This window comes from Excalfactoria chinensis, chromosome 2 (assembly GCF_039878825.1).
Source record: "Excalfactoria chinensis isolate bCotChi1 chromosome 2, bCotChi1.hap2, whole genome shotgun sequence".
NCBI lineage: Eukaryota > Metazoa > Chordata > Aves > Galliformes > Phasianidae > Excalfactoria > Excalfactoria chinensis.
Genome location: NC_092826.1, coordinates 117,880,464 through 118,457,179, shown reverse-complemented (window position 1 = coordinate 118,457,179; position 576,716 = coordinate 117,880,464). Strand labels below are relative to the sequence as shown.

The window sequence follows — 576,716 nt, the reverse complement described above, 5'->3', positions numbered from 1 at the left end:
TGGATGAAGGGATAGAATCCACTGTTGGCAAGTGTGCTGATGATGTGAAGCTGAAAGGAGTAGATGACACACCAGAAGGCTGTGCTGCCATTCAGCAAGACCTGGGCAGGCTGGAGAGCTAGGCAGAGACTGACCTTATGAGATTTAACAAGAGAAAGTGTAGAGTCTTTCATCTGGGGGGGGAACAAGCCATGTGCATCAGTACAGGTTAGAGGATGACCTGATGGAGAGGAGCTCTGCAGGGAAGGACCTGAGTGTCCTGGTGGACAACAGGTTGGTTATAAGACAGCAGTGTGTGCTTGCTGTCCAGAAGGCCAACAGTATCCTGGGATGCATTAAAAAGAGCGTGGCCAGCAGGTCATGGGAGGTCATCCTCTTCCTCTTCTCTGCCCTTGTGAGGCCATGTCTGGAGTACTGTGCCCAGTTCTGCTGCTCCCCAGTTTAAAAAAGACAGGGGTCTTCTAGAGAGAGTCCAGTGGAGGGCAACAAAGACAGTGAGAGTCCTGGAGCAGGAGGCTGGACTCAATGATCTACTGAGGTCCCTTCCAACCCCTGCAATTTTGTGATTCTGTGATTTTGTGAAAGGAGCTGAATCCTTAGGAAATAGAAGGGCCATATTCCATTCTATATAAACATCAACACAGTATTTCCCAGCATCACCAGACAGAGGCAGGATCAGTCCAGAATAAACTACCTCCATTGTCCATTTAAATTTGTTTGTTTTCAGTTAGCTCTCACTTCCAACCAATGATGTGATTAATTGGGCAGACAGATTGATGGCAGCCAGTGTTCAGAAGTCATCTCCTATATGCTTAGTCTCCAAGAAAATGTTAACAAATGGCAATTTTTTCTGTTGTACCAGAGTATGTATAGCATCATTAAATATTTTATAACTCTCTTGCAACCAAGGGGCAACATTTCACCAGGGATGAATTTAAATTTAACACATTTTTCTGTAGAGCAAGAAAGAGGAAGACAATTTTTTTTTGTCCTAAAACAAAATTTATAATCCCAGTTTTCCAAATTGGCAAATACATCTTCTGACTGACTTTTCATAACCTGTTCATTAGTACACATCCCAGTTTTTATCTTCTACAACAATCCAAAGGTATTTAAAGGTAGAAATGGAGAATGCCTCGTCAATGGCAACTCTATAGCCAAGGTTCTGCATGTACTGATGAAGACACCTAGCTAAGCCTGGCTAACTGCTGTTCTCATTTAGCTTGTAGCTCCCCTAGCTACAAGTGATGTAACTTAGTGATGTAACATTTTAAGACAAAATGGGGAAACCTTTTTAAAACCCTACTGGAGAAATCTCAGAGCTTCAGTGATGCAACCCATGCAGATCCAGTACAGATTTCTCTCTTGTTCTTGAATGGTTCCAGGATGATCAGGAAGATACATCAACTCCCATGGGAACAAGCAGATTTTGCTTATAGCCAGCAGAAATGTTGGATGGGAGAAGGCTTTTGGTTATGAGGAAACTAAATTTTTATGCCTGTGGTGTAGCAGAGCTTCTATTCTGGTAGCTGAGGATAAATGTTAGGAGAATAGTAAAGGGGACTTATTTTGGTATATAGGCACAATTAACATCTCAACATTCAGGCAGTAAGTTCAGCCCTACCCCTGGAGATATCTAAAGATTTGTTCAGAATCTCCAGCACAAAAGATTTCTCTCTGGCATTAAATTTCAGTCAATCTGGAAGCAAGACCTATTTGCTCCATCCACCCCCCACTTCAAGCAGGCTCAGAAACAGCTGCCAGAGGAGAACAAGGGAGAGGGAGGATAGTTAGCATTCTAGCTAGAGATCAGAAAATGCAGAGTTTGGGTGCTGTCCTCCTCTGGCTGATGGACTTGAGACCCTGCACCTCCCATTAACACTTGGTTCCTGGGTATGTTCGAGGTCTTGATGCCCAGCATGGCTCTCACATCAAAACTATCTTTCTGAAGCATTTGCACTGACCTCAGTTCTCCCTGGAAACTTCAGGTTTGGTGAAGCTGTTGACTCCCCAGGGATTAGGCTCTGCTCCTCTATGAACAGTTAAATCCCTGTGAGAAGGCAGTCTAGCCTGGGGACAGAGAGACTGAAATAAACATCCTTTGTCTAATGATACAACTAAAAATGAGAATGAGCCTGAAAGAAGCTTGGCAGCTGCAGTTGCTCACAAAATAGATTTTTTTCCCAATTTATTTTCCTTTCTTTAATATATTCCTAGCACAGACTATTGCTATTCAATAGTCAGAGGGCCAGACTGACTCATTAAATGGAGCCACTTCTCATTTTGTATTCTCTGGGCTACAAGAAAATACTTCCTACCCAAACAAGATACTGCAGTGCTAATTTTCCCCATTCTGTGCAGCAGAAGGCCAACCCGAGGCTTGCAAACCCTAAGGCATCTATGATTGTCCCCCTGGGCACAGACAGCTGGCAACACCTGGTAGTTGGTTTGCAAGCTGAGAGTTCATGAATCTTTACTGCATTATCAGTCTCCATCCATGCTGAGGTGCTTCTATGTTGAAGATGTTCACGGAGATAAAAGCTTAGGACTCCAGGGGATGATTTCTGTGGGTCTACCTGGGCTCTACCTTCCTCTTTCCCTCACACAGGAGCCAGCTCCATCTTCAGTACAGAGCCCTGCAAATGCAAAGCATTTATTGTGTCTTCAGCTGTTCTCTCCACACTTACATGCAATTCTGATGAAGGAAGGCCAGGAGACCACTCCCAGACTTAATCATGTTGACTGATGAAAATCAGCTCTGCTGGTCCTGAAATCCATTTATCCATTCTGAAGCACAGTTCCTTGCTTGCCAAGACCTGCGATACATTTATCTGCTCTGTGGCACTGTTCCTTCCTTACCAAGGCATCTTTTCTCTGCTTTGTTTCAAACTGAAGAAAATTCTCAACCAAAAAAACCCAACAGAACTGCTCTACAGCATGTACCTTTATACTGTAGGAAGATCCAGGTAGTAAAAGAGTAGCTTTTCTGTCTTTCTTCCTTAGACTTGACAAAAAAATGAAATTTGGATACTATTTATTCCATCCCTAAGAATGAAGAGCAGACTGATGTACATTCTTTGTTCAGTAATACAGTCGTAGATATTTAATAGCTAGTGAAAAGTACTGTGCTACACATGCTTGTAACTTTTTTGTCAGGTAACAGCAACATCATTTGTATTAGTGGCCCAAAGGCCAGTGTTGATGTGCTTTTCAGTGATGGCACTTGAGCTAAAGGTACAGAGACTGTGTGGTCCTGGTCTATGTCAGACAGCCCAGATGATGTGCTCTAGTTCTTCCCCGAGACACTGAGGGACTCCTGTGTTCCACCAAACACAATGCTGCAGACTTATCTTCTTCCCAAACACACATTCACAAGTAACTGTTTTCCTATGGCTGGTCCTATTACACTCAGCAGGACTACTCCCCTAAGCAAATACCTACTTCATCAGCATTGCAGTGAGAACATAATTAACTGCTCTTCTTTCTTTTTCAAGCCCACTATTCCTTTCCAAATGTTAAATAAATCACATCATACAGAACTTTACAAATCTTTACTATACAGTTGGTGTTTTCATAGAACTATACATTCTGTACAGTTTTGTAAATATTAGAAGACTGATGATGAAAGTAATTTAACATTAAACAGTTATCGATTCTTTGTAAATTCAGCCTTCTAGCAACATTCAATTTATCGTAAAGATGAAACCTGCAATAAATTGGTTCCCTGCACATAGTAGTTGACATCACTCAGTTTCACCACTTCAATTAACTGCATACATTAGCAGCTGTGTACCTAAGAAACTTAAAAGGATACAGCAAAGAATTTCTGTAAGCTTCAGAATAGTTTTATGCGTTCTCTAGCTGTCCAGAGCAGCCTTTTTTCCCCCATCTTAGCTTTGGAATGAGGGAAACAGGCAACTCTTACAAGCTCAGCTGACACCCCCACCTCCCTGCAGCTGAGGGATGATGGGAAGGGGCCATTTGCTCTTTTCCAGAGTATTGCTGTTTTCTTTGGCCATCCATAAAACTGATCACTTCTGCTCCCTGACATGACTTGCATATAGTGGAATTACTTTCAACTTCCTTACATAAGCTTTTCTAAATCCTGTTATTACAGAACAGAGACCCTCAGAACAAGCAGCTCAGGGGCAGCTTTTAACCTACAATCCATCTCTGACACGGGGAAGGTGGTTTACTCTTATTATAGTCAGTCATTGCTATTACTTTTACTTAGCATAAATGACAATTCTTAAAAGCATTCATTTTGATTCCCCAAATTTAAGGAGTGCAGACTGCCATGTTTCTTATAGTGCAGATAACATTAAAGTATAAAAATTGCCATGTGATCCTTGAAACATTTTTTTCCCCAAATCACTTTGTCTCGGTTGATGTTTCTTCTAAAAGGTTTGTGATGCCTGGAAAAAAAGAAACAGAGAGAGCTAATTATATGCCGAGACAGTTTCTTAATCACTTGTTCCAGCCAATAAAATAATTGATTCAACTTGGCAAGAGATTCACACTCTAAATTTGCACCCAAAGTAAGTGATTAAGTGCTGTGCTTTCCTCTAGACAGTGACTTTCAGCTCCAGCCAGCAAAACCTGCTCTGTTAGTTAGCGAGTTCCCTTCTCCCCCACAGGTCAAGAGCAAGGTATATCACAGCTCATGACAGCACTGCCTGGAAAAATGGGAGCCAAGGGAGAGGTAACCCTGACTCTGCTGCTAGAAGAGGCCTTTAGAAACCTAAGAGTGAAATCCAGCCCCTCAGGTGTCTGTATCAGTTGATGCTTTCTACTGAAGGAGAGAGGTAGTCCCCAGGGCTGCAATGGCTCCCTCCACAGTTGGCAGACCCCTCCTTCTCAGGAGATTCTGTCTTTGGAACCAGGTGCCAGAGCAACCCTTTTCTAACTGCAATCAGTACAACAACAACAACAAAAAAGGGCTTTCTTAATCAAGTCCAATGGGGAAAGAGTGATAGAGTTAAATCTTCTCATCCCAGGGAAAATGAGGCTCTGTTGAGGTTCCATCACAATGTTTTGGTATATAAAAGGCATCTACAAAGAGGGCAGAGGCTCTCTCTTCACAAGGAGCCACACAGAGAAGACAGGGGGCAATGGACATTAGTTGTACTGGGAGAAGCTACATCCTGGTATGAGAATATTTTACACTGAGAGCAATCAGTCACTACCACAGCCACTCCAGAGTCATAGTAGAATCCACATCTCTGGAGGTTTTCAACTGACAGGGGTATAGGATAATCTTCATCTAGGCTCCTGCTTCCCATGAAATGTTGGACATGAGGATCTTTTGAGGTCCCTTCAGTACTGGGCTCTTCTCTGTCTCTGTCAATTGAAAATCTGAGGGTTCCAGAAGTTAGATTTGTGAGATAAAGCTCCTCTCTGCAAAATCACTGAAGGGACTGTGGATACGGTTGGGTCCAGACCTCAGCTGCTCTGTATGGAAACAGACAGGGCTGTCTGAGGGTGCCAGAACTGCTCCGTGGACTTGTTGCAGACCACACAGAGCACCAGCAATGTGGTAAGAGGGCATATTAACAGCTCCTGCTCTCAAAAACTGCACATCTGCTGCAACTGGCTGTGCAAAAGCAAACTAAAGAGTGCATCTCACACACAAAATGATGATTTACAATTGAATTGCTCTGCGGATCGCCATGCTAATTTAAGCCTGCTTTTGTAATATTTTCAAAATACCTCTGTGGAGTTTTTCAAAGGACATTTAAGAGCCAGTGCTGTGATGCACAAGTATTAAAATGAGGTTTGTGAAACTTATGAAAATAGAGATTCTTAATCTTCTATTAACAAAATTAAAAGGTGGAGCGTATTTCTTTCTGGTCAAGGAGCAAGCTGCCAGTAACTAACATGTTAGCCTCCATTAGCTCTGCTTTAATTAGTCAAAAAGACCAGTTAAGCCCCTTTCCCTTTAGGTATCTTGGTGCTGTAGAAGAAACATATTAGCTCTTATTGGTAATCAAGAAAAGGCAAAAGAAGAGAAGAGCAGGAAGCAGTTCAGCTCTACTGTGTATTGCAATTAGAAGAGAAGGGAATCCTGGCCTCTACTGAGGGCCGTGGAGTTACAACCATTTGCAGAGGGACACCCAGAGGCTTGTCTTGGAGTTGTTGTTGGCAAAGCAGCTTAGTATCCTGCTCTGTTTCTTCTCCTTCCTCCAAATGACAGCAAGACAGAAGCTGGAAAAACTTTGGTGCAGATCTTCTGGGCTATCTGTCAGTGGGGTGACACATACAATGCACAGTGTAGGGGCGTGCATCGTTAGTGACGTAACGCAGCTCATACAGCTGCAAGACCTGCAGTGCCCCAACACTGTGGGCCCACTTCTGGGCATCCCGTTTTGTAGAAATTCTCTTTCCTTCCTTCTCCTTCCCTACCAGTCAATATTTAAACTGCACCTGCAATTCAGAGGGAAAGTAATAACACAGTCGTCCAATTATCAGTTAATCCTCTGTGCTTTTCCTAACTGCTGCTGGGCAAGGAGAAACATAAATCTTCCTCTCCATCCGAATAAGTTGAACAATAAGTATCAGGGCTTGGGAACAAGGTGGGGGTTTTCCCACGGCAAGGTAAAATATTGTCTTCCCGTTATGGCTGCAGCAATTCAATCTGGGCTTGGAGGTAATGAAAGAGCTTCATTCATTTAATCAGATATTGATTGATTGCTATAATATACTATGTCAACAATTGCTGCAAGGGAACAAGGGCTGGCTGAAATAAATCAGATTCCAGCTGACTCTGTTAGAAGAAGTAAAAATTATGTCAATATACTAGATGCTTGATTCTGGTGCTGAGCCAGAATCATCTGTCAGTAATTTCTAGTACTGATAAATATTTTGCTTGTGAAGTCCAGGACTACACGTTTGCAAGACACAGCAACATCCAAGTTGTGCTTCCACATAGTAATCTTTCATGATTAAAAACTTTTACTATGTCTTTATTTTGCATACTTACTACAGAGTACAGGAGCTATAACAAGCATTTTGAGCAATAAAACTTGATGGAGTTTGTTAGTTGTATTTGATTTACCCGAGATAAGTTCTTGGCGTTATCTTACTACCATATCTTTTGGGCGGAAATCTATTCCCATATATTCATCCTGCTCTCCACCAAGCAAATGTTGTGTAATTTCAGTCATCCTCTCATTTTTCCTCGTGCCTATCTGCATTATGACTTTTTTTACAAGAAGTTGTATGTACAAACACATCTAACACTGTGGAGTTTCCATTCTTATTGCTCTCAGAAATTATTGCAACACTTTTGAATATAAATAATACCAACCTAAGAGTTTGGAATACAAATTTAGGGGAAAATGAAAATAAATAAATAAATAGGAAGGTGAATGTAAATCTGCGGTTGTACTGTGAAACAAATTGTTTTTAAAAATGTTACATTTTCCACATTGTGAAATGATTGAAAATAAAATTAGGGGAAGCATTCTAAGAAGTGCCTAATTACTCATTTTAAGTTTACCTGAGTTTACTCTGTTTTTCAAAATGTCTCTTAAGTAATGCCATCGTAGCAATAAATTAAGTCCCACAAGCTTTTATAAATAAACAGGAGTAACCTTCTGTGAACTGAAAACTCTTTTCTAAAATATCTCAATTGAGATACCAGTGTTGAAACTTCAGTTTTATTCTGTGGCACTTAGATGTGTTTATCTTGCATTTAAGTCTATATAGCTAGTGATAGGTTTGAGCAGACACAGCTCTTCCACAGCTCGATGACTGGAATGAGAACAGAATCACAGATAAAGAAGCATTGGCTTCAGTGTGCTGGCAGAAGGAGCAGTGAGCACTTGAAGCAGATGATTCTGTCAGCAGCTGACAATATCCAACAGAGAGGAGAGGTTAAGAAGCCCACGTTTTCAATCAGAATAGTAACAGCTCTGTGTGACAAATATTTTCTCTGGAAAGATGGCAGTGCTCTCGGTAAATGCACAACAGTTTCAACAACCTGGTGGTTGGCCCCATCTATAATACAAAAATGTTCTTAACAAACACGGATCCTTGCATCTGAGAATATCTTGAATTTCTATGAATGATACTATAATGCTATCTTGAAAACTGTAATTCATAGGATCATTCTAGTTGGAAGGGACCTCTAAAGGCCATCTAGTCCAACTTCTCTGCAACAAACAGGGACGCCTACAGCCATGTCAGGTGCTCAGAGCCCCATCCAGCCATGCCTTGATTGTCTCCAAGGACAGGGCACCTCCCTGGGCAACCTGTTCCAGTGCCTCACCACCCTTACTTTAAAAAAGCTTTTTCTTTATATTTAATCTAAATCTCCTTCTTTTAGTTTGAAATCATTACCAATTGTCCTGTCACAACAGATCTTCCTTTGGAGTCTGTCCTCTACTTTTCTCTAGCCCCTTTCATTACAGGCTCAGCTGTATTGGTTTTATAACTGTTCATTCGAAGAGAAGCGCTAAGAGGAAAGCACCAATCAGACACCAAAGCCAGTGATGATTTTTTCAGTGTAGAAAAACAAGAAGGTATGAACCTTGTATCAAATTACTTATTTCATAAAGTAGGTCCTTGGAAGCACAGGCACAGCCCTGAATTCCAGTGTTTGGGCTTGTGACTGCCCACGTATGAAAAAGTACCCTAAGTTTTCCTGTGGTGGTACCTCTGGAGATGGACATGAAGACTACACCAGATACTAAGATTTTCAAGAAGGGAAGATCAGAAGTCCCTGTGCCAAACCGAGGAGAGGTAGCAAGTACTGTCTCATGTGAGAGAAGAAGAAAAAGATTTTTCTAACTACGGATTATTTCATCTTCAAAAATACGTTAGTGCTGTCTTGACTGACTAATTTCAAATACAGTGGCACAGGATATCACAATCAAGCTCTGCTAAGTTGGCCAGAAAGTTGCAAAGACTTAATGGAAAATTTCTCTATGCAAAGAAACGTGAGCAAGAAAATGTCAGTGAGAACAATTAACTGTCACTGTTACAGAACTTAATACTCGAAGTCATGAAAAAGCTCTTCTGATGCAGGATAAAATGAACTGATGTCTCAAAATGCCCTTCTGACCATACTGAGTGTCTTTTAAATGCAAATGAAATCCAGACATGACATACTCAGAATATTAAATAAACTGTAAAGAGAATCAATATGCTATATAAATATGACAAAGTCCTGTGAGAAATAGGTCTTAAAGCACTCAATTATCTGGTTTTGAGTGCTTTCCCAAGCTCTTCAGGGATGTCCTGTTTTGTTTCCAGGTATGCTCTCAGTGAGGGAGATCTCCCTTGTACTGCTCTGACAACATCCTATATACATCTGCAGTAGGTTTTAGAGATTACGGGAAATGTAGACAGGCAAAAATAGTACCAAAGTTCATATAAAATCATAGAATCATTAATATTGGAAAAGACCACTAAAATCATCTAGTCCAACCATCAACCCTTACACACCATTCCCATCTAACCTGTGTCCCACAGTGCCACATCTACAAGGTTCTTGAACAGCTCCAGGCATGGTGACTCCACCACTTCCCTGGGCAGCCTGTTCCAACACCTCATCACAATTTCTGAGACAGAAGTTTCTTAATATCCAACCCTAACTTCCACTGGTGCAACTTAAAGCCATTACTTCTTGTCCTATTGCTTGTTACCTGGGAGAAGAGGAACAGCTTGACAGGAATCATGAGTTTCTCCTCTCTGAAAGATCAGCTGTGATCTGTTCCCTCTAATATTTCTCCAACTTGCATTTCAATGTATCTTTATTAGCAAAAGCCAGCAACACAAATGCCTTTGTTTGTGATGTTTTCCAGTCTTCTTTAAAGGTAAATTTAATCAAGACCTCCCAAATCTTCTTGAGTCCTCCTAGTTTTTTGCTGATCTAAAGATCACTAAAGATACTCCAGTAACACTGGCTCAATGCTTGAATGGCTTTGGCCATTCTCTTTTGATTCTCTTTCAGAGGCAGCAAGCCTTTGAGTAGCACAAGACCAAGTCATTACCTTATCGGAGCAGCACAGTGTGTTAACTGCACAAGGCTCAGAGAATGGTCAGTTAGCAATGTTAGGATGGTCTGGATTTCAGTTTGCCTTTTTTATTTTTCACTTTATTATTTATTTTAGCAGTGTTAGGAAATCACACATCACTGTACAATTTCAAGAGATCTTGAATTTTCCTTTCACTCATCACACCAAACGTCTCCAACTGAACAGAAAAGTGTCTGTCTATATGATCTATTTCACGTAAGTCCGAAAGGCAGAATCAGATTGGCCCTATGCTCTGAGCAATCCAGTTCCTAGGCGCTGCACAGATTATGAACTCCAGGACAGGCCTGACACCATGGTAGGGTGGGATCTTTTCTTCAAGAGGAAAATATGTAAACAGAAAAAAAAAAATGGATACAAAAAAAGATGAACTAAATAAAGTTTCTGAGTGGAAAAGGATTCTGTTCATTTCTAATTTGTAACCACATGAGAGCTTGAGGAAAGAGATTTCAGTCAGTAGATGAGGCCCTCAGATATCAATACTTGTTTGACTGCCAGAGAAGAGCAAGGAATAGCAGCCAAAGGGGATGCATTTCTTGAATTACAGCACTTTTCATTAGCTAATGCCCAGGAGGATTTCCTTGGATGTGCAGAAATGCTAACCATGATCACATGAGAACAGGGAATCAGAGAGAATAAAGTCTTTATGAGCACAACAGCATTTCAGCTGCTGGATAACCCAGATACAGAGGGCTGTTTCCAAATCAGAGAGAAAACAATATATCATAAAGCTAAAACTTTCCCCTGGAACCACAACTGATTCATTTTTCTGATATATTATTTATAAAAAACAAACACTGCTTTTGTCATCTACCGCCTGCAACTCCTGCAGTGGAGTTTTATGTGGTTCATTTTGGACTTCCAACATCACTTTTGAGAGGAGAATGATGCTTTCTGTGAAAGCATATAAAGGTGGCCCAAATTCTGTGCCCTCTACACTATATGCTACGGTCAAAGTAATTCAGAGAGAGATGGAACTTGATGGAACATGCTGAACCTGTCAGCAAACATGATGCTAAAAGGTTAGTAATATATAATGACCGATGATCCATTCACTGGCCCTCTTCCCTGGTCCCTCTATTATTTTTTGGCTTGAGGAGGAATATGAAAAACAAAAAGGCAGAGACTTACCAAATGCTACAGTGCAATCTTATGGGAGGGGTGATGTGAGGCAACAGTCTGGTCAGAGAAGCATGCAGGGAGACATTACTTGCTTCTCAGAGAGAACGGGACAATGTATGCAGATGCAAATGAATGTCATAACTTGGATTTTATAAATGAACTTGAGGAGCCCAAATTCCATTTGTTCCATTTATATTTTGTGGTACTGCATGAGTCAGATCTTTTCTTTATACTTCCTCTGTTATTAGCCATAGCCATGAATTTGGGCATTAGTGATTCAGTGCTTATTCTAATATGACTGTATCTTTTCTCTGATACAGATTGTATTGTCCATACATTTTTAAATCAAATCAGTGATTTGCAACTAATTCCTTGGTCCAGAATATGAAATTGTTGTTACTCCCCCCTTACCTATCAGGTTATTCAGCTGACTCATTTTCAGGGAATATTTGCAACACTCTTTGGGAACAATCTTTCAGTACGAATTTGTTTAACATAATGCTCATCTGCTCAATTGATTCAAATTTCCAAGAGCAGTCTTGCACTTCAGCAGAGCAATTTTGTTCTCGTTCTTTTCTGTTTGTAGTATTAAATAATCATTATAACGTCTCAGAGGATAAGCAAGCATTATACTGTAAATTGCAAGTTCAAAACATATGGTATTATAGACGAGGGAAGAAATTTATAAAAATTAACACACGAAACCTACTTTTTTTCTATTCTCTATTGTATTATTTTCTTATTCTCAGATCATATACTAGGATAAAGCCATGGCTGGCTGAACTCTTTTGTATAATCTGACTGCCCTGGACACCTTTTCATCCTCCTAGATATCAAGTAGTGTAAGTAGCTGAGAATTCTGTGCTATGAAGGTGGAAAAAAAAGAAACAAACAATACTGCAGAAAGATTGTGGTTGTGCTTGGTGCTGGTTCTTATTCTGATCATCGGGTTTCACCAAGAAATGAGAGGGAGGTTATGCTGGTTATTTGCTGCTGTTTATTTTCTAGGCAGATCTCAGAAATGTCCATTAGACAATGCAGGAACGGAATGTTGAGAATGTCCCTGCTGTAGTCGAAGACTTGAACTAGTCAGGAGTTATGATTTCTTGGCATTGAACAATCATGGGAACATTATTAAGCACAGAGACAATGAGCAAAGCTTCTATACCTCTTTACTTGAAAGAAATGTGCCAAGAACTGTATTCCACAGACAGCTACTAACATTATGATCATGTTTTCAAAGCTTATAAACTCCTATATTTAATAGAATACTGAACTGTTCTATTAGTTACTGTACGTGCAGCTCTTTCTGTCTGAAGAATAATTACTGTATTTTCAAGACAAAAACTTTGCAAGTTAGGATAAAATTAATGACATTTATAAATTAGTCAATATAGCACATCTTTTTTTTACTTACTATCTTTTGATTAATTGCATATGCATTTTTTCCTTTGCAATCAATAGTTCTCTATATCATCCAAATGAAATCTAGGCTGAACAAAGAATGTACAAAGAAAAGCACAAAGCAATTAGAAGTGTTTCTTGCTTTTTTAAAGAAAGGAGAGACCTCCAGCATGAGTTAATTGTATGAATGGATGTGCTTGTGTATGTCAGGAAGCACAGCAGGCAGTTTGTCTGAGAGACTCTCAGCTGGGAGATTATAGATGCTGAAAGCATGACCATTCAGCTACTTCCACCCATCTGGATATAATCTACATGAAGCAAGATTCATTTGGTCACCTAAAGCATTTTTATGGAGAATAAAATAGGAAAGGAAAAAAGAAAGGAAAAGGGAAATGGAAAGGAAAAGAGAAAAGAGGAGGAGGAGGAGGAGAAGGAGGGTCAGAAGAAGAAGGAAAGAGAAAAGGAAAAGGGAAAGGGAAAAGGAAATAGTAAAGGAGAAGGAAATAGAAAAGGAAATGGAGAAAAACAAAGGAGAAGGAAAAGGAGAAGGAAATCCAAACAAGATCCAAAGCAAACACTGTTTGCTCCTGCACAGACAGATGTGATCAGCTTAGACTAGAGGAATCCATTGTTAGAATGCTACAAGAGAGATGAACCCAACTTGTTTTAAAGACATTCAAAATGATTCATCTTGCGGGGAAGATTGTATTGACATATTACATTGTGACATTTTATTTCACTGCATGCTTCTTTTGTCAGGAGCCAATGGTTTCTGAATGTTACAGTAAGAATAGAACAAATAAGTTTACATTCAGTCTGTTCATTTTGAACCACTATTTTTATTTGCCTTATAAGTCTCCAAAGTGATCAGGTAGTGGGATGAAACCTGTCATGTTTCATTGTTGGATTTCTTTTTAAGCTATAATCTAAAAATCTTTCTATGTTCTGATATGACTAAATAAAACAGTATTTTTCTTTCCATGAGCTCTGATGATATTTGATAACACATACTGCAAAAACCAAACCAAACCAGAAAACAGCTCCCCTTGGGTATAAAGCTGGAGTCTGGATTGTAAATGTATGGAAGAGATGGAGAAAATATCAGCCATGCAAAAAGACAGCATGACTGAGAGTTTTTTCCAGCCCATAGCCCAACAGCCGGCACTGATGAATAGAGCTGCCCCAACAGAGAACTGTAGCTTTTCTGTGACTGGCAGGGAGATCTGTGCTTTTCCCCACTTTCAGAAAAACATATTTAACACTCAGATTTCTTATTCCCATTCTCATCTTCCAGTGCTTTCCTTTGCCATCATATCTAGTCACATCTAGGCTAATGACAAGCCATGTTCACCTCCTCCATTTGCAGGTTTATTTTGGAGTGTATCATGTTTAATTCTGTTTATATCACGTAAGAAAAAGTCCATATTCATAGTCTTATCCACGTGTCTATCTGACAAGAAGATGCATTTTCTTAGCTTGTTTATAGCCAGCTAGGTGTTTGGCCTGGTGCAAGGTGCCACAAGGAGAGGGGTGCTCCATGACCACCTTTCATAACACAAAGTGAGTCCATGCTTGTTACAGAGCTTGATAGGTTAACAAGTTCTGTAAGAGACACAGACAAATATTTTTCATTAATCATCTGTCAATAAATGGGAAGTTGATCAGGAATGCTGTTGAGAAAGAGACACACAAATGAACACTTTACCCCACAACAGGGGAAATGACAAGAGATGGATCTTTTCAGCAAGACTAGATCTCAGCTTTGGGAACTGCATAAATCACTGCAGGAATAAGCCTAATCTGCAAATGTGTTGGCTGAAAGAAGTCAGAATCCACCCTGAAGCCAAAGCAGAGCATGAAATAACAAAAAAGCTCTCCACTTCCATACATATTAATTAATTATCTGGACTTGACAGTTTTAGTAGAAATTAGGAGTCATTTACTTGCAATTTGAAGTTGGTCTTGTCCTCTTTGTCCTCAGTACTTATTTCCCTGGAAATTAATTATATTTCATCTGGGTTTCTGGACAGACTGATAGTCTTAAGCATCTCTCTCTATAAAACACAGCAGTGGATGTTCCCTGGTCCAAGTCTCCCACCCATTTCTGTATGCCCTGTCATTATAACAGTTCAATTTTTGTGCACCATTTGGGTGCCAGCTCTTGGTCAAAAGCAATTCAAACAGCTCCATCTTTGCCAGTCTAGATCTGCACCTGCACATGGCTGGTAGCTGACATCAGTACCAATTTCCGTCAGTTATTAATTGTGCTGAGCCATATAGGAATGCTGCATCTCCAACAGCATCACATTTGATATTTTTCTGAGAGACTATTTTGTGGCAAGAAAGCTATTTCCCTACTTTGGCTGGATCAACAACTGCAATCCATCCAATTATAAAGATGGTTTTCAGTGCCACCTTTCCCAGGACCACAGTCCTGATTGCTGACTAGGTGATCTCCAAAGCATGACAAGGCTGTCCCTGGATATGGACATACATGACAACAGCTTTCACTTAGTATTAAATTTATGTTTTTCCCATGAATCAACTTATTTGGCTGCAAAAATCAGAAGACAACTTTCCTAATTCACAATGGAGTCTAGCTTTACCTTCTGAATCTGAGCTTTTTCGTCACATTATTCCAGGAGCTAACCCAACATTTTGCCTGCTCACATTTTCCAAATCAATGTCATTCCCAATGATTTCAACAGCAGTGAGTCATATTTCACACCAAATTATATTAAATTGTTATAACATTATTGAAACGTGAAAGAAGATCACTTGTACTTCAGTGGGGTACTGATTTTTCAGACAGCATTTTTGATGATCACTGTGTTCAGAGTAGGTCCTTCCTACCAGAACTCTTTCTCACCTCACCCACTTGCTTGCTTGCTTGCCTCTGTTCCAGCTGTTAGCTGTGTGAGTTTGCCCGTGGTGTCATTAAGGCAACATTCTGCCTTTACTGAGTTTTATTATGACTCTTTTTGACTATTCAGACTGCTTGGTTTTACTTGTCTGTGCTCCTTGAGTTTCTGTTGAGCTTTATATACATTGTGAAGAACTTTAGTCTTCTGCAGTGAAGGGCACTTTTAACATGGTTTAATGAATCTGTGATGAATATCTACAGGCTCCTTCTATGGAGATACTCAAGACCTGTCTGTATGCTCTCCTGTGTGATCTACTGTAGGGCACTAGCATTAGTGGGGGTTGGACTCAGTGATCTTTTGAGGTCCCTCCTAATCCCTCCAGTTCTTTGACTCTGTGATACCTCAGGCTGTCTTGACACTGAAGTTAGCACATAGAAAGCTTGTTTTATTATTCTTAGGTAGCAACTTGATTCTTGTAGCTTATGGGTTAAGGTTTTCTGTTTTCAGACTACGCAGTGCTTTTGACAAAGGCTTATGGATGGTGTCCAATCAGCTTTATTTTAGATAAAAATTCGAGCATTCCTCTAGAGCAAAAAGTTCTAAAGCTCATAAATCCTTTGTTTCAAATTTTCTGCCTCCAATGTCTCTTACCAGTTGTTTCCAGTTTATCTTCTGGATAAAAAAAGAAAGAAAAGGAAAAAAAAAAATAGAGAAAAAGAAGAAAAAAGAAAATACTTCCAATGAGTATCAAGAAAAAACTGACTTATTAAGGCATCCTAAGTATCACTAATTATTCAGAAGGTGGGAAAATCCAGGCACTGGAAAAGTGACCTTAGATCTGTTCACTTCCTTTTGCATGCTCTGTATCATTAGCTGTGTGATCACATACTTTTCTTAATACTGCACAGTAATTTAATTGAGCTTCCAAGGTTACTAGGGTGTGTGTGGATACGTACCAATTGCTATTTGCAGTGTGTTCCATCTCTCCTGGAAGTATGTATATTGTTCCGGAAATCTGGTCATTTCCTTCAGGCCTTCCCAGACAGCTCTTGCTTGTGTGGTTTTGGTTGTGTTTAATAGGAGTTCCTACACATAAAGAAATTTGAAGATGAAGAGAGAAAAATGCAGGGGATACGGAAGAGAAGGAAACAACCTCAATCCTCATGGATCATCTGTTCAGGGTCACTAATTAGTTTGTACCTAAAGGAGAATTTTCAGGTTTGGATTGTTTCTAGAGCTCTTTCTAGGTTTGTAGCCTTCTTGTTAAAAGCAGTCTTGTCCATCTTACAATACAGCATCCATCTATGTTATAAGTGCCCAGCTAATAACTTACCATATCCAGTGTAATTGTCACAAAAGCAGGATGACAGGGAGCTTACTGAAGACAGCATATCAATGGATTCAAAACATCTGCAATTGAAATTTATAGGAAAAATAATAGGTAGGAAAAAGTCTCACTCACCTCTACATTCAGCTCAAGAAAGTCACATGGAGTGGGTGACACCCAGTCTGATATCCTACCCCTACTCCACCTGGTCTCAATGTGAACTTGGTATACAGATGAAAGGAAGCAGCCTGGTTTTTAGACCCCAAAGTGGAAGCCATTGTGCTTCGTTGCATTTAAATATAATTTCAAGTAATCAAAGCTAACTTGTTTTCTCTTAGAAGAGAGAACAGTCTCATGAGCTCTGAGCTGGGACAGAACTTGTCCTGGTATTTTACTGCCTTGCAGAAAACAAGTGACTGACCTCTGGCAGATTCTGATAACAAAATTTAGGCTTTTAGTTTGGCAAGCATTAAATGTCTTCTGGAACAAACCCTAACATGTGATGAGAACACCAACACAAAAGCCCCAGAAAAGGCACCATTATTTTTCCTGTCCCTGCAGGCTGCCAATGGTGTCTAATGGGCTTCAGCACGAGAGCAAGCAGCCTGTCCTCTCATCTTCACTGCTGCTTCCTCAACTAATGCCAGATACTCAGTGTGCAGCCATCTCAACTTTCCTGTCTTCCTACTTTCTGCTCTAAACAGGTTTCCCAGGCTGTAGTGTGCTGAACTCACTTCAGTGTAAATTATTAATGAAAGCATCATTTCTGCTTTAGACTCTTCCTGTGTTGCTACCAGGTTCTGATGGGAATAATAAGGAATCTGAAATAGGGAGTTCTTTGTTAGCGATGATGAAAACTGTGGAAACATTATCAGTGATTGAAAAGCTAGCATAATTAGATGAATATGTATGCACATGAGTATGCACACTGTTGTTTTTTTTCTTTTTCATAATTAGTAGCAATAATGGCATATCAACATTCTCAATAGCAATTTTGTCTATGAGATTATAAAGATCTACAATAATATTCTCTGAGATGAAAAAAGCAGGGCAAAACCTGTATTACGTACTTTCAAAATGAGGATGTATATTCCTAGGAATGTTGTATTAAGTTTAGCATACTCAGTACAAATACTGTTGACTATGCAAACCAAAGGAGTAAAACCTGCACTGCAGTGATTGCTAAAAGATGGGTGACAATTTGTTCTGCTGGATGTTCTGACAATAAAGAGAAACTTCAGCCATGCACTGCTATACTGTGTGCCCTTCATGTGCTTAAGTCCGAATCAATAATAATTTTATTTACCCTTTCTCAATTTATTAATTGAACTACAATACACTCGTGTTTTATCATAAACAACCCAACACTTTACCTGCTAGTCTGACTCTACTGAGTGGTTTCTATGGCCTATCTCTCAGAGGAATGTTATTAGCTACATTTCTCCAAAAGCCCTTGCTGAAGGTAGCAGAACAGCAATTTTCTGTAGGACTCAGAGCTTTATTTCTCTGTCTCCACCGGGGTACACAAGATATGGAAGTTACTTCAGGCAAAAAGAGGTCAACGCAGACAGTGCTTTCTTTTATTAAATCTTCTCTAGCTCCTCTGCTGGATATCCACTATGTAGCAAAAGTGTCTTTCTTTAGATAGTTTAGATAGTTACATATATACATTGTCTATACTGATAAAGCCAATGACGAGCAAGCAAGCCTCTGAACTCCACTATACAGTAAACACAAAAAAGAAAAACAACATTGCATTGTGTCTCTCCTAGGTGGAGATGAGGATAATGAAACTATGGACATTAGTTACCAACTCACATTGCAAAGGCTGTAAATCGTCACCGCCTGAAATCCCACAGGGCGAATCATGCAAGTTCAGAGGAGCCTGTAGGATCAGCACATGGCTCTGCTGGGTTCTGGGAAAGAGCTCTGCTAGGATTCACTCAGCTGAAGATTTAATTTCTATTTTCATGTATCATCTAGTAGTCAGCATCAGAAGCAATATCAAAGGAAAACGGGAAGGTTCATGTTCTGACAGATCTCCTTTCTGGTTTATGTTAGACACAAAGTTCTCCCAGTGAACCTTCCCCTAAAGAAACACATAAAACCTTCCTCTTTGTATAGTTTCTTTTACTATCTTCATTGCTGAAGTATTTTGTGGTACTTTCAAGGAACATATTTAACTTCTTTAATGCTCTTTCTCTTGCCTCAACTGTCAAAGGGTGGACGCCAAGGAAGAATATTACATTTTGACTGGAATGTTACAATACCATTTAAAATGTTCAAAACCCCAAATCGTGGGCGTCCAACCTTCTGCCTTGCCTGAGTTGCACTGAGTGAAAAAGAACTGTCTTGGGTCACATACACTAAGGTTACTCTGAAAGTAGTAATTCCTATTCCCACGGAAACAAAAAGGGATACAAAGAGCACAATAACACTACTTGATAGAGCAAAATGTCAGCTATGAGACACTATTTTCCAACACAGTCACCACCATTAGCAGGGCATTTTCACCAGCAATGAACAAGAGACTGCATGCCATGCTCATAAAAATCTGCACCGGAGGCAGCGACCCACTGTCACTGTGAGCAACAAAGACACAGAACTGGTGAGATATTCGATTCTGTATCAGTAAAACTAAGGTATTGGGCTGTTTTGATGGCAGTGGGCACAGTTCTTAGTGAACTTTCAAGAGGTTTGTTGGAGATTTTTGATGAAATTTTACTCCTACTGTACTTCAGCCTTGGCAACAGTTGCTCAAAAATGTACATACTATCAAAAAGTGATTACATGAATAAGGCATGATTGTGAAGGGAGGAATGTTCTTCTCTAGTATGAGAGGGCTTGTAGAAGTAAACAGGGTTGGACATGACTGCCCTAAGTGAGGTGCATGTTCTCAATACACGTTCTTTGGGATCAGTTAACAATGCTTTCAGTAATTAGTTGTAATTTACTTTCTAAAGAACAGTGAAGATTTGCAGCTGATAGGTAATATAAACTGTGATATATATTTTAAATGTGCATAATCTCACAGACACGATTTGCAGTGTAGAACCCACATGGCTTTAGCTAAACAGGCTAAAGAACGAATATCTTAGAAACATGATTAATGTTTTATACTGAACATGGCGGTGGGAGAGGGAGAAACACTAACAGCTTAGAAATGCCTGAAGGTGGGGATTAAGAAAAGGAGTGGAATCATGCCAGCAGGCTGCCAGCATGAACCACAGCTGCAGCCAGCTGCGTGCTGAGATCGGGAACATGAGGAGCAGGAGCTGCAGATTGATAGTTCTCTTTGTTGCAAGCTCATTCTCACTTCTGTCTTTGAGACCACAGTCTGACCTGGAGCGTTTTGGCTGGGCCTCTCTAATGAGAAACGTTTTAGTACAGGCCAGTCTAGAAAGGGGCAACATGCCAATGCCAGTAGTTACAGCCCTAGCTCCATGCTAAATAGAAATGTGGACATTTCCTATAGGCCTCCAGAACTATAAAATTCAGTGCATCACCAGGAGCTGATGCCAGGGCTAGGGATCTCCCCCATTCCATCTTTAAGCTGCAACTCTCAATCATTTAAACATAATGAAAATTTCTTAAATTCATTGGTTAAGCAGACTGTTAATCTCTTTTTGTCTTGCTCAGCTACTTTCTAACCTGTGTTTGTTTGTGTTCACATTCATTTTGCCACAAACCACATTTGTAATAGGTTATTACAGGGCAAATTTATCAGTTTTATTTGACTTTTGTTACCAGATGATGATGGTAACACTGTTTCCAGGTCTGGATTGCACCACTCAGTGGGGTATCAAGGCCTTGCTATGACCATATGAAGCAAGAAGGCCTGGAAGATAATAGGTGGCATAAAATTGAGGCCAACTTGAAAAACACTTCAGCTTGAATTTACTAGATCTTGGAGTAGCCCTTCCAAGATGAGCAGCACATGTGAGGTGCCTCGCTGAACACAATGGAATCATTTTCTGCTCTGCATGTGGGATGGAGGCCTGTATATTTGCAGTTTTCTATGCTGGTCTTTTCTTTCTAATGCTGCTTTTTCATAAATGAGTGTTTCCTTCTGAGAAATGGAGGCAATGGCAAGCAGCACGACTTTCCACCCCCTCCTGCAAATGTTCTTTCTTTCATCCATGGGGAGAAAAAACCTTTCATTCAGCTTTACATCTCTCACTTTCCCAAAATGATGCCTGCAGCAAGCTGCACACTCTCCCTGTGTGTACCCAATGCAATATTCACTCTTGTCCCTATTCTTTCTCGAGGTCAGATGGGGGACATTACCAAACAACAGGCACATTATAAACAGCACTTCTTGCTTTATGGTTCTAAATATATACATGTCCAGAAGAAAAGGGTATCTTCTTCTAAGCTTTTCTTATTAAAAAACATCAGAAGCACTTTGGTAAATCCCCAAATTACAGTTTAAAAGCAGTAGGGACCACCTTCAGAAGGAAAATAAGGGCCTGATGTGTTTGTCTGCAGCTGTTCTTGGATTAAAGGTGTAGACGCCAGAGAGGAGAAGGCAATAAGGCAAACACTGCCCTGCCTCCCATATGTCCACTGTACAAAATTAAATTCCACCTCTGACTGGTTAGCACTGAATGGCGAGAAATCCTCTCCATCCTTGTCCTCAGTGGACCCATTTGCTGGCACAGCACCTCTCTCTTCAGCAGCACTGAGAAGGATGCAGGACTGAATGGTGCAGCACGCATCAAGTGCAGCCTATTGCAAATGGGGGCATGAGGAGGAGGGGAATGGCTTGGTACTCTGCTTTGGTTTGGGAAGCAGAGTTTCTCCTTGCCTCGTTGAAAAAAAAAGCATGAAGTGGAGACCCAAAAAGTACAGCCTGGGGGCCTTAGGCCATTTTGGTGGCTTACAGGCCCCTGTATCAGACTGCTGATAAAGCAGTGGCATCGGTTTCTTCAGGGAATGTTTATACCCAACACCAACATATAAAAAACAGCCTGAGAGTCTCTTGAGAGCCATCTGCTATCAACAAAATTGCTGACTATAATCACACAGCACGAGGAAGGGGATTATTTTCTATCACAAACTGTTTTGCGATATTAAAAATATTCATTTTTAAAAGGCTACATCCTGCAGGGAGTCAACTTCTGCACCGGCATTCGCAGGAATGTGCAAGTCCATGTCTGCCTCTGAAGGAGTCAGAGACAGAACTGCTTACTGATAACAAGACCTTCAGAAAGAGCACCAGAGTGGAAGCTGGGAGGGTTTGGAGAGGTTAAGCCAAGTCCCGCTCATGGCATTTTTGTGAGACAACTCCCAGCTGAAGTGATCTGAACTTCTGCTACTGTTATTAAAATACGTCAATAGTTTTTTTTCTCTTTCACTTCAAATACCCTTCACTGCATGCAAATGTCTTTATGGAAAGGTTTTTTGACAGTATTTTAATTACAGTAATTAAAAACTGTTTACAAAGTCAGCTGAAAAGAAGGGTGAGCTCCATCAGCCCGTGGCTTTCCCTGCCTCAGGGCTCCTGGGGACAGAGCTGGTGATAATTCCTGCCTGTGACAGCCGTCCCTCTGTGGCAGCATCATCTCCAGCCTGATGGAGCAGTCTGTGTCTGCGGCAGAATCCAACGTATCATGTTGTCATGCCCATGGTATGACCTCAGGCTTTGAATAAAATATGGTAGCTGGCGTATCCATTTAAATGATTAAGCAATGAGCTGGGGACAAATCTCCCCTGTCATTTCTGCGTCTGCCCGCTGTGCCGAGTACACAAAGAAAACATCAAGACATCAGTGTGAGATGCATTTTCAGTCTGGGAGCTTTTAGGGAAATTACAGGGTTCTGCAGAATTTCATTCCCCATTAGGATTGACTGGTGTTAAAGTGGAAAAGGAAAGATCCCTTGTACCTTTTTCCCCTCTGTGAATCTGCACGCTATGTTTGGGCAGAATGCTCTATCTAATTGAGAATAATTGCTCTGTAAAACCAAGCCTGCCATTTCCCTTTTGTGGCAATCCACTTTTCCTCTGCCATTAACATTCCCAAAGTAGAGAGATGCTGTGACATTTCATAGCCACTTTAAAATGCTGAAAGGAAGAAGTCCCTTCTTCTGCTCCACAAAACCACAGTAAACAAAGGAACATTTAACCTTCATCTCTAAGCCCTGGGAAGCCTTTCTTTTGCCTAAAAGGTGAACCTTTAAACTGTTTCAGCTCCTATACCAGCTATGTTACACTGAATACTGCCTGTTTGTAGGGACATTCAAGGTATCCAGTTATAACCCTTGCAGATTTTAATACAATATTTTATTATATAAAAAAGCATTCTAACACATTTTGCTTTTTCTTGTCTATCCACTTCAAGCTGACCAGTGCACCTTTACAACTCAGCAAAGACAAAAGACTTTGTGTGATCATTTTACAAACACCTGAAGAGGTTCTCCAGCCATTTCAAGACACCTCAGAAGAGAATGTCCCACTTGGGTGGGGAAAATCAGCAGTACTGACTAAAGAAAAGAGTTCAGAATACAAAACTCCTGTCCCTACTCGGTTCAACGTACACACTTTGATACATTGGGACTTTTAAGATTTTAAGAACAAATTTGTAACTTTTAAAGTCAACAAAGGGAAAAATCGTGGTCTATCGTTTAAAAGACAGGCATATGTATCTTCCTCATGTGATCATGAAAAACATCCTAGTAATAGCATTCTATTCTCTGCTTCGCATCTCTGAGGCTTCATTCATATGACAGACATTCTTCTTCTCTTTCTGGTACTGGTTTCTTCCCAAACACAGCTGTGAAATTTCTCCTCTAGGGCACCTCTCATTCACTACTTTGGAACCCTTTATTACACATCAGCCTCTACCAGGCACCTATAGTGGAAGATGTTTTTGATCTGTGAGTTTACCAGCACTATCTTTATTCTGATGCTTTCACCTAGCAAATAATCCTGAGCTGAAGCTTTGTAGATCTTCTTCTGTTCTCTTATTCTGTTCTCTTCATTTTCTCGTTCTTTTAAAGCTGAGTTTGGGGCAAGTCTCCACAGTTATCAAAGGATGCTTTGTTCCCTCCACAAGTAACCTACCACATAGTTCCAGTAAGAGTCTGATGATGAGGAAGAGACACAAATCGAGATGAGTGCTGTCATAAGTAAAAGCTCCCTCTCCCTGAAAATTAACATACAGTTTGTATTCTAAATGGATTTACTGAAAAAAATTGGAACTTTTGCAGCCCTTGTATCAACAGCTTTTTGACTGCTGCAGTGGACCAATCTCAACCTTTAATATTTCTCACTATCCAAAAGGATCCCTTATTTTTAATTCTCTTAATGAAAACTGGATTAAGGTGAAGAAATTGGCATCAAGTTTAATATGTTACTAGACATATGGCCCACAGTGTAGGAACCGATTGACTGTGGCAAAACATTAGAAATGCAACCTGATGCCATTATTCAGGTTGAGCATTGGGGTCCTGCTGCAAGCAGTATGGTTCAGTGACTTAGTGCATCAGAATGCAGTGTAAATAGACAACGTGGATTCTGGTCTGACCATGATTTTCAGATTTACTGAGAAAAAGTAGGACACTCAAAGATCCAAACTTCAGCAGCCTGGAACACCATGTGGGACTCTGCTTTCCTGTAAATCACTACTAGTCACTTTCCATTGATGGAACAGTACTAAGCTCTCAGGGAGAAGTGCTGGGTGCTGATTTTAGCATCCTGCAAAAGGTGTTTTGCAAGGACCTGGAATATTTACCCAGCTCCTAAACACTGAGACTCAACTTCAAACTTTTCAGAGAAACTCACTTTCCAGAAATAAAACCCCACATCTGCAGTTTCCCAACTGCAATGTGGGCTAAAAAAAATCTGTGATGAGAAGAACTTGCATTCTGCTTGACAGTTTGACTAATCTTGACTGATGTCTCTTACAGCTGCAAAAGAAATAGTACCTCAGACAGACAGGTGGGAAGAGGTTTTCTCGAGACCCACGGCTTTGAAGTCAGGTTTCAGGCCCACAAGTGCTGACACACACTTTCCTTGATGGAGGAAGGTATCATCATCTCCTCATTTCTGACTGCAAAAGAAGTCCCAGGAGCTCTTTATCTCCTCATTGTCAAGTCCTCATGAAGAACTGGATGACTCCCTGCTCCAGTGGGTTTTCTGTTCTGCATGCTAAGAACCTTATCCAAGCAAAACACCCCTGTTAAATCATTGAGAATGTTGCCTGAATGAGTATCTGGCCATGTAGATGTTAAGCTGAGTGAAAGGATCCTTAAATGATTGATTTCCCAATCCTCTCAGCCTCTAAAGCATCCTGTTTCTGAACCCTTTGTTCAGGACCTGAGCCAGAAGGCAATTATGTCCAATCTCATCAGTGCTGAATGGGAGGAAATAACTCCCTCTCAGTACACTGTGTGACAATGATGCTCACTCAGAATATGTGCCTTGTCCCCTGTTCTTGCAGCAGGTGGACATTTATGATTTTCTGAGGTGTTCTTCAGCAGGGTTATGGTTCAACAACCTCACCAGCTTGCACAAGAGCTTTTGGTGTTGGCCTTCAAACTGGTCCTGAGCTTCATTGCATAAGACCCATTGCATTTATAATTTTGCTTTGTTTTTGGTCAGTTACCCTGCCCTTTGGAGCTTGAGAACAGCTCATGAATACCCATGGTGAAGAGAGGTTTTCTTAGGATGGGAGAAGGGCTTGTTCATTGACAAGACCTTTTCCAAAGCACACTGGTCCTGCTGTAAACAGATGTGAAGGAGAGAACAGAGAGGAGACCAGTCACCCCTGTCTGCATCACGCTGCTGAGTGGGCTTGGGCTCTATGCCTTGAAAGTTATCCACAGCTTTCCAAGGCACCAATGGCCCTCCCTCCTAACAAAAGCAAAGTCCAAATTAATTATTCATTGCAGCTCAAACCATTTTAATAATTGACTATGAAAGCTTAGGAAAATAGCTAATGCTGTTGGTACCTTTCCCAGCCTCCAGGCCTGCCAAGAAGAAGAGTGTGCAGGGAGAGATGATTCCTCTCCTACACACACAGCAGAAGTTATCAGGGATGCTCCATATGGGGCTGGTAACCAGATTGCTTCTGCCAAGTGAGCCAGGCTGCTGCATCCTGCACAGACTTCAGGGGAAGAAATAAAATCTCCTTGTTTCCAAAAGTCTCCCAAGTGTGGATCTTTCCACTCCCTCCTGATAAGTGCAAGCTCAGACACTGCTTTAGTGTAGATCAACATCTCTGGCACTGGTTCATGCTCTGAACTGGGTTTATATGCTCAAAAGCCTGAGTAACTGGGATGAGGATGTAGCCTGTGGCCCAGGATGTATTTAAGCACCAGATCCTAAGTAGCCTTCTGCCGTCTGGATGGATTTGATGACTTCACATGCTTTCCCACATACTTCTGTATCCCCTTAGTTCCTACCTGCTGCTGTGTGAGCAGGGCAGAGATCCATGCCCACGGACCAGGTACCAACACACAACTAGCCTGACATGCCATGTTACTCCCCATTCTCCATAGTGCATTTCACTTCACCAAGTTACACATGTTTCTTGTACAGTGCAACTGGGATGACTGAGAGTGGTTTCCAATAAACCCTGGTTTTGCGGTGTTAATACTCTTTTAACTGCTAATACATTGGTGTTTTCCAATGAGCTGTCATGAGAGGAAGAAAAGCAAGATAGCTGATATTCGAACTACAGCTGAGCACTATGTCACATTTTTTTTCATCACTCTGCTTTGTTTTCCAAAAAGGACAACAAATAGAGGATGTGCTCATTCCTCATTTCCTTTTTATATCCTTTGATTATAGATGCATTTGTTACTACTTTTACCTGGAGCATAAATACCAGTGCCTGGAGTGTGCAGGAAATAACACATCACGTCAGGCAATCTTAGAAACATCTGTGTCTCTAATCACCTTCAAGATCATGTATGCCTTAGCTCATCAAACCCTGCCACATCATCTTCATTGACCCTGTGCCATAAACTTTGCTATTCTTAACTTTGCTAAGTCTTTGGCACTTTTTTATCACCCTTCTGAATCTGACTGACTATCTGAAAGAAAGAAAGACTATCTGCCTTTGAAACTGTTGATGTTGCAACACAGTGTCATGTTCCTTCAGAGATGGACTTGAAGAGCAGACTAAAGGCAAAGGTCCCTGGAAGTACATGACATCCTCATGCTCAATGTGGGAAGGCCTCAGAACATGTCTTGACCTCCGGCACTGCCTGAAGTCATGGGCTGCATGAGTGCTCAGAGAGCTGGCCACCTCTTCCCCGACCTGACTGACTCCAAGCGCAATGTGCAGATGCAGACTCCAGCTGTCCCTGACGCCAAACCTATCATTATTTATGTGCATAGAATACAAGGCTTATGATAATTACATACACACTCTAAATTACCTGTGGCCAATATACCATAATAAATGCCAGTTTAACTCCATGAATTACAGGCACTTCCAAAGCTACCTCAGTGCAATGCTGTGATCTGTGATGCTGCCCAATGAACTTTTTCCTGTATCTTGTCTATCGCATTTTGAAATGCTCCTTCATTTTGGATTCTAACAATGTGATCTGATAATCAAATGACAGACCATTGCAATCAGCTTGGTGGAAACTTCCATTCAAATATTCATTCACTGACGTATTCAGTCCTCAGGAACTCAATTATTCGTTTCATTAAGGTTATTTAAATGCAGATGTGAGTTAGAGCAAGAGCGTGAAAGACAATCATCTTGCACTCTAAAAGGAGCGTGAGTTATGCAAAAGCTCATAAATCCCATGAAGAATGAAGCAAAGCAAACCCCTGCACATCAACTGCTGCCAGAATAAGAAGTCTTGACAGCAAATAAGGAAATGAAGACTCTCTGTGGTACAGTGAGCTGCTCATGGTCATTGCCTTGACCCAAGAGAGCTCCAAGGATATGGCGGTTGAGCCAACAGCAGGCAGAGACCCAGATCCCATTGAGGGTGAGGGAGCCCAGGAGAGCACCTGGGAGCAGAGAGCTGTGGCAAAGTCACTGCAAAATTTCAACAAAAAGAGAAATGTAGAACTTATTTTTATAAGCTGTGATTCTTAAAATATTTTATTTAAACCATGGTGTTCCCTTTTATTTAACAAATTTTTGGAGGAATTACAGGGAATCTCTAAATCAGATGAAGTTAACTTCTGGCCAGTTTTACCTCTTTTCCAACCTGTTTCCTCCTGAGGTATAATTTCTATATTCTGATTCCTCTGTCAGGCACAAGGAATACTCCGCATTGCACTGAGATGTTTCTTCCTTGGAGTCAGAATAGTCAAGAGCCCTTCTGGTTGCAGCTGTGGTAATGCTGTGGGATAACGCACAATGTTCCGGTTCGTTGGCAGCATCGTGAGCTCCAGGAATTATCCCATTTTTGTCACCTTTTTCATTCATAGAATAAACAGAACAAGAGATAAGAGGTGTTTTGCAGTTGGCCCAGTATTATATTGCCTTTATTCCAACCAGTCTTAATAAAACACAGAAAAGATGAGAGTCCTTGGCAGAAACAGCTGTAAATCTGTTTAACGAGTAGCTGTGTGTTTGCTTTTAACTGCTTGTTTTACCCTTTGGTAATCAATGACAGATTTTAGCTTTGATATGACTGCTAGTAAACAAAAACGACACTTCCTCCATGTAAGCACTCTATTTTAGATTGCAGATTATTTTTAACTTTGTAAAGGTACAAGATAAACCAAGATTTTCACAGTGGAAGAAAAAGTATTTATCAGTTGTAAGAGAGCTTGTTTGACTGGAAATGAATTTCTACAATTCATTTTCAAGTCTGTTATTAGCTGAGAAAAATGCTGAAAGGACTTCAAGTGATATTATTTCTACTAATGTCTCCATCAGTGACTAATAGTTTTGTTTGGATCCTGTTACAAATTCCTCATAATGCTGATATGCAAAGACTGCTTCATGACATTGCTCTCTTTTTAAAATACCTTTCTGGTATATGTAGTTTTTATAAGAACAAACATCTTTCACCAGATTGACCTGAAATATTCCACCCCAGTTAACTTATACCTTTTGTCAGCAGGAGAAAAGATAGTTAACAGAAATGTCGGTTGTGTCAAGCACATATTGCCTACATAAAACTCAGAGATGTGCATGGGGACAGATGCACCATTCCTTCATCTCAGTTAATTGCCAACAATACAGCTATATGCTGATTGCTTACTTCTCTTATTTGGAAAGGAAGCCAGACTGAACATGGAAAGGAATAGAAAAGGACAGAAGCCTATTTTAGCCACTACGCTTCAGCAGCTCTGGGAATTTCACAAGCTTTATTTAGCATCCATTTGAGACAGGTAAATATTAGCACAAGGTGGTGACCAGAATTCTCATTTCATAGAAAATTTCACTGGACTGAATTTTGTTTTCATTCTGAAGCAGAACAAAAATGCCATATGTAGGTTTTCATGAAACAAATATTTGAGGAAAAGACTGAGGGGGAGGTAGGTCAAGTAAAACTGTTCACTTCAATTTGTCTATCCTTTCCTCTGCTCAATATAATGTTCAACACATTAAGAAATGAGAAAGCCATCTTGAAAAGAAAAAAAAAAAAAAGGAAGAGGTCAGGTTTCCCCTCCTCCAAAAAGAAGTTAAACCATTCAGTTAATATAATTACTCTCTGCATACATGTTCATCTTTGACTAAATAGTATACTTTCTAATAAGCAAATATTGAACTAGTGAAAATTATCCGTGACATGATGTAATAGGATGAGCTATTGCAGGAACACTATGTGCTGGAGGAGAACAGTAGAAGCCAGGAATCTTTTCAGACCTTTTCTCCTGTGTAGCTGTGTCCCCTGCAACATCTTTCCACCACATCTTGTGTGCCTGTGTAAGAAACTATCAGGTGTAGATTGCCGATACTCTGTCAAAACATGTCAGCAGCCCTTGTGTGCTAAGGATCCAAAGGCAGAAATTACAGCCTACAGTCAGGTGGGAAAAGGACTCCAGAGTTGGTTCTAAGCATTTGTGGCCCTCACTGAGTCTGGCAAGAGTTTTGAGCACTCACTGCCCTACAAATTTTGCTAAAAAAATGCAGTTTTCTCACGCTGGTGATGAATATGAAATGAACAGCTACTCACTGTGGCTGTTTGTATAAGCATCACATGTCAAATTCAAGCAGGAGGACCTGAAATAAAATTAAAGAGAGGCTGTGCAGAGACTGTACCTTTTGATGGGCAGGAAGAGACCAGCCATCATTTGTGTTCACCTTTTCCAAAATCTGCAGATATGTATTTCATGTTGTCGTCGAATGGGATGAGAGTGACAAGCAGGCACAAACGTGCATAGAATACAGTGAGAGCAGTACCAAGCTGGACACAGGTGGTTTTGCAGATCCACATGCATTGATGTAGCCAGGAGTGCTTGGGTCTCCAATTTGAGAGATCACTGCTTCTAGAATAAATCACCACATTCTGATTGGACAGAACTTCAGCCAATTTAAATTGCTGTCATTCTTTGAAGTCCACAAGGAAACACCGATTTATAGCTGCCATGAGCCTGGACTGAGGTTTCTAAATGAGAATAGACATCTTAATTACTCATGGAAACAGCCATTAATTCCAGACTACACTGAGAGCCAATGGTTATAATTTAATCACAGTTTTCCACTTCATGACAGCCTATGACATCAACAGATTATTTAATTATAGCTTTCTTTCTCAGACCAGGATTATATAATATTGTTCTCTGGAAAACTAGATGAAATTAATTAAGAAGTAAGGTGTTACACATTATCACAAAATGAATGGGCCCTTCTGAGGAAATACTCAAATATTGCTGAATGTCTATCAAAAAATACCCAGAGAAACCAAAGTCTTTGAGACATTCAAGGTCAGGCTGCACCAGGCTCTGAGCCTGTTCATTGCCAGGGAGGTGGACCAGATGACCTTTAATAGAGATTCTATGAACTCGCGAACGAACTGTTGTTTGCCCAGTGGGAAGAATGTTTGAATGGCCTCCATTTATTTCTAGCCTACCCCTACATCTCAATTCCTACTGCAACATACAAGCAAGTACCCAAAATCCTATCAGTATCTAACATGGCGTTTGTTTACTCAGCCTGCTGAGTCTGTGTTTTCGTTGATAACAACAGAATTCAGCAAAAGCTTCAGTCTCCAACTACTCAGTAAGAGAGTTTCCCATGGGAAATCTTAAATAGATAGATGCTGGCACATCACACCAACAGGCAATAGCTGCACTATTTGCTAGTGTTTTAATAACCCTTGTAATTGCCCAGACAGATGTGTGACTCTGCCCTAATCAAGAGGTAGCTCTGTACACCCTGCAGAGCCCCTAAGCGGTCAACTGTCCTCTCTCCTCCAGTCTGCAGTCAGCACAAGGCTCCCATCAGCCAGCAGATGTATTCCTGATGCTTATAAAACATAACCCAAAACTTTAAAAGCTGCTAGCTGAGAAAAAGCATCTTAGCAAACTGGTGTTACAGGTTACACTGAAGAAAGCATCACTTCATGCAATATTTACTAGGAAGAAAACAAGGGCTTTTTATAACACCTTTTTGTTCTTTCCCCTCATCCCGTAGGGGATGAGTTGTCTTGCAGGTTTCATTCCCATTTACAGGTCACAGAGAACAGAATATTTCAACTTTCAAGCCTCCTGGCAGATATTTAACAAGTTCAAGCTGAAGTCTGTTCCACAATCTGGAGTTCACTGTTGGCTGTGAGGGGAGACAGCAGCAGGTGGGACACTGCCTGGTGCAGCAGAAAGCTTTGAGCAAAGATCAGAATGAGTTGTCAGCAGGAATTGAGGGGAAGGGGGTGGCAAGTAGTAAGGAATAACTTGGCCTTCAAAAACATGTGCCTAGGCAAGGCTCTTTCAACAGGGCTGGGGGCCTTTGGAAATCTCCTACTGCTTGCTCTGATAATCTGTTGTCCTGGCTCACTGTAATTCATTTATGTACTTTATCCAAGCTTTGATGGGGTCTGTAGGGACGCAATAGGGGAAATAAGAAGCCCTTCACTTAAAGTTATTTTAGAATTTTTTTTTTTTTTTTTTTTTTCCTATTTCAACACAGCAAATCTGGTGCATACAAAAAAGATCCTCTAATTTGCCAGACTCTCACCTGGCTGCTTTCACAAGCCTTCCTCAACTGGACATAAATAAAATGAAAGAGTTCATGGGCCAAGATAAAGACAGAGATCACTTATCAATTACTATCATGGGTAAAACCCTCAACTTGGGGGAAAGTGTGTTCATTGCTAATTAAAATAGAAGATAAAGATGACAAAAAACAACAACAAAACACACAAGAAAACCAAAACAATTGCTAAAAGACTCCCAAAGCCTTTTTTCCTTTTTCACAGGGTCAGCTTTGCTTCTTCATTATCAGCTCTTCTGCCTAGATCCCTATCTGAGCAATAGAATGGGGGCTGTAGTTAGTCTGTAACAGTCCATTCCTGTCACTTCTCCCTTCCCGTGCTTTTCCCTTACTACACCACACATCTTCACAGGCTACAGCCCTTCAACAACCACCTTATTTCCCTTCCTTTATCCTAATTTCTCTCCTTGCCAGATGATGTTTTCCTCTTTCTTCAATATGTTTTTCCAGACATTTCATCAGATGAGGGGCTCAGCTCTCTCCTGTTGTGGGTCTACTATAGATGGCTGAAACCAGCTGTTTGTGATTCCAAAATCTTGTCACCTGCATCTGATACGAGAGTAAAGAGGAGACACTTTTCTGGCAGCTGCTGAATTTATGCATCATCCTTTACACATCTTTAGAAAACTTGGGAAAGCCTGATGGGGGCAGTGGTAAGACCCAGCGCACCAGATTCATGCTTCATCACAGCCCCAGCAAGTCTGATGGGTCTGTACAGTGATAGTCTCCACAGTATTGGTTTTGTCAGGATATCTGGATAATTAATACTAAAAACAGTAAAGAACTCAAGTGATAAACTGTGACTCTATTGGCCTAACTTTGGGTTGATAAAAAGGATGGAGAGATTGTGTCTCTCACCTGATTTCGCCTAATATTTCAGTCCAAACCTCTGGGCACTCAGGAGTTCCCAACAGGCGATTGAGATTCCAGAGCACCATGGGAAAGAACTTCAGCTGCACCTGCAAACACCAGGAAATTTCCCATCCCCAGGAAGGGGCTGAGGCTGGTGATTGCTTCCACAGGCACCCAGGGATGGAAGAGAAAAAGCCAATATCTTCCAAAGCAGGTTATTTATTTTCACTCCATCCTGCCTGTAGCAGGTTTTTCAAACTGCACTGCTCTCAGAAATGCATTATTCTATCTAAATTAGAAAATCAAAAGATTCAAAAAGCTAAATGTGGTCCTGGACAAAAGCTTTTCACTGTGACAAAAACCTTGTGGCTGGGGATGATGTTTCTTCCCTTAAAGACTGCCTTCAGGGAACAGCCCCGATGGGGATGACACAAGGATTATAGCATTTTTTTATAAGCCTGGATTGCTGTACTCGACATGCTGAAAACGGGGAAGCAGGCAGGAAAATACAAGTGGATTCTCTATCATTTCTTGATTTTGTTTTTGTTCTGATTCTGTTTTGAAAACTAGCTTTCTCAGCCTCATCAATTCCTGTCTAATGTGACAGTCTTCCCCTTCTTCAAAGTATTTTCCTAGAATAGCATCAAGCATGCAAAAAGTGGAAACCTCTTTTAACAAAACTCTAGCACTGATAGGCATCCAAATGTTCTTCCTGTTTTTTCTCCCTTTTGCTCTGCATATGTGTGACTTGTGGGCATCCTTAGGTTTGCTAGATCAGACTTGCTCCTACAGTTTGATCTGGTCTCTGAATTTGTCTTCTGTGTCTGTCTGTTGACAAATATTGGAAGACTTGTAGATACTTTATTATGGTTTTGGACTGTTTAGTCCAAATGTGATTCTAGGAAACGTATCTACAAGGAAGGAACCTGATGGCTTAGGGGCTGATTGCAGCAACACCGCAGTCATTGGATTCAAGTGTTATTATCATCTCAAAAGAAGCCTGTCAACCTGAGGAGGTGCAAGTTTAATCTAAATTATTTTATCACCCAAAATTCCTCAAATAACATTTGGTGTTTGGAGAACAAAAATTGTAATTGCTGGATTGTCTTTTACCCTTTGTTAAAGAACGAAAGCTTTTTGTTCTTTTAATACCTAAATAGAGGTGATGAGGTAATCATTGTCATGCTCTGATTCACATAGCGCTGGAAGAAATTGCTGAATATAGGACTGTCCTGGTGGTGCTGAAAATGGAATAGGCTTCTGCTCCAAGGTCTGTTCACAAAACAGCTTCTGCAAGTTAAATAATTGATGACATAATAGAGCTGATGAGTGTACCCTCCATACAACTGTATGGTTGTACTGTTCATGTCAGACACAGACCCTCACCCAGCTCTGCTTGGCATGCTGCCCTGGGTCCTGTCTAAGTCTCTAAGTCTTTAGTTTGTGAAAATATCTTCCAACAGTAGTTTTGAATATTCATTTGGGCAAAACACAAGCTCATCTCCTGTTGTTGTTTGCTTCATTTTGAAGTGGATGAGCTGCTTGGTGAGCACCATGTTTACAGCATATGGAAAGCTCTCACAGGTGCTCTACTTCAGGGCCAGAAGGACCTGGCCAGGTTATTAACAGGAATTCTATGGAATATTTCTTATGGAAAATTCCATAATTATCTTGTTGATGTTGAGCACAGACAGGTATCTGATCAGGACCATAGATAGTTTACTTATATTATGATTTAGTTTATGAAGTAGTCCAAGCTACACAAAAATTCCAGGTGATGCAGAATCACCATATCCTCCCACGAGCTCCTACTAATCCTTTGTCACATTGTAGACTTACACACTGAGACATTAGAATCCATTTCAATTACTTCTCTGAAGTGCCTTAAACGACATAATTACTGATCTAAAAGATTGTATTTCGTAACAAGATATATATAAAAATATTGCTTAATTACAACAAAAATAGCTATTTAGTTTCTTTTTTCTATTTCTTTAAGTGTCACTGGAATAGGCATTAATGATGCTGCATTAGGAGCCCTGTAGAAGACGGTGCATTCCAGGAGCTAGTGATCTTGGGCAAGCCATGCCAGCTCTACTTTGCTTTGTAGTTGGGCACTAGCAAGCCCATATGTCAGCATGAACAGCTGCTGTAATCTGCTGGAACACCTGTGCTGCTCATCGGTGCACATTATAAAAGAGATAACACACCAGTGTGTAAGGAGATGGTATATGGTTTTGTTTGTTAGAAAAAAATAAAATGAAACATAGTATAGGTGCAAAAAAGAACCTCTGCATGGACAGGATCTGTGCAGTGTGCCATGGGAAAATGCATCCAGATTTTCCCTGTGCTTCACAAAAGTAAAGTTCCCAGCATCTGAGGGGACATACAATTTGCTCATTATCTGTATTCCTTACTTTATTCTACTTGATTAAACCAGCTATCTTATTACTGCACTGCTAGTCCATCTCACCCCAATGCAGAACTGATACCTCCAGGTATCCTTGTGCAGCATCATGACAGATATTAATCAGACCCTCATATATCTCAGTTATATTAAAATCTTGCAGAGATAATGTTCTGTTTTGAAGACAACGTCTAAGCCTTAGCACCAGCAAGAATAAGATTAGAGTTGTCTCCAATTAGGGCCATTTTAGGTGAAGAAAATCTGTGGGGAAGAAAGAACAGTGCATCTCTTTTGGGATCAAGGTTTGTAAATCATTCTGCATTCCCATGAAGACTCAATCCTGCTTTTCTTTCTGAAGCTGAAGTCACTGATGGGTGGTCCCACATGCGATGAGAAGCTGCTGCCCTCAGATTTTTCCTTCCTCAATTTCCACCCCTACCCCTTGGGCTTCCCTTGAGCCATGAGGGGCTCACCTCGTTGCTTCTTGTCAAAAACTCACTGGATTTTTTGGAAAAGATCTGTGCTTCACGACATCCCAAGAAGAGCCTTTGCCTTCAGACCTGTTGAAGCCAAAACACATTTTGAGGACAGTCTTTAGCAAGTCCTTCAGACTAAGTCTGGAAAGTGGGTTTTTTATTGGCTTGTCATACTGAGTTGCTTACACTCTGTTACTGTGCAGCTTGATGTTCAACGTGTCCATTCCATGTCTTGACAAACACACTGCTGCAGACTCCTGACATTAATTGCCATTTTCCACCTCAACACAAGACACAATTTTCCATCCCAAATTTTTCCACGTAAAATCCATAAATGTTATTTTCTTTAAAATCATACATTAAATGATTCCTGTACTTTGTTCAACATTACATTATCACAGAATCATAGAATGGTTTGAATTGCTAGAGACCTTAAAGCCCATCCAGTTCCAACCCCATCCTGTAGACAGCTGCCCCCCAGCAGCTCAGGCTGCCCAGGGCCCCATCCAACCTGGCCTTGAGCACCTTCAGATATGGGGCACACACAACTTCTCTGGACAGCCTGTGCCAGTGCCTTGAATGCCTCCAGTATCTGCTATTATGAATGAAGCAGTGATCCTTAGCTATAGTATAATACACTTGGTACACTTTTAGAAGACTTCCAAGATGCATCAGAGAGGCCAGTGACCATTATATTTGTATGTGTATTTGAGGAGAAATAAATTGCAGGTTCTACAGTAATTGCACCCTTCATATAAACAAATATCAACTAGCCTGTACTCACAAAACAGGAGACAGGTGTGCTGTCCCACTCCACATCAACACTTTGCCTCATGCCCTTTCCCCTTCAAGCAGTGCTCAGCAGATGAGTTGGTCTTATACTCTTGGGAATACTCAGATCCTCACCTCCTTAGTAAAGCTGAAAGTTTGCCCAGGGCTGGGCTCTGTGGGACACTCACTGTCACCTTCATTGTAGCACCTTAAATCGGGTCAACAGCAAGTTTCCTTGAAGATCTAGGCTCAAATATCAATGACCAAATCCCATGAGCAGTGACCCATTGGAGAGCTGCTGCAAGATGCTGCAACTGCAGACCTCATAGCTTGATAGAATCTTTCTATTGCTGCAGCAGGATTCAGCCAGATGCCTTATGAAACTGCCTCATCTGCTTGTTGCAGTGGATCTGTGGGTTTAGCAACTGACCATGCAGTTGGCTGTTACTCAGTGTTACCACCACACAGCTATTTAACTGCTGAGAAACATGCTCAACATTTTGCAGTAGGCAGATTTCTGCCTTTCACACTGCTTGAAGAGTTTTGTTTTGAGCTTTATAAATCAACGTGAACAAAATGAGCTTTTATGATCTTCTTCCATCCAAAGAATTATAGCATATCACTGCACAATACTGAAGTCATGCTATTTAAGGCATCATCAGAGTACTTTCAGAATCCTTTCAGAATCCCTATAGATATAATGTCCAACAAAATCTCTCCAAAAACACATAACATGATTCTCAGAAGGAAGCATTCATGAGTATCGAGCCCATTTTTCTCAGGGAATTTGTTTTTAATTCTCCATATGAAGTACAACCATAATCCAGAGATTCTCAATTTAATTTGCTGTTTATCAGAACGGATTGATATGGCTTATATATTTAGATTGAATTCAAATCTGTGGTGCTCTTCTCAGTCAATAGACATGAATATTCAAGCTGACAGAGTTGTGCTAATGTAAATTGGCATTAATTAGAGATACCACTTTTTGTTGTTGCTGTTTGTTTGTAAAGATTAGTGTAAGAAATGGTGTCACATAGGTACCTTCCAGCACAGGAGAGAGGAGATTTCACTAATCTAAACTGTAGGCTGCTTAAATGATAAAAATCTCTGAGAATTTCAGCTCACAAATCTGCATTTGTTTTCCAGAAACTCATTTCATCTGTTTCATCAAGTGTTCACAAATTAAAATTGAAATCCTTTCCCAGCAATCTTGGCTTTCCTGCTTTCTTTGTCAAGCAGCTCAGCAGCAGCTTTTGTCTCTCAAGGTGCAATCTCACTTGGCACCACGGCATTCTGTGGGGAAAGAATTGCCTTTCAAAAGCTGAAGAACAAAACAGCTTTTTGGTCTCAATTTAGTAATGTTGCCCTCAAAATGCACAAGCAAAAATCTCTGCAACAGTAGTGTGTGGCGAGAATCTGTGCCTCTGATCTCCTCCACAGTTAAAGCAGTTTTCATAGAATAGAAAATGCTTTTTAAAAGCTTTCTGATATAAAGTTTCTGCAATCCTCCAAGCGCTGCTTCTTCTTCCCCAGCGGACAAGTGAAGAACACAGGCTTCATTATGTCAATGATTACTGAATACATCTTTCTAGAACAGTGTATACTGCTCAGAGTACAGCAATTATGGAAAGACTGAGGGCTGTGCATATCCTCAAAAAGGGAAGTGTATGCATGCAAGTGGAACAGAAAGCCCACAGTGAAAGTATGCTGCTTCCTGTAAACAAGAGCACGTAGATCAGTAAATCTGCCTCCCACGTTCCCAGGACCCAGGGGATCCAAGTTATCTGTAACAGGATTAGTCCAGGCCCTCATGCAGAAGGCAGTGAACACTGTCAGGAAGAGAATAGTTTCCTGAGATGCTCCATACCAACCCACCATTAATGACACCAGGAAGACAGCACTATGATGGGACACAGTCACGGGGCTGAGTGTCTCCCCAGCAATACAGTTAGAGCCCCTAAACTTCATGCAGACTCTCCTTGAAAGCAGGGAAAGTACAAATATTGTTCCATCACTGCAGGTCTGTCTCTCCCTGCCGGAAGGAAAAGCCATATTAGGTTTGAAGACAATATCTTCACACAAGGGCACAAGATCATTACAGGGCACATCCAGGGATCTTCACAAATGAGAATCTGCCTCTCTGTCCATGTCTGCCATTTCAGGAGAGAGACGCACACTGAATCAGTACTTCTAATGTTCATAGTAAACACAAAGATAAGTTTGCCAGCATTTGCCACCTTTTGTGTTAAATAGTAATATCTGTGACATACTGTGAGATCATCCGATGTCAGTCTTAGCTTTCCACCAACATTAGTGTCAAGGCTGGATGGTATAGTGAAGCTAAAGGAAAATCACAAGTCCTCTTTGCAGATCTACTCTCAGAACTACAATGGGCACAGACATAGGGTACGGACACATGGACTTGCTGTAGGCATCTGTAGGGACAGGCCAAGTGTGCACTAGTGGGATGCTACTGGAGTTCAAGCTGGAGTTATAACGCCATGATACTGCCTCATTAAGATGGGTGTGCTGAAGAGGATGTGTTTTGTGCTTCAGTTGGTATATGACATTGGTAAATAAGATCAAGCTTACTGGATCTTTTGAGTAAAATTCTTTATTTTACTCAATTTCTGTACTATTTGTATCACATCCTTGAGTTGTAGTCAATGTTTGTATGCTCTCAGTAAAGTTAAACAGCAATAATAATAATATATGGTTCAGTCTAACAATATAAGTTCTATTCTATTTATTTTCCCAGTTGATTAGTTTAATCAGATGAATCATATGCCATATTCCATAAGCTGTAATGATTTTATCTGCTTTGGAGCAATACAGTGATCCAACATTTCCTCCTAATGCATCACAACAGGAAGCTGACTAAAAAGCATCGTTCCCAACTAAACATAGAGGACTGAGCTAAAGAACTGCATAAAGTTGCAGAATAGGATAATTCATGGATTCTGCCAGCTGGGGGATTGTATGACTCCTTTTCAACCTGGCATTTTGGGCATTCACTACTTGTTCTTAAATGTGTTTTATTCTGTAAGAAGGAACACATAGACTAAGAAACCAGTGGAAGAGCCTTATTGTACCTACCAGCATAACGGGCTTGGACAAGAAATGAGAACTTTGGCTGGAAACCAGGTTAAAAAACTACAGTTTTTTTTCTTTCTTTCTTTCTGTTAATGAAATGATTGGCAAGTAACTTTCTTTTTTAAATGCCATGCAGTGTGTGAATGACTTGCACACTCATCGGGACATAATTTGTTTAAAACTTTCTTTTTAAATGAGTTACCTGCAGAATTTTTGTATTTCTTCTTCTTGTGATTTTTCTGAGAAGCAGTGCTGATGTCAAGTTGTTTGCCAAGTTCAAGCGTACTCACTGTATAGTACTCATCTCTCAGAATACCATGTGTTTGAAGTAAAGCATCTCAATGACTTGTCCCAACTGTGTTTTTTTGCTTTCTGAATGAATGATGTCATTTTTAAAGGTAAATCTGTAGTGGGACACAACTCTAATTACAGTGCTGGAGGATAGTCAGCAGTACATGCAAATATTTATGAAACACTCAGGAGTTGCAATAGTTAGAACGAACAAAGCAAGAAGTAATTAAACCTCTCACAAAAGAGAATGTTACCACTAAAAGTTGCATGACTTTACCATGAATATTTACAATGCTGTTAGTGCTTAACTTTTTGTACTGTTCCATTAATTCCAAATTAAACTATACTACAGATATGCACCCTAGTAATCACACAAACACTATGACCAGTGGACTGGAGTACCTCTCCTGTAGGGACAGGTTGAGAGAATAGGGGAACTTCAGCCTGGAGAAAAAAAGGCTCCAGGAGAACCTTATATCAGCCTTCCAGTACCTGAAGGGGTCTACAGGAAAGCTGGGGAGGGACTTTTTATAAGGATGTGCAGTGACAGAACGAGGGGAAATGGCTTTGAACTGGAAGAGGGTAGATTTAGACTAGATATTAGGAAGAAGTTCTTTACTGTGAGGGTGGTGAGACACTGCAACAGTTTGCCCAGAGAAGCTCTGGATGCCTCCTCCCCGAAAGTATTCAAGGTAAGGCTGGATGGGGCTTTGAGCAACCTGTTCTTTAGGGAGGTGTCCCTGCCTATGGAAGTGGAGTTGATCTAGATGATCTTAAAGGTCCCCTCCAACCCAAATCATTCTATGATTCTACAATTAAGCAGCTAATAAGATCGGTGTGTGAAATGTACTTCAAGTAAGCGATATTTTTGGCTGGTCAGCTGGATAAATCATTCATGCCATATTATGGATGATATGAAAAACTGAATAAAAGGGGAAGAATTTTTTTTTCCTTTCTGTTAAATTTCAAAGGCTTCACTTTCTCTCTCTTTTGACCTGCGTGTGGTCTTGCATTTCAGTAGTATCATTGTCAGGACAATAAAGAAATAAGCTGGCAATATAGACATATCCACTGGGACTTAATTAGTCAGTCCACACTTGGTCTCTCACGAGGCTGTTGTCCACTTCTGAGTAGTATCAGCTATCTCCTGAAGAACATTATACCCTATGAAATCAACTGATTAGTTAAATGCATCTCCACACTTAAACAGCAAGGATGTGCAGAAGGCCACACTCCAAATCATGCAAATTCATTTCTCTGTTTATTTAACAAGAAGCAGTCCCACCTAATGATGGAAAAAGAGTTGAGGTAAGGTAGGGGTGTAGCACTGAAGGACTGAGAGGAAACTAACCTGGGGCACTCTGCTCATGTAGGTGAGCCCATGGGAAAACCAAAATCTGGTGTTCTCTGCTCAGTGATACTGTAAGTATAAATGGAAAACAGGTGGTAGGCATTACATTCACCTTCACCTACCCACAGCCCAATGATTTGGTTAACAACTAGAAATAGAATGCTACTTGAAAAAAATCACAGCAAATAAACAATTCAGACATTTGAGGAAATGAATAAATTACATCTGCCTAAAAGCCATGCTAATGAATGCATTCCCTTTTTATGTCTACACAGTTGGTTTTTCAGTGAGCACGTTTATCTCACTTTGCAATCCTAGAGTTATACGTTCATCTGTTGTACATACCCAAGGGGACATCTGAAGAAAAGATATTGAAAAAACTGCAGATCTGTGGAAAACTATGGTTTAAATCCCACTAATTATTATTGACTTATTCTGTAGGAAAACACTGTTAACAGAAGACGACTCATTTTATCATAGCTTTGTTGCAAAAAAAAAATGACAGAAGGAGAAGAAGCATTCAAGCACAGAAAGTCAACTTATTTACCCAACAATTCCCTTCATTAGAAAAGAGGAAATACAGCAAAGAGTCAAATTAATTTTGTCAGGGGCAAATGTACTTCACTTTTTTGTTCCCAAAGAATGGTAGTAAGAGGCAGGCTTTTCGAGGCAATGAATTTTAAGAAGGCAAGAAGTGCCAACTCATTAATTAAATAATAAACAGGAAAAATTAAATGATGTGTTGAAAATAAAGGTAAAAGTAAAGAGAGTCTTTAATTGTGGGAAAAACTGGAGAAAAGCAATTAAGATACCATTTGGTAGAAAACAGGAGACGCGGCAGAGAACAAATCATCCACCAGGAAAACCTCCCTTGCCCATTAAATATTTCATAATTCTTCACTATGAACAGTTCCTCTTCCTCTTTCCACTTTTTTTTTTCTATGTGCTCATGGCACTTCAAGACTCCATGCCTTGTAGTATGGCATTCCCTTCCAGAGCTTTACCTGTTAGCTGAAGCACTACACCAAGGCTGTACGTCTATTCTTTGTATAGGTACACTCTTTGTACCCTTCGAGTCAGACCCAGCTGGAAGGAACCACAACACGGCTCTGAGCCATGATGAGAAGTGGGACCCAACTGCACTGGACTGCAGGGTTGTCCTGGTGACTTATTTAATGGATAAACTTAGAAGAGTCAGAATTAATCATTAAGTCCAAGAGCCCTTCTTTGGCAGTTTCAAGGGATGCACTTCGTAGTAGGTACCTTGTTTGCTATTAGATTGAAGAATAGTTCTTTTCATTTGCCTCTGATGTTATCTGCTGCCTATGTGCAGAGGCTTTTTCCAGGTGTCCCAGAAATGCTTACAGTTATCCACTACTTGCCCCACTACATTTATATATAATAATTTCACTGACATTTGTAGCTGATGGTACTTGCCTTAGAATGGCCTTCAAACAATCCTTTCCATGAAAAATAATTTTTGTCCCCACTTTTACTCCCTGCACAGAAAACGTTCCATCACTCTCCAAGGCTCATCTTTTTCTACATAAGAATCTAGAAAGGCGAGACATGGTTTAGTGGGGAACTACTGGTGGTAAGTGGGAAGTTGGATTGGATGATCTTGGAGGTCTTTTCCAACCTTGGTGATTTTATGATTCTGTGAAAAGTAACAGTATAAAACAAACCATACAGAATTCAGTCAGACCCTCTAGCTAAAAGCGAGAGAAACATTAATTTGTGATACAGGGCCACATAGTTCCAAACATTTGCTTGAGGTTTACATATGTATTACCGGTGTCTACATATCTAAAGAGGAGGGCAGGGATGCACTACTGGATGCTGTAGCATTTCACCACACTGAGCCTAGGTCTGAGAAAGCCCATTTGTCTTCCACATTTAAACTATACACTTATATTTCTGCTTTCCCTATCTCAATCTTTATCTTTCTCCAGCTAAGTATTAAGCACTTATAAAAACATTCATTTTAGTGTAATGTTAGCTAGTGTCCCAAAAATGCCATTATTAAAAAGGAATCTGCTTTCTAAGCCCAAAGAGAAGGGTGGGTGGGAGGGTGGATTCTGTTTCATTATCAGTTTGAAAGCAGAAGAATATAAAAAGATGAACATTAGTACATTCTGCGTAATCATCTAATTTTGTGCATATTAATATATCAGCACCATAAAGTGCCTGGAAGGTTAAACGTCGTTAAGTTACTGCAGGATATTACAACTTAGGTTACTTACCATAGGGGGCTTTGGGGAAGATTTGAGAGTGTATATGGCTAGGAGCTGAGCACTGAGGTAAGCAAAAAGACAGCCTGCCCTGCAAATTTTTGCATCTCTGCAAGGAAAGGGGCACCTGGATAGTTGACTGCTTTCTGCTTCATTGACAGCATTCTCAGCTTCTGCTGAGTTCATGCCAGCACACTTCAGGTCTAATTTGGAAAAGGAATCCTGCCCATACAGAGCACCCTTAAAAGGCTGCAGACCTCAGGGCTAGGATATGAGAATTCAGACTCCTGAAACGTAGCAGCTGCATTACTGCAGCTTTATACATACTGGGGGGAAAACAGTATCATGGAAACGTTTTTGTGCATGCAACTGATAGGCAAAACTTAACTCCCAGTTGTTTGTTTGTCTCAAGGAAAGAAGCAGGAAATTACACAAATCACCCAAAAGTCACAGTACCACCATTGTACTAGACTGACATAGTATTTTCTCAACAGTATAAAGAGGAGATATCTCTTCCCAATCCTGAAAGCTAAAAACTTCAGAAGGGTGATAATACAGTACAAGACTAAAATCTGCTGCTTAGAGCAACAGAGTTTACACCAGAGTGAAGTTTTTCTGCTTGGTGCCATTTCTGTTTCATGGTTTGTTTTAAAGTATCTTTGAATCTAGACAGTGTTTTTCCAGGTTTCCATCTGTCTTCTGAAGGATTAAAAGGTGGGCAATAACAACCCTTTACATCTAACTTCAGGTTTTCAGAATTTGAAAAGTGTTTTGAAATTTCTGAAACTGTCAGGGATCGTGAACAAATTCTGCTTGTGTGCAGCACAAAGAAGCCAGCCTGCAGCTCTGGGTGCAGTATAGAGGCTGTGAATATATTCACTTGGTTGGTCTGAAACAATTAAGGCTTATCATCATGTTGGCCTGCTTGTAAGGCACTTTTAGGAGACCAGAAACACATACCGGCAAATACATAGTTGATAATGAAATCTACTGTTTCAAAAAGAACAGACTGCCCGGGGAAGGTGGTAGAGTGGAAACAGAGCTGCTTCAGGTTAACTTTGCAAAGAGTCCTTACACTGCAGCTGAAAACCTTTATTCAATACGAGCTGATTTACAAAGCTAAAAGCAAAAAGAATGGAAGCCATTATCGATAATAACATTAATTCATATCTAGTGTTTTATTTTAAGATACTACTTAACCCGAATGGCCACACTGTAACCTAACCTCCCTATCATGATTTAGCACTATGAACTTCTGTAAGTTAAATAAATCACCTGCAGAGCTGTAAATATTAATGAAGTATTGGGAAAAGGCATGGGCTCTGAGCTGTGTTATTTGGCTTGCTGCTATCAATATTAATGAGGTCTTGTGAGCGATTCCTTTGGTGACAAGTCATGTTACCAGGTGTAAACCTATAAATATTAATGATATGGACAAGGCAATCCCTTTGCTTGTGAACTATGCTCTTTTCTAGGTAAGCAGATGTATTCCACCCCTCAGTGTTTTGATGTGGGCTTATGCAACAGCCTCAGCCTCCGCTGTTGCTCCAGTGACAGCAGCATGGTGTTTTGACAAACACATTCACCCAGTGTGCACAAGGTAGTTCCATTTTGGAGTTCTGTACAGAGCCCTGTTTGCCAAGGCCTGTCTCCATCCCACTACCCGTGTTGCATTCCAAGGCCTTCAGACAAGGATGTATCTGACAAAGCTGTGGCAGACCCAGGCACATTTTGTATAAGCAGCGCAGATGGTCTCACTTATGTTTAACAACTTTTCTTGCTCCTTCCCATTGTAAAACTTTGTTTTCAGTTATCCTCAGAGTTCCCAAAGTTTTCTTGTATCTCTGTCCCCAAGCCCAAGATGTGCCTGGCAAGACCCCACCAGATGTGTCCTTGTGATGCTGTGCTTTTTGTCCCATAAGGCAGCAGAGGTTCCTCAGTTTTTCTTTCCCCACTCAGGGCCGATCTTTGCTTTTGCTCAAGGTAAACTGCAATTTTCTACCTGTTCTCACAGTATTTGAGGGTGGGGACATTGGAGATGCTAAGAATACTGTTGTCATAAGCTGGTAATAAGAACTAATACTCCAAGATTTGGGAGTGTTGGGAATTTCTATTCTATTCATTTCTATTCATTTCTATGACTGGACAAGGCTGAGGGGCTTCTAAAATGCCTGGAAATTGATGTCATTTTCACACTTAATACAGGGTTGAGTTCTTTGTTGTTGTTAGTATTTTTGTTTTAGGAGGAACAAGTTTCTAAGAATGAAGAGTTTGAGGAAGTCAGTTTGAAGAAGAGAACTTAATTATGGGAAAAATGATGGTGGGATGGGAAATATTAAAAGGAGTACTGGGATTTCAAAACCACGAAGGTACTGCTGCCCTTGTCAGAAATCAGTTCTTTGAATTTTCAGTTCCCTCACAAAGTTTCACTCGGGAATCCAGCTTATTTCTACATCTTCAGTAGGGAGCATTGATTGCAATGGGATATTTTTATAATTGTCCTTGTTTTCCTGACATCACTCATATCTTTATTTCCACCTCAGTAAAGTCTACACTCGCTGCAACAAGCAGTCAACTACACGTAAGTCAATTCATCCTCATAGTAAGGCCTCACAAACATATCTGCTTGCTTCATTCCCTATATCTCAACTCCCCCCTTTCAGAGAAACGTCTCACCAAACATGTTGTCCTTCATCACATTAGAACTACACTGCACTGAACAAAACCATGTTCAGTAGGTATTAAAATGCTTTGCACAACTTAACTGTCAAGAGTAAAAAAAAAAAAAAAGCTTCTAGATTTTATCTAACCTTTATGTTATGCCTAATGTGATTATGGCTAACACAGCTCTCCACATATTATAACCATTAATCATTATTTGCCCACTTCTCATTTCTATGGAGATACAATCTTCTATATGAGAGAAATAGAAGACAAAAGTGTTTGCATTTTTTAGCATCTATTTACCAATAAAAGAGAGGATTTTTCTCTACCTGACTGGGCAAATTACCCACCAGGCAAGTATGCATATGAATTTCCTACTGCTAAAGTAATTACTCTAATTTAATTATGATGAAACCTGATCTAGGGATGTTCTCATCATTTTATCTGGATGACTGAAACCATTTAGGGTGTAAAATATGAATGACAAATTACCAATATTTTAATTCTTACAGAAATATAAGCCTTCCAGACTAATAAGTGTGTATGTGCTTTTAAATATATACTTACAAGTGTAAGTCCTTCAGGCTAGATGTAGAAGACCAGTTCCCAGTAATTCTCTTGGTTCAAAAGCCTTCTTGCAGAAAGGAAAGTGAAAAAACATAAATACAGTTAAATGAAAAACAGTATACTGTTCTGTCTAGGGCTGCCAGCTACTCTCATATGCACTACTGATGGTGGCTTATCTTACAAGAGATATAGATGCTACATGTTCCCAGGGTGGTGCTTGGATCACAAGCATCCTTCTGAGATGGCACTACACTCTGATCTCTTCTCCAAAAGAGTGCAATGGACAACGTGTCACTTAGAAAAGTGGGATAAAGCATTTGAGTAGTGAGGTGCAAAAATGGATGTCTTGCCTCTAGCATGAAAGGAAGAGCAGTTACCATCTCTGACTGATGCCTTTTGTAAAATCATTTTGGTTTTTTTTTCAGTGTGAATAAGCTAGTTTGAAGAAGCTTGTCTTTTGCAAACAGCATAAAATATCAACAAATATATGCTACTGTAACAGTGCAATACAAATAGTAAGTAAAACAAATGGAAGGCATTTTGTGGAAAGCAGAACTTGATACCTAAGGCATGGCAGTGGATAGTAGAGAGTACTCAAATGGAGAGAAATGGTGGCAACAACACTTCTGAACACTTCCCCCTCCCACTAAACTTACATCTCTGAGATTTTCTGAGCCAAGGGGATGTTCTTTCACTTTATAGGGAAAGGATCTGCACCAGAGGGTGATGGGCATGGAACAGGCTGCCCATGTCATGGCACTGAGCTTGCCAGAGTCCTAGAAGCGTCTGGACAATGCTCTCTTATATGGTTTGAATTTGGGGTGGTCCTGCTAGAACCAGGAGCTGGACTGAATGGTCCTTGTGTGTCCCTTCCAACTCAGGATATTCTGTGATTCCATAATGCTATGAGCAGGTTAAGAGTAGAATTTTGTTTCCTTAAGATCTACCTGCTTTAGAAAAACTACTTAATAGCTTTCCACAGCCCTACTCCATGGCTTTTTCTCCAATGGAGAACAGCAGTTTCAGTCTTTTTGTTTTAAAAATCCAAGTGTTTCTCAGAAGTTTGAGGAGAATCTTTAGGAAGTCAATAAATTTCTCATACTTGGTTGGAACTGTGACTACCATGCTGAAAAATGTGTGCAGTGGGCTTAAGGGCTGACAGACAAAATGGTGGTAGAAGCTTTGTTTTCTAGGAAGCCAAGCTAAAACCTTCATTGGATTCATCAATTATCACTCATTCCAAATCACATTTTTCTTGTGATCCCTTCTTCTATGAGCAGAAAGGAGTATTGGGGGTGCAAATCCTTTATTCAGTGACAAGATAACAGGCCTGCTAACATAAAAGCATCTTTATTTTACATATGAAAAGTAAGCCTTTTAAGAGATTTAATAAGAAAGCATTTATCTTCTTTTTTTCTATTGTTTTAGTGATTCAAAAGCTGAGAAATCATGAATTAATTAGAGAATGTATTGGTTAGTAAATTAATTTTCCTGCATATAACTGTATCTCAGAATATCAGTGCTGATCCAAAGAAAATGAAATTCTACAGATAAAACATTAATATGGATGGGATAATTTAATCATATGAAAAGAATGATTACTTGGCAGTAGCGGAGGCAGAGGAAGGGGGAAAAAACACCTGCTTGACCCCAAACTTAAATCCTCTTGGTGAAACTGGACCCATCTTTGACTAAGAACTTACTGGCATGTTGTAGGCTATCCTAATAGTATAACACCATTCTGCATTCTTCTTTCCAAACACTGCTAGATAGATGTCTTGAATCCAGAAATGTTTGCTTAATGCCTGTGTGTGCTTCTTCATGAAACAAATACTATAATGTATCTGCTGCGAATAACCATATCCTTCCTGTTATTCCTATCAAAGCAAAGTAACTCAGTTGCTGTCGAACTGTGTGGAAGTGATTGGTTTTTTTTGTCCCCTGGCACAATTCCTGTCAATCAGCTCCTGCTCTCGGTTGTGACAGTGTTGAAAAACTTATTTCAGTGGCTGTTTTTCCTTCTTTGCAGTGACTGCAGTTATTTGAGACACAGTGATGCCACTGACATCTTTGAAACTGTGTGGCTCAGTACTGCAGGGAAGACATGTTTTAGGAACAGCAAATGCAGCTTTGGATATCAGTTAACTTTCTTTACCAAGTCAGATTGTTTGAGTAAAAAAACCACAATAAAACCCTTTAACATATTCTGTGCTTCTGCTGTATTGCTTTATAATGTCCTACCACAGCAAATAAAACAAGGTGTATGTAGCTAACATGGCACGCTGCTTAAAAACTTCAAGCCTCTTTTTTTTCCATCTTTTACTTACTCTCCAATCAAACAAAACCTTCCTAAAGAGAATATCCAGCACATTCTGTTTGTGTGAATGATGGATGGCCCATGCCACTGCTTCAAAGAAATATAAAAACATCTCTAGTGAGACTGCCACAGATAAGATGTGCTCCTCTTAGATTAAAAGCAGGTATTCGAACATAATGATGTAAAATACGAATGTATGGAGAAGCACTACTTTCTACCAAAAATAAATGGGATATCAGAACTATTTTTTACTCTTGTTACTCTGCTATAAATACAATTCGGAGCTCGCTTCTGCTTATAGAAACCTTGCCATCCTATTTTGCAAGTCTAAGGGTAAATTGGCCAGGCACCAGAGCATTCAGTAAAAACAGGAATTTGTAATTTTCCTCTTTCAAAAACTGAAGATACATTCACTCTCTGGTGTTTGAATGCAATAGATAATATTAAGATTCTTAGAGTATGTCTAGAGCATTGTTCACTAGAAAGCCCTACATATAAATGATCCTGCAATACAAACGTCTATTAACTCGTTGTATCAAAATATACTGAAATCAGCCCAGCTAAGAAAGTAAAAAAGTGTAAATTACCCCTTGGGACAGGATTACAACTGTGTCACTGTATCTGTACAGCATTTAATTACACTAAATGCCTTCACCTAGATAATGCCTTTATTACTGGATTAAGGATGCAGATAGATTCCTGACATATTCCATATAATTTAGCAAAACTTTGGTCCCATCATCACTGGGATGTGTAGGAGGAATTACAGGGTGATGCAAACAAGGGCATGTTGAGGGTTATTGGTGGCAGCCCTGCAGCATGTCACACTGTGCATCAGAAGGTGACCCAACGTGCAGACCCCGCATTTCTGCAATAGGCGCCTCATCTTTCCTACCTGCATAGGGCTGTTCCTACCCTTGAGTGTCTCTGTGCAAAATTAGTTCTAAATGCTCAGCTCTATTATATGGCCACTGAAAAGAAGAGGATGAGAATGGTGAAGGAAATTTGTATAATGGATCTTGAAGAAAGCAGAGAAGTACTTCTGCTCTATGCAATTATAAATATAATAGCTCATTTTTGGAAAGGGAGAGGAAAAATGATGTACCTGTTATTTTTATATTACTCTACTGCTATATGATATTATTTTCAGACTATCTACAACTTGAATGGAATTACAGCGTGATGAATTATACAAATCATGTTTTCCCCTCATGAACAGGGAAAAAGTCACTGTAACTGTTTCTCTCCCTAGTTGTACTAGCAGCCTGGACAAGCCTTCCTTGTGAACAAATACAGAACAGCCCTGATCACCAAGGGTACATATACATGGCCTAAGCCAACAGCCCAGTATTCAAAAAACAACTCACTGTGCTCCTCTTCCTCCCCTGCTCAGGATGCACAGCACTCTTTTTTGAGCTGTTTCATGTCCACCTTCAATAACCATCTTTCACACAAAAGTGGTTTGAGTTTCTTGTATCCAGAAATGTTGGAAACTCTGAGACTCTGCTTATTTTGTACTGTGTGAAGCCAGAGTCCAGCTACAGACCTTTCTCACCTCAGATCACAGCATCATTTTTGTCCGGCCTTGTGGCAGACAGCCCTTAAACCAGACAGTGACACTGATGACAGGAGTGTGGTCACTGTGCTGTCACTATGCAGGGACATGTGGGGCAGCAAGAAAAGAGGGAATTAGAGACATTTGTCCCAAACTTAATGACTACTGGTCACTTCCTACTCTACCACAGAAGAATTACATATGGAGGTTATACTGTCCAGCCCCTGCTCAGCACTGTAGTTTCTGATCATGGAATCAATCAAAGCTAAAGCACCTCAAAACTTTTCTCTGGGTCCCAAACTCTACTGCTTCCTCCACACAATTACTGCCTCTCACATGTAAGTCTGACCTGCAGTTCTGCTTTCAGCTTGTAGCCAGTTGTGCTTTACTTGCTTCCTCCTTTTCCTCAGTGCCTTGAATATTCTTAAAGGATGGGGCTCCCTTTCACATTATGGGACTAGTGTAAGTCCTGGTCCTCAGAACTTGCCAGTGATTGAGGACAAGTTTAAGACACAGTTTTATCTGTAGGTGTTTTTTTTAACACTTTGATGTTCCCTTACCAGCATCGTCCTCAAGAGGCCCCAAAAGCTTCTTTTCAGTCTTCTTCCAGGAAACACTAGGCTTTCTGCATACGCAGCTGTATTTGGCTACTACATGAGGATCTTCATGCTTTATTTCTGTTGCCACCTCCTGGACATCAGGTACAGATCTTTTCCCACAGGTCTTGGTTTTTATGGCATTTGCTGAAGTCCTTGGAACACAGAAGAACCAGAATTGCTCACGGTACCACAGGCTCTGTTCTCCATATGCAGCTGCAGCATAAAATTACGGACTCATCTCTGCTCGAGAGGAGGTAACAGATAATTTCAGGAATTTGACATAAAGGAAATGAAAGTGGTCCTTATGCCTCCTCTGGACTGGGTATGCTCTCCTAATCACCTCTTCTCTAAAAAGGCACAACAAAACCATTTATTCTGTAAAGCAGGCATATAAGAAATAAAATGCCCTTACAGTGGAAGCAGTGACATCCACGGCAAAATCACTCTGTCCCTTTGCTAATATGTTTACTGACATTTTTTAGAGAAAAGGTTTTTGCTTGCCTGATGCTTTCTGTGATGTACACTTAACTATGTAGAGCTTGGCTGTTCATTAATGAAAGAACTGCAATCAAATCATAGTCTGCCAAGCCTTTGCTCTCAAAAGTTTGCATAAAAAGTAAGGTGTGCAGTTTGACTCAGAAAGTAAACGCTGTCACGTTCTCTCTTTCCCAAGCAAATATCAAGGGGAAAGTATAAAAAAGTGGGGAAAATGACTAAAGTTTAATGAAATGCTTGAAAACATGTGAAAAACAGAATTCATAATGTGTCCTGAGGTGATAGACCTCAGATCTATGAGTAATGCTTTTATCTTTGATGTGTCCAAACTGATTTCGCATGTTTTTCTTCATTTGAAGCACAAAACTTGGGGTAAGCTAATCAAACTTAGAATAATTGTGACTAATATTCTTCTGAATTATAGATCTGCACATTAATGTGGAAGAATGTGAATATTTCAAGAGCTTAAATTATTTCATTTGAAGATGGGAAGGAACCAGTCTACCACTCCAGGTCTCCCCCGATGGGGGAATCTATGTCTATCACCTATCTGAGGAAACATTTAAATCCCTATATGTCCAAATATCCACAGTTTACACTCTCTCAAAATGCAAAAACATCCTCTTCTGGAGGTGTCATTTGAATCCTAGCCATGCTCAGAAGCAAGCTACTTAGGTATTGAAAGAGGTTTGGGCTGTACAGATCTCTGCAATTTCATTCCAAACGGGTCTCCAGGGAAGAGTTTTAACCTTCACTTAGATGTTGACATATTGCTTATAAAGAAAAATTGAAGCCAGCACCAATGTAAAAGGAAAGCCAGAGAGGCTATGGATTGGAAATAGTTCAGGAGAGGTATAGATACATTTGTGAAGCTTGAAGCATTGCAAAGCACAAGATTGCCTTTCTATATAGTTTCATTGAATATTGCTGCCTTCATCCTTTTCTCAGCTTAAAAATACTCAGCAGTACACATTGCCTTTTATGCACTGCCCAGTGAATGCACACCAATTATGGTAGATTCACGTGTAAAATACATCTCAGATTACATAAAACAAGCCATCTTCTTCCAGACGTTTTAAATGACTGTGGAAACTCCCATCAACTCTTTAGCACAGTGGTTGTAGACCTTCACTTTTACAGAAGAGCAAATTGCTGATGAGATGCCCAACCTGAAGTTAGGCAGGTCAACAGAGATCCGTGCTTTCTACTGAGAAGAAAGGGACAGGGAGGAAATTGTCCCTCTCTTCTCTGATCTTGTGAGGCACCATCTGGGGTACGGTGTGCAGGTCTGGAGCTCTCAGTACAAGAAAGACAGAGCTGTTGGAGAGAGTCCAGAGGAGGGCCACATCAGAGGGCTGGAGCACCTCCCCTATGAAGATAGGCTGAAGGAGCCCATCTCCTTCAGCCTGGAGAAAAGAAGACTGTGGAGCAACTTCGTTGCAGCCTTTCAGTACCTAAAGGGAGCCTATAAACAGGAGGGGAGTCAACTCTTCAAAAGGGTAGGTAACAGCAGGACAAGGGGAAATGATTTTTAGTTGAAGGAGGAAAGATTTGGATTGGATGTCAGGGGGAAGTTCTTTACTATGAGAGTGGTGAGGCTCTGGAATAGGTTGCCCAGAGAGGCTGTGGATGCCCCGTCCCTGGAGGTGGTCAAGGCCAGGTTGGATGGGGCCCTGGGCAGCCTGGCCTAGCATTAAATGTGGAGGTTGGTGGCCCTGCCTGTAGTGAGGGGGTTGGAGATTCATGATCCTTGAGGTCTGTTCCAACCCATTCTGTGTGATTCTGTGATACTGACCAATCCTGGGTGGTCTCTTTGGTTATGAGCTGGATGTTTGAATTCCATTTTCAAGCATTTAGTTCTTCCTGGCTTCAGAGAAGGAGGAGCCTGAATTGCATTGCTTCAGATGCTCAGATAAGCAGCTAATCCTCAAGTACTGCAGTTCTTAGTTTTTAATATACTTAAATTCTAAAAAAAATAGTAATTTTGTATGGTAGTATTTGAATATCCAGTTTGGAATATATATGATGCACGAGATATGGTTCTGTTCTTTGGAAGCAAACAGCATGCCACCTGAGCTACATTTTAATGAATAGCCATTCCTTCCTCACATTCTTGGCTGCAGAGAAGCAATACTGCTTGCAGCATGCAGAGCCCATGCACCCAGCTACATGTGCAGCTGTGGGAGCGGAAAGCCAGGCAGAATTGCAAGTTGGCAGGTTACATGGCAGTTAGTACAGCTGCAAACTTCTTTATCATTGCTGTTTGATTTCATTATTCTGGATGTCCTGGGAAAATCATCTTTCTGGGAAACCATTCAGGGTGCTCTTTAATGATTAATACAAACTTCCAGAAAATATTTGCGTGCATGTACTACAGTGCATCCATGAGGATACAGACACTGAGACAGAGCACAGACCACAAGGGCCAGCCCTTAATGAGATAAGTCCTGATGCATCTTCTGATTAGCTAAAATGCAGTAATTTTGCCTTATCTGGATAATGCTATGAAGACAGATAAAAGTCACTTCTTATTGCTTCAATCAAGTGAAAAGGGAAAGAATTCAGCAGAAAGGGAGATGCCTGCTCACACACATGAACTCTTTATGGGTAAGGCTGAGAGCAGGGGGTCGTAAACCCCCAATTACATTCCTCTACCATGTGAAACCTGAAAGGATGAAAACTTCAGCTTCTAGCCACATGATGACCCGGTAGTATTTTCCCTTGTGAATACCTAGGAGCTTGATTTTGTCAACTTCTTAGTTTAATAATTCCTTATTTTGCACCTCAAACTTAGTAAAGGCACCTAATTGAATTGGACTGGAACTGGGTATGAGTCTTGTGCAGGGATCTCATTTTAGATGAATGAACGCCTGGGAGCTGTGGCTGTAAGGAACCTGCTTTGGCAGGAGGGTTGTACTCAGTGATCTCTGGAGGTCGTTTCCAACCCCAATAATTCTTTGATTCTGTGTGATTTTGTGTGATTCTGTGATTTTCCCAAGGACACGAGTACTTCCAGATTAACGCTGCATTCACCCTTGTCCATTTGGCTCTGGAGGGGGAATGTGAGAGCCAAGTCACTCTAGCTTAAGTGCAGTGCACATACATGGACAGGAAGGGTGAGGAAAATGGCTTGTGGAGGGCTCAGGGCAGCAGCCTAATTCCAGTTATAGGTCAGAAGGGGCTATTCAGCGATGTTTTCTGATCTGCAGGGTCATGTGTGGTTCCAATGTTTTGAGCCTCACACCTTGGGTTTGTCTGATGTGCATCAGAATTGGGTCAGGAGGGACAACAGCTTGGAAACATGCTTCCAGCAATGTGAGAGAAGAGTAGAACAGTTCCCAGCTGGCATCTCGAATAAAGCTGTGGAAGGTTCTGAAGAGAGACCACCTTTTGCGAATATATGAGGCTTTGCAGCCTTTGATACTTGGTCATATTTGAGAAGAAGCCAGTTCCTCATCAGCTACAAGACAGTCATCTACTCCAAAGAGAATCAGCCCTGAGCATGAACAATTCCCCTGGGACACACCCTAGTGATGGGTTCAGCTTCCTTTTCCCTCCTCTCTCTCAGTGCCCACTGAGCTGCAAGAGACCATCACCCAGTGCCAGGAGAGGCCTGGCCCCAGGCCCAAAGGCAGAACATAGCATCCCTCCTCCTCAGGCTCAGCCATAGCTGTATGATCCTCCTACCCCATTCTCCATCCGTTTGTGTACGCTCTCAGGTCTTTCATCATCAAAAAGAACTCTAGAAGAAAGAGATGCAAATTACCTAAGTGGAAAGCTCATTGTGTCAGTGATTTGGCATCAAGCAGTGGGGTCTGTAGGGAAGGAGAAAACTGCTTTGATTTCCTTTGGCATGGTGGACATCTCCAAGATTTACTGAAGGATTGTCTCCCTCCTCCTCTTTCTGCCAGTGGAGGATGAGCTCCCAACTTCTTAAAGTGCTTTCACTACATGCGGCAAGGTTTTAAATTTGCTGAGAAGTCAGCATGACATGAATGCAAAAGAGCCACAGTGAAACAGTGAAACCAAACAGATGAAATACCCTCACATGCGACCTGATGAAGAATTCTCAGGTTTCCATAGCATCCAACAGCAACATGGTCATCTTCCTCCTTAGGAGACACTTGCATTGTAGCAGTGATTACCCTCTGATTAGGCAGCAACTTTCATAAAACTTCTGCTTAATAAACAATGCCCGTAAACACATTTCACACTTTATTTTTCCAGCTGAATGATTCGGTAGGAAGTGACCTACTTAAAAAGGAACTTGTCGCTGACGTGAGCTTAGAACTTCAGAGTTGAATAAAAATAAATGTAATGTTAGATTGAAAACTGGAAGAGAAGAAGGCCAACCCATAGAAATGTATTCTACTTCAAGTGGTTATCAAAGCAGCATGGAGGAACACCCTTGCTGTTTTCTCTGTTTCTCTACCTTTTTTTCCCCTCTTTGTTTGAGTGAACTTCTTAGATCTCCCACATATTTCCTCCTTGGGCAATGTCTTTTTCCTTATTTCACTTCTTTCTCACCATACACGATGCCACCTTCAAGACCAAGCTCACAGATGTTTGTTCCAGCAATGCCAGATTACTTTTACAAGTTCGTAGAAAACAGCATCATAGATTCACCCAAATTGGGAAAGACCTCCAAGATCATCCAGTCCAAACATCCACCTACCACCAATAGTTCCCACTAAACTATGTCCCTCAGTACAACATGTGAAAGTTTCTTGAACACCTCCAGGGACGGTGACTCCACCACCTCCCTGAGCAGCCCATTCTACAACCTGACCACACTTTCATAGAATAAATTTTTCCTAACATCCAACCTCAGTCTCCCCTGGCACAACTTGAGGCCATTCCTTCTAGTTCTATTGCTAGTTACATGGGAGAAGAGGCCAACTGCCATTTCATCATAGCCTCCCTTCAGGTAGTTGTAGTGAGAGATAAAGTTCTTGCACAGACTTTGATACATGGATTAAGAATTTAGAAGGAAGTCTTATAAAAATTGTACAGTAAACAAAAAGCAGGAAAGTCATAAAGAAAAATCATTGAGGACTTCAAAGGCTTGTGAAGATGTGGTGAAATTCTGTTGGCATACCAGGAAGGAAAGAGTGAAACGCACCAAATGCAAACAAGGAAGAAAACAGTGTTATAAATTTGTGAAAGCTGTTTGACATAGCTCTTACAAAACTATTAGTTGCGGGAAGATCAGGTCATTTAAATTTTAGCCTTTTATCCTCGTAAATCTTTTTCAAATGTGCTGTTTCTGAGGAAAAATATTAATGCATAAATTATCTTGTTTCTAACAAGAGGCATAAAAGGGAAGGATTCATGAGTATTTGATCCCAAGTTGAACAGCTATTTCAATGAACCATGGATTGTACCAGAGATGAATAGCATTCATCCCCTTCTGCTGTTGCAATGAACACTAGAAGCTGTGGGGATCAGCAGGAGGACCCAATTCTGAACAAGCCAGGTACTCAGCGTGATTATGACAGACTCTGGTGGCAAGATCAAGTATTCACTTGGGTGTTGAAAGCAGGCCAAAGGGATTGGTTTTGATGATCCATCTGCAAAAGTGCTTCAGACCAAGGCTGGTTTTGCAGAGCTCTCTGAGAGAAGATTGCTCTTCCTGCAGAAAAGCTTTACTGAAGGTGTGTTAGGGCTAGATTAAAAATCAACTTGTTATTTTCAGCTGCTGAAGAAGTAAACTTAAACCTTCCCTTTTCCCTCACAGGTCACTGTGAAGTAGTTTCCATGTAAGTTTGGACAAGTAAAGCAAAAAGCTTTAGAGAAAGAGCTCCAGACTCAGAAGGTTTCATTTGAATCAAATAAACTGATTTATAAATATACTTGTAATCTAATAAGCATTCAGGAGACAAACAGAGTCTCTGTTTGCTGCAGAACAAAGCAATGTCAGCAGTTTTATGCCAAGAGTGATGAACTTGGTTAATTCAAGCATCTGCTCTTTGGCTGCTCTATCCATGTCCTTTGCATTGCAATGGGAGTTCACACTTTTCTGGTTGAGCTCAGACCTCTGAGCTTTCAGGAATAGTTTGTGCCACATCTTGTGTTATGGTAAATGTGGAAAAGGCACACTTAGATTTGTGCTTTATAGAGACAGATGTTGTCTTTTTGAAGTGAATATCATTCTGTATTTGCTACTAAAATGTGTTGGCTTCATGAACAAAAAACCAGCAAATATCATGTCTTTCATGCTCCTAATCAAAACTGTTTGGAGCATGATGGTAAGGCACGTCTGAGGAGCTGCAACTCCAGATCTCATTTCTTTTCCTTCAGTCTGAATGAAAACAGATGCAGAAATGCTTCAGTCTTGAGAGTTGCTCAGCCCTGCTATCAATAAAGTAGCAGGCATCCATGGGCAGTTGGACAGCCACCCTCCAGTTCCTCCTCATCAGCTGCCCCACAGCTCCTGCTGTGCTCCATGCAGAGGTGGCTTTGTGTGGTTTTGCTGCTCTCCCTCTGAGCTCCAACACACTGAGGGTAAATGTGTTATCTATTCCAAGAACATGCATACTCTCTCTCTCATAAGGAGCTCAGCAGAGCTGCATTTATTCCTTGTTCAGCTGATTACCTATTGAGACACTAGGTTAGGAGATAGCTTTGAAACACACCGTATATATGGTTATTATACGGTTATTATAATACAATGGTTTATTTTCAGTCAGTATCTTAACACCCTGCCATTTATTTATTTCAGCTGGTCCAATCTGTTTACCTGACATAGAATGGACAATGGGGGCCTTGGATCAGTTAGTGAAGCTCTCCGGATAAGAAGCAATTGACACTGGTGGCTTGGCAGGGCAAAGAGCAGAGATAGGAGTGTGAAAGTCTGCAGGGATTAGAAGACTGGGAACACCACTGCCTTTTATTTTCAAAATTAGAACAGAAAACACTGGCATTTCCAGCTGTTGCCAGATGATTACGTGTAAAATCAGCTTTTCTTCCTTCTGTATCTGCCCAGAAAAAGGCGTTCTGTGGCACAGAGATCTCACTGCTCCGCTTCACCTGTCTGTGAACACCATGTAATTGGTCCTATACTGTCTGATTTCACAAGCAGTAGAGGAATTTCTCACTATCATTATGGATGAAAAGAGAGAGAGAGAGACACCTGTAATGGTAATGGGAGGACAGTTGGACTAGATGACCCTTGTAGGTCCCATCCAACCTTGTGATTCTATGATTCTATGCATAATTATCATATATGCTTCACAAGCATTAGTATGTTCAAGCATATGCTGTGGAAATGCAAGCCTTCATTAAAAGAAAACAAGCCAACAAAACTGTCATGTAAAATTTAAGTACAGGTGAAAGGAATTCACTAAGCTGGCTACAGTTAATTAGAAAATCAGGCTGTTGTGAGCTCCAATGCCACTTTGATGGTTCGCCAATAAATAATCTTACAGTGTCAAAATCCATCACTACCTTGCAAAGACACTTTATCTGTGATCAAAATCATTCTATTTCCCCCGGAGACACGTATCTGTGAAAAATTTAAGAGGTCATCAGTCACGGTCTCTTTCCAATATGCATGAAGTTACAGCTCTGGCTAAGAACATTTCTGTTCTTGTCACAACAGAAATCAGCCTGATGTATTAAAAAAACCCACATCGCTATGCTTAGGTAGAATGCATCTCGTCCCTTGTTTTTGAAGTTGTATAACATAGCTGTTCTGTGGCTTGTTCTGTTACTTCCAGATACCTCATAAAGGGATGAAAAGAGATGTCAATACAAATGAGAATTAGGCTTCAGGTTTAAGTATCTTGGCACATTAATATATTGCATAAAAACTTGGGAGAACAATGTCAGATGCATTCATCTTGTGTCAAGTGCTCTGAAATTTTATGTCCTTGAACAATTCAGATTTGCGTTATGCTCAAAGTCTTTCACGGCTACACTTAATTCGCTGTTTTCCCCGAGCGCATTAGCTGTTCGTTGATGGTATAAGAATCACTTGATAATAGTGCAGCAGCTATTTGTGTCTTATCATTAACTACTGGACTTTTTACTGGAAACCAAAGCATCACCATAAAATTCAAATAAACATTTCACAAAGATCATCACGGAGGATGTATTATATTAAACCCATCTGAAAGGAAATTCTCTGAGGTGTGTTTCATAGGCACTTGCTTCCCAATTTCTTCCATTAGTGTCAAGATTCAAACCACAACAAGCGCCTTTCAGCTGGTTCCTCAGTTCAATTAGGGAAATTTCTGGATAATAACTCCGATGGTGCCTTTCTCTGCCACTTCCATGGGAAATTTTGACCACTCTTTGGCTTATCACAGGTCTAATGATCTCCTGATTAATGAACAAAAGTCTTTGTGTTGGCTGATAGACATCTCACAATCTAAGCGCACCGGAGGATAGGATCTGTGCAGTGAGGATGGGATGGACATTCAATGCAGATGCCTTGTGCCCACACACAATCTCACATATTTATTTGCAATGTAACACATAAATACTAACTTACTAATATTGTGAGAAGACATTTGCTTTTGTTTCTGTTGCAGAAGCAGGTCTCTTTTTTTTTTTTGCAGAAGTGATGACATTTTACTATGTTCTGATGCATGCGCAGGGCAAGGAGCAGGTAGCAGCTCCAGCTGCTCCCATGTGGAGATGTGACCCTTCCTGCCCTACTTCCTACTGCCCCTTCATGTGAAAAATCAAGTCAGAAACTCTCTCTAGGAATCAGTTTTCCTCATTATCTGTGAAATATGCTCACTTTCTGAAAAGTCCATAGTGTAATGTCCGGATGCTGCAGGTCAAAGAAAGATTAAGAAGTCAGTTCATTTTAGAAATAGAAAGAGAAAAGTGAGCTTGACCTATTAGTCATTTCTCCACTCCCCCCCCCCTCAAACTATTAGATAAATCTGGTATAAAGTGCTTGAATTCATTAACATTTCTGAAGAATAGAGGAGACTGAAACACATTCCTTTTAATTTTCCACCTCTTGCTATCTCTGAAGAAGGAAAATCCTTGTAATTTCGTAGGTCAAGCTATGGTTACATCCATTTTGATGAGCTGCTGGATTACAGAACAGAGAGGACTTGTCAGTTCAAACACGTCATACTGATCATAGCTCAGACTCCTGGCTGATAAAACTGACTTCAGCGGAAGCTGGGAACTCCTGGTACTTCTCTAAAACACAAGGTTTTCAAGAAGAGTGTAGATGTGACACTTAGAGAAATGGGTTAGTGGGCATGGTCAGATGGTTGGACTCAATGATCTTGGTGGTCTTTTACAACTTCAGTGATTCTCTGACACTCACAGGATTGTCAAACCCAGTGTGATATACCAAACCTCTTGGTCTGTGGTCATTACATTAAACAAAAACAGGGCAAGGAAAGAACAAAACAAAACAGTTTTTCATCAAAGCTCTTCAAAGTTCACATAATAAAGAGAACAGTGAAAAGCTGCAACAAGACAATCTGGTGCTTTGGGTTTCCCAGTGTTGCTGAACTGTCATTTTAGTCACTTGATGACGGGTAGAAGGACGAGCACTCACACTGCCCATGCTGGGGGTGCCAGCAGAGGTGCTCAGCAGGAGCCTAGGGTGCAAATGGTCCCTGGTCTGCTCCAGGCCTCCCTGTTCAGGTGGAATATTGGGGAAAATTTATTCTAGGAAAGGGCAGTGAGGAAGTGGAACAGGATGCCCAGTGAGGTGGTGGAGTCACCATCCCCAGGGATGTTTAACAACCACGCAGATGTGGCACTGAGGGATGTGATTAATGAGCATGGTGGAGAGAGGCTGGAGTTGGACTAGATGATGTTTGTGGTCTTTTCCAACCTTAATTATTCTGATTCTATGCTCCTCAGCCACTGAGTCGGGCAGCCCCAGTTGGCTATGGAGGAGCCGCATTTTTCTCCCCTTGATTTGATGCACCCCCAGCATTGGGAAAAGGCTATTGCCATGCTGTATTTTGGGAAAAACTTTGGGAACTGGGGAGCGTTTCTGTTGAACAGGGAGGCTGGAGTTAGTCACACCTTTATTTAGCAGTCAAGGTGCTGGGTCCCCAGTCGGCCCTACAGTTACCTTCCAGTTAAGTGTCCTTGAAGAGGAGGTTTAGCACTTCAGCGGGAGCTCCTTGCAGCAAGCACAGGGACGGTATCAGGGAGCTGATTTCAGCACTCGAGAGATCTTGCTCAAAAGTACCGTAAGCTCCTGACAAACCGCACAGAGCGCTCGATGCTGCGCTGTGGGATGGCCGCAGGTAGGGAGCCCGTCCTGGAGAAGCGGGGAAAACGTCTGTCCCACCGGAGCGGCCAGAACCTGAGCACTGCTCCGTGCCGTGTCCCCTCCGCTCCGGGGGCAACTCGGACCTGAATTGGGTCCCCGCGTCCCATCCCTACCCGCTGCTCGCCCTCCTTCAGCGGAGGTGCGGAGCGGCTCTCCCCTCGGGGCGGGCTGAGGGGGAAGAGAAAAGCGGTGCCCTCTCCCTATACCAGCTCCCTATGCCCGCAGCCCGTGCCCGGTCCCTATATCCCCAGCCCCGGCCGGCCGGGGGAGCGGCCCCGGGCAGCCCCGGGAGGCGCGGCGGGAGCTGGGGGCGGGGGCTGCCGGCCGGGGCGGGGGCTGGCGCGGGGCTGGGACGATAAAAGCGGGGGTAATTGCATTTAGGCAAATGAGGCAGCCTCGGCCCTCCCCATCGCCAGGTCTATAAAGTGCGGAGCGCTCCCGCGGGCGGCCAATGCGCGGCGAGCAGCGCCCGGCTCCCGCTGCGAACGGTGCGTGTCCGTCCGTCCGTCTGTCCGTCCGTCCGTGTGTGCCTGCAGGCTTGAGGGTGCATGTCTGTGTGTTTGTGGGGGTACGTGCTTGTGGACTTCTATGGGTGTATGTCTGTATGATGTGTGGGGCTGTGTAGGAGGTGCCTACCTGTGTGTTGCATGTGCAAAGCCTGGTTTGGGGTGTATTCGGTAGTGTGTGTGAGCATCCCTGGACAGAGTGTGTGTGGAGAGCTGAGTGTGCGGGCAGCTCAGGTGTGTGACAGGTGAGCTTATAACTGGATGTACATGTACATGGATAGGTGTGTGTGAGGGTGTATCCAGATGTGCACGCATCCGTATGTGAAGATGTGTGTCCATGTAGCTCTGCCTTGGTCTGAGGATGAGTGCACCTCAGTGTGTGTCTGTGTGCTGTGGTGCCCAGCTGTGGGGTGTATGCACACGCAGGGCTGCAGGTGTGTGATCTGTCTGTGACTGTGTACGTGTGTAGGTGTGCAGGGTACCCTGCAGGTGCTTACCCTGCACCCCACAGGACGTCAAGGCGGCCATGAGGCTCCCGCTGGCTTTCACCGTGCTGCTGCTGGCCTCGGCACAGGCACTGGCTGACGAGATGGCTGCTCCCGATGACCTCAGCTACTGGGCAGACTGGGCTGATGGCGAGCAGAAGGTGAGCACTGAGGCTGAAGGGCTGGGTGGGTGCTGAGGGTGCTGGAGCTGTGCTGAGTGCTGCGCTGTCACCCTGCAGGAGGAGCTGCCGCTGCCCCTGGAGCACTTCCTGCAGAGGATGGCAAGGAGACCCCGACCCCAGCAGTTCTTTGGCCTCATGGGCAAGCGGGACGCGGGTGAGCGGGGCAGGGCAACCCTGCATGCTTTGCCAGCACCCAGCTGCACTTCTCAGAGGTCCCCTTCCCTTCTCACACCTTATGTTTTTCTCCAGAGTTTTCTTGTTGCTTGTTCAAGTTTACTATAAGACAAACCCCCTCTCAGAAAGGAATGGCTTCACGTTAAACTGCTGAGTACCCACCAGTAAGGAGTGTAGTGGCATCTTGCAGATCAGCCTGCGTGCCACTTGCTGCTCTGAACATGGAAGCAGCTGCGTGCACAGCTCCCTGAGCTGAGAGCTGCTCAGAGCCACCTGGCAGTGCGTGGGTTTGTCTGACACAAGATTTTGTTGTCTCCTCAAAGAGAAACATAACTGTAAACATCATCTTAATTTTCCTTGAGTCTTCAGAGCGTGCTTGGTGTGGTTTCTGTATTGACGCTTTAAAGTATTGCAGTAGCATCATATACGTTTGCCTGGTTTTGGTCATTTATTTATTTATTTATTGTTTTCAACTACTCTTCCCTTTTCTTTTCTTCCCTTTCCTCCTCCAACCAGGATATGGGCAGATCTCTCACAAAAGTAAGTTAAAAAAAATGTAAATGTTTTAAATACTTATGTGAATATACTCTGATGGAGAACAGCGTGTATCGGGGTGCAGGTGGCTGAGTTTAGCTGAGGAATGGCAGCAGCAGAGGTGGATCACTGCTCCACCCCACGGTCACGTCTCAAACCTGTACCCAATATGAGCCGCCACTCGCTGTGAGGTTTCAATCCACATTAAAATGTGGATGCTGCAGCTCTGAATTTCTCAGGGGGCTCTGTGAGCCTTTCTCAGAGGCGAGGCGGGCTTGCTGCCAGGCTCGGAGAGAAGCAATTAAGACAGCAAACTGTGGAAGATTAGAATTGCGAATTCCCAAATCCCTGGGAATGATTCCAGGGATAAGCGAGATGCCGTGAGGTGCTCCCTGTGCTGTCTGGGTGTGAGTCAGCCCCACTCACAGCAGGGCTGGCTGCTGATCTGCCCTACAAACAGGAGCGGCCAACACGAGCAGTGCGTGTTCTTTGCTTTGTGTCTGTGCCACGCTGAGTGGGAGGTGGTGTCAGCAGTGTGCTGTAACCTGCTTGTGCACAAGGACAGGTGTATTCTCTACAGGAGGATGCATAGATAGGATATGGAAGAACCTAACCAGTTTAAAAATCATTTTCTTACTTTATGAGAGCTCCTCTGCCCGCAGAGGTCAATAAGCGCTCTGTTCATCACTGGGCTTTATCACTGGGATTATTTATTGGAAGACCAATTAAAGAGTCAAACATCCTCCTGGCTAAAGTAAAAAAGAACTGCAGCCTTCTGAAGGTGCTTCAGTGCCTGCGGGGTCTGAGATTGTTCCACTGGGCCAGTAGATGAAGCAGCCAGGCAAAATTCTTCCCAAAGAGAAATCTCTGTTTGCCTCAAAAGTCAGCTTAGAGAAAGAAGAATTGCTCCTTTTCCATCCTTGCCTGAACTACAGCTGTTGCCACATCTGATACGTGCCAGAGGCCAAAAGCTGGAGTAATTTATCCTCTCTAAATCCAGTGGCTTGAGGAGTGCTAACGGAACAGGAAGGTAATAAATATTGCGCAAATAGGCTGTCAGAATTAGACACGGCCAGACAGAACCCCACTGGTTCCATCTCTAGTAAAGCTCTGCCTGGTGGATGAGGAGGGTTTGACACCTGCAGGTAGAGTAGGTGCATCATACAGATGAAAGCTCTGGCAGGACATTGCCTTTGACAAGACTGACCAAAACTGTATTAGGAAAGGAGTAAGAATCAGTTACTGGCCATTACTTTTCTGTCGTATTTAAACAAAGAAGTAACACATGTCAGTGTGAGTCAATAATCAGTATTTGTTCTCTATGCTCTGAGAGTGGCATGAAAAATGAGTATGTGAGATGAATGGTTTTGAAGTCTGAGTCTTTTTTCCTCGTGAGAATGCATTGCCTTAAGAGCCTGCCTATTTAAAATGCATTAAAACACCCCCAAATATATTTTTTTTCAGGGCATAAAACAGACTCCTTTGTTGGACTTATGGGCAAAAGATCTTTAAATTCAGGTATGTATGCAGCTGAATCAGTACTCTAGTACACAGCCACTTAACTCTGTTGCCTCTGTTCTTTCCCATGGGCTGATAGAAGAGCTCTCTGAGAGGGGACCGGGGCTTTCTGAACCCAGATGTGTCAGGGTGCCCCGGCCCTGCTTCTCAGTGTGGTTGGGCCTGCAGCCAGCTGCCACCAAGCAGGTGAAGCCAGGTGACAGTCCCCAGGGCACTTCCCTCACTCCCCTGTCCTTGCCAATGTGTGTTCTTGCCTTTGAGGTGCTGTGACAAGAAAGAGACACTTCAGTGATGCATCAAGTAAAAAAGATCAGAGGCTGAAAATATGAACCAATTTCAACTAGCACTTCAGTTCAGATAAAGGGACATTCTCTTTGTCTCTGCGGATCGCTGTTCCTCAGATTTGGAGCAGGAGGTGAAAGAGCAGAGCTTTGCAATTGGCAGCATCTAACTCTGCAGATGAAGCTGGTCAACATTCCGGCTTTTAATTTTACAACCAAAATGGGGAAAAAAAAAACCCAAAAAAACTTAAAACAAAACACTTAAACCCTTGAATGAATGCTGTAGATTTCTACTGTTTTCCCATAGCACTCATATAGGGCAGAGCCTTCTTCCCTTACAAGCATGAGCCCTGCAGGTGATTCTGGGCTGCCGGGAGCTCCAGCTCTGCTGTGGGGCTGCAATGAAGAAATCCCTCACTGTGAGCAATAGAGCATCAGTTAATTCCCTAATACAAGAATTAAAACAAAACGAAAATCAGAAAAAAAATACCTAAAACCCTGCTGCCTATTTCATGTCTCTGGAATAGTTTTCTCTGTTTTGTTAAATGGATGATAAAAGTTAAATTACTAGCTGACACCTTTATATTATGTGGATACATGCTGTGATCTATATTCTGCAATTATGGTTGTCAGGAACTTTTTATTTTCAATTAATCCCTGTTCAGACTAGTAATATTGCTCTCCGCATCATCTTGCAAATTGCTACGTATCATGAATAATTTCGTACAATTTTATCTGCGGTGGCAATAGCTATTAAATACATAATACCTGTAAATATCTCTGCTATCATAAAAGTAAATAGCCTGGAAGTAACAAATGGGTTTTTATTTATTTATTTATTTATTTATTTGTAATCCCAATGGAAACATTTACATGAGTATGAGGATGCAGCATTCAGCAAATGTTTAAAAAAGCCAAAGATTTGATTGCTTTGATTTCAATATTTCCAGCATAGTTGGGGTACTGTGCTGCGGTATTTATCCGTAACAAAGTGGAATAATGAGGTTTCACACTGCTGAGCTCTGGCTAACATGAATAGCCACACCTCACTGCGATGGTGGTGCTCAGAAGTGGCAGCTCCTGCAGCACATTGTGCTGAATGCCCCCAGGCTTGCAGTGTGCTCATGCACGACTGGGCTTACGCTGCTCTGCTGCAGTACTTCCTTGGGGTCACGGCAGAGGTGACCAGCTCTGCCTGCTGAGGTCAGGCTCTGCCCAGAAGAGCTCTGCAGAGCTCCCTCATGTTAAAACGGCAAGGAGGAAAGCTCTCCCACCACTGCTGAGTGCTGAGCTTTTTACTGAAGGCTGCTGTAGGTGACAGCTGCCCATGGCGTGCTCTGGGTTTGGTCTACCTCCTGCTGCAGCCTTCGGTGCAAGGTATTGCTGTGAGTATAAGCTGGAGGAAGGGAAGGTTTATGCTGGGGATAGGAGGTGGGATGTCTGTGCAGAAAGTCCTTTACACTCAGGCACTGGTCTGAGTGTTCAGGTCCCTTCTTCGTAATGAAATACTGGAAGGTGAAGAGATTCTGAACTAAGAATACTTCAGCTCATAGATGAGAAGCAACAGGCACAGTCCCTCAGCATCCTGAGGGATTGCATGCTCTGATGGGCAAAGCCAAATTAATTAAGCAGCTGGGGGCTGTGCCAGGACCCCACATCTCTGCTGGCAGCAGCCTCTGAGCAGCTCTGTGGGGCAGGAGCATCACTGGACAGTGGGGAACCTTGGAGTTCCCATGGAGCTGAAGCCTCCCTGCTCCTTGGCTGCAGGGGCCATGTTGGCTGTGGGGTTATGTGGGGCTGTTCGATGTGTCTCATGCTTTTCTACTTCTTGCAGGATCCTCTGAAAGGAGCACAGCACAGAATTACGAGCGAAGGCGTAAATGAGACATTCCTGCGCGTTATTTATTAAACTTCATTTGTTCCGATGGCCAATGCAGTGTAATATAAACTAACCACTGTATGGAATAATTATTTATTTAATGATAATAATAAATGGTTTTGAGTTGTTTTTTTTTGTTTTGGTTTGGTTTTGGTTTTTGAGTTAGACACTCAATAAGATGATTATTTTTCATATAGTGGCAGCGATACGTGTTGTTGCATAGGAGCGTTGGGTCCTGGAAGGACATCTCATTCAGGACCAGCGACCTTGGTGACGTCTCACAACAAAGCACATTGTTCACTATGACCTGTAGAGTGATGTTCACCGAACAAAGAAAAGGTTCTTTTGTTCATCAAAAATGAGTCCTGTATCAGCTTCACAACCACGCAGAACAGAGCTGATGTACAGTCTAGTGCCTCGATTTGTTTTCGTGGTTTATAATGTACTGTAATTTCTGTATCAAAATATATTTGTATCATTGCAGCATGTTTTACGTTTTCTGACTACGTATCTATATATTTTAAAAAGGTGGGAGGGCTGAGGTTTGAATGTGAATCTGAGGTCTTCATTTCGTAGCTTGGAATTTTATGATAGTAACATTTTAAATAAAATCTACTCTGGGGATTTTGCAACATATTTCCTTTGGTGATAGTGATGGCGTTATTTCCAAAGTGGGACACGGATCCAAGCAACTGATCTCAGACTAGAAAACGCAGCAGTGTAATGACTTGCTTTTGCAGGGACGGTCTGGGCCTCCTCCTGTAGGGCTGGTGAAAGCTTTGGGGGATTTGCTACTGGAGGCAGCAGCTCTGGGTCACTCAAGGTGACACTGAACCTCACCCCTACAGAAACCAAGGTGTGCACTGACTGAGAAGGGTTCACCGTGTCCTCCAGCTCATTTGCTGTGGTTTTCATCCACTACTGTCTGTTACTTGAAAGCCAAGCATTTAATAAATCATAGCCCTCTGATTCACAATAAAAACACCTGTTGACTTGGACCAGCGCAATGTAAGAGAAAAAATAATGTGGGTATAATTACCCTTTTAATTAAAATGTCTGGTTACTATATTTCCAGACAGTCCCAAAATGCTTCATTCACCTCACCAGCTGCTAAAGCATCTGGAGATCTATTTTTTGTTTTTCCATCTGCTAAAATCCATCATTCTCTGATGCTTTTATACAAGCCTTCATTGTAGACTAACCAGCAGTAAAAACAGTATATATAAGCTGAATTTCAAAGTAAGTAGTACAAGAGGATTAACTGGTTGTTGTTTTCTGTTTTTGAAGTGAACTCAGCAAAATGAATTTTTAAGTTTATCTGAGGCATTCCCATGGCTGCACCCATTAACAGTGCTGATGGATGTATGCCCTTCCTTCTGCTGTAGGTTGATGAGATCCCCCCCTAAAGCCTTCTCTTCTCCAGGCTGAACAGCCCCTGTTCTCTCAGCCTCTCCTCACAGCACAGATGTTCCAGTCCCTCCATCATGTTGGTGGTCCATCCTCAGACTCTGCAGTGCCCGGGTCTCTCCTGCACTGAGGAGCCCAGAACTGGACCCAGCACTGCAGGTATGGCCTCACCAACACTCAGTGAGGGGCTGTGCCAGCTCCTGCTTAACTCAGTGAGGAGGGAAAGCTGTGCTGAGCTGCAGGTACTGCTGAGGGAGCACAGCCGCATGCATGTGTGCACTGAGTAATGCTCAGTGAAGCGTGAAGAAGAACAAATAGCCCCAGGCAGCAAGGAGAGTGAGTCTCATACATGTGGAGGGCAGCACAGGCATTAGTTAACAGAACTAAGGCCTGAATCTTCCAGAGGAACCATTTTCCCTAGAAGAAAAAGCTGACCCTTCAGCTTCACATACCCTCCTGTTATGTGGCTGCTTGCAGAATGGTTAATCGATGTTTGAAACAGCTTGTCTTCACTTCTGATAGCATAATAAACTAAGGTTTGTGCTATTTCACATTTTGAACTAGAAAACTGTCATTGATGTCTATGCTTGCACAGAAGCACGTGCCCAGGTACAAACGGAACAACCACACAGCATGAGACAGGGAATGAAACTTTCCAGCTTACTCTGCCACCAGCAAAAAAGAGGTAGTATTTCAGGACAGTTTCCCCAGTTTGAGAAGGAGCTTCTGGGAGGACATTTGGAGAAGCAGCCCATCTCAGCAGTGTGCAGGGAGGACATGCTTTAGTTCAGTGATGCTCTGGTGGATGAGGAAGAGGAGGGGGAAGATCCCCGTTTCCCTCCAGTGTTCTGCCCGTGTTCATCTCACTCCCACCAGTGTCCTCCTGATGCTCCAAGGCTAAAGTGCAAATTCACAGCCCAATTCTTATGCCTTTATTACTGCTTTAATTAGAAACGATATTGTTAATGCATTATTGAGAGGTAAAACTTCAGATGTTCTTTTTAATCACTTCCATTGTCTTTACTCTCCCTTTTGAGATAGTTCTCTCCTCTAGCTTTGAAATGCTTTTACATGATAGACAGCATTGCAGTCTCAGGCCACTTATGTCTTCAGTCCCATAACTCCACTGCAGGTTCTGGAAGGGTTTCTCTGAGCCCCCCACTGCTCTGTCACCTCCAGTCACATTCATGATACAGACAGAACCATTCCTGCTGGTAACAGCCTGACATCCCTCACGCCGTATCACCTGATCCATGAAGCTACAGTATGGCATCAATCAGTGAAATGGGAGCGAGCTTTTAGAAAAAAAAACATTGAAAATCTTTCTAGGAAGTCAGCACAGAAAGCAAGTTTGGAGTGATGCTGGTAATTGTCCCAACGGGGAGGTGCTGTAGGCAGTTTGACATTTCAGGCACCTTCAAAGTACTCTGCCCCCCTTTCTGCTTCTATTTTCCCCCAGAAATACATCATACACATGCCTCATGGCTGGTGGCTGCTCACCAGCTGCCCACCAGTGCAGCTTTGTGTCCCACATCCCAGCTCCTCCTGGCTCCCCCACGTTTGCTGATTCTGAACTGGGAAGCAGCTCCTCACTTCCATCATCACAGTTCATTAAGGCGTAGAGTAAAACCTAAATGATTAATGTGGCAGCAGGTTAATACCTGGCTGAAGTTAGACCCCAACAGGCATCCCTCTGGAGGCTGCAGTTGGTAATGTCTCCCTCACTCACAAACGCACTCCCCTCCCAAGGCAGAGGATGCTGAACAGAAAGGTGACCCAGAAGACAGTCAGCTCCACCCATCACCACCATCGCTCTGCTGTACGAAGGCTGTTCTCTCACTGTGCAGATGCAGCAGAACTCACGGTGGAAGACTGCTCGGGGTCTGCCCCTGCCTGCACCTCACACCAGGGTAGCTTGGGCCTCGCAACACTTGCCCATCCAGTTGCCACTAGCGAGTCCTTTGTTGCTGCCCTGCCAGGCTACTGGCTTTCAGTACAGTCCAAAGCAAAAGAAGAGGAAGAATCTGGAAATGTCTGAGTGATCTCCGCAGAGGAGCCCAGCCCCCAGCCATTGTTAGCTGGAGCAGAGAAGCACCAAGAGTTGTTTTTTAAATTATTCATGTGATTCTTAAAAATGTTGTGTTTTTTTTTTCCACACTAAGCCAATAAGAGCTCATTGAGAACTACCAAGAGCCATTATTTATATGAAGACTTTGTCCCTGTATGTACCTAAACTATAGCTCAGATAACTGCTTCAGCATAAAGAGAACTGTGCAAGTCCCTCTGCAAACTTTGGTGCAGACTGAATTTTCGTGAGCAGTTCCCTTAGCCACAATACTGTAGAATCTGTTAATGAATATTGTCAGTGCTGGGACAGGAGCACACAGCACTTCCCCAGGGCATTGCCACACTGCTCTGCCAGGATGCAGCTGCCTGTGGGACTGTACACAGCACAGTGTCCTCTTGCTATCTACAGAATGGTGCACTTCCCTTTGTAGGGAACAGTTGTTACCAGAAGGGTAGGTTAGTGTTTGTTTTTGCTGTCAGCAAGGATACAGCATCCTCGAATGTATCTCCATCCTTCAGGGGCACTATGCAGGCTCTCTTCATGTTACTCTCAGTGTTTCTGAAAGAGCATAGACTGAGACATCTGTCAACAGGAGGGACATCTGGGCTCTGTAGAATTCACAGTGCCACAGAATTGCAGGGTCCTCAAGTGACCACGAAGTACAACCTCCCTGCTAAACAGTTACCCTACAATAGGTTGCACAGACAGGCATCCAGACGGGTCTTGAATACCTCCACAGAAGGAGATTCCACAGGCTCTCTCTGGGCAGCCCATTCCAGTGTTCCATCACCCATACTGGAAAGAAGTTCTTCTGCATATTGGTACAGAACTTCCTATGTTCAGGCTTTAGGCCATTACTCCTTGTCTTGCAGCTACACACCATCAAAGAGAGCCTGATCTCAGCTATTTATCTCCCCCCTCCTTTTAGATATTTATAAACTTTTCACAGAATAATAGGATGGTTTGTGTTGGAAGGGACCTTTAAGATCATCCAGGTCCAACTCCCTGCTGTATGCAGGGACACCTCCCTCTGGACCAGGTTGCTCAAAGCCCCATCCAGTCTGGCCTTGAATGTTTCCAGGGAGGGGGCATCCACAGCCTCTCAGGGCAACCTGTTGCAGTGTCTCACCATCCTCACAGTAAGGAATTTCTTCCTACAAGCCCCAATAAAAACTCCTTCCCCATCTTTCCTGTAGCCCCTAGCCCCCCCTTCAGGTACTGGAAGGCTGCTATAAGGTCCCCCCAGGGCCTTCTCTTCTCCAGGCTGAAGAGCCCCAGCTCTCCAGGCCAGTCCCTGCAGGGGAGATGCTCCAGAAAGGCACAAGAACAGTGTACCAAAGCACTACAATTCAAGCAACATCCTCCAGAAGGAAACCTTGCTTGGAGAAGACATTCCTTTGTTGCTGAAGGAACAGACACATACAGCAGGGCTACATGAAAACTTCATTTAAAAGAAGAAGTTAAACATTAAATCCTGCTGGATAGGGAATCAAACAATGACGACAGATTTTCTGAGTGAAAAATGGGCTACAGTTACACCTTTTAAGTTATATGATGGGCACAACTGCAAAGTTAAGTTATCAGGATGATAGAAAAGCCATATTTTAAGAAGCATTTTGCACATACCTGCAGTTATTTAAGGGTGAAACATTTTGCTTATGCACATAGCTGTTTTTTAATTGCTCACAGGATGTACCCATGCACTTGAGATTATTTTAATAGCGGTACACCATACAGATGAGGAAATTATGTTGCTTGCTGTTTCATTTCTTTTACAGCTTTTGTTTGTGAGATGCATCACACGGTGCAATACTGGGACTCCATGCAGGAAAGAGCCGCTATGCTTGTTCCCATTAAGGCCTGCAGGACAGCCCATGCTCAGCTCACCCCTGTGCTGTGCTCCCACCTGCAGCTCGAGCAGCCTTGGGCCCTGGCACCTGCTGTACATCCTGGTGATGCACCGGGTGCTGCTTGGGGAGGGCTGGTTTGAAGGAAATCACCTGGAAAGGAAGACAGCAGCATAAATGATTTCCTTTTCAAGTGCAAGCTTCTGCTCAGCGCTGAGAGCCTACAAGAGTTTATTTGCTTATCTTTTTCAGTTGTTTTCTAGGGAAACTTTTGCTTTAACATCGCTGCTGGGATTGCTGCATGTAAAGCACACAGCTGCCTGTGCTGCAAGGGGATGATTTATTGCACTGAATATGAAATACAAATACCTCATCGACCACTTAGCAGTACAGTGGCTAAATGAATATGGGCTGCAGCACTTTCCAGTTCAGACAGCGTATGTTTATTAGCAAAAGAAAAGAAAATAAAGTAGAAACAATAATACCTTTTTTTTCCCTGTCCCTCTCAAATCAATGGAATTCATTTTGCCTCCCAGATAGAAGTGCTTGTGTTGAACAGAAACCAACAAGCCCATTACAAATAACAAACCATATTAGAGAAAGTCATCTTGAACTATAACACTGATGCATTATTAGTACATTTCTAAGATATTTATTTAATGGTAGCAGACATTATGGTGAATTACGTAGCCAAGGTTGAATCTTTTATACTTTGCCATTCAAAATAGATGTTTCAAAGTTTTTAATGCTAATTCTTACAACAGCTTGTCCAAGAGGCTCCTTGAGAAAGGTGCCCAAAGCCAAGGCAGTGCTGACACATCTCACTTCCTCTGATGTTTTTGGCCTGTATCTGGGTCATAAGATCATATAGGATTACCAAACTTTGTGCTGTACAAGAAATGAACTTTACAAGCTATATGTTAAGAAGCAAATAAAATATGTAAATGGCTCAGAAAGGAGGATGTTTTTATTATAACGAAATAGGATGCCTTTGTTACTCTTTTATAACATTACATGAGTTTCACCACATTAGTTTGGAGGAGGTCCAATGAGCCCAAAAGCAGTGCAGGACACATCTAGGAACTCCTTGTGCAGTGCAGCCATATCACTGAGTGCACAGATGTCCCAGCTGCAGAAAAGATACATTTCACATGACAACTATCTCAAATTGAAGATGATCAGAGGGCTGGAGCACCTCTCCTATGAAGAAAGGTTGATAGAGCTGGGCTTGTTCAGCTTGGAGAAGGCCCAGGGAAGACCTGGTAGCAGAATTCCAAGAAGGGAGCTTACAAACAGAAGGGAAATGAAGAGTTTAGATGGTCTGATACTGATAGGATCAGTGGGAATGTATTTAAACCAAAAGAGGGAAAATTTAGGTTAGATGTTTAGAAAAAATTCTTTACTCAGAAGGTGGTGAGGCGCTGGCACAGCTGCCCAGAGAAGCTGTGGTACCTCATCCCTGGAGGTGCTCAAGGCCAGGCTGGATGTGGCTCTGGGCAGCCTGAGCTAGAGAGGGGGCAGACCTGCCCATAGCATGGGGGTGGAACTGGATGATCTTTGAGGCATCTTCCAACCTGAGTCATTCTCGGGTTCTGTGAAAATTATATCTATCATCTTTTTTTCTTTGCTGCAAAGAGTATTACTAAAGATTTTATCGGGATTTTGTTTTGAACTTTCAACTGTTTGGTCAATGCCATGGAGTATCGCTTCCTTAATCTTCGTTAATATTTGGTTATTAACTCACATGGTGATGTTAGGAAACAAGAGAGAAATTATTTCTATTTATACTAGAGATCAGCAGTTTATCCTGAACGGGATATTTTGGTGATCTGAAACTCAAAGCATGCAAGCTCTGGCTCAGCAGCACCATCCAGCAGCCAGAATCCCCTCTTTCAAGCAGCTTTCACTGACAGAGACAACCATGCTCCAAAACACAGAGAGAGCTGCAAACTCAGCTGTTCAGAGCAGCAAGGTGACACAGTGCTCTCACACTGCTACATCTTTTACACACACCCCCAAAAATGCAACAACCTCAATAACCCCAAATACACACTTTAAGCGTTTGATCTGGCTGAAGCCACTGCTGCAGCATTTAAGGGTGATTATGGCACATTCCTGAAGCTCAATACTTCTTCAAAGCCCTTCTCCACTGAAGTGCCCATTTATCTGCTTTTGCCTCTACTGAGCAAAGGAGATCAAAAGTTACAGTGGAACAAAAGTGGCCCCTGAGTGGTTGCAACGTTATTTCAGGTAATGTAATTGAATATAATGAGTGATGCCACATGTACTCTGGTTTCGATATTGATTCCTTCAGATTTGTCTAAAATAGAAACAATTAAACAAGCAAATAATGATCCCGAGATTTAGATTAAAGATAAACCTTAAGCAAGAGGCACATTCCACTGAGCATCCTGAATGAAGCTATCCATTTTGGCCTGCCAAGTAATGGTGTGGCTTCAGAGGCAATTACATTTGCTATTTACCTATCTTTCTCCCTGTGTTTCAGGTAAAAACAGTGTGTTACCTTGCTCCACTTTTTGCTCATCCTCACACTCCAAGATACCTCTTCATCTGCTGCACTGCAGCTTACAGGGAACAGAGGTGGGAGAAGCTGTGGAGCTGCCGAGAACAAAATCACTCCATCTCCAGTCCTGTAAGCACCGTGTGCCAGGCATCACCTGGAATCTGCTCTGTGGCTCATGGAACTTAGCAGAGGTGAGACAGCAACCCAAAGGCCAAAAGTAAATACTGTTCTATTGTCAGTAGCCTGATAATAACAATATTTATCTTAAATCTGTGCTGGGTGCCCATCAGCTGTTCCTTACCCAATTGTTAAAAACCTCTGATGTCTCTGTAATACCACCATTCTGTGAAGTGATGTGTAGTAAAGTAACATGTGGAGCACAGGCCATATGAGGAGAGGCTGAAGGAGCTGGGAATGTTCAGCCTGGAGAAGAGGAGGCTCAGGGGAGACCTCATTGCTCTCTATAACTTCCTGAAGGGAGGATGTAGTGAGCTGGGGGTCGGCCCCTTTTCTCATGTCATTAGTGATAGGACCAGAGGGAATGGATTCAAGCTGCGGCAGGGGAGATTCAGGCTGGACATTAGGAAGTATTACTTCTCAGAAAGGGTGGTCAGGCACTAGAATGGACTGCCCAGGGAGGTGGTGGAGTCACCGACCATGGGGGTGTTCAAGGAAAGACTGGATGTTGTGTTAAGAGACATGGTTTAGTGGGAGCTATTGGTAATAGGTGAGCGGTTGGACTGGCTGATCTTATAGGTCTTTTCCAACCTTGGTGATTCTATGATTCCATGATTCTATGTCTGAAGACAGATGTACTCTAGAAGTTTTTTCCACTGCGACACCAGGCTTCCTGCCATCCCAGCTGCAGACCTGCTCTTTCACATTTCAAAGTTAGAAATGAGAAATCAGCTACGAGCCAGAGGGCCGCAAATATTAAGGGCAGCTTTTATCCACTGGAGTAATGTAGTATCTTTCATTCCCTCCAAGGAACTGTGACGGAGCCAAGTCATCACTAGAAAGTATTTGCATATTTAAATTGTTTCATTATCTCATAAACATCTCTAATCAGTCACCGATGTGCTAAGAGAAGAAGAATGTTCACCAAAAGGAAGAGGCGGAGGAGATAAATGCAAATAGCTCTTCGCAATCTCATGGAGCAAAAGACTTCCAAAAATATCAGGTAGATTTGGGACAAAAAGTAACGACAAAAAAATACAGTTTTGCCCACGATAAAAGGAAATACTCCATAGTAATTGATTCCTTTACAGGCTACCTCAGTAAGACATTTATGTAGGGGACACACTTCTGCAGAGAGTCAGCCACTGTATTTATCTTCTTTTGCTATTTCAAGCTGGGGCAGTAAGCCATGCTTAATTTTAAACATGCCAGGAGGGCTGTCTGACAGCTCCAGCTGTTTCAGCTTGCTCTCTTCTGCACCAGAGCAGAAGTATCTGAGCAAAACTTGACATGAATCACCGTGAGCTGTTTTGAAATCATTTAATTCTTTAGCGGTGAAGGAGGTATGATTTAAAAATAAATAAATCATGCTGAGAGATTTGAACAAAAATCCTGTAGCCCAGCATCTTTCATAAGTAATATTTGAAAAATACACAGAGACAAGGGAAAAAAAAAACCAACCAGAACACACCAAAGACACCTCTGGCCCTACCACCACCATTGGTGGCTTCTCCCTGTGGAAGGCTGTAGGTTTCTGGGGGCACAGGTATGGCTCCAACCCCTTTCTCACCCCTCACCTACCCAGATGAACTTCTGACTTTTGCCCTCGTGACATTCACCTCACAACTTCACACTGCCCATGTATACTCAAACCATCTTCCTCTTCCTCACAGACCAGGAGCTACAGGCCTTCACTCAAATGAGTAACACTACTGGCAGCGTTTCATTCCTCAGCTTCCCTGGCCTGGCCAGATCTGAGTTGTTGGCTCTGCCTGGGCTCACTGACACCATGGCACAACCCTCTCAGCTACATGTCCTTCGTGATGTCCAGATTCCAGCGTGCAGCAAAAGTTCAGTAGGGACACTGCTGTCCAGCAGCATCTCCTGGCACACAGCATCAAAGTGTGTTCTCAGTCTCATGGCCAGCTGCACAGTTACACTCCAAAGAGTCAGGAAGCCTGCTTCACTGCCCTCACAAAACATGTTTAAGCTCTAGATCCCCATGATTTTCTTTTGCAAAGGAGAAAAAAATAACAAAAATTCCACCTTTCCTGCTGAAAACTTCAAACCAAGATTATTGTATCCAAGGGAGCACATACAGCCAGAAGTGAAGAAAAAACTGGATCCCAGCTGGTCATTCCTGAACTTATTTCCACAGCATCTTCAAAAGGCAGAGAAATGAAACGGCTCTGCTAAAGAGGGGAGAGAGGCTGAACTGCTTTTTGCAGCTCATCGGGGAGGTTTATGTTGGAGTGAGGAGCTGAGCACAAGTCTTCCTTCCTCTTAGAAAATGAGAAGTTCAAAACCTGTGCTGATAGCAGCATCTCACTGTGCCTCTCAGTACGACATGTGAGGCATAAAATGCACACCTCTCTTTTCCCAATGAGCTCTGAGTTGGTAACACACCTTTATCCATGCGTAACTCATGCACTGCCAGGATAGGCAACTCTGCCGCCACCTAAACCAGATTCTGCTCTAAATATTCATACTGATTTAGGGCCCATGAAGCTCTAAATTCCCAGACAGTGGCTCTGTGTGGGGTACCTCTATGCCAGCAGACTTTATAGCTGCAGGCAGTGAAGAACAAAATCCTTTTTGTAACTCAGAAAAGAAGTGCTCGAAGCTGGGATTCCTGCAGGCAGCACCGACTCAGCAGTGGCAGAACAGGAGCTGCATGGAACCAGCACCACCAGACTGGGAACTGGGGACAGACAGAACTCAGCTTCAGAGCACATTCCTGGAATACACTGCAAGGAATCCGAACATCTGCAGAGTGCACTCTGTTATCTGCCCAAGTAACAGCAACCTGTTCACCCACCGCGCAGCTCCCCTATGCTTCCTCACCAACCTGATTTAAGCTGGAGGAAACAATCACATCATCTTCCTGCCCTGCCCTCAGAGGCTGCCAAAAGAGTTCCAATTAGCATCAATTGGGATAATGGTTCTATTTGCATTTTTAAGCTATTATTAGCAAGTCGTCAGTCAGCCAGTAATTTGTATCACTACCCCTTTCCTTTTTGTGCTAAAATAATAATGGTTTTAATCAAAAGCAATTTGTATTAATATCTGTTTTGCCCCAGGTGTTAAGAGCAGTCTTCAAGAGCAGTGGTAAGAGATGTTAAGTAACACCTTTTATTAATATAAACGACTATTGATAGCCTTGGTAGTAACAGAAACGGAGGTTGTTTTTGCAACCAGCTTCTTAGCAGGACTCATGGGCACACAGAGGGTCACACATCTGCACTCCTCAGATTAACCATCACAAGAATGGGGAGGAGGAATAAACCTCAGGGTAAAATCAGCGTTTCCCATTCCCCAGCCCAGTGCTACCTTCCACAGAACTAGCGTTAAATACCTGTTATATAACCTGTTTTAACTCACGCCTCTGATTTGTAATATCATAACTGGTTTTAAATTACTTTCAAATGTAATAATGAATGCACTCAAAGCATTTAGCTCTGAGCTGCCTTCTCACCTGCAGCACCAGCGTAATAAGCTCTGCACGGCATCTCGACAGCAAGATTAATTAAACCTTTCCTTTCCATTATCTTTGCTCCTATTCTAATGTAATGCTTACTAACAAATCCCACCAACAAGCGCGTATGTAAAACTGAGCTCCGGACACAAGGCGGAATACGAGGAGAGCCCGCTTTAGTCTCCCGATCGCAGCGCCGGGCTGACAACGGCTGCCCCCTGCCGGCCTGAAAGCCCCGAGAAGGAATTGTGCCTGCCCTACAGCACAGCGGGGCTCTGCCCTGCCCAGACACAGGCTTCTTCACTGGGAGAAAAGTAGCCCCTTGCTGCTGATATATAACGGGCTATAACAACCGATCATGTGTGAACACAGTCCCGATGATTGTTTCCCGATATGAAATGCAGAAAGAAATGGAGGTGAGTGCAGAAAGACAAAAAGTGAAAGTTTTCGGAGAAGGATCCGGGGAAACCTCATTGTGGCCTTCCAATACTTGAAGGGAGCATATAAACAGGAGAGGGAACGACTGTTTACAAGGGTGGGTAGTGATAGGACGAGGGGGAATGGTTTTAAACTGAGACAGGAGGTTTAGGTTAGATACTAGGAGGATGATTTTCACCCAGAGGGTGGTGACGCACTGGAACAGGTTGCCCAAGGAAGTTGTGGATGCCCCATCCCTGGAGGCATTCAAGGCTGGATGTGGCTCTGGGCAGCCTGGTCTGGTGGTTGGCAACCCTGTATATAGCAGAAGGGTTGAAACTGGATGATCATTGTGGTCCTTTTCAACCCAGGACATTCTGTGTTTTAAATCAGAATAAACCCCCCAAAACTACACAGCTCCACAAAAGTCATAAAGCTTGTAGAATTCGTGTCTATATATGGGGAATGAATGAATAGGTCTTCACTCCTGAGACCCCTAGCATATATTCCCTTAATGAGAGGAAGGCAAGCAAACAAGGCCTTTCTCCTCAGGAAACAGCAATAACAATTAGGATTGCCAGTCTAGGACCTTGCCTTACTAAGTAAATGCCCAGTGCACTCTGAATACAAAATAACTATGTCAGATTTCCTTAAATACCTGGCTCTTCCACAAGACTACTTATCCCTTGTACAGCCTAGCACCTACTTGTTGCTCTTCCTTATCTCACAAGTGAACAACACTGCAGCAGAACGTGCATTAGAGTGATAACAGAACATGTGCTGCATCTATATTTTACAGCAGGCATTTTCATACCATCTGAGCCCTGGGAAGTTCACAGTAACAGATCATGTCTTTACATAGCAGGAGCCAACCAATAGACTCAAGGAGTATTCCTTGCCCAAATCAAAATATATTTTACTACTTCAAAGAAAACCCAAGGGTATGACCCTTATGTAAATAGGTCTGTAGAAACGTATTATCATAGAATCATAGAATCACCAAGGTTGGAAAAGACCTATAAGATCATCCAGTCCAACCATTCACCTATTACTAATAGCTCCCACTAAACCATGTCCCTCAACACAACATCCAGTCTTTCCTTGAACACCCCCAGGGTCGGTGACTCCACCACCTCCCTGGGCAGTCCATTCCAGTGCCTGACCACCCTTTCTGAGAAGTAATACTTCCTAATGTCCAGCCTGAATCTCCCCTGCCGCAGCTTGAATCCATTCCCTCTGGTCCTATCACTAGTAACACGAGAGAAGAAGCCAAGACCCAGCTCACTACATCCTCCCTTCAGGAAGTCATAGAGAGCAATGAGGTCTCCCCTGAGCCTCCTCTTTCCAGGCTGAACAATCCCAGCTCCTTCAGCTGCTCCTCATAAGGCCTGTGCTCCAGACCCCTCACCAGCTTTGCTGCCCTCCTTTGAACACCTTCCAGGGCCTCAGTGTCTTTCTTGCAGTGAGGGGCCCCAAACTGGACACAGTATTGTCTTACTCATGGCATGTTTACAACTAACCAGTACATGCAAGGCAAAATATATCCACTACTTGTAAAGCTCAACAGATCCTGGGCTCCACAGTCCCACTGCGAGATTTCTGGATCAAAGATGCAAACTCAGAAATTCAAAAGGACTCAGTGGATTAGGAGGGGTGAAAAAAGTAACGAACAGACCATCAATCACTTTATGAATTATTATTATTTTTTAATATCAGAATTGCTTATGGCTTTGGTTTCCTTGTCAAGAGGGATGTTAAACTAGACTACTGTCTAGCATGATGGCAGTCAAGTCAGTCTGCAGCACTCATACTTTTGTTTCACATTACCTTTAAAAAAGCAGTTCCTACATAAGTAATAAAAAAATTGTCCTTAACAGCATTAAAAGTTCTTATGCTTAATGAAATCTGTTTTCTCTTCCTTTTTCCATTTTCTTAAGCAAGGTCCCTAATTTCATTGTCTTCGAAGGTGCTTAGTCTGCCTACAATCCATGGTTAAGAGGGCTGGCTCACCACACAGTCGATCACATACAGCTGAGCAGCAACAGTCAGCCTTTCCACCTCACAGTAAGTGAAAAAATGCTTGAAATATTTAGTCATGTAAGTTCCATCAGACTGACACTGATCACCCAGTTCATGCTCTGTTTTCCAGAATAATAAATACATTTAAAAGTCGAAGACCCTGAGATAGAAACAAAGACATAACTCAGCTTCTCTTTGATAACAGTCACGGCTAACTTTAGACAGGTGGTATATTTAAAAGATTCAAAAGGGACAACTTGGGGCTTTACAGTAACAAGGAAGATTCCCATTAGTTTCATTTAAGTATGACCCAGCACCACCACCATTATCAACACTAGTAAGCACCTCTGCACAGCTACGTATTCTTTCCAAAACTAGACCAAGGTTCTCGTGAATTACTGGAAAGACTTTCAGAACAGAGTAATACAGACAGACTATCCAAACCCCAATATTGAGGCATACAAATCACTAAACAGCTCAGGTGAACTTGCCTTATTCTCAGAGGACCCACAACAGTTTGTATCACTTTGCCTCAAGTTCACATTAAAACATACTAAATGTCTGCGAGGCAAATCAACACATTTGAGCCCATCACCTAAGGAACCAAACTCTTCTATAAAGTATTTTCCCGTGAATTTCAAAATTTTGGTACAGCAGGATTAATTTTATAATAGAATAATAACCACAAAAAGCTCTTATTTTCAATAGCATTTTCAAAATCCATCTCAAAGACCACTTAAGCTTTAGGCTCGCATATTTATTTTTTCTTTTCAAAGGAGAGCGCATACAAATTGCTTGCAGCACTTGTATTTAGGGGATTATATCAACAGCTACTCTTGAGCAGCTGACTTGTAATGTTTCAATGTGCGAGCGGAAGGATCAGTTGCTTTAACCCATCTTGGCATCCAGTAGTGGGGCAGCCAGTTGCTTCGCCCTGGGTAGTGCTTCTCAAAGATCTGACGGTAGTAGTAACTTTCTTTTGTTCTAGGAGGATTGAACGGATATTTCTCCGCTGCCTTTTCCAGCAGAAGGTCATCAACCTGTAGAAACAGCAGAATTCACATTAAGCTGCTTTCTAATTTACACAAGCCAATTTGCTGTAAGTCAGTCATAAGAATTCATCACCATAAGCAGCCTATCAAGGCAGAAAGAGGTTTCTCACAGGTGAACTTTTGTCACAGGCTCCTTTCCATCTTTATGGACACATAACTACATGTCCAGTGCTGTTAATGTTTCTCTCGGTATTACATGAGATTACATGTAATTTCCCTTTGTTATTAAGCTCAAAAACCCCCTTTTTTTCTTATCCTTCTCTTCACTGTGAGTCAACTGGCATAACTTGAAGCAGTCTTCTTCCATGCAAATGGTGTCCTTTTCTTTTCTGCTCATACTGAGCTGTTCACTCTGCTTGTATAACTATGCTCCTAGCATCAGAAGACCTGGGACGCAGAGGCAGAAGACACTTGCAGCTGCTGAAGTGGCTAAGAAAGGAAGGAAGAAAACCTGCACAACACACTGTGTAATTCCCCACAGACATGAAATAAAATTGCCCCTACTACACCATTACATACTCAGTAGGGGCAGCACAACACTACTGTGTGACCCAACTACTTTCTTGCCTGTGGATAAAGTAGAGAAGGACAGTTGGTAGTAAGACAGACAAGTGCTCATCCATAGGCCTAACTACAAATATTTCAGCGTAACAGAGCTCTGGTATTAAATGGGTTGTTAATCTTTCTTCTCAGTGATTAACCACCTCTATGCACCAGAGACTATCCTTTGTCTGAAGTCAAAGTGCTGTAAGTCTTTAGTGGTTATCAATGCAAAGAAAGGCATTAAAAAACAAAAGGGCTTAGCTAGGCATGGCTAGGAAAAAAACAAATGAAATGAACAAGAAAGGACATTATAGTAATTATACTGTTACTTCACTGCAGAGTAAGTTCATGCAAGTGTCTTCAACTGAAGCAGCTGCTTTGCTTATAGCCCAGAAATTGTGTTTGCCAACACAGAATCTAATTTGCAATCCAGATACTTAAATGATGCTCATTTCCTTACAGTCATTTCTGCCAGGCTCTAGCATTTCTTTATACCTATGATTTCAAATGTCTTTAAGCAACTCCCATCCCAGCCCCATCTCTGACGGCACTTAAGGCCAGGCTGGATGGGGCCCTGTGCAGCCTGAACTAGAGGGAAGCAGCCCTGCCTACAGCAGTGGAGTTGGAACTAGATTATTTTTTAAGGTCCCTTCCAACCCCAGCCATTCTTCAATTCTACAAACCTGGATATCTGGAAGGCTGCTGATTAAAACTTTTCTTGCTCCTCCACCATGAAACTCAAGTTACTATCACATTCCAATTTCTCCCAACTAAGCATATAATCTGTTTCCTCTTTGGTAGCAATATCTCAATATAACTAAATGTGAAAGAGAAAAACCCCAAATACTGTGGTACTATACCTGTTGATCAATATAGTCCTGAAGAATAGAAAACCAGGATTTCTTTACTGATGCAATACCATCACTGAAAGCTTCTTTGGGTCTCCAGAGTATTTCTTTGGGAAGCAAGTTGGAATCTTCAAAGGACTGTCTTAAAAGGTATTTTTCGATTCCATTCTGTTTGCAGAATGACAAACAATGCCATGAGTCTTAGGAACTGCAGTACAAAGATTTAAATACTTGGCTAAGAAATTATTTCCTTTCAAAAGGAAACAGAAAAGAGTACCCAGTAGTCCAATATTTCATTATATTTAAAATCATATTCGGTCACACGGAATTCAGTAATTCAATCATGCTTAAAACACATAGTTGCTGATTTATAAGTTTGCATTTGGGTTCAAACGTAATTTTACACACCTTTGGAATTCGCAGTTCTGCTGGTAGAGATAAATAATAAGAAGTAAAGCGATGATCCAAAAATGGGACTCTTAGCTCAAGACTAAATGGGGGAGAAAAATAGAAGACATAATGAATTAATCCAACACACAAGTCACTTATAAAATCCGTAACAGTTAAGCTGTCTTTGTCTTTCACATCAGCATGAGATTTTCTGCTTTTAATTGGAAGGAATTTCACTTGTATTCATGACTAACTCATGACTAATTCATGAATAACTCCATTTAATTCATCATTTGGAGAGTTAAGTTTATTGTCTGAGTGGATTAACTACAGATTTCAGATGATTTATGACGCCATCTGCCGGTCAGCTTCTGGTACAATGAATTTACAAGCTACGGTCCTGCAGGATTTGCAACATCTGTTGTTTCACATAAACAAAAATACACTGAAAAATCCGTTTGCCTCTAGAGAGCTACCAAGAACCAGCAAGCTGCTGACTGGGATTTGCATCAGTATTCGTAAAGATGTCACAGAATCAAGCAAAGATTTCTACTGTTATTTCTGAAATCCACATTTATTCATATGTTCAGAAAATGCTGAAAGAGAGCCTGTATAGACACCATTCAGCAGCTGCCTACTTATCCTATAGCATATGTAGGATATATCAGTAGCAGATATACAAATACAGTCTTTCTGCTCACATTCTCTTATAGATGACATGGCTTTTAAGGACACTTGAAAGCAATAAATAACATTAGAGTAATGTAGGCAACAAATAAAATCACAGTAATTGTGTCTTTGATAGGAAGAACCATTCTCAGTGTTTTCCGTCAAGAGACAATAAGTTTCTCAACTTCAAAGGCAAATGGAGATGCTATACTAGATATGGAGTTCAAGCAGAGAACAGATTGCATCCAGTTTGTTACTACTGCTCTTAAGACCGATGTTCTTCCCAGAGTAGTTTAGATCCAGACAATAATAAAATTATCAAGTGACACAATATTCTAAAGCATTCAGTAGTTCAAGCAGCAACAAGTCAACAAGTAACCATTACGGTCTTCTCAATGGCAAAGCAACTTCTATTATCTTGTTAAGCTCTTAAATCAGGCGTCCTCAGCGTCCAAGAGACCACACCTTACCCATGTGCTGCAGTAGTTCTGTCTGCACGAAGTACATCAAACAGGTAGAGCTCTTTCAGAAGCCTCTCACTCTCTTCTGCAGCCTCTTCAGGAGATGGCGCCTGTAACCAGACACGTGTATGTAGCTGCAGTAAGGGAACCATTACTCACTATCCTACATTTGCACGTGCCAAGCAAGTCTGTGACAGCTGACTAAAACTTGTCCAACTTGCACACTAAGTGCATACCTACTTATAGAAATAAGCAGGCTCTCTTCAAATACAAAACAAAGGTGTAAGACCAATGCACCCCTTTGCAAATACATCATTATAAACTGGAAGCATACAGAATCTAATTTTAGTTATATTCATTTTCAGGAGCTCAAGCAAGACTCACACGGTCTTAGAACTAGCAAAGAATACACACAAGAAGTAACAGTCCAAGCAAGTTTGAAAAAGTTACTTTTCCAAGTGATCGAGTCCCTTGGATTTTATGCCACCTCAAGAGAAAGTCTCAACAGGTATATAGCTGTGAGGACAACTCTCAAACTTCATGCCTTGAAATCTCAGTAGAGATTTTCTATTTAAGGGAAGAACAAGAAGTCCAAGGGCCTGCTGGAAATACACTTACTTTATGGAAATATATATATCCTTGAGTCAACTCATCTGAGCCTTCTCCCGAAAAAATGACCACACTGTCTGTTTTCTTGCGTATGTATTTGGAGACAAGATACATACCTTAAAAGAAGAATGAAGTTATTAAAATACAGCTATATATGTTATACACAGTTGGTACAGTTTTAATTTAGTATCTCAGAAGTTTCTTGCCTATAATAATTTCTTCTGTAGCAGAGAACTGCAGCGCACCAACATGCACTAACACGCAACAACCTCGTTGTTGTTCATAGCCAACCATCACCAGCTACACAAACTAAATGCTGCACATACATCTAAACTGTGTACTTACAGTTTGCACTCAAAACATGAAAAATGTATGCATTAGTCATCCTGGGAATGCTGGAAGATTCCCATGGGAACAAACACAGAAGTTCTTCCAACTCAATTAGAAATGAAGCATGTTTAATCTCAGCAGAGTGCTGAAAAAAAACAAACCTTCCAGCTTTGGGGAACAAAAATACCAGCAAAAGTTGCTGCTTATCTCTGCCACTGTGAATTGAACCAGATAAGCTCATCTTTTTTTTTTTCTAACGAAGTATTTATTAATCAGAGTTATGTCCTTCCCCCAATAAATCTTTCCAAACAATATGCTTTTATAACAGAAGTATTAAAGACCGATTGAAAAGGAACTATTTTACTATATCTCTTAACAGGAAATGATCCCGAAATAAGGATAGCAGATGAAAAGTTGGCTTTATTTCTTAAACAAATGTTTTCAGTATTTCACACTGCAAAATGTAAAATTCCATTCAGGGACCTGAGTTTTCAAAATTGTTTTATCTATATGGCTTATTAATTTGTTTACAAAGCTATAGGCTGATGTAAATGTAACTGGGTAAAATGCCACAGCTCGCATTAGGCACAAGGCCACACTAGATTAAAGTTTTTCATTATTATCATGTTGGTAACTTATTCTAAGGACCTGCTGGTGACTGTCATTTCTCAGAATCAAGCATACATTAGGAGAAGTCTACCTGACTTCAATGTGCATGTATTACCAGATGGTGATAATAAATATTTCACTTCAGTATTAAGATTATGCAAGAAATGTGGTAACCATAACTGCTCCACTATGGTAACACTGAGTACCTCAAACTCTATGCCTCAAATACAGGTTATGCCTCATATAACCTGTATGTTTTCCTTCTTCTTCCACATTCATACTTATCAGAATGGAAAATCTAGACCCATAGAGCAAATATTTTTTATCTCACATTCCTTTTTCTTCACAAAGTTTCAGGAATAGCTTTTAACAATGTCTTATACAGTCAGTGACTGAAAATAATAACCAGTTTGACCTCAATGTGATGTCACAGATGAGAGTTGGAAGCAGGAACTTGGGAGTCTCAGTTCCCAAGTTCTATAACAGTTAATGATGAAAGAGTTTTGCATAAAATGTTATTAAAGCAATACAAAACGAGTATTGCTATTAAAAATCTTACCGATTGAAGCTCTTACTGTTGTTATATCATAAGTTTCCAAAGAGAAGATAACCTCCTCTACTGCCTGAATTCCCTCTTCAGAATTAAATATTACTTCATGATGCTCACTGCCTATATGTGCTGCCACCTGTTGGTAAGAAGTTACAATAATGTATTGCTCTTCAATTAAAACATTTTTAAACACTCCCATTGGAAGCATCAGCTCCCTTATGCCACAAACAGTGAGAATTATAGGACTTAAGGACAGGAAAAGACAATGCTGTAGCAGCCGCTCCCACTTGCAGTGGTACTTTGTCAAAGGGAACACTTCCCAACTATACAGTGCTCAGTCACGATTGCAGAATGTTGAACTGCTTTCCCAAAGCCTAACAGAATCTGCAGAGCATTTAAATACTTTGCAGTTTACTCAGAAGAGAAAAGGCAGCTCAAAAGTTATGACAGCTGGATACCCAAAGGGTACCTCAGATACCCAACCATTTGTATGTGGCTCTTAATTCAAGATGCTGACAAGGAACTTGGAAGTATTTAACTTACAAGCAAATGCCATTAGCAGAGGAACAATAGCATGGTGACTGACCATAAAAACGAGTTTTAGGAGTAGCAGAACTGAGACCATTCTGAAGTACTGCTTCCTTTAGGAACAATAAAGTAATAGCCCATCACAAAAAGTCTTCCAAAAAAATAAAGAGAAAATAGCTACGGCTCAAATCCTCTTTCTGTAGCCATTAATTAAACAGCAGATGTTGCACTAAATGATTCACAGCAAACTGATTTACATCTTAACATTTTAATCAGTACCACAATCAATACCACATCAAGAAGTTAGCACAATTAACATGCATTCTTTAATACTCAACAACTCAGAACAGCCTGGAAGCAATATTTACTATACCTTTCTGGCAGCCAGTAAATCAGGGCTGTTTTCCATCCCAATTGCAAAGGTTTGTAGTGGATATTTTATGTTCATTTCTTTCATCAGTTTCAGAAGAACAGCTGCAACCAAGCTGGAATCTAAGCCCCCTTTTAAAAACAAAACAAAGAACAAAATGCCAGATTATTTGGTTTGATGACTGACTGTTTTTTACTTCCTTCTAGGGGCACTAACTCTAGATAGCAGAATTTCACATGCAGGTCTCATTTTTAAGCAACATGAATTTAAAGCACTTCTGTGAAGCCGCACATTTACCTCTGCTTAACATTGTACGACTAGAGATGTCCCTTCTCAATTCTGCTACAGTTGGGTTTACTCATCTCAAAACTGCTCTCCATCATCTTCTACATATGTTACTTTACTAAAAAAACTAAGCAAAGATTGTTTTCAATTTGCTGTTTGAATAAACAAAATAAAGCAAAAACCTTTTGTATGACCTATGACAGAACATTTAGTGTAAGAATTACATCTTTCCCTGATCATTTTTCAAAAGCATGTTTAACATTTTGAGTGAAATACATTTGAACAGTTTGGAAAACAGACAAACAATAAAATACCAAGAGACATCCTAAGGCTCTTCTATTTTACTCAGAATAGGTAGTTCTGCTGCTCCTTGTCCACTTCTACTTGTTGCTCTCCCTTTTAAGAACTGAGCAAAGCACAATATCTGTTCTCCTGTACTTGCCTGCAGTTTTAACAGAGAAGTCAATATGTCCCTTTGCTTGTTTCCTACACTCTGTACCTAGTTTTTCAGCTGAGTGCATTAGCAGACATTCCCACCCTGATCACCCTTGGTGGGAACCTTTCCCTGACAAAAATTTCCTTCTAGAAATTACATGAATTTCACTCAAAGTGAGAGGAAAGACAGAGAGCACAGAAATCAAACTGAGTGCTTGGGATTGAAAATCGGGGAAATGCGAACTGTGTTCCTACTGTGAAGCTGACTTCCAATCCCTTTGAGACTGGAAGAGCAAGCATCTCAACCTGTGATGTTCCAGGCATACTCAAAATTGTGAAGCATGGAGATACTCTGGTATCTTACCAGTACAGGACTTCAGTTTTACCACTGATATGCAGTGTACATGTGGATCTGAGTAGCCAACTGTCCTCTCATTTAAAAAGCCTGTTCCAAAAGCAACTTTCAGATATTTACTGCGTCTGAGACACTCCAGCACCCCATGTCTCATGTTTCATTTACCTCCCTTCTTTTTATCATGTCACAGCAAAGAAATACTCCAACAGTATCTCCTGGTCAGTTCTCTCTCATTCAGATGCCCACTTGCTAGGATACGTGAAAAATGAGTGTAACTGCTGATGTTCAGTGCAAGAATAAACAGTGTTATCAGAACTCTACCCAGAAATACAAAGAAGTGCTACAGAAACACAGTGAATAAGATGCCAGTCCCATGGCTACAGAGCCATAGCTCCGCAAATCTGAACCACCACATCACTCTGATCAGCTAAGTCAGAAATCAACTTCTTGTACCACCACAAGCTACTACCTCACCTGAAAATGAGTGTACTAAGTAATATTGGTCCAGAAGCTAGTTAACTTTCAAGATATTTGTAAACTAGAAAACTGTATCACGGACCATTAAGTTCTCTGTAACTAAGAAAGCAAGTGGAAGATTCAGATCACTTCAGGCACATCACAGCAGAACAGTCGGTATTCTTTCTTCTCATTGGTCGATGATAGCTGGGAAGTGAAAGAAGACACAGAATTGCTGCATTCTGTGCTATTTACCTGACAAAAGACAACCAATCCTTCTGTGAGCCATCAAACGCTTTCTAACAGCATTTTCAAACAGAACTCGGATGTTGCTCTTCACTGTTTCAAGATCAAAGCCTTGTCCAGGAGAAAGAAGACAAAACCAAAAGATAGTTTAATAACCAAAGATTATGAGTTTATTCTGATTTACACTTTTTAATCAGGATTAATAGGAAATGATTTGCTGTACTACCTGAAGGCAGATTTTCCACTGTATCACAAGCAGCGTGGAGTGGTTCATCTTTATAGCTATGAAACTTTACTACTTCTACTGACGCAACCTTGCCAGAGGGCTTCAAATCCAGCACTTCATAATGACCCGGAAGAAATGGTTCCACTTTAGGAAATAAGGATGTTGAATGCTTTAAGTTGATAAGTCCTATAGATAAAACAGGAGGAAATAAAAAAAGAGAGAGTTTAACCTGGAATATTTAAGGTATACCTCACTAAACTTCAGATTTGTTTATGCAAGTGTTAAGACTAGAGAGAGTTATTTACAAATAAATACATAAATAACGGTGAAAGTGTCATCACAAAGGACAAAAACAAACAAACACCACCTCATCATACAAAATAAGCATCTATTAAAAATTATCCAAAGCTACAGGAAATTTCAGTAGGGTTTTAAAATTCATGGATTTTACAGACTGTAAGTTCTTGCGGCATTATTTCCCATTGAATGCCAGGAACAAATTCTAATATCATTTATTGAAGCATAAATCCAGCCTAGCTCTACAGACTACATTTCAACTTTGGGCTAACTTAAATATCTCGTGCCTCCAATAACAATACTTAATACTAGATGCTCAACACAACTGTTTACCTTTTGCCTCAGAACAGACACCCAAAAATCCATCGTCAGTCAGCACCTTGAACAGTGGTCTGACTCCATAGGTGTCTCTTGCCAGAAACACTTTTCTGTTTGCTGTGTCCAGAAGGATGAAAGCAAATACACCATCCAGCATAGATGCTGTTTGTTCTATTCCTCCTCTGTTGTAAAGATGAAGGATAACCTCACCATCCACCAGTGTCTGATACTCAAATCCAAACTGCTTCTGCAACTAAGAAAAGAAACACACAAACAGTTACAAACACTGCTTAACAATTGAAGGAAAAACAAAACAAAACAACCGTAAAGAAAACTTACTAAAGAAAACGAGGGATTTTCTTTCGTAAAATAGAGCACTATTATAGTTTCATATATATGTCAATATTATAGTTTCATAAGTATTTCCACCAAAGAAGGAAATTACACTTTTGTACTCAAAATATTATCCAGGACCATCTCAGAGCCAACACAGACTAATTCTGCAAACTCAAGCAATGTGAATTATGGCCTGTTTTCAGGGAAGCACTTCTGTTAGGAGAAATAAAACTGCAGGCACACAACCCTGGCTTTAGGAAGCACATATTCCACAGAGAAAAGGCAGAAGGAGTCAGTTACAGGTTCTAAAAATCCCACTCAAAATAGGACCAGAAACAGAAGACAGCTGCATTAAAATCAAGTGTAATTCATGTTCTTCTGGTGCTGCTTCTAGAGGCCTTTCAACAGCTTCTGGTGGGAGTTTCAGTAAAACACCAGGAAGTGAAGAAACCCCATATAATCAGTGCTTTTGCATTTTAACTTATGTTCTCTGGTTTTAATTGCTATTCATGGGACAAAGATTTGGATCAAATTGATTAGATATTAAAATAACTAAGACCCAAAATAAGATGGCCATTTCACCAATGATTCTTTCATAGGTAAGAAAAAGAAAGAAGACTCTTAACCAAGGTAGGGAAAACAGCTAAACAAGTTCCTGCTGACAGAACACCAAGTTTTACATCATTACATTCCCCTTAGGTTTCTGTGTGTAACATGAACTGAGAGTGATTTTTACTCCTTACAGCAAGAGAAGAAAATGCAATGCAAAACAAAATGAATATTACAGACTGCTGATACAATACCCTTCACACACACTTTGCCCTGCTGTATGTACATCCTACCTTTCAGATAGCCAGATACTTAATAGATTACATAATATCAGTCTCCTTCCTATTCAACCAAATCCCCAATGACATCGCTGACAGCAGCCCAACTTCAAAACTATGTGTTAGAAATGTAAGACACTTCAGATTATTCATATATTTCTAATACCACCATGCTCAATTTCTGATCCATTTTAAGCATTTAGCTGCAGCATGATTCAGAATCAGTCAAAAACCATAAGCTGCTTTATACTCTAATTTTGGATGATCTGAATCATTTCCCTTTACAAGAAACACATCTCAGCACTGGCACACAAAGTTCAGCAGCAATATACAAACTATACGGACAGTGCTCTCAGGCACAGGATATGGTTTTGGGCGGTCCTGTGTGGATTCCCACTGTCTCGATGATATTTAAGCTCAGCATATGCTATGACTCTACGACCCATACACTTACCTGTTTGAAATTGTAGATTTCTCCATTGTAACACAGCCACAGATAAGGGAACTTCTTCACCCGGATCGGCTGCATGCCATACAGCTGGTCAACAACCGCAAGGCGGTGGAAACCAAAACAACAGTTGGTGAATCCATTGACATTCTCAAAACGAAATGCATCAGGACCTCTGTGCGCTATCTTCATGGCACTCAGACACTGGACAGAAAGGCATTCATCACTTCCAAACAAGGCCCAGATACCGCACATTGTGAAGCTGCTGAGTTATCTGGAAATGGAAAACATGTTCAGTAAGAACAGAATCACCTAGGCTGAAGGAATCCTTACAGAACATTAAGTCCAATCACCTACCTGACCTACATGCAGGAAATGACAGCTGGAAAGCATGGATACAACATGTTGATAAATAAAAAAAGCAGGCTATCAGTTGCTGGACTATAAAGATAACTGATAAAGAGAGCAGCAGACCTTATTAACACAAGGTAAAACTCAGCATGCAGGTATGATAAGCAACCCTTGACCAGCTCAAGAAATTCAGTTTAAGCAGCAGGAAGGGACAGGCGTTCAGCCTCACTAAGCGCCTTCAGAATGCTTGCCCATCACCACCAACCACAGGTCGGACCAGAGCCGGCGGAAGAAAGCAGCAGCAGGGAAATAAGCGGTACCTGCACACTCCTTCCTCATGCCGTGCATCAGGCTGCCCCTCCCCCCTGAGTCTTCTGCTCTTCCATAGAGCCAAACGGCGAGAAATACGCGACAGCCCGCCCCTCAACCCCAGACAGGCGATCACACCCGACCTCCCAGCACACCAGAACCTCGAGTTCCGCCCCCACAGAGGGCCTGGGCCTCCCCTTCCTCCGCGGCCCCGGGCAGCCTCCCCCCCAACCCCAGCCTGGCCGAAGAACGGCGGCGGGCGAGGGCCCGGAAGGAGCGGCGGGGCGACCCTGCAGCCCGCCGGTCCCACGCCCGCTCGGGTTCCTACCCCGTACCGGCCTCCTGCAGGGACTGCTGCTGTCCGAGCTGCGCCAAGCAGAGAAAGAAGCGGCCGCGGTGCCAGGCAGCGAGCGGTAGCCGAGCTCCTCCCCTGCCGCCTGCTGAAACCCGCGGGCAGGTTTCATCATACGGCGCCCGCCCCCGGCTCGGGCAGGCCGAGGCTGGCTCGTTGTGCCAGCCCAGAGTTGAAGGTTGCCCATTAGGGCCAGGAGACTGCAGTGCGCCATCCCTTTTAAAGAAAAACAGGAGCTTTTAGGCAATGTGGGACTCCTTAGGTTCAAAGGGCGGTTTGTGAGGGTGATCTGTAGCCATCAAAACTCCTCCATGGGGTTGCCTTATTGTGTTTTGTTCGGGGCCCCTCCCTACAAGAAAGATATGCAGGCCCTGAAATGTGTGCAGAGAAGGGCAGCAGAGCTGTGAGGGGTCTGGAGCACAAGTCTGATGGGGAGAGGCTGAGGGAGCTGGGATTGTTCAGTCTGGAGGAGGCTCAGGGGAGACATTATTGCTCTCTGCAGCTGCCTGAAGGGAGGTTGTGGTGAGATGGGGTTCAGCCTCCCAGGTAACAGTGATGGGATGAAAAGGAAAGGCTTTATGTTGTGGCAGGGGAGGTTCGGGCTGGGTATGAGGAAAAATATCTCTGAGAGAGTGGTGAAGCACTGGCATGGGCTGCCATTACAGACTTTAGTAAGCATGTTGTAGTACTGTAGGCATGGGAAGTGCCTCCTGTGCTGGTCAGGAATAGAGGTAGGAAGCTGCTGCCCAGCAGCTGTGCAGGTGCCAGATGTGCAGTTCTCAGCAGCTTTGCACAGCCTGGGCAAGCACAGTGAAAGCATGAGGCTTGGCGTATCAAGTCACCACCCACAGCATGAGAACACCGGTTCTGCTGGGGAGCACCGCGTGCTGCCTCCTGTTTTGTTTTGTTTTCTGTTTCAGAGATCAAAATGTTACAAACTATGTGTTGAGAACGTGCAAGAAATGACAGATAAACACTGCATTCATTGCAGGAAGAAATACCAGGTAAGCACAGTCAGCAAAGCTTCCCAATTCCTCATTAGTGTCTGTGTCCCTGGGGCACAGTGGGTAACAGCCACTTAGTTATCCCACCTTTTACTTCCCTTTTTTAAAACTGCAGCAAACTGCTACATCTGAATATGTCTTGCTTGTTTCATCCTCCATTTTAATGAAGTTTGTGTTGCTAAATGTAGGACCGATGGGAGAAATACCAGACATAATACATTTTTAGACATTAGCAATTTCACTGCCTACTAACTACAGTAGCACAGGTGATAACTGATATGTCTCTGCCCTTTTCTAGCCTTTTCTCTGCTAAGGTCAAGTAGCCCTTTACAGTCCTATTACATTAAATGTTGTTCTTCAACATCCAACCTTTGCTTTTATTGTGTCTCTATACAGTGCTACATGTAATTATGCCTCGGCCCCACAGCTCTGCTCTTCTCAGCCATCTTTAAGTGTCCTGCAGATGCTGTCACAGGCAATAGTTTCTCCAAAGCATCATCTTCTCGACTACTTCCCTGAAGGAGCTTTCACAAGTATTCCAGCCTTCCCATTTCTGTATGCCAAGATCACAGCCTTCTTTGTAGGCTCTGCAAACAGACTCATTCCTATATTCTTCCTTATTCTGATGCTTGACAAGCTTAGACTGGCCTTTGACAGCTGCATATTTCAACTTGTGATCAACTCCCTTAGAGATGGGCCTGAATCGTGGATGCTGGTCGGTTAGTTATACTTGAATCATGTTGAGTTCTAATAAAGCTACAGTAAACTGAGTTTTAAGACAGAAGTCTGGTTAGTCAGGTGTGTTACAGTCCTTGGTATACTCAGGTGGAAGTACTGGGACTGCTTGGAAGGTTTGGGAAGATTTAGTCAACCTTTTGGTACGCCTTCAGTATGGCCACTGGATATTTATGGACAATTTGAGGGATTTGGCTGTGGGGACTAGAGGCATATGTGTCTTGTCCACACCCTTATGACTTCCTTTGCATCCGATATCCTTTTTTAGCATGGGCCAACTGCCCTCCATTTAGCCTTACACATCATGAATTGCAACATCATTTCTAATCCTACCCGATGTAGTAATGGAGCCATGGGAATAGGCCGTTTCCAGATGCCTTGAGTAATCTTTTTTTCTACTCTCAGGGGCTGGATGTTCGCGATGGAAGCTGGGCGCAGATCTCCAAGAATCTTCTATTTTTCAGTTTGAACCTTTTTTCTTTCACGTATTTGCTACAACAGCACATCACCACACGTCATCATAGGCTCACCCCAATGGGATATGCTACTATGACTTGTTTGTGTATGTGAGCACCCACAAATTACTTTTGTGCTGAAGGCTGTGTACCACAGACACCTCCTGTTCCTGCATGCACACTGTGACAAGAACGTGATGCCATCCTTGGCGCAGGGAGAACCAAGTGGCAAACAGCAAATGCTCTTCCTGACAGCAGCCTAGTATACATTCTAGGACGGGAACTGAGCTATTCTATTTCTATTGAGGAATCAATAGAAACATCCTTATGCCACGACAGCCTTGCCAGCTTATTATGCATTGGAAGAAATTACTTGATGGGCTGGACCCAGTGGAAGCCGGAGATCAGTTCCTCCCACAAATGCATGGGTTGGCATAGATAACATATCTCATACTCTGTCTGTCTTTACAAATACAAAAATGTGCAGTTTGATACATGCACGTTTTCTAGGTGATATCTGTAGTGCCAGCTGGTCTGATAATACCTCTCACAATTGAAATGTATGGCTATATGTCAGAGATATGTGTATGTAGAGAGCAAAGCCCCTTTCCTCATTTGGTTTTCCTTCCCCAGGAGAACAGTAACATGATGTGCTAAATAGGCAAAAGTTTGAGTGATTGCACTCAAGCTCTCAGGCAGCAGCATGCTTTAACACTTAGATCTAAATGGGAAATATAAACCCAAACAACCAGAAAACAGAAGCTGTCAGGATGAAAGGCTGTTTTCAGGTCCGTAGCTTGAAGCAAGATAGGCTCACATTTGTATCACTCAGTCTACCTTTTACCCAGTGGAATTGCACCCCATGTCAGAGACCTTTGTGATTGCAGCTTCTAAAGGTCTTACCATCCTATAACTGCACTGTCTGCTCCTACAATTTTGAATATATCTAATTTTCTTTCAGTCCTTTGTGTTCTCTTTTCTTCCTTTGGAGACATGTAAAGGATATGCAGACTTTTTGTTCTCCAAACAAAATCCTCTCGGTATAAAAAGTAGTTGCCTCTTCCACTGGGAGTTCCTTTTGCTATAGACTCTCCCATTTAATCCTTTTTCTTTCTGCTTAATTATGTTAAGCTTCAAAACAAGTAAGACTTGCTCTGACCTCAGAGTTAAGAGGTCACAGCACTGAAGTGTTAAAAGAATGTCTTTTCTAGAGCTGGGCATTCAGATCTTCAGTAATGTACTAAGAAAGCATGTCTAGTGCAGCAGCGAGGGAAAACACAAAGTAAGGTGATTTGTTACTGCCTGCACAAAAGACTAAGCATTTTACACTGCCGCAGCATCCTTTCTAATGTCTCAAGTCCTTCCATTATCCCCCATGTTTCTTAGCACAGATGAGAAAAGGTTGCTGAAAGAGCTGCTGGCCATACAGTGCAGACTGCAGGCATGGCATATGGCATATCAACAGGTCTTTTGTGAGGAGGTCCAAGACCACAGAGGAATGAAACGTTGCTGACTTTAACTGAATAACGGTCTTGGCTAATGAGAAGAAATCCAGTGTAATTTGCGCTCTTATCCCTGGGGGGAGGGGAAGAAACCTCTAAACCAAAGAACTGTCACATATGCTTTTTTTTTTAACCACTTGCAAAACAAGACAGAAAAAATAGTTTTCTGATGCTAATAAGCAGCATAATTCTCCTGAGCTTTTAGACATACTGGTAGAACTCATTTAAATCCTGCTTCTTTTTCATACAGTACAAAAAGATCAGGTGTCACCCGAACTGGCCTTTAACAGACGTACTCAGTGTAGCAGGTTTAATGGCAAATCACAATCTGCAGTTCACCTTTTTCACCGTGGAGCACCCATTGTGATATTTTGCCCAATTCAGCAGATGTTTTATTACAAACAAGATCCTATTCATCTAGAATACAACTAAATTTCACTGTAAGAGCCATGGGTAGCTGGTGTGAATTCATAACAGCAAAACCCTTGTTTGACCATATATAATAGTCTTAGTACTCATTGGAATGTATTTTTTATTTGGAATTACTTGATTTGGTTCTAACAAAGTCATTTTCACGTACATCAGTGGTGCAGCTCTAGCCTTTTAAAGCATTGTATTTCATTTTATGTCTGGAAGATACCGAAAGCATCCAGTGAAATTGCTGAAATGCACACATTTGCACTCCTAAATGCAATTAAGAACAGAGGGGGAAGAATGGCAATTATGGAATACTGTCTGAAAGGTAAAATCATCATTTGGTTTATTAAGGGCTGAGAAACTAAGCTCGTCTAAAACATATGAGTGCAGCTGCACTTTCCCATCACTAGATAGTGCTATTAGCTCAGAGAGAGAAATCGTTTCCCTGTTAGTATTGCAGCTATCAGAAATAGAGGTGTGGAACAAATGCAGCCAAGGTCTTCAATGAAAGAAGTAGGCTGGCGATTGCGTTGTAGAAAATGCGGCGTGGAAAACAACTGAACTAACATATACACACAGTCAATTATTTTCTTATTTTCTCACATAAGTGCATGCTGAAACCCAGCTTACTGCACAGTCAGTACGTGGGGCCTTCTTACTAATCCATTAAACCAAACAGTAGAAAACCCTTCAAATGATTGCTTTGTTTCTTTATTTCAGCTATTTACTCTGTGCCATCCCACCCCCGCCATGAATTAGTTCTGAATGCTGTACAGTGGTAATTATTGTTACTATCTTTATGCCAGTAGTAAAATGGCGTGTCTCTCCTCTCTTCCAAAGCTAGAAACTCTCAACATCAGACTTTGTAGAAATACCCTTGTTTCTTTATATGTAAAGAAACGATAGCACGAAAGATAATTTTCCCTAATTAGAATAAGAGAAAACAACTGACAAGAGACAAAAATCAAAAGAAAACTAATTCTAAAGGAACTCATAATGCAGTATCAGTTCAAAAGGACCAAAAGAAGTGAACAGCTACTGGTTGGAAAGTAGGAGAAGACTTTGTTCTGCATGCTAATTTGTACCTCATTTCTCATCACAGATATTTCAGATAACAGTGTATTTCTAGTAATGCAAAAGCTTTAATTTCCAACATTAATTTCAACATCTTTAAACTTTCCACGTTATTCTGTTTTCTAAGGTAAAATAAGGAAACATGAATGAACTAAAATCTCCTGTTAACTCTCACCCTAGTACAAATATACAGTATTGATGCTTGAATCTCTGTCAGCCAGCCATGGAGCCTTTTTGCTTTTGCCAGGAAAAAGGTACAAGGCAGGCAAACAAAAGAATGTACCCACAAGTGTTGGCTACACTTCAAGCCATTCTGAAATGTACCTCTTTTGGTTGGGACTTTTCATGTGTCATTTCTATAGGATTTGACAGAGAAAGTATTTGCACTAGCCACCTTTTAGTTTGCACGTAGATGCAGAATCAATGGAAATTTATTTATCTGTACAGAAATATATCAGTAACAAGAATAAAAAGAGATGCATATTTCTTAAGTGCCAAAGTTGGTTTATCAAGGCCATGTCTACAAACAAAGCAGGGCCAGAAAGTACATTTTGTTATGGCAGCCTGACTAATTATTAGCACAGCTGTCAGTGTGATTTATGTCCATACCAAGTAGCATTCCTTGAGAAAATCTCTGGGCATGGATTACAGAATAATACCTTCCAAGAGCTACTACTAAAGAGCACTGTGGACAAGACTGAGGTTTCACTCCATCCATCCAAGGGAATACCAGCAGACTTCATAACCCTTTGGTGTTCCTGCATGCCTTCCCACCACATACCACAGTACTGAAGGTGATTACCATTTTCTAGCTTTGTGATAAGTAAATGCCATTCTGGTGGGCTGCATCAACTTATTTTGACTGAAAAAAGTCATAAAATAGTTACAGCTCCTAGCTCTGACTCGTATAGATGTAGCCCAGGGCATTCTAGTGGACTTTGGGTGTCTAAGCAGAACAGAAACATCATGGGAAATGCTTTTCTTCTAGAATAATCAGGATGAGAGCGTACTGCAATTTGTCTGATATTTACAATCAAAACAGAGATACTTAGCATCCTTTAATTTTGGGAACAAACAAAACACCTTTCCCTCGTGTTCTTTAAAATGCTCTGTAAAATATCACCAAGGTTCAGGAATTATTCTTCAAGTCTGCCACTCAGAGCATATCATGCAAGTTTTTGGCACCCGCTGAACGCAGTGGGTTGTTTTAAGTTAATTATTTGTTTAAAGCACATCTAATTAATATGGAGAATGCAACGCAGAGATTGTATGTTGTTTCTAACTTTACAGATCGGTGAGGTGTATTATTGCATGGCAATTCCATTGTTTGTGCAAGAAATACAGCGAATGAAGTTACTTATCACAATAGGAGGTCAGACTTTAAGCCAACCAGGTGATCCTTTGGGTGAAAGAAGAAGGAGGTAATACACTTAAGCACAGATAACCCCTTTCTTTATTGTATTGTAATCCACTTTTCTCAAATAGATGACAGTAAATAAGGTAAGTTAGTTTTACAACTCTGAGTGTGGTTTTAGTACCATATGGACTATATGGACCTAGCACCAAATGAATGTGTGCCTTCCCAAGTCAAGCAGGCGGAGGTCATGGTGATAAATTGAAACTGTTTGCTTTCCTGAAGGCCTTTGTTTTGCTCCAGGATTTAGCGTAGGCATAAATTATACGTGTATTTTGGCTAGTCCAGCTTGCCAGCAACTACAAATTGCGGGTTCACATGCTCATGAAGAATGGGTAGTAAGTTCTTTAGAGAAGAATGGTCTCACTGAGTCTGAAAGATAAGAGGATTTATTTTATAAATAATATTAAGCAAATAAAACATAATATTTAATACAGTCATCTCTGACCAAAAATGAATGGAGAAAAAAAGTAGCTTGCAGTTAAAAAAAAATATGGAAATTACTCATTTGTATATATTTCCATGGTTTTCCCCTTAACAAGTCTGCACCAAAATAGCAGTGCCTCCTATTCTGTTATGTTGGCCCACAACATTATAGATGGATGTTGGTGACATGGCATAGAAGTTGAACTTTCCCACTAATATTCTTTCACGTTTTGTTGTTGTGAGACAGATGGCAGCAGAGGCGCAGTCTGACAAGTCAGTGTCTAACATGGAAGCATGTATGAAGTGAAGAGGTGGAACTGAATTCCTTCATGCAGATAAAACGTCACCCATTGACATTCACTGAATGTTTACGGAGAGCAAACAGTGGATTTTGGCACAGTGAGGTGGTGGGTGGTACATTTCAGCAGTGGAGACAGCAACATGAAAGACAAGCCACATTCCATACAGCCACGCACAGCTGTCATACCACAAGAGGAAGAGTATCTCAATCAGACAGTCCAATCAGACAGTGAATCAATGGATTATCATCAGGGAGCTATGTGCAGAGCTGAATATTGGCTTCAACGCATTGGAAACAGTGGTGGCCATACTGGAATATCCCAAAGTTTGCACCAGGTGGGTCCCATGAATGCTCACACAGGGAAGGAAAGAACACCGTATGCAAGTTTGTCAAGACCTGTTGAACAAACATGAGGTTGAAAGTGACATTTTGCTGGATCACGTCATTACCAGTGAGGAGACATGGTGTCACCACCACGAGACGGGGTCAAAACAACAGTCAGTGAAGTGGTAATGTGATTTTCCCATTGACTGAGGCCCTCAGTTGGTAAAATGATATGCACTGCCTCCTGGGGTAGGAAAGGAGCTGTCCTTTTGGGTTTCCTGGAACCTGGAAAACCATCGACTCCTCACCACTACATTGCAAGGCTGACTAAGATTAAGAGTCAGGCAGGAGAAGAAGACAGCCCTTCTCTTGCAATGTATTCTCAGACTCCTGCACAAGGACTTGCAGAGTTAAGCAGCTGATCTGTAGCTGTTAGGATTGATAGTTACTCTAAAGTACCCTCCGGAGGGCTCTGTGGTGAAGAGCCCCAGCCAAGTAGCTCCCGAAGAACTACCCAGTGATGTGCAAAGTTGCAGAGGGCCTCTTAACCTGCTTTTGCCCTGTTACCTTTTGGAAGCTTTCAGGAAACAGTCTTGTGTTGACCTAGATAGGGAAATTCCTCACTCTTTCCCTCATGCCTTGCATAATGCCACAAAGTAGCTAATTTCCTTGTTAATCAAATTGCTTAACATCATTTTCCCTCTCATTCATTCTCAGCCACACTTACCCCAGCATGCAAGAAGGGAAGTGGGGTGAATCTCATAATACTGCTATATTCCCCTGGTACCAGTATATCCCCCATCACCACTGGCTTTATCAGGAACAGAGGACAAAGAAGCAGCACACTTATAAGAAAGGGACCATGGTGAAGCACCAGGCCTGCTCCTCTTTCCCTCCCAGACAGAGGAAATGGCTTTTCCCTCACACAGCCACCCAGCATCACACTGCTGTGTGGCTCAACAGAGGGTTTGTAGAAGTGTTTGCTACTGCTGTACATGCAAAGCATCTCCTTAGAGGAAGCAGAGCTTTACGTGTTCCATAACTCACCAATATCTGAGGGGGAAAAGATTGCTTCTGTGTGAGATATGAAAATCTCTGCATACACTTTTAAATAGCTGTTGTATGGTGGCCAACCCCCGGCCATTTGTTGAAGCAAACATCGCGCACATACTGATATTAATAGTCAGGCCATATCTGACCCTTGTTAAATTACAGTTTGTTCAGCCTTTGCTCTTTGAAATTCTTCTTTTGAACTAGACAAAGAATAAGATAACTGAGTAAATAAGTCAGTGTGAAAAAGCACAGCACCTCATGCATACGTATGTGATAGGCACACTGGCCATGGTCCCTGGCAGTAGCACTCCCACCACGCAAAACCAGACTTTCGGGTTTGCCCAGCAGAATGAAGTCTTGCATTCAACTCCATGGCATTAAATACCTGTAATAGGAGACATTTTGAAAACTCTACCTATTTCAATGTGCTAAGGCACACCATGGATATGGGTGGACAGAACTCCAATCTGAACCTGATGTGGTAAACAACAGGAAAAAGGAGGAAATAGGGGGATAATCACACCTCTACCTCATCTGCTGCCTTCACCAATTTCATTGCTTCTGATACGCCGCTCTAGAAGTAACACCTCCTATTTATTTCCATGCAAACTACAACAGATACAAAGAACACAATAGCACTGTTTGACAGCAAGACTCGGCTGTAAAACACTGTTTTTCAACACAGTCACAACCATCAGCAGTGCATTTTTGCCCATGTACTGTGATCATAACCACCTTCATGGCTGTCCTGAACACAGCTTATCTTTCACATCGCCCTCACCACTGCTGGAACGCACCACCTGCCACCTCACTGTGCTCACATCCACCAGCGAGGCACCATAAACGTTCAGCAAAGCATCAGTGAATGCTGGTGGGTGGCGTTTCCCCCCCCCCCCCCCCCGGAGGAATTCATTCCCATACCATTGCTTCATCTGCACATCCTGCCCCTCTGCTGCCATCTGTCGCATGGCAACAAAACGTAATGGAATATTGGTGGGAAGGTTCAACTTGCACTGCCAGAACAGCGTTCACCCCTTGTGTTACGGGCCAACACAATAGGAGACAGTACTTTCAGAGCAGTCCTCGTAGTTTATAGCTGTTGAACACTCAGACTCTCTCTTCAAGTGCACTCGCCTCACCTCTGCCCCTTCAGCAATGGAACTGCTCAGGGACATACCTTTCACTTCTGGTTGTTGTTTCAAGAGCACAAGAAGCAGCGGGGCGAAGCAGGACTGGAACTATGACACGAAGCGCCGGGAGCTGATGCAGCCGGCACAGAAACAGCATCTTGTGCAGCTGTGCCGGATGACTCATCAGGGGAAGAGCCGAGGGAAAGGCACACCCTGGGCCGGCCGGTTTCAAGGAGGGGGCGCACATCGATTTGCAGGAGGGCAAAGCCGCAGCTGGAGCTGAACCCCACCGACAGGAGCTGCACCCTCGCCCTTCACGAAGCTATAATTCTTATCTGCAGAACACTGTTAGCTTCCTGCTGCTTGTAAAGCGCTTTCCGCTGTTACACCGTAATGCCAAGCGCCTTCTAAAACCGCAATTCGTCACCACGCTTAACCGCATTTCCCTAGGAAAGATACCCGGAGCGCGTCGTCACCGGCGCTGGGAAGGCGGGCGGCGTTTGCACAGGGCGATAAGGAGCGATTGCGGAGATCTCGGTCTCCTAGCAACCGTGCAGCCGCCTCATGGCGATTCGGCAGCGCGGAGGCTGCGGGCCGGCGGCAGCGAGCGGGCGAGGGGCTGCGAGCGGTGTGAGGAAGGTAATAGCGCTGTCGGGGGGCGGGACGTGCGAGGAGGGCAAACATCGCTTAAAAACCCGCGGTTACTGCGGAGAGCGGACGGTCGCGGCCGCCCCACCGCACGGCCCGTCCGCTGCCCGTCCCGCACAGCCGCCGACGTGGCGCTGGCGCCCGCAGCGCCGAGAGCAGCCGGACAGCGAGCGGCGCCGGCCGCACCGCGGCTACTCGCTGCGGCGCCCCCCGCAGACAGCGTGAATCGCTCCAGCGGAAACCAACGAGGGTTAAATGCGCGCCCCGGCTGGCCACGCCCTCCCCCACCCCCGCTCCGCCGCCCAATCAGCGCTCGGCGGGGCGGTGTTGGCCCCGCCCCCGGCGTGGTGCGCGGCGCGGGGTGACGCGCGGGGCGGAGGATGGTGGCGGCGCGGCTGTGTGCGCGGCGCGCGGCCAACGGCTGCCTGGGGGTCGCGCGGCGGAGCGCGCGCCGGGCCCCCGCCGGCCGCTGAGGTGAGGGGAGCGCGGCGGGGCGGGGCCGAGGGCCGCGGAGCGGGCGGAGAACGGCGGGAGGGTCGGCGGCGGCCCGTGTGGGAAGGAAGGAAGAAGCCGGGAGGGGCTGCCGAGGGGAGCACCGGCTGCGGGGACGGCGGGCGTCCGCCGGGAGCGGAGGGGCCCCGCGGGCGGAGAGGAGGCGCTCGGAGAGCCGCGCTCGGCGGCGGCCGCACCACGCGGGGGTAACGGCACCGCGACCGGGCCTGCCGCTGCCCGCCGGCCTGCGGGGCGGAGCGGGGCCGGGGGGTGACCTGTTGCTTGCGGGGGCTGTCGGAGCCGGCTGCCCGCCTGTGCCGCGCGTCCGTCTGCGGGCGCTTCCGTGCCGCTGCGGGCCGAATGCGGCGGGCATCCCGCTACGGCTGTGCGCGTCTGGGGGAGCGGCCGAGCGGTTCTGGCGGGGAAGGGACCGCTCCGAAGAAATGCTTACGCCGTTAGAATGTGAAACAACATGGTTTTGAAAGTGAAGCGCGTCATCTGTGCTTGGCTGACAGGGAACCGCCGCAGCCCTCGGTGCTGCATTTGTGGTTGTACAGCTTGATGCCAGAAACACCGATGTGTGCACCGAGCTTCTAGAAACAGCGGGTCTTACTGAGCAGAAAGCCTTCACTGGCATTGTACGGCTATCTGTGCCTTCTGTGCTTTGGCTTTACATACCTTGTTGCGTCGCTTGACTGTTATACGCACAGCATAGGAGCCATCGATTCCGTTGCCAAGAGTGCAGCCCTCAGAGGGCACTGGAGGTTGGACGTGATGATCCTTATGGGTGCCTTCCAATGTGGGATAGTCTGTGATTCTCCAGGCTGTGCTTTTTGCTTTGTGTTGGGGCTTCACAGCTTCCTGCTCACTCCATAAGTAAAGGGACTCAGGGAAGAGCCAGCTGTTGACTGTTGGATGTGTTTCCTCTTGAAACTGCGTTAGACGGTTCTTTGGTCTGCGTTTAATCCAAGGTGTTAATTATAAGGTATTGCTCATAAGCAGCCAGCAGAGTGAGGGCAGCATCTCAGACTGTGGTAAAAGGCTGGTGGCTAGGAATGTAAAGGAGCACAGAGGCGCAGCAGTAGTGGTGGTGGAACCATGGGGAAACCATGAATCCCATTAGAGGAATTAGAGATTAATGGTTGTGTCCTGTCACAGGACAGCCATCGGCCCCGTTGCCCAGGGTGTGACACACAGCACGTCAGTAGGCTTCCTGGAACAGCTTACAGGGTTGAGAGGGGTAACTGCCAGCAGAGCATGGGTCGTCTTATGGGATGCAGGAGAAGAACATCTTGTGATTGTATAGAGCTTCTTACGGATGCTTAGAGGAGGGACCAAAGGAGAGGACCGAGGTGGTCTGCAGAGTAACGGTTATGGGAAAATAGATGGAAAAGAGGATAAAAAGGCCCAGTCAGGTGCAAACAAACCTTGCAGCCTGTTCCTTTTCCTCATCAAGCTTCATATCTAACTGTTCACCTGGAAGAGGACCGTGTGTTCATTTATGCATATTGAAGTCTCAGTGCCAGCAACAGGAATGATAATATAATCAGTAGGGATCTCAGAGACTGATGAGACAGGGAGTGTCTGAATGTCACTAGCCAGGTAGGTGACCTGGACAGGTCAGAGTGGGTGTGTGTTGGTGGGTCTGCCAGCATGTTATAGCTGGTGAGCATTGGGCTGGGCTGGCTGGTGAGTAGGACAGGGTGCATGGGGCCAAGTATGAAGTGCAGCTGGGTGTGGGCATGTTACTAGTGAGATGAGAGGATCTTTGAGCTGGCAGTGAGAGAGCTTAGAAGAGAATATGAGGTTTGAAAATTGTTTTGGGGGCCCATTGGTGCATGTGTGTGAGAGAGGTGACTGGATACAAAGGGTGGCTGGATGCTGGGTAGGCTGAGCATCTGAGGCCGTTTAGTGGGGGATCTGTGGTGCTCCCATGGGGAGCTGGCACTGAGAATTGGGATGAGATCTGAACCAGGCATGGCAGGGAGTCTGTGGGAGACCAGCGGTTCCTGGGTGGATTGAGTTCCTGTAAAGATCCATGTTGTGTGTATGCCTGTATTTCACACTAACAGACCTTTGTCTCACTTGGATAGAGAAGGGAACAGCGTGAAGTCTGTGTGCATGTGTGCCATACAGCTTCAGCCTTGCTGCTGCCGGTACCTGGGACAAAGAGCTGCAGCTGCCTTCGGCTTCCAGGGCTGGCAGCACCCAACAGGTGAAAGTTGCTCTTTCTGCAAGCTGAGGATGCAGGAATCTTTGGTTCTCAAAACACAGATTTGAAGCCAAACTTACAATGGCTGCTAAGTTGTGATAGAGTTTTAAAGCATACATCGTTTTGGCTGATGTGAATAAGGCTACTTACATGAGTGTGTAAGTAGATAAAGAGATTTATTTAAGCTGTCATGATGTAGTAATGGAGCACAAGTGCAAGCTTATCGGTACAGGGTCTTTTTTCGCTTTCTTTTTAAACTGCATCTCTTTTTGAAGTCAGAAGAAGTGAAGATGGAAGTAGGAATAAAAGTGGGGATCTTTTAGTGTTCTGCACTTGCCTTTTCCTTCTGCATGTATCTCACCTTCCTTTTTGGAAGAGAGTGGTAACAAGGAAGTGGGAGTGGGAGTGCTTGCCATCAGAAGAGCTGCTGTCAAACGAAAAGACGCTGCATGTGTCAAATGGGAACATACAGTTAAAAAGCAGAAGTGCCGTCCTGTGTGCTGCTGGAGTTTATGGGCGTATGGGGATGTATGCGTGTATTTCCAGGTTGATATGAAATCAACAGAGTGATGAGCAGATTGTTTCAAATTGAAAACATAGTAATCATATTTATAATAATAATATTTATAATAATAATAATATTGAACAGCAGAACAGCTTTTTTTCTACTAGAAGCTGCTGCAGCTACTCTGTGTGCATCCATGGATTATTTCCCCCCCTTTTAAATATGCTGAAGGAAGGCATTGTTTTATCCTGGCACTCTTCCTTTGCTCATTCCCGGTTCTGAGGAGACCTTTGTGGTGATACGTGGGACAAGTTAAAGCACAAAAAGATACCTTTAATGCAGTGAGTGCTTTTCAGAGTCACCAGTGCTTGTGTGTCCGGGCTTTCCCTTAAACTGTGGCCAGGGCAGCTTGGAGGGCACCTCATTTAAGTCCCTGGATTTTTCATCCAAGTTTATGGCATATAAGACAAAGAAATAAAGGTAGACATGTTACATATGACAATATACGACTAAAAACTGTATGTCATGCTTGTTCATATTAAAGAACTAGATCTTAACAGCCACAAGTGTAACGATGTGAATCTGGTACAGCCTTTTGACCTCTGAGTTTTTCTTCTGTGCTTTAAGTTGCATTTCCAGTTGTATTTCATTTTTCTGGCAGAGTGGAAAGAAGGTCCTTATTGCAGCTTCTCTCAGGTGAGCCAGGTGGCTTCTGGAGGCTCCAGCTCAATGGGCACACCTGCTTTCTATCCTCCCTGCTTTCTGATCCAGAGAGAGGTCAGAGTGGCAGGAAGCCGGTGTTTGGTGTGGGTGTTGCTGCAAAGTGATTCATGCAGCTTGCTTGGGGCTGGCGCCTCGCAAAAGGCTCTTCACAGCCAGCAGGGGAAGTGGATGCGGGCTGGATGGGATGTGCTGGTGGCAGTGGATCTTTGACTAGTGATTTCCAGAAGGAATTCAGCCTCTGATGGAGATAGATACCTGCGCACAAGTATCCAACAAGCTTTTTAGAGGAATGTCCCATCTTTACAATGTGCAGAACTGGGGTCTCATTTTGGGACTGGCCTACTGTGTTAGGAAAGTGACAGCCAGAGGTGAATTCAAAGCAACCTCAATTGCATGGCATAAGGATGTTAAGAGAAGATACCCTTGTAGCCAGGTTCACTGCAGTGTCTTGGAGCACTGCAACATTTCTGTTCCCTAACAGTTCCTCCCTTTACTACAGTCTGTTCACCTCAGACACACCTTTGCAGCCTGGGTGCTGTGCATTCTGACATCTCTCGCCCCAGCTCTTCTGTACACCAGCAGCGGTGGGTTTTCTTTCTGTGCTGTGGAGATGCTGATGTCACAGGGAGGCTGTAGGGTTTTGCAGTAGAAGGTCTGAGCGCTTGCTTCTGCCTGCCTTATCCATGGAGAGCAGCTGATTGTGTAGGAAGTTCTGCTACTTTAAATCCAATCCTGTTGCTCTGTGCGTTCTGTAACCTTTTTCTGGCTTCCTACTTACTAAATTGGGTTCTACTTCTTGCTGTTAAGAATGATGCTAATGGAGGGAATGCCATCAGCTCATTTGTAAGGTTGTGGCTTGACTCCAGTATGTATTTAACTGTCTGTATTTCTGTGGTTTAGTCGGGAATTATTTGAATGCATCTCAACCCCTTTCAGAGATGAAGATCTCTCAGGCCTCCATGGCCTAGAGTTGGTCTGCAGGTCCTTAATATGTATAAATTCATGACTGTATAAAGCTCATTTTACATAAGTGTAGATCTTGTCTTTGTTTAAAGTTCTTACAGTGCTAAGCCAAGTCCTTTTCTTTTTGAGAAGCACAGGTGTGGCCAAAGATTAGGTTTTACATGACTGGAATACATGGTTTTTGACACGTAGGAGTGGCCTTGAGGCTGATGTGTTTTGTTCTCCTCTTCTTCCAAATACCTTCTAAAAGGGAGTGCTTCTGTACTGAAGTTCTGATGTTCTCTTACTCTTCTTCTGGAAGCCTGTCCTCAGTACTTTTAAAAGTGGAAGGAAAACTGCCCTGCTTTGAGATCAGAGTAGATTTACTGTTAAAAGTCTTCATTGTCTGCTTGTATTTGGTATCTGTTTAAGAATTCCTGTGATATTCTAACTGCCGGAGTTTAAGTACATCTCATGCCCGCATCCCTCATGGTATCTCGGCCTGCAGGTTGCCTTGGATCATCATCTCTTTGCTTTGTAGGACTTAGGTCTTAAGCACAATTTTCTTACTGCCAAGAGAAGTGAACGTGTATTACCATTATATAATTAAGCTATTGCACTTCAAAGTGTTCTTGTATAAATGTTGTATCAGTATGGTTGAAAAAGAGCTTTCTGTATGCACAGGCACTCCTGTAGATTCTGCTTGACCTTTATAATTGTAAGCTAAACAATACAATACGCAGCTGGGCTTCTGCCCTAAATATGTCTGTACTTCTGTAACCAGTTGGATTGCTCTTGTGCTTAGACTCCCATGCAAGCCCAGGGGGTATGGATCAGAGTTAGATTTGAGATTTCTGCTTCAAGGTATTTTGTCCTTGATTTCTTCCCTGTATGCTAGATTAATGTGTTAAGCTGCTTTAGTCTCAATGTGTTTTCCATTTGTTTTTGACAGTGCATTACCTTCGGGAAATGGCCTCTTCTAAGTCTTTGATGAACCTTCTGATCTTCAGTTTTGGATCTGCGATAGGCTTTTTCCTATGCTATCTCCTGTTTAGCATGATACTAGAAGAACAGGTTGAGATCCAACCTCATATTCTTCACAATGATCCGCATGGTCAGCACTCAGAAGATACCGATAACAATCAGCTGCAAGGACAAATGAATTTCAATGCGGACTCTGGACAGCATAGAGGTATTTTGTTGCACCTGATTTATTATATAATAGGTACCCTTTTCATGCACCACAAACTGCCAAGTATTTGTATGAATCATTTTCTTTCTGTTTGCCAGTGTTCAGGTTACATCCAAATAACTTTGTTTTCTTGAGGTCTACTGAAAGGGGATTTTCTTTGCTAATATCACATCCATGATTTTTTTCACTTTCCCCTTGGGGCAGATTAGGTGGGAAAAATTGCTTGCACTATAATGCATTTAGTTCACAAGGTGTTAATAAGTAATTTATTATCTAAAGGTACTTAAACTGCAAGCTTTGTAAGGCAAGTTTGTGAATGTTTTGCTTGTAGTTGTAGAAAACTGGTGCAAAGAAAACTGTTTTTGATAAGGTTAAACAGTGATATTTTAGTACCTGTGGTCCATATCTCACCACCCATGGAATGTTCTTTTACATATGTTACCATCTCTGTATGTGTCAAGTGAAAGTTTCTTTGAGGGGAAACAAATGCTTTGGAAAACATTATATTACATTATATCTATTGTTTGGCACAGTAATACTAGGCTCATAGTATCCTATTTTACTACCACTGATAATTTACAAATAAGATTTAACTTGATTTTATAATAAATTTTTCTGCCTTACCATCTGAATTTCCCTTCAGAAACATATTGGTATTTTAGAATTCTTTGTTAGGTGTTGTCAGTTAACATAAAATTAGATAACAAAGATAAGAAGTTCTTTGACCATTTTTTTTCTGTTGCTGTGTTCATTGTGAGTGGTAGAAATATATATATATATATACATACATATATATATACACACACACATACGTATGTGTATATATATATATATATATATGTTTATTTAATTAATCTTCTAATGCCATAACAAGGATGGCTTCTCACAGTTTTTATGTATTAAGATGTTCTGGAGTCGTAATGAAAAGGTACCCATTTTGATCTGACTCTTACGCTTCCCTTTTACCCTATCAAAGTAACTGAGAATTTAATTTCTTGGTTCGGGGAGTTTGTTTGCTTTCTTCTGAAATTTAACATTGATTTCATTTGAAAACAAAGACCTCCTGTCCTTCTGCAGCTATTTCTTGAGTTAGAAACAGAGTGTTTGGGGAGAGCCTGCTCTCCTGCGTGTATTACTGTTCAGTCAAATCTAACGTTTGGGAATTTCCCTCTTTCTTTTTTCAGATGAGAATAAAAACGTTGCAGATGAACTCTATCAGAAGGTGAAAATACTTTGTTGGGTCATGACTGGACCGCAAAATCTAGAGAAGAAAGCCAGACACGTTAAAGCCACCTGGGCCCAACGTTGCAATAAAATACTTTTTATGAGCTCTGAGGAAAATAAAGACTTCCCAACAGTGGGCCTAGAAACCAAAGAAGGCAGGGACCAACTTTACTGGAAGACTATAAAAGCTTTTCAATATGTTTATGACCATTATTTTGATGATGCTGATTGGTTCATGAAAGCAGATGATGATACGTATGTCATATTGGACAATTTAAGATGGCTCCTTTCAAAATACAGTCCTGAACAGCCAATATACTTTGGAAGAAGGTTTAAGCCTTACGTGAAACAGGGCTACATGAGTGGAGGAGCAGGGTATGTTCTGAGCAAAGAAGCTCTGAAAAGATTTGTTACTGCTTTTAAAACCAACAAATGCTCTCATAGTTCCTCTATTGAAGACCTCGCACTAGGAAAGTGCATGGAGATCATTAATGTACAAGCAGGAGATTCTAGGGATACAAATGGTAGGGAAACCTTTCATCCCTTTGTTCCAGAACATCTCTTAATCAGAGGATACCTACCAAAAAATTTCTGGTACTGGAATTACAATTATTACCCTGCTGTAGAGGTAAGTCTTTAGGAGTTTGGCACACCTTCCACGATGTATGTCTTACTGTGATATGTTTGAATTGACAGTTTAATGGCAGCTAAATGTATTTTAGGAAAGTTTGTGTGTCGCTGTTAGATACACCTGTGTTAAATGCAGTAGTCATCAGCTAAAACTGAGTTGGAAGGGCCCTCTGAAGGCCACCTAGCCCAGCTCCCCTGCAATGAACAGGGACACCACAGCTAGATCAGGTTGCCCAGGGCCTGATCCAGCCTCACCTTGAAAGTCTCCAGGGATGGGACATCAAACACATCACTGGGCAACCTGTTCCAGTGCCTCACCAGCCTCACTGTAGAAGATGTTTTCCTTATAGCTAACCTAAATCTCCCCTTTTTGAGCTTGATACCATCTCCCCTTGTTCTACCACCACAGACCCTGCTAAAGAGTCTGTCCCTTTCTTTCCAGTAGCTCCCTTTTAGATACTGAAAGCCTGCTCTCAGGTCACCTCGCAGCTGTCTGTTCTCAGGCTGAACAGCCCCAGCTCTCAGCCTGTCCTCGTAGGAGAGGTGTTCCACCCGTTGGGTCATTTTTGTGGCCCTTCTCTGGACATGCTCCAGCAGGTCAGTGTCTCTCCTATACTGAGGACTCCACATCTGGATGCAACACTCCAGGTGAGGCCTCACAGAGCACAGCAGAAGGGCAAAAGCACCTCCCTCGCCCTGCTGGCCATGCTTCTTTTCATGTAGTCCAGAATATGGTTGGCTTTCTGGGCTTTAAGGGCACACTGCTGTCTTGTGCTCAGCTGCCATCCACCAGTACCCCTGGGTACTCAATCTTTCCTTCCCACAGCTTGTATTGGTACTGGGGGTTGCCTTGACTTGGATTTGTTGAACCTCATGATGTTCACCCGGGCCCACTGCGCAGCCTGCCGAGGTCCCTCTGAATGACATCCCATCCCTCTGGTGTGTTGGCCGCACCCAACAGTTTGGTGTCATCAGCAGACTTGCTTGAGGGTACACTCAACCCCACTGCTGAGGTCATTAATGAAGATATGAAAGAGTATCAGCCCCAGCACTGACCCCTGGGGACACCACTCGTACCTAAGTTTGGCTGACTTAAGTTTCCAACTTGACTATTTGTTTAGCTCAGCTATCTGAACTTTCACTTTCATGGAAAAAATGGTCATTTTTCGTTTTGATTTTTGCACATCTTTGTATATCTTATCAGTTACAGGGTTACAAAGCGTTGCCCTGAGATCAGCACTAATGAGGAATTTCCATGTCTGAAATTAGCTAAATGAAAGGCAGTACCTCTGCAAGCTGCTTGCTGCTGCCTGGCTCGTTTTTATGAAGTATGTAAAATGGTGATGATTGATGCCCCGTCCCTGGAGGTGTTCAAGGCCAGGCTGGATGTGGCCCTGGGCAGCCTGCTCTAGCATTAAATGTGCAGGTTGGTGGCCCTGCCTGTGGTGGGGGGGTTGGAGATTCATGATCCTTGAGGTCTGTTCCAACCCAGGCCATTCTCTGATTGTGTGATTATGTAGAAGCAAAAAATGCCCTCTGGCATTAAGTGCAGGCAGCAAGTTTTTTCACTGTCTTGATTACAGAGGCCAAATCCATTTCTGTCTTAGGAAAGATGCTTTGGCAGATCTGCCCGATTGATCCGTTTTGCTTGCCTAATGCTAAGCTTTGAAGTAAATACATGAATGATGAAAGGGATTTTTTTCCCAGGAAGTCAAATGCATGTTTGAATTCTTCCTACAGTATCTTTAATCCATGGCATGCTCTGGAATTCTTGCTTATGATTTTGACTTGTTTTATATTTTAGGGCCCTGGATGCTGCTCCGACCTTGCGGTTTCATTTCACTACGTTGATTCTGTGACAATGTATCACTTGGAGTATTTGGTTTATCATCTCCGTCCATATGGCTATTCGTATCGGTACAGTCCTGATTCAGCAAAGAGCCTGGAGGAGCAGAACAAAAATGAAGCACAAGAGGATAATCCAAAGCTAAAGCAAAAAACTTCGGAGAATTAATTGGACTTTGAAGGAAACCGAAAGAAGGCAGTACGGTGAATAGGAGTCTTCTCAAACCCCTGCATGAAGCTTGTGGACTAGGATTATTCATGGTGATTCTTAGGTTGGCAGTACTACCAGTCAGTTTCTGTGCACAGAAGAGTCCAGGGTAGGCTCTGGCTGTTTGGGATAGTGTGACATTGCAGCCCTACTAATGAAGATAGCGGGCACTAGAACTGTGAAACGGGAGGAGGTTCTGGTATGCCAGTCCCTAGAAGAACTCATGTTTAAAAGCATAGTGGACAGATTCAAAGATAATCGTGCAGTATTTCTTTTTTTCCCTTCCAAACGTTCTGTTAGGTGAGTTCTTATGCTCGAAATCTGACGTAACGCGAACGCTTCATGATGTTTTTCTCCAGTATTCTCAGTATTCGGAAGTTACTGTGTGCATGTTGCCCTGTAAGGAAGTGAGAAGGGTAAATAATAGAGCCTCAAATCTGCTTTGCCTTATTGACAGTCTGGTTGATAAGAACAGAGACACACCTCAGTGATTGACGTCTGCTTTATCTCAGAAATTAAATTCACTGCTATGGATTATTTACTGTTCTATACTGTAAGTCTCTGTAAGCACAGAACAATCTGAAGTTACATCGCTACTGTCTTAGGGAGAAACCCAGGGGTAGTTCCTATTGTTCACATTACTGAGTGATGTGAGGAGACTGTGTTTGTCCTCGGCTTTTTGTTTTAATTTAAATCGAGTTGCCACTTTGTTAAAAGGATTTATAAATTCATCTCAGAACTCAGTAAGATGCTTTTTCATATGAAAGCTCTTCCCCTCCATTGCACTTTCTCTGTAAATCAGGAAGGTTGGTATGTTAGCAAGGTTACGGTGGTATAAAATAATTCAGCCAGTGTTTATTAGTTTCTATTCAGTTTTCCCATTCCTGTACTTGGAGATTGCGAAGCTCCCTTATTCATAGGATTATACAGATACGAACACGTACTGTTTTAAAACAGCATCAAAGCTCATATGACTGCTTGGCTTAAAGGACTTCATTTCCCTTTCCTGAACTTTTCTTCTATTCTTGAAGTTTCTTCTGCGTTCATTTCTTGTTGCTTTGTTCAGAACAAAGTGTCGGATGATCCCCGTGTCACTCTGCTGAAGCTGAAGTATATTCAGGTAACGCAGCCTGAATGCAGCTATCTTTCCAAGTGCATTAATCTCTCCACTACTTTCTGAGTATCTCTGCCTCATAAGTGACAACACTTTCTTGGTGTGGAACAAAACAGTTTTAATTGCTGAAGTGTTTTCAGAAGTCGAGTCCGTTTTAGGTATACAAGAACACAAAACTTTGTGGTTTTCACTTCCTCGAATTCAGCTAATAGAGCAGTTCAGGGGATGGGGTTCAGCTTGACATGCCTTTATTCCACACTTGAACAACATTTCCTTTTAGCATTTTTCACCTTCATCATATTGATGAATTTGGACATAACCTGATTACCTCCAGTCACTGCTTTGGAAAGGGCACATAGCGATAGCAGGCAGCCTTATTTACTACTGCTGTCCTTCAGGGTGTTCCTGGGAGAGGGATGTTACCGTAAAGTACTGGAATCTGTGTTCCCCAAAGATGGCTGTCGCACAGATTGGGGTTCTGCCTGTGGTCCAGTTGTGAGGTCATAACTGCTTTTCTGATTGTTACTCTGCAGCATCACGGCGATTACTGAAGCACGTGGAACTGAAACATATGTGGTGTCTCTGCCTGAATATAGGTTAGGTTTGTATGTTCAATCTGTTGTCTTTCGTGAGAAAGATTCTCCAAAATACTGAAAGAGATGAGCTTTATTTTATGTTGACTGGCTTAAGTAGAAAGTTAAAGCTGTATTTGGTTAGAAAAAGCAAAAAGCCTCCAGTTTGCTCGTTCACAGAATGCCTGATAGCTTCTTTCAGTGAGATGCGTCCTTCTGCCAGCTAAAGGTTCACCCCACCTGCCACGCAAACAATAAGACTGTAAGATCCAATGTGCTGTTGCTAAGGCTGGTGGCACCGTTTGAACTTGCAAGAGAAGTTCTGCACTACATCAGGAAACTGTAGAACAAACCCAAGATCCCAGCGCTGATCTCTTTGCCTTTCCTCTGGGGCTGACGGCCATCTGCTCCCCAGCTGTGTCCTGTGGGCTTAGCAGAGTAGGGCAGGGCCTGGGGTGGAGTGGAGAAATAAAGGTGTGAGCAGCACATGTCTGCAAGTTCCATTTCTTTAGGGAGCGAGGCTGACGATGTACTGCCTTGTGACAAGTAGGCGGCCTATCTGGTGAAGTAAGAGCAGCCTTCTCTTGCAGTGCTCGCTCTTGCTTTGCTTTAAAGTGTTCTGCTCTCAGGCCTCTGATATTATTTCCTTTGCCTTTCCGGCAGTACTGCAAAGAAATACAAATATTGTTTTCCTGTCAGTATCCAAATAGGCTTGAAAAAGTATTGATGTTACATTTGAATGGAAGGCTGTTGCTCTTTGTTAATTGTAATGTAGCGGTGAGCTGTTACCTCCTGAAATGAGCAGCTTGCATCTCATTCTTCAAAAGCTTAGATGGAGAAGGTAGGAATTTGAGCATGTACTAAGGTGTATTTTCACATGCCATCTTACAGAACCATTGGCTGTTTATGATTTCACTCTCAGGTCTTCATGCTTTGTCAGAGTATTGAGTGTCCGTGTTACCCCAGCAGGCTTCTTCAGTGGAGGATTCACCCTCCTGTAGCACAGAAGCACGGAGTCTCTTTGGCTCTTTGCACTCTCGCTCTCAGCTCTCTTGATGTTATGAAACAGAAACTTCCTTTGGTCTGGTTGTGATTCAGATGGTGCAAATATCATTTATGAACTGGTTTTCTTGGAATTAGGAAGCAGCAGGCTTTTCTTAAACAGTTGTTTGCCCCCTGGATATGGGAATGTTCCTTAGTGTAAGGCAGTAACATATTAACCCTGCAGTAAGTGTGTTTTAGCTCAGAAGGAATGAGAGTGCCAAGCAAAGTTCCTAATTGGAGGACAGTGTTAAATTTGGCTTGCAGAAAAAGACCAGATTTAGTCTTTGACTTTGAGTTCATTCGTGCAGTCCTTATTGGACTTAGTGAAGGAGTCGGGCTGTGTGGAGCTAGCACAGCCTCTCATCCTGTGGGAAGTCTTTCCCCAATGTCTTTTGCCTGTAGGGACTCTGTCTTGCTGTGATGGGGTTATGTATTAAAATCACTTTTCTTTACGTATGTCTGTTTGTTGTTTCCAGAGCGTTCATTTCAGTGAGTAGCTGGCACAGCTGTAGAGCACAGTTTGCTATCCGAGATGGGCTTTTATCTTTGTACAACTAAGAAAGATGTGGGTTATTTCTCTGCTGTCCTGCCACTGCTGCTAATAGTGTGCACGCAGACGGACATGGACCCTTCAGTACAGCACAATGTGGGAAGGCTGCTTTGTCCTTTTTCTGACCAGAAAAACTTCTGTGGGATTCCAAAGGTGTAATTTGCTTTAGTTTACCAGACTGTATTTAAAATGTTGTTAATGCTCTTAAAAACTAAAGGAAATAAAATGAATATTGCTGCTGGACAGTATATTCCACTTATAACTTGTGAATGTTTCATTTTGCAGTTAGAGGCTGTTGTGTCCCTACCGACTGGTGTCAGTTGGTGACTTGTCTGGACTGATCACCATTACGATTTGTTTCTGGAATACCTTCTTTGAAGTGCCTTTGACCAATTTTTAGTATCAAAATTAAGCTCAGAATTGAATAAATGAAATAAGTTATCTCACATAACACTGTGTGTCTGTCTTCATTTGCCCGCCCTGTCCATCGGTAGTGTAGCTTTACAACCCAGTGCAATAAGAATATTCTTCTTTGTTTGTTCGTTGGATGTGGTGGGAGGCTCGCTACGTTTTCTGTTACAGGTGCTATTAGCAAGTAGTAAGCTACATAGAAACCTTCATTGAAAGACAATATTAAATGAATCGCTGGTGCTGGCACTGGATCCACATAGGCAGATTGCTGTTCCTGCTTGGTGCTGATGTTCAGTGTCTCCGTGCTATCGGAGCATCCTGAGTGAACTGACTGTAGCCGATGCTCAGATATAATACAATGTTGTTCAGAATGGGCCACGTTTGGCAGGAAACAGCACTTGCAGAAAGCTCCGCTGGCTCGGGGGAATTTCCTGCTCTGCTTTTCTGTGCGTTGGTGCGAGTTTAAAAGGAATTTAAGTCAATATTTTCCATCCAGGGACTGAAAGCTCCATGAGAGCAGGGAGGACGTGTTTGTGCATTGCTGGTTCCAACACTGCAAAATGGCCTGCAGCCTTCCATCCTTTTTGAGAGTTTTTTTTTGCCTTAATGAGGCCCTCCTTTGGGTTCTACAAACGTTATGGGGAGTGACTTATTTCAACAACTGTGTAAGGAATCAGGAAATGAGAGCCCTGTTGTGAGTATTTGCATTGTTGCACTTGGGAAATAACGTAGACGTGGAAAAGCAGCTGGATGATGGGAAATCATTTCTAGGCGTTAGGGTGGTATTTGGTATCATTTATAAAGGAAAGGTGAATACTTACATCGGAATCATAGACTGAGCTCTGTGTTTTTCCTGTGTGCGTATATATATTCCTGCAACCCCAACCACTTTTCTTTGGCTTATTTGGTTCAGGCTGAAGTCTTTGGGTGCTGGAGCCTGCAGTGGTGCTGAGCCAAACTCCAATGTCCCAGTTCCACCTGGGGCTTCTCTGATGTGTCATAGTGCTTTTAGGATGAAAAGGTAGATTCTTTTGCACGCTCAGGGTGTTACCTTCTCCTTGAGATGCTCGTGCCTGCATCTGGGTTGTCATTTTCACGCTTCAGGTGTTTGCGGCTCACTTAAGAGCTGGATGCAAAAGGTCGTATGTGAGGTTAGGAATCTGCAAGCTGTGTTGAAATCAGCCTGTCTAAATGAACCACTACCAAAGCAAGAGTCAACCCACGGGTTATAGATTAAGGAGATCTGAGTAGCTTGAGATGTGAATCTCTCAGGAACGTTTGTTAAAATACAGAGTTGGTTTAAACAGCTGTGTATCTCCTGACATTGAAACCAAAGCTTTGCTCGAGGAGGTACGTGTTTGCAAGATACAGTTCTTAGTTTTACAGAACCTGCCTATGGCCTTTGAGAGCCCATCCCTTTGGCATCCCGAAATCCACAGGGCTGGTTGGTTCCTTTAGATCCTTGTTCTGTCTCCCAGCGACTCCTTGCCCTTTTGGTTTGTGCCCTCATAGGATGAAGTGCTCACTCACCGAAAGGAGAGGAACATTGTCACTCACTTCACTCACGTGCAAACCTGGTTGGTGTGTCCCACTGTTTCAATGTTCCCAGCAGCTCTGAATTCTTCATAGTCTTGTGTCAAGGTCTTGGCTCTGCCTCCCCTCAGAGCTGACCAATAGGACTTTGGATTTAATTTGTTTTAGTACCATGCACCTTTAAAACCTTATTTACTCCTTTTGTTATTGCACTTGAGTTCTCATTGAGGAATCAGAGATGGCCAAGGGCTGCGTTCTGAACCTCATGGTGCAACAGGAGGGTTCCCCCAGCAATTCAGTCTGACCCAGTTCAGTACATAATCAAGCGACCTCATACCCTCAGTCATACCTTATATAAGCTTTGTCAAATATTTACTGTACAGCAATGAAGTGTTGCTGCATCTCTCATATGCGAGCATTGCATGATCTTACCCACAACACGTAACTAAAATCAATTCATAAATGGGAGGCAGAGCTGTCCAGCAGCTGGGAGAGGTTCAATGTGAACAGTAAAGTCTTTGTTCCTTTTTGCCGGTGTTGTCACATTTTTAGCAGGCCATGGGCAGTGTCTGTTTACCCATATTGGCGTATTTGCTGCCCCTCTGTCGCTATGCTGAAGTTTATGGCCTTTATCTTTGTCAGCCTCCAAAGCTACATTTCATGCATGGTGTTCAGGTTAATGCAAATATTATCCGGAGTCTCTAACAGCAGAAGATGTCTCATCAAACTTAGATCTGAATGCTTACAAATTTAAGCCAATCTTGATGGGAGAGAATCTCATGAGCCAGCTGGATCTTCTTGCTTTAAAGCCATCACTACGACACCAGCATTCAATCTTATAGCATTTCCTAAGTGAGCTTAATGAAAGGAAAAAGGATGCGAGTCACGTGGGTGTCCCATGCTGATAAATCCACCACCATCTACAAGCCCACAGCACTGTCAGTGTTGCAGAGGATGTGTTGGCACTGCAGATTTTCCTTGCTCTCCCAGGAGCTGCTCAGCTCTGCAGCCACCTCCTCTTCCTCTCACTGCTGGCAGGGCCGAGCCATACCTGCATCCTTTCTCACAGCTGTCGTGTTGCTTTTCGTGCCCCCCTTTCCTTCCAGAGGAGCAGGATATCCTGGCAGGAGTTCTGCCCATCATTCTGGCTTGTGCTATGCAAACTCTGGCTTTTATGACCCATTCTATAGAGGGGTGATAAGACAAGTATGCTTTGTTGCAGCGATAACATATATTACTTCCTTCCCATAGGGAAGGGACTATTCCCTTTTGTGTCATATATATATGGCTTTTTTACTTCTGTTACAGGTTGTCTGCCTTTCTCCTTTCACTGATGTATCCCTGCTAATGTACAATTGTCTTTAAGGGCATAAATCCCTCTCTGATCCTTAATAACTATTCCCACTGACTGCTGAACTCAGATCATGTTTTGTTGTTGTGAAGAGCCAAAAGGGTAACTCTGCTGTTGGGGTGGGCCTGCTGGTCATAAGGGTTCCTAACCTCTGATAAAGAGTAGGCAGCTGCTATTAAAAACTCCATAGCATTATCATAGGGAAGAATACAATACAAACCATGTTTTTTTTGTGCATGAAAGAAATGAAGTGTGTTCATACACACCTGTGTGTAAGTCCACAGCTGAAGAATTCCTTTCTGTAATTCCTAAAGAACAGGAAACAAATGCACAAGGAAGGAAGCATTTTCCCTTGATGTTCAGTTCAGCATTATACAGACGTTTAGCATTCGATCACTGTTTCACAAATACATCTGTTAGAGGGAGGAAGCAAACTGGTTGAAGGCTGTATCCAAAGTCATTGCTCCAAAGCCCACGGAGGATGACGCCCAAACAAACACTTGGCACCCTATGACCTGGGCACCAGGGGGGCACCTGGGATAGGTGGAGATGGCAGTGCACTGCTAACGTCAGTGAGAGCTGAGCGTGCACCTCAGGGTGGGAATGGTCCTAATGGGATGGCTCAGTTGATTGTCATATTGCAGATAACTTCCAGATTGGGTATTAATGCTGCTCCCTCTCATTGCTGCTGCTTGGTAACAGATGAACGCTGAGAGGGACTCTCGTTACAGAAGCAGCAGCTACAAAAGATACGTATAAGTAGAAACTTTCACTGTGTGGTCACTGTGTGACCGACATCCACCTGTGACACAATGGGCCAACAAACTAAAATGGGAGGTATTACTTTCAGAGCGGGGCCAGTGATGCAAATTTAACTTAGATATGGGAACCTTCATCAGATAATTTAAAACTTGTTCTTGTGTGCAAATGGTTTTCCTTTTGCCCGTGGATCAGACCCTGGGACAACACGCTGAATGGATGAGAGACTGTTTGCGGTGTTGCACGGTGCCAAGAAGCCAACACAGAAGATCTTTATGGATCACGTTTTGGAGCCTTATCCATTTGCCTGAATTTCAACATAAGCCTCGTTAGGAAGAACAAACAAAGGAAGAAGTTTAAATAGAATTTGTCTCCCAAGTATGGTTTTGTGTGTCTATGAAGTTGATTGAGGTGAAGCTTATGAAAGGTGACGTGATTGTGGAATGCAATGCAATGATCCTCTCTTACTCCAGAAGATAGATGGGTTCTCTGACATATTAAATGCCAGTTTGGAGTGATGTACCTTGCTGGCTTTACACTGGCTCTAGCACTCATTAATTCTTGGCACGCACACGTTTTTAAGTGTAGTTTTTTGCTGAGAATCCAGTGCACAGAGCCAGAGGGTAATGGCCTTTTCAGAGGTTGAGGTATGGCGCTCATTATATCATCTTCTTGTAAATGCCATTTCTAATCCCTTTTGATTCTCTGTAAGGATCAAAACACAAATCTTCTGTTTGTTTAGCCTTCCTGGTGAGATTACTTGGTTGCTTTTATCCATCATCAGTTAATAAATGGCCTTCCTTTTAGACTGATATCTCTTAATCTCACTTTTCTATGCTTTGTATTAAAGAAGAACCCGAAGCTGCTTGCTGCTACTCGTGTAATGCTCACTGCTCCTGATGCTCCCTTTTCCTTTGATTTGCACACCAAAAGTGTATCTGAACATAAACTGAAGCAAATAATCTATTTATTTTCCAGGCTATGCTATGCTTTTTGAAGATTTTTCGTTGTGGTAGGTGGTTCCATGTTAGTGATGGAAGTGCTTAGCAAAGGCAGCAAGTGATGGACCAAGTTCTCCAGTGCTCTGCCAGTAGCTTTATGATTTGCCATCCAAGTATATCAAGTAAAAGAAAATCAATCCAGGTCTGATCACTTTATACCTCTTGTTTAAATGTTGATGTGTTCTTCTGCAAATGGCCACACAAGACATCTGAGGAACCATCCTATGGCAGTTCTGTGCTGGGAGCTGCGTGCCTTGGGCATGGTGGGGATGTGTTGGTAGATTTCATTAGAAAACTATTTTTGCTTTTAAACAAAAAATCCATGGTGTAAATAAAGGCTTTGTGTCCTGCTGGAGAATGCCTTCAATTAGTGATGGTGTTCTGGGACTTGATACAGCTTGAGAACACAGCAATGGGCATTTGTCACAGGTGCCCTCTCCTGGTCTATTCACTCCAGATAGCACTGGGGATGCACAGCTGGGTGAAGGCACAGCACACAGCACTTGTCTACAAAGGAATAAGAAGGCCAGACTCTTTATAAGATGTTGCTTTCCATTTTAATTACAGACTCACAGTTCTCAGTTTTAATGATAATTCACTAGGATTATAAGTAGAAAGGATGTACGTAAACATTTGCATGCATTTTTCAGTTCTCTCTCATTCTCCACTTAATAACATATATCAGAGAATGAATGAATGAAATACATATATATTTAAACACAGAGGCCCTGAGAAACTGAAATTTGCTTACTTGCCATAAGGAACATGAAGAATCCTGGTTTTAATGTAATTCCAAATGAAAGTCCCTCCCTTATAAGTGAAAAGATTATACTGATGTTAACATAAATGTGCTTTAACGGGAAACCCCTCTCCTCTACTTTTAGCTGTGGTGTTTCCATTCACAAGATGTAGTCTAAGTAGTGAAAACCTTAAATTATGACACTAAATGCTGTAATAAGAGTGCTAATTTCAGGAGCTACTTACTCTTGTTTAAAACTAGAGCACATTTTATTCTTCCAAGAGAATAAGAGACCTCTGTCATTAAGTGCTGTGTGAACACTTCCAGTATTTTAACCCTAAAAATAAAATCATATCCTTGCCACGTGTAGTATTATCAAATTAATAACAGCCTGAAGGGAAAAAAAATATGTTCCCATGCATGTGCATGTGTAATAGAGTTCTTGCCTGGTGTTATAGATAACATATGTTATGCAGGAATCTAGCGAATGTGAATTCCACAGTGGGGAAAGCAGTGAAGCGTGGTGGTAATATATTCATGTTCACACATCATTTTAGATTCTTCTCAGCCATTTCTTCCTTAATAAACGTGAACTTCTTGCTTTAAAAACTCCAAATGGCAGTAATTTCTAGAAGAATGAGGAATCGATTAGTTTCTTGAAGTGTTCAGAAACAAATATGCTGTAGTTCAATAGATTTTTCCTGTACTAAAGGATGAAACATAGAACTTACTTAATACAGTGTACTGGGGTAGAGGTAAATGGCTTCCGTAAAGGAAGTTATGCGCTGTGGATTAGCAAGCTCTTTGAAGACCATACATCACTCAATGAGCGTGTTGGCCTAAGGCTGTGAATAAGTTTGCCCAGATTTCTAAAAGATAAAGTCTCTCACCAAAGGAAAGTTATATCGGATTAAGAGGAAAAGTCTTCTGATCTAGAAATGGTGAAAAAAAGAAGGGGAATAAACAGCTTCTGGAAAGAAGGCAATGGAGGATGCATGCTGCAATGGTCTGTCCTACTCAAAATGATATTAAGTGACCTAGAGAAGGGAGTAAAAAGTGAGATGACCAAGTCTGTGACAATAATGTCTTTCTCTAGAGTATCACAGAAAAGGGTTGACTGCAAGAATCTGTAGAAGAACATTGTGATGCTGACAGAATAAGCTGTGAGTGGAAAAGTGAGTTTTGAAGGATGTGAAATAGTACATATGAGAAAAATGATTCTAACTCCACATATAAAATGATGGCTTTTCTGCTAATCCTTAAAATGGGGTCTTGGAATTTTGATCTGTGAACATAGTACCTTAAATCTCAGCAACAGTAAAAACAAACAAACAAACAAACACAAATACAACATGAGAAACTGTAAGATAAGGAGTAAAGAGCAAAGTAGACAACTACTGTGTCACTGTATAAATTCATGACCACAAAGTGCAATTCTGCTCCCACCATCTCAGAAAGGAGTATAAACTGATCAAAGGTGTAAAATGTGCTATTATATGTATGCATAGTATTGGAGACAATTAAGTATTATAACTTTTTAGCCTGGAAAAGAAGTGCTTGATGGAGGAGAAACAGATGGGGAGAAAACTTACTTATTCATCAATGCAGGTTCCTCAACATTCTTCTGCTGTTTCAAATCTATTGTTGGTACCATTACAACCTCCATACCAGAACTGGCCACAAGAATTGGCATTCTTGTCATAATACCATTTCACCACATAGTTTCAACAATCACCCGGTTTCATAGGTTCCAAGCACCTGGGATCTGAAAGCATATACGTAAAAGTTAACTTTGATTCTGGCTATCAGTTACATTATTCTAAAACTGCATTATTTGTTTGGAGCATACTTTTTTTTTTTTTACTTCCTCATAGTGCCTGGAATATATACACATCTCAGATTTGTAGCCAAATTCCACTTCAGTTACTGAGATATATCTATAGGTCTAAACAAACACATGACTGGTTTGAAATCAGGCTACCTAAATTCTGATGCAAGACTCCAATGGGCATTTAAATACCTAAGCACAATCAGTACACAAGGATTGTCATTTAGGTTTGATGATAAAATCCAGTAACTTTATGAAGGAGAGAGCAGGGATTTTTGATTGGTTGATTTTGTACAAGTCTGATATCCTATATTCAGACGACAGTACGTACCTTTTTGAGGTTTTGCTCCCTGTGATTGCAGTGCTGTTAGGTGGCGATTTTCAGCAGCGGTTACATTGAGCAAAGGGTTGACAACAGGATTCTGAAGTCTGGTTTCATCTATGTTGGAAAGTGGAGGGAATCTTGATTCTCTATGAACAGAGCTGGTCAAAGCGTGGTCCTGAGCAGGTGGCAGCAGCTCAGTATATCTGGTCTGTGGTGGACTAGGCTGCAAAAGGAGTCAAAATATGTTAACGTTCTGTCAGAGCTCAGATGTGAAGAGACAAAGATACGGAGAATTATAAAGGAAAGTAATGGTATTTTTTTACATGTGTTATTTAGCAACAATGGCAGGTGGGTTCAGACCTTGCTTCAGCGATTTCTCAGTTAGAGGCCATGATTTTAACAAATGCATTGTCTGTCACTGACAGCTAAGTAAGAAGATAAAGTAATTCCTTCCATTTAGTCATTAGGCTGAATTAGTTCCATTGCAGTAAAATTTCAGTCAGTGCTTAGTTTGTAGTATAAATTAAAAAGGCAAGGAAACATGAGATAAGTCTGTGCTTTTAGACATCTATTTCACTCACTAGGAAAGAGCTGAAATGAAGTCTGTCAAGGAATGGGAAATGGCAGGCAAGAGGGACAACATACTTATACTTGTTATGTTACTGAGAGAAAAACACATTCATCAGAGATTATCCAAAGATCTTTTTAAGTGTGGAATTGCTTGAAGGCAGCAAAAATGTGAAAATCTACATCCTAATACTAAAATTATCTCATAGGTGCATACTTGCTGTCCTGAACTGAGTGACAAATCACTCCTCTTCCTGGTTTTGTTTTTGTTTTTTCCTATCAGCCACTTGCTAATTATGAGAATTTTAGGGTTTTCTTTGACCAAAATGCTAAGAAGGCAACAGACCTCTTCAGGTGAAGATTATCTAAAAATTTGCCTCTCTGGTGTTTTGTTACATTCAAGAAGCTCTGCATGTTTCTTAGTACACTATGGTACAAATGACTTCATCTATCCCATTCATCTCGTTATCTACTGAAAGCATGAAGGAAGAAACTTGGTAGTATATTTAACAACTTCCCATTTACAGGACTGTACTGACGTGTCAGTCAGTTTAAGACAACTCCTTTTAGCCACCCGTACTCTGAAACTCAAAGTGTAATTGAAATGTAAATAGACAGTTCATCCAATCCTTTGCATATTGCAATTTACAGACCTACAAAAAGGCAACGTTTATTGTGATGGTAATTAAATTATTAAGATTCAGCTATAACTAACCAAAGCCAGCCAGATCCAAGCATATGAGCATCTAATTATTTAGTTAGAATTATTCATATTTGTGATCCTTATAATCAAATATATAATTGTCAGCATCTGTAATACCAGGTTTACATTTATTTTCCCTGTTATTTTCCTTACTGATGCAGAATAGCAAAGCCGATCCTCTATGTCACACAAATCTATGTGGAGGTATTCCAGGGCCCAAACCTAAATCACTCACACTGCCTGAGGGAACTGTCATTCAGGGAAATTAGACTGAATTTTGAAAGTGAAGTTGATTTATGTCATTACCAATGTTATTACATATACAGTGATCCAAAGTGTTAGTATTGGCTAATAGTGGAGAAGTTCACTGACTCCTCCACCATAAATCAGTAATATTTAATCTACATACAGCATTCAATTCATTTAATGTTCACTCTAAAAGTTTTCTTCAGATCTTTTGTTGAGGCGTTTCTCCTATATTAAAAGATTGGTAAATGGTGTAATAAATAACATATGAATGTCAACAAAGAGCTACATCTTCTAAAAATATTCAGTTACTTACTGAGTAACTGATTCCTTCTTTATGGAGCACTGAAGTCTCTGAAATTGTCACTCGAGTCGGCTGAGTGTTAGGAACTTCATTAGGCATTTCAGGTTCTGGACTTGGAGGTGGAGATAGAACATATTCTTTTTTACTGTAAATTTCAGACACCTTATCACAGATTTTTGTGATGAGTTTATCTGCAAGAGCTGAAAACATTAACAAAATGATGACATTTATTAAGAGTAATGAAGAAAAGTCACAACGATTCTCCACAAGCTTTTAGTGCAGCATTAACCGCAACATATAATGACAGTGACTTGTGAAAGACTCTCTTCTGAACTTATATCAAAACTCAAATAGGAATGAATAAAATAATGCACTCTCAGAACAAACTGATTTTCAGGACCTCTAGTTCTTTTTGGAAACAACAGATGAAAACACCAAAACCCATTTTAAGTATAAATTATAGCTCAACAGTCTTGAGAGAAAAACAGGGCAATGGAAAGAAAGTGTTTATATGTAAAAAGCAAAGATAAACTGAGTTACAGGTTCTATTTCTTCTCACAAAATAATAATTGTATATATATATATGTATATGTATATATATGTATATGTATATGTATATATATATAAATCAGTGACTGGGAATACTTTCAAGTTGAGAGCTGGAGCCAGAGCCAAAGCTGTAATTTTAATCCTAGCTGGCACCAGAACATTAGTGCGGATTCGCTTCTCATCTTTAATGCCTTAAACGCATTAACTTAAGCCCATCCACAAGCTCAGTGTAGCAAAATGAGTTTATGCTCAGGATAAATATAGTTTATAGGGTTAGACTGCAGCTAGGTGAAACCAATGTTTGTTTCTTCCACTGGTCATTATAGGTTTCCTCTGTCTTTTATCTCTGAGTCCAAATGTGGCCACAGGATTTTCAAGCCTGTTTGAAATGAATAATAAGGAATAAAGCAGACCTCATACTCTTGTTGATATTCCTTTACCACCTCTACCCTAGAATCAGGATGAAAGCATAGAATTCCCTATGACCTTCAGGAGAAAACGAGTGTTCATAAAAATGGGGACTGCCAGACTGACAAATCACCAACAACGTATATGAAAGAGATAAAGAGACAGAGATGGTGTACCAAGATGGGAGGAAATCCTCTTCTTTTGGGGCTGAATCTGTGGCCCTACACAAAAGCAGTGTGAGGGAAAGCTGATGGAAGCTCTCAGCAAAGAGAACACTTCAACCCTGAAAATCACTGTTCATTGGTTTTCATTGTTTCCACAAGAGGTAAAAGTTTGCCAAAATCTTCATCTGACCAAAGGGTAAGGAACACTGAAAACCGAGCTTCATCCAAAAGACAGACATCAGCTGCCATTCATTGAGCATGTATGGACTGCCTTGCCTTGCTTGGGAAAAGGCCAAACGCTTTTATTTGCTTATTTCAAATATTCTCCTACAGTTTCTTTTACCTGAGAGTGTCTTGAAGTCCTCTATCCGGTAAAAATGTTCTTCATCAGGGTCTGTTGCAATGAGATGCATTTCCTTCAGAAAATGATCATAATGAGGATCAGTTTCTTGAACAATTCCAGTGACAAATATCTCAATATCTGCAGCATGTGCTTCCCTCACTACCGCATCCAGGTGCACTTTGTCACGAGTGTCTGCTTGTCCATCTGTTACTACCACAGCAACTTTTCTTACTGCTGGGCGCGCTGCCTGAAATATGGAATTCAGTGAGGGGAGTGCCCATTTCTATATTACTTGTCATTACTACTCAGACAGTGGAATCATTTAGGTACCATTCTCAGTTACAGCATTTGCCAGGATGACTGGTATCAATTCTGTAGAACCCTTTTGATTCCCTGATTCTGATTCTGATCTTGAAAATTGCATAGCTCCTCCACAATGTTAAGGAAATCAGACCCCACTATGTAAGCTCTTGGAAGACACTTGCTGGTCTATTTTCACAAAATCATAAAATCCAGCTAACAGCATTACTTTCCATTATTTGTCTGTGAACTCTATCCAACCTCATTAAAATTAATGTCAGCATAAGGCACAACAAATAGAGTCTACTTGACGCTAGACGATGGTGATGCAAGCATTTTCATGCACATAAATATATGCTAAAAAATAGATCTGTTTGCTTTTTGACACATTCAGTAGAAAATAGGTAAATGAAATTCCTACTGAACTAAACTAATGATTTGTGACAAGGCTGCTTTTTTAATAACAAACAGCAAAACTGAGAGTTTGGAGAGATTTTTTGTCAAAGCCTGGCAAATAAACAGATATTTTGATTTTGTAATGCCTAAAAACTATATGAATATAGCAGAATACGTGACTCGACTGGTAATATTCTGCTAACAGGTAAGAGCTCATTCTATTTCTTACTTCAGACCCTGATCCTTAACTGATGGTTAGGATTTTCACAGACTCCAAAGCTGACAATTAGTATTAAGCACTTACCTTGCCAACAATATTAGGCAAATTCTTTTTATCTTCAAAGACTTGCCACATCAAATAAATAATAAAGAAAAAATAATCTTTCTTTTCTTTATTGCAAGGATTTACCTTTGGTCCAGGAATGCCAACTCCTATTGAGCCTTTTGGCCCATGCAAACCTTGATTTCCTTTTTCTCCCTAAACAGAATATGAAAAGTAATTTTAATGAAAAATTAAGGCAAAATCCATGCTGTGTCTATTCGGTTTATGACATCCTACACCATAGAGAAAGCCGGATACTTGTATTGGGAAATGAAACGTGCAGTTTTCAAGATAGGACTGCTCTGAAACTGAAGAAATAAACAAATGAGTATGAATCATAATGTACATGAAACTTTGATAAAGTATACAATGAAGACTATATTCCTGTTTCATTGAACAGAGTATTGACATTACACTGACATGGATGAAAGACAAAAGTAATGAGTTTCATACAATGAGGTTCAGTCAGTTCTTCATCTAGCCAACAAGTGGAAAAACAAAGTTCAACACAAAGGCTCTCTAGGCACGCACACCTAAGGATCTCTTCAGGGTTGACTTAATTTTTCTCCTTTTAAGTAAATGAGATCTCTGTTTTTCACAATGTGTAGAGAACAGCTTTCTGCTGACAATTCAAATGGCAGGATCAGTCTGGCTACAAAGTGCAAATTTGCCTTGAAAGGTTTGTTCTGTATGTCCTGCTGTGCAAACAGAGACTTGAAAAGCACGTTCACACCAGCAGGGTAAGTGTATAGCATGTTGAAAACCACAGTTGTTATAAAGTAAGTACAGAAAATCCTTCACAGCATGTGGGTTCCAGAAACTGTCCTGTTTTCTTTAAGTGGGTAGAGCAAACAACTTATTTAGATCAAACACTGTATGCATTTTAAACACAGCTAGAGAGAATTAGATTCCCTAGTACATAAATGCTTCCCCAAAATTCACATTTGCAGCATAACAGCAATGCCCTGTGCAATTATTAAAAACAGCTCTGGGGAATATCAGCAAGATCACCTATTGCCTGCACTAAACAGAACTCAGGCATATCTGCATAGACCAGTACAAGTCTAGTGAGTTATATTTTTCAATCAAGAGCTCAGACTGTCTCACTAACACATCCCAATATTCATACTTGGATAGGTGGCTAAAAAGTGGCTATACTGCTCACAGTGGACAGAGAAATACATATTTTTCAAGACTCCAGTCTTCACAATATGTATACGAGTGCTTTTGGAGAATTGGTGAACTGATCATTTCTGCTGGAAATTACAGATTTCTTCAGCAGCTTCGTGATGCACAACCAAGTCAGGCAGTTTCTCTTCCTGTGATTGGCGCTCTCGAGCTGAAAGTTGACATGAAGTCAGACAATGAGATGCATCTTCCTAGAAGAGGCAGTATACCAGAAGTCAAAGTCAGTGGGTGTTTCATAGTATCATAGTATCATAGTATTGTGCGAGTTGGAAGGGACCTTAGAGAACATCGAGTCCAACTCCCGGGATTCGAGCCCTCTGTGTAGCAGAGCGGCAGTTCTACCACTTGCACCACAGGGGGGATTCAAACCCGGGCCCTCCGGTGTTGCAAGCAGCGGTTCTAACACCATGCGCCACGGGGTTTCTTTTTTTTCTGTTGAAATCCCAGATTTCACTGAGAACCTGTTGAAATGGGAGCCTCTGGTTGCACACAGGTGAGCTGTGGTTAGCCCTGTATTAGGCACAGGCACCTACCACACTCTGACACATGTTCACCAAAGGTACTGCCAGAAGAGCCCTGCCCTGTGGGACCCTCTCAGATCCACTGGAACCAACACGGGGAGCTCAAAACCTCTGCTCCTCATCAGGACTGCATAGCACTGACCTGCTAATCATTAACTTCTTGCCTCTGGAAGAAGAATGACCATCCCATTTTCCCACTCCACGATTTCTTAGAGCCAGAAAGAACAGGCACTGTTATGTAGATGCTGGATACTGAAAAAGAAACTGCTGCAGCAAATTACATAGCTAATGCCCTAGGAAAAAGAATGGGCTTTCTTAAAATTGGAAATATTAATAAGACAATGGAATGCATAAAGGAGTTTAGTTGACATTCTTACAGCAGTTTGCAGTGACTATTTAATTTACTTAAAGCTGCTTTTCAGCGGGATTGTACTTCCTAGGTCTTCTATATAGGTTATTAATGCAAATGATTTTTAAACACAGCAAAGTAGCATGCCACCTTATTTCAGTGCTTGCTGTCCAGCACTGGGACAGACTGTTCTTCCTAACTAGACCTCACAGAACTGCCTGATTAACCTCTTTACAGATTTGCAGAGCAGATACATATGAACCAGAATTAGAATCTGCACTGTATTCCAGTGGTCTGTCACTAGCAATACATGTCAGATCTAAGAAAACTATAGATTTATTGAAGTCATTTGACAGTTAGGATGGTGCTCAGGCAACAAAATCGAATGAGACCTACTTTTCTAAAAAAAATCAAGCCTATGCAGCTGACATTAATTGCAGGCACACGTGAATTTTATCCTTTAAATGTCAACTGCAGAGCCAAATACTGCTTCTTCTACTTGTGTAATCGATCGTCAACAGAAAGGATTTATCATAGATACCGTAAGAAAATATTTAGTAACAAAGGAAGAAGTATACTGCATAAATTTTTAAATACTTGTCGTTATACCAGCTCGATGTATGTACAAAATTAAACTCAAAACTGACCATCCATCTTATCCTAAAAAACAAAACAGTATTCATCTAAAAAAGGATCCACAAATCCTTGACCCTAATATCCTGCTAGATCACTGATCAATAAGTAGACTTTATGTTAAGATGCCTTTTTCTGAGTGCAGATCCGAGTATGTCTAGACTGTGGTTTTGAAAGGAAACCAAGCACACAAGAAAAGAAGACCAATGGATGCTGATATTAGCATAAAGTTACTCAAAGCCCATCTCATTTTTGACATTCCATTCTTACTATATGCCTACAGAGCTCCATGTATATATAAGAATATACTTGGAGTAATACTGACAGTATTACATTGTGAAACATTTCTGCTCAGAATGGGAATTCTGCTTTTATAACTAACCTCCATACTCATGAAACTAACAAAGAAATATTCCAAGCATTAGATTCTGGGAACACAACAAAAATGTATGTTAAATCCAGGCAGAAACAGTTTTCCTATACAATAAAGCACATAGAGATGGCAGAAACATTTCTGCTTTCCTCAAGAATAGAGCAAATAGGCTTCTGAAATTCATCAAAGAAAGGAAGAAGTTACCTACATTATCACATTAGAACACCTAGTATCTTTGTGGACACTGATAGTCATTAAAATAGAAGAAGGCTGCAGATAGATCAAAACCAAAGGTTCAGACAATCAGATGACTCTAACCACAGACAGATCTTTGTCTAGGAATCTTGAAACATGATAAATCAGAATCTGTTGAAGAGAGATATATAATAAGAAGAAAAGACAAGAAAAGGGAGAATGTGGTAAAGTATGTTCTTATGCTATGAAACACTTACAGTGAAGAAGAAAAATGATCTCCATTTTTATAAAGAGGGAAAAATATGGAAGACTGGACTCAGAGTAAGTTCAGATGAAAACAAAGTCAGGAATAATGCTTTTCTGGTCAAGCTTTCATGAGCTAATTCCACCCTGAATAAAAGATTATCTTATAAAACATTTGGTAACAACATAAACTTGTATCATTATTATTATTAACAGGTCAGTATGTTGCAATGAAAACCAACTTTGCCAACAAATTCCATGGCGGCTTCAATTTCTATGGCCTACCGCGGTATAGTGAGACATCTGTCTTAACCCAACTGAAATAGTGTTCCTTTTACTGAATTACTGGTAATTTAAAACTAGAGAGTTGCAGAGTGGAGCTCAACTTCTGATCCAGGGAAATATTCAATCACATGCTCAATTATAATCATCAATTTCAGAGAAATAGGAGAAACATTTTATTTCTCCACTAGAGCCTTCAGTTTTATCAGTTTGTTTCTACACATTTATGACGAGGCATTTCGTTACATTTCAACAGTGAGAATGTCACCATGTTTGCTTTTCTCCTGTAAGGAGACACTTTGACATGGCTGGAACTAGGCTAGTAATGACCTGATAGAATATACTGGAGACTGGCTCATTTCTTTTATGTTCCTATAATTACGTGCTGTTTATCTTGTTCTGGAAAAATACAGTAGCTCTCTGCTACTGTCTTTACATAAGGACATCAAAAGCAAACTCCAGGTATTTTCTTTGGACAGTGCTCTAAGACTGAAAAGTCAGTGAAACGTGTCAGGGATGAGAGAGGTTAAATATGTCTGTAGCAATAAGAATAATAGGAGAGCAGTCAGGTGTCGACAGTAATGAAAGTCAACAGCTAAAGTAAATTTTACATACTTTATGAGTGAATGAATGATTTACAAAGAGTATTTGCAAGAGTTCAGTGACTCAGTGACAAACAGAATATACAGAGGAAGAAAAAAAAAAAGATGAAACTTCCTAGGTGAGAGATACAAGAAGAAACTGGAGACAGGCTACATTAAACCGGATTACCTTGTCTCCCTGCATGCTGACACCAGGAGGACCAGGGGGACCAGGCAAGCCTTTCCGTCCCATAATACCCTATTACAGTCAGTGTGACCAAAAAAAAAAAGAAGAATTAGAAGATAAATTCTATTCCTGGTAACACTAAAGAATTCATTTCAAATTCACTGCGAGCACAAGTAAAACCTTTTTGAAGACTCTTGTTCTGATCCTTCTGCGGTTTATGGTTTCACACAGTAGGCTTCAGTAGTTATACTTAACAATCTCTCAGGAAAGTATAGGAACAATTGAGCAGAAAACAAAGAATAAAATATGCCCGTGAAAGAGTGTGATGATTTTCCCATTTATTTCCTGGGTAGAAACCAACTGAAGCCAACTTTATCTAACAGCTTTGTGTAATCACACCACACAGAGACAAGCAGTAGATCAATAAAGCTAGACGTGTTGGCTCTTACGCACTGCACAGACGTGTATTTCAAGTCACAGCCTCTGGGGGCACCACTCATTCAGAAAATTTGAAGTGGAAAGGAGGAGTCAACAGCCAAAGCAGCACCTGCTGATTTTTGTGGCTACAGTAGAAAACAGGTGAAGTCCATCTATGCACCCATGGACAAAATTTTGCCACACACTTTGACAGAATCTCTTGTAAAAATTACCGTTAACCTACATTTATATAAGCAGCAGTTCACACTAAACACTGTTGTTTGAAAAATCTTATCTCAAGAACTAGATGATACAAGAAGATCCTCAGCCCTAAAAACAAAATATCATTTACAGAGAACCTGTTTTTCATTCTTGAAGGCTTTGTGCTGAGCACTACATACCGTCACACATTTTGTGGGCTTTGAGACCCAGTCTAAACTGATTCTTACCAAAATTACTCTTTTTAAACTGACTATCTATATGATTTTACTGAGGAAATTGCTATAGCTTTCACAAAGGAATGCAAAGTCATATGTACATCCTGAGAAAACATTCACGCTCTATTGCTCACTGCATTTCTGTATCAGGCTGGTGATAACATTTCCCCAGTTTATTCAGAACAGCCGTGGAGACTTCTGTTATTCTATCTGCTAAGGAAATTACAGAAGTTACAAAGACATACATGTTTTTAACTTAATTAAATGTGGAGAAACATAGACAGAATTCCAATATTTTCTCCACTGACTTTGTACAAATAATTAATGGATAGATCTGTGATACAGAAATACAGGCATGAGTTATGAGTTATCTTTTTTAGCAGCAGTTTTTTCCTTTTAGAATTACCATCCATGTTAGTGGAGGAAACTAAAATTTGTCCAGATGTTGCACGCTGGCTCCTTATAGAATTAATTCTTTGGCTTTATGTTTCTTTCCTAATGGTTTTACAAATGTAGCTAACAGGATTCAATTTCATTGAGTAAAAAAAGCAAACATAACATCCAAATTTCACACATTTTCACCCACAAAATAATATTTTGGAAATATCACAGATGCAAAAGGAATGAATTTGTCATTTTACTCAATTATTAGCTCTAAAGCTGTGATCTGATAAAGTTTAGCTGCTAATGCAGTTTTCAGATAGTATCCACCCTAATCCAGGCAGTAGGAATGTACAGCCAATCCCCACGCTTTAAAGCTTGATTTCTCCTGCAGTTGCACCAACCTGAATCAGTAACTGAAGGAGTCATTCTAGTGTCAGAGGGATCAGAGAGTCCGGCAGTCAGCATTACAAAAAAGCAGGAAGCTTCAAGATGGTACCAACCTTAGGACCAACCTTTCCGCTTCCCCTTGGTCCTGGGGGCCCAGGGTGGCCAGTCAGTCCATGATCTCCCTGAAAGTAGTCATAATAGCATTCAGTAATTTACCATTTACTAACTAGTACACTTTTCATACACTCAAAAAGCATTTGGTCAAACAGCTGCTTCAAAAGGAAAGAAAACAAATGCTACACACATTTGTTTTATAAAATTTAAAAAAAAAAAAAAATCTCAATTTATATATATTTTTTTCACTTTATACTTCAGTGAGGAGAAAAGCAGAAGGGCTCATCCCCTAACAAGCAAACAAACCCAAGGTGGTAGCTGGCAGGCCAGTGGGAATGGGAGCACTTCTGAGCGCTGTGCTGCCTTGTGTGCTGCAGACAAGCCCAGAGGAAGGAGCTGGGGTTTAGGAACATTGCTGGTAGGGGGGAGGCACAGGGACAAGAGTAGCAACTTTTCCCCCTTAGTCTGTAACCATACAAATGAATAGGTACACATTCAGCACATTTTCATTAGAAAACTCTCATCTCTTCATAAAGAAAAAAACCTGAACAATTGTTAAGTTATGGGTGCAGACAATTCTGAATCAAGTTTAGCAAATCTTCTTAAATTATAACTGTGCGGGCAAATGTGAAAGGTAGAAACGTTTTGATAAGCTATCACTCATCCAATATACCAACAACTGCATCAAGAACAGACGGTATCTCTTGACAAAATAAACATTTTCTTTGATGGAAGTCTTCATTCTATTTGCTTTCACACTAGAAAAAGCACTAGGAATTAATATGCCTGCAGAGGGAGCAGTCTAACCAGAAGAGAACTGCATGTACAAAACACACTGATCACACATGAGACTTCATTTGTGATAGCTGACAAGAAAGAACATATCATACTGATCACAAAGGACGGGGAAAAAAAGTACAGAACCTTTTACTGACTTCTTTTACTTTCTGTGAGCATTTGTGCAGCTTTCAGAGTGTAATGACTGCTTTTTAGGTGAAATGTCCCAAATTCAGTTTCCAGTGACAGATCTCCAGTTGGTGTGTTTTGTATATGGCTACGAAACTGCCACTAAGTTCTGCAATATGCTATTTATGTTAATACAGGAGGGCCTTAGTTCTTTTTTGATGGATTTGGAGAGGTGGTAAACCTGAATCTGAAGCTTAGATTAAGCTTATAATGCTTTCCTTCTTGATCTAGTATTTGGCTACTGACTTTATGTTCAGTTCCTCTTTCCTCCAAAGCACTGGACACTGGCCAGCTTGAGTCAACATACAGGCATGGTACACGGACACTCTTGGCTTTAAATTGGAATGTCAAGCTCAGAGTCTGAGGGTTAAGTTGTTTGCCAGATTAGTCAGGAGGGAATTCCTCTCTCAGATTTGATCAAAGGGGGAGGTGGTTTGTTGGTTTGGTCGGGTCTGGTTTGGAAAAGGGAGCTAAAGAGAGGGCTATTTTGCTTTTTGTTGTTGGTTTTTTTTTAGGATGAGAGGCGTTCTTCCTATGATGACCTGACACTTTTCTATCACACCTCACACCTTCCCTGCTAATTCAAGAGCCAAGACACTGGTAGCGTCCTTCAAATGTTGTTTTGTTTTGTGGCAGATTCTATCTGAAAGCATTTAAAGATTATAAACTTCAGTACTTGAAGACTAGCACTTAAACCTGTCACACGGTGCTGGGAAGTGTCCCTCTACAGTGAGATTCCTGACCTTTTAAAACCTCTGTGGTTTACCAGCTCTTCCTGTAAAGCGTTTCCCTACCGAAATGGATTGAGATGGTTGTATTACTAGCAAACAGTAAGAGACTAAGCAAATGTAGCCACCTTCCTTTTAAATTTCATCTGTTATCAGGAGACAAATTATTGATTCTCAGTGTCCTTGTATGAAACAGCCCTAAGCAGATGAAGCAAAGAGCTGCCAAAGTTTTCCCTTCTCAAGCTTCTGATACTTACCAGAGGTGTCAAAGCTATGAGGAAGTTCTACAGTCAGTGCTTTGCAAGTACATATTGGTTTTAAGCAATTCTGGGCTGCTGTGGACAAGGAAGCAATCTGTAAGCCTTTGTGAAGGGAAGGTACTGAGCAAATAACTTGCAGTGTTCCATTGTGTTGTAGCTGCAGCCTACTCCTAGATCAGCCCTGACCATAAAAAAAGCACAAGTACGTCTTGAAGTTTTGTCTTTCTTCCTCCCATGTGTAATACATTCTTACACAGGGTCATTGCAGGTGAAGGATCAAGTTTTAGCCTCACATGCTTAGTTAATACCAGATGTCTCACTGAAAAGCTCTTTTGTAGAGCTTTATAGTAATTCTCAAAGTTTTTGTGTTTCTTGGCTGAGAGAAAAAGAATTTCAGTTTGCTTTATAAGTTGCAAAAGGGAACAGATTGGGTTTTTTGGTGTTTTTTTCCCCTAAGGTGTGACTCTAAGCAGTTCTCTAGGGAATTCATTTCAAAAAGGATTAGTACTGCTCTTTGATGAGCTCTAATTTATTTCCTGCACTGTGCTTGTAGACAAGCTGAGTCACCATCAGCGAATTAGAAAAAAACCACTGAAACAAGAAATAAAAGGCTGAGTCAAGACTACTAAGACAATAAGCCATGTGGTGCAGTTAATGCAGCAGAAGGAAGGGATGCCATTGAAAGGAACCTGGACAAATTAGAGTTGTGGGCCCATGTGAATCTATTGAGATACAGTAAGACCATGTGTCAGATGTTGCAAGGTGTCACACTTGAGTCGGGGTAATCCCTGATACACACACAGCCTGGGAGAAGCACTCACTGAGAGCGGCCCTGCTGAGAAGAGACCTGGGGGATCTTGGGGGATTAAAATTTTAACATGAGCTTGCAGCCCAGAAAGCCAATGGTGTCCTTGGCTGCATCAAAAAAGGGGAGGACAACAGGATAAGGGAGGTGACTGTCCTCCTCTACTTTGACCTCATGAGGACCCACCTGGAGTATTGCTGCCAGGCCTGGGCCCCCCAGCACAAGAAAAACATGGAGCTGTCAAAGAGGGTCCAAAGAAGAACCACCAAGATGATCAGAGGGGTGGAGCACCTCCCTTATGAAGAAAGGCTGAAGGATCTGGGCTTGTTGAGCCTGGAGAGAAGAAGGCTCCAGGGAGATCTTATTTCTGCCTTCCAGAACTTAAAGAGAGTTTATAAACAGGAAGGAGACACTTTTTACACGGTATGATAGTGACAGGACAAGGGGGAATATTTTTAAACTAAAAGAGGGGAAGTTAAATTAGATGTTAGCAAGCAACTTTTTACTCAGCAGGTGGAACAGGTAGCCTAGAGAAGGTGTGGCTGCTCCATCTCTGAAGGTTTTCAAGGTCCAGTTGTATGGGGTCCTGGGCAGACTGATCTGTGGGTGGCAGTCCTGCCCATGGCAGAGGGGTTGAAAACAGATGATCTTTAAGGTCCCTTCCAACTCAAGCCTCCCCATGCTTCTGTGACTATAAAAGTCCAGGACTCCAATACTTATGTCTTATCATTTGATCAAGAAAGCTCATTAAATGACCTAATGCTCACACGAAAAATAAATTCTGGCCTCCAAGGATATGTACCTCACTTACTGTAAGACATATATTTGGTATTGAAACACACAATAGACACTGCAACAATCCCTTTAGTGAGAGCTGGTTGACATAAGAATTTAAGAAAAAGGACCTTGCATCTCTACCTTCCTCATTTTAGTTCAAATAGATGCCACAAGCTGCAGAAGTTTAAATGCTATAGAAAATAGTGTGCTGCCCAGATTGAATGCATTCCACATGTCCCAATTTTGTATTCATGTAAATCTGACCTCTGATACATGAAATTCCTATTTTGCAGTGCACATATGTGAGCCATTTCTGAGAGCAGGGAGAACAGAACTCTGATTCAGCTGAATGGAACATTCCAATGTAATGATACTCAAAGGAATTTCAAATTGACTAGTGAGCAAATTTATGAATCTCTTTTATCAAATAAATGTTATTTTCATATTCTGAGATTGCTTGTGTTATTACTATTTTACACGTAAAGGATGAGTGAAATCTTTGCAGAAATGCAAGCAGGGAAAGCTTTTTTAAAATCCGCTTAATAGAAAAGGAGTTTTTAGGAGCTGCATTCTGTCAGGATAAATGTTCTTCAGTATGTCCCTACACGACACTGAAAAGAAGCCAAAAGTAAGATGACATTGTTTGTTTGTATAATAAAGAGGTTATTAAAGAGAAGGGCTGATTTTGAAGTGCAACAGAAAGACTTTAAGGGATTAAGGGCACAATTCAACTCTATACGAATACTCCTAAACTTAGGTGTCTACGTGGAAACAGGCTGTGATTGGAAAGCAGGTGAATCCAAGAAGTGGGATTTGGAGATCTATTCAAATGATCATCAGCAATGTGATAGAGCAGTATCAGATTGTGCAACCAGAAAGAATTGAGTGCCAGCATATCAAGAGAGAATAAAAAATGCAAATGAATAACAGAAGGAAAGAAAGATGAAACTTCTTTCAAGTAATTTCTTGGACAATGGTTCTGGATCCCTTATTATGTTGCTTCAGACATGTCAAATTAAAGCAGACAAGTTGCAATATTGTCAGTCCTCTCCTGCAGATGGCTGCCAGAGCCAGCAGCATCTGGGAAGTACATAGACAGCATTGTCTCCAGCTGCATCTACCACCAGGCACTGCAAAGCAGGGCAAGGGGCATGGCAGTGCTTAAGAAGGCTGGGGATGGACTGGACTGGGCAGATAAAGGAGTGATCTGCAGACTTCACAGAAGACACCCAAAACATCTGTAGGCTGAGCTTGATCTGGAGTTTGTATCACGAGGAACTGAATCTCCCATTTCAGACCTCAACATGGCCCACCAACAATGAACATAAATGTTCAGTAGTGGTGTTCTGTTTTATGTCATACTGAACTGCCTTAATCTCTGTTAAATCAGTGAAGACAGCTCAATAAGCAGAGAGTATTAGCATGGAAAGACCATGGGTACAAGGAAGTGCACTAAGAATAGCCTTATTGCTTTCACCCATGGCAACTACAAGTAATTGCTACTTCTCAGATATGTTGTACTGTGTGTCATGAACACTAATTTTAAAGGAGAAACTGACTAATCTGTCTGTAAGGACAAAAAATATTAGAAAGTTCGCCATGTATCTGAACCAAAAAAGACCTTGACCTTTAGTAGCTGAATGGGTGTTTATTAAGCTATAAACAACTACTGGTTCTCTGTACCGATCATTAAAAAATTTTTCACTCATCTGCAATCAGCTCTGAAATGCCAAAAGTTGCCCTTGGCAAATGGTAGTGAGAAGAGAGAAACTGAACATACATATGTTTTGTTTTGTTTTCTGTATTCTTTCTGTATTCTTTAGGTTTAAATATACCTGTGTATTAATTGGACTTCTCTGACAGAAAGGAAACTTTCTTTTTCATAGTGAAAATCTGCAGCAAAAGTGAAGCAAAAGACCATGAATACTAAACCTGGGTAGGTGAATTATAGTGAGCCGCATGTATTTTACTGACAGGTAAGTGTATGAAGAGATTTTCAGGACAACAAAAAACATACAACAAATACAATTTAGTATTTAACTAAGGTATCTAGTAGTCTACTGTCCTGGACTCACCAACGTGAACTGACAAATTAAGAAATTACTGCCATTTGCTCTGCTAAATTAAAGAGGGGCATGACTTTTCCACCACATGCATGAATAGCTTCTTTCAGATCCACTGCCTTATTTCTTCCCTCTTTTCTGAAATATTCTGTACCAAATCTCCTAATCAAGCGTTTTGTAAAAGGATGAAGAAACAAGAAGAATGAAAAAGCACTTGTCCGGAGAGGAAAATCGTGGTTGATGCCAGTATTCCAGACCCTTTACCATAAATACTTCTTACATCTGAGTTTATTTCTGTGGATCTTCAAATTAACTTGTTGCCTAAGAAACAAAATATGAATGTTGCATCTTTGTCAAACCGCTCTATGTGAATTTTGTTGCCTGTGGTAAAATATATTTGTCATTAGACTCTACATTTTCAAACAGATAAATCTGAGAGCTTTCTGTACTGAATGATGTTAATAGCTGTCCCATGGGCAAGATAACTGTATTTAATTACATAATGCAATTTGCAGAAGGTTTACAAATCAGAAGACAGTCTACATCAACTAGATATCCAATTGTTTTTGCTTCACAAGCTGTAGTCAATATCTCCAAATGATCTATTTTCAGTGTAACTGACCTTACACCCCTACTAGTTTTAAAGTTGTCCTGAGTTTTTTCCAGTATACAAGCAATACAAAAAAATGACTTTAAAAGCTTATTCTCAAGATTTTATAATCATGATCTAAGAAGTAATTAAATTTTTTAAATCGATCCTCCTTGTGCATCTACTAACGTGCATCAAGCAGATGATATATATTATGTATATTATGGTGTATATTGAGGCAATCTCAATCACAGATACAGGCTGGCTTGAGAGCAGCCCTGAGGAGAAGGATTTGGAAGTGCTGACTGATGAGAGATTCAACACGAGCCATGTGCACTTGCAGCCCAGAAGGCCAACCATATCCTGGGTAGCACCAAGAGAAGTGTGACCAGCAGGTTGAGGGAGGTGATTCTGCCCCTCTACTCTGCTCTACTCTGTGAGACCCTCCTGGAGAACTGCATCCAGTTCTGGGATCCCCAACACAAAAAGGATATGGAGCTGTTGGAGCAGGTCCAGAGGAGAGCCCCAAAGATGATCAAAGGGCTGGAGCACCTCCCCTATGGGAAGAGGCTGAGAGAGACTAGAGAAAGCTCTGGGGAAACCTTATAGTAGCCTTCCAGTATCTGAAGGGGGTCTACAGGAAAGCTGGGGAGGCACCTTTTATAAGAGCATGTAGTGACAGAATGAGAGGAAATGGCTTTAAACTGGAAGAGGGTAAACTGGATAGACTGGATTGATGGGCCAAGGCAAACTGTATGAGGTTCAATAGTGCCAAATGTCGGGTCCAGCAGAGGACAATTACACAAAGTTAGTCTAGCTAAGCACCTCTAACGTTAGAACCAGTGCCACCAAAAAAAAAAAAAAGGTTGAGGATGGTAGTAATTGGGGACTCCTCGCTGAGAGGCACTCATGCACCTGTTTGACAATCTCTCTAAGAGAGATTTGCTGCCTGCCAGGGGCCCACGTTCATGATATCAAGAAGAAAATACTATCCCTTGTAAAGCAGCAGGACTGCTATCCATTCCTGCTCTTTCAAGTCAATTCACGTGAGGCTGCAATAAGAAGATTAGAGAGACAGTCTTGAAGAGACAGTGACAGGGTTGGGAGTACAGGTAGTGTTCTTCTCTATCCTGATTGGAAAGTGGGACCTAGGAAGGAGAATGTATCTGTTGAATGGATGGCTGCATGGATAAGTGTCACACTCAGAGTTTTGGACTGATCATGAAGACACCCTTGAAAGAGTGGCCAAATTGACACAGGATCACAGCTGCCCTGGAAAGGCAAGAATGTTTTGGGAAGTAATCTAGCTGAAATGATCAGTAGAGCTTTAAACTAGATTTGACAGGGTAAGGGGATGTACTTCTGAGCCATAAGGTACAAGGGAGCTGCATGTTGTATGCCACCTACCATGAGACTTGTGCCATGGAGTCACAAGTCACCGAGCCATGTGCCGTGAGGCACAAGCACTCTCCTATGCGGAAAGACTAAAGGAGTTGGGCTTGTTCAGCCTGGAGAAGACTGGGGAGAACTCATTGCAGTCTTCTAGTGCCTGAAAGGAGCTTATAAACAGGAAGAAGACTGACTTTTTACAGTGTCTAATAGTGATAGAACAAGGAGGAATGGCTTTAAACTAAAAGAGAAGAGGTTTAGGTTGTATGTTAAGAATAATTTCTTTACTCAGAGGGCAGTGAGGCCCTGACACAGCTGCCCAGAGAAGCTGTGGTGCCCCATTCCTGGAGATTCTCAGGTCCAGGTTGGATGGGGCCCTGGGCAGCCTGAACTGGTGAGTGGCAACACTGCTCATGGCAGGAGTTGGGACTGGGTGGGCTTTAAAGGTTCCTTCCAATCCAAACCATTCTGCAATTCTATGATTCTGTGATCAGGGCTTCAAGCAATTATTATTTGTAATGAGCTGTACTGACAAAGTCATTGGCATAGGAAATTGCACATAGAAACAGCAGCTCATCTCTGTCACTTGAGAGAACTGACTCATCAGCAGAGGCGTGGAGCCATCTACTGTTCTGTTTCATTGGCTTCACCATTATCCTCTAACACTGCTTATCATGGCCATCACAGACATTTCCTTTGTGCTGTTAATTTTAATTTTAATGTAGCATTTGTGGGCTTAATGCAATTTATTTGTTTGTTTTGTCAGCGGAGAACTCAGCTTCTCTCAGTTGCCCAGATATCTCAGCGAGTGGATCTGTAGTCCAAATGGTTGGTAGCCTGCTGGGCTGCAGCTGAATATGAAACAGTGACAAATGCATATAACATATCGGAGACTTCCAGTCTGAGTGAAATGTGAAGAAGACTGTTCTAATTATAAGTGAGGATGGCAATATCTCCCGTGTAGTGGAAGAATCTTTGTATGCTCAGAGTCTTTGCTTGCATTCTCCATCCTGTTCACTGAGTGCTGCCTTTGTTGGCATAACGTTAGGGTGCTGCTTCCTGCTGATCAAATGGTCACTGGTGGAAATATAGCAAATACAAACTTCAAACCATTTTTCACTGGTAAAAAATAAAGTTTCCGTGGGAAACTATTTGGCAGCATTCTGCATATTTGTGTACTGAGTATTAATGCAACAAGCAAAATTATACAGGAGCTCTTGGTGGGTATTTTTGTGGTGTTCAAAACAACGTGTTAACTCTAAGTCTGCAACACCCAGATCTTGGGGCTTGGGTGTGAAGATGTGTGAGTTAAAGGCTTACAGTAATAGCCAAGTAAATTAGCAGCTAATTATCACAGCAGCAGCAGAATTATTACCAGCTTTGGCAGAAGTTGTATATATGTGACAGGGAACATCTTTTGTTAGTTCTAAATTTTAGCTTCAGAACAGTAAATCCTCAATTGGAACTGGGTAGGTATTTAATACATAAAATACTCCGTGCGCTACTAAAATGTGGCTACTTTGGAAGTGGTATGTAAACAGCCTTTGGCAAAGCATGGCACAGTGCTGGGGCAGTGGCCGCAGAACAGAAATGTTAGCAGCTAGGAGCGAAAGCAATGGTGAGCAGAGACAGTGTGGTTCCTACAATTCCATTTTGCCAAGAATGCAGCTGATAACTGAGTTTTTACCTGGAAAAAAATCTCCCATGGTTTTTTAGGGATGACAGGATGTGGGGCTTGTGTAAATGGGACTTGTCCTGTCTTTGGCAACAGCGTCCTGCTAGGACAACAGTTTTGTGTAACCTGCAGGAGCTCAGTGAGGCACCTTGCAAAGGTGATAAAGACAAAGTGGAAATGATGGAACTTAATCTATAGCCAATTAAGTTAATAAATAGTTTCTCTGTGGAATGTAGCCCTTAAAGCTTCAGGGCACCCCGGAACCAGGACTTCAGACTCACTCCCAGCAAATTCTAAATCCAAGGCAGTATGTGAACAGCATCTTCTTCTGATGTTGGCTCTAAAACCTCCAGCTCTCACTCCTAAGCAATTTCCCAGCTCGGTGTGATGTTCTGCTGGTTGCATTCCCAAGCTTTTTGTACAAATTATAAACCCCAAGAGGTCAATGAAAAAAAAAAAAAAAAATTAAAAGCTATTTTAATTAGATATTGGAGGACTAGATTTTTTTGATGACAAAAAGTCCCCCAAAGCAGCCTTCTACTGAACCCAGGGGATACCTGACCTCCATTTTGCAAAGTCAATTTCTATTCGGTCGATAGATGTTACAGGTCTGTGTGTGTGTGTGTGTTTTCATCTGCAAACTGTAACTTGCCAGGTCTAATGTCATGCAGACCTTTGGCTTTTCAGAGAGCAGTGAACCTGTTGGTCATCATGTGTGTCACATCTGCAGGCTGAGCCCCCTGACCAGACTGCGCTTCTTGGGAGGAACTGTGGTCTCCTTTTTGGTGGATGGGAAACAGCTCCAGAATCTGTTTTGACTTTTGGGACTCTACCATTACACATTTCCAGGCGTATATGCCTAAAAACTGATGGAGGGAGAGGGAAACTGAGGTGATGAAATTCGATCAGGGAAAATACAAGAAACACTTGGAAAAATCTATGCTGTGAAATAGCTGAATTTGGCTGAAAATACCAATTTCCTGCTGCAGAGGTTTTGATAGAGAAGTGTTATCTCTGAGTAAAGGCTGCAGTTTATTGGAAGTCCAGTGGAGGGACGTGAAGAGACATCAGAGGGCTTTCAGTCAGGCTCAGACAGTGGATAGAAGGCCTCCAGGACCACAATATGTAAAGTAAGCAGAAACCTGGGGAAGTGGTATGGTTTATGGAGGCTGAGCTGTTTTAAGGGACATTGCAACAAAACTCTTCCTGCAAAAATGATGATCTTGGTTTTTATCGTGTTTTCGAAGATTTACCACTTCTGCTCTGAGGAAACATCTCAATAGTTCTGTGTTACAGAGCACAGTGTCAGGAAACCCCGCACAAAGCTTTCCTTGTCATGCAAATGCTAAAAGACCAGCAAAAAGACATCGTGTTTAAACAGCTGTGATCCTCCCCCTCTTTTCTGCCCTGGTGAGGCCACATCTGGAGAACTAGATAGTCTTTGAGGTCTTTTCTAACCTTAGTGATTCCATGATGAACATGCAAGGTGATATGCTGTGAGGTGCCGTGAATGCTGTAAACGTGCTGAGTTCCTGTGAAACCACTGAGGATGGGCAGGAACATGCTCCCCATTTCTAAAGAGCAGCTGGTCAGCCTCTGGGACTTGAACTTGTCATTCTGGTTCATAGTTAAAGCTGCCTTTTACTCTTTGCACTCAGCAGCTTAACATGTTCCGAAAACCAAAGACTGAACAACCCAAGTGAGCCTGCAGTGCTCAGCTCCACAATAAACCTTCTCTGGGCTGATTTCATGCAGACAACTTCTTGTTTGGTCTCAGAGCACCTTCCTCTTAATTCCTGCACATCTAAGCATTTCTTAAAATACCACTAGTGGGCAGGGGATCACTTGCTGGGGCGGGGGGCAGGGAAGAAGTTTTCTTGTGATGCTCGCACTACTCTTATGCTCAGACAAGAGATCAGAAAGTCCACCTATAGCTGACATTTTAAATATGAAGTGTGTATAATCTTTCCACCTAAAACCAGGTGCTTTATGGAAAGGTGCTGTTATACAGTACTCTGTGCTGAAAGCTCAGCAGAAAAGAATCAGTCGTTTACTATTTGCTGAATGAACGCTTATGGAAAATAGGTTGGTTACTCATTTCGTATTTGATGGTTTCATCAGTGTGTTAAAATGTGTCCCATTGGCATGGGTTTGTCTTGCAAGATTGATCTTCGTATGGTGATCTCAGCATCACAGATGGCAACAGGCCATTTCGCATTCCCATATCTCCAGCCCACAGACTTGACAAAATCTCACCCATGGCACATAGTAGCAGCAGCTCTCCAGGGAGGCCCTGGGAAGGCACGTTCTCTTGTCTTATTGATGTTTACCACCCTTATGTGTTCTCATTGCATGGTCAAAAGGGATATTTGGAGGCCAGAGAGCACTCTTGGTATATACATCCCACAGTCGGTGTTTTCAGTGTGGGGCAAGCAGAGCATGGGTGTGAAGCAAATAGCTACTCTGTACTGCAAACAGCAGCCAAACACAACAACCCCCAGCCCACATCCCAGTGACAGCTGTCCCAACATTTTACCAACTTGGCAGACACTCACTCAGCAGAACTCTTGAGGATGTGCTACATGAAGTGCTCTGCCTTATGATGTCCAAAGAAATCAGGAGAGGTGCCACTGGTGCAGATCAGCTCCTGGTTGGGTCCCAAGCTCTTCAGGAGAGTCCTTGCTTCGTTAATTGAATGTTGCTGAGTGTATGGTTGGCACTAAATGCATATTCAGAAAGAACTCTGGTTTTTTAGGGTTTTATTAGTTATGAAAGCACAGGTAAAACATTTGTTGCAATCAAGAACTCCCCAAAATTCCTTCCATATGGAGATAGTTCAGTATATAGCAATAAAAACAGTCTCATTTGCTAATGGTCAGCTGCTACTAATTAAAGAGATCTTTTCTTAAATGAGTTAAGTTCTATGTACATTTATACCACACGCACATACGGGCACGGAAGTGTAGATGACAAAACTGTGTAACAGTGTCCCTGTCCTAAATTCTTCTCCGTTGCTGTTCTGGGCAGAGGATGCTGCTTTTACTTCTACTTTACCTCTCTCTTGATTTGCTTCAGTGTTCAGCCTTGACATGTTGTACTGCTTTTGTTTTGGAAATATTCACTACTTTAGAATATTTAATGCTTAACAAAAAGCATGTCAGTAATTCAGTGCTGTCGTAGATCTTTCCCAATGGCTAACATCAGTCTCTTGGCAGTGCTAGCCCTGCAGAGGGGTATCTACACAGATTTCTTTTTCCAAGGAGGCTTTCTGGCTTCAGAGGAAGACAGTTCCATCCTGGTCACTGGTGTTGAGGGTAATGTTGCTGTTCACCATGCTTTCTGCATAGCTAGTTGAAGGGCGGACATCGTAATGATTGCAGGGCCCACAGAAGCACAGGCATGGACAGTACTTGAAGCAGACACGGTGAAGATACTTCCTGAATTTTTCCCCAGCAAAGGCATAGATAAGAGGATTAAGGCAGCAGTGGCTGAATGCGATGGTTTCGGTCAGGTGCATTGCATAGTCCAGTGATTTAATTTGATTGCAATTTATAAACAACTCGTAGTGCCTCAAAGTTTCGAGAAAAATCAGTACGTTGTATGGGGTCCAAAACAGGAAAAACACAACCACCACAACCAAGGTCAGTTTAATGGCTCGTGCTTTTTTCTGGTTTTTGCAGTACAGCAGGGTTTTGATGATCCCGCAGTAGCAGTAGCATATGATGCAGACTGGGATGATAAAACCAACGGTGTTCAGTTCCACGTTGCAGAACACTGGCCAGATGTTCATCAGCTCCTGGGGTAACACAGGGAAGCAGTCATTTTCTAACATCTGGGAGAACACAAAATGTGGCACCGAAACCAGAACTGCTGTTGCCCACACCCCGCAGGTTATCAGAAAGCTGTGCTTCATTGTTCTGGATTTCAAGGAATACGTTGCCCGGACAATGGCCAAGTATCTGTCGATACTGATCACGGTGATAAAAAACATGCCCCCGAAGAATCCGATGTAATACAGTGAGGACACAACTTTGCAGGGGATAGTGCCAAAGGTCCATCCCCTCACTGTGCTGGAAGCCCAGAAGGGGAGAGAGATCACGAAAAGAAGGTCTGAGACAGCCAAGTTCAGGAGATAAATATCAGTAACGCTCTTTTTACTGCCTTCTTTCACGATGGCCAAAACCACCATTACATTCCCTGCAAGGCCTAGGCCGAACACGGCGATATAAAACAACGGCAGAAATATTTTTCCAAAGGCTTGGATGTCAGTTTCATCACAGGTGAAAGCAGCTTCGTCGTAACTGTATTCGGTTGTCACTTCAGGCAGTGCTTCCGTCATGCTGAATTTTCTGGCTAGAAGCAACATGAAAAGGGAAAAGAGAATAATGTTAGAGAGAGACCCAGGATCTGGTGCGAGAGGCCTCACCAACACTCACTTTGGGATTGTGTCACTATTTGGGTTAGTGAGAGCTTTATCTCTGTAGTGGTAGATACTAAGGTAAGTCCAGACTCTTACATGTACTTCATTAAAAATTAGCTCCCTAGTACAAGAAAAAAGTGAGAATGTTAAAGAGTTCATGAGCCCCTTCTGCTTGCATGGGAGGCCGAGCAGCAGCAAAGCAAGCAGTGCAGGTGGTGCATCGCTGCGTGAGAAATGCAGACACTCTCCCGCTTTGCTGGGCAGCGTTCAGCAGGAAGCAGCATTCTAAATGGAACCGTGATCAGCAGGAGCGGAGTCTAACCCCAAATGCTAACCCCAGGGTAGAAGTGTGCTAAGACTCCCAGCTTGGCAGATGCATGCTGATATGGCAGGAGCAAAGATCGGGAGTGAAGCAAGTAGAATCCCAGCTTACATGTTCATGCTCCCCTGACAGCAATCACTTCTGCAGCCTGTTTGCAATGAGCCTTGCATGACTATGCATGAAGTAAAAATGCCCCAAGGTGTGAGACTGCCCTAGCCTAAGAAGTTTCGTATGATGTGGTGGTAACTACAACAAACTCCCCTGTGGATGGTTGATCTGACTATCCTGATATTTTCTCCAAATACCTCAGTGCTAGAGTGACCTTTATGGTGTGGCCCATTAAGTTTTGGCCTCTCATTTTGCAGTCATTACTCAAAGAGTGCCAGCTGGCAACGTGCACTCTCCGTTTTAAAACACTTTATTCTTAAATTTCAAAGCTTTGCTGTCCCCCAGACACCTAAACGAGAAGTGCCCACAGTCATTAGCAAACAAGCTCTGTGGTTTGGCACAGGAAAAGCGGGCAGGCAGAAGGGGTGTCTCAGCACAGGCGCCATGGGGCACCGACAGAGGACCGGGCTGCATGCAGCCTGCAGGAGCACCCATGGGTGCACGCCATCTGGAACCAAGCCCTCTGTCTGCTGCCCAGGCTGGTTCTCCAATGGCAATGTGCAGAATTCATGGCAAACAATGAGGAAACAAGGTTTCAGTTTTCTACTGGTGAGATAACTAACTAGAACTGCTGACAGAGATGGGTGAGATATTGCCTATCTCTTCCTGTCTGCCCAGTTACTGCTTTATCTACTGTGTGAAGGGATACAGGAACAAGCAGCAGACACAGTATATAATCATATAATCATAGAATCACCAGGGCTGGAAAAGACTTACAAGATTATCCAGTCCAACCATCTACCTATCACCAACAGTTCTCATGAAACCATGGCCCTCAACACAACATCTAAATGTTCCTTGAATGCCTCCAAGGTCGGTGACTGCACCATGTCCCTAGGTGTTGCCTTCCAGTGCTGACCTATTCTTTCATCTCTTCAAAGATCAAATGTCTGCAGCAGCTCCCTTTAAAATGAAAAGACGTGTCAGTGGTGCACCAGAGACTCTTGTGACACATACGAGTCACTAAGAGCCCGCATAGCTCCCTGCCACCCCTCTGCACTGTTCCACAGCTGCCTCCTTGCCGTGTGGGCTGATACGCTTATGGATAGCTCTTCACTGACGCTATCTAAATGGAAGAGGCTGTGCACAGGGTTTGATCAGCCTCGGCAAGAGATAAATGGAGGACTCGAGGTCCCAGCGTGTCCTGACACAGAAGTAAGAGTCAATTGATACCTCTCATATTTCCTTAGCATCTGTGCTATCCATGCACCCAAGAAGAGTTGTTTGGCGATGCTGGAGTGTGAACTTCAACTGGAAAGAGGGAGCTCACACCAAGTCGCTGTATCCTCTTGAGAGCTCCTACTTGTGCTCATGGTTCCCATGCTTGCTCCCTCAGTTCGTGCCTAGAAAGGCAGCTTGTCCCTCTGGAAGGTTTCTGTATGAGCCAGTACATGTCAGTATATAATGCTGGGCAATGGAAAGGTCTCATACTTGTCAAGAAATGTGGTTTCTGCTATGGGATGGCCCTAAGCCCTGGTGGACTTCTCTTACTGCTAGTCATCCTGCATAGGTAATGTGGTCAACTACTGTTCGAATATTTAGCTTGTCTGACACCACTTTGCTCAGTTTAAGCTGGTATTACTCAGCAGGCGCACTGCAACTGACCAAAAGCCTCACAAGAAACAACTCATATGTCAGATGTGCATAATGCAATAAAATTTCATTGCATTCTGGATTGAGAACTGGAATATGGCCGCCCGCATCCTTCCCAGCCAGGTGTCTGCTGCCAGTCTTGCAGAACCCACCCCACGCACTGATAGTCTTCTCACTGTCTGACTCAACCCAAATTACTCTCTTGTGCTTACGATAAATGTTAAAATAAGGGGAAAAGTTAACAGAAGACTGCAGAGCATACTGAGTAAGAACGATGTGGCTGCAATATGTCTCTGCCAGGCATTTTCCCTTGCTGAATACAGGAAATAGTAGATTCACTTCTGCTTCTCATGGAGATGTTCAACCGCTTTTCTCTCTCCAGATTTATGCATGGCTTTGGGCCCTACTCCCCACAAACACTTCTGCTTTTAAATATGTTTATAGCTGCCTAAAAGACAACAGTTGGCAGGATGAAAACACTGTTTCTCAACCCAGATATTCCCAGCCAATTTCTGTCACGTGCACTGTATATAATATATAGGGAAGTGAAATTATGAGAGATTCACGAAACTCCCCTAAGCAACAGACATTGCATTTCAACCTTCAAACAGCCTTGACATCAGTCTGGGTGACACAAGAGCCAAATCCTGACTTCACACCTGATCCATCTCGTTATCATCAGCCAGATGGCATGCTACAAGCTCTACTGTCAAGAAGCCAGGTCTGCCAGCTCTTTGGCATTCCACAGTGCCTCTGCTGTGACTGAGTAAAGAGAACTTAAGGAATAACCCGAACCAGACCTCTGACATAGAGTCATGCTTCAAATTTGCACCATATGCTGATGAAGTATTCAAGAAGATTTTCACACCTTAGTCAGCACTTCAGGGCGAGGTTGACTTAATTTGCTTTTCCCATGCGAACAGGGCATGCTCTTGGCCCAACACACCCAAGCTGCACAGCAGTGATTCAGCCTGGTGCTGGCCTAGAGAAGCTGATAGGCTTTGTGGGGACCCCTGTGAAACCCAATCGACATGCTTGCCTTTCTCATGCCTTGATCTGAGCTGCAACCATCCTACCCAAATATAAACATCATTGCTTTCGTGCTGTTGCAGCTACACCCATCAGCTTCCCACCTGCTGGTGAGTCTTGGCAAGACCATGGGCATGTCCTCCAAATGAAGTCTCCTAACTACCAGTGGCCCTTCTAGCACACACCACAAAGGTTTAAGGGAATTAACTGGGACTGGCTGGAAATGAGCTGGAGGGAAGTGGGTTGAAAGCCTTTCTAGCACTCTAGATGTAACTCTGGCACCAAACACTCTGCATGTAGTCACTAGGATGCTGCAAATACTGCTAATGGTGGTTTGGATGGTGCCTAAAACAAAACTGAGATGTGAGAGCAACGCACTAACCGGAGATGGTGCCCAGTTTCTAGTCTAGGAGGGGGGTAAACTCTTCAAAAGGGCTGATAATAGCAGGACTAGGGGAAATGGTTTTAAGTTAAAAGAGGGAAGATTTAGGTTGGATGTTAGGGGGAAGTTCTTTACTAGGAGAGTGGTTAGGTCCTGGAACAGGCTGCCCAGGGAGGTTGTTAATGCCCCATCCTTGGAGGTGTTCAAGACCAGGTTGGACAGGGCTCTGGGCAACCTGATCTAGTAAAGGCGTATGTTTGGTGGCCCTGCTAGGCAGGGGGGTTGGAACTACATGATCCTTGAGGTCCCTTCCAACCCGGGTCATTCTGTGATTCTGTGATTCTGTGATTCTGTGATTCTGTGATTCTGTGATAGTCTTACACCCAACTGGTTGGTGCAATTGCTGTGGCTTATCTTTCAAAGTTGGACAGCTCTGTCCTTTGGGGATGATGTCTAGAGCTACTTGGTAATGTTTTAGCTAGCTAGGGTCCAAAGCAGGCCTAGTCCAGCAAGTGCAGTTTAAATTGAGTCTTTCATTCAGTCCTGAATTGGGTACTCTTTCTATAAGTGCAGGAAGGAGTGCCAATGCCATACTCAAAAGCAGGAGGCGAGATAAGACAAGCTGATGCCAAAATAAAATGTAAACAGTAAAGAGGGAGAGTGAAGCTAAGTGAAGCTAAAAAAACCAACAACAGCTACTTTGATTTGGTCATCTGACAAAGCTGAGAATAGATGCAGCGCAGGAGATTTGCAGCCTTGGATTGCGTTGCCTGCTGTTGGGATGGACACTCTCCAGCCTGAGGTGACACAAATCTTATGTAGCAGCATGATTGGATTTGGACTGATGAACTGATGAGCTGTCAGATTAAAATATAAATAAATTTTTAAAACTGGTGTAAGTGAAATAATCCTTACCAAACTGGATATGTTGTTTGTAAAAACTCTGTGGGAGCCATGAATTCAAACCCCAAAACTCTTCAGTATTATCATCGGCAGAATGAAAGCAGATTGGGAATCAGAGTAGGGTGATACGATCAGAAAACTACGTGATTGGGCAGCAGTTCAGCCAGCTCTGAGTAATCTGGGGTTTCTGGGATGATTCACCCTCACACTTATTGTAGCCAGCATTACATGCTGGAGAGATGAACACCACAAACCGTGCCAGGAGCACGGGGTCTATTCACCTGGCAACCGTGAAACCAATGTGGGCAGACATTGAAACTGAGCACCCGGCTGGATGTTTCAGTACAAAAAGCTGATGCAATCTTTGGGTGTTTTCAGCTGTACTACGTGAGAAGGAACACAGGAGGGAAAATCTTATATCTGTAGGGCTCACTACTGGGGCTGTAGGCATGCTTCATGTGTGCAATCTCATAAGCAGTGGAGGAAGTAGAGCAGAGCAAGCAAACCACTGGGACACTGTCAGGTGCTCTCTTGCTCTCTGCTCCTACTGTCCTTCTCTGATGACTTTAAGGTGAGGAAAACTCTTACTTTGGATTTATGCTTTCTCCTGTGATTTATTATCAGATCAGTTGGACCATTTCTGTGGCCAGGCAGTGTTCTGTAAGCTTATTTATTGCTTATCAGTTTGGGTGCTTTAATTTGTGGGTGCTCCCCCCAAGACCGAGGGTAAGATTTTCAAAAGCAAATAGTGCTGTGGGCCACTTTGTTCTTAGATTTTCCAACTCAGAGTGAAGTTCAAGATGAATAAGGAAGAACACTGGGTGCTTTCCAAAAATCAGGGCATTTAAGGTACAAAATAAAAGGCTTAGAAACGGAAGATGATCAAACCACTTCAGATTAAGATAAACCTGAAAACTGCAGAGGCTTGTAGCCCCTTAGCAAAGACATTTAGGTCAAAAAGATTTTAAAGAGAACGCCTTCCCTGAACCAGTTCTATGGTTTTTACATCACCTTCACAAATTAAGTTCGAAGCGGTAGATTCTATAACTTAAATTCAAACCAATAGCTGGGGATGAGCAGCATGTAAGCCTAGAAATTTAAACCAGTACTTCTGGGTAAAAGAAATGTATTGGAAAACTTCAGGCTTGGGTTATAGAGGACAGGAAGGGATAGTGTAGAGCCCAGGGTCTCTGTCACTGTAACCTAAAGCTTTATAAAGCAACCAGAAAGTGCTAACCTGGAGATAACTGCAGGGCAGCAAGGAACTAGGGCAGAACTTTCAGCTTAATCATTGCATTGGAATTAGCTAGACTCTGATTTTTATAAAGAAAACAATAAAACAGAAACGTGGAGCTATTCCTGTCTACCAATGGGGAAGGCTTCGCCACCTGTGCTGCAGAGCAAACACAAAGGTCTTATTTTGACCAAGAGCTGGAGATTCTCATACCCTGGTCCCACCCAGCTGCTGCTCATACTGACTTCCTGGCAAGGGGGGCACAAGGGTCTGAGCCTCTGTGCCAGGACCCTGTGCCCCCAGCCACATCCCGCTGCTTGCACCAGGCTCTGTGTGGTTTCTGGGGCCGTGGCAGCTTGCCCCTGTGGTTATTGCTGTTTTTATAATGAAAGCTGTGAGATGAAGCTTTAACACTTTAACATCCCGCTCTCAAAGTCCTCCAGAGGCCGTGGCCATGCAGGAAATATGGTGCCCATGTGCCAATGATCCCACCTGCTCCCAACATCTTGCTCTTCAGATTTTCTCAAGGCCATTCCGAGGGTCTTCTGGTCTGATTCTGCTGTATCCCTAGGGAGCTATTTAAATGCTCAGTGCTTTGCTGGGGCATATTACTTGTTGTTGCTGTTACCCTCTAGGTAACAGTGGAATTGAGCATGGCCTTGATGGAGTGGGATATGAGCTCAACTTTCAGGACATGACCTGTAGGGGCTCTTGAGCAAATGTCATGTTAGATAACCACATCAAAGCATTTAAACGAGATGCTGTCACTACTTGAATAGTTCATCTGAATGGGAGCTAAGCACTAAGGTACTTCCAAGACCCTCACAAGGCACCAGTCTGAGCCTTTGGCAGTCCAACTACTTCAGAAACGTGGCTCTAAGAAGCTCAGAGCCCTACATACCTGTTTCAGAAATGACTTAGGAGAGTATGACCTGACAGTATGACCCTGGCTCCTATATCTCCCATGGGCCTTACAACTGAGGTTCAAAAAACACTGAAGAATGGTTCAGAATTTTCCCCCCATGCCTCTTATGTTCATGGCTTTGTGGTCCTGCTGCTGATGAAGAGACCCACTGACACAGATGCCGGGGCCCTCTGCAGAAGCTCTGCATGCCGAGCAGGCTTTCAGGCTTTGTACAGTTCCAGGAACCTGCCACAGGACAGGAATATATATGAAATGTGGGCTGGAAGAACCATGGCTTTGTCCTCACAATAGCCATGTTGCACACTTTTCCTCTAATATTTACATGCATAGCTGTGCATTCTGCCCTTGTTTTCTCTGAACTGCTCTTCCTCAGTATTTCTTTTTCCCAGGCATTCTCTACTTGAGTGGTATTCAGATTTTTTTTCATATTTTCTGTGGGATAGACTGTGGAAAGAGGCAGTTGTTTGCAGCAGTGTGCACTGTTTGTGCTTGTTTATAGTTACTGCTGGCACCATCCTCCCATCACCTTTATTGTTCTGCCTATGTATTTCCTGTCCCCTTTTTGTTGTTAATAAGATCTTTTAATCATGGCATCTTTGAGAAACCTGAGAAATGGGAGATCTGTTGAATTATCCTCTCTGCTGTGCTTTCAGAGGGCAGCACGCATTAACCTATGACGGTGTCCTGATGAGTATTTTCCTAACAAGACCACGCTATCCTCTAGCAGCCCTCCCAGCTCACTGCATGTTCTTGCATCCCCTTTTCCCAAATTTAGGTTTAATTATCCCCCTTTTGGACTTTTTCTGCACTGCTCAAATTTCCAGAACTCAATGCTGTTGCTTTCCTATTGCCTAGTTCGCTGCTATTGCCCTGCACACAGGCTTTGCCCCAACAGAGTAGATGTTGGGAGCAGCTATTTCTGCATCTGTATTTATATCACACAAGTACTTAATGGGCTGCTGCAACTCTACTACACAAATGTCTCACCCAAACTGATTGTGTAACACCCTTCCCATTGAAGACTGACTCACAGAGAAATTAAATAATGTGGTCATACAGAAAGTTGATTTCTCAGATTTTTGGATTTCTGTCATCACCTGCCCAGTCTGCCCACTTTCTATCATCTCTAGCAAAAATCCTGTACTGGATTTTCACTGTCATTTTCACCGTCATTGATGTTTCTGCTGTTGGTTCACTGGCCAAAGCCAAAAATGAGCAATGCTGGTGAGTGCAGTGTTTGAAAATCCCTGCTGACATCCAATAAAGTGCACCTAGTGAAGTAGAATGGCTGTATCCTCCTGGTCCGTCCTTCCGTACCGATGCTGCACACTGTTCACCTATTAGTGTTTTGCTTTAACCTTGTGGGATTCTAACAGGGCGAATGTTTCCCTTACCACAAGATGCCATAAAAAATCAGCCACCAACTAAAATGCCTCTGCCCTGGTTTGCTTTGACTGGTAAAAGTGTTCTCCTTTCTGCCTTCCCCATTTGTAAACATCGCCCACATCATCTTAATCCAAAGTAAATCTCACTTAGATTCCCAGAGTTAAGCAGTGAGGAGATTCCCTAAGTTCATGAGACACCACTTGTCATCCTGGCCTGACAAGTTATAGGTGAAATATAATTGTCTCTTACCTTAATTCGTAGTTGTCTTGAAAACCAATGTTTTCTTCAGGCTGAACCTGATTGTTTTCGAATGTATATTTCCTCTTCTCTAGCATTTATGCCTGCCCTATGAAACCTGAACTTTGGCAGAGCAGCTTCCTGGGCTGAGCTTCAGAGCTGAGCTGGGTATTGATGTGCTCAGCTGTGGTCCCGCTGTCATGTTGTGAAATAGTGAGGCAGGACGCAACCAGTCCGTGGGGCTGAAGTGCATGCAGAAGCACAGCAGAGGAGAAAAGAAATCCTCTGGGATTTTCACACCTTCCCCCTAATGTACAATGCTGAGGGTGACTCTTCCAAATGCTGACTCTCTCTGTGAGGACACTTGGGACCAAGGAGGTAGAATGGATCGAACCTCTCCACTGGGGATGGTCTCAGATGCCAGGGGCTGGGGGAGTGTGGGCAGCATGGTGCCAACTTTCCTCCAGCAATGCTTACAGCTTGCTGTGACACCACCTTCATACCACCACCAGGGTGAAGCCACCAGTTTTAGTACCCAGAGAAGCAAGAGAAGGAAAAGGGCTAGAAAGTGCGTGCAAAATAATTTTAACTGCATTGGTATCCTTTCTTCTTCTGCAACCAGTAGATCTGGAGTAACGTTTAGAGCCCTGAGACTACCATTATACTCACAATATGTTGTGCTGCTTCTTTGCTCATAAATAAGATTTTGAGCACATCTCCCTGCAGTCCCCTGGGCTGGAGGATTCTGAGAGTTTAAGGATATTCATTCTTCTAGGACTCTTTTTGGCTCTGGACTTGAGCATGTGATGCTCAGGGCTTCATTAGAGGTATCATGGCTAAGCATGTTTGGGGTGCCAGCAGCCCCATTTTTCTCCTTCTTCACAAACAGAGGCAAGAAACTGCCCATTTTTTGTAGGAAAGTATCAAAAGGCTCAAAGCTGGTTTTTCCTCACACACTGAAACTCACTGTGATTTTGGCTCTGACTGCCAAAATCACACCCTTTCAGCTTTCAGGAAGATGACTTGTAATACACAGCATTAAGAAAACCTCATTGTGAGAACTGCCAGATTCAGAAAGATGAATTTATCTTCCTTGATGCCAACAATGCTTTGAAGTTATCCCTGCAGCGCTACACATGTGTCAAAAGGGATACCCGCAGAAGTTGTAACTGCAGGGCTTCAAATGAAGAGAAACTAAGTCATGCAGACTTACACACTTCCTCAACAGATCCCCCTGGGGAGCAGAAAAGACTTTTTGTTGTACACTGATGTGATAAGCCCAGATAAGGGTGTTACTCATTATCTTAAATGCGTTTTCAGTGTAGCTTGAATACATGTGAAATGAATGCTGCCGAAAAGACAACTGCGCATCAAGCAAAAACAGCTTTGTTTTCTGCCTCATTTCACACACTGATGCTTGGGACACAGCCCGGGGATAAGAAATTCTGAGAAAGCTTCTGGAGAGGCTTTCATCCTTCTCAACACACAAGGGGGAAAAGCACCTTTTGCTTCTCCAAGCTAAGAAGAAAGAGACTCTCCTAACCCGAGGGATAATCCTGGTTTGTTGTGGTCCATGAGGCACAGGCAGGTAGGTGTCTGGGTGCTGTCTGTCTAGAGAAAAAGTCTTTCTGGGCTCTTGGAAGCTTCCCTGGGCAGACGCCATTGCTTGAGAGTGCCAGGACGCTGCTGCTCTCCTTGATCCCTGAGCTGCAGCACCAGAATGTGGCTTTGGAGTTACAGCAAAAACAGCCCTTGAGGATTTAATTCTCAGTACATTGGAAGAAAAAGGATTAGTGAGGAGAACAGCCTACACAGTCTGTACTTTGTAAAGGTAAGGGGGCAGAAACGACTATATAAAAGGCAAGCATCTATACAGTAATGATTATAGAGCACTCCAGTTCAAGATCTGTCAGAAAGGGAAATAGCTTTGTTCTGACTTTCCCTTCTATATAGAACACTGATGAGGAGGTCTTGTCCTTCCAGCTAACTTTGACTTAAAGCCATGAGTACCCAACTTTTTGGCTTGCCTGGGGTGCACTGGGTGAAGAGGGATTGCCTTGGGTCGTGTATAAAATATGCAATACTACTGTTAATATATATAAATATAAAATCTTTATATATATAACATAACGTGAAAAAAGAGAGCGACAAAATGATAAAACTAGTGGGATATTTGACCTTGTTTTTGTGCAGCTAATGCATCAGTCTGGTGTGATGGCAGTGGCTGCAACTCTTAGTGAGTTCTCAAGGCACTCGTCAGAGATTTTGATGAAATTTTACTCTTCCTGTGCTTTACCCTTGAGAATAATTGTTCACAAGCATATATACTTCCAAGAAGTAGGATGTGAATAAGGCATGTGGCCAATCTCTCAATTTCAGTTTCCAAAGTCCTTTTTCAGGGTTTAGCACCTCAGTTTGGGGTTCAGAGAGTCGTTCACATGGTCCAAATCCCGATTGTAGTGTCAAGAGCCTCCATTTTACAGACCAAAGCACCAACCCCTTATTTTCAGGGCCTAGAACCTATACTTGGGATCTAAAGCTGCTGTTTTATCACTTATAGCCTAAACCTATACCCTGATTTTTTCAGCCTTGGATTATTATTTTAGGGCTCAAAGCATTATTTTGAGGCATAAAGCCTACTTTTGGGTAACCATGGTGTTTTTTGACAGGACAAACTTCATTCTAAGAGCCAACGCCTGAATATTAGAACCAAAGGTCTCCTTTCAATGGCCAGCCCCCCTCCCACTCACCAATCAATCACCACCTTTGTGAAGGCCCAAAGCCTCATTTTAATGCTCAGAGCCTCCCTTTCAACTGCCCAAAGTCACATGCTGGGAGCCAAAAGCTGATATTTAGGACCTGAAGACTCTTTTGGGGATCAAACATACATACTGAGATACCAAAGCTTTATGATCCAGCTCCTGAGCTGAAGAGTACAAAGCTGCATGCTGAAAGGTTCAAAGCCTCATATCAAGGTCCAAACCATCCTTTGTAGAGCACGAGCCTTCTTCTTCCATTCAAATGCACGGTAATGGGACTCCAAACATCTTTTTTATTGCCCTAAGCCTCCTATGAGATATTTGACTTTCGCTTTGAAGACACAATAAAAGCATCTATAAGCAATTTCTCTGAGGGGTGAACTCCAACCCTCACACAGTTTACGAGCCTAAACAGTGCATCTGGGATGCTTAGTGCTGAATGCAGCCATCTCCTCCCCCAAAGCTGTGCCTGGAGGGTGACCACCCTGTGTCTTAGTTCTCCTCCACTTGTTTCAGGGGGAAGGAGAAGCCTCTGAAGCAAGACCCAGCAGAGAGAGCTTCTGAGTCTTCTCATGTCACTTGATATGGCAGATTTCATACTGCCTGCCAGTAGGAGATGCAGTTGTTCTTTGTTACGAATGTGGAAAGGCAAAAACTGAGAGAGATGGAGAAAAGCTACACCTAGGGGTGGAAATGTCTTAACTCTAGGGCTAGAGAAGGGAAGAGCTGCAAAAAGCTGTCACACTTGCACACAAAGATGGCACGCTTTGTGCAAGCAAAAAGAAGCCCCACTCCTGAAGCCTGATCTGAGAGCCATGCCCTGATCTGTTGGTCTGCAAAGACCTGCACAGCCCTTCACCTGGGTGGGTACTGTGTTGAGAGATCAGCACTAAATGGGTATCTCACCTCAGGTGGTGATTCATTTCGTTTTTTGGAACTAGCCTCCACAGCAAGAAGTTGGTAAGCCCAGCATCAACGTTCAGGTTCAAGAATGAGTCAGACTGCAGCTATTTCTCCATGGCACCAGGCTTCAGAGGGGGCTGGTGGGCCTCTGAAATCAAGAAGAGACTGGGCATGCTGCGCTGGTGTTGCTGCTGGATTACTGGGGGTGCTGCAGGGAAATAGAGAGGTGAGTGAAGACCCACAGCTCTGCTGTTTCTCAGTCCGTTTCAGACCCTGCTCAGCACATCTGAGTTACCACAGTTTGCAGGGTGCAGGTTGTGCCTTACATTTTCCACAAAATATCTAGATGTTAGAAAAGGCCTTCTGGTTTTCAGTCCTCAACCAGCTCTTCTCTTGCTGTCTACCGGGGAGAAACCTTTCCAGGACTGTTAACCTACTTGTACACAGATTTCTTTACTTGCATGTAGCAGAATGTTCCCTAGTATTCATTTTGGGGTGTTTTATTCCCTTCATATTTTCATTGCGTTCACCCTCAGTCTTTTTAATACTTCTTGTATGTCACCAGTGCTGAAGCTGCTGTCAGTTCCTCATTTACAGCTCAGCTTCAATAGTGTAACAGGAATAGCTTTTTTGTTTTAATTGGGAATGATCTCCATCTTCAGCTTCAGTATCTGGCAAAGAAGAAGTGAAGTTCTTGAAGCGTAGTTACAACTTTGGGTTTTGCTGTTGTTGTTGTTTGGGTTGTTTTTCTGGATACTCTAGAAATTCAGAAAGGAAGCACACAAATCAAAGGGAGGTTGCACATCTCTTGTTTATGCCATAAGCAAAATGCATATAGTGTCTTTTTCTTGTCGGACCTATGAGCAGCCTCTGGGAGCCTGCTGACATTGCAAAACAAAGATTTAATCTGAGATTTCACTGTTAAATGAATGAATGGATGGATGACTAAATGGGCATGACAACTGAATAGGTTTGTTATTCAAATATTTGATTTCCAGTACCGTTAAATGAATAAATAGATAACCAGATAAACAAATAAAAGGACCTGAGAATGGAGAAAGTTTATTACTCAACCATCTTTCCAGAACTACCTATCTATGACCTCTCAACTTATGAATCTGTAACAGGCGTGATGATCCTTGTGGGTCCCTTCCAGCTCAGGATATTCTGTGACTCATGTACTATCCAACAGTTGATTTCACATGTGCTGACCACACCTTGGCACTCCACTCATGTTTGCTATAAAGACTGAATTTACCTCCAAGTACAGGTCAGCAAAGGGGTAGGACTTTCGGGCATTATTCCCTTGCTGCTCTACAACAGCCTGTTTTTGTTTCATTTGCTTTTTCCTGTACAGAAAGGAGAAAATAAGGGACCTTTGTTACATGCTGGCCTTGCTCACAAGCCCCTCCTGAACCTGTGCTGCAGGATCCTTGAAGACAGGAATAGATACCCAGGCAGCCAGTGGGGGCAGATGGGATGTGAAGACCTCAGTTGGTCAGGGTGCCAAAGTGCCCTTCCTCTCAAAATGCATGTGCTTTACTTTCCCCCCAACCGAGCATGTGGATGATTTTGGAGGCACTGAGTGTTCTTGGAGAATGTGAGATAAAGAAGGGCTGCGTGAGTAAATGTTTTTGTGATGTCCACATGCATGCACATGACACATATATTAATGTCAGTGGGAAGTCTGCCTGTGTACCAGAGCATGGAGAGAAAAAAAAAGCTCTGAGTGAGAGGTACCACAGCAGGCCTTCCTGTTGGCTTGGTAGCACTGCTCTTTTGGAGGTATCCTGTCCTACATGATATCTGACCGGGGTTGCTCACACCAGAGCTGGCCTGGCATTCTCTGACTGCACTAATTAGCCCTGAATGTATCAATTAGCCAAAAAACACGCTGGACCCATGCGAGTCCCAGCCAGCTCTGAAACAAGAGAGGTGTTGGGTAGAGACGACAGCCCAGCAGATGCACGAGTCAGCACTCTGTGGAAACCCAAATCATGCTTCCACTGTGCTGAGTGAGGATTTCTGTGTTGTGCCTCTGCACATTTTGGCATTTTAGCTGAGCGAAGAGAAGCACAGCTTTATGCAAAAATGTTCAGTCAAGCAGAAGCACACCATACAAGTTGTGCATCGGAACCTCTGCGGTTCAGCAGCAGCTTTGCTTTGGTCAGCATTACTTGCCCAGTCTACAGGGCATACACCCAGGAAAAGCGCCATTACGAATGTGAACCACGCTATCTCTGGGCATAGCCAGATGCTACCACAGCAGAGAAGAGGCAGGGATGCTTTTAGATGGAAGGGGTCCTTCTGGAAGGATCATTTCTAAGTGTCTGGAAGCCATCCCACAAAGCGCATGTCTCAAGGAGAAGCATGAGTGAAGTGATACCTCAGACTGAATTTTCTTTTAGTGTGGATACTTCCTAAGGAAAACAAATAAACTAACAAACCTTGAAAAACACGAGGCTGCACACCTTCACCAGAAACCCAGCAGTGGTTGTACTGCTTCCTCCCTGATGGCGGTATGAGGCACATGGTGAGGGTCAGTGGCACCTCACAGATGTGTGGGGCAAATCGCAGGAGTCTTCCATTGACATTCTACAGATCTCTTTGCTGACGAAAACTACATTTCAAGATGAAGCGGAGGTTGCTGTTTCTGTATGAATCTCAGGTAAAGAAACCAAGCTCATAGATTTGTGGTCAACACTGGTCTTCAGTGAGTCACTCCTTGGCTACTGCCCTGCTAGCTGAGCGCAGCAGCACACCCAGAAGCCTAGGTCTGCACCTGGGTTAACAGACAAGGCTGTGACTGACATCTATCTGCTAAACCTTGCCTTTTCCTTCCCCTTCTTGGCTCAGTACTCCATTTTGGTAGACTATTCCTTCTGCTTGGCTGCCTGCCCCAAGGGAGCAACCATCTCTTTGGAGTGAGAATGATGTGGCTGGGCTACTGGTGGCGACGTGGAGCCGAGCTCACTCTCAGCCCCACAGACAAATTATAGATGAGAGCTAATTTGGTCTGCATGCTGTCAGTGCAACTTCCCTGCTGCTGCCCTAAGAGGGTGACTGAAAAACCCTACAGACATATCACAGACATACAGGAGGGCATGGGTTACCAGTAAGGTCAGCCTCCTGCACAGGAGTCTGTAAAAGGAGTTGTTACACTGTGTGTAGACATATTTCCTCCAGGTATACAGCTTTTACTCATTCCTTTTTACTCTGTGTTTCATGCATACCAGTAGTGAATCAAAAGGAAACAAGACTGTATTTTAGGCTTAAATTTGGATGTGGGTGACTGTTGCTTTTGTCTCGGTTTTGAGATGATACACATGAGAATATCTGACTATGTAATGTGCCCAACTCGCCCTGACTTTCCTTCACCTGACTTCCCTTCAATCTGTCTCACTGCAGCAAAAAGACCAAGCTCAGGATGTAAAGCTGAGTAGCAGATGTGAGTGGGACCAATGCTGAAACTGTGGCAGGCTCCTTTTGAGCCAACAAGTGACCATGCACCATGTCTGTCCAAACAGATGAGCTCAGCTAGCCTGGCACTTTTCTTAGGACAGCAGCTGCTGGAACAGCCCCGCAGGTTGAAGTCACTATGATGCCACTCAGACTCAGGGAAGATACAGAGGGTTCCTTCTGCTGTCCTGCACTCCCAGTGCCCTCGCACACACCTCAGGGCAGCAGGCAGCTCCCAGGCCTGTCCCTTCAGAAAGGAGAGGAGCACAGAGAACTGCATGCTCTGCTGCCCACACAGCATCCGGATGTGGGTCTCACCTCCTCCCCTGTGACAGCAGCAGCTCGCAGCGCCAGGCTGCAGCGGGGAGCTGAGGTTGGTCCAACTCCCGGTGCTGCTGCTGCAGGAAGGGAGGCAGCTGCCTTGGCAGGAAATCCTTAGTGCTGCAGAGAGCTGTGTGCAAGGAGCAAAGCATCCCCCTGTCAAAACACAGAGAGTTTTGGTGAAGGCCCACAGTACTTGGCATCTACCATCTCCTTCACACGGTGTAACATCGTCCTGACTTGGCTGCTGATGACCTGCAGCATGACATCTCAATCAGCACCAGCAATTAAAATTGTAATGACAGCAAAATGAGCCCATTTTTGCTAGACCGTGGAGTTCCAGATGGGAGGATGCAAAAGAAGAGCACAGAGAACATATCAGCTCACATGAGCAGCTGAAGACAGGCTGCAGGAGCACCATGGAGGCATTGTGGGTGTTTGAGTGGTTTCTTCGCTCAAGGCTCACTTAAGACTAGTAATACCTTTTACCAACAGTGCATTAATAGAAATCAACCATTTCCTGAGCCCCTGTGGTACATCTCTTCACAGGATGACCACTGAGTGTTAGAAAACCAAACAAATATTGCACAGATCTAAATGTTTACAGTCGCCTCAGAGCATATCACGCAAATACAGCACATCCCAGAACCAAGAAACCCCAACACCCAGGGTGAGCTGCACCCTGCTGGCCTCTCCTCACACCTTTCTGCTCTGCGGCAGAGCCTCACTGCAATCTGCGCACCTCTCATTTTGGTTACTATGCCTAAGCTGCACCTCCACACAGCTTTATATTTTTCTCTTCATCTACATGGCTTGGATCCCTTTTAGGCCACAGGTTGGCCTGCTGAAAGATCTCCTTCCTGCTTTTGCATAGGGCAGGGGCTGCTCTGTACTATTGCAAATGATGTCCCATTTCAAATTTGACTGCAAAACCTGATGTGCATGGGCTGGACAAGACATGTGTTGGTAAGGTTGAGGTTTCTCCATGCTTTGTTTGTACGTAGAGGAGGAAGGGGAAAACATGGAAATGGAGGACAAGCATTTCACAAGTAAAGGAACCTCCTGTAACTAAAGGGTCATTTTTCCAATGCATATACCCAACCTCTGAGCCTGCTTGTCTGTGGGTATCAAGGAGGTATGTGGTAGTGTGGGCAGACAGAGAGTGTAGGCGGTGAGAAGGGATGGAAATGATTCTGCATTTCCCATAATTCTGTTATTTGAAGGTGCTGCTATTTTCCTTAGTGATGTTGTGATAGAAATGGAATGACTGTGCCAGCTGCTAGGGGGTGTGCTGTGTCATGCAAGGAAGGTCTCTGTCTCCAAGTCAGTGTTGCAGAATCCTCTACTGCTGGATGCAAGCCATGAAATCCTGCAGTAGTGCACATACACAAATGTGCGCTGTGGGAAAGCAGAGGTTGTTGCCATCCTTGTGCTATGAGCAAGGTATGATCTAGAGGGCTACCGCTACAAACCTCCAGGGGACAAAGATAGCTGGTGCTGGCATCCTGTCCAGCACACTTCAGCTTCAACCTCATTTTCTATGAAACCCATTCTTGGGGATTTAAATGCTTGCACATAGAAAAAAAGAGGCGTGTTGACCAAGGGTAGCAAGTTGCCCAAATGGCAGGAGCTGCAGCGCAGAGCTGGTACTGAGGAAGTGGTTAAACCTCATCTTTTCTTCACAGTCTGTTTTATCATTTGGGGAATCTGTCACTGCCCACATGAAGGAACATTACTTGTCGTACACATTGTTATCAACCTGCTCTTGCAAAAGACTGCATTTTGCAGATCACCAATATGGATGCACATTAAAATGAACACTATCTGAAGATCAGCAGCTGAAAGAATTGTCTTCTGGGTTTTGTTCTATCTTCTCTAGGAAATAACCTCAAGGGTACTTAGAAGGTATGGGGATGCTATCAGGGTAGGCTGAATTGCTAGAAGACAACCTACTCTCGGTCTCTCTCTCCCAGGGAAAAGGGAAGAGGGGGGAAGAGGGAGGAAGAGAGAGGAGGTGACTAGGAGAATGGTCGGTTATGTGAATCTGCCAGGACAGAAGAGAATGAGATAAGCAGTGATAGGACAGGGGAGTTCTTCAGGTGCCAGGATCGTGCATTTACACTGCAGGAAGCATCTTTATATTATAAAACTTCAAATTGGGTGATATTCTGTAGAGAAAAACAGACCAGGAACAAAAGATTTGAAGCACCATTGCATTTGTCTGTCAACATTTGTGCTACCTCCCACAGATCCTCAGGAAGATTTTACCCAGGACTCTTACCACGTAACAGTAATTTATTTGCTGCTTGCCTAATTACTCATTCACTCAGCTCTACCTGGGCTGGAAGCTTTGCTTAGATATCAGGTAGCAGCTAGGCCCTGGAGTGATTCCTAAACTGAGGGACTGTTTCCCTTCACAAAGCATGCTCTCAACCCTGAGATGAGCACAGTCACCGCCTGTAGAATAAATCCACTCTGCTGAGACAAGGGAAAGAGCTGCCTGCTGTCCCGGGTTTGCAAATATGAGCAGTTCCTCCCAACATCAGGCCTGAGCTGAGGGAAGAAACGTTCCTAAGGCAACAGCATCTGCTCTCATCCACTCTCCAAAATTAGACATTTGTTCATGCAGACCAGGATGGCAGTGGCTTTCAGTCCCAGTGCCATAACCAGCATTCATTTGGTATTAGTATGCAAACCACCGACCTTTCCTTAGGGGAGAGTTAGTTGTTTCAATGGACACATTTGGCATCTTCCTTTAAGATGGATATTGCAGCCAGCTCTGCAAGTAGTCCATAATGAACTGTCTCCCTCAGAGGGGCAGCTCACTCAGGAGGCACGAGGAATTAAATAAGCATTTAAAAAAATAAATATTAGACAAGTGTCTAGGTGGAGGAATACCTAGGTGTGAACTTGACACCCTATCTGCATAGAGGGGCTGTTTCTTCCCATCCTTCAAGGTTTTCATCATTTCATTAGGGATACTGGAGGACCATGTGTCCTGTGCTGGAGGGACAGGGCACACCTCAGTTGGGCAGGAAGGGCTACAGGAAAGGGAGGAAGATGATAAAAAAGGTGCTAAAAAATACGAATCCCAAAGGGAACCACAAGCAAGCTCAAGCAAATGATTCTACTTTTCTGATACCTCTTGTCCTAAAAGTTTGCCTGAACAGTACATCCCCATACTTCCCTGCGATGGAGACAAAAATCTTTGGTGTTTACCGGTGGGCAGGGGGTGCCTGATGGATTTCACAATGTCATTTTTAGTGTCTGAAGTTCTCATTCACAATTACTAACCACTGGACAGAATGGTGTCCCTGTTCAGAATGGTGTCAGAGCACATGAAAGATCAAGGTGCAGTACAGCTTGCTCTGGTATTGTGTGATTTCCTAGTCTTACTTTTCTAACAGGCCATTGCACCGAAACCTCCACCTACAAGGAAACAGAAAGACTATTTTTATTGAATTACTGGGAAGATTTTTCAGTTTCAAATGAAGTCTAAAGTATGGAGCTTCCGCCTTGCACCTCTACAAGATGCTACCAACATAAGAGGACTGTGAGGATGCTGTGTACAGAGAGGTGTGTCTGTCCGTGTTGCGTCTGCTGAAGGCACTGTGTCCTTTGTAGATCAAGAGAAAACGGGCGTATTTGCCAAAAGCCTCACAGAGATACTTCTTGAACTTCTCCCCAACAAAGGCATAGATGATGGGGTTGAGGCAGCAGTGCGTGTGGGAGAGTGCCTCAGTCAGCTCCAGGGCCAGCTCAAGTCTCTGGCTAGTCTGGCAGTCATCAATAATAAGCATGCTCCTCAAAGAGTCCAGGAAGAGCACGATATTGATGGGAGTCCAGAACAGGAAGAACACAATGACAACGATAAAAACCAATTTCATTGCTTTGTACTTGTTCTGAGTATGGCACCTCTGCAGGTTTCTCAGGATGTTGTGGTAGCAGAAAATGAGAATGCTCACAGGGAACAGCCACCCCAGGATGTTAACTTCAGAATTACTGAAGACCTTCCAGCCATTACCATTGCCAGGGTAGCGAGGGGTGCACAGTGTCCTGTTATCATCATCCACTTCCTGGAAGAACACAAGGCCTGGCACTGATGCTAAGATGGCCACTGCCCAAAGTGCCAGGCTGGCGATGATTCCATGGGTGGTCGTCCGGACCTGCAGGGCATACACAGAGTGCACAATGGCCAAGTACCTGTCAATGCTCATGACGGTTATGAAGAACGCACTGCTGTAGAAACCAATGAAGTAAGCAGAACTGACAATTTTGCACATGGCGTTGCCAAAAGTCCAGTGGCTCCTCAGTGAGTACTGAGCCAGGAAAGGGAGGGAGAAGACAAAGACGAGGTCAGAGATGGCGAGATTCAGCAGATACACATCAGTCATGGCCCTGATTTTCTTGAAGGCTGTTAGGACCCAAACAACCAAAGCGTTTCCCACGAGACCAATCACAAACAGTATGGAGTACAGCACTGGAAAAAATGAAGATGCAAATACTCGAATACTTTCAAATTCACAGTCAATATCCAGTTCAGGGTAGTACATGTCATCATAAGGTGCAGAGGAGTTAACTGCTGGTGACAAATGGAAATCCGCCTGTTCAAGGACAATGAAGTTCGTGAGATCCTAACATTCCTAGTAAAAATACAGTTCAACACACAAAGCCCACGGGTTAAAATCAGGTGTGCCATGGCCAGGTCAGATGACACAAATGGGGAATGAATGTGTGTGACGGCCCGGCCCTGACAGTATGAGGGCCTTGAGCCAGAGGGGCAGGGAAGATAAAAGGAAATGCAGCTGCTGTGGTAAATCAGCCTCTTTTGTAGCTTCTTGATGCGCTCAGTCCCATGTCTGTATCCAGCTCGATCTGCTGGGCCATGTGCTGGTGGGAGCACCACCAGAATAGCAGCCAAATAGGGCCAGGGTTCTGAGATCCCCCAGTAAAGGTTTTAGGGCTCAGCTGTATGTTCTATCAAGATCTTTGTCCAGCTCATGGAGTCAGCTGGGTGCCCATGGCTCCAAAGCCATGCTGCTTTCCTGGCAGCGCCCACCACAGCTTGCCAAGCTCATTGAGAGTGAGCACATCTCCTGCACAGGGACTTCCCCTGTGAGTTTAGAGAGGAGTGTGTGAGCCCTGACATGAGCAGCCTCCTCTGCAGAAGGTGCCTTCACATATGCTGCTTTCAAAGAACCACAACCACAGGGGCTCCTTCCACACCTTCACTACCCCCACCAGAACGACCTCTCCCAGCCTTTCAGGAGCAAGCTCACATGCATCCACTCACCAGCAAGTCCTCCTGCTTTCCTCCGGCCAGCAGGCTCCTCAGGTCCCCATCCATAATACAACACTGTGTGAAAGTGCCAGAAAAAAATGTCTCAATGCATAAAGCACGTCTGAGAGGTGAATACATCTTCATACATACGTAGTGGCAGCGCTTACCTTAGTTTATGTTTCAGTGCCAAGCCACCAGCAAGGTCTTCACCCTAACAGCAGAGAATCTCAAAGTGCGTCTTCCTCCGCGTGACAGATGTTATATTCAAGGTGTATAAAACCCACAAGGCAGTCGGTTCATTCTCTTCAGTTCACGCTTACAGAAACGGAAACGTGTATCAGGCTTATCTCCCGGAGGATCAGTACGTCAATTCACATCAACAGGAACGTCAATGAAAGAGCTCTGTGCCTTGCCCCATGCGTCTGCCAGGTGTCCTGTCCTTCACCAGGTGCCCCCGCACTGCTGCCACGCGTCACCATCAGGGGGAAGCAGCGCTGCTGCTCTTGCACACCAGGGGACGATGTGTGTGTGGGGGGGTGTCCCAGTGCTGCAGATGAACAGGAACCTGCATGCCATGCACGCGTGTCAAAATCTGCACCAGCAGAGGTGAACCACTGCCATCATGCTGCATCACCTCCTCCAGCCCCACAGCAAGGCGGGTACCAGGAGGTCATGATACTGCCAGAGCTTCATCTCTTGCGTCGGCTGTGAGCTGCTCAGAAGCCACTGCCGCAGCCTCTGGTTGGCTCGGCAGGTCCCGATGGCTACAGCTGCCTCGTGGATGCCCTGGTGGCTCCATGTGGGGATGAGGATGGCACTGCCGGGGGCAGCAAGGCTGTGGGTTCTCTGGAGCCACGGGCACCCAGCTGTCACAATGAGCTGCACAAAGCAGCCTGATGTACCACCTCGGCGCCACGAAAACCTCCGCACAAACACACCTCACTTGGGTTTGCCAGCTTTATTAGAGGTGAAAGCTCAGACCTCTAAGGGGCCGGCACTTCGAGACACGTGCATTTCACTTCAAAGCAGGAGCCAAGCGAGGTGCCGACTCACAGAAGCACCGATTCGTGACTCCTCAGAACACAGTGTCTCAAACCATAGATGCCCATAGCAGCTTTCTAAACACATCGCTTATCCCGTTAGTGCTGCCCGTGGCGCTGATCCCACCGCACACCCGGGATGCAAGAACCCACTCACTGACGCGCCCTTCCGCACGCCAAGGGTTAATGGGGCGCGCATGCGCGGCGCGCTCCCGTCGCCGTCCGAGGCCCGCCTGGGGGTGGGCCGGCACGTCACTGCCGCCCGCCGCGCTCACTGGTTCATCGCGGTGCTGGGATGCCGGGGCGAGAGGCTGAGGTAATGACGTGCGTCCGGCCCGCCGGCTCCGCTCGAGAAGCTCGGCGGGGTCCCGTGCGGTTCCCCCTGCATGGCGGACCGCGAGGGGGGGGGAGCCCGCGTCGCCCCCTGCCCAGCGTCCCGTGTGCCGCGGGGTGCGAGGCGCGGGGCCCGGCCGCGCGTTAAAGGAGCGATTTTCTGCTCCTTGAGGCTGTCCTGAAGGCGGTGAGGCGGAGGCCGTCGGCTCCGGAGCTCGGCCCTCGCCCTTCTCGTTCCCCTCCGCGTGGTTTAGAAGCGGATAAAGCAGCCATGTCCCCCGTTCCTCTCCAGATGCATCCCGTGCTGAAGGCCTTCGTCTGCGGCTCCATCAGCGGCACCTGCTCCACGCTGCTCTTCCAGCCCCTCGACCTGCTGAAGACCCGCTTGCAGACCCTGCAGCCGGCCGTGGGAGGGTGAGGGCTGCGGGGTCGCGCTGGGTGCCCTTAGGGGTAATTATGTGGATAATTGGGTGGGTAACCGGTCACCGAGGCACTCTGGAGCAGCAGTGTGGTCTGGAAGGAAAGGCCAGAAGGAGCATGGGAGGGGACGGGGTGGGCCCGGTGGTGCAGGGCGTCATCTGGAGTGCTGTCTGGTCTCCCCTCCAGGTCCGGTCGTGCTGGGATGGTGACGGTGCTCTTCAGTGTGGTTCGTTCTGAAAGCCTTCTGGGGCTATGGAAAGGTGTCTCTCCCGTAAGTGGCTCTTCCAACCCTGTCTTTAAAGTTACATACACAAGCAAACCTACCCTTTATTGATAACTAAGGACTGTATAGAAATGGCTGGCTCCTGTACAATTATGAACAAAATCACGTCATGTGGATGGTTAAATCCCCTTGTAAGAAGTTAATGGTTAATGTGGTGAGTGCCACTGGAGCAGTAACTGTGCATTTGCAATCCAGAGCAGCTGAATGCTTGAATAAACTTTGTAAACATGGACTGGCAGCTGCACCAACCTCGTTCTGCTTTGGAATACTTTGTTCCTAAGAAAACTGCAGATGATCCTGACATTGCTTGAGCCCATTTTATTTATGTGGGATTAGTCATTTATCCACATCTAGATCAGCTTCCCCCTAAAGCAGGTTCACTACAGTAGGTTGCACAGGAAAGTGTCCAGGCAGGTCTTGAATGTCTCCAGAGATGGAGACTCCACAGCCTCTCTGGGCACCCTGTTCCAGTGTTCTGTCACTCTCACAGTAAGGAAGTTAATTGTTGTGATAGTACGGAGCTTTCTGGGTTCCAGTTTGTGCCCAGTGCCCCTTGTTCTGTCACTGGGCACCAATGAAAAGAGTCTGCCCCTGTTGACTTGACTCCTACCCATCAGATTTATAAACAGTGATGAGATCCCTGCTTGGCCTTCTCCAGGCTGAACAGTCCCCGGTCTCTCAGTCTTTCTTCATAAGGGAGATGCTCCAGGCCCCTCATCATCTTTGTTACCCTCTTTGTGACTCTCAAGAAGTTCACTGTCTTCTTTTTGTTCAGAACTGGGCAAAGTACTCCAGACATGGCCTCACTGGAGCAGAGTAGAGGAGGAGAATCTCCTCCCTTGACCTGCAGGCTATGCTTTTCTTGGTGTACCCCAGGATACCTTTGTCCTTCAGTGATAAAATGTTTAAAGTATGCTTTTTCTTTGCTTCTGTTTCTCTGAAGTCCTTTGCAAGATGTATTCCTGGAGTCGGTATTTACTTCAGCACTCTGTACACTATGAAGCAGAAGTTTCTAGGGGACCGTTCACCCACAGCCCTGGAATCTGTCTTTCTGGGTGCCACTGCACGTGCAATATCTGGGATTTGCATGTTGCCAGTAACAGTGGTGAAGACACGGTATGAGGTGAGTATGGCTTTCTATCATTAGTTCACTGTTAATGACGTCACATCCCTTCCTCCTAATAACAGACATTTTTGTCAGGTGAAGGCTGCTGCCCCTTTGTACCAGTGATACAGCCAGTGGTGTCATCACGCTTCACACATTGGGCTACAAGTGCCAAGCCATACCACTGATAATTAGGCAGAAAGTGAATGTGAAACTCACCCTGAGATTTTAAAGTGCTGTTTGTATACAGTGCCTCTGTATTTGTAGCATGCTTTTTGTGTTTTACCTTCTCAAAGGACTCTTTTAGAGACTGAGGTAGGTGGAACACAGTTTTTGCCTTGGGCTGTTCTCTCTGCTATCTCTTGTAACAGATGAGAACACAGTGGCCTCAGGCTGAGCTGAGCTCCTTGGCAAGTGGATGACTGACTCTTATCTACCTCTGCAGAGTGGAAGATTTGGCTATGGGAGCGTGTATGGAGCTCTGAAGAGTATCTATCAGACAGAAGGTACTCGTGGCATGTTCAGTGGGCTCACTGCCACTCTGCTACGGGACGCACCTTTCTCTGGAATCTACCTGATGTTCTACACACAGACCAAAAAACTCACGCCTCAGGGTAAGGCTGAACTTTGGAGGCTGTGACATAAAACTTTGCACTAAAATTTGCTGCTCTGCTTATTGCACGCATCATCAGTAGCTCAGTTAGTCTCTTGTAGGCTTTAGGTGAGATGTTTGCCTTTTGCTTGTCTACTGTCTTTTTGAAGACTCATGCTTAAGGTAGGTGAGTGATGCATCAGTTATGTTAGTGAAGAACTGAAAGAAAGGATGTGTTCAGCAGTGGCTTCTGCTGCTCATTTTCTTGTATACTCATTAGTTTCCGCTAAGCTGAGGTTTCTCTGGTCACAGAACTGACTGAGGCAAGATTTAAACAATTTTTTCTTATCTGAGTTCCTGTTACATTCAGTTCCTTAGCGGTGAGTGCTTTGAACTGTTCTAACTTTAACTTATAGCCAATCCATGCATGGATTTTAACTTCTGTCAGACTCTGCCACTGATTCTGTAATTTGGTAGCTTTTCACTTTGTTGTGCACTCTGTGTATTACCAGCCTCTTCTGTATCTTAGTGGGTTCCCTCTTCTCTGTCACAGACCAGCTGGATCCAGTGCTCATGCCTGTGGTGAATTTTGGCTGTGGGATCTTTGCGGGAATCTTGGCTTCTCTGGCAACGCAGCCTGCTGATGTCATCAAAACACACATGCAGCTGTCCCCTGACAAGTACCGCAAGACAAGCCAGGCCATTGCCTTCATCTACAAGGTGAGATGAATCCCTTCTAATTGGTGCAACTACAGTCTTACTTCTGTTTTTTTTTGTCCAGAGCACAGTTATGCTGAATAAGTTGTTGTCTTTATGCCCTTGCAGTCTGGCTACTCAGTGTGAGCATTTCAGAAGATGAGAGGGGTCATTCTGTGGGAGGCTGAGGCTGTTTTTTTGTGTGGACTTGCTTGAAATTAACTGGAAGGATACTGTGGTTGATGGTTTGAAGGCAGAAGTTTCAGTCCATTCCTTGAGTGTCCTTGTATTTAAGAAGTTATTATCGCTACTCAGATTATTTCCTGCTCCTCTTGAATGGATTGCAAGGGAGTGGAACTTGCTCCCCAATTACTCTTGCTATCCCCAAGTATTTTAACTGTTTGTACAAAATTACAGAAGATAGGCAGTTGAATAGGTTATGCCCACCTTCTCTGATTGCAGCTTGCCCTTCTCGTTCCCCATGATGGATAAAGCAGTCATGTCCCCCGTTCCTCTCCAGATGCATCCTGTGCTGAAGGCCTTCAAGGCACAAGTCACTTTCCTGAAGCAGACTGAAACCATTGCTCCTTCAGCTTCTCTTTGACAGGCCTGAGCATGGCTTTTCCTGTCCCTTGTCATCCTGGCATACCCTTCCCCTTCCTTTTTTAGTGGTTGCCCTATAATTGCACAGTGTTTTAGGTTCTTCCTAAAGGCTGAATGTAATTTAAGCCTGGATCATTCAGAGGCTGATCTGAATCTGATCTGAAATATGTCCAGAGCTGTTCCATGTTAAAACAAATGAAGAAGTAAAATGCTGGAGGCAGATGGTAATGGATTGCTGTTTGTTTTCTGCTGCAGGACTTTGGTATGGTTGGCTTTTTCCGAGGTGGTGTGCCTCGTGCCCTCAGGCGTACTCTGATGGCAGCAATGGCGTGGACTGTATATGAACAGATGATGGAAAAAATGGGCTTGAAATCTTGACTGACTTGCACTACAGCTGACCAGCCTCACTCCTTCTCCTGCTTGATGAGACCAGCTGGCGCTGGGAAGTTCCCAGTTCCATGGAGGAATAAGCCTTGCTCAGCTGGGAGGAAGAAAGCCCTTCTGAGACAGAGGATTAGGCCTTTAGGGAAGTAGAAGAAAGAAGGATCAAATCTCATCTTTTGATCAGTGCATTCCAGAAGGACTGTACTTGCGACTGCCTTGGGTTTCCACAGCATGGTATCTGTGCTGAGAAAAGCCCATTTTAAAAATAGCTCTGTGCTTACCACCTTTACGCAATGAGAAATTGATGAACAAAAGTGTTAGAGGAAAGAACAGTGAGGGAAATGTTGTCTGCAGAATCTGCTCGCACGTTCCTCACTGTCTGGCCAGTAAGGCCATCGTGATACACCGTCTGATGCAGTTCCTTCTTCCTCATGTGCTTTGTTCTCGCTGGGAGCACTGCAGACCACAGTAGGAGACTGGATATGTCTCTTGATGTTTATAATGCGAGAGTGGATGGAAGAGAAATGAAGTACCAAAGGAAAACTAGGAGTACATTATCTGCCATCATTTTTGTACTGCGCTTGATACCAGAGAAGGTAACGTGTGCCTCCATGCTGCATTGTATCATTAGGTAACTGAGCATCTTAACAGTTTAAATACATTTCTGTGGCTACAACAGTGTTTGCGCTGGAATTAGGAAGAGTAAGGCACTTGAAACCAGAAAGAGAGAAGAGCTCATTGGTTGCTACCAAAATTCTACTGGTTCCTTGAAAAACATTTTTCCTGCTGGTCAGACTATATCAGGAAATCTGAAATGTTTTTTATCCAGTTGTACTAGAGACTTACTTGCTTCCTATTGCTCGTTTGCTGATTCCTCTCTACAAGCTGCTCCTTAGATGTAGCTTTTAAGATCGTAGTTCACAGAACATAAATGTATAATGGAAACAGATACAGGTGCCGACGCTTTAAATTTCCCTGAGAAGCCACTACTGACTGCATGTGGAATATCTTAGGTTTGGAAGACAAAAGACTGCTCTTATCTCTAAGCTGTCTACAAAGTTTGAGGTGTTTGAGTGTTTGGTAGGGACAAAGAAACCCTGGGCAGATTGTTAGGTGTTCATTTTCTCTTAGCAGATAGCCTGTTCTTATTTCAGTATTCCTGAGTTTAAACTTGGAGATGAAATACTTTTCTTTTTTATTTATTTTAAATCATCTGTGCCTTTTTTTTGTCATTCCTACTTCAGACCCCAGAGCTTGTCCTTTCCAGTCTTAGCACAGCCTGCTCCCCTATTCACTTGTGCCTTGGTAATGGCTGGCTGTGTTGGTACTTCTGCAGCTCTGTTGGTGTTACCACAAAGGTGGGCATAGAAGTGCATGTCCTACTGTGTAGCATGCTTTGCAGAAAACATAGTATTGGCTTTGATTTTTCTTAAATACGTAGAAATGTCATAATTCACTTGAAAATGAGAGCAGATGTCAAAAGTCAGAGCAGATGTGTCTAGTTCTGAATGTAGTTGTTAAAAATTGAAGTATTACTTGCATAACCAGTGCCTGTGCTGGCAACCTTTGGACCACAAGACCAGAGGGGACGTGGGCTGTAAAAGATGCCTTTACCCGATTCCAAATGCAAGAAGCTTTGAGTGAGGTGAAAATGAAGTCTGAGAGAAGCATAAGAGACAGGAGAGGTTGTGGAGGGTCCTGAGTGCCTGTTTTAAGCATTAAGAATAGAGCACAGCATCAAAACAATCCAGTCAGACTGACATGCTGGCAGATGCACTGTGCTGCTTCTGGCTGTCAGGCATGTGGGAAGATCATTTGCCAAAGGGCAGTTCCTCCCTTTTGCTGTCCCTCCTACCCTTAGTGACTTGAACTTGTGAGTGCACATGAAGCAGTGGTGGCTGTGCATCCTGCTGTCAGTTACCTTTGAGCATTGCTGACCCAGACCTGCAGAACCGAGTGAAGGGCTGCTGACCTGGTGGTGCCTTTTGTTCTGCTAGGCTCACCTGGCACCAGAGGTGTGGATATTTCTGGGGCGTGTGGTAGATCTGTTGTGCATCTTGTGGCAGTCAAGAGCTACACAGGGCAAGCTGATTCTCTAGTATTTTTGTTGCTGATGTAGCAGTGGGAAAGTACTGTGCAACTTGTGCAGATAGAAGCTCAATGAGGCACATGAGCAAAGAAAGACAGGTGACGAATCTTATACTAAGTTATATCCTCTTCAGAAGCCTGAAATGCAGGAATGTTTCGGTGGCTTTTAGGCCCTCTCCTCCTGCCTGGTCCAGCAACAAAGGAAGACCTAAAGAATCTAGTCTGACCTGCTTGTGTCCTCGAAGCCTACTGGATTCTAGCCTAATGCAGTGTTAGCTTTTTTCCTCTTGAAAGCCCTTCCATTCCCCACAGTTTTTGGAGAATGAGGAGGCTCTTCAGGGTTGCAGCAGTGTGAAAAAGTATCTGCTTTTGACATGTGAACTAGCGTGGGCTTTTGGAGTTGAACAGACCTAAATTTCACCATGTGTTTCATCAACCCTTGGTGTTGCAAATCTGAAAACCTCTCTACACATGAGCCATTGGTTTTTGTCGTGTGAGTTTCTTTGTTTTTATTATTTATCTTGTTGCTTTCCTTATGTACGGGATAAGAGAGATCCTGAAGTTCTGCTTTGCGGCCTGAAATCTGGTATCAGATAGGCAGGTACGAGACTCAGCTTCCTCAGCTCTGACCCTTACTACACCCAGCCATTTACTCTCTTCAAAAACATTCTGTTTCTAAAGTGATTTGTTGAAGTTACTTTTTGATAGCTGTGCCAAGTCAAAAACAAGTGTTTGGGTGTGTTGCTTGTGATGTTCAGTGCTTCTAATGAGCAACACATAGTTGTTTTACAACCAAAATGCAAATAAAAACCAAAGAAAATTCCAGAGGCAGGTACTGAGTCTCCTGTCTGCATAACCCCTACAATTCAGTGCTAACAATCCCAGCAGATAATCATTTACAAAGTCATTTCAGCCTGGATTTTGGAGAAGCTGGTGTGATAATGTGAGCTTGTTTTGACTGCCAGATCACCATCAGACCCTTCTCTCAGTGACCTCAGTTGTTGGCAATTCAATCTTAGCAATTGTGCATTGACTCTGTTACCCCTGCAGCTGTGTTGTAAGAACACAACTGGTTAACAGGTTGAGGCAGTCTATGTTTACCTGAATTATGAAGATACAGGAGAAATAGTCTGATTGTCTATTGGTTTTGTGTTATTTCCATGCTGCCTACAGTGGTTTGTTTGTTTTTTTCCTCTTGCACTGTTTAAAACAGAACTGGAGCTTTGGGACAGAGTACAGGTTTGTATATTTTGAGTGGATGTTTACATGAAATATTTATGTGACAAGGAATATATTTATATTAAAAGCTGTGGTTGTCAAAATGAAAAATGCCTTCTGAATGTTTCTTTCAAAAAAGAAAAACCTAAAGGGATGGGATGGAGAAGAGGCTTGGAAAAGCAAAAGAAGCTTCCCAAGGGAACAGAACTGTTGGTTGAGCTTAGATTTTCACAAGGCAATGCAAATTCTCTTTCAGGGGCACAGTAAGTAAAAAGAAATAATACATAGCAGTGGGGACTCTTGTCTTTCTCACACTTTTCTTACGTCTGCCTGTTGTGTGTCAAAGCCGATAAGAAATTTAATCTCAGTGTCCAGTGTTGAAACACCAGCCTTCAGACACTGGCATTCTGAGAGCCCTGGCTAGAAACTAACTTTTTCATCTCCAGCCAACCTGAACTGTGCTGCTCAGGCAGTCCGGTCTCAACAAAAGGCCAGAAATTGTGCCTGGGATTTCATTTTCCACTGCAAAGCATAGTGCAAGGAGAGAGCTGACTGCCGACCTCCTCTTGTCACAGTGTGGACCTGGGATTCAGTAGTATGCGCAGCTTCCAGAGCTCCTGCTGCCTTGAAGACCCACATTGAATTCAGAGGGCATTTCTGTTTGCACTGCTGCTGACTGTCCAGCTGGGGGGAGAGATAAGGGACAGGCTTGCCAACCCTGGGGAGGGTGGGGAAAATAGAAAGGGAACAGCTGAAGTCCTTGTAATAAGACATTGACCCGCTACTCTGCCTTCTACTTAAAATAAAAAACAGGCAAAATGAGGCTAAAGATGAGACTTCTGCAACTTTTGTAGAACTAGAAGAGTTTGCTTCCCCAGAATGTAGAAGAAAAGCCTTTGTAATGCAGGCCAAGCTGGAATTTACAAAGATGATACCAGTATGGCTTTAACAGACAACAGTTCTAACTTCAGCAGTTCAGTTGTGACACCATTTTTCTCCCATGAAACTGCAAGCCGAAGGGAAAACTATATCTTCAGAAAAAGAACCCTACCTCTGTTATTGAGTGCAGTGAGTACTCACTTCAAATCCTTGTAGGTTTCAGTGTGCTTTTGAAGAAAGCTGTGTCTGTTCCCAGAGGGAGATTCCACAAAAGTAAGTAGAGTGATGTGCAATGACAAACAGCCTCACAGAATTCAGTCACTGTGTTTGAATAAAGGCAAGTGTGGGACCACCTCTGGACAAAAGCCACGCAGCCAGATCTTACCCTCATAAACAAATATCCAGCTGGTGAAGAAGCAAACTCACTGCAGCAATCAGGCTAAGTTTCATTCTCTGTCAACATGAGAAACATGCAGAGCTGACTTAAGGCAAGCTATGAACAAGAGCTGGAGGTCACTTCGAACAACCTCAAAGAACACAGACTAGGAAAAGCTGTTCTTTCTCAGCTTTCAAAGTACTGCTTATGCCAACAAGAATTTAACAGAGGCCTCCTTCTCTTTTCCTTTTGTGCAAACTGCTGCATTTGTTGGCTGGGCTTGGACTTCTAGCACATCCACACCCATGGGTGCAGGGTGTATGTTTTCTACACCAGCTTTCTGTATCTCAAGTTAGTGACAGGTTGGAACCACACAGCCTGTCAGAAACGAAGCACTTCAGAGCCACAGCTACTGCCATTCTTTACCTGACCAGTATTAAAGTTGCTATCATATTTAATGTTTCTCCACACATTACCTTCCTGGTTTCCATGGTTTCCACCATGTAGTAAATTGTTAACTGTCTGAATCTGTAACCACTGACCTCAATGGTTTTGTGACAGAAACTTATGTTTTGCTGTGAAGGCATCTAAGTTCTATGAACAGAAACGGACATACACTGAGTAAGGGCTGAAGTGCTGCAGATGTGTCTGATCTATACAGGAAATCTTCTCTAACTCTGAGGTTCTCTGAAACCATCTCACTGCCCAAGCAGTGGTCTGAGCTATAGACTTCAGGCTGCCAAAAACTGACTGCAGCCATTTTAGACTCCTTTAATGTTATCCTGCAAATGGCATCTGGTAGCTGGTGTCCTACCTGCCAACCCTATACATGGAAGAGAAAAATGTACTTAGTTTGTATTTGAGCAAAGATGGGTGCTAGGTGCAAATTCCACAAAGCTAGCACACCTTCAACAGACCCACAAAATGGTTTATGTTAGCCTGTAGTTACATAGACATTTACTACAAGAAATATCGTTAGATATTTTTACCTGTTTTCTATAGGCTCTATGTACCCAAACTAGCATGCATGCTCACTGTTGTGGAGGAGGCATTTTTGGCCTCAAACTGAGTCAGTGGTCACCATCTCCATTTCACAGGCTGAAAGAGATGGGTCTGTTCAGCCTGGAGAAGGCTTCAAGAAGACCTGTTTGTGACCTTTCCGTATCTAAAGGGGGATGATAAGGAAGGAGACAGACTCTTCAGCCCCCACCCCGAGTCTCCTTCTGTTAGGAGATACATGTTGAACATAATCCCAAATGCCAGCTTTCACTCTCCACACAGCTGGAGATTTAGGTCAGTTGTTAGGAGGAAGTTTTTCATTATGAAGGTGGTAAGGCACTGGCACAGCTGCCCAGAGAAGCTGTGGATACCCCATCCCTGGAGGTGTTCAAGGCCAGGTTGGATGGGGCCCTGGGCAGCCTGGACTGGTGGGTAGCAGCCCCGCCTACAGCAGGGTGGTTGGAACTAGATGATCTTTATGGTCCTTTCCAACCCAAGAAATTCTATGATAATGTGATTCTTGCTAATTTCAGTGTGGTGTTTTGTTTTGCTTACCTTTGTCACCACCACGTGGCAAATGTATGAATGACTCTTAAAGAATAGTTAAGCTACAAAGTTATGCTTTGCAGCACGGTCATAACTGCATCACAATATGCTTCACTCATACCAGTCAGGTAGTTTGTTTCATGCACCTGGTTGTAGCTGCAGTGCCACTAAAGCCATTGCTAGCCTTATGCATGACATTGTACAATAAGGAAATATGTTTGTCAAATGAAGTTAAGTACAGCAGGAACAAGTTCTACAGCCTCACACTGTGGATGAACGCTCTTTTTGCTGTTACAATCTTCCACGTCATTGCATAAGTAAGCTGAAGCACTTTTAGAGCTTATAAACACTTCCCAATTACAGTAATAGAATAACAGATATTTTTATTGATTCAAACGATTAACAGACACTGGTACAATGAAAGGAACATCCGCTGGTCACTGATAACATATTTGGTGGAGCTCTGTAGTATCTCAAAGGCTCAGCATGCAGTAAACACCCGAAATACCAGGCAGTGCTGCCAGCCAAATCAACAGGCACACACGCCGCCATGACACAAGCAGCCCCTGCGTCGCTAGGCGCCTACTTCCTTAGCAACCCGCCTAGTCCCGCCCTTTCCGGTGAACGCGATTCTCCCATTGGCTGGCGGGGAGGCCATATATTGACGTCACGCGGCGAAGTCCTTCCTTTTCGTTCGGCGCCCGCCGAGGCCTCCACACGGCGTTGTCCGCGTGAGTCCCGGCTCCGGCGGGGCGGGGTGGTTTGAGGGGCTGCTGGCGGCGCACACGCCTTGAGGCGTTAATAGCTATTAGTGGGCGTTCACTCTGCGCTCCTCTCAGCGGGCTGAGTTTCCTCGGGGAGACTGAGGGGGATGGAAGGGTAGGCCGCCGGCTCGGGCAAGATGGCGGCCGGGGCGCCCGCCACGTGAGGTGCTGAGTTGGATGGTTGTGCCCACAGGTTCCCTGTCGTCGCTTCCTGAGGGAAACCCCACGATGTCCGGAGGTCTCGATGTCCTGCAGATGAAGGAGGAGGATGTCCTCAAGTTCCTTGCTGCAGGGACCCACCTGGGAGGCACCAACCTCGACTTCCAGATGGAGCAGTATATCTACAAGAGGAAGAGTGATGGTAGATCCCTGCGGTGGGAACCCGGGCTGTAGATGCTGGCCTAGCTGGGAGTTGATGGGCAAAACTGGGGAAAAAAAGTCAAATTTGAGCTTCCCGGCATTTCGTGGCCCTGAAAAATACAGAAATCCAAACAAATCACATTCCTCAAAAAAGTAAAACAAAGCACTGATTATAGAACGCAAATTAATCAATTAGATTGGGGCACCCCTTCTAGTTTCTGACTGTAGTAATAGGCATAGTGTGTCAGTAGTAATTTGTGCTTCTTGAGCTGTTCTTAAGCCTAAACTGCACCATGTTGAAAAGTTCCAGCTCTTAACAGACCCAGGTCCGTATTTATGGGTTGAACCATAATGTCTGGAGTTAAGATCTTAAAATCATATTGTTGAGATTGTCTTGGAACAGGTTTCTGCTGACTGGAGTTCTGCAATAGCTGCAGCCCTGTAGCAGATTTAATAGCAGATGAGAGCTGTCTTGATTTAGAGCTTTTTTTACTGGTTACTCTAAATGTTGTTGCCACCTGTAGGTATTTACATCATCAATCTGAAGAGGACCTGGGAGAAGCTCCTCCTGGCAGCCCGTGCTATTGTGGCTATTGAGAATCCAGCTGATGTGAGCGTCATTTCTTCCAGGAATACTGGACAGGTATGGGAGTTCCTTATTTACCAAAGGCATTCAGTCTTGGGAGCAGGACTTTTGCCCTATAACAGTGCATGTCATTGGCAGCTTGATATAAGAGTGACCCAAATCTTGGCATTAAGAACAGCTTCAGAAGCTTATTTCTTGTGTTATGGTTTAAGTGTAGAACAACTCTATAGAGGGTCCCTGCACAGCCCCAATTCCTGCAGATTTTAGAGCAGGTGTGAGTAGTTAAATTGTATGTTTTTTTTTTCTTTTTAGCCTTCTTTGAATACATTCTGCTTGACCTTCTCTCATACATTCTTTGGGTCATTAACGTGGCTTTTGGGAACAAAAAGCACCTGATTTAAGAGCACTTAATGTCTCTATCCTAATCTAGGCAGTGCCGCAAACATGGAAGAGAGTGGTAAATGATGTTGAGTGGATGTACAAAAGACAGGTGCGAGCACCTACTTATGCAGCTTGCACACTATTAAAGCTTGATGCTGAGGTCAGTTCCTGACCAATGAGCTCTCAAGTGTCGGAAGTGTGCTACAACAAAGCAGTTGGCAGGGTGCTTGCTAATGCCAGGAGAGGAGCTGCCTCTATGATTGGAGTTTCATAGCAGCCTTGCCACATGCTCTGCTGTCTTAGGCCTGAGAAATGAGAAACTATTGCCAATGAGTAGGAGCTAGCAGTTGCAGTCTAGTGAACGCTGCTACAGTTTGTGTAGTAGCGAGCCTTTTTTGTAGCTTATGGAAGTTATACTACTGCACAGTAAATGGATGTAAAAATAATGCAGGAGAATGGCTCTTTTTTTCTTATATGGTAGGAAGGGCAGGAATGTGATTTAGAAATTGTCCTTTCAAGGTCACCAACCCAGCTGATTCTGTAATGCTGTTTGTTTAATTTAATCTTTTCATAGTTTGATGGAGGCTCTTAAGAGCGGAGCATACAACTCAGTATTATGTGGAGAGGGAGGCTCGTTCTTCATACTGACCTCCTGCCTTGCTGGTGGATGTGATATTCGAACTCCTTTTTGTGGTGTTGCTGTTATTATTAAAAGCAGTATTGTTTTCACTCATTCAGAGAATTGGTACGCGAGCCCTGATGCCATATGAATGGAAACAAGTTCATGTGGTCACTGACAGCATCAGGGTGAGTTGGTTGAAACTGAATTTCCCACTTCACCTCTCCATTTGTTTTGCAGCGTGCCGTTCTGAAGTTTGCTGCTGCCACTGGGGCTACTCCCATTGCTGGACGCTTCACCCCTGGTACTTTCACAAATCAGATCCAGGCAGCTTTCCGTGAGCCACGACTCCTGGTTGTTACGGATCCTCGAGCTGATCATCAGCCACTGACCGAGGCTTCTTACGTCAACATCCCCACCATTGCGCTGTGCAATACTGACTCCCCACTGCGCTACGTGGACATTGCTATCCCCTGCAACAACAAGGTTACTGCTTTGTAGAATTTAATGTTCCTTTTTCTAGAGCACGATGTAGGTTGCAAGGTAGATATTTTTTGGTAGGGAAGGTTAGCATGTATATCTGGTGTGACTCCCATGGTGATGCCAAGTCAACACATAGGCAAGGAGGGTTTGAGCTTGCACACTTAGAGCTTGGAGCTGAGGCCCACTTCTGGCCAAGGAACTCTCGAGCATAGGATGTGTGCTACAGTAACATGGCAGGACTTACTGACAGCCTGAGGGTCTTTGTGGCCCAATGAAAGGAGTTTGGTAGTCAATCTTGCCACAGTTTATGAATGTGAAAGAGAAGTAATGTGACTTTGTGAAGAAACTGCTATGAAATACGATTTTGCTAGCAGCTGAAAGGTAGAGTGTAGGGAAGTGGGGAAACTAACTTTCATCTTTATCTAGACACTGTTACTAATAAAACAGCGTAATCCAAATCTGAGCTCAAATGAATCTGTAAGATTCATTTCTTGGTATTAGCATATGGTACAAATACATAATCCTTCAGTTTTTGCTAAAGACTTACATGGGGTGTTGAATAGGGGTACTGATTGACACAAATTCAGATGCAGGTTGCTGTGAATTTGAAAAGCTGCCATGTCCTGAGTCCATGTACATCATAGATCTGTTGGATTCTCTTGCCTGGAAAGAACTTTGTGTGCAAATAAGTTTTCCTCTTAAAGGTGTGTGAGGGTAGGGGAGGGGAAAGGTGTCTAAAGGCTTATATTTGAAGCAGGTTTTAATGTAACCTTATTCTCCTGATCCAGGGAGCACATTCAGTGGGCCTGATGTGGTGGATGTTGGCTCGGGAGGTCCTGCGCATGCGTGGCACCATCTCCCGTGAGCATCCATGGGAAGTCATGCCTGACTTGTACTTCTACAGGGATCCCGAGGAGGTAAAGACCTGTGGGAGGAAGTGTGTGTGCGAGATGTGCTGCTTGTGTGCCTTCCCCTGGCTCTCTGCTCTTGTCTCTGAGCACAGATACTTGTCAGTGTCATAGATTTGACACTTAGTGTGGGGGTTAATTAGTTGTCTGTCAGCTAGTACGTGTTGTCTGGTGTGTGTGTGTGAGATGTGTCCTTCCTGTGCGATGTCAGCTGTGTTCTTCGTTTCAGATTGAGAAGGAGGAGCAGGCCGCTGCTGAGAAAGCAGTGACTAAGGAGGAGTTCCAAACCGAATGGACGGCCCCAGCTCCCGAATTCACTGCTCCTCCTCAGCCTGAGGTTGCTGATTGGTCTGAGGGAGTGCAGGTCCCATCTGTGCCAATCCAGCAGTTCCCCACAGGTCAGTTTCGTGGAGGGTTGACTAGAGGAAGTGGGATCAAATGAACAGAGATCTGCACCGTGCGATAAGGATGTGCACAGTGCTGGTGTACTGATTCCCCTGTCTTTAAGCAAGACACAGATGTTGCCATTTTGTAGGGAAAATTGAGTAATACGCTTCACTTGCTTCATGCAAGTTTCTGCCAGCAGTGTCTTTGAGGCATTAAACAACATGTTTTTAAGGCAGAGTGGATGTGAGTGCATACCTTAGTTACTGCAATTGGAAGTCCCAAGTAAGTTGATTTGGGGTCACGAGAAGAATACTAGTTTGTGTACTTGTGTGTACCTGTACAAGAATGGCAGTGTGTGCTACGTGTTTTATGGGTAAAAAGAGTAGAGATGCAGTGAATTTTGTGTTTGTAATTGCAGAGGACTGGAGTGCCCAGCCTGCCACCGAGGACTGGTCAGCAGCTCCCACTGCCCAAGCTACAGAGTGGGTTGGGACAACCACGGAATGGTCTTAACTTCAGTGCCACTGTACTGTCAAGAATAAAGATCGGTTTAATACCCATCCTACCTTGTATGAGTGATGGCTGGTGTGGTTTTTTTTTGTTCTCATGAACATGCTGGAGGACTGGGGATGTCAGCCAAAGGGCTCACTGGCTTTAGAGGTGTGCCTGTGTGAACAACATGAAGTTCAACAAAGTCAAGTGCAAGACCTTGCACCTGGGTCAGGGCAATCCCAGGTGTATGCAGATAAGGAGAAAAACTCACTGAGAGCAGCAGCCCTGCAGAGGCTTGAGGGTCTTGGACAGAAAATGACAGCAGCCAGCAGTGTGCTTTTGCAGTCTGTAAAGCTTACAGTATCCTGGGCTGCAACAAAAGAGGGATGACCAGCAGGGGGCCAGGGCTGATTGTGTCTCTGCCTTAGTGAAGCCCCATGTGGAGTAGTGTGTTTGGGCCTGCGGCTGCAGTGCAAGGATGTGGATCTGTTGGAGTGGGTAGAGGAGAGTCATGAAGATCATCAGAGGAAGGAGCACCCGTTTATGGAGAAAGCTTAGAGTAGCTGGGCTTCAGCTCCTAGAGCAGGGAGCAGGCATTCACAGAGCAAGTACTGTAGCTGCATTGTGTGTTGGGTGTGAAGTGGGGGATAGAGAGGCTGGAGGGCTTTGGGCAGGGGGTGGGAGAGAGGATTGTTGGGGGCAGGTCTCTTGGAGCCAGAGCTCTTATTGCAGGCAGTGGGAAAGGGCAAGTGGCTGCTGGTGCATCTGACGTGACAAACAGAAGATCAACGTGGTCTGCTCAAAGCTCTTGCAAAGGCAAGAGTCCAGGCCTCATGGTACAAAGAAGCAGTGAGAGATGTGAAAGGACGGCAAATAGGGATCCTTTTAAAGAAGGCTGCAAACTTGTGACTTCTGGCAGCATGAGGAAAGTTTGTTTCACCTGTGCAGCTGCAAAACAGGTATGGTGCTCTGGGAATGGGAGAGGATAAAGCAGCTCTGAGAGAGATGTCAGAAATGCCTGAACCAAGAGTCTGCAGAGAGAGAGGAAAAGGCAAAAGAAAAGGTAGGCACTGCTGACACCTCCCTGGAGAGTGGAAGCTCCCATCTGTCTACCTGATCCAGTGACTGAGGAGGATTGCCTCTTGGAGACCTGCATTCAAGACGTTGCAAAGAGACTGCTGAGACTTCTTTAGCACTGGTTGCTTACCTGTGTTTGCACCAGGAATATTCCAGGGAAGACACTGTACAGGTTAAGAGGGACTACTCATTTCAGGGTAGCTGGTGTGGTGTTGTGGTTTGGGTTTCAGATAAAAATGTTGATAATGTTGAATAGTGTTTGCTCATAATCAAGGATTTTTCTGCTTTTTGTGTTGCCCTGCCATTGGAGAGGCTGGGATGCACGTGGAACTGGGAGGATAAGATATAAAAGTCATACTCTGCTCTGCAGCTGGGGAGAATGGCCTCACCTGGAGCCTCTGGTAGAAAGCATGAGTGGAGACTCAAAGTTGACCCCTAAGGTTTTGGAGTCAGAGATACAGGAGGATCCAAAGCCCACTACAAATGAAAAGAGATACTGACAGTATATGAAGGGGTTTGGGCTGCTTCAGAAATGGTTGGTACTGAAGCACAACTCATTTGGCTGTGCTGGGCTGGATGTGCAAAGGGAGGGTCCCCCATACACACAGTGCAACCGACACTACAAAGATGGACAGTAGGGATTTAATAAATCAGATGTTTTTATGGTGGCGTGAGCTCAATCCTTACCATTGCGCTTTGTATATGACCGATTAAGGGACGTGGCTTCTTGTTGCTCAAGTAGTTGGTTCTGCCAGAGTCTGTTTGCCCCTGGTGAGCCGAGTGGATGCTGAGGATGAAGGGTTGTTTGCCTTTTGGGTCGGAACTGTGGGGTGTGGATCACTCGATAATCACGGTGAGCTGCTCAGCTATAAAGCGTGATTCCATAGCATTTCCGACAGCCCAGTAGATGGGGCTGTTAGTCCTGTTTTGTCGGAGTGCCAGCGGCCTTCAAGCCGGGCAGGGCTGGTCCAGCCCATACTCCACCTCTCCTGGCTTTTCCATTCCTTGCAGCAGGACGGTGCTCTTTCCCTCGTACTGCACTTTTCACAGCTGCACGTAACTACTGTTTTTGTATATATAACTGAGTGTTAAACCTGCTGCCTCCCTGCTCAGCTGCAAACTGCAATTGCACTTAATAAATCTCCCTGAGGGAGCAGCTGTGGGATGCTGTTGGTTTCCAGCACAGAGAAATGCAGTGCTCTTGATTTAAGATACCCCAGAAACTTTCTAGCACATCCATCTTTCTTGGCTCATCACCCCCTCTATTTCTGAAAGGACTCGTCTCCTCCTCACAGGTAGCCAAGTCAGGTTGCACAACTCTTTGTACCTTTTGGCTTTGCTTACGTGAGGAAAGATGAGCAGCACATGTGGAGAGGGAAGCAGAGCGAGTACATTTCCCTTCGGTTGTTACTTTGCTATTAGAGGCTCTAACATGATAAGCAAGACTAAAAACATGCATATGTAACCCTACCGCTCCCCTCTCAGTGCGCATTTTCTGTAGTCTTCAAGCCTGGTTTCTTCACCCAGCTGGGTAAGGCTCTGTAAGCCCCAGGTGTCAGAGCATTTCCTCTCCTTTCTCACAAGGATTAGTGTGAGAGGAACAAGCAAGTGCACTTCCAACTTTGCTTCTTTCTTTTGTTCGAAGAGCATGTATTGTTTGAGTGGTGCAAACAGCCAGTGTTTGTCCATCAGATAGCTGGGAAATGCAGTAACTCGTTTTGCTGACTTCAAGGGTTCAGCCCTTTGAAAAGCTGTGAGCTCAGCTTTAAATCTCCTTTTGTTTGCCTGAACATGGCTTGGATTCCTCCTGTTGGAGTTTGACTTCAGGGCTCTTCCTGCACCTTGTTTTAAACTAAGAATTGAGATTTCTTGAAGCACACCTCAAATATAATGCAGGAACTCAATGAAAATGTCAAATGTGAGACTTCTAATATGAAATGCTGCGAGTTTCCAGCATTGCATCGTACACAGGTGGGGCAAATGCTCTGGAGAGCCATCCTCTTGTGGCTGCAAGTTGGTCTGCACTGGCTGGAAAGTAGAAAGGCAAAAAATCTCTGCTCCATTGGGAACCAGGAGGTGGAGGTTTGGGTAAGTAACAAAGTCTTTGTGTTTGTTTGATTTTATTGTAAATCCTGACTGTCTGTTCCTCTAGTGTTACAGGAACAGCAGATACATTTTGTAGGTACCTGTGTTAGAACGGAGGGTCTCTTGGTTGGATGCAGTGTAGGAAAAGCTTGGTGTGTGTGTGCAACGCAGTGTCTGTTCTGATACAAGAAGGCTGCTGTCACACTCAGTGGTGATCTGAGACAGTGCTTTTGTGATTAATGACTCCTGAGGCTCTACAGCTAACAATAAATTGTAACACAGAATACAAAGGAGGGCAACAAATGTCTCCCATGGGGTAATACAAACTGGAGGTGGTGAGTATGGGGTCTTGGACTTTACTAGACTAGATGAAGTATGATGGAGACCACCTTTAGATGAGTCTCATGACGTGGAGCCTCCTGTGCCCATCTCCCATGGGGCAAGGTCAGAATAAGTGGTTACTGCAGGTTGTGAAGGGCTCACCACTGAACTAGCACTGATTCCCTGGAGCCACTTTGAGGCCCCCTGTCAGCAGGGTCTCTGAGCTTCTGCCTGGTGCCTTGATGAACCCCAAACCCCCTGGGGCTCCCTTCTCACACACTGTCAGCTAGAGCAATAGCTTTGCAAATAGCAGGAAATGGATTGGGGAAACGCGGTGCTTCTGATACCTGGCAGGACAAGAAGGATTAGGATATGGCTGCGAGGTCTTACTGCACTTCTGGTTTGAGTTACAATGAGGAGATGTGAGCTTTGTCCCAGCCAAAGAGCTATCCTGGCTATGTGCACCCCACCCTGTATCTTTGGGTGGGTATTTGATTTTCTTCCTGAACTTCTTCCATGTTACTAGTGTTTGTGAGGATGGAAGTGGCCTGAAAGAAACATGCCTGATATTTGGCTCACTTTGTACCACGTGTGCTATTGTGGCAGTGAGCTGAAACATAGGGGAAACTTTGCCAAGGGAGGGACAGCAGGGCAAGAGGTGGCATCTCTTGGGAATCTGATGCTGCTGGGTGTGATACTGGTATCTGTCAAAGCGGTGTGTTAGTGACCATCCCTTATATGTGATCCCCTTTTCCCACCCCTACAGTGATGGTTGTGCAGTAGCTGAACATGAATCACTTGAAGTAGGAGAAAAGTTGATGACAATGAGCCAGGATAGGGTGAAAGGACGGTCTCTCACCCATACACTTTCCATCAGCACAAAATATTTGGTGCGTGTATGTTCCTGACTATTGATCTTCCCTGGATATTTGTCATCTGTCCTTAAACTCTTCTATATATGACATATTTGCTCAGATTCCTTTATTTCCTCTTAAACATACTTGACTTTTGCTATCTTGCCTTTGCCTTTAGTGAATGGAACTGCTGATATTCTATTTACCCTCCGTGACCAAAGGAGGGGCTCATACAGGCAGCTGATGCTCAGCACCCTGTGAAAAAAAACAACTGTATAGCCTCAGCCAAGCCCAGCAAGATAATTTATAAGCGTGCACATACTCCCTCTGCATGGTTCCTCCTTGCCACCTCCTACTCTGCTTTAGAAGTCATGGGAAGTGTGTGGAAAAAGCAGGAGCTTGCAGGGAGATGTCCTCCATTATCAGCAGAGGGCAATGGTATCCTGCCAAACTGCGGCTGCTTGCAGTCTCCATTAGTTACTTATTTTTACATGTCCAGGTTAGAAATATTTCTGCAGCTTTTCCCAAGCAAAGGGCTGGACTTCCCAAAGTGCAGCAGCTCTCTTTGCTGGGGCACAAACTTGGTGTCAGGGTGCAAAGCGAGCCTCCTGGGCTGCCCACTGCAGCGGCTGCCCATGGAACAGGGGGCAGCTGTGATGCACAAGCTGTTGTGCCAAAGTGATTTATTTACTGAAGAAAGAAGGTTTTTTTCCCACCCTCTCTGCCTGTTTCTCTGATACCAGATTTAAATAAGCCTAATAGTAACCTTCATGTTTTGAAGATCCTAAACATGTTAGTGCTTATGCACTGGATTATTCACTGTTTCTGCTATCCAGAAAAATCTAAATGATAATAATGAAGTGTCCCAGATGTGTAAAATGTTTCTTATTGTGAGCAAGGTTTGGATCTGCTGCCTTTTGCAGAAGCCTTGGTTCCCCTTAGCAGCTTTGTTGTGTTGGACAGAATGGAAGGAGAAAGGATGGGATGATTGCAGCTGCTGTACCGCAGTGATACGTGATGGGTTACTTATCTGGCTTTATTAATATTTAATCTACTAATCACCTTATCTATGCACTTGATCACTGTGGTGGTTTGCCCACACCCAGACTATCCAGGTAATGGTGCTATGTTGCCATGGTGGATTTTATTTAACGTGAAGACTGTTACAGGAAAACAGGAGTGGAACCAGGAGTGGGGGAATTGTTCAGATGGATTTTTCTGTGGAAGAAATGTTATGTGAATCCGTGTATTCCCTTTTGCTTTACTACAAATATGGTTTCCAAATTGTAGTGATTGTTGCTGATTTCTTAGGGAAGTCATAGGTTCCTTCTGGAAGTGTGGTCATCCATGGAAGGACCCAATTATGAAGGTAACTGCAATTGTGCCAAAGGCTCTGGGGGACAAAGCTGATTTCCAGATCCCACAGCTAAGACACTGGTCTACATCTGAGCACATGGACGAGATGAGTGTCCTTAAGTAATGCCATGTGATACTAATATAAGATTTAGAGATGATATTCACCATCTTTTCAGCATGACTATGGATGGTTGAATTGAAAGGTAGCAGGGGAATTGGATTCTGTGATTGGAAATGAGTAATTGCAGCAAAGCCAGAGCTTTCAGCATTAGCTTGCTGCAGCATCACATTGATGTGGTTCATTTAAACATGCTGCTGAATTCAGATTCAGCAATTATGACTTTATTGTGTGAGGCATGGGCTGGGACCTAGAGATCCTCAGTTTGTGGAGCTGCCTTTTCCCTGTGAAAAAAAATAATGTTTGAGCATTTGTGAGCGATAAAGTCTTGGCCAAGGATGAAACCAGGCTGCCACCTGCACAGGCTGCTGCCTTGGGGCTTAGACAAAGGGTAAGGAAAGTGCAATGGAGAGGAAAAAGCTCCCTACAGCTGTCAGGCTGGAGAGCTGATAACGATGGATGTAGCATGAATCAAAGCCAAATAATTGCTCTTTAAAGCCTGGCCTCAGCCTTTTTGTGAGCTTCCTTCCCCTTCTTTCCCTGCATGGGACACAGCCATTCTGAAGAGATGTGGTTTGGAGATTTGGTGAGGTCAGGCTTCACAAGTCCCTGTCTGCCCTGCCATGGAGGCAGCAAAAGTGCTTGATTTATGGTTGCTTCCATGGCTGAAACTGCATCAGCATCACTAGCATCTTGTCTGTGGTGGTGTGTGCTCTTGTGCTTCTCTGTCAGGCATGTTTATTTATTTATTCCACATCTCTTGATGATCCCTGTTCACTGCAGGGCATTTCATAAGGGTTGCTTTTGACCAGAATGCAAATGTCTCACAGAGGAGATCTGCTTTGGAGAAGTCAAGCCCTAAAAGTTATTGTACTGAATGCAAAGCCAATGTATTCTACGCATGTGTATGATATATTTGTACCACTTTGCTGGCTCTAAGCAAACCTGTTTAGTAGTGTTTACTTTTTTGGTTCACTGTAAATATAAAAACCATTTCATTTCCCATTACGGTTGAGCACTGTATGACAAACAGCTCAACAACTTTTTTGACCCTAAATATGAATGCTGACATCCCTTCCAAGGTTCAAGCTTAGCCACGTGTTTTGCAAAATTGATATTTAAAAGCAATATTAAAAAATCTTATTTTAGTTATTTTTTTTTTTAATGGATTCCCATTCCTCAGTGATATCGAACAGATGATCAATCTTTACCTGCTCTGTCTGCTCACACAAACTAGTGCCGATATTCATGGGAACTGCCCGGTTAAACATAAGCCTCCGTTGAGAAGAATAAGAAAATAATTAAGTTTAGGTATCTCTCCTTATTTTCTACCAAAACCATTTGGATACAGCATTAGAGCTGGCAGGAGCAAGACGTGTCAAATTTGCAATGCAGAGCACAATTCTAGCGGTGTATGAAAGCAAGCTCTGTAGTGTGTAAGATGTAGTGGAAACTTTCTAGTAACACACCACTGAGCTGTCTGGAACACATGGGAATTTGGGGACGAATGCCAGGGGAGGAGGGGAGAAAAATCAATGCTGAATTCTCAGAAAAATGCTTATTGCTGTTCCTTCCCACCGGTATAAAAATAGGGACGAAACCAAACACTACTGAGTGCTCTAATGAGTTTGTGAAGATTAACCTTGTTATATGTAATTAGTAAATAGGCTCAAAACTTGGAGCCAGATAATCATGTCAGTCAATAGGATGTCCAAGGGCTGGCATTTTCACACCTTTTTGAAGTGCTGTAATTTAATAGAGGTCACTATTTTGTACTGGAGTCAGGGAGAAAGTTGTCACCAGCCTGCAGATATTGTTGTCTATCTGATACTGTTGCACTTGTCTCCTGAGGACTCTGAGCTTGCACACAGCATGATCAATGGATGAACCTAAAGTATCATAATTAGAGACAAACAAACCTTTTGCTAATGAGCATTTATGATCCAGAGACAATGAAGTGGCTGATGTGGTCACCAAGTCTTTCCCCATCATACTTGAAAAACTGTGGCTGTCAGGCAAAGTCCTCTGTGACTGGAGAAAGGGAAACTTCAATTTTCAAGAGAGGGAAAAAGGAAAAGCCAGGGAACTCCAGGCTGATGAGACTCACATATGTGCCTGGGAAGATCATGGAGTGGATCCTCCTGGAAGAGATATCAAGGCACATGTGAGATGTCAGGTGAACTGAGACAGCCAGCACAACTTCACAAAGGGTGAAGGGATTGTGCTTGACCAATCTGGTGGCCTTCTATGATGGAGTGACAGAATCAGTGGACAAAGGAAGGGCAAAATGACGTCATCTACCTGGACTTGTGCAAGGCCTTTGACAAGGTCCTACACCACATCCTTATCTCTAAATTAAAAAGGTTTGAATTTGAAGGCTAGGCTATTTGGCAGACAAAGAATTGGTTGGATGCTCATAGCTGGAGAGTTATAGTTAATTACTGTCAGTGTCTATGTCAAGGTGGAGGCTGTCGTAAGCGGTGTTCTCCAAGGGTTCTGCCTTGGGATGGATGCTCTTCAACACCATTATTAATGACACAGATAGAGAGATTGACTGTACCCTCAGCAAGGCTGCTGATCTCACCAAGTTGAGTGGTGAGACTGACACAATAGTAGAGAGGGATGCCATCCAGGGAGACCTGGACAGGCTCCAAAAGTGGACACATGAGAACCTAATGAGGTTTATCAAGGCTGAGTGAAGGTGTTGCACCTGGGTGGAGGAAATCCCAGTTGTGAAAACAGACTGGGAGAAGAGCTCATTAAGAGCAGGCCTGCAGAAGAAGGGTCCTGGTGGCAGAAGCTGTGGGAGAACTGAGTGCATCTCTGCTGCACTAGAAATCCTCACAGCAAAGAGGCAAGAGAGGACCTTGTTTGTGAGACCCAGCTTAGAGAAATGTCCCTCCAGGCCAGGAATAAGTCTGATGAGTGACATCCCATATTGAGGTTCTCTGGGGGAACCAAGTAATGCTGACCATTGCAATCTCTGGTAACAGCCAAACTGACATTGAACCACACTGTGGTGACAGCTATTTATATGAACAACTGATTTGCCTTTTTGTATTTGGAAGCAAAATGCAATGATTTATTTTTTGAAGAAATTCTGAGTTCTCCATCTATTTGATTCCCATTTGAATCTCCTGGAAGTACTTCCTCAGGGCTCTGTTCTCTTTCATAAGCCCAGGCATCAAGAAATGAGCTAGATCTCTCTCTCCATATGTGTGTTGCACAATGTTTATGTTCTTAATTTCTATGAGTAGTCAGATAGCTAAATACCTTTGTTAGTTTGGACCTGAAAAAGGGAACCATTTTCCCAATTGGTTTCCTATCCAACTGAATAGAATCTCTTTACCCAGCTCCTTCAATGTAGACATTCTTGCACTGAAAGTCAAGTGCTCTCTCCTCTGTCAGGGAGAGAAGTAAGTTGCTGAGTTTCCTGTACTCAACTCATCACACAACAATATTTATTGCATTTAGTGAGGAAAAAATTAAGGTGGGCACCTTTATCTCAAAGTATCTGTTTGCTGTAGTGGAAATTGTCCTAGCAGTATCTACAAATTTCTTTTTACTGAAGAAAATGAGTTTATTTTTATAAATTTTGTGAAGAATGCCACGTGAGTATTCCTTCAGATCCATGCTGGCTGGGATGGGATTGTGGAAATAGGAACAAACTGAAGATGTAAAATACAACAACCTGGCAAAGTCTTGCTGTGTTGCTCTAGGAAGTCACTGGTTTTCTGGTTACAATCAGAAACCAGTTCAAAGTACTTTTAGTTTCTTGACTGTGCTATCTGACCTTACTACATTAGAACTCATTTTGAGGGATTGAAATAATGATTCAAGCTACTGTATGCTGACTGAAAATAGGAGCAGTGCAAGAAGACAGAGAAGGTGGAGGAGAGATGCACAGCAGGGCTAAAAAGGAAGGATGAAATTTTAGAGGATGCAGACAGCAGGAAAGCTGTCTAGAAGGACGGAATATTGCTGACAGTGTCCTTCTGTGCTGGCCTAAGTGTCCTCTATTCCCAATATTGGCTGCCATGCAGCTGCAAAGGGTTGTTTTGCTTTTCTAAGAATACTTAATTCCTTAGGTGGGGACAGCAAAAAGATCTTTGTTGGGATGACAAATAAAATCATTCTGTTTTTATTAACTGAAAGAGTCTTTGAGGGGCCTGATATATGCTCGCTCCACCAAGTGTATTTGCCATATGGCTGTTGGTGGCCACAGGGTCATCATCTACGTAATAGGCTAGTAATGCCTGACACCTCCCCTCTCCTTTATGATTAAAATCTGGGCAGCCACAAGGGGTTGCAGTAATTCTAAGCCTCTAAATAAAGCTTTTTAGATAGAATCAGTGTTGGGTAGATGCAGATAATCACGAGTGGTTGACCAACAAACAACAGTCATTTCCTATGAAAACTACCATAGTTTATGTAACACTTCTAGAAGAAACGTTGCTGAGTTTATCAGACAGGGTGTACGTATCGTGGCTGACCTCTCCCTCTTCCAGGGAATGGCCCCATTGGGCGTCCTCCTGGCCAGGGCTGTCTTGGCTGAGGGTATGGTGTCCAAGTGCCTGGTGTCAGCGGCCGTGTCACCAGTACGTGTGGTGGTGGGATGAATGCTGCTCTTCTCCCAGCAGTTATGGGGCTGCTGTTCAGGGCTTCTGCTTTTTCTTGTTTCCCAGCAGGGCTGGCTTGATTGGGAGAATCCGTTTTCTTGTCTAGAGTAAAGATTATTAATATTATTTTCCTGAAAGCAAACACTGCCTTTCTTCCTCTCCCCCACTGGATTCTGTTTCTTCTACATGCAGCAACCTAAGGATTTGTGTTTGAACATCTAAGTGAAAAATCCATAAATTAGCGATTTAGGCCCTTGCCAATAGCTAGTATGTGTCTCTGCTGTCCAAGTCCTTCTTGTATGTTCTTACCAATACATTTAAAACACATAATAGTCCTACAAGCCACGCTACTTCACATGCGCCTTGTTGTGGTCATGGATAATTGCTGATTTCAGTCTTTATTTTTAGTGCACCCCCAGCGCTATAAGCTCTATTTCCATTTAAGTGAATGCTGGAAATCGAATAATAATTTTGGATTCCAGTTCCCATGCCTTGATAAGCCCGTGTTTGACACGATGTAATCTAAAAGCATGACCCTAATGAGCATCCACTGGCCAATGGGTTTCAATAAGTGGACAAAATCTGCTGGTCATACTCATCCGATCTCACACAAATTTGTACTGCCCCATTTTCTCAGTCCTTCCTAGTTACCAATGTAAGACAAAAGGGATCTTTTCAGGAGTGTTGGGGGAGTTGTTTAGTTTTTACCTTCTGCTTGTTTGGGAGGGCTTTCACTCTTCGTGCTTGGTGCAAGTAAATCCTCCAGATCTTGCATCATGGAATTACTGCTGGCTTTGTTGTTCCTCTTGTTCTTCTCTTCCTCGCGTTGCTGCATTGATGAAAATCACTAAGTTTAGTTTGAAACTGAGGATTTAATCTGTGAAATGGTGGCGTGGTGTCATGCTAAGTGGCTTTGTTGTGATGACTGCAATCTTTTTGCCAAGTTCAAAGTACTGCTGAACGTTAGTCTAGTGATCAAGGTTTCAAACAACTTTATGGAGAGAAAGCACAATCTGAGCAGGACAAGGAGCCTTAGAAAAGAGGCTCTGCCTCTCTTAGGGCAAAGCACGTGCTGTTAACATAATTTAGATCCACCTGACTGTGTGTTTCTGTAGCTGCCTAGCTGCCCCCACTGGGGTTTTGGTTTGTTTTAAATTTGTGTCTGTGAGGGTATATTGGAGGACTGGTGAGGAACACCAGAAGAGGAGGAATGGACAGCAGCATGGCTGGGGAGCACTGTCAGGCTGCCTTCAGTTTTGCTTGTACATATTTAGATCTTGAAAAATTTCCATTTTGATGGCAGAGGGAAAGGAGTATCAGGTAGCTGTTTCTGATCAGGACAAGCATGCTGTGTGGGGGAGAGGCTTCCTTTCTTACATAAAGTGGAAGCCCAGGCAGATGCCACCCCAGCTTCCTCTCTCCTCCGAAAAGGGCAATTCCTTGAGAGAGGAGCCTGCATGATGGAGCTACAGTATGCAAAGTGGTCTTGCTAGAGCTGAGAGGTTCCAACCTGCAGAGAGGCCTCTGTTCTGCTGGGCAAACCTTGCAGGCTTTTGGGCAACTGTAGCAGATCACAGTGAGCTCAGTGGGTTGTCACACAGAGCCTCTTCAAGGCTCCCGCAGCTCAGAGAGAAACCAATACTGGCAGGTCAGCACAGCCACGGCAGTGGGACAGCTTTGTTGTCTCTCATGACACGCTATCTGAGCAGAGCTGCACTTCTGCAGGTGTTCTGCTTCTAGACTTAATCCACATTACTTTAGGGGTCTCTGCATTGTGGTCCTCTGCGTGGTGCAACCTCCCTCAGTTCTGGATGCCTCAAGGTCCAACCTGACCCTGCAAATTCAAGTCATTTCTTGTGTCTGTATCCTGCTCTTCTCATCAGTACAGCGAAGTCAGAGACGTCAGCCTCCTTTGTAAAGTGCTCTGAGAATTACTGGTATAAAATGTTACTGCCATGTTGTTATTTATGGATCTCTTTTAGCCTCTACAAAATCAGGCTGCTGTGTTGCTAGGCTTATCATTGTTCCTGGGAAAACTCAGGCTCCAAAACATTACTTGAACTTTGAGATATTTTATTTTTGTAGGTGGAAAGCGCAGTTTATGGGAAAACTTATTGTAGTTTTGATGTCTGAAATAGCAGCCTATTATGGGATGGGACCACTCTGCAGTTAGCCATTAAATGCCGTCAGAGAGGAAAGAGCTAGCATTAAATACATCTTCCTCTTGTGTCACTAACATGGTCTGAAGTGAACAGCAATTTAAAAGCATATGTTGCGCATCCAATTTGAAGTGCACGGTATTTCAAGGATAGCTTTGCTGGATGAATACTTACCAGTTGCATTTTCTTCTTCAGCTCTGCGTTGGCGCGCTGGTATGCTTCAGACACAGCATTTAGATAGTAGATAGCGAGGCTACAAAAATAAATGTATTGCTGCAGTAATAGGATCAAGGAGAGAGAAAGTTGCACTGGGAGAGAACATAAAATTCCCAAAGCTGCTGCCTTCCAGAGAGCACAGAGTTGAGCCTAAAAATCCAATTTGGTTTCCCATAGGACCTATTGCTCCCCATACAGTGGGTCTATGCACAGACATCCTGTGTAAGATATATAGGGCTTAATTAAATTTGATTGCTGAGCCTGGACTACACAGTCACTTAAAGAATCATAGAATGGTTTGGCTTGGAAGAGAATTTGAAGATCATCTTGTTACACCCCAAGGAACACAGTCATCTTTCTGGGCTGCAAGTGCACAGTGTTGGCTCACATGAAGCTTTTTGTCTACCAGCACCCCCAAGTCCTTCTCTTCAGGGTTGCTCTCAATCCACTCTCCTCTCAGCCTGTATTTGTGCTTAGGATTGCCCTGGCCCAGATGCAGGACCTTGCACTTGATCTTGTTGAAATTCATGAGGTTTACATGGGCCTGCCTCTCAAGCCCATCAAGGTCCCTCAGGATGGCATCTCTTTCCTCCCGTGTTTTGACCATACTACACAGTTTGGTGTAACCCACAAACCTCCAGAGAGTGTACTCAGTCCCATATCGCCAACAAAGATGTTCCAGTCCCAATACTAACCCTTGAGAGACACCACTTGTCACTGTTCTCCACCTGCACATCAAGCCATTGACCATAATCCTCTGAGTGTGACCATTCAGCCAATTCCTTATCCACAGAATTGTCCAGCTGTGAAATACATTTCTCTACAACTTGGAAACAAGGATGTTGTGTGGTACGGTGTCAAATGCACTGAATAGGAAGAAGGACTGGAGGAGGGCTTAAGTTTACTGCTTAAGTTTTGACAACCTCCCCTTATGTAGTTTTCCTACCAGCAAAAAAAAGACATGCCAAAGCAGGGAGAGGAACAAGCCATGCTGAAAGAAACTGAAAAGTGAGTGGGATCAGAGAGGACATGCTGGCTGCTGGTCTTTGGCGCATGGTGAGGTGCAAGCTTCAAAACGTGCCCAAGTGTCTGAGGCTGTCTCACTCAGCAATATTTGGGTTGTCAAAACTGTCCTCTCCAGCTTTTGTAGAGAGCTTGTGTTCTTCTTAATCATAAACATTATCTGCTCAGTGACTTCAAGCCATTCCTGGGAAAAGCACCACCCATTCAGTTCACTGCTATTGCGTGTGTGTTTTCTAATAGGCAGAAAATTCAGGTTAGAAAAAACACTAAGTAGATCTTTTCAAAAAGGAATTTCCTGTCAGTTCATAACGCGGATGCACGGCTCTGGTCCACGTTCAGCATCCTCAGACTAGGCTAGAGGATTTTAGCAGTGTAAGTGCAGCCATTTTGGTTCCCAAAGATTGGAAGGGAATACTTTGGATGGCCTCTATGGAACCTTTTTTGCTTGGGTCTGCCTGGAGGAAACACATTTAGTTCTTTTTATGTAGAATTAAATCTACGATCAGTCTTGGTGACCTTGGCAATATAGGCTCTCTGTCTCTGAAAAAAACATTTTGGATTCTTATTTTTGTTCATCTGAAGGATTTTCTTACATGTCATTAGACTGATCGCCTAGGAAATATAAAAAGAATTTGTAATCCAAAGCCTTGAGGCTGCCTGCACCACAGCAGAAAGAACAGCAGAAGGGAGGAAAGCCATCGATTACTTATATGACTTACAATTACCTACTCTCTGAATAAAATGGTGAAAGACACAGAAACCTAAGTTTCCGGCCAGTGGTAGCAATCAGTTACAGGACTGCTAGCAGAAAGGAGCGTTATCTTGCTCTTCTGGCAAAATTTAAATGGAGATAATTTTATCTTCCTGTATATTTAGGTCATTTGCAGTTAGATCGTGAGAGGCTGCTGTGGATTGTTAAATAGGGCCACGCTTATAGATAGAGGCATGTGACTTTTGTAGGTGTATAAAGATTGTATATTAAATGAGATTTCTTCAACTTAAGAGTTTCCAGGATGAGAGAGATGAGAAAAAGCCTTAGAAAAAGGCTTTCTATGGTAGCTACCCTCTTCCAGGATAACTGGGAGTCCAGTATCTGATATCCTTCAAAGCTGCACACGCTGTGTAGGAAGCAAGGATATTTCAGGTGGAATCTCTGTTGGAGCTGGAATCAGGGCAGAGACCAAATGGTGTATCCAGGAGAGATGGGACCATGAGAAAGCTGCAATATGTAGATGAGGAGTAGCCCAGATGGGGAAGGGCTGAAGAAAGGACTGTCTTCAGCAGGAAAATAAGATTCCTGCCATTTCCTGACCCAGCTGTCAGTGGAGTAAAGGGCTGGAGTTTGTTGCTGACCAAAATGTTATTTTCAAAGATCTGCCACTTATTGATTTATTTATTATTTCTGGAGGGATTGCATTGAAGGCCCAAAAACCTGACTCGTGGCCCTTTTGCAAAGGTTATCCATTTGGGTTTGGATTAATTCTGCAGTCTTCATACAAGCTGTAGCATCTGATAGTGCTACTGTGAGGCCTGGAGAACTTGGTCATACTGGAGCTGTGACATTTGACTTCTTGTCTTCTGTATGATTCATATCTGATTCTTCTACACGTGGGATCAATCTACATGTGTTACGGTATCTAATAATCTTTATTTAGGTTAAAATGAGTAAGGAGTTTGAGACAGGTTGAAGGACGATTAGTGATTTTCAGTTTAATTTGGATTTTTCTCAGGCTGCTCCTGTAAGAAACTCTGTAACATGTGAACTTAGGTTTGATTTAATTTAATAGCATTATCTTCAGTGTAACCTACTCAGAATGAATGATCACAGTGCCCGAGAGAGATCAGACCTGAAGCCAACATGATCACTTGTTAAGGGAAGCATAAGCTAGGCAAGCCTGTAAAATATGCTTTCCAAACCCTTCACCATCTTCAGCTGTTCAGTCTGGCATGTTTAAAGTTACCTGTAGAATTTGGCCACAGCTCTCCCACTCCTTTTGATAGCTCTGAAAACCTCAAGAGTAATGCCAAAAATCTCTTAATGTATATGTATAAATAAATAAAATGAGAACTGCCCTGGTTCTGATGCTGCTGGAGGCACCAAGGATCAAGTATGGCTTCTGATGTAGCTTCAAAGCTGGAATGATCTAACAGCACCGAAACAAATTTCGGATATATTACTCGCAAGAATAGAAAAATAAGATAATTTTCTTCATATTTTTGGAATGTGTAATTTTTGAATGCCCTGGCTTGGCAGTGCTGTAAATACCACCAGCTGTGACAGAAATTGCTTCTCCACGAGGCACCTGGCTGACATGGTCCATTTAGTTCCTACTGGCTACATTTTCAAATGGAAGCTGTGACAACCATGAGGCCTTTGTCAGCAGTATGTTTCATCTACAAGGTTGTGTTTAGTTGGGTTGGGAAATTAAATTTTGGGAAAGTAGGTCAGGCAAGGATTTGGGGAGCAGGAAGTGGGTCTGTCTTCATCTAGGCTGTTATCTCAGCAGATGCATGTAGATGTTGCTAAAATCGCAGCCAATTTTAGAACTTTCTCCTCACCTCCCACCATATTGTGCATGTAATATTGCAAGAAAAACTTACACCATGAGCAGAATTGCAGGAATGATTAGTCCTGGATTTGCCACATAGCCGAAGATCTTGGCAACAAAAAGTGGGAAATCAAGTTCGATGGTCTCTTGAATGACATCATACATCCTTTTCTTTCCACTGGAAAGACAAATGGTCAGTTAATAAGTGTGGAGAGAACACAGAGGCACACAGTAACTCCCAATTTAATGATGCTAAGTAGTGTGTTTCCACTCTGTCAGTGAAAATCATCTTGCTGTTGGTCACCAAGGATTTGGAAGTAAAAATTCTACTGAAATGACTTCATTTCAAATTATCTTTTTTATTCATTCCCCCTTGACCTGCCCCACCATTGATTATAGGAATAATCTCTGCTTAGACAACTCAATCCCAAAGACTGTACAGTTAATTCAACAGGCAGGTGCTTTATGAATTGTACCCATTTACCATTCTGGAATGTATAAAAATCTGCAGATTGCAATAACCATACATTTCTGATCAATATCTTGTTAAATGTGGCCTTCTCACATCGGAGATGACTTTCCTTATGCAAATTCTGCCTTTCTGAAATGACGAACCAACCTGAAGAGCTGTTAAGCAATGACAGAAATAGCAAGCTGTGATTATCACTTAATAGGAAACTCAGCAAAAGAGTCGTTTCAAATCGGATTGATTAAGCAGATGAGAGTATTCTATGTGAAAGTAGAACAAAACTGTAAAAGCTGAGAATTTGGCTGGATTGCATAATTGACCTTCTCCCACAGCACCTGTGAATTCAGCCCATGAGTGCTATTCCTTGTTATTAGGCTTTCTTCCTCCTTGCAGTCCCTCTGGATTCTGCTCAGAAAGGCACTGGACTCTGTCCTTATGATGAGAATGAACAAAGATTAACTAGATGGGGTTCCAGCTTCCTCGGCTGCATTTAGCCTAGGAGAGTTGAGCTTTCAGTCAAGTTATGGGTGGAAAGCTGTGCTGAGGGGGTGAAATAGGCTGAGTGGAATTTGAAGAAGAGACAGAGAATTAAAATAGCTCTCCCTCTTTTCAGGTTAGTCATCTCCAAATGATAGCATGCAGGCAACTAGCTTCCTGTCAGATCTTCTGACATTGCTGCTAGACACCTGTCCTTGTTACAGAATAGAGGAAATTTTGGTTTCTTGCCTTTCTCCCTGAGTCTTTTATTATCATTCTCTATCAGTGGATGGATAACCCACAGGAACAATTTGTTCCAATCTGGCTCCATGCTGAGTCAGACTCAGTAGGCCCAGGAAATGGTGTTACTCGATCAAATTATACTTTATTGGCATGTTAATCCAGTCTGCTGAATGCTCTGAGCAGTGCTAATTTAGGAGAGAAAAAAAACCACAGGCTTTTCTTCTTAAAAGTGGCAACTCTTCAGATTCAGACTTATTCATTTCCTGAATTTTTCCATCAAAATTAAACACAGCTCACGGTGTGGGATTTCTTGGTTATGTGAGAGGTCTTGGAGGCTTTAGACTCCCATTCTGCTGCTATTATTTTGGTGGGAGACTTAAGGCTGCATCCTGCTTTCTCCCTCATCTTTAACTGGTGTGCATTGGGGAACCACAAGGAATTGAGTAGCAGAGAAAGGGACAAAACACCTGGGCTTGCAAAGCCCACTGGAGAAATGCAGATGAGCTCAGAGGAGGCTGAGTGCTCCCAGCAGACTGTGTGCCTCCACAAGTGGGAAAGGCATGTGGCCTCATGACAGAAATTGGAGGTATTTAACCATCTCTGCTGGAGATCAGGACTTCAAACTTTGTGGAAATAATCCTTTGCTCCAGAGCAACAAATGAGTATTTTTGATACTTTGCTACTACCTGAATGGTCCGCAGTCAAAGGAAGGAGGCAGGGACATGATAGTGTAGGCCACGGGTAGGAGGCTGAGGAACAGGATCAACAGCAGCAGTCCCATGTAAAAGTTGTTAGACTTGGATGCTTTGAATACTCGTGCATGAGGAACATTGCTACTCATGACAGCCCAGCACTGAAAATACATGGAGGTTAATAAGCGCAGCACGTTTATACCCACGAGCCCTGGTGCATAAAAGGATCCCATCCTGAAAAGGAAACAAGAGGAAAAGATACCAATTTTTGACAGACTGGAAGGTTTTTTATTTTCAAAGGAAGAAAAAGTGGTTGAAGTTTGCCCACAGCTAAAGCCTGGGTGGGCTGGTTTGTGATATCCTTGTACTTTCTGAGGAGAAGCTGCCTGTGCCCATTTTATAGTGACCACACAGTGAGCACCAGCTGGGCCTCAAACCTCAGTGGCTGCAAAGAAGGATTTGCAGTCTGTGGCAAAAATTGTGCGGAGATAGCTTGGAAAGTGTCAAGTGGATGTACTCAGCAGGGAGACATCCTTGAGTCTGCAGAGATGTTGAAGCAGCAGAACATTAAACTTTGGCAAAAGAAATCTTGTTCCCAGAGGTGAAGGTCTTTGTGTGGTTGCCTTGTGCTGTCACAAGAGCAGCTCTAGTTTGCCTTCCTTTGGGTCAGTTTTGGGTTGTGCCTCTTGCCTAATATGCTCAGCTGGCTCCATGTCCAACCTTGTGCTGACAAGGTGAGCTTGCAAGCCCTCCCAGAGCCCTTTCTAATCTCTTCCTCCAGCACTTAAGTTCTATTGAAAGGATAAGGAAATTACATTTTTACCAAAAAATGAACTTAGAAAGTGAGACTAGGGCAGAGTTTCCTAAATTGCTCCCTCTTTCAGTAGACAGCTGTTCTTTGGCAACTAAACTGACTTTTAAATTCCTGCTTTTGTAGTCAAGCACAGAAAGTAAAACAATGAGAGAAACCGAAACCCAAGCATTCTAACTCCAAAGGATAGCTTTATTTTCAATAATTCAAAAACAAAACATGAAATGAGCTTACCAAATCATTCCTTGGTTGAACACCAAACCCAAAACATTGCCACTAATGTCAAACTCTGCATAGGAAGGCTGCGTGGGAAGAGAAAAGAATGCAAAAATAAATGAATGTGTTGTTGCCAGAGGTACCCGCTTATTGCTTGCTATTGCTCTGGGTGTAAGGATACTTATTCAGACATGGTATGGAGGGATTTCTGGGAGGGCTCCTGCTGTGTTCATGCTGCTTGAGAACAAGAGCTATGAAAGCAGAATTGGATTTGTTGTGTTGTGGGCTGCTTCTCTTGGCTTGCTTAAAATTGGATAGATGTATGGAAGCACTTAGAGTTGCTCCATGTTTTTATCTCCTCCCCACCAATAAAGACAATTCCAAGCAAAGGCGTCATGGCACAGGACTAGATTTTATTCCAGCTGGTTTATCTGGCTGCAGACTTGCAGTTTCACCACGGTAAAATACTGAATATTTAACCAGCCATAATGATGAGCTGGCAAGCAAATGATACATCAGATATGTATATGTGTGTCCCTAGATCCTGGGGTAGCAGGCTGCTGTAGAGCAGAAACATAGAGCATGAGAAGGGAAAACAGAAGGAATATTTAACCTGGTCACTATCAGGTGTTGCAATATGTTAGTCAGTAGTTAAAATACTACCTTCTGTGGAGCAACCTGTTTGATGTGAGTGCTAAATTCAAAGCAGGCATCTCCTGATAGTACTTGTCACTTTATAAGTTATTATTCTGCCAGGTTTGCCTATCATATAGTTACTGCTCTGCATAGATACGCTTTAATGCATACAAAAGTCAGGTCAGTTCTGGCAATTTAAACTATAGGTAAAGTTCTTCTGTTTTCTTGATCAATATTTACTTTTCTATTACAAAACAGAACATAGTTCTAAAAAAATGATGGGTACTGACCTCACGTGTTTGAAATGTCCAGCCTAGCATGTCTGCTTTTGACCCACTTTGCACGTACTTCATACTGTTACGTTTTGTAAAGTTGAGTTTTAACAAGTGTTTTAAGTTGAAAACTCAAAAGAAGCTTAGTCAGAGCCCTGCTGAGCTGAATGCTCACAGCTTTGGGAAGAAATGGGTACAAATATTACATTTTTTCTCTTTTGATTCTGTCCCACTTCGACTTTAAACCTTTAGTTACATATTGATACTTGCTTGTTTTCTTTTTTCCCACATAAAAGTAACAAAAGCTTTCAATGTCTCTTATCTTCTGCTTTGAGGGAAGCAAAGTCTCTGTAGGAAGTCCAGGTTAAGCAAAAGCCCTATTCACTTCATGCATTAGAAAACATATATACAATTGTGCAGTATCCCATAGGTTGGTTTAGATGGCTGCTGCCAAAACATCCTGCACTCTTGTTTCATTCCTGAGCTAGGGGGTGGAAAAGATAACCCTACTTAAGTTCTGATGGAGTAATAGACATAGCACCAGGAGTAACCTCCCAAAGACATAGGAGAAAGAGAACAGTAAGGTCACAGTACTTCCATATTTCTGTAACTACTCTGGGAGCCACATGGCATAAAAGGAGAGATGGTCTTTTGCTAGATTGTACTGCAAACCCTCTAGCAATGCTCCAAGGGCTGCAGCACTATTCTCCTGCTCAGTCCTAGTAAGGGACTTGCCCTGCTCCTTCTGAGCTCGAGTGTATTAGATGGCTCATTTGCAAAAGGCAATCTGCTGGAGCATGTTACTTGGCTCATCTCCTGGTAGACGCTGGATAGCTCTGGTATCTGAGTGCAACATCACCTCACAGCTTGCTTGGGCTGAAAGCCAGGGAGAAGGAGAGAGGGAAGTTCTGGAACAGATCTTTTCTATTTCTCTGGGAGGTAGAAAATGGATAGCTACATTTGTTATTGTTATTATTATTTTATTTTATATATATATATGTGTGTATATAAATCAGGGAGTGCCTGCAGTACAGAAGAGACTTCCAGCTATTTGTAAAATGGAGATCTTAAGAATGAAGAAAACCCTTTGTGGTATTCCTAAAGGTTGTTTTGAGGAAAGCATCCCCCTGCCCTCCAAAAAAAGGTGTTTAACAAAGTGAAGCAAGGGGATAGCCTGGAGAAGGAAAACAGAAGCTTAAATGAGAACAAGATCTGTGAGCACATGTAGTGGGAGCTGTCAGGGGGTTCTGAATTCCACTTACTTCCTCCTCTGAATTAGGGGAAATGTTCTCTGCCTCCTCCAGAATAAATTCAAAGAGCCCTCTGGGCAGCAAAATGCCCACTCCCAGCTCTCCTTGTCTGACCAAGGCCCAGTAGGCACTTGCAAAGCTCACCTCCATTGCTCTTCTCTAGATGACTCCTGGAAAACCTTCCAGCAGGATGCATAGCCAGCTGGTGCTCTGATATAGTTGCATTGTTTCTAAGTATTTGCTTCTCTGTCTTAGTACATCTGTTCTTTGTTGTTGTTGTTGTTTTGTTAATAATGTTAATTATGCATGGGGAGAAGGGAAGGAATTGTTCCTTATTCTACTGCAGCAGAAATAGGGCCAACCTCCAACACAGATCAGAAAACTGCTGTGAGTAAAGCATCCTACTTCCTGCAGGGTACACAAAGATATGGGACTTTGAGAATTGGAACTTAATATAGATGAACCCAAAGTTCTGGGGTTATAATGACTGTATGAATATTATGCTGATTTTTTTCCTTTCATCTTCATGTTTTCAAGTCCTGCTATGGGAGGAAGAATTGTATTTTTGTAGGGTATTTTCTGGGATTAAACTGACTGATCCAGAGAAGTGACGCAGAGGCTGCCTACACCAATTAAGTTATCAAGTAAGTCCAGATAAAGGCTGGAATCATTCAAAATCAATCTACTTGCCATAATTTGAACATATGGCCCTAAGTTACTTCTAGCTTCTCAGCTATAAGACTCAACAGGACACTGACTTACAAATCCGGCCTCTAGGTCCCAGCACCAACAGTAATTCATGAATCTCACGAAGCAAGCTCGAATGAAATCTCCCACCAGGATGGTTACGAAGGTCACGAGGATATCAGACACGGTGAGCCTTACGATCTCCTGCAATTTAAAGCAAGGAAAAAGGATGTTTAACTCTTATAGTTCCAGCAGCACATTCAGGACCATATTTTTTATTAAGACATTTCAGTTTTTATGACAGTAACCTTCAGAAAGGCATGCTGTGTGCAAATGCCCTAATTGTTTTCAGGCACTCAGCAGTGCCTAAGCTTCACCTCTGTGGTTGAGAACAACAAGCTGTGCCATGGCTGTTTGCCCTAATAGTTGATGCTAGTGTTATTGACTGTGCTTTATGTTGTGGCAGCATGTAAAATGAAAGCACAAAGCCAGTGCTGCAGTAATGTTGGTGTAAAACATACATACACAGAGAATAATTTTAATTGTGTTGTAACAGAAATCTCTGTGTTACTATGGTTTGATGCCTGTGATCTTTTCTTGCTGGAGTTTCTATTCTGAAGAACTGCAGAACTTCTTGGTGCCCAGAGCAGAAGATTTGAAGGGTGATTTCTTTGTGGAAAGTGTTACAGATTTGTGTGTGTTGGAGGTTCCATGTCCATAGCTTGAGAACCATGGCTAAGGATTTTTGTTACCTTGGTTCTACTACGTGAGAGTTGGGAAGGGCAATGCCATTTGCAAGGAAAACTTCACTCCTGGAAACATCAAAAACACCAATCAAAAAAACCTGTCCTGAAATATCCCAGAGATTTACTACCTAACAAATTCCTTACAATGCCTACGGTTGTCTCCCAGCAGGGTCCCCTGGGCACATCTGCAGGGTCGAGGGGAGGTGGGGTAGCGGTGCTGTTCTCCATGGATGAGTTATAGTAGCCAAACAGTGTCCAGCGTGTGATGTTCTTCACAACGTCCTCTTCAGCCAGCTGCAATGAAGACATACCTCAGCCAAAAACATAAGTATATGGGGTCTCCAAAGGATGCTAATGGGTTCCTCTCTCTTCTCTACTAGTTACTGCCCCTAATACAAGAAACTGCTTACAACAGAGGTGCACCAGAAAGTAAACTAACATCCATTCCAGACTAAAGGAAGTGAGTTCTGGGGAGCCAGCAACTTGCACCCTGCACATGGAAGAGCCGTGAGCCATGGTGAGGTGCCACAGCAAGCAAGAGAGCAGGACTGTCAATAGGTGTGTGGAGGGACCTCTGTGCAGTCCTTCTTCCTTACTTATTTCATTGTTCTTAAGGGATGAGCAAACCTCCTCGACTCCTGTTATTCTTCTCCTCTTAAAATGGAGTCATTTTTTTTCCGGAGGATCAGTTAGACGTTTATCCTTTCCAGCAGTTATCTGCCTGCAACACTCTACCAGGATCATGCTAAGGAGGGGAGGGCAGGGGAAGAGGATTATAAATCATATCCTTGGGGTCTGCATTAACAGAAACTGAAAATAGTGCCAGAGAAAAAAAGCCAAATTACCTTATTAGCCTGTGATTATAGAAGACTATAGAAGACTATAGCACCTCTTTTTTTCATGTCTATAAAAAGAAGTTGGAGGCTGGTTGGAGACCAGCTTTTGAGTATGTCCTTGAGTACCTGACCTTAGCTTGATAGCTACTTCCAAAACCCAACTCAGCCGCTCTCTGGGATAGCTTGATGCTTGACAGCAATAGGGAAGGAAGAAAGAGTTGCTTCAAAGGGTGAAGAGATGGGCTGTGATCACCCTTGGCTCCAGAAAATGCTAGAAAACTTGGCTTCTCAGCTCAGCCCTTACTTTTTCGTTGACATCATCCATCAAGGCCAGAAGGAATGTGTAGAGGTTTCCCAGGAAGAGGGCAAAGATGCGCCCCAGCTGCCACTTCAGACCGATGCGTGGATGGTAGTTTTCGAGTGTGGCAATAGTTTCAAACAGGGGAGGGCAAAACATGCCCAGCAAGGACATCACAATTTCAACCTGTCAGATGAGAAGGTTACTGCTAACAGAAGCAAGAGTGACTACGTTCGTGTGAGCTGTTATCAAAATTAGGTGTGCTAGCTGTTCCTACAGCAAGGCCATTGCTTTCACCAGGGAGAAAGCTGACAAACCTCTTTACCATCAGCAAATGACTTTCTATTAGAGCAGAGTAGCAAGAGTGGGATCGGAATGTAATGGGGAGAAAGTTGTGTTATGTGATAGCGTGCCGCCAAATTAGTTTCTGCTCTTTCCTATTAACAGCAACCAATTACAGTAATAAGGTTTAGACCAAGGAACACGTGGAACTGACAGCAAATTGTTGGCAACTGGCTGGGGCTTCTTGAAGGAGAGAGAGCCAGAATGAGCTCAACTCCCAGCCTGGCTTAGTGTGTCAGCTGCACAGCTCCTGTGGGAGTACTTTTGCCCTTATCTCAAAGGGATGAGAAGTTTGTTCCTGGTTGGTCCAAGCTCATGCATATTTTGTTTCCTCACATCCCTCATGCTATTGCCTGCATCAACTCCTAGTTGCTTATTTTAGTTTCAGAGGAAGCATGAGGCTTGGCTTATACTTGTGCATAGAAATAATTAGTTGATGCTAATGCTTATTGGCCATATTCAGCACCTGCACTTCTTGATAGGCAGTTATGAATGCAAATGCAGGCGCATCAAGGACTCAGTGCTGCAGTCCAAGAAAATATGTCCTAGTCTCATTTTTGTTTCCCTGTGAGGTGCAAAGCATTGGGTCATTGTGGTCAGGGAGGTCACTGACACGTCAGCATTAGCTCAGGCATGACTTGCATGCTGTGAGATGCCTTAGAGTTTTCTGAGGGAATTAGAAGAAAACATTATTTCGAATTACACGTTAATAAATTGCACATTGAAAATAAGCCTTTCAGTAGGTAGAAACAACTTTTGTATTTCATTCCAAAATCAGACACAGAAGGATTTTTGACAACTGATTTTTATCTGCAGGTTGTAAAACCTTATTCTTGTTATTCAATAGAAATGAAAAAGATTTGAGTTCAACTTTATGTCTGATTATGGACATTTTCAACACCCAGAGAGTTTTCTAGTATAGCAGAGTTTGTGAGCATTAATATGCAACTGGAGGCTGGGGCATTTATATTAGCTAGGTGATTGCTGAAGTTGCACTGACTTTTATTGCTGTTTATCGTGAGAGCAGCTTCCCTGCCTGCAGGAGTTGTAGATTTGTCCCAGAAACTCTCAACGAGAGCAGTCTTTCTGTCTAACATAAGTGTGAAGTTACAGAGGGACTTCAGGGCCATGGCAGGGAATCTCTCTGCTTTTGATGCCATCTTCAGGCTGGGGTGACGATTATGCTAGTGTTCAAGAAATGTTTTCATAGCAGTAAACTGGAAGTAAGTTTTCCATACCTCATTTCTTTCATACCACCCAGCATTCTGCATTTTTGAAAACGTCTGGGAGCGTTTCACCACAAAGTAAATGAGGTAGCCGCTCCCACACAAGCAGCATATGATGAGGACGTTGGCCAGGACCCGCAGGAACCTCCTCAGGTGGATATTCTCGTCCTTGTTGCTTTCTTGCTCATCCACGATAGATTCCTGAAAAACCAGAGATGCTCATAGAAATGGAGTTTGTATGTCACAACATAGGTGGTTTATTACGGAACTGTGATGGCTATACTGAAGATGGTACTCTAAGAGCAATTTCTGTAGCTAATTCCTACTCAACATCCTAAGCCTTAGCTGTGTGACACTCCAAAAATTGTTTCATGCATGTTAGCAAAAATCCTTCTGGTTTTGTCTGTGTCCAAGGGTGCCATCAAGTCCCTGTTCTCTGGGTTTTTACACGGGGCATTAGCTCTGAATGAGGTTAAAGTGGATGAAGTTACTTTCCAGATCAAGTAGCTAGATGCTGACTGATGGCTCTTTTATTTATTGCTTTCTCCTTACACGAGCTGGTATGAATGTGTAAAGGAAAGTGTGGAGCTGGTGGTTGTTGGAAATGCTATTCATGCTTTCAAGAGATGCTGGGAGCATTTCCAGAAGCGAACTGAGAAATGCTGGTTAGGAATTACCTTGAAGCTGGTGGTGATAGATGCAAACTTGTTGTCTGCTGTCTCTGGGTTTCCAATGAGGTAGTCCCAGCTTGTGAACATTTTCCAGCTGAAAACAAAGTTGTCATCATCCCCGTCTGCTGTGCTTTCATTGGCGTTGCGTGCCATCCTGTGAAGATTTAGGACCAACTGAACTGTCTGTTGAGGTTGTTGGAGGTATGCAGGCCTTGTATTAAAATCTGTATTGTGTAGAAAAACTACTATGGAGGATGAAAGCAGGCTAGGGATTGCTTCCACCACCTCGTGCATGAGGAAAGGCTATTAGAGCACCTCTGGTCTGTGGGGTAGTGTTAACGATAATGGCTACCTTTAGCTAGTTAAATTTATGAAAACCTCTGCTGCTGTCCAGTACATTCACTGCAACTCAGCATTTTAGTGAGATTTCAGTAGCTGCACACTGTTGGAGTCAAAATCACTTGCAGCAAATCATGCAATAAGAGGCAGAGGATTATTCTTATTAATCAGCATAGGAACAGATATGGCTTCTATTATTTCCTCTCTGTTGTCTGATCCTTGAAATCCTTGTGTAACACCTGCTAGAGCTCCTAGGACCAGACCCTCAAGAAAGATGAGACAACAGATGCTGCCATTTGGTAGCAAATATACAGCAAATCCCACGCCCTGCTCCTGCCAAAGGCTCAGGTGGCTCTTTCTGCTGCATAGCAGTAGGGCTTGTTTTGTTAGCAATACAAATCCATTGGCTTCTCCTTTCTTGCAAGGGAAGAATAACCCTTCCACAGTGTGGCCACTGTACAGACAGAGGGTTTTATTTTTGGCAAAGACAAGCTCAGCAGCAGTCTCAGCTGCATCCCTGCTGCCCTGGCACGCTTAAGTACAACTTCTATCAGCAAGGCAGCCCCATAGTAATGTTGGAGGAAGGGATGAAGCAGGCTAGGAACCCAGCAGGCATTCAGCCACTTTCTGTGCTCTACCTGTAGAAGCTGCACCTGGCTGAGTGTTGTGCTGTTGGAGGAACCCAGCTAGGAAGTACCCCCAGTGGGCTGTGCAGGGGTCAACTCTGCCGTACTTACGATCTTATAACAACCATCAGGCTGTAGCCAAACACGCTGATCCCAACCATGAAATATGCCATTGGCAGCCTGTATTTTAACCAGCCAATTGTCCGCTGGTTGTTGTAGTATCCATAAAAGAGCGCTGAGTACTTGATGTACCCCTAGGGGAAAAGCAAACACAAAACTTTGTGAAAGCCACGCGTCTGTTCCTCTGCAGGAAAGAGGTTTTTGGTGAAAATTGAAGACTTAAAACAAAGAAAATCAACTTGGCAGGTTTTTTTTTAGTGTATCACTCAGAGCTGTTTGCTGCCCCATTGTCAGTGAGAGCTATTGATGTGTCCTGCTTACCTTCCTCCAAGAGAGGAGAGAGATTGCGTCAGAAGGTACTGGATCAAAACTAACATCCATTTTTTGTTTATTGCTGTTTCATCTTTACCAGAAAAACCTCCTTATTGCTCTTTGTGGCTTAGCCCACCTGCTTCCCTAAGTCGGTATCAAACACTCAAATCTTGTAGAAATGCTGTAGTAAAGGGGCTCCCCACCATGAGATGGAACTTTTCCTGTCAGCTGGGAGGCAGCAGATGCTCGGTACCCTGCAGATTTGATTCCTTTTACTGGCCACCACCTGCTGCGCAAATTCAACTAAAGACTAAAATCAAAGTATTTCTTTTCTGTGCAAAGCAGAGCTCAGACGTGATAACAACCACCTTGTCTCAACTAGACCTATTTTTTACTGCACAAACTATGGACAGTCAAAGAGTGTGCAGATCTCCCAACCTGATCTCTTCCTGTTTATCTGTGGTATCTTGTCCACGCTGGTATTTATCACAGTATGTTGTGCCTTTCAGCTTGTAAATTAAGCACAGATGATTAATCTGCAATAGGGGCAAGGTTTTGGACAATGCAAAATTGAGACATTACTTGAAAAGTGTATTGGAGGCTGTGCACTGGAGCTAGTTTAGAGGTGTTTCCGGTATTCCTGGGTGCAACGTGAGCTGCACATCTGTCCTGCACAAAGTACAATGCCACAAGTACAGGATAACTTTGCATGTTTTTCTTCTGGTGCTGCTGACTGCACCTGGGTGAAATAGAGCACGCCTGTGACTGAAAGACCCTCGGTACATCTCCTTGGGATTTGGAGTATGTTGTGTATAGTGTATGCTAGGGAGCTGTAATGAAAACATCTCCATGGAACATAAAGATGATGTTTCTGGAAGGCACTAATTAAGGTTTTTCTCAGCTTGGAACTCCTAACCTTTATCTTTTTGGTTCATCAAATTGTGGGGACTAAATGCATCTCAATGATGCATCATCCAGCATGTTTTTTAAGCTCCACTTGTGAGGCATGGTGTCAAGTGAGATTTACTCCTTTCCTCTCTGGAAACCTGTGATATGATCTCCTTCATCCAAAGCATGCTTTTCCCTGGATCCTCTCAAAATGTATTTTTCAGGTTCACGGTATTGGCTCATCATTTTACACCTGCTCTGAAATATGTTTCCCCATTGCACCTCTCCTATGGAGTACTATGGACTAAGCGTCCATTCATTTTCAAAGGGCAAGCATCTGTTCAAGGGCTTAATTTGACTTCTTCAGACTGCAGAGGGTTCAGCTGTGCACAGACAGCCCATAGTTGAAGGCTGCTTTTCAAGCTCACCAGGTTTGCAGCTGGTGTGGCTGTACAGCAGGGGTTGGCAGAACCAAGCCTTTGGTGTCAGCATGGCCATGCAGGTGGGTGTACCCAGCCACAGGCATGAGGTGGACAGGTCTCGGTAGCTACTCTTTAATGTGATGGTACAGCCTCATCCAAGAGAACTCTTTTTTTACTTGTTGTATATTTCATGGACTCCCAGTTAAAATCAGCAGTGTTCCTTCACCCTGGTAGGAATGGCAATGATGAGGGATAAATCCCCTTCCAAAGGCTGTGAACAAGCTCTTCTGTAGAGGGAAGAATTCAAACTCAAATGTATGTGCCTGAATTCTGGGGTTCTGTACTACCTGCTATTCATAGCAGCTGGCATCTCTTCATCTTCTAAAAGAAACAGCTGTATTAATGATTTTACTTGGGACAAATTCCTTCCTATGGCTCCTCTAACTTCTAAAGGATTTTACAACGTACTCAACTGGTCTCTTATGATTAACACTCTTGTACTTACCTCAAAGTCCCAAAGAACAGAAAAATCCATAGCTGTTGCTTGTTCAGCTCGAGGTACGGTTTTTCTTGGCATGCTCCCGTATGGCATTCCCATTAGGACCTGGTAAGCATTAATAACAGTGATGAGTATTTAGTAAGACACTGTACAGCTTTTTCTTTTTCTTTCTTTCTTTTTTTTTTTTTTTCCCAGTATTTTTTTCCCTTAACAAATCCTCTTTGATTTTCTTTTGATGGATTTTAGTATATATTTTATTCCCTAGTACCTGAAGAGCAGTTTAAAATATCTGTAATTAATTTCACTCAAATTACTAGAGGTATTCCCATTTCCTTGGTCGCATCCACTGCACAGGAAATGTTTCGCCATTGAATTACATCCCTTCATGAACACTTCCAGTTTAAATGTCCTTAGTTTAGCACAAGGCTTCTTTGCTTGAATTTCATGGGTGTAATGCAATAAAGGGATTAGTTTTATCTACTTAGGCAGGACTCTTCCTTAGAGAGAAGTCAAGAGCACTGGGTCAAGCTTGCGGTAGATTCTCTATTATACAGCCTGGAATTGAAGGAATGATCTTGAGGTGAGGTGAAGGACAGTTAGGTTTGAGGAAGAAGTGTATGACAGAATGACACAAAGAACAGTTCTCATGGCACAGCTCTCCTGATAGCACCATGCACATCAGGCCTTGCAGCAAGTTCAGCAGTTCAGTCCACAAATAGTAAGTTATATCAAGGGCTGTGGAGAGTTAGTAATGTATTTACTTGCAGACTCTGACTGGTGCCCATACCAAAATATCTTAGCCCAGAAAGATCCTAGCATATCGTGTATCACTTACTTTTTAGAGCTATCTAGTTAATTTTAATCATTTATGATTAAATGTTTACTGCCTGGTTTCTCTCTCTCTGTATTGCAACAGCTCTGTAAGCAGTGAGTAACAGTATGCATCCTTTAAAGACAAATTATATATAAAGCTATTTAGTGTTCAACTATATGCATAGCTCTCCAGAAAATACGTTTGTATTTTTCAGTGCTAATAGCTATGTCTCTTCATTCTGTGAGGAAACAGAGCTTTAGCTTTTGCTAGTGTGAACAAACACGTCAAGGAGAACAAAAGCATAGTACTCAGAAGGGTCTCTGTGCTTCATTTTTGTTCCATAAAATTCTGCATTGAACAGAGCAGATGCCACTGTTTGTGGATTGCACAGCCTTTAAGGACTGTACCTAATAATTTAGCTAGAACTATAATGGCTGAATTAAAAAATTCTTCAATAAATGATCATATACAGTTGGCTGTGAAATCTTTTTCTTTCACCAAGTACAGAGAGAAATGCAAGAACCTAAATATAAAAGCCATCCTTGTGAAACATCAGAATTAGATATATAGAAAAGAGATACTTTGCCAAGTACTTTATTTGGGAACTACTTGGGACATCAATTGCTCCTCCCCTTGGTGGCTACTTTTTCAAGGCTCTGTTGTGGTCATCATCTTGGGGTAGTGCCTCTCGGAGGGCCCAAAGGGGGCTCCGGCTGGGACTTTGCCATTGGCTCTTTTCATCAGAAACCTGGGCAGTTTTCCACAACGATCCTATGCTAGAGCCTGTGAACGCTTGTGCCAAGGCATATTTATCAAAATTGGACTCAGCACATCTAGTGAAGATCACACTGCATGTGGTGGCTCTGATCTTTCATAATTACACAGGTATAACTGATCCTACATCATTATCTCTACTACAATTTGTGCAATACAAAGAGGTGAAGGAAATATTTGGAAGGTTCCATTCTGTCTTTGGGATTTTCTTAATCTGTTGAAGAGCACAGTTGATTTCTTAGGGCACTTGAAGATCTGAGCTTGTACCTAGGAGGATTCCTTGGTCACGTTTCTCACTTTAGTCAAAAAGTAAAAGTAGGCTTATGCTAGGTCTGTGAGTTCCTGTGTTAGCTGCTGGATAGGCAGAATCTTGAGTAGCATTTTAGGGCTACTGATTTCAATGCAACTTTTGCTCCTATCTCAGTAACCTCCTTTGAAGTGTTTCTTTGTAAATAATCATCCTCACACATTTTGTTGTTCTAAAGCTTTGTGTGTTACAAATCCTTATCTAAGCTTTCAGTCTTAGGTTCATATTGAGCAATGGGCAAGATATTACAGAAAGAATTAAGCACTTACCTCTGGAATTATAACCAGTCCAAATATTAATCCAAAAAGGACAAGATTTACACCGTACATCCATCTCAGAAATATGAAATAGGAAGCAACAGAGGAACCAAAGTGACCTTAAAACAAAAGACACTTTGTGGTTAGGAGTTTAGGAGGATTAAACTGTCTTCAGCAAGACCGAGAGCCATCTACCCACAGTTCTTTCTCCACGTATTGCCAAAGACCCCCCCGTATGGTGAAGAGAAGAAATGAAGGAGGAGGCTAATACTGTACATGTACTCATTTTGTAGCACCAGTCCCCACGGTGAGAGGGTACCTATGGACCAGAGTGTGGTCTGAATGAAAGAAAAGCTGCTGTACAAAATGTCTCATTGCCATCTCTCAGCATGAAGTGACTTCTACTTACTCTCCACTTCTTTTATCTTCATCTCCCAGGGTATGCACTGAGTTTTAAAGTTGTCAAAGTCTCTCTTAAATTTCACCCATTTCTGAAAAAAAGACAAGACAGCTGTGAGCTGTGAGGTAGGAAGAGGGGGGCTACTTGGTCTGGAGGGGTTTATAATGGCAGAACTTGCAAGCACTGCTAGAAGCGTGTGTTTAAAATCCTGAAGTTGTAAGTAAAATCTGTTCTGGGTCTGATCTTTTGGACTACTACAGAAACTGCTTTTAAGCTCAAAACCCCATAAATTTTCACGTTTCTTATCTGTATTTTTCCCCTTCCCAGCCTTCTGGAAAATTATAGTTGCCCTGTGATTTTACCATAGGAGTGGAAAAATCAAATCAAGCTCTGGACTGAAAGAACTAATGCAGAGCCAACCCTGTTTAAAACAAATTTTAGTTTGATAAAATACTGAGCTTGGATCTTTCCTTATCAAGCCAGCAACTAAACTCCCATCAGCTTAAGCCCAGCTTCCTTTTGCCTTTCTCAATATAATCTCCATGACAACATGAAACTTGGATACCAACACCAGTCTTAAAATACCATTGCTGTTGACTCTGTTGTCTATGCATTAACCAGGGGGATGACATTTTACAGGAGCCCATGGGGTAGTGCAGGAGTTTTGCACAGCCCCTCTTGTCTTTAGGGGTCTCTAAGTTTAACGTTTTTGGAAAATGCAAGCAGAGGGCTGTGCTTTTTGGTTCTACTCCAGTCCCTCCCTTACTTCAGGGAAGGTGGCAATGAGATTAAGGCAGGGGACATTTCCCCTTGTTCTTCCTATAATCACCACAGATTTGAATCTGGCTAGTATTTTTCTGAATGTGGACAGGAAGATTTATCCCAACATCTTTGTGTTTCTTTTGCCAATTGTGAGTTAATAAACTGATGAAAGTTATATTGAACACATAACCATATTCACACTCTTTACCATCATTTCAGTGCTTACCTTTGCCATCATCATCTTATATGCATACAGCTTTTTTCCTTTCCCTTTTCCCAGGGCTCCCTCAAACTTCTCAACAAAAGCTTGTGCTTCCCTAATTGGAAAATAAAAAAGTGCAGGTTATTGAAAGAGCAAAGGAGGTCTTTAGCTTTTCACCTCTACCCCTCTTAGCAGAGGGTTGTTAGAGTACTATGGTTAGGCTGCGGTTGGACTTGATGATCTTCGATGATCTTCGATGTACATGGGTAATTCTATGATTTTATGATTCTATGATTCTCTCTGACCCCAGCATGTCTATGGTAGCCTACTGCATTGGTCAAGAAGAAATTAACTTTTTCTAGTGGACTGACCCAAAGAGAACACAGAATTTCCCTCCACAAACACCTCCACAGACATATGGAAGTGGCCTAACAGTGCCAGAGAAATGAACGTATGCTGGTCCAGAGTAAAATCAGACTGGACATTTGAATTAGTTTTAGAAAAGGTTTCCAAGGGAAATAGAGAGAAACAAACAGGGTAGATGGTATTGGGGTATGATGAGTTTGTGGGTAAAATTATGAAATTTTGGTGTCTATTGGCGTGACTGAAAAAAAAAACAACGCAAGAAGAGACTGGGTCTTACCCCAAAGGTAGAATATGTCGGAATTAATACTTCTGGTTTTGTTTGTTTTCTTTTCTTGCAGAACTTTAGACTCTGAGGTATACACAGATTTACCCAGGTTTTTAGAAGTAATTGTTGGTGTTCACAGCTCCTGATGCTAAGAGAAGATGGAGGAGGTCTTGGCCTTGGGCATATTAAAGAGAAGCAGAGGCACTTGGGGATGCCCTCCTTCACAGCCCGTCACAGCAGCTCTGGGCAGCCTCTTGGCAAGCCCTGTGTCCCTGTGGGGCTGCGAGTACCTTACAGTGTTATATTAGAAGCTGAAATTATCCCCTGGTGGAAAGGGGATTTCAGTTTACTTTTAATCGGAAGATCTGGGATTTGCCTTTACGTAGGAACTGTTTGTGATGAGTCCTTTCCTGTTTACCTGTGGGCAGCAGTTATCCTTGCTCCACAAACATCTGCAAATAATACATTTCCCTTTTTTCCCAAGCAGCACCATCTTGGGAACTCTGAAGTAACGCGTCACCCTGCTGCTCTGATTTCTGTCTAACAATGGACATGAATAAGCAAAGCAGGGCGCAGTTTGCTTTAACAAGTAGACTGACAGCAGTGAGTCACTTGGTTTTAACTACAAGGGTAGAATGACCTGGCGGTGGATATCAGTTGAACAGATTTGCACCTCGTCCATTCTCTGGTTACAGAGCCTGAAAATCAAATTCCACATTTTAACTCTGATCCTTTAATCCCAGATAAGGTGACCAGGTTCAGCTGGTCAATTTTCCAAGTCTGGAGTGTTATGGTAACATCAACAGAAATGCCATTTCTGGGAGAGGCAAAGTGCAGCTGACAGCAACTGAGGCTGGGTTCCCAGTACCTGAGCACAGAGAGCTTCTTCATCATTCGCCAGGGCTTGTTTCTCATGGTGGAGATGAGTTTTTTCTTTTGCTCCACCTCCTCCATCAGCATTGCGAGCTCTTCCTCTGACAGTGATTCCTCATCAGATGAGTTGGAAGAGTTGGAAGAGGCACTGGGAGAAACATTAAATTAAGGGCACAGAATGGAAAAACTCACAGGAGTTAGAATCTTGCAGGTCCTAGTACAGTGTGCAGAGCCAGAACAATGTGCAGGCTGGTGTGCAAGGGTGGGATTTTGCGCCCTTGGGGACAACTGTTCCCACCTGGCCACCATAACTCACCTGACATTGAGGTTTGGACCTCACTGCAGTTGTAGAAGCATTGCCTAATGCTAGAGCTGGCTCTGGAGAAACATTTTTCATGCCTTGGATAACCCAAAGATGTGGCTTGGGATAGCATTGAAAATGTGAGAGTTTTAGCCTTACTGTTTCCATAGAGAAACAAAAAATGTACCCCGATCTGAGAGATTTAAGCTGTCTTGTTTAAGAGCTCTTGCCTTGTGGTGTGAGTCTGACCCAGGCTGAGAAAGAATAATGAGAGAATTTGGAAAGGGTTTCGCCACACGGCATTTTACACTGATGTTTTTCACCCTTTTGGGAAGCAGTACCATGTTTGCAGTTTATTGGCTTTGCTGTTAAGACCCATATGCCTTTGGCTCATGGTGTGCCCATACAAATGCAGGTCTGTCACCTGGTGCTACTCAGGGATTGCCAAATTACCTATTTTTCCTGATTTTCTTCTGTTTGTTCTCTTCCTCCTTTCCTTTCTTGTTTGTTTTCTTTTCCTTATTTTCTGACTCCTTTTCATCTTTGGAAGAAGCCTTTTTGTTTCTCTCTCTTCCTTCTTCTTCCTTTTTTCCATCATTTTTCTTCATTCGATTATTTTTCCTCCTAGAAGCTCTGCTTTGTTGAGGACAGTTTTCTTCCTCTTTACTCCCATTTTCTTCATTGTTTTTATGTGACTTTTTCCTTTCAAGTCTGTTTGCTCTGACAATTTCCCTGCGGGTCTGTTTCTTAGATCTCTTGTCCTTTACTTCATCTTCTGCAAGGGATAAAAAAAAAACACAACAAAACAAAAAGCAAAAACAAAAACAAAACCAATGAAACAACAAGTCCTTTGGGAAGCACTTAAGCTTTCTGTGTTGACACCAAAAGGATTCACCAGAGAAGTGCCATCAGGATGCCTTGTGTAAACCCCAGGGAAGTCACTGTGCAGGTGCCCATTCACTTCAGTGGGCTTTGCATTTTGCCCTGCCCAAGGCCACATCCAGCTCCCATTTAAGATACTAAGGCTCATTTTAGTACGTTTGACCATTAGAAAACTGGAAATCAGACACAAAAGCAAAAGACAATCCATCAGAGAGCATGAGCACAAACATATCTTCTCGCCATGTAAGTGCACCTGGGCAGTGGAAACAGAAACTGCAGTCAGTTAAATAGAATAAAAACATGCTGCTGCTTAGTGCTAAGTCCTTCAGAGATGTTTACTTTAAACTAGAGAAAAGGTACAGCTTAGGCAGGATTACCTTTTGGTTCTCCGAGTTTTCCCCTAATACAGGAGGTCTATATCCAGAGAAGAAAATAAAGAAGATACACTTTATGTTCTCTCTGGCATCGCAGACTAAGGAACTAATTTGCACAAATTCTGAAGCACTTCCATTTTGAAGGACTGAAGTAGAACGTGATTCAATTGCGGAAAATAACGGAAAGGGGGAAAATAAAGGCCAACCACCCTCTATGAAAAACCCATTATTTAGTGCAGTCAGATATCACTGTTTTCATCTGCAGCCTATCAAATACTTGGGTAAATGTGGAACATTAATTTGTTGCTTCTATCTTATTTTCAGGTTTGCCTGTATGGGAAAGGTGAAAATGATTTAAAAACAAAAACAAAAAAAACCCCACAAATACTGTCATTTTTCTAAGTAATTCCTCATGCTTAATGGAAAGTGCAAACTGTACAGACGTGACTGTGGACCATTTTTGCCCTTGTCTATCCATTCATACCATCTATACCATGCTGTTACGACCTTACCTCAGCTGTCTCTCTTTATTTAGTGTTGTAATCCTGCTCCTTAGCTATTTCTCTTTGTTAGCCTCTCTCTAAGATGTTCTCATTTTTATCTTCTTGTGGTCAGGACTAATCAAGACACCCATGTATTATAGTGGTGTGCATTGCAGGCAGGGCAGGCAGGACCTCGGTGTGGTGCAATGCAGTTGCAGGGCGACACAACAACTGTTCAGTTGGGGTGATGAGCAGGGGACATGGGCTATAAGAGCATGGATGAGGGGGGTAGGCTGCTTAAGGGTATTGCTTTATATATCAGTATTGTAAGTCAAACCTCAAGGGAAAAATCTGGATGCTTACAATCAGCTCACGAAATGGTTACTGCTGTAGATTGTGCCACAACACAGAGAGAAAAAGGAAAGGTATCACCTCTTGTATTTCAAGCAAGACTACGTTTTTAAATCTCTAGGTTACCTTCACTCTCTGAGTCACTCTCGACTTGTCCGTCGATCTCTATTCCAACTGCAAGACAAAGAACAAAGAATAATTTCACTTGTTGCTGGGATTTGCACATGCAATGCTTTATGCAGCAGGTTCCTAGCTGTGAGAGAAGCTTGGAGGAGCATTCCCTACTGATTACACATTGTGTTTTTTTCTAAAGCAATGTTCTTAATATCTCCTTTAATTTGTAAAATTGACTAAATTTCCCTTTGTGAGCAAACTGAAATTGCTTCGAGAGGTGCAAAATGATACAATTGGAAAGTCCCAAGCTGAAATCATTTCTCCATGATACCAACCATCTTCCATGATGTCCCGCAGTTTGCATTTCTTCCTCTTCCCCATGATGGCCTTTGCCTTCTGCACAGATGCAGCAGCCGCTGTGTACCCCAATCATAGGTGGGTCACTCCCTGTTCCAGCTCCATGTGCTCCCCTCCTGGGCATGGCAAGCAGATGGGCACGTCCCGACAAGGCTGAGCTGCGGCATGAGAGCCATGCAGGCACTCAGAGCAGAGTGCGGCTCTGCCTCAGCCCACCCAAACACTTTCCCTTCTTCTCCCCTCTCCCTCTGAAAGGCAGCTGTCAGCATTACGTTGCATTCCATGATTTAAACATGAAGGAAAGCCCCAGGGTGGATGCTTGGTGGTATCGTATGAAACACAGACACGAGTCACGTCTAGTTCTGGCATAAGCCTGGGGCTGCGGGCTTCGAAGGTATCAGCTATCTTCATGCCATATTCTTTACTGACCTGCCTCAATCTGTGTAGCCCTGTTAGTTTTTCTCCTTCACCTCGTTAAACATTTCAGTGCAATGCCTCTCTATGGTCCTACTGTCCTCCACCTGTGGCCTCTGTAGGGGTCTCAGGAGTGAACAGGCAGAGAAGAGCTGGCAGCCAATACGTGGGCTCTCCCTTTCCTTCCCTCCTTTTGCTCCGTGTGACCTTTGCAGACTCATTGTTCTTGCTGGTAAAATGGGATAGCTTTTCCTTCTAGGTGCTCCGACGCTTAATTAATTAATGCGAGACCCTCATTCGGAAGGTCTTTTTGTGCCACAAAGTATTGTGTTGCACCCTGCAGCTTGAGTCTTTCGATGGGCTCCATCGGTGATAGGTTTGTCTGAGTTACCTCTGCATTAAAACTCAGTGTCTACCCCAGCAACAGCCTCAGGAGGGGGATTCAGCAGCAGCTTTAGCTTTCACTTGAGTCAATGTGTCCCTAGCACAGAGTTTCTCAGAGGAGACCTTTTATTGCTGAATTTTTGGTCCACAAACATCTTTCAAGTATTTTAACACTGATCTCAGGGATAGTTTGATCTACCTTTGACTTCAGCACAGCCCGCCTGAGCTGAATACATAATGTATGGTATGTGCCCATATATTATTAACTGGTCTGACCCTACAGGTTCATTATGCAGGGCAGACATGCATCCATGTGTGGGTCTGACTGGGCGTAAAGTCTTTGAAGGAAAAACTTGTCCTCGTGAACAAGTTTTCCCTATAATTCTACCTGTTAATGCACTGGGCTAGAAAATTATTTAGGATGTGATCACTAGGCCATTGAGTTCATACTGCTCTAGGCAAGACAGAGCAACACACTGATAGCTGGAGGCTACTGCAGCAAGTTTTCTGCAGGCCACTTCAGGTGCCTCAAACTTCAGCCCTAAGTGTCCTTTGCCCCAGAGGGACATCATGTCCCTTGTTAGCTGAAAAACAGGTTTCTGGAGAACCAGCACTGCCATCGTTGTTGGCACTGCTTCTGCCAACAATGGCACCCTCCTTCTCCAGCATGGAATATCTCTCTCTGCATGCTCAGGGCACACTCAGGTAAGCATCTCATTGCTGGTGGTACTCAAAAGGCTTTAGGAAGGAGCAAGCTATGTTACCTGTTTTATTCCCCGCCATGTAAGCAGTCATTCATCTATCACCTAAAACAAGTAAGCCATGGGCTCTAGGACAGCTTGTGTGACTTGGCTTCCCCACAGATCCTGGTTATGTGATTTTGGAAGGTGATGGGGTCTGAGGATTCATTTTGTTGTAGATTTCTGTGTCTTGGAGGTCTGTGTATTCCATTCCTGAGAAGCAGTGCTCAGCCCCCAGTGCAGCTGCTCATGGGGTGCCAGTGCAACTGAATGCATGGCCAAAGAATTTCTGTGCTGAGCTGAAATGCCTGCCCTCCAATGTTATAATCTGTACACCTGTTCATGGAGGTGGTGGTAAGACTATGATGCTTTCATGGCAGACATAGGTGTTTTAGGCACAACAAGCCTGAAGGAAATCTGCAGCCCTCATGTCACACCTCTTGCAGAAGCGGAATGAGATCCCACCACATTGTAGGAGATGCTGTTAAAGGGGAGTGCCAGCATACGGGAAAGAGCATGAATGTTACCTGTATTTCATTAAGATAATGCATTGGCATGGCTGTTCAGCTGCTCAGCATACTTGTAACAAGCTTTGTGCAGATGCTGTTTTCCCTGTACTGCACCGACACTGACAAATGTAGCAAAGTTGACCATGACCAAAGAGCACCCTTTCAGGCATTTTCCCTTTTTGTGGGTGGGAATAATTGTCTCTCACACTGCCAGCTTCATTGGAGTCACTCACACAGAGAGACAGAGGTGCCTAATCACTGTCAACTAATGGAAATGGTCATTAAAATAGCTGACCAACTGCTCAACCATAAGGTGAAATCCCAACATTCTTGTTCAGATTTGGCATATTACACATCAGTCCCTTTGCACATGAATTACTTCTCCCTTTGCCTGCGAATCTCAAATGATCCTAACCAAATAAACTGCACCCTGGCTAATGCTGCCTTAATTCTTCAGAAGCAGCAGCAGTCTGCCTATAGCTTTTTTGCAACCACATATGAAAGACAAAAACAACTCATGGTCTTTGTCCTTGCTGGCACACATCCTTGCGGGGAGAGGCTGAGAGGGAGCAGGCAGTGCCAGATAATGGGATGCAAAAGATAGGCTGAGATGGTGAGGCTGGGTAACCTCCAAGGAGCAGGATTTAATGCAGTGATGTGGTGACATACAGTATGACACCAAAGAACAATCTAGTATGGTTAAGCTAACCAACAGATACACCTGCCTTGTTTTCGCTGTTATCATTATATTTGTATGTGCTTGAAGTTGTGTATATGCTTCAGAATTAGGCTGGTGGAGATACCCCTTCACCTCTGTGATGATAGAAGGTGCTTCATTAAAGGAAATATACACAGAAACATTGCAACAAACACCAGCATGGCAGGTCAGAGGGATCACTGAAACATCCTTTGGGCTCTGAGAGAGGTTGCACAGGAGGACCTTCCATGCTGGTATGCATGCATCATACTGGTGGCAGATCCCCAAGCATCTCTGTGTAAGGCTGACATTAGCTTACATGTCCATACAGCAGAGAAATGTCTCAAGCACCAAATATGCTATCGTCCTCAGCTTATGAGTTTGATTTTCCTAAGAGGATAAAGTATCTTGTGGGGTTTATGATTTCTTAGGATTACAAACTGGGAGGGATTAATTGATCAGTCTGTTACCTCGGAGTTACTCCACACAAGGTATGAATAAGTAATGCACAATCATGAATCCAGTTATTACTTATGTAAATGTCAGGCTTTTATGCAGAATGTGAGCAATTTATGGAGTTCTGGAGCTAACTTTTTGGTCCTACACCATTTAGTTTGTTTCTCCTCACGGTGATGACTAATGCTACACAATTTGACAGTCTCTAACTTTAACATATAAGGACATTAGTCTTCTCACACACCTCCAAGTGTTAAATAAAAAGCAGTTGTGTTATGGAGAGAGGGTAACTGAATCCTGGAGGCACATACAACATGCTCCTAAATGCTTAATGAGATAGTGTTTCTTTCTTGCTTGCTTTCTGATTAACATAGGGCTTTAGCTAATTAATCCACGGATTACATTTGTTCAATATTCATCTCATCTATAAGTAATCTTTACTTGAGAAGATCTTTCAGTAATAACAATAATACCTGAGCTGCATGTGGATATTTTGATGAGAGCCAAAAAATGGCAAAGTATAGATGCCAATTCTAATGATGTATCTGAGGTGGACGTTTAAAGTCAGAGATCACTTCCCAGCACTGACTCAGTTCTGCTGGACTGTCTGTTAGAGAAAGCTACATATTTTGAGTAAGGACATAATCATGTTTTCAAGGGTCTTTCAGACATGCTTGCTAAAACTGCATCCAGCTCAGCTGCGATCCAATCTGTCTGTTGACCAAAATCTCCATTTTATTTTACAAAACAAATTCTGACTAAGCAATGGTACTGCAGCCTGGGCTACACATTAAACCCGAGCATATATCCATGCAAAGGTCATCCTCACCCCCATGATATGCCTGCCATACAGCAGTGCTGCTCTGTACTTTGGTACTTGGATGATCTCAGGTAAAGCAGCAGGAAAATGCTCAGGGAGCAAGGATTCCTCAGCAGTACTCACTGTAAATACATGGGTAGGCAGTCTTGTTAGTTTAACATCATCTGGCAAGGACATTTCTCAGCTTTTTGCAGTCTCTGAAAATAATCCCATGCAGAATAGTGGGCCTGGACTATGTCAAACATTGATCCTGTGCTGTTGTTGCACTATGGGCATTTGTTACTTTTAGGGACTGTTCAGTCCCACTGAAGGAACATGTGCGAGACTAATCCTAAAGCGTTTGAGATGCTCAGCTTAATTCCTTGCCACCTTGTGCTTTGCCAATGGAAATAACACGCATCTGAATAACTGCAAGCCAGGGTAGCAAGGACAAGGTTCTCAGAGGCAAGCCATTACTTTTTTTTCCCATTTCTTTCTTGCTGTTATTTCACAGCGTTCTCCTTTTGGCTTTCACTTACCTGATGCCTGAAGGCATCAGCTGGAAGTTTCCTGGGAAGGAGTGCAACAAGCTCTGGACATGCTGTTAGCCTGTATTTCTGTTGAAGAACAGTTACTGCTGGAGGGCTGCTAGTTCAGGTGGCCTGTCAAGCAGAATTAAAGAAAGAAGAGGGAGGAAGCGCACTGGCAGGTACTGGAGCTGTGCCAGGCAGGAGAGATATTGTTGAGCTTCAGATCAATCACAGCCCTCAGTCTTCCACTTCTTACTGTATAGAAGCTGTTGGTTTTTTTTCTCTGTTGGCCTTTCCTGTTGATCTTAAAACACAAAGGTGGCCCAAGCTTTTCCCGGCCCTTGAACAGCTCCTGTTCAAGGAAGAGATATGATGAGGTGACATGGGACAAGACAGTGCCTCATGGGGTAGGTGAGCTTCCTATGCAAGACGAACTCCAGCAACAGGAAGATAATAACATGGCTACCAGGCATTCATGGCAGAGGAGTGAGATGGCTTGCTGATCTACAGTCCCAAGCTGTGCCAGGGAAGGCTTCAACTGGATACGAGTAAGAGTTTCTTCATGGAGAAGGACGGTCAGGCATTGGAACGGTCTGCCCAGGGAGGTGGTGAATTCCCCATCCCTGGAGGTGTGTAAGAAATGTATGGATGTGGTGCTTAGGGGCATGGCTCAGTGGTGAGACTCAGTAGGTCTGGTTGGACTTAATGATCCTGAACGCCTTCCTCAACCTCAAGGACCCTACCATTCCACGCTCCATGCAGCTGAGGTGGGTGAGCCCAGTTCAGTGCAATGGTACCTCCCTCTTGTGGCAACCACTTTGCATTGCAAATTGCTCCATTTTAGCAGATTTTCCCTCTCTTCTGGCTGAGGCAGCATGTTTGTGTATTTATTTTTTTCCTTCGCTCTGTGTCTGCTTTCTGTCTCATTACTGAGTAAGCAGAGGTTTCATTTGCATCTGATTCAGAAAGAAATCTGGTGTGGTAGACCAGGCGTGGTACTGAGTTGAAATATCACAATTAAAACAAGTCCTTTTTATGCTTGCCATAATCTCCATGGGTGTTTCTAGAGAGAAATCTCTGTGTTTGTAAAGCATCATCGCATTTTGCACCCCCGTGCCTCATGTGGTGTTATATGTGTTTTATTAAGAGAATATGCTCCTTGTGAGCACCTCTAGGCTGATAAGTATTGTGGGACTGGAGCTACAACCAGGGCTGTGTGATGTATGGCTCTTTAAGGTGGCTGCCCGGCTGAGAAATTGAGTGGAAAAAAGCTGCTTAAACACAATCTGCATTTCAAAACTGAGGATTTCCTCAGTTTATTGAAACATAAAGAAATAATAATAATAAAAAAGCACACTCCAGAACTTTAGGCCAAGGTTTTCCTTACTTTTTGTATGAAATACCACTCGATTAAAATGATGCTCTGTTGGGTGCTTGCAACAGACACAGAGGAGTTGAAGGACCAAGACTGCAGAAGTGTAGATGGGAGGGAGGCACGTCTCTGCCCTCCTCTCCAGACAGTTCCCTGGGCCAGCTGCTTGTTTCCTTTATGAGACCCAAATACAAATGCCGTTTTGCATTCTGCCTGCATGTTTTTGAGGCATTAATTCTCATATTCAACACCACACATCTCTGTGCAGGGGTGCCCGTGTCAGTAATGTCTCTTCAAATGCTTTGACTTTCTGTCTGAAGTGAAAGTGCCGAACAGCATACTGAGTAGCTGTTGGGAAATGTGGGGAAAATTTTGGGTGAGGACTGCAGTGAATGTATATTTATTAAAGCCCTCAAAGTCTTCATCTTCTTATCTCTCAGGCAGAAATGCAATTCTCAATTAAGTCTCAGCCTTAAAAAACAGAAGGCAAGCAAAGAAAGCACAAGAGGATTTCATGAGCTTGAACCTTCATCATATCCTAAATTACATGAGTGTATACAGGTGAGGTCTTTTGTAACATATTGTGTTAGGTCCTTAATAGAATACTTTTCATACCTTTCATACTTTTCTCTTTTCCTTTTGCTTATTTATTTATTTAAAGGAATAATTGCTAAACTTCTTACTATTCAAGGATTTTTTTTTTACTTTCAATTAATCTGTGTTCTTTGTGTTTAACTGAATGGAGGTAGGCTTGTGATTCCTGCTCAGTAACAAAACCAAGATGGAAAATATCCTACTAGAGGGAGTAACTTACAGTCACTTAGTATAAATATCTTGAAGGAGTGCCCCAAATAACTGGGGGAGGGACTAGGAGGAAATATGGTGGTTGTGTTTCAGCAGGTGGTGATGATGAGGTATGACTCACAGCTGAACAGAGCAAACCAGACAATCTATGGAGGGAGGCTGAGCTCATGGCCTGAGGTGAGTAATACAGCACAATAATAATGATGTATGTAGATGTGGAATTAGAGCTAAGCAACTGTGTAGGAGTTTGTTTTCAAATAGTGGGATAATCCAGCCCACTTTAGCCATGTTATCTTAGGTGTAGTTTCACAAACTGTAAGACTGAGGCTCTTATGGAACCCTAGGGAAGAAGTGATACTCTGGTGCTTTCTGGTGTATATCTACTGTTGCTAGAGAAACTTGTTTTAGTGGTACCTGCAGATCTTGCTGGGGTAAGAAAAAACTTCTGGGTTGTCTGCCTCAATTTTTTGAGGTTTGTTTTCATGTTGTTTCCTCTCTTTAACTGTACTACTGTTGTACTGTGCTATCAAAAATCAAGGCTAGTTACGTGTCCTGAACAAATCCTATTGGACACTCACTGATAGCAAAACATTTCCCAAATTAGATGGAAGATTCTGTTGCTTTGTCTCATGTGCAAATCAAATACCCACTCAGCTGCAGAGGAAGAAAATCTCTGACAGGCTGCATGCTTTTGAACTTCTAGGTATTTTCATGCATATTATTATAAATGTCTGTGTATTATTAAACATCCCCTGTGGAAAACATGCTACACAAGGGCCTAGCCTTTAACAGTCCAGGTTGTGTTGCTGCTATAACTGGCTTATGAAAAGCTGCTGCTCTTGTTTGTGCTTATTTAAAGTAATGGTATGTCCTAGTTCCCTTTGGATGACTTGTGAGAAAGATCCTTCTCTTTAGAGATGCAAGAAGAGTTCTATCTGCTACTATTATAAATGTGTGTGTATGGAAATATATCTGTATGTGGATGTGTGTGTACATTAATATACCTGTATGTGACAGCCTGTGCATGTATGCATAACTGCTTTTGTTCAGAGTACTGCAGTGGTGGTGTCAGTAGGCTTTGCTGTGCTCCTGGGATGACAGTTAACCTTAAACTATAGCTCTTGGAATATGCAAAGCTATTATGCTCCAGTTACCAAAAAGCATCTGGGGAGGCTGATTTCCACTGATTTAGAAGACAATCAGTACTTAAAGTTCTATGTTTTAATGTGCTAGCACAGGAGAGCAGTTAAATCTGTAGGAAATGGTGCCTAATACATTGAAGACGTGAATGGAAATAACCTACTTGGAGCTCATATACCAGTTCAGAGGAAAAGACTGACTCTCTCTGCATAGCACAGAGAGCAGAGTCGATCCTTTTCATGCTGTCACCACCTTGTACAGTTTTTCATCCTTGCATCTGTGTGTGTAGAAGAATATTTGGGATGCTGTTACTGTCAACTCGGTAAAAATCACAGGAATCTCAGGGCATTCATCGCTGAAGATTTCAGCAGCCCCAAATTGTGTTACACAGAAAGTTCTGTTTTAAGACCAGGTTCTCCAGCACTAAGTGTATGGTTTAAAACATACCTGCATACCTATTCTACTGTATGGCTGGGAAAATAGCATGTCCACATTCTTTTTGTTTTACAAATGTTCACATTGACTTTCTCTTCCAGAGGATCCGTGTGTTGGGGAAATCCGGTGTTGAATGATCTGGCATGGATAAGGTTTTTAGTACTGCAATTAAACTTGCTTCCAAGTTCCACAAAAAGAACAAATTGAATGAAGGTGTGTCCAAGCAATCTGCTCTGTTGTCTTGGGTTTAATTTCCACCTGGGACAAATCGTGATCTTCCAGCAGCTGAAGAAGGCAGGGGATAGGCTGGCAGAACAAACACCTGGTTTTGGCAAACACCTAAGCTGTGGTACAATAATCATGGGGCAGATGAGCACTAAATACTATTGCTTTGCCCCAGCTGCTGAATTTCAGTTTGTAGTGGTGTAAAAAGAGTCAATTTTAGCCTAATGCTTTGAACTTTATCAGGTAGATGGACATTGGCTGTGTTCTTAGGGTAGTTCTTTGATCAGAGACTTAGCTCACAGGTGTTTCATTTGTGAAGTCACTGTAGACTGAATTTGAGACCACCTCAAACAATTGTGAGGACCCAAATGCAAAAGATAGAAAGATGTTAGTCAAGGAAGACAAATTACTGGTGCTAAAACTTCTTCCTTTTGTGTGTGGAGGCAGAATGGGTTTTGTTCTTTCTTTGTTTTTTTCCTCTAACTACGTTTGCTTTTTTCCTGAGGCAGTTTATTAGGAAACACACATTTTTCGGTGACACTATACGGTCATACTTTTAACCTAATAACATGCTTATCAAAATCAGTGCTTTGGCCATTGAAGAAAGCAAGCAATCTGTCTGTTTTTATTAAGACCGAAACTGACAAAATCCTAAGCTCTATGATCTGAACTCAACTGGGACCCCACCTTGAGCAGTGGTTTGGACTAGAGACCTGCTGGGGTGCCTTCATCCTGAGATATAACATGGAAACACCATGGACTTGTCTGTTAATGGAATCTCTTCTGCAGGAACTGAAGAAGAGGAAGATTAGACTTAGTCTAGTACATACAGCTTAAAGGTTTAGTTTGGGATCTGAAATCCCTCCTTCTCTTTACGAAAAGGATGTTATTCAGACTGCACCTGATTTCTATTTTTCCACAGTGAATGCTTTCCCCATATCCCGAAGCACTAGGCTGTTTGTTTTTCTTGGCTTTATGGAATACTTAAAGAGATTTTGTTGAAGCTTGCACATATGAAAGGGATTTAAAAGGTCTTTTTTCTGACCTGCTGAACTCTGTGTCCTTCTGGGGTTTGCCCAAGATTTGAGCTTTTATCTTGTTAAGCTATGCTAAAAGAGCATGGTGTGGCATTTTAAGTTACAAAATTACTGCTATCCTTCTGTTTTATATTTCTGAAGAGAAGTAAAAAGGAATTATTCCTTAGGAGGAACTTACCTTTACTCCTGTTTGCTACAGGGGAAAATGGATCTGAAGTATGCTGAATAATGAGTTCATGGAGGTCAATGACATTTTCTATTCATTATTCCTGTTTTGTTAATTATTATTTATATATATATATTTAATTAAATGGCAATCTTTACATGTTTTTTATTATTTTTATTTATTTATTTATTTTAAAGTATCACTATTACAAAGATTTTTATCTGCTGAATGGAGCGGGGTGAGGATGCAAACTGATTAGAGCTAAACTTCCTTTTGGGATCAGCAGTATTAGCAATCTCTGACTGTGGGCAACAGGATACATGGGCAAGCAAATGGAAGCACTACCTTGTGCCAGAGGCAGGAGCAGGCTGTCCCCACCACTCCTTACTATTGTTTGTAAATTAGTTGCTAGGACACTTGACTGGGGTTTGGGAATTTAGGCTGGGGGACCTACCCTGTCTGAACCACATTGATTGAGGGCTCGTAGGTGCTTCTGCTGCTCACTTCTCTGAAGGTTTTGGTCTCTGTCTTGTGTTGTGGCTTCTGTGGTTCTGTTAAGTGAATGTAGATATTTAATAAAGCAAACATTTTGAAATCTTCTTGTGATGGGAGATCTGTTATGTAATTGCAGACTAACTGGAAAGTTTCAGGTTTGATTTTAGTCTGTTTTCTCATAACAAATATTTCAGTAGGAACACCATCAATAAGACGTTACAAGCTTTCACTCCCTATGCTAAGAAGTAATGCGTTCCACAAAAGCCTGTGTATCATACCATTGTAGTGGTGTACAAGCAAGTGCTCTGGTTGCCTTCACCATGAGCAGGGAAGTCAGAGCATAAAGTGTGAACGTTAATAGAGATATGTAGAGTGCACAGATGCAGGGATGCCTTGTGAGCTGGTCAAGAAGATCTTGGCATTTTTGAATTTGTTTTTGTAATGGTGGGATATATTATTGCCTTACGTGCATTCATTTCTTCCTAAAGCAGCTTATGAGTTCTGGCATGCATACAGCCAGCTCAGCATGATGTAGAAATACTTTGGATTTCTTTTTTTCCAAAGCTTGTATAAGAGCATGAATGATAAGCTGTTTTTGACAGTTACTTGCTGTAAGTGTGTGTGTGTGTAAGCATAGGTGAACTTGCTGGCCTTGGCAGCTGAAGACCATTATTGTTTCCATCCACTGCTGGAAACCTGTCTGTAATCGTACTTGTAGAGATCTATGCTGCCTTGCTTTATCTGTGTGTTTTCTTTAGAAAATGTGTTTTAGAGATTCTGACCAGAGCATCTCTGCTAATGCTTGTTTGAATTCAGAGTGAAGTCAGTGATTTCAGGAGTATTATTAATAATTTGTTATGAAATATTCCTATCCATGGTTTGACTGGGACCTTTTTTTTCAGTACTAGGGAAAACTGCAATAAAGTTTTCCAGCCTGCATTTAAATACAGGGATAACACACAGAGAACCAGTTTGGTATGTGGAAAGTTAGGGGCGTTAACATTCTCTCTAGACACTAATACTTGTACACTTGCAGCCATCAGTGATTTTTCCCTCCCAGCACCATATGAAACAGAAGATATTTTCCAAAACAAAGACAAGTTGAAAACTGCTTTGCTGTTTAGTGAGGCTTGGATAAAGGGCACATGGCAGGCTTGGCAGCAAGGACATGGGTCTCTGCGGGCTGACCAGGCAGCACAAACCCTGATCGTTGCTTCCACCTTGGGCATGGACTGTGCCTGACCTCTGCCATCTTTGAGGCTGCCAGCAGAAATTTGGAGCCTTTCTCTCTGGCTGTGCTTCCTGACTACAGTGCTGAAATTTAAGCTAGCAGACTGCCTCTTCCTCCTATTTATCATGGAGGAGTATTTGTGATGTTGCGGCTTTGATTGCCTGATGTTTTATGCCTAAAATGAAACAAAAATAACATTGATGCATCACGTGCTTAAAAATGTGTCCCATGATGACCTTTCTTATCTTCAGCAGTGAAAGACTGAGCATCTGGTTCTAGTTCAGAGCATTTATTGCAGATGCATCTCTTGGGAGAAGTTTCCATTTGGCTTTTGCAGGTGGGAGAGAAGGAAAAAAAAGGAAACTATTGGAAGGACTCCCACAACAGCCGGCCTTTCTCTCTCTTCTCCTCAGTTGTTTGAAAATAGCTTGTGGGGTGGACAAATTGCTTTTTGCTTTGTACAGGTGCTGCCATGTTAGACCACAGAAAGATGACATACTCCTGATGTGAACCCATGTCCATGGTGCAAACCCATGTTCATACCTCTGCATGCTGCTTAATGTTGGAGAGGGAAGAAAAAGGCAGAAATGGCATGGCAATGCATGAACACTAATACACAGGCTTTTTATGCTTCCAAATAATACTAGTGCTTGCTTTCTGCTATTTACTAAGAAGCTGACCTGGTTGGGAGTACACTATACCAGGAACAGAACAAAAAGTCTGCCTCAGTGAGGTTTGGGTCTAAAGGCAAGTGAGGGCAAACCAGTCATGCTGCAGGAATATCTGTAGTGCTGATTACAAAGGGTGGCCCTAGAACTTGACCCTGATCAGCTGCTATCATGGGAGGATGAAGTCAGTTTGGTGGCTGCTTTTGACACCCAGTATCATCTGTACTTCCATAGTGATGCAGTTAATGAGATGAAGGGTGGTCAGGGACTGACCGCTTGGAAATGCAGGGAGATATAGTTGTACTTGTGGCCCTGGGACCTGTGGGGGACTTTCCACAGTAGCCAATGCGTATAGAAAAGTAGCACTGTGGTCAGGCATGCTGACCTAAGCTAAAGCTAATAGTCATGATGAGAAGACACACATCTGCGGGGCTGTAAGAGGAAGACTGTGGGCTGCTCTGTGATATACAGCCTTTCCCAGAGCACTAACTGCACTTCGGACTTTGGATGCTGAGCTCAGGATTTCACCATGGTCTGCATGTAGTTCAAAGTCACACACAATGAAGCCAGCATTTCGAATTTTGAAATTCAGCACTGAAGTTGTTGAAGAAAAGAGAGTAAATTAGGCATTTGCTGATAATTTTGGAGAGTAATGTGCAAAGGGCTGCATGCAGATGCTGCTGATCTGAAAAGGGGAGCTCTTCTCCTGTAGAAGGCTGGAAGCATATTTGAGAAGCAGCATATGCTGGCCACGTCAGCACTGTGTGTACAGTATTTGTGATAGTCAGCTTTCATGTGTTCTTTCACAGCCTTATGAAAGGTATAGGCTTCTTGTTAGCTAACAAAACATGCTGTGTAGCTTAATTAATTTCCTAGGGGAGGGAAAAGCCCCGTGGATTTAAATTATGTGACGACTCATGCATTTAAACAAACACTATAAGCACCAAGCGGGCTCTGGAAGATCTCCTGACTCCGAGTTACAAAGGATTGCTTCCATCCATCTCCTCAGCACTCCAGCACACATCACCTGTGCTGCCTCCTGGTGAAGGCTTTATATTGTGAAGGAGATAATGCTTTGTACCCCAGAATCTGCCATTCCTCCTCCACAAACATGTCTTTGTGACAACTCTGCTGCCTTCCTAAGCAGCTGGCAGCTGACTAGCATTCACTGTATTATTAGCAGTTAAATCCAAGGTTGTCTGCCCCAGGAGACTCAGAAAAAGCAGACAGAGCATCTGTTAATTTGCCTTAGGCTGTATGGCTGCATATTTACCTCTAGCCATGTTAAATATGGTTTGAGGTCATCAGTTCCATACAGCTGTCCCCATGTGAGGGTCAGAGTGTGTGTGCCCTAGAGAGGCCCCACTATCCTCTTCTGCTGGTGGTTCATATCCAAAGCCGCTATGCGTGCTGGGCTTTTGAATGCTGCTCCTTGTAGTCTGACTTCTGCTTCCCAATTAAGTGATGGAAGAGGTTTCTCTGATCAGTGGTTCAAAGTTGAGTTCTTGGTGCATGGAGACACCTGGATCCAGTTTCACATGTTTAGTTATTAAATGGAGAGAAATCACATGCAGTTACATACTCCAAAAAAGACACATCTGTGGCCTGCTAGCAAAAGCTGAATGTTTTTGCATAAACCTGCAGGTGGAGCATATGATAAATTTTAAAAATAGTCTCTGTGGAAATGGCATAAATTCTGGATCCGTGCATCTCCAAGCTTGTTAAGAAGTAAGAGATTTACAGATCTGGGATGCTGCAAATAAAAACATATGAGGAGGGAGGTGCTGAACAAGTGAAAATCCCATTGGATCTCTTCATGGAGGCTTTCAACTGTAGGTGGAGGCTGAGGACCACCAACCTTTGAAGAACCTCTCTCGGCAGAGGTCCTGATTCCAACTTACAGCAACACAGGGACCAGTAGGTTAAAAATTGAGTCACTGTGAACTTTGAATCTGTCTTTCCGTGTCATGTAGATAATTGAATTTCATTTTTGTTATTAGCTCATGCCTGGAATCTTTGACCCAACTGAAGTGTCTATCTTTTGAAATACCCAGGATTTGGCTAAGAACCAGCACGTGGAAAGCTGTCTTGTTCTCTTGATCAGCATTAAAAGAAATTTGTTCCTTCCATTTAATTTGTCTTTGGTCAGATAGATCTTGCTGTCAGTGTTTTGGTTTGTTTGTCCCTTCTCCTCCAACCCCCAAAACTTCCTCTTTCACTGTCTCCTTTGGTGGTGAATTTGCACTTATTTCTACTTGGTGTATTCCTTTTCACCTTATCTGTTTGCTATCTTTATTAGTGCACTGTTCTCCATCTTACTTTCGGCTTTGCTCTGTGATGGCAAATTGTGGCTGAATGACTGTGCAGGTAGTCCTGTGTTAATCTCCACATAGTCCTGACATAATCTCCATGTTTTTGCTAATGATGACAAGGATTGGGTGGGTGGTGCAAGTGACTAAGCTACCTGCTTACTCCCTCAGGATTGCAATGCTTTGGGTCAAATTCTGCTTTTAAAAGATGAATTAAACTTGAAGCAGCTCTGGAGGTGATCAGAATTTTAGGACTTTAACTCCTGGCCATCCTTACATCTTCTCTCTTTGTTTTTGTCTTTATTCTTTGGCTTAATATGGGCACAACTGGGCCTTTTTTGAGCCTGTGATAAAGAAGGGGCAATTGAGTTTTCTCTTCCCATGACATGTTAAGGGGAATGGATGGATGCCGCTTTTGCACTTCTCTGCAATCACATCCTCAGAAGTGCCACCTCACCAAGACAAATCCAGCCCTCTCATTTTGGACTAAGTGGTAAATTGATGCAGAGGGCCATGAAACAAACTCATAAATTAGTCTACTTAAAAGGCTGCACTTTACATATTTAAGGATAATTGGACCATCATGACTAATACATTGAATGACAAAATATCAACAGGAAAGTAGCCATCTATGTTCACCTCCTATCCTTAGATTAAATAGCAGGAAATTCTAATTATTTCCCCCGTCCTTTATATCCTACTGGATGTGATCATGGAACCCGGATTATTTTTTTTTAATGTGAAATGGTTTTTCTTAACTACACTGTCATGGCATTAAGGAAACAGATGTAAACAAGAGACTTACTATTGTTTATGTGGCCTTGTATATGACATACCAAGGGCATCATTTCTATTGCATCCCGGCCTTGTTCAGCAGTGAACTAGAGAAAACGAAGTAATGCAACAGTTTTTTCTGTGAACAGTGCAGCAATCCTATTTGCAGGGAGATGGCTTTTGTTGTTAATACGTTGGCTGCATCAAACTGATGACAGTCTTGAAAACGGATACCTCTGTTGCACAGTCCTGTTTCCATGACAGTAGCCAGCAGTTCTCCAATGGGGACAGGAAGGCAGCCTTCCCTTATGGAGCACACCTGGTTACCTACAGTTATCTCCAGAGAATATTTCAGATTCCTAATTATTTGCCATTCTACGCAGATCCAGAAATGGACACTGAAAAACTCTATTATTCTTATCAAAGCATGCTGATATAAGAAAGGACTACAAAATACTGTTATCTTCTCACTTTCATGCCTCTTTATAGCCTGATTCTGAGATGTGATATACAGCCTTCAATTAGATGAAAACTGGCAGAAAATTAGAAAGTGGAAAGGAAGCAAAATAGCAAGAATCTGAAGTTTCTGTGCCTTGAGGGCAAATGAGCAATCTTGCTGGTAGTCATCAGTACTAGATAAGTAGTATATGATATAAAATATCAATGACTTTCTTTACTTTCTTATTTTTAATCACTATGTGGTGTCCTATGGAGACTGTGTGTTCAGCTATGTAAGCAGAAGTAAATGAAGGTTAACAATGGGAAGCTACTTCTGTCTCCCTTTGCTGATGTGGTGGGCTGACTGATGCTGTACATGTCCTACCCTTTGGGGTGCTTCATCCTTCCTCGTGCTCAGTTGTCTCAGTGAAACAGATGTTCTCTTCTTTAAGTGGGAATTCACAGATCTGGACAATAATATAGGAAAACAAGACAAGCCAGAAAACTCCTGTAGGTTGATTTATTTTATTCGTTTTGCAATTCATTTTTTTTTTTTTATTATTTTGAATTTTCTCCTTTCTTATTTTTAATAGTCAGAACAACCATGTAACAATAATAAACTGAAGAAAGGATATTTCGGGAACCAGATTCATCCAAGCAGATTGTGGAGACAGGAGGATATACCCAAGTATTGTTCTTCCAGCCTGGAAGCTAAGAATGAGCAGAGTAATATGAGCTGATTAAAAAAAATCTTACTTGAGAGCATCTGGGTTCAGTTGTGTTGTACTCAGAAAAAAATAACCAATGAAAACTCTCCCCTCCAACTTTTTCTGGATCCATTAAGCACATCAAACAAGCAGGATGGTGCTTTCATTTGCTTCTCTTCCCATTTTTCTCTATGTATTTTCTCTCTCACCTCTCTGTATGCACAAATAAGCTTAATATCTGTCCACTCCCATATAAAACTAACTCAAACCTGTGTAGTAATATCTAGACAAGGTGATGGGGTCCAGTTTGCTGCAGGATGTTCTAGTGCCTAAAGCTATACCTCTAAGTCCAATCTTCAGCTGTCTTCATACCAGCAACCACTCCTCTTGCTGCAGCATCTGATAGCATGAGCTTCCCTTGTCTCCCAGTTTTATAACCAGATTTAAGTCCTCACACCTTCCTTTCTAATAATAAATGGCATCTCACTCTGACTTGCACTGTTTGTTTTGTTTGTTTTTGTTCAGTCCATTATAATTTTCATTGTCTTTGTTGCATGTCTCCAAGCTCCATGCTGTAATTTTTCTATCTTCCTGTCTTTTCACATCAAGGTATACCAACTGCTTTATTTCCTCCTCCTGTTGCTTTTAATAATTCTTAGCCCACCCTTTCTTCTTCAGCTGAGGCTTGCCTGTTCTCCCTTGCTTTGATTCTCCCTATCCTCATTATCTCCCAGATACCATTCATGTGTTTCTGTGTTCATATGTGCGTTTTCCACCTCAGCATAGTCAGAAACTATCCTGCATCCGGTTTCTCTTTTTCAGCAGTCAGTCTCAAGAAGGAAAGTCTTGCATCTTCTCTGTCTATAGATCCTGCTTTTACCTTCCAAATTGCAATGGTGTGGCTGACCTTTTTCATGCTTCCTCACCAGGTCCCAGTGCATTTTCCTCTCCCCTCCTGGTGTGGAAAGTAAGCTGGAACATGAGCCAGCTTTCACCTTTTGGCATGGGTGTCTCCAGCTTCCAGAGCACTGCCTTGCCGGTCACCCTTCCATCTCCCATTTTTGAGTGACATTTCTTCCTGAGATACAAAACCTGCTCATCAGCTCACGTAGCTTGATTGCTATTAAAGCAGCAGGGAGGCATGTGGAGTTGCAACTCCTGAGGAGCCAGCCCCTGCTGCTTGTATATTATTTAAGTGATGCAAATGTTCAAAGGTTGACTTTATATTTTTCTTCTCAGAACTGTCATACTTCTTCTGTAGTGATATCACTTATATATTTATATAATGCTTGAGAGTTATTTATTCTTCCCTAATTAATGTTAGGCAGACATATGTGGAAATCTTGTGAATGATGGGTGAATTTGCTTCTCTTCAGTGTCAAGTTTAGAATGGTATAAATAAAAACTGGGGGATACCTCTGCTGTTACTTAGCACTGCTGCTGAGAGTTTGGGGCACACCAAACCACCTGCAAAACAATAGCTCCCAGTGTGCTCTCATGTATTTTGTCTGGAAGTGCTTCAGAGCATCCATTTTCTCCTAAGGTGAAACAAGGTCTTGTGGGGCACTGGGTACAGCATCAGCCCCAACAACCCCGTGATTGCTGCTCGCTGGGCTGCGACAGCAAATCCCTTCAGGAGATGGGGAAGCCTTTGCTGCAATTTCAAGCAGTCAGACATGAGCCAGGTTGTTGCTTTTGTGAAGTGAAAGGAAATTGCTCTCTGAGGGGCAGCCTTGGTAGCATATATATTTCTTTAAATAAAGAGCTCATGTTATGAGAACAAGTGATGCCATAGGTAGAGAGTGATGGGCTCGTTGCCATGGGAACCACTCTTTCTACTTGAATAGCAAAACCAATAATTGCTGAAAACCTACACTGTGTGCTTGGAGTTTGGACCTTTTTGCTTTGTAGGTTTTGTGACAGAAGATACAATGGATTCTGCAAGAAAACAAAATACCTGTGGTTGCTCTGTGTTGTTCCTGACTTGCCCCAAATGCTGTGAAGTGATATTAATGTTGTGCCTTAAATTAAATAGGGGCTCATGTTCTCAGAGTAACTACGTATAGCTTTGAATCCCCCCTCCCTATGGGGCGATTTTGGAGTGAACCCATGAGCCAGTCTCTTCCTTGCTCTAGCTCTCCTCTTGGAGCCAGCATGAGAATCAACATTGATCTGTAGTCCTGGTGTCAAAATAAGATGTTTTTTTGTATTTATACTAGAAACATGAAAAGGTGCATTGATTTATATGTAAATATTTTGTTTTTAGCAATGTGACATATTCAGCAAAATGATTTCATTATGACAGAATATAGTTCATGAGCGTTTACTCCCTCAACTATTTTCAGTCTTGCTGATCTTTCACACTTCAGAGCTCCAGGGATCTTATTAAATCCTTTGGTTTGTAAAATATATCAACAGCCTGAAAATAAGCAAGAAAAATGATTGGAAGAAAACTTGGTTTTTCCTCTTTCCCATCACCAGCGACTTGTTCATAAGGTTTTTGTTTTCTTCCAGGTTGCAGTGTCTCATAAGGGGGCTGTTTCATTCTTGTAATACTTTTGGTGGTGCTTTTTGGTTTGTTTTGCGTTTTCTTCTCCACTCTCTTTAAGACAGAGCAGATTTTATTGTTATGTTATCTGTGGGGATAACAGATGTCAAGGCCTGGGGTGCCATTAGAGCCACTAGACACACTCTGACAGTGCAGAAGTAGGTGTTGCGATGAACAGACCACTAAAAAATTGCATCAATAGACTTACTTCAATTGCTTCCTTTCCTGAGGCATGTTCTGGGCACTGAAACACTTGATGTGAGTCATCGCTCAATATATTAGCGTATACTGGTCCCAGTTTTGCCATACGGATTTAGTGTAGTTTGGTCTGGCCATTGATTTGATATCTACAATTGCAGGATACTGCTAGCGAATCTATGAGGAATTTATTTCTAGTCTCTTAAAGTCATGTTAAGTAGTTTTGTGAGTTTGAGGTTTATTATCTACAAAGCACTGAGACGAGAAAAATGGCCTGACACTGAGCTGTTACTGAACATGGCACAAAAATAATCTCTGCATTTTAGCACATTGTAGGTAATCTATTTGTTTCATGCACTGACAACGTTTGTAAATTGGAATTTACCTTCCAGAAGGTGAATCAGTCACAGTTTTAAGCTGCTTAGGGGACTGTTGTACCCATGCTTCAGGGAAAGTTGAGTCCTTATTTCTTGTACAACTTATTGATGGCTGATCAAACTTCTGATGAAACAAGTCCTTACCTGGAGGAAGACAGCAAAGATCTCAGCTGGGATAAATCTGTGTCAGGGCAATCTTTGTAAGCCCTACGAAGTCAGTAATGACTTAAAATGCTCTTAATCTGGGTAGGCAAAATGAATCCAGAAATCAGCTTTCTCCGCTGAATAGGAGCAGAAGGGTTATTTGTTTTTTTGCATACTTATTCATAGGATTATTTCAAAGTGATTTGGAGTGTTTCCATTGATTTTTTTCCTTCCACAGCCCCTCAATAAAAGTGTTATTGCATCCCTGATTTCTTAGTTAGAGCAGTCTTCTGGTGTCTTCTCCAACAACTACCTTTGTATTTAGGAGCCCACATTTGTTACTTCCTTTGGGTTAGCAGTGGTGCCCAGAGCCTGATCTCAATTTATTCTGGGGTGTGGGAGCATGAATGGTATAATACTGTCTAAGATGTAATTCTGCATAATGTATTCACAAAATAATCAGGCATTTGCAATTAAGACGCAACAGTCATGAAAATAATGAGTCACAACAAAAAGAAAAAAGAAACTTACTGCTGGTCAGGAGGAAGATGAAGCTCTTTATGTGGAGACCTTTATCCTGCTCCATTTCCCTGCCCTGATGTGGACAGGACTAGGAGACCTCTGCACTGTCTGCTCTTTTCTGGGACAAAGGACAGGGCTGAAATTGAACAGAACACTGATGAAGTCACAGCCCAGTCTGATCCTTATCTCACAGCTGATCAGTCTCACTGTGCAGCAAACTCTATCCCTGGTACCCATTCCCCTGCGTATTAGGAGGGCAGTCCTTGGCACTGGTCAGAGACTCATCTCCATGTGTTTCTCTGAAGAAGAAGGTAGAAGGAGGCAGGATGGAGAGATTTCCTCCTTCCCCTTATTTTGAAAGACAAAAGGCCTGATCCATGTTTTGAGATTTATTTATTTTTTCTCCACTTTCCCATTAAGAGTGCCTATTCCTTTTTGGTTATTTACAGAAAAAAATGCTTGTTTCCATCTTTCTGGGAGTCCTTCTTGGGGATATCTGATAAGCTGACCTAAATTGGTGCCAAGGTGGGTCCTTGATGGCAGGTCCCCTGTCCACCCTCTTTGCAGAACATCACCTTTTTTTTTGCTGACAAACTTATGGATGTCAGTTTGCCAGGAAAACAAACAATCTCTCTGACACAGAACCAGAAAGCTGATGTCTGTTCTTTAAACTGTGCCCACACCTCTCAACCCCGATAACTGGAAGTAATTGGGGTTTTAATAGGTGAAGTATGTTACTCTACTTGCTCATTTCAGAGCCTTTTTTTGCCTACTTGAAATTCATAGAAATTCTTGTTCTTGAGCCTGTTTACTCTGCAGATGATGAATATGTACATGCCTTGCTGTAAAATGCTTTCACAGTTTTGCTTCTACTTTATTTATTGAATATCTTCCATCTCCTTTGTCTTGTTAGCAAAGAGTTGGTGGCTGAAGCAGGCTTCATTTCTGTGGGTGATTAACTTTGATTTTCCTCTTGTACACTGTAATCAATGCCTGCACACCGGAAAGCCGTCTTTTAGCCTCTAAATCAACATGATTGCTGTCCTTGTTGCTGAGTTGTTTCCAAGCTCTCAGTACGTTGTTGTAAGTTAGAGAGATTCTCGTACAAGTTCATGCAGGGGATTGAGCTAGAATTAGGCAAGACTATTTTTTCACACCTGAGTGGGATTCTAATTCATCAACTGCCTTCTTATTTAGGGCTATCTGTACTCTGATGTGCCTTTCTGTATATAGCAAAATCAGGGTGCAGACAAAGCTGGTGGTAACCTATCAAGAAGGCCAACCAGTATCCAGTTGTTAATATCTTTGCTTGTGGGAATAACACAGAGAAACCTGAGTGACTATTTATCATGCAGTAGTACACTTTGACAGGGATTTCCTTGATTTCCACTACCAACTTCCTTGATCTTTGGGGACAGGAACAATTAATTACATGGGAAGTCACAGTGTAGCATCTTGTGACTCCAAGTTCAATTGGTAGTATTGCTCCTTTGTAATACACAGTCTACACTCCATGGCCTTTCTCAGTTTACTTGGTGGTTGAGGCAGTGACTTCAGTGAGGGTACAGGTTTTTTAATATATTTATATAGTGATGATACTTCCTCTTTTCTCACCTTTATTGAATGCTTCAGTCTCTGCTCCCCAGAGTGTGAAAGGAGACCTTTCTAGGGACTTGTCCTGTTCTTGCACTGTCTTGGACACTTGTTGATGATTACACCATTTGGGGATAGTGGCTCTTTGGTCCTGCAATGTATAGCCATCCCTATGTCTTAATTTCCCTCTCCTGACCTATAGCTGCATACATTCAGCACACAAAACAAAACTTTCTACAACTGCAGGTCTGAGCCTCCGCTTTTACAAGCAACTATATTGAGTAATCCCCACCATCAATGACTCCATGTATTTAAATGCACAACCTGGTGCTCTTTATCATTATATTTCTATTAGTCCTGTCTTTGCTGCCTAATTTTTTTTTAGATGATTTTGTTATTGTCCTCCTTGCTAGCAGTGAGTTTCTACTTTGAAATCTTGGTAGGAAATGTACCGATGACGCAATGTAATTAATTAAAACGCTGATGAATGTGAATAGAAAAAATGAAAAGATTGATCTGTAATGAATTCTGCTTCTAATTTTCCTCTGGCCTGATGAAACCTTTCTTCAGCCCAGCTGGTTGCAGTCACTTTAACCACTTGAAATTTCCTGCATTAATTCTTAATTCATTTAGTAAACCTCTGTGGTAGCTTCGCAAGGAAGTGCAAGGAAGATGCGATGTACCAGATCTCCTTTCTGTAGAAAATAAGTTTTTAATCAAAGATTGACAACAGGCTATTCTGATGTAACCAGGATTGGGAAAGTACATGCTAAATATTGTTTCTTTTTATGTCTTAAGTTACTCTTCTTTTTCTTTGTCCCCCACCACAACCTTTTCTGAACCTACGTGTGCTAGTGAGGCCAGATTATCACACCTTGAGGCTGTCCTCAAAGCCTTCCTTCTCCCTTTTTTAATGAACAGTGTTTTCTGTGTTTCCATGCTGGACAGCCTTCCATGATAGGGCAGCTGTGCTGCCTTTGCATCTCTGACATGGTTGTCCTGGACAGAAATTGGTAAAGCCATTACATCTTAAATGTTTGATGGAACCTCTGTTTTCCTTCATCCTTGTGGCCTCTTGCTTTTAGCAAGTCAAATACTCTTCTCTTCTTCCCTCTAGGAATCCTTTCCCACAGCTTTCTACTATGGCATAGGTTGAAAACTCCAAGCAGGACTTCTTTTTTACCTTGGATGCATGGAAGCATCAAGCCTCCTGCAATTCAAAGTCTGAGCTTTTTTGTTCAGCTTGTATTTCCATCAGTTCCCTTTATTTCTCTATGAGTTGTGCCCACAGACTAACACTGATCTATCTCTTTAATCATTTCAGGAGAATTAACCCAGCATTGCTCCATCCCAGCCTATTTACTACAAGCAGCTCTTTTGTATTACCTTGATTAGGTGACAAAAAAAGTTTAAATTTAGCATCATCCCTTGTTGGCTGTAGTGACCATGCAGTCTGCTGTCTGTCAGCTTACATTCAGACCCCCACCTTCAACACAAAGAGCATATGGAACAAACTCTTCACCACTGTGCTCAGCTCAACAGCCAGGCTTGAACTTTGTAGGTGTTCAGGTCCTCAACAGGACAATGACACAGCAATTATGTCAGTAGAAGTTGTTATAAAGCAGTGTGCGTAGCTGATCATTTTTCATGCTGAGTGTTGCAGGGTATTGTCCAGAGCAAAACATCTTAGGTTAAGGATGGGAAATAAGGCCAATTCAGTGATGACATCCATCACGTCAATAGCGATGAGTAAACAAAAAGTCACAGCTCCTTGGCAAGGCTCCTGGAGCTAAGTAACGCTAGTGGTTAAACTAGTTTTGAGACTGCCAGAGTTGTGAAATATCATTATGGTAATTTGGTAGAGGCAATAGCGTTAACTGAAGTGAAGGATGACTTGTAGAATTTGTCAGATTATGGCAATTTGTGGATATAATTATATTTTGATTCATTATAACTTTGGCTTGGAGCACTTAATTTCATGTGTTTATTTAATTCTGCTTTGCAGCTGAATGTCTCGCGTTGCATATACCTTGCTTAGGCTCATAGGCACTTAAGAGAAAGAAGATGTGATTTTTAGACTTAGAAATTTTGGTACACTAGACGGATTTTTCCAGAGTTTTTCTGTGATTAAGGACAAACAGCACTACTCACCTCTGGGGTGCTTGGTGTTGCCTGAGAGCTCCTGAGAAGTCCTCTGCATTACCCAGCGCTGTATGAATACTTATTGCATTCAAAGTACCTCATGACACACACAGAGATGGATCCACTCCAGCACAAGAAAAGCGTTCTCATCTTCAGGCAGCTCTGGCTGCTTTTCAGGAAGCAGATGCCTTGTGGTTTCAAAGGCAGGGAAAGCCTGGCACATGTACTGTAGCTTCCTTGATGACGGAGTCACGGCATGCCATGTAGAGCACTGGGCATGCTGTCAGCAGTAAAACTGGTCCTTTGTGGAGAGGTTCTGTCTCAAGGGGGATGTGCAGTTGCTTTTTTGTTTTTCTCTCCTTTCCTCCTGGAGCCTCTTGAAATAAGAGATTTCGGGGTGCTCTAAAGCTAAAGCATCCTGTTGCTTTGAAATAAGAAATATGTGCAAAGGCAGCTCGCGCTGCATCCCTATGTGGATACTTTTTAGAGCTCCTCCTATTCAGAAAACTCTTGTAAATGCTTTCAGTCTGCTTTGTTCCCACTCCAGATCAAAGCTGCATGAGGTCTTCAGTTTAAAGGAAAAAAGAAAAGAAAAATCAATTACTTTGGCTCACATTGTTCCCTAAGCTGAGAGTTTGGCTCCATGAATTAAGGGAATCCTCTATGCTATCAGGGAAGAATTTCCCATCAGTATAGCCATGGAAGACTCACCCACATATGTGCCGGAGCCTGCACCTAGCCAGGGTTGTAGCCCTGATCTAGTCCATTTTTCTGTATAGTAGTTCTTCTGCCACAGCCGTAACTGATAATCAACCAAGAATTTACCTTTGCTCTGGGGTTTGCTTTGACTGAAGCTGCAGTTCCAGTGAACTGCTGAGGTCCTCTGACCATTCTTCAGGGAGATGGATCAAGAGAAGGAGTCTTATTTTCAAGTACTTGGATTGGTATTTACATTCTTAATTTTGAAATCAGCAAAGGAACCTGGTTCCCAGAAAAGATGTAATGTTCTCACAAAAGTATCACCCAACCTCATGTGAAAATCACACAGAACAGTTGAGTTCTGTATCGATGCCCCGAGGTAATAATTTCTCTTAGGAGCATTTTTATAGTCATACAAAAATGTTTCTACTGGAAAAGAAGATCAAATAACTCTAAATCCTAGTTTCAAAGTATTTTGAGCCTGGGTCTGAAATCTGCTGGATGTTCCTCTTTGTCGCATCACCAGTGGTTTTGATGCAGCTCTGCATGGGGGACAGCTTGATGCCCTCATGTGCCCTCCCTGCCACCGCTACGTCCTTCAGCAAGGCATGCACACCCGGCCCGTCTGTGTTCCAGCAAAGAGAAAGGCACTTGGTTTCAGTGTCACTCCTTCCTGTGCTCCTCCTTGTTTGCTACGAGTTCAGTAAAATACTGATGATAGGAAAGGACATTGTTGTACCTCCTGGAGCAGCTCTCACCTCGCGTGCTATGAGGCACTTGTGGCAGATTGTTACTTTGAACAGTTGTATAGGTTTGCAGCAGTTGTCTTCAGTGGCTGCATTGTTCCTGTGTCCACTGGTCCCCTCTCCTAGGAATAGGAGGTGAATATGGGTGCTTTTATCTTGAGACCATGCACTACTCTCCTGAAGGATCTGTTCCTGGTAACATTTGCATTTGACTCATGTAGCTGCCTTTCTGTGACCATTAGAGAGAGTAAAGCCACTCTGAAGCATGCTGTTGTCCATTAAGTCCCCTTCTGTGGCTGTGCCTATGGATGACATTCCCCTAACCACAGTTTTTCATAGGGAGGACTTCTGTAAAGACTTTTATGTCCTTTGAAAACATGGATGGTGTGCTCTTCCCTGAGGTTGCATGGAGTACCCATAGCTTCTCTGGGCAGCTGTGCCAGGGCCTCACTGCCTTCTGAGTAAAGAATTTCTTCCTAATATCTAACCTAAATCTCCCTTCTCTTAGTTTAAAGTCTTTCCCCTTTATCACCATTAGATTACCAGTTTCTTCTTCACATGTTCCTGAAGATACCTCCCATATTTATAGACGTAATTTTGCTCTGTTTGTTTCTCCTGATATCATGCCCTGTGAGAGCAAACAAGCACTTCATTGGGGGTTATTCACTACCAGTTTTGCTACATCTCCAGGTTGATCTGATCTCTGAGAGCCTGCATCATCTTTGCTGTTTTTTTATCATCATCGAGTTGTTACATTCTAATTATCTTTCTGCTTTCCAGGATCTCTTATTTTTTTAGTACAGAGTTCTCTTGTAGTTTTTTGCCTGCAGACACAGTGCTTCGTTGAGTTTGTGAGCTACAGCTTTTCGGTTTTTCTCCCACTTGTCAAATTTATCATCCAAAGTTTCAGCTACTGACACCACTTTACTTGGCAGGATCTGATGATGCTTTCTGAAGGCTTCTGTATCTGTGGATTCTGTATAGTTATATAACCTTTACCAAGCAGTAGCTTCTAAAAAGTAGCGATATTCTTCATGACAAAACTTTCTAGTTAATGATGAGTATGTAGTTTTTATATAACTCTGATGCCTTAAATATTTACTGGACACAAAGAACCTCTAAATGCTAAGAATTAGTGAATCCAGCTTGCTGGCACCAAAGTGTCTTGCTTTCTCTGCAGATCCTGAGCTGCATCCTCAGACGCTTGCTTAAATGTAGGCATCCACAGAATGAAAGTATAAACAACTGAGACAAATCCTATTTTAAACAGGCCTTTAGAACAACACAGCAAGCTTCCTCCATATTATCTCAGAACTCCTCATACCCAGAATCCTGCCCTTGGCTGGTTGGTGTGTCAGTGCAGGATACTGTGGTTGTTGACTTGGCAGGAAGAAACATGGCTGCATCTCTTCAGACACAAATAATGGAACAGATATATTTGCTTCATATGTGGTAGGATACATACATACATACATATATATATTTATATATCAGAAATAAAGTTAATATAAGAGCATCACTCCTAGGTGAAATCTTCCAAGTTCTACATTTGTGCATGTACAGGTTCTCTTCTTTATATAAACCCAGATGGTCACAGAGAGCTTAGTGAGCCTTTGGGTTTTATTGCATTTCATTTCATTCGGTATTGATATAGCTTATCCACTAGTAATACAGCACATACTATTACATTTATTATAGTTATATTTTAAGTTGTGTTAGCTCTTTGTCCCTCTTCTATGTATGGTTGTGAAGAAGGTTTATTCTCCCAGTGCAGAGGTGTATTTCTTGAGATATCTTCATTGTGTGTGAAGAACAGTAGAAAGAACTGACTCTCTTTTTCCATAACATACTTGAGAAATAAGCTTCTTTTCCTTCATTGATTGTGGCGAGCAGGGAAACTGGGGATATTAGCCTTCCTAATCTTTGTGAATATTCCCAAGCAGATACTAGCTTGTTTGCTAATGGTTTAGCTAAGAGACATACAGCTAGGCAGTGGGCTGCCTGGATGTGTTTGCTGTCTGTGGTGAGTGGGGATGGTCCCAACGCATGGTCCTCTCTTCCTTCCTGAGAGCAGCAATGCCTCTCAATCATTGGAAAGTTCCCGAGACAAGCCAGCAGACCCTGAAGGGAGATGGGGGAAGAAAGAAAACAGTTTTCAAGGGATCTAGAGGAGAACAAAGGAAGTGTCACACCAGAAAGCTGCTAGCTTGGACTGGAAATCAAAACTGGAAGAAATGTTGCATCCTGCTAAACATGACCTGACTTCCATAGGCCTTGAATTTTAAGAGTGGCCTTCTTCTAGCATAATCGCTTGGGTTCAAACAAGATCATGCTTTAGTGGACCAAGAGTCAACCATATCTCTCATGCACCATCTCGTATTAGAAATAGAGGAGTGTTGCTTATCTTATGGACATGTGTTATGGCAGCATTACCACTAGGCTTCTTTGTTAGAAAGCTGTTCAAACTGTGTCTTGGTGGAACTGCTGTATGGTGCTCAAAATTCCCTGTTTTGTCCTGTATCCAAATCTGGAATAACATGCCTGTCCCAATACGTGGCCTCTGTGAGTGGAAGGCTAGTGTGTGTATATATATATATATATATATATATATATATATATATATATATATATATATATATATATACTTTTTTTTTCTCAGTGGAAATACCACAAAAACATACTCTCTGTCCTGATTTATCCAGTATTCAAGAAGTCTGGATTTTCTTTATGATTTCAAAACACATGGCCAGAAAGTATGTTTCAACAGCATACGTTCTTTTTCATCAGGCAGGATAATAAGGCTTTTCAGGAGCATAGCATTTACTTGATCTTGGCTAATCAGTGTGAGACTTCCATCTGCCTTGTTAAAAATGTAGAAGCAAAGTAAGCTAATAAAGCTATGAGGAAAAATATCTCTTCTTTCATTCTATTGCCCCACGATGTCGGAGGCAGATGTTGGTGATACGTCAGTAGAAGCTGCACCTTCCCATAAATATCCCATTATGTTTTGTTATTCTACAACAGAGATGGCAGCAGAGGGGCGGCCTGACAAAATGGCATCTGACACAGAAGTGCTTCTGAAGCAATGGTGTGTCATTGAATTTCTGCATGAGGAAGAAATGTTACCCAGTGGCGTTCATTGATATTTGCTGAATGTTTATGGTGACCCAACAGTTAATGCCAGCACGTTTTGGTGGTGGGTGGTGTGTTTCAGCAGTGGTGACAGCAACTGTGGGTCACCTCTGCTGATGCAGATTTTGATGAGTGTGACACTCAGGCTTTTGTTCATCACAGGCAAAAAGGCATAGGTAACTGCAGGTGGCTATTGAAAAATAGTATTTTGTAGCTAGGGATTTGCTTTATCAAATAGTGTTATCGTGTTCTTTGTATCTGGTGCAGTTTGCATGGAAATAAATAGGAGACATTACTTTTGGAGGGGTCTACATAGTTTGTGTGCACTAAATCTTCTTTCATATCTCAGTACTCAGAGGATTACATCTAATTTTACTAGTAACAATTTGTTCTGGCATTGCATGTAATCTGAATAGCTGATTTCTATTGCCTGTTTTCAAGTGCATCTACCAGCTCTGCGTTGTTCACTGCTTAGCTCCACAGATGTGACACATACGCTCCAGATCTTCAGTAACAATAATGTTTACTGCAAACAAGTCAAAAAATTCACCAGCAACATGTAAATAAGAGCAGTAGCAGCAGATGTCCATACAAAACCAGTACTGTGCTATCCAAGTTTCATTTTTGGCGACCATCTTAGGCAAGCTATTCACATGGAAAGATGATTGCATCTACAAAGCTATGTTAAAACAATGAGGTAAACCTGTTCAGCTAAGATTTGGTACTTTGAATGTTGTTGCTCTAACTGTACCAGTCTTAGAAATAGCTTTCTGGTGCATTAGATCAACTTGCACGGTTTTTCAGTTTTTAACACAACCTTTTTCATCATTCAGTTTGTGATGCTGCTTAGCTGTTTTCTCATGGACCTTATCAGGTTCTGCCTCCGCATCTTACTGAGGCTGACTCCACCTGGAGGCCACCTGGATGGGTGTGCAAAGTACAATGAACAAAGTGTTTTGAAAAAAACCTCATGCTAAGAGACATAATATGCAACATATTCTGGCAAAGTGTTTAACACACGTGTCCAATGCATGTCTGAGATGCCTTGTCATACTCTAATTTCAGCATCTGAACTTGCTCTAGATATGCATCAAAGTTGACTCTATTGTATTTGTGTAGCAAAAATAGGCTTAGCTGCATGGTATTCAATATTGTTACATCAATTTATATGGAGAACAAGACTTAATATGGTACAGAAGCAACTAAATTAAGTGCTGTACAGTAACTCATTTTATTTGTAATGTACTGCTCATACAAGTTGTTTTGTTTTGTTTTGTTTCCCCAGGGTTTCAGCTCCACACAGTCATTTGTTCACTCCCCTCCTTCCCACTGGGGTGGTGGGTAGGAACAAAAAAGCAAAGTAGAACCTGCAGGCTGAGATAAAAACTATTTACTAAGGTAGAGAAAAGGAAAAGGGGAACAAAAGGATAGCAGTCATAACAAATACATGTATGTATGTATTGCCTAGGGAGGTGGTGGAGTCACCAACACTGGAGGTGTTCAAGGAGCATTTAGACATTGTGTTGAGGAACATGGCTTAGTGAGAACTATTGGTGATAGGTAGGTGGTTGGACTGGATCATCTTGTAGGTATTTTCCAACCTTGGTGATTCTATGTAAGAAGTGATGCACAAGTAATCACTCACCACCCACCAACTGATGCCCAGCCAGTCCCCAGGCAACAGAAGGAAGCCCTCCCCACTTTTTCCAACTTTCCTTCTGCATGGTGTTGTGTGGTATGGAATATCCCTTTGGCCAATTTATGTCAACTGCCATGGTTCTCCCAGCTCCTCATGTCTTCCCAGCCCTTTGCTTATGCTTTTGGACAGTCTGAGAAGCTGAGAAACTGAAATGCCCTTGGCTTTGTACAGCACTGCTTAGCGACAACTGGAAACATCAGTGAGTTATCAACTTTATTTTCCTTCTAAAATCAAAACATAGCATTATACCAGGCACTATGATGAAAAACAACTCTGTCCCAACTGACACTAAGACTCTATTTCAACAAATTCCGTCCACAGCTACTCTTAAAGAGATGAGCTGATCTTGATATCCCTTCTGCTGTGATCGCCTTCATGATATTTCTCTTAAGCCCGTAGCAAAGTTTTTAGTTTGCAGTGGGATTTTTTAAAAACAAAACAAAATACCACCAAAACCAACGGGAATATTGAATGCGTGATATATTAAGGAATAGAGCCTGATTCCAACTGTGTTTGCTTAACATGGGTTCAACTCTCCTGACAGAAGCTGGTGCTGCTCTCGATTTTAATAGGTGTCACATCAGGGTATAAAGGTGACATAAGCTTAAAATCACATTCCAAATTTTAGTTCTTCTGTTGCAGATTCTTATGGCTATTTTCACAGTACAGTTCTTACACGCACTCAGATTTATTATCTTCTCTTTGTTTTCTCTTATTGTCTTCTCTTTTAAATTTATCATTTACAGTTTGATTTTTATTTTATTTTATTTTAGTTTAGTTTTTTTGAGCTTCAGATTTTTCCTTAGGAAAACCCAAGACATACTTGTGCTTGAAAAGGTAAAATAAAGTTTTTAGTCTAGGCTCTGTTTCACTGGAGATACTCTGTGTGAGAGTTGGTGAAAAGAGCCAAATTATTGCTTTGACCAGTTGGAGAGAAACTGTCTAAGAAGTAATGCTGGGAAGGAATATAGACTGTCTATTGCTTTAACGTGACCATAACTCGCACCTATTTGATATGTGCTTGATTCCAGAAGTAAACCTGCTGGGTGCTGAGCTGCTGGTAGAGGCAAGACTTATGGAAAATGCAGATCCTTCCTTTAGCATGAAATAAACCACAGCACCAGCTCAGACCCATTTGCAGCCCATGGAGAAAGATACTGCCTTCCTCAGTGCATTTAATCTTAGCATCTCTCCAGTATCAGAAAAGAGTCTTGCTGTGAATTCCTGTTTGCTGTGGTGAAATCAGCACTGATGGGGACTCACTGTTTCAGCACAGAGCTCTGCTCCAGTCTCTTCCCCACTGTTTTATGTCAAAAGCATAAGAAAAAATATGATGGATGCATGCTGTGCAGAATACAGAACACAGCAACGAGCCCACTCTTGCAGAATACCTTGAGAAGGTTTCTCTTGCAATTGTTTTGTATGCATGTATTAATGTACCTCCTCCCTCTCTATCTCTGTTTTCTTTTTTTTTTTTTTCTTTTTCCTTTCCTTTTTTTTTTTTCTTTCTTCTTTTAAATGATTGCAGCTGCTGGTTCTATTGTCTCTGATTTTATTGTTTGAAGCTTGAACAGATGGTGATATGTCCATTAAATACTAAACTGCACCATACAGGAATCATTATCACAGCTGAATTGGCTCCTTTTAAGAGTGGTTTTATCCTTTGGAGTAGATTAAAGGACTCAGAAGAAATTCACTGCTCTGCTGGGTGCTAGTGTTGGGCTGAATGGATGGTACTCCTCTCTTGGCCAAAAATATGGTGTATGGGGACAGCTAGCATTGTTTGCTACAGATTTACCACAGGTTTCTGCACTCTTTGAGGCAATGCAGTGTCAGCACAGAGGAGCAGCTGAGAAAATGGCCCCTCTAGGGTGAAAGCCCTGCCAGCTGCTGAGCTGCTTCCTTTTTGCCTTTACAAGGACCAGCTGGTCAGAGTTGAATGAGGATGCTGCTCTTAGAAGCATGTTATCCTCTGTTCAATGCAGTTTTCCTTGAGGATCTCTGCATTGGTTTGAAGAGCTCAAGGTCTTTGGAGTAGGCAATGTCTTCTCTTTGAAATTTAGCGTATGCACTGACTGGACAAATGTACCCTAGTTTCTCAGTCTCTTATTGCTGCAATGCAAGTAATTAGTATGAGCCACGGAAGCTGCTGCTGTGCGATGCGTTACAAAGCAGTGTGCAGTGGACCTGAGATGAGCTTTCATGTCTAATCATAGAATATCCTGAGCTGGAAGAGACCCATAAGGATCATCGAGACCAACTCCTAACTCCACACAGGACTACCTAAAAATCAGACCATATGTCTGAGAGCATTGACCAGATGCCTCCTGAACTCTAGCAACTTTGGCCATGCCCACTGCTCTGGGGAGCCTGTTACATGCCAACTGCCAAGAAGAACGTTTACCATCTGCTTTCTCTAGAGCAAATGGATCAAAACATTCTGCAAAGTAAGATGAAGAAGTTTCTGAAGTACAAGACTGTACTTTTTTTTCTAATGAATGTTGCCAGAAAGGATCTTGCTTAAAAAGAGAGATTTCAAATCCTCCCTTCCTCTTCTTTCCTCAGTAAAATACAGTGTGCTCATGAGATGGTTAAAATATCCTTTCCATCCTTTTCATGTAGTACCACACAGCACAATGAAAGCAGCTGGTTAGCTTCATGTTGATGCCCTGGCATGGAAAAATGTTTTCCTGGCCTTTCACTCTCTTACGGAGATGAGATGTGAAACAGTGGTTCTTCTTGTATTGCAATTCAAGCTTTCATGCCAGCGCCTCCCAATTCAAATAGTTTCAACTCACTTCTTCAAACACAGCTTTCGCTGAGTGCTTATTTCAGTTTTGTTATGTTTGTGATTGTCTCTGCTGAAGCATCAGCCAGGGTATGCTATGCGCTCTGTGAACTTGGAAGCACTTCTGTCTGGCTTGGAGAAGCAGTATTTCTCTGCACAGCTGTTTCAGGAGCTCAATGGTGTAATGGAGCTTGTGGCTTTTTCCCCTCCCTGCCCCTGCTGGCCATTTTTATCAGCAAACACTTTTCAAAACATAAATGAATTTTTCTAAGAAACTGTAACAGTCTAACACTGCATGTTTCCTAAATACAACAAATGAAATTGCATTTCATCAGGTCACTGACTTGGCTGTCTCCCAAAACAATCCTTCGTTGGTCCTGTTGAATAGTTCTGCTAGCCATAAAAGCCTGTTTTTCATCTGCTAGAAAATGGCAAGCTTACATCCTACAATGCAAAGGGACTTAAACAGCTCCTAAGATTCAGCTTTGAATTGTAGATGTTTTACATAAATCTGTAATTCACAGAAAAGAAAGCAGCACTATTTAGATTACACAGGTATGATAGCAGCATGCATTTTTCCTGTACTCATTTCTTCAATTGGTCCAAGTAAGATGCGCATCAAAGGGACCAGATCTCCCTCCAAGCACAGCTTCAGTACACGTTGTGATCTTGGGTAGTAGAGTGGGTGTTGACTTGGCATGCCATATAAATGTATGTTTACTTGAAAATCCAAGTATATCCAAGTGGATATTTTGTTGGCAAGCCCTTCAGGATTTTTGCTTCTGAACTTTGGTGTGTGGCTTAACCATTTCTACTCCCCTCTTATTTTCTGTCTATATGAAGCCAATAAAGGATGCACTCAGTCTGAAAAAAACAGTTATTTGAGGTGCTTTGAACTGACTCTTAGTCAAATTCAGTCCTGCTGTTTAGTTCTTAGATTTCTGAAGATGAAATGCAAATGTGGATTGGTTTGTTGACTGCTTGGCTTTCTTATGGCTTTGATGAAATTCAGCTAGCAATACCAAATGCTTATTTATTTATTTATTTATTTATCTTTTTCCTTCCCTCTAACGTTTATAACACTAAATTCTATTGCTCTCTGAAATGAGAGCTCATTTCATTTTCTTCTTTATGCTTCTCTTTGCTGCTGTCCTCATGGATATAAGGTCAGTCTGGCTCCCACGTTAGCAGTTGGTGGTGGCTCCAGAGAGGACAAGTGCACAAAGAGCCACAGGCAGAATCTTCATCCTCATCAACTAGTTATCTCTGTTGCCTGTAAGCTGTGTGCAAGTTATTAACTCTGTTTCCTATTGTTCACAGATATAGGCTTATCATCTTCTAAGTAAATACAGTGGTAAGAAATCTTTTTCCATGATGTGTAATTCTCTCTGACTTTTCTACACTTCTAGAGCCAACATCTCTTATTTTCACTACATTGATTGTTTTTAATTTTTTTGAAGATTTTTTTTTTCCTCAAATTTGAACTTAGGAGCTACATTCTTCTTGCTTTACACGCTTCCTCTAAACAGTCGAACTTTAAGCAAAGCTAGTCTGGCAGTACAGATCTTATTATCAAAGCTCCTGAGGGTCACCAGCAAATGTCAGAGGGATAAATCACATCCTCTACTGATAAATGTCATCTCTATGGATAGTTTAAGCTAAGCACACTATAATATTCCTATTTTCTTTGCAACCTAAAGCCTTTACCTAAAGTGAAATCACCATTTCTTTTCCATTCTAAGCTTTTCTTAGTTCAGTGTAGAAGGCTAAAAATTCAGTCAACCATTTGCTCTGGCAGAAAGCTTCCTGAGATACTCACTATTCTTTGAGTCATATTGGTGTTCCTGGCCTCACCAAAGAGATGAGCTGTTAGTGAAGGCTTCCCAAAGCTGGAAAAATAAGTAACTGCAGCTGTAGCAGGAACAGTGGCTTGCATCCAAGCAAGACGTTCATGCAGTACTCCACACTCCCTGTTCTGCATGGTCCATCTTTAGTACTCAGTAGTTGGTACTGGCATATTAGTAACTTCAAGAAAATATGCACTGTGGTGCATCAAAGCCTTCTCCATATGCTCAGTGTTGTTATGCTTTTAACCAGGGTATGGATTAATTGCAGAAGGTCAGCCTGATGATCTTAGATGTTGTTAGGATGAGGAGACCAAAATTGGAGGAGTCCTGGGGCACAGTGTAATCAGCACAGAGAAGACAACATCCATTTCCATGGCAAACCTATAACATGTGTTGACATGTGTGTAAGTGAAGATGTTACCTTGATGAAGAGTGCAAAGTGGGCTGATAACAGAGCTCAGGTTAGCATTAAGGCTCTATGCAGTATCTTCACCAGAAGATGACACCATCTTCATTATTGTGCTGAAATTCACTCAATCTCTCTAATTCCAGGGAGTGAAAACCAACCTTTCCTGTTCATCCACTCCTGGGAGTGAGGATCTGGGTTGGGGAGCTCTTACTTAGGTGTCTGAATACTGCTTGCCCAAGCTTAGGAGCTTACATTTGCTCTTCATCCCTTTTATTTTCTGTGCAAATGGGCAGGCTGCCTGCTGTGATGCTCAAACAGGAATGTTCATATTGACTGTGTTTTGGTCATATTTAAAATCTATCTGTAAGGAATAAGGCATTTTTCCCCCCATCATTACATCCAATCACGTGACTTTTTTCATGTTTTGAGAGTAACCCATCACTGTGATAGTCTCCTCTATTTTGCTAGTTTAAATGGAGGAAAGATGAGCCCAAGGCACCAGTTCTCAGTCATGCTCATACTTAAGATATTTCATTGGCATAATGTGCTGTAAAACATATCCAAAGCATAACAGTGACACGAATCCTGAAGCAGAGCAAAGGAAAAATCTTCATTGGCTGAGATATAGAGCAGGTTTAGTTCCAGTAGTCTATTTTGCCCTCTAAGTGGCCTGCAGCGTCTACATTTTTCATACATTAATGTTACAATAGAATTTATTTTTACGGTAATAAACAAAAGGCTTTCTTTTGATCTGTATCAAGCATCTTATTCTCAGACCTCTCAGTCCAGGTTACCACTTTACTTTCTGCAGTTTGAATGAGAAAGAGGCTACATGATTGAAGGACTACATCTAATTGTAGAAGGAAGAACGTAGCAGATCGTGGAAATCTGGGTTTTTGCTAAATTTGAGTGAGAGCTCGGCTATTCATATTCCTGAAAGTCTGTCACCAAGAGCTCTGTATCCATATAAAGCATAGTGAAGAAAAACAGGGGAGTTTCCCTTTTCCATGGCTTTTAATCCATTTGCTTGGGATATGGGAAACAATTCACGAGAAATCTGGAAAGTGTCAGATTTACCACAATGCTACTCATGTACCAGATGGCTTGCTCTTTTTACCCATTTCTTAAATAAAGTTGTATTCTAATTTGTAAGTTCATGCATCTCCTTCATGGAGACATGGTTATTTTAACTGTTAAGATCAAATATGAAATCTTTATTTTCACTTTACATGCCGCTTGCATTGCACTGCTGGTAGTGAGAATATTAGAGATGTTTCCTAGGCAGCTGAACGTTTCTCTTATTTCTTATCTGAAAATGACAAGCCAGGGTGAGGTCAGAGATTGTTTGAATTGGCCTTTAGAATGAAAGATCTTCTCACACGTAGTCAGAATTCTTTTCCCATTTATCTGAGGGAGATGGAAAGATTCACGTGACCTTCTGGCTGGGTCAAGCGGTGAAGGGGAACAGAGAGTATTTCGGGCTGCAAAGTACTCTATGCAGTCCAGATTCAGAGAGGTTTCGATTTCAACCTGTATCCTTTCATTTGAAAGAAGCTGTATGAATCTGATCAGAATTTTGTTGCTATCAGGAGAAGCCTGTGAAATACCATAGCTGCCTAGTGTACAGGTTGCAGTTACAACAAATTTTCGGTGTTAGTGTACTTGAGACCTTATCTTTGGTCTTACCTTGCTGGGAAAGAATTTGCCTTTCTCTAGCTCTGCCCAAGCTCTACTCAACTGCTTGGTGTCCCCCAGCAGTGCTCCTTGGGGACACTGCTGACACCAGCAGGACATCCGATTGCTCTGAAAAACGCCACACAAGCTCCAAACACTGCTGACATGGATTTAGAGGGGTGTGAACAGCTCTGCAGGGCTATGGTTTGTCTGAGGAGGAATGCAGGGCCGTACCTTATGCTGGGGGAGGATGGCTGGAGGTAACATCAAGTCTCAGCTGGCTGCATGCAGGAAGGAGTCACCACCATGACTGACTGCCTCTTTGCCTTCATGCCCATGCTCCTTTCTGCATAGAGAGATGCTGGGCACCCTGTCAAGGCCTGTCTCAGTACTCATGTGTGGTGCTTCTGGAAGAAAATTTGCAGCTTTCCCTTTGGTGTAGGAGCCTTTCTCCACCTTTACTCTCTCATCCTTTTGCTGCAGCTCCTCCACTTTCCCAGGCATTGTGAATTTCCCCCATTTGCTTTTGCTCATTTCTCAATTTGTCTTTTCCAATTCCTTTCATGCTGCTGTCAGACGTAAAATAATTCTGGGCAGGAAGTACACCTGTCTGATGTGTTGAAGGAGCAGCTCTAATTGTGTGTGGCACCGTAGCACAGCGTAGGATGATTGCTAGAGGCAGATCTTCTGTATTGTAGATGCATTTGTGATCCTAAATCTGCAAGTGCCTGTAATGATAAAAGAAGCAAACTTCAACAAGGAACTGATGATTTTGGTCAAGAAGATGATTGACTGACATGTCAATCATGCCTGAAACCTCCACCTTCTGAGCAGCTGTATTCAGCCTGCAAAGGATTTTGGGGTCTCTCTGATTGCTGTCTGTGCAATTATTTTAAAATGTGCAATTACTTCCTTGTATCCCCAAACCCGACAATGCTGGACTGTCAATTAAAATAACACCCTAGCTCATGTAGATTTAGGAAAGTATATGCAGGCACATGGTTATCTCATCGATTTAAAATCACACCAATTGCAAATTGAATTAAACCAGTTGTGTTTCACATAGATCAAGGCTCACATGCTGGACTTGCCGATGTTGTTGACTGAACTCATCCAACATGAAAGTGCGTATGGCTCCTTCAAAACTGAAGTTTGACAGTTCTGATTCACAGAATCATATGATAGCTTGAGCTGGAAGGGACTTGAAATACATCTAGTTTCAGCCCCCCTGCCATTGCCATCCACCAGACCAGGCTGCGCAGGGCCCCATCCAACCTGGCCTTGAATACCCCCAAAAATGGGGTATCCACTGCTTCTCCAGGCAGCCTTTGCTTCACTTGAAAGGATTTCTTTCTTACAGCTGATCTAAATCTACCCTCTTGCAGTTTAAAGCCACCTACCCCTTGTTGTGTTAGTGAACTCCCTGATAAAGAGCCCTCTCCAGTTTTCCGGTAGGCCCTTTTAGTTACTGGAAAGCTTCAGTATTTTCCTCCCAGAGCCTTCTCTCCTTCAGACTGAATGAGCTCAGTTCTTTCAGTCTATGTCTAAGGAGAAGTGCTCTCGCACTCTGAGCATCCTCGTGGCCTCCTCTGGACCTTCTCCAATAGGACCATGCTCTTCTTATGCTGGGGACCCTGGAGACCAATGTAGTACTGTAGGTGGGACCACACAAGGTAGGGAGATGTGGAGAATCATCTCCTTTACCCTGCTGGCCATGCTTTTGATACAACTCATGACATGGTTGACTTTTCGGGCTGCAAGTGCATGATGCTGGCTCATCACTGAACCAGTGTCTGTCCACACTCAGATCAAAGACATGTCCAGAAGGCCCCAGATAGCCTTATGTCACCTTCCTACCCTCACAGGAAAATGGAAGCCTGTGTATGATCTTGAACTGCAGCCCTGGCAATGGTAAAGGCTGGTAGACAAGATAAGTAGGCTGTGCTTGAGGCACAGTGAAAGCAGTCTGAGATTATTTTCTTAGGTGACGTCCTTCAAACATCTCTTATTTAATAAGAAGTGTGCTGTAGTTAAGGCCAGAGCTGTCTGTGGTCAGTATTCATGTAACAAGTGTTTCCTTTAGGCAAAACATTTTATGATTCCAGTGTGGGACTGCTTCTTGTCTGTGTGTGTATGCAGTTTTTGCTGTGTGCGCACAGGCTGTGTGGGTGCACACAGTTTAGCTGTGCTCAAAATCCCCAAAGTGCCACCAAATGCCTTGATGCTGCACTGAAAAATATTTCCAACTTGAGCTGTGGAGTCTGAGACTGAGCGTCCAGTCTGACCTACAGACTGGACGCTCCATGCAGTGCCACCTAGCGTCAGAAGAGCAGCTAAAAGCAGCTTTCTAACAAAGCTTTAGCCATGCGAAAGTTGACTTAGAAGCCATGTTCATACAAATAAGTCAAGGTGGATAGAAATCAGGTGATTTTGGTCCCCACTACTTGTCGAAGTCTTTGCCATGTGTATGTTGTCAGTGATTTCCAAGATTTTAACATAAAAAGGATGCAGTGCTGGTGGCAAAGGAGCCATTACCTCAGCAGCCAGCTTGGGAGGTGCTGCTGACCTACGTTTACCTGCCACAGAGTAAGTATGGACATGGGGTCATTCTGGTTGTTGCTGGACCTTTTGCACATAGCCCTGTATCAATAGACATCTCTGTATTTATACTGATTTGACTGCTTGTCTTCTGTCCTCACTGCCTTTTCACACATCACACTACCTCAAGTCACAACATTAGTTGTTGGGATTGTCCTTGAGTTGTACAGAAAATGAGTTTATTTTTATTGCTTCATTTTTATTTCCCTTTGGAGGATTATTGGCTCTGCCTCTGCTGAAGAGTGCGTGCTCAGCTTGAAAGACATGTGTATTGTGTGGCAGCCTCTCAGTCCCAGTTTTTAAATACTGTTGGCCTCAACAAAATTTTGCTGCATTCCTAAGCATTTTGGGATCCATCCAGGCTTCCTTTCCAGGTCTCAAGATTGTGTAGGATCCCACCATAAGGGGAATGGGAAATACAGTGCTGAGAAGCAAGCTCAAGACAAGCATCGCAGCTACTATAAGTTTCACCCTTTGAGATTTCTTGCCTGATATTTAAAATTTTAATTCTCAGGTTAAGGTCCAAATTGAGCTCTTGACCACTCGTGCCATGCTCTCTCTCAGTATTTTATTTGCTTTGTGAGAAGAGCAGAAAATAGAAAAGTTTCCTTTCAATGACATTATACCTACCCAATACCCATAATAGGATTCCGTAACTTTTTGTCTTAAACTCTGGCGCATTACTGCTGTTAAAAAACTGTCCTGTTTGATGTCTGAACCAGTTCTGCATTTCAGTGATGGATGGTGTATTGCATTTTTATGTACTGTATTCTAGCCACAGACCGTAAATTCTGTGCAGTCCTTCTGGTGCAAAAAGCACTAGGTAGCACTAGGTGTACAAATCTTTTTATATAATATCTAGCTGCAGTTTTTACTGGTTTAGATATTCATATCACATTGGCAGACAGACATTTAGAAGGCAGGCTTAAATTAAACAAAATTAGTAGACATCTGCCTGCTTTAGGAGTTTGCATCAGTTGCTGCTTTTTGTGTTAAGGAAGGTAGAGATTTTAAAAATACTGCATTAAATCCTGTTCCTTACTATAGCTGATACGCTTTGGTTTCATGCTGCTCTTTGTAATCTTATTTTTAAATAAAACTGAAAAGTAATTAACTCCCTTCTTCCTCTCAATGAATCCAAAGGATTGAGAAGGATAATTAGATCCTCATCCAGAAGTTAACCAAAGAGTGGTGTTTCAAAAACAAGTAACCAAAAACAGGGTGTCCAAGAAGTACTGTGATGTACTGACAATTGATGTGTTTCCCATGTCAAGTATCAAGTCAGTATTAATCTTTCTTGGCTGTTGCATCACAGCCTAATTTTCTTTATCAGTCGTGTTTTGAGCTCCCAGTTTCTCAGAGCACATATGTGCGTATTTCGGGTATTTACATTCAGTGCCAGTAAAATTATATTATCTTTCACTCTGTTGTCAAGCCACTATTAATTTCTGGTTAACCTTGTTAAGTGTGAGAGAAAGAACAGCATTACGGGCTGAAGAAGAACTTCATAGCCAGCAGCAAAGGGAAAGAAGATTATCTGCATAAAACATTGTTTTAAATTTGTCAAGGAGCTGCAATGCAAGGTGTTGTGTATCTTAAAAAACATGGACGTGATGCTACGAGAGATCTTTTCAACTTTGAAAAATGCAAATCACGATCTAGAAAGATGAGAGTTGCAGATGGGTGAGAGAAATAGAGTCTCTATGTATGGAAGGAGAGATTATTGTGATAGTGTGCTCCCGCTGCCCCCAACACCTCTCCTTCAGCCTGGTCCAAGGCTGTGCTCAGGACTGATAACTGTCCTGCCAACATTGTGACTACAAGCTAATCATCTTACCCTAGAAACAGTGAGCAGCCTGTGAGCCTCGTGAGTTCTAATCCTCATAAGAAGACTGCATGTGACCTCCCCAGTTCCTTCTCTCTATTGTGAAGCTTAAGTGAATATAGTCTTGAGGTGGATTATGTGGAATAATTGTTGGAGGTGACTTACTGTGATATCCACCTCATAAAAGAAGATACAGCACTGAGGAAACTCCCAAGGTGGAGTGCAGCGAATATGCAGGGACTCTGTTCCATTATAGCTCCATAAGCAACATAAGACCTGAAAACCTCATTATAACCTCCCATCACAGGGTTGTGAGTCATTGTGTTGCTAGCTGAACATCAGCTGGGAGGTGGCAAGCAGGTGTTTGCTGGGTGTCAGCTGATGGATGGTGAAGAGTTGTGTTGTGGAAATTTATAACTATATATACTTATGTAGTTATCAGTGCTGTTTTTAATTTCTCTTTTCCTTTTGTGTCTTAGTAAATAGTTCTATCTCAAACCATGGGTTTTATTTCCAGTTCTCTCACCTTCCTACTGGGTGGGCAGGATGAGTGAATGGCTGTTTAATGTTTAGCTACCTACTGGATTAAACCACAGCAGACCTTTTTGGAACCCAGCACGGATCTCAAATGGTTGATGTAACAGCAGTTCTGACCAGAGCGTGTTAAAACAAAATTGTGATAAATATTATACTAGTTTAACATTTGTTAATCACAATGTCATTAGTTAGAACCCTACTTCCCATATATTTGCCCTGTTGTGCTGTTCACCATATCTAGGGGCTAAATTAAGGTTATCAATTTTCTGTACTGTGTCACAGTGATCAGGAAAATAATCTGTTCCAATTTGTACTCAGTATTGCAGTCATCTTTATTCTTTGTGAATCACATCTTGAAAACTATTAATAATTGCCCTCTTTCTTCTTAGTCTCCTCAGGGAGTCAGGCTATGGGGGAGGAAATGGGCACTGTTCAAACCAGTATGATCCTATTGCTATTAGGAATACCACACAAAGATCTGCCCCAAATTTGGACGGTTATGAGCGGTAGGAGTGTGGAATGACATGGGCAGATACCTAGAATGGTATCTCAAACACCTACAGCATTTTGGAACTTGAGGGGAAGAGAGATGTAGAACTGATGACAATGCAACAAGTCCTGTGGTTGCTCCAACCCCTGCAACAGACTCTGCACTCACTCCAACAACGACAGGCCCTGCTGCTGTTCCAGCTCCTGTGACAGCCTTGCAGTTCAGCCAGAGATCAAACTTGTGCCAGTATCATTTACCCCTATACACAAGACAAAAAAAAATGGCTGCAGATGTCAGCTTGTTTAGTTAGCAAACTCCTACTGAGGTGGAAGGAGAAGATGAGGATAAAGCAAGACCATCACAGGAGAGGGACAAAAAAGAGGAAGAGTTCAAAAGGAGCCAATCACTGTCTGACATGCATGGGTTAGCTGTGAGATATGCAAAAATACTTCAGCTGTCATCCAGATGAGCACACTGTCATCTGGCTGCTCTGATGTTGGAATAATGAGGATGTAGGGTTCAAAAGGAAAAACAATTGAAAAATGAATTTCTTCCAGGAAAAATGACCAGTCCAGGTCATGTGGAACATGGGCAAATTACTAAAGACTAATGTGAGCCTGAGATATGAGAGCAGAAATATCTTACTGCTGAAGTAGTAATCTGAATCACAGCAGGCTGTTATATACAAATGTGATGGAAACATTTGATCTTGGTAACTACTCAAGGCAAATCAATTAATTCAATGCTCATAGCTTGGGCTGTGCCTCAGCATTCAGTAAAGTGAATTTAGTTGGTATTTTCATAGGACCTCCAGAGAGACGAAGTTGAGATTATTTGGTAATAGTTCAGAAGAGTACAGAGAACTTTCTGAAATCCATTTAGACTGCCATTCTTTAACTTATTTATATAAAACATGCTGCTGGTACTACAAAACTGAGAATAATATCTACTCTAAGTTTCCAACTTCAGTTTTGCTGTAAGAAGCATGAAACCTGTTTTATCACTTATACTCATTCCACTGCAGTGATAATAAAACTCACTCATTTCATTTTCACTTAGCACAGTTCAGGAAATGCACCCCTTTGCTTTTTTCTGCCTGGAAAAAAATTACTTTGATTTATTATTTATTGTAAAGATTAGAATCTAAAACATCTGCCACTTCTTTTTAGAGCTAGAGTTAATGAATGGATACAATGTGCTTCCCCCTACAAGACTGAATGAATCTGGCTGATCGGCCTCCAGCAAATAGCTGGGGATGCTGCCTGGGGTATCCAGACTCAGGATTAATACTGAAGCAGTGACTGGATGGGCAAGTGCTCAGCAATGTCTTATTAGCATGCAGGAACTCTGCCAATATGCGAAGAATGAAAAAAACAACAACTGGTCATCAAGGTGGTTATTCTAAAATTTGTTTGGCCTTATTGAGTTGTTGCACAACAGTGCACTGCATAGCAGAAAGTGCAGGGACAATGACTTGAAGATATGTTAGCTGATGGCAACCAAAAGAACAGGGATGGCTGCTTCAGTTGTAGCAAAACTGTCTTACTGAGCATTAAATTACAAGCATTTTCTTATTATGGAGTCTAGCAACTCTCCTCTTCCCATTAGGTTTGGGTGGAGCTGCACTGCCTGCACCAGGGGGTTGGTGAAGCCAGAGGAGAGTGCAGGTTTCAGAGGATGGGGACCTGATAAAAGCAGCTTGGCAGGGTGGGCCTTGTTTTATCTTTGATTCCTTGGACATATTTTGACTGCATTTTTAAAAACCTGAGGTTTTACAGCTTAGGGAATGATAATAAAAAGCAAATTAATGTACCAAGGAATGGCTATGACACCCATTCACCTATTTCAGTATCACATAAATAAATGTGTATTTACTCATCTTCTCCCACTACTGAACCAATCCTCTCTGAAATGACTCCTTTACCCCAATTTACATGTCCTTGTAGTTTGCCTTCAGTATCTGAACACCTCAGATTTTAATTGCCTTTCTCTGGATTTGTGAACAGCGATGTGCTTGTGGCCACAGGTCAGTAGCTGTTATTATTACACTTGCTGATGATAAATGAAATGTTGTGCTTTCTTCTTATTAGAAAGGGTTGTTTTATCTTAAATGTAGTTTGCAGCACAGCAGATGGCAAGCAGCAGTTGCAGGTTTTACTTTAGGGAGGCACAGGCAGCCTTGGCTTGAATAATGAGTGAAGCTACAGTATGTTTCATCAGTATTTATCATCTGCCTACACCAAAGGTGACACACAGGCCCATGGGTAGCACACCTAACTGCAGCTTTGTCTGAAATGGCTGCAGTAATGGGATGTGCATATGAATATGCAGCTTAAAAGGAAAAAAAATAAATAAAAATTGGTGGTTTGTGGGAATGGGTCATTGCAGGGCAGGTGATTTGAAACTGAGTCACTTGGTAGCTATGAAGTTTTAGGAGACTCAAGTTTCCCAGATCAGTAAAGGCTCAGCCCAGCCTTGCATCTTTGTTACTTCCTAATATAATGAAACGGTTCCCATAGGGCACGATTGACTCTGCCATAGTACAACTCACACTTGATAGCAGTGTGAATCAGGAAGACTTCATGAGGGAAACCATCTCTTGAAATTAACAGTTAGTATTTTGTTATTATTGTTTATTAATATATCTCTATAGCTAAGAATCTCAAGCTTGGTTAATTAATTGAGCAAATTAATGTTACAACCATTGCTTCTGCTTCCTTTTGAGAAGCAAAACACTGATTAAATCTGAAATTTCACCACTGAATAAATGAATGAACGTCTAAAAGAACATGACAACTGAAAAGGTTTATTATTCGAATATTTTGTTTTCAGAACCATTAAATAAGTAAATAGTTGAACAGATAAAGGGACCTGAGAACAGAGAGCTATCTGGCTATGAGCTCTCATCTTATGAACTGGAGTGGCTTAGAGAAGCGATTTTTGTGGGGTTTCTGCAATGAAAGCAGAGCAGTTGCAGTAGCTGAGATCTTGTGAGGGTTCGTTGTGAAAACACTTCTTGCTGTTTTTATTCCACAGCTGAACTTTTGGATTAAAGAGCAGCACGCTTGTTCTGGCTTTGCAAATACTTTCATCTAAATCTCAGCAAATCCAATATTGAAGAACAAGAGTTTAGCTTTATTACAATGAAATATTTACTCCAGTTAAGTGAAAGGGATCATGATGAGAAATGGCAAGAGATGTTCACTCTGCAGGTTTTTCATTTAATATTTATAGTAAAAGTCCATTTTTTGAGCTGATATTTAAAAGTTTTGACTGGTCTCTCTAACTCATCTGCTTAGTGCATTAATGTTTTTGTACAGTAACTTATACTGTGATTTCCCAGTGACACGGAGATACTACAAAATAACAAAGAGAGAACATTTTATTTGAATGCAAAAGACACTCCTGAATTGCTTATGGCAATTCACTCCTGAATTGTTTTAAGGGAGTGTGAGGAAGACCAGGCTATTCAGGCTGCCTGGTATTTCTCACTAACTTCCCTCACTGCAAATTTTAAACACTTTTATCTATGTGGATTCTGTGCTTTATATTTAAGAGTTCATCTTTTTGCTAATTCTGCTTCTGTTGTAACCTCCAGGCCCTTATCTCAGATCCCACATCTAGTCTTTCTTATCCTGTCTTACCTTTTTGGATTTCATTACTGGGATTTCCAGAAGAGATTCATTCCATGTCCTCTGAAGAGCCATTTCATCCTCTTTTGTTACATAGGCTGTATTTGATTTTATTTTCTTCTGTTCCTTTCTACTCTGTGTACTCTTAATTACTGTACTTCCTACTCTCTGATGTGCTCAAAATTAGAATTAAAAAAAAAAAAAAAAAATGGACCAGGTACTCAGAGTGAAATTCTGGCATTTGAGAGAAGATGGACATTTTTACCCAATATTCATCAGCAGGCAGAAGCTGGTGAAAGAGAGATCTTGATTAGCTGTAAGGGAAAAGCTTTTGCTAGGGAAAATTCTTTCAACCAGAGTGGTCAGGTGATGCAATAGGGTTGGACTGGAGACTTGTGGAACTCCTGCTCAGCCACATGTGCCTATGATATTCTGGGGGAAAAAAAACCAAACACCTATCCAGTGTGAAGTTGGTGTTGCTCTACCTCAGAAAACACTGCAAAGGGAAGCAGCAACTGTGAAGCATGTCCTGCAAATTCTGTGTCTCTGTGTCTGGATATGGAAGGATAAGGTTTGAAGGCTGGTGTGATGTGATGTGTGTGATATGCTGACAGTGCCATTACTTTTCATGGTGCAGTGGTGGCTTTACCTCTCAAGAGCGGTGCAGTCTCTCACCATCTTGCAAAACACATTTTACCACATCACTGTGTTTCATTTCCTGCTTTTTCTTTAGTTTTGCGTCTGTTGTGCCTGTTAATACCCAAAAATAATCCCCTTGACCAAGACAGATTTGTGGCCTCAAAGGCAACTGCCAACCCAAAGGCAAAAGCCAGCTTTCTGACCAAGACTATGTGCACTTGTTTTAACTAGCTGTGAGTGCCTCCATGGTGAAGAGGTCCCAATTCACCTCATATTGAATTCACCTAAGATTACATAGGGTTGCTCAAAAAGTAGTGCCTCCTATTTTATTTCCATGGGAACTACAACAAGGAGCACAACAACAATATTTGATAGAGTGCATTCTCATCTATAGGATGTTAATTTTCAACTTTGTCATCACCATCAGCTCTGCATTTTCACTGGTGATGAACAGGGTGCTGCATGCTACGCTCAGAAAAATCTGTACTAGGAGAGGTAAACTACTATTGCCACTGCAGAAACATACCACTCACCAACTGACTGTGCTGATGTCTGTTGTTTGGTTTCCATAGACATTCAGCAACCGTCAATGAATGACAATGTGTGCCGTTTTTTCTGCATGGAGGAGCTCAATGACATACTTTCACTACATCTGCACTTCCATGTCAGATGCCAGTTTGTCAGACTGCCCCTTTGCGGCCACATCTCATATGACAACAAAATATGATGGAATACTGGTGGGAAGGCTTAACCTCTACTGCCATACCCCCAACTTCTGCCTCTGATGTCATGGGTGATCATAACAAAATAGGAGGCATAACTTTTGGATCAGCCCTCCTGTGTAATACAGTTGATGTATATAAGCAACACAAATTATTTCATTATTTTATATTTTTAATTAAAAAAAAATAGAGAGAACAACAGAAACAGAACTAATGGGATATCTGATCTTGTTTTTGTGACGCTGATACATCAGTCTAGTTCAATGGCAGTGGCCGCAATTCTCAGTGAGCTCAAAAGGTGTTTGCCAGAGATCTTTGATGAAATGTTACTCTTCCTGTGATTCATCCTTGAAAACAGTCAGTCACAAAAGTGCGTACTGCCAGAAAGCAATTATGTGAATAAGACATGACTGTGAAGTGAGGGGTATTTATCTCTGGTCAGATGGGACTTATAAAGGTCTGATAAAAAGAGACATGGTCAGTTTTTTGAGCTTAGTGGCTGACTGCAACTTTATATATTCCATTTGAAATTTGCAGAGAGCCTACTTAAGCTGTCTGAAAATGGAGTTGCAATTAGATTTAAAAATGTTTAGTTGTTTAGTATTTCCTTGCATCAGGTGAGGCTGTTTTGGTGCTGTATGGGAACTGTTGAGTCACAGCCTGAACCACCAGTTGATCACTTGAGGCAAGGACTGAGTCAGCTGTGGGAGCACAGATGAAGGTAATTCAGTTGTATGACAGGAAGGGGTAGAGCCTGGCTGCACCTCTCCTAGACTCCATTTAAGGGCTGACTGCCAATGGGGAAGGATCTCTTTCTGGAGATCCCTCCTCTGTGGAGCCTTTCCTGCAAACCCAGATCTTTGGATACAGGTGATTATTCCTTCCCTGTTTGTTTTTTTCCCATTTTCACCATGATAATCTTTCCCGCTGTAACACCAACTGCAACAGGTGCTAAAAGCCTGCAACAGGTGCTAAAAGCCACCAACAGAACAAGGTTTATTCCTTACTTATGTTTCTCCCCAGTGGCTGTAGCAGCAGGAGAGTGATGCTGCAGAGGCTCCCAGGCCTCAAACTGTCTGCCAGTGGGAAATGGAGGGCTAAGCTAGTTGTGAGCATGAAGAACAGGTGAACAGAGATTCTGGGAAGCATCCAGTAGCTTGTATTTGACCTGCTCTTCATCCCAGTACCTTCCCTGCTGCCAGTAAAAAGACAGGGTTATTATTATTATTTTCCTTATTTTTTGAAAGCACAAATGTGGTTTAATGGCATTGCCATTTCAAAGAGCAAAGTACCTGCCAGCCCTGGTCACACCTGTATCCTGCAGTTGAAGTCAGCACACTTATCTGGAACGTGAGCTGTACAGGTTTGTTGCTTTAGCAGCAGTAAAATATTCCTTCAGAAATATTTAAAAATGAATAGCAATTTCTTTCTCTTCTAGTTTTTTAAATCAAAATAGAAAGTCAGGTGTGCCCCTTCTCGTTTCTGTCATTAAATCATATATGAAAGGAATAGGAGTAGGTTTGACCTCTTTCATTTTTTTCTTCTTCAAGTTTCCCTTTCATGTTTTTTCCTTTAACCTTCTAAAGCTTTCTTGCTTTTGGAATTGGTATTAAGAAATATGGGGCAGTCTACCTCTATGCTTTGACTGTGGTCCTAGCCTGAGAATAAAGGTTGAAAGTAAGTAGAAATAATGAAAGAAAGGAATGATGATTAAAATAAAAATCTGTCTGGATCTTGTCGCTCTATTTCCTCTCGTAGCTAAAAGTTAAATCTTTGCTTTGGTACTTAAACCTCCTGGGAAAATCTCTCTTGCATTTTCTTAGCAAAGATGCAGATATAATAAATGTTAACTGAACATTTACTTCTTTGGAGTCCTTAAAGCCTTCATTGAGCAGCAAGCACTGCACTAATTGTATGGGAATCTTTCTTGGATGTGAATGTAGCAAGGTAAAGGTCTTCCATTGGTTTCCCCAGAGTTCCCAGTGTGTAAGGCACCATTTGAACCTGCAGGAGTTATGTTCAGTTCTCCATCTCCGGTGTTTCTCATTAGCTTTTGTCCCTCCTGAATTTTTCTGTGGCCTTCCTGTTAGAAATAGTGGCTGCATGCTTGGCACTCAGAGATGAGCCAGCACCAACTGCCTTACAGCCCAACTGTGAGAGACTGCAAGTGTTGCTGCTAGGAAAAGCAAAGAGGGTGTGAGAGAGGGAAGGTATGAGAGAAGGAAGACTGGAGGCAGAGCAAATGTGTTGATGGAAAATGAAAACAGGTCTACTGAAAAATAATTTGAAAATTGATTTTTCTTTTCAGAAGGAGGTTTCCATGCATTTACATGATAGAAGATTTGAGAATTCTGTACAACATTGTCTGTGTTTATAGCAATTAATTCAAAAATAAACTTAATTAATGTGTTAGCATGGCCTGTAGTTCCCTACAAAGTTCCAGTAAATATGAATATATTCATACCCCTACCTACAGTGAAATAGCCATGGGCATGTCTGATAATTAATAACCTCTGCTTTCAATACCAAATTGCATTTCATCTGCTGCCAAATACTGTTTTCTGAATGCAAAATAGAGTATTTTTCCACACCAGAATTTGATTACTGCACAAAATCACGTGATGTTAAGCCTTATTCAGCCACTTGTGTAAAAATAGATCTCAGTGCACGTAATACACATTTATGTTAGTGATAATAAAGTAATGCAATTTCCTGTATATACGTTAGTGTTAATCAGAGCAGAGAAGTGTAATTTCAAGTTCATTTAACTTTGCTTTGTAGTAGTATATTTGGCCTGGCAAGTGTTTTCCTAAATAATGAGACAAACTGCTATTCAGATAGAGAAAGAAGCTGTAAAAATAAGTTCTCTAAATTATCACACAAGCATTTTAAATTGATAGCAGTAAATACCCAATAAATAAATATTGCTCAACTTGCTGCACTTTAGAGGTGTCGCAAAACAAGATGTGTTAAAGAGGATAGGAAAACTGATTGTGTACTTATGCATTTAAAAGACAGAACTGACCTTGAAATCTTTTTCCTGAGCAATATGATGGTAGTTGAGCTGTGGATTTGAAGGTCTTGCCTGTGTTTGGTTTTTCAGGTCTGAGATAACTGGCTGTATTAGTCCGCCTGCATGGCCTCAGATGGAACTTTTCACTAGCTTGTTAGCTGTTGAGCTTGTACTCTGTGGCGCCCTAAATCAAGTGTTGGTTGTTTTGGTAGGAGACTTGTCTCTTTCCCAGACACACAGCTTTGCTTTTGCCTGTGCTGAGATTCACAATGTTCCCATTCACCCATCTTTTCTCCCTGTCAAGCTCTCAAAATGGCTTCCTGGCAGCACACCCAGCACCTTTCTCAGTCTGGTAGCATTTATGATGTTGCTGAGACTTCATCCCACTTCCCTTCTCTGGTATTAATGAAGGTGACATGCAGTATTCACCCAAGTAACATTGGGCTGAATTTTATTCTGCTAATTACAGCCCTTTGAGACTGGCAGTCCATGTTTCCACCCACCTTGTATCCCACTTATTCAAGTAAAACTACACTGTGTTGGTTAGGAGGAAACTACAGGAGACGGTATCAAAGGCCTCGCAGAATCCAAGATATCCATGCAATGGAAGACAAACCCTCATGGAAAGAGCATTTGAACTTGGTTCATCCTGACACAGCTATACAGTCTCTAGTTTGGCACCAGTTTAGCAGGCATTTCTGGTTGGCACTGAGTTTAAGCAGAACATAGTCTTGTGCTTTTCTGTACAGTAACACTTGCTGTCATGGTTTTACATCTCTACTCTGCAACATTAAACCAAGTGACCCATCCATAAACAAAGCAGAGTAGATAGCATGTCTCTCAACACTGACAAGATGCAAGACTTTGAAGTGACTTCAGGGAAAAGGGCTGAGTCATGTTCATCAGCAGAGTTTAAATGAGGATATCCTCATTTAGCCCTAAGGAGGCTTATCTCTTAACATCTCAGTGTTGATCTTGACCATTTCTAGCTCAGCTGAATTTCCAAACATTTGGAAAGCTCAGGAGTAATTCCTTCAGGATGCAGAAGGAGCAAACTCCAGATAGCTGTGATAAAATGTTAACCCCAGACAATGGGTTGCTTCAAATACGGTCTAGAAATCACCTGAGAGTATACATTTGCTGGTTGGGCAGCAGTATGCTGCTGTGTTGAGGTTCAAGCTTTTGTTTCAAACAATTTCCATCTGATTAGTTGAGGGTTGAGATGACTAACAGTGCCTAAACAAACAAGCGTAAAATCCCAGTAAGAAATTGTTGTGCTTATAGGAAAAGACGTGCTGATCAGGAATATTTTACATCTGAAACTTGCATATCTGCTGGGAGGTCAGGAGAAAAGAACCAGACCCCAGCTGATCAGTGAGTGACTCATCCACTTGTGGGCAGACTTCATAGAGATTGAAATGAAATGTATTTATGATATGCTGATTTAGTGGAATAACTTTTTAGTGCTTCCTCTCCTAAAACTGAACTGTCAGTAAGTAATGGTTTCTGGCCTTCAGGGCTCTGAACACAGTGTTTTCTGTAGTAGCATGGTCTGCCATGGGGGCTTTAGTTGGCTTGCAAACTATTGTAAAAGTCATTTGTGTCTCTGATTTTTCTAGTCTGGGTAGAGAATAGGCACCAGGATTGGGGTTCTTAGTACGCAGGTCAGGCTGAGGGCTTTATGTCTTCCTTGTTGCGGAAGTGTCGGCACTTTTAAGGCAATTAGTTTTTGATAAAGAGGGGTACTAAGCCCATTCTGAAAATCAGCACCTTTAGAACAGTTCTAAGTTGGCCTGCCTGGAAACTATTTGACTGGCAATATTTATTTTTGGGGGGACCTTTCTTACTTAAGGACAAAAAAAAGAGCAATTTCCTCTTAGCCGTGTTTGTGTTTTTAGAAGAATCTGAACTAAATCTCTTTCTAGATAAAATCTAGAGATAAAGCTATGACTTGATCCTATGCCACCTTGTCAAGGACATGAGGAACAGAAACAGAAGTGCTCCCTGTTTTTACCAACAGGCTTCTCAAAAGTCCCAGGGGAAGAGAAGTACTGTCTGGAGAACAGCAGACATGGTACCACCAGCATGCATTTGTCTGCCCTGCAGGTGGTGGCGGAAGAGCAAGGACTGAGGAAGTTATGACTTGAGCTGTGGAGAAAATGATACATTCACTTGTCCTTATCTTGATCCCCAAACAGCTTCAGATTTGCATACCTTTGTGTACTGGTGTCTAGAGCAAGAGCATCAAAGCAAACTTGAAGTGTAGGCAGGGAAAGGAAGGTGGAGGCATGCACTAAGGAGCAGAAAAAGCAGGGTCAGGAAAGAACTTATTGTCTTGTTGAAGAAGAATGACTCCAGTTTTGCATCACACCTAGAGAGAGATTTAAAGTGTGGCTCCCCAGGGAATAATGAAAATGAATCTGTAAAGTTTGAAGCAATGAAAGTAAATAATGAAAGCTCTAAACTTTTAGCCGCCAACACCATGACAGTGCTGGTTTAGTAGCAACCTATAAATTCTGAAGAAATGTAGTATGCAGCTGTTAGCTCCTTTGCGTAGTTAGTCTGCTGCTGCCAACAGGAGGAGATTTTGGCTTTGGATCCCATTTCTGTGCAGTGTCAGGTATCTGAAGAAGGTCATTACATAAAAGATATGTACATGTGCACAGAGAATGAAGGTAACAGTCAACTAATTTGCTTCTCTGTTTTTCTTATTGCAGATACACATAAGTATATGAGTCCACACACAAACAAGTAAGATCTGAGATAAAACCTTGTTGCTTTGGTGATGTTTTCTGGTATACACTTAAAAAAAAAATTGCATTGTCACACATACCATCAAAGGAAACATAGTTGATCCCTTTCAGAGGAAGTAAATGTAAGAGGTTGGGGAAGCTGTGGCTGGGTGGGTGGGTGCAGATGCTATTAGACATCCCTACTGCCCTGAGCCCAGTGCACAGCTGGGATTCTCCATCCTGGGACAGAGCCACAGCACTTCTTCATAAGATGACTTATGCTTGGTTGCTCTCACACAGAACAACTTGAGCTTTAACCTCAAGTTTTGGTTGCCCACATTGCTTCTTGTCTGCTACAGCAGCCTGTCTGCAATCCTCCTATTTCCACTTGTGCAGGCAGAAGGACCCTGGAGATTCCTGTGTCCAGTACTGAGCAGGGACTTAAAGATTCGGTTTTCAGGGGAAGCCTGCTATGAACTTGCTATTAAATACAGGAAAACTTATTTGTGAGTCCTGGATTCCTTGTTTAGGATCTGAGGTGTCTGATAAAGCTGTAAAAGCCAGCTTGTGCATTAAAGCAAAGCATGTCAGCTAGTACTTGCTATGACTGTGACAAAAACCAGAACAAAACAACAAAAGAAAACCTCTGTTGATCTTTTAATATAGAAGCAAGCCAACTGGATGACTATGGTTGTTAGGCAAACCCTGGTAGTACACAGCCCACTATATTGCATACAGGCACAACACCATAATACATGGTAGACTATGCAAGGAAAAGCATTTTGTGTAGCAGTTAGGGTTGCCTGTAATGAATGAATGCAGTTGATGTATATTTAATCAGAGCAATTGAGTGCTGGAGACTGCATGTCTGATCTGAAAGCTTGGGTTGATCTGTTATTCTGTACCGCGTGAGCAAAATAGCTTCAATATTATTGGCACAAATGCATTGTAAACAAGTCATAGAGATCTGTGTGCCCTAGAAAAGCAAGTTTCATTAGCAGTTTCATCATCTTCCTCTTTGCACACTTAGATCAGGAGTGATGCAAGGTGCTTCCACATACTTTTCCTGCAGGAATCCTCAGTTTGCCTGAGTCCTGGATGTTTCCTACAGTTCCCAACGAGAGAGATGGATCCCCAGGGCTGCACCTCCTGCCATGCCTTCAATCTACTTTCTGGGCCTTGAGGTGAGAGCAGGGTATAGTGGACGGTCCTGCAGCAAAGCTGTGCCTTCATTGACTTCATGAGGCCAGGGCCACAGCCTGCACTAGCTTGGGTGCCTTTTAGAGGGATTCAGTTTCAAGCTTTGCTGCCTGCAGGTTATGACCCTATTGCTTAAGCTTAAGAACCTAAAGGAGTTCTTAATGTGGCTGGGGGTCATTTTGCATGCTTAAAGTCACGCATAATTCAGTTCCAAGTCAGGGGTGCATGAGCCTAAGGGCTTCTTGTAGTGCTTAATGCAATAGCTGACTCAGTGTCTACAGGCTTTGAAGAAATTTGCTGGTAGGATTGCTGCCTTTTCTTGTGGGCTCCCAGGGGACCTTACCAGTCCTTGAGAGAGTTAGTTTTGTTTAAGGGCTGCAGTTTCCCTTTTTTTGTTTCATTTCTTTGTTGAATGTGAAATTAGATATCTAGAACAGGGTCCCACAGTGTATCTCTCTGCTACCAAACTAGGGTGAAGGAGCTCAACTTCTGGTTGTACAGTAGTGTGTACATAATGTGTATTTTTGTCCTGCTTTGCTTCCTTTATTTTCTATCTAAGCGCACGATATCATCTTGCTTCTACACTAAGTGTAAGGAGAGGTTGTCTCTTACACTACAGTGTTACATTGCAGAACAAATTTAAAACCTCTGGAGGAGCTATGGTTATGAATTTCCAGAGGATGTTGGGATGAGGCTATGAGGGACGGAAGGGCTGCCTGCCCATGCCTGCCACCAGCCAACTTACAAAACCATGAGGTAGACTGAGGACAATTTGGGATCCCATGTAACTCGTCATTGTTGGATCAGCCAGTTCTCTCCAAAGATGTGAAGGATCAGGAATTAAGGCTAATTATGTTTGTTTATTTGCTTAATGATTTATTTACTGAGAGGGATGCCAGAAGAGAGTAGTTGGCACTGTCAGGGTGGCTGATACAGCCTGCATCGTGGCTTCATCTATGCACAGTGACCATATTCCCTACTCTTTCTCTGCAGTAAAGCATCAGTCAGCGTGTGCTGGTAGGACGCTTCAGGTGAATCCTTACATGAGCCTGTGTGCATGTGTATTTGCACCTTGTAGACATCAACAAGCTACCAGACAAGGGCTCTGTTCTTGTAACACGTAGCAAGGTAATGGCACATCAATACCTACCACAGTTGAGTGTTTATCAGGGTATTTGTTGTGGTGTTGCATATACTTAGAGGAGAGATTAATCCAAACAGCCTCACAAAATTAAAGACAGAAAATAGCAATATTGAGGTTTTTAATGGCAGTTGTTATGTGCTGCAGTTCTAATGAGTGGTTTAGTTTTGTGGTGTGATTAATATGCAGGCACAGAGAAGTTTTTGTTAATCTTGGAGGACAGAGAACTGGAAAGAGGGAGAGAACAGAAAACAGGCGTTTTTAGCTAGAAGTTTAATTGCAAGATAGTGCCTGAAATATAAATTGATACATAGAACTGCTTTGAGAGATAAGCACTACCAATGACGTTGGTTTCTGGCAGAGAGAATCATCACGCTATTATGGAAACAATGCTGCTGTGGACTTTACTCTGTGATCTATGTGAACACAAATCTGTTTGACATAATTCTCTTGGCTGCTTGCTTCTCATCCTGCAACACAGCAGCAAAGCTCTGAAATCTTGCCATGGGTGCTTGTCTTTGTAGAAGTGATGGAAACACTCAGGCTCTCCTTGAAACACACCACTGTGAGACCCAGCTTTATGGTGATTTTTATGCAGTTGCTCTAAACCATGTTTTGAATTCACATTCCTGCCTTGTATCTGTTTTCCATAGCACTGAGTCCTCCCCAAGGATGGGCAACCTTGAGTATTGCTAGAACAAGGCAAAGCAGTTACCATTTATCAGGATGTAGCTGAATTAGCTCATAATAATTAAAATCATAAATGGCAGCACTCATCTAATTATTGCTCTTCAGTGTTTGAATTTCCAAGCACCTGGTAGTCCTTTTTGCCTTTTATTTTTGGCTGATATTTTCTGCTGTCTCAGAAGTCCATTAATTAGTAAGGGATACTCACAATTGTTTTAATATCACAAAAGAAGACAATGTTTATAAGTACCACTAAAAATCTCTGAAAGGATTCCCACTGTGGTGATGGATGAAATGTTTATAGAAGCCATTTCATCCATCTGAAGGTGACTTTCTCTCTGATTGAAAGATCTGAGTGTTTTGGTTTGTTTGTTTTTTTTTTTCCCCTTTTTAAAGTGGTCAGATCTGCACTTATACCTGTGCAGCTCTTTGCTTGTCTTGCGATAGTACTGTCCATGGTAAGGTGTGTGTCTGTCATGTGAAGGGCTTTGGAGATACCTGCTTTTGTGTAGAGATCCCTCAGACAGTCTCATCCCTCCATGGTAACACTGCATAAGGCAATACCAAACCATGCCCAGCTATTAGCTCTGGTACAGGAGCTCTGTAGCCATGTTCATGTAGCCATGCTCCAAGCCCATGACAGGTCTCTGCTTGTTCTCATTCTATATGGATTTCTTCAGTGAAAGGATATGGATATTTTTGCATTAAGGACTGGGGATTGCAACATGTGTGAACAAAGCATGTTGATCCCATCTTATATAATCTTAATTACACCCTTAGGAGCCAGCAAGAGGAAAAGCCTTATCTGAGATCAAAGCAGGAACATGCAAGAGGGGTCAAAGAACTACCCCGAGTTCTGCCCAACTTGAGGTCAAATCTTAGCTGAGGCCTGATCAGCTGTAGTTGATTTTGCTTGCTGTCCTGCTCAAGGATAGAAGAACAAAATACAGACATCTTCAGAGGTTTGTGTTTTGTGTGTTTATAGATACTTGTACTTTTTATCTCTGAAAAGTGAATAATGGAACTAAAGTGAGGATAATATTTTACTTGTATATGTATATAAAAAAAAAACAACCTGCGAGAAAGACCAGAAAATATCTTGCAAGTAAACTATTTTTATTGTAATCTTCCTATTGTAATTGCAGTCCATTTTCTGTGCTGCATCTTCAGCAAGTTATGTAAAATTATTATAGGGGGGCATAATTTATTGCAGCTTTCAGTAATCAGATAAGTGGTGTATTCACAGCGAGGAAGCATTCATCCCTCTGTTCGGCTCAAAAATAGCTCAGATGCTAAAAAAAGAGTAAAATAAAAGAAGGAAAGAAGAAAAGACATGATTGCAGACATTTCGCAGCACTGAGTTCCAGAACCTTTTTCAGTGGTAGCAGTGCATCACTAGATGATCTAGAAGCCATTTGATACTTCACAAAAGAAAACTTCAGTGGCTGAAACAGGCCAAATGCACCCAAGTGGCCACAATACAGAGGTGGATGAATGACTCACGGACAATTATAGCTGACATGAATTCCAACTGGCAAGAAAGGAAACCAGGAATTTCAGTTCTTGAAAGAAAACCTTCCCAAGGTTTGTCAGCCTACCTGTGAGTCAGACACTTCCTTTTTGTTCTGCTAAACAGATTGTTAGATGTCCTTTTGAAGTGGCCTACGGGCTGATGAAGGCACGCCTGTGTGTTTTAGCTTGGGATTTTGTGAATGGCAGAGGACAGACAAAGCAGAGCAGGTGGTGGTCAGGTCTCACTCAGCAAGGCAGGAGCAGTATGGAAAAAGCAGGAAAATGCTTTTGCAGCTCTACCTGCCTGGCAGCACTGCAGTACATGAAAACTTCTAAAGCTGACAGCCACAGCTTTTACCCTGCCATCTTCCTCGTCCTTCTTCAGCAAATTTTCATGAGGCTCTGACTAGAAGGGACAGATGTGCTTGGCACAGTATTGACTGGGTTTAGAGTTGACTCTAAAGTGCCTACAACTTTGCAGCATGAAACGACAGGCATCCAAAGGGATAAGGCTTATGGTAGGCTTCCTCATCTTATTTTTGACTTCCAGCTGCAACTGCAGTCTAAAGTTTTGCTCTAAATCCAGAAATGCCTACTAGCACAATATTTAAAAATAGAGATGAACTTGGTTTTGGCCGGAGTCATAAACCTCATCAGGCAGCTTTCTGGGTCTCTAATGAAATCCTAACTCATGAGTTCCTGATTGCATGAGGAGTATTTTACTAAATTTTGCAATCAACCAGTATTTCTATAGAACTGGCTGCAAAAGTGAATGGTTTCACATGATTTAAGACTTTGTAAATCTATTCAATGAAAGAAGAGGCCAGGTGTCTTATGGCTCTGCTATGCCAGATGATGCAGTCACAGAAACATTTCCATTTTGGTTGTACTGTTGCTGATGTAGCTTTTCTTGTTCCTTGTTTTATTAATGATGTATCCATATCCTGAATCTGGGCATAAAAAATAATAATCTTATTATTGAGCATATGTCTTCAGCTTGTTCTTTGAGTATCTAAAAGTATTAAATAAAACGTGGCTAGAGGTGGAAGGCAGCACTATGTTCTCTGCAGGGCAAAATATTTGGAAGAGGCTTTTTGGAAACATCATTTTAAACTAGAGCTTTGCAACTCTGGTGGCTACCAAAGCTCAGGACCTAGGCGTAACCATACCAAGTCTATGCCAAGGATTTAACCCATGACCTGCTGATAGATAGATAGATGTGAAAAGCAGAAAGCATACAGAAAAAACGTATTGCTTTCTACAGTGTTGTATCTCATGCTGGTGTCCCCCCTCTCACCCAAATGTGCTTTGGGGGGTCTGAAATAACTAGCAGTTAAGTTCCCACAGGAGCTTCAATGGCCGGTCACTCTGCAGACTTCCCAAAGGCAAGTATGTATGGGGAGCTATTGCATATAAACCATGTGTGTTTGTTCGGAACAATTGCACTTTGGACAAAACTGTTCTTAGAACAGATTGAGCAATGGCTGTGTTCTCCACAGTTCACCCAGAAAGCAAAACTGAGGCTATGCATCCCAACTCCCACCATGAACAGTGCACAGTTAGCATTAAAGGGAGCAATTATATTTAAATGGGATGGATTTTTTTTGTATTGTTACTGGCTAGAAGTCATTTAATAGCATGAAACTGAGCTGAACAGGCAGCAAACCAAACCAATTTACAATTTCCCAGAGTTACTCATCTTAGTGATTCAGTGAGGTTACTTGCAAGAATGATGATGTCTTGCTGACGACTTCTCAGTAGTCAAGGTAGGATGAATAGCTTCTTAAGACAAGAAGGAGGCTACTGACTATTCTGATGAAGGGTTACTGCTTGCCTATCTATCGAGCATTCTACCACACATTAAATACTAATACTGAAATGAGAATCCCTCTCACCAGGTTGGGCTCAGACATGGAAACAAGCATCTTGATGAGTTTTCAGCTCAGCCTGTTCTCCTATAGCCGGCAATATACCAGCATTGTTAGAAGAACTGCTGTAGGATATCTTCAGGGCTCTCTGCGCGTTTGCATCCATGATGAGCTGTTGGCGTGTGAGCTAGTTCAGTGGGAGAACTATAGTCACACAAAAGCATTCAGCATTTTGTGTTAAGGGCTCCTTCATGCTTATTATTAGCAGCTCCATTGATTTGTCCCAGTGAACAAGGTCAGCAATAAATCTTGATTTCTTGGCAGATGAAGCAGTCTGAACTACCTACTCTCCTCTTTTCTCACATCAAGAAGAGCATCCTCACAGAGTGGTGTTGAAACACATTAGCAAGGCCATGCTACAGGAGAGTCTACTTGCATCATTTTCCATTGTTACCAGCAAGGAGGTTTTTCTGAGTACTGAATGGACTGATTTTAATTTCATAGTAATAAAGGACAAAAGCACAGGCAGGAATCTCACAAATGCAGTGATATACGTGCACCTGAAAAACAACATCAAGTCAGATGCGGGAAGTGTGCAAAATGACAGATAGATGAGCACTCACTGGGATTTTTTTTAACAGATAGGAATAATTTCTTACACTTCAAGATTGGGTATTGAAACCTCATATGTTCAAATATTATAAAATTTGCTAGCAAGTGTAACATAATATCAGTTTCTTAGCCTGGATGTAACAGAAGATAAAAAGAATGAGGAAAGAATATGGGCCTTCAGATAATTTTTATCTTTGAACAAAAATATGGAAGAAGCTAAACTTTAATTAGAATGTCCATTATGATATTATGATCATGAGAAAGGTACAGATGAGGGAACCGGTGTTTAAAACAAAGCCTCTGTCAAACCAGAGAGATCTGAGTTATTGCGTACATCTCAAACCAGTCAAATACTTCCCTTTCAAGTCTGGATTGTTTATTCTTTTCAGAATTTTATTCAGTTCATAGAAATGTGGAATCATCAAATGGCTTGAATTGGCAGGGCTCTTAAAGATCACCTAGTTCCAGACCTCCCTGCTGTGGGTAGGATTGCCATCCTCTAGCTCAGACTTTGATCCATAGTTGCTCTTAAGAGGTTTGGGGATGGACCTTCTGTTCCTTTAGGAGCTATTACAATGGATGCTGAAGATCAAGGTCTTTCAGCAAAAAGTAGGCTGTTCCTAAATAAATAAATGCACTTCAGCAGAAAACAGTCTTAAGGCAATAAATGGGCTATTCATATGTCAGGCTCCCTGGGTCCATCTGTTTACTCTTCTCAATTCATGTGGGAATCTCCTTTGAGCTCTTCTGTCTCATTTAATATCTCAAATCATATTTCATGTGACATGTAAAGTGCTTAACAAAGTGTATCTCAGATCTAGCTGTACCACCTACTCTTCATATTAGTTTATGTATTGGCTATAGGAAACACAGATGTTTCTGCCTACAAACACATCAGGGAAAATGCAGTACATCAAAACCCCTCTTAAAATATTTATTTGCTTTTGTTCTAGAAATATTCATGAAATTGGCGCACACTGGTGTATTTACCTGTCTTGAAGAGATCTATACGCTATGGGTTGTGGGAATCTAGCTAACAGAGAAAGACAGTTGCAGTATCATGGAACAACGTCACTTCTGGTCACTGTGGAAAAAGCCTGTTACTCTTTGTTTACTTTGATGACAGCATTTTCTAGATAAATTAATAAATGTGGTAATAGCCAGCATATGATGCTATATGGGTTGAACATAACAGAATCCAAAAAGAAGCATGGATGTGTTCAAAGACTGGATCGAAGAGTAGCTAACTGTGCCGATTGTCGCTGACTCATAAAAGTCAGAGTTCAGACTTGCAAAGCAGGGTTGGTCACTGAAAGAAAACCTCAGTAGTTGCTCTGTCCCTAGTTCCCCAAGAGCTTTTTTCCTCTTTGTATTGATCAGTAGCTGTGACAGCTAGCTTTCTCTTGTTGCCTTCTTTGCATTTTCATATAAAAAGACTTAACTCATGGGGGCACTGCTATATATCAGAGTGCAGGCCCTGAGACATAAGAATTAGAGTGCGTTGTTCAGCTCAGGAAGGGTGGCCCCCCCCCCATCTCACTGCAGTCCTTCATATAAATAGGAAATGCAAACTAATTCCAGCTGCACTGAGAACGTGCATCTAGAGGGATTTGCCATTTATATTTTCCATACCACCTACTTTAGGAGGCATTTCCTCATTGAAGAGCCTTCTGTCTGTGACCAGAATGGGTCCTTTCCAACGGGGTGTTGCCATTTGCGCTGGCAGCATCAGAGTTCAATAGGCAATAGTTGTAGATGTTTCTGATAATCAAGGAGCTTGTTCTCATGCACTGGTACAGCTGTTTTGGAGAGAGAAGGTTCATGTTGCAGCTCGTAATTAAGAAACATGGCTTTTCTTGTTGTTTGTTCTTCATCTTGCTTGCTAGAATTCACTACAGCTTGCAAAATGGGAACAAACTTTTTCAAGTCATTTGCCTCACAAGAAAATAGCTCAGTAATCACAGCAACTTGCTTGCATTCTACTGGTAGCGTTGCTCTTTGATGTTAAAAAGTTTATTAGTGGAGCTGTATTTTGTATCTGAATTCACACATTATTGTGTGAATTTGTACTTGGGGCTTCTCTCTACTCATACAGTCCTAGGGAAACGGCAGAGTCATTTGCCCCAGCATTTCTTGTACCATCTTTGAAGTCTCTGACTTTTGTATACAGAAGATTGAGCTTCTGAGAAGAAAGTATTGTTACCAGCACAGTTCAGTGTTAGCATTTGTCATCTTATTCTTAAAAGTTATTTATTTCTGTCACTGAGTTACTGCCTCAGATGGATACTGAGAGACAGGACTGGAAGAAATGCTCTGGGACCAAAGCATCTCCCCCTCTTGTTATAGCATACAACTACGTTGGAGTGTTCTTGCTGGTCAGACATAGTATGAAAAGCCACTGGGATGTTTCCCCCCACCTTTTTCTTTCTCTTGGCCAGTTTAGCACTGATCTTTTAAATCCCCAATAAAAATGTTATTCTCATAGTTTTTTTGTTTTTTTTTTTCCAACTTGGTTTGAATTTTCTTAGACATTTCAAAGTGTTCAGGGATGTGGACTGTACTTTAGATGAGACAGCAGCAATTGCTTGTGCAGTAACATTAATAGTTCCCTATTCCTCCTGGAAATGCCTTTTCTGATGCATATTAATTGCATTTGGCTTCTGCTTTGTCAGCTACTTTATCAGCATGTACTTCTGCCTTCTACTGCATCCAGAGGCCACCAGCTCCCAGTGCTCCAAGTGACCTCCAGAAAGCTTTGGACACCATGCTGTGCTGGGGACAAATCCATCTTGTTAAATGCAAGTGAATTATTGTACCTTAGGAAGTGTAATTCAAGCATTTTGCCAATAAGCACGGGTTGGTAGCATGAACTACAATTATACATGATTTTGGCAATTCAGCTGCAGAACTGAGCTGTGGGAGCGGTTTGTGTCTTCTTAACTGCAGACAGAAGTAGAGCAGAACCCAAAGCACAGATGTTGGTAGCTGGGAGAAAGCAAATGCTCGTGGTAGTGATGTCAGCAAAATTAGCGTGATACTCCATCCTGCTTTGAAAGGTGCTCTCTTTATTGCCCTCAGGGGGTTTAGAAACATAATTGACCCACCAGCTTTCATACGTGGTATAACCCCATGCTAGAAGCAGGTTTGCTGGGTACCACTACAAAGCTGTCCTTCTCTCCTCTGTGATGTTCCACTGCTTTTTTATGTCTACTTACAAACTGTCATGTTTTCATAAGATTTAAAGAACAAGTGTGGCATTACTGGGTTCCTTTCCAGGGGAATGCGACATCTTTAATAGCCTGTTATCTACTGACTGCTGTTTTCTGCAGTATTTCACCTGTACCGGTCCTGATAGAAGTTCATACTAGATCAAATGCTTTAAGACATTTTCCACAAGTTTTATTTTGCAGTTAAAATGAGTTCTTCACGTAGATAAATGGATGGACAGACAGATATTTGCTCAACAATACATATTTCAGCTTTTCTGGTGAATAAGTTATTGCAATTATTGACCTGCAAGTGAAAAATGTTGTCTGAATTTTTATAAACTGAGTATTCATAGGAGGTGAACATTTTAGAACATTTTAGGTGTTTGTAGGGTGAATACAATTGCAAATGTTAACATCCTAGACTGATTTCTACCAGAAATCTGCACAAAATCCCAGATTTGAAGTGACAACCCTTTCCTAGTTCACAAGCAAAGAAAAATGCTGATTTAATTATAATATTTAAGTCACCCATAGGTGATGCATTGATCAGATTTTCTTTCAGTATTTTAAATTAGCTTGTACATGTAGTATGTAGACAGCTCATCGTTGGTCACCCACGCCATATCCCCATTTTTGCTGCAGTTCTGCCGTATATCCTGGGAATTTAGTGCTGATGAAGCTGCTGAATACCTCCAAGTTATTGTAATCATTCATGGTAGGTTTAAATCTGCCAGAGAAAATGGGAATTTAAGGCAAGTGCTAAGCAAGAACGTCTTAGAGAATTTGCCCTGCGTTCCCAAGTTTATTCTCTACCACAGATAGGCTTGTCGTGGGTGTGTTTGGTACAGTATGATGCCATTGCTGCCCTGAAATTATTTTGGAGGAGGGAATGGAATACGTAGGGTATTTGTTGAAAGATAAGGTTGAATATTTTTATCCTGAGGCTCTCCCTGGAGTTGTTTCATTCTTTTTGTAGGGCATGATTTTGACAGCAAGGAGCACTGTGTTTCAGATTTTAGCACCTTTAATGTAAGAAATCAAACTCTTCTAAGGGGATCTAAGAATTCTGGGAAATGATGTGACACATTTTGCCCCAAAGACAATGATGAGCATTGAGGAACGGGAGCCAAGAAAAAAGATGGAAGCTGGAATTTGGCATGAAGAACTTATGATTCTGGTTGTGAAGGAATGAAGTTAGAGCCCTTTCTTTTACGTTAACTGAGGTGAATTAGAAGCTTGATGCTGATTTAAAACCTCTCTATTGCTTTAGTCTCAGTGGACACAGCTACAGTTTACATACATGTACTACTGAGCTCCTCCTGTAGTCAGTGAAGCTATGCCAGAGTAATAAATGGATATTGAAAGCATTGAAGAGGAATGACTTTGCTCGTTTGTTTGTTTGTTTAAACGTATATATGGATCAAAAACAATCCAGTGAGACCAGGAACATGGTTTAGTGATAGGAGTTGGTAGGACAGGCTGATGGTTGGACTTGGTGATCTTGAAGGTCTTTTCTAGCCTAGATGATTCTATGATTCCAATTAAGTCCATGTCTTGAGCCCCAAGTTTTCCTAGCAGTCCTGACTAAAGGATGGGGAGAATGAGGCCTTCTGATGTAGGCTGTGTTGTTCTGCCTCTGTGATACCTAAAAGCCATAAACAGCATCATCTTTTAAATGCCCCATAAACAGATCTCCTCCCATATTGCCCACAAATGAGTAAGATATCTGAACCTGTCAACAGCTAGGCTGCTAGAGTGCCAAGATTACTGTCTGGACCAACATCCTTCCATCCTGATGTGTTATTTCTTGACGTGTTCAAAGACAGGAACTCTATTTGCACTCCATGTTAGCACAGTTCCTTGCAAAACAGCCATCTGGTGTGGTGCTCCTTGGTGTTACAGCTATGCAGATGGGAAGTGAAGTTGGTTTAGTGCTCTGTGTATTTATCTCATTGCTGTAAAATGATTTAATGTAAGGAAAAAGTGTGATTGCCTTGAAGGCATGGCTGGCTGGCTGCACAGAGGCAAGAGGCAAGAAAAGTAAGCCTTCCACCTACCAGGCTCTTCTTTGGTATCCTGGGTGCTCACACAGGACTTTCTGAAGATAATGGGATCTCAGCTTGGAAGTGCATGTGGAGTCCCTAACTCAAAGATGGTGATAAGGAATGGCAGCGGGGAGGACTTACCCTAAATCTCTGCCAAGGGATGGAAAGATACTAGGTGAGTAAGCATGCAAGGAACTTCTGGGTAGTGGCAGTAGGAGCTGTTAACCTTATCTCTCTCTGTTATGTCTATTTGTAGTTCTGTTCAAGGTTGGTGAAATCGCTGACTGCTTACACAAGTAGCATAAATCCATGTATTATGTTTTTCTGCATTAAAAAAAAGAAAAAGGCAATAGTTGGCAAAGCATTTATCTGAATATTTTCAGGACTGTCTTTTTCCTGGCTATTACTTTAAGTTTTATTATTATTGCTACCTCTTATTATTTGTTTTGGAAGTAATATCTTTTTTCTTTCTCATTGTAGACTGACAGAGAGTGCAGGAAAACAGCATTAGTTTTGAATACTTTCTGACCCAACAACTGATATATATTTTTTTGCATGCTTGGTAGGAAAGATGCTTCCCTTTCAGGTAGGAGTCTGCTAGAAGCTGTCTTTAGGACCATGAATTGCTTTTCTCAGATACTGCCAGTGCTTGGGGCCTGAGCCAAAGATTAATCTCAAAGCAAACTAATAGAGTTAATTCAAACAGAAAAAACATCTTCAGAAGCGCTGAAGGGGTTGAGGGAACACGGAAAATTAAGGGAAAAGTAATTAATGGCAAAATAATAACTTTGAGTGGATATTTGTGCCATTTTTTGTTTGTTTTTTAAAATCATTTTTCCCTGTTGTGAAACTCCCTGTTAGAAGTAAAAACAGCAGTAATGTAGTACATTCTCTTTAGCCAACATTAAAACTTAAAATGTAGGGGCAGATAGATAGACGTAGAAAATGATTCTGTAATCTGAAGGGTACTGTAACAGTGATTATCTGAAGAATCACATGGATTTGGACTTGGATAGGAGATGGAAATAAATGAAGTGCAAAACTTATCTCTGAACAATGTAGACAGATGGGGTAAAATGCCATAAAATTCCTGTTGTCTGTGTGACATTTTGAAGAAAGATACGAATATGTTTCTAATGGATAGAGAGTTTCTTTCTAAGACAGTGCAGTAAGCCATACAGGGAACCACAAAGAGTAATTGTTTTATTCAGTTTCGAATTTGCTGCTTGTTGAATGAAAATTTGCCATCAGTGTATGGAAGCAATGATACCTTTTGGGTGGTTAGTTATAAGTACTGAATTAAGAGTATAAATTATTTTGGCGAGAAAAGAGAATATTCCCTGACTGTGTCCCTGTGACTCAGTTTTGCACAGAGCAGAGATGCACACAGTACAACAAATAAAGGAAGTGTTTCTCTCTGGAGCATGTTTGATCTTCAGCTGAGACTGGAAAGCAATAAATCAAAGCAACTTTAGCAGATGGCAACTATTCAAATTTCTGTTTCGTTTCCCGCATGTAATGCTGGATGAAGCGCTCTCCATTTCTTCTAGCTGAAGATGGCAAAGGACTGGGGAACACAAAATCAAACTGTTAGAGCCTGGAGTCTGGGGTGGCAATGTGAGCACCTGACTTCTTACTTCTAACAGAGATGAGCTATGTGACTCTAGGAAAGTAATTGAACTGCTCTGTGAACTGTGAAGTTGTAATAACCTCAGCACATAACAAGTGGGTTGAAGTTCCATTGTGTCAGCATCTAGTGGTGGCTGAAGCACCAAATCTTCAGAGATACTGGCCATTGGCTTTGCACCATCATATATATATATATAATATATATATTATATTTGAGTTGGTCTGTCTACCTAAATAGATGTAAAATCTTCTCTTGATCAGGTTTTATAGAACTGTCCACCTAGGCTTTACACTGCAGAAAGGTCATATAGCAGATTTATTTCTCTCTGACTCCTCTGCGTTTAGGTTATCTGCATTCAGCCTGCACTGCATGCAGCAGAGCAGACGTGCTTCTGCTCTTCCCTTCTGCAGAGCATCCCACCACTAACACCCTGCTGCATACAGGTCTGCTCACTGGGCCTGGCCACAAAATCAGGCAAGTAGCAAGCCAATAGAGTGGGCAGCTGAACAATATCTGTACAGTGACAAATCTAAACCTATCTGTCACTGTCTGTCTTGCACATCATGTATGAATGCTTTGAAAGACCTGTATTAGTCACAGCATGTAGGTAATTTTCTGGAGGATCTGTTCTTTTCCTCTCTCTGCTGTACTACATCTTTTCCACAGTGCTGTGTGTCTCAGCTCAAAGCATTCATATAGACTGCACAACAGACATTTCTCCAGAGTCCATGGGTGAGACTAGTTGAGTGTGGCTGGAGGGCAACTTCCTACAGCTAAGACTATCTGTGAGTGTATTTAGTTACTCTTTTTTTGTTAAACCACTATGTTGTTGTTGTCCCTGACGTATTCGCCAATTAACCCGACTTATCCCGGGACCTCGACTGTCCGGGGGAGAGACACAAACATGGATGCCATGATGTCTTCTCTCAATTTATTGCTGCGTCACATTCCTTATATACCATCCTAAATCCCATGCAGACACGTACACCTGCTGCGCAAAACCCGATGCACGCGAGAGAACCTGTACACACACCTACCTAAACCCCCCGCCCACTAACTCTTAAGCTACAGGCCTAACTTAGCTATTCTAGAACACTCCATCTACTCAGAACTACTGTATGCACTCATAAATCCTTGCTAAGACAACTCAGTACCCCAACAGTCCCCTAACAAATGGTTGAAAAATGAAAGTGGTCTGGTTTTCATTATTGTTTCACGTTTCTTCAAAGAGGAAAAAAAACACAAGTAAAGGAATTTTAAAGCAGTGTGGCAGTGCTTTGCTGGCTACCTGAACTGTTGCAGAGGGAAATACTTGTTCGCAGCAAGTGTGCTGTAGGTCTGGCTCATCCTTGATTAGGGACAGACCGACCAGCTATCCCAATGAAACAGTCTTTTCCAACTGTGTTTCTTTATGTTGCAGCAGTAATTATTTAATTGCTTTGCCTAATTCCCCAGAATATAGTGTTAGCTTCACATAGTGTGAAGTCTTACACACCTGACTGAATGACACCTGTAAGCTCAAAAATGAAGTTTCACAGCCCCGAAGGATCGTGTTTGATCAATGTTCTGTAATACTTTTTTCAAACATGTTATTTTTGCACCACCATTCAAGGCAAGCTGAGGAAGATCATTTTGTGAACTATTAGTTGAGTCATTTGTTCTTCTGTCTTTAAAATGTGAATACGTTCATTCTATACTAATAAAACCTTTCCCTCAGGGGCATAAATAGCTAGATACTAAATGATGATAACTTCATTTTGAACTATCCAAATTGTCCAGAGCTCAATTTCATTTCAGTTTCCACATTTCCTCAGACTTGCTTGTGGAACGGCATCTGGTGAGGTGATGGATGGAAGGAGGGAAGCGCACAGCCATGGGCCTGCTATGGAGGATCCTTCTCTCTCCTGTCTTGGCATTGCCCTAGGGTAACACTGTTCCATTCCTGCTCCAGGGACCTCCTTGCAAGACAGGACAGAGAGGGGATGGCTGCTGGTCTTGTAGTCCTTGCCTGGCTTCTGGCCTATGTGCAGGGGCCTGGTGTAGGACTCTGGGAAAGGTTGCAGAGCTACTCCCTCATCTAATACCACATCAAAGAACTTTAAGAATTGAAATGTAAAGGTCTTCTCACAGTAGAGTGCCTGGGATTAAATATACATTACTTCTCCCCTACCCTCATCCCTATTTGATCTTTATGGTTAGTCTAAAGCCTTCATCCTGATCTACTGTGACAGATCAGAACAATTTGTTCTATTTAAGGAAGGAGCAGTGGGCTTTTCTGTCACCTTTGTCATTTAATTTGGCCCTAAAACCATTGGCTCAGATGATTAAATCAGCTCTGGGATTAGGAAGGATTGCAACTGGCAGTTAAAAATGTCATTTTTATCATGTGTGTCGACGCTCAGCCTGCGTGCCTCTCTCCAGTCAAGTATACCTGGAATCTACTGGGCCATAGAAGGTGGCAGTAAATACTCATGTATTAAGGTGTTCTTCCAGAGCTCTACTGGTAGAAATATCTCTGGATCTCATAAGAAGGAAAGCCAGCAGAGGTGCTTGGTCTGGTTTTCATCTCTACATGCTCTTTAAATGAGTTCCTTCCTGAGTCTTCACCCTGTTTTTACTGTTTTCCTGCCCTGACCAATTCTGTATATTATGTGTTGATATACTAAAGTGCATAAAATCTCAGCAGTTTCATTAGCAAGAAAAACCTGTTTTAGCCTCAGAATGAAATATAAGGTAGGCGCATCCATTTCTCAGTAACAAGACGTCGACTTTCCCACTGATTCAGCATTCTGGTTTAATAATAAAAAACATTTTTCAGTTTACCTAATTTACATTACCACTTCAGAAGATGTAAGCAGCTGAGACAGTGACTACTTAAGCGGATGTGTTGTATCATAGGGAGACACAACATTTCTGCTCTCAAGTAATGGTTGTAGAGGTGAAAACTGGCTCATTAAATGCTGTCTCTCAAAGCACTGTGAACCTGCACAGGAGAGCTTTGATAAAGTGTCTGGGAAGTGGCCGTGTCAGAGGGATCCTCTTTCCAATGACTGGCTGTTCTTGATTCATGGCATGATGGAGATGCACGTTGTTCAGAGCCATAGCAGGACAGGGAAGCAATGCTGAGCCTCAAACTCAGTAAGCTAGACTACAAGGACTCTAGCAGTGGAAAAAGCCAGCAGAGCCTCTAATGAACTGTCAGGCTTTGCTTGTAGGCCAGGATTTTGGAATATAGCCATGGCATATGGAGTTATTTCCAGTTCAGGAGGAGCTTGCCTTCCAGGAGAATGACTGTGCCTCAGCCATCATTGAGCATGGGCAGAGGATACAGGCCCCAGGCCATCAGCATGGGCAGAGGATACAGACCCCAGGGAGGGCTTCTTATGGCCCTTCCCCAGCTCACTTGGCACTGCAAAGACGGATCCAAGCTTACTATAAGTCCTGGCTTCATGCTTTTCTGCATACATTCATCTTGGAGCCAGGTGGGTTTGGACCAGTGGCAGGAGGGTGCGCGCTGTGAGATGCTGAGCAGTCCACTGTTTGATGGGTGGTTGTATGTGGGGTTTTCTCATTCTGGATCTCTTACATTATCATTTTTTTGTCTTGCTTTTTATTTATTCTTGAGAATAAATGATAAGTATTTTTGCAATCTCTCATGGTGTTTTTCAATTCTTGTCAGTTATCTTAAGATCTTACCTCTCCTGCAAAGGATTTTTTGCATCTTAAGTGGGGGAAAGAAAACAAGGACTTGGAAATCAGCTTTGGTTTGGGTGTTTTTGTTTTTTCCTCCTCCAGCTAGATAGTTTTGCAGATGCTGTATTTCTGCTGGACACTTTCCTGTCCTCTAAGGTCCAAGTATATTCTTCCTGAGATGACATCTACCTCTGGAGAGAAAATAAAAAAGAAATATATAGTCTGTAGCTGATAGCTGAAGAGCAGCCAACTGTCCCTGAAGCCCAGGGTTCAGAAAGCTCTGCATACCCTTTTGATTAATTTCTTTTACAACAGCACAATGATCACCCCCCAGGAATTTAAGCTGTTTTATTGGTTACAGACTCAGGGAAGCCTAGTTTCTTACAGATCTGTATTTTTTGCCTTTGTTTTCTTTTCTGCATGCCTTTGCAGAGCTGTCACTGTGGTGCCAAGTGTAGGACACGTCTCCTCTCTTTCCCTGGATGTGCTCCACTGCCTCTCCCTCTCACAGATCCACACCTTTTCAAGGGCTCTGAGGCATTTCCTCTTCCTTGAGATGTGGCTGAAATTGTTCTATTTATTCAAGGTAATTATGTGGGTACTCACAGGCAGATAAGGCCATTTCATACCTGCTTTTCTTGAAAAAACAGGATGTGAGTGTGTCACTGGCCAGCAGCATAAAGCATTTGCATTAAAGAAATGAGAAAAGCTCTGGCTCTAATGTATGCAGAGTCTGAAATATAATTACAGGATATACACTTCTGCTAGGGTTTGTTAATAAACGGACTGACGTGTTTTATGATAAAATGGAGTTGCACAATGAGGCAGCCTCACACAAGGCACCCACATGGGCTGCTAATACGCTACACGTGAGGATACATTTCTATGTCCTGATCTCTGACTGCTACTGTGAGCTCCTCGTTTTCTATGATATGCCTTTTTTATTTTCAATATCAGAGTGATAAAGTATGATATCTCAGGATTACCGATGTTGGAAGGGACCTCTGGGGATGGTTCCAGTTTTGAGCAGCTCCACGGAAAGATGGATGGGAGAGACAGCTGGACACTCATATACTGGTGGGGGTTGTGTTATTTAAAGACAGAACAAAAACAATAGGAAAATCCTTCTGGATCAAACCCAGCTTCTAAACGTGGATGCAAATGAGAGGCTTTCACTGGAATGGAAGTGGAAAAAAAAATGTTCTCTGTGCCCAGAAAAACATACTGTTCTTCCCAGAAAGATGCTGTTTGTTTCCAGGCATCAAGTAAAAGGAAGTCAAATGGTTGCTTTGCAGAATTGTTTGTGTATGGATGGCACAGGGCTCAGGGTGTGCATTCAGGGGTGCGGGAAATCACCTCTTAACTCTCCTTTCTGTGCCTCAGACCTCTGAATTGGGTTATTTTACAAGATTTACTTTTCAGAAGAATGCTTTTGGATGTATTTGTCCACTATAATCTGTCACTCACATGGTGGGACAGAGTGGAAATTAAAGAAGCCATTATTCTCCAGGAACCTTCTGATTCAGAAAACAGAATTTGGATTATATTTTCGAAAACAGCAGTGGGAAAGTGAAAACAGTGAACACCTTTTGGTGGGTGGTGGTGGAAGAACCTGAATGCATAGGAAGAATAGTCCAAGGCCCCAGTATTGGTACTTGTATTGCAAAGAACCATGTAAAATAATGCTTCTCTATGTCTTAATTTCCTGCACAAGAGCTGCAGTGTTACTTGCTAAGCAGAAGTGCTGTTTAAGGAATAGCTTCAGCACATAAAGTTTCTTAGGGAAATCACTAGAAAATGTGTTTATCTTGATCCTCATGGGAAATACTAGAACGGTGTTGTCCAAAACCACTGCCTAAGCAGCAAGGACAATTCCCTACCCACTATCTAGCACAGCACAAGGTGAGGCATGCTGTGTGCAGTGCTCAGAGCAGATTGTCACTGTGGTGGCGATGAAGAGGAACTGAAGAGTCATTTGTGTTGAATTAAAACAGCACAGAGCACTTGAAAGTATTGACTTGGCTGGCCAATGTAATTATTATCTCTGGGCTCAAGCAATAAAGAATTCTGTTCTTCTATACTCTAAGTGCAGGGAAATGGCCCTCAGTGAGGAAGAAGCGGTAGTGCTGTTCTCCTGTCACCACCTGCCCTATTGCTCCAGTGGGACATGGGGATGCTGAAGGGCTCTCAGGAGATATAGCTGGAGGGGGCTTTCTGTGCAGTGACCCCCAGGCTTTAGGCAGCTCCATCAGTTTAAATCCTAGTGGGAGATGCTTGGAGAGATTTGCTGCTAAGAAAAAATAATAATCATGTGGCTTGTTTGGCTTGAGAGCTTTTTATCATTGCTTCCTTGCTTAGCAGGCTGGTTCTGTGCTAAGCTGATCTGTGAACTGTGTGAAGGACACCGAGCAATTTAAATGTACCTGTTTCCCTCAGCCTTTGGCTGTGCCATCCTCTGGCATTGCTCTGCCAGGCAGACTCACAAACTCACCCAGCAGTCAGGAGCACAAAGTGGCGGCTGTGCTGCATTGCCACAGCATGGGTCATTGCAGAGCCACCACACAGCACTCCTCCATATCTGGGACCTCACTTCCCCCCATGCCAAGCCTCACAGAAACTTCAGAAAGTGAAAAGGTCAGCCGCACAGAAAATGTGACATTTATAAAAATAGAAAGGCTGGAAGGGGATATGCTATTTGAGTGCCTGTAGAGCCAGTTTGCCCCAGCAGGACCAAGTATAAGTGGCTCTGTCACGGAGAAGGTAGAAAGTGGGTGTGGGGGACAGTGAGTTGGTGAAGGCGGGACTGCTGCAGAGCATGTTGCCGAGCATGTTGTGTAGGAAGCACTTGGTGCTTCCTAGCCCTGCTAGGAGCAGTGTTCGGCACGTGACTGGAATAGTGTAGGTGTGTGTGAGACATAAAAAGATTGTGGGGGGACCAGTGGAATTAGATACCGCTTCTCTTCCAATTATTATTATTGTTTTTTGATCCATCTGGTGTTTAAAGCAGCCTTGCCAAGTCAGAAGAAAAGATCTGCTCTTCAGCATTAATGCTTCAGGTCTCAGCTGATGCATGTTCATGGGTCATTAAGGAAGTTTCTGCAGAGGAAACTGCCCTCTGAGGGCTGGGAGAAGCCTCACAACTTCATGCTTGTTCAGTGTGAAAAACAAACCTAAGAGTTTATAGGCTCAGCCATTTGCTTTGACTTGACTGCTAGCTAGATGGAACTGAGAATATTATTGTCTGCAAGTGTTATATTATTGTAGAGTTATTATATTATTAAAGATCTTAGCGGAGTCAGAAAAAATCCATGCATTGGTTAAATACACGTTTTAAGCAGAATACATGGTCACTCATTGAATATCTCATTTGTACATCTTTCTAGTGTTGTTTATTTTTTGGCGTACTAAAAGTTTGTCTAAGCTGAGTTCTGGAAACACTGTGCATTCATTTATGGAGTGTAAAAACCAAGGCTGGAACTAATGGTGATATGTCATATAAAGCTATGATCTGAGAGTTTGAGGGAGTGGGGAAATGGGTTTTGACACCTTGACCAGCTCATGGAGAACAGCCTATAGCACTGGGCCTTATCCAGCTGGCAACACGCAGTGCTTTGGACCTGCCATGGCAAGAAAGTTTTCTGTAGGTTCAACTGGCTTCTCTGATCAACTTGATGTGAGATCCAAGTCTAACCACAAAGAGCACTTCTGGCCCTTTGTGGTGCCTGTGAGCAGTCGCATGGAACTGGCTCCGTAGTGTGCAGACATATCTATTTAGTGGAGTGTGAAGTGTCTACTTTAATCCTAAAATGGTCCTGGTTAAAAAAAAACAACACAAAAGGTGAGACTGGTTTCAAACGTGTAACCTTACATTAATTTGGTGAGTAATCTAAGAAGATGTCAAAACTGTGTATTTGAACCCCAGTCTAGGTTTAATTTTAAAACATATGCTACTTGTACTAGGCTCAGATATACTGTTTTTCCAAGGAACAATGCTATTTCATCCAGAATGATGAATCTGAACCTTCTGTTGTGTTACAAGAGCATGTTTGCTATCTTCCCCTTCCTTATTACCCTTTAGAAAAACAAACATTTATAAGCTGTTATCGTCCCATTGAAAAAGCTGACTCAAGCTCTTGTGGCTTACAGATGTTTGCTGTCTTACTGAACCCTTCGTCAAGCAACTGCCAGCTGCTGTGGTCTGACAGAACCCTGGTATTGCCCAAGCTCTGGTTGGGTCAGGGTCATCTGTTAGTGTGCTTTTTTAGGAAGTAAATGTTGCATTTGAAATTCAAGGCAGCAAGAAGTTTTAGGTTTTTTTTCCAGGTTTTGCTAAAAAATGCCTGGCTGAAGTAAAATAGCTTCATTTGTCAACACTTGAAGTGGCAAATGTAGCATTCTTGAAATCCAGTTTTGGCAAAATGGGTAAATATGATTCTCTTTTATCTTAAAGTAAAAACTGATTTGCAATGTAACCCAAGAAAATGTTACTCTGAAGCTATCCATTTTCTACTAAAGGCCTTCAGTTATTTTTTTCAAACCTAGTCTGATATTTGGTTTTGATAGGCCATCACTTTTCAGCCAAGCTGAATATGCTGCACAACGTCCAGATATTATGGGAAACGTTTACTGGAAGAAAGCATTGTGTGGGAAATGCTGTGTGTGTGCCTGCCACAGTGGCCTTCAGCAGCTTCAGCTTTGTGTTGACTGGGGAGATAGAGTAGGTGAAAGCCTTTGCCAGGCTACAGCAGCATGAACAGCTTGTGGGGTGCTTGGTGACAGCTTGGCCCTGGGAAGATGCCCTGACTGCATACTGTAGCTTGTGGATTTGCTTGAATGGCTTGAATGGCAGCAGGCTGATATTCTGTATTTGGAAGAAGGTTCCTGTCAGCTGAGCACTAGGTCAAAAAAGGGACAGATTCATCCACAGGAATGCTTTAAAGAGGAGCTAGGGGAAAGTATGAAAGCCATTCTGTACAGACTGTGAAAGGACACCAGCTGACCCCACTGTGTTTTGTACTTGTATTTATGCAACATATAAATAAATCCCTTACATGACAAACAGACTCCTTCAGGCCAGATCGCCTCCTCCTTCTTCACACAGGAAAGCACAGTTGTGTATCTCATGTAACAATATTAATAATAGTGAGAAATGATGTTGCTAAGGTTAAGGTTTAAGGCTCTGGCACAGACTTTGTGTCCATTCACGTTGAACTAAAAATAGTGGCTGCCTTGACACAGTGAAGCTTTTAATTTCCAGGACTTAAAACAGACCTGGGCCCAGTGAGGGTATGTAAGCCATTAATTTCCATAGAAATCATATGTTGAGCTCTTCTTTCTAGTTCCCCTTTAAGTAAGGAAATGAATGGCCTCTCTGAGTGTTGAGCTTCAAGCGTGGAAGGGAGTGTATTAGGTTAGCCTTCCTTTGCAGTGTAAGACCTGTAGTGACTGCCTGGCTCCAAGTGCACCAGATCTGTTAGGCATGGCCTTTTCTTATTAAGAACAAAATAAGCTTTTGCAGTGGAAAGCAAATGAGATCAAGCCTTGAGCCCCAAAAGGCTGTTTCTGACTACAGTCACCAACACCCTCCTCTAGAAGGAGCAGAGTGGCTGTTTCAGGCAGGCACACAGCAAAGTCGGGACAATTAAAACGATGTGTTTCATGTATGCAGATACACGATGTGTTTCAGGATGCTCTGTGACCCTGAAAATCCCAAGTAAAAACCTCCAGATATAGAGCCAAACACCTTCCCACCTACATAGACCCCTGATCCTTAACAGGCCAGAGCAGGGACAGCTGACAGAAGCTGCTCTGCTGGGATGTCCCACTGGGCAGGCAATGAACACTGCCTGCATCTCCTTCAGCTGAGAAGTTTGCCACTGTTCTGACATTTTCTATGACCTTCTGCACCTGTTACGTCATTTGAATGTGGAACACTAACCTCACGTTGGAGTGCTTTTATGCTGAATGTTGCTTCCTGCTTCTACAGCTTTGTAGTTCAGTTACTTGACTCTGGATGCTTTGCACACTGGTCACCTTGAAGCAAAGTGGTGGAGGCACTCTCAAGCATGCTGTGATGGAAAACCTATTTCTGTCATCTGATCTAAATCTGAATTCAGTCACAAATGAAGTACTTGAATGTGGAGTTTCTACATGACCCAGTACAGGAGTGTCTCACAACTAAATCTGAGTCCCTACCTGGTTTCCCATGGAGTAAAGCTTGACAGAGAAAGTTTGGCAGAAGAAAAGATAAATCATTTAGTTAAGCTCTTAGGGACAGAGAAACTTTGAAACTGAGGTTGCTGGGTGTGGGAAAAAAAGTGTTTGAAGAACCAGACTGGCACAAAAGAACAAGGAGTGTTTCCTGAGTGTGCTACAGCTGGTTTCCCCTTGCAGCTCCAGCAAGTATTTTGAGATGCTTCATGCATCTGTTTTCCCTATCTATAAAACCAGCCAATAGTTCCCATTTTGCTGCACCCAGGTTGGAGAATGATTATCAAAATGAAATGTACACCAGCTTTCTGCTACTCTCGATGGTGTAATGAGCATTTTTCCACTGTCTGGATATTGGTGTTGACAGTTTCATTCTGGAAATGACATGTACAACAAGTCCTCAGCGTGCCAGATCCTCCGTCTAGAGGAGTATGTTCTTTATGTTTCTTTCTTCTCACTTTAGAATGGTTGTGCTGGGCTTGTGTTTTCTGTTTGCTAACAAATTCTCTGCATTTCCCTTTCTTCATTGGCCTGCATAGTCACATTACATCCAAATTTACTACCCATAGTGCATTTCATGTATATTGGATATATGTTCTTTCCTTGTACCACTTCCCACCCCAAACTGGTTATTCTGAGTTCTCCAGGTTGCATTTCTCTGATGGCCAGCAGTAAGCCATTTGTAGATGTGGGACCTCCCTTACCAACCTGAGCTGTTATTTCTAAAAGCTGCATCCTATTTTATTATCCTACAAACACTAACTGAGTATTGCTGTTTTCAGCTACAAAATCTATGCAACAACAGGTGTTCCATCACTCAACATTACAGTGCTATGTAGGTAGATAATAGCTACCTACCTGGTCATTAGAATGATGTTACAAGCAGAACCAAATCTTCACTTGGATCAGGTAGGGTCTGACAGGTTTCTGATGGCTGCTTCAAAGCTACTTAATACAAACCTGCACTCTCTCAGCCCTGTTTTCACCTGGTACTTCCTCTATTTACAAGAATATAGATGTGAAACACTTAGGCAAAAGGAGCTTATAACGCAGGCATCTATAGACATGCTGTGTAGGCAGTGCTCACAGCGTTTCCAGAAATGCCCTCTGTAAACAAAATCAGAGATCTGCAGGTCCTAAAGAGCCCTTGAGCTCCCAGGAGCTCTGCTCTGAAGAAAGACTGCAAATCTGCATCTCAAAATGTGCAAGAGCTTTTACAGGTAAGAGCAAATGTTCAGCTTCACCTCTCAGTCTGGAGTTGGCTACTATCAAAGGGATGGTGGAGCAGAAGTACCAGCCCCATGGAGAAGGTGTCTAGGTAGAATGAGCAAACTCTCACTGGTGTTGCCTACAACGTGTCTCTGTTCCACACAGGGCAACAAAGATAAATAGCAAAGCATTTTTCATGAGCAATAAACACCCGGGAAAAAGTTTATTGGACTTAGGTATGCTTCCAACAAAATAATCTGTAACTTTGGGATGAGCAAAGTTAAATTGCCACCAATAACTGGAGTAGAACGTTGACCCATCTAGCAGTTGTAGGAGTTTTCCCACTGCCAGTGAAACAGGAAACAGATTTGGGGATCTTATGGGAGCAGGGAGCTTTTTCTGTGCCCTGGCCCCCTATTCTTCTTATTTATTGCTTTCTGAGGGAAAGAGAAAACACAAAGCAAGAAGCTGAGAAAAGGCTTCCTGATAGCCCAGGTAAAGTGCCCTCCTCCATTCTTACCATGACCTACTAATAACTTAGGACAGCAGCAACCCTGTGGTTGTGGAAGTGGCTGAACGTGGGCTTTGAGCTTAGCTTTGGAGGGACTGTGTGACTCCTTCTAAGGTCTCAGAATCAATCACAACTGAGCAAACAGCAGAACTGTGTTCCCATAGGAAAACTATGATCTGTGGGGGGTTAAATTTCTCTGAAGGAGAGAAAGAGGAAAGGGGACATTTGTAAAGGTATGACTTGGAAGAGGAATAAAAAGAGAAATAAAAGACGTGTTCCTGCAGCAAAAATGAACTACATCATAGATTAAATTGGGAGTTTATTCTCACAGTTTTAGGGAAAGTATGTTCAATAAAATTTGGTTATTAAAATGCCTCTGAATAACAAGAAGTTTATCAAGGAAAAGCACAAAGAGAGAATAAGATGTAGCTAGGAAACAACATGGTATTGAAGGTATTTCAGCTAGGAATTGTTGCTAGAAAGGGTTTTGTGGTGTTATGCAAAATGGATAAAAAACACTGGTTTCAGTCAGACGTTGGGTAATTTTACCTCCTTTTCCAGATTGGTTTTGGGGCTGGAATGTGATGTACAATGCTGCTATTTCTTCTGGATTGTAAATGGCTCTGAGCAAAATTTATGTCTTAGCCAGTAAATAGATGATCGTAGAATCATAAATGGTTTGGGTTCAGAGGGACCTTAAAGATCACTGATTTCCAGTCCCTGTGCCATAGTGGTCCAAAGTTCCATCCAACTTAGCCTTAAAGATCCCCAGGGATGGGACATCCACACATTGTCTGTTTCAGTGTCTTAGCACCCTCTGAGTAAAGAATCTTTTTGTTGTTTCTAATCTAAACCCACACTATGTCGAGTTACAGCCCTTACCCCTTGTCCTGTCGCTACACTCCCTGATAAACAGTAGTCCTTCTCCAGCTTTCCTGTAGGCCCTTTCGAGTACTGGAAGGCTGCAATGAGGCCACCTGGGAGCCTTCTCTTCTACAAGCTGAGCACAGTTCTCTCACCTGTCTCCATAGAAGAGGTTCTCCAGCACTTTGATCATCCTCATGGCCTTCTCTGGACTTGCTACAACAGCTCCATGTCCTTCTTATGCTGGGGACCCTGAGCTGAATGTAGTACTGCAGGTGGGGTCTCACAAGGCAGGGAGAAGGGGAGAGTTTCCATTAGAGTTAATGCAGACACATCTTGAGCGTCTGTGTGTTTCCTGCAAAACTCTACAGAAATAGACCTTTCTATTATTGTTATTCTGAGCACTGATAATAGTAATTGTTAATTTTCTCTTCTAGATGTCATCTTGAGGTTGTTCACTGGCATCCAAGGATGTGGTTCATTTCTAACATGAAGCAGGTGAGGGAACTTGGATCATTTCTTCTGGGACTTTGTGTTGCACTGAAGTAGAAAACATTCCACTTTAACTTCACCGAAATGCTGGATCAATCCACAGGTAGGGATCTGACCTATAGAACCATGGTTGCAGTTGGACGTGATGATCTTTAAGGTCTTTTCCAACCTCAGCAATTCTATGATTCTAACACACTGTCTGATTCTTATTAGATTTCACTAAGGAACAGAATGCAAAGCCTAACCTAGAGAGGATCCAGCAAAATATAATTGCTCTTAAAGCAAGAAAATTAACATTTCTTTGAGTGTCCATGTCCATTCTGCTTTTTACTTTCAGAAGGTTTCATTACTTTTGGATACCATATGGCTTGCCATCATATTTTGGAACAGAATGTGAAATAAGCCTACAATCAATATAACAAACATACTACTTTACAAAAGTAATGTAAATCCCTGAGATCCATTAAAGCCAGCCCAGATCTGGGTCTGGGTGTGGTATGCAGGTAGAACAATTTCAATGCTGGGTAAATTGCTTTGGGACAACCGAAGTTCTGAGAAGAACATTTCCATTGGCTTCTGCCACTGCTAGTTCTGGATGGGGTTTCTCAGTATGCAAACACTTCCTTCGCAGCCTAAAATTAATGTGCTGAAGTCAAAATTCTGTTTACATTATAATGCAGTGGTGACAGCTGAGAATTACTGAATCCAGTGTGCGTTTTTGAAGTAACATCCTAAATTTCCTGAGTATGCTTCTCATCTTTAGCATGCATCAGTTGGTTGGTACCTGCAGCAATTTCCATTTACTGCTGACATATTTTCACTGCAGAATAACTATCCAAGTATAATGCTGTTGAAATCCTACCATAACGGATGTCTTTAAGTTAATGCTTCTAAAAAAATCATTTGGCCTTGCACAGCCTTTTACTAACCCATGACAAAAATCTTATTTAAATGGATTGGATATCACTTCCATATAATTATGAATGCCTTTTTCCTAGCAGGCACAGCTGAGCATGTAATCTCTTCTCAGCAGCCATAGAGGTAACGTGGACACCTTAAAATTAATTGCAACTGTTTTAACAAATCTGATCTTACTAACCAAGCCAAGACTGTGCAAAAGCCAGCACTAAACTGAAGAAGACTATTTCCAAGAAGGTTTGGAGGATGAATCAAGAGGGGAAATGCCCGGCCAAACACTTCCATGTCCCCACGGTGTTTCTTAATCTGTCATACACCAAACTGATCTGTGGCAACTGCATTAATTTTTCTATTGCAAATATGTCTCGAGGTTGTGTAAGTGATTAAGCAAAACTGTATGGATTTTTTTTTCTTTTTTGTGCTGTGTTGGAGGAACGGATTAGATAATGATCCCAAAGCAAGAAATCCTTACATTTTGACAGCTGCGTAGCAGTGTGCCTCACCGTACTCTTTAAATACATACAGCAAGTTGTGTGGTGACACTGCCAGCGTTCATTGTGCCTGCAGAAACGGCATGTGGGGGAAAGAAATTCGGCTTGTACCTTTCTATACCCTTTGCAGCACATCTATTTTTAACACCTGACAGAGGACTTTGCCCCTGCACTCTTCAGAGCATGAGCCTGTCAGCGTTGCTCGTCACTTCTGTTTTTCCCTGACTGGAATAACTTGTAGGGGGAATTTGAGAAGTAAGCAGACAGCAGACATGACATGCGCACCATCAGGGGCTGATAGCAAGCAGCTCTAAGCCATAGTCTGAAGCAGGATTGGTTTTATTTCCTCCTGCCTCTGCTTGCCCTGTTTTTCTTAAGACTCTGGGAAAGGAGCACATGGATGGGAATAGTGGAAGTGATTCATTGCTTTCTTATTCCTGCTTGGTGCTCGTGCAGAGGTTGTTGAAACCCATGGCTGGGCAGGCACAAAGTCTGAATAAGCTGCATGGTGCGGGCTTGAAGTATGCAGTGCAAGGAGAAGTTTGTCTGGGCCAAGCTGTCAAATGATGGTCAGTGGTAAGGTTGGTGAGAGGACATAGGTTCTTCCAGTTGCCAGAAATCAAAGAGGGTGTTAAAATGACTGAATTAAATGTCTCTAATAGGATGAAGAGGAATGAACAAATGGCAGCTAAGCAGGAGTAGTGCATTTTATCATGTTCCAGGTTGTCTGAGCCATGCTCGCAATTACCACTCTTGTGGCTTAGCGGCTTGCTGCTCCTCTTGTCCCCACAGGTTCCTCAGCATGTCCATCTCTGGTCACTGTGTGCTCCCTGGGCATGCCAGCTATAATGACATTTCCCTTTTCTGCTCCCAGCTGGCTTCTTATCAGACCTGCTGTGTGCATACACATGCTGGGATAGTGACAGCAGTGGCAGTGGTACTGCTGCTGCTTTAACATGGCTAATGCCAGGCTAGAATTTAAAAATGTGCCTGATTGTCTGCATGGCTAAAGAAGTACTTGGCAACCAGTGCAGTCCTTTTCTCTCCTACCCTGCTTCACAAGAAAGCCACATCCATTGCTAACATACTGAAAAACTGCCCTATTTGGGGAATCGGAGCCTGCTGCTCTTGCTTTCTTGCTCACTTATTTCACAGAATCATAGCATGTGAATCATAGAATGGTTTGGGTTGGAAGGAACCTTTAAGAACATCTAATTCCAACCCCTTGCTCTAAGCAGGGACACTTCCCTCTAGACCAGGTTGCGCAAAGCCCTGTCGAGCCTGGCCTTGAATGCCTCCATGGAGGGGGCATTCACAAACTCTCTGGGCAACCTGTTCCAGTGTCTCACCACCCTCACAGTAAAGAATTTCTTCCTAAAATCTAGTTGAAATCTACCCTCTTACAGTTTAAAACCATTTCTCCTCAAGGGTGCACTCAATCCCACTGTTCATGTCACCTACAAAGAGGATAAATAGCACTGGTTCCCACACCAATTCCTGAGCAACACCATTAATCACTAGTCTCCACTTGGACATACAGCCATTGACTGCAGCTCTCTGAGAGTGACCATCCAGCATTGGCTTATCCAGTGTGTGATCCATCCATCTTAGCATGCAGAAGAGGATGATGTGACATCTAATTGTGCTGAAGAGATCAGGAAGCTGAAAGTTTCCCTGCATAGCCTGGGCTCTTTCTGGGAGATGTCACTGCCTTTTTCAGACTAAGTACAATGAGAAAGAATGCAGGGGCTTCCAATGATTTTCAAGGAAACTCATGTAGTGATTTTTTATTCAATCTGGACAACCTCACTGTGGGTACATTTTACCATACAGCTGGGAGATTAGTCCAGGAGGGAGTGGTGGCTTCTGGCCAGGCTTAATTAATTCTTTTTAATGCAACAACAGAAATGTAAGAGTTATCAGCATTAAGATCTGCTTTCCTACCTCCTACTTCTAGTAAGTTGGTCCCAGAGCATTTCACTCTTTTCCTTGGCCCATGGTTTTGGATTTCTCTCTCTTTTTTTTTCCCTGCCTCTCAACTCCCAGACACCTTTCCAAATTGTGATTAGCTTTTAAACACTTGCTCAGTCATCCTTGACGCTGAGCTTGGCTTCTTTCTTCTGTCTTAACAGTTTCGCCTCCTTTGACAGCAAGGTTATATACTTTCACACACTGGCAAGTATTTACTCCTGTTCTCTTCCTCTTCTTTGAGCTCCTCAGCAAATATTTCACATTGCCATCAAATCTAATGATGCTTACAGACTGAGATATTTTACATTTACTTTTGGCAATCTCTTTTTTCCACCCCACCCCCCCCTCCTGCTCTCCAAGCATCAGGCTGCCAGCCCATGGTTAAAAAAAAAAAGCCATTAATTTTACAGGCCCTAAATAACTGGGTTTGCTGAGGTTGCACCAGTACAAGTAAAGCAATCTGCAGGGCAGAAATGAATCTGAGCTGTCAATACAAGCAAATCCATGATGTTCCTGGATTTGAGAACCTTCCCCTGTGGCTCTGCTTTCACTGAACTGCTGTTCGTGCAAACTCAGTGGGTTCCTGCTCCAAGAATACAAACCTCAGCAGCCATGTGCTGACTAAATGTATATTGCTGCTGTTAGCCTAGCTGGGGCATAGCAGAGGCCCAATCCAATCCCTAGAGTGCTCAGCTCTGAAGGAAGTCATCTGGTTATATTGCTGTGGACTGAGGAAGGCTGTAATTCAAACCTCCAGGAGCTGCAAACAGTAAAGTGAAAACCCATCAATGACTTGTGCTAAAAATCAGTATTTCTTCCATAGGTTACAGGCGAAGATCACAGGGAAGGTGGACATCCAGGATGTGTTTATCCAAGCACATTCTGTACTGTCCTGCTCCCCAGTGGGAATGCAAGTGTGCCTGACCCAGCAGAACAGACAGGCATGCAGTGATGTCTGCACGCTTATGTCTGTGTTGGCACTGTTAAAGGGAATCTCATAGGCACAGAGCAAAGATGGCAAACCAATGTCAGAGTGACCACCTCCTTCTGGAACAAGAGCACAGGAAAAGTGTTAAGTCAAATTAAGGCTATATTAAGAAAAAATGGAAAAGTTGAAAATCTTGGAATCTCAGGTGGTGATCTGTTCTAGAAGTAGGCTAAATACAAACCCTTTGAGAGGTATTTAAGAAGGCAGTTTTTGGACAGACAAGTCTTCTGAGACAGCTCACTGTGGCTACCCAAGGAGAGGGAAATGTGACCAAGGAGGAACACTGTGGCAATATCATTTGAATGCAGCTTTCACTTAGGCTGGCATCTCATGCCACACATACATTATGGCGTGTTCATGACAACTGTCCCCCATTATTTTTTAATTCATAGGTTTCATTTTGCTTAACAGAAAGGAAACTTCAAATAACAGCTGTGTTTATCACTTGAATGAGGATTAGGATGAAATATTAATCATGGATTCGTGATTAACTCTTGTACTATCATGTAACTAATCATGCTTAAATCCCCACGGAGGGAAGGAATCTGAAGAAGAAATAGCATAAATATGGCCACAGTGTGGAAGATGTCTATTGTTTTTGTCCTTTGTTCATTAACTAGAGTGGTACATGATTCATTAGTACTGCAAAGAATGAGCTCCAGGGGCATCGTGCTTTCTGTGCTGCACTACAAAAACAAAGGTCATATTTTAAAATGAAAGGTCTTGAAATTTCCTTTAGGAAAGATTCTATTTCAGACCAGTAGAGGGAGAAAGCAGGCTAAAGACATAAATTACTGCTTTTCATGAAGATTTATTGTGAAAAAAAAAATCAAATTTAACCTCATAGTTAGAATGCAAGAGCAGTTGCTCAAAGTGCTGCTGGATTCTTCGCTGATATCCTTGATTGTTTCATTTATAAGAAAGCTAATGAATAGTAGGTATATATTTTCCTATTCTGACAGAGTAAAAAGGATAATTTAAGTTGGGGAGCAGAGTTTTAGTAGTCAGTTAACAAAGAATACCCTTGAATTTGGGTAAGTAAAAAGAAGACGTTTGTACGTATGAAATAGTTGCTGTGATTCGACTCCACTACTTCTCTGGATACACGTGTAAGATAAAACATCACATGAGACTACTTAAAAATCTTCAAAATAATAAAACAGTAATAAGAGGAATATTAAATGTAGTTACACAAAACCTTTGGAATGCAATTGACTTGCATTTCTTCAGGAAATTATCTTTGACTTAAACTTAGCAGTCTTGTTTATAATGCAATCAGTACAGTACAGGCAGAGAGAGGTAGAATCATTTGCACAGACTGATTGTGCAAGACACGGAATGGGCAGTTAGGAGGAGAACTAGCAAAGAAATCACACCCAAAGAGTAACAAGGCTCTCTGATTCAGATGTAGTCTCCCTCACACAGATTCAGATATTGATCTTATTACGTGTTCTCATTTTCTTGTAGAAAATGCTGTGACTGACATTTGCAATATTAAGTTCATTCTCCCCTTCCCTTGGTGACTGTAGAACGCACTGCAAGCTGTCTGGATGTGATTGCATGTATTTTAAAATTCAAATCACATCAAACATTAAGAGAAAGTTGAAGAAAGAAGCATGCTTTCGCAGCAGCGAGCAGTTTGTTTTTGTCTGTGTGGTTCCTCTAAGAAGTGACTCCACACGTAACTGATGCCTTCAGAAAGCTCTGTCCCCCACAACTCTGAACTGTCAGCAGATGAGGAGCCTCAGGAAATGGATCAGCCTAGCCATCAGCCCCAGATGCATGGAGGACCTTTTGAATGTGGTGAGATGGGGTCATTATGAACCTGGAGGAAAAGAAAGACTGAACTTCCCACCCCATTCTGTGCAACCAGATCATACCAAGGCTATACCAGGCTGATGAGCTGCAGTGCAGTGTTCTGATGCTGTTGGAGTTTCTGTAACAAGGCCAGGACACTGATCACTGCACTGGGAGGGAGTCTCTTAGCCAAAGGCAGATTCCATGGTGTTGGAGTTAAGCAGCAGAGAAGAATCAGAGCTTGCTCCTAAACAACAGTAAGATCTCACCAAAATTGGTGTATGACTCCTCTGAAAGAAGAATTCACTGTTCACTGGTACTGACAGCTCTTGCAAATGCCACCAGGGATATTTTTCCCCACACATCTTCACACTTTTGTCTTTCCTGTGTCCATCTTCTCCTAGATAAGCTCATTTCAAGAAATGTCTGAACCATTTCACTGATAGTTGATCCTGCACTGGTAAAGCCAACCATTCACGTAACTTTTACATTCAATAATAAACTTGAGTAATCCTAAAAGTTAGGAATAGTCCTGTGAAGTATCAAACACAGCCACACAAAGGGAAGTTGGAAAGATGGGAATTTACTTTATTTCCTCACTGTTTTCTCTTCCATCAATTATTACAAAGTGCCATATAATAACAGTCTCTTTTGGCCTTTCCTTGCACCAAATTTGTCCTACTTTGAGATATCAGCTTCCACGAGTGTGCACAGCTGGTCTTTTGTAATTTTGTCTATAAGCGGGGAAGGATATTCAGGTACAAGAGCTGACCAGAGAAGTTGGTACAAACATCTCACTCCTGAGTTCGACTTTCACAACGTGGTGAAGAATTTGACTTTTATTATTCATGGAGATGGTAAAATCCTATGTATTTCTATCTTGCTCCTCATAGAGAATTCATCCTTATCATCAGTATCCATTCAAAGAACCTCACTTCGCAGATAAACCTGTGTCTTGCATGCTACAGGGATCCCAAATCTTCTCTGCTTATCCTTTTGCATTTCCCTTTCATTTCTCCATTGGCAAAATATTCCCTTCCTGTAAGTGAAGACACTTGATAATGCTTTCAAAGATAGAACACTTTCCATTCCTTGGTACTCAATATGGATAATTTTTTTACTGTTTACGGATCCAGTAGAGGTAAGGTTAAGTTGCAAGAAAGGGCCACATTGCTGTAAGTGAAACATATGAACATCAGACATAAAAGCTGAAGTCTTACAGCAACGTTGGTCTGACAGTTTATCTGCTGTGCTGTTTATTTCTCTGTTAGTTCTTGAAAGAATTATAGCTTGCAGTAAAGATATTTACGTCAAGTACATCAACTGGGGTTAGGTATTAAAACTGCAACTGAATCTATTCCCATTAATGTTTTTTAAAATAGACCATCGAGTGGTTTAGAAGTAATGAAGTCATATCATACTTAGGATGTGCACAGGGTCACCATGAATAGTTGCTGTGGAAACCTTACCGTCTCTTCTAACTTAGCAATAGAAAACCATAGAAATCATGGGTTTTTATTATTATTATTATTATTTATTTTTTATGTTCTGTTTCACTTTCAAAGAAAAAGAAAATTTAATGATCTTCACCTAAGGCAGCATAATTAAAGGAAAGAAATTCCTTACTTTTCTGCACCAGAGTTAGGAACAGGAGTGTGGGTTAGGAACAGGAGTGTGGGGCTGCACTTCAGATTGTACACCAGGACCACTCCAGCTTCAATATTCTGACCTGAGCACATACATTTATACGGACAGGAACAGCAAAATCCAAGGGGCTGAAATTTCTAGTATGAGCTGCGGCCCATTTGCTGCTCCAGAAACCAAGCCATCAAGCAATTGAGCTGTAACAGCTTGATGGTTCATGCCCGTGGAGCCCTATCTGAATGGGTTTGCATTCAGGGAGGATCCAGGCAACCACAGCTTGTCACAAGTTGGGTAGTAGTAAATGTGGAGTATGTTGGTACTGACTCAAGGAAAACACACCCACCCAGGAAGGCCACAGAAGTGGCTGTGCTGTTGCCCATGTATATTTAAAGCACTCGACACCGTTTTGAAAGTTTATATTTGTTTTTACTGTTAGAGACCTTGCTCCCTCTCGTGGGACAACCAGGAAGTCAGCCCTCCTGTGCCTTGCCTCTTCCCAGTCCTGGAATTGTCTTCTCGGCCAGCAGCCAAAATACTTGAACAATTTCTTGTAAGGATAGACAGAAGAAAACAGCTGAGAGCCTACAAAGTAGATGTCTGGAAAGAAAGAATGGTGTTAGCAGAAAGCTCACTGAGTTAAGACTTGGCTGCAGAGCATTCTAGTTCTGACACCACAGACTGCAATTGCAAAGTGAGAAAACATTCTCCATGCTAGACCCTATTTCAGTACAAATAATCTATAATTGCTTTAATGACTTTATTAATGATGCAGAGATATCTTATTTGCACTATTTACTCAGCTTTTCTCATTACCCCATGGCCTACAGCGGAGATGTCACTGAGGAGAACAATAATAATTGGCACCCATAGGAAATTAAGCCATTTGAGCTGTACAATTAGAGACCAGTCTCTTCCCTTCAATTCCAAGCTAATTAATAGATGTGGGTATTTTAGATTTTAAAATCAGTGTGACTGTGTTTGTATACATTCACCAGGAACCTGCACAAGGAAGTGAAGCACATACTATAAATATTTGTCTGGAATGTCACACCCTGTTAGCTTTAGAGCTGAGCAAGAAAGAGGGGCGTTTCAATTATTCCTGGGCATACTGAATTTGTTGTTCCAGTTTCCAAACTGGAAAGGTGGTTCTCATATGAGTTATAAAAACGAGAAACACCTGAAGTCTGGTTTGCAATAAGACACTTAATTTTGGCAGAGCTGAAGGAGGAATGAACCTTGCAAAGCTGTTTCTGGCCTTGACACAATGATGCATTTGTGCCATGTCTGCAGCCCTCAATAAGGACATAGGTAGGGTGAAATAACTGTTGTGATCTTGTCAGACATGGTACCTGTAAAGCATGGAGGGAAAGTGCAGCAGTTAATGAGAGGTTCCAAGGCAGACAAAAACAGAGGAACCTCCTGTGGATCTGGTACAATCCTCTGACCATTTGCATAAAACCACACAATCACTTTGTCAGCTTGCAGCAGATAGAATCCTGCTCCAGTACATCCCATGCTATTTTGGGGATAAGTTAGGAAAGAATAATTTAATTATGTGTGTGAAAAAACATCAAGGAACAAACTGATTATACCAAATCCAGAGAGGGGAATTAGAGCATTCATGGGGTAAGCTCCTTGAAACAAGCACGATGTATTTTCTATGGGCTTATGCAGAGCAGAGCTCAAAGCATACTGAGCATAATCAAGGCATGTGAGCAGTTGTGCAAGAATATGTCAAACAATAACGGCATTGGATGTGCCAGCGTCTGACACATTTACTTTGACTCAGCTCTTTCCAGCAAAGAGGTAAAGGCATGCAACCTTCTTTCAGCCACCACTGCTGCTATGTGTTGTTTGCAAAAAGCTTGTCCCGGTGTCAGCAGTTGATCTGACTGTTCACCACACTCATTTATTCCTCAGCCACGTGGTAATAATTCTGAACAGATGAATGTTACCAAAGTAGGGACTTAGATGTCAAATGATTACGTTCAAGTACACAGGTATGGGAGCGCATTTACCTATTTCCTTGCAATGGTCTGATGAAAAAGGAAAATACTGAGAAAGCTCAACTTCTCTCTGCTTTGAGGAGAGGTTAAATTCTGTATTGACCCCCAGGATATTGGAAAACTCTGCTCGGCTGATTTTTGCTGACTCTATTCCCACACAGAAATTACTGTCAGGATTTCTGAAACTTGCTTTATTCAGAATGTACCGAAATCTAAGAAGTTAATATAAAGTATTTTAATTTTGACTAATCTTGCTTGAGGGAATTCCCTGTTTTTATACTGCCCGGGATTTGAAGGCTCGTTACATTATTGCTGTGATTTTGCTTGTGAAATGCAAGCAGGGGATTAGATAACGTATAAACTTTGCATCTGAGGGTAGTTTGTATAGAGTTATCATAAGGGGGAAAAAAAGCCTCTTGAGAACACCACCTACAGTTGGCAGCTTTAGCCCAAGGCAGCTGAGATGATGACAGATTCTACAAATTAATTTTTAATAACTTCAAGTAATGAAAAAGTTCCATTTCTTTGAACCAGAAGAACATTTAATAGGTCTTTCTATGAAAAAATAACCTACTTGACGGTAGTCTGGCTCTGAGCATCAAAGGTGGTAGAAGCAATGTCTAAAAGCAAATGAACCGTTTTTGACACTGCTGGAGAACAGAACCAGGAAGCAAGACAGGCAGGGAAAGAGGTTTTAGGCCTTTCTGTGTTGACCCAGAACTTCACAGCCACCTGTTGATTCTGATCCAAAGAAACAAAACAGGCTGAAAGAAAACACCTCCAAGCACAAGATGAACAAGTTGAGCCAAACCAATGCTGGCTGCTGTTTAAATAAACAGGATGTTTCAGTCTGTGAAATCAAAGCTGACTTAGGATGAACATTCTCCTGGCTAGCTGGAGACTTGTGTGCTACTTCTTATTCCTATCCTTAGTATTATATAGATTTACCTCTTTCTTTTATTTTTAATCTCTGGACATAGCAGCACTGAACCATACAAGAGATGGTATCACACCCTCAGTGCTGCTTTGCATAGGATGCATATTCAGCTCCAAGGAACTTCAGTACCCCCAGCCCTGGTGTTGCTGCTTGTTGTTGCACTGATGAACAAGGGGGGGGTTTAGTGCCTGAAAGGTGGGGTCAGCTGCAGGTAAGGATGGCTGTAACACACCCCAAGGATGAAGGACACTTGCCTTGTGTGTTTTAGCCACAGGCATGAAGTGTGTTCTTTAGGGCAACTGGAGAACTCGCTATGTCTTACAAAGAATTTTCCACTTGCAGAAATATAGGAGCTGAGTCTTGTCTTCATCCATATGTATTTGCTGGCAGGCATAAGGGAAGAGTACTAAAAAAACCTTAATTTCACTGCATGCATCACTTTCCTTGGACAGCTTCAAGATTTCATTTATACAGCCCATATGAATGAGGAAATCTGCAGCAACATAGGTACTATCAGCACCATGCTCTTTCCTGAGACTTTTCTTCCTGTTCTGATTATTTTTCTTAGCAATGATAGGAAGCTCAGAGCACTTAACCACCATTTCTGTTGTTCCGCCAACCCTCTCGGTAGCTTCTATCCCTCTTCAAAGCGGTGGCTCAAACTTCTTCAAGCTGTCTTCTTTACTAACTTCTGTCCATAACCCTAATTCCATCTTCTCTGCTCTTTTTCTCTCTTCATCCCTTCAGTTATGAGGCTCACGGGGCAGGGAGTGAGGCTGTTGGCATTTCAGAAGAGAAGTCGTGGCAAGGTGCCATATCAAAGTGTACGCTGTGCATATTATAGACTATTAAAAATGTGCCCATTATTCTCAGCTCTTTTCACTTCTTTCCTATTTGCTTATGGCTATGAGTTACTTAATTGGCTTAACTGAATGATCGTAATACACTCTGTTACATACACACTTTATAAAGTGATTTGTATTTATGAAGTTCCTTGAGACCATAAAGTAATAAATAGGTTACAGTGGCTTCCAGGGAATTACTAGCAACTTACTGTTCGCTACATCTTATGGAAATACTTTGAGGTCTTAACAGATCTATTGAAAGCAAGAGAGATTTAATTACTCATGACTCTATATTCTGCCTTCAGACAGCAATGGGCTGACATAAATTCATAATTGCTCCCTGTGGCTAACATGCGTCCTTCTAACAGGTACTCACACTTTGCATGCCCCATTTCCTTATTTCGGCCTAAAAAAAACCCTATTTTTTTCACTAAGGCTTTTCACTAAGGCTGGGGACACCCGGGAAGCAAACCTAGCAAGCTTAAGACCCTCTTATTTCTTATTAAAGAAAGACGCAATATCTGGAAGGTCAGCAATCTGGCCCTTGCCTTGCTGAAAGGAATGCAGAGCAGAAAGCTGATTTTGCTTATAAACATGAAAAGATGATTTTACTCATTCTTGTCTTTTTTTATTATTATTCTTTTTAGTCTTTTTATTATTATTATCCAGTAGATATACAGACACCGAAACCAATTGGTGAAGACAAATAGGACATCCAAGTGTATGAGAAGCAGGCAAAGCGGGAAGCCCTGAGTACTATCCAGAAGGCCACTCCAGTATTTCTTGTCTTACGCATGGTTTTTCTCTTCCTCCTCTCTTAGTTGCATTCTTGCAGTAGATAATGGCTGGGTTAAGTGTACTATAAGTTAGTACTTACCCCATGGAGTAGCGGTGCAAAATGGAAACATATGGATTGCTATCGTGGTGGGAACAAAAGAGCCTCTAGCCCAATACTTGGTCTTTAGTGCAGCAGAAATATTACAGAGAAAGCTGTGAGATCTCTGTGTGTCTAGTTATGTGGATGAAACACCATTCTTGAACTCAACTTGTAGTGGTTTATTAGCTTGAGCGTGCAGAACAGTTTCCTCTGTTTGATCTAGCAGTTGTATAATCATAAGCATTATATATAATCGATATCGATGGCTGGTTCTAAGCCATCTTGTTATTTCAGTGATCCAGCTTAGAAATAAGAGATTGGAGATGGCCCAGGCACTTTTTCAATTACTCAGAAATGCTCGGTGCGTGTTATTGATTACTATTCCAAACCAGGCCACAAGTGACCTTTAGACTTAGTTCCTGATTTGTTGCCATGTCATGTTGTTCATGTAAAACGTTTCTTCTGGTCCCCTTCCTTGCTTTTACTTAAAGAAGTAACACTTTTTGTCTGCTTGGGAAATACCCAAATACGTCCTTACGTATGTATGTTTTAGAGAAATACAACATAAAAGCTGATACAGAAAACATAAGTCTTTCTACAAATGCTTTTGAAATAGGTGTCGTTTGCCTTGCAGAATCCTGTTTGTCTTGAGGAGCGGCACCCATTTCACCAACACAGACATGTGTAGGTTAGCACAGAACTAAACGTTTGATAAACCAGTTTATTTGTAATACCGTGACATTAACGTAAACAAAAATATTCTCCTAGACAATATTTTCCTTGAAAACCTGCCAAGATTTATTGAATACATCTGTCTTGACAGAGCACTTCAACTGAGATCAAATAAAAAGATACCTTGCAGTGAACAGCTGCAGCTATTTTGAAACGAAGTTAAACAAGCATGAAAAACAGGGATGAAAAATAACACCAGGGGAAAAGTAATTAGTCCAATACAGTACAAGCTGCAGTGATACAAGGTGGATAAAAAGCAGTTTCACGTTACAGCAGTGACTCACTGATGGCTGGAATGAATGACCACGCCACACCTCCATTATCGCTACCCAGCGCACTGAATCCATATGGCAATGATTCTGCTCTGCACACAACACCTGGACTCACGTTCTGCAGGAGACACCTCTGCACGTGGCTGTGTGCAGCACCACAGAGGCATACGGAGCAGTACCGCTAGGCAGCTTTAAAGACCATCCATTTCCAACCCCCTGCCGTGGGCAGAGCTGCCATTCACTGGCTCAGGATGCCCAGGGCTCCATCCAACCTGGCCTTGAGCACCTCAAGGGATGGGGTACGCAGCTTCTCTGGGCAGCTGTGCCAGGGCCTTGCTGCCCACTGAATAAAGGATTTCCTCCTAACATCTAACCTAAATCTTTCCTCCCAGTTTAAAGCCATTTTTTGTCCTATCACTATCAGACCACATAAAAAGTCAATCTCCCTCCTGATTATGAGCTCCCTTCAAGTACTGGAAGGCTGCAGTGATGTCCGCCTGGAGCCTTCTCTTCTCTTATCTAAACAAGCAGAGTTTCCTCACCCTTTCTTCCTAGGAGAGATACCCCAGCCCTCTGATTGTCCTCATGACCCTCCTCTGGTCCCTTTGCAGCATATCTGCATCCTACCTGTGCTGGGGGCTCCAGACCTGCATGCAGTCCTCCAGGTGGGGCCTCATGAAGACAGAGCAGAAGGGGACAATCTTCTCCTTCACCCTACTGGCCACCCCTCTTTGGATGCATGCAATCACCTTGAAGGCACGTTTGTGACAGGATAAAGTGGTTTCAGAGACCATAGCACGGCCAGAATCACTGCTTGCCCATGGGCATGTGGAGTCGGAGGGAACCTTTAGTGGGGGACAACCAGAGGTGAATGGGTTGCACACCAAGCACATTTTTAGGAAGGAGCACCCAGCATCTAAAACATTTGGACATATAAAGGCACGGTGGTTCCGTGCTGTGATTCTGTTCTGTGATGACTGGCACAGCCGCCGGCAGTGATGCAGCACATCAACCCTCCCTGGCGCTGCGCGACTTTCCGGGCTCGTCCCAACTCCATTTCGTACACGGCACTTGTGGCCTACATCCTGCGGCCGTCACCGACACCGGGACAGACGCTCCCCGTCCTCACGCACCCACGGCTCCCCGCCGCCAAACGGACGGACGGCCGCCGACCCCCAGACGGGAGTGAGGCGGCAGCCAGCAGCCCCCCGACCCTACGGGCCCCCGCCTCCGCCCGGCCCGGTCCGCCCCGCGGCCGGCCCCCGCTCGCCGATTGGCCGCCGGCGCCCGGGCAGGTGCCGGTGAGCGGCGGGGGCGCGGCGGGAGCTGCCGCTGTCGGCACCGCAGCGGCAAGCGGCGGCGCGGGGAGGCGGTTGCGTGCTTTGCGCCGCTGCGGAGCGGGGCACCTGCGCGAGCGACGGGGCGGGCTCGGACTGCCGCTGTGCCCCGAGCGCGGGGCCGCTGCCGCCCGCCTTCCTTCTGTCTCGGTGCAGCCGAGGCGAGGTGAGTGCCGCGGGCCGGGGGCGCGTCGCGGGGCCTGGCCGCGCCGGGTCCGCACCTCCGGGGCTGCGCCGCGCCCAGCGTCGCGCTGCGGCCCTCCCCTGCGGGCGGCTGTGCCCGGCTGTGCCCGGCCGCCGGGTCGGCGCGGGGCTGGGCTGAGACGGCGGCTGAGTGCGCCGCGGCTTGTTCGCTGCGGAGCTTCCTCGCCGTGGCTTTAATGGGGTGTTTTACTCTTGATTAACTTCTCCGGGAGCGCCGGGGGTTTGGGTATAGCGCGTCTGCCTCCTCTGCCGCCTTTCTGCCAGCGCATCGCAGGGCTCCGCGCGTGTAATTTCTGCCTCAGACAGGGGAGCGTGCGTTTTCCTAGTATCAAGGTCAGTTTATCGTAACTGCTGAGGAAAATACCATATGGCTCCGGCTGACTTTTCTTGAGAACGCTAATTAAGCCGGGCTGTGCGGCGTGCTGCGCTCTGTGTTGCTTTCTAGCTTAACGCAACCACAGTAGATCCCCAAATGCCTTAGAGCGGGTGTGCATCCCTGCCGGAGCGTGTTATCTAAATCCTTATTGACCAGCGGTGCCGTTTGCCTTACACCGACTCTCTCGCTGCTCCGTGTGGTTCTGGAGATGTGGGCAGCTGTCGTGCTGTGGCGCCTGGAGTTCTTCACAAGCACAGGCAGGATTTGGCAGGGGAAGCTTTTACTCATTGCTCTGACAGCCCTTTTCTGAAAGGCTGGAGATAGAAAGGAGGGAAGGGTTGTTCAGTTCGTACATTACCAGGCGCTTTTCTGACTCAGGCTGGGCAGGTTTTCTTTTTGCTTCTTGTTGGTTGTAGCGGTTTGCCACGAACTGCACTGAAATCACTGGCTCTGTCCCTGCAGCTGACTGTCAGTGCTGGCCACTTCCAGTCTATTACACAGCTCTGTTACAGCATCTTCTGCTTCAGAAAGTTACCTTCTGCCAGATCCCTCCAGCTGCGGTGTTATCTATTACTGCTTGGGTACCCGTTTGAATCGGAGCACGTGTGCCATCCAAAACGCATGCAGCAAATCTATAGCCCTCCTGTGGGATATGTTAGGTAACTTAGTGCAGCGCATAAGGCAGATGCAAACAGGAGGGCATCGCTTCAACATCTGCGATGCACTGATTGTCTGTGAGAGCTCCCAGAAGCAGGTTCCACCCTCATAGCCCCCAAGGCATTGTGAGACTTCCTGAAGAGCGCTGCCCCCGGGCCGAGTCTTGCACCTGTAAGCTGCTTCTGGTGACACAGCGCTGCCTTCCCTGACCTGCTGCTTAACAGGCTGCCCCCATCCTGCCCAGCACTGCCTAGCATGGCTCCCAGTCACACTCTAAAAGCAAGACCAGAGCAAAGCTAAAACTTCTGTTTACTCGCTTAAGTTTGTTTCCCGTTTCCACCCCAGCCTGATGAGTGGGGCTGAATGCGCTGACAGCAAAAAGCTAAACCAGATTTTGGGATTTGATGGGGTGTACCCGAGTGTATGAACATGGTAGGGATTCTTCTTTTCACTTCGTAATTGCAGGCTGTATGTCCCAAATGTGCTACTGTTCATTAATAGTCCAACTGCATGAAAATGGGACTCCTTTGTGTTGCTGCCAACATCGATATGACCTATTGTTGTTAGACCAGAAGCTGCTGTTTGGCAGTGTAAACCACCCTAACTTGCCCTTGGAGAGCTGGGTAAGTTGAAAGGAAGTAGTCGAACAAATCGATGAGAGCCATAGGAGGCTTGTCTTTTTTCTTTGGGGAAAACCATTATTTGAGTGGCCTTACTCACCCTTCTGTGGAATGTTTTATTTGCTTTTCAGGTTCAGGTGGGTTAATTACTGGGTGGATGTGTGGAGGTAATAAAGACAGCTGGCTTATTGTGAGCCACTGACAGACAGAAAATAAGCAACCCCCAACCCCAAGTTTGTTATATGTAGAGGTTTGGAGCTGCATGCATTCAGATGAAGCTCCTTGTACTTACAGTAGAAAGAAGATAATTATTATATAGCTATTTCAGTGTGGAGGAGAGCACACTGTATTCATGTGTGATACCCACGCTATTAAGACCCATCATTTATGTGGTAAATGGTTAGTGATAACAACCTGTTTGCAATTGAAACTTCAATAGAAATTTGTGCTACCAGCTTTTTGCTTATTGACAAATACTGCATTTCCAGAAAATAAATGAATAACCATAATAGTGGAAAGCAGCAATGAATCACTGAACAATGCTGGCATGGTGTGAGTAGAATATGAGGGCCACAAAGGTTGGACTGGTCAGAAGCTATTGTCTGTTATTGCAAGCACGGGTTTCTAGATCTTATAGATACTGTTCTAGGAACAGGAACACGTTAATGCATGTTGGCCCAGAAATTTAAACTTCAGCAGGAAAGCAATTCAAGGTTATTCTTTTCTATTTTTAAAGGATGTTATGCTAACAAAAGCCTTCGCCTTGTTGGATTCTACTGTCTTGCTACTCCCTGAGAAGATTAAAGTAGAAACCTCCTTCTGCTTCCCGTTACCTCTGTATTTTCTTTCATGACCATCAGCAGTTAAATGAAAACTAATAGTAGTATTTGCTATTCAAATTATTGCAGCTGTATCTTTCTCCTGGTTTAAGATAAAGCATTACCATAGGAAGTTAGTTTTGGATCGTTCTGGGCAAAGCGTACCTTCAAATAACCTATCGCTTGGTCAAGTGAAGGAACAAAGCACTGCAAAGATTAATCCTTTGGGCGAGATGTTTTTGATGGCATTGTCTCAGGTTGACTCATGGTGATCAATTAAATGGCCTTCTTGAGTTCTGCTGATGCTGGCTTGCCCTACCTGCTGAAATCCCGAGCTCCAGTTCCAGGAATCTTCACTTTCTAGACTCATCCCTGCAGTGTGCGTTGCTTATTGATGGAGAAGAATAAGCAGACAACTGACTTAATGTAGCCATAATTTTCTGGATCAAGTCTGTCTGAAGGGTGCTGAGGTAGTTAAGTGTAGAGAACTGATTGCAGTATTTTGTGATTGAGATCGGTAGAGTCTTGTTCAAAGGCTGTTGAAGTCCATGGCATTCCCACTGGTTTGAATGAGTTTTGAAGCCAGGAAACAGCCCGAAGTCTTTGTGTGCTTTTCTTTTTTAGTAACAAAACAATTCCTTACTCAACACCCTCTGCTCCCCCCTCCATTCAGAATAATATGTGGATCTGCCATTGTAAACCAACTCTCAGTTCTTAGAGGAAGTTTGTGCATAATCTGTTTTCCTTCTAGAAAGGAAAGCAAAATATATTAACAATTTGAAGAGTGAATTTTCTGTTCTGCTTTTGCAATCAAGTGCTTTATCTCTTCTGAAACTAATACTGGAAGGGCTTCTTGGCTTGTTAGATGTTACCTTTAACACCTAAAGGCCATTTTAACATGGCTTTCTTCTGTCCATTTTTGGTTAATATATAGTGTCACAGCACAGTCCATATAGCAAAGTGTTCTTTTTACCATTATCACTCATCGCTGTGGCATGGAGATCTAGTATATGGCTCAAGTGCTCTTGACTGGGATATAGCTAATACTCTCCTGGGGTACCTCAAGTTGTACAATGTACGCATTATTTCGATTATTGGTAATCCTGCAAGAGGTTGATCTCTTTTTTTTTTCCCCTAGGAGAACAGATCCCTTCATACTTCACTTCTCATCCCCCCACATTGTCGGGGGAATCTTTCCTGAAGATATCCAACACTCAGGACCAGCAGTCCTAAGTGCTGTGACATTTGTATCACAGTCTACAAGTTGGCTTTAAGTTAAGCTGTAGGGCATGAACAGGAGCAACACCACATCTTAGAAACAGTTGCAGGAGCTTTGGGGAAGATTTTAAAAGGTATGGTTGTTGGTGGTGGTTTCAACCATCTATTTTGGATTCAGTCTAAAAGGCAGAGTCGGAGTTTGTATGTTGTTCAGTGCAGGCATAGATGTCATTGAGTCCCAGACAAGAAGAAACCAATTCAGCTCTAGAAGAAGATTGATCTGATTATTCTCCTCTTTTTCTTCTAATGTTTAATAACGAAGTTTCGGATTCTTGCTCCATGTTAGTATTGCAGATCGAAGAGGACAGTAAATGGATGAAGTGCTGTAGACTTGATTGTGTGTGGAACCCAAGTGGTCTGCACCTCCATGGAAATGCTCCCGCTATGTAGCTGTGGTAGCTGAAAAATACCTAGGATTCTGCTTTCAATTGAAAAGTTGGCCTCAGCATTGTATTGAAGTCCTTAAGAACTATGAAGGATATTCAGTACCTAAAAATTAGGGGAAGGTTCTGTACTGAACTGGAAACTGAATTGTCTTTCTGTCTAAAAAGCTGATGATGTTGCTTGTGGAGCTCCATCAAAGGAGCACGCTCTTTCAGCATACTGCTAATGCTGCTCACAGCTTTGAGAGTGGGTCCTGGTAAAGAGAATTGCGTAAATAAATAAATAATTTGTTACACATTATCCTAACTATGTCCTAAAGATGGTGGCTTAACAGTCAAGTTGACTAAGTGGTAGTTACTGTGAGACCCAAAAAGAACTGGGAAGAAAGGTATCTGGATGATTCTGTAAGTGTTTAAGAAGATGAACTGCTCTGGTTCCCTTATCTAAAGGAGCAGGGAGGATACTGCAGTTCGGAACCAAATATAAGTGAGCCAGGAATCACAACGTGACAGTGAAGTCAGACTCCAGAAAATGCTGAACTGGGTTTTATGCTTGAATGCAAATGTTTTTGTTTGTACAAACTTGTGAATTTCAGGCTTATGTTTATTGGTGGGATCTCAGATTGGCTCCATGTTGTGCCATGTTGATGTCAAAGAGTAGCCAAGCTCATGTCCAGAGCCAGTGCCTCTTCTACCATACAACTGACAGATAACCCAAGCCTTCAGTTCAATTTTCAGAGGCTTTTTTACAGATTTGTCTGTATTTTGCTCTTGTTTCATATCTTCTGAGAAACGTTTATCTAAAAAAATCCAAGACAACCCGCTTCTGAAACCCTTTTTTCCATGCGTGATGCATAAGTTATGTGTCAACCCACTGCAGCTCATCGCCAAGTCTCAGTGAATTGGAACATCTGTCTTTACAGATGTCACTTTTTGTTCTGTTGTATCCCTTATGATTCTTGTTTGCTGTAGCATAAATCAGGGCTAGAAACAGTTCGCAGGTGTCAGGGTGAATGCAATCTTATGACGCATTTGTGCTTTTTTTATGCTTTTTTTAATGCTGTTCATTTACTTGTTAATCTGTAAAATGCAGTAATTTGCAGTGGGTTTTCCTGTTAGTGATTTGAATTAGCAGTGATTCGCTGTATTAAATTTGTTTTCACATCTGGCGCTACTACACAAGACAGTCCTACTGTAGCAACTGCTGCTGGAAGTATTTTCTTACCTTTAAAAGTCCAGGTTTTCTGCTTATGTGTTCCGCTCTCAAAGAAAGGTTGTCACAGTCAAAGATAAGTTCTTGGATCAAATATAGGGGATCCTTCGAAGGAATAGAGGAGGCGCTGCTGTTTCTTCCATCTTCCTGCAGGCTTCCAGCTTGCTACAGGGCTGCTGATGTTTGGAGCTGGGGCTGACAGGTTTGTTGGGAGGAGGCTGAGGCCTGTGCAGCCCGTCTGGGCAAATCATGGAATGACAGAATGGCTTAAGTTGGAGAAGGGGATCTTAAAGGTCACCCCTTTCCAAAGTTCTTCTGTGTGCATGGCTGCCACCCATTGGATCAGGCTGCCCAGGGCCCCATCCAACCTGGCCTTGGGTACCTCAAGGGATGGGGCATCCGCAGCTTCTCTTGGAAACCTATTCCAGTACCTTATCCCCCTCTGAGTAAAGAAATTCTTCCTAATGTCTATCCTGAATCTCTCCTCTTCTTGTTTAAAGCTGTTTCCCTTTGTCCTATCACTGTGAGACTGTGTAAAATATCAGTTGCCCTCCTGCATGTAAGCTACTTTCAAGTATTGGAAGGCTGCAGGGAGGTCATCCTGTGTCTGTGTGCTGTTTGCCTGGGTTTTGGTGGACAGAAGAAGGAAGGGAAACCCTGCTGGCAGTATGCTGCTCTCTGTTCATCACTTGCATGGCCCAGCTCCCTGTTCTGGATTCTTTCTGACCCGTGATGATTCACTTGGGGCTCATTGACAACCCGTCACGGTAATGAGCTGCACTTTGTGCGTTGGATGGAAGGCATGTGGAAGGGAGGCCAATCATTCACGGTACGATCACGTCTCAGCACATCACTGCTCTAGTTTTGTCTTTCTTGCCAAGCTGTGTTGTTCACTCTTGGGGAGGTAATCATCAATCTCTCACAGTCAGAATGCTGTCAGACTGATTGTCTCCTTCATAATGCAGTTGCTGCTGACTAGAGAAAATAGAACATGGTTTGCCTAAATCCAATGTAAACAGTAGGAGATGAGAAAGAAGTAAAATGAGAATATACAGGAATTAGAAATCCAATTAAAACACATACTAAAAGTTTATGAAAGGAGACCATTGGTCCTTAGTTTACTGGTGGTGGGATCCAAATTCTGGATCAGCCTTTCCTTTAGGAGTTTGCTGTTGACAATGAGAAGATTGTTCTGGTCAATGAGTTTGGCTTTTATAGCACAGTCTGAATTCCCACAAGGGCTTATGTTTGTGTATCAGCTGTAGACTTGGTACATGAGTATAAAATGACCATAATCTCATAGAATCACATAATGGTTGAAGTTGGAATGGACCTCTGGCGGTCATCTGGTCCAACCCCCTGCTCTAATAGGGATTTATGAAGATTGGTTTCAGGTTTTTGTTTGTTTGTTTTGTTTTAGCTGTGTTACTCACTTTTCTTTTAATTTGTCAAAGATAAGTGACAGAATTGAAGTTTTCCCATGTAATCTTTGGTCTTTGTCCTGTAGAAACAACACTTGACATGGAGCTCTTAGAGCAGGTCCAGAGGAGGGCCACTAAGGTGATCAGAGGGCTGGAGCACCCCTCTTATGAGGAAGAGTTGAGGGAACTGGAACTGGGCTTGTTTAGCTTGGAGAAGAGAAGGTTTCAGGGAGACTTCATTGTGGTATTCCAGTATTTGAAGAGAGTATATAAACAGGATAGGGAATGGCTCTTTACAAGGGTGGACAGTGATAGGACAAGGGGGAATGGTTTTAAGTTAAGACCAGGGAGATTTATGTTAGATATTAGGAGGTAGTTTTTCACTCAGAGGGTGGTGACGCACTGGAACAGGTTGCCCAAGGAGGCTGTGGATGCCCCATCCCTGGCGGCATTCAAGGCCAGGCTGGATGTGGCTCTGGGCAGCCTGGTCTGGTGGTTGGTGACCCTGCACCTAGCAGGGGGGTTGAAACCAAATGATCATTGTGGTCCTTTTCAACCCAGGCCATTCTATGATTCTGTGATTTAAATTAGTTTATAGTTTTTAATAGTTTAATATGTTGTGTTCTGCTTCTTGCTTCTAGGTGAGAGATGCCATTCTTTTTGTAAATAAAATGAGTTTTTTAATGGAGCTACTTTCTCTTAAGAAAAGTATTAAAGCTACTTAAGTAGCTTAAACTACTGTAAGATAAAGAAGGAAGAATAATAGGGAAATAGTATTTATTTAATAAATAGGTTGATGTTCAAAGGCACACAGTGCTAACCTCTGACATTGAAGCTGTACAGTTTCCTTCATTAAAGTGTATTCCAGCACTCTCCTCAGCAAAGTATACACAGTTAAAGTGATAAAGAGGGAAATGCTTCTTCCAGAAGGGACTGAATAAATTTCATTTTGAACCTGCAGCCTCACCCCACCTCCAGCTCAACAAACCTAACACTGCTCAGAAACTTGAAAGCTCTTCAGTTTTGTGACCAAATCTGACCTAAGATGGCTGTGAGTCTGAGAGGAAGATCATTTTCTGCTTTGGTTATAGGCTGGGGAAATATGTGCGGTAAATCTCAGTTAAAATTGGCTTGGGTATAGTAAGCAGCAAGCTCCTTCATGAGATTTTGTTCTGTATCTGATTGATGATGTGGCATAGCAGATGTAAGTCCTCATGTCAGAGGTAGCTGGATTGTGATTAATTTTTCATTGCAAGTGATTGTTTTGTATTTCCTATGAGTTTATTTTTCCTCTCCTTATTTAGGGAACTCATTTTATTTCCAGTGAAAAGGGCAGAATATCCTTGGTGCTGCTTATCGCAGCATGTAGACCCTAATGTTGAAATTCTTTAAAAATAAACAATTAAATTCTAATCAATGCTAATTATACCTCATGTTAGATTTCATGATGCACTAGTTGTACATCATCACTTTGGACAGCAATGTTCTTTAAATTATTTCTTTTGGGTAAGGTCTCTTTGGCTTAACTGCCTTCAGATGATTCCCTCTACACTTGGGACTTGTTTTTGTCAGCAAGTAAGGTGTGCACCATCATATGCTTCAGATATTACCTATTGTGTGACATTTACATTGAAAAAACAATGTGACAATGTGGTTATTTCTTTGGGACGTTCATGAAACAAAATATTGTTTTAAAATACGGAATACAGTGAAGGAGCTCTGCAGTGGAGAAAGGGCTTGTCTCTTGCCTTGTACATGTTACAAGGGCAAAATCTTCACTGATAAGGTTAGATAAAGAACTTCTTATGGTGCTAGAAGACTGCTGCTGAAGCTGATAAAATATCCAGCTATAATCGCAAGACACTGAGCAGATTATGTAGGTCCTAACATAGGTTACATGAGTCTGCTGGCAGTAAGGCTTGTAAAGATGAGTTCTTTGAAGACACAACCAAAGATGTAATTACTAGCAGTAAATATATATATTTTTTCTTCTCAGCTTTCTACTTGGAAAATACTGGAAGTGGTGAAGTAGCTGTGCAAAGTGGAAAAGCTCTAGTGTTGAGCATGCTGCCTGTAAAGCTGAAAACAGGTGAATGGAAAGTGTTTTGTGTACTGGAAGTAGCTGGGTTGAAAGAATACTATTCTTCCCCTATTCCATTTTATTAGTACGTAGGAGTAGCATTTCAGAGCAAAACCAGTACTGTGTCTTGGAACTGTGTGATACCACAATAGCAACTTGTGCCTAAATGAAAAGACACATAGCACATTCTTGTCTGCAGTGACAAAGGTATTGGTGGAATCTCTTCATGATGTGTGCTTGATAGGCCCACGGCGCATCTCTCCTTCAGGCTGAACTGACCTAGTGCTCTGGCCTTTCCTAGCTTGAAGGATCCTCCAACTCTTCTTCATTTCTGTAGCCTTGCCTATTAAGAGTTTGCCTAGTAAGTTTTTGCCTGGCTTCTACTGGGGGACCAGGACTGGGTATAGCACTTTAGGTGCAGCCTTCCTAGTAAGGATTTCTTCACTGTAGCATCACTCTGATAGATATTTGTTGTACAAAACCATTTGCATAACTTACTTTGTGATTGAGCTCTTTGTCAAGCACAGGATCTGTTTGAAGTGGTACTTAAAGGAAAAAGTTTAGGTTTTCCCTCCCATCCTCATGTAATGCTAATCTTCTGCTGAGGCTGCAAGTCCAAGCAGCTTAGGTTTCATGCGAGTGACTGCCAAACGGTACTGCTCGTCCTCTTTTCTTGTGTTGATGCTCTTGTCTGCTATAAAATGCAGAAATGTTGTTGGCAGCTCTTGAAAAGCATTTCATTTTGTCTGTTGTTTTTGGGTTTTTTTGTGTGTGTGTTTTTCAAACTGTTAAATTAAAATATATATATATATATATATATATATATATTTCAATGTGGAAGTTTTAATTAGATTTAGACCAGGCTTTAAGTAGCATTAAGATTAGTGTATTATTCAAACAATACCCATTCACGTACCAAAAGCCCAAGCTTTTTTGTTACAATGGGTCAATTTGTTGAGAAAAAGTTTTCTGAGGAATTATATTATTCACAAATGTCTTTGGGAGCTTAAATTTCACATTCAGTTTGGTATTTAGTAAAGAAGTCTTAGGAATGAAGGCAAACAGTCTTGTGGGAGTTATTTCAGCTAAGGCTGGGAGTTATTTTAGGCTGATAAACTGTTTTGGTGTCTTTTTTTTTCCCCCCATGTTATTCTTTCTCTAGAGAATTTGCCATTGTATATTTCCAACGTGCTTAACCTGGATCTACTGAAAAATGACATTTAAGCACTGTTTGTAAATGCTGATATGTTCCTGTGACACTCTCAGATCTGAGGTGATTTAGCAAAGTGAAGAAAAATGATTTCCTGAGGGAAAACAAAACAAAACTCAAGTTCTTTGGAGGTTGGTAGGATGTTGGAATACAGACAGTGAGTTCCCTATGTTTTTATTTTCATGGTTTTTGTTTACATACAGTATCTGGTGACTCTAAAAGTAAATAGACCTGAAATGAATTCTTTGCCAGCTCACAAGAGGTAGAGGGGCTGCCCACGTAGCCCAGGATTTAGGGTAAATTTACCCTTTCTGATGTACGATCACAGTCTGCAGCTGAGTTGAAGGGATGTGCAGGTAGGGCAGTTTATATATATTGCTATACTGTCTGGAACTCTTAATGCTGAGTAGTATTTATCTCTTTGATACAGTGTAAGAACTTCTGTTTGTCCTTAATTATTGTATGTGTTGAGAGAAGCTCATAAAAGACTTGCAAAAATGATGTATTCTTTCTGAAACTGTAACTTAATGTGGAGAGGGACACCTTTATGATTGCGCAAATATCTCTATAAATCAAATTGTAGAAATTAATACTGATAGCTGAATTTACTTACATTTGACAGTTAATAAGGTCATGAGGAAACAACTCAAAGAAAGTGATTATTAATGTAGCTCAGACCTCATAGCACCTTCAGTTTGCATGTAAACCTGACTATTTTTGCTCTGCTGCCTTTCACAGGAAGGGGAAATAATGATGTTGTGGTGGAAGTGAATTCTAAGTCTTCCAGTTACTCAGGGAAATGCATTTGAAATGTATATGCTCACTTTTTTGAGGGCATCTTAAAATAATTCCTCATCCTTAGTTGCTAGTAGAAACCATCTGTGGATATCATTAAAAAAAAAAAGGAAAAAAGTTCTTGGTTTATGCACAGTCTCAGAGGTTGCATTTTGCAAACTGCTAACATAAAACCTTAAGAAATTTCTAAGCCTAACTTCAGTTTAGTTTGTATTTCTTGTGGAGATAACATTGCAGTCTTCCCTCAGTGTTTAATACCACAAATACTTAACTTTTGCATTTCTTCATAAAACTGAAGGCGGTTGCTTTCATTGCATGTAACTTGAAAAATTCTCCAATGAATCGTTTTCTTCTCCAGTATTTATGGTAGCAGTTTTCTCTTTGTTAAAGAGATGTGATTTCAGCTTGTGGGGAAAAATACCAGTTCCTTCAACTTATTGTACACACACATATATGCATATACATATATATATATGTGTGTGTATATATATATATTATTTTTTCCACTGTTTCTGATTTCAGGCATTCCTCCGTAGTTGTTTGTATCCAGGAGAGAGTATACAATGGGCAGAAAACTGGATCTTTCTGGCTTGACTGATGAAGAAGCAGAGCATGTGCTGCAGGTGGTCCAGCGAGATTTCAGCCTTCGTAAGAAAGAAGAAGAAAGGCTGAGGTAAGATTAAAAACACTGTTGAAAACATTGGCATTTTTGCATCATTACAAGCTGGTTTTGGGGAAGCTGAAGAACAAAGATGCTTTAGCTTGTTGTGCAGGTGTAACTTGAATAATTTGGCTTGTTGTGCGGGTATAACTTGAATAATTGGCTGATATCAGAGGTCCGCATTTTGACCTCTAGTTGTTAAAGATGTCACTTCTGGGGAAGGGGGGGGAGGAGGAAGCTTAGTTGTGCCACTGTGCTTTATCTAACAACTGTTTGACTGCCAGAAATAGCAGAGTTAAGCTACTACAGCAATATTTACCTGGGAAGCTGCTGAACCAGTCAATGGGCAATTGCTCAGAGCAGTCCATATACTATTACATTTTAATCAAGTTGGAAGATGCTCACTGCTTCATAAAACTTGTTGCCTTTGTTCCGAGTGAGAATGGCTCAACTTTATCCTCAAGGATGTCTGACCATGGGGGGACCAGTGGCACCCCAGACAAAGCTCACACAGCCCAAATCAATACGCTCCACACCTTACTCCTGACTAGTTGCAACTCCTGTTTGCAAAGAAAGGAAGAGTAGAGATGGCCACATCTGTGCATCTTTGTGGTGTTCTATGGGTTAATAATCACTCCTTCACAGGGACAGTAAACATCCTAGCTCCTCCACATGAATCCAGTTATTGCATAATAAGTTGTTAGTGTGTTTAGTCTTTCCACGCCTAATTCACAGGACTAGTCCCATAGTCTCTGTATGTCTAAGTAGTGGTTGCCTTGAATGTGACCATCAGCTTCTGTTCATGTTAAGAAAATTGTTTGTTTTCTATAGTTTAGTTCTCTGTTCTTCATTCAGATACATTACGTGCAGATATCTGAAGATGAAGAAACTCTACCCATCTCTTTTCCTAGGATGAGCAGCGGCACACTATCCATTGCATTGAGAAGCTTTGTGTTGAGGTTACTGACCTGAAAAAAAAATAAATGATTGCAAACAGAAACAACCCAGAATAAACCAAATGGAACCAGTTGCAAAGTAGCTTTCTCAGCCCAGGGCTTCTGTATGTGACAAGGAGGTCTACTGGCAGAGGCATGAATTAATAGATGCAGTACTTTTCTTGTACCATCAGTAATATTTCCTTGAATTCTCTCTTACTTTTTATAATACTTTACTTCATTTAAACACTTTTTTTTTTTTTTTTTTTCCCCTACCCAGGACTGTCTGAAGAGAGCTTAAGGAGGTTAAATAGAGGGACTTTCTCTGGCTCATTTGTGTGGCTGGGTTTATTTTACCAGACAGGCACACCATAGTCAGCAAGTTCTGGGCATCTTGCCTGTTCTGTACAGCTAGATGTTATAGCAAGAGGAGGAGGAAGGGGAAGGTGTTGTAGGGTGCTCACAGAAAACTGATCAGCAAGATTTTCCTCTTCTAGCCGGAGATGAAAGCTTCAGTGAAGTGCTACAAGAACTGAAGTTTGTCTTAGCTCATGATGGATGTTCTTAGGGTAGTAAAGTGGAAACTGTTTCAGAGCTAATATACCAGCGGCTTTTACAATATAGCAATTGGTTGCATGGTAAATTAGTTTCACATAATTCTCTAAACAAAACGGCATAATGAATGTGTGGAGAAAAGATCTGTGTTTTATTGTCTGGATAGTTCCATAGATCTGTTTCAAATCTAATGTGTGAACTTAAACCATAGATAGCAGTTCAGCTGCTGGCAAAATTTAACTTGTTATATCTTTTGAGAAGAGTTGTAGCATTACCAATCAGGAGTACAAGGTTGCATTTGGGGTGACTCAAAAGCCCTTACTATTTTCTTATATATTTTAGAGTAAAACTTGTGTGCATGCTGTTCTCTTTCCAGTAGTATGGTTTTGTCATCCTTTACATGGGTGCTATGTAAATACTAAAGTGAGATGTAACACATCTAAGAAACCACACTGATCATCTGCATTCTTTTTTTTTGCTGCAAAGCTGTGTTGAGTCTCTCTGCAGTGAAGAATTTTAGCAGCAGTTCTCCAATTTGTATCTTTCTTCCCACTTGGTGTTGGTGTTACCAGACAGGCTCTTGCATGTTTTGTGAGAAATAGGTTGGGTAAAAATAGTAAGATAACAATAAGATAACTGCATATAAATAGCTGTCGATTAGCGTGGTTGATTTGTCATGCCTTGCTGCTTGCTATCAGTGCAGCTTCCTTGGTTTTGTTTTTTTTTTGCCGTGGCTCTGTCTGATATCAGATTAATAATATTTACTGTTCTTTGTTGCTTGTTCACCCATAATCTTTCTATTTTGATTGTGTTGGTTCTGTTCCTTGGCAGTAGCGTTATATCTTTATTTATTCCAGTGTTGGTATTCAGAGCCATTTAGGCTAAAATTGCAGCACTGACTTCTAAATAGGCAGTCTTGGTTTTCTGCTGTGAACCAGTTGACGCAGGCAAACAAGGAAGGTCTGGCATAAATAGGAAGATGATTAGTTTGAGTTGCTTGGCAAGTACTCTCAGCACTGGGCTGTGATGGTAGAGCCTTATGTACTTCACCTCTGTTATACAAGCTATGCAGGCTGTCTGTTGGCTACTGGGATATTAGTTACTGGAGCTTCTTGTTAGAGTAAATGTACTGGACATACTACTGCTTTGTTTTCTCATGGACAACCTGTTCTTAGTCTTTAATTACAGAATTTGTGTTCCTTCAGTGTGTCAGTCAAGGGGAAGATTAGATTGTTTTGAGGCTGGAACTTCTAATGTTTACTTCTTTATAATTTCTGTGTCATATCTGTGCTTTGCTTTTTTAATCGACACAGCAGAGGAGAGCTTACAAGGGTATGTAAGGCTGAATGTTTGTGAGGTAGCCCTCTCTTTGCACAAATAGATGTCTAAAAGAGGTTGCCATCTTTTGTTTGTTACCATTTACTGCCAGCGTGTTCGGTCTTCCAGGCCATAGAAGTATGTCCTCGCCATCATGAAACACATTCCTCCTTTGGTGTTGTTTTTATAGGTACTGTTATATTTAAAAATGTGCTAGTCCAGTTGTTCCAGATTCGGGCTGCTGTGAAGCATATAAGATTAGGTAAGTTTAAATATGAAGTAAGATGATCATTTTAGCAGAAGAAAATTGATAGATGTTTTCAGCCTTCTATAAAAACAGTGATCTGTGTGGACAGATTGAAGGTCAGCTGCACTAATAGTGAATTTAATATTTAAAACAGGTATAAAAGGAGAAAAGACAGAGGGGTGGGAAAGGGGCCGAGGTGGGCAAGGTTCAGTGGGGCAGGAACCTCTGGGTGCTGAACAGAGGCTTTTCTACCAGTAGCTCCTTTGCTTTAGAAGGCTGTGGCCTAAGCCACGAGTTATCTTGCTATAACAACTGGCTGGCAAACACTCCTACCACTGAATTCTGAGTAAGTCATTTGTGTGGTGGTAGTTTTGTGGTAAGCCTTGGAAACTTGCGTTGGACCAGTTTGAAAAGCATTTCTGTGGTGGTTGCGGATGTGGTTTTGTCTTATTTAAGCCACTGCTGTTAATCACCTGGGAAAATGGATTTACGAGGAAAAATTACTGACCTTCTGGTACCATGTGAACATATCATCACAAAGTGTTATTCTCTTCATGTACATGGTACATGTACATGTACAGGGAATGACTGGAACAGCATTAGGGAGGTGTTACGAGTCACCCACAGGCTGAGAACATCTGTATGGTTTGCCTGATACTGTGTACTTTTTTAGCTAGTTGTTTAAGATCAGTTTTGCTGTCTTTGTTTATGCAGTTTCAGCTGTGGTAAAGATGAACTTTGCTGATTCACAATCAAATCTCCAGCGCTGGTTGGTTTGCTTGCTTTTTTGTAGAGGATATTAATGCACGTGCTCACCAGAGGGCCTCCGACGTTCTGATTGTTGCTATTTTTTCGCATCCAGAAGTTTGATGAGGAATTAAAATAGAGCTTTTTGTAGAACAAGATTAAGCATTTTATATAAAGAGTTGTGTGTTTCTTTTTTTTTTTTCCCCTGCCTTCATCCTTCTGTTTCTTTCATGGTGCAGCTCCTTGGAGCACAATTAGGACTGTGAAGAGTCTTCCTAAGAAACTAATTCTCCTCTCTGACCATAATGAGAAACCAGTTGGGATTCTATTTCTTGTGGGATTACAGTAGGCTTAGGTGTATGCACAGTATGTGTCATGGGTCTTGTAGTGGATAAAATATTAAACTCCTTGCAACCTCTGTTAATAGAAGTGTTGTCTGTATGAGTCATATCAAACAGGCAAAATACTGAGCAGACATTTGGGTAGCTATCTGTTGATTCTGCTTATCAGTTCTTCCTTCCTGTGGCAGATGTCTCAAATACCTGAGTAAAGCAAAATCAAGCTATCCTTCTTCCCACTTCTCCTCCAGTCCAAACAGAGGCCTTTGAAAGTGATTTTCCTGGTGAGGGAAATTGGTTTCCTTCACAGGCTCCAGACTTCCAGCAGGTGAACTTCTGATCAATACCCTGTTCAAAGCATTTTCCTAAGGTCAGTCTGCCTGCCCTTTCCTCCTGAACAGGCTGGGGAGAGCACAAGGAGGGCTTCTGTCCCTTGCTTCGATATCTTATAGCAGGTAGGTGCAGTTCTGGTTCCTCTGCCTGCTCATTAACCCCTTGAGGAATCTGGAGACCATTACCACTTAATGTCTGTTTCTGCTCATTGGCTCTGAGAACAAGGCTGCACACAGCACTAAAAAAAAATAATGGTTAGCACTTATTTATGAGCTGTCCTGACACTTTCTCTTCCCAATGGCTTAAAAAAAGAAAAAAGCTTGGACTTACTACTCTGAGGGAGGATGTTCTTTGGTATTCCCAACTTAACACAGCTGCATACTGCTCTAACGCAATAGTGTGCTGAGATGTCATAAGCTTAGTACTCATCTGCATGAATTTATTTTTGAGTGCTATGAATGATTCATCAGAATTGTAGCTGCAACTTAATGTTATTTTGCTACTGATTTTGTTTTTAAGACGTTACATGGGACAGTACTGCTTTAAAGATTCGTTAACAAAGCTTTCTTGCTCTTAATTTCATTTCTAGATGATCACCAATTTTATCATGTAATGTTTCAAGGTTAAAAGAAACCAATTTCTTAGCTAACATAGACTGTCAGCATTGGGTTGTCAATAATTTCATCTGTTACTGGTTAGTCTCTGCTGTTATTTTGTAGCCCTCTCTAAACCCCGATGCTTCATATTTTAACAGAAATCCTTCAACAGTATTCTTGGTTCAGGTTAGGTTACTTAGGAAAAAATAGCTAAGGACCTGGATGGATTCTGAATAAAAGCCAAGTAGCTAATGCTTACCTTGGCTGCAAAATCAGTAAGGATGCACTTTAAAATGCATTTAGAAACTGTTGCTTGTCATTAATTTCCAAAAACATTGATCTGAGAATGCTGTTTGCTGTCAAATAAGTGCTGTGCTTGAAGTTATGCAAAGAAGTAGGAGTCTCAACAGTGATGCAGCACAGCTATTTGTGTGTGGTGCTGCGGTGTTTGGTTTGGAGTCTGCATCTGTTCTTTCTGAGGTTTGCCTCAAATTCTCTGTTCTAACACTCCATGGTCCTGGTGCAACAGTGGCTTCTAAGTGTGTTTACGATGCAGCCCTAACTGAAAGAGAACACTGGTGAACCAAGTGTCAATTAATACAAGACATTATGTTTATGAAGAAGTGCAAAAGGGAAGAAATTCCAGTGAGTCTTTAAGAAATCAGTATGGTTTGTGCTGAACTGGAATGGTCTATGTGCATACATATAAAAAAGAAGGCACTGTAAGGTTGTTGAGATGTAAAATTATTGCATGCTTTTTGTGGTAATTTGGCCTTCATCATAGGTTATGACTACTCAAATTAACGGCCATCATTTCACTAAAAGGAGTGTGCATGTCTAGTGATAATGAATAGCTATAATGTAAAATCAATATTTAATCTCGGATATCTTCTGTATGAGGAGTCTAAGCTATTAAACGTGACTTGTAGGAGTAATATCTCACCTGAGTAGTCCTGCAGTAGAAGGCAGAGACACACTCCTGGGTATGGATTTCTGTCTGTACAGGAATCACAGTGAAAATAGTTGCTGAAAATGCTAAATCTTTTGTGTGCTTTGCATGGGAAATGTTTCAGCTTTTTTTTTTTTTCTTCTTCGGAAGAAAGTAGATACTAGTCTTATATGTTATTCAATATTAATTTATTGGAAGTCTCTTTATTAGTGCTAATCATATAAAGTTTGGAAATGACTTCTAAGATATTCTAGTTCAACAGTGCACCTACCACCAGTATTGCCCTCTAAAGCATGTTCCTCAGTTCCACATCTATGTGTTTCTTGATTACTTCCTGCAGTGACTCCGGCACCTCCCTGGGCAGCCTGTGCCAATGCCTGAGCACTCTTTTAGAGTTGTTTTTCCTAATATCCAACCTCAGTGCTAGTTCATGGGAAGAATGTACAAATGTCCATGACTTGATACAGGGAATCTACTGAGGAAAGAGGTTGTTGAGGAATTCACGTGTTACGGGCTTCTAGGATTGTCTGTTTCAGTCTGTCTGAATGCCATCGGTTTCTGGAACCTGTTTTGGATGTGAGAATGAGTGTTATGGACCTCTTGAGTTTGGTCTCTCCCATTGCCCGCTTAAGTCAGAGCTGCTGGAAATTGTGAACTACTTTCTTTCCATTGTTTGCCTAGAAGAAAGTTCAGTTCTTGGTATTTATGAGCATGTTCACCTTGTGAATTCAAAGGACTGCCACGTAACTTTGGGAAGAAAACAGAGTTAACTAGAGTAAGGGGTGTGTTGGAGAGAGCTCAGCATTTTTCTTTCTAAATGAAACTGCTGAATGGAAATGGAATTTACATGTGTGGGAGAACTACGAAGATGTCAAAACACTTTATTAACGCTTTCAAAATATTATTTCAGAAATGTCTTTGAACATGCTTGCTGACGGTAGGTACGCTTGTTGGCTGCCCATATGGAATAAAATGGGTTGACTTTTGTTGCCTTCGTGAAAATAATTCTAGAAAGTAATGTAAACGAAGAAGTAGATCTTTTGCATTTGTAATATTTTAAATGTGCTAACATCAGTTGCTGCCTCAACAAACAACGGTGCAACAATTAATATACCACAAATCACTGTCGTAATGGGAGCTACCTCAGTATATGTTTCTACGTTACCATGATTGTGGGGTAACCGTAATTAAGGGGTAAGGTGTAAGGAGCTTGATGTAACCTGTATGAAAGATGCATAACATCTCCTTTTAGATAGGAGAATGTAATCTATATAATACTGTCACTTATAAGGAGATCTCTTCCTTATTATATCGTTTGTAAATATTGTCAATTGATTTGACTGCTCTGATATTACAGGCAGGAGCAGTTAGTATGAATGGAACATAGGCTTGTATTTCAGTTATACTTAATCGTCTAGATGAAGAAAAACTTAATTTCTTATTAATTAAAAGTAGTGTGAACTTGACATGCTTTACTTGTTCAGTCTCTTGCGAACTGTTCTGTGATGCTGACATAAATCTAGTTGGTCAATGAGCAGCTTTCTTCAATGGTAGGTGATGAGTCAGTGTGAAATGGGAGGTGGATTTAAGTCCAAAAAGAAGCCCTTAAGCAGTCTGTATATCAGTCCAGGACTGGTGGCCTCTCTGTGCCTTATCAGGCACAGTATAATACCCTGACCGTTGCTTTTCCTTCCATCGTTTGGACATTCATTTCTTTTGCCTTTTAAAATGTTACTTCTGGTGTTCTATGCAACTCTATTGAATCAGCACAACCATGCTGGCATCAGAGTACCAGAGCAGGTAAGAATAGGAGGACAGCCTTGGGAATAAGAGATTTATCGCAAGTTAAATGCCTATCCTTGCGTTACATGAATGTGGGCCCTACTTTTCATTTTGGAGAGATAAAACTGGAGATCTGGACAGTTAGCTTGGAGTCACTCCAGTGGCTCAATTTCAGGGAGACTGGACAACTAGATTGATTTACCATTTCTGTGTTAAGAACAGCATAAAAGGCCATCCGTTGGGTGGTAGGCCTGTCAGCTGCAACAGGGACTTTTCATGGCTTAGGCTAAGTTTTACAACACTTTGTAATGCTGATCGGGGTTACCTGACACAAAGGAGATTAGGAAAAGAGGGGAGGAGGAGGAGGAAGAAAAAAATATCACAGAAGCCACTATTATCTATTGAAATCAAAGGCTGATATTGGGTTATTTTTCTTTTTTTTTCTCCTCACTTATGTTTTCATGATTTGGCTGCCCCTAGTACGATTTATGAATCTAGCTCAGTTGGCTTTGTGTGGATAAAAACACCTCTTTAGTCTTAGGAGTTTTTGATCACTCACTCACAAGTAAATGCTTTCATTTTAGGTAACAGTAGGTAGTGCCGAGGATTTCAAGTCAGAACGTGCTTTGTATCTGTGAATAGTAAAATCCAAATACTGGGGCACTATGACTACCTAGATACATAGGTGTTTAAGTCTTTACATTTTGGGAATCTGGACGTATCCCCAACCAAACACAGGAGATGCGGAATGTATAGAGAACCAGACTAAATAGCTTGTCTTAGAGATGCTAATGGAAATGAAGTTTTGTGAAGTGGTCATTAAGTGGGTGACAGGAATTATAAGCACTGCATCATTTCGTATGCTGCCAGTCTTGAGAAAACAGATCCTTCGTAGGTAATCTGTGACTAGAAAATACGTCGTGGATTAACAGAAGTTATATTTTAATGTTGACATTATGACTTTTTTTTTTTTTTTTTGGATATGTGAATGCTGAGGAAGTTTGAAGAGATAATCACCTTCTCAGGCCTCTCCATTTCAATTTGAGTAATTTACGTAGAGAACAGATTTGTTCTGGCCCTCTACTGAAGGTGAAGATTCTGGTCCTCACTGAAAACATGTGAAATTTAATAAAGGGATGATTAAATAACACCTTTGATTCCTTTGCATCCCTTAATAGTTGGCCAATAGTATAGGTAAAAAACTGTCTTGTAATCTTGAATGCTGTTTATGAAGGGCCCACATTATTTGCGCTGTGCTTCTAATGAGTTATACTGACTTGAGAGGTAGCAATGGAGGACAGCCTTTTTCTTTGTTAACAATAAACCCTTTAGCTGCATAATAGACATTATTGGTTCATTTCCACCATTACTTCCATGTAAGATATTCTCTGTAGGAGAGGGAGTGACCTAAATTAGAAAGCTGTGTTAAAAATAAGCTTGAAACAGAGAATCATACTGGGATGATTTGCCTATCATCTTTCATTGCATAGGGTCATGTAGGTAGCTTTTAAAATCAAGGTATTGTGGTACATGTTTCTAATGCCTTGAAAGATTTTGATTTTTAGGGATATTATTTCTCTAGAGAAGGTTTCTGAAGAGGCTTCTTCATTTGATTCAAGTGCTGAATAGATCTACCTTCTGATACATACATGAATATACGTGCTGTAAGAGTCTGATTCCTTTTTCAGCTCCTTTCATTGTCAAGTATTTCATTGCTTTGCAAAGCTTTAAAGTATGTCAGGTGTTCATTTTCCTACCTGGTTTGTAAGCTGTTATTTATCGATGAGTTTAGATTTGATCATACCTGATATATTTCCTTGAAATCATAGTTAAGGTTTGCTTTAATTCACAATGAAATGCTTAAAAGATTGCACATTGTTTTGGTTCTTGTGTTTGAGACAATAAATAATCCATTTCTATGGCCATAATAAATCACATTGTAGTTCATCACAGAGCTGTTATGTCGTTATTGTTTCCATTGCTGATCTCAGGAAGGACAGTGTAATTATTATTTTTAAACAAAGCTTGTACTTAGCACTGACGGTAGGTATAATAAAAAGCAGATTGGTTTCATGACAAGAACAATATAGCATATGGCAATATGGTTACCAATTTACTCACCTGTTTTCATGAAATCTAGTGGAGTTACCCCCAGAAACTCTCTGTAAGGGGAGCCTAGCACAGTGCCACTCTGCAGATGCATTTGTATGGCAAGCAGCGATTGTGAAAAGCAGAAATGATTGATGTTTCTTAAGAATGAGAACCCAGATGCCACTTGCACACAGAACGTGGGCTGTAGGAATTTACTTCTTAGGCTGGGAAGCAATCTCTTGCACGAAGCTTGTGTCACTGTGATTACGGTATCCTGCCACTTCTTTGGCTCATGGGGCATGTAGTGGGAGGAGAAAATGTGCTTTTACCTCACTGATGTGTCTTTGTGTCTGCATAGATAATATGAGTTGGAGTCTTGAAGCTCTTATGTGGGGGGTCAGGATACAATCCAAAATTCCTGACTGTCCTAGTCCGGGGAAGAAATGAAGGTATCTTAACAGCCCGTGAGTGAGAATTAGCAAGGTGCAGCAGGTATGATCTTATTTAGCTAAAGGGGACCCTTTAATGTACTCCTGCCTCAAAAAGTGTAAGTATAGAAATGCTTACGTGAAGTTACTGTTTCTTGGTGTTCTCGTATCAAATGTGTTTCCTGTTCCCTTAAAGCCAACTCTATAAACTTGACCACTGCAGCAAAGGTTGTGTGGAGGTCTTCTAATTTCATGCCTTACTGCTCTCTTAAAGACCCTGCAGCATTGGTGAGATGAGAAGTATTGCTTGTGCGGTGTTTCATTGCTAGTAGAGCTGCATGATTGTAATTAGTTTTTTTTATTATTATTATTTTTTTTTTTTTCCCAAGATATTGCACAAGAAGTAATAAAACAGTCTGTGTTTCAATTTAGCGGTGTTGTGTCTTCGGGGCTTTTGAGGAATAACGAGTTATATACTGATTTTCATCAAGCAAGTGTGTCCGGGAGAGAGTCTGCAGCTTAAAATAAATAAAATAGTTGAGACTTGTTTCAGTTCAAGTTAACATTTTTGAAGCCATCATCCCACAAACACATCCTTAATGCCAGAATTTTCACACTTTAGGCGTACTGAGCCTTTTATTTGAACTCTTAGTTACAGCTGACTTTGTTTTCATTTTCTCTGAGTTAAATACAAATCAAATACAGTTTTCTGTGTCTGGTAGCTAAAGTGAAACCAACTGTGTCAAAGTCTTTAGCTTTAATTAGCAACTTGCATCTTTAATAGTTGGTTAAATTTGCAGTTACACTGGATTATTGCTTGCCCATCTATTTTCAATTGTCAATTGAATGTTAATAATAATGGATTGAATGCACATGATGGGCAGAACTCAGTTTTTCCCCTATTTTAGTAGCATTGATGCAGAATCTATCATTAGCTTTTGTTGTGAAGTAAGCTTGGAAGGATTTTGCCTGCTGATGTTCATCTTCGTGCCAGTAGCAAACAAATGAACAAAGAAGACAGACCCATCTGATGTTACAGATTGTGCTATAAATTCTTTGGCGTTATGTTTCCTATTTGTGAGTTCATCCAGAGAGTTTGGTAAGCAAATATGTAAAATGTGGTTTCTGCTTTTTGTGTTTCTGAACACTGATTTTTGACTGTGATTGGTAATATCGTGTCCATAATAAAATGTCTATACGATTTGCAATCTCTTTTTGTATGAAAATCGCAACTGGTGGCATGTTTAAGTTTAGAGTGTCTCTGTTAACTGTAGGAATTTCTCATTTCATCATATAGGTTTATTTTATGATTACATATAGCCTATAAAGTTCAACTTTCCTTTATTTGGAAGATGTAGTAAGATAAGATTTCTGGAGGTTTTTATTTTTGTAAACCAAAAAGTGCGCTGCTCTTCCTTCCTTTTGCCTCCCACTCTCTCCCAGATGCGCAAAGGTGACATTACTTCCTTCTCTGCTGTTTGCAGTTCGAGGCTTCCTGTATTCCTATTATGGACAAATATAGGGTTTAGACACCTGGAGTACACCTGTACTCATTCCAGGAAAAAAAAAAAAAATAAAAAAAATGCTTGTTATTTACTTACCAAACCTAGCAATGTAGTATAATTGTATTGACATCTGATGCTGAAGCAATGTTTCAACATTCTGTGTAGCTGTTGTCTGCTATAGGAAGATGCAAGGGTTCTTACCTGCCTAGGGGTTAATATTGTAACAGCTCTGTTGCTCACATGAAAAGAATGTGAAAGAAACTTCAGATGGTTGAAGTCTTTATCGTCACCAGGCAAATGGACTTTTGAAGTTTATCTGCTTATATAAAGAAATGGTTTACAGCTTGGTACAAGGTGCCTAAAATCCTCTTACTGCTCTGGCAGTGCAAAGGCATCCACTTGAATGCTCTTGAAACATTGCCATGGTCAGTTTTCCATCCTGACAGGAAAGAGGAGAGCAACCAATCTCCTAGTCCAAAATGCTGTTCCAGAAGGAAATCACAGCTCTATTCAGTCAAACATGTCTTCCTGTAGTTTGTGCCAGCTGGTCTGGCATTGCTTCTTTAACCCTCAACACTAAAGAAAATAAATACTCATAAAGAATTTGAGAGAATAGTTTGTAATAATGAAGAGATGGGAGAACCTGCTTGTCTCTCATCTGCCTCTACCAGTGATGTGATGTTGAGTTCACTTGCAGAAGAGAAGCCTTTCTTCCAAAGCTTTTGGTTTTCTTTGCAGATTAATTTGCAGTTGCAATGAGTGGAAGATGTAGGTGGTATTCTTGAAGTGTAGCAGCACACTTCTGTTTGGAGCTTTTGCTTGGGAGAATGACTACTGTAGGCACTGAAGGCTGATGAGCTTGAAGTCACTTAGTAGCGCCATGCCCTACCAGTCTGACATACGGTCTCAAGGCTGAAAGCAGCGTATCTGTCTTTGTGGAGCAGTACAGATGTGACTGTGGTGTTACTGTAGTCAAGCAGACCTGTTGTGCCTCTCAGTGTGCTCCAGTGTAGATACAGTCCTGTCAGGAACATGGACGAAGTAAGCAGAAAAACTGGCCTTGTGACAGAGCCAGCCACGAGCTTCTGTAATGTTTCCCCATAGATATATTGAAAGAAATTCTATCATGCAGTCTCGTTAGCTCAGGTATTGAAGATGTTGCCTGTTCTCCAGTTTCTCAAAGGCCTCTGGTTAAAATGATAGGTGCAAAATTCCTTTTATTTGTCTTCTGAAGGTCAAGAGTTATTTATCTTCCTCCTTAATTCATAAGGTAGCATTCTCTACTGCGTATGCAAAAACTATATTACTTGTCCCTTAGAGTATTTGGAGGTGTATGTTATAGGTCTATAGGCAAGTAGGACTTTGTGACTTAGGAATCTATATTTCATCTTTCAAATATACTCAGAAAATATAGTGCAATTCCCCATTTTGTTATTTGAATTATTTTGTTCCTATGAAAGTTGCAGTATGTCACGATTTTAAACAACTGACCTCTGATTTAATAAAAGTGAACTTTGTTGTTAAGAATCTAAACATTAAACATGGCTGATGTTTTTAAAAAATGTTTATTTTTGCAAGCAGCATATGCAAATTTCTGTTAATTGCTTTAGCACAATTAAATCTAACAGCTGTAGATCACTCCTTTAACTAAAGGGTCTGATCTCTACAGCATGTTAGGATTGTGTTTTAGTTTGGTGGACTTGGCAAAATCAAAGTAATGTGATGATAAATTGTGTCCAGTATATTAAGCTTGTAAGTATGTTAGAGCAGCCTGGTGCAGAGTCAAATCTATCTGTGTTACTTAAGGTTTGTAAAATCCTCTCTAACAGTTTTAATCGTGCTTGAGGGACCATAGGTGACAGGGGCTTTGATCAGAGGGAATTTTAAAAGGATGCATTGTTTTGGGACAATGAGCTTAATCCTAGTTGTGTAACATTTGTTTCCCCAATTCCCTATGACTGATTTTTTTTATACCAGATTTTTTACAACACCCATTCCAGTAAAGGACTTTTCTAGAAGAGCTTTGTGGTTACCACAGTGCGGTATTTCACAGGATAAAGGCAATTTGCACACTTCAGAGATGTCAGCATAATTCCTTTCATTTCAATTTCTATCTGCTACTATAGCAGTGCTGCTTTGACCTCGCATCTTCAGATACTCAAAAGTTCTTCAGATAAGTCATGTGTGCTGTGTATGTCTCATTCTTCCCTATTTCTGTCTGTCTACCACTCCCACTTGCTTGTGGTTTTGCAGCTTGCTTTGTGGTGCTTTTTGACATGACTGAAGGAACAGAAAGAGGGCTGAGTCTCTCTAAGAGCTAGACGTCCCTTTCCTACTGTAGCCCAAGATCAGCCCTGTGATGCATTATAAAATAAGTGCTCCATTTCAGTGTGAATTTGGCTGTCCTCTTGGCTTTCATGTTTCTTGCACCAATCCGGCATGGCTTTAATTTTGCTCTGCCTGAGGGGCATCTGAGGCAGAGGGACTGGTTTACTTTTGAGCGTCTCAAGACACACTCTGAAACTAACAGAGCATTGATCATGCTGTTAAGCCCAGTCTGGCTCTGAACTCTTCTGCTCCTCAGAGGTCTCCCAGCTAGTTACTGACCATTTATGCAGGAATTTGAAACAGGACAAGATTGTAGTAGATTGAGAAGAAGGTTGCAGAAGGCCTTAATGAGTGAGCAAGGAGCAAATGGAGAAACTGTAATGGAAGAAGGAAGTTAATGAAATGTGGACAAAGGGTCTGGCCACTTGGAAGAAGTACAGGAATGTTGTCTGGGCAAGCAAGGATGCAATGAGGAAGGCCAAGGCTCATTTGAAACTAAATCAGGAAAGGGAGATCAAGGACAACAGTAAGGGCTTCGTTAAGTACACCAACATCAAAAAGAAGAGTGGGGAAAATGTGGACCTGCTGCTGAACTGGGTGGGTGTGCTGGTAACAGGACTCTGAGAAGGCAAAGTTACTAAATGCCTTCTTTACTTCAGTCTTTACTACTAAGACCAACCTCGGGAATCCCAAACTGTGGAGATAAGAGGGAGAATCTGGAGAAAGGAAGACTTCCCATTGATCAAAGAAGATCTAGGTAGAGATCATCTAGGCAAACTCAGTACATACAGTGGGCCTTGGTGGGGTGAATGTACGAGTACTGAGGGAGCTGGCAGAAGTGATTGCCAAGCTGCTGTCTGTCATCTCTGAGAAGTCATAGAGAATGGGAAAGGTGACTTGAGGACCAGAAAAAAACAAATGCCATTGCAGCCTTCAGGAAAGGGCCAGAAGGGGGTCCCAGGACACTACAGGCCAGTTAGCCTCACCTCTGACCCTAGGAAGGTGATTGAACAACTTATTCTGGATGTCATCTTCAGGCAAGTGGAAGAAAATGTTATCACGTTCTAATGTGAATTCAACATGGAGAAATCATGCTTGATCAACCTGGTAGCCTTCTAAGATGTCATGACTGTCAGGGTAGATTAAGGGAGAGCAGTGAATGCTGTATGTCTTGACTTCAACAAGGCTTTTGACACTGTCTCTCACAGAATCCTCATAGGTAAGCTCAGGAAGCATAGGTTAGATGAGTGAAACTCAGTGGCGCAGTCCAGTTGGTGTCCTGTAGCTAGCAGTGTCCCCCAGGGGTTGGTACTTTGTGCAGTCTTGTTTGACATATTCATCAATGACCTAGATGAGCAATAGAACGAGCAAGTTCATTGGTGATGCAAATCTAAAAGGAGTGCCTGACACAGCAGAAGGCTGTGCTGCCATTCACTAAGACCTGGGCAGGCTGGAGAGTTGAGCAGAGAGGAACCTAATAAGGTTCAACAACGGCAAGTATAGGGTCCTGGGGACCCAGACCGGGGGGCAAATAACTGCATGCATCAGTATAGGCTGGGGGCTGACCTGCTGGAAAGGAGCCCTGCAGAGAAAGACCAGTGTTTTCTGATGGGCAACAGGTTGGCCATGAGCCAGCAGTGTGCCCTTGTGGTCCAGAAGGCCAAAGGTATCCCATAGTGCATTAAAAAGATGGTGGTCCCTCCTGCTCTGCCATGGTGAGGCCATATTTAGAAGTCACAGAATCACAGAATCACAGAATGACCCGGGTTGGAAGGGACCTCAAGGATCATGTAGTTCCAACCCCCCTGCCTAGCAGGGCCACCAAACATACGCCTTTACTAGATCAGGTTGCCCAGAGCCCTGTCCAACCTGGTCTTGAACACCTCCAAGGACGGGGCATCCACAACCTCCCTGGGCAGCCTGTTCCAGGACCTAACCACTCTCCTAGTAAAGAACTTCCCCCTAACATCCAACCTAAATCTTCCCTCTTTTAACTTAAAACCATTTCCCCTAGTTCTGCTATTATCAGCCCTTTCGAAGAGTTTGCTCCCCTCCTGGGAGTAAGTTCCCTTCAGGTATTGAAAGGCTGCAATGAGGTCACCCCGCAACCTTCTCTTCTCCAGGCTGAACAAACCCAACTCCCTCAGCCTGTCCTCATAGGGGAGGTGCTCCAGCCCCCTGATCATCTTCGTGGCCCTCCTCTGGACCCTTTCCAAAATCTCCATATCTTTTTTGTACTGAGGGCTCCACACCTGGACACAGTACTCCAGATGGGGCCTCACAAGAGCAGAGTAGAGAGGGACAATCACCTCCCTATCCCTGCTGACCACCCCTCTCCTGATGGAGCCCAGGATCCCATTTGCCTTCCGGGCTGCCAGAGCGCACTGCTGGCTCATGTTAAGTTTCTCATCTATTAGGACCCCTAGGTCTTTCTCTGCCGAGCTGCTCTCAAGGACAACTCCTCCCAGCCTGTACGAGTGCCTGGGGTTCTTCCGGCCCAAGTGCAAAACCTTGCACTTTGCCGTGTTGAACCTCATTAGGTTCACCCGAGCCCAGCTTTCCAGCCTGTCAAGGTCCCTCTGAATGGCATCCGTTCCCTCCACCGTATCGACTGCACCACTCAGCTTGGTGTCATCAGCAAACTTGCTGAGGGTGCACTCCATTCCCTCATCGATGTCATTAATAAGGATGTTAAAGAGCACCGGTCCCAAGACAGACCCTTGAGGGACACCGCTCGTTACCGGCCTCCACCTGGACATAGAGCCATTGACCACCACCCTCTGTCTGCGGCCTTTCAACCAATTGCTTATCCATCTAGTTGTCCACCCATCAAATCCAGTTCCCTCCAATTTGGAGATGAGAATGTGATGGGGGACCATGTCAAAGGCCTTGCTCAGGTCCAGGTAAATGACATCGGTCGCCTTCCCTTCGTCCACCGACGCCGTCACTCCATCATAGAAGGCCACAAGATTAGTTAAGCATGACCTTCCCCTGGTGAAGCCATGCTGGCTGTCTAGGATCACATGCTCGTTCTTTATGTGATCAAGCATGTTGTCCAGGAGGATCTGTTCCATAATCTTCCCAGGCACGGAGGTGAGACTCACCGGCCTGTAGTTACCCGGGTCCTCCCTGCTCCCCTTCTTGTAAATGGGAGTGACGTGACCCTTCCTCCAGTCATCCGGGACCTCACCTGACAGCCACGACTTCTCAAATATAAGTCTATCCCCAGTTCTGGGCTCCCTGGTTCAAAAAAGGACAGAGATCTCTTAGGAGGAGTCCAGTGGAGGGCCACAAGGGTGACTGAGAGCCTGGAGCGTCTCCTGCATGAGGAAAGGCTGAGAGACCTGGCACTGCTCAGCCTGGAGGAGAGAAGGCTAAGAGGGGATCCTATCAATGCTTTTTAAGTATTTAATCAGCAGGAGTCAAGTGGATGGGGCCAGGCTCTTTTCAGTGGTGCCTAGTGACAAAAAAGGGGCAATGAGCACAAGCTGTAACATAGGAAATTTCAGATGAAGGTGAGGAAGTACTTCTTTATTGTGAGGGTGACAGAACTGGCTGCCCGGAGTGGTTGTGGAGTCATCTTCTTTGGAGATATTCAGAAGCCACCTGGGTGCTTTCCTCTATAACCTACTGTAGGAAACCTGCTTGAGCAGAGAGTTGGACTAGATGATTTCCAAAGGTTCCTTCCAAACCCTACGATTCTGAGAAGAAACTGAGAAGCAGTTAAAGCACCCTGAGCAATAGCACTGATCCTTGTCTAATAGACTTGTAAACTTAGCTGAGCGCATGCTTGACCTGATGAAGGCACCACAGTTCTGGGTGTACAAAGACCGTATAAGGCTTAACAGGGTATGGCGACCTGGACTGAAGCCTCAGCTTTTCTGGGATTGTTTTTTTAGCTTCATGGATTTGAGTTAGAACACTGTCTTTTTTTTGAAATAAGCTTCTGTGTCTGGTTTAATGGAGGTTTGTTCTTCTGTTTGCTGTTTGTAGCATTAGTAAAGCCAGGATTTGCAGGTATGAGCTCTCTGGAACTGTGCAGCTTTAATCCTGTGTGGACCCTTCTCAGCAAAGCATGAGATGACTACTGTTCCTGCCTCGGCTAATGCTGTTGTGTTAAAACAGTGGGTACAATACTTTACAACACTGAATTATTTTTTATGTATTAAAGAAGTATGTGTCAATAAACTGCCAGCTCTATTTCTAATTTAATGGAATAATATGAATACAAATGTTTTTTTGTGTGGATTGCCACCCTCCAAATTAGGAATATTCAGCTTAAAAAAAGTATTTGAATGGAAGTTCCTGGCAGAAAGGGAGAAATTGTCAAGCCAGAATGGTTTCTTTGAGATAATGGGCAAAGGTTGACAAGTTTGGCTGTGCTAAGACTGCAGAAGGGAAAAACAAGGCAAGTGAAGTTCGTGGTGCATACAAATGTATCCCTCTGGAACATCTGTGCGTCTAGCTTTCACGCACTTAATGCAGGTGCTAACAGTTAGAAATTGAGTCAAACAATTGGGATTATAATCATAAGACAATGTGAAGGTTTTTCATTATAATTATTTTATTTTGTTTGTTTTTCTTCAAGGGGGATCAACTGCTGCTGCAGCAACTGACTTTAACTGAAAGTAATTTTGTATGTCTGCTTTTCTACCTTCTTTAGTTCTATCCTATTTTGCTACCACGATGACTTGTATCACCTCTCACTCAGAAATCTCTGTATTGAGGGTTTTTTTTTCTCCCCATTTTAACATTTACTGCATCAACATGCAGTCCTGTGGGGGGAAAAAAATAAGGAAGATGCTGAATGATATTGATGATGCGTTATATAGTTTCCATTATATTGTAAAGAAGCCTGAAATTTGAAGGTGCTGCATCTTTTGGGGTGTTTCTTTGTATTTGTGCCTCTGATCTTCATAAAGTTTTAATCACGCATTACACAACTCAGGTTGTTTTGGTCAGCATATCTGTTGCCTTGGACTTCTGGAGGGTAGACTTCAAACTGTTCAGGACAGTTCAGGGCCACTGAGATGAAGTTTAACAGGACTAAGTGATGAGTCCTGTTCTTTGGTCACAACAACCCCAGGCAACGCTACAGGCTTGGAGTGACTGGAAAGCTATACGGAGGAAAACAGTCTGTGAGCGCTTGTCAACAGCCAGCTGAACATGAGCCAGCTGTGTGTCCAGGTGTCCAGTAAAGCCAATGGCATCCTGACTTGTATCAGCAGTGTGACCAGCAGGAGCAGGGAGGTGATTGTCCAGCTGTACTCAGCTCTGGTAAGGTTGCATCTCTAGTGCAGTGTTCAGTTCTGGGCCTTTCACTATGAGAAGAGCATCAAGGCCCTGGGGCATGTCCAGAGAAGGGCAGTGAAGCTGTGAGGAGTTTGGAGCACAAGTCTTATGGGGAACAGCGGCTGAGGGAGCTGGGATTGTTCAGTCTGGAGAAGGGGAGGCTTGGGGAGACCTGTTTGTTTCCTTCAGTGACCTGAAAGGAGGTTGTGGTGAGGTGGGGGTTGGCCTCTTCTCCCAGTTAACAGCTATAGGACAAGAGGCTGTGGACTCAAGGTGCACCAGGGTGGTTTCAGGTTGGGTATTATGAAGAATTTCTGCTCCAAAAGAGTGGTGAGGCATTGGAGCAAGTTACATAGGGGAATTGATGGAGCTACCTGGAGGTTTTTAAGGAGAGGATAGATGTGGTACTTTGGAACATGGTGCACCAGGGTGGTTTCAGGTTGGGTATTATGAAGAATTTCTGCTCCAAAAGAGTGGTGAGGCATTGGAGCAAGTTACATAGGGGAATTGATGGAGCTACCTGGAGGTTTTTAAGGAGAGGATAGATGTGGTACTTTGGAACATGGTTTAGTGGGCAGTATTGGTGGTAGGTGGATGGTTGGACTAGATGACCCTAGAGATCTTTTCCAACCTTAATGGTTCTGTGATTCTAAGCTGTCACTGCATTGAACTTACCCTTTACCATATACTATTTGTGGTATTCTTTTTGAAATTGAAGTGATATGCGTATGTGCTTGTAAAATGTACTCTAAGCTCATGTTCTCTGTGCTTCTGTTTGGTATGTTACGTTTTTCATACTGTGTTACTATGGTTTGAAGTTGGTTTCTGGCACAAGTTTACTTCCAGCTGGGTTCCAGCATTGTTTGCTGGATAAAATCTGATAAAATCTTTACACTTTCAGGACTGCCTTATCATTGGTGTTTGACAGCCTCCACCCTCAGCTAACAGCTTTCAAATGCAGTGTTCTCTGGGCTTGACATGTAGTGCTTCACTGACGTCTGTGAACCTGAAGCATCCAGATCTTGTTTTCAGAACAGATATATTGTGAGTGACAGGCTGTCCATAAGAATATAGGTTGTTCCTTTAAAAGCTGCTTGGAACAGGTTCAATGCCCTGGCACAAGTACCTCTGTGAGAAATAATTACAACTCAGAGTTGAATTAGAAGTTGTTGCTGACCAATAGATGGAGGACATGAGTTCTGAATTTGCTTCGTAGCACTTCCACTAAACTTTGAACCTTTTATTTTAACTAAATGTTTGGGAAATGCATTAAAGGATAGCAAGGACTGTCAAAATAATTTGAAGTTTTTCTAGTAAATTGAAGTGAGTGCTGTGGTAACTCACAGCAGGCAGAGGTACAGTAATTTTTTTGATGGGCATTCAACCTTCGAACGCATCCAGTAGAACTATTATCTGACAGTTCTTTTAAGAACTTCAGCCTCATTGCATAAAGGCCACAAGAGTAACAAGTGATTTGATGATGTGGGATTCCTTAATCTCCTCAACAACAGCCCAGTTTGTGGTGTTGTTCCCAAGGCAGCTACAGGAGGAGTAGCTTCTAGCCACCTTTGTGCTGAGTGGGTTCCAAGTGTTGAACTTCTTGCCATGGTAGTGGCTAAAGCTACTCTTACAGCTTAAATGAAACCTATCTGTTTGTACGTTTCTTTGTAATTTTCTGTCTTGATTCACAGTGCACTTGACCAGTTGCTTGTGTGGTGTAGCAATACGCAGCTTGATGCCCATTTGAGTACAGTTTCCCTCAGAAGCCCTCTTGCTATGCACATGTGGCTCACTGATGTGGTCAGTAGGGCCTGCACCATTTGAGTCTGTGAAGAGTAGCTTTGGCAGCACAAGCAGTATGTTGTGCCTTGTGCTACTTCATAGCAGCGCAGGCATGACAGGAATAAATGATTTCTTTTTTTTTGTCCATTTTAAAATTTATGAGTGAATGGATATCCTTCAGACTGGAAGTATCAGGAAGCAGATCTCTTGAGTAAGAGTGTGCCTTTTTTTCCTCCACCCACCCCTCCTAGAAGTAATTTTTCATTGAGTAGCTGTTCTTTTGGTCTGTCTGAAGCTGACGTATTATTCGTAAAGGCTAGATTGGTTTTATTAAAGATAACTCTCTTCAGATAACATAGAATAATACTCATTTATGAGGTGCAGGTTCTTCATGTTCCTGGGGAACTGGTCATGAACAATAACTCTGGTATTGCAGGTTTTCTCTTTGTTTTCAGCTATTATTTATTTACTTATTTATTTAAGTAGAGCTTGTCCACAATAGAAAGTGTCTTTTGTTCTACTTTCCAGTTGGTAGGAGGCATCCAGAAAGTTAAGTGAAGGCAGCATAAGGCGGTTAGCCAACTTGAGAGGTCCAAGATTCCTTCTCAGGTCCTTGAAGGAGATCTTTAGTTCAGGCTTAGTCTGTCTTTTTAAACTAATGAGTATTGGGAACACTCTCATGTGAGTAATACTGATAGCCCGGTGCTTATATGTTTCTCTACCCTATAATTGACTTCTGATTGAATTCAGACTTCTGATAGCAATAACTCCGGACAACAGTATGGAAAGCAAAGAAAGCTTCACGATGGAAGCATCAGGAGTCAAAATACCAGAAAGGTCAGGATTACTCTGAATATATGGGAGGTCTCAAGAGCAAGTTGAAGACGCAACATGGGATACTGTAATTAAAAGCTGACTCCTAATGTATTAATTTATGGCACTTGTTTAATTGTGCAAGCATGAGTAGTGCTACTTTTTTCAGTGAAACTTTCATTTGCATTTAATTGAAAGTAAAAATGAATTTCATTGTTGGGAGCAATTTACTCATCATCATCTTTTCCATGCACTACACTCGGTAAATGAAGCCAGAGATGCTCCCTAGCCTTGCCTCATTAAAAGATTGATTCCAGTGTCTCTAGCTCTTATTCTCTTCCTGAGAGTTGAAAGCACACCATGCTTGTGGTATATGACACTGGCTCAATGAAGAGATGGATCTGTAAATGCAAACTCTGAGACTTCAGAAATGTTTATATATTTTCTTTTTCCTAAAAATCTTTGGCATTATTTACAGATAGCACTTGGAGAATAGCGTATCCTGTACAGATTGAATTGTATGCAAGAGCTGATGAGTTTGACCATAAGCAGCAACATGTTTTAGGTGATTGTACTGAACTTCTCATTAGTTTCACATAAAGCTTTCCTCTAAACCTGTTGCGCGGCTGCTCCAAAAGCTTTGATTGAATGCTTCTGAATGCTTGTTTCTAGGTCTTCATTCCATTAAAAAAAAAAAAAAAAAAAAAAAAAAGTTTTAACTTTTTGTATTTACAGAGGAAGGAATCATAATACTCAGAACTGCACAATTGAGATGGATGGCTTCATGTAAATGCAGTTCAATATGAAAACCGATGCATTAGATTTACTGGTTTAGGTGCATTGGAGTACCATATTATAGCTTTGTTTGTGTGCTGGTCTTGTCTGGGGAGAGTCTCATTTTGAAAGAAGCCTGGTCTATGCTTGCCCTTTTAGTTTTGAGTGGATGTCTCGTTCTCTGCTATTTTGCAGTGGGTAACAATTGTCTGGTAAGAATTTCATATTCCATTTTAATTAACCTTGCTGGAGGTTTATTAATGAGTGTGCTTATTATTTGATATCAAAACACAGTAGGAAATGGGAGATTTGTTGACTTACTAAAACAAATTCCAAACCATAACTTCATCCTTTTTAGAATATTGATCTAATATTGTTAGTTCTTCAGAATTTTCCCATCTGTTTGTATTGAGGGTGGTTCTAAAGGACATTGCATTGTTAAGAGCTATAACTCGGCATTTAAGAAGATCACTGAAATGTGAACAGTTTATGCAGTTTAGCCTGCAGTTTATTCTGTAAAGGTAAATTGTATTGGTACTTCCTTACTCAGTTAATATTCACAGAGTAACAGAATGGTTGGATAGGCCCTCTGGAATGAAATGGTCCAGCACCTGCTTCTTCATTTTAAAGAAGAATAACAGGGGGGAGGGTGAGGAGAGCGTGGGACAAGGCAGACAGTCCTCAGTGCTTGGCAGCATTTATCCAGTTTTCAAAAGTTTCTACATTTAAGTTTCGATATTATGCAGACTAAAGCAATGGTGGTCTGTTTCTGAAGCAACCTGTGGTAATAAATGTGCTTTGAGAAGAAAAGACAAAGTAAAACTCAAGAACTAACTGAATGCTAACCGCAAATAGGGTCATTGTTGGCTGTAAATTCATCTGTTCTTGATCTCATCCAGCGTGATGACTTAATTCTCTGCATATGACAGACACATACAATCCTCTTCAGTACTTCCATTGCTTTTGCTTGCAGAAAGTCCTTTTGAGATACTAATGCATAATGTCAAAATATACTACCTAAAGAAAATGAAAATAGACTCTTTTGGCTTGGGTAGAGTTGTTTGTTGTTGGTCTTGCTAATCAGCTGCACTTGTGTGTCTTTTTTTATTAGTAGTTTGTTTTGTCGTGGTCTTGGCTTTTTTTGTTGTGTTTTCATTTTCTAGGTTGTACATCTTTTGATGGCAGAAAAACAGTTCAGTTCCACTGATAACTGTGAAAGAAACTGTTTGCTGGGTGCTTGATCTGTTATGATTTAACAGGAGCATTTGTGCCAGACAAGTATCAGAATGAAGTTTATATGCCAAGTCTGAACCCTGCAGATCACGAAAGAAGCAGTAGTGAGAAGGGTGAATAAGCTGAGAGTTTTAATACAAATATGGAACTTCAGTACATATGTAGTGCCAAACTTTTAACACGCAAATGAAAATTTAAGGTGTAGAAAATAGTCATTGAGCCATTTTACACTCCTTCTTTAATATGAGATCAAAGAATTCTCTTAAGAGCATGGATATTCTTTACTCAGAGGAACATAGATCATCGTTAGATGTACTCAAGGACAGCTTGAATGGGGCCCTGGACAGCCTGACCTGCTGGGTGGCAACCCTGCCCATGGTAGAGGGTTGGAGCTTGATAGTCTTTAAGGTCCCTTCCAGCCAAAGACATTCTGTGATCTGTGTTTTACCTAATTTAGCAAAGCAGTACCAACCCTCCCTATGTTTAGCTTGCATGCTTGATTTATTTATTTATTTATTTTCCTTCCATAGACTGACTCCCAATTTGCAATAATATAAAAGTGTTCCGGGCTTTCGAGAGGATGACTTACCAGACTAAGCTGTTGAAAAACAGCATAATATGCTTTTGAAAGGAAAACTGATGCTTGAATTTTCTTCTAATCTTTCTTAATTAAGCAGAGAAACACTTTGCATTGTTAAGTCCGTATGTAATCCTAGGATTGTTGTATAATAAACACAGAATTATGCTTAACTCGCACTCAGCAGTAACACTAAGCAAGTTTTGTAGTGTTAGCTATGTCATTGACTTCAGCATGGCTGATTTCTGTTTATTTACTAGCTGTCACTATAATCCCTTGCTGGAGACTGAATAATGATAGCTGTTGAATAGAAGGGCCTCTTTTTATCTGCAAAGCAGTTTCAACAGAAGAGATGATGGTACTGTTGTACCCCTTTGTCTTACCTTTGTCTTGTATATTAGTGTTTTGAATGACAAAATGTGATTTTAATTTACCAAAGAGAAAGGAGCAACTAAAAATGGAAGTGTTTGGATGCAAGATAAAGGCTATTGACTTGAGTAAATGTCCCACCAGATAAAGGAAGAAGACTGAAAAGATCTCAGCTAACCAACCAAACCAAAATTGAAGACATCCTTCAAAAATTCCAAAGAAAATAGAAAACTCAAATTCTCTCCATATTCTGATACATAAGAAGAAGAAATGAGCTGCCAGGGAGCCAGCGAAGCTAGTAATACTTAGGATTAAGAAGAGGGCACTACTGAAGAGTCATATAATTGCAGCACAGTTGTTTTGCTTTGGAGTTCACATCAGAAGAAATCAAGAGTGCTTCCCTCAGTTAAGTATGAGGTAATTGAAAATGTTAGGAAATTGACAATACAGTAGCAAAGGAAGAGAAAGCAAATCAGAAACCACTTGTGCCAATGTGAAAATCTGTACCACATCCACTTTTCACTACTTCACGTGCTTTTCTAATGCTATATGTTTCTCATCTTTATTGTAGCAGTACAAAATGTATTGGAAAGGTTGTCAGTTTTGATCAAAGGTATGGAATATTTTCTGATTTGGGAAATAAAACTTCCCAGCTTAGAAAAGAAACTGCTGTAATAAAGATAAACCAAGTACATGCTCTTTTAAATCCTTATTGCCATAAAAAAAAAAAGTGAGTACAGACTTTTTTGTTCACTGTTTCACATTAATACTGTGAGCTAGGCTACACTATTAGGGAGGAAATGTTTGTTTATAAGAGCGAATGAAAAAGATCTCTTCTGTCCCAGCTCTTACTCCAGTTGTGTTGGCAGTGCAGCTAAGGTTGTCAATGGAAAAAAAAATGAAGTCTATAAGAAGGGCTGTTAATTAAACCATGAGACACAGTTACAAAAAGCAGAGTATTCTGAAGAAAAACCCATGAGTTGAAAAGCATGTCTTGCCTTTTCATCTTTACTGCTTCATCAGGTGCTCAAATAGCCAAGTTGGGGAAGCTGCCATTTATCAAATAATCATATAAATTTCTTACAGAATTGTACCTCAGACAAAAGAAAAGCATTCATTTGAATGTAGATACTCTTGCTTTTATACCTCGTTCTTCTAATGACTTTCTCACCCTCCATGTTAGTTTAGGAATTATAGATTAATGTGATTGTGTCAAAGGCCCAACTGTTCTCAATGAGGGTTTTTTTGTTTGCTTGTTTTGTTGCTTTTTTTTTTTTTTTAATTATTATTAAAAGTCATCCACTATGTCAGTAATGTATTTTTTAAGTCTTACATTGAATTGATAAGCACTTTGAAGGAGGTGGAGCTGTTGGAGTGGGTTCAGAGAAGGACCACAAAGATGATCAGGGGGCTGGATCTCCTCTCCTGTGATGAAAGACTGATGGAGTTGGGATTGTTTAGCTTGGAGAAGGCTCTAGGGAGACTTCAGAGCTGTCTTCCAGTACTTGAAAGGAGCTTATAAGCAGGAGGGGGACAGACTTTTTATGCAAGTAGATAGTGTTAGGAGGAAGGGGAAGCAGTTTTAAACTGAAAGAAGGGAGCTTTAGGTTAGATGTTAGGTGGAAATTCTTCATTCTGAGGGTGGTGAGGCACTGGCGCAGACTGCCTAGAGAAGCTGTTTATGACCCATCGCTGGAGGCATTCAAGGCCAGGCTCCATGGGTTCCTGATCTAGTGACTGCCCACAGTAGAGGGGTTGGAATTAGATGATCTTTGAGGTTCCTTCAAACCCAAGCTATTCCATGATTCTCTTCCTCCAGATATGACTTAATTACTGATGAAGTTTGTGTGTTCTGAGTATGCATAACTGTAAAAGTTATAGAGTTTTGTACAGTTTGTACCGGATTCAGATCCTTATTTGTAATATTGTGGTCTGGGAAAAGCTCAGATGCCTTCTGGTTTGTTTGCACTCTGAAAAGTGCTGCAGTCCAGTCTCAAGTCTAGACTTCTGATAATAGTTTCGTTTTCTGCATAGTGTGACTATAGCATATTTTCAAGTGGTAATTTTTAGTCTTAAGTATGTTGGTTGATATTTATTGAAACCTTGCTATATGAATTGCTAAACAGGGAAGCTTAATAGGAGAAGGAAGTGGAAAGATAGCCTAGTTGACATGCTCATTTGAAATTGCTGGACTGTTTTGGAGGAGAGGTAAAGGAGACCTAGTAGTAAGTTGAGTTGTGTGTCTGAGTCATCTAGTCTTTATTCCAGATCTAAAAGCTCTGTTGATATCAAATAGCAGGAGGATCTGCACTTATGGATGTGGACATCTTGCAGTCAAACCTTTCTTGTAAATAAGACCTAATGGCTTAATATTTATTTTCATTCTACTGTTCTTGAAGTCTTCAATATCTGCTCTGTAATCCTTCACATAGTCTGGATGTAATAATGCTGTTACATCTTTTTAATATGGAAGTGACATTTTTAAGAACAACTAAAGTAGTTTTGTTTAGTGAACTGTTAATTTGAGCACATAGCCTACTGGCTTGCCAGCATCTATGAATTCTGTTCAAGAAAAGGACAGCAAATTTCTTCTGTTTTTCCTTTTTTGAGTTTAAATCTTACCAACGTATTGCTTAAAGAAGGAAACGAGGCTGTTTCAGTACTCATTATGTCCCTTTATCCTAGTGTTTTGATCTCCAGTCAAATTTCACTAGGGTTCATTTTTCTACTGTTTCTCAGGTTTATTTCTAATTGTTTCTCTGTGATTTTTGTTGGCCTTCATGGCTGTTAACGTTTTCAGTTTTTCCCTTAATCTTTTCAGATTTTGATCTGTAATTGTGTATGGTTTTCTTGTTCTGAGTTGTGCTGTTCTTCTGCTTTACGAGAACAGCGTCTGACTTCAGAATTTCTATGCCTAAGCATTTCCTTCCTCCAATTGTTGCTGACCTCACTGAGAAGGTAAGAAAATTTCAGCAGGGAAGCTACTTGACCCTTCTACTCAGTCACAGACCATCATATTTACCAATATTACTGAGTTTGGAAGATGACACTGGAAGTAATGTTAACTTTACAAAATCTTTAAGGTTTGTTTGACCTTATTGAAATATAAGCAGTTGACAACATTGTTGTTTTATTTGGAAAAATGCACCGAGTATTTAATAAGCAGTCTTACAGTTTGAGAGAAGAAATGTATGAACTGAACCCATTTTTTTCCCCAGCCCTAATTGTGACCTACCGTTTTGGTGATTCAAAAGAGTATAGTAAACATGCACTACATCAGGAGGGTAGATGAGAAAGGAGCAGAACAGGAGTGTTTGAAGCACTGTTTTGGTACACAGACAGAATGTTGAGAGCTGGTAATCTAGTGATGTAGAATCTATCTTTTTAATTGAATTGGTTGGCCATAACTGCTTAAAGGCAGTTTAGTGTTGCCCATCAGGAAGAAGGGTGAACCCTGTTGTGAGATGGGTACTTTTAAACTAGATGATCAGCGTTGCCAAGGAGGCATGCACTGTAGCCAGAATCTTCCTTTTCTAGTGCACCACATCCAGCTTCACTGTAGTATTTAGTTAACAAACCTGTTTTAATCTATTGCCAACCTTAGTGACCTGTTAAGGTGTTAGGAGATGAGTTATGCTTTAACACACAACATTCAGATGAGCTCCTGCCTCTTGATCTCAGGATACAGATGGCTTGTGAAGGTCTTTGGAGATGACTGTCTGGAATTGGAGACACTTTAACTAAAGCCAAAAGGGATTTTTACTGTTGTTAAAATAATTACTGGGTTGGAAAAAGGAAGCTTATTTTAGCATTTTTGTTAGTTTGTTTGCTTTGTTCTGTTTTTGTTTTTTAATTGAGGTACAGAAAATCTAGTGTTATCATGTCTAGATTTATTTGTTGCTTGCTTTGATTTCACTGTGTCCAGTTCTCACTTGGAAAGACGGTCTCTAATTGGTTATCTTTTCTGTTCTCCGCCCCGTGTGCTCCCTGGGGGCTTCTTCTCTGCTTCTCTGTGCTGTACCATACCCAGGCACTGCTAAAAAGGTCGCAGTGGGCTGGAAATGAGACCAGGCACCCTAGCAGTCATCATTGCTATGCTCAGTTACAAGGCACTTGGTTTCTGGTTTATAGATTCCATTGATTTATTTCAAAAATAAACTTTCAGATGTTATTGTATGGTATTCAGAAAAGACAAGAAGCAATCAGTGCACTATATTTAGTTTTAAACATTGGAATTATAAATAGGTACAATGGGTGTCTTTACATGATTGATTAAATATAAATAATGAAGCAACTTTGTCTACCTTTTTCTAATGGAGAAGAAACAAAGTGCACGCTAATGCTTGAGGTAAATTTTAGTTTGAAAATACACTGTCATTATGAGAACAACCTCTTTTGCTCTTTCTCACACTGCAACTTTATTTCAATATTGGCATAATTAGGCTTGTGAATTCTGATGGTCTTCAGCTGGATGACCATAATGCTTAAAAATGTTAAGAACTTCAGGGTTCTTTACATGGTGGCATGGGTGTGATGTGGGGTAGTGCTCTCCATGTCCCTGCCTCCAGAGATGGAACCTTTCTGGCATATTCTCCTGTCCTTTCTGTAACATGCAATTGAAAGTCTTGGGTTAAAATATTAAAGGAAGTAAAATCAGTCATTAAGGGGTGATGGAAGTGGAACGGCTGCTGCTGGAGCACAGACCTGCTCCCTGGAAAACTCACAAGAAGGAGCATGTTCTTAAGGGGAGTAAAGGCAAAAACCGGCTCCTACTTCTGCAGCTGATAAGAATTGCTAAATGTATGGCCTGTTCTCCATTGCCTCTCCTTGACAAGACTTGGCAAGCTTCTGTCAAGTTGACTCTTCAGTAAGGGGAAAAGTCCAGTGACATTCCTTTCAGGTGTCACTGATAGATACTGTCTCTTAAGGTCTGGGTTTGACCCATGATTGCTGAGGTAGGTAATGAAGTTAGCTCTGATAATATGCATGTTCCACGCAAATACTTCTGCTTTCTATCACAAATTTCACAAATGTATTTGCAGTAGAACAACTCTGAGTCAGTTGGCTTAGCTGTGACGTGCTGGTTTGTGTGCCAATCTATGCTACCTTGTCTTTTCAACACCTTGCTGGCCATACAGTCAGTGTACAATCTTTCTATCACGACACTATTGGGACGTTTAGGTGGTGCTGCCATAGCTGGGGTAACAGATTATTTTTGACTCTTTGCAGACAATATGAATTTGAGCAGGTGAAATTATGGAAATGAAGTTGCTAAGAACAAATAAGCAGAGTGAGGGATCTCTGTCACGTGTGAGGTGAAACGTCTGGGTATTTTCCTAAGAAAATACAAACATGAATATTAGAACATATGATGAAAAGCCCTTTTAGATAAGAGCATTTTCTTTTAAGTCGATTTAGTACCTCAGCATGCAAAGTGTTGTTTGTGAAGAGAAAAATAAGAAAAAAGGTAGCTGATTCCACAGTAATAGTGGGAATTCCTTAGTGTGAGTTTTGAAGAGTGGTTATTAGAATTTGCTTGGCAAATTCTCTACTGGCTTCCATTTGTTTTAGAGTTAGCAGGGAACGCATTTCCCAGGTTTACAGTAAGAAATTCATTAGTATTTTGATATTTAATGAATGCAAATTACATGCTTTCTGCAGTGTCCTGGTATTTTCCATGGTTCTTATGAAAATCAAAGCTTCTGATTTTCTTTCTTCTTACTTCCTTAATTAATCCAGTGTGTTTGGACTGCTGTTGACTCAAAATGTTTGGATTTTTTTTTGCTATGCACTTTCTTTGTGGGGTTGTTTGTTTTTTCTTCCAATGCTGGAATTTTTACAGCACTGAGGATCAAGTGAAGCTACTCACTGAGGTTCCCACCACAATACATCTAGTGCTAGAGCAGGTGCTTATGTCTTGACCTTGCAATCCACAGTTAGCAAAGGGTTGCTAACACTTATTAATCTTTTACTAGTCCTCTTCTGAGGTTTGCAAGCTTGCTTTTTTTTCTTTAAGATGAAAACTTCTTTGGGAGAAACAGTGTGGAGTTGAGAACTGGTAAGGAAATGCACCAAAAAATGAGTTACTTTGGTATGTGAACACATGCATGGGGAATTGAGCTCAGGTGAGCTGCTTGGTGCCGGTATGGTTACTCCAGTGTTTAGACCATTGCATGAGGAAAGGAAATGTATGCATGTGTGGGCAGTGTGACTTATAAAAGAGAGCATTTTGTACTGCTTGGAGCAGCAATAACCGTTCTCTGCCTCCTTGCAGCTTGGCCTTAGGTGTGCTTAGGGGAGCAGAAAAGTATGGCCCCCTGCAATGGAATGCCCAAATGAATGTGTTTTGAGGCTAACTGCTCTGTTTTTCACTTCCATTTACTCCAGCTCATTCAATACTGTTTTGGATTTTTGGTTAAAAATAGCATCAAAGCAATTTCCTGTGCAGTCACAGCAGAGTGTACAGGCAGCATTCTGTGAACAGAGGCAGCTTGCTTGAAGGCCTCCATCCTGGTATGTGTAGGACCTGCTGTTCTGCCTGTGGCCTGGGGGCTATTCTGTGCTTATGTGTGCATCACCAACCACCTGCAGAACAGTCAACCTTTCCCTCTTGGCTGAGTAAAACTAATGCCATCTCAGGGGGAGTCTAACTCTTCTCATTGTTTAACTGCAGGAAAGACTGCAATCATGAGGCTTTACTTCTTCCTTATATTACCTTGAAATTTGCCAACCGACTCAAGCCGCATTAAAAAAATATTTCAAAACTGCCTGGTACTGATCAATAAATGGAGACAGATCCAGGTTGTTTACCTTAAGTAAGAGAACTCAGATACTCAACACAGCCTAGGGATCATGCTGCCTGTGTTAAGAACTGGTTGGATATCAGGAAAAACTTCTCTGAGTGAGTGGTTGAACCCAGTGAGGTGCTGAACGGCATTCCTTGAGGTGCTCAAGACACGTGGAGATGTGGCACTGAGGGACATGGTCAATGGGCAGTATTGATGGCATGTGAATGGCTAGATTGGGTGATCTTAGAGGTCTTTTCCAAACTTAGTGGTTCTGTGATTTGCAGACGTTCATCCTTTGTGTCTTGCACCTCCCCATTGATTTTATTGGCAGAAGTTGGCTGGTCTAATTGAGTATTCTGATTTTGCTCAAATCTTTTCTGAATTTGAAGGTTAAGTAGGAACCAAGAGACTAGCTTCAGTATTCCATACACAGAGAATAAATTTAATATGTTTGCATATTTTTTTCATGCTCGTTAATTTTTTTTTGAACTAGAAGCAGTGACACTTTTTTAGTTACTCATTAGGCACATCAGACAAACAATGTAATGTTTCTATTTATCTATCTAGAGAAGTGTATAATCTTATATTGCAAAGTAGTAGGTCATTATGACAGTTCTCTAAAGCATCTTGAGGCTCTGAGAGAAATTATTAGCATCCAGACAGTTCTTGAATATCTTCATGGAAGGAGGTTCCACATCTTTTCTGGGCAGCCTGTTACAGTACTCTTGTCAACCTTACTGTAAAGTTCTTCCATGTGTTAGTATGGAACTTCCTTTGTTCCAAGTTTTAGGCCATTGCTCCTTGTCCTGTCGCTGCACACCACCGAGAAGAGTCTGGCCTCATCCATTTGCCTCCTACCTCCCTTTAGATATTTATAAACGTTAATCAGATGCCCCATCTCTGGAGGCAGTCTTGAAGGCCAGGTTGGATGGGGCCCTGGGCAGCCTGATCTGGTGGGTGGCAAACCTGCCCACAACAGGAGGCTGGTACTAGATGATCCTTACTGCACACTCCAAATTAAGCAATTCTGTGACAGAATTATGATGTGCCCGTGTCAAAGTTAATGTGACAGAAAAGCAGGTGGTGATGTGTTGGTGACCCTCTGAGTCGTCTCTGCTCCTTGCCCAATGCCTTTTCTTTGTAGAGAGAATGAAGAAAGTTAATGGGCCTTGTGGAAAGAAGTTTGGGTGAGAAATGCTGTTGAAGGAAGTGAAAACACCATTTTTTTTCAGATATTTGCAACATACCAAATGTATTATCCTCAGTTCAGAGGTGAATTTCTTTTATTCTTCTGCGGGAGATATTCAAGACCCATCTGGGTGCCAGAATCACAGGGTAGCTGGGGATGGAATGGAGCTTTGGAGCAGGGCCACCCAGAGCCAGGGGCCCAGGCCTATGTCCGGGCTGCTCTGTGACCTTCAAGGAGACCCACATTCTCTCTGAGCAGCCTCTGCCAGTGCTCTGTTGCCCACACAACAAGGAAGTGTTTTCCTGTGGCTGTGTGTAAAAGCAATAGTATTTCTTGGACAGAAATGCTGGAGTACTAGGTAGTGACTGAACACAAGGATTTGCACCCATGTTAAGAACCTCTGTATTTTGGATTTTTTGAAACCTGTGGTAGTAGAAGTCAAGCAGCAGGGTTAAATAGCTTAGTTATGTTACACTCCAGATAAGTACCTTGGGAAAGTACAAAATCAAAGGGCAACATCGTGCTGTGATACTGTTGTATGTAGTGTGGTAGAATAAATACAGTAACATATGGGGGGATGTTTGTAGATACGTTTGCTCAGTCAGTTGGAGGGAGCTGTATTTGTTCACCACGACAAAGGGAAGGCTCTGGGGAGACTTGATAGTGCTCTTTCAGTACTTAGAAGGAACTTCTAAGCGGGAAGGAAATCAACTTTTTACATGGGTAAACATGATAATACAAGGGGGAAGGGTTTTAAACAAAAAGAAGGGAGAAATTTAGATGAGATGCCAGGGAAATTTTTCACTGAGAGGATAGTGAGGCACTGACATAGGCTGCACCGGGAAGCTGTGGATGTCCCATCCGTGCTGGTATTTGAGGTCAGGTTGCATGGGGCCCTGAGCAGCTTGATCTGGTGCTTGGTATAGTGGCTGGTAACACTGCTGGTGGCAGGGTGGGGTTGGAACTAGATGATCTTTGAGGTACCTTCCAACTCAAGCCATTCTATGATTCTGAGAATTTAATTACGTGAAACACTTCATAATTAGGAACACTGTCTCATTAAAATTAATTGCAAAATATACAAGTTAAGAGTAGCATAGATTTGTCACTCTCTAAGAATGAAACTAGTAACAAAGAATTAAATTGCCAGTACAATACCATACAATGGTTAAAAAAAAACACATCTCGCTTTAATCAGGCACAATTGTACTCCGTGACAATTTGTAAAGTGAGGCATATTTGCTCTTTAGTCTTTCAAGCTGAAAAATACAGGTTGCATACATCATCTGTATTACTGTAAGATGAGAGCAGCTGGTATCACAGGAATTAACAGCAGAGGAATAGAATAACTGAAAGGTACTGTTGTATTCACTGTGCCAGGAGCGTCATAGCAGTGACTTCACAGGCTCCTTCCTCGCCTTTTTTTCCTTGGTCTGTGTGATTCATATTATTCTCTAAACACAGAAACACTGATTTTTAGTACCTTGACATGACAGGAAGTTTTTCACCTTGAGATCACAAGTTCAAATGCAGATATAACTGGCAATGACAGAGTAGTTGCCCTTTGCCCATGCAATGACTTGCTAGTCCTAGCCTAGAGCTTTGTAGAAATGTGCCCTTGTAGCAAATGGCATGGGAGTGTTCAAGCTTGCCGGAGGATAAGAACTGAATGGGCATCTGGATGCTTAATTATTCTCCAACTCCTACAGAGCATCTTTATTATTTTTTATAGATATGTGGTCAGACAGCAGTCAAATCCAAATGGGTTGCCTCTGAGCATTTTCTTTGTCCTAATTTTTTCTGGAGTTCAGATATGCAATGAGCACAAGCTCAGATATCTGTGCCTGTTAGTTTAATGCCACGTATAAATGGATGTATTAAACAAGTTATATTTAGGGAGGATTCATTTTTCAGGTGGATTGCTTGAACAGACCATCTCTAATAATGTCAGCTATAGAGTTGTACTGCCTCTTATTATCCATAAATAAAATGTCCTATTCATTATTATGCATAAATTAAAGAAACAAAACAGAAAGAAATGGTAGTTCTGGTGGGAGGTGAGCTTTTTTGCCTTTGAAAGAATAAATGAAGAGGCTTTTTTGCTTTGGTTAACCCTTTCTTAAAACTGTTTTTTTTTTTGTGACAGAAGGTGGGTTGTTTTAAATGCCTCATACACCTCTTAGTTTGAGAAAGATATCATTTGGCACCATTGAGACCCACAGGAAATAAAAACAGTTTTAAAATTGCCCTTTAGTACTACAATTAAAACCTTAAAAAACAAAAAGATACCATTTTTTGTGCCCCTTGTAGCCTGGGTTTCAAACTGGAAGAAGACCTCCTAATATATGCAGAGTTCATTGCATCTGCTTTTAATTACTATGGATATCACTGTTGCTGTTTAGCATCTTACTTTAGGATGGTTCTCTTTCTACTGGTCATGAGTCAATCAATCTCTACTTCTGACCTCTCTCCTGTTTGTTCCAAGCTCAGCTTCCAGCCCACCTCTTTCAAATAAGCGAGCAAAAAAAAAGTCCAAACAAAATACAGTAACAACAAAAACCTAAACCCACAAGTATGTGGGACTTTGCCTACCTGTTTGTAGCTGAAGTAGTACACCTATGTTTTCCTTGCCCTGCTTCTTATGTGATGTTTTTGTTGTTGTTGCAGAGGTTTAACTCTGTCCATCACTTGGATCCTTTAAGCTGAGTGTCACACCTGACTGCTGCTTCCTTATAGGGCCTGGTCTCTGGGCTGTGTCAAAAGATACTGGCTTGTAGTACCAGCTGGTTGAGTTGCCAAACTCAGTCTCTTTTTTTCTATCTACCTTCAAACTTGTGGACCTTGCCATGGTCATTGTGTACATTAGAATTCCAACCTCAGAGCCTGTTGCCTTGCATACTTCAAGCTTTCAGCTGCCCTCTTGGCTTGCTGCTTCTTTCACCAGTCTGATTTTCTGTACTCACCCAAGTCAGACTCCTTGTTCGTCATTTTCAGTGTCTCCTTTTACTTGTGAATAATGAAGATTGATTCCTGTTCTAACTCTGCCAATTATGCTAGGCTTCATTTCTTAAACTGCTTCTGATCTGTAGGAAGTATGCGTATGTGTCCTCCCAAAGCTGTCTGGCCCTCTGCTCTGAATTAGAGATGCTGGGTGTATTGCTTTTGCTCCTGAAAGGGTTTGAAATTGACAAAATTTATTTGCTGGCTACATTTCATATTTATTGTGTTAATCTCCTTCTGGTCATCTGCAGATCCAGGCTTGTTTGCTGTCTTGTCTTGTTCTGTTTTCTTCCTGAATGTCTGTGGCTGTGAAGTGTGGGAGGCAGCTGGAAGGCTGCATGTCTTCTGAAGGCTCATCTAGCTCAGAACTGTGCTGGGAGGCAGGCTTCATGTCAGGACCGAATGCTTCACTGGACTACAATGAATTTAGTACTTTGCTCTGAAGACTGGGTATGTGACTGCCTGAATTGGCTGCTCATGATTTGGTGATACTGGTACATGTGTGCCTTTAAACCACTATTATCAGCACTGTATTCTTAATGCTCTTTCCAAATCGTATCATTAAAACAAAACAAGTTCTAGCGATCAGATAATTTACAAAGTTCTTGCATCATGTTTCTTCCACAGTGCTTTTGTGGAAATCCTGTTTTTCATGACAAAATGTTTCCTTCTCTTTCTTTTTTTTTTTTCTTTAAGCAGCAGTTCACAGTATGTTTTTGTATTGCAAACAAGTATGCATAGATCCTGGAGAGAAGTGTTGTTCTAAGCCTTTGAAATCAATATTGGTGTTCTGTTATAAATGCTGATTTTAAAGGCCCTGCTGGATTGTATTCCTCTTTTGCTTTGGGCTTTATCCATGCAGAAATGGAAGTTATTCTCATCCACCATTATGGAATATTCCAATACAGAAAAGTAAATAAACCAGTGGGGAAACTTGTGATATATAAGGCTGTAAATGTAGAGATAGATGCCTTTTTGCTGATTACATTTTTGGTGGTTTTGTTGAAACTGAAGGGAACAAGTGAGGAAAGAAAATTAGCATGAATTAAGAGCATGGAAGTTGCTTTTTTCTCATACTAGCAGGCTTCTAAAACACTGGCAACAGTGGGTAGAAGTTCTGTGTATGTAGGGGGTTAATTTATTGAGGAAAAAACATGCTGGAATAAAGAAGTTGAAGTGAAATAGTTTATTCAGCAAAGAAACTGCTTATTGTGCACAAGAGCAATAGCTTCTTAATGCATGTGCTTTAGTACCAGGTATTTTCAGGCGAGATTTTCAGCATTGCTCATTAGAGAATAGTAAAAGAGAAAAAGATGAAATAGCAGAGACTTGTTATTATATCATGCTGAATTTTTATTATTTGATTTGTCAGGGCTGAGCTGAGACTGTTCTTAAAATGTGCCTCTTTTCCGAGGTAAGTTTGCTGCTGGGCCTCAGTCGAATCCTCTAATTTAGTATGATTATTTCATTACAGTAACTAGGTTGGTTATGATGGTATTTGATCTTTGCAGCCAATGAAGAGAGAATGCACCAAAATTCAACCTTTCCTAGTCTGACAATTTGAATTCACCTTTTGTTTGGCTTTACGGCCAATAGTGAAATAGTTTGTTTGTTTTTTCATGCTTGTTACTCACTGTAGTAACCAATTACGCATCATTTACTTGCTTTGAAGTAGGGACAGCTTTTATTACCACAAAGATAATAGTGACCAAGTTGGAAAATGTTCTTCTAAACAAATCAGATTCTTCATTACCTGCAGGCATGTGATTATTAAGTCATCCGCAGTAAACATTATTGCAGCCACTCACAAACTACTGTGAAAGAATCTTTGGTGATGAGTCCAGTCATCCTAGAAGTCATTTGTCTTTTGAAATCTGGAAGGGGTTTGGAATACAGTCTTTAAAATAATCTGAATTAGATTGTCTAGGAGCATTACTTGAAGTTGGTAAACTGTAACTTCTGTCAATTTAGCATATTGACTACAGAGCCTCTGAAATGAAAGCAAAATACATTGAAGTTACATAGCGTGCTAATTGAAAAGCAGAGAGAATCTTATGGCCTTCCATAAGGAAGACTGTGCCCCCATTAGTTTTCAATATCTCTTCACTGTTAGTGCTATGAAACATAATTAACCAGCTTTTTATGCTCCCATTTCATAACAGCGGTTGCTTTTCAGTTGTAAATACAAATTTCATTGTTTTACTGCATTCAGTTTTTGTGGAAGACACGCAAAGTTTGGCACTGCTGTTCTGAGGCAGCAAATTGGACAAAATTTACCAATCGTGTCTCAGTTTATCTCCATGTGAGTCATTGCCTGTAGTAGCAAGACTGTTTCTTTTATATCTGTTCTGTCTTTGTCCCTACTACACGTGGTCAGTCCTAATGCTTGGGTGCTCAACTGTTAGTTTTTGAAATGGGATAGAGGTTGTTCAAGTTCGAAAGATAAGGAGAACCAGCCAAGGGAAGGGTTCAGCATATGGCGAGGTGCTGTGAGAGGGAGAATCCTTCAGGTACCTTCAATATGTGTGTTACTCAATTCCTTCCTTGCCTCCTAACAGATAAGAGCAGGAACAGCTACGTTTATTCCACAACTCAATTTCCTTCACCTTGAACTGATATACTTTAAGGTGTCTAGGAGGGGAAAAAAAAAACATAGTGATGAGATGTGTTTGGATGTACAGTTCTAATTCTGAGGAGTAATGTACTCAAAAGCACAGACCTGTTATCCTGTTAGCAGGGAATAACCATGCTTATTTCACAATATATTTTGTAAGTTCTCTTTATTTATTTATTTATTTTTATTCTTTTTAGCACTTATATACGTTCATCAGTAGGCCAGGGAATGAATAATAATCAAAATTGCCCTTTTGTGGTTTTGTTTTATTTTCTGGGCAGGGTGACTGTACAGTCTTCAAGTTAACAAGCATATAAATTAGTATTAGTGCCTGAGCTATTATGAATTGAGGTTTCTGGAATAAAAAAAAAATAATAAAAATCTGATCTGACTGTACTTTAAAATGATAGGAGACATGGGTATTCCTTGCAGGGTTAAGCAGATATTTCTCATTCACTTTGTATTTAGTTAAGACAGACATAAATTATAATGACTTAGTCAAGTCAGCTCACCCCAGCTAGCACATAAATTATTATAGCTTGTCCAGTTTTTAAAGCAGCAATTAGTTATATCATGGGATATGTGGAAGTCTTAGATCTTTACTTGGTGTTTTTGTAATCTTTTTCCATAGGCAGCTGAATCTGCTTTTAGGAGGTTAATGAAATGTGCATGATTTATTTTGATATATGCAGCAGACAAGTTATCCTTTTTACAATACAAAAGCGGCCTCATATCAGTGCAGCTGTGCACTTAAGCAAGTGAAGGCAAAGCCTGTGACATTTTGGTGCATTTATGGAACTCATCTGGTTAAGTTTATCAGATGCTAAAATTTTTTTCTGCTTGTTTCTTTTTTTGTACTGTTAATCTTGCTGCAGCTACCCCCAAAACCTCAGTTGTCTAGAGGGACTCCAAAGGTGAAAAGCTGCTTGTTGTCTCATATTATGATCAAAACAGGAATCTTTTAGTATTGATTTCCTGCTAAAGAGCTGAGATGCTTTTTGCAATAGGATTAATACTGCCTTCTTTTTATTAATTGCTCCTTTCCTAAGGAGCAGAATCCTCTGTAACTCACCAGTTTTTCTGCCAAGATTACAGTTATTATCGTTGGAGAGTTTCAGGACCTTCTGTATGTTGGATGGTCTTGCTCACCTGGGATCCTCCATCTTCAGAGCAGCTGCAACAGGTGACAATCATGTCCACCAAACTTGAGTATCCTTGGGGCTGACTGAGCCATTTCCAGGACTGTATCACCTCTTAGTAGCTCACAGGTTAGCTAATGCCTTAATCCGAGCTTGTGCGATTTACAGAAGTTGTGAGTTGCTGTGCATCTTGCATCTGCAGGGAGGTGAACAGTCCATTTGCTCACCCTTTGCTCTTGCATCCCACACTTAGTACAGTTTGGCCAAAATCCAGGACTGTGGATCTTGTTTGAAAAATTATTCTTATTATTTTTCATAGCCCTTTACTTTCCAATGAAGAGGTGGAGGATGAGGGTGGCTGCTCAAAGGGTTAAGAAGCCTTATTCCAGCTGTGTCTTAGAGGGGTCGCTGTGACCTTTGCAATATTTTATTTAAGAAGCCAGTACAGCATTTTTAGACCATGCTGCTGTGTGTTCTGCAGCATTTGCTGCAGCTGTGTTGCAGTCTAATGCTGTGCAAAATACAATCTCTGTCTAGCAAAGTTGGATGCTAAAGCCAAGGCAGATAATGTCACAGTTAGCAGTGCCTTGGCTGTTAGCGGTTTCCCAGGTGGAATTAATTCCTGGAGCTCGGCTAGCCTTTTTGAGACCAGACATAATCTATATGTATATGCTGTTGTTACCACAGCTGACAAGGGAGCGAATATGAAAATTTAAATCAGGGAAAGGTTATTGACAGGCGACAGTCTCTTGAGTTGGGACTCTTCTTAATTTCCCTGATCTGGTTTACTTGTTTGGTGTTGTGCTGCCCTGTCTGTCCAGTCTACTTTGCTGTTTACATCCTCCTCTGCCTATCACCTTCTGTCATTTAAAACCACCCAAATGCACACGGTGAGCCTTTCATTAAATAAAGAAAAACTAGCAAGTGAAGGCATACAGGACTTTAGGAAGTCACCTTTTATTCTAGGCTTAATAATCTCCATTCTGCAGATTTTCTTTCTTGTTTGCTTTGTTTCTGTATCTCACATCATCCTGGTTGCTGCTGCAGACTCTGTTCAGCTCTTCCCTAGCTTACTGAAAAGCAGCCACTAGCTCTGTCCTACCTCTATGAAGCAGGCTGGAGGGGTGATTTCACCTGTTTTTTCAGCTTGTTTGCTGTCTGTTTTCTTTACCACCATCTTGGAAACGCAGTTGCTTTGTGCACTGCTTGTGATCCTTCCCTGGCAGAATACAGCTTTGCTCAGCTGCTGCCCCACTTCTCCTTCATCCATAGCAGCACAGCTGATTTGTGCATACCCATACAACCTTGGTTTGTCCCTTATTGCATTTCAGAGGTTTCTTTTCTGGCAGTTTATCAATTTTCTAGACTGTTTTGGATTTCTTTTGGCTGCCTTTGTCATTTGCAAGTAAGTATTTATTCCTTTGTTGGTGTCATTAATTAAATGACTAGCTGAGGTACCTGACAGTGCCATTAGCAGAGTCTTTCCATTCTGGGAGTGGTCCATAGGTAGCTCGTTGTCTGTAGTTATCCAGTCTGTTTTGTGTGTATTATGTCAAGACTATGCAGCACAGATTAATTCTTTATTTTTGAACACCTAAATACCTACCTTGAAAGTTTTTCCTCGAGAAATAAATGAGAAGCAGGTTTTTAAGTGATTGAAAAGCTTGGTGCTTGTTCTTTCTTTAAAAAAATCTCATAAAAACTGGTTTGGTTTGGTTTCTGACAGGTGGAGTTGCAGATGGCAGGCATTTAGGTTATGTTTTCTTGTAGAGTGAGTTTAAATGGCGTGGAGTTAGATAATGAAACTGTTGCCACAACTTCTCTGTTGCTGCTAGAAGCAAGGTTACCTGCCACTAGAATGTGCTTTTTGTAAACTGAATCACTTATTTCCATCAACCCTTTAACTCACGTAGGTGAGATCCTGCAGTTCTTTAACTGTCTATGGAAGGCCTTAGGGACTGAAGTCATTCTTTCCCTGTGTTCCTTGCTCTGGCAGCAACTCCTTACTATGTCCACTGCAGCCAGCCTGGTTTATGCAAATATTTTAACAGGGGAAAAAAGAGAAGGGAAAATCCTGTGGCCAGAGTTTTCCAGACTGTACAAGTGAGTTTGGGCAAATCTTTTGGTCCCGTGACTTTGAAAGTATGCAAATCTGTAACTTCTATTGAGTCCCTGACCTTCAGTGTTTCCAAGGATAGGACATTCACTGCCCCTCTGGGCAACCTGTTCCAGTGCCCCACCACCCTTAAAAACATTTTCTTTATATCCAGTGTAAATCTCCCCTCTTTTAAACTGTCTCCCTGTCTCCTATCACAACAGACCCTGATGAATCTTTCCCTTTCTTTCTTATAGCCCCACTCTAGTTACTGAAAGACCACTCTGAGATCTACCCAGGGACTTTTCTTCTCTAGGCTGAACAGCCCCCGCTCTCTCAGCTTGTCCTCACAGGAGGCATGTGCCATCCCTTGGATCATTTTTGTGGCTCTCCTCTGGACACTCTACAACAGGTCCATGTCTCTCCTGTACTGAGGACTCCACATCTGGATGCAGTCTTCCTTCACCAGCACAGAGCAGAGGGGCAGGATCACCTCCATTAACCTCCTGGCCATGCCTCTTTGGATGCAGTCTAAGATACAGTTGGCTTTCTGGGCTGTGAGGGCACATTACTGCCTCATATCCAGCTTCCCACCCACCAGTACCTCCATCTTTACATCCCCCAGCTTGTACAGATAGTGGAGTTGCCATGAAGCAGTGCAAGACCTTGCACTTGGATGTGTTGAACCTCATGAGGTTCTCTTCGGTTCGCTGTGTGTTGAATAGATCCGGTGTATTTTCTAACTTTTACTTCTATCCTGTATGTTATTTAGAAAATGACTTTGCAATAGGTGACTTCTTCGCATACCACAATACTTACAATTAGTATAGTGTAGCTTTGAATCACACCTTTATGCCAAAGAAAAACAGCAAGCACAGATCACTGTTTCTGCAGTGTTACATCACTAACGTTTTAGTTGATTATAATGCAAGGTAGGCTAGCTTGCCTGCAAGCACAATTCTACTCATCTGTATGATTTAATTAATAGTTAATTATATCAGAATCCCTACATCATAACATTATGCAACTGCATTTGTGTCTAAACGACTCCTTACATCTGACACTTTTAACACCTCAGGAGAAAAGAACAGTTTCCTGTTTTCAGCAGCCTTGCCTTTCTGCTGGACTCTGAAACACATTTCCCTTCTTGCTGAAGATGATGGATGTTTTTCAAGGTAGTGGTGGGGGTTCAAGGAGAATGATTTGAGTGGATGTATACAGATCAGAAATGCAAATAGTCTGGAAATGCAAGAATGCTTTCTGAACATCAAGAGCTGGCAGTGTGCTGTTTGTGAAGGGACTTCTTTCCAATCTGTTCTAGCACCTGCGCCCCTGACTGTGTTACGTTTTCATAGTTTCTAATAAGATTTAATATTCGTTGATAAGCAGCAAAGTTTTCAACATATCTCTTTCTCTTTAGTTTTTAATTGATCTGTAATTACGGTAGCATCTGGATACTTGAGTCTGTGTAAGCTGTTATGCATCCTTAGGTCTGTACTATATCCAGGTTAAACAGAGAAGATGAGCGATGCCAGAAGCTAAGAAGTAACTTGGCAGACGATGCAGGCACCTTGCCACCGTGCAGGTCACTGCCTCTGCCACCCACCTCTCGGCCCAAGCCCTCAGTTGTCCTTTCTCTGCGTAACGTTTACGAACCATCCATTTCCAAAGTGTTGTGATTTCCATGGCGTGGAGCAGACTGCAGAATACACAGCTGAGAGATGCATGACTACAATAGCAATCCTGTCCTTTGGCCTTCAAAAGGGCTACCAATAAATTATTTCAGTGACTGATACAGGCCACATTTTAACTGAGCGTCTGTGTGTACAGAGAAACTGCAGCACAGATCCCTTACAAAAGTGACCTGTTTTGTCTGTCTGTGTTTCAGATCTATTTTTATATGCAGTTGTCTCTTCAAGGTCCTAAATAGCATTACTTGCTCATGGAATCGTGCGGATCCTGAATCTCAGATTTGTAGCAAAGCTGTTTATACCCTTGCTAATGGAAGTGTCATAAATAAGCATCCTTTAGAGACCTGTCACATTATGAATGTAAAAGCCAAGGAGAGACAAGCTAAGAATGTTAGAATTTGTGGTATAATGATTGGTGCTTATATACTGAGAAATAGGAGCTAACTTTTCCTTATGTTTTGACTTGTAACTTTTTTCCCCTTCATATTATCACATAAAATATCTTAATGGGATTCCCTTGACAGTAGAATAATTGTTATTTTGAAAATTAATGTTTAATTTTCCAGCTCGTTCTGTTCTGGATTTATTTGGGAGTTACGAAACATAAAAAGGAACATAGTGGCGTAAGGATTATTCAAGCTGAAAGAACTGCAAAATTGCTTCTTTTTAGGGCTTGTGGTCATTTTAGCCACAGATCTCTGCTTTCTTTTCTCTAAGTCGTTTTCATTTTCAGATTGAGTCTGGGTAGTTCACCATTGTCTGGCCCAAGCAGCAGGGAAATGTGCTGATCCTCAGCTCTTCCCTCTACCCCCAGCTGTTTTACTGAAGTTAGAAAAAGCAGGAAACATTTTGACAGCCTTTAAGCAATAATCAAAACGTATTTGTTTATTTTTAGAAACCCTTCTGCCCAAATGGGTCCAATCCTGTCCTTTATTGTTTTTGTGCCCTATAAGATTTTTGTCATTGATTTTTTAATATAGAATTCCAATTGGCAAACACCCAAGTTATATTGAGTGTTTACATTAATGGTTAAAAACCAATATAATTTTAATGTTTTCTAATTCTAGCAGCATAACATTCAAAGTCTTTCCACAGGACTTTTTAACACAGTCATGATGTACTGCGAGTTCTGTTGCAAATTGACCAATGCTTGACTTGAGTGCATTAGTGTGGATAGAGAGATGAAGGATCTAATTTTGATGTTACTAGGAAGGTACATACTGCCAGGGATTTAACTTAGGTCTGCAGTCATTTTGCAGCACTGACAAAAGGGGGTTTATTACTCTGTACTGGTTGTAGAGCAGCTTTGCCTTAAAGGCTGAAGGACCACATCCGCTAACAGAGGGGGAAGCCATTGGCTTGATTAAGAGGAATAAAAACAATGTGATACAAATGTGAAATGAGTATGGGGTGGGTACGCTGGTTTAAATAAAAAGTAATGAATATCTTAGTCCTTTGCCTCATGCCCTGTTGTATAGATATGTTCAGTGAGAGCGTATTTCTCTTCAGAAGCATGTGGTACAAGACAAAAGGCAAATCAGCAGCTAATACAGCAAAGCCAAAGGGGGTAGGATTTTCTAAACATTTATCTGTGCCTTTCTGCTTGTTACAATCAAAGAAGGGCTGAGAGGAGCTGGATTTGTGCATTATAGTTAAGTTTATTGCACTCTAGTGTAAAGGTCAGTTGCATATATAGGGAGAGATAGCAAAGTTAGACTTAGGTCTCAGATATGAAGGTATCTCCAGTCTGGAAATTATGTCAAAATTACTCCACTGCTTTCTACGCTTAATTCTTGTTTGTTTTACCCCTGTACATCCGGACATGGTTTTGAGCTGTGAGGGGCATGGGGCAAGCATGGAAGCACCTTTGTGCCAGTTTTGTTCATCTCTCCTCACCCTCCCAAGCTTTTTGAACCACTTCTAAGATGCCTCTAAGATGCCTGTTACAGAAAGTAGCTGTTCTTTGTTCCTCACTAGGTAGCGTACTTGGAACCATCTAGCATCAATATACATTATTCAGACTTTACATAATGGCAGACAGCCAGCACATACGTAATCCTAAGATCAAAGAGACTTGGAGAAGGAGCTGCTTTCTCATTAAACTTAAGAGATAAGGACTCAGAAAGAAGTTGAAAAAACTTTTTTCATTAGGGAAAAAAAAATATATTGGGGTGACAGCATCTCAACTGCTTGCCAAATACTGCCAAGCCTTACAGTGCTTGCGGGCTTGAGTTTGGGGCACCTACTTCATTCATAATGCATCTTCCTGGGGGAAGACTGTCTTTGTGAAAGGGGGACGGTGTGACCCAGAAACATGGTGAGCTCTGCTACCCTCTAGTGTGAGGCTCAGCAAGTTAATTAATTCTCCTCTGTTCCACAGAGCTTTGCCTAACTAGGCAGAGCAGTCAGGGCCAGTTCTTGGCGCATTTAATGTTTCGTACCGTACGTTTGTATAGTGCCTTGTACAGCATGTCCCTAGCCATAAGAGGCTTTGGTGCCAGGACTAATGCAGACTGTAAGCTGTTCAAAACACACTTTGTGCCCCCAAAATGCAAACAGTTAGCTGACCAGATTTCATTCTTTCAACACAATCAGACAGTCGTAAGTTTTACTACATTGCCTCATTCAGAGCAGTTTTTCATTGCAGTTAGCTTGCTCCAAGCCTGCAGAAGTGCCTAGCTGGCAGGGGAGCACTTGGGGTATGAAGTTAATAAGTTAGTGTTGGGGCAGGTATGAGAACACACTGGTGAGTCTCTTCTGTTTATTTGGTGGTTTTTTTTGGATTTGATGTCAGCAGTTTTTACTTGGAGGATGGTGAGGCACCACTGGCACAAGCTGCTGTGAGAAGTTGTGAATCCCTGGAGGTGCTAAAGGCCAGGTTAGGTGCAGCCCTGGGCAGCCTGACCTAGTGGAAGGTGTCTTTGCCCATAGCATGGGGTTGGAACTGGATGGTCTTTAAGATCCCTCCCAACCCAAGCCATTCTGTGATTCTATTATTCTATAAAATAGTCTGAAGTGACCTGAAGCTATGGATTGTTAGCTGGATATTGATTCTGCTTTTCATTGCTGTAGCTCCTAGTTTCAGTTGACCGTATACCAAAATTCTATGATAACACAACCCTCGTTGTGCCTCTGGGGCAAAGTCTGCTGACAGATCTTGACAGGGAAGCCAGCACTGTGTGGCTGGTCCAGATCTTAGTGGGATGTTGCTTCCTGAAATACAGAGGGTGCTTAAGCTGTGTTTACAGCCTTAATCCATCACTGCAGCAGACCATGGCTCTGGGACAGTTGCTGGGCAGCAGTTGCTTTGTTAGGAAGCACAGCACCACTGCATGCCGTAAACAGGGGCTGCTGACTGTCAGTCTCAACATTATTCCCATCTCTTGCCTTCACTCAGCAGTGTCTCAGCCCAGTTGCTCTGGACCTGCATCCTTATTTTCCCTGCCTGAGACCAGCCTGGGGATTTTTAACTCATCTCTATGACAAGTACTCCTCCTTTTCTTCTCTTACTCATTCGTATTCCTTATATATAACTTAGGGAAAGGGTAGAGTTCAATTTGGGTGTTGACAGCTGGACTAAAGCCTGTGCTTGTATACCTTGGGCTGCAAAAATAAGGCAGAGCTGAGGTGGTATTGCTATCTAATAATATATATAAATATTACTATAATATATATATTATAAAATTATATATATATATGTATATAAAGATGGATTAGATGCTATGTATTGTGATGGTTATTCAGTAAGGCACTTTCTGTTGGCTTGAGAAAAGAAAGATAGGATTATTGAGTGTGATAGTAGCTGGATTCAGACTTTGATTACTGAACAGACTGATGTGTGACAATAAATTGGAAAATCAACAATTAAAGTGGTTGAACAAAAAATACCCCACAGGTTTGGTTTCGAAACTTTGATCTCATGACCTTTTCTTCCTAAATATTATTCTACTGATGCAGAAAGGGACAGTAAGTTAGATAGACAAATGTTGTAAAGAATGTGCAACATTTTGCATGGTTGTTTTTTTTTCCATGGTTTTCATTTTTTTAATTACCCAAGAGACTGAAATTGTAATTAAACAATATTGAAAAATGCATAATATGTACCTAATACACCAGCACTGCTGAATATACATAATGACAGTTCCATAGTTGGGTTTTTTTTCTTTCTTTCTTTTTTTTTTTTTTTTTTCCTGAGTTCAGGATGTTGTTTATTTCTAACTAATTGTGTATTTTGGCTTTTTTGTTGTTAAGGAAAGCTCAAGGGGAAGGGAGACATTTTTGGAACGTTCAAGAGGAGATCTCACAAGTTGAACAGATGTTACATTAATTCAAGAAAATAACTTGATTAATTACACACAGAATTTTTGACCTAGTTCTTTTCCACATAAGATCACATCTTATGTATCTTCTCTGATGCTTACATCCTCCAAGCCAGCTCTTTCCACATTTAAGAATGGTAACATAGAGTAACATGGAGGTAAGTTTTAATTGCAGAGTATGTTGTCTGAGCAGAGCAAAAAAAGCTAGGATCTACTACCAATTTATACTGTATAGGAACATGTTCTTGAAGGTAATGAGAACTCCCACTTCTCCCAAAGTAACATGCAACATTCCTGTTTAGAATTACCCAGTTTGTATATTAAGATAACATTTGTGTGAAGATCAACGTGCTTCCATTAATACTGAAATGGACTAATGATAAAGGAAAGTGGTAATGCTTCTTAATTTTCTTGGACTACAAAGACAATGAGTATGTGATGTAGTATAGAATCAGAGAATTACCTGTCTTGGATGGAATCCACAAGGATAATCAAGTCCAACTCCTGCCTCCACACAGTAATCAATATGCTAACTGTTTTTCTTTACTTTCTTCCACACTGGTTAGCAAAGGTAGGCAGGTTAATACCACGTGCTAGTAACTCCAGTTATTCATTATGCCAGAAATGGAAGATTTTCACAAAAAATGAAAGCTGCTTGTTATGTATGTGGCACTGAATAGTATTCCATGCTGAACTGCTCAGCATTCCTCCCAGTTTTTGTGCACTTGCATAATGCCCTCAAAAGGATGAAATTACTGAAGTCTTGACTGATTAAGCAAAGTGCAGCAACAGTGCTTTATTTTGACTGCAGAAAGCTCTAATGTTATCAAGAGTAGATTAGTTAGGTTTTCTTATTCAAGATTGATTTTGTCAGTGTATGAGTTTGCCCTTTAAATAATGTTTGGTTCTCTCTTCTAGTTTTACATGTAGCACTGGAGAGCCTGAGCACGTTCTAATGTATATTCTCTGATAGACAACATGAGACAAATGCAGGCCTTTCCTGTCTTGTTACTGCCTTGAGCACTGACCTCTTTGCTAGTTTCTGTCCAATGGGATTCTCAGAACTGGTTTCCGCCCTACTTGCTACTGGACAAAAATGCATGTAACTATAAAAAAGAAAAACGCAAACACTTCTACTTGTCTAAACAACATTCAAGTATAGGAATTGAAGGTGATCACCTTCTATTTTGGTACATAGTTGGGTAATTTTTTACACTTTATATGCCCTTGTGAATGTAGCTGAAGATATTCATTGGACTCCTAGGCTGTTTGGACATGTAAACAGAACTATTTTAATGGTCCTTCAAATAAACAGTGCTAAGAATTTATTTCTATAAGAGATTCATATTCTTTGCCCAGATGCTGTTGATTCTGTGCTCATTTGCATGGAATGACAAGCTCTGTTTGTCAGCCCCAAACAGCCTGAGAACCAGGGCTTGTTTGAGTGGCTGTTGGCAGTAAAAGGAGACATTCATTTTGTCCAAGCAATTTGAAATGCAGAGAATTTGAAGCTCCCCAGAAGTTCTTCATGTCATCAGATTGGGGTGAGTTGTGCATCCCTGTATGACAAGTGGCCTTGAGCTTCAGCATGGAACTCCATCCCTCCCCAGCCTCCTGCCTAGCCTGGGCAGCTGACCCTGAATGCACCTTTCTGCCATATAACCTGGTACAGGTGTTTGAAGAAGCACAAGTGTGAATGCAGACATTCAGACTTCGTAGCTGTGTGTCTGCTCCTGGGATGCACAAACGTGTCACATTCAATGCTGTGAGGCCATTCAGCAAAGGATTGCAAGTTTGAGTTACAAAAGCAGTGTGGTTTAAGAAGTAATGTTGTATATTGGTGATGGGCGGATGGTTGTTCTGGGTGAACTAGTAGGTCTTTTTCAACCTTGGTGATTCTATGATTCTGTGATATTGGTGTTCCTTGATGTTATGTGCAATACGTGCACCTGTGTGTAATGAATTGCTGCAGCTTGTGCTGTGTTTTTAACTCTTGCATGCATGTCAAACAAGGGTGTGCAGTTGTTTCCTGATGCTCACTGTGCTTACCTAGCATATGCTGTGTTGCCTGTAGTGTTGTGTATCTTTGAGCTGAGATGTTGGGTTCTTCCAAAGCAAAACCAATCAAACAAAAATACCCTGAAGTTCCAAACTCTGCTATTACTTAAGCAGCAACCTTTTTTAACCTGCTTCTCAAGCATGGTATACTAACACATCACAATTCTTTTTATTCATATATTTATTTCTGGTAGGGAAGTAGAAATCCATCCAATAGAAAATATGCAATAACTGTAATCACTATGTCGTCTGTCTCTTTTGACCCAGCAGCGCCACATCTTAGCATGTATCCTTTACATACAAAGTGCAACTAGGTTGTGCAGTTCTAATCATTTTTTCACTGTAAAGCAGGTGATGGCTGAATAGATCCATTGCTTTTATCCCACTTTATTCACTGGCAGTTGATGTTGAAAAATTCTCTTTGTGTAGCTGGCCTGTGACATTGACAATCATCAACTGTACAATTCTGTAATCAAGTACAGCTCTATGTATTTTTTTATACCTTAATGGCTTTTGTCACTTCAGTCTTCTGGTAAGATTTGCTTGTCCCTTGAGCTTTTCTCTATATTCAGAATGGCTAGAATATTGTGCGTACTGTTGTGAGCTTTGAATACGTATGAGTAAACATGAATATATACTTCAGAAACACTTCATTTTTCATAAGTTTTGGGTGAAAGAAGAAGAAGAGTATCTTGAAATCGGCCAATCAGATTATACTGAAGATGGTGTAAAATTTAAAAGAATCTGTGGCTGTCTGGTATATTCCTTTATTACTTCACAAAGCTCTGAATTTCATATAGATGTTTACTTTTGAAACCTGTAATAGAGGTGAATCGTACTGTATTGTAAACACAAAATATTGAATTTTAGTTAAACAACGATAGCTCTTTTCTGTATTTATAAATAAAATATCAAGAATTTCCCTTGGATCAGAAATGAAGATAAATGAAGTGGGGAGAATTCTTTGCTGTTTTTTAATGCTTTTGGTTAGTAGGTTGACAGTGTATGCAAAAATTCCATCAATTTAGACTAACGTGTCTTATTCTCATTCTTAATTAGTCCTTTCAGGTTCTATAATTCCCCAGAGAAGCCATAGTTTATCCTGCTGAGTATTTGTAAAATTAATTAGGCCTTTGAGTTTGACCTTCTTCATTGAAATTCTCTTAACTGAATCTGTCATGTGTAATTAGAGGTAGCAAAGAAATAAAGGATTTCATTTTTGACCATGTGTAATCAGGTATTTTATCTCTCTCAAAAGCAAAAGGTCTTTCTTTTGATTTACTTTATGTAGTTCCGTTGTACGAGAATGATTTAGGTAGCATTAAGACTATTAAAGCAAGTTCTATTCAAGCTGAGAAGACCAGCAGGGAATACAGGAAGCGTGAGTTACAAAGAATCAGATTATTTTGTCCATCCAACTAGTGAGGCCTAATTCCAGGTAATGCTGTCACTTCATTGACATGTCAGATCTCTGTAGGATGGTTACCACATCAGTGTCCTAAACAGAAATGATTGGTTGCAGCAGGGTTGGAGCTAGGTAATATTTAAGCTTCCTTCTAACCTAGGCCATTCTGTGATTCAATTCTGCAGCAGACTTCAATATCTTATGGGTGGTCTTGCATATTTTGTTAGCTCTCAACTGTTTTTTACTTAAAGAAAAGTTTTCACATATACCTATTTTTGTTGGTTTTTGTTTTTTTTTTTTTAACGAAGAGCCTCCTTCTTTTACACATCTGTGTTAAAATGGTTTAAGCTTGGATATAATTGTTCCAGAATAAAATTGCTCCAGAGTAATCCAGTTTGATCTACTCAGGAAATGTTTTCATGTTCAGAAGCTGATCAAATGAGCAAGTCAGTGGACTGCATATTACAAAGTAGAAAGCAGTATCCTTGTAGTACATAAAAACAGAATAAAGGCTACTTTCATGGTTAGTGCAGTAGAACAGCAGAAGTAATGAAGTCAAGTCCTTTAAAGATTTGTTGGATTTCAAAATACTCTAAGTAGTTCTTCATGTTGTGATGGGAAATGGCCTCAAGTTGCGCCAGGGAAAGTTTAGGTTGGATATTAGAAAGAACTTCTTTACAGAATGGGTGGTTAGGTACTGGAATGGGCTCCCCAAGGAGGTGGTTGAATCGCCATCCCTGGATGTGTTTAAGAGCCGTTTGGATGTGGTACTCAGGGATATGACTTAGCAGAGGTTTGTTGTTGTGGTGTTGTTTCATGGTTGTTTTTTTTAAGAGATAGGCTACCGAGTCAGGCTGCGGTTGGACTTGATGATCTTCAAGGTCTTTTCCAACCTGAGTAATTCTATGATTCTATGATTCTATATCGTTTCTAGAAGACCTTCTCATGTCCATGTCTAGTTCAAATAGATGAGATTAATTTTTAATTAATTTTGGGCAAAGTCTTTATTGGAGATAAGGCTCCAATTATTGAGATATTGTGCTATTGAAAACTAGCTGGGTGATACTTTGGGGTAACCAGCACCAAATTAATAGCAGTGTTTTCTCACCTAACTTCTGTAAGAAACAGAAACGGGCCTTGAGTTTTTCATACTGTTTGTTTAAACTCTGAAGTACGAGCAGGGTTTGGCTGTGTTCTGAAATACGCTGTTAGGATATAAATCGTATTAGTTTCATGACATAATTTCATATCAGTGATCATTTGTCACAAAGACTGTTAGTAACCTGTGGAATGGCCTTTCCCAGGTAGCTGGTCTGCCTCGTCCAGGCAAAGAGCTCATGGAGGTTGTCGGCTGGCTCCTTATAGGCACTTGTAGCTCTGCAGTCCCGCTGAGTGTTTCCACTGTCTCACGAGTCAAACTTATTTTTTCCAGATGAGACAGAATCATTTGGGTATTTAAAGTATCCCCTATTTTATACCAAAAGTAAAAAAGAAAAACTATGTACGTTAGGCTTTTTTAATCCAGTTCTTACATCTCATTATTTTCTGTTTTCCATTTTTGTGCAGAACTTATTCTGAATAAAACAATATTTTGAAGAATTTGCATGTAGTTTCAGGAGAGATGCTCTACTTTGCAATTCTTCTCGATTGTCCTGCATTCCAGGACTTGTAATTGAGATCCTGAGTCAAATGCTTTATAGGTCCAAGGACTTGTTCAAGGCAATTATGTGACTGGAGAGCAAACAGGAAACGTGTAAGCAAAGAGTCACAACTTCATTGACAGCATTTAACTGCAGGAGTTAATGGACATTTCATCCACTCCAGAGACTTGTTCTTCTCCATTTTAATCACCTGTATCTTTTGTGTTTGAAAGGGGAGGGAAAATGTTTGAGATCCTCTTTGGAAACAACATCAGGTTTTCTTCTCCTTGGGGACTTCTTGCTAGGAATTAGCATTGGTATTTGTTGATGGGTAGCTTTACAAGAACGTCTGTCAGGCTTGTAATCCTGATGTGTGTTAAACACATTTATCTGCTGTTGAGGGAAGCAGAAGCTGAACAAAACAAGACATGAGGCCTTTGACAATCTGTGTTTCATGGGAGAACATTCTTTTCTAATTTCCTCAGCTCTGTTTGCTCCAACTGAACAAGCAGTTGGAATCCTGCTGTGCTGGAACCTGACAGCCAGCCCAAAGTAATACAGAGCTAAAATAATGAAGAAGATGGAAGCAGTTTGACTTTGCCCTTCTCCTCAAGAGTTGTTCATCATGCATTGTCTGTTTAATTTTTGGACTTGGTACAAGTTATTCTCTGTTCGTTTGTAGCAGATTTACTCTGAAGGATGTGTGAGGGCTGAGTCTTCATAGGCAAGAAGGGAGACTGAGGGCCATGTCCATTAGAAGCTTGCTAGAGATCCGCAAGCATAATGTGCAAAATATGAGGGTCCCATCTCATTTCAGCTGTGCCAGATGGGGGGAAGGTTCTAGAGCATCACTTCTTAGCAGTGGTTCTTATTAATCTAAAGCAAATGCAGGTGTTGCTGGATGTCTTGCTACTAACAGAAACAAAGCTGTGATTTAGTAATGACTGGGCATCCTTCTCTTTGCTCAAACTTTCTTCACTTATAAATGGGCATTGTGGAAAACTTAATGTACTTACTTTTTCTTTACAATCGGAGTTTCTCTGAGGATATGCTTTTATCCAAACTCTTAGCATCATCAGATTATAAATAATATCAAAGTCGTGCAGGGAAAACTAACTCCCTCTGTTTGTTGCTTGGGGGAAGAGGCCAAGCCCCTCGTCATCACAACCTCCCTTTAGGAAGTTGTAGAGTGCAATGAGGTCTACCCTGAGCCTCCTCTTCTCCAGGAAGTACAGCCTCTTCTAGCCAGAGTAGTCTTCCCATGCTTATACATTGGTTTTGGTTGTGTTGGTTTTTTTGTTCACTTTTAATCCATATTTTATGTTGAATGTAGTTTAAATGAGCACAAAGACACTGTTTTAAAGGAAGTTGATGGCAAAGATACGGCTTTGATTCTTAGCTGCAATTTTTTTTCTCCCTCTGGAAGTTAATAAACTCAGGATTTTTAGGTGATTAGACATACGGAGCCCTTGAGGCTTGGCACCTGAACAGCTAATGATACTTTTCTGAGCACAAAAGTTCACTGTGTCTTCATAATAAAGATGCCAATAGCAGCCCAAACTTCTACACACGTTCCTCTCAGTGCGTTGTAATGTGTTCTTTCTCCCGCAGTTTTTGCCATTTTCTTTTTTTTTCTTCTGAGAATCTTAGCAGTATGCTGTTAATCACATTACAATGTATGAGAGTAGAAGTGTATTGTTGATGCAAATACTAAATCTGTTTCAGACTATGATAGTGTGTTCTTTGTGATGGAACTATATGGAATTCTCTCATACTGACTTGAATTCAGTGTGAAGAAACCTATTCTGAGTTGTTCTGTTGAACAGAGCAAAAGGAAACACTACAGAAAATAGGGGAATTAATACGATTTTCAGTGATATTCTGTGAATCAGTCTGTTTCACTGACTTTTAGACAATTTGTGTTTTCCAAGATTTAATGGTATTTTGTCATTTATCCCTGTGAAGAAATACAGGGTTTACCTAATTTATTCATTGGAAAACAATGTGTGCACACCAAGAGACATGACTACTAACACTTTTTGTATTGCAATGAATGCTTTCATTACAGAGATGCTAAAACTTTGCCTAGGATTGCATTTATCACAGGGTTCCAAGGGCTATAAGAGTCAGTGAACTCTCTTGCTTGAAACTGATAGGATGTTCACTGGTCTTTTGTGTTTTCTGTCTGTCTTTTCATTTGCTTGCCCTGCTGTAGTTTATAGATTCACAGCACATATTAAAGGACCTTAATCCCAGATGTAGAAATCTCAGGCCAGATGCAAATGTCCAAATTCTGTTCTGCTTTCCTGAAAGCTGAGTTGTTAACTTGTTTTTCTTGCAACATGCTCAATGCTTTTTTGTCCCAGTGCTATTTGCAGAGGGTACGTAATGATGGATAAAGGACTTGCTGCCATGGCAAAACATCACCTGAGTTGGAGTGGTCCTTGCAAGAACTTGAGGTAAAGCCAACCTTCAGCCAGTCATGCTTTTTGCTGCTGAGGAATGGGTGAATGGACACATTCCTCGAGGCTATCCTAGTAATTAAGGAACAAGAGGTTATGATACCAGACATTTAATCTAAATTCCTTCTTATAGAAGTTGTTTTTGTGTTTATTGGACGAGTCTTCATTTATGAAATATGAGTCTTAATCTTGCAACCTTCTGTTTTTGAAAGCCCAGTGGTATGCTGTCGGCAGCCTCGCCTACCAATCTGGCTGCGTTCTCTTGCAGAAGTGAAGGTGTTGCTGCCTTTCTCTACAAGAGTTGGGTCATGTTGTGTTAGTTCGCACATCCTCCTGCGTATCTTAGAATATTTACTGAGTGTGTGCTCCATCGCTACTCAGCCAAAGCTTGTAGTGCCACCTGCTTGATACAGTGACAGATCGTAAGTGTAGGAGCTAAAAAACAGTCTAGGCAGGGCAAGACAGGAGTATTGCAAAGGATCCTTGCAGGTTTGCAGTGTGGGCTGGAAGCTTTGGATTGGATAGCTTTAAATTCAGCAGATGGCGTTTAGAGAAGCACTGAAAGTCGGGGTAAAGCAGGGAGAATGATCTAACCTAAAGCTCTGGGGAAGGTGGCAGGGCTATTTGAAGGAGGAACCGTGTGCTGCTACAGTGACTGCTGCTCTGCACACCTCTCCTTTAGCATCATTACTTCAGGGTAGCCCAGTGCAAGCAAACAAACCTGGGTTCACAGATTCCCAGCACAACTCTTCCTTCTAATGTAGGTGTATTGTTATCAGTTCCTGGCACTTGGCTGTCACATGAGCAAAAGTGACTCTCAGCGAAGTTAAATTCAGTGTAATTTATTTGAATCATCCTCATTTTATGCCATTTAGATAGCTGAAGAAAACCAAACTAAACAACTGTCCACGTATTTTTGTTTTCTGCTTAAAGGGCATTTTTTCCATCTTAAGAGTCACAGTGACCTCAAAGAGTTGGTGGTAGTTACAGATCAAGTGGTGTCATCCTATCCAAAGGTGCTGGTGGTAAATGCTGCCAGTACACTGCAACAGGGGAGCGTCGTGATGGTTCCCAAACAATCAGCCAAGCACATAGTGCTCTTCTTTTTATGAGCTTTTCTTCAAACCTGCTAAAATCTGCTGCTAGGAGTTACGAGTAGACTGTAGTTGTGGAATTTGTACCATAGAGTACCTGTCTGTCCTACAGAGCATATAAGTAGCATCATGCTTAATTTTGTATATATTAAGCTACTGGTTACTTAAAGTAAGAATCTGTTTTAAAAGCACATATAAACAGTTGCTTTTCCCTACTTGGAGATATTCAGAGGACTCTTGTGAGATACAAACCAGAGTTCGAAGCAGTCTCAGAGATCCTCAGTTGCATCTTTCTGAATGCCACATCACTGTAGTATTTTAATGCTTCTCAGAAACTTGAAAATAAAGGGTATGGTATTTTTTTCCATTTCAAGGTTGCAAGGGACCTCTGGAGGCCATCTGATCCAACCTCCCTGTTTTTAAATAATTTAGAGGGAGAGCCTCGCGCACAGTTTGGTCTGAGTAAAAGTCTGATCAACACAGCTAAGCTAACTGTAGAGGGTGGGAACTGATGGAGTTTGCCCTTTGATCCCATGGGGTTTGGTGCAGTGTTGCTCCTCACCTCATACAGAAGCTGTGAGCTCAAGCTGGCTGTCTCTTCATGTTTCTAGATGTGCTTGCTATTGCACTCGAGGAGCTTATGTGTTCAGAATTACTGACAGATTGTGTCAAGCTTTGATTTGGCCTGGGTAGCGCTTTAGATTTTTTTCAGCTAGGTTTTTTTTTTCTCTCTGGGAGCAGCCGGTGGCTGTGAGACACTGCTGTTCTTGCAAGACATCAAGAAGGAAAGACCTGCTGGGAGTGTCTCTGCTTTCCCTTTTAGGTGCTGTGTCAGGAGTGGGGCGGGAGGGTTCGCTTCTCAGTTGGCTCCTTATGCTCTTTCTGGTTGGGATGGACCTTCAGCTGCCCAGAGGAGATCTGAAGAACTTCAAAGCGAGGGATTACAGGACGGGTTCTTTTCTCTTTTTTTTTTTTTGCTTTGGTACTAAAGTTGTGTAGGTGTAGCCATTAATTCCAAGAGGTGCAATGAAAAGCGGAATGTGAGAAGACTGGTATAGTTTTCAGAGCCTGGAAAGGAAGACTTGGGAAATGTTTTTCTTGTTTCTGGGACAGTAGGTGGAGCTGTTTATTGCACACTCAAAAACCTCCTTCTTGAAAAATGACAAACTCAAAAGTGTAGCTGAGAAGCAGTTTTCGTGTGCAGTGATTGAATGTCATGCCCTGGCATCCCTGAGATGCTAATTCCTAACAGTCTGTCTGTTTAGAAAGGAGGCACGAGTAAACTACTTCTGTAAGCTTCTGCAACCCCTTGCATGCAGCTCTGTCTGCCCAGACCTTATTGTACTTGCACTCATAATTTTCCATGCTTACCAACTGAAGCAGTTCTGTCCTGATTTGACACGTAATTTCTCAGTTTCTCTTCCTTCTTATTATGAGCTTACGCAGATCTTTGTAATTCAGGCTTCTACATTTCTAATTTGATTCACTTTGTTATCGTATGAGAATTCCACGTCACTTATGTCACAAGGGGATAATCCTGTTACGAAGGATGCTATGGGAGTTTTCATGTGGAACTCTCATCACTTGCGCATACCCCCAGCAGCATCCCTGTTTGGTGAGCTGCTGCCTGTGCTGTGCATGCGCCGTACAGCTCTGCTGGAGCCTGTAGCTGCTCTGCTTGATGTCTGGTTCTAACATTGCTTTCCCAATCCCTTCTGGTGGTGAAGTCTTCTACAGCATTACGGTAAACTGTAACTGAATTTACATCAAAAACATTGACAGTTACATTAAAAACATTTATGTTGCCAGCTTGCAAGATCAAGAAGAAAAGTAAACTTTACTGAATTAAGTCACAGAATATTAAGCAGTAATGTATATTCTTGCTATTTTCTTTTGCTAATGAGAGCCAGTAAAACAGTAATTGCAGTATCTTTTGCCAGTTTGTGCTTAATGATAACCTTTGGTATAAATGAACTTCTTAAATAAAACAGCCTTCTTTCCAGTGTTGGCAGGTGAGAAAATTCATGAAGTAAGCATATAATTTAATTTTCTGCAGTGGGTAATGTAGCAGAACATTACAGTACACAATCAAGAGCTTGAATAAGGCACTGCTTACATTCTCTGCTTTCTTGGTGTTCTGCAGGACCTCAGCAAATGAGGTTTATTGGTGAAATTATCAGGTTTACAGGTGAAATAATAAACAGCAGTGCATCATTTGCAGAACCCCTGCATTCTTGCCTAGCTAATTGTGTACTCAGTAAAACTATTCTTGGAAACCAGAGGCATCTGCTTGTGCAAAATTGTGTATCTACAGTCTGAAGTCAGGAATCAGAAGCTTGCAAAACAGCAGCAGCAGCTCAGCATCTCATTTTAAACAATCTGAAATTGCCTAATGACTTCTAAAGTGAATTACTCGGTAATGGAAAAATAGCAGTGCATTGTTCATTATCGCTGTTATTCATCGTATCATCGGTTCTGGAAGACTTCAGGATGTTCCACAAATACATGGTTGTATTTTATGCCAGTCATTTGACAGCTCCTGAGTAAATCAGTGATACTACAATGCTTATTTTGGAAATACTTTTGTCATTTTATTAGAAACTGCTTATTTTCTTAAAAGAATTTCCTGCAGGCACGTCACCTTTGATTTTGAAAATCTGAGTAAAACATTTGGATGCCAGCTCAGTAGCTCTTACTATTATGGGAAAAACAAATCTGGCTTGCTTAATGGAGGAGACTTTAGAAAACTTGATTAGAGCCTAACCAATTCATTAGTATTTGCCTGACTTTGGAAATAAATAAATAAATGAATAAAAGCAGAAATACTTTGGAGATTTAGACCATCCCACTCTCACACCAATTCAGATAACAGTAATGATGCTATCACTGCTAATGATTTCTTTGGTCATCAAAATGTGCAGGGAAGTACAAGAAGTAGACTATTCCTAGAATGTCCTAACACCCAACCTATCTCAAATTGGATATTAGGAAACAGTTCTCTGGAGAAGTGGTGAGGCAGTGGCACAGGCTGCCCAGGGAGGTACTGGAGTCACAGTCCCTGGAGGTGTTCAGGAAACTTGGAGATGTGGCACTGATGGACATGAGTTTGGGGCATGATGGGTGTGGGTTGATGGTTGGACTAAATGATCTTAGAGGTCTTTTCCGCCCTTCGTGATTTCTGTGATTCTAATTCAAAATGAATGTGAAGTTTCATTGTAGAATGACCTGTCATGACATTTTAATCACTTGTTTTGCAGTTCTATAACATGAGTGACAGAATTTTCTAGTGAATTAGGAGATCTAAAGCACATCTTAATGGTGGGGGAGAATAATTAATAAAAGTAAGTGAAATTTTGTGCAGCGATATCAGAAGGAGAAAGCTTTCTGGAGAGTCTTTAAATCTGCTGTCTGAAGAGGAAGATGGAAAAGGAGAATCCAGGAGTATGGCCTTTTAATGACTATAACATAAAACTTTTGCATTGACTCTTCTTTGGGAGAGTTTAGGAGAGTTTCCATGTTGCTCTCTCACTCTTTGAGAATTTGACTTAGCTGGAAGGGTCAAGAATAAGTTCTGGTCTAAAGGATAAAAAAAACAGAGGTCAGTCTCCAGGACCAGATGGCAATTGCTCGCAGGTTCCAGAGAAACTGAAAGAGGAACTTTTTGAATTTTGTGATATGAAAGCTGTCTCCTAAATTGTTCCAGGTACCAGGAGAATGGATGAATTTGCTGTGTGATGCCAGTTTCTAAAAGGGGGTGCACTAAGTGGGAAGCTGCTGACGAGGAAGTCTGGTTTCTATATGGAATGAATGGCAAAGTTAATAAAGAAAGCAGCCATTCTCACACCAGGATTACTGAAGAGGAATAGACATGATTTTGGAGAGCTAAGGCACTCTTTGTAGTAGAGCAGTGAAGGAGCCAAGAAGCGTATGAATTAGGGTGATCAAGCTGCTGTACGACATGTGGGATCTAAAAGTCTCTCAGTGAGTTCTCTCGCTGAAAGCTCAAGGAAACACAGCTGTTGATCAACATGAGAGAATATATTTAATAGATGGGGGAGGAAGAAAAAATAGAACCAAATGAAGCTAATTAAATTGTTCTGGCTTATACTAGTTGGAAGAACTCTTCCCACCTTGCGTTACCTTGATAATTAACATATGATGCAGTTACTGTGCAGACAAATAATATTAATTTCCAAATTCCTGCTCTTATGAAATATCACCTTCCTGCATCCATGTTCCTTTAATGTTCTTCCCAACTAGTAGAAAAGCTAACTTGGGCTTGAGCCATCTTGCTTCCAAAGCTATGGTCCTGTTGTCTCTTCTGTAGTAGAAGATTGTCCTCTCCCTTCTTAACATTTGAAAGGAGCTTATTCCACTAAGTATTTAATTGCTTTGATTCTATATTCCTAAACATCCTTTTTTGTAAAAAAGAAGTCATGTTTGTGTACTTGATTTTAGGAACAGGAAGCACAAAAAAACACATGCACCAACCTTAAGGCCATTATAAATGTTGATGAAAACAGCATACGTTAAGCTGTGTTGAATTTTAGTATAAGTCTTTGTGCCTCAAGCTGAGCCTCTCCTGAAGGTTTTTTTGGATCCATCTGGAGCTTTTCACTGATTTCAGTAAGGCTTTGCAAAGATGTAGAATGCTTCTTACCCTGTGTGTATCTACTTGAAGAATTGGGGCCCAGCTTATGTGCTTCCTGTCATTGCTCTGCATTTGGAAGGTAATTTCAGCCACTCCTGGAGACAGCTGAAGCTTTCTTTTCCTGCTGTTTTGCCCAAATGTTTGTAGCTGGTTTTGCTCAGCAGAGGTTCTCAGCTTCCATGACAGGATGAGAAATAGGGCTTCTTTTTTACGAGTACAAAACTATTTATTTTGGGTCATGCAGAGGCACAAAACGAAGCTTCCAGAATTTCAAGTTTTAGAATAGTTCCGATGACATTTTCTTCTGTAGAAGCTTACATGAGCACAGGAAACATTTGTCTTCAGCTTTGAGAGAGAAGGTTTTCTTGGACATGTCCAAGTAACTCGAACAAAAGTTACTTGGGCATGTGATGAGGATGCTCACAGTTCAGCAGGTAATCTTGTACTCGTTTTCAGGAAAACATTTTGAAATTTGACTGCAAGTAGTATATGGCGTTCGTGTTCTGATGTACTACAAGGTGCAGTGTTTCGTGTATGTTATTGTTATTTGGGAATACTGTTGATAATATACTAAAAAGTTGCTTTTAGGTGTTTGTTATATTAGCTGTTAATTAGTAAAATGAAAAATAATAAGGGTTGGAAACACTTTGCATTAAAATTAAAGCATGTATTCAAATCTGCAACGGCATTATCTCTAGCAACTAATCAAATTAAAAGTTGCCCGTTTTGTACATTTCCTATAGCACTTTTCTAGGTGTAATGCTATTATCTCCATTTTATGAACAAAGAGCTCTAGGACTCTAAATAGTTGTATTATTAATGAACTGCCGGCTTCTGTTTTGATTTTAATAAATCCATTCGTGTTTATTAAAATATTAAATAACATGCACACAGTAGGCTTAACATATAAACTCTAGGAACCAGAGAAAGGTTTTTGTCTTGACTCACCGTACTGTTTGTTATGCCTAACTCCATAGGATTTCTTTGATTTCCAAAAGTGTTAGAAAAAAAAATCCTATAGGACAAGATCAAGAAAAGGTCGGGATGCTGTCAGGAGGCTAGAAATGAAAAGTTTCTGTGGATTACAAACTGCAGCAGAAATTATCAAATAGAAACAAATAACGAGCGTTCAGCTTTGGCTAGAGGCATGTGGGGCTTCATATTAAAGGATTTCTCTAGCTTATTTATCAGTAATTTAGAAACAGATGGCAAAATGTTTAGAAGAAACGGAAGGATTTAGATTAGGTAAAATCAGAAGTGCCTGCGAGTATATAGGTGAAACATTTATTTCAAGGTCTGACTGTGGACTGGGGATGGTTTTCTTTTCTCTCCATCTTTGATCTTACATTGGGCAGTGCCACTTGAGTATGCAGTACTGAGTTTGAAAATGCATGGAGAATAGTTGGCTAGGAAGATGCCTAGGCAAAAATTCAACCCAGGCACAAGTTTTGGAGAAAGCAAGAATTATGCTGAAAGATAACACCAGTGATAATTCCATTGTGCAAATTGAATGTGCCTTCTTGCCAAAAACAGACGTTGCTTCTGATCAGAAAAGCAACACACAGATAATTGAGAGCTTTTCTTAGAAGCTTTTGTGTTAAAAGAAACATGAAGATTTAACTTAGAAATAGACAAGAGGACACAGTGAAAGTACAGATGCATAGAGTCAGGTGATCTTGCAGTTATTTTTGATACCAATCAAGACGTCATCAAATTTATACCAAATAAACCAATTATTTTTGTGAAGTTAGACCAAGGAATTAATTTTTCAAATAGTATTGAGGTTCACATGCAACAGAATTTTAAACCAAGCAATGAATCCCACATTACAGCCCCTTTATGGAACAACTCCATTATGGATGTTCAGGAGTTCCAATAACAATATTCTGTGTTCCAGTCACTCCTACCTTTCTGGTCAGACACCAAGTGGTACTTGGATCATAATTCTTCTTGTCTGCTTTGGAATTTACTTTCCAAAGCCAAAGTCCATTATTTCATGGCTGTTAGAAGAGAAGCAGTATGAAGAATAGTGATCAGAGTAAGCAAAATGGATATATGTATAATCTTCAAAGCTGTGTTACAGCACAGAATGCTGCCATGAGAACTATTGTAGTGCTGATAGCAGGTTTGGATTATGTGCGTTTCGAAATAATAGGGTGGGTGAAATTTAATTCTGAGATTGAGTTTTTAAGAGAAGCCTTGGTGGAAAAGCTGTTGAGATGAATTGCTTGTTGTTTAAACAGCTCACCAAATATAAGGAAAAATGATTTTTAGAATACTTGAAAGTCTCTGCAGTTCAACAAATGCCAAAAAATATTCATTCTGAGGGCCATTTAGACACCCCAAAGAACAGAGAAATTGATTGCGTTGCTGAATAACAGCACCAAGAGCACAGTGTACAGTAAGTGGTCTGTATGTCACCCACTTTAGAAGATTGCATTGGGGCTGACGTGGAGAAGATACGGTTTAATCACAGAAGTGCAGTGATTAATTTATTTAATATGGACAATAAGTTGCTGTGCTAGGAGATCTGACACCTTTGCAATATCATAGTATCATAGTATCGTGCGAGTTGGAAGGGACCTTAGAGATCATTGAGTCCAACTCCCGGGATTCGAGCCCCCCTGTGTAGCAAAGCGGCACTTCTGCCACTTGTGCCACAGGGGAGATATGATGGTCTCTAGGCAGTTAACAATATCAGGTGCTCTACAGTCAATAAAAAATAAGGCACTGATACACTGAAGACTGGTAGAAAGCCTTAGGGGAGGCTGATGATGTTTAATTAACTCCGGTTGAGGAAAAAAAAAAATAAATAAAAAAAAAGTAGCTCTCAATTTGGAGAATTCAGTATTGAGTTCTGTTGGGGAAAAAGGAAAACAGTCTGTTTTTCCGCTGCTTAATGGCTTGAAATTCATCTGTGTGTAAATATAACAGAGGCAGTACATTTTGAGCAATAATTGAGTTAATGTGTGTTTTGCGAAGGTGAAATTTATTTGTAGGGGCCAGTGCTGTAATGAGACCTTCATGGTTCCTTTTCTATTAGCAACAGCTGAAAATAGGAAGTGAAATGGGATTCATTGCTGCCTAGTTTGTCCTAATGTAAGATGAGGTGGATTTTAGTGGGCACACATCTGCTCTACTGTGAGCACTGAGCAATGAGGATGCTCGTAGAAGCGCATCAGTTGCCATGACGGCCCTTCTGGATGTGTCAGCACAGAGCCCCACTTGAGGACCATTGCGTAGCCATTGCTGCTGAGCATTGTGGTGTGAATTGCTGCATTAGGAAGAAAAACAGGAAGGGGAAATGGAGGGAAAAGGAGGGATAGCAAAGAGTCATAATGGCATGGAATAATAGCTAAAGCCTTCGTCACACTTGCGTGTATGTGAATATTTTATATAGTGTGTGTATATATATATTATACATGTACACATATTCCTAAATGCGTGTGCACACATAGGTAACAAAAAGGCAGGACAAGGAAGGAAAGTAACAGAAACTATTAGAAAGTACAATATTTCTACAGTAGGGATATTGAAGATCTGATAAGAATATCCGAGGTAAAATGTGGAATCCTAGATGGTGTCTTTTAGTATAAATGCATGTCCAACCTACAGAAAGAGATCCCTCTGTGTGAGATGGTTATTTCTAACCTGACATGAAGGAAACTTAACATAACTTGAGCTTCTGAATTACGTAATTTCTCTGAAAAATGGATGTTCAGTGGCTTGACAAAATAGTACATGTGAGGATAACTAGTGTTGGGATGCCAGAGGCATCTTAGAAATACCCATCATGCTAATTAATCTCCTCTCCTTTCATTTCTTCTAAGTAGCAGATTCTCTTATGTTTGCCATCTCTGAGTTATCCAGCAGGTGAATCGTGGGCTAACATCACTCACAGTTGGTCACTGGCTTTCACAGTGAAGTTTTGTGGCTTGTGCTAAATGACTTGAATTATGTCCTTTATTTACTGAAGGGCAAAGCCTCATCAATCTTATGTAGAAGAATCATGCCCCTAATTAAATTTAGGTTTCTTTTTTTTTTTTTTAATAGCATAAACCAGGAAGTCGGAATCAGAGTCATTTGTGCTCTACTGAACAGATCATAAGATTTAGATGAAATACATGCTCTCAGGGGTTCAGTTGGGTTTTTGGATGTTATAATTGGATACACAGAAACATACAGGCGTGTAATGCATATTTTAAAGTGTTTATCCAATTTACGTAGCTTACTGCTTTCCTTACTGCGTCTGTATTTCTTTGATCTTCTACAAAATTCCCTTTATGTTCTTCTGATTAAATAATAAATCTGGGGATTTTTGCCCTGGTATAAATAAATATTTTAGTATTGAGGATTTTGAAGAAGTTGAATTTGAAGTTGAATTGAATGCTTTTGAAATGATCTTTAAGAAACGATCTTCCCAGCTGTGCACAATAGAGATTAAAGAAAATTAAGTTTATTTCAGTGCATTGTTTTCTTTTGCCTGGATATTTGCAGTATGTTTTCATTTAAGGTGGAAAATAACACAGATATTATGGATAAAGTATAGTGTGTTGGACATAACTGATTTTAATGGGATTTGGCAACAGCTGAGATTTTAATTGCTTAACAACAGTGGGTAACAAAACTCTGTGCTTTTGGATCTCTCAAATTCGAGGTATGCAGAGAGAGAAAGAATGAAAAAAAGATAAGGGACCTGATTTTCATGAAGAGCTGAGCCATGACTTAAAATTGCTTCCTTCAAAGCATCTGTCATTCTGCATCCCATATCTCAGGAGCCAAGAATCTGGTCTTAATCATCCGGCTCAAATTTTATACAGTGGATAAAAGTACAGTTTGGTATCTGTGTATACAGTATACCTGTAAGCGTTCTTATTGACACGTAGACCCTGTGATGAGCATGTAATGAGGATTTGAATGAGAACATGTTATTTTAATACTAATGAAGAAAGTATTGCTGCAGTAAGAATTTAACATTTGTACTTTATTTGCTGAGCTTTATATTTTAGACTTAAGCAAATTGAAAAATTTAGGAAATAATTTGGAAAAACTCATGCTGAACAGCCGCTGTGGATAACCAAACCTTATAATGAGACTGGGTTTTTTGTTGCTTTGCTTTGCTTGCTTATGCCCCAGAGTTTAGCTGGGCACTGCGTAGCCAATAAATCTCTGAAACCTCAGCTTGCTTTTACAGCATCGCTGTAATTATTGAGTGTTATTTGAGCTTAATCTATTTATTTTCTACCTGATGACAATCTGTCCCCTGTGAGCCTTCAAGACCACGCAGGAATGGTAATGGTGAGACTAATGGTCATTCCCTTCTTTTCTTTTGAAGTGTCCCTGCTTAACCTGAGGCAACAGAGTTTGCTTGCCACTTGCTTACAGCAGGCTGCCCCGAGGCACTCAGCTGCCCTGCAGTGTCTGCATTTACCTCATCCTCTCTGGAGTTGTATATTCAGCTTGCAAGGCATTTAGTGTCATCAAGCATATGGATTTACTGAGGGTGGGCCCTGCAAGGATCTCCCTTGACAGTAACAGTGGCATGGTAATGTGTGATAGAGGCAAAGCCAACATGGGTGTAGTGCCCATTGGCATTGTAGGTTTCTCTTTTCTTAGCATTTGTGGCATACACAGTAGAGTTCACCAATCTGTTCCCTTAGTTTTTCACCAAGCAGCTCTTGCCAAAGAACTGTGGTTGCCTCATTGCTTGAGCCACTGTAATTATTTCCTCAGTACCTCTTAACTGTAAAAAGCAGCATCCTTGCAGGAATTGTGTTCTGCAATATGCTTACTTTTTCTCTGCAGTGTTCCCTAGCTCATGGTGTGTAAAATAATTGTATCCTGGTAGGGCTTGGCAAAACCACCTTTCATTCCACTGCTTACATTACACAGCGTCAAGTAGAACAGGGTCAGCCTCTCATCTCTGTGAGCTTTGGTTTGTGTGACTGTAGGAGAGAGACTAACTTGTAAAGACTCAATGTCGCATCTTGTGGAAAATAAGGCTTGCTTCTCAGTTTCAGCATTCTTGATTAGAGATAGAATTCCTAGTGGATATTTCTGGGTATGAAAGCTTCTGGATATGTTTTTATTGTTGTTAGAGGAAGAAGAACTTAGAGTATGACCAAAGTTAATTCTGTTTTACTCCTTACTTGCTTTTATTTTCATATCGCCATTACAACAGCATTGGTACCTTGTTACATCTCCTCAACTATATTATTTTAACTCCAGTCAGCTTAACATCCCTTGGTTTGCCGTCCATATGCTACAACAGAACTGGTGATATCAAGATTCACTGATAAAGGTTAGTCATCAAACATACATCCTTTTCCCTTGAGCATTATGCAGTTTATTCTGAGTGCCCTGACACTGCACAGTGTTCTGTTGTTAAGCATGCTAGTACATTCACAATTGAGCTTTGTTTCCTTTTGTTATATAACTATACCTACTCCTACATGCATAGGACATACCGTAAAGCTATTTCATTTCCTTTCTGCACTTAGTGACCCTGAATCATAAGGGCACTCCATATGAATTCCTAGAAAGCCTTTCCAGCAAGCGTCTGGCTTCCTTGATCTTGCTCAGCAGACAAACAAGACCGAAGTCCTTGAATAGTTTATTATTGAAAGCTTTCTGTGCCCTTTGTGGAGTTCTGAGGTTCAGGAGATGCCTTCTCCAACAACAATGTAATGGAAGACAAAAAGAAGTTGGGAAGCTCTGAAAACTGCAGAAATGTGGGAGGTGGGATTGCAGAAAGATTGGTGGAGAAATCCTTTACAGACGTTTAGGTGCTGGAGTTGATAATACGATAAACACTTCCTGTGCCAAAATACATACCCTAAGGTCTGAGCTAGTATTTTGGGAAGGCTGGGGGTGGATTCAGCTTTTTGAGTGGGCTGGGAAGCTTAGGTGTGTATTTGAAGCACTTTAAGTACTTGGCCTCAGATTGTTGGCGGCACTGCTCAGAGAATGAGCTGAACTAAAATCATGGGAGTCTGTTAAACCTGAGTGATACAAGAAAGGAGAAAATATATCAGACGTAGCAACCTTCTCCATCGCTGCTTGAGTGTTTTACTCTTATAATAAAAAAAAATTGCTAAGTCTTAGTTGGTTGCTGGTTTCAAATAGCACTTTTTATAAATCAGCAGCTCTTCTCAGGGCCGTTCTGATTTTATAAGTAAAGCCTTGCTTTGATATATAAACTTTCAGTCCTTCTCTGTGCTTTTGTTTTCTCTGCTTTTGCAGTTAGATGGAGGAATTCAGTACACTGGTCATACCGAAAGCTTTTCCTTTTTATGCTCAAGAGGAAAGTTCATGATTTGAAGTTTCAGCACATTCCAGTTATAGTCTCATAGCTCCAAAATATTACATATTGTTAGACTTTGGCTTTATTTTTGCAGTTGCTTTTCTCAGTAAAAATAATTGATTGCGAGTCAAGATTTTTAGGGGACTTTTTCATTTTGCTGCAAGTATTAAAGTACTTTCTTGTGTGTTTGATTTATGTGTATTGCAGTAGTAGCTGGATTCTGCACCCTTGTCCGACAGTGATGTTTTGAAGTATGTCTAAGAGTGAAGTGCAGAATTGAGTAAAATATTGCATAGCCCCATAGGCAAAGAAAACCATCATCTTGCTGTCTGCTATTTGCCTGTGTTTTTCTTACTCTTGGCAGAACATAAGTGGCTGCTGGTTTGCCCACAACTGATACTTGAATGCATCCTTCTTTAGCCCTAGCCAGAGGAATAGCTACTTGACTTTTGGTTCATCTGGCCTCAGTTTTGACACTCTGTCACCCTCTCTGAGTTTACTGGGATGAAAACCTTTTTTAGCATGATTGTGCTACAGCCAGAAAATACATAAGCGTGCTGTGAAAGTATGGCACTGTAAAAGTAAACAAACATGACGAAGAACTGCGATTTCTTTGATATATGGAGATGAAAGGGAAGAAAATTTAGTGTTTGTAGGGACATGACAAGGGAATAGTATTTATTCTGTGCAGATGCTGTAAAGGAGCACTGAGATAGCAGCCATGTATACATACAGCATGAAACAAACGGTAAGTGCTCACATGTTTTTAGGACAGTTTTGGAGGAGATCTCCACTTCCTTTTGCCTTACCCTGCAAAAAGGAAGCTGGTCACTCCTTAGGCTTTTCACATACTTGCAACTAAGTGCATAAAACTGAGCTGAATGATCCAGTTATTAAACGTAAATACCTATTTAGTCAACGCTGGAATTCTACCAATTAAATTAATAAGAACAATATTATTATTATGGTACCCATTGGTAGAGCTTTCTGCACTTGCAGTTTAATTCAAATGCACTTCCCTATTTGTTATAAATCAACAGATATTTCGGTTCTGGAGACATTCCCCTGTGACCATTTAAGTATGTGAGTTTTGCAGTCTGGTATTTATGGAGATGCCAGTGCTTTTGTATTCGGGTTATTTATTGAAATATTAGTGTTTCATTCTGTTATTTATTAATCTTTTTTTTTTTATTATTATTTATTTATTTATTTTGAGAATAAGTGTTTATTTTTTAGAAGGAATTTTTGCTTTTATCCCCTTTTTCCCTTTAGGTGTGTTTACCATTGTAAATAACTGTCAGCTGTGACTAGCAGCTAAGTGGGGTGACTGTATACCAGTGCGGCTCTAAGGAGTCGGGGTTTAGGAGAGGATTGTCCAGTCTAGCAGCTGAGCTTTGAAGGGAAACCTGTGCTATGTTTGCCAAGGAGCAAAGTGGTTTGGTGCAGCTTGGCTTAGGACCATCTTCTTGTAGGATTTCAGGCTGCAGATCCAAAATGTGGAGGATCAACTCCTTGTTCCATTGCTCCATCCGCCTCACCACACCAAAGGGCTGGTGGAATTCCTGGAGTAATCAGCATTAGCTGATGCAATCTAATTATGAGCTCCACTCCACTGAGTAGATCCAGCTCCAAACCAACAAATCCCACCCTGACACAGCTTGGAGAAAGATGTGAATATTTAATTGAGGGAATCAGAGCACCTTCCCTGAAACAAACCTACTGAACTAAGTGCTGTGCCTGGTTCAGCCAACTGATCTGCTCTTGGTGTGCTGAGTTCTCTGCTCCTTCTAACATAGCCAGAAGAGCTGTGCAGAGCAAGGGTACCATGTCTTGGTCTGACTCTGCCTTGAGCTCCATAGAAGGGAGTTCTCTTCCATCTGCTGCTGCTTAACGAGGGAGAAAGATGCATGGGGATGGGAAGAAAGGTGTCGGAGATCTGAATGGCAGGATCCACAGAAGAACTGAATAATAGTATTGGTAATTCCTTTTTACTAAAGAAGTCACTTTCAGAGCAAAACCTGGCAAAGCACATCATTTTAAAAGCATTGAAAGGCCACCTGTCTTTTCCAAATATTCAACATCTAATCACCTTCAGAAAATATCTGTCCTTCTCCTTTGGGACAGACCACAGGGTACAGCCTTCTGCATTTTGGGGAAGACCCATTCTTTAAAGTGGGGGTGAGCTGTGGAGAGTACTAAGTAGGAATGTATCCCAGCCTGTACTTGCAAGAGTTATTGGACAATGTGTTTTTCTTTTCTTCTGTATGAGCATGCACCCATTCACACGCACACAGAATAAAGCTAAATGTGTGCAGCTTTAAGCTGCAAAATAAATATCATTAATTCCTGAATAAATTCCAGGCTATTAGCTTTCCTTATTATTTGTGGTAGCTCACTGATTTCTGTTCATTTCAATACTCAGTAACCCCTTAGATGTTAAAATATTTGTATGCCGTTACTTTTGCGGAGATGTTCCTGTAATAAAGAGCTTCTAGATGAAGTTAGGAGATATTAATTACGAGATATGATACTATGATGATACTATGATATCTGAAATGTTGTAGTGGGGCTAAATGGAGACTGGGTCCTTGGTAAATACTCCTGTTACTATAGCAATAGCATATGCTAACATGTTCTAAAGGACTGCCTTAGATACATGTTTGAATGGGGAGGTGCTGTCAATATTTTCCTGACCCTCTGCCTAGATTTGCCGATTTAGCCATTAGGAACAGGCTGTTGCTTCTAGAAGGTGTTAATATTGCTGTAAAACACGCTGGGGTAACATAGGTTAAATACAAAATGCATTCTCTGAGAACAGATTCTTTTGTCTGCCAAAGAACTGTCTTGAGTACAATAGAGGTATGTAGTAAATTTAAGCTTGTATGTCTTTGTCTTCAAAAAAAAAAACAACCCACCAAAACAAAACAAAAAACCCCACACTGACACTGCAACCATTTCTATACTTAAGAAAATCATTATTTATAGGCTTAAGTTTACTAAAGGATAAAACTATTTGAATTGCATGATTAAAGCAGTGTTTACTATGCATAAAGTGCATGGGCAGCATGAACGGAAGCTAGAGTAGGGAAGTGCACTTAGGGAGCTATGCACATACAACCCTACTGAAAGTACTCAGTTAAGTGATGCAGTCAGCAAGCAATTTGCTCTGAGACCAGTTCATGGGGACCTCTTGCTTTGAGGCCTTTCCCTTCTGCTTTCTTGTTGCCCTTTAGGGCTTTTGAGGCTGTTGCAGGAAATGGAAAAATACCTCTTGGAGTTTGGTGTGGGTTTGTCAGTGTTGCATTGCGTGGTTTCCAGTGCTTCTGACTCACTGGGGCTCTGGGATGGCAGCTGCAGTTGGTACAGGCAGGTGGGACTACCAGCCTCACCAGGTAGATGGTGGTCTTTATGTTGTGTTCTTGCAATACGCACACAGTCCTCTACTGTTGGGATCTGCCGTGCTGTACAGCCTGCTTACATAGCAAGCCCTGCTGCATGTTCTTAATTCTGCTGCGTATTCTTTGGGAAAGTTCAAGGAAAATTCCCCTTGGTTTCTCATGAATAGGAAAGTAAATAATAGTAACCCGGTGACAGCACTGATTTAGTGTAAATGTTTGTAGGTCTGTGTTGCCAGAGTCCCACCAGGAATAGGGAACGATGACTCACAGTGCACACTCAGAGTTTCTCAGAGGCACCGTCTGTGTTGCTCTCTCACTGTACACTAGCTGGGCTGTGAGTTGTGTTTTATAAGGTTAGGCTGGATGGTGCTATGGAAGGAGCCCAGGAAGAAGAAATGCTAGTCTTCCTGTTCTTAAAGGAAATTGTTGATGCAGGCATGAATTTGTATGACTGTCAAATGAGAGACTCATGAGTGCCACTGGCCTGCAAAAAAGGTATTACACAAGTATGATGGAAAAAGTGTACATTTTAATGATATTTTCATTTCATTCTTTTTGTTCTGTTTACAGTGAACAGTGCTTTGATCTTAAGAATGCTTGCCTGTATTTATTGTTCTGGTACAAACAAAAGGGATAAATAAGTTTCCTAGCCTCAGTTAAATACTTGGAGGAGAAGGAAGTTGGTCAATGTGACGAGAAATACAGTTTTTGTCCCCTTAAATTAGATGTACCTTTAACTGTTTTGTTGTTTTTTTATCTCCGGCTCAATTACAAGGACAAAGAAGTCAGGATTGGATAGGTGACAAAATGCATTACCTTGAGCTGTGAAATGGTAAATAGAGACAGTGACTGATGCAGAAATAACACATTTTAGAGGCTTTTAGAACTACACTCTGACTGCTGAATATGTAGGATAATGCTTAATAGATGTCGGGAATATAGGGAATAGATAGCTGTTGGGCTCTGCTTATTACAAGTAGTTTGTGCTGTCAGTTTGGTGCAATTCTGTAGACTTCTTGATATCTCTGGAAACTATTTGGGAAGGACATTCAAAAACAAAATTATGCTATAATTACCCTAGAATATGCAAGAAACACTGATACTAGTGTTAGAAGGATACTAGAAAGTTGGTGGAAAATGTACTTCAGGGAGAGCAAAATGACATTTATCAAGAGGAAATGAGATAGTAAATGTTTACATAAATATAAATTGCTGCGTAAAATGTGGAAAATAAAATGCAAGGAAGGAATTAGAGAAAGGTAGTAAACCTTTAATGAGGTTTAACCAGGTTGTTAGCATGTTTGATGGAGTAGTGCATTGTTGAGTCCCATTTTTGTGCTCTAAAAGGAAGGTGTCTCAAAATACTAAAACAAACATTAAACAAAGCATTAACTTTATAGACAAATCTGGGTGATACAGCATATGCACTTGAAATTATAAACTAGATTAAAAGTGTCTGGATGAGTGATATGGTAGTAGGGCTAATTTGGTTTAATGCTTCCATTCATGTTCTTGGCTGTGAGATGCACCCTCATTCTTCAGGTCCACAAACAGCACCGAGCTGGGTGGAGGGATCCTGAAAGGGTGGGAAAATGCTGCTGGGAGCCTCCTGAATGGGCAGTACTAAGCCCTGCATTTTGAATGAAACAAGCCCATGCAGCAGTTTGGGTTTGGGTCTGCCTGTCCAGTGATAAGTTCTGCAGAAGGAGGCCTACCCAAGTAGGTATCTCAGTATATAGCAACTCAGGACACATTTTTCTTCCATTGATTTTTTCCATTTGCTCTCTGGATCTCTGTTAACTTTAACATTCACGGTGCCAGGTGGTAAGCATCAGTACAGATATATTAATGCCCAGGATTTGACTTGGACGTCTTGAACCTGTCCCAAATACCAGTGAAGCGTCTCACTTCAGAACACCCTTCCTGTCTGCAGAGTAGTCTCTAACTGAGCTAGGAGGGTGGAAGAGAAAGTAAAATTAGGTGTTAGAAGTAAAGTGTTAAAATCCAGATATATTTCCACATGTTCCATGTGGCACTATTGGAACAGGAGGGCAAAGGGATCCATGCAGCATTGATTCTTGGAAAAGATCATTTCATCTCAGTAGAGATCTCTGATGTTGCCAAAGCTTTCCAGAATATCTGCTCTGTAGCTTCAGACTTGCTTCTCCCTCCCTGCTCCCCTTGCATCCGGAGGATTTCAAAGCCTATCACTTAAGTGTTCTACAGTCTGTCCTCCTATGAGAGCCAATTTGGTAGAAGAAAAATGGGGTTAAATGCAATCTCTTGACAATTTAGAGGTGAAATTTATAGAGTGAGAGAAAGGAATTTAAAATAATACCTGTATACTGTTTATTTCATTTAGCTACACTCTGGCATGTCATTCATTTCCATTTGGTGATAGACACTGATTGACAGCACTTGTGTCAGCAACAGAAAAGAAAACCTCACTTCAGCATCCCTAGCACAGTGTCTACAAAGTAGTAGCACACAATCCATCATTACCTGAAGCAACATCACCAGGGCATGGAATTGCTAACTGGTTAGGGAAGAGCCTGGTGCGAGAAGTAGGGTGTTGGTTTGGGGCAAGTGAACCACATCTAATCAGCTGCCAATGGGCTGCTTTCTGTACAGCAAATTTGCTGTCTGATACATGGTTTTTAGAGCAGGGTAAGTGTCAACATGTTGGTATTTTTCTGCTTCTGACAGCAGTGGAAATAGTTCAGCACACAGCTTCCACGGCTTGGTCTTCACATTTATTTTGTAGTACTTAATAAGAGATACAAAGATGCTAATGCAGCTCTTTTCCCATTGTCAGAAATGTCGACAAATATAAAAGAAAAAAAAAGAGAGAGAAAAATAATACCAATATTTCCTCAGTGCTGGATTTGTTTCCGTCTAGGAAGAAATGCTTTTGATAGTGATAATGTTGTTGAAGGATAACTTTATTTGTTAGAGGTGAACTGTACATCCTTTATTCAGCTGTGTCACTGGGGTAATATGGAGTCCATTCACTCTCCACGTGGTTGTTGCAAAGCCTGGCGTAAAATAAAAAGTGCTCAAGTAGGTTCTTATTCTTGTCTATTGCTTAACCTTAACTAAACATAAGCTATCCCAAGCTCCTAAATACCTTGTTATCCAATGAGACCTCTGATGGCATTAAAGTTGCATGCCAATTGGCCCACCTTTCATCAGTCTGCTCCTGTTATGACTCCCTTCATGGTGTTCACACCATTGGTAGCCATATGGTGAGTGCTTCTCCTTAGAGGTTTTCATAACTAGCCCTCTGTCAGTCAATATTAAGAATTGCTATTGCTTTTAGAACATTACTACATCATTTCTGGATGCTTGTAAAATTCTTGCCTGTTGGGTGCATTCCCTCATGTACTGTGCGTGTGGATGCTGCTTCCACTTTTTCCAGTGTGAACATCACTGACCTTGCTGTATTCATTCTCACTCTACAACCCGTTAATAAGAGAAAAGTCAGCCCAGCTCCTCTGCCCACCAGTATTCAGTCTGAATGTACAGTAGTCACAGAACCTTTACTGCAGTTTTTAATGGCAGAAGGCTGTCATCGTAGGCCTTTTGAGTTAAGTGGCAAAGGCAAGCCTTGGACAACAGTTTTAAGGAGTTTATTGGGACATTATCATCAGTTAATACACAGACTGCACCATCTTGCTCCTACTTCAGAAAAGAGAGAGGACAAGAAAAGTGAAAAGATATGTTTCGATAAGAATACCCAAAATTTTATAGAAATGAGTAGCTGAAAGGGAAAGAAGAACCTGAAGAGACACGAGTGAGATAGCGGGTAAAAGAATGCAGCTCCAGTTGGAATAATTTGACTATGAAATATTCGTCATACATCAAGTATGATTGCAAGATACAATGAATAGTTATCTGATAACCATTCCTGAGCCTCTTAATGCTTGAATGCTGAGGTGGTGTCCCCCTCACACCCAAATACCAGGTTTTTCTAGTTTAGAAGGATTTTTAAGATTATTTTTTCCTTTCTTTCTATCCCTGTTTTTTGTGCGCTCCTACTACCTAATCCTCCCTGCAGCTCTGTTGCTGCTGCTGGATCAATATCTGTTTGCAGATGAAAGGGCTGTGTTCTTCCATTGGTTCCTCAGCTGCAAGGAGAGCATTTGCACATGTAGTAACATGGTTTCTTGACAGCACCAGCCGCGTGTAGAATACTGATAGGCATATGAAGTGTTAAATACACCACGAGGCACAACTGTGATGGATGCCTAGAAAAAAAGCCACTTCTTAGGATAATGAATTAATTTGGCATTTACTTCAAAGGCACAGTGCTCTCACTTACTTGGCATTGCATTCACCTGGATATACACTTCTAGGGAGAAAAAACAAAATTGGGGTTTATACATATATCAGTGACCTTTTTTTAACCTATTTCTCAAGCATATCCTAGATTTCCTTCCAGCTTATTTTAAACCCTGCAGCATTATCTTACAGTGGTGAGTTGGAAGGTGTGTACTGGTGTTAATATGGAACTTGCAGCCCCACCTTCCCCAGCCCTTGAGCAGTACACACAGCAATACCTCAAGGGGAGGCACACAGGGCCTTATAAGATTTCAAATTCCCTTACTGAAATACAGAGTAATTGCAGCTGTGGAACTGTGTGAATATTGAACTGTGGGTCAGAGAAATAGCAAATGCACTTCTATGAATATTAGCTGTGAATCTGTGGCCTGCAAGGATAAAACAGTAGAGAGGACTATATGGTCACTAATGAAAGATGCTGTAAAAGTGTTCTATCAATATACAGGGAATTTCTTTGGAACAAATGACTTCATCGTTGCCACTGTGTGTTTTATGATATCAGCATTTGTACAGCAGATACCATTCACAAACCAGCAAAGCAAAATATCATTCTCGGAAATGCACTGGAAAAATACATGTGGTGGTTGAAGAGGGGAAGAAAACTACCGACCTTAAGCATATAATAGCAAAATCTAGGTTCAAACCAGGGTGCTAAGAAGTTTTCCTCCCCTGACCTTTTCTGAGATGAAATGTCAGAAAGAGTCTATTACCCAAAACATTGAGTGAAACACCCATAAATTCAGTGTTTGTTATGCAGATTAATTTGTACAGGCCTTTGGAAAATCTGAATGCACATCTGTGTATTTTGAAACTTATAATTCAAGACCGCGCTCTTTGACAGAATTAATCTTGGTGACAGATGCTTTGCGTATCTTTCTTCAGTTCTTATGTATTTAAAGGCAACGGGTGAAACACAGCCACTTGAAATAAAAAATGAAATCCAATCTCAGATTCATTCACACAGCAGGAGTTCTCATCTCCGCAGATCCTTATTGCCGCATTGCACGTAACTGTAATAGCTGCGTCTTCAGCTGTGACTTGACTGATGGGGATCAGTTCTGTCATTCGTGGGTCCTACTCTTCCATCGTTTTCCCTAGAGGGATTATTTTCTTTCCATTGCCTTATTTGTGTGCATATTTTACACACTCATGAATTGCGTTGCCTCCCTGAGTACGTAGAGGGAAACAGATACATGGGAGTGCACACGCATTCACCCTCTTTGCTCAATCCCTTCTCTTTATCTGTGTTTTGTTGAGGAAAATGTTGTTGCTTGGGTTGGAAAGGTGAAAGCTTGCCATGTAGATCCTGACCTGCCTCTTAGAAAAATTTGTCTCCCGTATGAATGACTTCCATCCTCCTGTAAGTAAATGAGAGGATCGGCATCGCTGACTGCAGCCTTTTCACCTCTTTCCTTGGGCAGCTGTTATGACCCTCTTTCGTGCATCAAGTTGTTTGAACATCCTGAAGGGAAAGACTGAGGCTTTCAAAAGTGTACCTCAGGTACCTTGAACTTCACCTCGTACCTCCTGAATTTCAGCACCACAGACTTTCAGTTTATTGAGGTTGAAGCTCACATTTACCTGACTGAATTCACGTGCAAGTGAGGTTTTTTAAGTATTGCTAGGAGTAAACCAGACCCTACTGTTCCCTTTGACCATATAACTTACATCAACGCAGGCACATCCAGCTACCTGCCAGTGTTTATAGAATCACAGAATTGCTTAGACCTTTAAGATCACCTAGTTCCAACCCCCTGCTATAGACAGGCACACCTCACTCTAGACCAGGTTGCTCAAAGCCCCATCCAACCAAGCCTTGAATGCTTTCAGGGAGAGGGCATCCACAGCCTCTGTGGGCAAAGAGAGCTGTGCAAAGAGTAGTCTCTTGACATCAATGACAAGCCCTTTTGACTATCCTTTTAGCTGTTGGACTCCTAATATAAACTAGAATACCCTTTGGGAGAGGTAACATATGAGGGGCTTCATATGTTAAAGCCATTACACGGATGAGCATTGTTTTCTTTTCTGTTGGTTTCTTGTGGAACTGAAGCTTTTTCTTTCATGCATTTTCACTACCTGCCTCCCCAGCCCTATCCTATTGACTTTTTGCATCCGTTGGCCAATTGTATTCCTGTTTAACAGTGAGGCAGATGCCTTAATGATATTAAGGTTCTACCCCTGTAATGAATGTTGGCAGCTGGGTAGAGGAGAAAGATGTAATTAATGCCTGTGCTGATGAAAAGGCTGCAGCGTGTGCTCAGCTTTTTTTAGGTATCGGGCTTTATTAGCTCTGCTGTAAACAAAACTGCCTGGTTTTATACTGTGCAAGCATCGTTGTAGTGTTTTAGTAGATGGTTTTGCTTCTGTGATTTATCCTGCTTTTTTTTTTAGAGCCCTAGGGAGGGTTCAAAACACCATTGAGCGTGCGGGGTTGCACTACCCAGTATCAAAGAGTTGTTTATTCTGGGAGATAAATAAAGCCATGGGAGGACAAAAATCTCTTCTCACTGCTCCTTCTGACTTCAGCTTCTCAGGTCTGATTGTCCCACATAACCTGCAGGATAATCCTGTCTTTTTACATGAGGAGGCCAGCTTGACCTACATAACTTAGTCTTTTCCACTCTTGTGTGATAATCTCTTATATTTTTTACTTTTAATTGTGCTCTAAAAACATGCAAAAATAAGAAGTTTGCCATCTAAACAAAAGTCATAAAGATTATTTGGTTGAAACTCTGAGGATTATTTATTTGATTTCCAGCAGGTGGCCTGGTCTTTGTGTTGGGAACAAACAACAGAAAAATACATGGGTTTTGAAGCTTTAAATTTATAAAAGGTTTGTCTTTGGAATATAGTTAAATATGATGTATGCTAGAGTTAAGAAGTTACATGCTTTAGAACACTACCTTAATTGCCTTTTAGACTTGAAGCTTGGAATAGACCTGTCAGACTTTCATAAAATAAGCTGTTTGTATTTGAGTTATGAACCTAAGGCAGAAGTGGCAAATGAGGATATGTATAGCCTAGTCACATGAGTCTTTTTAGCATTCCAGGCTTGGCTCTTAATGGCACTTACAGATGATCTTGGTTGAGTTTCTGAAGAAGTACTCAGTAAGAGTATTCTTTTTTCTTCCATTGCAAGCTATTTAAGCGTTAGTTTAAATGCAAGTCACCATGTCATGACTGTGTTCCTGAAACTTAATCTGTCTCTTGTGGTACTTTTAGGTTTGGGGATTTTCCTTTTAGGCTTTCACGTTACTCCAGTCTTATAAGTGTTTCTAGTCAGCATTTGGAAATAGTAAGTTGCTACCACTAACTCTGAGAAACAGAATGAAGGAATATATGTATATACACACTGTTGTTCTCAGCTTTTTTCACCATGATTTTATTAACACTGACTTTTTTTTCCCTTCTTAATGTAGAGACTAGCTATGGATGCCAATAACTGTCTACTTGCACAACTGTTTGTTCTGACTATTATTTATTATGCATACTTTAGAATAGATTGCCTAACTTGTAATAAATAAATAAAAGCACTGTAAGGTGGCCGATAACAAATTAATGAATACCCCACATAATGCCTGTCTTTTCCATAAATGAGTTCGTCTTTTGATATACAGACAACTCAAGGGACAGGCAGATGTTGTCATAAACTTTGCAGTTGGCACAGTATAGGTCTTAACGAAGGAAATATCTCTCTTAAAAGAAGTATGTGATTAACTTCCTTGACTGAACTATTACAAGTAATGAGGTAGATCAAAGCAACTTAGCACTTTTTGTAGTCAAAACTATTGATCAGTAGTATTTTTTATTGTTGCACATCAAGTCCTTTGACTGCCATAGGCTGATTTGTGATTCGCAAAGTGCTCCGAAAGCAGCCATGTATTTTCAGATGCCTCTAGGCCTTTGTACAGCTGGAGTGTGTGGAACAGCCTGGCTTTGCACAGGGTTCTGTTCCTTGGAGCTGAGTGGAGGGAGGTGGTTTGCTCTGAGTCTCAGCTCCGAGTCTGTGTGGGTCAGAGAATAGAGAAGCTTTTGCTTTGCAGTTCTGGATTTAAAATATGCATTCTTGACATTCATTTAACACCTGCAAAAGTTATAACATGAGGGCAAGGGAAGAGGAGAAAGGCAAAGACTTATACTTGTGTTCCTTTCTGTTGTTTCAGTGAAATGAAGCAGAAGTTGGATGAAGAGGGTAACAAGTGCAGCATCCTTTCCAAGCAGCAGAAGTTCAACGAGCACTGCTGTATTCGCTGCTGTTCACCTTTCACGTTTCTTATTAACAGCAAGAGACAGTGCCAAGACTGCAAATACAACATCTGCAAGAGCTGCAGCTCTTACCAGAAGAAGGAGAAGGCTTGGATTTGCAGTGTCTGCCAGCAAGCAAGGTAGGGACCTGTTGTTCAACAACCTGTTGAAAGCAGCTATGGACTGAGCCACACTTTTCCCTGTGTCTGTTGTAAGTGGTTAAATCTAGCGGGATGGGACGTGAAGTACCTGCTTATGGAGTGATTAATTTGTCCCTGAGATGTGATGTGCCTGTTTTTCTAGGGGTTAATTTGTTCTGAGAACATTTGACTACCTGTTGCATTTCCCAAGCTTGTTTCTCTGGACTGATGAATCAGCACATGTTAATTAGACACAGCTTGCACAGAGTTGTGATCTTAAATACCTAAGTGACTAATGTAACCTGAGAGTGGTTAATTGTTCTTCAACAAATAGGTAGGAGGGAAAAGAAAGGTATTGGTGACCAGATCATCCAGCTGTGAATGTGTTTTGGAGTGCTTTTCCTAACGCTGACTTGTTGGCGGAGATGCTTTGAGCTCACTTTGGTAAATAACAGTACAAAACAGCAGGGCAACTTGTTATAATGCTTAATGTTTGTTAAGGAAATGCTACTGGGTTTGTGTTTGCAAGTGCCTTTGGTGATTTGCTTATTTTCACCCTTTTGAGGCTAACATAGCCAACACATTTAAAGTCAGTACCACGAAACCAAAGCTAATCCAAGGAAACATGTAACAGCAACAAAAGGACTGCTCCCTGGAGCACGACTGTGATAGTCACAGGATCATAGAATCACAGAATATCCCTATCTGGAGGCAATCCAGAAAGATCATTGTGTTGTTGTTGATATTGCAGGCAAGTACCAAGAAGAGCTTCAGCTGCAGTGACATAACACTGGCTCCAAAATTCTACTGGGTCAGGGTGGATGAAATAGCTTGATTCCTCATAGTTTAATTTTGTACATTGGTGACTAAAATAACTGAGCAAATGTGACAGAGATGGCTGGAGGAGAGAGGATAAAGGCAAGAGTTGAGTCACTTTCCAGTGCTATACGGTATTCCTGTGTTTACCAAGGACTCCCAGTTGCCTCTCATCAACACCCACATGAATTTTAAGCTTTCACATCATATTGCTGGAAGAAGAGTGTGTCCCTTTGACACAGGGAGTTAAAATCATGGGGTCCCAAGGGGAGTGATTCTGTGTTTCCAAAGGTCAGCCTGTGAGCCCAAAGGGGTATGTATTCCCCAGGGCATCTGCTGCTGCCCTGCCTTTTGCCTAAGAAATCCTACTCCTCAGCCCCTGTTGAGGAGACAGAAGAAAGATGGGAGTCTCTTTCCCAGCAATACAGATTGCTGCAGAGCAAGTGCTCATTTCTACTTTGTTCATTCTGCTGTTTCTTACCACACCCCTTTCCTCTGCTTCTGCTGTGCTTACCGATACATTTTGGTTTGTGAATAATGATGAACTGCATTTAAAATTGTTTTTCATTACCTCAGCAAAAGAAAAAAAGTCTGAGAATAATTTTGTTTTGGAAGGAAGTTCTTCAACTGTATTAAAAGAATGCTATTTTTGACCTTCAAATTCTTCTTTGTCTCATATTCACTCACTTGTAAGATGGTTATAAACATTTTCCTTATTTATGAGACCTGAGCTCAGTTTGAGTTATTTTTCAGTGCAAAAATTAACATGTTGCTAATCATTTTATGCCCATTACACTGTACAACTTACAAAACATCCCTGCAGAGGAAGCTAGGTCCTTGTTTGGCTTTTGTTGTTTAGTTTTGTTTGAGGGAGGGGATTGTTTTGAACTATTCCTTAGTATTTCTTTCAGGGAAGAACCCCAGGGAATTAGCACAGTCTGCTGTCATTTACTGTACCCTTTTCAGTGAGTTCCGCCTGGAGGAGTATGGACGATGCTCTGCTGCTCCTCTTCAGGCTGTCTTTTTACATCTATTATTTTTTCCTCTAATAAAGCAGCACAAGTAGTAGAAGTGTTTCATTGCTTAGCTGCTGCTTCTCTGTTCATCCGACTACATCACAGAATAGATACTGGGCTAGAAACATCTCTGGGGTCTGTGTTTTCAGACTGTTCTTTTTTTCCCCCTACCTATTTATTTTTCTTGAATTATCCAGGGCTTAATTTTGTAATGCTCTGCTATGCAGAAAGCAAACTGAAAAACTATGAATGCTTACAGCTCTGACTTCATGCAGTGATGTACTCATGCTCTTCAGCTCTGCTCTACAGTAGTGCTGGAGCAAAATGTTATTGCATCTAGCATATCTTTCAAGTCTGTGGTCCAGTTCTGTGATGTCAGAATCAGTTTTCTTACTGTACAAGAGACTATAAGGCATTCTTAGCAGAAATGTTATTCTTTTAAAGCACTTTGCCTCTTACTGTGAGTCCTTTAAGTATTACATGATTCAGCTCAGCTTAGAATCTCAGTACTCAGAAATGTCTTTTAGCAAAGACATTGATGATGTGTTTGGGCAGCCATGTGTATCTCTTAAGTGTTTCTGACTAGATCCCAGGTGCAGCTACTTTGCTCTTTGAATTAACACGTAGCACCAAACAGAGGGAGGGGGATTTCCTCGTTTATTAGCAGTAGGGCATGGTTTTTGTTTTTCTGGTGTCCTCAGACTGAGGTCTTTCCTTGCCTCTGTTTTCCCAATAAAAAAAGTCGTATTGCAGAGCACCCCACTTGGGATACTCTACAGTTTAACACTTGCCCTACTACTGCTACGAATAGTCTAAGCCCATATTTTTTTCAGCTTTTCTAAAACAATCATATTGTCATATTGTACTACTAAGTGAGAGAATGCCCACAGCTCCCACAGAATAAAAGTACACAGATATCTATGAGCTGTTCACCTCAGCTTTTTCACTTCTCTCCAGCATTCTAGGTTCCCTTCTTCTGGTCTCACCATTTATATATTAGAAGATCCCCATCTTTATAGTCATTGTGAATGTGTACACCTAATACTTTCATACCTATTCATCCATCTGTTCTGTGATTCTCTTGCTTGTTCTCAAAACCCTTACTCAGATGATGAGAGTCCATCACCTGATGGCCTCTTTGAACTAGGCTTTGAGCAGAAGGGCACTGCCTGATTTGCAGAGCATTACTATTCTACTCCATGGAAGCTGCTTTGCTGTTTGTGATCCTTTACTAATGCCAATGAGTAACACACGGAGACCCATATACTCCTTTTGTCTTTAATGGTGCTGCATAAACTCAGACTTCATACATTAAAAGTAGTGGTGTAAGCAGCTCAAAATGGGTCCCAAAAATTGTCATTATGGTTTCTTGCAAGACAGATTTATTTCAGTGTATAAGAGAACTGGATTTTTTGTTTTTCACATTTCCAACACGGGCTCAACCTGCTGTGCTAATTTGGCTGCTTCTATTATTTATCTTTATAGAGTCTCAATCCAGAGTTATTTTCTGCATGTTCTTTACAACACTTTCTTTTGAGCTAGCTTGTAACCAGACTCAAGCAATTAGCGTCAGTAGCAAATCTAATTGTCTTACTGGAACTTGAAAATGAAGTAGATTAATTAGATATGCATTAGCTTTTTAAAATATACATTACAATGAGAATTAAGAACAATTAATGTCAAGTCTACCTGCAGCATCTAATGCATTTGTCTCTGACTATCAGTCAGATAGTGCATTGGAAACAATACTACATAATATAAAAACAGAGCAGTGCTTCTGATGACACAAAAATTTGGCAAAGCCTTGGGGTGGTACTTGAAAAAACATAGTGGTTCTAGTTAATAATTGAACTTTATATTTGTTGATACATGTAGCTGTAACAAAACAGTTGGTTTCATGGCTTAGTTGTGGAGAGCTAATTAAAGTATAAGGCTGCTTAGCTAAACTTGTTTTGTGCTCAAGCCAGGCTGAGCCATCTGCTGAATGGAAGCTGAAGCTCCTTTTAGATATTCTTCATCAGCTGCGGCTTAGTGTGAACCTGTGTGAGAGTTGGGTATCAGGGGCCTGCATGAGGTCCCTGTCTGACAGTGGAGATACAGAATTTGGAAGCTGTGACTTTGTCATGTAAATGCCAGGAAATGTGTATTTTTCATTCTGATACAGAAATGTATCTTTCATTCTGAGATAGAATTGCACAGGGACTGCTGCTTGGTGTGTGGAAAAGCAGGAAAAGTAATGTTTTGGTTCTGATTTTGGTGACTTTTGTTGGTTGGTTGTTTGTTTTTTGTTGTTTTGTTTGGTTGTTTTTATGTCCTCTAAATGATCCCAATCATAACCCACATAAGGGATTTACTAACTTTAAGTAAGCAGGAGTGAAAGTTGTTTTCCTTAGCTGCATGTATTTGTAGAAATGGATGCGATTCATTCTAAAAATGCCTGCTGCTCTACTGCAATTTTCTTCCTCTTTCTCCTGCCATTATTTCTGGTTTATAACCTATTTCTTTGGCTCCTTCTGCTTACCGTGAGTTGATACTCTCTCTGGAAGCTTGTGGAAGCATCACAGAGGATCACAGATGCCAACTACTTGTGCTTATGGCATCCCTGAAGAGCATGGGCAGTAGCTTATGTTTTGCACAAGAGCCAGGAGCAGTCTTTGGTTTATGCAGTTGTTCCATAGCTGGGGAGGAAAAGAAAAGGGGAGGGATGTGCAAACTGGTTGCTTTGCCAGGTTGATCTCTGCTGGGGCTTTTTTGTTTGTTTTTTGTTTTGTTTTGCTTTTTGTCTTAAATCTATTCCAATCTGCTTTATTTATTTCTAAAGTGCACACAGGGAACAATTTCAGTTCTGCTAGGCAGAGTAAAGCTGTACTTGCATAACACAACCAACCGCAGTGCTGCACTCAGGCTGAGGAAAAAAAAAGTAAAGCCAGAATCGGTCAGGAGACTAGATGAGAGGTTTATTAAAACAGCTGAATTGAAGCGTTAATTAATATGGTGATCTTCCCTAGCTTTGAGTAGCCTGGGGAGTGAGCGTGCAGCTGAGTGCCCGGAGGACTAAGCTGTGTTTAAGGAGATCTGTGTTCCTGTTTTAGCTGTTCTCGTGCCTCAAGCTTCCTCATGTGCAGAATAGATTTAATGATGCTGAGTTCTTGGAGGTCAGTGGTTGAAATGTTAAATCCTGTGGCTGTGAAGTGCTGAGTATTAACTCTCATTAGCAAAGTTTTCCTGCAGTCAGCTTAGGTAAAACCTTGGCTTTGTGCATCCCAGTAGCAGAGAAGAGGAAGAGCCTGGATTCTTGTAAGGGCTGGATCAGGATAGAATATTGCAGCTTTATTTTCAGTGCTAATATGTACAAGTTTGCCTGTGTTGGCCAGATGTTACTGAAGGTTTTCCATGGCCCAAACGAATATTATATAATGAGTGTGCAGAAATGTCGGTAGTGCTGAATTGAGACATGAGTAAAGAGGGATGGAACTGTTTTCTTTCTCCATAATAAGCAACGTGTGAGTTGCAGATTGGCCTTATTTAGCCTTTCAGTTTTACAACAGCCAAGGACTTTCAGTGAAGTTGACCAGTGGAAAGCTAATTAAAAATACCCAGAATTCTTTATTTTGAGTGTGGTTCTTCCTGTGTGTTGTGTTGGACAATCCCTCTGCTACAGCAGGTTTATGAGGCAGCAGTTGGGACTGATAAGTATAACACACTCACCACAGCCAGGCAGTTTGGGAATCTGAGAAACCTCTTTGAATCAGCCATTCCTTGTCCTCTTTGGGACCACAGGACATTTACTTGCCCAGAAGAGGTGGGTTTCTCATTCATGTATTTTTTTCCCCTCTAGGTTGGGTTTCTACAATGCCTCTTAGCCTGAGATTGTTTGGGAAATGTTTTTCAAAGCACGTTAACATGAAAAGGCTTCTAAACTTTCTTTTCTTTTTTAAATACCACTGGGTCAGTTTCAGTAGAAGCTGCCTTGGGAATAAAGGCAATGAAGCTCAAGTAATGAATTTACCGATGTTTACTTTGAGTTGAAAGAATAAAAAGAAGCCAAACAAGAAAGAAGGAAACAAAAAATGTCATTTGTTTAAATTGTGTTTTTCCAACTTCTAGATCAGAGGTTCCATTTCTGGCTCAAGACAGAGCGTCTTCTTTTTTCATTGAATTAGAGCTTCTTTTTCTGGTCTCTGTCAAATGACAACTAAGTTGAATTATTATTTAAGGTGGAATAAAATCTCACTCAGTTGTTACGTCTTATTATTCCCTATTACCTCTTTCCATCATAAAACACAAGTGATAAAGAAAAATCATGCTATAGCTGGCATTTTTAAGGAACCTTTGAATGGAACAGAGTGGACTTTCAAGTAGACATCTTTAAATGACTGATATAAAAGCTTGCTGCCTTATTTGACATATATTCAGTTCCATGAGCGTGCAATTGCTGCGTCTTCATGTCTCTTCCTGATGCATTTGTGCAACTGTAAAGCTTTGAGAAAGCACAGAAGTCAGTGACCTGCTCTGGCTGCCACTGCCTTTGCCACTGCAAAGAGTGAAGTCAGGACTGGCACATGCTCTGCTGGTTCTGTGTGTGGGCATTTTGCTCTTTCTTGGAAAGTCTGACCACAGAGATGCTGGGTTTGTAATGTTTTATGGGCCTGGTGTGAGCTGAAAAAACAGGGTATCAAGTAGGGAGTTCTCTACAGTGAAGGAAGAGTCTTTTCCCACCTTAGGAGTGCAGCGTAGCTGTGATTTATACTGGTATCATAAGCCCCTCTGTTATTATGAGGTATATATGAAGGTTGTTTCTACAGTCCACAAGTAATTCAGATTCTTTTGTGACCGATTACATTTTTATTCCCCTTTCTGTGGATCCAAGAGCCTCTGTAGGTCCTCACTACTTTTTTCTTCCAAAAGATTTATCCTGTTGGCTGTGAACAGCTGCCCAGTTATGTGTGAGTACCCTCAGAAAGCATTTTTAAGTGCTGTGGTTTGCACTGGTTTTCTTTTCTTGGTGATAAAATTGGAAATCCTCCAGACTTACAACCACTAGCCCTGAATGGCAGTAATAAACGTGTCTTTCCTCTAGCTAATGTGCTTTGCAATCAGGAGTGGTATCCTCTTCAAAGGTTCTTCTGTCACCAAAGAAGTTAAAACTAAATTTGTTACTTTGAAAAAGCTTAGTCACACAAAAAGCAAATCCCTGCATGCTTTTTTTCTTTCTTCAGATACATCTCTCACTTGAAATGGATATTGAAGCGCTCACTGCTTAGTGTCTTCAGTAGGAATCTGTGAGACCAGGCATTTAAAAAATGCAGTAAATCATCCAGCTTCTGGGACCTGGGGGGAAAAGAAAGGTGGAAAAAGCAATTGCCTGATCTTTCTGCTAAAGACAAGAAATGCTTTCTGAATTTGTAAGCAATATCACTTTTCTGTAATCCTTTGTAGCAACATGCTGTAAAATCTTTTTCCAGACACTGAGTTGGCATCTGGCTGTGGAGCTAATTGTGCTTCCTGCATCTTCCACCACAGCTACTTTCAAAATAGGATGCTATACTTGTGGATGATGAAATAAGTGCTAATGCCTGTAAAGCTGCCTCTTCGGGGAGTATGTTTCCTACCATTTTCTACCCCACATCACATCTGCACCTCCTTCTCTAGCTCTCCAGGCAAATGTCTTCTTCATTCATTCATTCATTCAGTCTTTGAGAGCTAATAGACAACCCTTGGGTTTATCTTATATCCACAAATAAAATTATCTTAATGTAGGGAAAACCATCTGTGACCTAAAGCTGTTCTTGAGGTTGCATCCTCATTCATTTCAAGTTGTTGTTCCTTTTATTTTTGCAAAAACAGCATCAGAGATGAAGACTGAATTTTAACAGAGTGCCTAAATAAAAGCCTTCTCAAACTAAAACACTTTGGAATCAGCTGATTGATCATAGCAAAAACAAACCTTTCTGCTCATTTTCAGATCAATATTTGATTTCCCATACGTTTAGGAATTTCTTTGATAAAATGGGAAGTAGGGAATGTGTGGAGCTGTTTTGTTAGTCCCCTTGCTTAGGGGCTGTTCTGTGATCTTGTTTCATTTAAGGGAAGTAATCTTTGGAAGGTACAGGGATGGCCTTTGCTGCTTTAGCTGTGGTACTGATTGCCCTTCTCATTTTGATTTTAGACTTAATAGGCAGTGAAGCTTGTTGCAGTTGGGTGAGTGATGTCACTTGGCAACATGTGCAAGTGGATGCACTCATGGATGTCCTCAGTGACTCCTTTAGGTCTCACCTCTGCCCACCGATATACAGGCTGAGGGGTGCTTCTCCACACCTCAGCGTAAGGGAGATTTCCTTCTCTTTTCATGAGACTCACAGGAGATAATTAGTGGTAAATGGAAGAGCCTGTGTATTTGATTAAGAAATAGTCTTGTTCCATCACCTGTCTGAGGTTGTGCGGGAGGTTAACAGAATAAAGAAGGCAGCATGGTTCACACAGTCTTCAACTGGCTGATGGCAAATTGATTTTGTATGTTTTTCAGGTCAGTCAGTGTGACAACAGACCGGGTAGAGGTTGGAACATAGAAGCTTGAATGAATGCTTGCGTGGTAGAAGAGGTCATGGGAAAGCATGCATCACTAGTCACAGTTGTAACTGTCTCACTGATGTGTTTGCAATGCTTCATAACATAGGGGACTTCTTAGGTTCTCTGTAGCTGTAATTGCCATGAGAGCTTTCAGTCTCTGGCAAGACAAGAAGTGAATTAGCATCAGAGTCAAGGAAGGGATATATGACTTGTTTCCCCTGTCCTGTAAATTCACGGTTATCCATGCATCTCTCTGCGAAGGCAGTGCATATATCTGATCAAAAATGTTTTTGGAAATTATCCTGAGGGGAAAAACTGTGGAGTGCTGTACCATGAAGAAGTGCCCGCTGTGAATCACGTTCTGAGTATCTCTAGTGCCTGTACTTCGGCAATCCTGAGCTATTCAGTTTTGTGGAGGGAAGTAATTGTGTTGCAACAAAACCCCACCAGCATTGCAGTCAGTCCTTTAAGTCTTAGGTTCTGTCATCTGTGCCAAATGCTTGTTGGTGTTTTGCTTCTAGAATCAGAGAGCTATTGGAAGTAAGGAAATTTGAAGTCAGTATTTTAGAATTTGGCCCTCTGAATCAGATTCTTGGAGTACAGAAAGTAGACCACTCACATGGAAAAGACACACAGCAGTTGTTTCTGTGAACTCCAAGACATAGTGTGGCAATAGATTTTCTTGTTTCTTGTCAGGGAAATTATGATTAGAGACGGAATATTCTTGGGAAACCCCAATTTTCCAAACAGTCTTACACAGAATTTGAGTAGCAAGGGTTGGTTTTCAAACCTGTGCAGATGTTTTTTGAGTGCTGTATTTTCCACTTTTGGTGTTTTCTACTTACTAGCAAAGAATGTGGTAAGAATAAGAGAAGTGGAAACAAAACAGAGTGAAAGGAGATTGACAGGATAAGTAGAAGGAGGAGGTTGAGGGGAATAGTGCAATTATAGTTTGAAAAATTAGTCACGTAACGTGTCACTGTAAATTCCCAACTTGAAATTAAAAGCACAAATCTCCATAAAAGATTAGTAACACTGGAGAGTGATGTTTGGGGATCCTGAACAAATCTTCCAGCATATAGTTTGCAAATTGGTTGACAGATACCTGCCCCTCCTGCTCCGTACTCTACCGTATTCCCATGCTTACTGTAATTAGTGCCAGTAAAACTGGTACTGCAGTTTGTAAGCTGGCTATGACTTTGCAGTATGCCTGGTTTATGGATAGCTAGCAGCTATCCCATCATAATTTCCAGTGTTCTTCTGTGTCCTCTGCCTCTTGTCCATCTCTGGGCATCTAGGAGAACATGCTGGCCTGCCTTCTCCCTGTGCTCCCCTGTGCTCGTAACATTTGAGCTTGGGGTTCAGCCAGGTTTCCACCAATATTCCAGTCCTCTTGTGTAGTCTGTACTTAACCAGTATGGATACAGGCAGGCAGTGAGATGTGAGTGGGGCCCTATTCTTGGTCTATCGTAATCTGTCTGTATTATTCCAAGACACAAAGATGGCCGTGCACGTTCTGTAGTTTCTAGGTGACTAGATACCTGGAAGATGGATACTTGAAAATTTTTCATGGTTCTTCTTTGCAAATAAGAGTCTGAGACAAAACACAGAGGTATACCAGGAGCTACAGACTTTGCCACCCTCACTGTAGGGGCTTTTCTGATGCTCACTTTTAGCAGTTGCTCACTCTTGGTAGTAGAATTGATGGGTGCCGAATGTACTCAGGTGCTCAGCCTAAGCTCCAGCAGTAGCTCCTAGAGTAATTTGGCTGTGAAAAAAGTTAAGGAAATTCAGGATAAAAGTTAAGGAATTTCAGGATAGAAGTTCTCTGTGATCTAAGATAGCCATGACTTCAGCCCTGCAGGCTCTTCGGTGTGCTTTATTCAAACCCTCTGACTTTCTTTGTCAGTTCATGTCACACAAAGATTCTGCCAAATACCCTGCTCCACACTTAAAGGCACACAAATACACTGCACATCCTTGTACCCTCTCTGTATCACAAAGAAAGCTGCTGTCCCAGCACTACTGAGGCTGGAAAGTGTTAGCTCACAGAATTACTTTTTTAAATAGAAAGTGAATTTATGCAATCTGATCGACAGAGCTTCTGAATTGTGCTGAATCTCGTGAGCTGTCTAATATTTGAACACGCTTTTCATTTAGGTTATAAAGGCATCATTCTGGCTTTCAAAATTATTTGGACACTTCCATTTTGCTGGATGATTGCTGACTCTGATTCTGTGCAATTCAAATGTCTTTGGATAGTTTATGAAGGGCAGAAGAGCTTCAAATACAAAATGCAGCTTTAATGTATATGTAAGTGTAGAAAATGATCAGTTTTGCTAAGGGGGAAAAGTGTTTCTTTCATATCTTCCCATGTCTCATATGTTAGGCATATAGAAGAGCTTGTAGGTAGTTATTTTATGGTCTGTGGAAGATTTTTGGTTTATGTTTTATTCCTCGAGAGGTAACGGAATTCATCAGATGAGGCAGCAGGCAGCAGACCTGAGTCCTGCTTCCTGCTCATACCTTGTTCACTGCCTGGTGTAGTGAAGGCTAACCCTACCATTACTTCTTTGCTCTAATATGAGAAAGATAATAATCCCTACCATGATAAAATGGGTTTATATAACCTCTGTATAACTATCGTTTCACTTGAGATCATGGCAACCTGCATTGTCCACTTAACAACAGGATGTGAGATGCACCATATGGGAAATGCGGGCTGTGATAATTTTATGATGTGTAAATAAGGAACCACAGATGTGCCGTCCGGCCAACCAGGTGAGACACTGTAAAACTTTTCTCCTCCTGGATCTTCTGTAAGGATCAGCCCAGAATCTCATCCATCAGAAGCAGGCTATCACCCGTCTACTTCTCCCTGCTAACTTCGCTGTGTTTCCATACATGCTCTGCAGCCTGTCTGTTCTTTTCTACCATATGAGTTTGAAGAAGGTCTGACTGTGGCAGGAGTTATTCTTTTGCTAGAGGACTGGATAACTACAGGGGCTTATCTGGAGTCAGAAAGGCATTAAGATAGTTCAGAATTTGCTTCCCTCTGTGCTATAACATGGGAAAGCAGATCTGGGGTTTCTGCCATCAAAGCCAATCAAGTCATATTTAATTGTTAATCATTACTGCTATTACTGCAATAGTCTCTTTTTTCCTGTGGTCAGGGCAATGCTGTTGAACCTCAGAGGGCTATGCATGAAAAGCATCCTTTCCTGTCTAAGTAGTTGTCAAGTGAAATCTGAGGGGAGCTTACTGGCAAATTCCTTCAGTTGATAACAGAGCAGATGGGAAATGGGATCTTGATCAGAAAATAAAAATAAAAATAAAGCCTTGTGTTTAGTGAAGGGAAACACTTCCTCCATAGTATCTGTCTGTAGATACCAGATTTCGTGTTTTAAGTATTTTATTTTTTTTTAATAGTGAGTCAGAATCTAAACATAGTGCTTCTCCTGGTTACCACATGCGCTGGGATTGTCATGCATCCTAATTAACAGTCTGTTTAAGATTGGCATCTGATGCTCGCCGTTTAGGTTGAAATTCGGTGGCTGATATATAAGCTGTGTTTCCTTCTAATGTGACTTTTCACAGTTAACCTGGTGCACTGCAGCGGGATCTCTTAAATCGCACTAAGTCTTGTTCGTGGAATCAGCTGTGAGCATCTTAATACCAACAGCACCTCCTGCCCCTTCTCTGGGCACCGTCTGGAGAAATTTGCAAAGATGGTGCGTCTGGAGGCAAAACTAAGGACAGAATAAGTGAGAATTAGGATTCTGGAAGTCATTTCCATTTAGCAGGGACTGTAGAAATGCTTACGTTACTAATTTCACTGCTTTAACCTGTGGAAGATAAAATCTGCACGTAACACGATGAATAATGTCCTTCATTTGTAAGATCTGGATCATTCCATGATTCTATGATAGTATGATTCTGCAACGCTGCTCAAGCAATTGCTAGTTAAGCAATACAGACAGCACCTTCCAAATTCAGTTACTTTTATTTTTGTCAGGAAAGAACAATATCTGATGGGATAGAATTAGCTTCTTATGAGAATGCTCTTATCTGGGACTTTGTGTCAGTGACGATTTCCTCCAGAGTAAGAAGTTTCTATTATGCCAAGTTGGAAAGCCTGACTTTCCTGCTATGGTTTTGTGCAGGATTCCTTGAGCAAAAATGTCTTTCCCCTGCAGTAGCAAAGACTGCAGCAAAAAAAAAACAACAAAGGAGGGCTAGGATGGGGATCCAAGTGCTAAATGGCATTGTTGCTTCCCCATGATTTCTCCTAATCCCACAAGCAGCATACCAATTGCTTAGATTTTTTTCTCCTATTCAGTATTTATATGACAAGCATAAAATCCTCCCATTTCCTCATTTAAAATGAATACCTTTTGCTAGCTCATCATCTTCCTAGAAGGAGTCGAATGCTCTGTGGTACCAAAGCCCATACAGCAAATCTTCAGAGCCTCAGCATGCAAGATGCTGGTAAACCAGCCTTTGCGGTGAAGACAGATTTCCTCTCAGGCATGAATCTTGCAGGTCCTTTCTGCTTTTAATTCCTGCCAAATAATTGTCTGCAGATGTTTCTACAGATTCATCTCCGGCCTGAACACTGCCCTCAGAATAACCGTAGCAGTTACTGCCTCTGAGAGCATGCAGAAAGCAAAATGTTCTTGCCATTATCAAGTAAAATGATTTTGCAGTTATCCCTACAGTTGGTATCTGTTGTGAACACTGCTTTTATGCCTGATAATTTAAAATACCTGCAGTATCATGGGATGCTGCCGTGGATCTAAACTGAATTAATTCAGGCCGACACCAAGGTTTGAATGAGCTTTGTTTTTCCTATGGCCAGGGAGCTGTACCATGCCACCGTTGTGTTTGTTTGTTTTAATAAATTGCTACGTTGGTTAGTGCTGTTTTGCAAAGGAATCATGTTTTTTTTTGTCAAAGTGACAAAAAACTCTTCCCACGAGGGAGTGCTGCCTGGCTTTCTGCTGTGCTGTTACATCTTTGTCACAATTTGCGGTTATTCTTCACTAGTTCTTCCCGTTGTCAAGCTTACACTGAAAGTTGGATTACAGAATGCTTCCAAACCCTTCAGCTGTTGTAGACAAAGCCTCTGCCACATTCCTTGCATGTTTTATGCTTTCTTTGCTACCATTAGTTCTGTTGCGTGCAATAGCTCTGTGTCTAAATGGCTTTCCTGTGTATTTACAGCCTGTTTGGCCCTGTTACAGAGGGGCACAAGAGATACTGATTTGGAATGTCAAGCCATGGAAAAACACTACGAAACCCGGTCTGCCTTTTGGTGTCAGCAGTGCAGACATGTAATGGGATCACGTGGTCCTGTTTTAGTTTATGTAAATAAATGTTCACTAAGATCATATGCAAAATGTTGCTTGATGTTATTATGCCGATTCTGTTTGTGCTTCCATAATTGAAGTTAAAATGCATTTAATATTGGAAGCAGGGCTTCGTGAGAGGCATACTTCACAAGAGGGATAGTTCATATTACCCCTAGGATTAACAAATATGTCTAGGAGGTTGAAGTAAATATTCTGAAAACGTTATATGTATCTTGATTAATTTGAATTTAATCAAATTCATAAATCCTTTCTGTCTATAATATAATGACAGAGCGGGGTAAGTTGCTCAGGGTTGCCATTTTGCTAAATCACTGAAACCTTTTGCATTTGGTATATTTGGAAAATTTACTCTTTGGTCATCATTTTTCCACCATTCTCTATAAATGAAAGCTGCTTTCTCCATGGGGAATTAAAACGTAACCTTTCTCTGTCGCAGATACTTCCAGTCCCATCCCTCTCCCACGATGACATCCAGTACTTTTCTGTTCAACAGCACAGACAGACATCTTTTAAAATATACTTTACTGATCTCTTACAGGAGTTAAATCTAAGCCCTGTCTTGAAGAGACCTTGCATTTGAACTGTCTCTGATATGGGCAGTATAGACACATTCATGTTGTACTTCCAATTGAATCATGACTTGTGTTGTGTCACAGCGCATTCCGAGTGGAAATGAAAAACGATCTTGAAAAACACTTCAAGTCTAACCTGGAAGTTGAAAGGCTTCAATATTCACCATAGGGGTGCACTTACAGCATGTCATGGTTATAGCTTTTACTAGCTCGAGTAATTCTGCTTTGCAGTTTTATACCTTGATTTTAACTGTATCCATTTGAAATGGAAGTTGACCTTTCAGTTTGTTGGGTTTGGGACAGTTGGCACAAATTCATGATTTTTTAACATGAGGTGACTGCTACGGACTCTCAACTGCAGTGCTAGGCTAAGATATGATTAAAAAAATTAAAACCAGTTATTTACATTGTACTGGGGAGGAAAATCTTACACTTTGGGGGAGGTACAGGTAGGATATTAGGAAAAAATTCTGCTCAAGAGGTGCAATGAGGTAGTGGCGCAGGCTGCCCAGGGAGGTGGCGCAGTCACCATCCCTGGAGGTGTTCAAGAGCCGTGTGGATGTGGCATTGAGGGTCGTAGTCAGTAGGCATAGAGATGGTAGGTTGGTGGTTGGACTATCAACTAATACAAAGATCTTTTTCAGTCTTAATGATTCTGTGATTTCTGGAGAGTATTTTGTCCTTGCTTTGGATTCCTGCTATTTAAAACCTGACATTTTCATGGTAACATGTGACTTTCTTTCCCTTTCTCTAGCTTTACCTTGAAATAAGAAAAAGATATACAGCTCAGATAGACTGTAGCGGTCTTGGATATTTGTACTGATATTACATCTTATCAGCTAATATGATATTTTTCTTCCTTTGCATTAATGGTGATCTGGTTCTTTTTTACTCTTCAAATATAGAAATACTTAACACGTTGTGTTGAAGACTACCAAAACAAAATCATTGGGATTGTTTAAGGAGAATCTGATGGTTTAAGTGGCACACACCGATATTTCAAGGATGTTTAAGTTGTAGTGGTAAGCTCATAAAAGTTTTGCAGAGCAACAATGAAAGAGACTGTGCAGTGAAGGCTCATGCATGTTTATGATGCATTTCTTACATACGTGATTTTGCTAGGTGCATCTTCAGCCAGTCAGCATCTTTCAGCAAACGCTGCCCACCATTGGCACTAAAGGAGCAGAAGGCTGTTATCCCTTGGGAGGCAGCATGAGAGGTGAGCGGGATGCTTGTCAGTTTCACAGAGATCTGTCACTGGCGGATGACTAAGGGTCTGCTCCTGCCTTTGCTTTACCGAGCATTTGATGAGCAGATTTTGTAGTCTAGAATGTGCTTACAGCATACCTGATTTCTCACTTATGTGACATACTTGTAGGTGTAGGTGTGGGGGACCTAAGGGACAACTAAGTTGTTGAATCATAAAATCACCAAGGCTGGAAAAGATCTCGAAGATCATCTGATCCAACCATCCACCTACCTTCAATATTTCCCCACTAAACCATGTCCCTTAGGACCAAATCTAAACATCTGTTGGACACCTCTAGGGGTGGTGACTCCACCACCTCCATGGGCAGCCTGTGTATAAATACTGTGTATATGTACACACACACATATATGATTTTGATGCAATAACTGTTTTCAGAGAATTACACAACATAATTTTGCCCAACTTGCTGTTTTTAAACTCTGGTTTGACAGCTTTGTATTGTGCAATGCTGTTGTGCTGTGAGGAGTACAACAGGAAGCTGGTGTTGCCATAGTTCCACAGGTTTTAGGAGCTGACAGTTCCCATACCAACGCTGGCATCATCATAAAGAAATCAATATTGTGGCGTCTGTCAAGTGCATTCTTTTTTAATATAGTAAAGTTCTTGGGGGAGGGAAAACAAAAACCTTTCAGGTGGGGGATATGAGTGCTTTACTTCAAGTATAAGAGTATACAGTTTTGACCATCCTTGTAATCATATACTGTAATATTGATCAAAAGAGTTCACCTACAGAAAGAACAGTGTCTGTGTTCAGGGATGAATCTTGGGATTTGGCTTCTAGAGGTCAGTCTTAAAGGAACAGTGCCTAAACAAGAAATGATAATTCAGAATTCTCTGCAACATTACTAGAAAGTCCCACATCCCAACTCCCCTTTGTCAAAATGCTCTTTTAAAACCACGTTTCAGAAACACAGTAATTTTTTGAGCACTGTTTTTAAGTTAATAGGACTAATTTCTCTTGGGGGACCTTGCATAGTCCCTTGCATACATTCATGAATTCTAATGCCTTTAATTTTTAAAGGTAAAGTGTATTTACGGAGCTTGTATTAAAAAATCAAGTATGAAGTGGAGGGCTACGTAGATAGGAAAATTATTTTTTCCACTAAAACAAGTGTTTAATCCTCTTGATGATTTAAATGAGAGGAGGTTTCTCATGAAAGAAGTTTCAATCAGTGATAGTTATCCTATCATTGTTTTCTGATAGCATACATGAACTAATTGGTATTACTTGTATATATGGAAAGACGTGGTCCTTCCACAAAATAAAGAACAGCCTATGCACACAATTCTGAAAAGCCTTTATCAGCAGCTTATTTTGTTTAAGAAGTGATGATCTATTCTGTATGTAATTATTTTGTATAATTGAACTTCTGACATTCTTTTGTGTTTCCTTGTATTACTGAATAGGACTTCATTCCCTGAGAGGTTTGGAAATGTGGATATATGGAATTGTGATTTTCTTTTCTCTCATCTGCCTTCAAATATGTTTTACATTTAAGTATACCAGGAGCAGATAGAGAGAATTCCATATTGGAGGCACCCAGAGCTGCTCATTTCTAAATTAAGTCAGTCTAGGAATAATGACATTTTAACACAGGTACAGAATGCCCACTCCTCTCCTCTAATCCACTAAGCCAGTCAGTTCATTTTAGAAGACCTTTGGATTTACAAATCAGAAATTAGGCTTGACTATGCTGACTACTCCTGGTCACATTCTTGTCATCTATGTATTTAGAAATGCTTTTCAGAGGGATGTCCTCTGGGGATTGAGGAAAGGTTGACCATATTGTAATTCCTGGAGTCTACTTTTCTGCCATTATTGAAGACTGGAGCAATATTTGATCTCTTCCAGTCTGGAGGACTAAGGTTTTGCATACAGTTCCAAGGAGATGCGTGTTTAAAAAAAGATACTTGAAGGTTTTCTATGTGATTTTGTTATGAAAAGAATGAAGTAAAATGTTGATGTAGTCGCAATTAATTGTGCTTGTCTTGAACACGGGTAGTTTAATTTTTCATCCTGTTCCATGAGGACTGCACATGTGGCTGTTTCTCTTACAGAACCACAGTGTCATATCTTAGGGGGTTTTGAAAACCTGATTTTGGTATACACTGCAAGAAGTCCTGTTTTGTGTCTGTGATGCCCGAAGTAATGCTGGTGCAACCCTTAGAAACAGCAGTGCTGGACTTGTGGAAATCTTCACCGTGTCTTATGTTCCAAAAGGAACATTTAACCTTGCCACTTGGAGTGGTGTACAGAGGAAATGAGGATCTTGATCAGTCGCTTAAAATAGTCCAGGTTTGGCGGCACCAAGTTCTGCACAAGAGCATTTATCCTGCCAGGCTGAGAATTCTTACAAACACGCCTACCATCCTGAATCTCTCCTGTGTAAGGGCAGATGCTTTCTGGATTCCTTATAGCACCTGCCCTTAGCTTCATTCACTGGTTAGACTTATTGTCTTGAGTTTGCTCTGGAAAATTCATTGATGCTGAAAGCCTTCAAAACTGCGGTCACCCTTGTCCTTAGTGGGTGCGATTGGTAATCAGGACGTGCTTTCCAGACCTTGCGCCCAGTGGCCTTGCTTTCTTCTCTGAGCAAAAGTTCTTGGTGTTTTTGTTTTTTAAATGTGCCTATGTGGCTTTGATTGCAGCAGCTTAGTACAGAGACGTCACCACCATGTTTTATTTTTAAAAATGACAACAGCAAAACAGAAATACCCTTGTAATGTCAAATCCACCCCGGGAGTTTCAGTCAGTAGAAAGGACAGTGGGCTGACAGTCAAAGGTCAGCCTCTGTTTTCGGTTCGCTGGCTGGCTAGCCTTGGGCTAATCGCTTTCACCACCCGGTGCTGCTGCTTTGCCTCCAACTCTCTGTCTTTCTCTTTTGTTTAGTTGATTAGCTCCTCTAAACAAGGAACTCAACTTGTTTGTACAGTTCTCTGGGTTTCAACTGAGGCCTCAGGGTCGCCTGTACTGTAACAATAGTGATTCATATTGGTTTTAATGCTTGTTTCTGATACAGATCTCTGAGCAGCCTAATTTTCACAAAGGGATGGACTTTCCTGGCCATCATGTTACTAACATGCGACAGGGAGATATAACTACAAAGCTGTTCCCTTTTTGATGTGTGAGACCCACCCTGTTTCCAGTGCTTGTATCAGGAATCACATGGCTGTTGTTTTTACTCTGTGACATTGATGCCACACACACAGGAGTATGTGACATGAGTTGTGCCAGGTTTCAGGGTACCTCTGGCCCTGGCCAGTCTGCATTGCCATTTGGAGACCAGAATAGCAAAAGAACATGTATTTTGTTGGAGACTGAGATCTGCATGAGGTAAGAGAGATAATATACCGTGTCGTCCTTACTGTGTGTTGTTTGGAGCTATGTACTGGGTTTGCATGCAAAAGCAAAGCAAGGTGCACACCATTAACCAGCTGCTGGAAAGGTAAGTGGCATGTAAGTGCTTTGAGTTAATGATTTTCCTATTTCTGACTTGTTAGAGGTCTCTGCAGTCATCCCCGAGGAAATGCTCTTTGTTTTGAAAGTCTTTCAGCAATTGTATTTGTCTTTTTGACACAGTTCTTACCAGAGCAGGCACTGATAGATAGCGCTCTGCCATTTGGGCTGACATTCGTGCCTCCCTCTCCTATCAAATAAAACCCCTTCCCCATCCAGAAGCATCACAGCTGGACTCTGAGTCTAGCATGTGTTTCTGGCTGTTCCTTCCTTGTAAGTTGTCAACACTTTGTGTTTAGTGACAACTTGATGTTGTTAAGGGAATTCTTTATATGCTGCGTGAGGTTGCTGGCAGTCATGATTTTATTATTATGTTGTGATTTCTCTTAAAGTTTCAGTTTCCTCAGTGGTGGAAATCTGAGGTCTCCCTTTTCTGAAAAACGTAGTAATCTTAAAGGTTTGTGTATTGAAATAGTAAATAAAAGCAGCTCAGTTCGCCCTGTTTCTTAAACTTCTTTGAGTTTTTTGAGTGCTAATTACATAATGTAGGAAAGAAATGATAAACTGCTGCCACCCACGGCCCATGCCATTTCAATGACGGGGAACACCCACCGTCACAGTGGAGGATACTCTCATGTTGGGTCTCTACCTTGTTCCTTGGCTAGCAGCAGTGCATGCTGCTCCCAAACAGGCTGCGACACGTTCTTCTTCCAAAGCTTGATAGGAATGTAATGATTTCACCAAATCCCTATGCAGGATGGACAAGTATTGTAATAGAATGAGTCACATGGGGCCCAAGCAAAAATGCAGAAGGGGTAGCCAAAAAAAACAACTCTTGTGAGCAAAGCCTGGGGCTGAGCAAGGTTCTTGTACTCCAGTTATGTGATGTCTGGAAGAGTCTTGCATGAATCTGGTGTTTTGAGTAGATGTACTGTGAAGATTTGTTGGCTGTTTATCCATGCAAAAATAGTTTTGCATCTGTACGATTGCTTCAGTTAGCATCCAGCTGTAAACAGAGCTGTCCTAAGCACCTATGAGGGTTAACTTCTTGGTTGTTTGTTCAGCATCAGAGGAGAGAAAGTACAGTGGGAAAATGGCACCTGTAAATTCAAACAAGAAAAAAAGTGACAATGAGCATTACGGGAGGGGTGGTAGAGCAAGATTGACTTTACAGCTATATTTCAGGCCAAGGCTGTTATCTCACAATATTGCTGTTTGTCTCAAAATATTCATCACGTTACGAGAGCTACAGCAAAGAGGTGTTGATGTTGCTATTGGAAACTTAATATTTTGCATTTCCTAACCGTGGTTGTTTTAGCTAGCTGTCTGCATTAGCTCTCACACAGCATCTCAGAACCTTGGAATCTTTTGTGTGTCTATCCTCAGAAGACCCCTGTGAAAGAGGGACATGCAGTGTGCCTGAGTGGTGGAGAGAAGCAGCTTCTCGAGCATTTTCTTTCCTTGCTTTCCCTCAAACCCCCTCCTTCGCTCACACCAGCACTTGAGAAATTCTCTTGTTATTCTACTGCAGGCTGTTCCACCGCCAGTGAGCTGCGTTTGCTGGGGAGAGGAGCGCTGCTGAGAGGAGCTGCATGCACTGCGCCTTCCCTTCAGCAGAATCCGCCCATCCACCTGCATCAGGAGAGTTTAGTGGCCAGGACTGGTAATGGGGGGATTTTTGTCCCCCCCTTCCATCTGAAAACCTTGCAGTTCTTCACTTAATGATGAAGAACCCGCATGTTGTGAATATTAGTGTGAAGTGGGAAATATACTTTAGGGGTGATTATCCTGAAAGGAACATGAAACAGAGCAGGAACAGAACACGCTAACTACTCCAGGTAAATCTGCTTATTGCTTTATTTCTTATCATCTATTCTAACAATACCCATATCTTTGTCTTGCATGTTATTAAAATGAGATGACTGGATTCCCTGTGTTGTGCATCACTGTCCTTGCAGGGCAGCTCTTGCAGTTCATAGCATTAGTGTATGATTTAATCACAGGACTGGGAGTATCTTTCAGTTTTGGAGGCTGAGATGCTGAGGGCATGACAACAATCTTAAGTTTCAGGTTTTTTGAAGCCGCCACGTTTATCTCTGCACAGTATTGATGTGGATTAGCTAGGGGGAGCTTTGTTTTCCCTACGCATGTTGTGACTTACCGTCACATTCGTAATGATTTTAGAAGATATTTTGAGATAGCTTTATCCCAAAATGCAGACTTTAAAAAAAGAAATGAACATTTGTCAGCTGAGAAGCATACAGGAAGAAAATCATTTTACTTTGTAAATTTGTGAGCAAACACAAATGTGTACCGAGTGTTTACCGGCTGCGCTGAAATCCCAAGCAGTGCACTGTGATGTGGCCACATAGGGGAGTGAACACAACCACAGCAGTAGCTTCCTTGGCCAGATAGATACATCAAGAGTTGCCTAATGCAAAGAGAATTGCTGATGGATGTAACAGTCTGATTGATGATCCGTGGTATTCTTTGCAACTGAGATAGGACACGCTTCCTTCAGCATTACATATATTTTTTTGTCTTGACAGTGTTTTGACAAAGATTCTGGAGTGCTCCTAGAGATGTTCTCTTTTAATGCCTTTTAAATGTATTCCAGGAAACAGCATTAACGCTAAGCATTGTTTTCTGCTGCTGCAGTCATAACATGGGGTTTACAAGCGTCAATGTGAACTCTTCGCAGATGCATCACAGCATCTGTGTTGTGACGATGGAGCAGTGATATGTTATCCCACTAGTGTAGAAGGAATCACAACTTCTGAAGTGAGCTAAAGCATCATTACGCTGCAAATACTTAGGCATAGGTACTGAGAGGATAATTCTTCCTTCCGTGTTTTGCCTTGGCAGCCACAGCAGCTTCAGAATCTTGAGTATTTTTGCTGTAGAATGGATAAAGATAGTTAGGCATGCTCATGTTATCATCTGCTTTAGGTCGCTGAAACATATTCCTGCTTGCCTATAATAAGCAGCTTCATAGTAGTCCCAATTTTGAAGGGTTTAATCTACTTCTTACAAGTATAATCAATTAAAACAAATACAGACTGTACCACGAATCTTTTGGTGCTGAGCTGTTTCTGTGTCTGCTCTCTCTTCTATGGAGATGATCTGCCCATGCTCACCAGCCTTTCTCTGAGCAGCTCATAGAAGACAGGGCTATATGAATAGGTGGTCATTATTTGCAGTTCTGGAGGCAGCCAGCAGCTCCAGATGACAACAAAGGCTGCTAGGCAAGGATGAAGCAGCAGGAGGTGGAAGGCTGCAAGTAGGTAACCTGTTGCTCCCATATATTACTCATTCTAATTAGTTTTCCTATGGCCATTTCTGTTCTCCAGAGAATATAATATTATCAAGGGATTAATTAATTTAATTATTTTAAAATGAATAATAATGATGGTTTTGTGGCATAAGCAGGAAGAGCTTTTGGGAGATCTTAAAACTGACACAAAGATACCCTGTTTTATAATCATATTTAAAAGGCATAATCTGAGTACTGGTAAAATAGAGAATGATAGAGTTGCTTCTTCTTTTAAGATACTGGATTGGAAGTAATGTTTGAAGACATTTCTACTCTCATATATTGATATCTATTATTATATTATAAGACATATCTATATTATAAGATATTTTGATATCTTATATCAAAAATATATGTCATAGTTTTGTGGTGTTGCTGTCAATAGTCCACATCATGTTTTCCTCATGCTCTCGCAGTCAGTAAAGCACTGAACAACCAAAAATCTCCTGAGGTAAAATCACAGAAAACCATGCTGTCGTGTTTGCCTTTGTAAAGTGGTGGATTATTGTAAAGGACAAACTTTACTGATGCATTTTGATGCATTTTCTACCCAAATCTGGGGAAGTTCCAACGTGTTTCTCACTGTTAGTCTTTTCATTATAGGAGGTTGAACTCGGTGATCGCTAGAAGTCCCTTCAAACCTCTACAATTCTGTGATTCTGTGGTACACATACAACTTTGTAAAAACACAAGGAAAGATTTTTTAATACATTAGATGATTCCCATTGGACCATCGATACAACCATCAGGGTGTTTTTTCTGTGTTCATACAGCAAAATGCAATTCATGCCTACTTGTACCTTTTTGTATTTATATATGAAAGGAAGACATAGAAAACCAGCCATACTGATGATGTGAAGTGTAGGATAGGTCATCCAGCTGGCTACATACAAAGTTTTATTTCATGCATTATAGCCATTTCCCAGTAGCTGATTAGATGAAAACTTGATAATTAATTTCATTTGTAAGAGCTGGATAATAAATTTGAAGAAATGGAGAACAAGCACTTTCCCAGCAATCACTGAAGAATGATGCCAGGAATACAATTAGCTTTGATGCATTGCTCCAGTTAAGTTCATAAATGGTACAGAACACGAAGGTCTTTTCTACATGGAGGTGAGATATAACTCACTGATTATTCACAAACCTGTGTTGATAGTGCCTTGATGTAATGCAATAGACAGTTTCACAAAGCAGAATGAGCAGTCAGAAGCTTTTGTGTCATTTTACGAGTTATTGTTAGAATGAGGTTAATGACCTGAAATGTGCCACTATAGGTGATGTTCCCATTTATAGTACTATGCTTACATCGTTAGTTCATGGCAAAACTATTTGCACCATGAAGTTCTTGTTGAAGGCTGTATTCCAACTACAACATGTGGCTAGGTAGATGAAAAGGTGAAAATACATACAGGAATGACATGAAAATAGATTCTCATTTGGCAGTCTCAGTGTCCTTGCTGGCATTTCCTTCATTTTGGCAGAATAAGTAGGCTGAATATTTTTAGGCACTGTTTCTAGTCACTCCAGTCCCTCTCAAAAGCTTTTCTTTAGTGAGTAGGGGGATTTTGATGTTGTTTTTGTTTGGATTTTTCAAGACAGTCAAGGGATGAGCAGAAAATAGCAGTGAGCTGCTTTCCTTTCAACAATGAAAAGGTGAATTCTGTAAGAATTAATGATTTCTCTCACAAGCGTAGCTCAGAAGTATTTGCTGCTGTACAAGGCAACAAGTACCATGTAATTGCATGGCCTCAGTGTCCAATATGCTAAGGAAAGTAATGATCAATTAAAGCAAAAACGTGAAACCCATTTAATTTCCAAGACAGTAAAAAACACCTGGTCAAAATATCGTAGTAATTGTCAGCAGTCCTGATTTTTTCAGTATTCTGTGACCATTAATTGTATGTTGAAATTCAGCAGTTCAAAAACTAAATCTCTGTCTATCTAATTACAACAATTTGATGACACTTGAGTTGAGATTCTGAATCAAAGAACTCAGCTAGATGAAAATCGCAGTTGAAGTAAAACATGGAAAGTATTAGGAAGCAACTTGATAGAGCTCATATCAGGTTCTTAAATGGGATATGTAATTTTGTGACTTTAAGCCTCGTCTGGATCCACATCACTCCTGAGCCCTGGTGTTGTTTTGTAAAAGCAGGTCATAGTACTTCCCTACTGCTGCATTGCAGGCTGCGCTTCCTTGTTCAGAATTAGAGATAATACTGCCTTTTTGTGTCTGATGCTACCTACAAGTAATTTAGGTTACACTGCTGACACTGGCTTCATCAAACCCAATTAACTGACTTTAACTTGTACCCTCTAAAGTTCTGGTTGGTAATATCAAGAGTGGCAAATACTACTGCTTCATCCTAATTTAAATGCAACCTGTGCTGCCCTGTTCCTTCTCACCACCTCTGGCTTGTCAACACAGCAAATTAAATTTTTATAAATGGTTTTTAACAAGAACAAAATATGTTAACTGTTTTTCTTTAGATTTATCCGTTTAATTATAAGAGCTACGTAAATCTAATTATAATTATTGAATACTCCAAACGCTTCTTTGCCCTCTAAAATATTCATCACTAATTATTAAATAGTTACTTTTTCGGAGAAGAAAAAAATAGCTGAAGTTTTTCTTAAAACAAAAAACTGTGTAGAACTCATCTAAATGAAAAATTTCCCTTTGAGACAAATGCAGCTGAAATTACGGCAGTGCTCAGATCTGGTCAATGTGCCATCTCTGCAGGAAGGGAAGGGGTACAAAAAAAAGCCATACAAAAGCTTTGGGCTTTTATTTGTGTGTGCCTGTGTTTTTTCTTTGCATTTTTCCTTGTGTTTTTCTAAAGCCAATTAAATTCTGCAGTTGCCCCGAGCTACTCAGCTCTCAAAAGTTTGGTGGATCTTCTTGCATGTGTGGCTCTTTTTCTGAGTTTGTGACTGTGCGTATGGAGTCTGTGACTGTATGTAGCATTATGTCAGAGGGTAGGTAGCTTAAGAGAGAGAAATCTGGAGATTGGGTTTGGGGCTTTTTGGTATTCAAAAATTGTCTTTCCATCCAGCTTCCATTTTTGTTGGATGCTTATAGAGGCCGGTGAATTCAGGTAACTCAGGGAAGGATGAGTTTATAAACTTCCAAAGTGACTTCTGTTCTGCAGAACAATTGATGAGGATGTTGGCTTTCTGGTGAACATAAGTGAACTCCCTTTAAAAGTGCCACCAAATAAGTCTTTCTGAAGAAGTACAGAAGTAAATAAAAATGAGGAATGAAGGAAAATGAGTGACGCAAGTAGGGCTTAAAGCTGGTCCTGTGCTTTTGTATCAGGAACGTTGGGGCAAAAGCACTCAAGTTGTGTTGAGTGCCGCTTGAACAGATCCGTGCAGTGATTTGCTGTCTTGATGGGAGTTGTTTGGGCTGTTCAGAAGTCTTGACTTCTTGTATAGCACTTGTGCTGTTAGTGAATTAAGATACTGCCCGTAACTGCACAACAGATCTAGTGTGGGAAACCTGTGACAAGTTGATCAAATTTAAAATGTGTATGGGATCTGGCAAAGTATTTCCATCTACTTTCTTGCCCAGCCTGCAGGAGTTGACATTCTCCAAATCTGCCGTGTTACAGTTACTCAGTAACTTGACTAGGCTGTAACCATTATAGAAGCATCAGCTGCAAAGCTGCATCACAAAAAGCAGATTTTAACAGAAGTGGGAATGAGCACTGATTGTGTTTCAGATATTAAGTATGGCCTCTGTATCTTAATATTTTCTAACCCTGATGTAATTAGGGTAATCAATGCCCCACCATGAGCCAGAAGGCCAACCATCTCAAGTGTGTGTGTAGTTCTGGGGAATCTTCTTACATCCCACTCGGGAAACTTGCATCCTCTGCTTCCATTTTTTCTCTGAAGTACCTGTATATCAGTGCATGCAGCATGGGGAATAAACAGAAAGAATTAGAGATCTGTGTGCAGTTGCAGAGCCATGATCTCATTGCAATCACAGAGGCATAGCTGGACAGCTTGCATGACTAAAATGCTGTCATGGATGGCTGTGTACTTTTTAGGAAGGACAGCAAGGTGCTGTTTGTGGAGTTCCATGATCACACTGATTCTCATGGGGAACTTAAACCACTCTGATATTTGCTGGAAAAAAAAAAACACTGCCAGACACATAAAGTTCAGGTGGTTCCAACAGTGCATGGAAGATAACCTTCTGATGCAGGTGATGGAGGAACCAGCAAGGAAAGTTATCCTGCTGGACTGGTAGAGAATGTGAAGGATTGGGGCAGCCTTGGGTGCAGCATCTGTGAGATAGTGGAGTCCAGGTCTTACATGGAAGAAATAAGGCAATAAGTAGGATTTCAGCCCTGGACTTCAGGAGAGACAACTTGGACCTCTTTAAGGATCTGCTTGGAGGTATTCCTTAGGGTCAGAGCACTGAAAGGTAGAGGGACCCAAGAGGGTTGGTTGACTTTCAAGCAATGCTTCTTTCAAGCTCGAGATCAGTGTATCTCTAAGAGTAAGAAATCAGGCAAAGGTGGCAGGAGACGCACATGGATGTGCAAGGAGCTCATTAAAAAAACCCAGATAGGAGAAGAGAGCCTGCAGAGTATGGGAAAAGGATCTGGCCAGTTGGGAGAGACATAGAAAACATAGAAACACTGTCAGGGCATGCAGGGTTGCAACACAGAAGGCTGTGACCCAATTGGAACTCAATCTGGCAAGGGAGGTCAAGGATAACAAGACTTCTTTAAGTATGTCAGTAGCAAAAGGAAGACAAGGGAAAATGTGGACTGGTTGCTAAATGACGTGGGTGCCTTGATGATGGAGGGCACTGAAGAACCAAAGGTACTGAACATCTTCTTTGTTTCCATCCTTACTGCTAAGACCGCTGCTTGGGAATCCCAGACCGTGGAGACAGGAGGGGGAGGCTGTGGTAGGGAAGAGGGAAGATTTGTCTCTGGTCAAAGAGGATCTGACAAAATAGATGCATATGAATCCACAAGCCCTGATGGGATGTACCTACGAGTGCTGAGGAAACAGGCAGAAGTGACTGCCAAGCTGCTCTCTATTATCTTTGGAAGGTTATGGAGAATAGAAGAGTTGCCTGAGGACTGAGGGAAAGCCAATGTCACTCCAGTCTTCAAAAAGGGCAAGAAGGAGGAGCTGGGAAAATACAGGCCAGTCGTCCTCACCTCCATCCCTGAGAGTAGCTTATTCTGGATGTCATCCATAAGCAAGTAGAAGAAAATAAGGTTATCAGGAGTAATCAATGTAATATTCACGAAGGTGAAATCTTGCAGTCTTCTCTAATGTCATGACCAACTAAGGAGATGAAAGCAGAGCAGTGATGCTGTGTACCTTTACTTCAGCAAGGCATTTAACACTGTCTCATGTAACAACTTCATGTGTAAGATTAGAAAGTACAGGATAGATGAGTGGACAGTGTAGTGGATTGAGGGGGAGAAAAAGTGTAAAACTGAGAGGAGTAGCTGACACACCAAAAGTTTGTGCTAGTATTTGGTGAGACTAGGACATGCTGGAGAGTTGGTCAGGAGGGACTTAATGAGGTCCAGCACGGGCAAATGAACCTTCCTGCACCTGGGAAAAAATAGCTGCACACATCAGTACAGGTTAGGGACAAACCTGCTGGAAAGGAGCTATTTGTCATGACCTGGGTGTCCTGGTAGAAAACGGGTAGGCATGATGCCCTTGCAGCCATGAAGGACAATGGTGCCCTGGGGTGCATTAAAAAGAGTGTGGCCAGCATGTCAAGGGAGGTACACTTCTCCCTTGATTCTGCCTTGGTGAGGCCACATCTGGAGTACTGTGTCCAGTTCTGGGCTCCTCATTTCAATAAAGATAGGGAACTTCTAGAGAGAGTTCAGTGGAGAAGCACAAAGATGATTAGAGGCCTGGAGATTCTCCCTTCTAAGGAAAGGCTGGGAGACCTGTGGCTGTTCAGCCTGGAAAAGGCTGAGGGTGGGATCTTATCAATGCTCATGTGTATCTGATGGACAAGAGCCAGTGGATGGGACCAGGCTCTTTTCAGTGGTGACGCCAACTTCGTGTGCCATTCTGTATCAGCATTCGGCATGCTTCTTTGTTAGATATTCTTGTTGGAAGGTTCACTGTCATTGGTTTAAAGCTGTGAGACAACACTGGGAAAGAGTCTCAGGATGAATGGGTGCCCACACACTTTTCTTGTGTGTGTGTTGAATAATATCGTACAACCCAGCCCAGCCCAAATGTAGCCATTGTGACAGCATTAGCCACTGTGGTTATATTTGGGAGCGATTCTAAAATGCATGTCTTCTTATATTTGTAGAGGAGACTGTTGAATATTAAGATACTCAGCAGCTCTCCTGAGAACAACCAAATTATTTATTTACTCTGTGATCCATATGAAGAAAATGGAATAAGTTGTATAAACATGATAGTCTGATGGTGCTGGTTGGATGAGCGGGAGGAAGCAGCACTGTGAGCGGGGATCGTCAGCTCTGTTTGGAGTAAAGCTGAGACTTTGTGGAATAATCTTTTCTATTTTTATTTGCAATTCAGGAGTCTTCTAGTGTCGCCGACGGCGCAGTCTCTTGCAGGGCTGGTCTGGGTCATGGTCACTGTCAGCCCTTCTCTTAGGGGACCGCTGGGCCCCACCAGGTGAGCAGCCAGGAGCAGAGGAGCTGCTGCCCTGAGCAGAGGGCCCTGCTGCTGCGCCCTGCTCCATGTCCTCATGGGGCTCCTCCGGTTCCCTCGGGATGTGCCTAACAGGGCAGTGACTGGGGCAGCCCCGAAGGACAGCCTCTGGTGTGCTGGGCAGGTCCTGTGAGCTGGGACTTGCAGGCTGTGAGCTGAGGGTCACTGGTGGGGAGGCTGCAGGGCCAGGAACGGGCAGAGGGCCGTCCTGCTGCTCCCTGGACACAGTGGCACCTTGGAGGCCCAGCTGCCTATGGGCCTCCTCAGCGCACTGGCACACAGCGGTGTGGATGAGGCCCTGGATGAGTGTCTCTGCTCTGTCCTCCAGGACAGGCCACACGTCCTGGAGCAGGGCCTCGCTGTCCAGCCCGAAATCGCACAGAGCATTCAGGATGATGGTCTCCATTGACAGTGCCGGCCACCACTGTGCCCCAAAGATGGCTCTCAGCTCTTGCCACAGCCAGAGCAGCACAGGGTCCAGGATCTGCTGGTGCCGCCTGAACACAGCTGCCCAGTCCTCAGGCAGGAGACCTCCCACAGACACCTGCTCTGCCTCCTCTTCATCTGCCTCATCAGGTTGCAGCTGCTCTGCCTCCTCAGCCTGCTGCTCCTCTGCCTCCTCTCCCCACTGCTCCTCTCCATCCTGAGCCTCCTCTTCATCTGCCTGCTGAGCATCCTGCTCTTCTACCTCTTCCCCGTCCTGCTCCTCTGGCAGCGACAGAAAGGGCACAGGAGATGGTAAAGGGGATGGTGAAGGAGATGGCAAAGAGCTGTAGAGGCTGTAGGCAGGAGCAGCGGCTGCCTGGAAGCAGGCGGGTACAGGCTGTGCTGGGGGCTGGATGATGAAGTCCAGGTCATCGTCGTTGCTCCACTCATCAACCTTGATGACAGACATGACCGTCCTGCAGAGCGAGCAGCTGTTGCTCTGCTTGGCCCAGCGCAGGATGCAGCCCAGGCAGAACTTGTGGCAGCAAGGTACCGCACAGGCCACGTCCTTTCGCCCATCACGGCAGATAGGACATATCCATGCCTGCTTTGCTGCCATCATGTTCACGCTGTGGCCTGCTGGGGACTGAGCGTGAGGATCCGCTCCCCCCTCACCAGCACCACAGGGATGAAAGTTGCGCACTGCAAGAAGGGAAGAGAGGTCACAGTCAGTTGTTGTCCCAGGATCAGACAGAAGAAATATCCCAGGCCCTCAGCAGGAACCCTTCCTGGCCCCACGCCTTGGCTGCTCTAAAGCCCCACAGGCTCAGGCTGCAGCCCTGTCAGCTCCCCACATCCCAGCGTTCACCCCATTGCCACCCTGGGGGACATGTCACCTCACAGCTCACCTCTGCTGCTACACGTGCGCCTCGTAGGACCCGGCTGCCCGAGCCAGGCAGGCCAGGGAAATGCAGGTGATGGCTGTAGGGATGGGCACTGAGAGCCGCTGCCCACAGTCCCCAAAGCACAACCCAACACCCAAGCAAAACGCTCGTTCCACCTCCAAGCCTCGCACACACGCTCGGCAGGAGCCCAGGCACAAACAAACTGGACCAGGCTCTGCCCACGCCCAAAGGCACTCAGCGAAGGTGGTGTGGTCACAGTCCTTTGCTTGGTAATGTCACCACCTGTTGCTCTGTGATGTTTTCACTGTCCCCGTGGTCACAGAGCACTGTGTGCCTGGGACACCGCAAACTCCTTTGAAGTCAGAATTTTTGTGCAGCCACTGCTGTGGCCGTAGTTCTGTCACAGTCATGGTTCTGAAGGCTTCCAGCTGCACTTCGCTGCAGGAGGCTGCACCAAAGAGATGTGGCAGAGCTGCAGCAGCAGTAACAATAAATAAATAAATAAATAAAGGCAGCATTTGAGCTAGGTATAAAACCCATGTGGAAGCCAGATATGTCATTGCTTTGGGTTATATTTGAGATTATTTGTAATTTTTGGAAAGCCCGGGCTGGAGTTAATCTCAGTCACTGTTATCTACTAGATATCAGTGCTCAGAGAATCTCTTGGGAGCGATACTCCTGCCATTCCATGACTAATGTATAACCTGGCAACTGTTGTGCAGGAAAAGATGAATATCTTTTCCAGTTATCTTGATCTGGCCCCTGCTTCACGCTATTTATGTGCGGGATAGCTGTGAAGTCATTGACACATGTTTTTGTGGCTGCTGAAATATTTCATACAATCACAGAATCATAGAATGGCCTGGATTGAAAAGGATCAACGTTGCATCAGGTTACAGCTGCTCTGCCTCCTCAGCTTGCTGCTCCTCTGCCTCTTCAGCACATTCCTCATCTTCCTCCTGAGCATCCTGCTCTTCTACCTCTTCCCCGTCCTGCTCCTCTGGCAGTGATGTAAAGGGCACAGGAGATGGTAAAGGGGATGATGAAGGAGATGGCAAAGAGCTGTAGGGGCAGTAGCCACGAGCAGCGGCTGCCAGGAAGCAGTGCCCCTTCCAGCCACTTCCACTCTCTCCCCTGGCTTTTTTGTCCCTGTGGTGGTTTTTGGGTGTGCTTCTGAAGTCTGTGTGTTTTCCTTGTTCATCTAGAGGAATGTGTTGATCATTATTGCATTCAGCATCTCTTCTCAGAACAACCAAACTATTCAGGGGCTCTATGATCCGTAAGGGTGAAAGAAAATAATTTGTCTAAACATGAATGTCTGGTGGTGCTGGTTGTCTGAGGGGCAGAAAGCAGCACTGTGCATCTGGCAGCCACTTGCACTCCCTTCCCATCTCCTTTTGTCTTCTCCTGGGTAAAGCCACTTCATGACAGGCTCTGAGCCCTGGGCTGTGTATTCCCAGAGCCCTGTCAGGTGCCCTTGTACCTCCCTCTCATGACCATTTCCTAATTTCAAAGAACAGTAGCCATTTCTTCCCTTCTTGTGTTGTTGTCATTGTTGTGCAGGTTGCTTTCATTTCAAACATATCCTCAACATCCACAGCTTCTGAAATTTGCTTCTCTTCCTTCTTCCTGTGGAGAAGAGTGTTCATCATTAATGTATTTAGCACCTCTCCTCAGCAAACTCATACCGTTCATAGGGGTGTGATTGGTGGCAGAGTCCAGTTGAAGGCCTATAGCTAGCAGTGCTCCCTAGCGTTGTGCACTGGGTCCATTGTTGTTGCACATCTTCATCAGTGACCTGGCTGAAGGGGTGGAATGCACCCTCAGCAAGTTTGTTGATAGTATGAAGCTGGGAGGCGTAGCTGTCACATCAGCAGGCTGTGCTGCCATTCATTATTGTGTGGGGAGAAATAACCACATACATCAGTACAGGGTAGGGTGTAATCAGGTTATCTAGATTTGCCTGTGATAGAGGCTGCTGCCCCTGGAAGGAGGGTAATGGACAAAAACAGTGGCAGCAATCTAAGGAGAAAACTTATTTTACTAAATACGATATTGGAATATAAGATAACACAATATGATACAGTATAATTGCGACTACTAAATCGAACAAGACAGAGAGAGTGATTGAAAGAGAGAAAAAGAGTCCCCAAGAACCAGGAGGCCTACTGTGATCTCTAGGCAACGGGCTGGAACATTGTAAGAGAGAGATGACAGGGCTGGAGCGCTCCGAGAGATAGATAGAGCGAAAGAGAGTGTTCCAGCCTGGGAGCGAGATTATATATGTGTCGTCCTCCGGTGATTCATCTCTGGCCGCATCGTCCTCTGGGATATGTAGTTCTCCTCCAAGAGCTGAGTACTCGGGATGCTGCTGTTCCACAGAACTGGAGCATGAACCTTCCACACTTCCACATACCCTCTGTTACACTTCCGCATACCCTCTGTTATACTTCTGTATGCCATTAACAAGTACACTTTCTTATACCACCAAAACAGTTTGCCACTATTTGTACCCTCAGTTAATGATTCATATTGCACATGATGTCATGATGTAGAATATTGACAGCAACAGCACAAAACCATGACATAGGGGCTGACCTTGACCTTCTCTGCAGAGAAGGACCGGGATGACCTGGAAGCCATGAGGAGGCCAAGAAGGCCAGTAGTACTGGGTGATGGGGGGTGGGGGTAGTGTTAGCAAGTGCATGGCTGGCAGGTCAAGGGAAGTCATCATTCCCCTCTACATGAGGCCACAACTGGAGCACTGTGTTCAGTTCTGGGCTCCTCAGTTCAGGAAAGACAGGGAACTTCAAGAGAGAGTCCAGTGGAGAGCCTCAAAGATGATGAAGGGCTTGGAACATCTCTCTTGTAAGGAAGGGCTGAGAGACTCAGGGATGTTCAGCCTGAATTCAAGCTGCTGCTGTAGCTTTTGTTTCACTTTGACTATTGTTATTTTTTAATGAAAAGAGAAGCAACACTTCTTTTGGGGAAAAGTGGCTTAAAAATAATGTGTACTTTCTCTTTCTTTTCACAAATTAATTACACATACCTTATGAAAAGTATGTCTATCAAGATCTATGAAGTCAAATGAGAATGTTTCGATAACTAGTCCGTTGCATGTTACATTTCATTTCTCTCTTCTAGATTACACAGAGGAGATACCAGGTCTTCTCATTATACTTCTCCATAGTCTGTGTTGCCTATATTAGAGGAGCTGTTCAGGTAGAGAAAATGGTGTTAAGTAAGTTTTCAGCAGTGACACAAGGTATGATGCTTTTCTGAAGTGCCAAGAATAAGAGCTAGGAATAGCGATGAACTTTATCCAGAAAATTGTCTTTCAGGGAAATAGTCTTTTGCCCCATCTGTAAAACACAGATAAGGTTTTGGGTACTTATGTAACATGCTTCCAGGTCTGCAAGTCGCACAGTGCCATAAAATTCTTGGGCGTTCTCGCTGTTACTGTGTCCTGGTATAGAGACCAGGTGAGGGACATCAGACTGCCCCTTCATTATTGAGTTCTGTGAAGTTACCTTGGGATCTGAGGAAGGTACCAGCCTCACTTTCAGTTGCAACTCATGCCAGAGCACATCTGGTAGAAAAAAGGTGGTCTGTAGTGGCATGTGATGCTTTGAGGCCTTCCAGATGGCCTGCCAGCCATGCAGAAAACTCCTTTGATTCTCCAGAGGAATAAGCAGTATAACAGAAGAATGAACCCCGTTTGATAAGCATTTAGCAATCAGTTTTGTTTCTGTGCGCCTGGGGAGAAAAGTGCGAAATAACCTCAACTTAGTCTGTTTCTCTCTCTTTCCCAGCTGTCTTCTGTCACTTTTTTATCTCAGGCTCAGCCTGTCTGTGGAAGTATCCTCTAAATTATATTGCAGGCAGTGAGATAGGAATCGTACATTGTCAATAGTCCTCAGTTCATTTGCTTCTTGCGTCACTGGGGAACACGAGTCATATGAATGGCCTCACACAACGGAGTCTGTACTTTCATAATCCCTGTTATTCACTTGTTCCTCTGAGTCATTTGACAAAGACTCGGACTGACTCATTTCTAGTGGATTTGCTTGCCTGCCCCCTCCTTCCCCTGTTACGCCAGTGATGTTACGGAGCTGCTGCATGACTTGGCCAGGCTCTCGTAGAAGCAATGCTGTGTCTACAGCCAGAGGGTCATGCACAGGCACCGGCCTGTCTGCTTCTTCGTATTTTGTCGTATGATGTCCAGGTAATGGATGGAAGAAGAGGTCAAAGGAACATGGGTTTCTATTTACTGAGTGACCTGCTGCTAGAAACATATTGTCCTATTCTGCCAAGATGTGTGGATGTGCGTGACAAATGACTGCATGTCCCTTTCAGTCCATGACCGCGTGCCTACAAACCTATTACATTAGCAGTGTTAGAACAAGTGTGTTTGTTCAGGCCAATACAAGAAACTGAGGTGAGATTAGCTTTGCCAGCGTGGATTTCCCACCTGTGTCAATGTTGCTGATTTCATAGGAAACAATGGTCTGCTCTGAGTGTATAAGAAGTACAGCAACAGGCTTGCTGGACAATCTGAGCTATCTGCTTTTATATCTGCAATAACACACTCACATTTACACTCTGTGGCACAGGGCCTGCGCACACGAGTTGATTCCTAATGCAGCCAGTGAGGTTCTCAGGGTTCTCAGATCTAGTGGCTGTAAGAAAGAAAGGGAATAAAAGAGAGGAACAGGCTAGTCTGAGGCTGAGAGGGAGGAGAAGTGGGGCACCTGAGACAGCAAAAACAAGCATCGTTGATTTGATATAAAGGCAACTTCGTTTGAAACAGAAAAGTCATCTTCAAATGTTCCAGTGTGTTTGTAAGTTGCAAATTAGTGTTACCGCTAGTGAAGACTTTGTAAATGGGTCCTTTTTTAACAGTACAAAGAAGGTGGTGGTCTAAACGATAAAGAATTTGTTAGATCTTCTTGTACCTAAAGCTAAGAATTGTCATCGCCCTTATTTCTGAATTACCGAATCACTGAATTACTGATAACTGTGTACCTCCTGTGTAGGTCTGAGCACCTTTTTGAGTAGAGGTTAAACTTAGTTGTGTGTAACTTAATTTACTGCAGCGTTTCTTCATTTGGACGTTCCGTTCAACTTTGTAATGAAGTTCCTGCTTATTTGGAGCATACAACCTCAGGACTTTAGGAGGTATATGTACCCAAAATAAAACTTACCCTTCTACTTCGGCTACCAGGGTTTGTGAACAGCAAAGCATAAACAAATTGACAGTGCGATAAGCAATTTGACATTAATGATATGTTTTAATCAGAATACTATAAGGACATGATTTCTTTATGGTTGCCTTGTATATGGTACAGCAGACATTTAAACCTTTAAACCTGAAGCATCTTCAGACCAGACACTTGAGAATGCTTTCAAAATGTTTTTGGTAGTGCAGTCATCCAGTTCAGTATTTCATTTTTGCATATATATCATTCTGTAAATTGGCAAACTCTTACATTCTGAGGGCACTGAAAATCTTGTAAGTGGTATATGGAGAGATTAGGTAACATTACATTCTTTATTGTTCTCCTCATCCCATTTTGGTTGATTCTTCATTTTTTTCCCTGTGTTTGATACTCTGAAAAATCTGAAAAAGCATTCTAAGGCTAATTCCAATATGCAGTATGTAGGTGGGTGCAATCTTGTGATCACACATCGGTATTCTAAAGTACATGTTTAGCATAAACCCCTTTAATACTATCTGTTACATGCACTTGTGGTCTTGGTGTCTGAGTCAGAGGTCTGTCTGTAGCACAGAACATCTTTAGTCTTACGTTGTGTGTATTTATGACTCATTAACCTTCCTTGGACCTGCATAGGAGCAGGAATACCAGTTTACATGTTAAAGCCCAGCTTCTGTACCTTGAGTTTATCTGTTAATGACTAGTGAAACCACAGGTGCCTCACAAACTATACAAATGAGTCAGCTAAGAATTCAGGAATTAATTTCAGAAGCTGCTGCTACAAACCACTTCTCATCAAATATCATGAAATAATAATGGTCCTGATGCTGTGCGGAACTGTCAGGCTGAACTTTGACATGAAGCATGGAAATGACATTTAACAAATTGGGGCAATCATTAACCTATGCCTCTGTGATTTGTCTCTGACCTATCATTGAACCGAGCTGAAATGCTGTTTCCCACAGTAGTTCTCTTCCTCAGGTATTCATAGGTATGCCTACATAAAGCGCTCTGCAAAGATGCTCATCCTACATAATTTGTCTCAAACCTTTTGAAATACCTTAATCCATTTAAATCTGCAGGTTGTATGACATTTTGAACACTTTGTAGTTGACAGAATCACTAGTTCTGCAAGTACAGTCAGTCCACACATCTAAAAAGAATGAGAAAGAGGTTTTTGCTTTTACTCTTCCAGCTTTCCTGACCATTTTAACTCCGAGCACCATTGGACTGCATTTATGTAAGACCTGTTTTGTTCTTTGCTACTTGCATTAGGTGAGGGTGGTTGTGGCTGTATTTCTGAAAATCACTACCACCGTGCTGACACTGGAGGGCAATCTGGTCCAGCCAGCACATAAGTAGGTCTTGCAGGGACAGTGAGCAGCTGGTTTCCTTGGTCACCCTCGCCTAATTCTCACACCAGCACACTGAGTGTGCGCAAGAAGCTGCTGTCCAAGACCTTAAGTGGAAAAGCTTAAGTAGGCCCTTAAGTAAGCGGAGAAAACATTTTAATTTTGCTTTGAGATTTAATATCTCGGGGTTAGTAAATGTAAAGCTAGAGCCAGGCAGACGCAGAGGATTCAGTTGCTGAAGCCAAGCTGAGAGGCGGCATTTAATTATACTAGGGTTTGCTAGGCTTAAGGTGCTGGTGGGATAAAGTGTTGATGTGAAATTGGCAGAGTAGGAGTGAAGCAAAGAAATAAGACATCAAACAGGGATTTTGTTTCGAGGAAGGATTTGGGATTTTTGCACGCTCCTCTCTGAGTTGGAATGCAAAAGGATTGGAGCAATGATAGTGAGGAAACTGCGGAAGATGTTGAGAACAGGTAACATGGACCACTCTCCACACCCCTCTTGACACTTTCTCTTGGGACAAAGCATTGCACTTTTACAACAATACCTTGTCATCAGTGAGGCCGTGTGAGATGTCAGGGCTAGAAATAGGTAGTGTGGAAACATTTTGGTTTGCGCTGAATATTTTAGAGCAGAGGTGTGCAACAAGTGAAAGCAAGCCAGTTTGGGTTGTATTCTGCACTTCTACTTCCAGCACTGCCTTGTTTCTCCTGTCCCATTCCCAGCACAGGATCAAGCTCTTGCAAGTTAATGATCTCCAGCTGGCAGGTTCACCAGGAGCATTCCCACACTCTGGCCAACCTAAATTTGAGGGCCAAAACTGGCAGGCTGTCTGAGAAGACAGATCATCTGAGGGATTCTTGCTTGCTTGACACCAGCCAGCCACTGGCTGTCACCTACAGGGCATGCTAAAAATCTTTGAGCTGGACCTTGAAGTGAAGCCAGCAGACACACCGACCCATGATGGCTGAAGTGCTAACCTGGGCCACACCTGCCCTAACAAGATCATTAGGAAAAGATGGAGAGAAGAGAGAAACTGTACATGGTGATTGTAGTCTCTTTAATTGCTCCAAATCTGTGAGTGTTCTGTATCTAATCTTAGTGCGATCATATACATTTGAATGTTATGATATAAATACCATGCCCCTTGGGGAAGCTTTCTTCCTGAAAGGGATACTAATTGCTCACCAGCCAGATATTCATGCCTAACCATCCTGAGCTAGCGTTTCTAAATCAAATGACATCTCTCACTAGGAATGTACATTTTCAAAGTACAAACTTGAACAGTTACTGTAAAGAATATAATTAAACTTCCTGTTACTTGTGTGTTCTTTATGGTTTTTAACATGTTCGTTAGTACTGTCTGTGAATGCTCATGGCTGCGAGTAACATTTTAATAGCAGTTCTCATCAAAGCCATTGCAAATTTTCAGCTTATTATTCCTCCCTCTTTCTTTTGGAGGGAGCTGTTAAAGATACACTTGTTTTTGTTAAGAAATGGCAAAAAACTTGCTGCAGTGGGTGGGTAGGTGTCTCATTAGCCACCTGTGTCACTGAAATGCTCTGTACTTAGCCAGCAACCAAAGCTGTGGTAACAGCTGCCTTTACCAAAAACAAAAACCACGAGTTTATGGGAAAAGAGGGAAGGCAATGGTGAAAGCAGGGAGAGATGTTCTGTTTTTGCTTGTGGAAGAGTAGGTGTTGCATTAGACCGTGAAGACAGCAGGAGGAAGGCTTCAGAGACATTGTTAGAGGTGGAGATGTTGGTGCTGACCATGGGAAAGATGATCTGAGACTCTTTCAAGATTGATATTCAGACTGAAGTGCTTCACCCATCTCTCTTATGATTCATACTTCTGGGGTTGCCGCCCCACAGCTCCATCATCTATAAAGAGAATGGAGTTACAAACTGCCCTTCAGAAAGTATCTGAAAGAGTTCAGAGGTGGTGAACTATCCATGTTGTGACTGTCAGAAAAATTAATCTCTCCAAGTAGGAGCAATTGGGCACAAGAGACTGCAGAAAAGGTTACATCAACTACTGGGACGTTTAGTCTAGGAATCTCTGAAAGAGGCCCAAGTGTGCAGGAAAGAAATAAATATGGGTACTTCTTGCCTTTTCTTTGCTTGGTTGTCATAGTTTTCTCTTTTGTTGTTGTTTTTGTTTGTTTGTTTTACATTGAAAAACTGATCTGTCAAAATCTGTGGGGTTGTTTTTAGGGACCGACATGTTTGGAGACATCCAGGTTTCCAGGTTGCTGCTGTTCGATTGGAACACAGAGCGTAAGAGAGATGACGAAAATTTAATTAAGACAAAAGTGTTAGTTGACATCGACTTTTATCTGCTAGGCTGCATGTTGCAGTTCCCTTAGAGCCCTTACATGGAAAGGAAAGCAAACATTTGTTCATCTAGAGTCAGGTGCAATATGGAGCTACTCACACTCATGGCTGTATCTCAAGAAAGAACTGGATGCAGTCACCATTCAGCTACATTTAGAAAAATAGTAATGAAAGAGTGTGCGTCCTGCTACAGATACTGGCACTATGCTCTTAATTTTTTATTCCTCTTGTTCTTACTCTGTTCCCAAATTGCTAATTAGAGTCAACAAATTGTCTGTAGAATACAAGACATCATGCATTCTGCCAAAAGGAGTGGCTGGCACCTGTACAAATTGGGCTATGATGTTTTTGAACGCATAATGTTGAAAAAAGCGTTTGATATTCTCCTCATTCACCATTTCCTCCTCCTGAAGCATCTCGGTCCCAAAGGCAGCAACATACTGCTCCCTTAGTACCAGAGGTTTGGCTAGCAGCAGTGAGCTTCCCCATGAAGAAACTTGTTCCTCTCCCAAATCAGTTTCATCACTGTGCTAAGTAAGCAGTAAGTGCAACCCTTGAGTGGTGAATAGTTTTGCAATAACTCAGCTGAACTGTTGTGATAATGGCTGCAGTATTTTGTTTGGCTTTGCAAATGTGAGTGTCTTGAATGCAAGACTTCTGTAGCTCTGAAAACAGCCTGCATAGACCCATTACAATCCTAAAGTGCAGTGTGTGCTGTGTGTCTGCAGTGTCCTTCTGTATTCCTTGTAGCATGGAAATAGGTGACTGGAAAGGCTCGATACTAGAATGGAGATTGATCTTCCATTAACACTCTGTAATATATGGTCTGATGAAACAGTATCTGAGCCATCCTTTTTGCTGGTGGCCTTGCTGTTCTCGTATCCTTATTTATGTGCCAGTGACTTGCATTAACTGATACGCATTGAATCTGCATGTATGAAGGTGAAACTGGAGCCCTGATGTTAATTTTCCAGGTATGCTTTACTGCTCTAGGGGAGGATGCATTTTGCTTTCAAGACAATGCAGAAATTTGTGCACTTATTTTCTGCTAGCAACAAAGCAAAACTGCTCTTACCCTAAACAGCATGTATGGGTGGATTCAGAGGAGACATTGGATCACAGAATGATGTCAGGTGAGGAAGCAGTTCCCTTTTCCCCATGCAGCCTTCTACTTTGTGGAGCTTTCAGTAAGGCCAAACTTACTGGTGGTGATTTTGTTTATAAGTGAATCAAATTAAAAGCATTCAGCAAAGCAGACCCAAGCCTTGCTGCTGTGATGTATCTGTGAATGCAGGACATTTTTGATGACCTCTGCCAGAAATATTTCTAAGAAGCTCTGCTCCATTAATAATTGGTCTTTTGAGCAATTATGGTCTTTTCTCGATGAGAAGACACGAGAAACTGTGAAGAAGCCCATTGGTTTGAGCGTGTAGGTTTCTGTGCTATTCAAAATCTTTTGAGAATAGAACCAGACAGTGTTTAGTCTGCAGGGAGTGCAGACTTGCACAAGAGATTCATACAGCAGGAGCTGGCTGAGGTACATGGTATGTATTTGTGGATCTTTGGCTGTGAAATGGCCATGTCTTATCTCTCTGATAAGTTTCTGAACAAAGCGGTGTAGCTGATGTAATAGAAATAGTGCTGAACGAATTTAATGCAGCTGAACACTCTTCAAGTTTGTATCTGTTGTTACGTATTCAGCCATTTATAATTCTTGCCGTATATCTTCACTAAATAATCAGCAAAATCCTTAGCTACAGGCTGTTTCCAAGTTCAGATGTGCTGCTTGTCTACTGGATTTGGAAGAAGATTGCATGCGTTGTCACACTGGCTTACTCGACCCTTTGATCTCGCTCAACGTTCTTCAGGCTTAGAGATTTAGAGAGTGTTGGTTTCCTTTTCTCTTCAGCACAAGTGTTTCGTATAAAATATTTAACCTGAACAAATTGCAGATAAGAAAACAGAGCTTTTACAAAAATGTTTATGCCTCAGACAGAAGAGGGGTCAGCTTGAGTCAAAAACACCAGCTTTAGAGTCAGGCTATCTGAATGCCTTTCTCAACATGCTGTTTCCTAAGTAACTGGAAGCAGTTCTTTCGGTTCCTCAGTTTTTCACTTGTAAGATGGATTTAATGGATGTTTAGCCATTTATTTTATTTACTTACTGAGACTTTAGTCAGCTTTCTTTCAATGATCTAAAGTGCTTTCAGTTAATTGCATTATTGCCAATGAGTTAATAAGTTTTAAATAACCCTGATACATACTCTGTACTTACTGATTGTGAAGAGGAATAAAATTCTGAAGAAAAATGAAGCATGAAGTAGAATATATGTAAAAAATGTCATTAGCTTCTTTGCCAGATGTAGAATTGTGGCATTTGATCCCTGAGGAAATTAATTTGTTGAAAGATTAGGATATGGATCATGGATTGTATCACAGAATCTGGTAGTTGGCTCTGGTCTGAAAAATTCTTCTGTGACTACAAAAGAAGTTCTTAGTTTAACTTTGTTTCTATACCTGAAAAACCATTTCCCTGCATGTGGTTTTATTTTAGTTATACTCAGTAAATAATCCTATTGCAGCTTGCGAAGCTTATTTTACTGATATAGTAGGTGGGTTAGACATACCAAATCCAAATATTTTAAAACAGCAGTACTAACCTGTCGTTACTCAGGGTATGATTCATTCTAGGAGTCAAATGTCCTTGAATGTAGATCCTTTCATCGTTTTTCTTTATATGCTGAAAGGAAATAGATATTCCTAATGCTTTATATTAGTACAGCATCTTTTGAGGGCAGGGAGAGAAGAAGAATTCATTTTTCTCATCTTGCAATTGAATTCAGGGTTGTTTTTTTTCAAGGTCTTGCTTGCTTTTCCTGCTTGCCTGGTACTTCTACCCCTGGGGTACTCTTTCTCTTTCAGAAATGAACTTCTGAAGGAAATAAGAATGTATTTTTCTGTGAAAGTTCATCATAACTAAAGGAAGACACAGTGAGGGTAAATACTCAAATAGTCAACATACATCTTTCTTTTAATAGCCAGAAGATATAATTTTTGTCATTCCACTTTTCATAATGTGGACTGCTCTGCATTGAATGCTGAACTATTCCATGTTCCATATATGTTACTTATAATGTTTTTCTAGGTCTAGAAATAACATTTTTTACTTATTCTGAAGCATAGAATTTGTGTTAGATAAAATGTTTGTACTATTTTTAAAACATGCCTGTGAAGTGATAGATGGAATTTTCTGGCCTTGGGTAGCAGTTCTTTATATCCTTGAGTCTTCTGATTTCCACTCTCCTTTTGTCACGTCCTGGGCAACAAATCATTTGTTTGTTTGGCATCATTTTAAAGGCAGGCTGTCTTTTGCCTTGGGTGAAAACAAAGTGCAGTAGTCCGTCTTTGTCAGCCGTAATGTTTAATGTCCAATAATTTGGTCTCTTGTAAGACACTGGTATCCTCCAGCTTTTTCAGTCCTATACTATCTAGTGTGTTGGAAGCTTCCATCTCAGTGCAGTCCCACCCCATGTTCTTTCCAGTTGCAGAGTTCTCATCCTCTTGCAGCACAATACTTGGCCAGGACACAAATCCATAATCTGCCAGGGTTGCCCCATAAAGCAACACTATCCAGGAAAACACTGCCCATGTCCCTCTGCAATGTGTGCCTGTCCCAGGATCCTGTGTGCATACGTTTACCTCATGTCTTGTCCTCGTTGTGTGACCTGTGTGGAGCTCTCCTGTGCAGTGAGACAGGAAGAAGTTGAGAGATAGCTGTGTAATAATGCTTTAGCATTTAATGTATTCGACTTTTTCCTATATTTCCAGGATTTGCTGGACAAGGGCTGGTGATTTCTCTTATTTTCATCTCCAAAAAGGAAGTCAGTACATTAATGAAGCAGCACATACACTGAAAACATCCTGAATGTACCACCTCCTACTGACCGCCTGCTTCAATACTCTCCAAATTTATCTCAGTAATGCAAGCAAAACATTTATCCCACCTTCATGTTTTCCCTTTGATGAGAATTGTGAGTAGTTGGTGTCTTGGGAATGACAAGTAGCTCCTGTTGGCCCCGACACTCCCCACACCCATCACACACAGGAGAGAGGCCTGCATAGGGATGTCATCTGTTCCTTCTGTGAGGCCTTCTCCACCATTATCTGGTAAGACTACAGCAGCGTTTTATGTGAAGATGTCTACTCCATACAGCTTAGTATGTACATTGAGGCCCTTTGGTTAGGACCTAAGCAGCAGATTTGGAAACACCTGCACATGAGAATAGCTGACCTTGTAGAGGATGGGAAGATTAATTGGCCTTGAAGCTTTCTGATGCTTAAAGAAGTGAGTTCTGCTCTGGGCAGTAGATCGGTTTTGCCCAAGAGCTATGAGCTGGGCTGGTTTTCAGAAACAGCTGTATTTCTGTGACAGTCTCACTAATCTGTGCTTATAGGACTGTTTGATTTTTATTACTGCAATACAAGTATTTACACACACGCACACACACACAAAAGAGAGGGTTTCCTCTTTTCCATTTTTCATTATTCAAATAGCTGAAAATCCATACGAAAAGTACATTTGTGTGTGCGTGTGCCCAGATGTAGAGCCCCCATTAGTGAGGCCAGCTGGGATTAAAGTCTCATTTGTATAATTTGTAAAGGCTTTGGAATTTTTCTACGGTTTTCAGCTGTAAGCTGGAATTTAGCTTTTGTCAGACTGCTGGGACAGCTTGCACAATAAAGCTTACAACTAAAAATATTCCCTGTGTGTTGGGGTAAACTACATCAGGCACAAACATGCTTTTCAAATGTGGTGACTTCTGAGTTTGTTTAGAAAAAGAATATATATATGCTGTGTGTGGTTTTAAGGCTTAATCAGAGAGCTCACTGACAAGCAGCACAAAGCAGAGAAGCAGACAGAGCATGGTAAGGCACACACTGTGTGCTCAGGCTGCTCACTGATGGGCAGCAGTGGCAGTGCCATTGCTCAGCATTCACCTCAGTGCTGACGTGCCTGTGGTCCAATGGGGAAGAGCTGCTGAGGTGCAGGTGTTGACTGAGCTGACTTTGTGAGGCTGACCAGCGCTTCGCATTCTAACTCATTTTCCACTGTAATTCAAGGAAATCTTGTTGATTGCAGTGTGCTGGGTATTTATCTGCACTGTGCCAAGGGAGCACAGCATGGATCCATCTCATTCCTCCTCATTGCCGTGGCCAAGTGGGTGGCGGGGAAATGCTTGCATTACATCTTTCAGCTTGGGACATAGAGAGATCAGGGTCTGAAGATGTTACACTCCTGTTGAGTTCATAATAAGTTACATGTACTGCTGTATCTGTAATGAAGCAGTGCATTCAGCTGAACAGCATGTTTCTTAAGCCATGCTGTGGCTTGTGGAGTTGAAAAGCTACAAATACATGTAATCTCAGGAAGGGGGTGGTAGAGTCACTGCACTTAATTCCCAGAAGATGACGGTACAGCCTGGCTTAGCACGACTTGGGCTTGTGGGTGAGATAAGCACTGCGAAAGATGGGACCTGAAATCACACCTCTTTGCTCCCCACCAAACTTTCACCTATTTTGAGCTTGTTTTAATTATTGTTGTTTTTGTTTGTTTGTTTGTTTGTTTTAATTTCTTTTTAAAAATAATTTTGAAATGAGTCCACCTTCCTCTTTGATTTTACCTGGCAATGATTCTTCTCATCTTCGGCGGCGTTTCACAGCAGCTTGTTCACAGCTTTCTCCTGACACGAGAACAGAAACAAACCTTAACGCAGAGGATTGTTGTCTTTTTGGCGTTCTTGAGCTCTATATTAAAAGCCCCGCGTATTTTTCTAATCAGGATTACAGAATTAATTTGCATGGTTTATCCTCTGGTATTTTTTTCTGATGGAGTGGAATTTGTATCTCTTTTGTGAAAATATTTACGCTGCATCGACCTCGCTTTTGTTGTTGTTGTTGTTCCGCTGCTTTTTAAGAACCTGTGGACTAAAAATGAAGTTTGCAGGAAGAAAATCCTTCACTTAGGTAATTTGAATAACTAACCAAACTTGCTTTATGTTCTGTTGTTTCCTTTGGTATCTGCTGTGGCAATGGAAAACATTTCTCATGTCAGTGAATGCTGCGTTTGTTCATAGCCATTAGCGTTCGATTATGTTTTGACTGAAAATGCTTTCATTTCATTAACATAAATGCACAGTTCAATGACCAGATTTTTTTTGAGAGCGTTTTGATGCATCTCCGCATTCTGAAAAATACAAATACGAGTTTTTTGTTTGAATTTTCTTTCACTTCAGTGGATAAGTACAAAGGATAATTTCATAATGTTTTCTGTAGAAGCAGAGTAGGAAAAGGGTGCTTGTCCAATTGAGAATTTATGAACATCCGTAGCTCTTGTTGTTTCTTAAGAACAGCGGGGTGTATTATTTTGAGGCACTGTCAGTGTGTATTTTTGTTCTTTTTGCCTCTCATATCTTAGAAATTCAAAGTAAAAATTACATTGATGTACTGTAGCAAGTAGAAACAAATGTGATGGGAAAAGACAGCAAATGAGTGTTCGGTACAGCTGTAATGCCTTGCTTTGATTCAAGTTTGCTTGAATTTTGGTTTAGCATGTTGTGTGCCTGTAAGTGCCATGGATTTACTAATGCTGCAGTATTGATTGATTCCTATCATTTACCTTAAAAAATATCCAGTACTAGATGATCAGGATATGAAATGTCTTCCCTTTGGAATGTATTGAGATACTGAAGTATATTTTGCTGCAAATTAAGAGAGGAGAAAACATACAATATTTCACACAAAATGAAATTGCCAAGAGGAAAATGGATTCAGATAGAGACATCTTTTCTTTTGCTTAAGAGGGAAAGTTTTGTCTTATGATGTTTTTATTTGTACTTTTATTATTTTACATGAAAATAAATCCTTTAGATTATAGATAAATATAAAAGCATAAACTCATTTTGAAACCAAAACAGCAGAGCTTTCCAGCTTCACACAAGCATTTGGATTTGGACTTGTTTCAATTTAGTTTCAGATTTCCAGTGGCCACTTATTTAATTGTCATTAATTCTCTGTGTAAAGATAAGCTGTCTAATGAAATGCTTAAAAGGAAAGCATTTGGCACTGTGGTGGTGGGAAGGAAACACCTGTAAGGGCTAAGAAACGAGGGTGGCAAGTTCTTCAGCTCCATTTATGCCATATGAGATGAGGGTTACAAGCCATTTTTGGCCACTTAATAATTTACGGTCACTGCAGTAATGTTTAGAGCAGTACACACCAATATAGATGTGAGAGTAGGAGTAAGATGAAGAGAGATGGGTTTTTTGTGCCCGTGGAGGGAGTCGATGCGGGTGTGACCATAAGCCTTATTGACAGTGGCAGGCTTCATGGTTCTCTTATCCCAAAGAGCTGTTTGCTTGTTGATAAGATGATAGGGCAGCCAAGCACCTGGATTTCACCACAAAAGTGACGTTCTAGTCCAGGTGACAGCTAGTGAGGAGATGTACCCTAAATGTTGTTGTCTGAAAGCATAATCCATGATTATCTATTTGAAAAAAAAAAAAAAAGGCAGAGTGAAAATACCCTGGACTTAGTTCGACAGGATCTTGGCTTCTGACAAGATGGCTGTTTCAAAGTTGAAAGTCTTGGCGAGACTTCGATAGATGAATGGCTCACAGCATCACACAGCCCAGATTCAGTATCACCAAGGCGTATCTGTTGGTTGCCATTTCATCTCTTCTGTAGGGTCTGCACTGTGTCAAGCTGTATTTCAATGCTTAGACTGGGCTTTCTTAAAAGAGGAAGTCCAGCTAAGGCCTCAAATGACCAGTTCTTTGATTTGTGTTTAAACAGAGATAAAGGCCACTTGGAGCTGGAGGATCTCTGGAAAATTAAAAATCAACAAAACAGGAGCAATCAGGTGTCTAGAAAACAGGACATATGGGGAAACAGGATTCTTTAGCCTTAATAAATGAGAAGAACAAGCGTTATAAGCTGTCTTGGTTAAATAGAAACAGGGAGGATGTGGCTTAAATGTTAGGAAAATCTTTAAACATTAGGGTAGAAGAACACCAGTGTAGGGATAGGGGAGTCATTAAGAACAATCCAGCTGTGTATCTTCTGGTAGATACTGTCATTTCAGGGGGGCAAGAGAAAGAGCTGTGTGATCCCATTTGTTTCATGGCTTAAAACAACCATAGCTGGTACTGTAAACAGTCTGCAAGCTCCCTGCAATGCAGCCTTCTGAACTTGTTGGTGCAGAGGTCAGCTCTGAATAAGTAAGTGTCAGTCACCTATGCTCCCTTTACAAAGCAAAAGTGGGCAAAGAATATTCACTTATGGCTGCTAGACATGGCAAACATCCTCATAGACATGCTGCTATGGCAAAGACTTAGCTCATGCTGAGATGCTGTCAGGAGCTATATTGGACTTGGCCTCTTACATCTTTCACTGCTGGCAGATGCCTGAAGAGAGGTCCTGACCCTATATAGGTCAGTGTTTTAACTGCCATTGACTCTCCACGGTCATGATATCAACTCCATTGTTTACTGTCAGCAAAATCACAGTGGAGCACTGGGTTTGAGAATCCTCTTCTTAAAATTAGATGTTTATAACAGCTGTAGATTTTTTACTTCTGTTATCCTAAAACATGATGTGCTGCATCGGGGCAGCAGGTCGTGCTAATATACCAAACGTGTGTTCATTTGTGAATCAGGTGTTCCTGACATACAGCCTTTCAGGTCAAGATATCCCAGGCTAGCATGTTCTAATCTCTTAGGTGTCTTTTCCTACTGAAGGATGGAACCCTAACTCTGGTTATATCCAGCATTGCCTCAGTCTTCTCCTCACCTGCTTCAAAAGTCTGCTTGTGGAGAACAGACCTGAAAATGGTCCTCATCAAACTCACACTCCCTACGTTCCATCGTAAACCATAAACATCATGCCCAAGTTAAGCCCAAACATCTTTTTTCAGCCTGTCCGCTTTCATATGAGAGGATGAAGTTCAAATGATGTGCAAAAGAACAGTGAGCATGACCTATGTACAGCCACCCCTTGTTCAAATTTTATCCTTTGCAGAAATCTAAAAGGAAGGGTGTCTTTTTGCAGGTAGCCTCTTTAGTTCTGAGAAAAAGGAACTGAAAGACTGAAACTCAGAGAGGACCCAAACAATTTCATAGGCAGATTGAGTAAAGTAAGCAATTGGCTGCCAGAAAGAGAAGAGGATGTGGTGATGGAGGAGTATGTATTTAGTCTTGGGTGGGGTTAGATGTTGGGAGATAGCAGCATGGGAGGTGTAAATGGTGAAAGGGTATAAATCTGAAGCAAAGGTAGTGTGTCAGGTCCAGCATTTCTCAGGAGAATGTGAAAACACAAGTGTTCTGACTGGGTCACAGGAACCATCAGAGGTGCACAGCCAAGGTCACAGGTGTGCTCTGCTTACATCCAGCCTCCTTAGTTCCCGAGGACTTGGCTTCAGCTGAACTCGGGAGCTCTGGGAGGTCAAAGTATGCCACTGAGCAAACTCTTCCAAACTAACAAAGTTATTGCCACTGCATGTGGCCAATGTTCAAACCAATCCAGGTAATGAATGTTAACAGATGCACACAGATATCTATCTGGAATCTAGATGTCATCTCTGAGAAATGTTACTTTGCTTTTAAAAGGGTCACAACTTTCATCTTTTCTTTTTTCTTCTTTCTGTTAATAATAATAAAATCTTATTTTCTTAAGAGAAAAACAGCTGTACCTTCTCTGTGCATGTTTACATATTTTACTCCAAAAATTTATGTCCAGTGATCTTGTGGTTATTTTAACCACAGACTAGATGATTGAACTAGCGCTAAGAACTTGGGTTACAAATCTCTTGCACAGATAAATGTATGTGAAAAGGAGGGAGGGGTTTTAGTAGATTCTATACTGGGGGAGTCTAAGAATTTGTTGTTGTTGTTAGCAGGCCTTGAAACATTGCCACGTGGAGAGAAATTTGTTTCTATGTGAACTTCAATTTCATTTCAAAACCAGCACGTTATCTACAGGTTTTCCTAAGCTGTTCTACTTTGCGTGTACTTTTACTGATGCTTTTTGCCATTTTTGCATGCCAGCATTGTGTGGCTTTATGGCAGCATCCTATTCCAATGCATATATAGGGCATCCAGTGAAACTGGAAGGAAGGCATGTAGCTGTGGACTCAGTCATCACAAAACACATACAGATATGAGCAGGTCTTAGTGTTTCCCTCTGAAAAGTCACCTGAGCTTCTATTCATAATCAGGGTTAGTTGAACTTGTTACAAGGTTTGTTCTTATTCCTTCCAGGAAGTATATCTAGGTTTTCTGTATAAAACCTACTCTGTCTTCTTCCCACTTATAACTCCTTGAATGCTGATTTCAAAGGTAAAGGAGACACTGAACAAATTTGAGATATGTACATGCAGCTATATCTTGAAATAATAAAAAGTCCTTTCTTTCCTCTGTACTAAACTATTATTGCTTACGTGTTGCACCAATACCAAATGGGAATTTAAAAGCCAAATTTGGGGCAGTGAACTTCTCAATGAGTGGAGTGGAAGAACGTGTGCCTTTAGGAAATGCTTCACGTGAGACAATAGTGTAGGCTGAGCTCACTGAATTAATGTTCTGTGGACTGCAGTCAGATCACTGTCCTACTGTCCTGAATTCACTGCTGTTGGCACAGAACAGAGACGACTGCACTGTTCTCCCTGTGTTGAGCAGTTTTCGTTCTTGGGCAGATGCTTTGATTTCAGATGGTCTCTCCTCTGCTGTTTGAATTTTCCTGGCCATTTTCCATAGCATTTGTTTTGCACTTCTTTAACCATTCCTGTAGCATACCTGCGCAGGTCAGGGTGTAGTGCTTTTATGTTGCACTATCACCTGGATGCAGCGCTATGTCTCTGCACAGACATCAGTGCCTCGTCTGAAACATCTCTGCTATGAGGGCAGATAGAGTTGGAGTTGTTCAGTCTAGAAAAGAGATCCAGAAAGATGTTATTGCTTTTGAGAAAAAACAAGGAAATACTTTTTACCTATAGTGACAGGACAAGGGGCAGTGGTTTTAAACTATAAAAGGAGTGTATTTAGGCTGGACGGAAGAAAGAAATTATTCTCTATGAGGGAGATAAGACACTTTAACAGGCTGCCCAGAGAAGCTGTGGACACCCCATCTCCTGAAGTCCTCCAGGCCTGGATGGAAAGGGCTTTAGGCATCATGGTCTTGTGAGAAATGTTCCTTCAGAATGCCCTTAAGAAGACAAGAAATGAGATTTCAACTTAAAGCTTGGCAAAGAAGTGACTTAAGAGCAGGATTTGGGGCCCGGTGTTTAGTAGGTGTTGCTCTTGAGGTGTGAACAAGCTGCCTTTCACATCCAGTGAATGCAGACAAATATAAAACCCATCTTTGGAGTGACATGAGCTTGGCCAAAGTTTGATGTTTAGAAGTTAATGTTTGGAGCATTAGGAGGCTGAGCATTTTGAATTTCTTATTTTAAGCCAGGGAACTGAGCATTGGAAGGATATTCATTATACAGTGTTTGTGTATTACAATAATGGTCCATCCAAAATGAAAGAACATGAAGTTGTGCTCTTTAACCTAGAAGTGCATTTGATTTTTTTTCTTCTAAAAGTGAAGGAGTAAATCAGTTACCAAACAACCTCCTCTGTGTTGAGCAGTGAATACTTGCATCATGAGTGCAGTCTTTCACATAATTTTCCTGTGATCATCACTAATAGTGAGAGAGATGGTTCGTGTCCCCACCCTCCAGCACAGCTGGTGTTCCACTTTTCCTCACGAGAAGCCTAAATTTGAGTGGTTGGATGATGGAAGTGAGAAGCAGTATGGAATATTCCTGCTTGTAAAGATTTTGCATGAGTTCCACTAAAAAGAAAAGTTCTGGGGATTATATTACTCAGGTTTTTCTGTTATTAAAGCACATGTGTCTTCTTAGCTTCACACTGTCTTGTAAGGCAGATTTTTAATATTACAGTATTTCCCTGTGTCAAAAGCATGTCAAAATATAACTCAGTGTCATGGCAGTATTATATAATATAAATGATTTCCTTAATGCTTAGGACTGGCTACTTAGAAACAGACATAGCAGTCAGAAGGAATAGTCCTTATGGCACAGAAATAAAGATAAATAAAATATCGTAAGGTAAATACAACCAGCATCCTATGAGTGTGAACTGTCATTTTATGGAGAGGACTTGTGCACATTTTATTAGAGATAATAAGAGAAGTATTTTCAGTTTTGCAATATAATGCTAGCAGTGGCTTAGTCTTTCATTATTCTGGCTTCATGGAACTGCCTTTGCAGAGTACAGATTTAAAATATAGGTCAGCATTAAAGAATTTTGCAGTAAGGAGAAAATGCTGTTTATCCTTTGAATGGGCCCTTTATTTTAGTATCTATAAGGAGAATTGCTCTCTCCTCCAAATCCTTTCTCCCCAGGACGAATCAGCAGGCACATTGTGACTTATTTGAAAGTTAGGAGGCTGAAAAGCTTTACAAGTCTCATTGTAATCCCCTATAAAATATATGCAGGATTGAAGCGTAGATTTGGAGTTGTTGGTAGCTTTTCAGCACATATGAGAGAAGGATGAGACGATTAGATTACTCACAAAGTGTTAATCCTGCAGAAATGGAAGGTGTAAACAAAAAAATCCCGACTCTTGTGTTTCCAGCGGATTAACTGGTGGAAAGAGAGCAGCACCTCTTCTTTCATTGTTTGAGGTCTATCATCACCCTCCCAAAGTTCACGTACTGAAAATGTTATAGTTGTAAATAGCTTGCCTCTAAAATTGTCTCCGCTACAATGCACTGTTGTAGATGCTAACGAGGCAACAATGCACTGCCTCAACTCACTAAGAAAACGTTGTTAGCTTTCTGCTATTATGAAAGCAGTTTTGGTCAGACCCAGTAAAACAGTAAAAGTGGGGTGAAAGAACATGGTCTTCATTCACAGAATCACAGAATGCCCCAGGTTGGAAGGGACCTCAAGGGATCATGAAGCTCCAAACCCCCTGCCAGGCAGGGCCACCAACCTCCCCATTTACTGGACCAGGTTGCCCATGGTCCCATCCATTCATTCAGATATTCTTGGTTATACTGGCTGCCAAGCCCTGCCCAGGACCTGGTCAGGCATCATCACTGATTCCTTGGTAGCACTGTTGCAGGAGTTCAGAAGTCCTCTGTGTCACAGGCAGACCCACTGCTCCTGCTCAGCCAACAGTGCTTCATCAGATCTTTAGGTTGACACCTCTCAGTCTGTAAGGACATCTTTTAGAATCAAGATTGAGTTTACTCCTTGTCAAATGCAAGTGGTATTTGTGTCAGGTGGAGCTAATTTATCCCCTTGGGATATTACTGTGCTGATAGATTGTAAAGGTCTGATGCTTTTATATTATCTGTAAACATCTTTCCTACACCTAATTGCATACAGAAGAAACATGCTTCTGTTCCATTTGTGCATTTCCTCAGTTGTTACCATCATTTGAGCAAGTAATGCAACTTTGAGACTTCACAGCTTGAATGCAGCATGCTTCATCATTTTTAATTTCCCCCTGATGGTATTGGCTATTAGACACTTTCCAGTGGCAACAGAGGAGTAGACTGCATCATGGTGTTCTGCTTTATATGCATCGGGTACTCCTTTTTAAGTGTACTGACACTCAAAAAATCAGAGGCTGACTGGAAGCACTTAGCTAAAGGCCCCTCCTCAGCATTCTGGGTCACTACTGAGTATCTGTCGCAGGTCAGTGCTGAGTAAGAACTACACTGTTAGTGTGGATAAGGGTGAGAGTGTATTTCCGTGTGAAATGGTGCTTGTTGGATTTCCATGTGGTTCTCACTTTATAAACAGAAGTTCGGAGTCTCTGAAGGAAAAGGCTAATCGTTATAGTGAGGTTGTGTTTTGGTTTGGTTTTCAGCTAGTGCCCCGGATTTAATAAATAGAATTAAACCATCTGAATTTCTTCAAGTCTGGAAGCAGTGAGAGTTCAGCACTACTGGTAGCATCATTTTGGGATGGGTTCGCATAGGTGCTCAGGGACATGATTTAGCAGAGCGTTGTTAAGAGTCCGGTTACTAAAAATGAACTGCTGTGGCAATATGCAAAGGAACAGATGGACTCAAACATGGAAGAGAACATGCAGTGTAAGTTCATGTTCACTGGCTCAAACTTATTTCTCCTTCCTGCATGCCTTTGGGTAAGTCAGCTTTATTTTATAGAGAGACCGTAGGGTGCATCCCTCCTCCTGTAGGAAATGTATGGGTCTGCTGTGGTTTTGCCATAGAAATCTGTGGTAGTGTTGCATGGGAATGTGGCATAGATGCTCCATCACCAGCAAGTGAAGGAACAGAGGTGAACTGAGAACCCTCAGCCCAGTAGAAAAAGATACAGAGCTTTTCTTGTAGCTTTCTGAAAGTTTGTGAGCTCTGGGGACAAATCCAGTGGGATGGATTATTGATGGTGGTGATGGCTATTGTTGGAAGTAACACCAAAGTGCACTTGAGAGTACATAGCCAAGAAAGGTTGCCTGCATGCTGCTCTTTATTAGTTCTGCTTTGAGGTTCTGTAAGTAAAGTAGATTTTGCCAGCTCCAAACAGGAACAGTGATGCAGTTTTAGGAAAAATTTTGTGGTGTACAACTGGAATAATCTTGTATTATCTGTAACTCCTTGGAAATAAAGGCTGTTTTTAAAGCCTTCCTGTACTGTTCCAAGTCATGTTTATAACCTGCTGTAGTGTTGGAATTATAATGTAATGGGGAAGAACAACTAATAGCAGCAAAACCAAAACCAAACTTTGATTAAATGATGAGCAGGTATTTGCTCACTAGTTGCCATTCACTTTTTGCCTTAGTATAACAGATAAATGCAGGGTACAAGCTGTGAAGAAGTAGTAAGAAATTAGTATCTTTACGCTCTGACACCAAAAAGATCCCTTTTTATGTAAGAAAATAGTAAACTGTCTGGTTTTGTTTGTTGCAGAACAATTCCGAATATGTTGTTTACTTTTTGTTTTAGGCTCTTAAGGACCCAGTCTCTGGATTGGTACTATAATAATGTGAAGAGCCGCTTCAAGTGTTTTGGAAGTGCCAAAGTCCTGAAGAATTTATACAAGAAGCATAGACTGGAGAGTGGAGTTTGTCCAGATGTAATAGGTAAGAGCAGCTTTCCTTTGTTATTACCTTACCTGCTTCAACACAAAAACTGAAACAATGAAAATTCTGAGAATCTTTTTCCTAAAAGATTCTGTAATGTTGTATCTTTTCAGAAATAGCATATTAGAGAGAACAAAGAGGCAAAGTGCATGGAGAGCCATCCTAATCATTTAAAGAATGATTAATCATAGTTATGCCACCGGTGATCTTAATTATGATATTTCTGCTTAAAAAAGGATTGTGATCTTCAGTCTGTGAAGCAAATTGCAGTTTGCATTCGAGTTTGTGTCCCAACTTTTATCGCAGTTCTTAGTAACCAATGAGTGAGAGGAAAAGTCTGCATTCAGCATTTGGCCTGAGAACATTTCTATGGCGCTTGAAGCAACATTTGGTTAGCATGGGGTACATTCTGTATGTCTAAGTTGACCAAAACTCCATTTGTACTTAAGGTCTTCAACTTTTTCTGAAATTATATGGGATGGCAAATGGCCTCTCTAGTCCCAAGTGAAAATTCCAGTTGTTTCTTGTGAATGTTGCTGTAAAATCTTTTAGGGAGCAGTGACCAATGCATTAATTTCTGCTTTATTAGCCTTTTTGCTGTACCGGCATCAGTTTGTCTTTGTAGAAAAGATTCTGTAATTGCTGAGAGCAAATACGTGTAAAGGCAAGAATACATCAGTCGGGATGGAAGTAGGGCTTAAAACTGAGGGGAGGGATCCTTCAGAACTTTTCTGTGATATACTCTCTTTTCTTAGGCCACATTGAGTTTGTCCCTGAGTGGGATAGTGAACAGTTCAGTGACAAGATGGAATGCCATGTGCTCTACCTATGAGTCTTTTCTGAGGAAGGTCTTTGAGTCTAAATGTCATGGCTGACTTTCCTCCACGTGACTGTTAGATAAACCTTTTGTTCCACTCAAAGATAAATACTAGCACAGATATCAAGGTTTTGTCTTATTTATACAGCATTGCCCTTTAAAGTAGAATCTATTCCAACCCCCTGTCATATTAAAAGCAAATTCCGAGTGCTTAACTTTCGCCATGTAAGTTTTAGATTCTAGTAGCTTCTTCCTCTCTCTCTTTTACTGTACAAATAATTTTTGAGGATTTTCTTTTTTTTTTTTAAAAAAAAAAGGAGTCATATTTTGTGCAAAAATTGCTGCAATTGTGTTTTATATAAATAGGTAAGAGGAATTTTCCAGTTATCCCTCTTTGTGTGGTGCCACTGTACCTCAAGAGAATAATCCTAGTCTAACAGTGCCTCTGCTGTGAATGGGTATTTCTTATACTAACGTGTGGTGCTGTCTTTTTTGAGCAGAAGGAGGTTGTTTTGAAGGAAGCTTTGAAAATGATGGAAGCATTTGTGGCAGTGATTCTACATTCTACAGGCAGACAGAAGGTACATTGCTAAAGACTCGTTTGATTCAAACACAGTCCTTACACTTTGAATTAATGGACAAACTGCAGAGAGTGCTGAGGAGTCCTGTTCACACATCCAACCATATTCTAGCTAGAACACTTAGAAATACACTAAAAAATCCTTTGTGTTCATATGTGCCATGCTGAGATTTCATGCTTCAGTATTCAGGATATTACACGCTTATTCTGGCATGATTTTCTTAATGCTCAGTATTTGCTGCTTCTCTCATACTTCTTTTCCTATGTTCATGTTTTTTTCATTTTTTTTTTCTTATATCCTCTTAGTGCTTATAGGAAGCTTACGGATTTTCCCCCTATGATTTCATTCTTAGTTACTGGGTTCTAAGATAAGCAGCAGAGAAATACCATGTTTTATGGTATTTAATATTTGAATTTAAGAAGTTACATGGAAGTTGATAAAAAAAAAATTGCCCTCTCTCTCTCTTAAGGTGTTTATTTTGCTATGCACAATTATGAGTTGAGGAAATAAATTTAGTCATGAGCAAAATAGGACTTGAAGATTTATCTGGAACATGGGTCTAAATTTTGCATTCTGTCATGTGAAACATAAATGACAAAGATGACAATTTCGATTTATTCTTCACCTAGGACACAGCATGATGGATACCCTTGCTGTGGCCTTGCGTGTTGCTGAGGAAGCAGTGGAAGAAGCTATTTCTAAGGCAGAGACCTACAGTGACAGCCTGGTAACATCTTCTAATACAGTTTGTTAATTTGAACAGAACTATTATATTATTTTAATTTGAATAGTGCTACTAAAAGAAGTAGATATAAAAGAAACCGTGAAAAAAGAGTAGTGACTCATGTAAAACCTACAGGGTTGAGTACGAGTTTTATGAACTTGTATTCAAGATGTGTGTTGCGTTTCAGGAGGTGACGTGTGATGTAAGTACCTGCAACCTCTTCCCACAGTGTCGATAGGACATATTGCCCATTTTCTGATCTGTACAATTTATGTGGGAAGTCTACAGGTATTTACTGACAACTACAGATATCTATTTTCATGCAGGACAAGCAGAACGAGGCTTGTTACTTGCAAGAACACAAGGAGGATCTCATAGAAGAGCTGGCCACAACCATTGTGCAGAAGGTATGGCAAGCATTTTTTACCCTTGCTTATTCAATAGCCAAAACATGATACTTTAATCTTGTGAGCTTGGGCTCTAGCAGAAAAGAGGATGACATCAGTGTAGGAAGTACACAGTAAATGACAATTTGCAACCTCAGTTATCACAGTGAAAGCTTAACCAACTATTTCTGACAGAGACATTAATGTACAAATAAGATGTGTTTAGTGCCTACACTGATGGCCTACACACTCAGAGCTGAGAGGCACAATCCCTTTGGTCTGTGAGATACTAACAGGAAAGAAGAGAACCCTACTTGCTCAAACTTAAAATCTGTATTTTCCAAAAGGCACAAAATTTTCCCCTTTAAAGGAACAGGAACTTGACTATTACAACTGTACTGACCTCTGCATCTGCAAAACATAGAATCATTACAAGACGAATATTAGCAGTTATATTAGAGAGACACAAAAAATTACAGAACTTGTTGTCTGATTTGTTTGGCTTTCTTTCTGGGAAGTTTTGTCTTCTACCTGCAAAGCAGCAGGTGACACTGATACTGTACCAAAATGGAGGGCTAGTTTGGAACAAATACCCCTTGAGATTGCTTGGACAGTCTGGAGCAAGGCAAGACAAACATGAACAAACTGATTGTGAGCTTTAGCAATTAAAGAATTAGCCACAATGGAGGGTCAGTCTTCCTCCATGTGAGCTAACCTTATTACCACATATGTATGTGGGATGCAGCAATATGTGAATGACTAGAACAGGAACATATGTTTACAGGGCTGTCAAGAAAAGCAAGAAGAGCAGCAGCTCCATGGAAAATAGTCTTCCTTATTTTTTAATAGGGATCTTAGAAGATCAAATCTCCTTTGATAGTCCAGGGCCCATATTAGTTAAACTTGAATTGCTACCACTTTTGTCAAAAGCTGCCTAGCAAGATCTTTGATAGGATAATATTCTGTAGATATTTTAAACTGGAGTTGGGAAATGCATGGAAATGAAGCACAGCAGGAAATAATCTGTCAGTGTAGAGGGAAGGTAGTTTATCTGATCTTCTCTCTCAAGACAGTCAAGATTTGCAAGAACAAAATAGTGTCTAGACACCTAAAACCTCTTTGTTTTAAGTAGAAATGTTCCTAGATGTCAGAGGAGCCTTTGAAATTCCCCTCATGTCTACTACTTTATGTGTCTTTGCATATGTTCTTACTTGAGAAAATACCTGACGTTAGATGCTGCTGATGCTTAAAGTGTTAGGGTAGGAACAGATTTCCACATTTATTTAATTCACTTCTGATGTTCCTCTAGGCATTGATTATGATTTATTGTACCAAAGCTTGTGTGCTTGCATGCAGTGTGACTTCGGATGAGAAGTGTGCATGCAGCTTGTCACAGTCATCCTTGCATGAGCTAGGAAAAAAAAGCAAAGAGAAACTATTCTTTCTAGACAGTTCATCTCTTTTTTCTTTTGCCCCCTCCTTCCATATCCTGCCCTCCCACCCCACTCCCCAAACCTTACAGATTATAAAGAAGCAGAAAGGCAAAACTGAGCAGGCTGAGGCTGACTTTGAATGGCCGCCATCAAGGAGCAGTGGTCTGGCATCCGTTGCTGTTTCGGATCAGAGCATGCTGACCTTTCCTGGGAGTCGCAGAGGGTCATACACGTTATGGGTGAGTGACTAAGAGAAAATATTGATGCTTTCTACTGCACGAAGCTGCAGTATTGAAATCCTGGATGAGTATGCTTCCTGCCTGGTATGATGCACATAGACTTACAAAGAACAAGCACTAAATCTGTGTGTTGACAGGCACATCACTCAGTTTATACTTTTCATAGGACATCGTGGGTTAGGGAAGTACATCACAGACATTGTACTGCATTGGTGAGTGCATTAGGGAAAACTGAGTTCATCCCAAAAGTGGTCTTGCTGCTTGATTTGAATGCTAACAAGATACCATGCCTCAATGTTTATTCCTTAAACATTTTTATGTTCACTTAGGTTTTATTTGGATTTTTGCTGAATGTTATGCCTTCTACCATGCTAGATTTCTATAAATTTTATTTAGTTCCTTAGCCATCTTAAGGAAAACAGTCACTATCAGCAAAAAGATAAAAAATGATAAAATAAAAGAAAAACAACTTTGCAGCGCCATTTATGTCTTACACTAAAGAGTATTTCCTCATCCTCTCTCTTATTTCTCACCACAATGCATTTAGTTCCTGCTTATAAAGCTGGAGAAAATCTGACAAGCTGCATTAGTAACATTTTAAGAAGAACTGCAAGGGAAAAGAAGTGAAAATAAGTCATAGGTTTGAATAGGTTGTTTCACTACTGGAGAGTGAAGACAGTGACAGATGAGTTCCAGTGAATTTTGATAGAGTGGTTTAAGCTGCTGCTTCTGAATATCCTGCTGCTGTGCTCATGCATGCTGCTCCCCCACAGCAGAGCCTTATCTCCAGCTTAGTTTGCCAGCTTATGCTGCCAGTGGAAATAGCTTTACTCCTGAATATAAGACTGTGGACCAGAATTGCTGAGATATGAACGAGAGTATCCCCCCATCTACTTCCGAATTGGAGGAGCAGTGCCTTTAAGTTGCTGCTGTTTACCGAGCTATCACAAATTAGAGTGGGCATGTTTAAGCACTTTGCTCTGCAGCTCCTAGGCAACTTGCTTGTAGTACATAGGAGCCAGGAGAGGGAGAGTTGATTTTGTCTTTGACACAACCCAGTTTTCTTTCTGAAGTTGAAGGTCAAGGCCCAGGGGCCCACGCTTGCCAAATTCCCAGTTATTACATCAGAAGCCTGTTACTGTTTTGAGTTTGGAGAGTTAAGCTTGAACCCAGTACATCTTGAAATTATTTTCTGAAATAACAAGCTTGAATCCCAAATTCTCACCAGGCAGAGCTTCTCATTTAGTTTGAAAAATAGGAGATTTCCTGAATGTAGTCTTCCACAAGTAGACTCGTGGAAATACATCATGCTAAGATGAAAACAGCTGCAATTAACAGCAATTGCCATCAGGCAATACTAGAGTTCCAGGCGTGGTCAGTGGTTTATAAGAACTTTCTGTCTCTTAACAGGTTCTTTCTCCATATTCATCATGTTTCGGTTTGTCTTCCTGTAGTGCATTAAGCAGTGCTTTTTCCCCTTCCAGTGCCCCTTCCATGAATTCAGTTTCTGCGTTTTGCTTTGCTGGGATCACTTTATTGTTTGCTTTTGTCTTTAAAGTACCGGGTGTCTATTTTTGACTTGTTTTAAATAGAATCATAGAATCTCTCAAGCTGGAAGGAACCCATAAGGATCGAGTCCAATTCCACACAGGATCACCTAAAAATCAGACCATATGTCTGAAAATATTGTCCAGACCCTTCTTGAACCCTGCCAAGCTCAGTGCTCTGCCCACTGCTCTGGGGCAGCCCGTTCCATGCCCATTGCCCTCTGGTGCAGCCCCTGCCCCCCAGCTGCCCCTCCCCTGGCACAGCTCCATGCCGTTCCCTCGGGCCCTGTCGCTGTCACACAGAGCAGAGCTCAGCGCTGCCCCTCCACTCCCTGTGAGGAGCTGCAGCTGCCATCAGGCCTCCCCTCAGCTCCTCTGCTCTGTGCTGGCCCTCAAGCTGCTCCTCATATGCCTCCAGACCCTTCACCATTCTGCAGAGAGTTTTCTTAGTGTAACAAGACACCCTTGGAAAGCTAGCACAGCTCCAGTAGGTAGTAAAGACACACTTATGTTAGCTTACCGGGATAACAGAAATACAGTCACATTCAGTCTAGCAAAGGGTCTGCTGGAAAGTTTACTGGAAGACAACTTGTGCAGAGCAAGTTAAGAGCTGTTACTACTTGCCTGATACTCAGCAGCAACAGTAGAACAACCCCAAATGCTTTTACCTGAGCTTGCTTTCCATTCAATATTGCTTTCATCCACCTATAACTGCTAATGTCAGGGAAAGCCTGGATTTGAGAGCAGTTGGCAGTTAGATCCAATGACCAGATGTACATTCCATGCAGAGTTCCTTACACCCTGTTTCCCTATAGGGATTGCTGAAGTAGAGCTTGGTCTGCTTAAGACTTCGTTACAAAGCAAAGAAACAACTTAGTCCTTGAAGGAAGGAGAAGCAAGATAGATTAAACGTAAGGGGAGAAGAAATTATTAACAGAAATATAAATATGTAGATGGAAGGGAAGTAACAATCTCAAACATTAAGGCAATCAGAATTTCATACATTTGAACTGGAGATTTATCTTAAAGCAGATATTCGTATTTATCTTCTATGTAGAACTTAACACATGTGGCTTAGCTAGCATAATAAAGCTAACAACACTGTTAGTTAAGGCAGTTGCATGCCATAACACTGGCCATTAGAAACCTGTATTTGTTACTGCATTGCTCTCTATTACCAGAAGCTTGCTAACAGCTTGGGGGAAGCTGCAGTGATCCCAAATATAATAGTGTGGCTACACTTGCCAAGCAGTTTTTTTCTAATCACACCTACATACATGGAGCTCATCCACATCATCCAGAAAATTCCAGTGGGCATCCAAAATCACTATCTTTGAAATGACCATTACGTGTGTTTGGTTATCTCTTTGTAGACTTGCACTGTGGAAGCCAATGGATAGGCTGCATGAGACCTGCTTGATTAGAGGGAAATCCACTGATCTCCTTCATAATGAGCCCTGAGATATGATTATCTCCCTGAGATATATTATTGATAGTTTAATTGCAGGATTGTGGTATGACAGTAGCTAAAAATACTGTTTTTTCCTTTTTTACCTCTTTGATTTCTTCAAGATCCCTTGTCTGTCCTACAAATGTATATATATTTTAACACAGCTGACTATTTTATTTCTCCATCTCATAAAAAGAGATAGATGGCACCATCTGTTTCTCATTATCAAGCTGAGGCTGTACAGTGCTGGGATAGGAGGAGCCTAATGCGATGGATGGGTGATTCCATGCTCCTGCAGTCCTTACTGCTCCATACAGTCACTGCCAGTGAGAGCAAACGACCAGTTGGCATATTGCATCCCATTTAAACACTGATGGAGTGCAGGCATCCTGGTGTTCTTTAAGTGCTGTATTAGCAGTCTTCACTTTACAGCTAAAAGATTGCATATATAAACAGAAGTTCATCCATCATTTATAGTATTTAAAGCAGCTAGGGATATAGGGAAGGGGTGGATTTCATTAAATACACATTATGATGCCCCTCAGGGGAAGTGGAAATTTACTGGTTAAGCTAATTGTAAGGTCTGCAGTATACCATGAGTTATGGTTTTTTTTCTTTTGTGTTCTTTGAGTGCTTTAAAGCCTGAGGTTCAACACTTCTTTGGAAATCCCTGCAGATTTTGCAGGTGTTCTGTCCCTTTGTAGGTTTGTCCCGAACAAATATTTGAAGAACACCTTTTCAAGGAGGAGCTGTTTAACAGTCATGTGGTGCAGCAGGAGAGCCACTGCAGATGCGGGAGGTGTAATGCTATAGGACTATGCCAGTACCAGTTCTTACCTCTGTCAGGTTCTTACCTTCGTGTCAGAAAAAAATGTGTCTCATTAGTATAACTTGTCATAGATGGAGCTTTCAGCTTTTATGCATCAGCTGGGATCAGAAAGTTGCACAGAGTATGTTGCCTGGACCTACTTCCAATAAGGCATGCATGCTTTTATGCTGGATCCTGGTGGGTTATTTACTATCTTGCTTCTTTGCAAGAGAAGCCAGCTTCTCTACACAACCTCTCGCAGAATGGGAAAGAGCAATAAACTCTGAACTGGAAAAGCCCTTAGTACGATAGAAATAATGGGTCTTTTTAAATTCACATCCATTTTGAGCAGATCCAACTTCCTCAAAGTATTTTGTAGGCTACAAATCCTGCCACCATCTGCTGGCTTTTCAAGTGTAACATTGAAGTCTGGTTGGAAAACTGATCAGGGTCTAGCTGACCATTTGACACTTCATGCATTTCATGCATAGTAATCTAGTTGATTTCCTCCCTTCTGCTGCAGTAGAAGGATAGACTACTGCTGCTTTTGCAATACTGTCCCACCAGTCATTATCATCTTTTAAGGCTGCAGATAACTGAATAATCACTGCAAAGCTCAACATGGCAGCTCTGTCCTTTTGACGTTGTATAGTATGAATTTGTTGGAGATGCAGCTCTAGCAGAAGATTACTCATTCTTGGCTGTGTAGTACTCTTTGTGCACTTGACAAACATCCAAAAAGGCAGCTTTGGATGCTAGATATATGATCAAGCCCATGCAGGCCTAAATTCAGCTGAATTGCTTTTACTGCCAGACAGCCAGGATAGGCTTTAATGCATGAAAGGAAATAGGAGAGGGGATAGAGAAAGATGGTTGTTCCGCAGTGTTATTTTCTGAAGAACGTTGATCATATGCGGTTCTTTCAGCTTTGTTTTGTTTTAAAGATGTTCTCCTTACACACTGGTATCACAAAGCCTTAACATCTGATTTAAAATTTGTGGTGCTCAGAGAGAGAGAGGCGGCTCGACACTTACTTTTTATTTGAAATTGGTGTGTGTTATCACAGAGAGAAGCAAACAAACACAGAATGCTAAAGATTTCTCTGCTGAGGAGCTGTTTGAGTCAGACATGCAGTCATCTTCTGTGATGGGGGAGTGCTCTTCTGAGCACAACTTCACAGACAAGGGTCAGAATGGTACATGAAAGGTTGAGTGGGTGTAAATCTGTAACAGTTGATGTACTGGAAACCTCTATGGACTTGCTCAAATACATCCATGCTATTGATTGAACTAGCTCTTCTACGCTACGTAGAATGTTTATACTCATCTGATGAAACCAGTATTTAAATATTCCTTACTACTAGCTTAAAATCCTTGACATTAAAAGCAATAGCATTTTCAGTTTGGGGGCTTTGTTATTGTTTGGGGGAAAAAAGAGTCTGTTAAGCACTGTGGATTATACTTCTGTGTGGTGCAGTGTAGAGCTCTTTGCGTGCTCAGCTTCAGTGGGCTTGTTGGGGAATAAACTCCTGTTGCCCTCCATTGCAATCTCCAGATCCTCAGGGTCAGATAACCCAAACTGAACCAAAACAAATGTACACCCAAACATGGCTCTATGTGTTCTTTCACAGCTGCACAGTTCGTACTGCAGATGGACTGAGCATTCCTTTGAACTTCCTTTAAAGGACCAGAGGTGTTGAGGGGAATGACTGTCTCAGCAGCCAGTGGTAGGATGGCAAACCCACCTGAAGAGCAGCCAGACTGCATCTGTGGCACTAGCAAGGAAGTCATCTTGGGCAGCCCTGCAGGAATGGATGCCCTGAGGCTTTGGCAGGAGAGGGAGCAGTTCTCTATGTTTTTTTCCAGTCTGTTGTTTGAGAATTTGCCCCAGTAGCTGGGCCACATGCTGCTGCTCAAGGTGGTGTTTCAGGATGGGTTGATACCCTAATCAGGATGTGGAGCAAGGTATGTAGGATGGAATTTTCCTTCAGTTGAGTGAGAAAATCTCCCTTTCATCTGCCTGTTCTTGCCCCTTTTCAGAAGCCCTAGGGTTGCTAACAGATCCTTTGCCACATACAAGATTAACTAAGGAACAGATGCTTGAAACCCTTGGTATTTCACACCCACTGCTAAATGTCTGGACTGCATACATTTGAGCAGAGGGAAAAATCACTTCCAGGGATAAATATGTTGTGGCAGAGTGGCACTGTTCTCAGGCTCATCTCGTCTCCTTCCTGGGGTGTGGGAGTTTTCATACCAAAAGATGCATTATCTGTTGATGTTTAGGGACTGCTACAGTGCTTGTTCAGGTGGGTGGGACCTGCTGGTTCTATCTGTGCACTGATTGTATTTATAGAGCGCAGATGAAAAGCGAGTGAGGATTTTTTTGTTGCTAACAGGCCTAGCTGTAAAATTTGCAGGCTCGGAGAGAGGTATCTAAGTCATCTGTGTTTGTGCTGGCAATTTGAGGCTTCATCACTGAATAAACAAGGTGGTCTTCAAAGCTTAACCCAGCAGCTGCACCCAGGTCCCAGCCCAGAGGTGAGGTTCCAGTGCCTGCAGGGGTTCCTGCCATGGAGGCTCTGCAGCTGCCTTACACTTGTGGCACCGTAGGTTTAAGAGAGTCATTTATCCATTCCAGATAAGTGCAGATAAATTAGAGTTTTGCTACTTAAAATAAACAAAAGAAATAGGGTAAAGTGGAAGAGAACTGAGGGGAAAAACATGCATGATCCAGAATATCCTCTGTAGGCTTCAATTAGTTGCTTTTGGGTCCTATTTTGTAATACTACTCTGGCTTCTGTTTAGAAGCAGGAGGAATTACCCATTAATTACACCATTTCATCTTTTGAGAAAGAATGTAGAGCAAAATTTGCATATTCTCCCTCTAAATAGTATGTGTACATACATGACAGATATTCAAGGTAAACAATCCATAGTTTATTAACTTTAGATTCAATATTTGCAAGTGTGTTTTTGTAAAAAAAAAAAAAGTTCTTTCTTAAGGTAACTTATTCTGGTTTTAGTTATTTGGTGTTCCAAAGCATGACCTGTAAATTCTTACAGATGTTCAGGTGATGGAATGTTTATGTAATAATAGACTTTGCATGTGATTAGTTTTTATCCTATCCTTCTTTAATCTTCAGAAATCATATTGCCTATACAAGACTATACATAGAAAGCAGATTGCTTTTAGTGATAACCAAGAACAAGATGAAGTTTTTGGGGCGGAGTGGCTGGAGGACTGTGTGGAGGAAATGGACCTGGGGGTACTGATTGATGCATGACTGAACATGAGCCGACAGTGTGCCCGGGTGGCCAAGAAGGCCAATGGCATCCTGGCTTGCATCAAGAATGGTGTGGTGAGCAGGACTAAGGAAGTCATCCTGCCCCTGTACTCGGCATTGGTGAGGCCTCACCTCGAGTACTGTGTCCAGTTTTGGGCACCTCAGCACAAGAAAGATATGGAGGTACTGGAGCAGGTCCAGAGAAGGGCAACGAGGCTCGTGAAGGGCTTGGAGAATCAGCCCTATGAGGAGAGGCTAAGGAAGCTGGGGCTGTTTAGTCTGAGGAAGAGGAGGCTGAGGGGAGACCTTATTGCCGTCTTCCAGTACCTGAAGGGTTCTTACAGTGAGAGTGGGGCAGGTCTCTTCTCACTAGTGACAAGTGACAGGACGAGGGGAAATGGCCTCAAGTTGCGCCAGGGCAAGTTTAGGTTGGATATTAGGAAGAACTTCTTTACAGAAAGGGTGGTTAGGTACTGGAATGGGCTCCCCAAGGAGGTGGTTGAATCACCATCCCTGGATGTGTTTAAGAGCCGTTTGGATGTGGTACTCAGGGATATGATTTAGCAGAGGTTTTTTAAGAGATAGGCTACTGGTTAGGCTGTGGTTGGACTTGATGATCTTCAAGGTCTTTTCCAACCTGGGTAATTCTATGATTCTATGATTCTATGAAGGCTAAGTTTTCTTCATTAAGTCTTTATAGTTATGCAGAAGAAAGTGCCTGAATAGGTGGGGGAAAGAAAGTAATAAAGTGTTTGGGATTTCTTTTTGAAACAGACATCGCAGAGCAGATGCCAATAGGTAGGATTTGGTGGGCACTCATCTAACTGAAGCGTTGGGAATGCTGTAACTGTATTTTGTGTGCTGTGATGTACTGCACAGCAATTCAATATGCAGCATGGACCTCAGAGGGAGCAGCATGTACAGGGAACACAGCAAGTGACCTGTATGGTTGCAATGCCATCTGCTGATGTATAAGTTTATTGCAGAAGCTAACAGTTGCAGTACTTCAATGTCTGACTGCAAACAGGATAGTGTAATTCGCACTTGACTGACAGGTTATCACTCTCTGACAAAACAGAACCTCTGGTTAGAAAAGGTGCCAGTAGCTTTAGCTGGTCAAGAAGAGCCCTCTTGACCTCTTCTGTCTTTATAAAACAAAGCTCCTACACTTCTCTCCCCTTTTGAAAGTCTTTAGACTGTTGTATTATTTGAATTCTTGTGGCAAATGCACTGGGTTGGTATGTCATTGTGAGATCTAATTGCTGTTCAAGTTTGTAGGCAGTAGGTTAAGATGCAGGGCCATGACTCCTTCATTCAGTCAACACATGCTCCTTTTTCCAATGCCAACTGACTGTCAGTGCAGCTGGCCTTCCCTCAGTCTCCCCTCTGCCTCTACACACAGCTGTACAGAGTACCAGGTAAGCTTCCAGTCCTGCTCCCTCACATGGCAGTGCAATCAGCCGGCACATATGCAGGCTGGTAGGCCACACAGAACCCTCTTAGCTGTACAGCTGCTGAGTTACCTGTGCCAGCTGGTTGATCTGCCAACTGAGGTTAGAGCTTTTGCTGTGTCACCTTAAATGCCTGACTTTCTAGTTTGTCTCTACTTTTAATCCCAAAAGAAACAAAAGGAGGTTGTGAATCATTTTCTCATCAAATACAGTCACCAGTCAGAACAGTAATTAATTAGTGATGGATTTACAGGCAGTGCTTGCTTTTGTGCATTGAAAAAAAGGGGCATATCTATGCCACTGTAGACTGATGTGTTCTCATGCCAGGGTGTACTTCTTTGTATTCCTGCAACAGGCTTGGGTATTGGCACTCCTTTTTTTGTAGTGATCAGGACTACCTGTGGTTGTACCAGTCATGCTCCTAGGGGAGAATATTTACACTTGTACTCCACCCATACATATCTGAATATAACAATACCACTACGCGTTCTTCCAACCTTAACTGAAACTGGCTTTCAGAGCAAGAAATGGCCCAGTCCCTTCATTTACAACTTAATTGGAGCTGATTAGGGCACTGCCATTTCCTGGTCTGTCCAGATAAGACAACCAAACAGCTGTAAAAGTAGCTATGAAGTGTGCTAGTTCAACAGCCCCTACAGAAGCATCATTTCACCCTTTTACAATGTGAATGCAGAGGTGCAGTCAAGCCGTCCTTCTCTCCTTCAACCCCCTGTGACATTGAATCATCTTCAGTGAGAAGAGGTAGCAGAGCAATCTAAGACAGATTTCATGAAAAATTTAAATGAGGAGTAGAAAAAAGGACAAGGATGGCCTCAAGCCAAGCTTTGGAGGCTTCTTGGTTGTTTTTTCTTTCCTGTATTTAGAGGAACTTTCCTGAGAATTAGCAGTAGATTCAGCGTATTACTGGTTTTGTGCTGTCCATAGAAAGCTGACAGAGGCTGTAGGCAGCTTCCCTCAGGCCTGACCCAAAGGCTTCAGTACACAACTTAAAATAATCAAATTATCTTCAGTAAGACATTTCCAATGTGTTTGTGGTCCTGGGCTGCTACAGCACATTGAACAGCATGATTCCCTGTCTTTCAGTGCCGTTTGTCAATCAAGCTCTTAAGATAGCCCTCTCCTCTTTAAAATCATTTGTGGTATAGCATATAATTCAGTCTGTCTGAAGGATGTATCTACCTAACTGTGTATATGCACTCGAGTTGGCTTTAGGTTGCACAGGGGGTATTGCTTGCAGCAGTGCTGCAGAGGAAGAGGTCTTCAGAGGTCTGCAGAGGATTTGCTGGGCTCCTTCCCTGAGATTTGCAACCCATGCCAGATTTTGTGTCATCACAGTGAAGCTGTTAGCAGATCTCAAGTTAGCTGAGAGCTAAGTGCAAACACTGCCATTGCCGTGATGCAACCTTACTGGGATGTTTATGAAATGGTGAGTAGGCAGGTGAGAAGCTGCCATTTAAACAAAACACTAGTTGAAGCTGTCAAACCTACAGATTATACATAAATAAGGAAAAGCATGTTGCTTTCATTATCTAAGCCCAGGTTATCATTAAGCAAACTGCTTAAGTTTTCCTGATTATTTTTTTTCTCCTCCTTATGATTCAGTTCTTTTAGTAATAAGGGAAAATAGAGACTGTAGGATACTACTTCTGGGTTCCTCAGCATCTCTTGTCCCTTTGTCTGCCGCGTTCTCCTTAAAGGAATATTCTTAGTACTGGGCAAATGGAGACAGTCACAACCACATGCCATTCTCAAGATGGGGCAGCTTTAACACAAAAAATCTCAGAGTATGTGGCAGACATGAACTGGTCCGAAATAACTGCAAAAATGTAAAGTTTTGCAGTTAATGGGAAGATTTACAGTTAATGAAATCTTCTGGCACGGTCCCACAGGGCACACACAGGAGCGTTTCAGATGGGAGGAGGCACAGCCACAATAGCCATGTAAGCATTGCTCCCACAGCAGTGAGGACTCCCAGTAGTGTTTATGCTTACTTGGGAATTGAAGGGACTTGGAAGTATCTCAAAGACAAGTTATCCTTTTCCTCATCTACTGCAAGTGCAAAGCAGAGCTCTGATGAAGGAAGACCCTTTCCCCTCAGTCACAGTCAGGGCTCATTAGCCAATCACAGCCATGTGTTACCACATTTGGGCTTGAAATGTGACCTTACTGCAAAAAGATAGGTGTGCAATTGTTGGTTTTGTTGATTGCACGAAACTGCCCAGCGTATTGTGTGATATGTGTGTCCTAGCAAACAAAAGAACTTGGCATTAACATCGGTTGAGTTGCAGATTTATTTCTGGGGAACAGGCTGTTTGTTTGCATTTTCTTTTTAATTTTTAACTTCTGAATGTTGTTACAGCAGATGGCCTGTTGAGCCAACAATAGATCATCATGTCTCACCACAATAGGATCTCTTTCTGGCTAGCTTGAATTGGAACTGGTAGATATCAGAGCTCACCAAGCACATTCAGAACAGTTATACCTTAATTGCTTCTTTCCATCTGGCCTCTGGTAGTACAAACAGCTCCCCGCCTTCTTGCATAACATCAGACAGACACAGGGGTAAGCAACCTAGCACTGAAACAATTCTTTTGAACGCATTAAATTCCTTTTCTGGATGCTCACAGGCCCCACACTTCCACAGGCAACAGAATGTTCATGCTAATTACAGAGGAGTCTGATAATTAAATGTTTCTATTATTAAATTATGCTCTTTGATTTTTATTCTCACAGAGGTCTCAATCAGCATTCTCCCTGGCTAGTGAAGATGCACCCAGCAAAGGACTCGACCCTGCATCGTCTGTGACTGAGGCTCTTTGGAGGCAGCAGAAAGAACAGTTCAAGAAACAGAAGGAACGCAAGCTCTCTGCATTACCCAGCTGGAAAAGTGTGGACAGGCTAAATGAAACAAGTAAATATTTCTAGTACGAATATGATTCTTTTTTTTTTTTTTTTTGGTTTTCAGTCCTGCTGTTATCTGTAATAGGGATTAGGTTCACACGCAGTGCACATTGCCAGTAAGCACACGAAGTCAGGATCCACAACCAAGGTCTCTGTTTTGATTCTTCACAGAATCAGGTGCTGTGTGGTCCTTTGCAAAGCAAGCACATCCCCGACTAGAAGGATGGTCACTAACATTTCCCTTGACAGTTTCTAATTGGCTGTTCTCTTTCATCTTTACTAGAGAAGCATATTATGGAGCTAGAAGGTTTCCTCTGTCTAGGGAGGGGTAGCTGCTGTCTCATGTCCATCTTTTTCCGCTGTTGGTGGATATGATTTTTAACGTGTTAATAAGCCTTAATGAGCCTAAAGGTCACTTACAGGGCACTTCCTCTTTTGTTGATATCAGCACATTAGCACATGCTTGACATACTTGTGGTCAAGTTGTTTACCTTGTCACTTGTTTTTCACTTTTATCATGTACATAGAATTGCAGAGGTTGAAAGGGACCTCTAGGGTTCACAGAGTTCTACCCCCTGCTAAAGCAGGATCCTTACAGTAGGCTGCACAGTGGAATAAATAAGACATAAAGCAAAGGTCTCATCTAGGAAATTTCTGCTGGCATCTGTGCTTGCAGAGGTGTCTATGTCTGTATGTCTGTTTGGTAATCATAGAATCATAGAATTACTCAGGTTGGAAAAGACCTTGAAGATCATCAAGTCCAACTGCAGCCTAACCAGTAGCCTATCTCTTAAAAAACAACCACGAAACAACACCACAACAACAAACCTCTGCTAAATCATATCCCTGAGTACCACATCCAAATGGCTCTTAAACACATCCAGGGATGGTGATTCAACCACCTCCTTGGGGAGCCCATTCCAGTACCTAAACACCCTTTCTGTAAAGAAGTTCCTTCTAATATCCAACCTAAACTTGCCCTGGCGCAACTTGAGGCCATTTCCCCTCATCCTGTCACATGTCACTAGTGAGAAGAGACCTGCCCCACTCTCACTGTAAGAACCTTTCAGGTACTGGAAGACGGCAAATGCTGAGTGTGTCATGATTGCATTGGACTGTATTATTGCTTATCCTACCATTGTTTTTTTTCCAATAACAGATTCAAAATCTGGGCCTTTCGGAAGTTGATTTTGGAGTATTACAAAGCATTAGGCATCCAATTTGGATGTGTTTCGAACCTTTTAAGATACAGGAGCCTAAGTGCTCTGTTGTTTTTTTTTCCTAGTTATTTGTGCTTCAGTGAAAGGAGTTTGCAGATGTCTGTAGCCTCCCTTCTACTGCACAAGTTAATGTTTGTGAGGCTACATAGTGAACCAAACAGTGAAATGATGCAAGTTTGAATTTCCTTCCATCACATTTATTTTCTACCCTGATGAATTCACCTGTGCAGCCCTGCAGGTTTGATGAAGCTGTATGGGTGAGAACTTCACAGACAAGCAGTTCCCCTAGACTGAATGCCCTCTCTCTCTGTGTGCATCAGATATGAATGTGAATGTGGTAAAAGAAAAGTGGAGCAGCATCATAAATTAGCCCCGTTACTAAGCCAGCACCATGGATTAGAGTACAGTTAAGTACAGTCTGTCACTGAAGAATGTGGCTTCTGCTGTTGGGGCACCAGTTTCCTCTGCCTCTCTTGTTCTGGCCTTATTTTTTGTGAGGCCATGTCAGGTAACTGCTGCACAAAAGAGCAGGTTCGTTTTCATCCTCACAGGCACACTAATGATCATGTTGGCACAACTGGAGATACTGAATTGCTCATTTTAGCAGCAGCTCTGGCTCCAAGGGACACAGCAGCAGAGCTGACCTACCTCTTGCTGTTATTCCTCCAGGATACAGGAGCTGCTCATTCCTAAGCCTTCTCTTGAGGCAGCTGTAGAGCTGCTGCATCTGATCCCCGCAGCAATCCCTGATGGGACTTCCCATCAATTCCATTTGTGTTTCTGTAATGCCAATTGAGTGGTATTAGAGAACCTGGGAGGCTGAAAATTAGACAGCATGAATAGTGTCCTCTACCTGAAAATTGAGTGGTAATAAAGTAGTATTAAAATGTGACTTAGTAACTAAGTACCTTTATTTGTGAACTGTTCCTTTAGTACCCTGTCAGAAATGTTGTTTTCCTGGGCATTTTAGTTGGAAGCCTATTTTCAGTAAAGCAGTTGATTATGTACTTAAATTTAAGAACCCACTTCGATCCCATTGAATTCAACTGTTCAGCAATTTAGTACTTAACAGTTGCTTAACCAGAGCAGAATGGCAAATTGACCCAATTTCTTTTCAGGTACTCTATTTAGAAGATTTGCTCTGTTTCTTTCATCTAAGAGCCATATCTGTGATGAAACCGAGCTGCCTGTAGAGCTTATATTAAACAGCTGAATGTGCTAATATGTGTAAATAAGATCTTACGCATAAGTAGTAAATAGCTTGTATTAGGCTGCAGAAAAAGCAGGAAATCTTAGCCAAGAGTTTAAAGTGGCAACATTAGTGGGCTTTTGTAGTCATGTAGCCAAAAAGCAGTTCACAATTCATTTTGATTACGCTGGTTTAAATGATGACTCAAGAGACGAATACTGACTTTGCATTTTTTTTCCCCCTTTTTGCAATGGTTTCCTAATGAGACTTCTTAAAATCTATTCTAATTTTCTCTTGGATAAATTGTAATGTAGACCCTAAGAGCTGAGCGCAAAATCCATTCTTTCAAATGAGTGACTTTTGGTTTGGAAAATTGGAAGGACCCATTTCATATGATCTGATGGTTTTTGAATGTGAATTTCTCAGTGGGTTGCCTTTCCTTCCTGCATACCCTCTAAGATGTAATTAGTTATTTTCCTCTCCTTTCTTCAGATAACTGAGGATGATTCTTATGTGTAGTTGCTAAACAAAATCAAAGGATGTGGTTTTTGGAGAGAAAAAAAAAACATAATGGTATGGGAATCCACTGCATTACTTTTGTGTAATATGGCACAACTGAATTCAATTTCTTTTGGAGATTCATGTCTCCCAAAGCTGATTGCTTTGTTTGAAAGAAGTGACGTTCTTAAGGAAAGGCGGTCTTCTTTCTCTCAAGGAAGTCCTGTGCTGAAATGAGTGAGCATTGCTGGAGACATAAGAGAGCTCCTAATTTGTGAGAACGATTCTCATGCTTGATATTTTGTCTTCTTCCTATATCAGCTTTAATAATAAAGAGTGTACATCAGCTGGAAGTCTTTTTCTGTATTAAGTAACTTTCAGTGGATTTCTCTTCCATATCCATAGCCATCTCCATTTTATTACAGATTCATTTCAGGCATCCCTAATATATTTAGGCAGGTCTGTTACCCATTACAGCCCTTATTTATTTATTTTTGTCTTTTGTTGAACCTAGATTTCACTAGTTTTACTTTATGTCCTGTAGTGATTAGGCTGAAGGAGATTCCCCCATCTCTTCCAATATGTATCCCCTGCCTTCTCCAGAGCACAGAGCTCTGGCTTGATTGTTCCTTAAATGGAAGCCTGTTCAGAAACTGGCTCATACTTTGTTGCTCTTCTCCATCCTTTTTCCATCTTTTCTTTTTGAGGTGGGGTGCCAAAGCTGCCCACAGAATCAAAGACGTAAGCAACATACGGGGTTCATAGATCTCTGTGTACTGGAGTTCCTTCGTCCTTTCCTAATATTTATTTCAGGAAAAAAAACAAAACCAACCAAACAAAAGCCTTGGTTTAAGCATTCTCATATTTCAAGTTGACATCACCATGACTTTAAGTGCTGACTTCTGATTAGAAGAATGGCAGCATAGCTTAGAACATGAGAGAATTCATGGTAGCAGCAACACGTGAGTTTGTCCATTGGTTTTGTTGAAAGCTGCAGTCTGTGGGCAGTTAACTGCAAGCTGGCATCAAGAGCTCATCACACTGTGATAATGTATGATATCTGAAAAGTTTGTTCTTCTTTCACTTTCATAGATCCGCCTCCTGTTTTACAAAGCACCGATGGCAACTGGGTAGCTTTGCAGAATGTCTCTTTGCCTCGCCCTCGAATGCTCGCCAAACCAAAGAGTCAAGTATTTGAAGCTTTGGAGAATGAATCCAGCGTTGTGTCTGCTTATGATGAGATGGGCTCAGACAGCAAGGACGATTACGACTGGAATGTGGCCTTGAACAAGCTGCGGCGGAGACCTCGGCAATTACCAGATGATTTCTATTGTACCAATTCCCGGTATGATTCTGAATGGGTTTATGGCAATGATCAGTACCAGGCAGTCACCTCACCTTCCTCTGGGTTATACACTAATACTGAGACACTCTTCTCTGATTCTGAAACGTCATCAGTAAACTCTTCCCAGGAAGCTAAAGGACCTAACAGACTTCTCTGGTTACAAAGCAGAACTCAGAGCGATGTGCCCAGAATGGAAAAAAAGCATTTCCATGGAGAACTGGATGTAAATTTCAACCCACAGGCAACCAGCTTGGAGTATTCAGATAGCAGTGAGACTGAAGAAGTTCAGTATGATCTAGAAAAGAGATCAAGAAGGTGGAGAAAGAACAAAACAATCTCTGAAGAGTTATGTGAAGGAAAAAATCACACAAAAGGCAACGTGAAGAATTTAAGTCAGGTAATTGTGATCTTACTGAATGCATTCTAAAAAAAAATATCTAGGCAAAACTAATTAAACTGTGCTGGCAGTAACATATGAATTGTGAGTGGGAGCTGGAATGTTCTTGCAAGCCTTATCTTTGTCATGCCTCATAACCGAGGAGAAACCAGAGGTAAAGTGTTAAATATACCATGAACAGGCTTTGCTTCTTTCTCAGATATGCCACTTCCATACGATCAGTTGCATCAGTAATGCTGAAAAATACAGTGCTCCTTAAGAAAAAGTCAGAATTTGCCAACAACCAACAAATGTTGAGTAATCAACTTGTAGGTTTTGTTTGTTTTACTCCTTTGTTCTTGGAGTAAGAACTAACTCACATGCCTGGGAGTCCTCACCCTGCTGCTTGCAAATGTCCTGGTGCAGGATAAAGTGAGCAGTAGAAATGCAGGAAGGAGTGATTTTGAAATATGGTCCAAATACTGTCTGCTTTTAATTAATCACTTGATTGTTTCAGTTCTGGTGTGTTATGGTGAGTGTTCACAAACTGCTTCCATTTAAGTGATTTGAATTTAAGAAGCAAACAGAATGTTAGTGCTCTGACTTGAAAAAACAACAACACTGATCATAGAACTTAAAGTCATCAAAGCAATCCCAAAACATTTATCTTAAACATGTAGGAGATGACATGAAAGCAAAGAAGTCTTCTCTGTTTAGGATTTATTCAAGCCAGAGGCTGGTATTATGTAAGGAATCCAGTTGTCCCCCAGCATTTATCTGCCATGCAGGCATGCTTCTCAGTCTGGTGGGGGAGAATGCTAACCCCTTGTCTGGTTCCATTTCCTGTGTCCTACTCCTCTCACCTCCTATAGCTGGATCATTGCTGTGATACTGCAGTGGTGAGTCTGAAGCAAGGAGATAAATGCCGTCTTCTCCCTATACTTCTGATCACAATCTGATCTTTAAAGCTGTCTGAGCAGTGTTAGGATGTCTGGAATTGTTTGCTTTTGCTACTAGCCCGTATCTCTCCAGGAAACAATTGATACATATCTCTCCTGGTACAACTGATCTTTGGTCAAGATCGGGGTTCTAGGTTTTAAGCAGGCTTTTAATGTAGGATAAACTGTAGTTAATTCTGTATGTATCCATCTGCTTCTAGGAGGCAGGTGTGGGTGTTCTGCGCTGACTCATTTATAGTCGTGTCCTCATATGTTTATAAGCTACAGATTTTGAAGGGGACTTTGATATGTGATATGCTCTAGCAGCACTTCAGTGGCCATTAAAGGCCTCTTAGCGCATCAGATGGGATGTTCTAGGGACTTTTCCAGGGACTCCACAAGGACTATATTTTGTACACAGACATCTGTCTTTCCATTTCTGGCTTCACGTATTTGTGCATGTTCTGTGTGTGTCTATTTTGTATTCTGGCTTCCTATTTCTACTGTTCTGTTGTAGATAAATCCTGCAGATGTTCCTCCAATGGAGAGCAGAAAAGTTGGGTGCCTCCAGATGCATGTGACTGCATCCTTCAGCAGACCAGTTTGTGTCTCAGAGTGGATTTGAGCTATTATAGTAAATGAACCAGGCATCATTTCCATTTCTTGGAAAAATAAAACTAAAGGGATGCGGGGATTTCATGTGATCCCCAAAGTACTGCCTTGATGTAGGTAGAACCATGGAGGCTACATCAGAGAGAGACCTAAGTGTAAACAGTTTGCAAAAAGTGGTAGCATACGTGCGTAGTGAACTGCTGACTGTCAGCTTAAGGAAGTTTCATTGTGTAGTTTTCATTCTGTGTAGATTTTCACATGCTGAGATCAAAGAGAATTTGCTGAAAACACACCAAATTGCATCATGACGTCAGACAGTGAACAGCTGATCACATGTAAATTGTGGTGAAGAAATATACTCCTTCCATATTTTATTGCATCGTAGTAATAACACGGTAACTTCTTAACAGTTATGTTTTCATCCATGTCTTAGAAGATTTCAGTTTAGCGGTCTAAGCACTGGGCTTTCTTTTTTAATTTGTTTCTTTACTACACTATTTTCATCATCGTTATTGTTGGGGCTTTATTGGCTTTCATTATCATTTTGAGAGGAGACATTGCTTAGTGTAGCTGTAGTTCTTAGATGCCTGATGGAAAGTAGAGTCACTTAATTGCTTCCAGTGATGAGGGTACCCTCATAGCAAGTTTGATTCTTTTATCAGAAGACCTTCGCCATACACTGTAGCTTTCCTGCCCTGCAGCCAGGTAAGGAGTAGCGCTGTGGGACTGCTGGTGCCCACAGGATGGTGCTCAGGGTTTATTTATGGGATCAGGTGTCCTGAAATTGCCCCAGTTCTCACTGAGAATCTGCCTGCAAACTCACAATCTGCGTCATCTTCACCTGAGAACTGGAGTTTCTAATCTGTTTCCTATTCAAATGATTCTTTTTTGTCCAGGGTTTATAGTACAGCAGTAACTTCTGGATCCTCAGAGGCAGTATTTGTCTTGCTTGCTTTATTTTGAGGCTTTTGCCTTCACTGAGATTACTCTGAGTTATCAGCCATTTGCTTGCAAGGGTTTGTCCAGTGTGTATTAGGAAAAGTGCATTTCCTATTTCATTGTCTGCCGAAGGATTTACACTTGTGTTAAACCTACTTGATTTACTTCTAGTGTGGCTATGTCAGAGCCTCAGGCTCTGCTCTCAGATAAACCAGCAGCCCTTTCATTCTTGTTTGCAGATGTTAGTGTTATTTACTGCTGATACATGCTAATAGGAACTTGCACAATGATTTATAGGAACAGAAGGATGTCACTAAACTTAGCAGATAGATCAAAAGTGTGACCAGTAAAGAATAATGAAGTTTAAGAGAGCTTCTATTAAATAAATAATACCTTCCATTGTCTTTATTATTTTTATTCATTGTCACGGATTCTAATGCATTACCCACAAAGGAGGTTACATTTCATCACAAATAGTCAAGCACAATTCAAGCAGCCCAGCAATAACAGAAGCAGCAAAATGGAGCGTTCCAGGATATCATTATCTCTGCATGTAGGTAGGAGCTGACAATTCCTACAAATGTAAATACTCCAGCTGCTAAATGTGAGGAGGCTGGGAAGCAGAAAGATGGGTAATAAGAATCCAGCTGTAAGAAAATAAACACCCGCAAAGTGTGTCCTCCCACAGGACTCTATGCTGATGTTCTATATCTGCATAGAATGGGGAGTTTTTTTGGTGTGCTGATGGACAGTTGGCTGAATATGAGCCAGCAGTGTGCCCAGGTGGCCAAGAAGGCCAGTGGCATCCTGGCTTGTGTCAGGAATGGTGTGGTGAGCAGGACTAAGGAAGTCATCCTGCCCCTGTACTCGGCATTGATGAGGCCTCACCTTGAGTACTGTGTTCAGTTTTGGGCACCTCAGTACAGAAAGGACATGGAGGTACTGGAGCAGGTCCAGAGAAGGGCAACGAGGCTCGTGAAGGGCTTGGAGAATCAACCCTATGAGGACAGGCTGAGGAAGCTGGGACTGTTTAGTCTGGGGAAAAGGAGGCTGAGGAGAGACCTTATTGCTCTCTTCCAGTATCTGAAGGGTGCTTACAGAGAGAGTGGGGCAGGTCTCTTCTCACTGGTGACAGGTGACAGGATGAGGGGAAATGGCCTCAAGTTGTGCCAAGGTAAGTTTAGGTTGGATATTAGGAAACACTTCTTTACAGAAAGGGTAGTTAAACACTGGAATAGACGTTGAGTCACAGTCCCTGGATGTGTTTAAGAGCCGTTTGGATGTGGTGCTCAGAGATACGATTTAGCAGAGGGTTGTTAGAATTAGGGTACTATGGTTAGGCTGCAGTTGGACTTGATGATCTTTAAGGTCTTTTCTAACCTGAGTAATTCTATGATTCTATGATTCCCTTGCAGTCTCAACTCCAGGCTAAACCATACTCTTCCTGCCCTTGCTTGAGGAAGCCTACACTCGTGGTGCAAAGCTGTCAGAACTCACTAGCAAGTCTTGTAATCCTAAACCACATCATCTGGAAGCAGGAGAGTAGATCTTTGGAGGCACCTATTAAATAAATGCCCAAATGCCCAAATTAAAGAGGGATTCTAGTAATTAGCTGAGACTAGGTAACTAAGAATGAATATCTCAGATTAATGAATTGCATCTCCTCAAATACAAATGCGCTGTAAATTATCTAAATGGTGATAGTTCTTCTCCGAATTACTGGATAGATGGATTCAGCAGCAAATTTCAGATCTCATAGTAGTTTAGTGGTATGCATTTTTCATTACCAAATTGTAACACTAAGCTGTGAAAGTGCCAGAGAATACGGTACAGTTTACTGTATGAGAGATGAAGGCTGACACTGCGAACATGTCAGTCCATGAAGAGCAGTTGAATGAGGAGGATTTGAGGGAATCATCAGAGTTTAACATTTTCTGTGAGAACTGGAGGCAATTAATCCATCCATAAACACTGCTGCCGAGGCTGCAGAGAGAGACTAGCTGTGCAAAGCAAATCTGCTTATGTATTTCCAAATAAACGACAGAGAAAATGCAGCTTTTAGTCTCTCCAGCCGTGTCTGGTCCTGTCGCAGTAAGAAAGCACAAGGCAAATTTCCTGCCAAATAGGAATAATTTCCTGTCTGAAGATTGCCCCAAACCATTATCTTAGATCTGCTGCCACTTCCAGGACCCAGGCTGTGTTCTTTATAGCCTCCTCCTGGATGGCAGAAAAAAATAAAGCCTTCTCTGCACACAATTAAATGTTGAGCAGGCACCATTCCAGGCAGGCAGGTAAAAGGATTTTGCTTTCTTTCTGTTCAGCCTGCAAAGTGAGAAACTTGTGGTCGGGTCTGTTTTTAACCCACCATATTTAACCAAACATCTGAGTGCTTTCACCTTTAAGGATTCAGAGGTAAGAAAAGAAGATGCCCCTGAAGGCTGTCGTTGTTCTAAGGAGGCTGGTGTTTGGAAAATAATTATATCTTTAGTGGGTCCACTGATGTAACGATCACTGGGAAAGCTGAAAATCTTAATAAATGTTGCTTTAAAAAAGAAGTTATTTTTCAAACCTTGCTTTCAGTAACCCCTTAGGAAAGTAAAGAGTAATGCTCAAGGCCAGCAGACAAGGAAGGTAGACACGACTGCCAGGTTGACACAGTAAGCTACTTCTCACACTTCGGTTTCCTTATATGCACCGTAACTGAGAGTGATGACAGTGAAGTACTGGGAATGAGAAATGCCATTTATGCTTTCATTTCATTAGCTGTACTGAGATCTGTAGTGATTTTGGTAGCTCCATTCAATGTGATATAAAAGCCGGGAATGACAAACATTATCCAACAGGTTTAGGTTTGCTGGCCTTTCTCTCTAAGGATGTGGTAATTATTTTTCAGCCCACATTGTTTGCTTTCTTTCTAGCCTGTCTGCACACTGATTGTGTCTATACCCTATTCTATGAAACTGCTTTCCTTTTGTAGCTGTACCATAATTACACTGTTCTAATTTCTTCATAGGATTTGGATGATTTATCAGAAACAGATAGAAGCAGTGAGGATCAACATCATAATATCAAGCCTGAACTGATGGAAGAGGAGCTTAAATCCAGGTTATTTCAGCTCGCTGCTAAAATGAGTGACAAAGAAACATCTTCTGGTGAAGAACAAGAGTCTGAACCTAGAACAGACCCTGAAAACCAGAAGGAAAGTTTGTCCTCAGAAGAAAATGGCAGAAGTATTCAGGAGGAGTTAAAGAAGGTAAGCGCTTATTATAAGGAAGTGGGTCCAGTGCTGTAGCAGTTATAATCCAGAAAGAGGAACTTGTGTCTAGAAAATCAGTCATGGTTGATTAAAAAAAAACTTCAGCCCATGAAGTACTTCTGAGCTTGCAGCTCTTGTGCAGGTAAAGCTTTGACTGTTCCTTCCTGTGAGCCTACAGCATCAACTCAGAAGGAGTGAACTTTGTGTACTGTTCAGTGACTGATCCACTAGTGGAATTATGTCTCTTTATACTGACGGAGAATCTGCTCATAGGTTTTTATTTAAAATTACATCCATATTTCCTTTTCTTTCTCCAGATTGTTTAAGTTTTTTTCAGTCCTGCTGTTTGCACTCCTTAATATTGTTCAGCTCATTCTGATGTTATAGATTCTTCTTTTGTCTCTATTTGTAGGAATATTCTGTGCTTACTTAGAACATTACAGCCCTTTTATGCTGTCAAATAATAAGCTCCCGTCAGTAGTGACATATTCTAGCAAAATGGCAATCTAGTGCCAGATAATGGATAATTCAATTCATAATGGAGGAGATCTTCCACTCATTTCACCCATACAATAAGAAGTCTGACTTCAGTGTCATCCCACAGGACTTAACATACAGTCTTTTCCTGTTTCTGAACTTCTTTTCATATTGTAGGTTGCCATGTTCAACCATTTTTTTTTGCTCAGTTCAGCACAAAAACCAAAGATGAGCTAAATTTAACATGTAGCGGGGGGGTAATCTCTTTCCTTTGTCTGTTAGATGCTGATGGCCTTCTTTTCTGCAAGGGCACATGTCTGGCTTATGTGCAACTTGATGTCTTCCAGGATCGTATTTCCTTTTCCATCAAGCTACTTTCCAGCCAGATAGTCTCCAGCCTATGCTGATACAAGGGAAATTCCTCCCCAGATGCAGGATTTGGATTTCCGTATGTTGAACTTCATGAAATTCCCTTCAGCCTGTTTCTCCAGCTTGTCAATGTCCTTATGAATGGCAAGAAGGCCATCTCAGGTCTCAACCACTGCTCCTAATTTAGGGTACACTCTGACTCAGTGTTTCTGATAATGATGAGAATAAACAATACTGGTCCCAGTACTGGCGACAGTGGTATACAACTAATGACTGCCTTTCAGTTGGACTTAAAACCTCTCAATACAATCATTTCAGACCAGCAGTTTTCTAACCCAGTCCATACTTGTTCAGTTCACATATGAGGATATTATGAGAGACAGTACTGAAAGCTTCATTAAAGCCCAGATATCATTTAATGCTCTCTTTGAGTCCAGTGAAGTAGTCATTTACTTCATTGTATAAAGCAATCACATTGGCCAGGTGTGATTTTCCTTTCATAAATCCATGCTGACTACTCCCAGTCACCTTCTTGTCTTTCATATGTTTCAAAGTGGCTTCCAGGAGGATTTGCTTCTGGATCAGTGCTCAACAACATCCCCCACACTATCGTCATCTTTCAGAGATGAAGAAGAGCGGTTTCCCAATGCCAAGGGTCAGCTCCCTCAGCTGTGGTGAGCATGCCCCATCAAGTCTTATGAACATGCATATATGCCATATATTCTTTTTATCATGTGAGTAAAATACATTTCAAGTTATGGATAATAAAGAAGTGGCCAAGTCATGTTCAGAGCTGAGTTTCTATGCAGTCAAGACCCCGAGAGGTGAGAAGCTACACAACAAACAGTGACAAGCCTGAGTGGATCTGGGAGATAAGAACATTTGACTAGTGAGAGGCAGCACTGGACTCCTTATGTGGACATGTTGACCATCACTGACTGAAATAAAAAGCCCTTCTGGGAGCAAGAACATGAACAGAAATGAATTATCTGTCTAAGGTGAATGTCCCATTTCCATCAAGAAGGATGGAGAGTGCCTTTGCCTAGGATAATCTATGGATGTATCTCTAAACTCTTTACTCCTAGGGTCTGCCTCAAGCCTGTGCTTGTGTATATTCTTACCTCCAGACTCTTACCTGCCATACACTGGAAGTAGCTGCTGTTTTATCTTCACTGTTTGGCTTGATGTCTCCATGTTTCCCATTTCTCTGAATGGAAGCTGTAGATTTTTGGCTTAAAACAACTTGATGAAGTTCCCCAGTAACCACTGGGGAAGAAGAAATGAAATGCTTAAACTGAGTAAATTGGTGCACTCTCTACAGATGTTTGGAAACTCCTGCCTCTAGTGGTGGCTTTAAGGCAGAGCAGTTATATTAGGTAGATGGAATTTTCACATCCTATATGTGGTGTACTTACTCAGTGCACCTACAGAGTACTACTTGTTTTATATACATATATCTTACTTTAACATTTGTATGTCAATTATTTAAAAAAATGTACTTCTTAATACATTTTTCACAGTAAAACTTTCTTAAGTTTAAAAGAGAAGAGATGTATGGTATTCAGGAAAACAATGCTCACAGTTCCTCATTTTTTATTGATGCTTGCTGAAGAAAACTCTTAGCCATTCATCATCGCAGTATGTATTATTTTCGCTTATAATGAAGAAACCAAAATATCCCAGTACTGTACACAGTCATGGCTTCATAGGAATTGAGAGCTGAACTTGCTTCAGCTTTATGGCAACAGACTGCTTTTGTTCTTATTCCTGAGAGTCATCAATATAGGTAATTTAAATCCTCTGACACATACCTTGTCTTTGGAAAGGTGACGGATCAACATCCTTCAGTGCGATACTGAAGTTGATAGTGTATAAAATTAGTTATGGCTATGGTAATCTGAAATGCAAAGACATATCAAACTCGGAGTAGAACAGAATAGAACAGAATAGTTCCATCAGAAGGGACCTTCAGCGATTGTCCATTCCAACTGCCTGACCACCTCAAGACCACCCAGAATCTAGAGCATATATAAACATGCATTAACTAGCAAATGAGTAGTTGACATGTCTCGATGAAGACAAGCACAAAGAACATATTTTCAGGGAACCAGTAGTTGCAGATGCCTCAAAAGTCAGAGGCCCTTGTAAACTGTCATCTTTAAAAGCCTGTCTTTTGAAGAATACATGTATATGGAATTACAGGTCTTGTAGGCTGATGTTTGACATTCTCAGCCAGGGACCCAATCTTCTGATATGGGCGTGAAGTTTCAAAGTAAATCTACAGTTGCTCTAACTGAGCAAAGCTTTGTTGCCTACGGCCCACTTGAAGATTCTGAGCACACACTAAACACTGTATTTTAGTATATTTTAGTGCTGTTTTTAGTATATTTTTAGTATATTCTAGCTGTGCTGCCTTTGTTAGCTATTAGTTTTCTGTTCTCAAGCTCTATTCTGGAACACATTACCAACCTTAAATCACAGAGAATTACTAATTACAGTACACCTGACCAACAGAATAAGATTTCAAAAAGCATGCATCTTCTGTTGAGTTACTGGCAGTTGAGTACTTTGTGCTCATGAAAATCTGTTTTCTACGTCTACACCTTTAAGAGTCTAGAGTTGTGTTTTTTAGTGGAAGCCAGGAATCTCATGTAATCACAATGATTATACGATGCTTTAAAAATACTTAGTATATTAAGACTTCTGTCAATGAGAAAAGTTGGCACACCTTATGTCTTCAGTGGAGAGTTAGCTGAAGTTGGACATCCATGGATTTTCAGTTCTTCCTTCCAATTGAGCTTTTGCATTGTACATTTGCCTTTAAGATACAAGATGGAAAATGCTGACCTGTGAGATACTTGTTTAAATCATGTATGATACTTGAGGGTTTAAACGAGTATTAATTAACACTGGCTAATTTTATGACTTAAACTTTTGTAGAATCTCAGCACAACCATCTTCAACATTTCAGTCTGTGATTGCCTAAAACGGACTCTACAGCACATATAAACCCACAGCATGCTTGTTTTTATAGGTAATGCTTTGTGCTTATTAAGTTACAGAAGCAGTCTGTGGTCTTTTACCAGTATGCAGACCCCTAAAAAGCCTGCTCATCCCAGCTGCATAATGAAAGGCCATAGGGATCTTTTTCTTTCCCCCCACTAATCCCATAGCCAATTAAAAGAAAGCAAAAAAAAAAAGCAAATAATGGGTCAGGTCTGCATTTCATGGAACAGCCAAGAATTGCATCCTAGAAAGCAGTTTGATCAGTACCTGAGTAAATGTCTAAATCCTCAGTTCGACATAGAAGTCGAGTGTGTGTTCTAGTTTTTGCTGGACACAAATGCTGTTCATGAGATTTCTCCCAGATATTACTTATTGATTTTCACTGTGCAAAATTAAGTTGATTCTGAGTGTATTTTGTCAAAATCTGAGTCTGATTTCAAGCAAAATAGTTGCTTCAAAAAGCAGAATTATAATTTATTATTATTTTTTTTTAAGTTTTAAATAATGGACAGTGACTGTGATCCACCAATTCTGACACCTTCTGGGCTCGATGCAGCTGCCTATGTCTGGATTTCTTGTCCATCTGCGATGTGTTGAGGTATCCCACAGGATCGCTAGCTGCTAGTCAGGGGAAGGCATGTCTCTCATGAGCAGACTTAAGTAAGTTAGGGAGATTAAGGTAAACCTCCTGACTTGACTCTGGAGAGTGGTAGTATGAAGGGTTTTATGCGTTTGTTTTGGGACAGTGAACTCCAGGAGAGGGAATGCAGTAAGCAGTTAAGAAGTGAGTTGGCACAAGGCATCTCAATTAAGCACAAGTGTTTCAGGCATGAGTAACTGGCATAAGCAGAGTGCGTTCCCTTTTGTAATGTGAAACACACACAGCATCCAGAAATCGAAGAGATGGCTGACTTTTCTTAGCGCTGCTGCAAAAGTCTCCTGTTGCTAGTGGGGGGCTGATAGGGGGAAGTCTCCTGTTTCTGGGGGGGAAGGGGGTAGAAATCAATATTTGCATTCTGCTTTATTCTGTGAAAAAACTGTTATTTGCAAAATCTGTCCTAATGAGATCGGTTATTTTGAATATAAAATAAATTAGACATTGCTTTGTTTTAGATATTTTAGTAATGAGGGCAATACTTCCTAGTATTTTCTGTATTCCTGTGTTAGTTTCTTTGTCCTTGCGCTCATCCCAAAGTTCTAAGTCTGAAGCTTTATAAATATTAACCTCTGCAGATATTGACATAACTTTTCTGCCTTCTTATTTAACTGCTTTCCCACTCTCTAGGAAAAACAAAAGGCTTTTGATCTTCACTTAAAGCTGCAGTTTTTATCCACTGTATTGCAGCAGGTGAGAGCACTTTGTTTTGTCTGTGTCTTTTGACATCTCTTACATAGTACGTAAGAGATGCTACAAAGTGATATTGAGGGTTTCTTCATTTCCCAAGCAAAATTCTCGAATTCACATTGTTTTTCTAGAAATGTCAGGCCTGAAATAGCAAACCCTTGACTAGATTCAATGATCATTGCAGAAAACGGTCTTCTAATCAGAAGTATACCTATGTTATGACGGGAGTGATGAGCATGATGTAGATATTTGAAGCAGACTGGCTCTTATTTGGTTTCATTATGAGAAAATTCGCTTTTATCAGCAAAGAGCAGAGGGCACACATAATGTGTATTATCTTCATATTCCCACATCTTCATAGTCACATCTATTACAAAATTGGAAAGGAAAACTTTAGAAGTTGATTTCAGCAATACATTTTTGGCAGTTCCGGATCACAGTAGTCTCCGAAACTCTTTCTAAGCTCCCAGTTTAAAAGTGAATAAAACCCTGAATTCATTATAGCGCATAGACACTTTCTCTTTTTTGCTGCTAGTGTCTATTGCTTATCACTCTTTTAGGTGGGAACAGATCTCATACTCTGTGCTGTTTGAGTCTCAGTTTGTAAGAACAAAGTGTTAGAGCATATTTTTGTTTTGTTCACTAAATAAATGTATACTTACCATGTATTTTAAAATGCATGCTAGGACAGCAGATTTAATTCATTAGCTACAGTGTAGTATCAATAATTACCTTGCAGAACCAAAAAGAGAAAAATAGGCAATTGTGTACAATGATTCAGCTTTCCTTTTCTAAATGAGTGCTAAATGAGGATATTGATACTAAAGTCAAGGTAAGAAGTCTCAAATAGAAGAGTTATTTCTTAATAGCATAGTTTATTATTGTGCACTTGTCTTCCTTTCATTCTCAAGGGGAATTTTAGCTTCCTTTTCCAGTCTTTGTGGTGTTGATTGGTTGCAACACACTTTTAGGCCAAAAGACCTTTTGAATGTCAGGGTTGCTGACTGCCATTGATGGCTGGGCCTTGGTAGCTCTGTTCTTCCCACAGCATGATGTAGCCAGTATCCCCAGTCTTGCTTGCCCATGCAGAAAGACAAACTTTTGGTGGGCTTTTTGGGGCCTTCTCAAAGCTTTACAGTGAACTCCCACAGGCTTCAGAGAAGGGAAAAGGCAGATCTGGGTTCTGGTGTTGTTTTTTCAAGTCTGTATTCAGTCCAGTTACCCTGAAATGATGAATGAACCAGAAGCAAAACCAAACTTCTCCACAGCCCCACAAGCTCCCCACATGAAGAAGGTGAGGCCTATTGACTGAGAAACAGACTTGAGGCTGGAGCTGAATATAGCTGCAGTGCAGCTGACATGATCAAAACTGGCAGGACTCTTAGTAATAAAGAAAGTTCCCCTTGCTCTATTTCTTGATCTGTTGATGTCAGTTGTGCTTTAAGGAATAACTAGTTGCTGCCTTCCACAGCAGTTGTAACAGAGCTTAACAATAGTTTAATATTGACAGGAAGGGCTATCTTAGACCACAGAAACATCTGTACAAGCACTGATGGAAATGACAATAAAAGATGTTTCATGTGATGCTTTTATAGTTTTATGCAAAACATGCAGGCACACATATGTGTGTATTTGTTTGCACACTCACTTTTTTTAGTATTTCTTTGGTTTTAACGCTCTTCCACAAAGAACTGAAGGACCTGAGCTTCTCCTTTTGATGGCGTCTACATTTGTAAGCCTGAGCATTAATTATCATAAAAAGAGACAAATGGATGTTTTCTTCTTTCCACTAAGCTCTTAATCTCAAATTCAGTAGAAAATGAGATTCTCATAAATGGTGCATACACTCAAATTTGAATAATCTTTATATCAATTTAATTTGAGAAGAGCGATACTAACTGCCTATTGCAGTATCGCAGATGAAAACAGAATGCATTGCAGTGTTTCAGGAAGAATGGTTGTGCTTATTTTTTCTGTGCTAGCTGTTTGTAAATAGAGATTGCTGTCTGTGTATATCACATCTGTATTCTTTGCTCAACAAGACAGATAGGAGAGACTTTGTCATGGCGTGTTAGCTGTCTCTTTGAATGCCCTGTGGGTGTTAACAGTGACCTTTATTGCATGGGCAAGATAAATTAGACAGCCAAAGGTCTTTATAGCAATTTGAAATGTCCACCTACCAGGATGATTTTGGTACGCGTGTCTGTGAATTTAAAGTTATTTTTATAGAATCTCAGAACTCTCAAGTTTGATGTGATGGATGGAGAGAGGGGGTGTGAAACACCAAAATTCCTGATTTTTTCCTTTTTCCTTACATGCATGCATTCAATAATTTTCCCTAGAGTAGCTCACTGTGTTTGCAAGCTGACTGTTACCATACATGAGTGATTCAAACAGCTTTTGACAGCTGCTGAAGAAGAAATAGACACATTAGCGAAAACATGAACTGCGTATACAGTTTTTCCAGTTCGAGAACTCCTGAACGCTCGACATGTTTATTTCATGTCTTCCTCAAGCATGACATTGATCTTTTCTTACGTCTCTCAGCACGCAGCCCGAGGCAAAGCTGACTTCTGAATAGCCTTTAGCACAGAACTTCCACAAAGTTTAAGTGTAAATACTTCAAAATATTGCTCATGCTCTTCAGTTTTGTGAGATCTGCTTGTCAGAGGTACTCTAAGGAAGGTTGCTTTTAATGTCCCGGTTATTTGTCTGTGATATTTAGTGCTGTATCCTTGTCACACTGTAAAAGTAGAAGTTTCACGAGCTTAAATCAAAGCCGTAACTGTGACTCCTATGCCTAGATACCTGCAAGCCAGGATCAAAATACGTTCACTGAGACATGCACTTTATAAACATACATCTAGCTGCCTTGTGCAACATTTAATGTGATGCAGATGTTTGGTTTTAAAAGCCAAGCAGCATTTGCCACTAACAGCTTACCTCAGAAATCTATGAAAGCTAAAATCTGTATTTGCTTCTTGCTGAACTTTTCTTCTCCTGATCATACATATTGAGAATGTAGGGTATTTTACTCAAAGTCTTGATTTCATAAAGATTCCTATCAAAGAACATTTACCTGGAAAATAATAACCCTGTTATGCAGTACTTCGTAATAAGTGCCGCTATGTACTCTCTGATACTGGTGTAAGGAACCTTTTTCTAATTAGATTTAATCCATTTTGGAAATCCATCATTAGCTACAAAGGATAATTTAAAGAAGAAAGAAATAAAGAACACTAAAGTGAGGTTACAGTTCTTGAAATGGAGAATACACATCAGCAAAGATGATGAAGAAAATGTAGATGATGATGAAAATGCGGTGTCTGGCCTTTCTTCTGTCTTGTTCTCTACTGATAAAATAGAATAAGAATTAGGTACTTGTAAAAGCAAGTAATAAAGTAGCATTGATTTCCTCCTCTATCCTATAAAATTATTGATCTGTTTTTAACCTAATTGGCACTTGTGAACATAAATGGAAAAAAAACAGTCAGCTATTTATGGGATTCAAGTATTTGTTCTCCATAAGAGAGTCCTAGGCTTCCTTGTGCACAGCTGTCCTAACAAGCAAAAGATCTGTATGCAGTAGCATACAGTATTTGCTTTGTTCTCTTTCTTTTTTAATCTCATGTGTCCAATTATTTCTTGTAACTCAGAGAAGGAACAGTGCTAAGGATGCCTTAACGTACTAGTATACGACAATTGAGCACACGCTGCTGAAGAAGCAGTAGTTCAGTGAAAGTCTTATCTAACATAGAAATGAAAAGCAAACTGCAGGAAAGAGAATATGAGTTTTCCAGTTCAATCCCCCAGTGTTTCTGTGAATGACACTATTTTTCCCATATCCTGCTAAGAGGACAATCTGAAATATTGATTACTATAACGTTTACATTACAAAGTGTATAGGTGGATGGGTCCCTCATTCACATGCATAAGCATATGTGCATTTGAGGGATTAACTGAGTTTAGGTTGGAATTTCCCTCACCTTTAGGCAAAGCAGGACTGTATGTATTACATGTAAATTCAGTGATAGTGGTTGTGTTGGCTTCAAAAGACTGCCTTAATCACCGAACTGTATGGTTTAGATGTTGAGTTTGATGCTTGAGGGTACATCAGGTGAAATTTTGTTGCCATTGGAAGTTTTGTGCTGAAGGCTGAAGCTCTGTAAGAATCATCTGAATCGGGATGGGTAGTAACCAATTGCAAATCAGGAACACCGATGAAGAAAAAAGGCTTACATTTGGTTATTACGTTTTTGGAACATGGATTAAACTGCATGCTTTTCCTTGGTATTAGATATAGTTTATTTAACAAATATTTATGTGCTTATAGCTCAACCTTTCTTTTTTGGGGCCATCATACAATTCCTAGCAATCATCCGTATAAACTGTTGTCCTCACAGGGCTGCTGCAGATTGCACTCCCCTGTTTGTGGCTGCGGTAGGACGGCTCCTGTAGATAAGGAGACATGCTTCCACATCTGTTTGCCTGCAACCAAAAAAGAAGACTGTGGTTTAAAATCGGTTTTAAAAGCTATTGCAAAAATAGCTGTATCTAGCTGACTTGGAATTTAAAGCTAGATACGGGTATGTTCCTTTCACGTAAGGTTTGGAATAGCCCTCCAGTAGAAACTGTTGTGGAATAGTTGTGTATGTGTGTTATTTTGTCTGCTGTATTCGTGTGCATGTGCTGAAAAGGGAGAAATAGGTGCCTCAGCGACTAGCCAGGTGTATTGTTTTGGCATTTTTAAACCTACAGGTTTAAGCAAAACCATGCTATATAATATTCCTCTGTGCTAACATAGTGCTGTTTCCTCTCTCTACTCTTGTATCAAAACAGAAGTATTCTGCTGTCTCTCTCTGCAACATATCTACAGAGGTCCTGAAAGTCATCAACGCCACTGAAGAGCTGATAGCAGAATCCACCAGTCCCTGTGATTTCCCAGATGATGTTCAGGACAAGGGAAGAGGGACATTTCCACTGGGGACCGACCCCATCCGACTCGACGAGCAGCTCACCACATTGGAAGAAAATGTAAGAACACAAATCAGTGCGTGAGCGGGTGTAGTGTGTGTGTGTGTGAAGCAGCTGGAAAGAGAGAGTGCTTAGGCAGCATCAGCCTGTGGTATGAATTAGTCCTGTGTTGCTAAACAAATATACCAACAGAACAAAAGATCTTTATTTCAAAGGGCTGCTCAGCTGTCTTACGTGTTCCTTTTTTTCAGTGTGTATTTATTTGAGAGAGGGGATGTGCTGTGTAACTCATTACATCTCAGTGGGTTTTCCTTTCCTTAGGAGCTTCTAAAGATCTCACAGGTAGAGGATAATATAATAACATAATAGGAGTCTATTACAGCATCCTGATCAATTAAAGAAAGCACATCCTGTAGGTCTGTAGCCCTCAGAAGATTTTCAAAGACAGAATCTCTTCTTACGAGAAACTGCATTGAAAACTATCTGAGCTGCATTTTTTACTCATTTAAGCTCCAGCAATCCTTTATGTCCTTCTGACTATTTGACATCTGTGGTGCTGTGGCCTCCAGTTGTGTTCGGTCCAAGCATTTCTCACTGAGAAGATACTGTATGCTGAGGCAGAGCACTGCTTGCTGTGGTGTTCATTAATAAGGCTTAGCTCAGCCTTGCTGTGTCCCCACACCACATCCTTCTCTGCTCCAGAAAGGATTTGAAAGTAGATGGCAAAAGTGCATGCTGTCAAGATTGCAGTACCTCACATCCACAGATTTAAAGAGCCTTAAGAAATTCAGGAATCCAGAACTTTTCCCAATGCAGATGGGGGCACACATGCATGAACTACATCCTCTTGGAAGCCTCCTCCTCCTCTTAGTGGAGACCTGGAAGTACACCATTGCTGTTTGGAGATGCAATGGTTGTTCAGGTAAAGAGAATCTTCGTATTAAGGAAAACCTTCTATTTAGATCAAGCTGGAAAATTGTCGATAAAATTGAAACTTAGTAAATGTAGAGAGTGACTGAGTTATAAAAACACCATTGACGTTCTTTCTTTGTTTTTTGGAGGGTTTTTCTGAAGAGACTTCTTATTACACTGTTCCCTTTTCTTCTTTCTCTGAGCTTTTAGATATTATAGATAAATCCAAACAAGAACCTGTTCATCTGAAGTGGCTGTTGTATGTTGCACCAACAAAGACACATCACTGAAGTAAATGGAAAGAATAATTAAAACCCACAAAAGCAGGAATATTTATATTTGAATCATCATGTTAAATTCACGGTCCACGTCTGTCTCTTAAGTACTTGAGCAAAGGTGTTAAGTCAGATCACTTATTTGTTCTGAGTACATTTTACTGCAGGGAATGTAGGGAAGTTATCTACTCAAGGATCTGCTCCTGATCCTATTTATTTGCCCCTTGAGCCATGAAGTCTGCTACAGAGTATGTTTAATTCACGGTCTTTTTGTAGCACTGCAGCCTTTACTGCTATAGTAACACACACTGAGTGTGTGAAACTGCCAGTGGGAAAAATGAGAAAATACACTTCATTTCCACTGTCCTGTTACCAGCCTCATGGAAACAGTCTTTTGGCTATCCAGTAAATAGGCAGAAAGAGTAGTATTTTGACATAGGTCAGCACAGTTGTCAAAGCTAGTGTTTGAAAATTACCCTTTTCTATAAACCAAGGACCTCCATTCAGCTGTATCTTAGATTTCTTTATGAAATAAAATAAACACATAATACGCAGCGTATCGTGAATTAGTGCTGTGAGTAGCAGAATGGGAAATGAAATCTTTTCTTTCAGTTATGGAAAATATCATAGGTGGGTCAACTTATTAAGTTGTTCTTAGGGAAGATCTCTAAGTTTCTTTGCTAGTGAATCCAGAACAAGGCTGTTTTGGCATCCCATCAAGGGAATTTGGAGCTCAGCTTCTTCAGTCTCCTCCCTTCTCTTTATAGATGATGTGTGGTTTTGGATTATTCCTGAACTATTTATTTCTGCCAGTACCTACTAGCAATGACTTAGTGAGGAGGGGAGCTCAGAGGTGTCATGGAGAACCTCTGTGCTCGCAGAACAGAAATCACTGCCCCTGCCCCCCTTGCCCCCACAGGTGTACCTGACAGCTGGCACAGTGTATGGCCTGGAGGGGCAGCTGACCAGCCTGGAGGATGCAGCACGGCAGATCAGCAGCGTGACAGCAGAATCTGAGCTGGCTGAGCTGGAGGACCAGGTGGCCACTGCAGCTGCCCAGGTGCATCATGCAGAGCTGCAGGTGAGGATGGCAGCTCCTCACCACTCGCCGCTTCATGCCGCTTTCCCTATCTCTTCCCTTCCATCTGAGCACAATTCTTTGCAATATTCTCTTGTACAGCAGCAAACTCTCAGCCCAAGGATACATGACTGCCTCACAGGAGCTGAGCAAAGCACAGCTGAGACGTGTCGCTCAGCCCAGACAGATGTGCTGTATTTGTTTCTTCCCCCAGCTTGTTTTCAGACAGGAGCTCAGCAGCATGTTACTGTAGTTCTGTCCCTGCTCCTCGCTCCCGTAGAGCTCATGTGGTGTGCTGTCATGCATGTGGCTGCTGTCTGACTGCAAATGCAGCCTTGGGTAGTTCTTATAATCAGCAGATTGTAGAGCACTTTACAAAGAAGCCAGGGTTGGTCTACCTGAAAAGGCCAAGGGCAGAGCTCAGCACTTGCAAGTCTGCCTTGGAATTTGGCTGCTGAGCCGTTCACAGCCCAGCAAAAGGCAGAGGCTCCTGTGCCGTGTGGCGTAGTGTCTCTATAGTGACTTCCAGAAAGTCTGGGACTGCAAGGAGAACTTCAAGACCTGGTGCAGAAAGCTGAACAAGAGATGGCTGCCAGGCCGTATGGGACAGTGCACATGTGGGTAGCAGTGTGCTGCAGTGCTTCTTGACTGGGCCACAGGAAGCCCACCAGCAGGCCCCTTACAGCCTCAGCAGGAGGGTGCCTGTTTATTTTGCTCAGTGTGCCCAAAGTCCTCAGTTTGTCACCTTCCTGGTGTCACAAGTGCAGTGCTGAAATAAATAGATGGCACACCAGCAGTGGCCTGATTGGCCTTGGTCAGTAATTTCTGCTACTTATGTTAATGGAGGTGAGAAGAGAGGAGGGAAGAGGCCTGAGTGATGAGATCAGGAGGACAAAAAGATAACATGCAATTGGACTGAAGGCCTTCTGCAGGATAAACACCTCAGGTGTGCAGCCAGCAACTCTCTTGAGTCTCTCTGACACTCATCAGCCTACTTTCCCCCTACATTTGCTTCCCTGGCCTGTTATTACTCCTAACAGCTTGTTTTCCATTGACTGTGTTTACACAGTGGTACTTGCGTTTATGCATGTTTGTGTTTAGCATGCATGCATATTACTTACAGCAAATATTCAAGGTGAGACGTTTGCATTTTGTGACAGAGGATGTACTTCGTGTGTTCTTGAAATTACTTTTGAATTACAAAATGTGTCCCAGACAGTAGTTATTTGAATGTAGCCTCTGAAAAACACAGCTTGAATGAATCTGGGAGTATAGCTAGCAGTAACCAGGAGATGGCAGGCAGGGGATTCTCTCTTCTTTTCCTCACAAGGAGCAAAATACTTTTTCCTTGGAGTCACACGGTAGGTTGGATTGCTCTTTCCCTTCATCTTAATTAACCCCCTTTTGACATCAGGACTAAAGTATACAGGAAAGCAAAGTGTCAGAGTTGCTGAAGAGCTCAGCCATCTGTTTGTATTCTTTGATTAAAGAAGATGTGACTGGGGGGAGGGATATATTTTAGTGGTGGCATCCATAGTAATTTTCAAACTTCTTTTTCCCCCTCCCCATCTGTCTGTCTCTCTCTCTCTTATTTTCTTTGAAGATTTCAGATATTGAGAGCAGAATATCAGCTCTCACTGTTGCAGGCTTGAACGTGGCTCCATGTGTTCGCCTGACAAGGAAACGGGATCAAAAGCAAACAAACCAGGTGCCGGAACATTATGTAGTATTCAAAAATACATTGGGGAAGTCTTGCCTCGTTTTCCATAATGGAGTTGAGTAATGCGTTTGTGTTGTTTTCAGATGCATACTATTGACACCTCAAGACAGCAAAGGAGGAAACTTCCAGCTCCACCAATAAAAGGTGCACTTAAGTTGTTACCTATGCTACGTTTGTAGTCCCTCCTTAGAAGTTTCAATGTAACGTACAATTCAACAAAATAGGGCCAAGATTAAGATATAAAATGAACAGAGAAAGCCTAGATGTGTCCGCCCTCTTCACTTACTGTTGCACTTGTAAAAATAAAATACACACTGGGTACATAAAACGTCACCACTCCCTCTTTCAGCAGATGGTACGACAGTAGCAAATTACCGGGAGCAGAAGCAAAAGGCTGGGAAAAGCAAATGCGACCTGCTGAATTCTTGTCCTGCAGAAGTCAGGCTGCTGCTGCTGAGCACGCAGGGTTAGGCTGTGAGAGGCAGGCATTCATAGGGCTGATTGCTACTAGCAACTTTCCACCCTTCACAGCCTACAGCTGCTTCCTTAATAACTGTGCCTCCCCAATTTGGTCCATGTTGCCCGACTCAGAGATGCTGCTGGTATGTTAGAGTACGGCTGTGAATTAGTTTTGTAAAATACAGCGGTCTTTTCTTCCATGTTTCCTGTATCTCTGACAGTTTTACATCCTGCTTCACCTTGTTTTACTCGTGTGTCATTCCAGTATTTGACATGGCCTCAAACTTTAGTAAACTTCCAGTATCGCAGCATGCTGTTTCCCATTGAAATTAAATCCACGTTTTCCTATTTGTCTTAGGGGAGGTTTTCTCTCTCTATAAGCTGCGACTCTTCAGGTCTATTGCTACCTTGGATGCAGTCTGTTCAGTAAAAAAATCTCCCTCTTTGTATTTTTCCCAGGTGAAAAAATAGATGGGTCTCCAATTACCACTGTCAGAACATATAACAGAAACTTCATGCTTCAAGGATCTCTAACACAAAGAACTAAGGAGAGGAAAAGCACTGCCAAGGACTTAATGGTAAAATCAAAACAAATGCTTTTAAAGCTGCTAATAAAAAGAGTTAGAGATATGCCAGCGTGGGCAGGTGTATTTCAACACCTTCACAAAACTTCTCTTAATAGTGTGAAGAAAAATAACACAGTGCTGAGATTTCTCTAAATGAATGTGTCCAGTGTGCTGGAAGCTGAGTATGTACCACCAGCTCATAGCAGCTGCTTGCTCCTAAATGTTAGCCTGTAGGGAAATGTATGCCAGCGGTCAGATAATTAATTAGGTGCCATCCTTATTTAAAGTAAAGAAATGAAGTTGTGGTTGTGCCTGCAGTTTGCCATTAGATATCTGGAAGAGAAGAAGTGAGAAGGACCAGACTCCCCTCAGCAGGCTTGTTTTGTGTCTTGCTGATGTTTCTCTCTTCCTTGTCCCTCTCTGTTCCAGGAACCTGCTATAGGATCTGCTGTGATGTACTAAACTTTGACTTCTCTACTGCCAATAACACACTGCCTAAGGCTGTACACTAGAGTGCCTTTAATTAACAGCCATTGTGTATGTCCAGCTGGAAATGGACCCTCAAGAACCCACAATGCCTCAGTAATAGGGCTTCGTTTGGATACCTCACTGAGAAAGCTGTCCAAGTCTTCAGCATTGTGGTCTGCTAAAGGAAACTCTGCCTTAAAGTTCTCACAAGACTCTAGAAGGGACGCTGAGTTTCAAAAGCAAGGCTCCACATTTTAAGATGCACTTTTTCTCCCCATTGATTGTACTAAAGTATGTCGTCTTTAAACTGCAGTATGTTTTTGTACACTCAGTCAATCACAATTATAGGCCAATATTTCATACTGAAAGAGTGAACAAAACAGACCTGTGATCCACATTAGCTGGCCTCTCATTCATGTAGGCATCTGTCTTGTCGAGCAATAAGAACAACTCTGTGCAGTGTATGCTGCTTTTAGCTGCTTGGTGAGAGTGGAGGATCCATGTACCTAACTGCTCCCCAGGAGCCGGTGGAAGTTTTGACAAGGCAGGTGGGAGGAGATGTGATGTGCAGAGACTTCTCTGTTCACTCAGAGTAGCTGTGACAGAGTTTATGTTCCAGCTCCAGAGCTGTGTGTTCTGCTGTTCAAGATGGGGGGAGGAGGAGGTGGAGCATGGATGTCATGGTGCGCCATGAATCGGTGGTACGCAGCGCATGTGGACCAGATGTCTGTTGGGTTACAGTCCTGGCATCTGGACACATCTGAGTACTGTTGTGAAACCACCACCTCTGTCTGTCTCGTTCTTCTTGGTATCTTTGTCTGCTTGGTGGTATCCAACCACTCCGTAGTTCAGAATCAATTCTGACCAAGTCTTTAAGATTGGAGAAGGAAAGTAAAAGCGCTGTGGATGAGAGCTCTGCTGAGTGGCTGGTGGCTGTGAGGTGGCTGCAACCTGTAAGAGATTCCCTTCTGCCACTTCCTGACTTTTCTGAGAAGGGGACAAATGTAGCCCAGATGTGTTTTTCTTTACCCATCCATAGCCAGTGTGGCATAGTACCTAGGGTCTATCACTGCTGCCCACTGCGACTGGACCACTATGAATTGGATGCTGAGTCACAAGATCTCTTCTTTCCTTTCCTGAGACCCTAGAAATTTGCTCCAAATCCTGGAAGGCCTTTGAACAGATGCCAAGGAGGGAAGTTGCTGCTTGCAAGGTGTCCCTCTCACCCATTCTGGGTAGGGCCTTGCCAATTTGCAGTGCTTTTTGCTCTGGGGTGTACAAAGGAATTTGTTAGAGAAGGTAAGTGTGAGGCCAGTGAATCTTCTATATGCCACACAATGCAGTGCAGGTACACATATGCAGACTGGACTGATGTGAGTCATGCTGGGAAGGAGGACATGAACTGCTAAGTTCCCCCTCAGCATGAAGGGTCAGAGAACACCTCCCTGCAGTGAGATACCTCTGTCCTTTGCTGGTACCTACAGGGTCCTGAGCAGAACCTAATTCTCTGAATACAGCGGGGCATAGGGGGCAGGTGAGGCTGGTAAGGAAGGACTGGATGGCTGGGAAAACAGCTCCAGTCATGTATCCACCACCAGTATTTGAAGCTGAGCCTGTCAGTGTGCTGCTGTCCAGCCATAGGTAGGGACACGTCAGAATATCTACAGCCATCTTCCCACCTAGGAGGCATAAGTGTTGCTCCACGGCTCCAGTGAATTTCCACCTGCCAAAGATCTGGCTCCATACGTTTAAGTGAAATTACGATAGGTAAAATTACGCCTTCTCTTACTCTCACACAGTACTGGTTCTCTGGAACTGGTTTGCACAGATGTGAGGGCAAAGTTTGGCCTGCTCTGTTTAATATATAAGTATATATATATAAATAGATTTTATTTATATATGCAATCCAGTCAAGGAGATTAAACAGAGTAGGATGCCTAGGAATCTTCTGTTACGCAGCCTCCTCCTCCTCCCTCGACTGTTCTCGTGTACGTATACAATACATTCCCAGGTTCTGGTTAACGCAGGTGTGTGTGTTATGAAATGTCATTACTGGTGGTTGGTCTACATATTCGTCTAATAATAATAACTAATATTGTGTATGATGCAGAAATGACTAATTTTAATAGAATAACTCTTTGGCTTTCGTTCTGTTAGTGTGATTTAAACAAGCCAACAAAGTATGGAATAGGTTGTTTTCCTTAAGAGGCATGAAAAGCAACTATTATCGTGTTACAATGTTAAAATATTCAGTCTTCTTTGACAGAAAAAAAAAAAAAAATGTGTACTGTGTAGGCATTGCAAAAAGGAAAAAAAAAAAAGAAAAAAAAAAAGAAAAAGAAAAAAAAATTCCCACCTGCTATACGGCATTTGAATTTTTACAATCGTTTATTGTGCCAAATACGTGCAAAGATATAATTTACTGTTTTAAACAAATCATACAAGCATCCGTTCTAGCACACACAGGGTTGTTTTGCCATCGAGTGATTTCAATCTGTAGTGTCGATATTTCTATTTAGATTAATTTTTATAAACGAAAACATTTTAACGGGTAAAATGAAGGCGCTATGATCAATTTGATTAAGTTTGAGTGGATATTAAGCTTGCCTTGTTGTTGTTATCTGCATACTCACCGGGAATTTATTGTCAAGAGAAATTATAAAAGAGTAAAAGCAATTTATGAGAAGAAAACAAACAAACAAACAAACAACAATGCCTTTCCAAGCACTTGATTCATAAAGAAAACACAAAAGCTCTCCTCTGTGGTGTGCATTTATGTGCCCTTCGGTCAGGAAACACCGTGCCCACACTGGTGCACCACAAACAGCCCCTTCCCAGTTAAATGCAGATGGGCAACTCAAAGTCCTGTTGCTTAACTGAAGGGAGAAATACCCCTAAACACCTCCAGATCGGGGCATTTTCCAATGAGGTGGAGCATCCATGCCTTGCTGACAGACCACTCACAAACAGAAACAAGAGTTGAGTTGTCTGCTGTAATTAGTTCAGCCTTCATTAAATTTTAGTAGTCATTCCAACAAACACAACTAGGAACACGAGTTCACTCCAGTTTGTCATCTGCAGTATGACTCATTAACCATCATTCATTAGCTGCATTGTAAACTCTCTTTTCTGGATGCGTGCTGTAGATTAAACTGCATATGAATAGTCTTGCTGCGAGTAGTTACCAAGATTAAACGTACTGCAAATCACACTTCTTCTAAAATGAGCATAACAAAGTTAATTACCACGGCAAACATGAACACTGAGCCACAACACGAGGCTTATTGATGTGGACTAATGTTGCCATTCGTACACTGTTTGTGGTGCTCAGAGAGTGGCTTTAGTTTGATCGGATCAAGTACTTAAAAGCAACAACGTGGGAACCAGACTGTTTAGGCCGTTGTCTCTTGGAGAGCAGCAGAAGCCTACCTGCAGTAGGCACAAAACTACTCTGAAGAGTTTAATTAGTCAAATTTCATAGAATCGTAGAATGGCTGGTATTAGAAGGGACCTCAGGAACCATCAAGTTCCAACCCTTTGACACAGGTGGGGTTGCCAGCTGCTAGATCAAGTACAAGATCAGATTGCCCAGGACCCCATCCAACCTGGCCTTGAACCTTCAGTGACGGGGCATCCACAACCTCTTTGGGCAACCTGTTCCAGCACCTCACCACTCCCTCAGTAAAAAACTTTCCCCTGACATCTAATCTAAATCTCCCCCCCCTTAGTTTGAAAGCACTCCCCCTTGTCCTATCACTGTCTACCCATGTAAAAAGTTGGTTTCCTTCATGTTTATAAACGCCCTCTAAATATTGGCAGACAGCATTGAGGTCTCCCTGGAGCCTTCTCTTTTCCAGGCTGAACAAGCCCAGTTCCTTCAGTCTCTCTTCACAGGAGAGGTGCTCCAGCCCTTGGATCATCTTCATGACCCTGCTCTGGACCCTCTCCAAAAGCCCCACATCCTTCCTGTGCTGGGGGCCCCATGCTTGGACGCAGTACTGCAGATGGGGCCACACAAGAGCTGAGTAGAGGGGGACAGTCACCTCCCTCTCCCTGCTGACCACCCGTCTTGTGATGGAACCCAGGATACCATTGGCCTTCTGGGAAGCAGGTGCACGCTGCTGGCTCGCATTAAATTGTTCATTAGCCAGGACCCCTAAGTCCTTAGCAGGGTTACTCTCAAGGATTTCTTCTCCCAGTTTGTGTCCATATCTGGGATTACCTTGACCCAAGTGCTAAACCTTGCACTCTTTTTTAATAGCAGTTATTCCTTAATTTTCTGTCCTTCCTCGGGGAGAAGATAATTATCTTTGACAGAAGCTCCTTTTTGTTCATTAATGTATTTTCAGCAGCACGGCAAGAATGATAAAAGGCCAGAGTGTAGCTCAGGACTGCATTCCCACAAGCGGATGTTAACAATCTGCATACAAGCTACAGGTTTCATGCTATTAATGCAGGTACATTAAAAAGTAATGAGAGCCTTTTTTCTTTCATCCAATCATTGCTTTTTATTTTCACATACCAGCAGCCATTGACTTTAAAATGTGACAGGAACACTTCATGGTACACTAACACTGCTGAGTTTAAATCCTAGCACAGGAGCTCTTTGGATCTGGGGTAAATATAACGTTACAGTGCGCAGCATCGTCACAGCTCAGTGAAAGGAATGGTGGTGATGAAAGAATACTCACTTTTTAAAGCTACAGTTACACTTAGTGCTGGTGTCAACGCATTTGCCTTTTACCTGCACCCTGAATGTGTTTCTTCTTGAAGGAACTTGCAGGAGTAGCAGATTGAGGAGCAGCATGGGATTGCCAGGCAAAAGCAGAGCCCTGAGGTGCAGGGCAGGGGCAATTCGAAGAGCAGAGGTTAGGCCACAACCTCAGGACACAGCCATCACCAGTCACTGTCCTCTGCATCCAACACTTCCTGCTCCCACAAGGCGTTCAGGATGAAATCCAGGCGCCTGCTCACAGGCCTTATGCTTCCACGGCCGCCTCTCAGCTGCCTCTTCCCAAACCGACCAATGGGTCGAACGCCACGTCCCACGTACCAAAAGGGGTCGATCTCGGGGCCTGGAATTCAAAGCACTGGGTTGATTTTTTTCCTTTGGAATACACTCATAGTTGGCTTATTTTCATAGCCTAGTTTAGTCCTACAGCAGGTGTGGAGAAGGTACGACACTAAGGTACAGTGAAAATGAACCAACACTGGAGGTGACGCCACCCCAAGGAAATGCCAAATCACTCCAAAGAGAAGGGTGTCAGGAACAGGACTTGGAATGCATAAGGAAGTATCCGAGTCACACAGAAGTCTCACAGAAGGCAGCAGGATTTTCCCCTGTGAGTTTTGCTGCTTGAACTCAGAAAACCAAACAAAAGATCTACTACATTTCTCCACACAGTGTTTAACATCCCGCTGCCCATCAGATCCCAAGTCGTTCCTTTATTTTGACTCAAGGACCTAAAAACCAAGGCTGCCCAAATCTCCAGTTCTCTCTGTTAAGGAGAGGGATGTGCCCCTGTGAGCCTATGGGCCTTACTCCTCACATGCACTTCTTGCTCACTGCACTTTCAACCATGAGCCATTGCTCCTCGGGGGGAAGGTGAGATTTCACAATACAAAATTTTCCCCAAAATACTTTGGACTGTATGTTAGCTTTTGCTCGGGACACACAGTGCTCTCCTTCGTTCAGGTCTGTTCTTCACAGTCTTTCTGAACGAGCATGCTTCAGCCACTTGTATTTTGACTTTCAGACAATTTGATGTTGGAGGTTGTGGATGCCCCATCCCCGGAGGCACTCGAGGCCAGGCTGGATGTGGTTCTGGGCAGCCTGGTCTGGTGGCTGGTGACCCTGCATGTAGCAGGGAGGTTGAAACCAGATGATCTTTATGGTCCTTTTCAACACAGGCTATTCTATGATTCTGTGATGTTTCCAGACAGAAGTTAGGATCTCTGTAAAGCACATTTAAGCCACTGGTGCTTGCTTTATTACTTCTTAAAAGTAAATGTTAACTGTCACAGATCTAAGCAACATAGCTGAAAATAAGTTGTTTAAATAGTCAGTATAAACTGTCTTGCACTTTGTCAGTCTTTTGTACATTGGTGCATTCGCTGGTATTTATCAAAAATTGCAGTGTTTCCCTTGACAAACTCAGGGCTATGAGGCAGAGGTTGAGATCTGTATGTGCTCTTAGAAGTGTAAATTGAAGAGCAGGACCTCCCTCCACTGCTTTACCATAGAAACACCCACAGGGATTTGCAGCTGAACTCTGCCTGGCAGCCTGACCCTGATCCCTTGTTGTACCAGGAGCCACGGGATCACCATCACATTGCATCAGGTGAGAGTCATACTTACTTCTGTTGTCTATTTGATGTTTAAAAGGTCTGCTCTGTCTCGAAGCAAAGCTGAGCGATACCAAGAGCACCAGCACATAGATGATGACCAGCTTTAAGTGCTTTGGTGACCACTGGGGGTGCGGTGTCCACAGGATCAGATGCCACATGGTGCAGCAGTGGTAGGAAGGCTGTGAGAAGGAAAGTGGGCATAGGGACATCAAAGCTCTCAAGGTGAAGGAAGATGGCAATTGTGACTGCATGTTCCTATCAGGGCCATTTCACGACTCAGTTCTGTGAGGTGCTGACACTGGGGATGTCCTGAGTATTTCTGTTTAAAGGAAAAGACTGTTGTGAACCATCTACTGATTTAAGGTGTGCAGCTTGAGCTTTTCCTTATCATCCATGAAAGCTCATGGCACAGCATCTCAGGACACAGAATTCTGGCCCTGAGGTTGCCGCTGACCATCCTTGTGACCTTATATATGACCGTGGGCACTGGTCATCAGTGTGTGTTCTGGCCATTATCTCCATCACCCTTTTCCCACCTGTGAAATACCTTTCACATTTATATTTTAAACAATCATCTCTTTACATCTACATGCATTAGAAAATCTTCTTGAAAGGGAATTATCTTCCTACGTCAGCTTTCACAGACAGCAGGCAAAAGTGTGATTTCCAGTTTGGTTTCCACTGTAAATGCATCCAGATGTAACTGCCAGAACTTGCTGGGTCAGGAAAACAGCATCCAGGAGGTGGCTGATGCTGGGCTCCAGTTACCACTGCACCCTGTCTATGCCACATTTTGGTCAAGCCTCATCACATCATTTCTCCCAGCTGTAATGACAGAAGCCTACCTTGTGCAAAATCTAACTGCATTTGACAGTCTGGAGCCCCTGCCGATGGAAGTCAGGACAAGCACTGCTTGCTTAAGCATCACGTAGAGATGTACAGATATAGAGCGACAGGAGATACTCTTGGCTGTGCCCACACAGAAGCTGTTCCCTATGTAAGGGTGGCCCCCATTTCTGCCTCAGCACTGTTATGAGCCAATTTGAGCTCACTTTCATTGTGGGCAGAGCAGGAATGAAAGACTTTTGACACAAGTTGTTCCCAAGCACCTGCAAGGGCAACAGAAGAAAAAAGAGAACCTGACCATGTCTTTTATTGCAATGCAAAGTCAAAAGCTCCTTAACCCCTAACATCCAGTGCAGGTGCATTTCCCCCCCCACTCTGGCAGTTGCTTAGCAGGCAGCTTAGAGGAAAGTGATTTTAACCAGTAATTTTAACAGAATTGTGAACTGATTTTTTACACTGAATATCTCAAGGCAACCAGTACTAAATGTTCTTCACATCTAAAACAACCTGGGATGCATTCTGTGCACCAGTTCCAGCTGCTGTACATCTCAGTGAGACGAAAGTGAAGGTGCTTAAGGAATCCCTCCCGTGTGCTTACAAAGCTGCAGACGGGTTTACTGGATTACTTGCTGACTGGTTTTGTGTACAGCTTTTCTGGGAACTCATTGGTGGCAAATGGCATAAAAAATAATGAAGAACTTTTAGCATACAGCTTTCCCTAAGCAATGCTGTGTCTCAGCATCCACCGGTTGGTCCTGTGCCTGAATCAGCCATTCAAGACACTTCCCAGAGTGCCGCAGTGCATTAAACTTTCTATTTGCCCCTTGGAGTGGCTAGGGTTTCAAGGAAGCCTGTGGCTCTCCTCTGAGTAACGTGCAAAGCCCAAATAATCAGGGGGCTCTGCATCTCTGATCCTCCCTAATTCTTCCTCCTCCAACCTTTTTTGCCTCAGTCCCTGTGCAGAAGGAGCCTTTACACTTTGGCTGAGCAGCATTTATGAGAGCAGTCTGGCAATTTTGAGCACCATCAGAGGAGAAAGCTACAGCACATTCAAGTCAGTGGTAAAGTTACAGGGAAGCACTCATTTCTATTCCCAGCTAAGTTCACTAGGAAGTCGCTACCCCTAGGTCCCATTTCACAGCTCTAGCCATGAGTCCCAGCCCTAAGCAGTGTGGGGACAGCCTGGCCCTCTCAGCCCTCCTGCTGGGCACCAGGCTCACAGCACACTGAACCTGAGCTCTGCTACAGATCCATAAGACCTAAATGACTGTGGATGTCTTCAGAAGACAAAGTGCTATAAATTCCTTAAACCCTATGGCAGCATTTTACTCGAGACCAGCAACTGCAGACCTTCCTCCAGTGCAAGCCAACTGGCTTTCACGCTTGGAAGCAGTGGTGGAAACCTCTGCCAGAGCTCAAACGTGGGGTGACTGTAGGCCTGGGAGCAGGGCTCCCATCGCCACCGTGCCCCAGGCTCCAGCAGATACCGTCCCTGCAGAGCCACTTTTCCTCAGCACTGCCTGCTTTGCTGCCAACACTGGACAAAGTGCTCAGGACTAAGCACAGCTATGTACATTAGTGGAGAAAGGTAAAAGCTGAAACAAAAAGGAAATCCACAGGGGAGAGGTGCCGAAGCAGCTAGCAGGAGTCACTCACCTGTGTGCAGCAGGGCTGCTCCTCGGGATGTGCTGCTCCCAGCTGAAGCAGGGCAGCTGCTAGGGGCTTGTGGCTTTTATAGTGCAGGGAAATGGCGGGGGGAGGCAAGAGGTGGGCCAGGAGGACGTCAGCAGTGCTGGAGAGCAGAATTTAAATTCACAAAGGGAGGGGAAGAGAAGTGAGGCTCTGTTAAGAGAGCCATTGATCAGGGCAGAAAGCAGGAGCCAAGGGTAGCGCTAAGGGGCCGGGGCCACGGGCAAACCGGTGCAGCACAGCTGCCATGTGCAGCACAGGGCAGAGCCCACCTCCCCATGGCCTGTAGCAGCCATGCTCCTCTTCTTGCTGTCCCCATACGTGGAGGAACTCTCATCAGACCCATGGATAGGACCAACTTGGCCTGAGTATGTGTGAGGCACTGCGAGTGATTGAACCCAGCCTGGTTCAGCAGCATGCCTAAGTGTGGATAAATGTTGTGGCAGGGAAAAGTTTCATCTGCACGAGGCTGAGATCTTGGGCAATTCTGCATTTCTACAGCATCCGTCTCTTTGGCACGGCTGTTTTTACCTCTCTCTCTTGACTAATGTGTCAGCACAGTTCTTGCTGATAAGAATCTACTGTTTAACAGCTGTATTCACCACCAAGTTTCGCAGCATTCATGTTGGCGGCTGTTCCCCTCCTCCATCTCAGTCCCAAGGAGAGGCTGAAATGTGAAGGGACCAGGGACTGAGCCGCAGGTGTCTGTGCAAGCAGAGGATCCTGCTCTGTGCCTGGTGAGGCTGAGCATCTGCAGTGAGCACCTCCATAAATCTCTGCTCGGAGCAGCTGGCCCTGAGATGTGACTCAGTCCACAAGCTGAGAGTGAACAGAAAATACTGCAACAAGACCTGCTGTTTAGTTCTCCTATAAAGATGCCCCCGTGCCTCACGCTGACTTACTCAGTATCCAGGCATTAAGTGGATAACCCCACCACCGCCACTATTTCTGCCTGGGGAGGAGTTGATCACTAATGTGGCTGGTTAAAATAGGTCTACCATTCATATGCAGCAGTTTTCTCTATGTGCATGTGTATGAACACACAAAGTAAAGCCTAAGAAATGCTCTTTCTTTCTCCAGTTTCCACTTGCTAACAGCTAAAAGAAGTGTCTTCCTTGTCGAAGTTTTCAAGAGTTTACTCAGCCTACTTAGGATCATGTACAATAGCAGCATGTGAAGAGCACTTCAAGTCTGAGATAGCACAAAAGGTCTCCCTGCACCTCACACAATCAATATACACGCTTTCTTCGGCAACCTCCTATTAGCATGTTTGCTTTGAACCTTGCAAATACCCCCTACTTAAAAATCAATCTGCTCCCAAGAGCCATTCGGTGGCCGTGCTTCCGTTGTGCTAATTCCGTGTGCACTCCTGGAGAGGGTATCTTCTCAGTAAGCAAAGCCCTTCAATGCTTCACATCACAGATCTTTCCCCTACATGTTTATTCTGACCAGAAAACATAGGTATCGTTTCTTGATCTCTAGAGAGCGATTGCCAGAGTGAGAGCTTTTTCTCTCCTGGATGTGTAGCACCTATTCTTGTTTTGCTAAGCGATCCTATCATCTTAAAGCAGAAATAAAAGCCGATTTACTCTTTCTAATCTGGCTGCCACTGCAACCCGCAATGGGAGCTCTTTGGGAGCAGAGATAATTTTCACTGGTTTACACCTACCCAGAAGTGACCGTGTAAAACAAAACTGTGCAATACCTTTGTGTTAACATGGTTTTCTGCTCATAGATAAATACTGCCTGAAAAATAGCATGCCATGCATAGAAAAAAAAACATTACTAGGAGTTCATTAGGAGCTTTTTATTGGGAGCATTTAGTATGCCCAGCTGCCTTCACTCAGGCCCCAGGTCCATCCACTGCAGCATCCTGTGGTTGGCAGCAGCCAGCAGAGAACACCTAGGAAAGACTGTACAAAGAAGGGGATATATTTTGATGTATATGAATACTCTCCCAGGACCCTGAGACGTGTGGCTCAGAGATTTCCCAAGCCGAATGTGTCTTTGTAGCTGGGAGCCTTTAATGGATTACTTTTTCCTTCATGGCTGCTTCTTGAACCCATGTAAATTTGCAGGGAAGGCAGGCAATTGTTGTGGCTGTGCAAGGACCTGCAGCTTAAACTGAGGGAAAAGAGGGAAATGTATAGAAAGTGGAAGCAGGGTTGTGCGGCCTGGGAGGAATACAGGGCTGTTGTCCGTGTGTGCAGAGATAGGATTAGGAAAGCCAAGGCGCAAATGGAGCTGAACTTGGCAAGGGATGTGAAAGACAACAAGAAGGGGTTCTACATGTACACAGGCAGGAGGAGACAGGCCAAGGAGAGCGTTCCCCTCTGATGAAAGGTAATGGGGAGCTGGCTTCCTCAGACATTGAAAAAGCTGAGGTGCTTTACCTCAGTCTTCATAGCTTCAGTCAGGCTGCCCATGTCTGTCAGGACCCTGAGCCTCTAGTTGAGGGTGTGGGGAGTGGATTCTGTCCCACTGTAACAGTGGAACAAGTCCAAGACTTTCTCAAACAATTGAATGTATGTAAGTCCATGGGGCCAGGTGATATCCATCCCAGCGTTCTGAGAGAGATGGCTGATGTGGTTGCTGAGCTACTCTCCATCATATCTGAAAAATCATGTATGACTGGTGAAGTCCCTGGACTGGAAAAAGGGAAAACTATCCCATTTTTAAGAAAGGGAGAAAGGAAGACCCAGGGAAATGCAGGCTAGTGAGTCTCTCCTCTGAGTCAGGAAAAGATCATGGGGCAGATCCTCCTAGGAGCTTTGTTAAGGCACATATGAGATAAAGAGGTGATTTGAGTCAGCCAACATGCTTCACCAAGGGCAGATCTTGCCTGACCAGTCTGGTGGCCTTCTATGATGGAGTGGTGGCATCGGTGGACAGGGAAAGGGCGATGATTGTCATCTACCTGCACTTCTACAAGGCTTTTGGCATGATCCCTCATCACATCCTTCTCTCTAAATTAGAGAGGTGTGGATTTGAAGGATGCACTGTTCAATGGATTAGGAATTGGCTGGCTGGACACAGCCAAAGGGTTGTGATCAATGGTTCTGAGTCAGGGTGGAGGCCAGGCACAAGCACTGTCACTCAGGAGTCGTTACTGGGACCATGCTCTTCAACATCTTCATCAATGACACAGACAATGAAATCGAGTACAGCCTCTGCAAGTTTGCAGATGACACCAAGCTGAGCAGTGCATCTGATATATTGGAGGGAAGGGAAGCCATCCAGACGGCCCTGGATAGGCTGAAGAAGTAGGTCCCTATGGGGGCCTAAGGGAATGGCTGTTTACAAGAGGGGACAGTGATAGGACAAGGGGGAAAGGTTATAATCTGAGATAGGGGAGGTTTAGGTGAGATATTAGAAGGAAGTTTTCACAAAGAGGGTGGTGAAGCACTGGAACAGGTTGCCCAAGGAGATTGTGGATGCCCCATCCCTGGAGGCATTCAAGGCCAGGCTGGATGTGGCTCTGGGCAGCCTGGTCTGGTGGTTGCTGACCCTGCACATAGAAGCAGGGTTGAAACCAGATGATCATTGTGGTCCTTTTCAACCCAGGCCATTCTGTGATTCTGTGAATGTATGAAATATTTCAACAGCCACAAAATCATGTCTCAGGGACTTCACAGGTGTCCCCCACATAAACAAATAGAAGCAGGGGCCAGATAAAGATAATAAGAAAAGATATTCATCTTTTCCTGCACAACAGTTGCCAGGTTATACATTAGTCATGGAATGGCAGGAGTATCGCTCCCAAGAGATTCTCTGAGCACTGATATCTAGTAGATAACAGTGACTGAGATTAACTCCAGCCTGGGCTTTCCAAAAATTACAAATAATCGCAAATATAACCCAAAGCAATGACATATCTGGCTTCCACATGGGTTTTATACCTAGCTCAAATGCTGCCTTTATTCATTTACTTATTTATTTATTGTTACTGCTGCTGCAGCTCTGCCTCATCTCTTTGGTGCAGCCTCCTGCAGCGAAGTGCAGCTGGAAGCCTTCAGAACCATGACTGTGACAGAACTACGGCCACAGCAGTGGCTGCACAAAACTTCTGACTTCAAAGGAGTTTGCAGTGTCCCAGGCACACAGTGCTCTGTGACCACGGGGACAATGAAAACATCACAGAGCAACAGGTGGTGACATCACCAAGCAAAGGACTGTGACCACTCCACCTTCGCTGAGTGCCTTTGGGCGTGGGCAGAGCCTGGTCCAGTTTGTTTGTGCCTGGACTCCTGCCGAGCATATGTGCGAGGCTTGGAGGTGGAACGAGCGTTTTGCTTGGGTGTTGGGTTGTGCTTTGGGGACTGTGGGCAGCGGCTCTCAGTGCCCATCCCTACAGCCATCACCTGCATTTCCCTGGCCTGCCTGGCTCAGGAAGCCGGGTCCTACGAGGCGCACGTGTAGCAGCAGAGGTGAGCTGTGAGGTGACATGTCCCCCAGGGTGGCAATGGGGTGAACGCTGGGATGTGGGGAGCTGACAGGGCTGCAGCCTGAGCCTGTGTGGCTTTAGAGCAGCCAAGGCGTGGGGCCAGGAAGGGTTCCTGCTGAGGGCCTGGGATATTTCTTCTGTCTGATCCTGGGACAACGTCTGACCGTGGCCTCTCTCCCTTCTTGCAGTGCGCAACTTTCATCCCTGTGATGTTGGTGAGGGGGGAGCGGATCTTCACGCTCAGTCCCCAGCAGGCCACAGCATGAACATGATGGCAGCAGAGCAGGCATGGATATGTCCTATCTGCCGTGATGGGCGAAAAGACGTGGCCTATGCGGTACCTTGCTGCCACAAGTTCTGCCTGGGCTGAATCCTGCGCTGGGCCAAGCAGAGCAACAGCTGCCCACTCTGCAGGACGGTCATGTCTGTCATCAAGGTTGATGAGTGGAGCAACGACGATAACCTGGACTTCATCATCCAGCCCCCAGCACAGCCTGTACCCGCCTGCTTCCAGGCAGCCGCTGCTCCTGCCTACAGCCTCTACAGCTCTTTGCCATCTCCTTCACCATCCCCTTTACCATCTCCTGTGCCCTTTCTGTCGCTGCCAGAGGAGCAGGACGGGGAAGAAGTAGAAGAGCAGGATGCTCAGCAGGCAGATGAAGAGGAGGCTCAGGATGGAGAGGAGCAGTGGGGAGAGGAGGCAGAGGAGCAGCATGATGAGGAGGCAGAGCAGCTGCAACCTGATGAGGCAGATGAAGAGGAGGCAGAGCAGGTGCCTGTGGGAGGTCTCCTGCCTGAGGTCTGGGCAGCTGTGTTCAGGCGGCACCAGCAGATCCTGGACCCTGTGCTGCTCTGGCTGCGGCAAGAGCTGAGAGCCATCTTTGGGGCACAGTGGTGGCCGGCACTGTCAATGGAGACCATCATCCTGAATGCTCTGTGCGATTTCGGGCTGGACAGCGAGGCCCTGCTCCAGGACGTGTGGCCTGTCCTGGAGGACAGAGCAGAGACACTCATCCAGGGCCTCATCCACACCGCTGTGTGCCAGTGCGCTGAGGAGGCCCATAGGCAGCTGGGCCTCCAAGGTGCCGCCGTGTCCAGGGAGCAGCAGGACGGCCCTCTGCCCGTTCCTGGCCCTGCAGCCTCCCCACCAGTGACCCTCAGCTCACAGCCTGCAAGTCCCAGCACACAGGACCTGACCAGCACACCAGAGGCTGTCCTTCGGGGCTGCCCCAGTCACTGCCCCGCTGGGCACATCCCGAGGGAACCGGAGGAGCCCCATGAGGACATGGAGCAGGGTGCAGCAGCAGGGCCCTCTGCTCAGGGCAGCAGCTCCTCTGCTCCTGGCTGCTCACCTGGTGGGGCCCAGCGGCCCCCTAAGAGAAGGGCTGACAGTGACCGTGACCCAGACCAGCCCTGCAAGAGGCTGCGCCGTTGGCGACACTAGAAGACTCTTGAATTGCAAATAAAAGTAGAAAAGATTATTCCACAAAGGCTCAGCTTTACTCCATAGCTGGCGATCCACGCTCGCAGTGCATATAGAGAAAAAATGGTGGGCAAATGTTCATAACAACAAATTAAACAGAACATAGTTGATTTTTGTTCAGATTCTGATGTGCTTACTGTTATTTTCTCAGACCCTTCTCTGCATGCAAAGTGTGATTCAATTGCAGTACTTACATAATAAGATGTTTTTCAACATACAAGCATTGAAACTGGTTCTCAAAAAGAAAACTGTGTGAAAGACATTCAAACTGCTTCAGAATGCTACTACATCCTCTTTCAAGTAAGAAATTGAAAAAAGAATCACTGCTAGAAAAATGGGAAGAAGAAAAAGCAAGGAGATAGTGAGGAAAATCAAAGTATTAATGTGGGATGTCCCTCATCTAACTAATTCTACAAAGGTAATACTTGTAGGACAGTGCAGACTAGAAAGAGTGAGGCTGAACTTAATACAAAGGCAGCATTTCCCCTGAAAGCTAGAGATGATATATTCACACCAAGCTGAGCATTGCATTTGATATATGGGAGGGAAGCCATCCAGATGGTCCTGGATAGGCTAAAGAAGCAGGCCCATGAGAGCCTAATGAAGCTCAATAAGGCCAAGTGCAGGCTGCTGCACTTGGGCTGGGGCAATCCCAGGTATTTTTACAAACTGAGAGAAGAACCTCTTGAGCGCAGCCCTGTGGAGAAGGACGTGGTGGTCTTGGTGGACAAGAAGCTGGACATGAGCCAGCAGTGTGCGCCTGCAGCCCAGAAGGCCAGCTGTGTTCTGGGCTGCATTAAAAAAGGGGTGGCCAGCAGGGAGAGGGAGGTGATTGTCCCCCTCTGCTCAGCTCTTGTGAGGCCCCATCTGCAGTACTGCGTCCAGGCCTGGGGCCTCCAGCACAGGAAGGATGTGGAGCTCTTGGAGCGGGTCCAGAGGAGGGCTGCTAAGATGATCAGAGGGCTGGAGCACCTCTCCTATGAGGAAAGGTTGAGGGAACTGGGCTTGTTTAGCTTGGAGAAGAGAAGGCTCCAGGGAGACCTCATTGTGGCCTTCCTTTCAGTACCTGAAGGGAGCATATGAACAGGAAGGGGTATGGCTGTTTACAAGGGGGGGTAGCGACAGGACAAGGGGGAATGGTTTTAAACTGAGACGGGAGATTTAGGTGAGATATTAGGAAGAAGTTTTTCACACAGAGGGTGGTAACACACTGGAACAGGTTGACCAAGGAGGCTGAGGATGCCCCATCCCTGGAGGCATTGAAGGCCAGGCTGGACGTGGCTCTGGGCAGCCTGGTCTGGTGGTTGGTGATCCTGCACGTAGCATGGGGGTTGAAACCAGATTTTCTTCCTTTTCAACCCAGGCCATTCTATGATTCTGTGATTGTATGAAATATTTCAGCAGCCACAAAATCATGTGTCAGGGACTTCACAGCTGTCCCCCAGCTACAAAGAGGATCACTTTCATGCCTCTGTCCCAGGCGCACCACCTGCCAGGTCCAAGTATGTTGAAGGTCGTTCTGCCATCATGAAATGCTGCTATAAGATATTCTGAGTGATGAAGACTAGTCAGCTATGAGACGGACCTTTCAAATGAGCCTCCTCAGGCATTTCGCTTACCACTGTGCTATTTTACTCCATCCTTACTGACTGTAAGGTGTCATTTTTTTTCCAACAGACAACAACCAAACTATCTCAGTGCTATAAATAACACTCAGAAGCTTCACATCAATCATTCTGTTTTCTCAGTGTCTTTTCAGGCTATTGTGATCTTCATTTCTTTTATTATGCTGTTCATAGCAAGGCTTATACTTTGGCTGTGGAAAGCAAGGATGCAGAGAAATGCAAAAGTCATTCCTGTCTGGGAGTATCTGGGAAAGAGCCATCAAAAGGAGGAGTGAAGCTTCAGAAGTTTCAACGTTAAGACCTCCATCCTTCTGTGTTTAAGGAGAAGCTGGGTACGGGCTGACAAACAGAAGGTGAAAACCACCAAAGCACATTCAGTGGAAGTGGACAGAGAAATAGGGTGTTGTTTTTTTCCCAGCCCACCACTCTCACTGTTTCGCATAACCAAATGCAAACAGTTTGAAAATGCCATGGTGCTGAATGTCTGTATGAGCCTCGAGCCTGCCCTGCTTTCCATACTGCAGTAGAGCATTACTTCTGTACATGAAAAGCAGTAGTAAAATGTCACCGTTCTGATTTGGCTTCTCTTTAAATAAGAAGGAGGGATTTGTGCTGTTTGGAAATTCTGAATTGACATCAACTAGGAAATATTTTTTCAGCAATTGAGGAGACGTCCAGCTGTACTGACAGCTTCAGAAAACCACGTCAAGCAATTAGATGTGGCTGTTAATTACATGTGGAATCACACAGCCATTTAATTACATGTGGAATCACACAGCCATTCTCTACTAATATTCAGGTTCCAAGAAAAACCAGGACTGGCTGTATTCTGGAGTAATTTTCTTCTTTGAGAAACAGGACCATCTAGTGGTTAAGACAGAAATTATCGTCTTGCTTGTCACGGAGCAACAAGTGAATGTCCATAGCTTGCAAATAAAAGGGTGTATCAAACTCTAACTGTATACCTACAGCTAAACCTAACGGTGTATGACCCAGATCTCTAGGAAGCTGGACTGGATATTCATGTGCCTCCCACTAGCAAGGTGCCAAGTTTTCCCGGTTTGCCCAGTTAGTACAGGCCTACTGGGCAGCTCAGGCATGGGCTGCATGCAGCTAAGAGCATTGACCAATCTCCCTAAGCCTTTCTTTGCCACACTGCACCAAATGTAGAGCCCAGATGGAAAAATACAAGCCAGGCTTGGCTTGGTTACAGCCACCTTCCAAACCACACTGCTGAGAGTGTAGGTAGAGAAAATATTTCTTGTGAAACTTTTGCTGTTCTTCCTCCCTCCACCACACTGCCCTCTGCACAGTGCTAAGGTATGCATGGCTTCTGAATGCAGCTGGCTATAGTAGACTTCACACAGCAGAAGGGAAGATTACAGTTCAAGAAAAGAAATCGAGCTAGGAAATACTTCGGCCTGTCTTGAAGGATCCAGCAATACATCCCAGCATTCTGACATACCTGGGGGGGGGGGGGTATATTAGCATGGCATTTTGCACAGAATTGGACTTTTTGCCTGCATTATATTTTTCATATGCATGCCAATGAAACCCTGGATTTCATCCTTGGAGCTGAACCAGTCATAAATTACCTTCAATGATTCACATACTGCTAAACAGATGGACTGAAAAAAAAAGTTCTAATTGCTATTCATAAGCAGGTCTTGCAACCATTACACTTAAATAGCTTGTAGCCATGATCAAGGTAATTGGAAAAGATATTCATCTTTTCCTGCACAACAGTTGCCAGGTTATACATTAGTCATGGAATGGCAGGAGTATCGCTCCCAAGAGATTCTCTGAGCACTGATATCTAGTAGATAACAGTGACTGTGATTAACTCCAGCCCGGGCTTTCCAAAAATTACAAATAATCGCAAATATAACCCAAAGCAACGACATATCTGGCTTCCACATGGGTTTTATACCTAGCTCAAATGCTGCCTTTATTCATTTACTTATTTATTTATTGTTACTGCTGCTGCAGCTGTGCCTCATCTCTTTGGTGCAGCCTCCTGCAGCGAAGTGCAGCTGGAAGCCTTCAGAACCATGACTGTGACAGAACTACGGCCACAGCAGTGGCTGCACAAAACTTCTGACTTCAAAGGAGTTTGCGGTGTGTCATAGGTTACCCTAAAATCTACCGGCACCCATGACAGGGGTATAGACGGCCTGCAGGGCCGCTATCCCAAAAGGAAAAGAAAACAGGGAAAGAGAAAATAAATACAGCGGCAGCGATCTAAGGAGGCACACTATTTTACTAAATACTATATCGGAATACAGAATAACACAATATAATGTAATATAATTGGAATTAAGGCTAACGAATCAAGTAAAATAAGAGAGAGTGAGTCCCGAAACCGAGAGGCCTACTGTAACTCTAGGCGAAACGGCTGGAACGCTTCCACACACTCCCCCATGGCTGGCAGGATCCGAGAGAGCGAGTCCAGCACTGAAGTGAGATTATATAGTCCTGGTCATATGACTGACCGTGGTGCTCCCTGGGACATGTAGTCTTCTTTCTGTGAGCAGCAGATTCGTCAAAATTATCTATGCTTAACATGATGTTATGATGTGGAATACTGATAGCAAAATTACAACATTGCAAAACCATGACACGGTGTCCCAGGCACACAGTGCTCTGTGACCACGGGGACAGTGAAAACATCACAGAGCAACAGGTGGTGACATCACCAAGCAAAGGACTGTGACCACTCCACCTTCGCTGAGTGCCTTTGGGCGTGGGCAGAGCCTGGTCCAGTTTGTTTGTGCCTGGACTCCTGCCGAGTGTATGTGCGAGGCTTGGAGGTGGAACGAGCGTTTTGCTTGGGTGTTGGGTTGTGCTTTGGGGACTGTGGGCAGCGGCTCTCAGTGCCCATCCCTACAGCCATCACCTGCATTTCCCTGGCCTGCCTGGCTCGGGCAGCCGGGTCCTACGAGGCGCACGTGTAGCAGCAGAGGTGAGCTGTGAGGTGACATGTCCCCCAGGGTGGCAATGGGGTGAGCGCTGGGATGTGGGGAGCTGACAGGGCTGCAGCCTGAGCCTGTGGGGCTTTAGAGCAGCCAAGGCGTGGGGCCAGGAAGGGTTCCTGCTGAGGGCCTGGGATATTTCTTCTGTCTGATCCTGGGACAACGACTGACCGTGGCCTCTCTCCCTTCTTTCAGTGCGCAACTTTCATCCCTGTGGTGCTGGTGAGGGGGGAGCGGATCCTCACGCTCAGTCCCCAGCAGGCCACAGCGTGAACATGATGGCAGCAGAGCAGGCATGGATATGTCCTATCTGCCGTGATGGGCGAAAGGACGTGGCCTGTGCGGTACCTTGCTGCCACAAGTTCTGCCTGGGCTGAATCCTGCGCTGGGCCAAGCAGAGCAACAGCTGCCCGCTCTGCAGGACGGTCATGTCTGTCATCAAGGTTGATGAGTGGAGCAACGACGATAACCTGGACTTCATCATCCAGCCCCCAGCACAGCCTGTACCCGCCTGCTTCCAGGCAGCCGCTGCTCCTGCCTACAGCCTCTACAGCTCTTTGCCATCTCCTTCACCATCCCCTTTACCATCTCCTGTGCCCTTTCTGTCGCTGCCAGAGGAGCAGGACGGGGAAGAGGTAGAAGAGCAGGATGCTCAGCAGGCAGATGAAGAGGAGGCTCAGGATGGAGAGGAGCAGTGGGGAGAGGAGGCAGAGGAGCAGCAGGCTGAGGAGGCAGAGCAGCTGCAACCTGATGAGGCAGATGAAGAGAAGGCAGAGCAGGTGCCTGTGGGAGGTCTCCTGCCTGAGGTCTGGGCAGCTGTGTTCAGGCGGCACCAGCAGATCCTGGACCCTGTGCTGCTCTGGCTGCGGCAAGAGCTGAGAGCCATCTTTGGGGCACAGTGGTGGCCGGCACTGTCAATGGAGACCATCATCCTGAATGCTCTGTGCGATTTCGGGCTGGACAGCGAGGCCCTGCTCCAGGACGTGTGGCCTGTCCTGGAGGACAGAGCAGAGACACTCATCCAGGGCCTCATCCACACTGCTGTGTGCCAGTGCGCTGAGGAGGCCCATTGGCAGCTGGGCCTCCAAGGTGCTGCTGTGTCCAGGGAGCAGCAGGACGGCCCTCTGCCCGTTCCTAGCCCTGCAGCCTCCCCACCAGTGACCCTCAGCTCACGGCCTGCAAGTCCCAGCACACAGGACCTGACCAACACACCAGAGGCTGTCCTTCGGGGCTGCCCCAGTCACTGCCCCGCTGGGCACATCCCGAGGGAACCGGAGGAGCCCCATGAGGACATGGAGCAGGGTGCAGCAGCAGGGCCCTCTGCTCAGGGCAGCAGCTCCTCTGCTCCTGGCTGCTCACCTGGTGGGGCCCAGCGGCCCCCTAAGAGAAGGGCCGACAGTGACCGTGACCCAGACCAGCCCTGCAAGAGGCTGCGCCGTCAGCGACACTAGGAGACTCTTGAATTGCAAATAAAAGTAGAAAAGATTATTCCACAAAGGCTCAGCTTTACTCCATAGCTGGCGATCCACGCTCGCAGTGCATATAGAGAAAAAATGGTGGGCAAATGTTCATAACAACAAATTAAACAGAACATAGTTGATTTTTGTTCAGATTCTGATGTGCTTACTGTTACTTTCTCAGACCCTTCTCTGCATGAAAAGTGTGATTCAATTGCAGTACTTACATAATGTTTTTCAACATAAAAGCATTGAAACTGGTTCTCAAAAAGAAAACTGTGTGAAAGACATTCAAACTGCTTCAGATTGTTACTATGTCCTCTTTAAGTCAGAAATTGAAAAGAGAATCACTGCTAGAAAAATGGGAAGAAGAAAAAGCAAGGAGACAGTGAGGAAAATGAAAGTATTAATGTGGGATGCCCCTCATTTAACTAATTCTACAAAGGTAATACTTGTAGGACAGTGTAGACTGGAGAGAGTGTGGCTGAACTTAATACAAAAGCTGCATTTCCCCCTGAAAGCTAGAGATGATATAGTAGAAATTGTCTTTTTTTTGAACCTGTCTAACGTAGCCTGGGAGCATCATGTAGGAAAGTATACCTTTATTTACCTTTTTAGACAAGTGCACTTTCTAGTATAAAACATGAAGACAAAATCAGATGGGTTTAGATGGCAAGACATCTACAACGGATTTGCCTTAAAAGCTATGCCCCAAAAGTATGTATAGGAATCATAATTTCTCATTACTGCAAGTATAATTAGTGTCTTTTTTACCTCTTTTTATTCCTGTTAGTTTGGAGTAGCCATGGCAGAGAGGGAAGAAGCTGAGTTTTTTATGTCTTGCACATTATCACTCCTGTTTCTTATTAGGGATTTTGATTACCTCCCATTTTGATGTTTCTGAGCAATGGATCAGAGCTTAGCTGAGGTCTGTTATCCTTTTTTCATAGTACCAGAATTGGATAAAATCAAGATTGACAATAATTTAAATCACTCTCCATGTGCTGGAGACTGTGTGATGCTTTCCTGAAAAGATTTTTCTTGTTCCTATGTGCTGAAGCACTGAAAGAAGCTAATGGAATACAACAGGGTACAAGATTATAAGACAGGATTACACCCATATGAATGCCATCTGCACTTGCTAATACATCTGGATAGGTAACATCAAAGGAGAGAAAATTGGGGATCCTGGAGGATTGCTTGAGTGAGAAATTCAAAGGAAACAACTCAATGAATGCTGTGTTCAGAGATACAAAAAGGGGTGCTCACTCTTCCTAGAAAATACCTCTGGCACATACTTCACATAAAGCTTCTTCACAGAACCACACAATTGCAGGGGTTGGAAGAGACCTCTAGAGATCATCGAGTCCTGCCCCCAGCTTCTTCCCATCAAGACACTCCTGTGCAGGTTATCAGTTATCTTAGTCAGCACAGAATATTATTCCCTCTTTCTACTCCAATTTACTATTCCAGTGTTAAAACAATTGCACAAATCTGCCTCCTCTGCCTCTGTTTCCCTCTTCCTCCATACACATCCATGCAGTTACATATTCAATTAATAAATACTTCTGCAGACAAGCCTTGGGTGCTGAGGTCTAAGGTGAGGCCTAAGAGAGTCTGTACTCCCAAACCATCTGAAGAGGCCTCGGTGACCCGGGGCTTCTCTGGGGAAGCGGCGCACTGCGAACATAAACGTACGCACACAAATAGGCCCCAGAGCTGAGGCTGCGGGCCCAGCAGCCATCTGCTTCCCCAGCGGCGGCGCGGTGCACGCCGGGTACTGTAGTCCTTCTGCACGGAGCGGCGCCGCGCGCCCCAGAGCAGTGCGGAGGGGAGAACTCGAGTTCCCGTGAGGCAGCGCGGGGCCGGCGGGGGCGCTCAGGTGCGCGGCGCGGGAGATCCGCCATTTTGTGAGGAGAAGCGGCGGCCGCTGCTCGTTAGCGGTACGACGGGGCGGCGTGCCGCGGGGGACTCCGAGCGCTGTTTTCCGTCGGTGTTCGCTCTTTTTCTCATTCCTTTCTCTTTCTGCTCCCCTCGCAGGTTCGTCCGCCTCCTTGTGTTCTTGTTATCCCACCCCTCGTTCTTTCCCCACCCTCCCCGCTCCCTCCCCTCCCCGCCCCCGCCGGCACTGCGGAGCCGCAGACGTGACCCGAGCGGAGCCAGCCGCGGCCTTTCCCCGCTGCGTCAGCCTCTCGCCGCAGAATCGCATGTCATCTATCCAGAACCTCCAATCCTTCGGTAAGAGTCCGCCGGCTGCCGTTCCCTATTCCGGGGAGCCGCGGAGCCGGCCCCAAACGAGCCCCGGTCGGTGTCAGGGCCGCTGGAGCCCCTTGTGCAGCGCCATTTCCCAGCGCTGCGGTCCGTGGCCGCTTCGGGCAGTCAGTCCTTGTGCCCAGACAAAGGGTGACAGAAGCAAGGACGTCCAACTGCTTGTTGCCTTGTATCAGAAATAACGTAGCGAGCCGGAGCAGGGAGGGTTTTGTCCCCCTGCGCTTGGCACGGGTGAGGCCACACCTGCAATACTGCGCTTAGTTTTAGGCCCTTCACTAAAGGAGGCTGAGACCTTGGAATATATCCAAAGAAGAGCAACAAAGCTGTGAGGGCACTGTAGCAGTTGAGGGAACTGGGATTGTTTAGTCTGGAGGAGCTAAGGGAAGACCTGGTTTCTCTCTGCAGTCACCTGAAAGGAGCCTGTGGTTGACCTCTTTTCCCACCTAACAAGTGGGAATGAGAGGGAATGGCCTCAAGTTGCACCAGGGGATGTTCAGGATATTAGGAAAAATCTCTTTATCAGAAAGAGCAGCGATGCAGTGTCACAGGCTGCCCAGGGGGGTGGTGGAGGGCACTGTCCCTGGAGGTGTTCAAGAAACACAGAGATGTGGTGCTGAGGGATGTGGTCAGTGGGAATGGTGGGGTGTGGGTGGGTCATTGGTTGGACTAGGTGATCTTAGATGTCTTTTCTAACTGTAACGATTGTGTGATTTCATTACCTGGAAACACTTCTTTTGAAATGTCTTGCTGTTTCACCCATGTTAGGTACATTTAAGCTTGGAAGAGCTTCAGAGCTGGCGTTTCTGCATTTAAAGGCTAAATAACCTTATTAAAATTCTTGCCTAAAGTTACTTGCAAGGGGTTGGTTGAGAGACTGCATCTTGTGTCTCATAGTGTCTGTTGCTATGTTTTACATTTTAGAGCTAGGAGTTACGTCTGTGACTGAAAATGCTGCTAATGTGGTTGTCATGGCATACAGTTTATGTTCTGAACTTGTAAAGGAGTGTTCGTGCAGGAGTTTTTCTATTTTTCTGTACTTTTCTGATTTAAAAAAATATGACCACCTTACAGACTTTTTCCCTTAAAATACTTAATGACTGCCTGAAACATGATGTGCTTTTAAAAGCACATATAGGAACCTTCATTTCAGGTGCAGAGCTTTGCAGTTTACAAGACGTAAATAGTGCGGTAAAATGGTACTGTGGCTGAAAAGTGTTATATCCAAGCAGCTGTCAAAAGGCACTGTTGTGTTGGTAGGTTAGGTAAGGCTTAATACAGCTTTAAAAAAGTAGTTTGGTTTTAAGAGATTTTGAAAAAGGGTGAAATTATACCTTAAAAAAAGACATTGTGAGGTGAGAAATTGTTGTGTTTTGAGCTTGTTCTTTTTTCCTTCTGTGGGATTTAGATGGATGTTTTTCTTCTTGTAGACCCCTTTGCTGATGCTACAAAGGGCGACGACTTACTCCCGGCCGGGACTGAGGATTACATTCATATAAGGATCCAACAGCGAAACGGAAGAAAGACTCTAACCACTGTCCAGGGAATTGCAGATGATTATGACAAGAAGAAACTTGTGAAAGCCTTCAAGAAGGTGAAATTGTTGATTTAAGAATAAAGATGAAAGGGTTATGATAGCTACTGATGTCAAGTAACCAAACATTTGTTTTATATCGTTCTTTATAGTGCACATCACTTTTGAGGTTCCTTTCCCGTAGCTTTCTCAAAAGCTCCATCGATGATGCTTGCTTTTTTTGTTAAAAAGCTGAGTTTCTTTCCTGTTAATAAAATTCAGCATATTCTGAATTTTTCATTTACGTTTCACAAATGTTTGACATTGTTGATGTAAGGAATAAGGTCAGTTGGAGATAAACTATTTCTACATTCCGGCTTCTGTCAGGGCTGGGTTACCATTGAAGTAGAGACTTGAGTTTTTCTAGGGTAAGAATACTTTTATTTTCAGTAGTGCAGAGCTGAAAGACTACTTTAGGCTTTTGGTTTTTTGTTCTTGTAGTTAGTATTGGCCAGTTCCTTTTGCATGGTAGCTAATCCACTCTTTACTTGAATTTCCTATCAGCAGTTTAGTTTTTCTCTCTGTATATATCAGACACATTCAGTTTGCTCTTGGAATGAGGTTAGAGTACATCTAGCCTTTGCTGCGCTTGGCATTGGAATTTAGTGAGCAGCTTTTGTGACCAGATTCTCTTGAAAAAGCTTACTAAGCAAAATCATAGTGAGCACTGGATGTCTTACAATATAAATCTCTCTCTGTAGAAATTTGCTTGTAATGGTACTGTGATTGAGCATCCTGAATACGGCGAAGTTATCCAGCTTCAAGGTGACCAGAGGAAGAACATTTGCCAATTCCTGTTGGAGGTGAGGAACTAGAGATAAATACCATGCAGTATTCTAAACCTGCCTGGAAGTAATAGTGCAATGGATGACGGTGATGTTAATTAGGCAGTTAAATACATGTATTGTAGTTCCTTTATATTTGCAGCCAAAAAGCAGAATGACATTTGCAGGATCAGTGACCTTGAGCAAAACTGTTGCTTTAGAATGCATTTACCCTGCTACAGCATACGTTTTGTTTTCTGGCAGCACAACTCGAGTTCTTTGTAAATCAAGTGCTTGATGCAAAGCATAGTTTTAAAACTCACGCTTCTGTAGAGGAAGAAGCTGTTATCACTATCTTACTGATGTAAATCATGATGCAGGGATTCTAGACCATTGAGGACTGAGTGGTAGGACTACAAAACAGATCCAGCATCTGACGGGATTTTATTTTTTGTGCAGTAAATTCTTCTCTGTGGCCCAGAAATAGTCCAGAAAACAGAACACTGCTTTCTTGAGTATATACTGCATTTCAGTTTCTTTAATCAAAGTAGAAGATTGCAGTGACTTAATACCACAGTATCTGACGCGTGGAAGCTGTACTGAAGTTTGTTGCTTTTCTCCTGTAGATTGGCATTGTTAAGGAAGAACAACTGAAGGTTCATGGTTTCTAACCCACCCCTACTCCCATGAAGAATCCTGCAGTGTTTGGTTCTACCCGGCCTGGCTCTTCTGTGAAAAATGTATCTTTGCAATGAATGGACTTCCCTATTACCTCACCATTCTGCATTGGTTTCAGATTTGCATGACTGTGTGAAACATGTGGTGTGTAGGCTAGAAACACATAAGAAAACTTCAGTAAGGTGGTAATGAAGACACTTGTGAACTTCAGCACATTTCCAATGGAAATGTTTTAGTGTTGATTGTTCAGTTGACTGTTCTTCACCTGACTTAAATGTGTGGGTTGTACTAAAATAGTGTGTGTTGTTGCTTGAAACAATAAAAGTTGATTCATGTATTTTCTGGGATATCTGAAATGCTTTAGCTTAAGGTTTAATCTAGTGCAGCAGCCTTACTACAGAGTGGCTGAAGTGTTTTGTGGCAAGTAGAGCTCGCTGCTTACTGAAAAAAAAGTGGCAAATCTACACAAAGTATTAGCTGGTGAATCAGTAGATTAGCTTGATGCGATCTTATGCTGTAGCTGTAAGACTAGAGCTTTGAGTCTTTTATGTAGGTGTATCTTAATAGCAGCATGGTAAGATGTTCTTTGTTGAGTAACTGAATCTTCTCTCCAAAATTTACTGCAGTATGTAGTAATGGTGTTAAGCGTAGTAGGACTAACATAAATTGATCTACTTAAAGCTGCTATTACTGAGAGTATATTAAACATTTAGGTCTTGAATGTTTCTCCCCAGTCAGTTGATTTTCATCTCTTCTGTCAGAGTGAAGGGGAACAATACTGAGTTGGATTCTGCAGTGACTGAGCATTTAACGTTGGCAGGCAGACTGCTTCTATTAGCTGGTAGTGTTAGCTGCAGAAGCAAGGAAAGAAACAGGCTCATCACTAAGGTTTTTTTTTTCTGGTATGCAAGTTTTAATAGGGAGGATTTTGTTGTGGCATTAGGGTGTTACTAGAGGAAGCTGATTTAGGTTTTATTCAATGTTATAATAGAGGTTTTGGAGTTTTTTTCTACCAAGCTCCTCATCTAGTTTTAGTTAACTGAAGGTATTTAGTATTTTGTGTGCAAGACACGTCTTAACAGAATGAAATGACTTTGAAAGGTGAACATGGGGGGGAAAAAATTGATTACCAAACTTGACAGCAAGAATGTGAGAAGTTTTCCTGTTTATTACCACCTGTGGCTGTATTCATGTTCAGAGGCTTGCCTTTCTAGACAAATGCTCAGTTGTAACCCATTAGAACATTTGATGAGTTCAGGTAAGAACCTTTATGCCACTAACAACTATTAGGGGAGCACTGCAGAGCAATCATATAACATTTTTGTACTCTGTGGTGTAGATAATTGTACTTAAGAATCCACTTTTCAGTCTCTTCAAATTTCCATGCATTCTTCCTGGTGTTACAGGCCTTTCTGTTCCAGAAGGGTGTCCCAGAAGAGAGAATATTGTTAAGGTGTAATGTGCTTAGGATGAGGAGGAAATGCCTCCTGAAAACATAAAATATCAACACATGGAACTAAAATCCAAAGAATGAGAAGTATTATGCTAGTCTTGCACATTAGTGAGATAAAGTTATTGTTCCACAAGTTATCAAGTCCTGATTCACAGATGATTAATCCTTTGGTGTGTGTAGCACTTAACGATCTATATTTTATCAAATACTGGAAAAAGACATTCTATTTCAAAGCTTGTTCTATTGACAATAGGGGGAAAACAAACAACCAAAAAAAACAGTAGAGTCTCATGTTTCACTGATGCTACATGGGTACTTGTAGTGGGTTTTTGAATTGGAGATTAACAAATGATTAGCAAGTCTCATGTGTTACTGAGTCAGTCTTTGTTGCAGATGATGTTCCCTTAACTTTCATTACCTAAGCTGAGTCATTTCTCTGTAGTCATTCTACTCAAAATAAATGAGAAGCTTTATTTTGTTCATTTAAGAGTGCTTTCTGAAAGGAGGAGTCTTGAGTTGATAGGTGGCTTGATTTTTATGCTGTACTGGTGGAGCTGCCTGTGCTTTGACCTTTGAAGAACAAAAATGAGAGGGATTAAGTAATACATTTTAAGTTCAAATTGATGGGATTTGTTGTTGCAGCAAGCAAAAATTCATCTTGCTAAAAAGAATGCAGGAATTTGTCCTTGAACTGTTTAAAGCTAATGTCACGATGAGATTGTAGCTAACCATGTTACAAGCACAAGCCTCTGCTTCTTCCAGAGAAAAGGCTTGCACAATTTCATGTACTATTGTCTTGCACTGAGATTTCTGTCAAAACTCAGCCTACTTGAAATACAGCAAATACAGCCCTGTGTTTCAAGAAAGCTGAAGAACATGAGACTAGAAAAAAGAGCTATTTAAGTTACTGCTCGGGAAACATACTTTCACAGTGAAGCCAGTTTTCGAACTCTGTCTGTCCCAAAATAAATTAGAAAATAGATGTTGCCTGTAATTATTGAGGCAGGAAAAGGGCGCTAGTAATAGAAAACACTTGTAAACCTGCAGGGTCCTAGGCTGTGGCAAGCTCAGACTGCAGATAGTGGTGTTTTCTTTTGTTGGAATATCGTGAACCTTCTGTACTCCGTATCTCCGGGGTTGCCTCCTTTTCAATACCAAAGTTTAGTTGCTTGCTGCAGTTGGGTGCAGAAACTGCTATTTTGTAGCCTTGCTGTGCAGAGGTATGTTAGGCTACTATCGCTGGCCAATAAGCTGAAGTAAGCTGTTGTACAGATAAATTATTGGAACTGGCTGTACAGAGCATACGTCTTTGTTTAAGGAGACTGTTGCTTCCCAAACTCTGGTAGCAGTCAGTATTTGTAGAAGGTAGTGGTTTAAGTCTGAAAGCTTTCCATTTTCTGTGAACTAGGCACTTCACCTGCCCATGTGGGCTGCCAAGTCTGGCCCTTTGTTTCAGAGACAAATGTGAGGAGCACAGCTATGGGCAGATGAGCAGTAAATTTTCCAAGCAAAAACCTTAGAAAAGGAGTGCACAAATTGAACCAATGAATAGTATGTGCACAATAGCATATGAGCACGACATATCTAAAAACAAAGCAGAGTTCTGCATTTATCCCCTTCTACCAGCCTGACTGTAATAGGTATTCTGGTGCCTTATAGATGCTTGATGTATTCACAAACCACCAGTAAGCAAGGGTGAGGCAGTGCCCCCTGCTGTAATACAATGCCCTGGTTAAAGTTTGTGTAAGATCTCATCTCACACGCTGCCCTGTTACACACTGTACTGCTCTAATCTTACAGAGTAGGACAGGTACTCTGAGTTCTAGTCAGCAGTTCTTAATCCTCCTGGAAGGCTCCAGGGTATGGAGTTTTCATGTGATACCCTTGTTTAATTTGGCTCAGCCTTATCTCTTATTATGCGAGTGTATGTATGAGACTAGTATTTATAAAGTGAAAGAATGTGACAGGCCATTTGATCATTATTTGGACAAGTCATAACCTATATTAAAGTATTGCTAGAGAGCTGAGACAATTTTGAAATAAAATGTGCTGATGCTGTTTTACATATGGTATATTTTATTTCTTCCCTAAAGCAAATGGAATTTTAATAACTAGGAAGAGAGGGCTGATTTTTCTTTCTTTGGTGAAAGTACCACTTAATGTCAATGTACGCGGTCCTCTTGTAACAGAGCTGTTGGTTTCTACAAGGAGTGTTACGTTTCCACTTCTACATTTCTGCTGTAAGCCGTGTTAACTGACTTAAAAGTATTGAGACTTGTTCTGGGATGATCATAGCTCTGAAGCAAGGCAGTGACTATTGGCTTGAGATCTGAAATTTTAGGTAGAAGACAAACAATCCAATTTCTTGAATAAGCAGTGTTTTAAAATGAAGCCACTGATGTGTGCGCAAGTTTGGTCTTAGCTGTTAGAGAATGGGACATCTGTGAAATGCAACATCACATTTTGGGAGTGAATTTTGGGTCAGATAGTAGTACTTGTATATAAAATTCTATTTTTCTCCACGTTTTAAGTCATTTTTTGCTATGATTATGCAGGTGTTATATTGAAACTTCAGTTAGAGTAGCTGAATTCTGTGAATGTGGTTGCAGGTAGAATGACCGTGCTCCTTGAAGATGGGATTCATCTGTAGCTGTGGTCCCTCTCAAATTAGGTATGGAAACAACACTGTTCCTACACTATAGACAGACAACTCTTGGGTGTTGCGATGGAGCTCCTGACTCCATGAGGGGTGGCACTGCTTGTTGTTTTGGTAGCCAGCCGTGGTGTGAACTAGGAGGATGCTCATTTAGGTGGACTGAGCAAATGTAAAATACAACGATGTATAACCAGAGAGTAGTTCTGCAGAGAGGAAGGTTAAAAATGGTCTGTACCAAAGAGTCCTGCTGGAAAAATCAACTAAGGGCAGTCCCCGTTGTAGAGGAAGCAGCCTTAGCTGCTTAGTACACATACAGCGGTGGACTTATCTCATGGTGATTGATGGGCTTTATCAGCGTGCACCAGTAGTATCAACACATCTGTACTTGTTATCACTGGTGAAAAAGATAGCTCCACAAACACACTTGTCAGTCCTACAGCACCTGTAACTCAAAGCAGAGATTTGGATTGGGATTTCAAGGTGCAGAACAAAACCAGTGTCTGGGTTTCTTTGTCTAATAATAACTTGTAAAATAAGCCATGAGTTACTCAAGAGAATGAGTGAGATTTTGGTATGAAAAGTAGTCCTAGGGAATACTGAAAAGAGTATTTTCTTCCCTTACCCACCTTTCCCTTAGGTACAATTTTGCAGTGGCATGAAGATGTTTCCTGACTGCCCAGCAGTGGTTTTGTTCATTGGTGGAACACTGAATAGTGCTTTGTTTGAAAGCAGCTGAACACTGGAATCTTCACCCACCCTTGCCTTGCCTGGCTGGCTGAGCTGCTTCTGAAGGACATTGGGCCACCAAGGGGAGGGGCATCTCATGGAGTCTGTAACTTGTGTCATTCTTAGAACAAAGTCACAGTGAAACCAAATCATTGTTCGGTAACACTGGAAGCTAAGTGCATAATGCAACAGCATGTGTTTCTGCGGGGAGGAAGGAGGTGTCTGTCCCATTGTACAGAGCAGAGCCCTATGAGTCACCCCCCCTGAAGCCAATACATCTGCTGGCTCCTGCCTTGCACTCTGCAGAAGCAGCTGTGCAGTTTCCAGGCCTTAGCTGGTTTTGTTAGCAGTCAGTTTGGTACACAGCTGTGTCTCCAGCAATAAATGTAAACTACCAGAACATGTCGGTTGGTGTATGCGATCTGATGGAGCTGGATTCTTATGTTGGTGTGTTACAGTCCTTCACTTATTTTTTGTCTGCCTGATAAGACACCCTGACAACTTCAGGGCAGTTCCCTCTGAACGAGGGAAGTTGCCAGTAGTCCACTGTGGAAATTTGCAGTGGGGGAAAATAGCCCTGCAAAAGTGGAAACGGGCAAGGCTGGCAAACAGAGAACAAGTGAGCATCCAAGGATGTTACTTTATACACAAAATGAAAGCACTCTGTTCCTAGCAGTTGCCTGCTGTTGGATGAGGCTGCAGGCAGTGGAAATGCAAAGGAAAGTTGCTCAGTTGGTTGCTTAAAATGGCAATACCACTTTTACATGGCTGTCTCAAAGCTCTACAGGGTATTAAACAACAAAAAGGTGACTTGATGCTTGGAATTGTCCAGATGTACCCTTCACTCCATGTAATCTGTGGACTCCCAACTCACCCTCACGAGAGATGATGTCTAATCTCTGATTAGATTCTGGTATCTTAGCAGCTATCTAACTTGAGTTTGGACTGCCAATACTCTCATGTTTTCGGGATGAAGGCATTAAGAATGTTTTAAAAGGGAAGCTTGGGGGAAAAATTGAATGCGAAGAGGTAACATGATGATCTTCAAGACTTGTGGGGCTATGGTTCAATAAGCCAACTATTAATATAGAAGCCTCTCTTACATTATGTAACAGGCATTTCTTGCCCAGAAGAGTTCTTGTGTTTATATCAGTGCTCTAAATTATCCCCCAAAGCAGTGCTTTCTTACAGATCCCCTTGCAGAAAGACAGAGCACGGATTGTGTGAGCATTTGGCAAGCCTGATGCTACCCAAGTTGAGCTGCCCAGCTCTACTTACCCAGCAGCACAGTTATGTGATGGGAACAGCACGGCTGCTGAAAGATGCATCAATTGCAGTTTGTGTCCGTGGACTATTTTAGTGATCTAGGAAAACGGGTTGACTTGTTTTTCCAGTCCCTATGCAAGTATGGATCAAGAGAAATTGTCCTAAAATAGTTGAAATTGGATGGACAATATTATCCAGATTGCATCTTATAGTGCTGGTTCTGGCAAAGCATCCACTGGGGTTTTATTTTCAAAAGTATATTGTATATTGTATATTGTATATTATACAAATAGTTCCAAAGCTGGGCTTTTAACAGCCATAAGCTGTGTGCATCCAGAAAGCTTTTGTTTAAGAAAGAAGAAAATGTGTATGGCGTTGATTGAAAAGTCCAAAAGCAACTAAATTAAATAACCAGCCTCTATCTGACTAACCCATTTTATAAGCTTGAATTATGTTTTAATAACGCTTATGTAAATGCCTGCTTGCTGTTTCCAGTCTGTATCTCTAGATGGCACTGGAAGACAGTACATGCTGAGCGTGATAGCAAACTGGGGAATGCAGTTTCCACCACCTCTGATGGCAAGACAGTTCTGGGAGGGAAATCAATGGGAAGTGATTTGCTTCTGGGGAAGAAGAAGCTGGTTCTTGTCCACTCGGTTTTCTTGTGTTTGCAGGTTCAGAGAAGCACTGGTGTTGGGAATGGTTCTGTTGGACTGAGGTGGAGGAGAGAGGTGTGTGTGTATGTAAGAGGAAAATGGGAGTGACTTCATGCCAAACCCTGATGTCTGCAGGAAAGTGCTGTAAGGAACCAGTGCTGCAGAAGCAGTCAAAACAATGAGAGATGCCAGCAGTGGCCTTGCTAGGGGTCAGAAGATTGTATGGCTGAAAGTCCTCTCCTGTGCCATCCCAAGCTGCCTGGGCCCTTACAGGTACCTAAGTGGACCTGAGCATGGATAGTGCTTGGGGGCTCGTTCATTTCCCATGTATGCATGAGTTGGAAGCAGCCCATCAGACATGGAATCCTTGAGCCTTCAAAATGCTTTGGATTTCTGTGGGTACAAATTAAAAAAGAGATTGGAAAACACTAAAAAAACACCTGTAACATCAAAACTGTAACTGGCTCTTATTAAAGCTGTCATAGAGGAGAAAAATGCTCTGAGTTGGTGAGTTAAGTGTTGGATAGTACTCCTATGGCTTTGGCTATGAAAGGATAAAACTTTATCACTGTGTGATCTTCTAGAGAGCTTGTACTTTTTCCTAAGCAGAAATTGTACAGAGTGATTTCTAACTCAACACTTGATTCAGAAGCTGCTATGAGTCAGTAGCAGTCTTTCCTTTGCCTTTAGGATGATTCAGGTGAATAAGTGGAACTCTGTGCAACTGAAACTTCCCTTTAGTATATAGCTTTTTTTTTTTTTTCTTTTCTTTTTTTTTTTTGAGTGAAGCATTATGTGATTACAAGATTCCAAAGCACACTGTGTCCATTAAATCTGACTTTCTGAAACTCCAGAGCCAGCTCTATTAAAAGGATAGATGACTTGCACCAGGTGAGCCTGGTTCATTGGGCATGCAATTGCAATACCTGCCATGCCAGAGTATAGCACAGACACATGCAAAGTTATGTCTCCAGATAAATCTGTCAGTGATATAAAACCTATTTTCTTTAAATTATGCTTGTATGTTTCTATGATTCTTGTTTATTTTATTTTTTTTTCTAGTAAAAGCAGGATTGCTGACCCTTCTGCTCAGAGATTTCAGATGCTCGTGGACTCTCATAGCATGCATTATAAAAGCTGGGTTCCGTGTTTGATGCTCTCTGAACTGGTGGTGGGGTGCGCACTGTGATTTTGTAGCTTATTTCAACTAGCACTGTTCCATAAAACCATTTACATCACTGATGTAAATTTGGGAGGGTGAGGAGATATAAGCCCCTCTGGACTCATACAGAAGACCGGCCTATATTTTGGGGTCCTCATGCAACAACAATTTCCTGCCAGCTAGCAGACTAACTCAAAATGAAGTTCATGTTCCTCGCTGAAGGTATTTGTTAGTCTCCCTTTCTTTTGGCTGTGCTGAGTCCACACTCAAATTTAAATTCAACAAGCTGCAGTGAAAACATTTTGGTTTGGGTTGGTTGTTTTTTTGTGTGTGTGGAAGCAATGGAAAGGTGTTTGTTATCAGCTTGATAGATGAGTTAGCAAATGTTCGAAAATCCTCAGCTGCTTGTTATCCATGGTGGTGTATTTCATTCGTTTACCAGTTACAATCCTGTTCATATAGAGTAGGTACCCCGTAGCTATGAGAAACAAAAGTGACAAATTACATTGGTGTTGCACTCTAAAACTTTGAGCTTTTGGTCTCCTTGTCTTAATGTGGACCATGGGAGGAAAGGGGACACCTACAGCTAGATCACATTGTTCAGCTCTGCAGACCCCCACAGCATCACAAGGCCTGCATACAGCCCTAGGTTGGTCCTGAGGGTAGGCCGGGAGGCTGCAGAGCGGGGCCATGTTGCCCCTACCTGATCACAGAGATGAGCAGCCCTGAAGGGTCCTTGTTCCACATTGTTGGCTCACATCCAGCTTCCCACCCACCAGTACTTCCAGGTCCTTTTCATCAGGGCAGTGCTCCATCCTTACATCCCCCAGCTTGTACTGATAGTCAGGTTGCCACGAAGCAGGTGCAAGACCTTGCATTTTGTTTAACCTCTTGAGGTTCTTCTGGGCCCACTGCTCGAGCCTGTCTAGGTCCCTCTGAATTGCATCCCAGGCATGCCAACTTCACCACACATCTTGGTGCCAACTGCAAACTTGCTGAGGGTGCATTTGATTCCACTGTCCATGTCACTGATGAAAATGCTAAAGAGCACCAGTCCCAGCACGAACTCCTGGGGGACACCACTCATCACTGATCTCCATCCTGGCACTGAGCCATAGACCACCGCTTTCTGGATATAGAAGTGTAGCTAAGACTCAGTGATAGAAGGTAAGGTGTCAGTCCCTCTCCAATACTGGCTAGATAAATTTGGTTGGTTCAGCCACTGGGGAACTGAAAGTGTGCTCCATGAGAACAGTGTACTCCCCTCCAGTTGCCTTACCTGCTGAAGGACCTGACTGATGTAATCACTGTTAAGATCTCAAACCACGGCTAGCAGACATGGAGTAGATTACCCTTGGTGCTGCTTTTCTGCTGCAATCCCATGGAGTCACACCGCAGAACAAGCTGTAATCCAAAATGTAGCTTAACGTATTCATTTCACATGTGGAAGTCTCCCTGGTCCCCTGTGGGACAAAGTAAGTATATAAATATCATTCCAAATATATAAATCAATAGCATTTCCTGAAATGTAGAAGGTTCTGAAAGATGCATTTTTTTTCCCTTCTATTGTGAGCATTTTAGTTCCATTAAGATTAACTATGTGGAAAGTTTCAGATTCTGTGAAATGTTAGCCTTGAGGAAAGGTGACCTACTCTACTGGTTGAGATGTCTCTTCCTCTTGGGGCTGCTGAGCTCTTATAGTGGCTCAGGTCATTCTGGTTAATGTCACTCTCAAGTATGGCAATTGTAGTTTGCTGCATGCTCAAGGACACTTAGTTCTGCAGGACTACAGCTGCCTCAGCATGGCCCCATGGGAAGCAGCTAATTATTCCCAGGGCAGAAACACGGAGCGCCTCTGGGACAAGATGCCAAAAATGGTAACTGCAAATGGGAAATAGGAAAAGGAAGGAAAGCAACCAACTTCAGGAAAATGACGCTGAACTTGCATTGATAAGTAAGACACTGATCCTGGCTGCATTCAGAGAAATCTTAAGGGAACTGACTGTTATACTTGAGAGAGAAAAAGAGTGATCTATTGATAAAGCCAGGAAACTGAAGCTGTGATTTTATGATAGAGTAAGATCAGATGATATGGTGCTGCTAAAATAAAAAGGAGTCACTTTTACTTAGAATGAACGTGCTCATTACGATACTAGGAGTCCGTGGCACTAGGCATCATTCAACATCACAGGATAGTGCCTGCCCCTCTCCAAATACCATGAAAGTCGACACTGGATGATGAGTTTAAGGGCCGAGTTCCAGAACTGCAGTGTTTGATGGCACTGGTGTTAGTAGCCTGCCTCCCGGTGAGATGTAAGAGGTGGGAAGGTGAGCGAAGGCAAAGTCCTGGTTTGGGACACAGTCCCCTTCCATTGGCATTACTGTTGGATGTGAACTCAGAAATGCATGCAGCCTGTAAGGCCAGCTAACAGCTGCTTAGACCCCCTTTGGAAACTGCCGGTAGTGCTTAAGGGCAGGCGCCAGCAGGTCGCTCAGGTGCCTGGGTGCCTATTGATTGCTGTGGGACTGCAGATGCCTCATTCTATTTCACTCTTTGCCCAAAGGTCTCCTAATCCTCGAGTTCCATTTCAGGAAACCAAATAACTGGAACTGTCTTGTGTGTTTGGAAAGCACGCAGGTTCCCTCGGAAGCAAGGACTTGCAGGCATGTCACTTAATTCTGGAATCTATTGACTACAAGATACAGAATCCCAAACCAAACAATGTATTGGACAGATTAGTGTAATTGTTGCCGATTTCATTCCTGGCCTAGATTAAAGCTGTAAGCATGACTCAAACATTGCGCACTTCTGTACGTAAGGACTTGTCATAAAACTCATGGACTGAGAGGATCAGCCTAGATATCAGTGAGAAAGCCATTTGGAGCTACATAGGTCAGCCTAAGCCAGTCTAGTGGAAGTGCTGCCATTTCACACATTGGGTGGGCTCAATTTCAGCTAGTAACCTATGTACTACATGGGTTTAGTTTCTACCTAGCAACCTAAGCATTTTGTGTAAACTGCCTCTCTCACTGCTGAAGACAGGTGGGTACTTTAACACTGCAAAAACAAGTAGGCTTGGTTACTCACTGGAAAGTGTGGATCTTCAGTGCATGTGGATTCTTTACTGGGCTCCTAGCTGAAGAACAAAGCTGACTGCATCGCATAATGGAAGGGTTATTCTCAGGGCCATGACGTTGCTTTTACATAACTACAGCTATGACCTAGCTAAAACTGAATCTGTTGGTCACTCAGTAAAGAAATTTGGACTACTAGTTATTGCTTTGGATGAAAAATTGAGGTTTTGCTACACTAATAGCTGCTCTGAAGACTAGAAAAAAAAAAAAAAAATATATATATATATATATATAAACATGGGCTAGATCTGAAAGTCAGTTTGGTTAGATTTTTGAGCAAATATCTCTTGAAAGTAGAACCATATTAAATTAATAACCCAGTTTGGAAGGGTCTAAAATATTTTCAGATGTATATCTGCATTTTATCAATCAGATTTGTAAGATTCCTATAATTTCTTAACCAATCCCACGTGTTCCTCTCCAGCTTGTTCTTTTCTTACCAGAAAGAATGTCTTTTTTTCCCCCTTTTGTTCCTCAAAGGCATGTTGGGAAAAGACCCACCAAAATATATTATTCTTCTGGTTGCCTTCTTCCTTCACCGCATCCTTGAAACCACAATTCTCCACATGCCAACTAGCAGCACAAGCAGGGGGCAGAGAAGATCTCCCACACATGGGGCTGAAATTCAGGCTTCAGGCAAAGGGGTGGTTCCAAGTGCCTGCAGAGGCCTCTCCTAAAGATCCACTGAGTAAGATGGAGAAGGCACAGGGTTGCGTTTTTATATTGCTGGAAGGCAAGAGCCAAGGAAGGTGATGGAAAGGAGGACAGGGGAAGAGGTCAGTCAGCTCTGCTGTTTGTATAAGTTCTGGAAGTGTAAAATAAATATTTCCTGAACTGAATAAATACACCTCTTCAGCATTGATGAAATACCTCAGTGTAAACAAACCAAATTTCACTGTCCATCCTCATCAAAGAAACAACAACAAAAATCCTGCATGCTGGAAGATTTCATTGGATGAAACAGCTTAATATCTATTTCTGCTCCCGTATAGTTGTGAGCTGCTCTTCTCGGGTGTGAGTAATGGAGGAAGAGTTGCTGGTAGTTTAACAGTAATGTTTAATGAACTGAAAAATGATCTGTTTGTAGGAGGATTAATAACTCTCTGCACATTAATCTCATGTGGGTTTGTCAGTTAAAAGAACAAATGTCTTATAGTGGGGTTCTGCAGCTTTCAGTCTACAGCTTTATCCAAGTCACTCTCCTGTAGCCCAGCTTTCAGAGCAGCGGTGCCAGCTGTGATCTTGGAAAGTCTGCAGGCTAATTTCCAAACCACGCTAATTTTCAGTTGTGAGTAATAAAGCCTCACTAGGTTTTAGCTCTCCTGAGAAGTCTAGCCACAGAATTCATTGCATATTTGGAAGTGATGTGTTTTACCAATGGGAAGATGAATGCTTGTGAGCTGCCCTTCTCTTAAAATCCTGGAAGAAACCAAAGGTGTACATTTTACCACAGGGTAAACTCAGCAATGGCCAATGCAGATGAAGGTGTTCCTCCAGGATTATTTTCAAGTAAAAGCTGTAGGTGCCACGTCACCAATGCAATGCCGCAAAAGGAATGGTGTCAGGAATTGGGATGTGTTAAAGCTTGCATCCCCATGTAGGCTTGGATTTAGTCACTAGTGGTGGAGATAGTAGAAAGAAAAGACCTAAAGGGAATATTTATGATGTTAGCACTGCTGTTGCAGTCTGTCATCTCTGTTTTGTATGGAGAATGGTTTAAACAATTTTCAGCTCCCCCCATGGAACAGCTTTCAGAAAGGTATAATTGTTACAGTAAAGCCTGAGCTCTGTCGCAAGCACGGCATGGCAGCTCGTACCTCCAGGAATGGGCTCTCCAGCATTAAACAGAACTTTATCTCTTGATTTTGCATAGAGTGAAGCAACTAAGGCTTTCATTTAAATGCCCAAGGAATGTAACAAGCCACCTTTCCTGCAGAGTTCACTAATAAAAGAGATACATGATTAAATCTGGTGTGGAACCGAATGACCTAGTTCTAGGCCTTGCACAATGAACACCTTTGATCACTGATCTGCACAATGAGCTGACTTTTCTACAATGCATTGAATGAAAAACTGGTCTGGCAAGAGGGAAGCAATGCGACAGTCAAAAAATGGCCATTAGAAGTATGGGCTTCTGCTCCCTGTCTAAGCCTGTGAGCATGTCTCAAAAAACTGAGCCCGCAGTGACTGTCACCCAGCAATCACAGCTTTTGTCCATTTGATTGAAGTCCAGAGCAACAGGTGTAGCATCAGAGAAAGAAAAAAAGAAAAAAGAAAGAAAACTCACTATGGCAGTTTTAGATTCCCTAATATTCATTTCCACAGTTACTGCTGAATGTGATATTGGTCTACTGCAACATTTCTTTAACCAGCCTAGTTCTGGCCTTGCATTTCTACTAGAATTAAGTACGGTCTCCATTCTACATGTCTTAATTCCTGCTGTTTTTGTTCTATCTGCTGTTAACAAGTAAAATCGGATGGCAATTTAATTATAACACAATCAGCATTTCTAGTCAATTAGAATAAGCGTCACCAAATACTGCTGGTAATTTACTGCACATGCAAGGAGTAGTTTGTAAACATCCTCATGCTCACAGGGCAGGGTTATTGGTGCTCCTCTTCTGTTGGAGGGGCTTTGCAATCTCCCTGTAGTGCTGCATAAAGGAGATACTTATTAAATTACTCCAGCAGTTGCATAGTATGCTGATAACGGTCCAGAAGCATTGCTGTAGGGCCCTCAAGTTGAATCTTTCCCAAGACTTTGAAAAACTAATGCACTCAAAAATGAGGATGGAAAACGTGTCTTGTGGTCTGCCTTGTACGTGGAGAAGGGCTTCTGAGCAGATTGAAAATAAAAATCTTTCACTATCATTTGTACTCTTAGCCACAGCAGAGCAAGCAAAACCAAACGTCCTCCGCTCTCAGTTTAATTGCAGTGCTGGTAAGCCTTGTGGTGCCTCCTGGGGTTTTTGTTTGTTTGCTCGTTAGTCAAAATGGCTTGTGAAGGCAGATATATTTAGAAGCTTTTGATTCTTTTGTTTACCCATTTTTAGTCCCTCTCCTTGAATGAATGAATTCTTGAATGAATTTTATTTACCTTGGCTCTTCAACGTAGCATTGAGTTTCACAAGGTATTGCATGCAGATCAAGCCATGATGCTCTTCCCTGTGATTATAGTGCTCAGTGGCTACATCTGATTTATGCCATGCATGTGTCCTGCAGCTCAGCTGAAATGTGGTACCTTCTCAAGTTGCGTTCCTATGACCATGCATCTGAGTCTCCAAAGAAGAGGCAAATGACAGATACTAAATCCCTCTCAGATCAGTCCTCTGAGGGATGGCTGGGTGCTTGGTGAGAAAGAGAGAGGACCAGAAGAGCATCTTCTGTTGTCAGTTCAAGTAACTGTGAGCCTCAAATTCCTTCACATACCCAGGAGGCTCAGCAGCACCTGTCTGAGTGATTCAGCCAGACAGGGGCTTCCAGCTAGCTGGTTGCTGTAAGTGGGGAGGTTTTCCTCAGCTCAGGAAATGTAAGTGAGTCTCCCAAGTGTCTGATCAAGATCTCAAACCAAGATAATTTAAGGTTTGTTTTAGGGGTTGAGAGGTTTGGAGGCACATCAGATAACTGAGCCCTCTTCACTGCCAAACACGTCACCTAGCAGAAGTGTTGCAAAGCTCTCTTTTATCCAGAGAGTTGCCACACAAGTTTTGTGTGTTCACTCAGCTCTGGCAGTTCCTTTTCCATATATGTCAGCATGAATTTTAACCCATTTGTCCATGCTTGGGACAGCATTCACAGATTAAGAACAAAAGCAGAAAGGAGCATTTGAGGTGATGCTGCAGTTTTCCAGCAAAAGTAAGCCATGCAAGATTGCTGCCACTGAATTCATGATTTGTTCAAGGCAGTGGAAGGACCTCAGTTGTCTGTCCCTTAGCGAATTAGGTGGGAATAAGCAAACTCTCAACCTCTACTAGTCATGCCTTGAAGTTTTTTCAAACACTCTGAACCTGGTGTTTCCCAAGGAAGGCTGCTCAGCCAATGCAGCTGCAGAAGTGCCTCTCTGATCTGAGCTATGGGGATCTTTGTGCCAAGTCTCTGCCTGAACAACGTTTCGGAATGGAACAGAGTGAGATTCATGTGAGCCTACAAATAGTGAAGTACACACCCATTACTGGTAACAACTACTCTACATTATATGCAGATTTTAAACATTCATTGTTGGCTCTTACGTTGGAGAGCTCCAAAATGAGCATCTATATATCTATTATTCAGCCAAGTATATTTTAATTCACATTACATCTTCTAGGAGAAGTCCACATATTTAACGTATTGTTTTCCATCACCAAAGTGCTGATTAATTTATGTTTGTACTGTTATGTTTTCCTCAAGTACCCACTTAAAACTTCTTCAAGTGGGAATTATCTTCCTGTGTTATTATTCTGGTTTCAAGCACATGATCACGAGCCTTCCTTTCCCAGCTAGACCCAACTCTGTACTGCAGAAAACTGTTTCAGTATCCCTATGTATTCCAGCAAGCCAACCGTAATAAATACATGTGCATAGAACAGGATATGAAATATCAGTGTTACCCAACTATGTTAGAGCATTATGAAGCAAAAATAATGATTACTTGTATTTTAGATGTCCTGGCACTGTTTTGCACAGCTACTACTTCTGTACCTATATTCAGACACCCCTTCTGTGTTAATGAAACTCTAAACTAAACACTATGAACTAAGAACTAAACACTATGGGCAATGTAAGCAGGTAATAAGAAAGGCTGTCCTGAAAGGTTTTCAGTCTTGCTGGATGTAAGAAAGAAGAGGGGCTATAAGAAAAGCATGCAACTTACAGGCAGATTAGGAAATGAGTCGCTAAAAATGGAACTATTGGAGATATAAAACTCACACAGAGATCCTTTAGTTTGCTCCAGTGTTTTCCTCTTAAGTCGGCATTATGGCAGTCATTTAAAACACATGTGCTCAATTAAATGACTGTACAGTTCTCACACCCAAGAGTCAGAGATGAGGCAAAGACATTTTCTCTTATTTAAATGTGTCCAATAGCCACCAAGAGCTCTATGCGACTCTTCCAAAGGATTATAATAGGACATATACTTAAGAGGCCACATTGATTTATTACCAGCTTCCGGTGAGATGATGTATGAAGGGAACATAAAGATCAATAAGGCAAGCAAAATGAAAGAGCTTGAGATAAGCAGCAGGAGATGGAAAAAAATCAATGCCATCCAGTTACTAGAATGGTAAAACAGAGTCCAGAAGAGATAATATTAAATTCATAAGTCACATATTTTAAATACCTGACAACATCACCTTTGACAACACACCTACAACAGGGAGTGGTTATCAGTGTATTCATATAATTAATGGCAGTGAAATTCTTCAGATTCCTAGTCAATTTCTACTGTAAACTATCACAGTAAGTTCACGGCCGTCACAAGACGTTTTCCAGAATAATCTTTATATGGAATATGTATTGATATAAGATCAAATATTAACCTGCTTCTCGTAACCTGGAAGAAATAATCCACATCAGGAATAACGACATTGACTATCAGCCTATTATCAGCTGTTGGTGTGTCGATAATATTTACCTGAATATTTTTTCTCCACTTCTTTTGCATTTAGTCCTCACTTTGATTCTATGAAAATGTGCAGCTTGGTGCTGTGAGAGAATGAAAACTCTTTCTTCTTTTCCTATTCACTCGTGATTGTATCCTATGGTACGTTTTCTTTATCTGACATTAAATGCATAATTTGGATTGCATTTTTTTCCAGAACATCCTCACTGCCCATGGATTCTCCTACATGTTCAACCACTTATAGGTCCATGCCACTGAAATGCTTTTCAAGGACATCCTTTCACTGTTGTGATATTAGAATGTGTTAGATTTTGTTGGCGTCTTGAAAACTCTCCTTAAATACTCTTTGGACAAATTTGTGAAGCTTCCCTGCATTCTCAGCTTATCTCTTAGGGCAGTCAAGACTTAGTTTGGTGATGTAACTAATGTACTCCACAAAACGATATTTGACCTTAAATGCACAGCTACCAGGAATCAAATTTCCTAATAGAAAACCTAAGAAGTTTCTTAGTAGTTTCTTTATATACATCTAGACACTTTCCTGCCTTGTTTTGAAAAATTAAGAAGTTTCTTAGTTTTATAATAAATACCAAAAAGTTTCTGCTGTGTTTTTGTTTCTCTATGACCGGTCATAATTTTTGAGTGAGTATATGTTGTGAAAATGTTGCACTGCAAAATAACCCTTGCGAATAAATGACACGTATTTCAAGCCCATCTTTTTGTATGGAAAACAAAAAAAAATCAACGAGATGCAGTTTCCCATTGCAAGGCATCACTGAGGGTATTTTTGAGGAATTCATCACCATTACAGGTTTGCTCCCTTTTCCATTTCTGGTTCGAATGTTTTTTCTGTTCCCAGTATTATTAAGTGTATTTCTAACTATCAGCAGAAAAAAAATGTATTCCTGTAGTCACAGACAGATTAAAATTGGTTTCTTGGTACATAGATGTAAAAATAATAATCTATCTGAGCAAGATAAAAGCATCAGCCATTCCAAATAGCTCTTTAAAATTGCTTTTCCTTCCTCAGCTGCCTGAATAATGCAGTTTCTCACATTTTCCTTGCTGTAAACACTGCTGCCTCCCAAAGTCACTGCATTCATCTCAGCTGAGTTACTTATGAAATGGTGCAGCCTAGCAATGGGACAGCACCCTAGCAATGGGGCAGTAAGATGAGAGGAAAAAATCTGGAGCATTTCCACCAGCAAATGCACAGCATTTAGCAGTGGAGCTGAGATGTAACATTTACAGGAAAATAAAAGTGAGAAAAGGAGCTCTTCTTTGGAGGTGTAGCTTTGTATAAGCGTCTGAACTCATCTCGTTTCATGGTGACATTTGTAAATCTAACTATGCAAGGTTTAATACAAAAAGACCATGACAGCCAGTCTCATCTTTCTGTTCCTTGAGGACTGAATGGTCTCTATGTTTTTTACTCGATTGTCTGTAAGAAAGGGAAGTAAAATTTTGCCTTTCTGTTTTATGCACCAGCAGGCAGTTATTTGCAATCCTCTAGCTGCAGTCTCTCATCTCATGATGGAAATGTACAGGAAAGGAGCCAAATCACAAACCAACCCCGACTTTTATCACAGCAAAAGTAAGACATCACTGCCTTCATTCTACCTCACCTCTGCATCACGTACCAGACACTGAGAGGAGTGAGTGAGGTGGCAGTGAGTCAACGTTCCCAACTCTGCAAAAATCATGTCTTCAAGAATAACTTTTGAGTGTGAATCTCCTCTCAGGAGCTGTCAGAAAATAATTCCTTGGCCCTAAAATAAGACATTGCGCAACACCGATCCTCATGTATACATGGACTTTGCAGTCTCCTAAATCTTGCTGGGTTTTATGATACTGCAAGAAGAGCTGAGGCATGGCAGACCACAATCCCAAAGGTTTTAGGCCAACCAGCAGATTAAACTGATGTAGAAAGGGAAGTGTCATCATCCAAAGTTTCCCATGAAGCTCAGAAAAGCCTTTGTCACTGGCTTTGCTGGTTACCAGAAATGTCCTTGTAAAAATCTGACCCCTGTGGGAATTTCTTATGTATTTTGATATAAGAGTTTTTTTCCCATCTGGATTAAGGAGTAGCCTGAATCCTGCAGAGTCCCACAGAGGCCAAATAACTGAAAAGCCATTTCTTATCATTCCCTTTCCAGAGATGGAGTGCTTTCGCTTATCAGAAACATGTACATTTGTTTGTGAATTTAATTTCCAGTGGTACAGAGAAGAGCTTTCTCTGAGGCTTGTTCTCAACAGAGCAGAAGAGGCTCCACTATTCAAGATTAGAATTGTGAATGATGGTATTTTTTCCTCCTGACTCAGGTGCAATGTATTTTATGCCTTCAGATCTTGGGGCTTTCTTTTTTTTTTACTGCACAGGCTGGCAGTAGTTGTTTGTACTCCTTGTGCTTGAAGTATGCAGTGCTTCACAGGTGATCCAGGTACTGGAGAAGTAGACAAGTGTCACCTGGCAAAAAAATACTAGTTTCAAAAGGAAAGGTTTGCTCTCTGTGGGAGCACTGTCTTGTTAGTTACGATGGGGTTGTGTTGTTTTAGCCCAGGAAAGAAGGGGGGAACCGAGTTGGGAACCTCAGTACAGGAGAGACATGGACCTGTTACAGAGCATCCAGGGGAGGGACACAAAAATGCCCCAGGGATGGAACACCTCCCCCTTGAGGACAGGCTGAGACTGCTGGGACTGATCAGCCTGGAGAAGTCTCTGAGGAGACTGATCAGTGGTCTTTCAGTACCTAAAGGTAGGCTGTAAGAAAAAAAGGAGACATCATATATACATTGTACTCAAGTGCTCTGATGGAGGTGGAAGAGAGTAAAACCACCTTCACCTGCCTGAAGCATAGTGGTACCCTTTGAGAGTCAGGTCCACTTAAACAAGTTTGAGCAGTGCCATAGTGCTTCTTCTGGCCTTTTGCTCTGCCTGGTGGGAGTCTGAGAACTGTGTTCTGCAAATCTCCTGTAAAGCCATTAACCCCTCCTAAGAAGCCCTAGGAAATAAATGCTGTTCACAGTATGTTATTTCAAAGATGCTGTTGTTCTTGATTTTTCTTTTTCTTTTTGAAATAATCTCTTATTTTCCAGAGAGGAAATATAGTTCTTAAATTAGATCTCATAGGGATGCTGTCTCTAGAAGTGTGAAAATGAATACACAAGTAATTGAATTTGAAAACTAAAATAAATTAAAACAAAAAACAAAACCCCACAGCAGCGGAGCAGGAAAGAGGTCGCTGACATTAAAACCCAAAGTATGCAAATCAGTTCATAAACTCTCAGCCAATCTAGGAAATTTTCTGATCTTCAATTCGCTTCGCTCTGCCGTCAGAATCCTTCTCGTCTTTTTTGCCCCAGGATGAAAATCCACCATTAAATAACGGAGGCACAAGCTCCTCTATCTATCTCTTCCTCTAAATAAAACTCTTTATTGCAAGTAATGAAGAGGAGCAAGAATTGAAGATGAAAAGAGACTACAGTGATGTCAACTGACCAAAAAAAACAAAAAAAAACCACACGCAGGGCTTGGCAGATTAATTTCATTCTCTGAATTACCGTGATCTTATTTGTAGAGTCATTCTATGCATCTTTGTTTTAGACTGAAGCATCCTATACTTAGAGAAGGGGGAAAATGAATTTTCCACTTGATGTAAAGTACACAGGGATTTGTTTCACTGTTTTCTTTGTGAGCAGCTGGCCTCTTGCAGTGCGAACCTGTAGAACCAGTGGAGCTACTGCTGTGCTCTTGACATCTAAGCCCTCCAGTGCCACAGTATCAATAGAAAAATAGGGCCACCAAGGAGCAACAAGACAAAGGGGTCTTTAGGGAACGCAGCAAATTATGTTTTGTGAAATCAAGGAAGAATTTCTGCTTTTCAGGGTAGCAAGTAAGCTATGACAGTTTGACTTCTGGAGTATTAATGCTGTTTGCCTTTATTTATCTACCCCACATAGTGCCAGTGGTGAACATTGTGACCGGGACCGTGCTGCTGAGGGAGGTAAAGCTCAGTGCCCTGCCCTCAGTAGACCTTTGTGGTTCTCCCTGGATGAGGTGTTCCTTTCTCCCTGCAGCAAAGCCTCTTAGTGCCAGAATCATTGACATGAAAAAATGTCCTCATCGATATAGATGTTCACATTCATGTAGACAAAAGCTATGTATTTCTGTCTACATATATTTACAGCTGTAAATATAGATAGCTAGCTAGAAATGCTAATGGGCAAAGTTAAGTGGTCGTAAATTGGAAAATACCACAATTAAAACTCTTCCCATCATCTTCATTCAGTTTTTCATGCATAAGTGTGATGACATGACCAGATATTTAGCATTATGTGTTGGGAGCTGAGCGTCTTTTCACAGCCATGTCAGTATAGGAGCAGTGGTGGAGGAGGGGAATCGCTGTCTCTCTGGCAGAGCACTATTCAGAGCAGTGCTATAACCATTCATTCCATCACAAAAAGATCTCTATACATCTCAGCAGCTCAGCTGTAATTAAAAGTTGTAATTGATAGATGATTAAAGGCTATATAATAAAAAATGACTTGACCCTACTAGTGCAGATTATTAGATTACTGAGGATAAGTAGGCACTTTCCAATAAGATTCTTGTCCTCTTCCAGATTAATCCTGACAGCTTCCTTAATGAAAATGTCAAGATGTCTCTGTCAAATGTCTTTGAATTAAGAAGACACGTTATCATGTTGTGCAAATTGTTACCAAATTACACTCATGAAAGGGTTATTTTCCTTCAGTGATTGTTTCCTTCATGCCAGTGCATAACAAAAAAGCTTACAGATGGATGCACTTGTGCAGCAGCTTTTTTGTCACGTTGTCAAATTCCATTAATCTTCCTGTGGCTCATCTGTGCTTTTAAAATACCTGCCTTATTACTTATGTGTCTGTGCTATTATATATTACACTTCTCTAATACCTATTAACAGTGCAAGCTATAGACCTTGAAAATGGCATTAGAATTATAGGCACTTCATAGAGGGCTGAAGGCTCTATTGCAATACAGAGGGCTTAATTAAAGAACTGCTTGAAAATGACTGAATATGAGGAGTACTTCCTTAGCAGGCTGATTCTTCTAGACCAGAAAAATACCTATTTTTTGTCATTTCTAGGTGCAGCAAGAATTTCAGGCACTGCCAATTGATAACATTTTCACAGCCTGTCTTAAAATAGATAAATATAGAACCATAACAATATATGTGTCTCTATATTGTCTAAGTTAGATATGTAGATGTTATATAAATCTCAAAATACGTGAGCTGTAGGTATAGATTATTAATCGGAGCTCTGCTTTAGTTTCCTAGAATTGCAGGAATATTGCAGTTTCCATATTAAAAAGATTCCTGACCCTAAGGTAGTATAGGATTCCAAGTACTCTTTCTCTATCCATAAGGAATAATAAAGAAGATATGATAGAATACAAGTAAAATAATACATTTTCCTTCTTTTCCTTTTTATATCTCAGAGGTTGTAGATCAATCTTGTTTTTTAAAACCCTCACATATACAACAGTCAGTATGCAAGATTGGCTCTCATCAGGAGATTTTGTTGTTTACAGTCTGTAATATCTTCAGCTTTTGGTATGGAACTCAAGAAAAATGAACTGAAATGAAATATTGCACTGAAAAAGATAAGGGGAACAGTAAGGAAGAAGCACAACAATCTATAGCAAAGTGGACATTTAAGCTGGGCTCCCAGACACAGACTGGGAAACTTCATTTAGGAAACTTTGCTTTTCTAGTTGATCTGACCTTCAGAAGGAATGTAATAATAGCTCACTGCAGACGTGAAGTTGACATCAATAGGAGACCGGAGGGTTGAGCTCCATTCTGTTATCTTTCTTTCCTGTATGCATGGTAGCTTTAGTGACTTGCCTTAAGAAGTTCAGGTTTTAAGTTGCCTTCTTGTGTCAAATTTTGAACACAACAAAGCAGATACATCACTTGACAAGTACAACTTTTTTTATTACTGCTTCTCAAAGTAGCAAGCTAGAAAATGACTAGAGTTAGGAATGTGATCAGGGCCCTAGAGCAGCCTGGGTGCTCATCTTAGTTAACTAGCTATGTAATGATGAGGCTTCTCCTCTCAGGATATCTGTGCCTGCTTCCACTGCCTGTGCAGTTTCTTCTTACTCTCCAGTTTGACCAGTAGGTCCTGATTCAGTCATGCTGGTTTCTTTCCTTCCTTTCCTCACTTCCAATCTCTGCACATAGAGAGCTCATGTGCCCTTCCTTAAAGTTCTGCCATCTCTGCTCCCCTCCCTTGTCCCCAAAGACAGTTTCCCAGGGGATTTATTGACTGACTCCCTGAAGAGATGGGATTCTGCTTTTTTAAGATTTAGTATCTTTATTTTGTTTGTTGTCTGTGCCATATCCCATAGAGTGTGAGTTCCACCACTGCATGATCACTATAGCCTAGGCAGTCTCCAATCCTGATGTCACCAATCAGCTCACTTGCGTTAGTGAGCAACAGGTCCCTGGTGCAGCTATCTATTATTTGGCTCAATCCTCCTGGATTGCCTACAGGTCATCAAGCTACTTTTCTAGCAGATGTCAGGGTGGCTGAAGTCCCTTAACAGGATGAGACCTGCAATCGTGATGCTTCTTGTAGCTGGGGGAAGAAGGCTTCATTAACAGGCTGCACTCAATCAGACAGCCTGTAGTAGGCACCAACCGCAAGGCTCCCTCTGTTGCCTCAGTGTCTAACTCTCACCCATAGGTTTCTTACTTGCTCTTGGCCATTCTTCAGGGATAGTCTTCACATGCTACTCCTTTCTTGATTTAGAGGACAACACCTCCTCCTCTCCTTCCTCATCTGCCCATTCTGAACAGCTTGTAGACAATGGTAACCACACTCCAGTCCTGGGAATCATCCCACCAGGTTTCATTGATGGCAACTATATCATGGTTTTGCAGTAGCACGGTGGCTTCCAGTTCTTGTTTGTTTCCCAAACTGTGCTTTGGCATAGAAGCACTTCAGCTGCACAGCTGACCCTGTCACCTTGTTGGAGGATAACTCCTTAATTCCTTTGAAGAATTTCCCTTGAGATTCCCTGTTCCCTTCTCCCATTGCCTCGGTGGTCCGTGGCTCATTGTCATAAGGTTTCGAGTGTGCTGCAGAGTTGCCAGAATTTGTTTTTGAAGCTCAAGTTTTTACACAAGACTTGGTTAGTAGAGAACTCACAATCAATTCCCCCCATAGTGCTCACCTTGCCCCAACACATTCAGGTGCCTTCTTTTGCCCTAGGCTGGCTATCTGACATTTGTTGGCACAGAGAAAAATGAGGTTGAAGTGCTATTCTATGCTGACAGTGCCAAAAATGCTTGTCTGTTTGTTTTTAAAAAATATTATATCAGTACTAATGACAGCAGAATTTGAAATAAATAAGAATACAAAAATCACCATCTCAATGTGATCAGTAATACCTCAGATAATAAGTTGTTTGTGAAGCTCTGGCATTCATTGCCAGGACTAATGCTATTTTACTGCATTTTCAATAGTCAGGTTTTATAAGCCATTTCTCATTATGCTCCCCTTCATTTTTTCCTGTCTTTCAAACCATTGAGGAAAGCTACTTTTTCTGTAGTACCTGCAGCCATTCTGCCAGTGTCCCAGCAGCACATAGCATGCATATGTATATAAACTGTGTGGAAAATTCCACTAAGTGAGAGATCTCACAGTACTCTTCCAGGCTTATATCAGCTTGTACAAGACAGAAGACTGAAGACATTCACTTTTAAGACAGCTTGTGTGTTGTTGCAGAGTTCATCTGTCAGTCATTGATTCCTGCCCTCTCCATATTCTGTGGGACAGCTTTGTGTGAAGGTGGCAGGACTCCTAATTGATGTATATCTGTGCTTATGAATTAAGAGCCCTAGCTTATTCCTTGATACCTACTGACAGAAGATTGATTTATCTTCCTGTTTTGGCTACAGCTGTACTCAGAGATTAGCCCCTGCCCTCCTTCGTTTGCTTATCCCACACTCCCTGCCAGCATCAATTCATATGCTCACTCCCTGACACATGAGGGTCACTCAGTGATGATGAGGGCCAATCAACGACAGAGAAAAATGAGCTGTTTGGATAGGAAAGGTGTAGCTGAGGCTCAGCACATCCCCAGTGAGATGCACTGTTGTAGTGCAAGTGATGCAGTGCAGCCAATGGCCAGGATGGGTCAGTAGCACATCCAGCTGGTCCACCCACAGGCAGGCAGAGCACTTTGGAGCACTTGTGGATGCAGGCATGTGCTTGTTGTCCCCACGTAACTGGTATTGCTTTGTTTCTCCTCATTTGTTCTAGAAATTTCACAGCTGAGGAGGAAAATGAATCCCGTGCTAGAAGAACTTCAAGGTCACTGAGATGTGCATGCGGACTACTAGAAATACCAACATTATATTAGTCTGCAGAAGTGTGACACTCTTTCTGTGCACATGCACAGCAACGTGAGTTTAATTTTTCTGATTAACAGCAGACACTCTGCAAGGATCCCTGTCCCATGTAAACTGCTGCCTTAAATACTGAATATGGGCTGCCGACCCCCACCACACCACAGCCTCCTTTCAGGCAGTTGTAGAGAGTGATGAGGTCTCTGCTGAGCCTCCTCATCTTCAGACTGAATAATTCCAGTTCCCTCAGCTGCTCCCCATAAGACTTGTGCTACAGACCCTTCACAGCTTTGTTGCCCTTCTCTGGACACGTTCCAAGGCCTCAATGAAAGTCAGTGCAGAAGGCAGCATAGTAATGAATGGGCATGAGGAGAATCTGCTATTGGAAGCAGGACAGTTTATAGGAGCCAATTAGTAGCATGTAATACCTTTGCCAAGCATGCTGCCAAGAAAGCCAGGCCAACAAAGAGAAAACATCCCTGCAAAACAGCTTTTACTGCTACCCGTACTGCTGTGATGAAGACTGAAGCTGCCCAGCATTCCCAAGCCTCTTTGTGTTTATTGGCGCAATTTACTGGCTTACTTGCTACATGTTTATTGCAAGGAAAATGCCACAGGAGGAATCCCAGTGCTGACCATGTGGGCTAAAACCTCACTAAGTCTCTGCCAGACATGGCGTACCTTCAGGTCCATTCCTATAGGGCTTAAAACTATAAGGACAGCCCCATCCCATCCCAATGAAAGGCAGCCTGCTTCAGATTGCCATGAATAGCCCCTCAAAGGCAGCCTTCCCCTCACACTGTCTGCAGTGACTCTGCTTTACACATACCAAAAATCAAACCCAGAGGATTCAGCCTTGGCAACTGATGTTACACCAACCTGGCTTGTGCTTGACTTCAGCACTTCATACTTTGGAACTGCTTTGCGAGAAGAATTACATTCTAGTCTGAGAGAATTACCCTGAAGATGGTAGACAGGAAAGGTTTTATAAAGGAGAGCGTTTTAAAACCATTTCAAGGTTCCATCATTCAGAAAATTCGAGGCCAATGTTTCAGGTCCCAAATACACAGATGTTTCCACAGCAAATCTGTAAGTTTCAAGTCTGAAGCAATTTGATAACAGGATGTCAGTCCCATCAATTTCCTGACAGAAAAGTGCAGAAATGAATGTTGTCACTTGGAGCTTATTTCTGCCATTTTCTCTCTACCCATGGAAATAAGGAAATTCATGGAATCTATAGATCACAAAAATAAGATGTTTTCCCTCTATTTCCCAGGCATGTTGAAGAATATTTTGCTCCCTCTTGAAATAAAGCACACTCTCCTCACAGCCACCTGTGAAATGGCACTGACAAAACCATGCTTTTATTGAGAAGGTACAATACCAGCAACAGAGATGGATCTAGAAGAATAGGAAATTCAGGATTAAACTGCCGTAGCAGAGAGATGCAAACTAAAGCCCCAAGCCTAGTAAATCTGTACCAGGTTGAAATAAGGAAAAGGATGATACTGCTGTTGTTATTTCTGAAGGTCATAGTTATGTCTGGGTACTATTTTCATTTCAAGGCTGTAATTCATGGCCAGCAGGTGAGTGTTTTTCGGCTTGTATGAAGACTACACGATTTTCCGATACAGCGCTGTGCACCAAATTCGTGTCAGTTCTATGTATTACAAGCCTGTAGTCCAGACTATTTTTGATGAAAATCACATTTTTAATACAACAGAGGACAAAAAGCCACTTGTCTTGCAGTTTAGCCTTCTCACTGAGCTCTTATATAAGCATGAGTTAAAGCAATGCTCTCCGACAAATCTCTGGTATGGTCTCACTTTATATTCCTGGCTCAAAATAATTACTGCATGACCCATATCATCATCCCCATGGCTGCAATATTTCTAACTATGTTTGACACTCAGCTGCGGAGCATTCCTCTTGTCCCATCTTTTTTCAATAATGCGAAATTGGAATCTGGATTAATCAAACCCTGCTGCTCACCACCTGCAGCACTTGCAATTTCCAGCTTTCCTGGCTACAATGGCAACAGGAAAGGCTCATCAGGGCATGGTAACAAGGCAATTGCTTCAAACCAAGGGTACGAATGCTGGCCCACGGAAATATGGAAACATCGTCAAAGGAACAGGGAGGCTGGTCCGTCGGAAATGAACTCAAGCCTAAGTACCATCTCCTTGCAATTACTTACTTATTCGGTTATATAACCAGGAATGGGACAGGTCAAGGCTAAATGCTCATAAATGTAGCTACCACTCTGCTGGTTCAGCTTAGAAGAGAACATATGGAGAGCATATTTCCCAGCGCTACCTGCTACACAGAGGACCTGCCAGGGAGTAAGCTAGCAGTGAAAACAGCCCAGTACCTCTAAACTTCATTGCTTTTGTTTAATGCCTAGAAGATAAGTTGCTTGCATGTGTAATGGAGCCTTCTACCTTTTCTCTAATCCAAGGAAAAAGAAGGCAGATGCATGAGAACTACGAGGAGAACTTTGCTATATCATAAACTCCTGATTGATGGGGCAAGCCCTGCATTTCAGTTAACAGATGAGCTAATCATTACAGCAATAGAGGAAGAAGTAATCCCAGTCTACACAAGCTTCTACATGAATAAAAATGCTCCTGACACAAGTCAGGTGATACCATAAGCTCGGGAAAGGTTTTAATCAACAGGTGACTCAAACAAAATGACAGCACCAGACATCTTAAAAAAAAACAAACAAGAATCATTTGGTGAGTTCCAGGCTCTACCCACCTCTTGAAATAAATACCCAATTTGTCAAGATGGAAGCTGTTTTGATTTGGAAAATCAGTGATTTTTACATTTCAGCAATGATTAAATGAAAAATTCAAGGGCTTTGAAACTCATATGTTTTCATGATATTAATGGAAAGGTTCATTTGATGCATCCTTACAGAAGGTTCTGGTTACTACAGGTTGGCCATTTCAAACAAAATATCACAGAACTTTTCTCGTCTCTACTTTCAAAACAGAATTCATCACAAGTGCCTATTTTACAGAGGAAACAACATTAGACTCTTTCAGTATTCCATAACTCTTCTAAGACTCATTTGTTTAGATTCACCTTACAATTGAATTTCAGACAAGCCAGAGGAATTCTGAGCTTCGGTGAATCAGATTCACTGAAGGCGGTACCTACCTCTGAGCCTTGTAGCAAAACCCAGCTTCCTCTGATTTCTGCATGACAGGTTTTTCATGTTTGTCACTACCCTAAGAAGCTTCACAGCTGATGGTGCAGGTGGAGTTTGAGCTATGTTTGCACTCTGGCTAATCTGAAGGAAAACTTCCCAGTATGGCCCTCCCGATTATATCAGAAGCAGATGCATATTCTCTGCTCTTCTCAGCCAATTACTGAACAAGGATGGGCTCCCCCAACTTCCTTTTTCATTTTCTTTGGATCAGCTAGTCAGTTTTATTCAAATATTCCTTCATCCTTCAAAATGATCAATATTTTTTCTCTTAAGAGAAAACCTCCTCTCTCCCCCCCTACTCTTTTTCCTTCCTTTTACTCTTTTTCTAGCATGTAATGTAAGTTTTCCATCATTATATGCACATGGAGAGCTGTGGATTTGTTGCTCTGCAACTCCACAGATCTCAGAAGCTCTAATCTCATTTATACTAGCTAAAATTCTAGCTCTGGTGGATGATAAAACTTGCCCTTAAATTTAACAACAAACACATCCTTAAGGACATAAAAATGAAATTATATTTGGCATTGAATAAATATCTTTCCTCTGACAGCCTACTAACAGGAAACAGCAGGAGATCATAAGAGTTTATTTCAGCCATACCAAAACTAAGGAGAAGTCAGAACTGACATTTCCCTCCAGCATATGCATGCACGCACACACACACTTATGCTTACGCACAGCCACGGGTACCCACTTTTCACGACAGAAGGACTTGACATAAGATGTGCGTATGAAAGCTCTACAGACTTGCAGTTTCAAGGCAAATGCATTGCTACAGGAATATGTCTCACAGCATTTTCAAAGACTTCATTAGATTCAGTCAAGTACAAAAAGAATATTGTGCATTTTATATTTGTGATACACGGTGTCACCTGCTACACCGAATGCATTTCAAGCTGTGATTACAAACACAGAGATCTCCTGCAGGGTTTAATGTTCTTGCTTATACAGCACTAAAAAATTAATCAAAGTCATAGGCGTGTAATATTTTCTAAGTAATTCTTGCCCAGCAGAATTGCTCTCTGCAATTAGTGGTCAAAGGAGATAAAGTAGGAAGTGATCTGTTAAAGAGCAGCATTTGAAGTACATATGCTCTCTGGAGTAATCGATTCCCATAATCCTTTTGATTTAGTATCCATTATATTTCATGTAAACCAAATTGACTGACAAAAGAGAACCTCTGAGACAACCCCATATACATCTGATGATGAACTAACACAAGGACAACGATAATGTGATGTACTTTTGCATGTATGAGTGTTGCTCCACACGAACCAACTGAACTAAAGCATTTTACAGCAAATAAAATTTTGTTGCATATTTAAGAGATTATGGCAACAATAATGCTAAGGTCAGGTTTTAAAATTTAATAAGTAAACAATTCTCATTGCAACTGCATGACTAACTTTCACTTGCAACTGTTGTCATGATGGGTTTCCATACCTAATTGCCATTTCCTTCACAGTGTGCATTGTGCAGGAAGCGTCTCATTTGGGTATAAGAGAACAATTCCATCTTGGATGCCAGGATATGAGCAAGGCATCAATTAAGGCATATAAGAGTTCCTTTATGAAGGTTTATGAATGCTCCAAGGCCAACAGAATAGTTTTGCTAAGATCTGTGGAGGGAGGTCCTGTGTTCTCTTGAGATTTCACATGTGATGGATTTCATTTCTTTTTATGATCTTATTTCAGAGACTGTTATTTCAGGAATTGTTTAAAGTGCATTTTCAAGCAAAGCCTGAAATGGTTTGGACAGTTTTATTTGACAAATTTAATTAGTGGGAGCTCTTTGAGTGGTGACCCATCTCTCCTTTAAATTAGCAATTGGGAAGTCTTTCTTTGACAGATGGTTTGTGGTCTGCTTAGTAAGAGGAAACCCTTGACAATACACTCTGTAGGTTTCACTCTCTGTCGTGACTGGAAGAAAGGAAAAATTCCATGTTTATCAAAAATAACCCAAAACATCACCAGTGCTGGGAAACTTGGAAGATCGTGGGCAGCCACTGTCCATCTCATCTATATAAGGCAACAGGTAGCACCAAATTAATACATGGCATAAAAATTCAAAGTGCACAGTCATAATTTCTTGCTATTTCTATACATTCACAAGCTACCGTGGAGGGAGAAATTGTACGTATAGATGACACACAAAAATTCCAGCAGCCCAGCCAAATTTAGGGTAAAAAATAAAAAAGAGGGGAATGGTTATCCCATTCCCTAACTTAATGGGCTTAGTAATTATTACCTCACATTAATAGGTTATGCCTAGCAACTTACCCAGTGGATACCAGAAAAGTTTAAAAGGCTACACATACTTTGACAGACCTCAGCAGTTGCCCATCATTTTAGCCCCATTTCTAATGTCTTCAGAGCAGTAAATATGGCTCCTATAGATCACATGGTTTTAAGGAGGCCTCTGGAAACTAACGCTTACATCTGCAATCATAACAATTGCATGGATTCTCCAAAGCAACTCTACAGAAGACCAAGGTGTAGGAGAGCAGGGAAGCCCTTTTCTAACAGGCTTGGCTCACATATGAGAATGATCTGCTGCCACATTTGCATTGGGAATTGGCCAGAGACACTATGCGCAAGCAAATGGTATCACAGCTGCTGCCAGCACAAACATGGGTCTGGCCATGCTGCCAACAGCCTCTGCTCCCTGGGCCCCTCCAAAAGGGCATTAGCTACCACCTGCTTCCAAACAAGGCCCAGATGTTGCCACAAGCTTCTCCATGCCTGGAAGGAAGCTCTCCAGAAAAGTGTTCTCCCCAGGATCACCACTTTGGATGGCTCTGCTCTTTCTTTTGACAGACAAGGGGTTGCACATCCCCAAACCATGTTTTCTGCTTTCTCTCTAGCAGTCATGGTCACGGGTAATGCATATCTCCTTCTGGTACTCCCCTTTGGTTATTTCTTGGCTGATTTTAGAGACTGTATTCAGACCTGCTTTTTTACCTTGTCTTTCATGACACACAGTCACATCTGTCTCGTGAACTTTCAGGTTGATAAAGGTTCCAGAATGTTCCAATGGGAATGAAGCTGCCAAGAGTGTAGGGAGCAAGAAATACAATTGAAGGAAGGGTGAGATAGAGGGGAAAAGAAGTAATGCGAAAGAAATGTAAGGAGAATGATATCTTGAAAAAAGGAGTTTAAAGAGATTGCATGCTTTTAGTGATGTAACAGGGGAAATGAGACAAGCCGCTTTGGGATGAAAAGTGGAGGCAGTGACAGGGACTCATTTTGGTGGATATAAAGTACTTTTTAATCAACACAGTGCATCAACGTAAGAAGCAGGGGAGGAATGAAGCAGAGGAAAAGAAAAATAAACAAATAGAGAGAAAGTGTGAAGAAAATTAAACAGTCCTTTTGTTACTGCTGTGGTTTTCCTCTCTGTAAGTGATACTTTGCCACAGTGCATGGATGAGCAATGGCAAAGCCTAGCTTTGCTGCCATAAATGCATGCATACAGTTTTAAACTATTTGTAGCAGACATTCCTGAAGAAGGCTGGGAAGAGATGAAGTGGGTGAGCAAAAATAATTGATGATCGATTCAGTCATTGTTTCCTGAAGATAAAGTTAGATAAACTAAACCTGCTTCTCCTTGCAACTGAGTCACTAGCCAGTTGTCTATTCTGCAGTGACTCTAGATAAAAGAAAACACAGAGTGAAAGAGGCTCAAGCTTTTAATAGTACCCTGTCTCTTGTTGTAACATGTACTGAACTTTCTTTAGCTCTTTTTCTAAGCCTGTGAAAATGTCTCTTATTGATAAAGATGGGCATTCACTATTGTTTGGAAGGCTATATATGCATGGTAATTAAAAATGAGCCTCTGTTCCCTCTGGGGAATTAAACATTATTTCTGAGCGGCGAACACTCAGAACTTGCTTATCCCACTTCAACTCTCACACTGATTATTTATGGAAAAGGCCACTGTAGTTTGTGAAATATTGCCATAATTGGAACAGCTCTTCTGGGATTTAGCAGGAGAGTATAAGCCAGTGCTGAGCAGTTTGGGGAAGGGGACTGTTTGGTTTTCTCGTTGGCTTGTTCTTACTCATATAAAGCAACCCTTTCCCCACACCTCTGAGCTACAACCGAGCCTAGTTGTAATTTAGCTCTGCAAACCACACATGGTTTCATTGAGTGGAAGATCATTAAAATGTGCAGTTTTCCAACAACAGCAGTGTGTTTTTCTACAGGAGGTGTTATTTTGCCATATGCTGGACAGCAGAAAAATGAACAGTAGATATCGAAGCAACAGCACTGTCCCTCTGCTAATTTATGCTTGATGTTAAAGAGCTTGCATCATTTGTGGACAGGGAGGGACATCAGAATGACAGGATGCATGGAGTCAGGAAAATGTTCAGTCACAATAAGGTGTCGGTCGTGTCAAGATGCTGAAGCTCAGTGAAAGGAAGTCAGAGCACAAAGGGCTATAAGTAGGCATTTTCATGGGAGGCTGGTTGGTAGATAGGTTAGTTGGTAGGTGTTGGTGGTGGTGGTTTGATTTGGTTTGGTTTGGTTTGGTTTGGTTTGGTTTGCTGCAGCACAAAAGCAACAAAGAAAAGACATCATTGCAGCTAAGCAGCAGAGATCCAAGGAAGAGATGTGATAACAGAGAGCATGCAGAAGATGTGAGAGATCACTCACCCAAAAGCAGCTGCTGCAATGAGTTTGATAGGGCAAAGAGACAGCAGATGAGGAAGGTTAAGAAGCACCAAGGATAAACAAAAATAGGAATAACACAGAAACAACTGTGACAGATAATCCCTCATCTGAGTGCAGGAAGATGCTGTACTGGAACAATAAACAAAATGCTGAAAGGCTCAGAGAAGTGTAGCAGTGTCTGAGGACCAGCAGGAAACTGTTTTTTGATGCTTGTTTGGTGCTTGTTGTTTCTTTCAAAAGGAGGACAAAAACTTCAGGAGACCAGGAATATGCAGGTTCCTTTCAGACTGGTGCAATGCAGATGTTAGGGGTTTGATTACAGCTGCACTTACTACAGGAGAGACTGCCTGGTAAAAATACAATCTCAAAAGGAGGCTGTCTTGCTTGAAAGCAAAACAAATGGGAGATAAGGCTGAGGAGCCACTCCATGTCAGGGTCTCATACATTAGAGTGGAGCAGATTAGAGTGGTATACCTGGCTGGAGCAATGAAATATCGACTACAAGGAAGATGTTCTGAGATCTGTTCCAGTTTCCTCACCTGTTTCTCATCAGACATCCAGAAATAATACAGAGCCACCACCCCTAGATCTCTTCCCATCTATCTGAGGGACACTGCTATGATGCTGCTACTCCTTCTCCCTTGGCTGCATCGGCCCAGTATCAACTCAGAACTTACAGCTTTAAGGGAGAATTCAAAGCCAAAGCCTTTGTCAGGATGAGAACACATCCTCCTTGCTTCATGAGCAAGGGCTCTAACTTGGGGTGGGGAGAAGGGTCGCATACAAAGCAGGTGTCTCACCATATGTCAGCCTTTCTCATTTTTATTTATTTATTTTTTTCTGATTGGTTTGTGCTGCCTCCCCAGCATATTTGTGCAGCACATCTTATAAAGCCTCACATCACACCTGCATCTTCCCCAGGCAATAGGCAGAGAACTTCAACACTAGGCTCAGCTTTGTAAATCCTAGCCCCTTAACACTGACAGGCGATTTCTGGTTGCTGCAGTGCTAATTGTTTCATGGTCAGGTTCCATATGGTTCTTCCAGGTAAAAGACAGGGATTGGAAACAATTTCCAAATGAGAAAAAATAAGAATAAAAATAGGTCTTGCGTTGTAAGTAGTACTGCACGATGCCATCTTTCTATAGGGTGGTCTTGGAAGAGCAGAGTGGCAAAGTGGGAATCTTAACCATCACTGTTTAAATCTGACTTCTCAGCCAAGAATTTTCTATTGGTGATATTAATCTACATGTTTCAATGTCTCTAAAAAAGGCAGTATAATTTTTTTTCTGGCTGATCTTTTTTCGTGCTTGGGATAGTTATCATGCTATATTATAGTTATGTTATCCAGTAAATATAATTGCCATGACAAGTAATAAATATGATAAATCATTTTTCTGGATTTTATATATAGACTCTATACTGTTAATGCTCCTGAGAGAACAAATCCAGTGAGTACTAGGGATACTTACTGAAAAAATTACTCCACTGGGGCTATCGTATAATCCAATCATGAATTACATTTGTTAAATACAAACCCTTTACCACCCTTTACCACCACTTTGACCTTTATGTCATTAAGCAATAATTCAGACACTACTCAGTTATCAGCACAATATATCGCTTCAAATATTTTGATAAACTTATTTAAACAACTTCTGATGCAATCTGAACTGAGACCTGATCTGAGCTGATACGTCCACACAGGCCTCTGAGAACATCCTTCTTCCCCTTGTGAGATGTAAGTGAACCCAAATGCAATGCAAGATGATGCAGCCTATTGTCTAACACAGCAGCCCACTAACCTCATTGCACTGATGATGCTGGTCATCAAATTGCTAATTCTAAAGAGAACAGAGGATCATTATTTAATTCCCTGGTGTATCTTGCTCACAGCCCAATAGAAGAAGATACTTCAAAATGCTTTAACAAATGTATCTCATAATTCTTGAAAATGCTGCTGCAGAATGATGCATCATTCTTTCCTTTGGGAGAAAATTCAGGCTCTGTTTTTAGGGGATTGAGCTTTCCTCTGGTTTGCTCTGGCACCAAGATGAAGATGGCACAGAGGATGGCATGGAGATGAGGAAAGGGATCACACTGGGACTACCAGATAATGTGTTTGCAAACATTATTCTAGGAAACCAGAGAACACTTTCTACACAAATGTATGAACTGTGAAGGAAAATGCAGGAAAAATAAAAGAACCAAGGATCTGAAGTTATACAGAATGCAAACGTTGTGGGTGAGCATATCCACCTCCTGGGCTCTTTGTGAGGTCCTGATTCTCAAGTCCTTCTTTTTAATGCCAACAATTTAAAGTGGAGATGACACGTGTAAATAAAATACATCAGTAGTGATGTGACTGGGGGAAGAAATAGCAGGCCAGCGGTTAAGCGCATACACCTTTCTTCAGATCTGGAGCAGAGTTTGCTGAGTTTAATGATCAGCAGGAGTGGAGAATTTGTTCCGAGTCTGAGAATGTTAGAAGAGTCAAGTGAATTGTTAAGAGGAAGGTGGTAAGTTTGTTATGCTTCAGGGTGGCAAGAAAAAGGCAGGGGAAACATAAATTAATGATTAGTTGTGAAACATGAAGTTCTGCGTGAACATTCACGGCATGGGGAAGTGCAACATGGCAATCAATGAACGTCAGAACTTAAGTCTAGGTAACTGGCTTTATTGAATATCTCACCTGCCAAGGGATCATAGAAAGAAATCTCAAGTATAGCCTAAGTTGTATACAGTGTATACAAGTTTATTTTCCAGACAATGCCATGGTGCGAACTCGGGTCAAGCTAGGACTTACAATAAACGTTCCCAAAGAGCAGATACACTCTGAACAGAGTAGAAGGATTGTCTCAAGTTTGAACAAGTCTATTTCCAGTGTAACCCCACTGGATATGAAATTCAGCATTTCACTTCAAAGCAGCGGTTGACTTTATAAAGCTGTGAAGAGTTACCATCATCAGTGTAAAATGATCTGTACTGCAACACGGTGTACATTGTCGCCATTAAGAAAGGCTTTGAGCAGGAAATAGAGCATTCACAGAGGCACTGAAAATCAAATGCAAATTTCAGTCTAAAGGTCAAGACCAGATAGCATTAAATATAACCTTTCATATGCCATAAATGCATTGAATATATTTCCATCTATTTTCATATAGATAAAGGGACTTGCATTCACTCACATTTTTTAAATTAGATTTTTAAGCAGCAAATCTGTATGAAATGCAGTGGCTCTCTTTTCCATAGTTCTGTATAACAGTCCTGACTTGTCAAAGAAACGGAATATTTTATCACTTCACATTATCTTCAGGAACATCAGAAAAATTATCTTTGGAGTTCTGTGACATCTTTTTACAATAAAGCCTTGTTTTGCACTTCGTAGTACTAAAATAATTTTTATTCCCTTTATTAGGAACACAAACACTGCAAAGCTGTTTCTCAGCAGTCTCTGCTTCTGAGCCATCTCTCACTGAACCTTCACTGACACATCAAGTTTCACAATCAGGATATCTGAGGTTGGGAACACAGGGGTAGGCATATTTGCAAGTGACATAAAAACTAAGTCCCTAAGTCCAATGACACATTGGAGAAATATGTCATTGAATTAGATGATTTCTTTCTAGAAGCTTCTCTTACCACACTACCTGATATACATATTTCTTAAAAGTAAGGTGACCAATCAGATCCCAAATACCGCACACTGATTAGTCAGAACCAAACAGGAATGATGAGGCACAGAAAGCAAAAGAGCTGATGTACAAGAAAAAGTTGAAGATGAAAGCAATTTTTTTTTTTGTTTCGAAACCTGTTTTAAAAGTAGATGGAAAAGAAAAAGAAATCTACAAGTGTTATTCCTATTAGAACTCAGAATTAGCTGTCTCTTTGCACTGGGGAGTTACTGTATGTAGCTCAGCCAGTCAAGCAGAAATTGAAATCATTACTATTGTCTGATCCTGCTGTGGAAAGGGTAAGATTCTTTCTTTCATGGTACAGTCGGGCTCAGTTTTCATACATTCTAAAATTGTATTTAACTACATTTGCATTTTTGGAGTATGTGCAACTTAATGAATGTAATGAAACTTGCCCCAGAGACAAGTAAGAGCTGAAGGCTTTTCCCCACCTTTCTCAAGATGACATTTAACACCGTAATGTAACAAAGAGCTTATACTTCTGATGTAAGATTATTTTCCTCAAGGATATGGGGAAAAAAGTCAACATCAGAGTTCCATTAACCAAAAAAGAGGTATAAAATATTGAGAAAAAAAATAGTGCAATGAATTCTAAGGCAAATTTTCTTCATTTGGGATTTTGCAGACTAAGAGATAAACTTAGTCATCCAAAAGTAGTTGGGTTTCAGGCCTGAACAAATTACATATTTTATGTCATTTATTATACCTTGGCCTCTTAGCAGTTGCCACTCCAGCAGTGCTCTCTGTGTATCAGTGTCTGGTGATGCCAGGCACATATGGGAGCTGGGGGAGTATTATGCAGAGTAAAGTGACAAAACACAGGCTTATTTTCCTTTTTTTTTTTTTTTTTTTTTTTTTTTTTTTTCTTGAAATAAACATGAGCACACACATACAGAACATACTTTTTAACTGCATACTGTCCTGTCACTTGTAAAACAGAGTCCCAAATCCCTCCAGAGTGTTTGCATTAGTTCGTTTCCTACAGAATAGATGGGACCCCCTTTTCCACCTCATTGCTACTTAAGCCACCTTGTGTATGAGCTCCACTGGGATTTCCTATCATAGGTGCATAGCAGATCTGCTCCTGCCTAACAGTGGAGAACACAGGCACTCCTCTAATGTTTTTTTGATTCCACCAGAACTTTGGGATGGTAGTCATTTTGCTCATAAAGGTGGGATTTAGCCATTCTCCTCTTACCACTGGGTAGGTTAAATGGCATATCTAGCAGCTCAGCCAGACTATCCTGCTTTGTACCTAATCTTCCCTACATGCACTAGAAGTACTAAACAATGGCTTTACTCTGTGGATTTCTGCAAACAGCAGTAGCATTGTATTCTATACTAGTAACTCTCCCAAAGTGTGTACTGGCATTTAGGCATACTAAAATATGACCAGAAAATATCACCGTTTGTCTCTTCAGTCTGAGTCTAGATCTGCTCACTTGTGATGACTTGTAAGAGCTACCTGAAACACAGGTGTGTAAAGATCACAACATCACCGGAGATCCAGTATAATATCTCAGATTAAGTAGAATCTATAGGAATTAACTGGAATTCTGTGAGAAACAAGTTGTATTTCACTTTAAAAGATGTGGGATTTTGCCAGGAGGACTTTCTAGTACTCCGTTGTTTCCTTCCCTTCCTGATAAGACCGGAATATAGAACTAGACTAAGATGTTGGCAGCAATCTTCAGTGGTCAGTGGCTTCAGTGGCCAGTAGATGAAGTCCCATGATATTTCCAAAGCTCAAGGAACAAAGTGGAGGAATAAGACTCAGTGGTGTGGGGGAGTTTCCCAGCTCTCACTTCACTGGTGCTGCAAAAAGAAGCTCTGGAGAGTTTATTTCTTTACATCTTGGACAGAAGAGCTGAAGCTGGGACAGCTCACACAAGCACCAGGACAGGCAGAACAACTACAGGAACTACTTTCATTTGCTAAATCCATGTGAACAAAATAAAACATTTAGCAGGAAAGTATAAAACAGAAGCACCTCACCTGATAAAATACCTGATAAAATATTTAGTATACTTTCACTGGGACTTTTAAAACATTAATTGGAGAGGTCTTACCAGGTGAGAAAGAATGATTGTCTGGCACTGTCTCCCAGGAAATATGCTGCTGCTTTTTTTGCCTTCAGGCCTTCAGCAACTTTTGGACTTGTCTGTCCATACCATCTCTGCTGGTTTTCTTGATTCCTCTAAAGATTAAATGAACGATTCCAGCTCAGAAAAGACCCCTGCCTTCAGCTATTCCTGTGATAAATCAGTGAATCTGGCTCATAGTGTAACAGTTTCCTTTAGGTTACTTGATTGAAATAGATCATGCATACCCATAGGTTTTTCTATAGGTGTTCTGTTACAAAGGAAGCTTGTTTAATGTTTTTTAATGGTTGACTCCATTCTCATTTGTATAGGACACAGGCATATCAGTGCATGCTATACCTAGCCTTAAGGAAGAGAAGAGATACAGTCTTGTTTTGTTAACCTTGAATGTTTGTCCCAGCTCTCCTACACCATCCTTATTACTTATGTAGGTAAGACAAGTACTGCTTACACCCTCAGCACAGGAGATAGCATCAGCTGTTCTCCTTGGAGAGTAGAGGATAATCAATAACCCCCAACAAATCAGGAACTCTGTTCTTTCTGCTCCATATATTTGTTAGGTATGGGACAATGTGTTCCAAATTTATACATAACCTTTCAGACACTAGACAGCCTGCTCTTTTTTTTTCATCATCACTCATAATGTCATTAGCCATTTTTCCTTTAGTACTGTGCTGTTTATTAGAGCCCTTATTTTCCCAGAAATACAAGTGTAAGCATCTCCATATATTTCTCATCACTAGAGCAGAGATATCCTTGAACTGAATCACCACAACTAAAAGGGAACAGAAAAGAGAGGGAGCAACAAAGAGCAATGTACACAACCAAAACTGAAGATGGCATTAATCTGGGCAAACAATACATGAACAAAGCAAGCTGGGTTTTATCAACAGCACTGAATATAACAGACCTCTTAAACACACATCCAGCATGACTGTTGGATGATCAGTAGTCACTCAGCTCTTGCCTTCACACATAGTTTCTTTTTCAGTGTTCAGAGAACAAGCAATACCTTATGATGATCCTGAACTGCTAATCCCAAGTAAAATTTCCAGCCAGCTCACTGTTGCCTTGTGTCATGTGTAGCTGCTATTAACAGTGCTGAATAATAGCTTTGTATGGTTCTGTTGCCTTCTGTATTTTTCAAGTAAGGCTTGACACCCCAATGAATCAGATTTACTCTGATACGCTAAAAATAAGCAAAGAACAGCAAGAAGGACTTAACAACGTGGGACTGCATCGATGGTAACATATTTCAAAAAAGACTACTCTTTCCAAAAAATGAAGTTGAAAATATTTTTTCCTATGAGACATTTTGCTCTTTGAAATATATCCAGCCTTTAATCAATGAGAAGTGATGAATGATACCTCCACTCAAGCAGAAGAAAGAGCAAGGCTTGCTAAGCTTCACGGGGTGCTACCTGTCAGAGACCTGTGCTGCAATGGAAATAACTCTGAATTCTCCTCAATTTCAGTGATAAAACACACTGGTTATGCATGTCGTCAGGGCTTTACAAAGTAAAGTACTGGACCCAAAATTAAAGAGTTTGGGTACAAAAATAGTACAGAAAAAGAATAACGAACAGCTTTCTGATGAGCACCATTTCTTTGTAAACCCAGAATTTTCAATGAAAAAGACAACTGAGGTGAATATGGGAACAACTGCGAGAAATATTCAGACCTCACAGAAAAACTCATCATCTGTGGTGTTGGTAGCAGGGCTGGGGGGTTGGCTTTGGGATAAAGGAGCTTCTGGAAGAAGAAATGAGTGAACCTGGCAGAGATCAGGCTCAAAAGACTGCCCACTACAGAGGAAATTTACTCCACTCAGAAACGGTTCTAGGAAATATGAAGCAAAATAACCAACTTGTATTGATTGAAACAATACATCTGTCAAGTAATTATTCAATGGAGTATCCCTAGGTGGATGTTCAATAAATCATTGTGCACGCAGGCAATTACACAAATAGCATTACAAAGTGTGGACAGTTACTCAATACAGTCAAAGGGCAACTGATTGCTCAGTACTGTGCAGCAAGATACTGTACAGGTGTCGTGCTAAGCCACACACAGCCACTCCTCCCACAAGAAGGGAGAGAATCAGAAAGGCATAGGTGTGAGAACTCATGGGTTAAGATAACAACAGTTTAGAAAGTGAAGCAAAAGCTGTGCCAGCAAGCAAAACAAAATGAGGAATTCACTCTCTGCGTACCACCAGAAGGCAAACGTTCAGCCATTTCTGTGAAAGCAGGGCTCATCACACATAACAATTTAGTGGGAAAACAGGTGCCATTACTCTAAACATCCTTCCATTCCCATCCTTCTTTCACTTTATCTTTCACTGTTCAACAAAGTGCCACATAGTATAGGACATACCTTTGGCCAATTTGGGTAGCTGACTTGGTTCCATCCCCTCCCAGTACGCTCAGCCCCTCACTGTCAGGGCAGTGTGAAGAGCTAGTCCTTGGCTCTGTGCAGCACTGCTCAGCAACAATTAATTCATATGTGTATTATCAACACTGTTTTAATCCTGAATCCATAGCACAGCACTGCAGCAACTACCACGAAAGAACTTAATGTTATCCCAGTCAAAACCAGGACAACAGGGCATGTAATAGCTATTAATGACCAAAGGGTGCAGTTAAGACAGTTTGATTTGTTCTCCTCCCTTTGTTCTGTCTCACACTATTCTCACTAGCAGTATATTTGTGTGGATGCACTGCTCTCAGCCCAGTGCAATTGCAGCCGTATGGCTTTCTACATGCTGTGACTGACAGCAGACAGGGACTGAAAGTGAATCATCCTGGTGGCTCATTCATCCTTTCCCATTTGGTCATGTAGGCCCACTGTCTGCTGCCTCACTTACCTTTAAATAGGATTGGCAAGGTGAGCAATCTCACAGATGCTCGTGAAGTAAATGGAAGAACTGGTGTAGCACAAACAAGATAAAGGCAATAGATTCTGGCTTAGGAAAGAATTATATTTAAAACTGTAAGCTACCACATTTCCAAGACAGATCTAGAATTATTTTAAGGATGGTAGCATAAGCTGCACACAAACAGGGCCAGATCATGCACAAGATCAGTTTCTAATCCTAATTCCTCATCTTTCCATCAAACAGAATCCCTTGCTACTGTTACCAAACAGAAGTTTGCAGTTAATGTGCCATTTACAGATTCTTGTCCGTCTTGGTGCAGAACTGTTATTGTACCATGACTCATTTGCTTTGTTTACACTGTGACTCCAACAGCATCCTAGTAAAATTAGATCCTTCACAGGGTGAAAATAATTAAATACCAGGTGAAAATAATTAAATTCACAAGCGCTACATAGCATTCATTTGAATGGCTACGGATAGCTCATTTATTATAAAATACTTATATTTGTCAAGCCTGTCATGAGTGCAGGCACCCTTGAGGAAAAATGGCTTTTTCCTTCACTCCACCATCTCAGACAGAATTTGTCATTTGATGGGCAGTTATTATTAGCTTGGCCTTTTACACTGGCCAGGGACCTGCCAATCTTGAGAAACCAATCAGTCCAGTGACGCTCTGATTTCCTACCAAAAGGAAAGGAGATTCATATTATACATAAGAAAAACCTTTTCTACTGTAAGAGTCATCAAAATTTGGTACATGTTGCTCATAGAAGTTGTAGAGTGCCCATCCTTGGAGACAGATATTCAAAAACTGACTGGGTATGGCACTGAGCAACCTACTCCAGTTGACCCTGTTTGGAGCAGAGGTGTTAGACCAGATGATCTCCAGTGGCCTCTGCCAATCTCAGCCATTCTGTGAGTCTGTGACCAGGCTCTAGTCCATGTCTGGCATGATTTAAAGAGGAAGTATCCTCTCATCCCATCACATGCGCTCAACACAGTGCACATAGAATCTGATAGGAAGATTCAGCAGTACATGTGCTGAAAAAATTGGAGTCCACAGCAATTTTGTAGCACCTCCACTGGACAGTGTAGCAGGCCACCTGCGATTATATGGTGAACACTCCCCCACACCTCTTCTGTTTGGTGTAATTTAGAGATTACAGGTTCTATTTTGAGAATGTTGTTAATCTAAAACTTGGACGATTTTAGCCCTCTTTTCTCCAGCAAACAAACATACAAGCAAAAACCACAGGGGAATTGATAGCAATTTCTGCTTTGAAATCCAGCTTTGGGATCTCGCATGATCCAGATGATCCTTATTGCCTCTGCAGTTTCTCTGAGGTGCTTTCCAATATATGTTCTCTTTCTCACCATGTTTCTCCTTCCACAGCTTGTCTTATTCTACATCTCTGACGGTCCTTGTCATATGAGATCAAAGTTCTACTCCTCCCCAGGTCTACTGCCTGGACTAAACTGTCTCACTGAAACAATTCTTGTTTCACAGATTGCAGCTTGGGAAGGTTAGAACATATGC

At 42.1% G+C, this 576,716-nt stretch overlaps 11 protein-coding genes, 1 long non-coding RNA gene and 2 other non-coding genes across 28 annotated transcripts; 9 read left to right on the top strand and 5 right to left on the bottom strand.

Annotated features, from left to right (window-relative positions):
* The first annotated feature begins 62,171 nt into the window (after window positions 1–62,171).
* On the top strand, window positions 62,172–67,868 carry TAC1 (tachykinin precursor 1). 4 transcript variants are annotated; one of them, XM_072330059.1, is made up of 6 exons: window positions 62,172–62,311; window positions 62,841–62,975; window positions 63,054–63,150; window positions 63,687–63,710; window positions 65,169–65,222; window positions 67,338–67,868. In XM_072330059.1, the coding sequence occupies exons 2-6, from the start codon at window positions 62,856–62,858 to the stop codon at window positions 67,385–67,387; spliced, it is 345 nt and encodes a 114-aa protein (XP_072186160.1). In that variant the 5' UTR covers window positions 62,172–62,311; window positions 62,841–62,855; the 3' UTR covers window positions 67,388–67,868. The 4 variants fall into 4 exon arrangements, with proteins under 4 accessions (XP_072186160.1, XP_072186161.1, XP_072186159.1 ...); XM_072330060.1 differs by having other exon boundaries at window positions 62,193–62,311; window positions 62,799–62,975; XM_072330058.1 differs by having other exon boundaries at window positions 62,260–62,391.
* A 13,111-nt stretch (window positions 67,869–80,979) lies between these two features.
* On the bottom strand, window positions 80,980–93,628 carry ASNS (asparagine synthetase (glutamine-hydrolyzing)). Of its 5 annotated transcripts, none has more exons than XM_072328310.1 (13): window positions 93,500–93,628; window positions 92,862–92,886; window positions 92,511–92,778; window positions 90,909–91,146; window positions 90,279–90,464; window positions 90,062–90,163; window positions 88,279–88,406; window positions 87,387–87,513; window positions 85,898–86,004; window positions 85,289–85,389; window positions 84,168–84,249; window positions 83,772–83,927; window positions 80,980–82,356 (listed from the first exon to the last, which is right to left on the bottom strand). In XM_072328310.1, the coding sequence occupies exons 3-13, from the start codon at window positions 92,757–92,759 to the stop codon at window positions 82,147–82,149; spliced, it is 1,686 nt and encodes a 561-aa protein (XP_072184411.1). In that variant the 5' UTR covers window positions 92,760–92,778; window positions 92,862–92,886; window positions 93,500–93,628; the 3' UTR covers window positions 80,980–82,146. The 5 variants fall into 5 exon arrangements, with proteins under 5 accessions (XP_072184411.1, XP_072184413.1, XP_072184414.1 ...); XM_072328312.1 differs by having other exon boundaries at window positions 93,493–93,586; XM_072328313.1 differs by lacking the exon at window positions 93,500–93,628 and adding an exon at window positions 93,326–93,344.
* Window positions 93,629–103,547: 9,919 nt separating this feature from the next.
* Window positions 103,548–117,701, top strand: C1GALT1 (core 1 synthase, glycoprotein-N-acetylgalactosamine 3-beta-galactosyltransferase 1). 3 transcript variants are annotated; one of them, XM_072330252.1, is made up of 4 exons: window positions 103,548–103,990; window positions 109,826–110,065; window positions 111,250–111,917; window positions 113,724–117,701. In XM_072330252.1, the coding sequence occupies exons 2-4, from the start codon at window positions 109,843–109,845 to the stop codon at window positions 113,931–113,933; spliced, it is 1,101 nt and encodes a 366-aa protein (XP_072186353.1). In that variant the 5' UTR covers window positions 103,548–103,990; window positions 109,826–109,842; the 3' UTR covers window positions 113,934–117,701. The 3 variants fall into 3 exon arrangements, with proteins under 3 accessions (XP_072186353.1, XP_072186351.1, XP_072186352.1); XM_072330250.1 differs by lacking the exon at window positions 103,548–103,990 and adding an exon at window positions 104,350–104,473 and having other exon boundaries at window positions 113,724–117,695; XM_072330251.1 differs by lacking the exon at window positions 103,548–103,990 and adding an exon at window positions 104,610–104,697 and having other exon boundaries at window positions 113,724–117,695.
* A 30,298-nt stretch (window positions 117,702–147,999) lies between these two features.
* Window positions 148,000–157,735, bottom strand: LOC140248820 (CX3C chemokine receptor 1-like). The gene is made up of 2 exons (XM_072329866.1): window positions 157,656–157,735; window positions 148,000–149,397 (listed from the first exon to the last, which is right to left on the bottom strand). Exon 2 carries the CDS (start codon window positions 149,381–149,383, stop codon window positions 148,319–148,321), a length of 1,065 nt encoding a protein of 354 aa, XP_072185967.1. The 5' UTR covers window positions 149,384–149,397; window positions 157,656–157,735; the 3' UTR covers window positions 148,000–148,318.
* Window positions 157,736–168,602: 10,867 nt separating this feature from the next.
* Window positions 168,603–170,621, bottom strand: LOC140248827 (C-C chemokine receptor type 8-like). The gene is made up of 3 exons (XM_072329874.1): window positions 170,534–170,621; window positions 170,379–170,441; window positions 168,603–169,689 (listed from the first exon to the last, which is right to left on the bottom strand). Exons 2-3 carry the CDS (start codon window positions 170,430–170,432, stop codon window positions 168,610–168,612), a joined length of 1,134 nt encoding a protein of 377 aa, XP_072185975.1. The 5' UTR covers window positions 170,433–170,441; window positions 170,534–170,621; the 3' UTR covers window positions 168,603–168,609.
* A 1,032-nt stretch (window positions 170,622–171,653) lies between these two features.
* SLC25A38 (solute carrier family 25 member 38) lies at window positions 171,654–179,239 on the top strand. 2 transcript variants are annotated; one of them, XM_072330133.1, is made up of 7 exons: window positions 171,654–171,722; window positions 172,032–172,153; window positions 172,346–172,430; window positions 173,386–173,565; window positions 173,993–174,161; window positions 174,693–174,859; window positions 175,694–179,239. In XM_072330133.1, exons 1-7 carry the CDS (start codon window positions 171,702–171,704, stop codon window positions 175,814–175,816), a joined length of 867 nt encoding a protein of 288 aa, XP_072186234.1. In that variant the 5' UTR covers window positions 171,654–171,701; the 3' UTR covers window positions 175,817–179,239. The 2 variants fall into 2 exon arrangements, with proteins under 2 accessions (XP_072186234.1, XP_072186235.1); XM_072330134.1 differs by lacking the exon at window positions 171,654–171,722 and adding an exon at window positions 171,811–171,926.
* A 3,341-nt stretch (window positions 179,240–182,580) lies between these two features.
* RPSA (ribosomal protein SA) lies at window positions 182,581–186,981 on the top strand. The gene is made up of 7 exons (XM_072328597.1): window positions 182,581–182,659; window positions 182,886–183,053; window positions 183,577–183,695; window positions 184,879–185,124; window positions 185,910–186,038; window positions 186,259–186,427; window positions 186,835–186,981. Exons 2-7 carry the CDS (start codon window positions 182,921–182,923, stop codon window positions 186,927–186,929), a joined length of 891 nt encoding a protein of 296 aa, XP_072184698.1. The 5' UTR covers window positions 182,581–182,659; window positions 182,886–182,920; the 3' UTR covers window positions 186,930–186,981.
* LOC140249265 (small nucleolar RNA SNORA62/SNORA6 family) lies at window positions 184,151–184,309 on the top strand. Its single transcript, XR_011902981.1, has one exon. It is a non-coding gene; the product is annotated as a small nucleolar RNA SNORA62/SNORA6 family (small nucleolar RNA).
* On the top strand, window positions 185,274–185,427 carry LOC140249266 (small nucleolar RNA SNORA62/SNORA6 family). Its single transcript, XR_011902982.1, has one exon. It is a non-coding gene; the product is annotated as a small nucleolar RNA SNORA62/SNORA6 family (small nucleolar RNA).
* Window positions 186,982–197,183: 10,202 nt separating the features above from the next.
* On the bottom strand, window positions 197,184–224,268 carry TMC2 (transmembrane channel like 2). The gene is made up of 20 exons (XM_072329785.1): window positions 224,223–224,268; window positions 223,900–223,947; window positions 222,138–222,459; window positions 221,379–221,531; window positions 219,904–219,994; window positions 218,925–219,006; window positions 218,528–218,634; window positions 216,370–216,468; window positions 214,234–214,376; window positions 213,164–213,311; window positions 212,499–212,687; window positions 210,925–211,104; window positions 209,929–210,078; window positions 209,114–209,242; window positions 206,212–206,279; window positions 205,161–205,400; window positions 203,338–203,463; window positions 199,672–199,750; window positions 198,047–198,167; window positions 197,184–197,440 (listed from the first exon to the last, which is right to left on the bottom strand). The coding sequence occupies exons 1-20, from the start codon at window positions 224,266–224,268 to the stop codon at window positions 197,184–197,186; spliced, it is 2,778 nt and encodes a 925-aa protein (XP_072185886.1).
* Window positions 224,269–272,353: 48,085 nt separating this feature from the next.
* On the top strand, window positions 272,354–281,493 carry LOC140249207 (uncharacterized). The gene is made up of 3 exons (XR_011902963.1): window positions 272,354–272,405; window positions 278,353–278,464; window positions 281,089–281,493. It is a non-coding gene; the product is annotated as an uncharacterized lncRNA (long non-coding RNA).
* An 8,198-nt stretch (window positions 281,494–289,691) lies between these two features.
* Window positions 289,692–510,144, top strand: MYRIP (myosin VIIA and Rab interacting protein). Of its 5 annotated transcripts, XM_072329293.1 has the most exons (19): window positions 289,692–289,729; window positions 304,109–304,169; window positions 330,556–330,706; window positions 411,036–411,257; window positions 465,610–465,746; window positions 467,064–467,144; window positions 467,774–467,871; window positions 468,195–468,275; window positions 469,777–469,926; window positions 481,223–481,400; window positions 485,390–486,039; window positions 491,521–491,760; window positions 496,901–496,963; window positions 501,800–501,994; window positions 504,041–504,202; window positions 505,803–505,907; window positions 506,003–506,063; window positions 506,838–506,956; window positions 507,374–510,144. In XM_072329293.1, the coding sequence occupies exons 3-19, from the start codon at window positions 330,597–330,599 to the stop codon at window positions 507,404–507,406; spliced, it is 2,685 nt and encodes an 894-aa protein (XP_072185394.1). In that variant the 5' UTR covers window positions 289,692–289,729; window positions 304,109–304,169; window positions 330,556–330,596; the 3' UTR covers window positions 507,407–510,144. The 5 variants fall into 5 exon arrangements, with proteins under 5 accessions (XP_072185394.1, XP_072185393.1, XP_072185395.1 ...); XM_072329292.1 differs by lacking the exons at window positions 289,692–289,729; window positions 304,109–304,169 and adding an exon at window positions 318,957–319,144; XM_072329294.1 differs by lacking the exons at window positions 289,692–289,729; window positions 304,109–304,169; window positions 496,901–496,963 and adding an exon at window positions 318,957–319,144.
* On the bottom strand, window positions 509,776–516,305 carry LOC140248504 (prolactin-releasing peptide-like). Its single transcript, XM_072329297.1, has 3 exons — window positions 516,263–516,305; window positions 513,771–513,939; window positions 509,776–512,487 (listed from the first exon to the last, which is right to left on the bottom strand). The coding sequence occupies exons 2-3, from the start codon at window positions 513,916–513,918 to the stop codon at window positions 512,309–512,311; spliced, it is 327 nt and encodes a 108-aa protein (XP_072185398.1). The 5' UTR covers window positions 513,919–513,939; window positions 516,263–516,305; the 3' UTR covers window positions 509,776–512,308.
* A 13,750-nt stretch (window positions 516,306–530,055) lies between these two features.
* On the top strand, window positions 530,056–535,499 carry EIF1B (eukaryotic translation initiation factor 1B). The gene is made up of 5 exons (XM_072328282.1): window positions 530,056–530,219; window positions 530,317–530,514; window positions 531,975–532,138; window positions 532,819–532,920; window positions 533,508–535,499. Exons 2-5 carry the CDS (start codon window positions 530,484–530,486, stop codon window positions 533,550–533,552), a joined length of 342 nt encoding a protein of 113 aa, XP_072184383.1. The 5' UTR covers window positions 530,056–530,219; window positions 530,317–530,483; the 3' UTR covers window positions 533,553–535,499.
* The last annotated feature ends 41,217 nt before the right edge of the window (window positions 535,500–576,716 follow it).

Excerpts from the sequence above, each read along its gene's own strand:
- TMC2 (XM_072329785.1), bottom strand. The coding sequence starts at position 224,268 with ATGGGGAAGAGGAAGAAATGCAAACTGCGGGACATCATGGAAGATG. Across the intron at positions 223,948-224,222 it reads GCGGGACATCATGGAAGATG|TTGGAATAGAGATCGACGGA; the intron begins GTTGGTATCATG and ends TTTGTCTTGCAG. Across the intron at positions 219,007-219,903 it reads ATAAGATGATGATGGCAAAG|AAATGGGTGAAATTTAAGAG; the intron begins GTAAGCACTGAA and ends TCTTTTTTTCAG.
- C1GALT1 (XM_072330252.1), top strand. The coding sequence starts at position 109,843 with ATGGCCTCTTCTAAGTCTTTGATGAACCTTCTGATCTTCAGTTTTGGA. Across the intron at positions 110,066-111,249 it reads GGACTCTGGACAGCATAGAG|ATGAGAATAAAAACGTTGCA; the intron begins GTATTTTGTTGC and ends TTCTTTTTTCAG. Across the intron at positions 111,918-113,723 it reads ATTATTACCCTGCTGTAGAG|GGCCCTGGATGCTGCTCCGA; the intron begins GTAAGTCTTTAG and ends TTTATATTTTAG.
- LOC140248820 (XM_072329866.1), bottom strand. The coding sequence starts at position 149,383 with ATGACGGAAGCACTGCCTGAAGTGACAACCGAATACAGTTACGACGAA.
- ASNS (XM_072328310.1), bottom strand. The coding sequence starts at position 92,759 with ATGTGCGGTATCTGGGCCTTGTTTGGAAGTGATGAATGCCTTTCTGTC. Across the intron at positions 87,514-88,278 it reads ATTTACTGGCTGCCAGAAAG|GTGGCAGCACATATAGGCAG; the intron begins GTATAGTAAATA and ends TCTTACCAACAG. Across the intron at positions 85,390-85,897 it reads GATATATATATTTCCATAAA|GCGCCATCTCCTGAAGAGGC; the intron begins GTAAGTGTATTT and ends GTCTGGTTACAG.
- LOC140248504 (XM_072329297.1), bottom strand. The coding sequence starts at position 513,918 with ATGTGGCATCTGATCCTGTGGACACCGCACCCCCAGTGGTCACCAAAG. Across the intron at positions 512,488-513,770 it reads ACATCAAATAGACAACAGAA|GCCCCGAGATCGACCCCTTT; the intron begins GTAAGTATGACT and ends TTTGAATTCCAG.
- EIF1B (XM_072328282.1), top strand. The coding sequence starts at position 530,484 with ATGTCATCTATCCAGAACCTCCAATCCTTCG. Across the intron at positions 532,139-532,818 it reads TTGTGAAAGCCTTCAAGAAG|AAATTTGCTTGTAATGGTAC; the intron begins GTGAAATTGTTG and ends CTCTCTCTGTAG. Across the intron at positions 532,921-533,507 it reads TTTGCCAATTCCTGTTGGAG|ATTGGCATTGTTAAGGAAGA; the intron begins GTGAGGAACTAG and ends TTTCTCCTGTAG.
- TAC1 (XM_072330058.1), top strand. The coding sequence starts at position 62,275 with ATGCGCGGCGAGCAGCGCCCGGCTCCCGCTGCGAACGGTGCGTGTCCG. Across the intron at positions 63,151-63,686 it reads CATGGGCAAGCGGGACGCGG|GATATGGGCAGATCTCTCAC; the intron begins GTGAGCGGGGCA and ends TCCTCCAACCAG. Across the intron at positions 65,223-67,337 it reads CAAAAGATCTTTAAATTCAG|GATCCTCTGAAAGGAGCACA; the intron begins GTATGTATGCAG and ends TACTTCTTGCAG.
- RPSA (XM_072328597.1), top strand. The coding sequence starts at position 182,921 with ATGTCCGGAGGTCTCGATGTCCTGCAGATGAAGGAGGAGGATGTCCTC. Across the intron at positions 186,039-186,258 it reads TCTACAGGGATCCCGAGGAG|ATTGAGAAGGAGGAGCAGGC; the intron begins GTAAAGACCTGT and ends TCTTCGTTTCAG. Across the intron at positions 186,428-186,834 it reads AATCCAGCAGTTCCCCACAG|AGGACTGGAGTGCCCAGCCT; the intron begins GTCAGTTTCGTG and ends TTGTAATTGCAG.
- SLC25A38 (XM_072330133.1), top strand. The coding sequence starts at position 171,702 with ATGCCGGGGCGAGAGGCTGAG. Across the intron at positions 171,723-172,031 it reads TGCCGGGGCGAGAGGCTGAG|ATGCATCCCGTGCTGAAGGC; the intron begins GTAATGACGTGC and ends GTTCCTCTCCAG. Across the intron at positions 172,154-172,345 it reads CTGCAGCCGGCCGTGGGAGG|GTCCGGTCGTGCTGGGATGG; the intron begins GTGAGGGCTGCG and ends TCTCCCCTCCAG.
- LOC140248827 (XM_072329874.1), bottom strand. The coding sequence starts at position 170,432 with ATGGATGGGGACCTGAGGAGCCTGCTGGCCGGAGGAAAGCAGGAGGAC. Across the intron at positions 169,690-170,378 it reads GAAAGCAGGAGGACTTGCTG|GCGGATTTCCATTTGTCACC; the intron begins GTGAGTGGATGC and ends GTCCTTGAACAG.
- MYRIP (XM_072329293.1), top strand. The coding sequence starts at position 330,597 with ATGGGCAGAAAACTGGATCTTTCTGGCTTGACTGATGAAGAAGCAGAG. Across the intron at positions 491,761-496,900 it reads TTCAGGAGGAGTTAAAGAAG|GAAAAACAAAAGGCTTTTGA; the intron begins GTAAGCGCTTAT and ends CCCACTCTCTAG. Across the intron at positions 504,203-505,802 it reads TGCATCATGCAGAGCTGCAG|ATTTCAGATATTGAGAGCAG; the intron begins GTGAGGATGGCA and ends TTTTCTTTGAAG.